This window comes from Mauremys mutica, chromosome 1 (genome assembly GCF_020497125.1).
Source record: "Mauremys mutica isolate MM-2020 ecotype Southern chromosome 1, ASM2049712v1, whole genome shotgun sequence".
In the NCBI taxonomy this organism is placed as follows: Eukaryota; Metazoa; Chordata; order Testudines; family Geoemydidae; genus Mauremys; species Mauremys mutica.
This window is the reverse complement of record NC_059072.1, coordinates 122331607-122908322: the sequence shown is the minus strand read 5'-3', so window position 1 is coordinate 122908322 and position 576716 is coordinate 122331607. Positions and strand designations below refer to the sequence as shown.

Below are 576716 nucleotides of genomic sequence, written 5' to 3'. Positions count from 1 at the left end.
AACAAATAATTGATGGTCAGACCCCCACCTCATGTCCCTTTTTAACTAGTAATTGCTACCACATACCCGAGTTGGAGTTCTGTCTTTACCACAGACTCAGACAGTTACATCATCTTTAAGAGTGTGGTCTCCTCAATGGGTGACCACACCCGGAATGATCCATCTCTGTCACCTGTCTCTGAGTCTAGAAAACTGTGTCTTTGTGGAGTATCCCCCCTCACTGTGGGTTTGATCTCAAGGTAGTTCTCTGTCTCTTCATTCTGTGATGATCTTTGTAGACTTTGCGTCTGCTGTCTCATAAGAGCTTCCTGTTTCTTTGGATCCCTTGACCCTCTTGCGTAGTCACCCTGCTGCACCACTCATGACTTCTGTAGTCCACTCTTCCTGGTGATTTTTTCTAATAGCTGGATCCTCGCAGGAGTGTCTATCTCCAGGGCTAGATACATGGGCGGCACGTGAACCGCTGGCTTGGTGAGGCTAGCCCCCCCTTCCGCCCCTTCCACCTGAGGCCCCACCCCTTCCACACACCCCCGCCAGAGCGCCCCCCCCCCATTGGGGCTACAGGCTAGCCTGTCCAGTCCTGGAGTGCCAGTGGCGTGGCCGCAGTCCCCACAGTCCTGGAGTGCCAGGTGGGTGGGCAGCTTGCAGCCACAGCCCCCCCAGTCCTGAAGCGCTGGGAGGGCGGGCGGTAGGCGGCTTCAGTCCCCCAGCCCCGGAGCGCCGCACGGCCACAGCTCCCACGGTCCTGGAGTGCCGGAAGGGTGGGCAGCATGTGGCCACAATCCCTTCAGCCCCGGAGTGCTGGGAGGGTGGGCGGTGCAACCCCAGCCCAAGCCAGGGCCACCGCACACGGGGGGATGGGAGCTGCTGCACACAGAGCAGGAAGCAGGAGGGAGGGACTGGGATGGAGCATGGGTGCGGCCATGTCTGGCTGATTGGGGAGGCACAGTGTCCCCCAGCCTATGGTACCTGCTGCCCATGGCTGGATGATCCTTGGCTGAGCTTTTGTACTCTAGTGCCTCCTTTCTCTGATTGCTGGCCATCTCCTTTCAGTGGTATCTCCATCCGTCTGGCTACAACAGGGCTCCCCTCATTGGTAGCAGGGTTTTGGTCCTTTATCCCATCGGAGCTTGTGCTGGACTGTTATGGCACACCTATGATGAGGTATTTCTGTGCGCCCAAAATGCTAACAATGGCTCTGAACCACAACAAACAGCCGTGTCTAATTCCACCTTACCATTACTCTGGGGGTGTGCTGGGGACGGGGTGTGGTGGTCAAACTCCAATGGGCATGAAAAAGTCTTGCATTCTTCCAAGGCAAATTGGGGTCCGTTACTGGTGAACACAGAGTTCAGAATATCATCTCTCACAAAGTGGGCCTTCTGTTTGTCAATTGCTGACTTGCTTCTTGTATCAGGCAGGGAAACTACCTCTCAGAAGTTCGAATGGTTGTCTACTGTAATCAAGTATTGCTTTTCATTGAAGGTAAATAAGTCCACGCCCACCTTTCCCCATGGTCGAGTGGGCAGTTCATGTGGTAACAATCTCTCTCTGATGGTGGTTTTCTCTTATTTGACAGGTGTCACATCCTTTTATCTAGGAGCAGAGCAGCGTATTCAGTCCTGGCCAGTAAACACGTTCTTGAGTCCAGTTAAGACAGCGGTCAGTGCACAGGTGTGAGGCATGTGTTTTCTGCATGAAATCCTTACATAATGAGGCACGGACAACAGCTTCCTGTCCTCTCTCTTACTCTGTTGTTTAGCCATGGTATCAATTTTTTTTAGTTCTCTTCCTATTTTTTTTAATCTATTTTGGGTATACATTTAATTTGAGCCTCTATTATGGTGTTTTTAAAAAGTTACCATGCAGCTTGCAGGCATTTCATTTTTGTGACTGTACCTTTTAATTTCCATTTAACTAGCTTCCTCATTTTTGTGCAGTTCTCTTTTTGAAGTTAAATGCTTCTGTGGTGGGGTTTTTTGGTATTATACCCCCCCATAAGTATGTAAAATTTAATTAAATTATAGTTGCTATCGCTGAGCTGTTCAACTATATTTACCTCTTGGACCAGATCCTGTGCACCACTGAGGACTAAATCAAGAATTCTGTCTCCCTTGGTGGGTTCCAGGACTAGTGGTTCTGAGAAACAGTCATTAACGGCATCTAGAAATTTCATCTCTGCATCCTGTTTTGAGGGAAGATGTATCTGATCACTATGCAGATTGTTGAAATACCCCATTATTATTGAGTTTCTTATTTTTATAGCCGCCCTAATCTCCCTGAGCAATTCACAATCGCCATCCTGGTCAGGTGAGTGGTAGCATATTCCTACTACTGTACTCTTATTATTCAAGCTTGGCATTTCTACCAATAGAGATTCACTTAAGATTTTTACTTTATTTGACTCTATGCTTTCTTTCATGTATAGAGCCTCTCTCCCACCAGTGCAATCTACTTCCTGTTTATTTTGTACCCTGGTATTACTGTGTCCCATTGATTATCACTGTTCCACCAAGTTTCTATGATGCCTATTATATCAATATCCTCAGATAAAACCAGGCACTCAAGTTCACCCATCTTAGTATTCAGACTTCTAGCATTTTTTTTTGTACAAGCACTTATAAAATTTATCAGTATTTAGCTGTCTGCTTTCATGATGTAATTGAATGGGACTCTTTCATTTGACTGTTTCTCATCAGTTCCTACCTGTACTTTATCAACTTCTACCATCTCCTCTTTACTAGGATATAGAGAATCCCCATTAATAGATCATCCCCTAAGGGAAGTCTCCGCCCAAACAGTGTGCTCCTCCACACCTGTCCGCTTTCCCCCAGCCCTTAGTTTAAAAACTCCTCTATGACCTTTTAAATTTTACATGCCAACAATCTGGTTCCATTTTAATTTAGGTGGAGCCCATCCTTCCTCTATAGGCTCCTCCTTTCCAAAAAGGTTCCCCAGTTCCTAATAAACCTAAAACCCTTCTCCTTACACTATCGTCTCATCCCCGCAGTGAGACCCTGCAGCTCTGCCTAACTGGCCCAGTGCGTGGAACTGGAAGCATTTCAGAGAATGCTGCCATGGAGGTCCTAGACTTTAATCTTTTATCTAGCAACCTAAATTTGGCTTCCAGGGCCTCTCTCCTACCTTTCCTTATGTCATTGGTAACTACATGTACCACAACCACCAGCTCCTTCCCAGTACTGCACATAAATCTGTCTAGATGTCTTGAGAGGTTTGCCACCTTTGCACCCAGGAGGCAGTTCACCATGCATGTCTCCAGGTCATTACAAATCCAACTATCTACATTTGTAATTATTGAATCCCCCATTACTATTACCTGGCTCTTCCTAGTAACGGGGGTTCCCTCCCCAGGAGGGGTATGCACAGTGTGAGAGGATACCCTGACATAATCTGGAAGGAGGGTCCCAACCAGGGAGGGGACTACAATGGGGGCAATTGCCCAGGGGTCCAGGCAATTTAAAAGGGCCCGGGTGCCCTTGGCCACTGCGGGGCTCCTAGGCACACACGGCCAGTGCCAAGTTTCTAATCTGCCAGGAGTATTCCCCCAGCCCTGCCCCCACTCCACCCCTTCCCCCAAGGCCCTGCCCACACACCACCTCTTCCCACTCCCTCCTCCTTCTGCCCCCTCCCCCAAGCATGCTGCTTCCTCGCTCCTTGCCCTCTCCCCTGCAGCACCTCCAGACCCTGAGAAACAGCTGATCCGCGGTAGGCGCTGGGAAGGAGGGGGAGGCACTGATCTGTGGGGCCCGCTAGCGGGCAGGAGGCGCTGCAGGGTGGGGAAGGTCCTGGGAGGGGAGACTTCCGGTGGGTGCTCAGCACCCACCATTCTTTCCTGTGGGTGCTCCATGGAGTCGGTGCCTATGCTCGGCAGCCAGATGGACATTTGGAAGCCCTGGCCATGCTGGAAGAGTGCACCCAGAAGTGCAGCCAGCAGCTCGCTGGGCACCAGCCAGCGCAGGCACAGCACCGCCCAAATGTCAGGCGGACCACAGGTGCAGCGTGTGCGGGCCTGCACCAGCCACCACACGTGGTCCAGCTCCACCTGGGCCAGCAGCAGCGTGGGGCCCGCCCTGCACGAGTCAAACCTCAGCCATCCTTTTCTAGGGGGCCCATCGAGTGTTCTGCCCTGGGGCCCAGAATTGATCTCATAGTTGGGACCAGGCCCGCCGACAGCATTTCCCTTCGCTCCAGTTTGATGCTCTCCTTCCCTGAGATTCCATCCTCCTCAACAGCACAGAGGCTGTTAGACTGGGGGTGGGATCACTGTGTCCCAGAAAGTCTCATCTATGTACCTCTCTGTCATCCTTAGCTTCTCCCGTTCAGCCACTCTGGTCTCATAGCCCATACTGTGCCTCTGAGGGCCATTGGCCGCTTGCACTGAATGCACACACATGCTACCTGCCCACAAGGCAGGTAATCAGACATGCTGCACTCAGTACAATAAACAGGATAGCCCCCCACTCTGCTGCTGGACCCCTACCTGCATTCTTTTTACTCCTGCAGCTTTTTTTGCTTGGGGGCAGTTGGGTGTTGATTGGCCTAAATGTACAGAATGGTAAGTGTATCTGGCTCTCGTGCTCCCTCACAAAACTCCTGTTCACTGCTCCTGTTCACTAGCCCTTCTGGTCACGTTGGCATTGGCTTTTGAAACCCCTGTTCTCCCTGAATAGGCCTGCCGCTTGGCTAAGGGATCAGGATCCCCTTCCTTCACAGGCCAAGGGGAAAATGGGATCACCTGCTTTGCCCTCAACATGCTCGTAACCATGGGCAGCAGGTCGCATAGGCTGGGGGAGGCTCTGCCTCCCCAAACAGCCAGGCGTGATGCCGCCCACTGCTGCGACTGCGCCCTGCGTGCGGCTCCAGTCCTCCAGCTCCAGCTCCCCAATGCGCCGCTGGAACTAGGGCCGCATGCCACTTGCCTTCCTGCACTTCGTGGCTGGGGCCGTGTGCCACCCACCCTCCCAGCACTACTTTGGGGCTCAGGGGCTAGCCATGGGACTGGGCCGGTGGCTGTGGTGGTGGTGTCAGCTTCAGGCTCCTTTGGAGGGCAAAAGAGGGGGCTCAGCTCCAGCAGAGGCAGGGCCTTGGGTGGAAGGGGTGGGGCTGGGGACTAGCCTCCCCCGGTTGGCAGGTCACACGCCACCCATGCTCATAACATCTGTGGCACTGCATTAAGATGAGTAGCATCAAATCTCATGCTCCAGGGCTTCAGTTAGTTGCCTGCTGGGGGCAGGAAGGATTTTTTTCTCCCATGGACAGTTGTTCAGATATGGTCTCATGTTTTTTCCCCCCTCCCACCTTCCTTTAAAACACTAGAGATTAGCGGTAGTTGGAGATAGGACACTGGATGGGCTGGACCAGTGCTGTGAGATGAGACAGGGAATCCTTTCTAGCTACCTGTCTAGTGTGCCTTACTCACTGATTTCGGGTCAGGATGGAATTGGCCCTCAGCTCAGGCTGGCAGGAACCATGAGATTTTTTCACTTTCTTCTGCAATATGGGATGTGTCACTTGCCAGGATCACCTGGGCATAAGTCACTTAACCAGTGCCCCATGCACGGACCTCAGACTTTGGTGGTACATTAGTCTCTCCTTTTGGCACAGTTTGGTTTTCTCAGGGATGAAGTGGTTTGGTCTAACTCAAGGGTTTGGGCTTTAGGGCACCTAGGTGAAATATAATAGCCTGTGGTATTCAAAAGAGCAGGCGAGATGATCTGATACTCCCTTCTGGCTTTAAACTCTGTTAAACTCAGTGTTTGCATTAGTGTTGCTCCTGCTGTACGTTTTGTGTGGCTAAAACAAAGGACTTCAGTCTCCAGCCTTGTCAGTTTGGCACCATCTATAAGTATTAAAAGCCAGAAAGCTACAGCTATTACATATTCTGTGTCACGGGCTCCGTGCCGAGAAAAACTGCCTGTTGTTCTACTGCAGAGGTGTGGATGTGCTGCTGTAGGAATGCCGGAAGGTAGGACTGCCCTCTTGTGTAAGCCTTGTTGCAATTGCAATAATACAGCTTTCCAGAGGTGGAGGGCCAGATTCTCTGTTGCCCTGCATCTTACGTAGTAATTTACACCAGTGCAAAGTGAATAAGCCATTACCCTTTTAATTTAGGCAGTGCCTTTCTCTCACTGTGCACTAGTGTGAATGTATCAGAGGGGCAGCCGTGTTAGTCTGGATCTGTAAAAGCAGCAAAGAGGCCTGTGGCACCTTATAGACTAACAGACGTTTTGGAGCATGAGCTTTCGTGGTTGAATACCCACTTCGTCGGATGCATAAGCTGTGAATGGATCCATAAGCTCCACAGCAACGTCTGAAGTGATGATAGAGGTTAGTTAGAGTAAGATGACAGCAACACGCGGTAGTTATGGGTGTAGCACTATTTTCATACTTTCCTTTGGGGTTGTCAGAAGGGGTAGTTCTAGCTCACCCACTGAAATCCACCTTAAGTTGAATCTTCTCAGACAAGTTCCTGGCAGTTGAAGCACCTGTTTTCCAATTTTTTAACAAAAATTTAAATCAATTTGGTAACTATAAAGTTAGGTCAGCTTAATGATCTTGCTCAGGGCTGTGAAAAATTTCACGCCATGTGGAGATGTAATGAAGTTACCCAAAGCCTAAGGGTTCTTCTGTTGACCTAGCTACCACCTCTTAGAGAGGTGGATTTACTTCATCAATAGAAGAATACCTTCCTGTGCTGCAGTAAGTGACCACACTATAGTACCATAGCTGCAGGTGGCATTTCTAGTGTAGACTTATCTAGGGCAGAAGCCATTGGTAAAATGTTTAAAGGTGAAAGGATGTTTTGGGTTAAAGTTTAGGAAAGCTTTTGAATTAGAGGCTCATTGAAAATGTGATGATTGGTATGTGGAAAACTTCAATCATTTTCTCAAAGTATCAACTAGCTCTTTTCACAACTATTAAAATAGTGCTAAGCTGCCACAGAGGATTGTGAAATAGCCCTCACAGCAAACATTCAATAGACTGAAACATCTATTTGATAATAGAAACAAACAATCCTCCCGTATGGACACCATGAGACTTGTTAGAAGCTACTTCCAACACATTGATCCTCTTAGTGGTAAAGAGCATGACCTCTGATGTTGCTACTTAGAATATGGAGCGATGTAATCAGGGAAAAATGCAAACAAACAAAATCAATGAAAACTCTGGAACTCAAGGCCAAGCTTCGCTTTGGATTTTAAGCAGTTTCACAGTTCAAAATCCTTTCCTTAATTACTAATCCCAGGGAGCATGGGAGATGTAATTGATAGAGATGACACGTGTACCTTCTTGAGCTTTCCAAGGAGGGGTCCAACCAGTAACTCCTTTTCCAGTTTGCAAGGGATGGAGAGTCCAGTTTGCAAGGGCAGACACCTTGCTTTGCAAGCCAGTCATACATCACAGAAGAGAAATGTGTGTGGTTCAATCTCCCATCAGGGCGTCACCATTACTGGCAGAAGGAAGGGGAATAACTGTCTATCAGCTGCTTCCTCCATCCAGATCTGAAAGTTGCATGGTAGCTTTGCAGAGTTGGGGGACTGGATCAGGTCCTTACGGTGGCCCATCAGTCTCCTTAGAGATTGATCATTTGCAAGTACATGGCACCTTTCATCTACAAGGCCACCTCCTGTGTCAGACAGGGAAACAGAGGTATGGAGAAGGTAAGTGACTTGTGCACTCACCAATTAGTCACACAGCAGTTCAGTGGCTGGGCATACAAGCTTCCATTTTTCAGGGCCCTTGCTCTAACCAAAAGATGAATGGCCTGACCCCATCTAGATGTGGCCCTAAGCACTTTGCATTCACAGCTTGCACACTCGTGAAATAATTTGTACAAAGTATGCCGTGAGTGGGATCATTTGAAAACTAACAACTTGCTGGTCAGTCACATCATGGTAAAATGTATATAGCAACATTATATGTAAAGTTTTGAATTCCCCCTTGTAGAAAGTCACTAGCATATGTTCAAGACCAGATGGCCTTGCCTAGGTAAAATTGGTAAATGGGTCTATCCTAAACAAAGGAGTGGGTGTTTACCTCAATTTACATATATGCAGTAAGCAGGACCATCACGACAGGGGGAGGAGGAGATTGCAGGAAACAGAACAACTTGCAAACACCCCTGGGAGGGTGAGTGGGAAGAGCATGGAGATTCCTTCACCACTGCACTCTGTGTCATTTTCTTCACAGCTTGAATGAGCTATACTTTATCCATCTCAAAGGTTCACTGAACTATAAAAGAAAGGGGGCAGAGAACCCCACATTATCTCTTTCACCGAAGACAAAGAGAGCAGCACTTTGGGGCTTCTGGAGCAACTCCTGACCAAGGTGGGGTCAGCCACCCCCATCGTGCTGGAAGACTGTGGATGAAAAAAGCCATCTTGAACAAAGCCTGTACCTTGCTATATTAAGTTTTAGACTTTTAGATGCATGTTTTCACTTTTATTTGCTAACTTTCTCTTATACGTGAACTCATTTAAAATCCTGCCTCCTTTTGCTAATGAACTTGTTTTACTGTTAAGCTAAATGACCAGTGCTGTGTTTGAATTAAAGTGAATGTTAACTCCAGTTACTATGGCAAGCTGATGGGTTCTCTCTCTTCAAGGAGCAAATGAATCATCTTATTCCTCTGAATGTTGCAGGAGAGGGCTGGGCATTGCAGGGCACGCAGGTTTGGGAAAGTTCAGGACCATGGCTGTGGTGTTACCTGCTGACATTAATCGAGTCTGGTAAGACCAGAATGGGTCTGTGGTAATTGCTGGCAGGCTGTTGGTTTCCAAGTGGTTGAATCAGCATTGTATAGCAGATAGAATACAGAGTGCATGCTGACTGCAGGCTGTGTGTATGTCCTGGGCAAGAAGCCGTAAGTAGAAAAAGCATATAGGGGAACTGAGGGTTGTTACAAGCAGTGACAACCTCTCACTGGTCTGAATTGCAACCCAGAATGTGACAATAGATGTTAGAAGTAATATGCTGAAGGACAAGTAAAGCAAAAAGTTTGCCAATTGCATACTACTGTAAAAGAGTTGAATCAGTACCACCATACTCACTATAATGTTTAGGCAGAAATAGGAACATGTCCTTTCAAAGGTGCCTTTCCCATAGAAGAGCTAATGAAATGATAAAGCACGTTACTGGTCTAATGCAGTAGCACGCACTAGCTCAGCAAAGCCTCACACAAACATTATGTCACTTTATTCTTTGATGCAGAATTAAAAAAATGGAAACAGCCACATTAGGTATTCTCCTCCAGTCAGGTGGTGGGACCTGCCCATGATGAGAGCCTGCTGGTTTACATATAAGCTAAACTAAGGATGGTGCCTCCTTCAATACAGTCCCTCTAAAATTCATGCTGTGGTTCACATATAGCTGAAATTGTTGGGTGGAAGTGAGGCTCAGGAACTGCTGGGGACTGATTGTTGTCTCAAATATATTAGTGCAGCTTATTTACTTCTATACCTGATGGGACACTCAGACTCCCCTGGCTCAGGGAATGGAGAGAAATAGCACAAAAAAATTGAACAGATACCAAACTAAATTGCTTCTCCAAAGCTTGACTTGTTACTAGCTCCTCTGATAACTGAGGGCCTCACTCTTGTAAAAGATGCACAGCACACTTGAAACAAATGTATCCTTTACCCACCAAAAGAACTACACCCGCTTTAAAATTTATATATCAATGTATATTACTAGTATCCTTCCTTCTACCTCACTGAAGTGGCTACTACTGTGTAATAACCAATTACTCAGTGAACACCAGTGTCCTAATGGGTCACATTGCTCTCATTTCTCAGATGCTGCAATATCCCAGTTGTGCTGCACAGTGCTGCTATTCTGCAGTCATTGCATCTGGGGCCAACATTCTTGCCTGCCTTTGGAGGACTGAAACAGCTCTGCAGGGCAGCAGGCTGGGTGGGGTTCTGAAATCCTCTGCTGCTCTGAAGCTGGGGGTGAGAACAGTCAACTTAAAAAAAACAAACAAAAACACCCCCCCCCCCCCAACAAGAACCAGATTGTTTTCCACATTAAAAGAAGAAACTTGGATACTACAATAATTAGGGCCCTACCAAATTCATGGCCATGAAAAACACGTCACGGACCATGAAATCTGGTCTTTTATGTGTTTTTACACTATACTATACAGATTTCACGGGGGAGATCGGTGTTTCTCAAATTGGGGGTCCTGACCCAAAAAAAAGAGTTGCAGGGAGGTCACAAGGTTATTTTTTGGGGGGGAAGGGGGGTCATGGTATTGCCACCCTTACTTCTGCATTGCTGCCTTCAGAGCTGGGTGGCTGGAGAGTGGCGGCTGTTGGCCAGACGCCCAGCTCTGAAGGCAGCACCCCGCCAGCAGCAGCACAGAAATAAGGGTGGCAATACCATACCAGACCATCCTTACTTCTACGTTGCTGGTGGTGGAGGCTCTGCCTTCAGAGGTGGGCTCCTGGCCAGCAGCTGCCACTCTCCAGCTGCCCAGCTCTGAAGGCAGCGCCGCCGCCAGCACCAGCACAGAAGTAAGGGTAGCAGTACCACAACCCCCCCCCCCCTTCAATAACCTTGCGACCCTCCATAACTCGTTTGGGTCAGGACCCCTACAATTACACCACCATGAAATTTCAGATTTAAATAGCTGAACTCATGAAATCTACAATTTAAAAAATCCTATGACCGTGAAATTGACCAAAATGGACCAGGAATTTGGTAGGACCCTAACAATAATGGTATCAGTGTGGAAAACCTGATGTCAGAACATGGGAAAGCCACCTGGTTTAATTGTAGTGACTCTTAGCTGCCCTGTAGGCTTAAATTTTAATGCATCACCAACTTTCTACAAGCTCCACCCTTCCCTCTCCCTTCCAGTTACTGGTCTAGTCCACCTGCTTGGAGTTCTGAGAGGCATACACCTTCTGGTACAAGCCTCCACACCATACTTAGACCAGTGGTCCACTTCCTTTCTCTCCCTTCCTCTGGGATAAATTCCCTCTTTAGGTGAATAAAAACACAGCCCAGATGCTCAGCTTATGTCCAATACAACTTTGGTTATGTCAACAGTTAATGAATTTAGAATAAACATTTCTGAAAGCCTTTGATGTGTGTGTGGTGTGCTATCCTGTCTTCCTTTCATACCAGATATTCTTCAATGCACAAAAATTGTGACAACTGCAGTGTGTTAGTGTGAGATGTACAATGCATGCCAACAAACCATGGATTGTAAAGACCCAATGATTCAGGGGAGATTTATTGTACTGGAGAATATCCAATATTTTTCTTCATAGCACTGAATAACAATTCATTAAAATAATCAGAAAATATAAGCTTTTTAAATGACAGTCGAAAGAGAAACTAATATAATTACATATAATACAGATTTCCATCTTTCAGGTAAGCAAAGCAGTACTAAAAATGGTCATTTTTGTCTTCACAGTTAATGAGCATTGCCACTCCTGTTTAAAGCTTCAGCAACTCAAATCTCCTAATCACTGTGAGATTATGTTTAGACCTAAGCTGCATCTGGGTTGTAAACATATTCTTCAAATCTTCCTCCTCTGTATTCTCTAGAGTGGACACACTTAAATTCATTCTATTTGTGGGAATGATAAAGGTTTCAGAGATACCAACTATACATAAAATGAGGAATTATCACTAGAACTGTTATCTCTAGAACCAGAATGAACTTTTGAAGGCTATGATTCAACAAAGCATGTGTGTGTACTTATGTACGTGCTTAAGTTTCATTGATTTCAATGGATTTTGAATCATGCCCTTTATGACCGTCAGTTTAATGACTAGCCCTAATCAGCATCTGCTTCAGCTATGTACTGAACAGGGATGGATTTAAGCATATGGTTAAGTGCATTACTAAACTGGGCTTAAGTGCATGTACAGTGTGTTTATGTAAATACTACACACGCACATGCACAGTTATTGCCATTAGCTTTCTTGTGTTTGAACATTATATACACTAAGGTAGAACCTGCACTTATTTTGGTTTCTACAAACATAAAAAAGCGCCTGAAGAGAGCTATTGCAGCTTTCAATCAGTCACTGCATTGGCATTGAAAGCTTTATTTTGAAAACAATAAGCAGCAATACTGAATAAATAAGGTAGAATGATTGTTTTGTCATCTCCATACAGCTGATGGCCTTCATCCAAAACATGAAAATACTGTAGCAAATAGAAAAAACATGCATGTTTCAATGTTCCAAAAAAAAAAAAAAAGAAAAAAGAAAAAAGGCGTAATATAAAAGTAACACTTTGACACTTATTTTTAATACCGTACAGGCTATTAAAGATTAATTTTCTGGAAAAAATGAATAAAGTTTTGCTATTTACATGGATAATTAAGGCCCAATTCATTCTAAGTAATGCACATTGGGAAACTGTATACTTCAGTTCACTAAAAATCACAGGATCCTTTTTTCCCCACACTCATATAATCCCAATTCACCATAATGCAATACATAGTGTGCTTTTTATTTATTTTTTTAAAAGGCAGTCATAGCCCCAAGGAGAGGTTTTCCTTTCTCTAAAGGGTCTTCTACTCTTAATCACAAAGAAAAGTCATATTTTCAGATTCTGTATGCTAGGGTAGTGATAGAATGTTCTCTTTAAAGTTTCACAAGATGTGTAACATTTTCAAAAATGCTTGAGTGACAGGAGCCATTATCTTTCAGTGAGAGTTAGGCTTTTTTTTTTTTTAATTTTACCCTAAATCTTGCTCTATTTTTCCATTTATCTCCCTTCCTATACTTGTGAGTGACAATGTGAGGGATTCACAGTTAATTTCCATTAGCAATAATAGGAGTCTTTCATATAAATGTCCTGTGCACTTAGAGAAAAACAGATACTTGTGTATTGAACTATTTAATAAAAACTGGCCAGTATATAATGTGGCACCTGTTAAAGTACATGCTGTTTTTGTTCTACTCATGCCCCTTTGACCAGGTTTGAAAAAGCTTTTGAAAATGGAAGCGTGATAAAAAAAAATCTACATTTAAAAAGAGTCACATGTTGATATGGAGTGAAACTCTTAATTCTTTATAATGCTGCGATTGAATTGAATAATAAATTGAATAAAAAGTTCAACACATCAAGAAGATGGAAAATAAAGGGATTTTCTCAAATTTAAAAAAACATTTCAGTGAATTTTTTGCCTTACTAACAGAAGCCCTGGAGCACCAGCTGTTCTGTTTACCCTCCTGGTGGACAGAAGCAGCGAAAGCTCTTCAGGTGCCCTCATGATGTTCTTCAGCTTTAACCTGGAGAGAGTAAAAGACAGGATGGTAGTCTCCAAACCCACTCTCTCTGCCAAACAGCAGTCACCACCAATCTATGCTAAATTTAAGCCACTAAATTAAGGGGAAAGGCTCCAAATTTCATTACTGGAACAACATCTTGAGCCATCCAAAACCCTGAGTTTTCTCACCCCACCGCACTTAAAGCACAAGACGACACAATTCTTATGGTCTTAGCACTCACAGAACTCAATGGGAGTTGGATCAGACCCTTACTGCATAACAGAATATTTCAGGATCAATGTTATCTGCTTTAACAATCCTTTATATCAGTATGCAGCGAAGATTTGATGAAACTTTTCTTTGTGATTAAGTGACATAGGATCTTTGCTATGCAACGCAATTTGGGCCTGATACTGCAGAAGCGCCAACTGCCTCAACTCCTTTTGACTTCTAAGGGAGTTGAGGATATTAAATATCCTGCCAGATTGGGCCATTTGTTTGGCAAAATTGGACCCGGAAAGTAAGCTATATGCCCCTTGGACACAGTACAATCTCCAAATAATTTGTGTTTTATATTAATTAACAAATACATTTTTATATAAGAAAAAGTTATGGGCACAAACATACATGAGCACAGACTTACCAATAACTGAGTGTGGCAAAGATTCTTTAGGCTAGAGCAGCACATTTACCAGGTTGTTCCCAAGTAAAAAGAGACGTGGAGAATGAATTTTTGTTTTTGAACTGAGTCTGTTTTGAAAGATCCTTTATATTTTCACAGCCTCATTTGAAGTTGCTGTTAGTCTAAATACAGCAGCATTTTTAGTGTTTATGGTGCTATTAATAAAAAGAGAAATGAAAAAAAATTCATTTAATGGTGATTCCTTCATCTCACGCTGTATCCTTCAAACTGAGTTACAGTTCTGATGTGGAAATTCATGGTCCCTTTTAAAATAAGAAAATTAATTTAGCATTTATCTGGGCACAAGTAAATCCAAGCAGGAACATCTATATTTTAAAAATAAGATTTCTGAAGTATTATTCTTCAATAATTAAAGCTTGGGTTTTTACTCACCAGAGATGAAATCCTGATCCCACTAAAGTCAAAAGAAGTTCTGCCATTGACTTCAATGGAATCAGGATTCTCCCTCAAGATTTTGATTTCTGGGAACTCCAAGGGCTAAATTCTGTTCTGGATGCACAGGCATGGCTCCCACTGAAGTCAAAGGGATCTGCAGGCATGTGATGGCAATATCTGGTGCTGTTATAATCAGGGGCGGCTCCAGGCCCCAGTACGCCAAGCGCATGCCGCGGGGGGCGCTCCGCTAGTCGCCGGGAGGGCGACAGGCGGCTCCGGTGGACCTCCCGCAGGCGTGCCTGCGGAGGGTCCGCTGGTCCTGCGGCTTCGGTGGAGCATCTGCAGGCACGCCTGCGGGAGGTCCGCCGGAGCCGCAGGACCGGCCACCAGCAGAGCGCCCCCCGCGGCGTGCAGCCGTGCTTGGGGCGGCGAAATGGCTAGAGCCACCCCTGGTTATAACAGGCAGTCCAAATGCAATACATAAGGTCCAGATTCTGTAATCAGATCCATGCAGTTGGACCCCCAGGTTGTCATGAAGCAGTCCCACTGATGCCAGTGATATTCTGCACAGACTCAGGAGTCCGCTGCATTGATCCGAGTGCAGGGCCAGTGCCTAGCATCATAACCACACTTTATTTGGAAGTGATGTCCCTGTATGTGTTTACTCTTACATTCTGCTGGGGAGCCACTTTGTCTAAATCTCGTTTTATTTTTGGTTGTACTAGGTGACCTCAAAACATTGTAAAAATAAATGGAAGTCTACTAGTGAATCTGTGAATGTTTATCTTCTACCTCTCACTTGTAAAATACATGCTCTATAAAACCCTGAACAGAAATAGTCTTGCATATCTAAAGAAAAACATGTGCCATAACATTTTGGGGAGCAGGAATGAAATCCTGGCCCCAGTGAACTCAAAGGGAATTTTGCTATTAATTTCAATGGGACCAGGATATCACCCCAGCTCTTTTATATATCATTTTGCTAAATGATGTGTGTGTGGATTTTTTTTTTTTTTAAGAACAGTAACATTTACAGGAAAAGAAGAACACTGTCCTGGCTGGTGAAAAAAAGAGTAAAAACCACACACAGTGAAAAGCCTCACACCCCTTTTTAGTAAGACATACGATGAAGACCCCTTATATTGTTTGTTTCTCAAAAGGCATACGCAATGTGGCACAATATCTTAAATATACATTCTATATAATAAAATACTGTCTAACTAGTGCATCCTCAATCATATGCTGCAAATATTCTTACCAAGCCAGCTTTAAATTCCATAATCTTTTAATGATTCATTCAAGGCAGAATCAATAGGAAGCTAGTCCCACAAACTCACCTTTCAAGCCTAAAAAGGTAGCAATGGATGTGATACGATGCATCATAATCCAAAATGTAAAACAAAATCAGTGGTTAGAGACTATTTTAAAGATACAGCACCCCCACAACACTCCTGTGGCTGTGAATTGTTAATGTGATGAAACACTGGACATTTATACACACACAGACTGGTCAGACTGAGAAATACGATATTATATAATTAGTCACATGTTTAAAATAATAAAATAAAAACCACCGTAAAGGTCAACATTCACACCTCCATGGATTGCATGGAATAAATTAAACCTTAAACCAGTTGCAAACAGGTTCCTTCACTCTGCTTAGTCAGTGTTTTATTTATGCCTATATATGGAATAATACTTTTCTAAATACTTCTGAAGTAGCAATAATAAAAATGAAGGCTTTTGCATCAATAGTTACTAGACAGCAACTTCAACACTGCCAGCTGTGTAGCTACACAGTTCCTTTGTTCTTTTGCATCAGTGCAGGGGGTATGGCTCCACGTGGGGTGTAGAATGAAGAAACAACATGTGGTGGCTTAAAGAGGAAAAGCTTCTTTCATTCATCATTGGTAGAATCAAAAAAGGAAGGAACTTATACTGTCCATGGTACCTTCATAGGTCCTCTTCAGAAGAGGTATATATTGTTATACATAAATGCCCTCAGGGTTAAAACCAGATGACAGTGGATTCTGTAGAATTCGAAGATTACTGGGGAGCTGCCTTGATGAACCTGGGCGTTTCAGGGACCCAGACTGAAATGTTGTCTCTACACAAAAAAGATGATAATTAGTATAGTTTACTTAATAATTACTAAATATTATTCATAACATTTAGAGAATACACTTATTCCCTGGCCTACCAGTGTGCTTGAGTGGAGCACAAACATAATTTACATAGATATACACACAGGTGACTGTATAAAACAACTGCCACTCATTTTAACGCGAGTTGTTTGTTAGTTGGCTTTGAAAATATAACCCCCACCACCACACACAGTGCACATATACAGTTGGACCCATGTAGATATGCACCCAAACTACGAACTCCCTGCCCTCCTAAATGGCATCATTAGTGGAAGGGCTCTACACAGGGGTTGACAAAGGCCTTAGGGAAAAAGAGTGTTTTCAGAAGATGTTTAAAAAGTGGGAGGGATGAGCTGAGATGAAGGTCCAGGGAGGACCTGCAGGGGCTGTCACAGCAGAAGCTCTGTTACCTGCTAGGTACAACAGTGGTTCCACCATTGCCACTAACATAATTTGTATGAGTATATTTATAATTATATTTCATTGTGTGTGCGCGCGCGTGTAATGTGAGATTTTTTTTATGTACGAAAAGAGAACTTGCATAGCATATTCTTGCTATTTATTTATACTGAGGGACTAGCAGATAATAAAGAGTTCATTTGATGTTTAATTTATTAGTGTTAAAGGAAGAGGGAAGTGTGTTTTTTTCTCCTTACAAAACTTCCAAATTTGTATACCTCTTTCAAGTTGTGTGTGTGAAGCCTCCACTTCAGTAGGGTCTGCTGGTAGCACTGTGACCTTTGTTCCTGTTTGCTGGATAAATTGTTGGAGATTTACTTGTCTTAGCTCCTTTGTTAGCTGCTCCAGTTCTTGTTCTCGGTCCTAAACAGAAGGGGGGAAAATGAGTCTGTTTAGAGGTGGGTAAGTCTGGAACGGATGTTCAAAATTCTATCCATCCATTTGTCTCTGGGGCAAGTCATTTTTTTTCTTTGATGGGTAAATGGAAAGTCACTAGCTTTTAAGATATTGTTTTGCTGAAAAATGGTTTGCAGCATAACTTACAAAAGTAAAATGATACTGAGTCATGTGGACCTATCTACTTGTTAGCAGTTATCAGATCTTTATATTTGCTTCCTTGTCCTCTCTCAGACACTACTCAAGTCACCTGAACAGAAACTTAGCACAACAGAAGCAAGAGGCTCCGATCCGGAATGCTACAGAGGCTGACCTTTTGTTTAAGGCACTGGTCTGGACCCTGAAAATCTGGCTCCAATTTATGACTCTGCCAAAGACTTCTTATATAATTTGGGCAAGTAACTTAATTCCTCCGTGCCTTAGTTTCCCCATCTGTAAACTGGGGATGATGCTTCCTTTCTTTATACCCTTTGTTCTGTATATTTTGACTGTATGCATTTCTGGGCAGAGACTGCTTCTCGTTATGGGTGTACACAGTGTCTAGCACTTGTTTGGCAAGTGCATTTCAGAAATTGCTCTGGTTTTAAGAAAAAAAGTCCTCACAAATTTTTGCCAAAATTCTTCAGAATCTATTTTGTCTCAGCTCACATTAATATATTACATTCTGAAATCATGCACTCAAATGTAAGGAAATTCCAAAAATGGATATTCTCCCCCATTTACTCTAACTTATAAAATACACAAACAGTAATGCACTGAGGCATTCATTTAACAAAAAAGAGGATCAGACGCTAAAAACATGCAAGTGACAACACTAACTGTGAATAACCTCAGCCTTTGGAATTTCCTAACTTCTGAGTGCTGGAGGGTAATATTTTCAAAAGTATCTAAGTCCCATCGAATTAAGCTCCTAAATCATCTAAGAGCTTTTGAAATTTTTCCCCTGAGGTCTCACACCAAACATTGCATCAGTCTTTTTTTTTTTTTTTGCATTTAAAATCTTCTCCTTTTCTAAAAATGCCGATGACAAGGAAAAAAGAAAACTGCTAAATCACAGCATATGCTTGACTCAAGGTGTCCTTAAAAATACAGAGGGAGAAGAGTGATTAGGAAATTCTCACATGCATACATGAAAATGCTGACTTTATAAGTTCATACCCTTAGAACTACTGAACCAGTTTTCCTCCCTTCCTTATTCAGCAAAGACCATAACAAACAAGCCACATTTAAAATTTCTAATTTCAAATCAGCTAGTTATACAAGTACTAACACTTCAGTCTGAGATTATGGAGAAACATATATGCAAGAGAGAGGAGGAGAACTCAAACACAGCTGAACTGATTTTGCTCAAACTTTCTGGAAAAAATCATCATTAGGTTGAGAACAAGCATTGAAAATTTAGCCTAATAGGAATTTGCTTGGGACAGCCACAGCATGTGAAAAAGAGTGAGAATGGGAGTTTGAACTCAGTGTTAGCCTCAGTGGATGTTATCAGCATTGTTATTTAAATAAAATAAATAATTAAAAAGGGGATTCTCCTGGCATCACAGTAACTAAAAGGATAATTTATAATGTCACTGGAAGCCGGAGACGGGCAGCTAGACATACATGCTTAGAGTTTTCATGTGTTTTGTTTCAGATGCCCAAGTTAACCATATTTTTATTTAATAAAAACAGCTTAAATTGATACAGTACAGTGATTCTAAGGATCCCAAAGTCCTTTACATAGTGACAGCAGAATCACTTCACACTACTCAGCCACTGTGGTATGCAGCAGCAGCTTAATACAGGATATTAAAATAAATAACAGTGCTATAACCAACTGAAACTGAGTGGCTTAATTCTAGGGTGCCTGGGATATGAGACATGCCAGGAATAGGGAAATTTGCTTCCCAGTGTCACTGTATCCCCCCTTGTCACTATTTGCTACAAACTGGATTCCCATTTATATTCATTATTTCATGCTCTACTTATGTCCAAGTGACATCATTAACTTTTGCAGGGAATAAAAAGGCAGTGACTTGGTTCTCTGGTGATCTGGGCTCTATAATTGCCTGAGGTAGACAGAAAACAGAATCTTGAACTCATACAGGTCAGGTAGGGAAAAGGAAGAACTATTCTCCAAACAATTGTTTTATAACCTATTAGTTACTTTAACACACCCACTCTGATACTACTTTTGGATCTGTATCTTCTCTCTAAATATTATGCTCCTGGAAGATTCTGGAGAGCAGCACTAGAGAGACAGAAGTTCAGCCTCAAAAAGGCAAAGGACAGACAGGTAGTGCAAGCTTCAACCTTCATTATCCCAGTGTCACTCAAACGCTGACTTTAAAATAGGGACTATTCTTAGGGTAAGAGGAGGGTCCAGGCCTCTGCCAATACTGCCAAACCATAATATAAAATATGGTGGTAACAGTGGCTATGTCGGATGTGGACACTCATCCACAAGGAATTCAGACCACTCAGGTGATTTCACACAGGTCACTGAACAGCCAACAGATGGTAATGACTTTGGGTCACTACCAGTTACGGTTGCCAACTTTCTAATCGCACAAAAACAAATGCCCTTGCTCCACCCATGCCCTGCCCTTTCTCCGAGGCCCCACCCTGCTCACTCCATCCCCTCTCCCTCGGTCGCTTGCTCTCCCCCACTCTCACTCACTCATTTTCACCAGGCTGTGGCAGCGGGATAGGGTGCAGGAGGGAGGTAAGGGCTCTGGCTGGGGGTGTGGGCTCTGGGCTGGAGCCAGGGAAGAGGGGCTTGGGTTCCAGGAGGAGGCTCTGGGCTTGAGCCTAAGGGTTCGCAGTATGGGAGGGGGCTCTTGGCTGACGTAGGGGGTTGAGGTGTGGGAAGGGGTGCGGGCTCTGGGGATGAGGGGTTTGGGGTAAAGGAGGGGCTCAGGGCTGGGGCACGGGTGCAGGCAGGGATTCCGGGTGTGGGCTCTGGGCAGCTCCTATCTCAGACGGCTCCCAGGAAGCTGCTGGCATATCCCTCAGCTCCTAGGCGGAGGCACAGCCAGACGGCTCTGCGCGCTGCCTCCGCCTACAGGTACCACCCCCATAGCTCCCATTGGCCACAGTTCCCAGCGTGTGGAGCCCCCCTGGCAGCGCCTCTGCCTAGGGGCTGCAGGGACATGTTGCCATTTCTGGGGAGCCGCGCAAAGCCAGATAGGGAGCCTGCCAGCCCTGTGACAACCGGACTTTTAATGGCCCAGTCAGCAGTGCTGACCGGAGCTGACAGGGCCCCTTTTCGACTGGGTGTTCTGGTTGAAAATTGGACACCTGAAAACCCTACTGCCTGGCACTGAATCTGCAACTAGAGGTGAAATGTTCTGTGTTGCATTCAGCAGTAATTGAGTCCCTCTGAGTATTTACAGAGCAAGCACACAAAAATCTTTATCACCTAACCTGAGAGACTAAGGGGCAATTAAAAAGGGAGGGGGGAGAGCATGAGACAGAATCACTTATGTCATGGGATTAGGACTGGATTAGGACTGGCTGGTCCAAAAATTGGAAATTCTGAAAATTTCTGATGGAGAAAAGACAGACAAATTTTTTACAAAAATTGTCATGGAAGATTTTCCCTGTTTTTCTAACCAGCTCAGTCAGATCTTTGACTAATTAAAACTTAAACCTGCTCTCTTTCCCCAGGCAGAAAAGGTGTTCTTACCTGTAATCTTTTGGTGGCTTGGCCCAATGACCTTTCTACAGCTTTAATGCCATTTTCCAGCCTCAGACTCTGTTGGCCCTGAATATCAATGTCACCTTTTACCTTCTCAATCTTCTCTTTGACCTCTTCTTCATTCACCTGCGACTCCTGAACTTCCCGGTGCAACTTCTCTGCTTCAAGGCCACTCTCCATTCTGTGGATTTGAGTCATATAGTCTTTTAACTTGCTCTCGCACTGCAGGATCCTTTGCCTGATCTCCAGGAGTTGTTCCTTCAGCTGCTTCTCGTTCTCTTGCTCAATCTGCAGTTCATTTTCCCAGAACTCTTCCTCTTCAATCTCTACTTCATTTCTTTTGATTTTCTGCTCAAATTTGATAATTTCCTCTTCCAGGCTGGAATTGTATTTCTGTTCCCAGTATCGGATTTCAGCCTCATTTGAGTCCAGCTGCTTCTCAATGGACTGAAGCTTCTCAGTCTGGAGGTGGATCAGTTTTTTCAACTCTTCACCTGTTGTCTTACAGTTGAGCACCTTTTGCTTGAACTCAGATTCTTTACCTTTCCCAAAAATGTCCATTAACCCTTTTGCACCCCCAGTGAAGGTCAAAGACTTCCTTTTTGGCTCCCTCCTTTTTATTAATTTGTCATTCTGAGGCCTTAGCTTGGCTAATGGAGGTAAGCTTTGTCGGTACAAAGTTCTTTCAGGTATTCGAGCAACACTGTCTGAAGTTGGCCTCTCGCTGAGGGATGGCCCTGTGCGGCGTAATATTAACTGCACATCACTTGCATACTGTCCCCATTTGTTCAATGAAATTATAGGATTTTCATGAGGTGCCAAATGCCTCTCTGTATCTCTCCATTTTTCTATCAGTGTGTATCTTCCGGTACGACCTAGGGGAGAAAGGATAATGAGGTGAAAATTGCATGTGTAATACCTAAAACAGTCCAACAGAGGGAACTATTGGATAAGGATATCTACTGACAAGTTATAAGCGTGCTGCATAGTCTAAATAATCCCATCATACATTTTAAGGCTAGGAGGGACCATTACGATAATCTAGTCTGATTTCCTGAATAACACACACGATAGAATTTCATTCAGTAGTTCCTGGATCAAACTCAATATCCCAAGTTCAATATCAGAGCTCTAGTCTCCCACTGATCTTAGAGTGTACGTTTAAGAAGTGGTATATGGGAGGCAGATGTACAACTCTAGTTTACAATAGGATTAGCACAGATTTTTTTTGTATGCACCTCCCATACAATGCTTTGAAAATTGTTAGTCTACACAGTGTTAATCAATTGCAATTGCACCCATAGGGAGCAAGGTGCTTTCCAACACAGATGAAGACAAAGTCATCTACTATACTGGAACATGTTTTAAGTGAGGGCAACAACATCTGTTTTGTATAATTTTGCACAAAGTAATATGATGGGTGCCCTAAGACAAGTTCTCTTAACATACAAGAGTAAATGAACAAATTAGTACTGGGTTTCCTTTGAATTTGTGATTTGAAACATAATACCTCATGGAAGCTATAAGAAAATAAATCATATTTTCACTTTGCATTTCAAGATATCAAGCCACCTAGTCTACATTATAACTGTGACCCAATGAACTCGGAATTCTAGCAATGGGGAAAGATGAGAGTTAAATTATTAGAAAGTGACAAATGAGAGACTAGAAATGTTTCCCAGGGTATTTTCTATCTCCATCTATATAATTGGCAAAATTACGTTGTGGTCTCTCCTCTGGACAATAAGTCATCACTTAGGAGCCACTGTTAATAACCACTACTATTAAGACCGTAACCCACAATTAAATCCCCAGTTAAACCAAGACGATGCTGACAACATTATTCTAGTCTATGACGACTGCTAAGCCATGATCAGCATTGTATTAACTAACGTGGTTGCTGACAACCATGTCCAGACTTCATACAGTAGACAAGGCTAAAGAGACACCACTAGAGGTTGCCAGACTTGGTGATTGCAGATACCTGGCTCAGAAAATTTACATAGCAGCGACCAATCAGATCTTTTTTGGGCTTCAGAGGATTCAGAAATTTGCTTTGATATATTGAATCCTTTTACAATTGTTGGGACGATCTCTGATCTTTATCCAAGGCTTTACAATACAATATGGTTATATTTTCAATAAAGGAGAAAATAAATTATGTTTTTGCTGCCACCAAATAATCCTTTACATATTTATTCAGGGCCCAGGGTCATGTCCTCCTTGCATTCCTCTATAATTAGACTCAACAGAATTAGATTTTTAGAAATTCAATGGATATTCATATTTGTAATCATTTCCCCATTTTAATTGATTAAAATGTTCACAGTTGCATGAAATTATGGAAGGGGCTAGAAAATAGGTAGGAGATCAGCCAATTATTTAGATATTGAGATTCAAAAAGTTAAAGCTTTATCACCATTCAAACACAAATTGTCAACGTCACATGTCAAAACGAAGTAAATATCCTTAAATCAGACTTGAATATTTTCTTGGGCAAAGAAAGAAAAATACTGTTTATCCTTAAATTTCAATTAATTCTACAGAAATATTTTTCCCCGTCAGTTGATGTGGTTCCCCCTACCTTGTGAAGACTGTTTTATTGAGAACAAACAAAACAGAACACCCTGAGAAAGAGTCTAACTGCTTTCAAAGCATGCTATGCAATAGCTTGTGACAAGCTCCATAACTATTAGTTATCAGAAAAATGTAATCACATGCTCTCTTAATACAACCTCTCAACACACACATTCTTCAGGGGAAATCAGAGAATGAGCCAGGCAGTGCTGGGTTTATTTCATCACTTAATAAGTGCAAGTCTTTTTAAAATTTCTCCTTTTCCGAAGCAATTGTAATTGCTCCTTATCCCAAGTAAATGTGAACAATGGATGTCTATGGGATAGAATTTCTTCCCTTTTTCAGCTTTGGACACACTAAGGGCATGTCTACACAGTCCGTGGGGGGAGAGCCTCCCAGCCCAGGAGGCTTCAGAACCTGAGTTCCAGCCCAAGCTGCAACTTCAGAGCACCGTCTACACAGATATTTTGAGAGAGCTAGTCCGAGCCTGTCTACCTTGATTTGGAGGCTCACTGCCGTGGAGCTGTCTAGACATACCCTTATTGAAGAGGCAGATGGGGAGTTAAGGTTATATCATGAGAAGCCCATGACAGAGCCATCTGGAGAGATCCAAAGCAAAGATAACCATCCCCCAAACCACTATCCCTTTCCAAAACATCAAAAGGTATTTTAACCTTGTGTAGATTTGCCTCTGGCTCGCAATTACATTTTCTCAAGACAGCACTCTCAGATAGAATTTTTAGGACACACACAGTGCTGTTGTAGGTCAACTAATTGATATCATCGGATATAGTCCGACCATCCTGGGAAATGATGCTTTACAGCATATAGCTAATGCATCCAAAATTACACCTCTACCCCGATATAACATGAATTTGGATACAACGCGGTAAAGCAGTGCTCTGGGGGGCGGGGCTGCGCACTCCAGCAGATCAAAGCAAGTTCGATATAACATGGTTTCACCTATAACCTGGTAAATTTTTTGGCTCCCGAGGACAGTGTTATATCGGGGTAGAGGTGTACTTCGGTCTCACTTTGGGAGCTCCTACTTCACTATGCCCAGGAACTAAAAAAGAGATTGAGAGGGATTGACTAGAAGAGAGAAAACTAGAGCTGACTAGTCATATTAACAAGACAAGGTGGATATAAGATCAGTTATTGGATCACCATCTGTTGGTGAGAGAATGAAGCTTTTGAGCTTACACAGAGCTCTTCTTCAGAAGCCCAGACCTGAAGAAGAGCTCTGTGTAACCTCGGAAGCTTGTCTCTCTCACCAACAGAAGTTGGTCCAATAAAAGATATTACCTCATTCAATTTGTCTCCCTAATACCCTGGGTCTGACATGGCTACAACAACACTGCATATAGTCATATTAATGATATTTAGCCAGTTAGCAAGAGGGAAGGGAAGAATAGATCTCAATACATTTCCTCTATGAGAGGAGTGTGTGTGTGTGTATGTATGCAAAGATTACCCATTGTTCCCACCCCCATGAAAGAGAAACAGAATGAGGTAAGTAAAAATGGAAATAGCAGGCCAAACTCAAAACTAAAAACCTGTTTATAGTGACTCAAGATAAGCACTGGAGGAAATTCTATTGGTGTACCAGTCTATTTGGCTGAAATTCTTGGAATCAGTTTTGATGTTTATTGGGATGAAAGTAGAAATAGGGACTTACCAGTACGGGGCTGGGTTGGGGCCATCTCTGGCCCCTGGAAGGGGCAGGGCCTCAGAAAGAAGGGGCAGGGATTGGGGGGGGGTGTCAGAGCCAGCCCCGGCCCACCCTGTACCGTTAAGTGCCCTCCCCCGCTGGGGTAGCAGTGGCAGCTGGGGGCTCCGGCAGCAGTTTAAAGGGCCCAGGGCTTGGCCGCTGCTACTGTCCCGGGCCCTTTAAACCACTGCCAGAGCCCCCAGCTGCTGTTGCTACCCCAAGGCTCCGGGGGCTATTTAAAGGGCCTGGGGCTCCCCTGCTTCTACTGCCCCAGCCCTTTAAATAGCCCCTGGAGCCCTGGGGTAGCAGCGGCAGGGCTCCGGGGGCTATTTAAAGGGCCCAGGGCAGTAGAGACAGCAGGAGCCCCGGCCCCATGCTGCCGCTACCCCAGGGCTCCAGCTATGGGGCTCTGGCAGCAATTTAAAGGGCCTGGGGCTCCAGCCACTGCTGGGAGTCCCAGGCTCTTTAAATTGCTGCCTGGGGAAGCCGGGCTGCCCAGGTACGGCACATCGCCTTACTTTCACCGCTGATGTTTATTGGAATAAAGTAGTTGAAAAAGAGCCAATGTGCCAAGAGACACAGTTGTAGATATTTGCCAACCCAAAATATTCTACATGTAACATGCAGTATCTTAGAGTTTGTACTAAGCATCCATGTCACTACTGGTAAATCAAGTTCACCATGGCAAATTAAACACTACAAATCCAGGAGAGGAAAAACATGTTCCAGAATCTCAGAGCAAAGGTTGTAGCTTTGCACTCTACTTTGTTAATCCTAAAGGCTCATAGCTCTTTTATCTTGCAGTCACAGTAATGCTACTAATGTTATTGTGTGTCAGAAAGAGCCAGGTTCAAATAAACCTTATAAGTCTAAACAGCAGCCCACTGGGTGATTGCTTAGCATGCAATTTCCATTCAGTTTGCTACTAAATGCACGACTGTAAAGCAACACGAGAACAAGGAAAAATAAGGAGATAAACATGGCAATCTCAAAAGAAAATGCATGAAGGGTATTTACTGAAGTGCTGGACAAAAACATAGCTGTTCATATCTTGGGTTATGGCTCAAGGTCAACATACAATCTTAAAACAATAAACGTAATGGTCCCAACTCAGCACAAAAAACTGTGGCCCAGATTGCAGAGTTAGTGATTTTATATAGTGCAACAACCATGCTTTGAATCCAGTGCTGCCCTAAAACAAAATAATCTTTTATCCAAGCTAAATATTATTTGATTTGTTCTCCAGGCCACTTCTGGTATAGATTAATCCTCTTTGCTGTAAACAAAGTTCAAACTCCAGTTATAACGATAATGCTAATTCACAAGTAAAAATGCAAACAAAGTTCATTCAAAACAAATCTTAGAATGTTTCAGAATCAGAAACCTTTAAAGCTAAATCATTGTTTAGAATCTGCCACCGTTAGGAATCAAAGCAGCTTGTCTCCGTTTGCTAAGAAAGAACAGTGGTTCTCAGGTTAAAGAAAAATTCACTGTGTTCTGTTTCTTGCAGCATATGTTCCATGCCAGCAACTCATGACTCAGTAAGACACAGTATATCTTTCTGAATTGTGCAGTTTAGCTATCTAATCACACAAATCCAAAAAATGAGGTTGAGAGAACATTGAAGTTGTACAGTTAAGCACCAAAAGGCATAAAATGTCAAAAGCTAAGGTTGCATGCAGTTTTAACTATGACCCCTTGTGCATATACAATACAATCTTTATTTACGATCCCTGCTTACTACATCCCAAACAATACAATTACACATTTTTCTCTACTCACTAAGGTACGTGTGTAGCATCTTAGAATCGTCTTTTGTTTTTGTATATGTCTGCTGGGTCAATGTGCCAATGAAAATGGTCTATCGATGGACAAATTATATAGTAAGTTCATTATTGAGAGAAAAGGAGTCAGAAGTTCCGTACTATACAATTTCCCTTCAGACAAGCTGCAATTCAGGAGATGAAGAAGCTAGTGACAAACACAGGTCCCCTACATACGCCAACAATTTTTCCACTAGTAGCCTACTAGTGTTACACTTCCATCCGAAGTACACAGTGTAATAAGGACTGTACTTTGCAGTTTTAATATAAAATTATTTCCATGGGCTGTTTTGTAGTTCTGCGTTTTGCCAGAAACGACACAAATGCATATGTGCTTGTATTTTTTTTAAAATTGGCAAGATCACGTATACAGGTTTGGCCGCAGCTTTTTCAGACAGCCAGAGTTAGCTCTAACAAGTGAGCTGTGCCAGCCACTGCTACACTGGAGAGTGAGACACCAGGCTTAGTACCTAAACACCAGCACCTTGCCTGGCAGTCCACTCTACTGCTAGTCTGGCATTGACCTAAGTTTTAGGGTATAAGAGAGAGAGTTACACGGAACTGTGATTAAACTAATAAAATATAGTTACTGTGGAATTAAGGTCTTTTTTAAACTAACCTGGAAAATATGGATTTGTAGATTATACTTCATGACTATAGTTTAAAATTAAAAACGAGCAGGCTTCTGGTCCTGTTTAACCGTGATCATTTAAAACCTGCTTTACAAGCTCAGCACTTCGGTTGCAATCATCCCACACAGTATTATTTCTGTTAGTTAAAAACCAGTGGAAGTTCAAAGTAAAAGTGGTACCATTTCCACTCTCATGAAATACCTTTGCTGGGACCATAATACAACTGACCACCAATATGGCATTTAAAATCAAAGAACACATTTTCACGATTGCACTGCCCAATGTGTGATACACACACCCTGAGCTCGTTTGGGCAGAGACTATCTGTATTTGTTACATGTCTGTTCAGTGCAATGGGGCTAGGGCCTTTAGTTACTACCACAATACAAATAATAAAAACAGTATTAGTAGCAATGATAATGAAAACACAGAATACGATTTCAATGGGATGGTCCGATTGAAAAATGGAATTATCCAAATTTGAACTAAATACAAGGACATTTAGTCTTTTGTGCTCCTGCTTTCTTTGTAAGCCCTCAGAAACCATCTTTTAGCTCTGTTTGTACAAAGTGGGGTCCTGCTCCATAACTAGAGCTCCTAGACACTATGATAATACAAATAAATAATGTCCCTTTAATAGCCTTGCGGTGCTTGTGTATCAGATCAAACCAGGAGGCTTTTGCAATGGGACGTGCAGTGGGAGGGAGAGAAGCAACATCTACTCTTGTACTACGAGATGTGAGGTGTGAAGAAGAGCACTGTGCTCGTGCCTCAGTCTGGATTCCTAACATGCCAAGATATTGGCTCTTCTCCTGACCCTGACAACAGTTTTCATTGGTAGATCTTGGGACTTGTAGGGGCCCTAACTGCAGTGGAGGACAAAGAGACAGAAAGGTAAGTGAAGGAATGGAGAGAAAGAATGTGAGACTTTGAGAAAAAAGAATCAGTGCCTATACCATTCCCAGTCTTCATAAGCCAAACCAGCACAAGACAAGAAGGATCAAGAAGAGACGGTAACATGAGAAGCAGGACAAATTCAGAGAGAGAGAGAGAGAGAGAGAGGTGCAATCAATAAGGTAGGTTTTTGGTGGTAGGGTAAAGCAAGGAGAGAAGAAAAAAAACAAAAAAACAAAGCAGGACCTAAAGGATACAGGGTAAGAATGATACACTAATAGGCTGGGTAAAGAGAGACAGTGACATGGGGCAGAAGAATAAATGAAAATCCCAGAGTGTCCCAGTTTGAAATTAACAGATTCATTCTGTGAGGCCCAAACAACGAATAGTATAGACAAGATAGAGCAGGTTCTTCTGTTCACCTTCTCTCATCATACAAAAGGACAAGGGGACATTCCCTGGAATAAAAGGCAGCACATTTTTAAACTCACAAAAGTAGTACTTTTCCCTTGCAACATACAATCAGCTTTTGGAACTCACTGCCATAAGATAACACTTATTAGGATTCAAAAAGGGACTGGGCATTTGTATGGATGACAACAATATCCAGAGTTACACCCACCAAGAGTTTGGAAGGAATATAAACTCTCATACTTCAGGGCTTAAATAAAATTTTAACTGTTGGGGATTACAGGAAGTTTTCCCTGTTGCCAGGTTATTCCACAGGTGTCTACTGCCAAGGTTCTTCCACTTCATTGTGACACGTGGCACTGGCCATAGTCAAAATAAGACAGTGGACTAGATGGACCTTGGGTCTGGTCCAATCTGGCAATTGCTAGTCAAGATGTGACCGCTATAAAACCAGCTAGAAAAAGAGAGCCATTTGTTTATCCAATGTAAGAAACAAATAGGACTAATCTGGTCCCTTTACTATGTATTTGGATCTCTCACATGTGGCGTTCTAACCCCAGGAAAGAGATGGGAGAGAGAGAAGTTTAACTCTGCCTTATTTATCATGACAATTTAAAAGGCTGTTTTCTAACATGGTTGTTTTTAGAGAAATTACATATGGCTGAATTGTACTTTTAATCAACTTTTTTTAAAAAAATGTGCGAAACATTTTAGGTCAGATTTTATTTGATTTAGCAAAAGTAGCAACGCTAAAGCTCTAATGGTATTGATGGAAAAATAATTGCTAGTAATTTTAATAAAAATTTAAGGTTTAAACTCAATACCTTTGAACTATGAAGCTGACATTTGATCCACTAAGTGACACAGGCTTAAGCAATTTAAATCCATAACAATTTAAAGGCATTATTCTGGTTACCTGAGAACTCATTTTCCATTAAATGTCAAGAATGATTAAAAGTATCAAAAACTTAAAAATAAAGACTAGAGAGTTTAAATTACTATGTGCTCCCATGATCTCCATCCATGCAGTAATTAATGGAAATCAGATTTAGATCCTAGTCTTATAAAAACATACACACACGCTCAACTATACTGATGTAAATAGTCCTATTAAATTCAATGAGACTGCATATGTGTGTCAAGTTATTCATAGGCATAAGTATTTACGTGACCTGGGCATTAGGGCTTGTCTACATGAGACGTAACAGTGCGGCAAATCAAGGTGTGAATGTACAGTGCACCACTTTGCTGTACGGTAGCATCCTATGTGGAAACTGCTACGGCACAGCAAAAGTCCTAGAACGCTACTGTACACCAAGCTGCACTCTGGGGACTTTAGGTGGACTGTGCAAGTGTCCACACAGGATGATACTGTACAGCAAGCTGATGCGCTGTAGATTCAACACCCCACCTTGCTACATGGTAACTTGCCATGTAGAAAAGCCCTGAGCTTATGATGTCCTCCTTCAATAAAAAAAAGTGTGAGCACAAGGTAATACCTCTATATTCTGGCAAGCTATTATTTTATTATAAAATACTTTGCACTCTATTGACTTCCATCTGAGCACCTCAAAGTGCCACACAAACATTAAGCCTTACACATGATATAACAATTTTACAGATGGGTAAAGTCAGGCAGAAGATGTTTGAGTAAGCAGCTTGCCCAAGATCAGAGAGCAAGTCATGGCAGATTTGATGATAAACTAGTTTGGTTCAGAGTTGCATTCTCTACCACTAGACAAGACACTCCACCTTATTAAAAAGAGCAGCAAAACACAAACAATGTATTTTATGTGAGGACAGTGTTATTAGGTCTGTGGGAAAAAGCCAGAAAACGTATTTGAGCAAGGCAATATCCCAGATTCTAAAACACAAAGTTGTGGGGTCATCCCATCTCACTCCTATCTTATACTTCCATTCTATTATTAGCTATTTACATATTTAATTTGTAGTGTGGTTGTTGCAGTGTTGGTCCCAGGATATTACTGAGACAAGGTGGGTGAGGTGATCTCTTTTATTAGACCAAATTCTGTTCGTGTAAGAGACCAGTTTTTGAGCTACACAAACCTGAAGAGCTCTATGTAACCTGAAAGCTTGTCTCTTGCACCAACAGAAAATGGTCCAATAAAAGATATTACTTCACCCACCTCATCTCTCTAGAAGTAACATATGCAAGTTTTAAATTGTACTACTTTATACTACACGATTACACTGATTTTTTTTAAAAAAAACCCAAACTCAAGCAATAATGTGCTCTTTTTTCCTAATCCACTGTAGATTTAGTACAACTCAGTTTCATCTCAGAGCTTTTACAACAGGTGTGTTCCACAGCCAACTTTGGCGTTTTCTTCAACGGAAATTACTCGCCAAAAAGGTAGTGTTTATGTGATTCCGCAGATCCAATCCTAGCTAAGCCATATAATGCTGTAATGCATATTTGGAACAGCTTTAACAAATCTTTGCTCTTTCTTTATGAGTCCATCTAGCTTTCACAAAGAAACAAATACACTCCAGGAAACCAATAAAATATTGCTTTGATGAACTGCATTTTTTTTGAAGAGACAGCTGTGTTTCTTGTTCAATGGGCCCATGTTTTGCTGGTATTCTGCTACAGCTAAAAACATCCCTATTTAAAGCAATTCTGTCATTTTAATTATTTTCCACAGGAAACTGACTAGGACAGAAAAAAAACATAAAAGGTCTTTGGTTAGGAATTCAAACTTAACCTTCTGGAGACTGAAATATTCTATTTCCATGAAACAAACATACATTGTCGTTTTGACTATTAAAGACCCATTTATTCCCTGGAGGGGAAGGAAATTATAGCAAATGCAATGGGTGGTTATAGGGGGTAGGCGTCGGAGGAAATCACTACTGAAAAACAGGACAAGTGTACTGATGACAGTAATATTCAATGTTCTTCCTCTGGAGGATAAGTCATATTTTAGCAAGGTAGGGAGAGGAATTTTGAATGGAAAAACACTAAAGAAAGATTACTAGTATCCACCTCAGGCTTCCCATTCTAATCAGGTAGGAAGGTTACACTATGTTCTTTCACATAGGGATCATTTTTATTCTACAGCCCCAAACTTGCAATGTGATCTGCATAGGTGGACAGCCGTGCCCACTTGTACCACAATGAAGGACTAGGGCAGGGGTAGGCAACCCATGGCATGTGTCAAAGTTAGACTCAGGACTCACAGTTTGTCAGACCACTCTGTTTTATTAGCACAGCGCTTCTGCTAATAACACCCAGATAATGTGAGCCCCATGCAAGACACAAACTATCTTATTTATACAGATAAAAGGATGAGAACTTAACAAGATAACAAAGGGAGCAGAATCAGATAAGTTTACCTGGGTTAGGCATGCATATTTTATTCCCTTACTAACTACTACCCATCTTCTGTTAATGTTTTGCCATTAGCACCATTGTTTATGCCTAATGTTTCTTTTCCTGGCACCTGTATTTCAACATTTCTTATTTCTGCTTAAAGGTACATACAACATTTCTTTAATCCATTCTTATTTTTACAATATAATTTATTCTACTTTCACAATCCCTCCTTTTGGTCAAGCTTACGCCATGACCAAAATTTTACTGGGTTTTACATATTAACCGTTTTTTTATCTCTTTGTTCATTAGCAATATTTAAAATTATTGTATTAGCACTCTGTTCTGGGGCAGTTACCTGAGTAGCATGCCTTACACAATTTTGGGTACAACAGGAGACTAACTGAAAACATACAAAAATTATTAGGATTTCAAACAGGATAGTTAGGGCTTCCTGAAACAACCAGTTTCCTATACCACAGAATACTTAGCCACTTCCATAAAGAACTTGGCTTTTTATGGGGAATATATGCGATTTGTTCTAAGTGGCTAGCGTGATCTATTACCTTATTGGTATCGTCAGGTATAAACACACAACATTGTTTTTTTTTTTTTAATGAGAGCACAGGTCCCTCCTTTGGCCGCCAGCACTATGTACAATGCCTGACGTTTTTGGAGGGCCACCTGTCGGACCGCCCCTGTTTCTTTGGCCAGGGCTCTTAAAACTTTCTCCAGTTTTATTTGCCATTATTTTAACTACTTCTTTTAACCTCAGGAGCCTTTTTGCCCGGTGTATTACTCCCCCAAGTGGGTTAAAGGAACTGCCAATAGTCTCTTCCCAGGTGTCATTACTGTTCCATATTGTATTAAACGGACGAGGTCCTCCAGTGAGGTCTGGGGAATTGAGTGGGATAGCCAGGACAGGAACATCAGTTTGACAGTGGGCTGAGATGTGGCTGCAGACCCAGCATTTAGAAATATTAAGGGTCTGAGCTATCCACACTTGCTGCTGGATAAAAGAATTGTCATTGTGGACTCCCCCGACCTTCAGACACCAACAGCCGAGGAACAGGCACCACATGTTGGAGGCAGGGCCCTTCTGGTTCTGACAACCTCAACTGAGGGAACTGTAGTCACAGTTTTATGTCCACCAGGCAGCAGGCGCTAGGCTCACTACTGCTTTTTCTTGGGCCTTGCTTTAGGTAGTCGTCTGCTTCTGGCAACCCTTACGAGAACGTAGATTGTAAGGTATTGCAGGCTGTTCCTCTACGTCATCTTCTGGAGTCAAAATTGACTCTGCGTGGTCCTGAGGTGATGATTGGTTCGCTGGGGTGGTGCATTCTTACACGGCAAAGCATGTATTCATGCTGCGGATGCCAGACAGTTTAACAGCAGTTTGGGTAGTAAGCAGTGCCTGATGATTCTTTGATACTCTTTAAGTCTTTTTGCTTCTTTTCTTGACTCTGGCTATAACAATGGCCTTCACACCTTATCTTTTCCTGATGCATTCATTCCTCATTCACACAAACAGATTGAGAATACAAACAGTAGTATTTTATATTGAGCAAAAAGGCATTGCAAATTAAACCTTGCTAAGTTTTACAATTAACCAAGACAATTTACATTGAGACCCAGGCCTTCAATGTTTCTCTAATTTACTTAACATAGACACAATAGAGAATCCTGTCTCTTACTACCTAAATCTTAAAACAAAGAGTTAGAGAGGGCCCAATTTGTAATGCATATGGGAAAACAGAATCTTATAGTCCCAGAGGGTCATTTCTTTCTGCTATTCAAAAAGGGTGGCTGGTAGGATGAAATCAAATTATACATTATAAAGTCCAGCTCCTACATATCCCCCTTTTGACACTAAGATTATCAATCGCCAGTGTCACTTCTTATGTAGTAAAATACTGGGAGGTGATTTGGGCCTGTGGCTTTAGCTGTGCATACATTTGTTTTATTTACCAGCATATTTTAAACATTTTAATTAAACACATACAATTTAAAACCAAAAACAATTAGGGGTAGTAACATTAGTATGCCAGTAGTTGTGGGAGACCATCCAGATAATATGAATGGTTCTGTTTCCCACATTGTTTTGTTACCTTTTTAAACAGATAATGGGTAACTGTTTGCCATTTAATGCCAAGACTGATAGAGAACTCAGCTAAATCAGTGCTTACAGTAAGCTGAGACTTTTTGGTTGTGGCAAATAGTAAATGTGATTATTGGTAAACACAGTACTTACATTACATGTACATTTGTCTACTGGTGGGTTGCTAACACTTTTATTCTTTTAAAACACTTCTTTCCAAGAATTAACACACACATTGCCCGTTATACAATACTTTGGCCTAATTATTAATTTTATCCCACATACAGGATCCTAGTGAGGTGTCTTTACTACAGAGCTTTGGAGCAACAGGCATGGATAAGCATACCCACTTTTGAGGAGTTCACGTGGTACAACCTCTAGTGTCCAATAGTTTCCCTTCCTCCCCAGCCCACTGGCTTGAGGTTTGAGGTAGCCAGAAGGATCCCAGGTGCAATCTGTGGAGTGGGCTAACTTTTCATTTTTTTTGCTTCCAGAGCCTGTTGGTGTGCAATTTTAACAACAATTTCTTCACTTAACAAATTATGTCTTACCGTACTGGAGACATACTGCATCCAGTTATATTGATAGGTATTAAACAATAATCTTTTCCTTTGATTTAACAGATGCATCAAAACCTTAATATTTTCTGATATTACCCAAAACATCTTATGTTCTAAATATCTGCATTTTAGTACATTTCATAGCTATTGCAGTATTTTTTTTTTTAACTTATTTGTTTTTGTAATAGGTTGTTCTGTAGCTGGTATTAGCTGTTTCTGATTTTCTGAAAGACAAAAATAACATTTTTCTACCCCTTTCAGGGTGGCATTGATTGTTGCTTAAAATATTCCTTTCTTTTACAAATACCCTTGCTGATTGCAGGCAAAACAGAGGAATTACCCCCATATTTTCCTGTGGTTTTTTTGTTCTATAGGCAGGCCAGGTTTTAATGGGTTCTACTTTTTAAGAGTTATGGGGAAATTATTCCACTGTTGAGGTATACCACCTCATGAATTTAATAACTAAAGTTTTTCTTCTTATATAGCAGACCAAGTTTGTAATGTTTTTCCTGCTGTGTTAAGCTTTAAGTTTATTCACAGGTAATAGCTGAGAAGCATTATTACCATATTACCTTCAAGGTTTTTTTCAAAAATCATACACACTATACGTTGTTACAGGGGTACTTACTAACATTAAATTTATTTCAATGTTTAATATTAACAATAACATTTAGCATCAAATCTCTTAAAGGGATCTTGTTATACCATGTCTTTTATTTAGGCAATTTCTTCTGTCCTGGCAGTTTTTACCTTCCTTTATCAGTTAGGTAATTTGCATTAACACAGGCTTGGCTTGTGGATTCAAAGCCATTAGCAGAGCTCAGAGACTTTGTCTTAAAAGGGACACAATTAACTTCCACCAGAGTTTTAATTTCTTTCCACTTTCAACTCCTGCTTACAAAACACACAGAGATCTGAAAAAGAAAACAGTCTATTGCGGCTCTTTTTGGAGCCCTAATAGGATTTTAATTCAGTAGCATATTTCATTTGTATTTCTTTTACCCCTTTTTACAATATACACTGCACATGTCCTAGGGAAAAAGCACATTCCTTCTATATTACAACTTTTTTTTTTTTAAACATTAGCCATATCAATTTTTACATACGATGTAACTGTTTCTTTTTTCTTACAGAGTTTTCATGTACCCTTATCAAAAGTGACAGTCTGATTACACAGAGCCATTTTAAGGCTCAGTGTTTTTAACATTGCTTCTTTTTGTTTTGTGCACCTCACCTCTGCTGTTGCTTCAGAGGGGCACTGTTAAAATATTTTAATTCTTTCACTACAGCTCTTATCTGCTATTGTTACCAAAAAAAACAACAACCAACCAAACAAAAAGACTCCAGAATCTCTCCCTATTCTCCTGATTTTGACTGCCCTATTGCAGCCATGACTTGGTTTTTATTTAAAAAAACATTTTAAATTTTATAAAGAATCAAGTTACCCCTTAAGGGTTAAATGCTAAATCCCAAAGCCAAACAACACTAATTACCTGTGTCTTGCAAAAAGGTCTGTCAGTTTTGCAACTTTGAATTAAGAGTCAAATGAATTTTTAGTGGCATTAAAAACAAAAACAAAACTAATTTATCTTACACCTACAAAACAGGAGTTTTACAAACCAGATGTGCTGGTTTAGATTCTTAGAACTTTACATATTTCACAGACAACTAGATACATACACATTTTCTTTTCCTTAACATTCCTTTGCACTGCTTTGTTTTTACATAGCTCTATATATATTTGGATTATTTACAGGCATTCTTTTGGAAAAGGGCCCATTTTCCCTTCAGAATGGCTGCAAAGAAACCAAGAATTCTCTCTCTTTAACATGGTCCTTTTTAACATTTTCACAAAGTTTAACTGCTTAATTCTCTCCAGCCTTTGTAGAGTTAACTTTTCACTCTCTTTCCTTAAATCACTCGTTTATCTCCCAAAATAACACCTTTATCACCTCAGATTTCACCATTTTAAGTATTGTTCCAGGGGTTCATGCCTGCACTTACTGCTTTTCTTACTCCTTACACTATGCCCTTAGGGCTTCCAACCTGTTTTTCAGTTGTTTTTTTTTATCTGTTGCTTGCCTGCTTTTCTGGGCCCGATCCTGCTTTTTGTCCTTTTTACAATGAGATGGGAGTATTAAGGGGGTTGGATCGATCCGGGGTGGGTTTTCTGAGAACGGGGTAAAGGGGAGCGCTTGGTCTGGTGGTGGGAGAGGAGGCTTTTAATAAAGCTTTCAACTTATTATTTGAATATTTGAGAGAGGCGAGTTTTTTATTTTGTCCAGCTACGATTTGCCTCTTCCCACCACTGAATGAAACAATTAACCTCTTCTTTAGACAATTTAGTTTTAGGTTGGCCGAGTTTGTCCTTTAAGATGTCCACTCGGTCTTTGTTCCAAGATTTTAACAGTGGCCACTGAGTTTTGGGATCCCCCTGAGTTAGCCTAGACCATTTTTCCAGAAATTTACAGGAGTCCGGACCCTTCTTACAGGAGTCTGGACCCATCCTAAATACATAAAATGAGCCGGCGTTCGTTTAGGGAACTGTCCCTACTTAGACATCTGGTTACCCATACAGGAGGACTTCACACACCAATCGCACAAGAAGGAAATTCGGGTTTGTCAGAGCAATGCCCAGTGCAACACACAAAAGGAGCCCACAGGCTACTGCCTCAATTGCCCTTGCTTTCACACCCAGGGATTTACCCAAAGTGTGGTGCGGCTGCAATTGTGCAGATTCCACTCACTCAGACCGCAGGGACAGGAACCCCTTGGTTGGCCGATCCCCGGACGGAGATGGCACCCAGACTCAAACACTCCACAGGAAGACGGATAGACACAGAGACAGAACAGTCCTCAGTCCGGACAAAACACAGAAATAATTACCTGACCAGATTCCTGATGTCAGATCCCGGGATCCCTACCAGAACAGAGTGGGAACCAACAGGTTCAATGGCGTAGACTTCACTGTGGTCGTGCACCTTTCCGTTCTGGTGGAGGACCGCTCGGGCCAAATGCCCAGGTGCCGGCTTCCACGGTCGTCCTACAAAAACAGTCAGGAATCACACAGCCCCAGTGAAGACGGTTGCCATCTCGGTGGAACCTCCAAATTGTCAAAGTTAGACTCAGGACTCACAGTTTGTCAGACCACTCTGTTTTATTAGCACAGCGCTTCTGCTAATAACACCCAGATAATGTGAGCCCCATGCAAGACACAAACTATCTTATTTATACAGATAAAAGGATGAGAACTTAACAAGATAACAAAGGGAGCAGAATCAGATAAGTTTACCTGGGTTAGGCATGCATATTTTATTCCCTTACTAACTACTACCCATCTTCTGTTAATGTTTTGCCATTAGCACCATTGTTTATGCCTAATGTTTCTTTTCCTGGCACCTGTATTTCAACATTTCTTATTTCTGCTTAAAGGTACATACAACATTTCTTTAATCCATTCTTATTTTTACAATATAATTTATTCTACTTTCACACATGCATGCCAAAGGCGGCACACGAGCTGATTTTCAGTGGCACTCACACTGCCGGGTCCTGGCCACCGGGCCGGGGGCTCTGCATTTTAATTTAATTTTAAATGAAGCTTCTTAAACATTTTAAAAACCTTATTTACTTTACAGACAACAATAGTTTAGTTATACATTATAGACTTATAGAAAGACCTTCTAAAAATGTTAACATGTATTACTGGCACGCGAAACCTTAAATCAGAGTGAATAAATGAAGATTCGGCACACCACTTCTGAAAGGTTGCCAACCCCTGGACTAGGGCCTGTAACGGAATAGTACTTAGTACAGTGGGGTCCTGATCTGTCTGGGAGTTCTAAGAACTGCTGTAATACAATTATTACAGACATGTTTTCACCTTTAAGTTCCTTTTTAAAAAACTTAGCTTGTAGTTTTCAACATTAAAAAAAAGGCGAATAAAAAGAGAAGACCCTCTTTATCAGAAGCTGCACCGGTGAAATGTTCATAAGATCCCTTGCAGAAAAACAGACATACTAATGCTGGTAAGAAGCAGAAAACTAGCAGGGCTTGTCTATTTTAAACAACGAGTACAATGGAAAAAGCAGCTCACATCTCCTGGCAAAAGTTCCTTTTCATAGTGAGACTTCCTGCTTTTCCATTTAAACTGTAAGCTGCTTGTTTTTAATTTTACCTTTTGGAGAAAAAAAAACACAACCACACCTCTCTCTCTTTATGGAAATTATGTTTCTCTGACTCATCCAACATGGCTAAGTTTTCCTCGCCTTGTAACAATCTAGATGAAACCTGTACAGTGTAACGTAATTGTTCCTCAATATTCCAGTGGGAAGTTTTTTCAGTAGAGGTAAACACACAACTTGGTAGTTCTACTTCTTTACTGAAGAGTGTAGATCATCTCCTCCAGCTAAATCATTTCCAGCTCCTTCCAAGACACAGCTATAGGAAAATGTATTATCTGAAAGTGGTATTCCTTCAGCCATAATGATCTCAGATTTTTTTTAAATCAACCTTGCTATTTAGTTCAAAATTTGTGCACTTTTAATGTTTCTTTAATGGCCAAGGAGAACTCCAGATTTAAAAACAAAACAAAAAAACCTGACTTCCAAGCAAGATGGAAACGGAAATCTAATTTGAGTAAAAACTTTGAGCAGTATCTTTTTCTATTTATAGATAAGATAGATGGGGGGGGAGGGGGCAAATGGGATTCTACATGAAAAGTTTGCTGTTTTCCACAATGTACCTGAGCAGTTACATCCATCAGAAATGCAATCTCGATGGACACAAGATAGAAATGTGCTTTCCATGGAAGGGCCAACAGAAGGGGCCACAAACTTGTAAGGCACATGTTAAAAGCCTTATCCTAAATCAAAAGTATGTTAGTGGCAGAACTCTTACTAATTTCCACAGGATCAGGCCCCAAGTCCCCAGGGAGCAGGTCCTCACCTGGTGTAAACTATCATAGCTCCATTGTTTTGAATGGTATTCAAATACCATTCCTCCACCTCAGTCTCTATCTGGCACTTTCGCATCCACAAAGCCTTCACTGAGGGATAAGCAACTTTTGGTGATTTCTCTATTTCTTCCTGAGATGAGGAGGTTTTCAGCAGTCTCTTACTGGTCGAGTGAAGTGAGGCCTAACACTCAGATTGATGGCATTTCTGTGCCTGTAATGTGATAACTTTTGAAGACCTGCAGCACCAACTGGCCACTGTCAAGGTAAGAGGTGATGAAGGCAGGCATCAGGGTTAGGATTTAAGGTTAGGGTCCCTGGAGTGAGTGATGACTGCTTGAGTTAGTTCTGGTGTCAAAATATTCCTGCTCAGGCTTCTCTGTCTGCATTAACAAAGGGGCACCACCAAGGGGAAGATGTTGATATGAAACTGATTAAAACAATGAAGAAAAGAAGAGGAGCAGTTTAGACACCAGTGAAATTTAGGTTTAGTGGCAGCATCTTGTAAAACTTCTATGGGTTCACGGATAGATGGTGTTCCTGCCTGTCATTGTTTGTTTGGCCAATAAGAGATTGGTAGAAGCCCACTCACTACAGCAGGGAATGGAGAAATCAACAAATGGTGCTTAACACACAATAAGGGTTTGGGACAGAGAGGAATTCCAGGAATCGGAGAACCACTGATTGGGTGAGCCAAAACAGCAGGAGTCATTGGTGTACAAAGGAAGTGCAGCCATTCGACTGAAGCTGAAAGAGATACAGGTGGAAGAGTGCCAGATAGAGACTGAGCTGGAGGGATGCCACTTGTGTGAGAGGAAAGCAAGCATGTCAGATCCTGCTAGACAGAGGTGAGACTGGCAGTTCCAGAGCAGGAGACAAAGAAAGAGGAAAAAGCTAGAGTAAATAAGTACAAAAGCACAAGCCAAAAAGAGGGGGGAGGGAAGAATGAGTGATGTAGTGAAGAACAGAAACAAAGTGCAGAACTCAAAAGCAGAGTGGCCCGTTTCTGATCTCCCCAAGTGCCCTTTTAAAAATCTGTTGTAAAATTATTTCTTCAGTACTGTGAGGAAAGAGGCAGCTGCACTGTATTTGAGACAGTTCGTGAGCTATGAATGACTTTAAGGGGTAATGGCAGTTACCACTGGCCAGTGCTTTCATCAGACGATCCTACTGTAAAAATTAGTCTGACAGCTGCAAGAGCTCCTGGTGTTGTTTTGGCATGAATGATGTACCTGCTACATTCCAGGTTGGTCAATAAACAGGTTAATGGGTCTGTGCAGCTTTGCAATGGTTTTTAATCTAGGTCAATCACAATCATGTACAGTTAGAAATGGAAAAAACAAAAAGAATATCTGCAAAGCTTTGGAAGCATACCAATAGCAGCCTCTGAGACAGATGGTTATTAGCTTGGCATGGCTGGTGTGACTTACTTAGGACATAAATTTTCAATGGTGCGGAGTCTAAGATCAGAACCAGCCAAGGTGGAGGCCAATAGCAACTGGCTCATATCTACCACAAAATGCCAGATGAGAGCTTTCCTAAGGCACTGATGGCTTATAAGTGGCTATAATTTTTTTGAAGCCCCTCTGACAGATGCTACTGATGACTAAGCCACCTGACAAGCTGGCATGGTGGACAAATCAATTTGTATGGATGCACATAAGGTAGTGCTTAACTTGCTGCTAGCAGAGATGGTTATTCCTCTTGTTGTGTGAGTTTTAAAAAAATAAAGAGGTCATTTCATCCAAAAGAATGCACAATCTATCTCAAAATTCATGGCAGGCTTTACAGAAGGCCTAGGGGAGGCAGGTAGTGACACACTGTCTGTTCTCCTAAAGGGTTAGTAGCCTTTCCATTTTGGTACCTGATAGCCTAGTCTAAAATGCCTGGCTTGATAGCTCGACTGCATAAGCCATTTAAGTTTGGTACATAAATGACTTCACTTCAAAAATGTACATGCAGAATGCAAATTGTGCTGTGTGTGGGTGACACACCAAACCACGGTTATCAAACAGGCTTGATGTCCTTCAGTAGGCCCTAGAAGCATTGGAAAGATGTTGGATCACGAAAGAAAGGGTTGGTTGGTGAGGGAAATATAGCGAGATCTGAAAAAAGCTCTCAAGATAGGTCTCTGGTTAACAGGGCCAGATGAAGAGATAGATGTTACAGGAACGTGCCTGTGGCCCCAGCTCCCAGAGTCAAAGTAATTAAAATGATAATATAAAGTTATTTCTAGCCTTCACTGTTACAAAGAAAACATGACTCAAGTGTAGTTGATGCACCAATGTTTGCTGAACTTTGCAGAGAAGCCATAGCTTTGAGAGGTGTGAACTGCTCTATTCATCCCAAAGGGTTGTGAACTCAAAGCTGCTGGTTTTGGGGGGGGGTCTCTTGCCAAAAACCCCAATATTGGACTCTGTGGGGGAGCTGGGGACCTTTGCTGCTCTCAGCCCATCACTGTTCTGCTGAGGTGGTGTCAGCAGAGGTTCTCCATGGCATGGGTTTTCTTGCTTGAGTGGGCTCCAAGACTTTGTAACTGTTTTTTTTTAAAACCCTACAAAATTTGAGAACAGTCTGGCAACACTGATAGATGGCCACTGTGGGTATGTCTGCACTGCAAACTAAGCCTGGGACTGTGGGACTCAGGCTTATGGACTCAGTGTTTTTAAGTCCGTGCTTGGGTGTCAGAGCACCGTAAACCTGGGCTTACAATAGCTGGACTTGGGTCTCTCAGTCCAGCTAACACGTACGTGTTGCACTATGTAGACATTCTGACTTGGGTCTGTGGCCACGCTGCAAAATGATAGAGCTTAGACCTGAGGCTCTGCCCCAGCCCCTAGGATCTAGATCCTGAGTGCCTGCTGACCTGAGTCAGACTGATCCCATGGAAGGAGGGGCTAAAACCTAAGTCCGAGCCTGGGCTTAGTGTCCAGGATAGACATACCCTGCAAGTACTTGAGTGAACGATGTCTACACAAACTGTTTTAGCAAAAAGCAAGCAGAACACTGAACACACTTCTTATGCAGATATTCAAGACACACCTACCACCACACAGTGCTAATGAAAGGGTAACATTAAGAAGAGAAGAACTGAAGAGATACACTATTGATGGGCAGCTAGGAATACTTGCAATGTATATAATTTCAATGAATATCACTAGCTTGTATAAAAGACAGCTAGTTATTTTGTAAGATCAGTTTTCCCTTGGTACTTAGCAACCAGCACTGACAGTTTAGTCCTTAAAGAAAATACGTGGGCTGCATTTACAAACTCAAACGAAGAGCAGCATGTTATTAGCTGGAGAGTAACTTCACGCAGAACTAAAAAGTTTGCCAATACATGCATACATTTCCTTTTTGCAAATTTCAAATGACTCATCATAGCTATATATTTTAGCCAAACCCTGAGAGGCCTCAAAGTAAGTCTAGAAAAGGACCAGATCATCTAGTCTGATTTTCTGTATATCACATGCCATCAACACCACACTAAACCCAACAATCAAAATTAAACTAGTATTTCGACCCTCAGGAGACTAGGCTATCCTCCACCTGGTTTAATAAAATACATAACACCAATTCATTCCCATCAATCCAAGTAACCCTTTTCCATACCTATAGCCTGAGCCAGGGCTATCACCACCTCCTGGCAAGTTGTGACTTCAGTGACCCCACAAACGATTCTCTGGACTCCATCCACCCATACTTTGAGCTCCATGGTGCACCAGATCATCCAAGAGCCTGAATGCAGTCATCAGGATGTCAAGTCATGTTTACAGCTACACCAAAGATGAAGAGGGTGACTTCTAGTCATCAGCTGGAAAAGAAAATAATTCTGCCTTTTAGTGTAAGGCACTGACAACTTATATTACAAATAAACAATAATTTACTTAACATTTATGGGGTTAGGGGTAGAGGAGGACTACTTCAATGTCAAACATTTTAAACCGAGTTAGATTTTGTAACATGGAAAGAGATGCAATTTTTATTTTAAATGAACTCATTTTGAGGGTATTTCTGCATTCTCTTTTAGGGCTGGAAACCCTAGCACAGCAGCACTGTGGTAGGTCTCAAGAACAGGAAAATGAAACTGATAATTCCTGTTCAAGATGAGAAAATTTCATCACATACCAAATAAAAATAAAAAAACCTAGCAGAAATAAGGGAGAGTAAACCCCATTTTAAAAATTCATATGGTTTTAATAACCTGTAGTTTTACTAACAGTTTTTTTAAAATATGATTTTAATTTTACCAGTGTCTCTTTACTCGCTCTCCTCTTTTCCCCCAGCTACATCAGTTTACTCTAAAGTAATAAAGTTTAAGGTTTCATACAAGTTTTTTTTGCCTACCATATAGTACTTGGCAAGTATTTACAAACAGAACATTCAACATTTTGAGAAATGGGCAGAAAGTAATTCCTAAAATAAAAGTGAGAAAAATAAATAAAAATCCTGAACCTTTCACATATATTGCATTGAATATATTACCAAAACAGAGACAAACTGCACCAATCTGCAGCTGGCATAATTCAGTGCATCTCCATTGCCTTCAGTGAAAATATGCCAGGTTACTCTAGCTGAAGAGCTGGCCCATTGCATTCTATCACCACCACATCCAACATTAAAATCAAACTTCGGGGGGGGGGGGGGGAGATACTCCTCTTCAATTTTAAAATTTAATTTTGAGTAAACAGAAATGCAATATAAAATTTATTCCCAAATTCATCACTATGCTAGCATTGGAAAGAATGGAACTGAAGTACAGGAACAACAGACAAAAAGTTGGGAGAACTAATTTGTGAGCACCTCGTAAAAACTGTTTGTTCCTTGCCCATTCCTTGTGATCGGCTGCTGGTATAAACCTACTCCTCATTAACAGCAGTCGAACCATGCAAGGGTTGTCAGCTTTAGTTTCAAACTACAGCTCTGAATAAATGTGGTTTTGCAACAGTTCAGCTTTCCAGTGTGAGAGAGAGAGAGAGCTGAAACAAATCTGTCTGGATTATGTCCCACAAAAAGTTAATTTCTTGCCAGGACAGTGAAGATGTTGAATTTCAAAGACTTCAAAGTAAACTCCAGGGAAGCATTACCTAGATGGCTTAAGATATGATACTAGTGATGTTGGTCTGCCTTCTAAATCGTAAATGACAGCTGAATTATATAACAGATGGAGAAAAATAAACCAAGTTAATTCTGCAAAGGAAACTGAAATATTTGTGTAATCCCACATGGATAAAGGGTGATCAAACAAGAGAAGATGTTTTTAAAGTATCAAGAAAGTGGACAACACAGGGACAAAGAAAAGAGACCTGAAAGTTACTTAGAGGAGATTAGCAAAAGAAAAAGAGGGCCTGGTTGCACAAAACAGCTGGAATTTGATGATGCTGATGGATTCAGTGCAATTGTGCTTGCAGGCAGAATTGGGGCAGAAAGAATTTAAAGTAACTGCTAAATAGTTCCCATTTTACAAATTGTAAACTGAATTGCATTCTTCTTAGGATGCACACATTTATCAGCTTCTATATGTAACCAAATAGTTATAATATAGAAGAGATTATTCAGTTTTAAACCCAGCACCTTGTTGTTACAACTGGCAGGTATCTGAAGTGCTGTTCAGGAGGCATACTGATCCTCATTAGGGAGGGTGTGACTCAGAGCCAACAAAGGGCTCCCTTTGCCCCCCCAACATGCAAATAGGGCCTGAACCAGCCCCCACTAAAGTCTGATTCAGGCCCTTCTGAAGCAGCATTGAGGGACTCAGCTGTGAAGTCTCTCCAGCACACACAAACGCAATTGTGTGAAATACGTATTTCAAAAAACAAAAACAAGGACTAGTGAATATTTGATTCCAAATGTATAAATAAAAGCAGATCTCAAATATGTTCAACTCTTTAAACTCAAAGTAATATATGTCAAGCCTCTTAAGAATTCTACTTCATGCACAGTAACATTCTTTTCAGTAAGCATCGTGTAAAATTAATCCACAGCGGGATTTAACAGTTTAAACAAATATACTTCCCACACATAAAATTGTATTTCAAACACAACCTGCATATGGAAGTATTACTAATACAAATACTGAAATTGCTCATCTGGTTAAGACTACTGCCATATACCAATCAACTAAGGAGGTCTTTTATTGGCCCATAATATAACGGAATGACTGAAAAGCCTCATAAAAGGTCCCATCAGTCACCTTTAATTGTTTATTCTTGGAAAGGCTGTCTTCGCAAATAAACAGACTTCACATTCCAAGTGAAAATGTAAAGAACTTTGTTAATTAATTTAATATACTGCTGAGAGTTGGACAGTTCAGATTTACTGGCAGAAAACAAGCTCTCTCTCTCTGTGACAACACACACGTCAAAGAATCCAACAGCCCTAATTGTTTTTCTGTCTGTCAACATCCAAAATATTATTTTAATTTAGCAAGACAGCTAGTGCTCCCCCTCCAGTCAACATACCTAATGAACAGTCCTGCATTCAGTGTAGCACATGGTTTTGCATTTCCATTTTCTGAATGCCTTTATTTGAAAAAAATCAAAATGATTATTTAATAGAATATTGCAGTCACTTCCTGCTTCAAAAAAAATCAAATGTTCTGAACAATAAAATCTCTTTTGCAGTGGTTCAAGTTAAGGAAAAATACTGACATTTGAAATGTAAGAGGGCCAAATAACCTTACTGGAACAAACAGGAAAAGGAAAGCAAAACAACGAAAGCAGTTTATTGTACGTGCTTCAATCAGCATGGCATCAGTGCCCACACACAGAACCGAATGCATGATCACCAAAGACATTAATATGTCAAGCTTCCTAACATCTGCCAAATGGAACGCACACATGGACTTTGGACATTATGGTCTGATGTAGTGATTTCATATATATTACATGCTTCCAAATAAAGCTAAACCATTATCAACCTAATGTAATGTGGAATGAATCTGGATTATAAGACTCCTGTAAACTTTTTATAGTATAATGGTTGAGAAAGGAGAAAAATCTTTTGGCCTTTAATACCATCTCTCTTCCCAAAAGATCCACTCACTTATGAGGCTAGACTACCTTTTCTATTACAATTTGTTCCTCCCCTCCCCTGTCTCACACTTATTCAAGTCATTGTTTGTTGCCAGCAAACTCTTAATATTGTTCAGTTATTGGTTTTTCTACCTTCTCAGTGAGGTATGTGCTGGTAGCAAAAAAAAAAAAAAAAAAAATCTATCTATATCTCTCTCTGTAAATTTTTTACATTGGAGTTAGTGCTCAAAATGTGTTGGGACTAGGCAAACACAGAACATAACTCTTGCCTCAGCTCTTGCCTTGAACAACATATAAATTAGTCACCTTAACTAGGACTGGATAAAAATAAGAACTAGCTTGAATCTCTTAACTAAATGGAAAGTGAACTTCAGCTACCTTGGATGTTTGAATATAATTCAACTAATAAAATAAAAATCTGTGCCATGTTGCCCTAGTTCCTGGTTTTAGCAAGAATTGGAAAGAGCGGTGAGGATGACTCATATTGTTCTATAATATTTCTATACAAAATGAGGTTTGACGCTTATCTGTACAGGAGATGGGCATGAGTCATAGCATGGCTCTCATCAGATATGTCCTAAAGTTCTTGTTTGTTTTAGGTCCAGGATTTTGGTTCAGCTGGATCTCCTCACTTACTCTGGTTCACCATGCTCAAACCCTTTCCCTTAAGGCCTCCCTTTGTCCCATTCTGTCTTAGCTCTTCATATTCTCTTATTTTCTAAAGGAAAAAAATTCAAGTGCCACTCTATGTGAGTATACTAACTATACTGCTGTTATCCTCTATCCCACAGCACCCCTTCACTACTGGTTTGTCACCTGCACAGCTACGCTATAGACTGCAAGCCTATTGGAATAGATATCCTATTTTTGTGCCTTCTCTGAAGTGCCTTTCACTCTTTCAGGTGCTGTGGAAAAGTAATTCATAATAATATCTCTAAAGCCTAGACCTTCCCCAGAAGAGTTAATCATTTCTGATAATTTAAAATTAATATGGCAGTTTCATACCATCCCTCATCTCTACATTGTCCATTTAGATTGAGGGTATTCTTGACTAAGATTGGGGTGAACTCCTGGTTCTATTGAAATCAATGGCAGAAATCCTGCTGACTTCAGTAGCACACCCCTGGTCATCTTCTTGACTATGAAGCAACTAGCACAACACTCAGCTATATAAATTACTTTATTACTAGGTCGGAGTAGATTAGCACTATATTGGCCAAGAGTTTACCAAATCTTTCCTCTCTATTCCTTCCTTTCTTGCCTCACTCAAAGCTGCACCATCTTGTGCAATTTGACCTAAATAATTTGACCAGAACCAGCGCACAACTCCTCCTCCCCCAACTCCCAAGTTCCATCCACACCACTAGTCAGCTGTGGGCAGTGCCTTCTGCTACTCAATGACATTCTACTGCATCAGAATCTGGATCCCAAATACCTTGCCTTAATCCTCCCCTACATCTAGACTAGGTTACAGGCAAGAGAGTCTGTCAAGCATTACAGACTTGGTTCTGAATGACCAGACTGTTCATTCAGAACCAAGAAAGACTGTTCCCCCAGCACAGGATTTCTGGTATCCAGGAAGAAAGTAACATTTTCTAGATGATTGGGAATGGTGAACTTGCCATTAGGAACAAGACAGCTAATATTTAGCTAAGCCTCCTGCACAATATGGTGAATGGGAAAGATCCTGTAAGGTTCTATCTATCCCACCAGTAAAATCCTTTTGATTACACATTTGATTCAGGAGACCAACTATGAGGTCTCTTTTCTGCAATATTTTACTTGGTTCTTGTACATAGTTTTATGTAGCACCTCATCTGCCTGAGCTAGCTTTGGATATGAAAATGAAAATACCTGCCTACCGAAGGTACATCAAGCCTCCACATTTTTGGTGGGTCACAAGAGAACTCTCTCAGCTTATCATCCCTTTCAACAACTTAAGGTCTCTGAGGCTATCAGCATTGCCTAAGGAATCCTTGAAGACAAGGATGGGGTAGGGTAGGGTAGGGTGGATGGGGAGAAATGATGAACCTTGCCTCACAGGCAATGCTTAATTTGTGCCAAGTCTTAGCTCCGATACCTCTAGGCTTGGCAGTTCATACCCCTGGCACCTCTGGGCTTGCCGTGTCAGTTATGAAAGTAAAAAAATTGGTTGAGCCCTGGCACCTCTTTCATTACAAATTAAGCACTGCTCACAGGCCTAACTCATATCCATGCTAAGATAAAAATCAATTCCATTCAGAAGTCATGCAGGACCAGGACAAAGGAAGTTTTGGCTGTAGCAGTGCCAGAAAGCCCTGATATAAAAGGCTATCAGAACTCTCCATTAACTGGAAGAGGTGTTCCCTAGCAATAAAGCACCCCACCTTCAGGGAGTCTCACCTCCAGACAAGGACAGAGGCCTACCTAAACCCCAAGGACTGTTGTTTCTGATACAAGATATTTAGCTGGCTTGCATCTAGGGAACATCACAAGTAGCAATCTAGCAGCAGTTGGCTGCATCATTATGGTCTTAACTCGTTTGGCATCCTTAACGGTGCTGCACGGAATTGAGGAAATGAAGCATTGCCTCAGAACAGAATCCACAGCAAGCCTGCACTAAAAGTTCTTCCTGATTATAGAAGATTTCCTCTCATTAGGTTTCAATTTTATTTTTCTGTTGTAGAGATGGGGAGATGGCAGAATCTCCCCTTTACAATTGGGCAAGGAGAATTTTTCTTTTTGGATGAAGGGGGCATGGATTGCCATAGTCAGCTGGATTGGTAACTGAAACTCTCAAATCCTCCTCCTACCCTAACATTTACTTCAATATTTTAATTTCTGTCTCTTCAATTCCCACCTTCACCCACAACCTTGGGATTTGTCGTTTTCTTTATTCACATATCCGCTTCCCCCCACCATCTTAGCACCCCCTGCTCCTTCTAGCCTCCCTCTGGTCCCTATTTTTCATTCTTGGCCCTCTCCTAATACATGATTTTTGCTTCCCTCTCCCTTGAGAAAGAAAGCCTTGCAGAGAGATCCCATCGCCAGCTGGCCATGTTGACTGAAGCCTGCTGATCAGGTGCCTTAGTTCAGCATTGTCTCTTCCCCTTCTTTACTGCATTCCTGGTGTCAGTGGGAAAGGTGGAGCCTGTAGTCATTTCCCTACTGTGCCCTCATGACTGAGCTGAAGACCGCATCAGCATGTCTAGCTCTTCCTCCCCTATGAAGATGCTGCTGGAACAGATGCAGCAGCGCTACGGTGGAGGCCACGTTTGTTGACCCCTCCTCTCACTCCTGCTGGCTGGTGATTGGCTACAGTGTTGTGTAAGGCTGACCTGCGACTCCACTTAGCACTGAATCAAGCTGACCATGAAGTGAGATTCTCTGCAGGATGGCTTTAAAGCCTTACAATTGCAGAGCGAATTTAAAGTCCATCTGCCTATACAGAACCAAGCCTACCCACTGCCATTGTATTTGGCCAATAGTTTGTACTGTTAATAGTTTCAAAAGCAGCTCATTCAATCCTTGCTGCAGTGCTTCAAAATATAGGAGTCAAGGTGCAATGAGGTTTGGCACACTTGGACACATCTCAGAGTACCCTAGAAGCATCACAAAATGTATTGCAAGGAAACAAAACAGAAGGTATACTAATGGAACAGGTGACCTATTTAATTCCCTTGTTTTATTTTGCCACTATTGGGAATGGAACTTTAGCATTGGTAACATTACTTTAAAAACACACATATATACTTAATCCAAAAAGAACAAAAACAATCTGGAGCCAAGATTCTCCCTCTGTCAAGCCTAAATATAAAAAATGCTCTGTTCTAAGATCACTCCTGACCTCAGGCACAAAGGGGAAAGGTTTTCAGGCTTAACTCAGACATACCACTGAGCCCCAGTGATTGTCATTTCCATCTACTGCATCAGATCTCAGAGCAGCCCAGAGTCTTGAAGTAGACAATCTAAAGCACAAAGATAGGTACCAGCAAATCAAAAACGTATTCCTTACATTAATTGTATCATTTTGGGGAGCTGCAAGCAAATTTATTTTTATACATGTTTGGCTCAGACTCAGGTGAGGACTGCTAGTGAACAGGATCTGAAACCGTTCACATCCTGAGTCACCACTTTGAATCTGGCTCAGTTTGGTAGTAACCATCTGACGAGGGATTGTTGTACTGTGAGAAAAACTGATAGCATCAGTCCACATTCCAGGTGCCCAAATTACAAAACCATTGGCACAACTGGTTTTAATTGGCAGTCTAACAGAGATCAAGGATTAAATGGGCATGGAAAGTAAATATCTCAGCTCTGCAGATCTGGGATGGGGTGTGTTGCTGTTGTAACATAGGGAAGCTTATACCGATGCTATCTGGGTTTCACCTGTTTAGTGGACAGAAGATGTCACTCTCCAGAGGTATCAATCCAAACCTTTCTTCCAGCACTAACTATACAACTACCCAACCAATCATACACACACACACACACACACACACACACACTTAATATCAATTTCAGCATAAGTCATTCCATGTCAAGTCAACAGATAAATTCACTACATTGTGGTGACCTCCTGGGCCCCTAAAATCTCACTTCCTTTGTTCTATATGGAGGATTTTCTGAACCTATGTAGCAAATGCAACGCTACTGAAAAATAGCAACTTTCAATGGAGGTAACTTCTGGAAGGGCTTGTGCACATGGTCCATATTTGTACAATTTAATGTGATCTGGAAAAGAATGGTTTGGTATTAAAAAAGCTGAGTCTAGGGAACTAATTCTATTGCAGCACAAAAAGATTTATAAGACAACTGAACTACAATGTATGCAAACTGCTTCAAAATTCCCATCATGCCACAAGTACATCCTGAGTTTATCCCTCCAAATAGCCTCAGTTCATAATGGTGTTTCTTCCCATTACTGTAAGGAGCAGGTTATTTTCTTAATGGGCTTCACAAAACATTAATCAAGGCAGACAATTCTTGTTTGTTCACAGTTCACAATATCCCCTGTACATGATGTCTGCAATTGCTTAAGACCTTGTCAGGAATTTGAGTGAAGACATTTGTCCACAATAATTGCCTGCATTTAGACCAAAGCACTAATGAAATAACCAACTCAGTTTCAACAATAAGTAGTTTAACCCTTGTTTCTGTGAAGTTAAGTCAATTCTTTACTGTTCATTCAGGAACACATGCAGTACCTGCCAAGTTCTTTATTTCTAGACAGCAGTTTTCAGTCAAGAGGAAAAAGAGCATCTGAAAAAAATTAACAGGTGGAAAAAATGTTTCCATCCTCTAACATGAAAGATGAATGCAAATTGATGAAGCTTAAAAAAGCCACAGAACCCCTAACCACACCTCCCCTACTTCTTAGGCTCAGGCCCAAACATAAGAAAATGTCACCCTCAACCACTAAATTTTTTGAGAAAGTTACAGGTGTGGAATGAACTGACATCTCAACCTTAAGTCTTTCCCTGAAGATATCTAAAAAAATAGGCCTTACAAAGTTTATTTTTTAAAAGGAATTGGCTCAGAAATTTTAAAGTCAATTAAGTGTATGGTTTACTGCACACATGACTATTAAAAAAAGGAGAAATTATCTCAATGCAAATAAATAAATGAAGTTTATGAAACAGAAATAAAGCAAGGCATTTACAGCTCAACCAGCATACTATGGATTTTAAAATGGTGACAGACTCTTGACAATTTTCTTCAGTGTTAGAAGGTCACATCATTCCTTAAATAGATAATTGTCTAAGAAGTTCCAAGTTACCAACTCAGAAGCCCTTAAGGGAAAAGGGCCTCAGGGTATGCCTGTATAACAGGGCAAACCAGGATATAATTTAATTTCCACAAGGGTGTTTTTAAAACAAACTAACCTGAAACAACATCAGTTAAATAAAGTGACTAGGCAGAGAGGAGAGAAGGGAAAAAGTTCCCTTTCTAAATTTTGTTTTGTTGGCTGCACTTACTTCCACAATTCCCCCAGAACAAAAAGAACAAACTTCTCTGTGCTTTTCCATCCCCTATTTATAAGGGTCACCTGCGTCAATTAAGTATTTCACATCTCTAGGCAATTGTTAAGATTTTTTTTAATTGAGTTTTTTCATCTAGGCAAATTTCCACGCAGAAAAAAAAGTTATAATATAGGGCAATAGGTTAGATACTCCTAGGTACTCCAACTCCATGCTGGGAGATATGGAGTTAGTTCCACTGGTCCTGCTATTAACACAAATGCAATACAAAAGAGATGAGAGCTCATAAAATACTCCTTTGCAAAATTGCCAAGAACGTTCTATCATCTGCTGGAGAGGCAGAGCCTGGCTGCTCCACTCTCCACCTCCCAGAGTGAGGGGATAGGCTGATGGTCACTCCACCATTCTGCCTCTCTAAACTCAGAACTTTGACAAGATCCTCCCTAGTGGGCAGCCAGAGGAGTTGTCATTTCAATTTTGCCTGTTTGAAAAACAAATAATCAAAATTTTACAGCAAAATTGAAGTTTTCCTCCAGAAAATTTCAGTTTTGCCAAAGGGCATTTTTCATTAGAAAAACATTTAGATGAAAATATTTTGACCTACTATAGACTTAATTTCAACTGTGTCACCCCTCTCACTGAGTCTATCCAGCGGCTCCTTTCTTTCTCCGCTGCATCAGCCACAAGCCACTCATCTTCATTTTAAGGCCCTTCACTCCATATGCCCTGTGACGTTGCACTCCATATGCTTTATGAAAATATGCTTATGAATGTGAATATGATGTAATTGGAATATGATTTATGCAAAAGGTCTCTTGTATGGAATCATTATAAAGCTTATAATCTACTGAGTGTTCATCCTATTTGTATGCATGGATGCCAGAAATATGAAGTATAACTCTGAGGTCCTATTGTAATTAGGCAAAGTGTAGGCCATTGATGGTGATTTAGAGTCTTGATGGCTCTATTGACTAGGACAATTGGTTGTAAATGGTTTATTTACCTGCAAGCCTTCCTGTGTAAGTGTGGGCCAGCCTGTGGGTAATGAAGAATGGAGTCTCACAGGGACATGTGACCATGTCACCTAATACTGGAATCCATCTTAAATCTGACTTGCATCCGAAGAAGTGGGTATTCACCCACGAAAGCTCATGCTGCAAAAACATCTGTTAGTCTATAAGGTGCCACAGGATTCTTTGCTGCATCTTAAATCTGGTATTTTCCATTTAGAGGGAGTCAGATATAGACTTTAAAGTCAGAAGGGACCATCATGATCATCTAGTCTGACCTCCTGCACAACGCAGGCCGCAGAATCTCACCCATCCACTCCCACAACAAACCCCTAACCTATTTCTGAGCCACTGAAGTCATCAAATCATGGTTTAAAGATTTCAAGCTGCAGAGAATCTTCCAGCAAGTGACCCGTCCCCCCTGCTGCAGAGGAAGGCGAAAACGCCCCAGGGCCTCTGCCAATCTGCCCTGGAGGAAAATTCCTTCCCGACCCCAAATATGGCGATCAATTAAACCCTGAGCATGTGGGCAAGACTCACCAGCCAGACACCCAGGAAAGAATTCTCTGTAGTAACTCAGATCCCACCCCATCTAAAATCCCATCACAGGCCATTAGGTATATTTACCGCTAATGGTCAAAGATCAATTAATTGCCAAAATTAGGCTATCCCATCATACCATCCCCTCCATAAACTTATCAAGTTTAGTCTTGAAGCCAGATATGTCTTTTGACCCTACTGCTCCCCTTGGAAGGCTGTTCCAGAACTTCACTCCTCTGATGGTTAGAAACCTTCATCTAATTTCAAGTCTAAACTTCCTGATGGCCTGTTTATATCCATTTGTTCTTGGGTACACATTGGTACTGAGTTTAAATAATTCCTCTCCCTCCCTGGTATTTATCCCTCTGATATATTTAGAGAGAGCAATCATATCTCCCCTCAGCCTGCTTTTGGTTAGGCTAAACAAGCCAAGCTCTTTGAGTCTCCTTTCGTAAGACAGGTTTTCCATTCCTCAGATAATCCTAGTAGCCCTTCTCTGTTCCTGTTCCAGTTTGAATTCATCCTTTTTAAACACGAGACCCCAGAACTGCACACAGTATTCCGGATGAGGTCTCACCAGTGCCTTGTATAACGGTACTAACACCTCCCTATCTTTACTGGAAATACCTCGCCTAATGCATCCCAAGACTGCATTAGCTTTTTTCACGGCCATATCACATTGGCGGCTCATAGTCACCTGTGATCAACCAATACTCCGAGGCCCTTCTCCTCCTCTGTTACTTCTAACTGATGATTCCCCAGCTTATAACAAAAATTCTTCTTATTAATCCCTAAATACATGACCTTGCACTTTTCACTATTAAATTACATCCTATTACTATTACTCCAGTTTACAAGGTCATCCAGATCTTCCTGCATGATATTCCGGTCCTTCTCTGTATTGGCAATACCTCCCAGCTTTGGAGACCCAAAGAGACAAAAGATTCCCGCCTTCTGCCAAAGCTATAAAAGGGGATGGAGCAGGACAAAAGGCAGCCAGTCATGAGAAAGCCCTGCTTTCCACCTAAGATTTCTGCTGGAACTAACAAGGACTGTACCAGGGGAAAGGATTGGGCCCAGACTAGGAAGGAGTCTAGTCTGTGAAAGAAGCTTATTGGAACATCTTTGAGGGTGCGATATTACCTGTAATCAGTTTCTTAATGTATTAGGCTTAGACTTCTGTGTTTTTGCTTTATTTTGCTTGGTGACTTACTTTGTTCTGTCTGTTATTACTTGAAACCACTTAAATCCTATTTTTATACTTAATAAAATCACTTATTAATGAACCCAGAGTAAGTGATTAATACCTGGGGGAGCAAACAGCTGTGCATATCTCTCGATCAGTGTTATAGAGGGTAGACAATTTTTGAGTTTACCCTGTATAATCTTTATACAGAGTAAAAACGGTTTTATTTGGGGTTTGGACCCCATTGGGAACTGGGTGTCTGGGTGCTGGAGAGGTAACTTGCTGAGTTGTTTTCAGTTAAGTCTGCAGCTTTGGGGGCATGGACCAGACCCTGGGTCCATGTTGCAGCAGGCTAGCATGTCTGGCTCAACAAGGCAGGGTTCTGGAAGCCCCAAGCTGGCAGGGAAAATGGGCTCAGAGGTAATTTCAGCACATCAGGTGGCAGTCCCAAGGGGGTCTCTGTGACCAAACCTGTCACATGCCCCACCCAGTTATATCACCTCTGTTGTCCAGATATTGTCCCACATCTCTGCTCTGCCAGCAATGCCAGCTTTCATCACCCACATGTTAATTTCAACTGGCACCATTGCATTCTCTCCTGCTGCCTCTTACACAAGCCACCTTATTGTCCTCCTTCAAATCCCTCCTTAACATGCTCATCTGATGCAATGCCTACAAAAACCTCAACACTATTTGGGCAGCCAGTGGGCTAGGACCACTGCTTTTCATGCTGACCAGTTTTGCCTCTCCTTGTACAACCCCTCTCTGTCTGTTGGATCCAACTGTTGTCTCTAACATTATACTTGGATTGTAAACTTAGGGCAGGGACAATCATTTTATTATGTGTTTGTACAGCACCTAGAATAATGGGGCCCTGGCCCATGACTGAGGCCCCAGGGACTACCAAAATACAAATAATAATAATAATAATAATATGGAGCAAATATAATATAATGATAATGAGCAAAACCAATGATAATATGGAACAAAACAATTTTGCATAAAAAGTAAATTGTGCACATATGGTATCCCATGTGCAAGTTCTTTGAGAAAGTTACTATCATTTAGAAATGGTCATTTTCTGAATAGATGCAATTGCATGGGTTTAGTGATTTGATCAATCTGAAGCTAGGGAACTGAAAAGTTTGGATTCCAAGGCAGCCTATCACTGGTCACGGGAAGAGCATGTAAGCCCTTCCTGAAACCCACACAAGGCGCTCTCAGCACTCTCAAGCCTGGTCTACACTAGGCGTTTAAATCGGTTTTAGGAGCGTAAAACTGATTTAACGCCAAAACCGTCCACACTAGGAGGCACCTTATATCGATTTTAATGGCTCTTTAAACCGGTTTCTGTACTCCTCCCTAACGAGAGGAGTAACGCTAGTATCGGTATTAACATATCGGATTAGGGTTAGTGTGGACGCTGATCGACGGTATTGGCCTCCGGGAGCTATCCCACAGTGCACCAGTGACCGCTCTGGACCGCAATCTGAACTCGGATACAGTGGTCAGGTAAACAGGAAAAGCCCCGCGAACTTTTGAATATTTCCTGTTTGCCCAGCGTGGAGCTCCGATCAGCACGGGTGGCGATGCAGTCCGAAATCAAAATAAAAAAAGAGCTCCCGCATGGACCATGCGGATGTGATCGCTGTAAGGGCAGGCAAATCCGTTCTATCAGCGCTCCGTTACAGAAGATAAAATTCAGAATCCTTTTTTAAAAATCTCCAGACAGACGCCATAGCAGGGACTCAGCGCACTGCAGCGTGACAAGCGTAACGGAAAGCCAAAGAATCAAATGGATGCGCATGGACTGGAGGACTGAAGCTATCCCACAGTTCCTGCAGCCTCCGAAAATTATTTGCATTCTTGGCTGAGCTCCAAATGCTTCTAGGGTCAAACACAGTGTCCGCGGGTCAGGGCATAGCTTGGCAATCTACTCACCCACCCCCCACCCACCCCCAGAAGCGAAAGGTAAAACAATCCTCTGACTCTTTTACATGTCACCCTATCTTTACTGAATGCTGCAGATAGACGCGATAGTGCAGCACTCAACACCAACATCCTTGCTCCCCCCCCCCCCCCCCCGCCATGGGCGGCTGATGGTACAATACGATGGAAATCCATCCTCATCATCAGCATAAGCTGATCGTACAAAAAGATGGAAATCCATCCTCATCATCAGCCTCAGCTGATGGTACAAAAGGACTGGTAACCGTCCTCGTCATCAGCCTATTGGCCCTAATTTTTTCTGGTGGATGGATGGTGCAATATGGCTGGTAACCATCCTCATCATAGCAACAGGGAGCTGAGCTCCATCAGCCCCCACCCTTCATGTGTAAAGAAAAGATTCAGTTGCCCCTGGACTAGCAGTGGGATGCTGGGCTTCTCTCCTACACACTGCTTAATGTCCTGTCTGGACTATCATAGCAGCTGGAGGCTGCCTTTCACTCATTTCTCACTAACAAGTCAGTGTGTCTTATTCCTGCATTCTTTATTAATTCATCACACAAGTGGGGGGACAATGCTACGGTAGCCAAGAAAGGCTGGGGGAAGAATGGAATCAACAGGTGGGGTTGTTACAGGAGCACCCCCTGTGAATAGCATACAGATAATAATTTCTGCAGGCTCTGACACAGAGCAGCTGTGCTCTCTGGTTCTATGATACGGTGGTTCTCTAGCACACTTGCCTATATTAGGCAGCACTGATTCTATTTTTAGATACCAAAAAGGAGGGATTGACTCAGGGAGTCATTCCCAATTTTTGCTTTTGCGCCCCTGGCTGATCGGCCAGGGGCACTTATGACAGCAGCTAATGGTACAAAACGATGGAAGGTGCAATATGGCTAGTAACCAATCTTGGCTTTTGCGCCCCTGGCTGATTGGCCAGGGGCACTAGCAGCAAATGGTACAAAAGGACTGGTAGCCATGATCATCCTCAGTTCCAATTTATGGAAGGGTTTGGATGGTGCAATATGGCTAGTAACCATCTCTGCTGTCATGCAAAAGCAAAAGCATGCTTCTGTGTAGCGCTGCTGAATCGCCTCTGTGAGCGGCATCTAGTACACATACGGTGAGAGTCACAAACGGCAAAACAAGCTCCATGATTGCCATGCTATGGCATCTGCCAGGGCAATGCAGGGGAAAAAGGCGCGAAATGCTTGTCTGCCGTTGCTTTCCCAGACGAAGGAGTGACTGACGACATTTACCCAGAACCACCCGCGACAATGATTTTTGCCCCATCAGGCACTGGGATCTCAACCCGGAAGTTCCAAGGGGCGGGGGAGGCTGCGGGAACTATGGGATAGCTAGGGAATAGCTACCCACAGTGCAACGCTCCAGAAATCGACGCTAGCCACGGACCATGGACGCACACCACCGATTTAATGTGCTTAGTATGGCCGCACTCCACCCGATTTTATAAATTCTGTTTTACAAAACCGGTTTATGCACATTCGGAATAATCCTGTAGTGTAGACGTACCCTCAGCTCCCTCCAATGTATGTGCTGATTTAGTAGGGAGCAGCCCTTCTAGCTGTTTTGTTAAAGGAGTTAAAAAATTAAGCTAGTTCACCTACATTTTGGAAGGAAAGATTAAGTCCCAGCTCTCAAAGGAGAGCTCTTTTCCTGCCTTGAAGCCCATAGCGGTGATTCAAATAATCATTGTGTTTTCATCACGACTGGAATTGACATGTAACTCTTTTAGGCAAGCTGGACTGCTTGAACTTCAACCTGAAACACTGACCTCATTGCCCAGGGAATTGTTCAGCATTTTAAAAACCTCAACATGGGCAATGCAACGCAGTTGGTAGTACTTTGTTTTCATTTTTTTTAAAAAAAGAAAAAAAACCATACAAATAATAAAAACAAGAATTCACTGCTGCACACAAATTGCAAGGAGGTATACGCAAAGCAGACTCAGAGCTCTTGTTTTCCCTCCCAGAGAACCTCTGCTGGAGGATACAGAAGTTCTGTGGCAAGGGAAGTTGTTTTTGGTATGGGATTTACACCCTGTGTAGGTGGTCAAGCTTGTCCCCTCCCCATCCAATGGAAGGATGAGAAAGAAATTCCATGCATGGAAACAGCTGAGTTTCCACTCCCCTAAATAGGAGTAACCCACAGAAGAAAAAGACCCTTAATTAAAAAAAACAAAAAAAAAACAGATGAGGTTGAAGTCTAATTTGTCCATTTATTTACAGTTCTTTCACTTAGTGAAATTGACTAGTGACATCCTAGTTGCAACACGAAACAGGTAGGGTCAGCGGGTTTAAATTAGAAACAATTCAGAAGAATTTAATTTGATAATGCATTTTATTTGTTGTATTGTTTTTAAAAGTGCATATCCATAAAGACCTAAAAATGTTATCGCGAAGTCATAACTGAAGTTTATGATTTCACAAAGTTAAAATTCTCAAACGGCAGCATAAGGCCACATTCAAAAGCTTCAACACATTTTAGGTCTCTTCACAGAAATATAAAAGCTAGAGAGAACAGTATCACTTTATCTGAATTCCAGTGCTGGCTGGGCCTGTGGTCATATTGTTTCCATGTGCAAACACCATGTGGTATATCCTGCACTTTGCTGACAACCAGCAATCTAATACCAGTCTTCTGAATCCTAAACAAACAATACCATAATCTACTGTCAGCCACACAATAACTGCTGCACTCTGTCAAAACATACATTAAAAGATAAATGCTCAAAGGAAACCTGTAGGAAAAAAAGCACAGCTTCTAGTCTAGCCTCTTTTCTAATGTGTCTCTCTATATGCTGTAACCCTTTGAATTTTGATGTTATGGTTGCAGATGCATTCAGAAGTATGAGGTTCTAAACTCTGTACCAAAAGCTAAGAATTCCACCACACCCCCCTATCTTCTTTCTAGCCAAAATTAATTTAGATTAATAAGAACATAAGAATGGCCATACAGGGTCAGACCAAAGGTCCATCTAGCCCGGTATCCTGTCTACTGACAGTGACCAATGCCAGGTGTCCCAGAGGGAGTGAACCTAACAGGTAATGATCAAGTGATCTCTCTCCTACCATCCACCTCCACTCTCTGACAAACAGAGGCTAGGGACACCATTCCTTACCCATCCTGGCTAATAGCCATTAATGGACTTAACCTCCATGCATTTATCTAGTTCTCTTTTAAACCCTGTTATAGTCCTAGCCTTCACAATCTCCTCAGGCATGGAGTTCCACAGGTTGACTGTGCGCTGTGTGAAGAACTTCCTTTTATTTGTTTTAAACCTGCTGCTAATTAATTTCATTTGGTGGCCCCTAGTTCTTATAATATGGGAACAAATAAATAACTTTTCTTTATTCACTTTCTCCACATCATTCATGATTTTATATACCTCTAGCATATCCCCCCCCTTAGTCTCCTCTTTTCCAAGCTGAAAAGTCATAGCCTCTTTAATCTCTCCTCATATGGGAACTGTTCCAAACCCCTACTCATTTTAGTTGTCCTTCTCTGAACCTTTTCTAATGCCAGTATATCTTTTTTGAGACAAGGAGACCACATCTGTATGCAGTATTCAAGATGTGGGAGTACCATCGTTTTACATAAGGGCAGTAAGATATTCTCTGTCTTATTCGCTATCCCTTTCTGAACGATTCCTAACATCCTGTTTGCTTTTTTGACTGCCGCTGCACACTGCGTGGATGTCTTCAAGAACTATCCACGATGACGCCAAGATATCTTTCCTGATTAGCTGTAGCTAAATTAATCCCCCATCATATTGTATGTATAGTTGGGGTTATTTTTTCCAATGTGCATTACTTTACATTTATCCACATTACATTTCTTTTGCCATTTTGTTGTCTTAACTATCTTGAGCAGTTTAGTATCGTCTGCAAACTTTGCCATCTCACTGTTTACCTCTTTCTCCAGATCATTTATGAATAAGTAGAATAGGATTGGTCCTAGGACTGACCCTTGGGGAACACCACTAGTTACCCCTCTCCATTCTGAAAATTGACCATTTATTCCTACCCTTTGTTCCCTGTCTTTTAACCATTTCTCAGCCCATGAAAGGATCTTCCCTCTTATCCCATGACAACTTAATTTACTAAGAGCCTTTGGTGAAGGACCTTGTCAAAGGCTTTCTGGAAATCTAAGTACACTATGTCCACTGGATCCCCCTTGTCCAAGTTTGTTGACCCCTTCAAAGAACACGAATAGATAAGTAAGACATGATTTCCCTTTACAGAAACCATGTTGACTTTTGCTCAACAATTTATGTTTTTCAATGTGTCTGACAATTTTATTCTTTACTATTGTTTCAACTAATTTGACTGGTACTGATGTTAGACTTACCCGTCTGTAATTGCCAAGATCACCTCTAGAACCCTTTTAAAATATTGGCATTACATTAGTTATCTTCCAGTCATTGGGTTCAGAAGCCAATTTAAAAGACAGGTTACAAACCATAGTTAATAGTTCTGCAATTTCACATTTGAGTTCTTTCAGAACTCTTGGGTGAATGCCATCTGGTCCTGGTGACTTGTTAATGTTGAGTTTATCAATTAATTCCAAAACCTCCTCTAGTGACACTTCAATCTGTGACAGTTCCTCAGATTTGTCACCTACAAAAGCCAGCTCAGGTTTGGGAATCTCCCTAACATCCTCAGCCGTGAAGACTGAAGCAAAGAATCCATTTAGTTTCTCCGCAATGACTTTATTGTCTTTAAGCGCTCCTTTTGTATTTCGATCGTCAAGGGGCCCCACTGGTTGTTTAGCAGGCTTCTTGCGTCTGATGTACTTAAACATTTTGTTATTACCTTTTGAGTTTTTGGCCAGCTGTTCTTCAAACTCCTTTTTGGCTTTTCTTATTACATATTTACACTTAATTTGGCAGTGTTTATGCTCCTTTCCTTTTACCTCACTAGGATTTGACTTCCACTTTAAAAAACGATGCCTTTTTATCTCTCACTGCTTCTTTTACATGGTTGTTAAGCTACTGTGGCTCTTTTTTAGTTCTTGTACTGTGTTTTTTAATTTGGGGTATACATTTAAATTGGGCCTCTGTTATGGTGTCTTTGAAAAGTGTCCATGCAGCTTGCAGGGATTTCACTCTAGTCACTGTATGTTTTAAATTTCTGTTTAACTAACCTTCTCATTTTTGCATAGTTCCCCTTTCTGAAATTAAATGCCACAGTGTTGGGCTGTTGAGGTGTTCATCCCACCACAGGAATGTTATATGTTATTATACGATGGTCCCTATTTCCAAGCGGTCCTGTTATAGTTACCTCTTGGACCAGCTCCTGCACTCCACTCAGGACTAAATTGAGAATTGCCTCTCCCCTTGTGGGTTCCTCTACCAGCTGCTCCAAGAAGCAGTCATTTAAAGTATCGAGAAATTTTGTCTCTGCATTTCATCCTGAGGTGACATGTACCCAGTCAATATGGGGATAATTGAAATCCCACACTATTATTGAGTTCTTTATTTTGATAGCCTCTCTAATCTCCCTTAGCATTTCATCGTCACTATCACTGTCCTGGTCATGTGGTCAATAATTGATCCCTACTGTTATATTCTTATTAGAGCCTGGAATTACTATCCATAGAGATTCTATGGAACATGTGGATTCATTTAATATTTTTACTTCATTTGATTCTACATTTTTTCACATATAGTGCCACTCCCCCTATGACATGTTCTGTCCTTCCGATATATTTTATACCCTGGAATGATTGTGTCCCATTGATTGTCCCCACTCCACCAGGTTTCTGTGATGCTTATTATATCAATATCCTCCTTTAACACGAGGCACTCTAGTTCATCCATCTTATTATTTAGACTTCTAGCATTTGTGTACAAGCACTTTAAAAACTTGTCACTGTTTATTTGTCTGCCCTTTTCTGATGTGTCAGATTCTTTTTTATGTGAATGTTTGTTTGGTCTGGCCCATACTTTATCCTCTTCCATCCTCTCCTCCTGACTAAAACCTAGAGAATCTCTATCAATATGCTCTCCTATAAGAGAAGTCTCTGTCCGATCCACGTACTCCTCTGCAGCAATCGGCTTTCCCCCATCTCTCAGTTTAAATGCAGTCCTTTAGTGACTAGTAAGTATGTAGGCTCTTGAATTGATCAACCGAATTTCTGCATGGATACAAATATTAATGTAACTGCCTGTATTTACACTAAAGTATTATAAAAATGATTAGTATTTGTCATGGCACCTGATAATATAAAAACTGAAATCATTCTGTAGCACTAAGTTTCTAAGTCAGGAACTTTCTTCTTACATCTTTCAGGAATAGATGGTTATTAATCATTTGAAACAGGACTAAGCCATGGAAAGACTTCGGAAACCTGGGTTCATGTCCTTGCTCCACCTCCGTGCCTTCCTGAGTGACCTAGGGTAAGTCACTAAGTCTCTCTGTGCCTTAGTTTCCCCATCTCTAAAATGGGGATAATAGCACTCTCCTATCTCCCAAGGGTGTTGCTAGGATACAAGTATTAACCATTGTGAGGCACTCGGATTACAATATAATAAGGACCATATCAGTAGGTAGATAAATGAAAGCAGTTAAAATGGATCGTAACAACACTAATTTTTACATATTATTTTTAAAACCATCCCAAAGAGAAAAGGGATTCAGAGTTTAAATCACATAAAAGTATCACAAGCAACTTTTAGGAATGCTAAAAAGAAACCAGATATATGCCAGGTATTGAAGTTTAAAATCAAGCATTGAGCCTCACTTATTTTGAGAATTGGTTTAGATTTTCAATATTTTTGCATATACCAAAAAGAATCAACAGGGATTAGCAAATTTTGAAAAGCCCACACAAAGTAACATGCTCAGAAATTTCACTTTAATCAATTTAGAACACATTCTTGGGAAATTTAGTGTCACCTCAACATTCCCATCAACATTAAAACATAACAAAAAACACATTTTAACTAGGCAATTCGATGAACAGACAGTATATTTTACCTACAGCAATTTTAATCCCTCGTTCAAAAAACATACTGAATTCTCCATTCTCCATTCCCTCTTGTGAAAATACTCAACCAGAGGGATCTAATGAAAAGTGATCAAGAGGGTCCATCTATTTTATTAAATTTTGACTTTAATAACCAAGGGGCAGCTAGAACAATTAAGCCTTCAGTTCTGTGATACTAACAGACCTCTGGTATTGTTAGGATTTATTGCTTTCGCTGCCAGTTTTCCTTGTGATGTTGCAATACTAGAGGAAATGTAGCTCTTGGCACAGAGATTCAGTACAATACAATTGGTAGTTTTTGTCCAGACTACAATATGTAGACTTTTTTAAAAATGGCCTGACAGAGGTCAAGCTGCCCTTCGTGTGCTTTGCTCAGCAACGGGACTCAGGCTTGAAACCCAATCTTAAAAATCTGATCTAAGGTTAGTTTTAACTTCGAAGCTGTCGTTGTCAAAGTCAAACACAAGGGACGTCTGTTGCTGCAAGAGAAGTGGTAGAAAGTTTAAGAAGTGCTTATCTTTTCACCAGAGAACTACTAAAGTGCTCTATAAGCCTTTAGACAAATGAAGAAACCTACCACTGAATGAAGTGCTTTACACACTTACCAGAAGAAAAACAGATTCACCTTAAAATTTCTACTCAAGCAGCACAGCATGAACAGATCAACATTAACAAAGAGTTTATGAAGACTACAATGGAGCTTTCTTAACCTAGTTATGTCCTATGACATTAGTGTTAGATCACTGCAAAAACATACTGAGTAAAGCTAAAATTGTGCTATTAGCAGAGTTTAACTGGGCATTGTACTTCACTCAGTGAAATACTTAAAACTGGCTCAATGCGATACCTGAATACAGATTACAGGAATTTTTCTTGAACCAGAGAGATTGCAAAGTCTTTCCACTGTACAACTTGCAGACTCGGTATTCAGTTATCATAAAAAATTAAGTTGAAACTGCATGATTCCAGACAGAACACAGCTTTTCCTGAAAAATGCCACGGAAGGCAACAGGTTGTAACTGCTATACTGTGCAGAGGTGTCATCTGGCCACCACAAAGTGAAAACTAAAATGGACATGAGAAAAGATGAAAAAGTAATTAGAGGGGAAAACCTAATTCAGTTCTAAACAAAAGCTATCAATTTAGCATAAATCACTGCCAACATATATTTTTATCCGTTATACTCTATGAAATAAGCACCCAATTCCCCTAATCTAACAGGCAAATTTAATCAGCCTAGGCCAAATGTCACTATTCAACCCACACACGTGTGGGATGAAGTATCTACAGACTCACAAATTCTTAATGAAATGATCATAATGAAAAATAAACAGAGGAACTGAAAGTAAACACCACAGATTTCTCAAGTTCGTCTCAGATTTTAACTGGTAAATTAAGCACCAGAACAATATGTCCAAGTTTACAAAGACAAATAAACCCATGGCTTAATTTTTAGTTTAAGTTGGTGATGCCTTATATTATATGGTACATGGCAATTTTAGAAAATGGCCTTTAAGAGAGACGACTACCTACTACAGGGGTCGGCAACCTTTCAGAAGTGGTGTGCCGACTCTTCATTTATTCACTCTAATTTAAGGTTTCGCGTGCCAGTAATACATTAACATTTTTAGAAGGTCTCTTTCTATAAGTCTATAATATATAACTAAACTATTGTTGTATGTAAAGTAAATAAGGTTTTTTAAATGTTTAAGAAGTCTCATTTAAAATTAAATTAAAATGCAGAGCCCCCTGGACCGGTGGCCAGAACCCGGGCAGTGTGAGTGCCACTGAAAATCAGCTCGTGTGCCGCCTTCGGTACGTGTGCCATAGGTTGCCTACCCCGACCTACTACATCATATACAGTGATGTTTCAAATATTCCAGAGCACTTTACAAAAATTAATCCATAGGTAATTGTGTAGATGACTATTTTATACCTCCTTAGCTAGGAACTCTGAGTCAAAGCGTTTAAGTGATTTGCCTAAAGTCAAAGTGAGTTAGGGCTTGTTTACAGAGGAAAGTTATACTAATACAAGGTAAAACATGAATTGGAAGTATTATTGCTATACTGGTAAAACCCTAATGTGGATACTCAGATTCCATTATGTTTAGTGCTTTTCCCCAGTTCAGCTTGTCGCTTTGGAAGCGGTTTAAGCTAACCTGGAAAAAGCTAATCTTATTGTGGAATGAGTGTGCCCCACAGGGACTTACGCTGGTATAACTACAATGGCCTAATTATACCTGTATAACTTGTCTACATGGGAAAGTTTCACAAGGCGTTAGTGGCACATCCAGCAATAAGGCAAATGCTACTCTGTCATCATCTCTTTGCCACTGCTATCAGGGTTACTTTAAAACAAATACTGTATTAAAGTATCACTTCGAGGCCCCAACTAAGATAGACTCTGATTGTGCTGTACGGACATGTGCAATAAGTAACAGTCCCCGCCCCAGAATTCACAATTTAAATAGACTAGATAGAAAATGGGTGGGAAGGGAAAACAGAGGCACAGAGGTGAAGTGACTTACCTAAGGTCACAGAGCAGAACAATGACACTGTCAAGAATAGAACCCAGGTCCTACTAGCTCCCAGTCTAATCCACTATCTGCTAGGCTATACAGTCTCTCAAGCAAGTAATATCAAGAAGATATTTGCACTGAAAAACTGAAAACAAACTTTTTAGGAAGAGTCTGGGTGTTTTATACAATTTATAGCTCATTTCATTTATGGGCCTATTGTCTAAGATTTCTAAATTTTCCAACTGTTCACAATACAGATTCTGCCTCCCCGCCCCCTTCATTAGCTAAACCTCCTAGCGCTATGCTTAAGAAGTCTATATATCCCCCATCATTAGACTCAAAATTTTACAAGTTAAACTGTTGGTAAAAAAGAAAAGGGATAAGAATTGGGCTACTATGGAAAAATACATTAAAATGGAATCTGCAGCAACACCTAGGAGATCTATACAAAATGTAAGGAGACATTCCCTTATGTCTATTTCTCCAATCATAACCACAGAATTCAAATCTGTTTGGCTCATTGACAAAGCTTTCAGATTTCCCTAAATCTTCTATTTCTCTTACACATACAGTCTCTTTGAAACCCTTATTTCTTACACTTCAGAGATTAGAGACAAAAATCGGATGTGTTTAATTTAGAGATTCAATAACAAAGTTACAGTGAAAAACAAAAGAAGAATTGATTTCAAAAAATTTAACAGAAAAAATAAACTGGAATCTGAACCATTTATTGATGCATTAATCAGAGATACTTCCTTTATATACTTTTCAGAAATATTTAGTTTGCTGTATAATAAAACATCCCACATTAGAATAGTGGCATTTTCTGAAGTATCTGGAAGAGAAAGTTCTTCATTTAAACAATTCTATAGCTGCTTTTGACCTCTCTCTCTGGATAATAAAGGTATTCAGAATATCAAAGTAAGTGTCACTGTCATCTAAACCTGCAAGGTCAAGTTTTCCCTGTAGTGTAATCATAGCTTTTACATCAACGATAGATAGGGAAAGATTTATGCAACAAGTATGGAAAAGAAAAAGTTTTATATAATGATCATAACACCCATATCTGTCTAAGGCCATAAGGTGAACATTATTGCTACTTAGAATGCATTGATCAAGAATTGTTTGGTGTTGTGTTTTTTTGTTTGTTTGTTTTTGCAAAGAAGTTTTGTGCACTGCAAAGCTCTACTTTTAAAAAAAGACAGCAGAAGAAGATACTTTCTGTGATTCTGACGACTGTAAAGAGTCTCTGCTCGCTCCAGTGTTGTTAAAGAAACACACTATGAAAGTCTTGAAAGTGATTGAATTAGGGATTTTCAACTGATGCAATTTTCAGGCCCTGTGGGTAACATACTTTAAATATATATATATATATTTGTGCTGTTGATTACAGTGTTAGATCCTTACGGGCTAAAGATAAATCAATAATTAACAAATTTGGGTTTTTTTGCTCCCCCTTCTGAGAGATATTTCTACTTTAAGATGTCAAGTGGCTTTAAATATCATTGAGAAACTATGATGTATAATTATTGTGAGATTATTTAGTTCTGCTGTTTGAGGCATTTTGTTTTGGATACCGGTTATTGGAACAGCTGCTGAATTTAGAAATAAGAAGTCAGCTAAATGATGGGCCACAAGCCGCTGCTGAAAATGGAGCCAGAATACTGGCGAGAGCAGAAGAGTTCACATTGTCAAAGGAACTTCATAGAAGAGGGAGAGCATGCATGTAGGCAAGAAGAGGCCAGGAGAAACCACCACAAAATACATACTCAGATTAGGCAAAAGGATTATAGTTTTTCCTGCAGGCTATACTCTTAGCTTCCTACTTTGAATTTTTTTTTTCAGAGCAAGTGGACATATTGCAAAACCCTTCCAAGGATCATTTACAAATATAAAAAAAAATTAAAGAGCCATGTTTTGATAGCAACAGGCTATACCAAGGTGTCCTGATCATCAATAAATTACTGGCAGATTTCTCAGATGGTTGGTGGCACTTTACCAACATGTGCCAAAGGCATGCACAAACAAGCTGCTAGTGACAAAGAACTAGGACAAATTGCTTTATTGGATTTGAAATGCACACATGAAATCACTGAAGCCAGTGGGATCATATGGGTTTAAAGCCAGTGTGAAAAGAATCAGGCCCACAGGTTAGATGTAAATTAAGAAGTGACACAGTGTGAATGCCAGAACTAGTCAGAAAACTATAAGTATATGATGTCCTTTTTTAAAAAGTGATGTGTTTTCAACTGACAACTGTGTTCTATACATTAGATGTCTGCAAAAACAAATTCTCTGAATTCTCAGAGTATAAACCCTTTTTCTAACAAACTGTGTATGTCATTTCTAGAAATATTACATGCCCTTCTGATAATCAGTCTTGCTAACCCCACGCATTCAAATATATACTCAGGTCCCCAAAATATCATGAGTTTTGCTTAAAAATAATGAGAATAAAAACATGAAATCTGTTTTTTTTTGTTTTTTTATTTTCCTAGTAGTTTTTGGGCCATTAGGCAGTCACATTTTCAAACTTTCCTCTGCAACCACGATGGATAAAAAGGTACACTTTTTTTTTTTTTTGGTTAAATGAAAGTTGAAATACTCCTGTAGCCACACATCTTCAGGAGCGAGGGCTTTAAGAAATATCACAAGGCTTGCAAGAAAATCATGAAAGTTGGCAAGACTTCAGGCATTGTTTTGAATGCTCCCTCTGAGGTAGGATTTAAGTAAAAGCTACTTACTGGCTATTTTGTTCAAACAAAACTGGGACAACAGATAATAAGAGCAAGGGAACAAAAAGCAGGACGTGATCCATGTGAAAGTGACCAGAAATATAAAAGGGGACCTATTTCTTAAACTGCCTAGTGAAGTGACCAGAGTGCATTTAGGAAAAGGGGACAACAGGGCCCTTTTCTGGGTCATATAAAAGGAGACTTGAACTGGGGTAAGGTAAAAAAAACTAGCCACCAGGTTTGCAGGTTAGAGTGGGCCATTAGCTTCCTACCTGGCTTGAAAACCAAGAGCCCCACAGAAGCTCTTTTCCAAAGAACCAGCATAGCAGTTATGCAGGAACCCAAAGCTATATCGATTATGGCACTATATTGTTTGAAAAAGGTGTGTATTTTTTTTTGTTTATAAAGTCCAGTGATTTTCTTCCAACCATTTTAGAAGCATTTCAGCTACACACAGGGAACACTCAAAAATGGTCGTTATCATTAGCAGCAGAGACGTCTGATCCCAATATTTATCTCAAACCCATTAACTTTGTATGTAGTGCCTTAAAGCACTATAAAACCGTGTCAGGAAGATGAAATGTACTGCGTATCTACTCCTGACTACGTGATTCATATGTTATGTAATAATTCCTAGATCAGAGTCAACTACTGGAACACACATCCATATTGCTAAGTGAAAGTCTGTATTAGCATTACTTCTTCCATGTCTTGTCACATTTACACTAGATCTTTGTTTATCCAAGACACTTCTCCAAAAATCTCTGGTATCCAAGTACAGTTATGGATACAGTGATATACATCATTTGCAAAGAAAAAAAGCTTTTCCCATCATCATGGGCCAAAACCCCTTTTTAATCAAAGTCTTTAACCACATCTCCTTTTTATTTGGATAGTCAGAGTTCTAATACACTACTATTAAAATTATATCCAGTTAGGAACACAAGACTTGGTAGGGACTTGCTGGATCATTGAGTCCAGGCCCATACTATTGCAGGCAATGCAGTCATAGAATCCTGTTCATAAACCGAGGTCGGCAACCTTTCAGAAGTGGTGTGCCGAGTTTTCATTTATACACTCTAATTTAAGGCCTTGCGTGCCAGTAATACATTTTAATGTTTTTTAGAAGGTCTCTCTAAGTCTATAATGTATAACCAAACTACTATTATATGTAAAGTAAACAAGGTTTTCAAAATGTTTCAGAAGCTTTATTTAAAATTAAATTAAAATGCAGATTTTATCAGTTTAATGTGATCCTTGCCCTTGCTTTTCCTTGCTGAGTTTTCCAATGTTTGGCAAGTTGCACACAGGCTTCTGAGTGATCACTTGTTAACCGGCTCCGAGAGAAACAGAGGACAGATTTCATGTGAGAAAATACCTGTTCACACAGGTATGTGGGTCCAAATGCTGAAAGCATTGCAAACGCAATTTTCTTCAAAACAGTTAAATTTCACTGGCAGGGACATCCAGCAGGTCAGAATAGAGGCCCCATGATCTCTCTCGGTAGCTTCAAATGCGCTCCACAGATCTCTAAACTTTGATGTCCACAATTCTGAGCTTTTTAACTGAATGAGCTGCATTTCAAAATCTACAACACCCATCCACTGAAATACAGACAAATCCAAGTCGCTTTCGTTGAACTTTTCAGGTTTAATTAGAAAAGAAAGCATTGGGCCAAATTGCTGGAAATCTTGAAATCTGTCAGAAAAATTCTGATTCCAGTTCTTGCATGTACTTTCCAACCTTATCGACACTGACAGTGCAATGTGTCGACAGCTCTTTTATAAGTTGGAAGTAGCGGAAAGTAGAAGTTTGAATATCCCTGGAAAAAGCAGCTAGTTTCACAACAAATACTTTCCAGGCTTCATAAAGATCCAGAACTGTTTGCCCTGCACCCTGGAGGCAGAGGTTGAGTTCGTTTAGGTGAGCGGTGATGTCAGTTAGAAACATAAGATTACACAGCCATTTGTCATCATCCAGTTCGAGGTAGTTTTGTTCTTTTTCCGACAAAAAGGCCTTGATTGCATCAAAACAGTTTACAAAGCACACCAAAACCTTGCCACAACTTAGCCACCGAATATTGCTGTGAAGTGGGATGTCGTTATAAGCACTGTCCATCTCTTCTAGCAGTGCTTGAAATTGTCTGTAAGTCAAAGCAGATCGAGCAACAAGGAAATTCACAATTTGCACCACTGTATTCGTCACATTATTAAGCTCTGAATTAGAAATTTTAGCACACAGGTTTTCTTGATGGATGATGCAGTGAAATTTGACTGTCGGATGGCCAATTTGATCTTCACGTAAGTAACTTTACAAATCCCTTCTGTTTTCCGACCATGGCAGGAGCACCATCTGTTGTCACACAAAATATTTTTCTGATGTCAACTCCTCGTTCTTCAAAATGGTTTACAAAACTGTCCAGTACATCTTCCCCCTTCGTTGTGCTATGCAGGGGTTTTAGGCAACAAAGTTAATCTTGGATTTCATCGGAAGCAAAATATCTTGCAACAATTGCCAAATGTGGAACATCGTTTATATCCACACTCTCATCAACTGCAACACTAAACACTGCTGTGTCTTTCAATGCAGTCATCTGCTTTTCCTTAATGTTTTCTGCCATTTCACTTATGCATCTCTCAACTGTTCTGGCAGAGATGGGCACTTCTTTTATTCTAGATATGATTGTATCTTTATTTGGCAACTCATTGAACAAAATCTCCAAACTGCTGAGAAAAACTTTTTATATATTCCCCATCTGTAAACAGCTTTCCGTTTTTTTGCAATGCACTGTGCAATCTTGTAACTTCCTTCTGTAGCTTGATTTTTACTTACACTTAAGCTTTTAAAAACACTGCTTTGCTTCTCATAGGCTGCTACTGCCTTTCTGATTGATTCAGTCTTGTCTGCTTCGTCAAGAAAGGTTTTCTTGTGCTTCGTTTCAAAATGTCGAACACTTGACGTGCGACAAACAACACTTTCATAACAGAAAGCACAAATAGCACGGTCCTTCTTTTCAATAAATCCAAATGCGTCTGTCTAAGAAGGCTGAAATGATTGGACATCTAGCTTCGCTTTCTTAGGAGCTGCCATTTTGTCAAATGTTCCCTTCAACTCTCAGTGGGAAAAAAATGGCGATAGAAGTCAGGCACAAGGTCAAACGCAGCGTGGTCCAAGGTAAGCAATTTTAAGATGGGGGTGCTGAGCTGCCACAGCGGGGAGGCTGCAGAGCAGTGATCCAAGGCCAGGAGCAGAGCCCGGGGTGGCCTGTTGGGACTCCAGGCCAGAAAGCAGGCTGAGCAAGGCTGGAGATCCAGACCCCGGTTGGCAGGAGGTCAGCAACTGGAACCCCAGATCGGCAGCTGAGGTGAGTGGAGCTGGCGGCTGGTAAGGCTGAGCAGGGCCGGAGGCCTGGACCCTGTCTGGCAGGAGGCCTGCACAAGGTGAGTGGGGCTGCGGCGGGGGGGATACTGGCTGGCAAGGGGCCAGCAGCGAGAACCCCAGAACGGCAGCGGGCTGAGTGGCTCTGGGGTTTCGGCCGCCGGCTCCTGCCAGCTGGGGGGCCGGCAGCGGGTGCGGAGTGGGGCTGCGGCAGAGGGGACCCGGCTCAGCCCGCCCCCTGTGCCATCAAAAATCGGCTCGCTTGCCGTAGGTTGCCGACCCCTGTCAAACTAATCAAGCTCCATCGTAAAACTAGTTAGGTTTCTTATGCCCACTATTTTTATTGGGAGGCAGTACCAAAACCTCAGTCCACTGATAGAAACCTTCTAATTTCCAGCTTGAACTTATTCATGGCCAGTTTATACCCATTGGTTCTTGTGACAATATTGTACTTTAGCTTAAAATAGTTCTGTCCTCTCCCTAGTGTTTACTACCAGATATATTTATGGAGAGCAATCATATCCCTTCTCAGACTTCATTTTGCTGGGCTAATCAAGACAAGCTCTTTTAGCCTCCTCTCGCAAGATAGGCCCTCCATTCCTCTGATAATCCTAGCAACCCTTCCCTGCACCCAGTCTAGTTATTACTCTCTTTAAGAAGATTCTAAATGGTCTAGCTATTTTTTTTTTTTTTAAAAAACACCATAACCACTAACAAGATTCTGCCATCAGAACTAGCTATTCATCTTGTTGATGCACAAGCCAGAATAAAATACACATCTCTGGACTGCTAACAGGACTAAACATTTGTTTTTATCAGTAACTTGAGCAGATACATTGAATAAGATAGTAAAGAATGTATGTTTTATTTGCATACAAGGTTCCCTGATACAATTACAGGGAAATTAAAACTCATATATGAATACCATTCTTCCAGCCACTTTCCTAACCATACATATGCTTTACATTGGATTAAAGGTTTAGTATAAAACTGCTAATCTATAGTGAGATTTTTAGCAGACAAGGGCTGTAATCAAACAGTGCCAGGAAAGACCTCGTTGCATCTTCCCTTTGCCTCCCCTGATTGACAGCACTCAAAGACCTTAGACATTACCGTTACTGAAACTCACTTATTTTCTCTTTTGACATGCACTTGGATATAGCCCATTCTTTCTTGCTGCCAGAGCCAGCAGTCACTGTCAGCTTGGGGCACATTTAGTTTGCTATTACAATTCTATGAGAAATCCCTATTTTCTCCATTGGACTGATCTGGAGTATAAACCACTGTAATAAAAACGTGACCCAGTCCTCATACAACAAATTTGTTGAATATAATCGGCAATCTAAAAAATGTTAAGGGAATGCACACCAATGTATGAACAAACAGTGGGGCTTCTATATGTAGTAGGGTCTATTTCTCCTCTCCTACCCACATACAAAAAACACCAAGGCTGAAATACAGGGTTTCTTGTCAAGCTATTTTTATTTCCATAGACATTGTTTCTCAAATCTTTCCTGCATAGTCTGTGAAGATATCATCATAGGGTGATCGTATTTTCCACTCATTCGCACAAGGTAACTCCAAAATTTATGCATGTGCCTAACATTTTTATAGATCTACTCGTGTGCAAAATCCTTTACAGGGATAAGAGACAAGGTTTGTAAATTATACTTCTGTAATATAATCTTTTCCTCATTTAGGGTATGTCTACACTACCCGCTGGATCGGCAGGTAGTGATCGATCTATTGGGGATCGTGTCTAGACGAGACGCGATACATTGATCCCCAAATGCGCTCCCTGTCGACTCCGGAACTCCACCAGGGCAAGAGGTGGAAGCGGAATTGACGGGGGAGCAGCGGCCGTCGATCCCACGCCACGAGGACACGAAGTAAGTCAATCTAAGATATGTCGACTTCAGCTGCGCTATTCTCGTAGCTGAAGTTGCATATCTTAGATTGATCTCCCTCCCCCAGTGTAAACCAGTCCTTTGTGAAGGATAAAAAAAACCACACACCCAAAGCCTCCCTTATTATGTTCTGACTCATCCCTTCTTCACAACATTCTAAAAAATGCAACTATGTTACTTTATTCTTTTGTATATTTGCTTTCTCTGCTCTCACTCACTCCCACCCCTCTTCAAAGGCAATGCTAAAAAGAATTGGTACATAGTGGCATGTGCTGTATTTTGTTTTTAATGGAGAAACCCCCCCACCATTTTAGAAACCAAAACAGATCTTTGTTCCTGAACAGGATCATCTTGCTACAAATTGCAGCTATCAGACCTTCTAATATGTGAAGATAATAATTTCTTGTGACAAGGCTTCCCTCTGTGAAGTTGTACAAAAACAACCCCCAAAAAGTGGACATAACTGTATGCTGTTGAAAAATAAGCAAGCTTTTTGCCATGTATAGGGAGCAATTTGACAGCTTTTAAAAGTAGAAAAATAGGATTGGTTAGAGTCAAGTGAAAAAATATGTAGGGAATCCAATATTTTTTTCCTTTCTGACTAGAGTTTTGAAAGTATTGATTGTAAAATTATTTGTAATCTACAAAAGTCTTTCTAGACTTGGAAGCCTGCAAGGTCTTAGACTTTAAGCTTGCCTCATTCTGATTATCATCTTACTTTTTTCTTCCCACTTGAACTCGTGTTATTTTGGTGCTATCTTGAAAACAGCTAGAGCTCGGAACCAGTGCTTTATGCCCCCAAAGCCTGGAATCCCAGTTTTCAAACACCATAAAGCCTTTCTTTTTAGTGATCTGAAAAATATGGAACTGTTAAATTGAAGAGGAGAAAAAACAACAACACAAGTTTGTACTCAGATCAACACTCTTCTAAATGTTCAGTCTTCCCTCAAGCTAGGCTAAGAGTGACTAAGGTGCATTTCAATGAGTTTAAAATCAATAGAACATGCAAGTGCAGGTTGTGAGAGAGATTATAACTAAGTTTTCATACTAGTTTATACAAACATTAAGAGGTCGGGCTTTGACCCCTTGCCTGTGTAATACCCATATAGCTTTTGCTCTAAGCATTTTAATAGCTGCATCACACTTTACTGTATCGGGCTATTGCAATGATTAAGCATAATTTCTCAGCAGTTGATAGATGAGTGGAATAACTGAAGTGAAGCTAAACTATAAACTACAAAAGATCAGCTAAATAAACTATAAATAAACATATGATTTCATAGGAAGGATACTAGTTTCATTCTTTTCACAGCTCCATGACAAAAATGTCTAATGTTAAAAGGTTCTATCTGAAAATATAAAAAAAAATTGCTCAGATGTTTGTGCAGTACAACAGTCTGTATACATTCTGATCTTGCCTTCCTTTGTATATAGTACATTTCCTTAGAGTGATCTCTTCTTCCTGTGGTCTATTTCTGTGTCCACTCCCCCTCCACATGTTCTCAGATGCATTCTGTCTCAATCTTCCCACCTTTAAATTTTCACTTTAAATTATCAGCAGGAAAATGAGAATGACTGCAAACTCCGAAACACCATCTATAGATACTTCAATGATCACATTTTTAGTATTTTCCCCCTCCCCCCCATTACCCAGCAACACGTCCAAAACCTGTTTTATCTTCAAGGGCAACACCCTTGAACCCAATCATACCCCTGTCCCCTCCCGCCCCCCATACCTGTTTCAAGGACAGTAAGTGATACTTTGCACTACAACTTTGACTTCTGCAGTTGCTATAATCAAAAGCCATTGGTGCTTATGCTTTTTTCTGATAAAAATCTACCTCTGCCTTGTAAATCTAGTTTAACATTTGACCATCTACAGGAAGTTTATCATTTTAAGCCTTTTGCAGTATACTTGTTCAACATAATGAAACTACAAACCAGGAACAACTTGCAGGTATTGGAGGGGGGTGGGGGCATCTGACCCAGGCTTGATCTACAGCTGACAGCAGTAGGTTCAGGTTGTTTGGAGGAACAGGACACCTGAAACACACACACACACCCAAAAAACCCCTGCTACAGACCTGCAGTGGTTATCTAAAGACAGGGAGAAAACACCCTAGAGCAACCTAGGGGAAGAAACAGTTGTCCCTCTGAAGACAAATTTTGGGCTTGGAGGAGAACAAGCCTGGTGGTTAAGAACAGGAATTATAGCCAGGAGATCTCAGTTCTATTCCCAGCTCTGCCAGATTTAACGAGACACACTATTGGCAAGACACCTTGGCCAAAATTCTCACCAGGAGGGGACTCAATACTTTGGGTGTTGGGTAGACAGCCAGAGACACTTTAAAATAGTCAAATTTTCAGAGGGTGGGTTTTCAGCACTTGCTGAAAACAAGGCCTCTTTTAGGGGGGGTCTCAAGTTGGGCACCCAAAACTGAGGCACTCCAAAAATCACCAGTCACTTTTAAAAATTTCAACCTTCTCTGTACCTTCATCTGCAGGCTGGAAGAAATACTTGCTTATTTCACTCTGGTGTTCAGGATAAATTCATTAATATTTACATGTGCAGATCTGCACTTCAGCAGTTTTTCATTAAAAAGGTGAGGGGAAAGCAAGCACTCAGTCATTGTGACAAGGGCTACAAGCAAGGAAATGGAGAAAAAGAGATGCTTTTATCATGATATTCTACAGCTATGCTCTCTCACCAGTCTGAACAAGTGCAAGGTCATTAAAAAGCTACAACACAGACAGTGCAGGAACAAAAGGCACATTGTGTTTTGTTCGACTCTGAAGGGGTGGGAAGGAAGAGGGAGAAAAAGAGATGACAAGTAATCTTCTACAGCATTCAGAAAAATGCAGTAAAATCCAAGAGTTGGGTTCCAGAGATAACATTGTCATAGAAGAAGGAATCCTGATTTTCTTTTCTATGCAGCTCTAACTGAAAAGAAGAGACATGAGGCAGGTATGTATAGCAATGCTGAAATATTTGTCAGAAACACTGAAAAAGCTCAAGGTAACACTTAAATTCCTTTCGGATTATTCCCTACACCAGCCCAAACTTCCACTCTCCAGACACCTTTTTAAGATTAGCTTGGAACTCACCCACCTCTTCATTCCTCTCTGTGGATGCCAGCAGCAAAGTGAAGAAGAGACTCAGAGGAACTTATGGTAAATCCCACAAACAGAAGCGTGACGAGACACCCCAACATTCAGAGTCATGAAAAAGTCCTGCCGCATTAAATGATCCAAGTGACGATTTTCAAATAGAGAATAAATACAAGCCTGTTTACCAAAACGGGCCTCATATATAGCGAGCAAATATGCCAACAGGGTTGAATGTTAACAAGGTTGCACAGAGCATATTGAGTCAGTGGGCACTGGGCTCAGTCGGATTCTCAGGAGGAATAAGGCCATCCTTTGTAAAACCGGATGGCTCTTGGTCATTTGCCCACTTTGAAGGGTGCTGCTGAAGCTGAACAAGAGATCCAACAAACTGTCAGAACTATGAGCTGAATTGTAATGGAACGGAAGAGCTGAAGAGGCAAGGGAGTGGACAGTTAACCAGTCAAAAACATCCGCAGCCTGTGCAAAACAGCTTTCCAAAATGCTGATGGAGAGGGGTCATGGAAAAATCAAGAGCACTGCCTGAGCTTCAGCAATAGTGTTTGCTGAAATAGCAAATAGGAATGAAATGTGCTTAAAACAACAAAAAGAAGCTCCCTATCTCCACCTGTTGATGCAGAAGGGTGGAATCTTAATGTTCATGCCAATATTGAGCACATGGAATGTGTCACTGATCCCATAAATCTAATTCTTTGCTCCTTCTCAAGCCTCTAAGCAAATGTAATATCCTATTTCCAGTTCTGTGATCTTGTCAGTTTTCAGGAGCTAAGTAGAGAACTGGTTAGTAATTCTACCACTTAAGTAGATGGAAAAAAATCAGACTATTGCAGGAAGTGGTATCAGTGATTCAACAGCTCTCTTCCTACTGAGTCAATAATGAATCAGTGTTCTAGAATGTTAGTGGGCAGAGTGCTGCCGAAGATTCATGCTTTGAAATAAAATTTAAACTGAGGTCATGACCACTTGTATTCATTAAAGGTCCCTTGGCACTTTTTTCAATTTAAAGAAAGATGTTAGATTAATAGATTTCAAGGCCATTGTGATTATCTAGTCTGACCTCCTATATAGGGCCTTAGAACTTCCCCAAAATAATTGATAGAGCAGATCCCTTAGGAAAAAATCCTATCTTGATTTTAAAATTGTCAGTGATGAAGAATCCACCACGACCCTCGATACATTCTTCCAATGGTTAATTACCCTCGCCATCAAAAATGTGCGCTTCATTTCCAGCCTGAATTTGTCCATCTTCAATTTGCAGCCACTTTCTCTGCTAGACTGAAGAGCCAATTAAATATCTGTTCCCCATGTTGGTTCTTACAGACTTTAATCAAGTCACCCCTTAACCAACTCTTTGTTAAGTTACATAGACTGCGTTCTGAGTCCATCACTATAAGGCAGGCTTTCTAATCTTTTAATCATTCTCGTAGCTGTTCTCTGAACTCTCTCCAATTTATCAGCATCATTCTTGAATTATGGACACCAGAACTGAATACAGTATTCCAGCATCAGTTGCACCAGTGCCAAATATAGAGGCAAAAACCTCACTACTCTTACTTGAGATTCCCCTGTTTATGCATCCAAGGATTGTATTAGCTCTTTTAGCCACAGCGTCACGGTGGTAGCTCATGTTCAGCTGATTATCCACCACAACCCAAAATCTTTTTCGAAGTCATTGTTTCCCAGGATAGAGTACCTCATTATATAAGTATGGCCGACTTTCTTTGTTCCTAGTAGGGCCGCCCAGAGGGGGGGCAAGGGGGCAATTTGCCCCAGGCCCCGAGCCCCACAGGGGCCCCCACGAGAGTTTTTCAGGGCCCCTGGAGCGGGGTCCCTCACTCGCTCCGGGGGGGGGGCCGGAAAACTCTTGCGGGGCCGGGCGCAGGAGCTTCTTTGCTCCCGGTCCCCCCCCCGCTAGCGAATTACCACCGAAGACGGAGCGGGACCTGCCGCCGAAGTTCAGCTCGGTCTTCGGCGGTAATTCGGCGACAGGGGGCCCTTCCATTCCGGGACCCGCCGCCGAAGTTCCCCGAAGACCCGCGGCGGGGGGTCCCCCGCCGCCGAATTACCGCCGAAGACCGGGCTGCACTTCGGCGGCGGGTCCCGCTTCGGTGGTAATTCGGAGGCGGGGGGGGGGGGCCCGCCGCGGGTCTTCGGGGCACTTCGGCGGCGGGTCCCGGAACGGAAGGGCCCCCCGCCGCCGAAGACCTCGGGCCCCCGGAATCCTCTGGGCGGCCCTGGTTCCTAGATGTACATATTTACATTTATCCATATAAAAAGGCACATTGTTGGCTTGTGCCCAGTTTACCAAGCAATCCAGTTTACTCTGAATCAATGACCTGTCCTCTTCCCTATTTTTGTGTGTCATCTGAACTTAATCAGTGATGACTTTGTTTTCTTCCAGGTCACTGATAAAAATGTAAAGTAGCATAGGGCCAAGAAATGATCCCTGTGGGATCCCACTGGGAACATATTTGCTTTCCCATTTACAATTATGTTTTGAGAACCATCAGTTAGCCAGTTTTTAATCCATTTAACGTGTGGCATGTTGAACTGAATTAAGGAATTGAATTGGATTTTAAAAAAGGAAAGAAAAAAATGGAATAGTTCACAAACAGAACTGATCAATTTTTTTCTAGTTTCCACTTTTCAAAATAAAGACGGGGCAGGAAATGAAATTAAAAAAAATAAAATAAAAAATCTCTTCCCCCAGCCACTTTTTGGCTAACTGAAATTTAGTGAATTTTGAAATTTCATATTTATAAATTTCAGAGTGGAAAAAAATAAATAATCAGAGAAAAATGCAATTCCCTACCCCATGGATCAGCTCCATTCACAAAAAAGGGACTTGTTTGAACCCTTTGGCATTTATTTGCCTGCAATGCTCTGAAGGTGATCATGTACCTTTATTTTGACTATAAACTACAGTATTTGAAGAGGTCCCTGAATGACATGTTGGAAGCCAGTCCTTCTGTAGCCTCCTCCCTCCTGGCATCAAATCAACATGCGCCCACAGCAATGAGCCAATGATACACGACATGCAAACTTACATTACAGTAGTAATGCTGATCTGAACAAAAAAATCTGTTCAAAATGGGTAACAAGAGAAGTGAGTCTCCAAGTCCACGCACTCCCAGAAATAATCAAAGTCTCAGTGAGTTCACTACAAAACACATACTTTCTGATTGTGTAGGGCTGTTCATCCAAACCAGGCATCCTGCAAGGCCAATTTCAAGTCATAAATAATGAATGAGTGCCACCCTGGTCACCTGGCGAATAATCAAAGATGCTCCATTGTTAACTTTGACTGTTCAGTAAATTCCTTCAAATACTTCAATAAATTCAGTAAAAATTGATAAATGTTTCACAATAGATTATGACCCCAAAAACTGAACAAAACCCAATGAATTTACTATTTCCTCAGTACTTTTAAAATCAGCTCTGGTGTTAACAAACATCTCTGTTCTGGACAAATGCCACTTGGGGAATGATTCTGTCTTCCCAAATTCCCCTTCTCATTTCATTCAGATAGGATATGCTTCACTTCCTCTACCAACCTGTTGCATAAGGTCATCATATTTTATGACTGGTGAAGTGGCTCATGTTTTTTGGCTACACATGGCATTTGTAATGTTTGACCAAAAATGCTTTTTAAAAAACATGAGATGGAGTAGGGCTTTAAGGCTAGCACTAAGATGATAGCAAGTACTGCCACTTGATAACAGTCTGTATTACATAATTGAATTGCTCCTGATGCCCCCAGATCAGATAATACACATTAATATATTTTAAGGCCAGAAGGCGCCATTGTGATCATCTAGTCTGGTCTGTGTGGAGAGACAGGTGTCAGCTATCCACCAATCCCTGGTGGACCCCAAATTTATCGACCCAGAGGCCCAAGTGACAGTGCAACCCTTTAAGGCCAACTCTTAACTTGCCTACAGCCAAGTTGCCTGTTCAGTACAAGGGCTGGTCAGGAATATGGACTTTTGCAGTCTATGACAATTATCCCATTCCCATGATGCTGGGAGAAGACTTAGGGTACGTCTATACTTACCCGCCGGGTCGATGCGGAGAGTTCGACTTCTCGGAGTTTGAACTATCGCGTCTAATCTAGACGCGATAGTTCAAACTCCGGACACGCTCCCGTCGACTCCGGAACTCCATCACCGCGAACGGCGGAGGCGGAGTCGACGGGGGAGCCGCGGATTTCGATCCTGTGGCGTCAGGACGGGTAAGTCAGCCGAACTAAGGTAGTTCGGCTTCAGCTACGCTATTCACGTAGCTGAAGTCGTGTACCTTAGTTCGACCCCACACCCTAGTGTAGACCAGGCCTTAGCCAGCCATGTGAGGCTAACAAAAATGGTGGGGGATGGTCACCTGCAGCCAGGCTAAACAGGCCTCCACACCTAACTCCATTCCTGAGCCTCCTACAGGGACCCAGTCTGTATCCCCTGATATCACAGGTCTGGGGACCCAGCCAGAGGTAGTGGAACCAGATCCCAGACCAGAGTCTATGGCAGCGGTTGTAGATCCAGTTCCTGGGACCCAGCCAGAACCAGCCGAAGGATCGGAACTGGCGGAGCAGTCAGCACCAGAGCCCATGCTTGCAACCCCACCAGAGTCAGGGGAGCCAACACCAAAGGGCACCACAGAGCTTGCACCTGCAGCAGCAGCTCAACCAGAGTCTGAAATACAACCTAGCGCACCAGCGGAGAGCGGTTCACAGTCGGAGACACCCCCCGCCCCACCCCGTCACCTGCATCGCTTCCAGTGGGACTAAGCCCAAGTCCACAACCCAGAGAAGAACTAATGTCTCCAGCATCAAGGGAGCAGTTCCAGGCAGAGCAGGAAGTGGATGAAAGCCTCAAGGGAGCTTGGACAGCGTCACGAAATGACCCCCTCACAGCTCTTCTAATAGGTCCAGGTTTGTTGTAGGAGGTGGCTCTTATACAAGGAAACCCTTTCTGGTGGGCACAAGGAGGACTGGCATCCTCGGAGACAGTTGATAGTTCCTATTAAGTATAGGGAAAAGCTCTTGAGCTTAGTCCACAATCACCCTAGTGGCCACGCTGGGGTGAATAGGACCAAAGAGAGAGGGAATGGGCAAGGACGTTTCTACCTATATCCAGTCTTGTGAGGTGTGCCAGAGGGTGGGAAAGCCCACAGACCAGGTCAAGGCCCCTCTACAGCCACTCCCCATAACTGAGGTTCCATTTCAGCATGTAGCTGTGGATATTCTGGATCCTTTCTCTAAAAAGACACCCAAAAAGCAATGGTGGCATAGAAGAGGTGAGCCTTTACATAACCCTTGGGCATAAACAGCGACAGCAGATCCAGGAGCTGTGCACCAGCTTTGCATCAATGTTTTCAGCCACCCCAGGACCAACAGAGCGCGCATACCACTCCATTGACACAGGTGATGCTCACCCAATTAGAGCCCAACCCTACTGGATGGCTCCTCAAGCCAAAACTGCAATAGAAAGGGAGATCAAGGACATGTTACAATGGGTGTAATCCACCCCTCTGAGAGTGCGTGGGCCTCTCCAGTGGTTCTGGTTCCCAAACCAAATGCGGGGAAAATCGCTTTTGCGTGGACTACCATAAGCTAAATGTTGTAGCTCGCCCAGAGAACTATCCAATGCGACACACAGATGAGCTTTTTGAGAAACTGGGATGTGCCCAATTCATCTCTACCTTAAACTTAACTAAGAGGTACTGGCAAGTGCTGATAGGTGACCCAGCTAAGGAAAGGTCAGTCTTCATCACCCACAAAGGGCTGTATGAATTTAATTGTTCTCCCTTTTGGGCTGCGAAAAGCACCCATCACCTTCCAGAGACTGGTAGATAACCTTCTGGTTGGATTTGGGGAATTTGCAGTTGCCTGTTGTGATGATGTGGCCATATTCTCAGATTCATGGGCAGAACACCTGGAACACCTCCAAGCTGTCTTCCAGTGCATAAGGGAGGCAGGATTAACCTTTAAGGCCAAAAAATGTCAAATAGGCCTAAACAGGGTAACATATCTTGGACAGCAGGTGGATCAAGGAACTATCAACCCCCTACAGGCTAAAAGTAAATGCTATCCAAAATTGGCCTGTCCCTAAGTCAAAGAAGCAGGTCCAATCCTTCTTGGGCTTGGCTGGGTATTACAGATGATTTGTACCACACTACAGCCAAATTGCCACTCCACTGACCGACCTAACCAGGAAAAAACAGCCAAATGCAGTTCAGTGGACTGAGAAGTTTCAGAAAGCCTTTAACCAGCTTAAGTCTGACCCTGTACTAAGAGCCCCAAGACTTTGACCAACCTTTTGTCGTATCCACAGATGCGTCCAAGTGTGGTGTCGGAGCAGTTTTAAACACAGGAAGTGTTTCTCAGAGAAAAAAAAAATCTGAGGGGGAAAGCCACTGGTCAGTCTTAGAAAAAGAATGTTATGCCATCGGGTATGCTCTGGAGAAGCTATGCCCATACATTTTGGGGACGGCGTTTCCACCTGCAGACTGACCATGCTGCACTGAAGTGGCTTCACACAGTCAAAGAGACTAACCAAAAACTTCTCTGGTGGAGTTTAGCTCTTCAAGACTTTGATTTTGAAATACAACACAACACAACACATTTCAGGAGCCTCTAACAAAGTGGCTGATGCACTCTCCTGGGAAGGTTTCCCAGAATCAGCCAGGTAAAAATGTCCCTGTATTCTAAGTCATTGTAGTCCTTAAAATGTGGAAAATACTGTTTTGTTCTTCATGTAATTTGTAGTAAAATTAGAGGTGGATGTATCTATTAACTATTTTCCTCAACCTCCAGGAAGAAATTCCAGCTGGCATGGACCCAACCTGAACCAGGCTGGCCAGCACCATCTGTGATTTGGGGGGCATGTGATGAATGAAGGGAGGGGAATAGCTCCCTTTTAGGGACACACAGACAGCCAGTAGTTATAAAAGCCCTCTTAATGGCTGTTCTCTAATTGCTCTACTTGTAAATGGTTAAAAAAAGTCTCAGTGCTATGCATAGGTAAGAGGAAGTGAGTGGGTACCTGGCCAAAAGAGCCAATGGGAAGTCTAGAACATTTTAAAATTGAAAAAAAAAAAAGGACTCCCCTTTTGTCTGTCTGTTGTTCTCCTAGGGAGAGGTGGACAGGGCAGCAGCTTGCTGTAAGAAACTTGGGCCAGGTATGAAAAAAATTATCAGTATCAGGGCCGGCTCCAGACACCAGCGAAGGAAGCAGGTGCCTGGGGCGGCCAATAGAAAAGGGCGGCACATCCAGGTCTTTGGCGGCAATTTGGCGGCGGGTCCTTCAGTCCCTCTCTTCCTCTTCAGCGGCAGCTCACTCGGGTTTTTCCTTTTTTTCCCCACGCTGCTTGGGGCAGCAAAAAAGCTGGAGCCGGCCCTGATCAGTATCATACCTACAAGCTACTCACTTAAAACCCCAGACATGTAAGTAGATCAGGAAATGTCTAGGAAGACGCAATTCGGTTTATGCCTTTTATTTTGTTATGGTTTGTGGATTCCTCTGTGCTAACCCCAGGTGCTTTTGTTTTGCTTGTAACCTTTAAGCTGGACCGCAAGAAAGCTATTCTTGGTGCTTAATTCTTGTAGTTGTCTTTTAAAAAATCTAGCAATAGCCTGAGTTCCCAGATATATTTTTTTCTTTTTTAAAATCAATAAAATTTACCTTTTTTTAGGACAGAATTGGATTTGTGTGTCTTAAGAGGTTTGTACACATGTTTTAATTAGCTGGTGGCAACAGCTGATTCCCCCCCCCCTTTTTTTTTCCTTAGCTCTTCCCCGAAGGGGTGTGTGTGAAAGGGCTTGAGGGTACCCCACAGGAAGGAATTCCCAAGTGCACCTTCCTGGGTTCTCAAAGGGGTTTTGCATTTGGGTGGTGGCAGCATCCAAAGATCTCTGATCCAAGATCAGAGAAAAGCTGTAACCGTGGGAGTTTTATACAAGCCTGGAGTGGCCAGTATTAATTTTTTAGAATCCTTGCAGGCCCCCACGTACTGCACTCGGCGTGCCAGAGTGAGGAATTAGTCTTGACAATCCCCTACTCCCCCCAAGGCGTACACATCTGCAGGGTCCTGTATCACATGTAGCAAGCTGGGATAAAAACCAGAGGTAAGATCCATGGATTCTACAGTACTTTGGCAAAGCAGATGGAAAATTTTGTGCCAACACCATTTACATGATAAAACGGAGAAATGTATATGAACCAAACATGAAAATCAATACAGTCCATAAGGTATCCCTTGTGTTATTTATTTCAATACTCAATTTATTTTTAGTTGTCTCATCAACTATGCCAAGGTCTGCCTTCAACATGCCAAGCATTATTGCACTGACAAGGCACCACTGAATCAGAGTTGATGCCAGGGAAAGCTGAAGGTATAACAGTTGGAGCTTTTGACACCTAAGAGAGCATAGGAGCATGAGATTGTGGGAGCAGCACATTAGCTAGATTTTTCACTCTATTCAAATAGTCAGTAGTGAAACAGTTGACATTGTCACCATTGGATTTCAAAGTTAAACCCTACTGAGAATGAGCTAGTTCACCCATCTTACAGTTATTGTTTCAGGCTGTTTGCAGACTCAGGCATTCAACATTGCATCAGTTTGCACTCTGTTCATGTGTGGAATATATTCTTCATAAGTGTAAGGAATAGAACCCAAATTTACAAAAATCCAAAAACATTAAATTTTAGATTTTGGAGCCCAGTTCTGCAACAAATTCTGAGAGCCCAAAAAAACCACAAGGGAAACTGACAAAAAAAAAAGGGGGGGGGAGGGAGAACCTGTGAAACTGATAAAGCGCTGTTAGATGCACAAAGCAGACAAATTGAAAAAAAGTTCTCTAATCTTTCTAGATATTGTACTTATGCGTTACTTATAACAATACTACGTAAAACCTTTTCCAAAAGAAGTCTGATTTTTCACCAGCCACATATTTTTATATTATATATATATATATATATATATATATATATATATACACACACACACACACACACACACACACACACACACCCCGTTCTATATAAATTTATATATAAATAAAAGAAGAAAGGAAGCACCCAAAACCTACAAGTATCCTAGTAGGATGACCAGATTGCAAGTGTGAAAAATCAGGATGTGGGGGTTACCCATATAAGGCAAACTCCCGAATATTGGGACTGTCCCTATAAAGTCGGGACATCTGGTCACCTTATTTCCTAGGCTGCTCTGTAGCATCTCTTATGCAAACTCCTGTTCAAGACAGGCTTTGCATCAAGCCCTGACAGTCAAACTCTGGCAAACAACAAATTCCAGAATTCATCCTCCACCAGAAAAACAAACAAACAGCCACCACCCTCTTATCTCAGTGCAGTTAGAAGTGAATCAACACTTTCTGGAAGATATATATAGTAGAGAAAAAGGTAGCCACTACCCAGAACTACTGCAACAGAATTCCAACTCCAAGAGGAACTGCTGTTCCTTGGGAAGAGAAGTGATCACTACAAGGTTTAAAAAGGACACAGTTTAAAATAACTCTTTGCACGTCTATACAATTGTACTTTCAGGTGGGGAAAAAATGTGTGTAATGGAAGTTTGAGAATTCATTGCCATGACTTCATATTCCACACCTCTAAGTGGAGAGACACCCAGATTAATTCTGTTGTGAAGATGTTTACATGGGTTCTGTAGGCATAAAGCAGAAGGGTAGCGTTGAATACATGCAATCACTTACACATTTAGGGAAGCCAATTGTGAGAAGGGAAACAATTTTGATTTGCTAATTTAAATAATTTTTCAAACAAAGTTTGTTCAGAGTAAAATTCATGTCTTTTTTAAGCCAGAAAAAATATAATCTCTGGGATAAAATGAAATGGAATACAAGTGTGTTTTAATTTGTTAAAAAGAGTCCCATCTTGTCACATTTTACTGCTATAAATAAGTAAAAGTGGTACACAGCATTTCAACAGCTTTCTAGAACAGCATGAAAATTAGACACACCATATTAGGTAGTCACGAGAGTCTACTAGTGCTAAATTCTAACTAAGGGGGGAAATTATTTTAGTTTAAAAAAGTTTGTGAAATAATCCAAAATCTGGATAAGTTCCAGATGTAAAATTTCCAAGGGCTCTAAGACTATATACCCATAATTCCCCTGAGATATTGGTAAATTGGTTCATCCTGGCCAACGACATAATGCAAATAAGAAACAAAAAACAGACAGTGCAACACAGATCTCAACTGTTGGTTAAAAATTAAGACAAATTAATATCAGTGTGGAAGGGATGTTTATTAGAACATCAGTGTTTACTATATTTCTACAATAGCATCATTGTGTTAGGCTTCCAAATACTGTTTTATAGCAAGGCACAGCCACCAAGTAAGGCATATTTATAGATGGTTATTTTTAAATCCTTGTCAGAGACCCTCTTAAAATTACTTTAACAACATCTATTATCCTTAATGCTAAATAGGAGTTTTAATATATTGATGGGGATCTAAAGGGAAATCTTTCCTTGCCTTTGAGCCCCTCCCCATTTTCTGTAGTAAGTTACTTTATTGTGACAAGACAGGCTGCCTTCCCCCATGTTACCTGTCTATCAGAGCTAGACATACAGATTAAATAAGTGGATGACCCATGCGAGTATGGCATAAAGAGGTTGGAATGTGGCATGTCCTGTTAAAATACAAAGTTAAACAAGAAGAATGCATCAAATCAGACACCAAGTTATAGATCACAAGGACTACACATTAAACCCTTATGAGGCTAGTTATTTCATTCTAAAAAGGTACAAATAAAGGTACCAATAAATGCTGAAGTTCTAGGCCATCTATGAACCTATTCTCAGTGCCTCAGCCTGTATACTTGATTTTCATTCATAAGGCAGCATTCATTACATGTAAAAACCTCTAGGTTTTCATGCTGGTTTTTCCTTACCAGTTACACGGATTGCTGTTCCTATTTGGGCACAAGAGATAAAACACCTTTCACAGCCTGTAGAGGCATTTATAGACATCAAAGCAAACATATCTCTTACTAATTACTTAGATCCAAACAGCAGATAACAAACCATGTACCAGTAGGAGAAGTTAAACAGTCTGTCAGTTTGCCTGAGTGATACGAGATGCTGACTGGCTCTGGGAGGGTCAGATTTCTCCAGGAGAGCCCAACTATATGTCAGTTCAAAATTTTTTTTTAAATTAGGGATGTGGCTGGAGTGTGGGAGAGAGATGAAGGTGGAAGCAGATGCTTGGCATAAGCAGATTGGGGAAAAACTAGGCAGGATTGTTATGCATACAAGAGAAGACTCATTACAAAGTGTTTTTTTTTCCTTTTTAATATGCACTGACTGATGTTGGGGCTTTAATATGCAGTCAGGAAGACTTCCAAGGCCTGAAACTTTGGTACAGAGTATCAGTAAGTGTGGGGTAGGAGATAGACCCAGAAAAAAATGCAACTAAAGGAAATCTTAATGTTAAGTCCAAAGAGATAACTGGTGGGAAAGTTTCCCTAAGGAAGGGAGATGGTAGCTGATTCTAAAGAACAAGACTGGCAAGGAAAAGCACTGGAATCCCATTCAAAGGGCCATGAAAGGTTTTTGCCAAGATTTTACGAAAAGGAAGAAAGGTCAAAGGGGATCAATTAAAATGGCTGAGTAGTGAAAGGGATATTTGTTTAGGTTACTCTAGATTATGTGAAAGGGTAGGGGTTCAGGAGAGGCTCTCACAGCAGGGAATGGGAGAGCTGTATCATGAAAGCATGGAGGAGCTACCACTATTAAGGAAGTTGAGTGAATCTATGCTGTAGAGGTTCCAAAAAGGTAAGTCACTACACATTTTGTGGGGCGGAGAGAAGTATAGAGTGCAATAGGATAGGAAAACCAGAGAAACATTAGAGGCAACAGAACGAGCCTCAGATGGGAGTATTAGACACTTAATAGACCTATTTGCCTTGTTTAAGCATGTATTAAGTTATGAACCTTAAACATGTTGAATTATATACCAGTTATGATACTACTCTTAATATACAACTTCTACCAACAAATGGCCTACTGAAAAGTAGAAAACTACCTCAAAGAGTGAGCTCTTTTCATGAACCAGTATGCATATATTTCAGAATGGTTGCCTTCATCCCCATTTCTAATTATACATTTGAGAAACTACTTACTCATCTATACATGCAAATGAAAAATGGGGGGAAAAAAAGGAAAAAGAAGCCTTGGAAATGTTAGCCCTTTCCATTGTTAAAAATAAGGACAATACTTAATGAAATTAGAGAATCTCATTGGGAAAGAATGTGTGGTATCAGAATTTCACACATTTTAGACGTGATGGTGGTGTTCGGTTTTGTTATGCAAGGTTCTGCATAGAGGACTGTGCAAATAGCAGGAAACTAATTCTTGAGTCAGAGTGGCTCCCTAGGAACCAGGCTGACATTCAAATTGGGGATTGCCTGCATGCTGTTTGACCAAGTCTGTTCCAAGGCTGGTGTGTAAATATAAAGTTACAGTTATCGGCCTGAGGCCCCCCCATGTTGTATTAATTAATACTTGTGTCAGGTATATTTAGGATATAAAGGTGAAAAATAAGTATTAATTAATACAACATAGGGCCCAAAATATTAGCCAAAGTAGGCCTTAGGACTTCAGGTAAGTTAGCATAAGCAAGTAAATAATAAATCTGCTGAGCTTGTGTTTATGTTTGTGATATACTGATGTTCTGAAAGTAACTACTGAGTTTGGATAATATTGTCTATGAGAGATCAGTATAACACCACAAGATGACCAATGGTAGCCAGGGAGACATGTTACAGACTTCCTTAAAGTAATCGCCTGTTACTATGGTGACAAGGTGACATAAATGTTAATGAGTACAAGGGGAACTAATGAACTAGCTTATGAAAAATGGGGCACCCCAAACGTAGTTGGGTGTGGAAGTTCAAATAAGAAAAAGGAGTTAAAACCTTCATAAATATGTATGAACCCCAGTGGGTGTCAGTGTAACAGTATAAAAACTGTATCCTGGCCTGCAAGCCTGGACCGGGGGGGGGGGGGGGGAGGAAGCTGGGGGAAGAGATGCCAGGATGATCACCACTGGTGGTGAGGATGATAGTGAGGATGAACACTAGCACGGTGTAAGTAATACAAATGTTACACATTCTGCGTTGGTGCCTCTCTCTCTCCCCTTTACCAGATTGCAGTGTGTGCACTGTTTGGTTGGGTAATAAAAAGTAATTATACAAAGAGCACTAAGTAGTCTCTGTTGTGCACTATGTGGTCCCCCTTCTATTCATCACCTCTCTACAGTAGAGATTTTGGGAGCTGAACTCTCACAGATTAAAGTAGGTGTGAACCCTCACCTTGGGATGGGTAATTGGTTAAAATAACCCACAACTATAGATAAGACTACACGCCACATCACTTATTTCTCATTCATTAGTAAGCCAGCCTGCAAGGCCTCAAACATTGGTTGCTGCTTGGCAAGGGGCGACATTGGTGTCAAAATGCGACACAGGTACCAAAAGGAGTAGAAACAAAATCATTAAACAGAAAAGACTGATACTGCTGCAACAAAATTGCTTTATTCTAGGCATTTGCTGTCAAGATATAAATTAGTTGGTGAAATATATACTGGTTTTGTATTTCTCCCCCACCCCCAACAGCTCATGCATAACTGCAGGTTTGTTTTTTTCTTCTAATAATCAGTTCAGTTATTGTTTAAATATCAGTTTGTTCTTCTGTTAATTTTTGGTCTAGTGTAAATACCACCATAGTGTCTCCCAGGGCCAAAATTCCATATTCTCCCATCTCCTGAAAAGGCTAAATGGAGAAGGTAACTGATTTTCATTCTACATCTGAAGTGTATTTATGGTACAATAAATCTGCATCCTGAGTTGCATACCAATTTTTAATGCTTTAATACACTGAAACTTCAAGCACAAAACTTCATTTTATTTATGCAAATTTATACAAAGAATGAAAAGGAGCTTCCTCTCCAAGGCTCCAGATGCCCCTGACATAAATTACAAATAAACTGCTTACAGAACACAAACTCCCCTCCTACTTACTAACAAATATAGTCTATCACAATAACTTGGATCCATGCTAACAGTAGAAAGCTGACTTTATAGACTCATGCTGGATTTTCAGACTAAATTCTTGTGCAGCAATGCATTGAATTTCGTACATTATGGGGATCCATCACAAATCAAAAAAATTAGTTATTCTGTCCAGCTTCTATTTTGTATGTCAATTTACAGTTACTGAGTCAAGCACCAACCTTACCTATCAGTGTGAATCATCAAAACTAGGGCACCAATACCGCTTATCAAAACCCATGTGCACTGATGCTAAGGCTTCTTAATAGGGATATAAATAAAACTGCAATGTACCACAGTGACTCAGTTTATCTGAAAATGTACATCTGCTCTGGAAAAAGCTGTCAGAAGTCAGCCTCAAGACAATCAATTTACTGTAAATGAAGACAATGGTAGAGACTGTCAAGACGGTCAAAACAAGTATTAATTGAAATTCTCCCTGTTAACTACGCCATCAGTTTAGTTTAACACTCAAAAAGGAAAAAACAGCCAATCTTTACCTAAAAATGTAGTGGCTGTGATGCTGATCCATCACTTCAAAACTGATGGCTAACCTGCGGCCACAGTCAGGAAGATATTTATTTTAGCTCCACTCAAGCACTAACCACTCAAAATGACTTATTCAAAACCTCACAAAAAAGGTTTTGAGTGGGGAGGGAGAGGGGGAAGGTCCAATCAATCAACACCACATTCTGTCCTTAGAGAACCACTTCTTTTGTAAATCCAGTTTTCCAGCAACCATCACCAACAGCTTTGTGTCCTCAAATCAAATCACTTCCTGACAGGATCTTTATAACAATAAATCCACCAATCAAGCTATAGCTGGGAAAGAAAGATCACTTGCTATACCAATTTCCAGAGAGCTAGACACCTTGAGACAAAAAGGATTCTGATAAAAAAAAACAGTTCATGCAAAAAAATACTGAAATTTTATCTGCTCTCACACACTACTAACCTTCTAGGCTCTTCACTTCCCATCTAATCATACAAATAGATCCTATTGGCTTAACCTTAAAATGCATGAGATGTAAAAGACAGATAGGTAAAGGGGTCTGCCTCATCATTACCACCTCTTTGGATGAACCCAAGAACAATCAAAATTCCGATTTAGTGCTTCCTGGTATGGGGCCAGGCACAGACAGCAATTATTACACAACCTACATAGTATGAATGCACTACCAACAAAGTAGGAAGGCCAGAGGAAAACAGATATAAAGATCAACTTATTTCTCTGCAATACTATGCAACGTCTGAGAAACCATACGTAAGTGAGGATCTTATGACGAAATCCAATAATCAATTGACACAAGTCTAGTTTTACAAAGGACACACCTGAGCTTGAGACTACAAAAAGGACAGATCTCACATGTCCAGAACAAGTGGACTGATTCTGTAGGCTGGGATATCTAATTTGATTTAGATCTTTAGGCTAACAAGAGCAAGAATGGGAAGAGTAATCATTCTATCCATAAAGGAAGAAAAACCCATTTTTATATTATATACAGTATATATAACACACACACACGAGAGAGAAAGAAAGAGCCACAGAGGCTGCAGCTGCCTACTAGGCATCCTATAGTCTGAGAGAAAAAACAAACAATTGACTAAAAGTATGGCTGCCCCTTGGCTGTGAGGTTCAGCATGTAAACCTATCAGTCTAGTTTGGAAGATATACAGTCAGAAGTGCCACATTTCTTCAAAGTAGCATTAGCTGTGGTATGTGTTAGGTGCTCCACTATAAGAAATGCAATAAAGAATACAGATATCACTTCCACGAGGCAAAATATTTTTGGTGTTGTACAGCTATTTGGCAGAAATCTGTGCATTTCAAAAACAAAAGCATTTCCCAATTGTCTCTGCTATTTGCTCAAAGCATCTTAGCAGAGCAATACACGTTTAGTAAAACTTAGCCCTCATTATGACCAAACTTCCAAAGTGTAATCACTTTACACTGCATGTGAACAGTTGAGCTACAATATAACCTTAACAAATTAGATAAACAGGAAATGAAAAAAGCTCTCATCACTGGAGACCAGGAAGTTTCTTTTGATAAGCCAATAATTTAAATTTTTAAAGAATTAAAGACTAAGATCTTATTTCAAACAATTCAGTTTCTAGCTTTCATGGTTGTCACTTTCTGAACATAAAGAGAAGGAAACAAGTCCAGTGCCTATGATACTGCCCTTTGCTTTACCAAGCTAGAGTAGGGTGAAATTAACAGGACTCTGATCAGTTTCAATTTTGCTATTCAGAACCCATAGCCAGCAGGAAAACCTTTAAGAATCAGGTCAGTTTCATGCTGCTGATGCTGGGAAAAGCTACCAGTGGCACTGTATTTATTCATGGAGGAGACACTTTTTGAATGGGTGTGTGGGGAATGGAAATATAGTAGCACATCCCCCCTTCCTCTCCCTCTCCACAGCAAGGAAGAGGCTTGGGGCAGTGGAGCAAGAAAGAAGAGGGGAGATAAAAGGAGACAAAAAAAGTCTCTCGTAGCATCTTCTCAGTCTGAATCCTTCCTGCACTATCAAACTTTGCTTAGGGTACGAACAAAGTTCCACCACCCCTGTGTATTCCATGCTGCTCTTTGCATGTCCTCTGTGTCATTAAGACCCATAAGTTCTCTCTCTCTCTCTCTCTCTCTCCCCCCAAGAGCTGTTCAGTGGAGTGATTCTTTCAGTTGGCCCTTTTCACATGTTCCTTCAGCTGCCAAATGGCATGCCTGACGAGGTGGGTGAGATAATATCTTTTACTGGACCAACTTCTGTTGGTGAAAGAGACAAGCTTTTGAGATGCACGGAGTTCTTTAGCTCAAAATCTTGTCTCTCTCACCAACAGAAGTTGGTCCAATCAAAGATATCACCTCACCCACCTTGTTTCAGTAATATCCTGGGACCAACACGGCTACAACACCACTATAAACAAATGGCAAGGATATCATGGCAGATACTCTGGCTTCATTCCTCACACATGTCCCAGATATTTTCAACTTCTTTGCTGGGTAACTTTGGAGATAAGGAGTTGTTGAACTTTATAACAAATGCCAAGGCTCATCAGAAATTCATTCCTGTTAATACCTAGTATTTTCCTGAGACATTAGCTTCCAAAGGCATTTAGACATCTGTCTATAATTCATGTGTCATAAACAGATGGTTAAGGGTTAATGCCTCTTACCTGTAAAGGGTTAAAAAGTTCACCTAGCCTAGCTGACACCTGACCAGAGGAACCAATGGGGGAACAAGAGGTTTAAAAAGGAAGGAGGGAAGTTTTCCTTTGTTGAGAGTTTTCAGTTTCAGCTGGAGTGAAAAAGATCAAGGAACCAGCCTCTTATCAGAGTAGTAAGTTTTAGAAAGGAATAAATAGGTTTATGTTTATTTTCTTTGTAACTTGTCTTGATACCATTAAGGGAATTATCAAATTTGGGTATTTTTTTGTTTAGCTAAATTTGTGCCCAGGGGAACATCCTCTGTGTTTTGAATCTGTTGTCTGTGAGAGTAGCTGGTATGCTAATCTCTCCCAGAGGGTTTTCTTTTACCTTTCTTTTCTTTAATTAAAAGCCTTTTTCTTAATATCTGATTGATTTTTCCTTGTTTTTAGATCCAAGGGGGTTGGATCTGGATCCACCAGGAGTTGGTGGGAGAAAGGAGGGGTGGTGGTTAATTTCTCCTTGTTTTAAGATCCAAGGGGTTTGGATCTGTGTTCACCAGGAAATTGGTGAAGTCTCTCAAGGCTACCCTTGGAGGGGAAGGTTTTGGGGGGAAAGGGGAGTTCCAGACGGAGGGATCTGGATGGTGGCAGCGATACCAGATCTAAGCTGGTAATTAAGCTGAGAAGTGTCCATGCAGGTCCCCACATCTGTACCCTAAAGTTCAGAGTGGGGAAGGAACCTTGACATCATGGATTTTTAGCTTTCACATCCATTTGTGAACATGAATATAACATTTCAGTTGAAGATTTGTAGTTTGGTCTTTAAGTAGTAGATTTTTTGATAACCAAATCTTAAGTTGGTGAATGTAGCAGCTGCCTTGCCAATTTGTGACATTATTTCCTTCTGGATATTTTCACTGGCTTGCACATCGCTGCAAATGCATCAGATTTAATCAGTCACCTAGCTAGAAACTAATGTTAACCAACATGTGGCAAAACACACACTTTTTCCCCTTACTGAAGGCAAGATGCAAAATAGAGGCCCCCAAACAAGGTTTGTGGACAACATCCTGAAATCGCAGCAACATCCCCTTTCCCAGAAGAGGCGGGGCACTGGACTTCTCAGCAGGATGCCATCTTTGGGCAAAGCTTGTGCCACCTCCTCTCCACTTCATCATCACAGCCACAAGAACACAGCAAGAGACAATAGGATGGAGAAAAGATGCACACACATATACTAATGTGATACTTCCAACTGCTTCCATGACAGGAGGTAGGAATTTGGAGCAAATGAGATGTTATTCTTCATGTGTGCTCATCTTTTCTCCCTCCTATATTCTCTTCTTCTGTTCTTGTTATTTGCTACTAAATGGCAGCCCGACAGCTATATCATGTTTCCATTGAAGTCAAGGGCTAAACTTTCATTAATTCAAATGAAAGCAGGACTGGGTTTATAGTAACTCTTTCTGGCCTTAAAAATCACCCTTTATTCACTCTGTAGTTGTTCTATAGTTTACAGGATAATGGTCAAAATTATGTCCCTGACTACTTAAACTGAATTAATCCCTTGTTAAGGGAAGTTCAAATGGAACAAGAAGCAGTTTTTGACACTGACGGAGACCTTTGGGAAAACTGAGGTTTGAAAGACATTTTAGAAGCTGAGTTGGCTTTTGAAAAGCTTTTTTTGTATAAATACAGGAAAGCAGGTTTTTGAGGATGACAAGTAGGAACTTCTATTTAAAAGCCCTTTCGGTCTTTGTTGAAGTTAAGCAGCAATTAACCATAGAGGAAAAATATCGGAGCAGCAATTGAGGAAGACCAAGTCATTATCTCTAAGGAGACACTGTCTATATAGTTTAACAAGGTCAGAGTTTTAATCAGTTGTATAGGATAATGGAAATTGCATGATGTTAGGCTGAATGTCTGTCAAGCTAAATGACAATTCTGGAAGACCACAGTAATCAAGTGACATCTAAGGTTGCTCATTATTAGGACTCTAGGTCATCCAATAGAAGAAAAACCATCACATCTTTGTACAATCATAAGTCTGAAAATGTTGTGGGTTCGTGGTGCTGAAAGGGTATGTTTGGTTTGGGGCAGGATAGCAAGAGAAAGATTGGGTGGGACAGGTTGGGAAGACTTTCATATCCAGCTCATTTGGTACTAATCCCCACATCATTAGTAGTGATCAAACGTTATCATATAAGCTTATTGTGAGAATAGTGTTATCTCTGCCTAGTTTCCATTGGATGGGGGGAGAGGGTTGCAGGGGCATGCTTCTATATCACAAAACCGTATCAACAAAAGGGTGGGGATCTGAATGGCTACAGAGAAGGAACCATATCTGCTTACCGATGTGGATGGAGATGGTTGTTCCAGGTTAGGAACGAGGTACATTGTTAGAGCAACACAGGGAAGCTCAACCTACTGCTGCCTTTGCTGGAACTCATAGAATCATAGACTAAGGTCAGAAGGGACCATTATGATCATCTAGTCTGACCTCCTGCACAATCATCTGTGGATGTATTCATATTCCAAGGTAGCCAATCCAGCACTTAACAAGATTACAAAATTAATTTAAGATCTCTAAATAGATTGTTATACTTGCCACACACCGATGATTGAAGGATCAACATTACATAGATAGCCTAACTATATGTTTCAATTCCATTTTTATCTGCCCAGCCATTTCTAATGTGCCCATTACCATGGTATTTGAAATCTGAAATGCAAAGTATTAAACAGGAATTTTTAATGTTATTACTCTTCCTAGTTTATCATTTTGGCTATAACAGCTTAATGTATCTATACAGGGAACAAATATTTAATAATAGACTTCTCTGTTAGATTGAAAGGTATAATACACTCCAATGGCTCAACGCTGAAACTAGACAAATTCAGACTGGAAATAAGGCAGACATTTTAACAGTGAGTGTAAGTAACCATTGGAACAACTTACCAAGGGCTGTGGTGGAGTCTCCATCACAAGACAATTTTAAAATCAAGATGGGATGTTTTTTCTAAAAGATCTGGCGTAAGAATTATTTTAGGGAAGTTCTATGGCCTGTGTTATACAGGAGGTTAGATTATAGGACCACAGTGGTCCCTTTTGGCCATGGAATTTATGAATGTCGAGAGGCTTCCAAATCAGGAACTTCAACGTTTACTGGAATGAGTGGAGTGGCAGGTTTTTAATTCACATTTCTGCATTAGGCAGGGGAGAAGTGACATCTTACTTTCTAGTCACTACTACTATTTTGATGCAACTGTCTTAGGAAGGAAAGAAACTGGACCACAATTGGCATTTCCAACTCCAGTATTCATAACAGTTAGTCTTCCACAAAGGATGTTTGTACAGGCTTCTCCATCCTCTATTTCAGCATACTTAAAATATGTTGAGCACTGGAAACACCATGTCAGACGTATTGAAAGAACGAGTTAGAGCAAGCAATGCCACAGCACTAAAAGCTACTTGATGTAAAAGACCGCCACTGCCATTATAATTGTATACATTTTTTTTTTCTTTTTGGGTATGCGTGAAAGGCACCTGCTTCCATTGGGTCAAATAGCAATGGACTTACATTAAGGTAATACAGCTCTAATTATTGTTGGGACCAGAGGGGAAATTCTTTGGTAAATATGGATTAGAAGATAAACTTTAAATTTTAAATGGAATGAACTCTAACAAAGACTAATCAGTTAAATGTGGATTTTTATTTATATTTGTTTGCTTGCTTGTTTAAACAACCTTTCTAAAAGAACCACACAAATAAACCAAGAAGACTGTAGTATAATTAGAGAGCTCAGCATAGGTAGAAACTTCAGTTTCCTATATTTGTATTCTTGTTCCTGAAAATGAAGAGATCTTCTCTGTGTTTCTAAGGCCTTGTCTACACTACAAGACTATTTCGAATCAACTTAGTTCGAATTTGTGGATTCGACCTTATGAAGTCGAATTTGTGTATCCATACTAAATACACTAATTCGAATTTCTGAGTCCACATTCACGGGGCCAGCGTAGACTTTGGAAGCGGTGCACTGTGGGAAGCTATCCCACAGTTCCCGCAGTCCCCGCTGCCCATTGGAATGCTGGGTAGAGCCCCCAATGCCTGCTGGGGGGAGAAATGTGTCGAGGGTGGTTTTGGGTAAGTGTCGTCATTGAACCGTCAATCACAACCTCCCTCCCTCCCTCCTTGAAAGCGCCTGCGGGCAATCTGTTCGTGCACTTTTCTGGTCAGTGACAGCGCGGACGCCACAGCACTGCAAGCACGGAGCCCGCTGCGATCATCGCCGTTTTCTCCTCCTCGCACTTTATCGTCCACCTCTTCCACAGTCAGCTGATGAGAAATTGGGCTACTTTTCAATGGTGCTGCAAGCACTGGGGGACCATAGGGGACGTTTTACAAACATCAACGTCGGGTGGCCGGGCAAGGTTCATGATGCGTGTGTTTTCAGGAACTGTGGGCTGCTCAGACGCCTGCAGGAAGGTAGTTTCTTCCCGGACCACGAAATAACTGTTGTGGATGTGCAGATGCCTATAGTCATCCTCGGGGACCCAGCCTGCCCGCTAATGCACTTGCTCATGAAGCCCTATACAGGCGCCTGGGACAGCGACAAGGAACTCTTCAAATACCAGCGAGCAGCGAGACCTGTGACTGTTCAGTTTCTTTACAGAGAAGCTGAACCTGCCCCTGTTTCTTTACCCAGTTACTGTTGACTCTCCTCTTCGGTTACATACCCCGTTCACCCCGTTACCCCCACTTCCAGCACACGTGTAAAAATAAAATACATGTCCCATTATTACTTAACAAAGGTTTCTTTATTCATGACTTTTCGTGAAAGGGTTGAAACTGGGACGCAGGCTGTGCTGGGTAGGGTGTGCGGTGATGTAAAGACCGCCTCTAAACTCAAGGAATGACAGGCTCCTGCTCCTAGAGCGGTCCGCAGTGCCGGAATGCTTCTTTCAACGGAGCCTGCCATCCCTCTTTATGGAATTCTGTGTGCGGGCGGATATGTGACCTTGTGGTGGAGGAGGACGGATACAGATTCCTCAGCTGCGTGACTCAGCGGTCCAGGACAAGGACCGCTGTATAAGATCTGTAACCGCCCTCCCCCGCTGCAAAGTCACATCTCCCCCGCCCACACAGATCCTGGAAACCACCTCCAAAAACCGACCAGGGTGCCTACTGACTGCACCGTGTGTGTGACCCGCTGCTGATCCTGCCCCCGTGTCTGTACCCTGGGAAAGGTGACTGTCCTATGCAATTAACCACCCCCTTCCCCACGCCCCCCATTCAAACACAGTCTTCTTTGAAAAAACATAACGGAAACAGTAATTAATAAAAATGCTTTGCTGTTAATTAAGTAGACAGTTAGGGGATGGGACTGGGATTGGGACTACTGTGAGTCTGGAAGTGAAGGACTTTGGCAAATGTAGGGTATGAGAGCTTTTGGGTACTTGAGCACTGTGCTGTGGTGCAGTGACAGTATTCACGTCCCCGGCCGCCCCTCCTCCTGATTATTTTCGGTGAGGGGGGTATGGGACTTTGTGGCGGGGGAGTGCGGTTGCAGATACACTGCAGGGTGTCTCTGTCCTCCTGCGGTCCTGCAGAACATCCACAAGGCGCCTGAGCGTGTCCGTTTGCTCCCTCACTAGTCCAAGCATTGTTTCAGTCGCCTGCTTGTCTTCCTCACGCCACCTCTCCTCCCGTTCGCTGTGTGAGCGCTAGCACAGAGAGACGGTCTCCCTCCACTGGCTCTGGTGGTCCGCCTCGGCTAGGTAGCAGCCCATACGTTCCTCGAACATCTTGTCCCTTGTCTTTTTCTTTCGCCGCCTAATCTTTGCCAGCCTCTGCGAGGGGGATGCTGTGGCAGGTCTGGAGACAGTGGAAGCTGTGAGATGGGAAACAGGGAGTGAATTCCTTGCAAAGATACATTTTTGCGAACAATTAACTGAGTCTAGGCTGTCTCTGTGAATTCTGGGTTGAGACCCCTGTGCCTGCTGGGGCAGAAATCATTTTCGCGGTGGATTCTGGGTAAATGTCGCCAGTCATTCCTTCCTCCGGGAAAGCAATGGCAGACAATCATTTCAAGCCCGTTTTCCCAGATTTGCCCTGGCATACGCCATAGCGTGGCAACCATGGACACTGTTTTGCCTTTTGTGTATGTCACCGTATGTGTACTAGATGCCGCTGACAGAGGCGGGCCAGCAGCGCTACACAGCAGCATGCTTTTGCATGACAGCAGAGATGGTTACCAGCCATATTGTACCATCTACCATACCATAAATTGGTAATAAGATGGTAATAAGATGGGCATGGTTACCTGTCCTTTTGCACTGCCCCATTTGGTGCTGTCATAAGTGCCCCTGGCCAAGCAGCCAGGGGCGCAAAAGCAAAAATTGGGAATGACTCCCTGAGTCAATCCCTCCTTTTTGGTATCTAAAAATAGAATCAGTCCTGCCTAGATTATGGGCAAGTGTACTAGAGAACCACTGTATCATAGAACCAGAGAGCACAGCTGCTCTGTGTCCGATCCTGCATAAATTATGAGCTGTATGCTATTCACAGGGGGTGCTCCTGCAACAACACCACCTGTTCATTCCGTTCTTACCCCAGCCTTCCTGGGCTACCGTACCATTGTCCCAACACTTGTGTGATGAAGTAATAAAGAATGCAGGAATAAGACACAGTGACTTGTTTGTGAGAAATGAGTGGAAGGAAGCCTCCAGCTGCAATGATAGTCCAGGCAGGACATTAAGGAGTGTGGATGAAGGAGCCCATCATCCCTCTGCTAGTCCAGGGGCAACTGAATCTTTTATTTACAATGAAGGGTGGGGGCTGATGGAGCTCAGCCCCCTGTTGCAATGATGAGGACGGTTACCAGCCATATTGCACCATCTGCCATCAAAAATTAGGGACAGGCGCCCTTGATCAACCTTACTGATGCTAGTCGGCATGGTTACCAGTCCTTTTGCACTGCCCCATGTGCCAATAGGCTGATGATGAGGACGGATTTCCATCTTTCTGTACCATCAGCCATCCATAGCGTGGGGGGAGCAAGGATGTTGGTGTTGAGTGCTGCACCATCGCGTCTACCTGCAGCATTCAGTAAAGATAGGGTGACATGTAAAAGAGTCAACAGAGGATTGTTTTCACTTCTGGTGGTGGGTGGGGTGTGTGCGCAAATTGCCGAACTATGCCCTGACCCACCGCAGACACTGTGTTTGACCCTAGAAGCATTTGGAGCTCATCCAAGAATGCAAATACTTTTCGGAGACAGGAGGAACTGTGGGATACCTTGCGTCCTCATTCCCCCCTCCCTCCATGAGCGTCCATTATATTCTTTGGCTTTCCGTTACGCTCGTCACGCAGCTGCGTGCTGAGTCTGTGCTATGCCGTCTGTCCGTAGATTTTTTAAAAATACTTTGGACCAGGCGTAAAATTACAGTAATTACCCTAATTAGATGCAGGAGTCTCCGAGCGAGATCACACTGAGGAGGGTCACTGAAGGAGATAGAGAGCGCATGCTGCGTGAAAGCTAGCACGAACCAGGGCCCGATGCAGCCGTGCTCGGGGAGGCAGTGCTCCCTGAGTACCTCATGAAAGCCTTGCGCGGAAAACTGTGCTACCACGGAGCACCCAATAAGGCAGCTCTCCCCAGGAACCTCCTGCTGATGCTTTTCGATTAACGCAAGGAGAGCTTCGTGGAGATCTCCAAGGATGATTTCTGTTCTATCCCCATATCTAGAGAGACCTCCTTTTCACACAGTTAAGATTGCTGTTATATTAAGAATAAAAGTTAACATGGTTAAAGCACTTACCGACTGCTCCTTCCCCTGATTCAGGGTCCGGGTTAATGGCCGGGGAGGGTTGTTGGGGGATCTCCGTGACGGTGATGAATAGATCCTGGCTGTCGGGGAAACCAGCGTTGTAAGCGCTCTCGCCTGCCTCATCCTCCACAAACCCTTCCTCATCTTCCCCGTCCGCGATCATCACCGAGGAACTGGCCGTCGACACTGTCCCATCGTCAGAGTCCACGGTCACTGGTGGGGCAGTGGTGGCAGGCTCTGTAGCGTCCGTTTGCCGCTTTGATTTTTTGGTAGCCTTGTCTGGGGTCCTTGATTTTCACGCGGCGCTGCGTTGCATCCCGCCTGTATCCTCTGTCTCTCATGGCTTTGGAGACCTTCTCGTAGGTCTTCGCATTCCCTGTTTTGGAGCGCAGATCCGAAAGCACAGACTCCTCGCCCCACACACCGATCAGATCGAAGAGTTCCCAGTCAGTCTATGCTGGGTCCCTCTTTCTATTCACAGATAACATGGACTCCTCTGCTGGAGAGCTCTGCATCGTTGCAGGTACTGCGGAGCTCGCCCCGATGTCCAGCCAGGACGTCAGATTCAAAGTGCCCAGACAGGAAAAGGAATTCAAATTTTCCCGGGTCATTTCCTGTGTGGCTGGTCAGAGAATCCAAGCTCGGACTGCTGTCCAGAGCGTCAACAGAGTGGTGCACTGTGGGATAGCTCCCGGAGCTACTAAGTTCGATTTGCATCCACACCTAGCCTAATTCGAGCTAGCCATGTCGAATTTAGCGTTACTCCACCTGTCGGGGTGGAGTACCAAATTCGAACTAAAGAGCCCTCTAGTTCGAATTAAATGGCTTCCTGGTGTGGACGGTTGAGCGGTTAGTTCGAATTAATGCTGCTAAATTCGAATTAAAGTCCTAGTGTAGACCAGGCCTAAAGGTGTATCCTTTTCTTAATTGTTCACATAAAAGTTAAAATGTTTCATATAGTTCACCACCACCAAAACACTTTTACTACCAGTATTAAAGACAAAATGCACCCTTTGAAAGACTGCAGCTCTGGCACACACAATCTACACACTGGTAGAGGCAACAAAGGGGAGATACACAGCATACTTTTTTCTATACCTTCCTGCTTGCGTTTATACACACAAATAATACTGCTTAAATATCAAACATGGTTTAGTGCAAGATCATATAGAGATTAACAAAGAAAATGACTACAATGAAAGAGAACATGCAGTGACATTTGAACAGATCCTGGGCAAAATATGACACCCTCAGCCTGGGATAGCTTCTGATTACCGCCACTTTCGCTTCCTTGATGTATACTGGATGGAGAGGGAAATAGATAGGGCCTTACCAAATTCATGAACTATGAAATCTGGTCTTGTGTACTTTTAGCCTATACTATAGGATAAAACTATACAAAACTATACACAAATGCAAGAAGCCTGGGAAACAAGCAGGGAGAACTGGAAGTCCTGGCACAGTCAAGGAACTATGATATATGATTGGAATAACAGAGACTTGGTGGGATAACTCACATGACTAGAGTACTGTCATGGATGGATATAAACTGTTCAGGAAGGACAGGCAGGGCAGAAAAGGTGGGGGAGTTGCAGTATGACTGCTCAGAGCTCCGGTATGAAACTGCAGAAAAGCCTGAGAGTCTTGGGATTAAGTTCAGAAGTGTGAGCAACAAGGGTGATGTCATGGTGGGAGTCTGCTATAGACCACCAGACCAGGGGGATGAGATGGACGAGGCTTTCTTCCGGCAACTAGCAGAAGTTACTAGATCGCAGGCCCTGGTTCTCAGGGGAGACTTGAATCACCCTGGTATCTGCTTGGAGAGCAATACAGTGGTGCACATACAATCCAGGAAGTTTTTGGAAAGTGTAGGGGACAATTTTCTGGTGCAAGTGCTGGAGGAACCAACTAGGGGCAGAGCTCTTCTTGACCTGCTGCTCACAAACTGGGAAGAATTAGTAGGGGAAGCAAAAGTGGATGGGAACCTGGGAGGCAGTAACCATGAGATGGTCGAGTTCAAGATCCTGACACAAGGAAGAAAGGACAGCAGCAGAATACGGACCCTGACCTTCAGAAAAGCAGACTTTGACTCCCTTATGGAACTGATGGGCAGGATCTCCTGGGAGAATAACATCAGGGGGAAAGGAGTCCAGGAGAGCTGGCTGTATTTTAAAGAATCCTTATTGAGGTTGCAGGGGAAAAAAACCATCTCAATGTGTAGAAAGAATAGTAAATATGGCAGGCGAACAGCTTGGCTTAACAGGGAAATCCTTGCTGATCTTAAACACGAAAAAGAAGCTTACAAGAAGTAGAAGAATGGACAAATGACCAGGGAGGAGTATAAAAATATTGCTCAGGCATGCAGGAGTGAAATCAGGAAGGCCAAATCACACTTGGAGTTGCAGCTAGCAAGAGATGTTAAAAGTAACAAGAAGGGTTTCTTCAGGTATGTTAGCAACAAGAAGAAAAAGTCAAGGAAAGTGTGGGCCCCTTACTGAATGAGGGAGGCAACCTAGTGACAGAGGATGTGGAAAAAGCTAATGTACTCAATGATTTTTTTACCTCTGTCTTCACAAACAAGGTCAGCTCCCAGACTGCTGCACTGGGCAACACAGTATGGGGAGAAGGTGACCAGCCCTCTGTGGAGAAAGAAGTGGTTCAGGACTATTTAGAAAAATTAGACGAGCACAAGTCCACAGGGCTGGTTGTGCTGCATCTGAGGGTGCTAAAGGAGTTGGCAGATGTGATTGCAGAGCCATTGGCCATTATCCTTGAAAACTCATGAAAACTAATGTAGTGCCCATCAAGCATTGGCCTGCTAAACCGGGGGTTGTGAGTTCAATCCTTGAGGAGGCCACTTAGGGATCTGGGGCAAAAATTGGTCCTGCTAGTGAAGGCAGGGGGCTGGTCTCAATGACATTTTGGCGGGAGGGATAGCTCAGTGGTTTGAGCATTGGCCTGCTAAACCTAGGGTTGTGAGTTCAATCCTTGAGGGGGCCACCTAGGGATCTGGGGCAAAATCAGTACTTGGTCCTGCTAGTGAAGGCAGGGGGCTGGACTCGATGACCTTTCAAGGTCCCTTCCAGTTCTAGGAGATTGGTATATCTCCAATTATTACCTTTATTACCTTTTTAAAAAAGGGAAGGAGGAGGATCCGGGGAACTACAGGCCAGCCAACCTCACCTCAGTCCCTGGAAAAATCATGGAGCAAGTCCTCAAGGAATCAATTCAGAAGCACTTAGAGGAGAGGAAAGTGATCATTAACAGTCAGCATGGATTCACCAAGGGCAAGTCATGCCTGACTAACCTAATTGCCTTCTATGAGGAGATAACTGGGTCTGTGGATGAGGGGAAAGCAGTGGACGTGTTATTCCTTGACTTTAGCACAGTATTCTTGCCAGCAAATATGGGCTGGATGAATTGACTATAAGGTGGATAGAAAACTGGCTAGATCGTCAGGCTCAACGGGTAGTGATCAACGGCTCCATGTCTAGTTGGCAGCCGGTTTCAAGCCGAGTGCCCCAAGGGTCGGTCCTCGGGCCGTTTTTGTTCAATATCTTCATTAATGATCTGGAGGATGGCGTGGATTGCACTCTCAGCAAGTTTGCAGATGACACTAAACTGGGAGGAGTGGTAGATATGCTGGAGGGTAGAGATAAGATACAGAGGGACCTAGACAAATTAGAGGATTGGGCCAAAAGAAACCTGATGAGGTTCAACAAGGACAAGTGCAGAGTCCTGCACTTAGGACGGAAGAATCCCATTCACTGTTACAGACTAGGGACCGGATGGCTAGGAATCAGTTCTGCAGAAAAGGACCTAGGGGTTACAGTGGATGAGAAGCTGGATATGAGTCAACAGTGTGCCCTTGTTGCCAAGAAGGCAAACGGCATTTTGGGCTGTATAAGTAAGAGCATTGCCAGCAGATCGAGGGACGTGATCCTTCCCCTCTATTCGACATTGGTGAGGCCTCATCTGAAGTACTGTGTCCAGTTTTGGGCCCCACACGACAAGAAGGATGTGGAAAAATTGGGAAAAAAAAAGAGTCCAGTGGAGGGCAACAAAAATGATTAGGGGGCTGGAGCATATGACTTATGAGGAGAGGCTGAGGGAACTGGGATTGTTAAGTCTGCAGAAGAGAAGAAGAGGGGGGATTTGATAGCTGCTTTCAACTACCTGAAAGGGGGTTCCAAAGAGGATGGATCTAGACTGTTCTCAGTGGTACCTGATGACAGAACAAGGAGTAATGGTCTCAAGTTGCAGTGGGGGAGGTTTAGGTTGGATATTAGGAAAAACCTTTTCACTAGGAGGGTGGTGAAGCACTGGAATGGGTTACCTAGGGAGGTGGTGGAATCTCCTTCCTTAGAGGTTTTTAAGGTCAGGCTTGACAAAGCCCTGGCTGGTATGATTTAGTTGGGAATTGGTCCTGCTTTGAGCAAGGGGTTGGACTAGATGACCTCCTGAGGTCCCTTCCAATCTTGATATTCTAGGATTCTATGAAAAGTACATAGTGTTTCTCAAACTGGGAGTCCTGACTCAAGAAGAGGTCGTAAGCCTATTGTAGAGGGGTCATGGTATTGCCACACTTACCTCTGTGCTGTCATATTTACAGCCTATTTCTAGGGTTCTACTTAAATCATGGAGAAATCACAGATTTTTTTGTGGGTTGGTCACAGCCTGAACAACAAATGTGACGGATGTATTCATACCATACCATGCCACCCTTACCTCCACGCTGCTTTCAGACATGGGGGGCCAGCCAGCAGCTGCTGCTCTCCGGCTGCCCACCACTTCTAGGTATAAGAGGATAGTTCAAGTCTCCATTCTGTTCCAGGATAGAACTTCTGTTCAGGGGCTAAACTAAACCAATTAGCATTTCTTCTGATGCAGACACAAAACTACTGGGAACTGACCAATCTAAGACTAAACTTATTTCATCTATTACCAAAGGATACATCACACAACAACATATTTTACCAGGTGGACTAAGGCTGAACTTGTCAAGGTCAAAGGGTTCTTTTGTTATTTCTGATCAAGTTTTCCAAAAGACCCAGGTATAGTATGTTGACTGCAACAGGATGGCCAATCAATAAATACAACTATAAAATTTAAAAAAATAATAAATAATAAAATAATAATAATAATAATACTGCACTTTTTTAAAAAACCATGTTATTGCATCATCCTTCTGATGTTTAATTTTTCCTTTTTTCCCCACTATTCAGCTAAAGTTTAAATAATTGCATAGACAACAGGCAAAACCGACAGCTGATATACCCCTACTTCCACCAGCTGAGGACCTAGCCTAATGTTCCCATAGATTAGTCCGTCTCCTTCCTACAGCACATCTATATGCATGGCATTCATAGTCTAAAAATCATTATGGCTGACAAAAACATTACTTGCATATATAAGCGAAAATGTAAAACAAGAGAACAAAAGCACTGGGAAGTGTTTTCTGGTACAACGACAAATCACAAAGCCACACTTCTTTAAAGCTGTCTACTCATTGAAAAGTGAAACATTTACTACTGTTAAAGATATTTAATTGCTTAGTTAATAAGATCTATTTTACACATAAGTATGAAAGAGTAGCAGCAGTTAAAGAAAAAAAAATCCTTTCTTGCTTACATCTGAAAACTTCTTCAGAGAAATATTTAACCTGGTCTATTAAGACACCTCTTCCAAATTAGAGGCACAAGGTGGGTGAGGCAATATCTTTTACTGGACCAACTTCTGCTGGTGAGAGAAACAGGCTTTCAAGCTTACACAGAGCTCTTCTTCAGGTCTGTGTAAGCTCAAAAGCCTGTCTCTCTCACCAGCAGAAGCTGGTCCAATTATTAAAAAAAAAAAAAAAAGCTATTACTTCACCCACCTTGTCTCTATAATATCCTGGGACCAACATGGCTAAAACACTGCAGTCATCTTCCAAATGGCAGTCTCTCTTTGTGCAATTTGTGCTGCCAAATACTCAGCTCCTGTAAAATGAACTGCAAATGCCTCTAATTGCAAGCACACATCAGGTAATTAAAGGTGAAAGTACTGAAATATGCAGCTGCTATTTATATTGTGGCTACAAAAATAGGGTCCCAAATTGCACCTGCAGAGAGGGAGGCTGGGCCTCAAATCTTTTGAAAATGTGCAACTTAATTTTCTTCCTCAACAATGTTAGCCCTTGTTAAAGATGGTGTCTTTCCCAATCCTTCACCAGCCCCATGCCAATTACCTTCTGCACCCCCCCTTTAAAAAAAATTGCAGATTTTAAGGGGTTTGCTATAAAGATTTACCATTTCCTAATTCTGTTTCTATACAAGTGAATGAGTGTTTCCTAATTGCATAATTTGCTTTTAATACAATTTTCTAACCTCACATTCATTTTTGTTTGGAGGTTTAATTTTCTATTTCATTCATTACAAAGCCAAGCGCCATCAAAAGAAACACACTTGGATTAGCAACAAGGCACTGAAAGAGGTAAATGAAAGCCAGCTGTAAAATTAGTCAAAGAAAAATTTTCAAGTTGCATAGCCTTAAGAACCTCCAAGTCAAAGATCCAATGGTTGAAACAGCTGAGGTCAGCAAAGGCTGCCAAAATATGCATATTAAATAGCTGCTCTGGTTCAAGATTCTACCTCTACTATCCCCCAAATTTTTAACTCTAACTAAAAGCATTTGTTGTCATAATTCAAATTTATCCTGAAGATGACAAAATGGATTTTCCTGCTATGTGAAGGTGCAGGGGAATCATTCGGAACACAGAACATAGGAATGGAAGTGACCTCTTGGGTCACTGAATCCAATCACCTGATCTCACAGGAAACCCCGTCACATAATCCTCTATTGATAAACTCATCAAGATCAATCTTAAAACCAGTTAGGGTGTTTGTCCCAACTACCCCTACTGCAAGGCTGTTCCAGAACCTCACTCTCCTCCAGTTAGACCTACCTTCCACCAGTTTCCATCCTAAATTTATTCATGTCCAGTTTGTTTTTTTTATAAAGGGGGATCTAAAGGGCAATGTTGGCACAAGAATAAACAAAGGTATCAATGTTGGACAAATTCACACCTAGTGTAAACAATTACACCAACATGTCTGAATTTGACCTACAAGGTCAAATTATTGTACCATCACAATTTTTTAAATAATTTCTCAGATTAAATACATCACTGTATTCTGAAGGAATATGAAATTCAAGTTTAAGTTTCAAAAAGGATTTGTTCAGTGGCAGACTGACTTCTCAACCCCCCTCTTTCCCCATGAAGCATTTGATGTAAGGGGGGGTGGGAGGGACCAAAAAGAAAAACAACCTCTAAAGCATTGTCTACGTGGGATTATTTTTTTTTTTTTACCAACTATAGAATCATAGAAATGTAGAGGTGAAAGGGACCTCAAGAGGCCATCTAGTCCATCCCGCTGCGCTGAGGCAGGACCAAGTATGCCTATACCATCTCTGACTGGTGTTCATCTAATTTGTTCTTTAAAACCTCCAATGATGGGGATTCCAGACTAGTCTAGTACTTAGCTATCCTTATAGTTAGAAAGTCGGAGTATAATAGACACCTACTGAGATGTTGCCTCTTTCCCCTCTCCCTCCACCCCCCCAACCGCCTTTTATCTTCACCCATAGACTTTCTACTGGTCTGCCTCCCATCCTCTTCTTGACCTCAGAATGAGCGAATGAATACTTTGATGTCTAGTGCAACACCTCCTCCCTTTTTTTTTTGTCCTTCTTGAACCAGTTGTACCCCATGTACCAATATTGCAGTCATGAGATTTAGCTCACCAAAACTCTGTGATGCCAATGAAATCATAATTTAGCTTATGTATGAAGACATCCAGTTCTTCTTGTATATTTCCCCGTACTCCTTGCATATTTTCATTAACATCTAAGATGTTGAACAGCTTCCCCCACTGTATTCCCTCTTGCTGCTCCAATGACCGTATTGTAATTGTACTGATCTAATCTCCTGTGTGGACACTCTTATTCCAATAGAAGAGTAGCTTTTTTGGTTTTGGTTAAACCCCTTCCCAACCAAGGGACACTGGCTTTTTTTGGTTTAGCTTTTGTAACATGGGAAGGGGGTTAACTGAAACCAAAAGAAGCCACTCATAGGGAATAAGAGTATCCGCACACAGGGGTAGACTGGTATAACTATCAGTTTAAAACAAAAACAAACAAAACAAAACAAAAATACCTTGGCCTAACTATTTTGGTATAAGCTAAGTTTATTCATAGCAACTTAGCCATTTGCCAGTATGCCAAAACCAAAATATATTACAATAAAACTTAAAATTAAATCCAGAATTTTAAAATACTAAAACACAAATACAAATTAAAAAGAACATAAACCCATTAAACCATATATAATCACCATGCTACTTGCCTTTTCTTTAATTTAGCAGCTGACCATGCAAACCGGGCAACGAATCAGATCACAAATACACTGCCAGTTCCTAATAAAAGTTCAATGTTCTGAGTGGTCATAGAAAAAGGCATTTGGGACAAAAATAACCGGAAAGCTATTTTGACCTCAAGGGCAATACAACTTACAATATAATAAATAATGGGGTAGGTCTTCCACCTGCCCAGAGCCGCCTGGACAGAGATGGTTACACTTCTCAATGACACTATCTTGGCTTTCTAAGTAAGTTGACTGCACAGATTGAAAATGGAGAACTGTAAAAGCCCTCCTTAGCTTGTTGTTGGACATAATTGTCTAAATATCTGGCATACCCATGAGTCTTTTTAACAAGCAGGAGCCAAGGCAAAATGTTTGGAATGCAAACAACTGACATATCTAGTTGCTTATTAATATCCTCTAATCTCAATTTGATTAGAGATTTCACATTTTTAAATTTAAATCTGCTCATTTCCAATTCTTAGAGGCCTAGAGAACGCAACAAATTTTGAATATTCTCTAACAATGAAATTTACTAAAATAAGTTCTTGTATAGTCAAGTCATAAAATACTGAACATGGATTTTACACACCGGGGACAAAGGAATATCCCAAGTATTATCTGTACCTGTGTAAACTCGATATACAAAGCTAAAATTGATCTTAAATATTTTGTTTTTCTACTGACCTTCTCAATCAGCACTAAACAACCAACATATCATTTTACCTTGTTTTTAATGTAAATGTTCAGCAACTCTTTTAGAAAGTAGCTCAGACTCCTACAACTATTTATTCTTTAAAGTGTTAAGTAATGCTGACTTCTGATTAGACATTTCCTGGTAGTTAATGGACTTCTGGAGGAGCTGAGCCCCAGTTGGTGACCAGCTGCCAGGAAATGCTCAACCTGGAAGCAATTATTGCTATTATAAATTTTGACATTTGCTTAGAAGTGTAAAGTAAAAGCTATTTACCTTTTTATGGTGCTACAAAACTTGAAATATGTTGCCATGGCCACAGGATTCTGTTTACAGTACTGGTCTTTTCCTAGCACTTAAAAGCCAGCTGTAACCAATAGGAACACAGCACTTCACTCTCAGCATTCCCCTAGGTTTACAATTAAGCAGTAATACCCAACAGGGAGAGTATTATAGTCTAATAATGGCACACCTTACTGGATGGCAGTAGGCCATTCAACAATGTCTATCACTTTCAGGTGGTATTACATCAAAAGTCACAAGTTGTATTATTTCAAGTTACATATTAGGGCTTAATCCTAGGTGCTGTGAAACACTTCTGTCTACTACCAAAATCAAAGGGAATTGGCGACACTTGGTATCCACCAGAATCAGGCTTAAATCTCTAGGAAAATAATTCTACCCGAGGAAAAAAAAATTCTAAAACAAAAAAGATAAAGATTAACTTAAGCACAAGGTTAAATTTGAAGAAAAGTCAGAAATAACAAAAGTTTCCATGATAAGCATCTGGCAATATATCTTATTTTTCTTAAAGTCAATGTGCCAATTTTATTTTATTTTTTAAAAAGAATACCAGCTGATACAATATCCTGAAGCAGGAAGTATCCCTTACCTCTTACAGGAGGATGGGCATAATCTAATAAATCTTTTCCCATCTCAAACTCCTGGTCCTAAAAAGTGACTGGTATTTAAGTTCAGCTACAACAGGAATTTTAAAGTTATTTAAACTGTGTCTAATGATAAAAAAATTCAGGTGCTTGTGTCTCACAATGCGATGTTATGCTTTTCAGATAAATGAAAGTTGTGGAGGCAGGGAGAGAGGGATCATGCTTTCATAACCAGTTAACAGTATTTAGCAGGGCAAAACACAATAGAAGGAACATGAAAACATGGACTGTACAGAAACTGCATTACTGCAAGTATCAGAGGGGTAGCCGTGTTAGTCTGGTTCTGTAGAAGCAGCAAAGAATCCTGTGGCACCTTATAGACTAACAGATGTTTTTGCAGCATGAGCTTTCGTGGGTATTCAGCCACGAAAGCTCATGCTGCAAAAACATCTGTTAGTCTATAAGGTGCCACAGGATTCTTTGCTGCATTACTGCAGAGTGTTTAATAGTTTGGCAACACCAGCAGAAAATTTTTACACAGTAAAGTAACAATACACAAATATACAGTGCAGCTTATTCTGAGATCTTATTAAGTCTGAATATCAAAAGGTCATACCCTTCCTTGATTTCTTTAGGAATGCCCCAACCAAAATTAGGAGATCCTGTCTGGCTTTTTGCAACTGGTTAATTAAAAAAGTTACCTCATCTTAAAATCAATTCAGCGTCAGGGAAAAAAGTAGATGATGTTGGATTAGACACTGTTCCTGATGAGTATTAAATTTTGAACCCTTTGTAGACAACTATTCAGACTCCTCTTGTTACTTAATTGTAAATGTCCCATCCCAGCTCTCTCAGGCAGACTGACAAACTGTCCTTTTTCTCCCAGGTTCAAATGCAGGTTTCAAAACCTCAAAGTTAACAGAATACAAAAGCTCAAGAGTACAAAAAGCAACAGCATAGCCTGTCACACCTCTATTACACTGATCCCAGACTTCATTAGCAACTTCTTCATGAATTAGAACTGACTAACACATCCTTGGAACTCCCAAAAATAGCACTGTAAATGAAGTACATTACACCAATAATCTGTGGGAAGTGCCCACTCACTACAGCTGTTAGTCATGCTTCTGTAGCTAGAAGTTAAAAAGCTCACTAATGAGGTGAGCATACTGTAAATAGCACTAAAATCACTAAATGGAAAAGTTCATTTCTTCAGAAAGCATATTTGTTGCGCTGAAATGCAGGACATATTATCACAGACCCTTCAAGTCCCCATAGTTATGTGGAAGGGCCCACAGGGAGTCCAAAGCAGCAGCTTGTAGTTCTAAATAATCCATTTTTAAAGATCTGTATTGAAGTCTAAAGGATTCTAACAAACCTCCTAACCCTGCTTTCAAAGAACTGCTGAAGATGAATGGCTGAAGAATAGCCTATATCCATTTATGATTTCAAATAGCAAACATTGAGGTTACACACTATCTCACAGACGACTTAGATAAAAACATCTGTTCTACCAAACAGAGTCTGTGTGTTGGCTGGATGAAGTTGCAAATTTATAATTTTCCCCCAAGCTCCACAATGCCATTCAGTCTCAACATTTAGCTTGCCACTTTGGAGCTACTGCATCTGCAGTAGCTCCAACACTATCTCAGGAGACAAGGGGTATGCATAAAAGGCGTAAGAGATGGGAAAGATGGTCCAGCGGTTACGACACTAGACTAGGCCTTGGGAGACCTGGATTCAAGCCCCTGCTTGCCCACAGACTTCCAGTGTGCCCTTTGGCAAGTTACTTAGTCTCCATGTTCCTCTGTTTCTCATCTGTACAATGGGGAAAACAGCACTTCCCTACCTCACAGGGGTGTTGTTAGGATATGCACATTAAAAATTGTGAGGTGTTTAGGTACTTATAGGGCCCCTATGATCATAATATCTGATGTGGATATAAAGTAATCAGAACAAGGGCCAAACCACGTGGTCTTACTCAGTCCTTACTCATGAAGGTTCCTATTGATTTCAATGGAAAAATGAGCAGTGACTGATTTTAAGTTCTCAGAATGGCAAAGGCACCTACAAACAAAACATTATGCACACCTCTGCCACTGGTTATTTCAAAGCAAGTATTGCCAAAACACACTGAAGAGAGTCGCTATTACAATTCCAAATAGCAAAGGCAGAGATCAAGGATGAATGAGAGGTTGTAATCTTCCTCCCTATCAGTGTTACAAGGTCTACAGGAAGAGGGAAATGGCTTGAGTGGTGGTATGTGGAGTTACAGAACAATTCTAGAAAATCAAAACCAGAGCACAACCCCAGAACCCCCTTGTTTAAAACAGTACTCTATTGAATTCAAGTCCCCAGAGAGAACATTTTTTGTCAAACACATCACGAGCAAAACAATGCGTAGTCTAGTTCTAGAATGGCAGCGTAACAGCCAGGTCAGCATAACCCTTTACTAAAGCACGTAGTTCACACTCTGAACCACTGGCAGAGACACATTTTGTGCTCATGTCCTTCGTTTTGTGCTCTATGTACAATTCAGAGGTAAAATGTACTCTTCTCTGCTCTCTGGGTTCCTCAAACCTGCAACATAGCAAATAGCTGCCAGTCAGTTTTTCCAACGCAGGCTGGCTGAAGAGGACTGCATCAGCCAATACTCTGCACAAGGGCCAGCTGGGCCTGGGGACAGGCTGTTCTCCTAAAAGGGCTGCACTAATAAGCCTGATTTTTCAAAGGTTTCAAGTGCCTCGAGAGTTCTGATTAAATCAAATTCTATTGTGATTGTTACTGTACATAATATATTTCGATTTGAGATCTATGCGCACACACAACAGACAAACTGGTTTAGTGGATCAGCGTTCATGTCACATTCCCTGTCAGTTCCTGGCCCAGGACAGGGAAACTAATGATCCAACTAGCAGACCAAATTTTGTGATGAATCCTGGCCACGTGCTACATGAGACACATCACACATATGCTAAGAAGTTAAAATAATAAATTGGTTTTAACATCTAAGATTTGAATTCCTTCCCTCACCCTCCACACTTTTTGGCATCTCCCAATTCCAACAACCAGAAGCAAAATTATCTTGATTTCTGATAACCCAAAAGTGTGTACGGTGCTGCACAGAAACAAAGAAAGAGCCTACAATCTAAATTCAAAGATAACACAATAAGTGAGGGTCTTTTACAAAGAAATGAGGAAGGATAAGGTGAGCAGCATTATTGAAATAGCACATGAATGGCTCAAGTTTGCATATTCAGTAAGGTTTGCATAAGCAACTGATCCTGTGAACCTTTGGATGTTTGCCAATAATCGGCACAGATACAGAGCATGTGAAGTTAAAATATGCTTCTTTTTCTTGAAACTGAATGATCAGAGCTATATTTTTAGTTACGTTATCTATTTTAGAAAGCATAGTCAGCTTGGCCTCAAAATATTTTGGCAATCACTTACATTTTCAAGATGTTTGCTAATGATTACATTCACTTCTGGGACACACTTGATATCAAGCACAACAGTTAAAATAAGATCTTGGAGATGGATGGGTAACTCCTGGCTCCTAGACAAAAAGCAAGGCTCCTTCCTACAAGACATTTTTCAGATCACTAGCTATCATTTTACTATCACTATTGAATAAACCTATTTTAAAAATTTTACTAGACAATAAATAAGTGAAGACAGATCTATCAATTGGGAAACCATCTGGAGAAGTTTGGCTGACACGGATATTTTAATTATACTGTATTCAATGGAATCATGGACTTTAAGGTCAGAAGGGACCATTAGGATCATCTAGTCTGACCTCCTGCACAACGCAGGCCACAGAATCTCACCCACCCACTCCTGTATCAAACCCCTAACTTATGTCTGATCTACTGAAGTCCTCACCTTGCTCCAATATGCATCAAGCATTTTTAGTCATTATTGCTAACGTTAATGGCCTGATTCACTATTCCTCTGCTCAGTGCCTATCTGTTACACAAGACCTCAAGAACTTAGACCTGCCTCATTACATTTGGTTTCTTCTTCTCTATCACCCAGACAACTTTTCCCAACAGATGCCCAAACCTGCTCCCATAGAAGGTAAGGGGAATTTATTAGGAGGAAGATTGTGACTGAAGTCACAGCCAGTAGCAATTTGGTAACATCGATAGCCCCAAAACTCAGCCACCTAAACTTAGCTCACCTGAGGCCTGTGCTGGCTTCTTGTCAAGGGCTGAGTTTGGACTGCAGATCTTGTTGATCATCCTGGCCCAAAGCTTTTAATAAGAACTGTGAAGTTAGGTAATATTGTTACCTTAAAAACTCCCATGTTACACTTTTTTCTTGGATTGAAAGCAGCACTTGAATCACATGGGCACTTGACAGGATCACACTTAACTCTCTGCATTAATAAAACAGATGGAATGATCCCAGGGAGGGCTCAGCTCTTAGGACCTGATCCAAAAGTCCACTGACATCAGTGGAAGCCTTTCCTTGATTTTAATGTGCTTGAGCCCCTTCAATGCTCCATTCCAAGAGGAAAAGCCTCTCTGGGTGTAGCCCTGTCTACTTTGTATTAAATCAGATCCAACTCCTTTTCACTCTTTCCTAACTGCACACTCTCCGTTATTGGGGGTTTTCCTTCTTTCAAGAAGGAAGCACATCACAATCCCTTGAGTCAACCAAGAAGGATGCTGGGGCATTTTCATGAAGAAATTTTCATTTTATCATCCTGCGTCATTCATGTATTAAAACACAGACTAGAGAAAGTGTTTTAGTTTCATCCACATTGTATTAATCAAACCCAAGGGTTATGCAGATTTTTGTCACGGTATTTTGCTGTACCATGAAGTTCCCCCCATTACGAATTACAACTTGAAATTTTATGATCTCAAATATTTTTGGGGGGCTCAGAGAACTGGTTGGTGATTAACCCTTTTTCCTTATGCCAACCCTATGTTTGTGTTTACCATATCTATGGATGATCTAATTTAAAACATTTCTATCCGAGAAGGGAGCTGGTCAGAACAGTGCTCCTTTGCCCCCTACCCATAAGTTACTTTAGTCCCAGATTGGGTAGTGAGCTCATGCAGACACCTGTGCCCAAGAAGAGCCTCACTGACCTGCCTGTGCAGATCTCATTGCAAGATTGGTACCTTAAAAGGTGCTTTACATACACTATTTTTCCATTAGAAAAATCTCTGTTCATTTTCCCAGAATCTCTGTATTTCTTTCTCCCTATCCTTTGGCTTTCACTCTATGCCACTTCCTTTTCAGATGGTCTCCCTGTAACAGAACTTTGACTACAATTCAAATGTAGTTGTATCCAACTTTTAAACCCACCCATATTAGGGAGGAGCAAACCCATTTTGCCTAATTTCAAACCCAAATCAATTCTAAACAACTATATATCACTTTCAAATCCATTTTAAAATTCCTAATACAAACTCAAAACTAAGCAAAAATTTGATTTTACAGCTTGGACATGTGGGAAAGTTTTCAATAAATTAATGACGTACTAATTGTTTAAATTAAAACCAACAGTTTTGAAAATGTTTACCAGCTATGGGTCGTCTTAATCACAGGAAGATAATAAAAATATTATGGCTGAAATTTGACAAGTGAAGAGAGTGAAAATACATAAATAGCAATGAAAATTTTATTCAACCCCAAAGAGTAATAAAAACACCTACCTATAGTTTTTATGGTATGTTAGCTGCAAGACACAAATGCAATATGAAATTCAGCTGCAGTGCTTATGTGTTCTCCTTGCACAGGATAGCATAACAAATAAAAACCAAAAAAGACTCCATTTTTTCATCCTGTGCTCTGCTCTTCTGTAACTATCACTACACACTGAGGAATGGCCAACATATAAGAGAGTCTTGAATGAGCTCTAGCATCAGTTGTCTTATGTTAAGACTTCACCTGGCAATTTAAAATATAGAGAAGTGTCTGTCTCACACCATGTCTAGCCAGTCAGTAGTTTTTAATATGAGAAACTACTGACCAGCTAGGAGAGCAATAATGCTCTGATAGATCCTGGTTCTGCCAAGTGGATCTTTGCCTGGTAGACTGGCCTTTATGCCAATGAAAACAAGCATACTGTGGGGAGAAACACCATACAAAGAGAACCATGTTCCATTTGATCCTTGAAGACCCAGTTTCTGTCAGCCTTATTCACATTGAACAGTGCTTGTGCACACAAATCAAGTACCCTTATCTCAGTGGGACCCCTCATATAAATATATTTCGCTTGAGTAAGGACAACAGAAATGTGGCCCAAGGGAATTCTGTCTGCAAAACACTGAGCAATTAGTTCTTGTCTGCCCTTTATTTCCTTCATTGTTTGCTACTTCCTATGAATCTTTGTCCCAGAGAATTTACACTACTAACTGTGTGAAAGTCAGGGATATTGATAAAAAGATTACTAGCAGCACCTCCCTTTTTCCAAGTAACCTGTCCTCTTGCCAAGATATTGAAGCACTGTTTTATTTTAATGGAGAATTTTCTGGATTAAAAAAATATTTCCAGACTGTAGATGTGGCCAAAATAGGACTAACAGAATTTCCATCGTTGCTGGAAAACTACATTATTGAAACAGTCTCTTGTAATTTAACAGTACTGGGAATTCTTACGCAACAAACTACAGAAAGATTGATGGTCTCTAGATTAAAGCACAAACTACTGATAAGAGTCTTCAAGCAGTGTGTCTTATCTAAAAAGACTGTAAAGAAAAACTACCATAAATAATAGAAGGCCAGACACTATAGAAAGTCAACTAATAGCTAAAAATAGACAAGACATTAGACAAAAAGGTTATCATAATTTTGTAAATCATTTCTATATAGCACCATAGGTGTGCACAGTCTTCTACCTAGAAAATGAAAACAACCCCTTCCATGAAGGGCTTATAATCAAAGTTATATATACACACAAGATATGATGGAGAGAGAAATTAAAACATCAAACAAGGGGGAAAAAAAAGAGGGAGATGGAGGTAGGTAGTTTTCCCAGGATTCAGTGTGTGTATGTAAGTATATATAATATATATTTAAAAAAACACTGAGGGTTGGCATCAGAACGTGAGTCATTGTCAAAAGGACTGAAATTTTGTGTTCAATATTTTCATTAATGACTTGTATAATGGAGTGGAGAGTATGCTTATAAAAGTTGTGGATAACACCAAGCTGGGAGGGGTTGAAAGCACTTTGGAGAACAGGATTATAATTCAAACTGAATTTGATAAATTAGAGAATTGGTCTGAAATCAACAAGATAAAATTCAATAAAGACAAGTGCAAAGTACTTCATTTAGTTAAGAAAAAACAAATGAACAACTACAAAATGGGAAAAACTGCCTAGGCAGTAGTACTACTGCAAAGGATCTGTGGGTTAGTGTGGATCACAAATTGAACATGAATCAACAATGTGATGCAGTTGTGAAGAAGGGTTATATACCTCTACCTCGAGATAATGTGAATTCGGGTATAACGCGGTAAAGCAGCGTTCCGGGGGGGGGGGGGGGGGGGGGGGGGCAGGGGAGAGCTGTGCACTCCGGCGGATCAAAGCAAGTTTGATATACTGCGGTTTCACCTATAACGCAGTAAGATTTTTTGGCTCCCGAGGACAGTGTTATATCGGGGTAGAGGTGTATCATCCTGGGTTGTTTTAACAGGAGTGTTGAGTGTAAGATATAGGAGGTAACTGTCCTGTTCTACTTGGCACTTGTGATGCCTCAGCTGGAGTTCTGTGTCACAATTTAGGAAAGATGTGGATAAAGTCCAGAGGAGGGCAACAAAAATGATAAAAGGTTTAGAAAACCTGACCTAGGAAGAAAAGGTTAAGCATGCCCAGTTTTTTTTAACCTAAGAAAAGATGACTGAAGAGGGCCCAGATAGCCCTTAACATATTTGAAGGTTGTTATAGAGAGGATGCCAATCAATTGTTCCCCATGTTCACTGAAGGTAGGACGAGAAGTAATGGGATTAATCTGCAGCAAGGGAAATTCAGGTCAGATATTAGGAAAAACTCTGAGGGTAGTTAAGCTCTGGAACAGCCTTCCAAAGGAGACTGTGGAGTCCATACCATCGGAAGCTTTTAAACAACAGGTTGGACAGACATCGCTCAGGGGATGGTCCAGGCTTGCTTCAGCACAGGGGGCTGGACTTGAAGACCTTTCAAGGTCCCTTCCAGGCCTACATTTTATGATTCTACAAGAGAAGTGAATTTGCAGAAAGAGCTTGATGGTGATTTTATGAATGTACACAACAGGTGTTCAGAACTCCATTAGGGAAAAAAGCAGCACTAGAAGGATAACTATCTGACCACTGTTCTATGTGACAGAGAAGAGTCAAATCTTATAGCATTCAGGAGATCCCTGGCAGCATGCAACGGGTGGGAGTGGGGGAGAAGTGTCTTCTCAGAACAAAGTCTGGTGACTGATTAAATGCAAAACTCCTTGCCCCCATTTAAAAAACAAAAAAACAAAAAAAAACCCAACACAACATTGACAATGGAAGGGTGCAGGTTGCATATTCTTCCTGTCTCTACCCGAGTACGTTTACATGCATGGGTGCCAGATTTGTATAATTTTTGGTGGTGCCCAGAACGGGTCCAAGCAGAACCATCCCAGACTGGGGCAACCGCACCGGGCCCTGCACTTTGGTGGGCCCAGCATTTCAGGGGGATGCAGGGTCTAGGGTGGTCTGTGGAGTTAGCAGGGGGTCTGGCACCAGCAGCAGTGAGTGACCCAGCCCCAGCCCACCCCTCTCTGCTCCGCTCCACCCCATCCCATTGGTTCCTGCTGTCACTCGGGGGAGGGGACAGAAGCTGGAAAGAGGCGGGACAGGGGCTTGTGAGAAGGGGTGGGATGGGGAGGGGAGGGGGCAGAGCAGGGGAGGGAAGAGGCAGGGAGGGAGAGGGGGTTTGCGGGAAGGTGGAGTGGAGGCAGGGCGGGGGCAGAGCAGAAGTGGGAAGAGGCGGGGGAAGGGTTGGGGGGGAAGGGTGGGAAGAGGCAGGGTGGAGCGGGGTGGGCTTGGGCCAGGTTGCTCATTGCTACCAGTGCCAGGCCCCCTGCTAACCACCTAAAGTGCAGGACCCGGGGCGGTTGCCCTGGTCCATCCTATGGATAGGACGGCTCTGAAAATATAAACCCAAACATTGGTGGAGCCGGGCCCATATTCCTGAACATTGGTGGAGCACGGACACCACAGGCCCATATAACTCGCTGCCTATGCTTACATGGAGAGGGAAAAGTTATACATACTGTAACATCACTCCCAAATAAATGAGGTGAGACCACATTTTCAAAAATCCAATAAAGCTACTGTAGCCAGATCCCTCACACAACAGTGTATGCTCACGCCTGTGCCTCTCTTTCCTAGAGATATCAAAAAAGTCTCTCCCCAAAAAAGACACTTTGTTTCATTTTCCATTCTCCTAGCCTCTCTCAAACCACACCCATCAGCAACCTAACTAGTGAGGGAGGGGAAGTTCATTACACTATAAATTGAAGCTTTTTCAAAAGATTAAAGAAAATTCACCAGACCAGAGTCTTGGAAGAAAAATCCGACTCTTAAGGTTACATGTAAAAAATAATGCAGATTAAGAAGCCTACAATGAGCATTTGTAACTATGGCTTACATTTGATGCCTAAATAATTGAGGAAAATAACTACACTTCTACCCCGATATAACGCGGTCCTCGGGAGACAAAAAAAATGTCATTGCTTTATAGGTGAGACTGCGTTATATCAAACTTGCTTTGGCGCCCCTCCCCCGTTCGTTGTTTCCAGACTGCCCCCTCCAGAGCCCCCTGTCCCTAATCATCCCCAGGACTCCACCCCCTACCCACCCCCCCACTCCGTCCCCTGACTGCTCCGACCCCTATCCACTCACCTGTGGCGGGAAGCTGAGCGACGTGGCCCCAGCCCTCTCCGCTTTCCTTGCCCCGGCCCCAGCCATAGCCCGGGGGGGGGGGGGAGAGATTGGGGAAAGGTCCCACACTCACCAGCAGTGGGAAGCAGAGCGCTGTGGCTGGGAGCTGGTGGAGTGGAGTGGGCTGGGGCCGGGCTGCTCCACTTCCCACTGCCAATGAGTGCAGAGAGGTTGGCGAAAGCATGCCTTCCGCACTCACCGGCGGCGGGAAGTGGAGCAACGCAGCCCCAGCCCACTCCACCTCCTCCCAGCCACGGCGCTCTGCTTCCCACTGCCGGTGAGTGTGGTGAGGTTGCGCAAAGGACGCCCTCCGCACTCACCGGCGGCGGGAAGCGGAGCGATGCAGCCCCAGCCCGCTCCATTTTCCTTGCCCCAGGGGTACATGTACCACACTTTGGGAAACACTGTTGTAGATAATGAGTATCTGGATTTTTTAAAAGAATTATTTAACACAATTCCAGTCACACGTGTTTCACTAATTTTAATCCTTCTTGAAAGAGTTGTGATATTACTTCATACACATCATAAAATAGGGATAGCACATTCTATTCTGCAGATTAAAAGCAAATAATTTTTGCATAAAAGTAATCAGTAGTGTTCTGCAACATATTTTATAGAATTACTGTTTATTTTATTGATGAAAATAAATGTGTTTTTAAGATATGGGCAAAGAAATTAGACCAAAATATTCCATTAACAATAGAACTTTACACCACAAATATCACAACAGGAGTGGAAAGGACATACTGCAAACTAACAAATGATCGATAATCAAGGTCCAGGAGGAACAGAAATTGCTAATGTTCCAATCCTTGGGAGACCATTTAATTTACATCTGTAAGAACTCAAAATCCAAGATAAAAAATATTTTGAATCATCAGAGATATGGAGTTAATTATTCATTCAGTTTTAAACTCTTGGAGATTTATCATAGTTTTCCTTGATTTGTCCTATTCAGAAAATAATGGATTGCTTCATTTTTTTAAATTAGTACTCTGAGTTGTGGTCAAGTTGGTTAACAACCCCACTTGGGGATGATTTTAGTTCCAAGGGTCTAAGCCAGGGGTCGGCAACCTTTCAGAAGTGCTGTGCCGAGTCTTCATTTATTCACTCTAATTTAAGGTTTTGTGTGCCAGTCATACATTTTAACCTTTTTAGAAGGTCTCTTTCTAGAAGCCTACAATATATAACCAAACTACTGTTGTTTGGAAAGTTAATAGGGTTTCAAAATGTTTAAGAAGCTTCATTTAAAATTAAATTAAAATGCAGAGCCCCCCAGACCGGTGGCCAGGACCCAGGCAGTGAGTGCCACTGAAAATCAGCTCACGTGCCGCCTTCGGCACCTATGCCATAGGTTGCCTACCCCTGGTCTAAGCCTTACTCAACATATTAGATGGTTAAATTATTTTTAAGATTGCCCATGACCTATTTTGGAGGTAGTAATTCAGAACAACTTTCCAACCCCATTCATCTTTGCTGTAGGAAATTTCTTGTGCAAACTGTTTGCCAGCCAACATTAGTCACACCACAAATTGGTGTGTGTTTCTTTGCTTTAATACATTATTTCCTAATATGGCTGTGATTCTGCATAGAAGAACCTAATGTACATTTAGGAGTATAATGATCCACTGCACATTATTGCATACCTGAAGGTATCAATGGCAGTTTCACTCAAAAAAGGGGCAGTGGACAATATTAGCAGGCTTGGTACAGGTCAGGTTTGTGGCAGAAGTATATGGGGAATTTGTATCGTAACATCTGTACACACAGTCTCTCTCTCTCTAATCACAGCCATTAGATCAATTTAATCCAGTACCAAATTTACTCACAAAAAAGGAAGTAATTAAGTTTCCCCATCAACAGAAAAACTTGGGAAGGAAACAGATCAAAGCCAGAATTCTGCCTCTCAATATTTTATCCAGCTGTTAATAACGCTGTTAAAACAAGTAGTTAAAGATGAAAGATGGGAAAACACATTAAATTTTAAACCATACATATAAACCAATATCAAAAACTCTAATCTGAAGTCACTCTGGTTAGCACACACTGGCAAATGACTACACAAACACCACACTGAGAATCCTGCAATATTTTTGTGAAAGTTTAAACCAATTTTTTCCATGTTGTGAAATGCTAGTGTTAGGTTATAGGGAGGACGAAAGCAATTGGAATGTTTACTGTCAAAGATTCTTCATCCCTAGTATTCCAGGAAGTGCTTTAATGCAGGTTTCCATGACAACTAACAGTGCAGAAAAACATGCATTCCTATCTCACCAAGTTGGCTTTCTTGGAAGACATCAGGACCCTACTCAAGGTTGTACAAATGAATTGCCTTTGACAACATACACACACCTCATTATAAGTGATTTATTCTGGAGGGCATCCCATTAAACCTTAAAATGAAATACACAATAAGTGGCATTAAACCTAAATTGGCAACAAATAGCTATGCTGCCTGGAGAAGCACAAAATATCCTTCGTGAAAATGAATTTGGGGGTCATTGTGAAAAATAACTAAGATGCAGCCAGTGGTAGAGTGCATCCAGATAACTCATTGGATATCCTGCAGAGTGGGGTTACAGTATGGTGACATTATTTTCAAGGCAATTTTGAAGGTTGATTATGGAGCTAAGACCTGTTTATCATCATCCATTCATGACGAAAGCTTTGTTGTAGCGGAAAATGGGGACAGATGAATTACTCTACTTTCAATTAAAGCAGAGGGAAGGAAGGAAGGAATCTGCACATAATCCAATGCGGTCCTTACACCAAGACATACATTGAATTAAGTCTTCTCTAACAAGTATGGAATCAGTGTTTATTGGCCCTCAGTCTGCAGCTTTCAAACCAACTTTAGGATTATTTTCCCAAAATGGTCAGCGGAAGGGGAAAGGTTATACAATAACTCCTCACTTAAAGTCGTCCCAGTTAACATTGTTTCATTGTTACATTGCTGATCAATTAGGGAACATGCTTGTTTAAAGTTGTGCAATGCTCCCTTATAACATCCTTTGGCAACCATCTGCTTTGTCCATTGCTTGCAGGAAGAGCAGCCTGCTGGAGTTAAGCTGGTGGGGGCTTGTAATCAGGGTGGACTGGCAGCCCCCACATCAGCTCCCCCTGTCAGCTTCCCGTTCCCCTAAGTTCCCTGTGCGGCAGCCACCAGGCAGGGTATCAATTGCTGGCAGTTCAGCTGTCCCCCCCACCCCCACTGCCATGTGCTGCTCCTGTCCTCTGCCTTGGAGCTGCTCCTGGGAGCCTCCTGCTTGCTGTGCTGGAGGGGTGGGGAAGAAAGAAGGGGGCTAATGTCAGGGTGTCCCCTTTCCCCTGCTCCTGTACCCCACTTACCCCATCTCCATGACTGGGGGGGGGAGAACATGACAGGGCTCGGGAGGGAGGGAGCTTCCTGGGAGCAGCTACTGTCTCAACTTGCTGATCTACTTAAAAAGGCAGTGTACTTAGAGTGGGGTCAGTCTATTTAAAGGGGCAATCTGTGTCTCTCTCTGCCAAGCTGTCTTCCCTCCCTCCATCCGTGCTGCCTTGTAGAGTGTGAGGCTACATTAACAATGGGTTAATCCTTGAGAGCTCAGCCAAAAGCTAGATCATTTAGCAGTAAAGCATTCCCTGGGAAATATCCCTCCCTCTTCCTTCACCACCTCAACCAAGCTTCACAATCATTATTGCTGTGTACAGTATTCAATTGTTTAAAAACTTTATATATCTTTTGTCTGGTGAAAAAAATTTCCCTGGAACCTAACCCCTCCCATTTACATTAATTCTTATGGGGAAACTGGATTTGCTTAACATCATTTTGCTTAAAGTCACATTTTTCAGGCACACAACTACAATGTTAAGCGAGGAGTTACTGTAGAAGAAAGCAGAATCACAGACCAATGTACCCTTAAAGAGAGGGGATGAGCAGCTCAAACAATAGAGGCCATCATTTGAGAAAGAAAGACAGATTATACTGTGAAGATTAAAAGGACATAAGAATGGCCATACTGGGTCAGACCATAGGGCCAATGCAAAGAATTTATTTAGCTTCTCCACAATGGCCTTCTCTTCCTTGAGTGCTCCTTTAGTACCTCAGTTGTCCAGTACCACACTGATTTGGCAGGTCTCCTACTTCTGATGTACTTTAAAAATTGCTGTTCATTTGTGTCTTTTGCTAGTTGCTCTTCAAATTCTTTTTTGGCCTGCCTAATTATACTTTTACACTTGACTTGCCAGAGTTTATGCTCCTTTTTGTTTTCCTCAGTAGGATTTTCCTTTCAATTCTTAAAGGATGTCTTTTTACTTCTCATTGCCTCTTTTACTCAGTTGTTTAGCCATGGTGGCATTTTTCTAGTACTCTTACTATATCTTTTTTTTAAATTTGGGTTACACATTTAGTTTGAGCCTCTATTATGGTATTTTAAAATAGTTACCATGCAGCTTGCAGGCATTTCACTCATGCCTATTCCTTTTAATTTCCATTTAACTAGCTTCCTCATTTTCGTATAGCTGTCCTTTCTGATGTTTAAATGTGATGGGTTTCTTCAGTATTTCCTTCCTACAAGGATGTTAAATTTAATTACCTTATGGTTACTGTTACCGAGCAGTTCAACTACATTCACCTGCTGGACCTGTTACTGTGCTCCACTTAGGACTAAATCAAGAATTGCCTCTCCCCTTGTGGGTTCTAGGACTAGCTTCTCCAAGAAGCAGCCATCAATAGAATCTAAAAATTTAATCTCTGCATCCCACCCTGAGATGACATGTACCCAAGTCAATAGGGGGATAGTTGAGTCTTCTATTTTTGTAGCCTCTCTAATCTCCCTGATCAGGAGGTTGGTAGTACATTCCTACTGCCATACCCTATTCAAGCATGGAATTTCTACCCAGCGAGATTCTATGGTACAGTTTGAGTCATTTAAAATTTTTACTATATTTATCTCTAGGCTTTCTTTGACATAGTGTTCACATTAAATTCTAATAGGACAGTATATCATAGAACAGCGATTGGAAAGTTCTGGAAAGAGTCATTTGGCAGACTTGTTGATTCTGTTAGCCATTATCACACAAGCTCAAAAATGCACATTTGCCCCAAGACCATATGCAATTATGTGTTGAAAACTGTTTGTATAGTCTCAGTGGAAAAAAGTTGTGATTAAAAAAAAGCTTCATTTATTATGAAGTACTAAAATAATAATTAAAAGTGACTCCCTCTGTTGAACAGCTGACTAAAGGCTATTTTTATAATGCGATTTATAGATTTGTGTAAATCCCATGAGTGTGCAGTTATGGGAGCTAATGAGTCAGAGAGCCAACACACACAAAGTCTTTGATCCTAGGTGTGAATAGACTACTCTAATGCTCACTGACAGAAGAGCTGTAACTAGGAGGGGGGAAAATACGACAGTTTTTGCTGCTTGGAAGGAAGAGTGCAAGACTTGCAGTTATATGTAACGTAGCGTGCAGTTGTATGCATTCAAGACAGCTCCTAGAGAAAACCAGCAAGAGCTTCCCAGTTTTATATCTGCTCTTAAGTTTAGCAAAATATGAGAAGACATTTTACCACATACAAAAAATCCAAGTTTAATCAAATATAAATCCTAAAATATTAAAAATAAAGAAGCATCAACAAATATTTAAGTCCCACTAAATAGTGGGAAACAGCATCTTTACATAGCCCCAAACTTGCTAATATATCAATCTTCAAGATGACAAACTGGCTTGAGAGTTTTTCTTCACTGTCAGCTCCATGATGACATAAGTATTATACAAGGCCCTATATTTGTCCGTTCATGTGTGCTGCTGGTTCCTGGCATGCACATTGCTGATAACAGTTCTGGGGCAGGAAAATATAAATTCCTAGTACTGAAAAGTTTAGGGTTAAATATTTTCATAAGTAAGTTTTGGAGGGTACCATTGATTCTAGTGAGTTATATCACTTTCAACTGTAAGGATTAGAGACTGAAGTGCTACTTAATTTGCAACATAACCCCTCAATGCTGCTAAAAGGAATCAGGACATGGACTAGGTCAGACAGACAATTACTGGTACAGAAATCAGACCTAGTTGAGAATTACATGGATGAATAATTTACCCCCAAGAGTAGGTCACAGAGCCAAATACTTTTAGTAAACAAGAAGTTTACCAGTGACACCAGAAACCTAATACAAAAACTATTAATGTACACGTGTAATTGTATCCATTGATGATGTGGCAAAATTGACAATAAAATGTCACTTCAGACTTTCTATTTAATGATGTCGCTGCAATTACATTTTACTTTGCTAGGTCCAAACCTAGCAGATAAACCATGATATCAGTGTACAGCTACTTACAAACTCTGTGTAGAATCCCATGTTTCAGGCAGTCAGGAGCAACTCATCCAATCACAGTACTAGTTAATTTTATCCTATTTTTTCCTTTTGAGTGGATGAATTTAGTGTTCGCTGAAGTGAAAGACCAATAACAAGGCCTGGAGATATTTTGAGCTGACATTGTATAAGCATATCTGTACAGTTCTATCCATGCAACTCAATTCTAATGTGCAATATACATACTATAAATAGAATTCTTGACTGGAGATGTCAGTTGTGCTAAACTACCTGGTCATTATGTAATATGGAAAAAATGCATACCAGCAACTAGAAGAGGGACACATTCATTTTCACTTCTGCAACAGGTCATGAGAAGTGAACAGAAAAATGCACTCTCACTGCACCATACAAGGCAATCATGACTATAGTCACAGACATCAGGGTCATGGCCCTTAAAAGCATCTTTTCATGCAAGAAATACATTTAATGCATTGTACAAGCTCTATTCAGGAGCTCAGTGTTATTCAACTGAATTCATCTTTAAGGCAGGAAAACCTCACAAGAGAGATGGAATGTTAAAAGGGCCAGGACTATATTGCCTGTAGAAGTGGGACTTCCAGGAATGACTAAAGTAGAAGCGTCACAGCAATTAGGAGCGATGACAAGTATGCCAGTTACTTTGGGAGTACTTGCAGGTACCCAAAATATACTGAGTGTGCACACAGTGACTAATCTGCCTTTTTAGAAGCTTACTTTCCACTACATTTCAGACTTAATGACTGCTGGAATGAGGATAAAAATAACTGCCAGATAATATGTAAATATATTTTAAACCTACAATGCTATTTCTTCATAATAAAAACCATGATTTCTTGGCTACATTTACTCTTTACAGGTAGTAACACACATTCACTTCCATTTTTTCCTGCTCTTTCTACCCCAATCCCACACCCCAAAATCCTATGAAAAATGCACTTGCCAAAACTCCCATCATTTTGCTATCATCTCATGCTAAAATTTGCATTTTTATGCCTGAGTACTTTGGAGGTCTAATAAGTTTGTGCATATGACAATGCAAGTCCTTTGTGTTCCAGAACCGACCTTGAATTTCCTTCCCAGCTCGTGAGGGCTGACAGCATCACAGAAGTGACTCGCCATATTCTGAGGGCAGCATAGCTTGACAGTATTTGGAGCCCTTTCTAAAGGCTGCAGAAATGTGCAGCACTGCAGCTAAACCAGTAGGCAAAATGAAAATCGGGATTAACGGAAGGGGTGAAAAAGCCAGTCCTACAGTATAAAACGAATGAGAATGCTGTACCTTGCACAGAGAAGGAAGGAAAAGAACAATCTCGGATACATAGAGTTCACTGACACAAAGTGAAAACAGTCAATAGAATAAGTAATTTGAGCCCCACGACAGCAAAGAGAAATATAAAGCCCAGGCAGACATCTGTGTCCATGCGGCACCCCAATGACTTCATTGGTGCTCCATGTGGGCACCATGATCTATCTCAACATGAATCTCTTTGAAGGATCAGGGCCTTCATCTGACACTACATTAAATATTTTCCACTGCCCCCTACAGGGCCGGCCCACAACATTTTGGTGGGGAGCTCAAAAAGTATGTCATGCCACAACACTAAGCCACACAGAAATTTGAAGTTATGTATGTTTCTGGTGATTCCATTTCCCTCTGCCACTGTTCTCCCACAAACAGTTCCTGTCATAGCATTATCCTCCATAATGGCAACTATGGCATCATCCGTCTTCCCAATTTGATGTTTGATAGGCTCTCTTGCCTCCACTCAAACTTTCCCCATCGTGTAGCACTCAGTGGCTTTAGTATCAGAGAAGATGTTCCCAGATGTTTCAAAATTTGCTATCGATGAGTTGATGCAGGAAAAAAAAAAGCCAAAACTTAGATGCTTTGAATTATATTTAAAAAAAAAAAAATCAGCAACCTCACTAGAAGCTGAGGCTGCATCAATGACCACCAAATTCAATGAATGAGAACTGCATGGGACAATAAAAGCTCGAGGGTTTAACTCTCGGAACCGTGTCTGCACTCCTCTGTTCTTTCCTCTCCTGTTGGCACCATTATCGTAGCCCTCATGTCAGCTATTGCAATCCCCATATCTTCCAGCTTTTTAAGAAGCACATTTGTCATAGCAGCTCCTGTAGTATCATTAATGTCAATAAATTCTAGAAAATGCTCTCCGACAGTCACCATTGCAGGGACATTTTCATTAGGTTCTGTGATTGCTACAAAATGCACCATTAAAGTCATCTATTCCCATATGGCTGATGTCAGGTGTGCAGTCCAGAATAACAGAAGGATATCTTGCCGACTTCAGATCTGCCACAATCTTCTGTTTGACTTCTGTTGCCAGTAACTGTATGATCTCATTTTGAATTGTTTTTCCAAGGTAGTGGTGTATGTACATTTCTTGGGTGGTGACTTCTTAGATGCTCCTGGAGTACAGCATCAAACTCAGCCATCAGCTCCACAATTTTAAGGAAGTTTCCATTGTTTGGCACATACAGCTGATCTGAAGTGCCATGCAGTGCTAGGTTTTGGGTAGCAAGCACTCTCACAATGGCAATGAGCCTTTTCAGAACATTTTGCTAGTAAAGAGACTCTGATGCAATCTTCTCTTGATGCTGATCATCTATGGTGGCCTTCAACCTTAGTCTCAGCTCAAGCTCTTTCAACCTATGGAATGCTCTCTGGTGAGTTGCTGCCTTCTCATGGCATGCCAGATTTCTAGCCAGATTTTTCCAGTCCTTTGTTCCTGTAGAACACAATGTGGCTGGAATATTAGACTGGAAGAGTTTGCAACAAAAACAGTATGCAGCATTCTGAGTTTTTTAGTACATAGGCCATGGCCTCTCCACTTGGTCACCATTGGGGATTTCACACCAGTAACGTGTTGGATGGAAACTTCTATTTTCATTGTCTTTGGGGAACATGAAGTTTTTCACTTGCTGTGGCCCGTGCAGTATAAGGAAGTCCCTCAGGCTACTGCTCAAGTGTGTCCACAGTCCTGGATCATCTAGACTTAAGGAACTAAACTCAGCAGCAGCTGTTTCTTGCACCTCCACCACACTCTTCTCTGATCTACACTTTTCTTCAGGAATGCTTACATCCATTTGAGATGGAGATATGGATGCTGCAGTAGCTGCCAGGTCACCTGCACTCTGACTAACTGGAAGATCAGGCATCTCCTCACCACTCTCATCCTCACTGGGACTGGAAGGCTCACCATGAACATTTATGTCTATGTATCTCAGGAGAGCTCCTTCCTGCTTAGATAGAAAAGCTTCCTTTGCTTGCTTGCTTTTTCTGAATGCTGCCCCAGAGGGGCGTTTTCTTCTTTCACTCATGACTGCTGTTCTGTACCAGCTCTAGGGGCTCTCAACACTCAATTGAAGAGGACAAATAAGCAGGCTGGTAGCAGGGCCTGAGTGAGGGAAAATAACAATGTCTTAAGGGCCTAACTGGCTCCTACTACTTCAGTTGACTGCCTGTTCTCCTCAAGTGGGTTCAGGGAAGCAGCAGGAAACAGGAAGCTTCCTGAGAAGCTGGTGTTAATCAGTCCAGGCTCCTGGGGGTACTAGAGAGGTACATAAAATAGGCTCCTCCTCCTCTCTCCCCTTGCAGCTCCTGCTGCTTTCTGTTATTCCCTCTCACCTTTTCTCCTGCTTCCTCCAGCACAGCACTCCACCATCTCTGTGCATCTAGAGCAGAGAGAATACATATGCACCGGCAGCAGACAATTTTCTACACTCTGGGTCCTAGTGGCACCCTCTCCTCCCCGACCCCAGTCTGGCATCTGAGATGGTTGCCTCAGTTTGCCTCATGACAAGGGGGCCAGGGCTGGCCTATATTTTCCACTCAACCAACCAGACTGCAAATTTCAAAAGGCAGGATTCACTTCCTATGAATAAACTGATATTTGTGTAAAATTAAATTTTAATCACAAATGGCATTTGCTTGCCTAAATCGTGGCAGACACCTTCCTGCTAAAATACCCGTAAGATACACTGTCCTAGAGTTATCCTAATCTTGTGTTTTTAAAAGCAAGATGGCACCTTCCTGTAGGCTAACTAAAAAGATGCCAATCACAATTACATTTTCAAATAAACGTTATTGCTTATTTAAATGGTTTTTCACTTTTCAAATTGTCATACCACTGGGCCAATAAAAGTAAGGGGAGCACTCTTTGACATCTGGTTTGTATTTATAAATTGCTAGAATCATTTGTATTTTAGAAGCATTCACATCCTAACCTCATTTACACAGGATAGTCCCGATCCTGAAGAATTAAGAATTTAACACCTCAGTCCATGTAGGGAGATCACTGTGTCTGCATTGGTTTCACTGGGGTTCTACATGGATAGCACCTTTTGCAATATCAAGGACTAAGGATATAAATGAAACTGTCCAATGAGAACTCCCATTCCCCACACCACTATCCCACTCAAAAATGGATGTACTTGCTACAGATAAGTAGACTAGCACTGTCTGCACAATGATTACCACTAAAACTTATCATTTTAGCTTTTGCATCAACTTCACTGTAATATGCCCTATATACTTTACATATTATACCCTTCCTCTCTCCCCCCTAACGGTTAATTACTTTCAAACAGTAACTATAATGACTTTCATGGGCACAAATGCATCTCAATGTGACAGCAGAGGTCACAGATATAGCATTCCAAGGTAACTGGAAAAAAATGTGGGCAGTGGCAACTGGTCATGTGACAGTCCTGAACCTGAAGAAGAGATTAGAATAGCTACCTTACCCACAAAACTAACAGAGTCACTCGTCCATAAACGAGAGCCTGCCAAGTTTCTCTGGTTAACTCTTGTCTTGTACAGTAGAGTTTTATCATTAACAGAATACAAGAATATTCTCTATCGATATCCCAGAGAACATATCCACCATTCCATTGTAGGAGCCATCTAAAGAGATCATTTCCTATACTGCTTTTTCTGGAAGATAGATTTCTGTCACCTGCTTTTGGTGTTACCCACTTGGTGCAGATAAAACCATTTCTGCCACTGTATACTAGCATGCAGTGTTGCTATAGCTGTGTGGGTCCCAGGATATTAGAAAGACAAGGTGAGTGAGGGTAGTACCTTTTATTGGACCAACTTTTGCTGGCGAAAGACAAGCTTTTGAGCTTACACAGAGCTCTTCTTCAGTATCAGTCCATTTTACATCAGTATTTAGTGGTGTCAAATCTGTTTGGACAGGAAAGGCAATCAGAATTCAGACAAGTATCAGTCTCATGCGGTTAAACTGAACCAAAGGCTTTAAGAAAAAGACAAGAGGAGTAGAAACAGTAATATATGTACATATACACATGCATGCACACACTTCTGTGTAATGCAAGGATCAAACAGAACTTACAGAAAAATACAAATAGGTGATTACTTGGCAAAAACTCGGAATATTTAGATACCAGATTTGCATTCCACGAAAACAGGGGGGGGGGGGAATAGAAATGAAAGCATTCCAGGTACCCTTCCAGGCCTCCACTAAAACATGCAACACCGCTGTACCAACACTATTAGTCTGTGATGTTGAAAGCCTATAGCTATAGTGTAGAAAAACAACACGTTATAAACTTTCTACAGGCAAGCAGTCAGCTGCTGCAGCTGACTAGTGAAAGACCAAACTTTCCATTTCCATGGAAATTGACTTTGGATCTTTAAAAACAAAGATTTAAAAGCCTAAAACAAAACCCTACATTCCTTGTATTTTTTGACCCCACGCCCATTTCCCTGGGAATTAGGAGTAGCAGCTAAATTAATAAGACCTCTGACCCATCAATTCATTATTTGTTACATTTCCCATTTTCACTCACAGAGATGGGCATCCTCTCACAAATCATAAAGCAATACAGTCGAACCCATTTATCTCGACCTCGGTTAACTTGCCAACCCTATTAAGTCGACGTTTTAGTAGTGGAACCGCCAAACTCCCTCTTTGTCTTACCGGTTTCTCATCTGTTATGTCGATTCTTTAATCTCGCCGAACCCTACTATCTGGAGCACAGAAGAGCTTTTGCCACTAACCGAGGTCGAGATAAATGGGTTTGACTGTAACTCCAGCGGCAGCCCTGCCCGGCTCCTGCCGCATCCCTCCCCGGCCACGCGACTCCTGCCCTAGCCCCGGCTCCCCAGCCCCGCGGTTCCCCGCGTACCCGCCCGCCCGGCCCCACATACCCGGTCCCACATACCCGGTCCCCGCCCGGCCCCGCATACCCGGCCCCGCATACCCGGTCCCCGCTTCGCCGCCCGCCTGCCCGGCCCCGCATACCCGGTCCCCGCTTCGCCGCCCGCCCGTCCGCCCGGCCCCGCTTCGCCGCCCGCCCGTCCGCCCGGCCCCGCTTCGCCGCCCGCCCGCTCGGCCCCGCATACCCGGTCCCCGTTTCGCCGCCCGCCCGCTCGGCCCCGCATACCCGGTCCCCGCCCGCCCGCTCGGCCCCGCATACCCGGTCCCCGCTTCGCCGCCCGCCCGTCCGTCCGGCCCCGCTTCGCCAGTCCCCGCTTCGCCGCCCGCCCGCCCGGCCCCGCTTCGCCGGACCCCGCTTCGCCTGCCCGCCCGGCCCCGCATACCCGGTCCCCGCTTCGCCGCCCGCCCGCTCGGCCCCGCATACCCGGTCCCCGCCCGCCCGTCCGCCCGGCCCCGCTTCGCTGGTCCCCGCTTCGCCGCCCGCCCGTCCGCCCGGCCCCGCATACCCGGTCCCCGCCCGCCCGGCCCCGCATACCCGGTCCCCGCTTCGCCTGCCGCCCGCCCGGCCCCGCTTACCCAGTCCCCGCTTCGCCGCCCGCCCGTCCGCCCGGCCCCGCTTCGCCGGTCCCCGCTTCGCCGCCTGGCCCTGCTTCCCCGGTCCCTGCCCGGCCCCGCTTCCCCGGTCTCCGCCCGCCCACCCAGCCCCGCATACCCGGTCCCCGCTTCGCCTGCCGCCCGCCCGGCCCCGCTTACCCGGTCCCGCTTCGCCTGCCGCCCGGCCCGCTTACCGGGTCCCGCTTCTTTGGCTGCCCGGCTCCGGGTCCCCGTCCACGGCCGCCCGGCCCCGCTTCCCCATCCCGCTTCGCCGGATCCAGCCACGTGCAGGCACCGCGGTAAGGGGGCAGGGAGGGGGTGTTGGAGAGAGGGCAGGGGAGTTCAGGGGTGGGGGGGTGGATAGGGGTTTATCTCGATCATCGGTTATCTGGACTATTTTTGGCAAACCCCTAGGCCGGCGACATAACAGGGTTCAACTGTAGTATCAAACTGGCCATGGTGATACTAGACAGCCAGTGATGTTCTAGAAATACTACTGTGTTTTAGCTGGCAGATTCTGGAGCACTGATAGGGCAATAGTTACGTGTGTTATAAGCAGCTAGCATTCCATTCATATTACACTGTAAATTCAAACAGTGGTAAACTGAAAGTCACCTTGTTACTAGTCCCACTAGACATAAAGGCACTAGCACATTATGACCCAATTGTTTTTATTGCTAAGATAGCCCACTGGTAGCCAGAGTTGCATAGTAACAGAAGAACTCTGGAATTTTTTAATCATAAAGATATCTCTATGAAAGATTCTTAAGCAAAAGCTGAAAATGCGTATCTTGGTTTCACCAATCTGAATTTTCTCAGAAATGGAAACAGAAGCCCCTAGCTGCAAGTTAAAGAACTGACTTGTCAATTTCATCTGCAAGTTGCTCATTGACAACTGAAATACCACTTTGCAAACAGTGTGTCTGGCTTCTAGTTCATGTACCATATGCTGGGTAATAACAAGACCCCATGGTTCTAAAGCTAAATGGGCTCTTTATTAAGAGAACTATTTACATAGGTGTTACAACTGTAACTCGCACTCCAGCCATTTGCAGAAAGACAGACTTACTTCCCGACGTCCCACGCAAACTGTTCCTGCCAACTGCAATGCAGGTTGCTACAGCTCCTGAAGTCTATAATACTAGTTGTTAAGGGACTATGGGGAGTCGGAAGAAAGAGTGAGATGGCACCCTCAAAACAGCTACCTTCAGAAGAGTCAGGGTATTGTAGATAGGTTTGTAAGTAGCTTACATTTGTCACTGAGAAACAGCCTTGGACCTGGCTAGAAATAAAAAGCAGAATTAAAGTTTTTAAATGGAGTGCTTCTTAAAGAAATCACAAGGTAATAATCAATTTTAAAATATTAGTTGAAATATTTTATTAAAAAGTTCCATAGCAAACTTGCTATGTTTCAAACAAATAAAGTGAACTTCGCTGCTGACAAGGACTGAAACCTAAGGCTAATCCTACCCTCAGGCTATTCAAGTGTAATGGGACTCAAACTACCCAGCCAACTTTACTCTACTGCAGTCCTTGCTGTACACGTTAATAACTCACCAGGACCAGATGCTTCAGAACTCGAGTGAATACCAACTCAAATGAGAAATTGGAGGACTACTAACTGTAGCCTGTAACCTATCATTTAAATCAGCTTCTGTACCAAATGACTGGAGGATAGCTAATGTGACGCCAATTTTTAAAAAGGGCTCCAGAGGTGACCCTGGCAATTACAGGCCGGTAAGCCTGACTTCAGTACCGGGCAAACTGGTTGAAACTATAGTAAAGGGCAAAATTGTCACACACATAGATGAACATAATTTGTTGGGGAAGAATCAACATGGTTTTTGTAAAGGTAAATCATGCCTCACCAACCTACTAGATTTCTTTGAAGGGGGTCAATAAGCATGTGGACAAGGGGGATCCAGTGGATATATTTAGATTTTCAGAAAGCCTTTGATAAGGTCCCTCACCAAAGGCTCTTAAGTGAAGTAAGCTGTCATGGGATAAGAGGGAAGGTTCTCTCGTGGATTGGTTTCAGAGTAGCAGCCGTGTTAGTCTGCATCCGCAAAAAGAACAGGAGTACTTGTGGCACCTTAGAAACTAACAAATTTATTTGAGCATAAGCTTTTATGGGCTACAGCCCACTTCATCGGATGCACAGACTGGAACATACAGCAAGAAGATATTTATACATACAGAGAACATGAAAAGGTGGAAGTAGCCATACCAACTGTAAGGGGCCAATCAATTGAGATGAGCTATCAGCAGGAGGAAAAAAAACTTTTAAAGTGATAATTGAGATGACCCATAGAAAGTGTGAGGATACTTAACATGGGGAGATAGATTCAATTAGTGGAATCATGGATTGGTAACTGGTTAAAAGATAGGAAACAAAGGGTAGGAATAAATGGTCAGTTTTCAGAATGGAGAGAGGTAAATAGTGGTGTCCCCCAGAGGTTTGTCCTGGGCCCAGTCCTATTCAACATATTCATAAATGATCTGGAAAAAGGGGTCAACAGTGAGGTTGCAGAATTTGCAGATGATACAAAAACTACGCAAGATAGTTAAGGTCCAGGCAGACTGCGAAGAGCTACAAAAGGATCTCTCAAAACTGGGTGACTGGGCAACAAAATAGCAGATGAAATTCAATGTTGATAAATGTAAAGTATGCACACTGGAAAACATGATCCCAACTATACTGTACTTACAAAATTATGGGGTCTAAGTTAGCTGTTACCACTTAAGAAAGATCTTGGAGTCACTGTGGATTGTTCTCTGAAAACATTCACTCAATGTGCAGCGGCAGTCAAAAAAGCGAACAGAGTGTTGAGAATCATTAAGAAAGGGACAGATAATAAGACAGAAAATATCATATTGCCTCAATATAAATCCATGGTACGCCCACATCTTGAATACTGTGTGCAGATGTGGTTGCCCAACTCAAAAAAGATATATTGGAATTGGAAAAGGTTCAGAAAAGGGCAACAAAAATGACTGGGGTATGGAACGGCTGCCATATGAGGAGAGATTAGTAAGACTGGGACTTTTCAGCTTGGAAAAGAGACAACTAAGGGGGGATATGATAGAGGTCTATAAAATCATAACTGGTGTGGAGAAAGTAAATAAGGAAGTGTTATTTATTCCTTCTCATAACGCAAGAACTAGGGGACACCAAATGAAATTAACAGGCAGCAGGTTTAAAACAAAACAAAAGGAAGTATTTATCACACAACACAGTCAACCTGTGGAACTCCTTGCCAGAGGATGTTGTGAAGGCCAAGACTATAACAGGGTTCAAAAAAGAACTAGATGAATTCATGGAGGATAGGTCCATCAATGGCTATTAGCCAAGATGAGCAGGGATGGTGTCCCTAACCTCTGTTTGCCATAAGCTGAGAATGGGCTGGGAAAGGGAATGGATCACTTGATGATTACCTGTTCTGTTCATTCCCTCTGGGCCAACAGTGGCCAATGCCAGGTGCAAGACAGGATACTGGGCTAGATGGACCTTTGGTCTGACCCAGTATGGCCATTCTTATGTTCGAATGGATAGAGTGCTTCAGTTTTCACACATCAGTCTGACACCTTTCCTAAGTACCAATTCCACATTTATATTTAAATAATGAACAGATCACAAATTCTGCAAAATTAAATATACAATTTAACACCTCAGGATTAGGCCCACTGTTAGCACAGAACATGACAAGACAATCCGCCTTTATGCATCAGCTTAGTGTAACACAGAACTGCATTTGGTTGCCCATAGTATTACCTGGGATGCAGAACATGTGCTTTAACATTTGTATTGCTGTGCAAGGAAAATATAGATCTTTATGTTATTAGGCTCAATCTAGGGATAATGCAGTGAAATTCTATGTTCTATTCTGTGTTTCGCAGCAGATCAGACTAAGTGATCCTAATGGTCAGTTCGGGTCTCAAAATCTAGCACTAGTATGTAAAATAACTATTATTTTACAATGCATTTGCCTGTGAATCCAAGGCTGTCTCTTCCCAAAGTTTACATTTTGTTTATTTCTACCTTTCATTTCAATGACAATTTGAATGGGTAACTCAGAAGGAGAGAGAGAAAAAAAAAACCCAACCAAAAAAAATTTTTTTAGCAGTGTTGCAAGTTGAAGAGAACCTTTAGGTACCAATGTACCTCAAAACCATTTTGTGTCAACAAGCATTCCCTCAATTTATTATTTTAATTATTTTTAAATCCCTGGACCACATGAGCAAGTCTAGACAAGCGAGGGATTTTGACTAATCCTTTCTCCTCCCCCTCCACCAAACCTCTAAGATAAACTTTATGCAAGCAGGTTAGTGTTACAGGGCATAGGCTACGAGAACAGTGAAAATGTGAAGGACTCTGATCAAATAAATTTGCATTTACATCTAGCACTGAATTTTACTTTAATATTAAATAAAAAACAAACCCAGCAGCTTTTTTCTGACCACAGAAGTCTGTTCTAGTTACCCTGTTTTTAGCAGATTAGACTTAGTTACCCAGCCTTAATACCCTTGTTTTTGAATTAACCATCTGTTCTGTAGCATTTAGACAGATAGACCCAGAACAAGTAGAATGCCAACATAGATTTGTTTTACACCTGAGAGATACATGACAGATATGTTTTCAAAAGGGAAAAGGCACCATCTTTCTAGAACATGTAACCTTCCCAGCAAGGAAATAAGCTAGTCTCTTTGGTCTGATTTTATCTGATTAGCACAAAGAGTCCTGGAGAGAATGGTAAGCATATTTATTATATCTTTTAAACTAATTAGCATGCTGAGAGAAAAGCCATTAAAAATAAATCTACAAAGCATAAGAAGCTGGATATGTCTGAAGGGTTCTTTTAAATAAGATCCCAACACTTGTAGGTCAGACACAGATCTCTTAACCTAGCTCATTTTAAGAAGATTGCCAAAAAACAATGCAAGCTGTACAACTGATGTACCTCAATTGTCACAAAGAGTATGTAAAATTCTTAAGTGAAAATGTACATTGAAAAAGAAATAAATAGGGTTCCATAGGCAACATGATACATATATTTTGAAGCATCTAATGTAACTTGAAAAGACATGGGCTTCTCTTTACACATCTGTGAATGGGAAAGAACAGCAAGGATGCTCAGTTGTTTAAAGCTAAATTAAAAAAAAAAAAAAGTTAGTTAAATGCCAATTGCCTGTGTTTCACTGAGTGCCCGTGCTTGGAACAGTAATTTGGGGCCTCCAAATGCTCATGTTGCATCAACTAGTCTGCTCCCCCACCCCCCCGCTCCCAGTAACAAGCACCCTCCACCTGACTCTCTCCAACTTCCAGAACTTCACTGCAAACATTTATCCCATTATTCCCATTCCTTCAGCTGTGGACCCTGACAGTATTTCAAGATATTAGGTACCCCCCCACACACCAGTCAATTTTGCTTAAAGAAGGAAGTACAGGGTCTATATCACCTTACAAAGGTAAAGCCACAGAAACCTATAGCACTTACTCTGCCTTTCCAAATCATCCTTTTTATTACCTTCTCTAGAAGGACATATGCACAAGTGCCTCAAAAATCAAGTGAAATGATAAGCAAATTTAAGCTAATGACATGTTTTTTCAGCACCAGATACATGAAAAAAAATCTGTTTGCACGGCATTGCAATCTGGCTTGTTATGGCATCTTCTGATTGCAAGTCATTTTTCCATTACATTGTATTCTTAGGGTGGGACTTCCGAAGCACTCAGCACTGGGATAGCTTCACTCCTATTGAACTCAAAAGGAGTTTTACCATAGATTTCACCAGTTAGACCAATGCTGAATGCTTTTGAAAATCCCTCCCTTAAGTTTCCACAGCTAGTCTCTTTTTTGGATTTTTAGATTAACTTTTAGTGAAATAAACCAGCCAGTTTGACTGCCTATACTAGAATTAATTTAAACAGCTGCATCAAGCCTTGGCCATTTACAGGGTCTGCAAGAGATTAGAACGCTGGAAAAGCAGCTGCTCTTCGTGACTCCACCAGCAGCTAGAAGCACCAGTTACCTGTCATTTAGAGAAGGAAAGCGGAAGCATGCACCTCAGTATTACCAATGCCAATAATTATGAATATCAGTAGAGGGTGCCAGAGTATTTCATCTGCCCACTGCCTTTTTTCCCCTGGAGATTAACATTTTAGGTTCTATAAAATACACTTATCTGCTGCCTTCTAACCCAGAAATGCAGAGCCAAGAGTTTCAGCATTGGGTACATAAAGACAGGCGTCTCAGCACTTTTGAAGATCAGACTACTTATTTAGGTGCCTGTCGTGGGCTTCATTGGGGGCCTGGCAGGCTACAGCTAAGCGGTTGTCTTGGGGTGGTCTTGTTGGACAGACAGAGGGCCTGGTGAGTTATAGGATGTCATCCCCCCGTCCTCCCTACAGCCTCTCAGTTGGATGGAGGAGGAGGAGAGGGGTAGGAAGAACCAAGCCCCCTCTCTCTCTCTATCAGGTCCCAGCCCAGGTGCCCAAGGTGAAAGAGGTGGGGAGAATCTCAGACCCCTCTTAGCGGATATATCAGACTGGCTTCCCCTAGTCCACTTCCTACCTCCCCTGTTCTCTTCATATTGGAGCACAGTCCCATCCCTCTGCTTCCCTCTCAGTAGAAGGTTGCTCACAGTGTCCCAACAGTTCAGATAATCAGCTGGGGCTTTCCAGCAAACTTTCACTGTCTAGTCGTTCTCCTTTGTCAGGAGAACTGGTCAGGGGGAAAAGGGGTCAAGCCCTGGCCAGATCTTACCCACAATCCAGACACCTCCCTTATAGATTGCTCTGACTGCAGGAAGGCAGTCAGGATGCCACTTCTGGGCCTCTCCTCTTCACCCCACCCCCATTTCACTGTCAGAGTTCCCTTTTTAGAAGGTCCTCCATGTGGAGAATGCTCTGCAGCTGCTGTGGGGCAGGGCCTTTTAGCCCAATATTGCTTTACCACTCCCTTAGCCTTAGCACAGGGTCTGTAAACCCTACCAGAGTGGCTAACTATAGCTCTGGAGCCTAACCTAGGCCAAGATTTTTTATAGGTAGGAGCCCCAAGTCTTCAATTCCATAATTTTCTGCTAACTTACATTTTCTACAGACAAATGTGAGAGGGAATGCAAAAATGAATCTCTTTTAGTTTGGTTTGCTTGCTCTAGTGTCACTTTTCTCTAGCATAATTCTCAAGTCACTAAACGTGCGCATATATAAAGGATGAAGAGGGTGAATTTCCATCTGAAAGATTAACCAATCCACAAAGGTCGCATTAAAATTACTCTCTCTCAAAGTTATGTGTCATTACTTTTATTAACAAATTCTATCCCAGCACAGCTTCATTAGAAAATTAATTTCATAACTGAGTTCTAACACCATAGAACTAATCACAAGGCATCAATCAGATATTCCCATAATTTTGTTTAAAATATCTGTTCTACTACTACTTTGTAGTCAGTGGCTGTGAAAGGCCAAAGTTTGTTGCCTAAGGAGTGGGGCATGTCTATAACTGCAGAAGATATCGTGGGTAAAAGGCAGACTTGGCTGTCACATGAAATTGTGAAACAGTCTGTAACCTGCACAATGAATAATAGAGTGGGTGTTGCTTTTTACAAAGGAACTAGTGTCTGAATAAGCAGACCTGACATTCTGGATCCATTATTAGCAATTGCCTTCTTGTCTGCAGTGTCGGTCAAGCATGCAGCACACCTGCTTACGAGATTGGTCTTGTTGCTTCTGTTCTATGTTAGTGTCCATATTTTTGACTCTTTATTATGGCATTAATTAGGTGTATTTATGCATGAAGTACGGGGGCTTAAACTGCTCCTCGTTGTTCTTCTTTTGATTAAAATATATAATGCCAATATAGGCAGCCAATATTAGATACAGTGTAATTAATACGTGTATTAAGTAAAGCAAGGACTGGCAAGAAAAAAAAAAGTCCACCTAAATAATTTATAGGGAATTTCAATACGTGATAATTTATAGCGAACTCTCCTAAATACACAATCTCTTGTCTGATGCTGCACAGAAGCAAAGTATCACCCACTATGAAGAATTTCAGTTCCTGGAATATTTGAGCATTATCTAAAAAATTGGAGGTGGAGGAAGGGTTCCCCCTACATGAAACTTTTAACAAACATACTATGGTGCCCATGGGAAGGGCTGAACTGACAGCCTTAGAAGCCCTCCGGTTATCAACAGTGAAGGAACACCACAGGCAATAGAAGTGTTGGTTGTGTACTGAGGGGAAGCTTATATACCTCAACCTTAACTTGGAAAGACCATTTTTAAGAGTGAGCGTAATTTACCCTAAAGATCTATTAAATTCTTGGCTCCCCTTTATGAAACAGCCAATAAGGGGATCCAATTACAGCCAATTGTGATGATAGTTTTGTGATGTGCACACTTCTCTTCTAGGAAGTGGACCTTAAACCTTTAAGAATTCAAAACACAGGACACCAAATCTACATTTCAGACATCATGAACTCGGGCCAGATCTGAGCCAGTAACCTAAAGATAAAAGCTTGCATACGCTGCAACAATGCAGTTCCTATAATTTACTTTTTGCGGGGTAGTGTTAATAATTATTAATTAGTAGAGAGGCAAAATATAATACAGTTCAATGTTTTGTATATTTTCCAACATATTCCAAAGTGTCAACACAATAAACCAGGCACCAATGCATTTTTTAAAGTTTTGCATTGCATATTCCTTGTTAATGAAAATGCATTTAGTGTATTTACTAAGTCAAAGCAAATGCCTAATCCTAAGTGAAAACACCTCTTCATAAATAACTTATCAAGGGTCAATGGCAGGTCTGTCAGAACAAAGAAAACAGAGCACAATTCTGGATTGAAAGGAAAGCATCAGCTGACCTATCATGAATGATAAGCCAAACATCGGTGCTTTCACTTCAGCAAAATCAACCAACTCAGATTTCATGTGATTTTGAAATGTGAGTTGGTTGATTTTGCTGAAGTGAAAGCACCTATGTTTGGCTTATGATTCATGATAGGTCAGCTGATTAGGGTGCCTAAACCTACATTACAATGTGTTATCAGCCTGATTATAAACTGCCCCCACTTTCACTAGTGTACAGGCGATTCCAGCTACCATGTACAAGCACAAACAAAATCAGTGCAGTTAAAGTACCACACATATGTAGCGCCTGATGTAACAAAAAGATTTAGGTTCCTTAGGCCTGGTCTACACTAGGGGGTGGGGTTGATGAGAGATACACAATTTCAGCTACAGGAATAGCATAGCTGAAGTCGAAGTATCTTATTTCGACTTCCCTCCTGTCCTCATGGCACGGGATCGACGTCCGCGGCTCCCCCCCGTCGACTCCGCTACCGCCGCTCACCCTAGTGGAGTTCCGGAGTCGACGGGCGCATGTTTGGGGATCGATATATCACGTCTAGATGAGACGCGATATATCGATCCTCGATAAACGATGGCTATCTGCCGATCCGGCGGGTAGTGTAGACATACCCTTAGTTTGCACTGCTCACTGGTCTACAGAAGATACCATATATACAGAGATATTCGAACACCTGTTTACTGCCCCCACCCCTTTCTGTTATATGGATGTGTACAGATACTTCAGTACTTTAAAACCTCAACTTTTAATTGTTATGTTAGAGTATCTTACAGAAAGTGTGTATGTTTGTTCATAAAATCATATGCCAACAAAACACTGCTAATTATTGGAGTTATATATAACCCAACACCTAAAGCTATTCTTTGACTATGTACCTGCTAATGCTGTGCAAGCAGCTCATTTAATATAAAGCTCTTTTATTTTAAATGAAAAAACGAGACTTAGTTAACTCAGAATTAAGGCTGCTCAACTATTCCCCCCACCACACACAATACCAAAACTTAACCAAGGAATTGTAAGGTAAGGCAACATTTACACCCTATACCAGAGGGGGGGCAAACTACAGGATGTGGCCCGCAGGACTCTCCCCTCTGTCCCCCAAGCCCCTGTCAGGGAACAGGGTCAGGACAGGCTTGCGGAGGAGCCAGCCCAACTCTCCAGCAGCACGGTGAGTGGGACGGAGGCTAGCCCCTGGCCCCTTCCCTTCTGCTCCCCTCCCTCCCTGCCTCAGTTCCCCCAGGGTCTGGGCAGCATGGCTACAGCTCCAGCTGGGCGGCATGGCTATAGTGCCACCAGACCTGGTGCTCCAGGGCAGCGCAGTCAGGAGGAGTTCGGGGAGGGGGGTGGAGGAGGGGCAAGGAGCAAGGGCGGTTGCAGGGTGGCAGTCAAGGGGCCTGGGCTCTGCTGCCGGGGACAGGGACAGAGCAAGCCAGCTACGCGAATAGCATAGCTGAAGTCAGCGTATCTTAAGTCGATTTATCTGGCCATGAGGTCGGCAGCGAGTCGACTGCTGCCGCTCCCTTGTCAATTCCGCTTCCACCGCGCGCGAGAGGCAGAAGCGGAGTTCCGGAGTCGACGGCAGAGCGAGCAGGGATCGATCACTACCTGTCAATTGGCAGGTAGTGTAGACATACCCTCAGCCTCACAATGAGCTCTGTATGGGCAGACTTCTATGCCTGCACAGAATTTATTGCAGGAGTAGTATTTTAGTTTGCATTCAAAGAGTAATAGTTGTACAAGATTAGGCAGAGTATACTGTATTATTCATATATAAAGAGGTTTAATCCCTGCTTTAAAGGCTCAATCTAACTCCATTATGATTAATGGAAAGACTTCAGTTGACCTTATTGGGTGTTTGATTGAGTCTTAAGTGCAAATGTTAAGGTTAACGACAGTGCCTCAATAATTAGTGAAAGTCCGATTTTCTTTATTAAAAACTAGTTTACAGAAGTCAGTCTAACATGGGAATACTCACCCTCTTGTTTTAAAAAGGAGGTCTATGGATAGTAGCTTTTCATGATAAAAAGAGGATTCTTATACTCTGCAAGATTATTCTCAAATTCAGTTTAGTATAGTAATACACACAATACACGAGTCAAATGCAATACAAAATAACACTGAGGGTTTGGTTACTAGTTCTTAATGCACTCCATCTCACACAAAAAACAATGCAGAAGCTTCAGCACAGGGAGTTGGTGGCCTAGCTACTACAATGATTGGCAAATGCCGTGTGTGTAAAAGTAACACCATTGTAACACCTAGGATCAACAAGGTGCACTAACAATGCAGTAATAAAAAGTACAGCCTCCTTAATTTGCACTAATGGTACGGACATTGACTGCAAATTAGCACATCTGTGCTAATTCAAATGTGCTATGTCACAAAACAACCAAATCACAAGACTTTGACAGTTGTAGTTTATTTACTGTCAAATATTTTGTAAACAATAACAATCTTAGTAATTTGTGAACTCATACCAGCACTCTACTATTAAATATTGGTAAGAGTCAGAAAGAGACCACCATTTATATGTGCAAAAGTACAAGTTAGCCATGTTTATGTTTGCAAAGTTCTACTTTATTACAGAGACCACTTGCTAGAATTTATGTTGCTGATATGATCTCTCATTTGGCTTGAATGTGCATTTGTTAATGATTGGCCCTGTAGACTAACATAGTTAACCAAAAGTCAAAACCAATAAACGTGTATACATAAAACTGTGGCTCAGTGCTCAAATAATGCAGCGATGAGCACTACAGAACACACCAAGAGAGAAGAAAGAAGTGGTAGTTACACAACTGGAATCAACTAACCATCAGGAAATTAAGGTTTTAACATTTACTTAGGATCTGTGAAAAAAGTGTTCCAATTTTTGGGGGGGGGGGAAGAGACTGAAATTTGGCAGCTATCTTTTGCCATTATCATTAAGCTGTTTTGTAAGTACAAGCCAGACGTCTCCTGTTTTATCACCTGTTTCAATATTGTTCTTTGTTTTGTTTGCCTGGGCAGGGATCTCACACAGTGCTCTGGCACATGGCTTGTTTTATTGTACTTTCCACAGCCCATGAAAGTACTTGACTTATTTCTCCTCAAAGTTCTGCCAATTTGAAAGGAAGATAGTTACTGTTATGGATACAGAGCACATCCCCTCCTTGCACAGTGTTATTTTATTTCCACCCCTTATCCAAGTACAAGACGCCCTGAAGTTTGTGTCGTTAAATTAATGCATCTGCTTTCATTGAACAGTTGAAAAGTATTGAACAGATTCATCAGCTGACCTGACCATAGTCATCTGCAAAAGTAGTGCTGGGAAGCGGGAGGAAATGTGATTTACGTGATTTCTCTACAATGCTAATTATTATTTATATTGTGGCAGTGCATTGAGCACCAGTCATGGACCAGGACCCCACTGTACAGACAGAATGAAAAGACTCTCCCTATGCCCCAGTTTAAACATTAGGTGTTTGCATCTTCTAACATTTAGCAAGCAACAGTAAACAGCAAAGACCATTTCAGTCTACAGTCAGTAAACACTGGGTCAACTGTACACTTTATACCAGAGGATGGGGAAAGAAAAGAAGGCCTTGCGGTTAAAAGTCATTGCACTAAGATTCAAGAGATGAGGCTTCAGATCCCAGTTCTGTCTCACACACGCTCCTTTTGGCCTTAGCAAGTCCCGTGGGACTACACTGCAAAAAAAGACCCACAACAGTGAGTCTCAAAGCTCAAGTCAACTGAATTAGGCTTGCAGGACTCACACTACAGGTTATAAATAGCAGTGTAGACATTTGGGCTCGGGCTTTGAAACCCAACAAGAGGGGTGGTCTCAAAGCCCAGGCTCCAGCCCAAGCCTGAATGTCTACAATGCTATTTTTAGCCCCACAGCCAGAGCCTGAGTTACATGCAGTATTCTGATTTATTTAAGAAACAAGATCCAAATTAATGATAGGGGAAAAGGGAAGACAACCATCAGCTGTCAAGTTGTGACATCATTATCCACCCCCTTCACCTTAAAGCTGGAGTAACCTCCTGGCGTAACAGATGGGAAAAAGTGAGGGTGAGATATCCTGGCCATCACAGAATAAACCTCCCTTCTTGTTATACTTCTATTTGCATTCACATTGCAGGTAAAAGGAGGTTTCTGCTGTATGGCTTCATGCGAACATGAGCAAGAGAAAGAAATTTACTTTCTTAAAAAATAGTACATAATTGTATGCTATTTCACTCACACTGGTTATGCTGGCAAATAATGGAGAGGTTCATTTGAAATCATGTCATCCAAAGCAAAAATACAAGTTGTTCAAAACAGCTGAAATACTTGTACAATCTCTCAGATAATAACTGGTCAGAAGGTACTCTGTTCTCTAATGACATTGTCTGTTACAGACACATTCAGTGGGGAAAATCTAAACAGCGTATCAAGAGTTGAAAGCATTTCCTGAATGCATATATTTAAATATCCATACCAACATCTCTTACACAAAATCTAGTCATCCACTTTTGCCCAACTCACACATTAAAATAAATATTTTATGATATTACAAAAGTGGAGACAAACAATTGGACTAGAGGAACAAATTTAGACAAACAGGCTGAAAGTGTGCAGTGTTATAGCCATGTTGGCCCCAAAATATTAGAGAGACAAGGTGGGTGATGTAATATCTTTCATTGGACCAATTTCTGTTGGTGAGAGAGACTAGCTATCGAGCTTACACAGAGCTGAAGACGACCTCTGTGTAAGCATGAAAATTTGTCTCTCTCACCACCAGAAAAGTTGGTCCAGTAAAAAAAATATCACCTCAAGCACCTTGTCTCTCTGACAGGCTGAAAGAGCAGTTCTCAAGCAACTCAGAAGCCATGTGTTTGAGACGGATGATCCTGCAAACACTTTCACATGTGTTAAACCTTAAGCATGTGATCAGTTTGATTAAAGTCTGATGATGATTTGGGGCAATCATAAATCTTACTCACGTACAAAGGTTTGTAATTCAGTGAAAGGGCAAAACTTCTCATTGTTATTCAGACATAGCAAAGCCGTCTTTTCGATCTTTCATGAAAAATGTCAGTTGCTGGAAAAAATGTAGCTAGCTTCTTTATGTTCAAGATGTAGGTCCAAGATTTTAAGTCATGTTTAAATAATAAACCTGTTGTCCCAAGAATCATGAGCGTGCAAACCAATGGAAACTGTCCATACAAACTGTCTCACGTTGAAGCCGATTGAGATACAAAAGCATCACAAGCCTGGTAGACAGATCTGGGAGCAGGTACATTGCTCAGTAACATGAGGATTATTAAATGGAAAATATTTGTTACTTCTCCATAAATCCAGTCTGATGCTCAGTTTTTCAGCATGAATAAAGTATATTTCATTTTCCATGCCTCTCTCCTGAGACTACCAATATAAGAATCAATATGAAACAATTGTGGCAATTTTTGTAATCTATAGACTTGAATGAGACCAACTCATTTGGCATTGATTGCAGAACAGCAATCAAATGGTAACAAGGTTTGGTCATTATATTGACCTAGGTAGCATCTGAACTAGTGACCTAAAGGTGAACAACTTAATAGCTTCTTCCATTCCCAGTCTTATGAACCATATAGTCACACAATGTCACTTTTTTGGTATAATTAAGGTCCGTATCAATCTTTTATTGTAGTTTAGGACTCACAGGTATTCCAAGTCATGGGGACAAATAAGAGCTGATGAAACTGATTCGTATTTTTCCATTGTTCACAGCTGTAAATAAAATACATAGGAAAGTGCTTAGCTAAAATATAAAGTTTTCTAAGAGTAGTTTTCAGGATTATTTTCCAAGTAGAATGCTTGATTTTTTTGAGAGAGTTGAGGTTCAGTAATTAATATCCAGTAAGTGGGAAGAATTCCTTAGAGAGAGTTCTTAAACCAAACGTGTACATTTATTCTTAGAGTAGTTCATGTTTTATCTGAGGAGATGTTGGCATTTGAATTTTGATGTTAGTTTATTTTTATTTTATTTTTTATTCCTGGCACTTCATGGTTCTTTCCCCACATTCCCCTTCTATTTATGCAACAGTGATTTTGATATGAATAATCTGTCATAACTTTTTGCCAGATACCATGAGTATATCATTTGCTATTTTATTTTCCCCTATACTGAAATCCACCGCATCCAATCCATTTTCTTCTGCATTTGTCACCCTATGATATGTAGTTTTCATCTGTTTTTATTAGCATGTCCTACAACTGAGGTTGCAAAATAGCTTCAATTAAAATGCTCTTCACTCTGATATGGGGTTAATTCTCAAGATCTAGGGTTAATTTGGGGGAGGTGAAAGTGGAAATGTATGCTGTTTCTTACCCATCATTATTGATCAATATTATTGTGTGGCATGTAAAGTAATATATACAGAAAATATTTACACACCATAGTAATTTTTGTATTAAATTAAAATTAATTCAAGGCAAAGAGGTACAATACCATGTATGTAGTTGTAAAACGGTGCGAGTTAACACTTACAAGAAATCATTTGAAAAATAAACAAAGGTGGAAAATTAAAGGAAAACTGCAGAAAAATGAAAAACAATTTTATCAAGTACACAAAAGGTCAGTGAAGGACCTAAGAGAAAAAATTGCTAAAATGTTCTTTGCTTTAATTTTTTCAAAGGAGGATGGAAAGACCTGCTAGAAACAAACAAGTCTCCTCAGAGGAAGAAGAGAGAACATATACCGGAGGAAGTGAGGACCATGACAAAAGAGGTGCTCAAGAGATTATCCATATATATTATGTACATCTCCTAGTAAAAGAAATGGCAAAAAGTTCAGGATACATCAGAGCAGAAAGAATTGACTGTGCTGCTAAATGCGCTGAGCACACCAACAGTGCACTAATTAAAAGTGTTAACAGAACAATAGCAGGTGCAATGTGGAATCAACAGTGAAGGGGTTAAGAAGATTCAGCATACATTATAAAAGGCAGACTATACAGTAAATAAGTAATCGGATAACAGAGACCTGGAAGATATGTGGGAGAGGAGATTTACAATGGATAAAGAAAGCGTGGTATAATGAATGGGGCCCTCAAATGGGAGGCTTGAATTCTATTTCTGACTCTGCTATAACCTGCTGTGTGACCTTGGGCCTCCAGGTGCTATTGTAATACAAACAGTAATAACAACAACTGAAGATGCTCAGATATTGAGGTCAGCAGTTTGACAGGGAGAATACAATTGCTAACCTGAAAGGGATCAGATAAGCACGCAAAACTGCTTGCCCATTTACATCTACAAGACTGAGCTGGAAATCTCTCATAGGATACTATACACATGTCCTCCCATCTGAAATACTACAATGAATGTAGTTCTTGTGGTATTTTGGAACTTCTAGTCCCAGCCAAAAAAAAAAAAAAAAAAAATCAGATGTGAAAAATATGCCACTTGGATATTTCCGAATATAAAAGGGTTTCTTTTATTTCAGTTCCAGAGGTATAAAAATAGGTCTCTTCCTTACGCTGCTTGGCCAATCCCTAGTAGAGCGTGATGAGAATTGGTATTTGGAATCAAAAGTTCTTCACCTTCCTATAAGATCAAGGACCACTGGAATCCTGTGGTACTACAGTCCAAGTTCTGTGGCAAGATTCCTGAGGTTGCGTCACACTGACCAACTCCACAAAACTATTTTACCATACACCAGTCTTTGAAACTATGATCTAATCCAGGGATTCTCAAACTTCATTGCACTGCAACCCCTTCTGACAACAGAAATTACTTTATGACCTTAGGAGGAAGGACCGAAGCCTGAGCCCAGCTAAGCCCCACTGCCCCAGGTGGGTGGGGCCAAAGCCTGCACCCCCCACTCTGGGCAGGGGGGCCAAAGCTGAAACTCAAAGGCTTCAGCCCCAGGCGGGGGGTCTGCAACCTGAGCCCTGATGACCTCCGGCTTTGGCTTCAGCCCTGGGCAGTGGGGCTTGGACTTCAGCCCCGGATCTCAGCAAGTCTAAGCCAGTCCTGGCAACCTCATTCAAAGGGGGTCGTAACTCACTTTGGGATCCCAACCCACAGTTTGAGAACCACTGTTCTAATGAATTTCAGCTTGCTATCTTAGGCAGAGAGAGCAAGCAAATGAGAAACAGCTTGCTACGCTTTCAGGGCTACCAAGTGCATCAGAACATGGCATTACAATAAGGGTGCAAATATTTACCTATTTTATAATTTGCAAAGCACAACTAGGTTTAATGTGTTCTGTCACTTACAGTCTAAAACCAAAATGAAAGTTAATTTTGTGGGGCAGAGTTAAACAGCTTGCTGCTATCTTCTTAATTATTGGAATGAAAGAAGATGCCAGAAATAATTGTTAAAAACACAGTAATTTCCAGTCAGACTATTCTGTAGACTATTGCTAATTCATCCTTGGTTTGCCTACAGTTCTGGAGTTTGAACAATGTTTCTAGCAAAGGGTTTCACCACAAAATCAGATCGCCTCTCTCCAATCCAACAGTGAGATGGGAACATTGCACAACACTCAGCTGCTGTCCTGCATTAGTTTCTTTGCTCATCAGTACTGTTTGAAACACATGGCCTGCACAGGGTGTCCAATCTACATCACAGAAGTACTTTACTTAGTAAAGGCCTGATCTGACTCCCAATGAAATCAATGAAAAGTCTTCCATTGACTTCAACAGGACTTGGAGTAGGCCCAACGAAAGCAGATATGACACACACAGGGAGCAACACTGAGGAGTAAGGTGTTTAAAAAAAAGTCACTTTCTGATTGGCAAGACACTTTTTCCACCATACGTTTCTATTTGAATGTTAATTACTTTAGGTACTAGTGTTAATTAATATTGCTCGCTATAGATATTAGCGTTAAGTTTGTATGGCTAGCAATATTAACTAATAGCACATTTAAACAACTCCTATCTAGATTGCTAGCTACTTTAAAAAAAAACAATTAACTCTGGCCTTTTTCTACCTTTTGTCCCCAGAAATATTGTGACATGTACACACTGGATAACTTACTTTCCGTTTTTTGCCTTTTCATCACTTCTTCTGCCTGTATTCTGAGTCCAAGGAACCACGGTGATGGTTTGCTCGTATCTTCTGCTTAAGCCTAGAGTGATGAATCACACTGCTTCTCACTCCAAAACCTCCTTTGTGTGCTGTACAAGGGTATGTAACTGGGTGTGATTTGGGAGTGTGAAGCTTTTCTAGAGTTCTTCCCATTTTTGTTGTCTGCTAGCTAAGGTAAATTGTTAACTCTATTTATTTAATGCTGCTGGCTGGCATGGTTACATTTTCTGTACATAAGTATTAATGCTGCTGGGTAGTTATTGTAAGCCTAATTATTGTTAGGTGTTTTTGTACGGGTGTTATTTTTTAATGTTCAATCTTAACAAAACACCACCACCATCGAAATGTCCAGAAAAATCTACTCGTTATTTGGAACAAAGGATTAATACCTACCTTTTATATAGTGCTTTTCATCAGTAGATCTCAAAGCAGTTTACAAAGTATCGGTATCATTTCCCCATATGTAAGATGTGGATAACTGAAGTACAAGAATGTGAAGCGACTTGCTCTCAGTCAAGCAGTAATCCAATGGCAGCACTGGGAATAGAACCTAAGTGCCCTATGTCCCAATCCAGTGCTCTATCCTATAAACCACACTACCTTTTTTTTTTAAATGTGTGTACACTTTTTGCAAGTGCAAGTTTCCCCTGCCTCTCAACTCCCACAGCTTTATGGAACAGCTGAATTTAATTATAAAGCCATAATTTAAAAGGAAAAAAATAGTTTCTGGCAAGATCCTAAATCCCCTTTAAAAACAGAAGTCTGAAACACTGTTAAGTGACTTAAAAAAGTCTAATGACCAGAAGATATTATTCTCTAATTTCCTTTCAATTCAGTTGAAGTAACGCAGTACTTTAAACTTCCAAATGTGAAAGAAAGCACTGAAACTGCCCCAGCTACTTCAGAACTGGATGGTCCAGAGTCATAATAAAGGGGTCTGTTAGAAACACCACATGTTAAGTATTGTTGCAGTGAAAGGGCTAATAATACACAAGGTTATCTGTGGTACAACTATCAGAACGATACACTTGCCCTATTAAATGAATTCAGACTACCAATTTGAACCCAGAGGCAAAGGCAAAGAAAATTCAGGCAGAAAAGAACGGTATCTGTACATCTACACTCACTCAACAGCGCAACATGGAAATAAATATATAATTAAAATTCTGAAGCAAATGTGAAATCCCACTATCTTAAAATACTAGAGAGAGAACTTCACTACAGCAGACACCTGAAAGAAGGAACCACCCACTGAATGGATAAAAGTCACATGAAAATTCTAAATCAGGAAGTCAACAAATATAAAGGCAAAGGCCAATAACATTCAAAGTTACCTGCATGGCATGGAGTTTATTCTGGAATTTCATCTTCATATAAAAAGTATCATAAAAGTCTTGGGAATCTAAGTACCTTCTTTACTGAGTCTGTTCTCCCATCAATGTGCACACAATTCCCACTAGCACTAAGAGCAGGAGACTGGACCCTCTACAGACAAATAAGTAATGCGAATAGGTTACTACATCAATGTTGCGGACCCCAAATGTTCAAAAATGATGAAGTGTTGTTGTAGCCACGTTGGTCTCAGGACACTCTCACCAACAGAAGTTGATCTGATAAAAGATATTAGCTCACAATCAACTGACTCCAGGAACGGGGAATTTAAGTGAAACACCAAATAAAAATCACAAAACTCAAGATAAAATCTTGGGCTTAGCAGCACTGCAATATACAGACAGCCAAATTGATAGAGAAAATATATTTGATAAATATGTAGCTTATACAATTCAACAGAGAAAAATAAACACAAAGAGGAAACATATCCTCCAGGCTCAAACTGGAGGACGATAAAAGAATTAGCTGTGATTATTAAGGTTTAAAGGACTTTTTGTTTCACAAGGTCTTTGGCAGAATGTGTTGGTTTTATGAGGATTTTCATTAATATTGTTTGATTTTTAAATCCATATGGTTTTTTGGTAAGCATTTGGGATACTTAGCCAATAATAATAATAATAATAATAATACATAAATAAAATTCTAGTATTAGCAAAATATATGTATAATCAATCATTTAAATTATGAAAGGAGAGGGCATCCCTACATGGCCTGGTTTTTTTTCCTCCTTCTCTTCTCATTCTAATAATGCCATGTAAAGTAAAGAAAAAATTATTTACATAAATAAAATAGAGCACAATACCACCAGGAACTACGTAAAGTCAATATTATATCAAAAGGCATCCTTGACAAAGAGCCTCATCCTGCCTTACTGAAAAGGGATTTTGAAGATCTTAGTACTGATAAAATATGGAATGTTTAAATGCTAACTTCCCTCTAGGTGGTCCTCCAGAGTAGGTTCCATTTCCAGATGTAATTGCTTGTCAGCCCTAACTGGATGCCTGAACAGTCTCTGATAGTTCTGTAAAGTACTTGAACAGCTGGATGGTACAGACCACTGAAACTAAACTCTTTTTTCTCTTGCCATGGCTCTCTTTCACTGCCTTCCTTTGAAGTCTATGCCACTGAGGAATCAACAACAGCTGAATAACATGTGTTATCATACAACATCGAATGCAACAACAATACTGCACAGCAAGACATTTTGTTCAATAATCCTGGACTGTAGGAAGAATTGAGATTTCTTTTGTTGGGGATAATTCCTTTTTCAAACACAATATTAGAGTAAAGACAAGCTAAATTAAAAGGTGAATTGATTACAGTAATGCATTATGCATATGAAATGCAACAATCCATTTTTTCCTTAAAATGTACAGAAGTGTTTCCTACTGAACTGCTGCTTAAGTCCTCACAGGCAAATTCCAAACGAAGTCTTCACTTATCTGTGGCAACATAAAACTGAAAACTTACAATGATATGAATGAAAGCTCTACAGACTGATGGAGCTGTAATTACTGTGGGAGAGTCACTGAATATTCACTTCAGGGGCTGTAGATAATCCCATTTTCCTGTCCCATCTAGAGCAAATTCTGTGCTCTCATCTCAACATCTAAAAGCCAAGAATATCACAGGGCTATCACACAACTTGACATAGGCCTGTAGAAAGAACCATATATTCTGCCAATGCTCAAAAGATTTAGGCAAACTCCTCTTAATGTCAAAAAGGAGACAATGTCAATTTCCTTTCACCAACTGGAAATAGTTCCGAGTTAGTTATGGGCAAAATTTTCAGTTATGGATACTCAAAGTTAGACCTCTGAATGAAAGTCAGGCCACTTATTTTGGTGTCTCAGTTTAAATACTTTGGTCTAACTGTCCAGGTAGAATTTGGGGTTCTGATAGCATGAGATGTAGTCATCCCTACAGCTAAAGATGACAGTGCATTCAAGTCTAAAGGTGTTCCATACATACAATATTGTGATCTGATTCTGCAAAGTCTTCCTCCTGTAACTAGTTCTCCAATCACTACATCATCAGAATCTATATGACTGATCCTAAACCTTGCAGAAAAGCAAACATTTGAGATTACAGCCTGCTATCTTCAGTGCACCCTGAAGGCAAAACAAAGAAACCCAAATGTATTAATTTTTTTAAATTTCATGATTTTCAAGCCAATCTCATGATTTTTGTGACATGACTCAATAAGATCAGAAATTGTATGCATCAGAGTTGATGGCCACAGTCCAGTTCCTAGCGGACATTTCTCCACACTGCAATTTGGACTAATAAGTCTTCTTTCTGCAGTGTCTGAAAAAAAGCTAAGAAATAAGAATAGAACTATTCCTTCAGGTCAGGTTTGAGATACACAGATGGGGTATTATGAGTAAGTATGCACTGATATGGCAAAGCCATGCCTGCTCTGTGGATAAAAAGAACTTCTGTCTCAAAGTGTCTCAAGCCAACACTAAAATCCCATCAGCTCATGTACTGTATATTACTTGCAAACCATAAAGTAAACTGTGTGCATCAGGAATTTTTCTACTTTGCAGCTTTATAAAAAACAATATAGTGCATGAACACACATGGAATATTCTAACAAATACGGTTCCTCAACTAGTATTCTAAGGCACTGTCATTTTCAAGCAAATATACTAAAAAATTTGCATGCAGTCGCTTTCAACAAATGATTTTAGAGTAATTTACAGACATGAATGGAAAGCTCGACACCATCTCAGGTACAGATGGGTAGACCAGATGGGTACAGTCTATGTAAAGCTCCCACTGCCATTCAAGGCAGAAGTAGAAACAGAATCCATGCTCTTCCAGACTTCTGGAGACACCACCAATGAACGGAGTCCAATATATAGTTTAAAAAGATTCACAAACTTGTTGCCAACAGCATTTGCTATGTTCCCGATCTGTCTTCTGTGAACCCATTCAGAGTTTTTCCTTTTTGTCTCCTGCATGCTAAAGAACCATCTTTTTATTAGCTGACTAGTTTAAATAAGCAGGGTCAGAATGGGGATTTTTTCTCTTTTGGGGGAGCGAGGGGAAAATGGAGGAAGTGGATTTACAGGTTCTTATATAGCTGTATAAACTGCACTACACAAATTATTTTGTTATTCAGTAGTATGTCTTTCAGAACAACTCTGCAAATGAGACCTAATCATTTCTGTTCCCCAAGGACAGAATCATTGTGCCGTCTTTCATTGAAAGGATTGCTTTCTTATGGCTTCATAATTTTCTAAATGTCAAGTCTTACCTATTTTATAATAAAATTTTAAAACTAAAAATTTGCTGAAAATATTGACCCACTCCCCTACCCCTTTTCCCCACAAAAAATGAGAAGGGGGGCAACAAATCAATCTGTAATGACATTTTCTGAAAATATATACAGTGGGTTAATGCAATATAACTAAGATTAAAACTGACTGGTTCAATTCTAGGTAAAGTAGTCAGCATTTTATTCATGAATTCTACACATTTTTTCTAAAATAATATAATCAGACCATCAGGTTAGTGTTCTCCGTTAGTCATATAACACAATAAAACTAAAAAAAAAAATCTTTAACCAGGTATCTTCATAGAAATCAATAGATAATTGGTTTACTTTCTCTTTACAGTTCAGGGCATATTTAATTTTAAACTAGAGGTGCTGCCTATGGATGGTGCAGAATATAGTAAAGCACAAGCCAGACTTCATAATCCACAGTACATCACACTTTGTCATGGATGTAATTAGCGTCTGGTGATTTTTGTTATTATGTCAAGCGTTGATATCTTTGCAAGGGTCCAAATGCAAGATGTGGAATAACACCTGTCACAGAGCATGCCAAACGTGTACCCTCGATCTCCTTCAGATTTACAACACTGATCAAATCCAAGGGTAATACTGACCTGCAATTTAATGTGTGGCTCTGTTGGTCACATCAAAATGACATTTGATTGAGAAGCAAAAGGAGTTAGCACACAGGAGAACAGGACTCAAAAACTTACCGGTAAAAAAAAAATGTATTCCATATCAAGAAATCACCAATAGCCACAGATCTTTACAACAATCTTCACTACTGCATAAACCAAGGACCAAAATCCACCTCCTTACCCCTTAAAGTTCCAAGCCTTGTTATTGTACATGATTCACTCAAGCTTTCCTCACACTGTTCCTAAAATCTGATCCACTCCCTGCTGGCAAAACAGATTTACTTGTAATCTTTTTTTTCCCCTCTACTAGCAGAGAGTGGGGGCAGGGGAGAGGAATAAGAAAGATTAATCATCAAACAAATCGTCACTGCCTGGACAGGAAAAACTAAACAAAACAGTCCACATTGCGAAGAAGAAATCTTCCTAATTTCCATTCAAGGAAAGAAAAGAAAGAAAGAAAATAAGTAAAAAGGAGCCTGAGATGCCTCTGCTCAGCAAAAGTGGCCTCTAACCTCTCTTCTCAAGGACACAGAAAATTACCTCTTACTTTTTAAGACTTGTATGCAGCTGCTATAGGAGACAGAAGATACAAGGGGGACAACACTGCAAGGAAGCAGGAAAAGGTGAAATAGAAGGGGAGAGGAAACTTACATGGAAGGAAGAGAAACGGGAAGGGGAAAACCAGGGAGAGAGGAAAATGCAAACGGAAGCAGAAAAGAATAAGGGCTGAAGGTAGAACTGCAAAGAGGAGGGGAAAGTTGGGGATGGCAAGATGGGAAAAGGGAGACGGAAAATGCAAAAAAGAAAAAGAGAGGAAACCCAAGGGGGGGGGGGTCCGAAAGAAAGGGAGAGCAAGAAAAACTGCCAAAGAAATACGAAGAGACGTGAAAAAACGCAGAAGAGGAAGGAGAGCGGAAAAGGGGGAGAAATGCAACAGAAAGCGAGAGGAGGCAGGAAAACACGGAGAGGAAAACTGCCAAATAAACAGGGAGCGAGAGGGCTCCTGGCAGGAGAGGAAGAGCCGAGGGAAGCGAGAGCGGCCGCAGGAGCGGGGGGCTCTGCCGGAAAAAAAACACACTCCGAAGTTTGCACTTACAGCTCGGCCCTGGCAAAGCCCCGCGGGGCGGCGCGGGCCGGGGGATCCTGCAGGCGGGCGCGTCCTCTGGGCTCTGGCGAGGCGGCGCTGCCCGGCACCGGCACCGGCTCCTCCGGCCAGGCAGCAAACCCCAGTGCGGGCAGCCCGCTCCTCCTCGGCGGCCAGGCAGCCCGGGAAGGGGGCGGGGGGATCCCGAGCGCCCGGCGGCCAAGCGCGGCCGGCAGGGGGCTGGAGCGGGAGAGACGGGGCAGTTCAGGCGCCGCTGCAGAGTGTGGGGCCGGGCTGCTGCTGCTGCTCCTGCCCCCTCCTCCCCTGTCCCTGCGCTGCTGGGGCCCGGGCACCCAGCTCCGCCCCCTGCCCGTGTGTGTGTGTGTGTGTGTGTGTGTGTGTGTGCGCGGCGGGGGGGGGGAGGGGAGGCTCACGCCGAGCCGCTGCCTCGCACCGCAGCCCGGTCCGCGCCGCGCCGCGGCGGCGGCTGCTGCCTCCCGCCTGCTCCCGCCCGGGAGCGAGGGTGTAACGGAACCGGGACCCCAGCGCGGCATTGTGGGAGCTCTTAAAGCAGCCGCCGCCGCCGCCAAGCGGAGCACCAGCCCCGGGCCGCATCCCGAAGGGCCGCCCGGCCGCCCAGTGCCGGGGCGCCCCGCGGGGAGGGAGACTTCTCCGCCTGGGTGGGGGGGGGGCTTGGAAGTGTCTGACTGCAGCGCACTGTGTGTGTGTCGGGGGGTGTAATAGCCTCTTCCATGAGAGGATTTAAAACCTGGGCTGAAGGAGAACCCCTAAAAAGAGACTCTCTCATGCCAACCCCCAGCACGGGGGTGTGAAACTCAGGGATGCGCTCTCTGCCCTCCCTCTGGGAGTCCGCCGTCTGCAGCAGCAGCAGCAGCAGCCCAGGCTAGGAACCGGGAGGAGGAGGAGGAGGCGAGCGCGCTATTTCCCGTGAGCGATAACAGGTCAGGAAGAGCTATAAACCAAGCGATGCTCAGCTGCATGCTCTGTGGTTTGTCCGTGTTAGGTTTTTCATTCACCCTGCTTGGAAACTATCGATTCTGTCCTCCCCCCAAGGTCTGGGGATGTTTGGATCCACTCATTATAGACGGTGGCCAGTTGGGACTTCATATATTCTTTCCCTAGAGGGAGTCCCGTTATATCAGAGAGAGAGAGGAAATGGTGACTGTTTTCTTTAAAACTTTGAAACACTTTTTGGTGGTGTTGCAGAAAGATAAAAAAACGAAAATCAAAATGTTTGATGGTCATTTTTGGTTTCCAAAAGCCAAAAAAGTTTTGACTTTGGTAGTTTCTCATTTTTGAAGATGGGAAAAAACCTAGAAAATTTGAAAAAAGTAAAAATTTGTGTTACAAAAACAAATTTTAAAAAAAGCCCACAAAAAGGTCATTTTTGTCCAAAAACACTTTTAATGACAAATTTTGCCCAGCTTTTGTGTATGTATATACGTGTACATCCTCAAGACCAACTCAGATGGGGGAGGGAGGGGAATTACTAAAAAGACTTGCATGGCCGTTCTTAGTTGGTGGAGCGATTTGTCTGGTTAATTCCGATAACGAACAAGACTCTGGCATGCTAACTAGTTACGCGACCCCCGAGCAGTCGGCGTCCAACTTCTTAGAGGGACAAGTGGACTTCAGCCACCCGAGATTGAGTTTTAACTATTTGAAACTTTATTTTACATCTTTAAAATAGGGATATTCCATGCGGGTTCTTTTACTTTTGTTTGAGATTACTCCTGTTCACATTTTAGCAATACTCCAAATTACTCCTGTAGGCTAAGAGTGTCCCATTCTATTCCTATCTGCCTCTGAGGCCCCAGTCTTTCAACTGACTCCAGGCAGACGGAGTTCTGCACCTGCATAGATCCCCACTGAAGTCAGTTCATAGAATCATAGAACTTAAGATCAGAAGGGACCATTATGATCATCTAGTCTGACCTCCCGCAAGATGCAGGCCACAAAAGCTGACCCACCCACTCCTGAAATAATTCTCTCCCTTGACTCAGCTGTTGAAGTCCCCAAATCCTGATTTAAAGACTTCAAGTAGCAGATAATCCTCCAGCAAGCGACCCCTGCCCCATGCTGCGGAGGAAGGCGAAAAACCTCCAGGGCCACTGCCAATCTACCCTGGAGGAAAATTCCTTCCCGACCCCAAATATGGCGATCAGCTGAACCCCGAGCATGCGGGCAAGACTCTCCAGCCAGACACTCAGGAAAAAGACTTTCAATATCCCAACATTGACCCTCGGTACTAATTACCAGTGGTCGCACGCTATTGACCTATTGACTAAATCACGTTATCCTATCAAACCATTCCCTCCATAAACTTATCAAGCTTAATCTTAAAGCCAGAGAGGTCCTTCGCCCCCACTGTTTCCCTAGGTAGGCTGTTCCAGAATTTCACTCCCCTGATGGTTAGAAACCCTCGTCTAATTTCAAGCCTAAACTTCCCGACTGCCAATTTATATCCATTTGTTCTCGTGTCCACATTAGTACTGAGCTGAAATAATTACTCTCCCTCCCTGGTATTTATCCCTCTGATATATTTAAAGAGAGCAATCATATCTCCTCTCAACCTTCTTTTGGTTAAGGAAAACAAACCGAGCTCCTCAAGTCTCCTTTCATACGACAGGCTTTCCATTCCTCGGATCATTCTAGTGGCCCTTCTTTGTACCCGTTCCAGTTTGAATTCATCCTTCTTAAACATGGGAGACCAAAACTGCACACAGTACTCCAAATGAGGTCTCACCAACGCCTTGTATAACGGGACTAGCACCTCCTTATCTCTACTAGAAATACCTCGCCTAATGCATCCCAAGACCGCATTAGCTTTTTTAACGGCCACATCACATTGCCGACTCATAGTCATCCTGCGATCAACCAGGACTCCGAGGTCCTTCTCCTCTTCCGTTACTTCCAACTGGTGCGTCCCCAGCTTATAACTAAAATTCCTGTTAGTCATCCCTAAATGCATAACCTTACACTTCTCACTATTGAATTTCATCCTATTACTAATACTCCAGTTTACAAGGACATCCAAATCTCCCTGGAGGATATCCCGATCCTTCTCCGAATTGGCAATACCTCCCAACTTCGTGTCATCCGCAAACTTTATCAGCCCACTCCTACTTTTGGTTCCAAGGTCAGTGATAAATAGATTGAATAAGATCGGACCCAAAACCGAACCTTGAGGAACTCCACTGGTAACCTCCCTCCAACCCAACAGATCACCTTTCAATATGACCCGCTGCAGTCTCCCCTTTAACCAGTTCCTTATCCACCTCTGGATTTTCATTTCGATCCCCATCTTTTCCAATTTAACCAGTAATTCTTCATGCGGTACCGTATCAAACGCCTTACTGAAATCAAGATATATTAGATCCACCACATTTCCCTTGACTAAAAAATCTGTTACTTTCTCAAAGAAGGAGATCAGGTTGGTTTGGCACGATCTACCTTTTGTAAAACCATGTTGTAATTTGTCCCAATTGCCATTGACCTCAAGGTCCGTAACTACTCTCTCCTTTACTATTTTTTCCATGTCTTTACATACTACAGATGTTAAACTAACAGGCCTGTAGTTACCCGGGTAACTTTTTTTCCCCTTCTTGAAAATAGGAACTATATTAGCTAATCTCCAGTCAAACGGTACAACCCCCGAGTTTAGAGATTCGTTAAAAATTATCGCTAATGGGCTTGCAATTTCACTCGCCAATTCCTTTAATATTCTAGGATGAAGATTATCCGGGCCGCCTGATTTACTACAGTTAAGCTGTTCAAGTTTGGCTTCTACCTCGGATACTGTAATTTCCAACCCCGCACCTTCATTCCCATCAGTCACTCTGCCACTATTCCTAAGCCCTTCATTAGCCTCATTAAAGACCGAGGCAAAATATTCGTTTAGATATTGTGCCATGCCTAGCTTATCCTTAATCTCCACTCCGCTTACAGTTTTAAGCGGTCCCACTTCTTCTTTCTTGGTTTTCTTCCTATTTATATGGCTAAAAAACCTTTTACTATTGGTTTTAATTCCCTTCGCAAGGTCCATCTCTACCCGGCTTTTGGCCTTTCTCACTGCATCCCTACACCCTCTGACCTCAATAAGGTAGGTTTCTTTGCTGATCCCTCCCATCGTCCACTCCTTGTACGCTTTCTGTTTTTTCTTAATCACCCCTCTGAGACGCTTGCTCATCCAGCTCGGTCTAAAACTGCTACCTAAGGACCGTTTTCCCTTTCTCGGGATACAGGCCTCTGACAGCTCCTGCAACTTCAACCTGAAATAATCCCAGGCGTCTTCCGCCTTTAGATCCCTAAATATGTTAGTCCAATCCACTTCCCTAACTAGTCGCCTTAATTTAGTAAAGTTAGCCCTTTTGAAATCGTAAACCTTAGTCTCAGATGCAATTTTGTTTATCCTTCCATTTATTTTGAACCGAATTAGCTCATGATCACTCAAGCCAAGGTTGTCCCCTACAACCATTTCCTCAACAAGGTCCTCACTACTCACCAAAACCAAATCTAAAATGGCATCCCCCCTCGTCGGTTCAGCTACTACTTGATGAAGGAATTCATCAGCTATCACGTCTAGGAAAAGCTGAGCCCTATTATTATTACTAGCATTTGTTCCCCAATCTATATCCGGGAAGTTAAAGTCTCCCATGATCATACAGTTCCTATTAGTATTTACCTCCTTAAAAACATTAAAGAGTTCTCTATCCATATCCAGGCTAGATCCCGGCAGTCTATAGCACACCCCAATCACTATCCCAGGGGAGGCTCTAGTAGTTTTCTTCCCTAATGTGACCATTGCCCAAACAGACTCCGTATTATCCATTCCATTACTAGTTATTTCATTACAGTTTACTTCATTATTGACATACAATGCTACTCCCCCACCTTTACCTTTGTTTCGGTCTTTCCTAAACAGCACATACCCTTCCATACCTGTACTCCAGTCATGACTACCGTTCCACCATGTTTCGGTTATTCCTAAAGCTGTAAGGGGCTTTATGGGATTATTCACATGCTTTAAACTAAGCACATGCATAAATGCTTGTAAAATCCATGGGGTTAGATTATAATCTCTTCCTCTTCCCTTTATGTCCTGTATCTCACTGGGCACATTATGGACACTTCATAAACAACAACAGTAACAACATGTGGCAAAGCCACAAGCCCCTGCTAAAGCACAGATATCTTGGTATTCGTATGGTCATCACTTCTAGTCCCTAACTTTCCTCCTGTCCCTTCTCTGCTCTTAAGAGAGAGAGGGGAAGGGGCATTCATTTGACTAAAGGGCCAGATGGGGGCTGGTAAAGGTAGTGCTCTATTGGATTGGGTAAAACGAACAATTTTTCATGCTTGTATGGATTTAGGGCATGATTGTCAGAAATGCTGCATCTCTCATTGACTTCAGCTGGAGTTCTGAGTGCTCAGCTCTTCATAAATCAGCATGTTGTAAAAGAAAGTTTCCTTCTCTTTTGAAAATGTCATTGATAACCGGGATTATAAATTGTTGCTTTAGGGAGAGAAAGAGCAAGATTTGGAGATCCCTCAGAAAGGAAGGGATAATTGTGCTAAGAGATGTGCTCATATCTATTCCTGACAACTGTCTCAACAATAGTTGTGTTTTTCAGTTGTTTCTGTACATTAATATGATGACTTTTGTTCAAGATCTTCCTAGCATATGCACAATGTGCCTCAGGAGGCATGTTACCAGGATTCATCACTGAATTTGGTCCACTGGTAGGATCATTAGCTTCCCCAGCTTGGGCCGGGTACTGACGGGGAGTGTGACATGAATGCTGATCCATGCCCCTCTGTTCTAGAGATGAATTTATGAATACACACGTCTTGAAATGAAAATGTAGAATTGTTATACTTGCTGTTGGACTATGGTCATGTCCTTAGCTGGTGTAAATTAACATAGCTCCATCTTATTGGAATCACAGTCACAGAGTTTAAGGCCACAAGGGATTACCAGATCATCTAGTCTGACCTCCTATCAGGGCCACCAACACCACCTGGCATCTGTACACTAAACTCAACAACCAAAATTCTCCCATTAAGTTGTTCGTGGGCATCTTACTCAACACTTGTAAATAAATACATTTCTAGCCTTTATGGTTCTGAAGATACATTCTGGTCACATTTGGAAAGTTAACATGATACCTCCATGACGCTGGGGTTTGTAGTTGGGGAGCTCCAGGTCTGGTCAGTTTCACAGCTGATGTACAGGGCTGGATGAGGAGTGGTGGAACTGTTAAGAATCATGCTAGTTTCATACTAATGCTGCTGCTGGAGACAGTTAACATAAGCAACAAAAGTTGTTCACTGGGAAGGAGGACCCAGAAAACAGAGATTCATAGCTTAAGTAGCAAAGACCTCTCCCCAGTGCAGTTAGGAGGCTCTGAATTTGGGGGGGACACAAAAAGCTCCATCAATTAAGGGATTGTAGAACATCAAAATTATAACCCATCTATATGCTAATACAAAAGATAGAGCTCCCAAGTAGGTTGAGGGATGGCACATAAAAGAAATCCAAGCACCCAGTGGCTGGAGATGAGAAAATTGGATTCTTCACCAAGAGAACCAGGACTTTCTTGGTGGAGCCCGCTCCCTGGCTTTCCTGTCTACCTATGCCTAATAGGATTAGTCCTCTGGCTAGTAGATGTCTGGTAAATTTCTCAAGATCTGTCTAAGCAGAATTCAGTTTTGACCATGTTTTTTTGTAACTACACATTTACCCCGATATAACGCTGTCCTCCTGAGCCAAAAAAATCTTACCGCATTATAGGTGAAACCGTGTTATACTGAACTTGCTTTCATCCGCCGGAGTGCACAGCTCCGCCCCCACCCCCCCCGGAGCACTGCTTTACCACGTTATATCCTAATTCATGTTATATCGGGTCACGTTATATCAGGGTAGAGGTGTATTTCTTCAAATTAAGGTTTGTTCATATGAATTGTTTACAGAAAACAAACCCTGGCCCTGTATCTGACATGCACACCTCTACCTTGATATAACACTGTCCTCAGGAGCCAAAAAATCTTACCACGTTATAGGTGAAACCGCGTTATATTGAACTTACTTTGATCCACCGGAGTGCACAGCGCCCCCCACCCCCAGGGGCATTGCTTTACCGTGTTATATCCGAATTCGTGTTATATTGGGTCATGTTATATCGGGGTAGAGGTGTATTGCATCACAAAATTTGCTTTGAGCAGTAGTTTAAAAAGTTTACAAAGATTATGTTATCCAGTCAGGGAGCAGAAACAATGCTATCTGAAATAGGTGACCAGTCACATAACTTGCCCATAAGGAATTGCAAATAAAGACTGTCTCAACAGGATACTTGCAGGAAAAGAAATACTGGCAGCAAACAGTTTGCAATCAGTCCACAAGATGAGATTTGTTTGCACGAAGCATTTCTACAACTATGAAGAGTGCATAAATTAATATAAGTCACAGTCTGATTGCAGGCAATTCACAAACAAGAAAAAAAATCTTAAATTTTGCCAAATAAACTGTTTGTTGCAAGTTACTTAGCCAGCTATTATTATAAAGATTGCAAAAAGTACAGCATTCAGAATACCACTCCTCCCTTCCTTCCTAAAACATGCAAGCAGAACAGGAATTGAAATACTGGCTGGCTGAAGATACAAGACTATTTCTCAGAATCCAGGGTTCACAGGAATTCATAGATGAAAAGGAAAGAAGTTTTGGGAAGCCAATTGTTAGATGAAGAAAATCCCTGTTTAAAAATGTTATTACCTACTAAAAACAGTCACATGATGAGTCATTACATTTCTATTGTTTACCACTTCAAAAGGTCAACAGAATTGGAGCCTGGAACATTTTACACCATTAGATTTCATATCCAAAACTAGTTTTCTGTCTTCTTTCTCAGAGTTAAATAATACCCTTCTTGGACTTATAATTCCACCTCTTTTGGTAGAAGTTTACTTTTAAAAAAACCCTGTTACATTTAAGTAACTAATGGCCATACTAGAGAGATTTCAAAATATTTTTGATATATTCAGGATATATGTAATAATGTATACAATGTTCATCAATATTAACTTTTGTTTGACCTGCTTATTTTAAGAGGCTTGTTTGCTAGTAGAAAGACAGTGTAACTGTTTTGACTATATTCTCACTCTTCCCCAACTTCCCTCCCCCAATTTAATTGTAAAGGGGAGGAAAGTAGTACAAATTCCTGCTAAATCAAGGTGGCATGCATGGAATTTTCAGAGTCATGTGTGCATGGCCTGATAAGCCAATATGTCCAATAGAGGCATCTAATATATTTTTCAGCAATTATTTTTCAGCATAAAAAGGGAAATCTTTTGGAAGATGTGGTGATGGGAAGAGGAAAAAATGAAACCTTATTGGCACTGAGTAACCATCTGTGATTTGATATGCTTAGTTGCTGAACTGGAGGTGACAAAGATAGCTGGGAAAGAAAAGAGGAAAATTGGGTTTAAGACAGACTATCAATAATAGGGCTAAGAAATATGTAAAAATATCCACCAATATTCGGTGGCATAACAAGCAATGAAGTTATTTTTTCAGCTACAGTGGCAAAGGACAAGGGATCTACTTTGTTGGAAACATAATGGCTCAGTACATTACATGCAATTCAGATTAATCTGTTGAATTTGGCTTCAGTCCATCTTCCCTCTATATTTTTGGATTGGAAGAGTGCAGACACTGATTCAGCAAAGCACTTACATACATGTGCTTTTACGCATGTACTTAAGTCTGATTTAAGTCAATGGAACAGAAGAACATACATAAAAGCTAATCACATGCTTAAGTGCTTTGCTGAATAAGATACTTCAAGATATTTATTGGAGAAAAAATGTTTACTCAGTTTTTTTTATTGGATGGTAAAGGGAGAGTGATTGCTGAAAAACAGTTTCTTGCTAATATCTAAGAACAAAAAGGTGAGTGTCTTTGAGGAAAGCCAGGGAACATTTAGCTCTTTCAAATGAATAAGATTTTTTTCCTTTTAATGGGGATGTGTATTCAATGAAAGGAAAAGGAAAAATCAGAGACACTAAATATATCCATATGAGCAAATTACCAACAACTACAACTTAATTGACAAAAATATATAGCTTAATCAAATTACACTCTTGATAAGATATGGACAATTTTTGTTAGGATAAGTAAATTACAAAACAAGAAAAAATTGTACAGACAATGTATGCTTGTTTATCTAGACCATCTCTGACAGGTGTTTATCTAACCTCTTCTTCAAAAACCTCCAGTGACAGAGATTCCACAACCTCCCTTGGTAATTTATTCCAATACTTAACTACATTAACAGTCAGGAAGTTTTTCCTGATGTCTAACCCAGGGCCGGCTCCAGGCACCAGCTTATCAAGCAGGTGCTTGGGGCGGCAACTCCGGAGAGGGGTGGCACTTTCACGTATTTGGCGGCAATTCGTCGGAGGGTCCCTCACTCCCGCTCGGAGCGAAGGACCTCCCGCTGAATTGCCGCAGATCGCGATTGCGGCTTTTTTTTTTTTGGCTGCTTGGGGTGGCCAAACCCCTGGAGCCGGCCCTGGTCTAACCTAAATGTCCCTTGCTGCAATATAAGCCCATTTCTTCTTTCCTGTCCTCAATGAATATGGAGAACAATTTATCACACTCATCAGTAAAAGTACCTTCTACATACTTGAAGACTATTATCATGTCTCCCCCACACACACCCCAAGTCTTCTTTTCTCTAGACTAAATTAACCCAGTTTTTCCAATCTTTCCTCATAGGTCATGGTTTTAGACCATTAATCATTTTTGTTGCTCTTCTCTGGACTTTCTCCTATTTGTTCATGTCTTTCCAAAGTGTGGTAATCAGGACTGGACACAGTACTCCAGTTGAGGCCTTATCAATTCTGAGTGAAATCAAAGAATTAGTTCACATGTCTTGCTTACAACACTCCTGCTAATACATCCCAGAATATTAGCTTTTTTTGTAACAGTATTACATTGATGACTCACATTTACTTTGTGATCCCCCAGATTGTTTTCTGCAGTACTACTTTCTAGGCAGTCATTTCCCATTTTCTGTGTGTGTAATTGATTCTTCTTTCCAAAGTGTAATACTTCGCATTTGTCCTTATTGAATTTCATCCTTTTTATTTCAGACCATTTCTCCAGTTTGTCAAGACCATATTGAATTGATCTTGACAAATCCTGTTGAGTGATACTTATCACCTTATTGTCTTGTAGGTGCTCACAAATTGATTGTTTGATTATTTGCTCTATTGTCTTTCAGGGTGTTGAAGGCAAACTGACAGGTTTGTAATTCCATGGGTTGTTCTTATTCCCCTTTTAATAGATAAGTACTATATTTGCCCTTTTTCAGTCCTCTGGGATCTCTCCCGTCCTACCCATGAGTTCTCAAAGTTAATCTCTCAGAGATTTCTTCTGCCAGTTCCTTTGCATCTGGCCTGCTGTCTTGGAGCTTGTCTTCAATATCGGGGAGATTGACACTGCTGCAATTGATGCAGTGGGTGTCAATTTAGCACAGCGGTCACCAACCAGTTGATTATGATCGACTGGTCAATCCTGGAGACTCTCCAAGTTGATAGTGATCTCCGGCAGTGTAGCAGGGCTGCCACTAAAGCAGTCTCCCTGCCTGTGCCGGCCCCACGCTACTCCTGGAAGTGGCCAGCATGCCTCCGCAGTCCCGGGGAAGGAGGGGGGCAGGGATCTCCACATGCTGCTTCTGCCTCCAAGCACCTCCCCCGCAGCTTCCATTGGCCAGAAATGGGGAACTGTGGCCAATGGGAGCTTCATTGGGTGACCAGATGTCCCTATTTTATAGGGACAGTCTTGATATTTGAGGCATTTTTTTCTATAGGCGCCTATTACCCCCCACCCCCTGTCCTGATTTTTCACCCTTGCTATTTGGTCACGCTAGAGCTGCAGAGGTGGTGTGTGCAGAGAGGGGCAGTGTGCAGAGCCACGTGGCCGCAGGGGTACGTTGACCCTTTCCGGGAGCGGCGTGGGGCCAGCTGAGGTAAGTGCCACCCCCTTCAATAGGCAGGTTCTGAATGGCTCTGCAGCATTAAGACCAGGAGTAGCATGAGTACAGCAGGTCCAGCTATGCTGGACCAGCATTTCTTTTCCACCACCCAACCTGCAGCCTCCCAGAGCCAGCCCCCTGTACCCCTTCCTGCACCCCCTCCCAGAGCCAGCCCCCTGTACCCCTTCCTGCACCCCCTCCCAGAGCCAGCCCCCTGTACCCCCTCCTGCACCCCCTCTCGGAGCCAGCACCCCATACTTCCTCCTACAGTCCAACACTCTGCCCCAGCCTGGAGCCCCCTCCTGCACCGAAACTCCCTCCCAGAGCCCACAGCCCCACCTGCACCCCAACCCCCTGCCCCAGGCTCAGCCTGGAGCCTGCACCTCCTCCCAAACCTCAACCCCCTGCCCCAGCTCAGTGAAAGTGAGTGAGGGTGTGGGAGATGGAGTGATGGAGGGCAGGGAGGATGGAGTGAATGGGATGGGGCTTCAGGAAAGGGGTGGGGCAGATCCTGGGTTGCCCTTAAATTCAAAGTGATCTTGGGCATAAAAAGGTTGGAGACGACTGACTTAGCAGGTCTAGTGAAGACCCACTAAATTGGTGGCAGTGCTCTCCGGTCAATCCCAGTACTCCAGCTGTCCAATAAGAGTAAGGTAAGTTGACCAGAGAGGTTTCCTATCGATGCAGAGAGGTGAAGACACTGTGGTAAGTCAACGAAGGCTATGTCCACTCCAGCTACCTTATTCACATAGCTGGAGTAGCGTAACTTAGAGTAACTGGAGTAGAGTAACAAAGACATCTAACTTGTCAAAGTTGTTCTTAACTTGTTCTTTTTGCTATTTTAGCCTCAGAGCTTACCCCATTTACACTGATGTTGATTATGTTAGTCATCCAGTCACTGCTAACCTTTTTGGTGAAAACTGAAATGAAACAGATTTAAAACTTTGGCCATTGCTGCATTTTCTGCTGTTGTCTTTCCCTCCTCATTGAGTAATGGGCCTACCTTGTCCTTGCTTTTCCTCTTGCTTCTAATGTATTTGTAAAATATTTTGTTACTCTTTATGTCCCTAGCTAGTTTAATCTCATTTTTGTTCCTCTCTAATTTTGTTCCTACATGCTTGTGTTTTTTAAAAATCATCCTTTGTCGTTTGACCTAGTTTCCACTTTTTGTGTGACTCTCTTTTGAGTTTCACTGAAGATCTCCTGGGTAAGCCTGGGTGGTCTTTTACTATACTTCCAATCTTTCCTATGAATTGGGATGATTAAGTGATTGTAGGAGTGGGGCCTACATTAGCTGATAAACATTTGTGTGAAGTAGAGTGGAAAAAATGGCTGCCAATTATCTAACAAAAATCATCACATAACATGAACTAGCAGGGACATATTTTAAAAAGAAAAAAATGTTGAAGTAAGACTCCTTCATTTTCCTGAGCTGAATCTATGAAATCTACAAAACATTTTTATAGCATTATACTCTGTAATTCCATGAACTGCTGCTTATTATTCAGTAAAATCACATTCTTTGAAAAATGTTAAGGGTTCATCATTAATTAACTCCCCAAATTATCTCCCCTTCACTGTCCCTAGAAAAAGATTGGAAAAACTTTCTATTCTGACTATTTAGAATTTATCTTCTTTTGTATATTGCATTCCAGGGTCTTTAGTTGTTTCATCCCAGTAGATAAATACTCCTGATGAGTGGCAACAGTATCGTGGATTTATATGCAAGAAAACTCCTAGAATTGATCTCTGTGGATGTAGAACATATAAGAAAGGGCATTTCTTTCAAATACTATTGGAATTAGCACTAGGTGCATACCACAGAAAACAAAGCATGAAGCTTTTTGCTCTAATTTGAATAACATTTATTTAAATTGAAATATTCTTATGTGAATTTGCTTCGCCCATGTTTATGCCCCTTTTGGATCACTTTCCATGAAAAGTTCAGAGGATGTATTTCAATAGCATGAATTGCCAGGGGAAGTGAACTTAAACTTGTATGCTGATGTATTCATGCTGGAATTGGTGCTCCATATCCTCAACCCCAGCTCCATCCCCTTTAGCCATGCTGGCAGCACAAAAAGGACAGAGAGAGTTTTCCTAATATGTATAGCAGCTGGGGATTCCACTGGCCTATTACACTGGTATAGCTTTTTGTACACCACAAGTCCTGGTCCCACTAGTGTAACAGACATGGCAAGGACATTCCAGAGATGGGAGGGGACACAAGGAGATGAGGCAGAATGTGCTGCCCTCCTGAAACCTTGACTCATCAGTCCTGGGGATTCTCTAACTTGTTCCAGGGACCAAACTTTTCTCCTACTATCCTCAACCACCTATGCTCCTCCTTCCTCAGGTGCATTAAGGGGAGCTCTGGCACACCTGAAGATCTAGCTCAGTATATTTTTTATGGCATGGGACACAGCTTGACACAGTAGGGCTACAGGGTTCCTAAAACTCCTTGGCAGAGTTTTGGCAAAGAGGCAATTAAAGTATCCAGAAAATATCGAGGAATGGATCTTTGAAACTAGAGCTATGTACATTACACACACACGGTACAAATGCGAGGAGGAGGAAATTTAATGGAAAGTCTTCACCCAGCCAATTTATTTTATATTAGCCTACTTTTCCTGAGAATAATGGCATTGTAGGCCAGAAATAAAGGGTATACAATTGTCTAAAGTTTCCTAATCTCCTGCTCTCCTTGAGCTAATCTTTTGACTCTCTTGCTACTTCTGCTCTTCACAATGTCTCTTGCTGAGAAGTTTGAAGCCCCAGTGGCTTCTTCAAACTCTTGTCCTGATTATAAGTTCGCTTCATTCAGTCAGAGAACAGAAACACCATCTGACTTATGTGACTGATTACACGTAATCAACACAGATGCTGAGTATCAAATATTTACAGTAAACTGTTCATGATCAAGCCACAGAATAAAAATACTGGCAAAAATGTCTTGAGTAAATTCAAATAGGCCCTGATTCAACAAATTAAATTTAAACCCTGTGCATATATGTAAGCACATCGGCCAGGGCCTCAGGGGTATTTAGACTCCTAATTTATATTAAAATCAATGGAAGTTAGGAGCCTAAATACCTCTGAGGATTGGGGCAATAGGCACTACTTATGTGATCAAAGTTATGCATGCTTTCAAGTACCTTGGAGAACTGGGGCTGTAATGAATAAATCTGAGCAAGTCCTACCTGCTTGCAGATATCCAACAAGCATTAAAACAGGCTAATTGTTTTGAGTAGTTTATTTGCTGCAGATGATTTGCTCAGTTTTAACAGGAACATTTTGAGGGTTATTTTAAATTGTAGACGCTGTCTAAAACACTAGGGAAATATGCTAGCATTAAATTACAATTCTTAAGTGCATTCTTCAAGCTCTTTCTTCTTAGTTTTATTATTCTAATTAGTATTTAGTTTGGAGCCTGGAGAGCAATAATTCTTTATTGTTGCTCCTCCACATTTTCCAACTCTAGCCTTGTTGTTTACTATTGATCATCAGCCACGTGTTGCAGCAAACGTAGAGGAGAATACAGTCTACTCCCCAAGGAACTTACTACAGTCTAAAAGATTGGTACTACAAGTTGCTAAATGCCCTCAACTGCCATTGAATGCATTTGATAGCCCCCTAAAGCCAGAGACTTTGTGGTATTTAAAACTGGGCCCAGACCAAAAACAGAGCGGACACAAATCTCGCTGAACCAAATATTTAGCTGGTGTGAATCAATTTGTACCACCTGAGGATCTGGCCCTAGATGATTAAAAAGCTAGAGCCGTTCCATATTATTATTGTTAATTATTTGTATTAACTGTAGCACTGAAGAGCCTCAGTCAAGGATCAGGGCCCCATTGTGGTAGGTGTTGTAAAAACACAAAGACACAGCCCCTGCCCCAAAGAGCTAGTAGCATGGGGTACAGAAGTGTATTTTTAAGTAGGGGAATAATAGCTCTTCCATGGGTGGTGAAAAGCACTGATAGGCCTTATGCAAGTGAGTTTTAAATTGGGATTTGAAAGAGAAGTCAGGTGAAAGGAGGAATGAAAGGGAGTAGTTAGGTGTGAGAGCTTGGCATAGTGAACAAAGTTAGAAGGTTATATTAGTTTTCTTATTATAGGAGTGTAAATAGTATCTAGCTGTTGCTAGTTACTATTAAAAGACAAATAGAGAAGGCCAAATTAAGCCTTTGTGCACCTCCCTTGGACTTCCTGGAACAATACTGGGGTTAAATTTTGCCCAGAGACTCTAAAGAAGTGTTCAAAAAGAAATTTGTCAAAGAGTATCCTCTTTCTTTATCTTGGTGACTTCCAGTTCTGTCAAGCAAGACAGTCATGAACGCAGCACAGTCTTCTGGATAAATCACAGGAAAGGGAGTCAGGAGATCTTGGTTCTATCCCTGTGTGACCGTGGACAAGTCACATCATGGTTCTGTGCCTCAGTTTTCCCATCTGTAGAATGGCAATAAAGATATCAGAAAGCTGTTGTGATGCTAAATTCAATTATTTCTGAAAAGCACTGAGATCTGTGGATGGAAGGTTCTACAGAAGTGTGGAGTATTACTAGTAAAGGTTTTATTTCCTATGCCCTGGCCATTGAGTAATTAGAACTGAGGAAATACCTATTAGTAACCTTTTAAGGTTTTCATAGGCCTGCTTAAAACACAGCATCATCAACAGTAAGGTACCCAATATTGGCAAATCCTAATTTTATTCAAATTTTGCAAGATTTGGCATTTTTCTTTAAGTCCCAGCTCCTGTAATCAGGTGACTACATGGGAATCTCAGCTTTCATTTTAAAAGCAAGTTTCTAGCCCATGTGGTTGTAGAGCAAAGTGGGAAAATGTTAACCATAGAGGTTCAAAAAACAGAAGGCAAATAAAAGGAGCCCCAAAATTTTTTAAATCTCATAACTTTGGGGGGCATGGAGGGGTTCACAATCCTGGGTACTCTTTGGAAATCTAGTTTGTTTAACAAGGGGATAATCTGCCTGTAGATTTTATGTATTTTGCATTACCTTTTTTTGCTGAATGCTGTGTCAGTATAATTTTAAAGCAATTTAAAGGGAGGGAAAGTGACATATTGTAGCTCTGATAAAGTATGTACGGTTGTCAAGTAAGAGCAATCAACATCCCTGCATTAACTCCACAATCAATTTGCTCTGGAGGAGTCAGACAGGTTAAAGAATGACAATACTCTAAGGTACTTTACGACTCAGAAATCATCTTAAGATGGAGCTATGTGAAATCAGTCTTTTCTTTCAGATCAAGATGAAGGGCAGGTGGGAGGGGATTCCAAGAACTAGAAACAGCCAAATAGCTGGCACGGAAATAGCTGAATTGAACTGGCACTAAAAGACAAGAAATAACTTTGCAACTTGGCATATTGGAAACTTTCACTTGAAATAAACAAGAGGTTTAGTGTAGCAATGTGGTAGCTTGATGTCGGGCAGTTAGTGCCCTTATCTGCCCAGGCCACCAAGACAAAAAGTTCCTCTATGTTATATGAAGAGGCTTCAGAGACTATTTGGTCTGCTAGACCAATGGTTCTCAATCTTTTCAATAGTGAGACCCCTTTTTCCATAATAGAATCCCCCTCTCATCTAGCTGGATCATACGGACCCACCACTCCTCCTATTTAACAATAGGAGAAGAAAAGGCTGGACATGACACCCAGGTAGAGTATCCCATCTCTCTTTGAACACTTTCCTTTCCTTTTTTTAAAATACCAACAGACTTTAAAAAGGTAATAACCCCCCTTATTCTCCTCACTAACCACCACCATTTAGAGTGCATCTCATTATTCTACCTGTGCTTTTGATTTTTTCCACAAAGAAATGTATGTGTGGGGACACTGAGCATCACGGCTAACTGCTAATCACTGGGATTCACAAAGCTGGAGGTAGGTGCCCAGGCTCCCTATACAATGAATGGGGAGAGAAAGGGGTCCTCAGGATGGGATTCACAAAACCCAGCAGGCTAGGTAGCTGCCTAAACTAGCCACTGGGAGATGCCAAGGTGAGGGGTGTGTCCCAAGCTCCACCACTCTTAGGGAGTTCAGAGCTTAAGTCCAGACTGGAAAGAGGCACTTCCCTCTGCTTGGGACTCTCAGTTGCAAACCCTCTCTTGGCTTTAGGCACCTATGCTGTACTTCCCCATAGTGTTTCGCCTAGTCGCTCAGGTACTCACCTGGGATGTCGGAGACTGCTGCTTCAAATCTTCCCTGCACCTGAGAGGAAGAGGGGATTTGAACAGGGATCTGCCACCTCTCAGGCGAGTGCCGTAACCACTGGGACATGAGATATTCTGATGTGGGGCTCCCTCAGTCTCTCCTGTTGAAGTTGATGTCTAAATACCTCAGTCACTTTTAAATAAGCGGCCTTAGGCTCCTAAATAACATAGAGGTTTTCTGAAAATTTTACCTTCAGTCACATTCATCGGAGTCATAAGACCATGTTCTGTTCTCCATTACACAGGTATAAATCCAAAAAAACCCACCATTGACTTCCCCAGGTATAACTCTGAACAGAGTAGTCTTCATGGTGCAACTGAGAGCAGAATACCCTATGGTATTCATTTAGGAGCAGGACCAGCTCCTAAGCCAAACCTCTAATCAAAGCAACTTGTAAACAAGATAAAACTCCCCTTTTTGGAAACTGAGAATAAGTGAGTCTTAAACAATGATGGCAAATGTTGCAAAACAATGGAGTTTAAAGTGTCCTATTTGATCCAATACAGTCTTGTGGCCTTGTTAAGGAACCATATTAAAACTTGGTTTAAACATGGTTTCTGATAAAACTCATGAAGAAACTTGCACAAATACAGACGGATATCATCTTCCTTTCCAAATGTAAACGGATGGACATCATACCTAATGGACTAAAGGTAAAAAATCCACTACTATCTACATACTACACAGACCACAGTGAGAGATTATGCCTTACTCTATCCAAGAAACTGAGGAACCACCTGATCAGCATCCTATACAGCAAACAGGAAAACATCAAAAAAGAGCTCTCCAACCTGGAGACCCTCATCAATAACCAAACTTCCATACAAACAGACTTCACTAAAATAAGACAGGAGATCTACATTACTCACTTCACCTCTCTACAAAGGAAAAAGGACTGTAAGCTGTCTAAACTCCTACCTGCTACATGGGGCCACAACCGTGGTACCCCTAACCCACCCAGCAATATCATCAATCTATCCAACCACACACTCAGCCCAGAAGAACAGTCTGTCCTATCTCGGGGACTCTCTTTCTGCCCTGCCACCCCTACCAACATGATACAGTTCTGCGGCGATCTGGAAGCCTACTTTCGCCGTCTCCGACTCAAAGAATACTTTCAGGACAACACTGAACAGTGCACTGATATACAGTTACCCTCCCACCAACAGCACAAAAAGAAGAACTCCACATGGACTCCTCCTGAGGGTCGAAATGACAGTCTGGACCTATACATTGAATGCTTCCGCCGATGTGCACAGGCAGAAATTGTGGAAAAACAACATCGCTTGCCTCATAACCTAAGTCGTGCAGAACGCAATGCCATCCACAGCCTCAGAAACCATCCTGACATTATAATCAAAGAGGCTGATAAAGGAGGTGCTGTTGTCATCATGAACAGGTCTGACTACCAAAAGGAGGCCGCCAGACAACTCTCCAACACCAAATTCTACAGGTCCCACTGAGGAATACACTAAGAAACTGCACCATCTACTCAGGACACTCCCTACACTAACACCGGAACAAATCAACATACCCTTAGAGCCCCGACCAGGGCTATTCTATCTACTGCCCAAAATCCACAAACCTGGAAATCCTGGACGCCCCATCATCTCGGGCATTGGAACTCTCACTGAAGGACTGTCTGGATATGTGGACTCTCTACTCAGACCCTATGCCACCAGCACTCCCAGCTATCTCCGTGACACCACTGATTTCCTGAGGAAACTACAATGCATTGGGGACCTTCCAGAAAACACCATCCTGGCCACCATGGATGTAGAGGCTCTCTACACAAACATCCCACACGCTGATGGAATACAAGCTGTCAGGAACAGTATCCCCGATGATGCCACAGCACAACTGGTTGCTGAGCTCTGTGCCTTTATCCTCACACACAACTATTTCAAATTTGATGACAATATATATCTCCAGATCAGTGGCACCACTATGGGCACCCGCATGGCCCCACAATATGCCAATATTTTTATGGCTGACCTGGAACAACGCTTCCTCAGCTCCCGTCCACTCAGGCCCCTTCTCTACCTACGCTACATTGATGACATCTTCATCATCTGGACCCATGGGAAGGAGACTCTGGAAAAATTCCACCACGATTTCAACAGCTTCCACCCCACCATCAACCTCAGCCTGGACCAATCTACATGGGAGGTCCACTTCCTAGACACTACGGTGCAAATAATTGATGGTCACATTAACACCACCCTATACCAAAAACCTACTGACCGCTATGCCTACCTTCATGCCTCCAGCTTCCATCCTGGGCACACCACAAGATCCATTGTCTACAGCCAAGCACTGAGGTAGAACCGCATCTGCTCTAACCCCACAGACAGAGACCAACACCTACAAAATCTCCACCAAGCATTCTCAAAACTACAGTACCCACACGAGGAAATAAGGAAACAGATCAACAGAGCCAGACGTGTACCCAGAAGCCTCCTACTGCAAGACAAACCCAAGAAAGAAACCAACAGGACTCCACTGGCCATCACATACAGTCCCCAGCTAAAACCCCTCCAGTGCATCATCAGGGATCTACAACCCATCCTGGACAATGACCCCACACTTTCACAGGCCTTGGGTGGCAGGCCAGTCCTCGCCCACAGACAACCTGCCAACCTGAAGCATATTCTCACCAGTAACTGCACACCGCACCATAGTAACTCTAGCTCAGGAACCAATCCATGCAACAAACCTCGATGCCAACTCTGCCCACATATCTACACCAGCGACACCATCACAGGCCCTAACCAGATCAGCCACACCATCACCGGTTCATTCACCTGCACGTCCACCAATGTAATATATGCCATCATATGCCAGCAATGCCCCTCTGCTATGTACATCGGCCAAACTGGACAGTCTCTAAGGAAAAGGATAAATGGACACAAATCAGATATTAGGAATGGCAATATACAAAAACCTGTAGGAGAACACTTCAACCTCCCTGGCCACACAATAGCAGATCTTAAGGTGGCCATCCTGCAGCAAAAAAACTTCAGGACCAGACTTCAAAGAGAAACTGCTGAGCTCCAGTTCATCTGCAAATTTGACACCATCAGCTCAGGATTAAACAAAGACTGTGAATGGCTTGCCAACTACAGAACCAGTTTCTCCTCCCTTGGTTTTCACTCAACTGCTAGAACAGGGCCTCATCCTCCCTGATTGAACTAACCTCGTTATCTCTAGCTTGCTTCTTGCTTGCCTATATAAACCTGCCCCTGGAAATTTCCACTACTTGCATCCGAGAAGTGGGTATTCACCCACGAAAGCTCATGCTGCAAAACGTCTGTTAGTCTATAAGGTGCCACAGGATTTTTTGCTGCTTCTGATAAAACTGTTTCTAACACAGCCCGGGTAGGGATGGTTTCCTGAATCAGGACCATAGGGCACAAGATAGGCACTCTTTGATTTTGTGTATTTAAAAAAAATCATATGATACAAAATAAAGAATGGAACAAGATATTACTAATATTGTAAAATTAAGAATTTTGCATGGGAAAAGTAATCATGAATTTGTATAGATTTCATGAAAAGTTTAGGAATGAATATAAAACTTCACCAGGCCCACATATTTAAGAATATTTTGTAGATATGTTAGTTCTTGCTGAGCAAATCTGCCAAAGGCATAAATTGGTGGCTTTGCCAAGAACTGCATTTAACATGGATTCAGCAGGTTAATTCCTCTTTTGAAACCAGTTTCCCTGTTGTTTTTAAATGTCTTTTTCTCAGGTTTGTTCCTGGCTTTTGTGCTCTGTCAGTTGGGAAATATGAGAGGACATTCAACAAAGAGCTAATTTCTTGGTCCTTATGACCTAAGCATGCAAAGCTTTCCCACAGAGAAACAAATTGGATGACTATTTTAGGATAATTGAGTTGCTAGATGCCTTTTAAGTTATTGAAAATCAGAGCTGTGAAAAGCTCTTTTCCCCCACAGCCTATCATAGAAAATGTGTTTTTAGGGGCTTTTTTTGTTGTTCATTTCAAGCAGATAAGAACAAGATGACCAAAGAAATTAACAAAGCAGGTTTGTGAGCAAGTTAACCTTTGTATATTATAAACTGGATGTGTCCAACTCCAAGTGTCACTTATACTTACATGGTGTCTCTTTAAGCCGTAATCCCACTAAGAGAGATGTTCAAGCAAAGCCCTACACTTGTTCACATATATACTAGGGCTATCAAGCAATTAAAAAAATTAATCGCACTGTTAAATAATAGAATACCATTTATTTAAATATTTTTGGATTATTTCTATATTTTCAAATATATTGATTTCAGTTACAACACAATACAAAGTGTACAGTTCTCACTATTTTTATTACAATTATTTGCCCTGTAAAAAACAAAAGAAATAATATTTCAATTCACCCAAGTACTTTAGTGAAATCTCTTTATCATGAAAGTTAATCTTACAAATGTACAATTATGTACAAAAAAGTGCATTCAGAAATAAGTGTGAAATTTTAGAGCCTACAAGTCCACTCAGTCCTACTTCTTGTTCGGCTAATCGCTCAAACAAGTTTGTTTACATTTACAGGAGATAATGCTGCCCACTTCTTGTTTACAAGGTCATCTGAAAGTGAGAACAGGCATTCACATGACCTGTTGTAGCCTGCATTGCAAGATATTTGTGTGCCAGATGCGCTAAAGATTCATATGTCCCTTCATGCTTCAACCACCATTCCAGGTCAGGGGACATGCATCCATGCTGATGACAAGTTCTGCTCGGTAACAATCAACTCATGTTCATTTTCATTATCTGAGTCAGATGCCACCAGCAGAAGGTTGATTTTCTTTTTTGGTGGTTCGGGTTCTGTAGTTTCTGCATTGGAATGTTGCTCTTTTAAGAGTTCTGAAAGCATGCTCCACTCCTCGTCCCGCTCAGATTTTGGAAGGCACTTCAGATTCTTAAACCTTGGGTTGAGTACTGTGGCTATCTTTAGAAATCTCACACTGCTACCTTCTTTGCATTTTGTCAAATCTGCACTGAAAGTATTCTTAAAATGAGCAACATGTGCTAGGTCATCATCTGAGAGTGCTGTAACATGAAATATATGGCAGAATTCGGATATAACAGAGCAGGGGACATACAATTCTCCCTCAAGGAGTTCAGTCACAGATTTAATTAACTTTTTTTTTTTAAACAAGCATCATCAGCATGGAAGCATGTTCTCCAGAATGGTGGCTGAAGCATAAAGGGGCAAATGAATATTTAGCTATCAGGCACATAAATACCTTGCAATGCTGGCTACAAAAGTGCCATACAAATGCCTCTTCTCACTTTCTGATAACATTACAAATAAGAATATGGCAGCATTATCTCCTGTAAATGTAAACAAAGTTGTTTGTCTTAGCAATTGGCTGAACAAGAAGTAGGACTGAGTGGACTTGTAGGCTCTAACGTTTTACATTGTTTTGTTTTTGAGTGCACTTATGTAACAAAATCTACATTTGTAAGTTGCACTTTCACAACAAAGTTATTGCACTATAATACTTGTATGAGGTGAATTGAAAAATATTTTGTTTATCATTTTAGTGCAAATATTTGTAATAAATATACACTTTGATTTCAATTACAACACAGACTACTATATATATGAAAATGTAGAAAAAGATCCAAAATATTTAATAAATTTCAATTGGTATTCTATTGTTTAACAGTGCGATTAAAACTGATTAATAATTTTTTAATCACGATTAATTTGCGTTAATTGCATGAGTTAACTGTGATTAATTGACAGCCCCAATATATACATATCACAAGACCAAGGCCTTAGATGTTAAGCTCTTTGGGGCTTGTCTCCATAAATTTCTATAAAGCACCTGGGCCCAGATCCTCATAGGTGTGATGTCCCAGGTCTTGAACCCAGGCCTGGCCTCCACCCAATGTCTGCTAGAACTTGGTGGACTGAGAAGCTACTAGGACTATAGCCTCAGCTGGAGCACCACCCATGGGAGCTCTGATTGGTGGATCATCTATCTCCACTGATTGGTCCAACTACACTATTCAAGTCAGAAGGGGAATAGGACGTTTGTCTGAGCAACAATGTGATTTCCTGTTGTAGCTGCATTGGACCCTGCTTGTGCCTGCCTCCTGCACCCAACCCTGTTCCTGATTCCTGCTCTGTTCCTGCCTTGCCCCTGTCTTTGATCCTGTTCCCACCTTGCTCCTGCTGCCTGTGTGATCCTTGTCTTTCCTCCAGTTCCTGCCCTTACACCTCACCTCCAATCATCAGTCCTTGTTCCAACTCTGACCCTGACTCTGGCATTTGATATCTGACCTCAGCTTTGATTCCTGGTTCTGACCCGGGCTTTACCCCTGACTCTGGTAACTGGCAGTTGACTCTGGGGTGGAGCATTGGCTTCATTCCCCAAACTGAACGCCTGCTCCGCCCACTAGATCTGACTACTAGGCCAGATTACCTACATCCCAATTCATAACATTAGGTGCCTGACTCCTATTGATTTAAATAGGAGTTATGTGCCTAAATGCATTTGAGCATCTGGGCCCTAAATAACTGTTGGCATTATATATAAGCACTATTAATAATATATAATTGACTGGGTATTTAGCAATAAGGAAACTTTGCATTAAAACAACACTTTCACTGGAAGGCCTTGAAGATCTTTTAAAATATAAAAGTAAATGAAATCTTTACATCCTTATGAGGTAGGTCAGTGTTGTCAGTTTTTCAGGTGAGTGACCACACACATAGAGGTTAATAGCCCAGTTTTTAAGAGCAGCCACAGATTTTGGATGCCTCCTGCTTCTGGCAATATTGGCCTCAAGGATTTGCTTAAAGTCACACAGCAAATGAGTGACAGGACTGGGAATGGAAGCCAAAATTCCTGACACCCATGTTATACGCTTTAGCCCCTAGACAGCACTGAACCTCTTGATAACCTGAAACAAAACCCCATTCTCAATAACTTTAAAGTTTGACACAAACTAAGACCAGCAGCCGTAAGAGCTGTGCTCCATTCCCAAGAGGTACTTCTCCTTGGGGAGCAGTTACAGAACGTCCTATGCTGCCAAAGACTAATCTCTTCACACAGACTGCTGCCTGCTCAGGTGACACAGACTCTTGGGAATTATGTCAGTGGATACGAGTATGCGGGGTGCATCCTCCAGTATCCCAATACAGAGGAGAGTGCTTTGCACTAGCTGACACTTAGTCAACCAGGCAAATACTTTAAAATCCTCACTCATGTTTTCCTCCATTGGCTTGTTGAAACAATATCAGAAGTTTCTACCAGTGGCTCAAAATCGATTTAGATCATGATGGAGCACCACAGTGACCTACAGGTTCTCAGAGGCAACTAAACAGTTTGGACTCACCATCAGCCAGGAAAAAAACTGAAGTCCTTCTCTAACCAGCCCCATCAACCATTACCACTGAGACAAACATTACCTCAGTGGTATAGAACTAAAGAGCCTCCTCAATTGCTTTACATACCTTGGCAGTACCATCTCAAATGACAGCTCCCTGGTTCAAGAAATATCCAATAGAATTCAAAACGCAAGCCAGGCCTGCAGAAGATTTCTTCCTAGGATACTCAACTAGTATGCCATCAACCGGTTAACAAAATTGATACTGTTCAATGTCACAGGGATAACAGCCCATTTAGATGGGTGTGAAACAGTTTGCAGCAGACACATTAAGCAACTTGAAAAATTTCCCATGCACTGTCTTCACTCTGTTCTGGAGAACGACTAGTGAGACAAGCTCAAATGTTAATATCCTTGAAAGAGCAAAGACAACCAGCATCAAGGCAATGATCAAAGCTCACTATAAATTGTGTTATGAGAATGGGTGATGATAGACTGCGGAAGAAAGTTTTGTATGACGAGCTGAAGCCCAGAAGGCACTAGAGGCAGTTGTGCTCGAACTAGGGGTATTGCTTCACCCCATGGCTTGAAGTAGTAATACCAAACACATTGTTTCCATCATCAGCACCCTCACTATAAAAATTGTTCCGGCACCCCTGACTAGAGGGGAGGTTTCAAAGACATCCTTAAGCAGAATCTCACCTCATACAGCATAAATATGGATAACTTCAAAGACATAGTTGCTCTACATTCGGGTCTGTCCTTGGCTATCATAAAGGTTGTAAAGGAAGATAGATACAAAAAACTGATTGAAAAAAATGGCTAAGCATCATGCCAAGTCTTCAGAGGGAACCTGCACATGACAGCTTTTCGTGATCTTGCTCCTCACAGATGGGACTATGCAGACAAATGAGTACACACATGGTTCCATGATATTGGATATGATGGACTGGCTATGACCTATTCAATTTCCCCTCTTGTGGCTGCACAGGGGGAAGGATTATTTTAGCACTGGGGCTCTGAGATGAATAACTCAAGTGGAAGGGGAATAACTACCTATTATTTATTATAGTTACTGTGGTAACACCTAAAAGCTCTGATCAGGGTCCCATTGTATAAGTGCTGTACACACATAAAACAAAATAACTGTCCTCTGCCCCAAAACAATTTCCAGTCTGTCCAGGAATTCCCTAGAATATGGAATTAAAGAGTGTAGGCAGGAGGTAACTCATGCCTGAAATGATCTGCCACTTACCAATACTGAAGGTAAACCACATCACCAATCCTTCTGAAAATAAAACCAGAAAGGCTATTTAGACATACTTTTAATTTTTTTTTTATTTTGCAGAAGACCAGCATCCTGCTCTTACATGGAAGCTTAGATGTTTTGATGCTTGGAGGATATATATATATTTTTAAGGTCCAGGGCCACATTCTCAGCAGGCATAAGCAGTCAGAGCTCCAAGTGAGCTGTGGTGCTTCACACCCTCTGAAGAACTGGTTCACAGTTTGCTTTTCCAAGAAAACAAAAACAGTGCAAAAGTCCCCCCGCCCCCACAGCTCACATATTATAGCCTGAAATACAACATTCCAGTAAGCAAAATGATGAATATTTCAATGTCTTGAACATGATGGATTTTAATTTCTTATTAGGGGAGACAGAAATAGAGGAAGTGGAATAGCTTTGGAAAGAACCGATGTCTTTGTTTTTTAAAGGGCATACATGTACCTGATAATCTCCTATGTAAAAGAAGTTCCTTGAAATTTGATTTCCTGCCTCCCATCTCTTTTTTTTTACATTGTGATTTTATTTTCCACATCAGATAACAGATATTCAAGGGAAAGAAGAACTTTAGAAAGTAGTTATTTCTTGGTGGGGTTTGTGATGGTGGTGCACAGCAAATTAGATATGAGTAGAGCCAATTAGAAAATGGCAAAAAAAAGTGTAAGACTATTGCTGTTTTTCTAAACACTTCAGCTTCAGATAAGAGGCTGAAACATGAGCTGGTAGCAATTTTGGGGCTCCAGTGCAAAAAAAATCATGTGATTTTATGCACCCAAAATGTCCCCTGACTTCAATGGGAAATGTAGGCATGCTAGACAACCAGGATTTGGCCTCTGTTACTTGAATCAATACAGGACATATTAATCTTTCCTTCCTGAACAATCACAGCTGAAAGGTAGGTTTGGATGGTTGGGCAGTAAGTCAAGACATTTATTATAAGACAAACAATGTATCCAGGTAGAAAGCAATAAACACACACTAAATTGCTTATAGTCCCTCTTTTTCTTCATTCAAACAGTGATAGCAAATAGCCTCCAAGCCTCTGTTTTTCTGACCTTTCCCTGACTTTTTTCCTTTTCAGTAAGTTTGTCACTTTTCACACTTAAATCAGAAGACAGTATAATCTTTTTCTACCATTTCTATTTGACTGTAGCAAATGCCATTTTTTTGAAAGGCTAATGCTGTTACTACCTGAACTATGGTTAAATACGTAAGTTCAGATTTCTTCCAGGATCATAATACTGAGTAAAAATTTAAGTCAGAAAATCTTGAATAAAGTTGATTTATTGTTGTAAAGTATTTTGTTAATGGATTTCTTGACTAACTAGCTAATCAGTCTTTCAAAACAAAACAAGCCGGTTTATCTGTTATAATGTTACATGGCAGAGCTCTAACCTTGTCCCTGTGTGTCCCACGCTTCCAGGCAGTTTATGCTAGCTTCAGAGGTTCACTACAACTCTCCACATAGCCTCTCTCTAGGGCCAGGGATACAGTCTACTAAGCCCTTTTCCATCATAAGCCAGCAAGGAGGTCAGTGAGAGAACTCCCACAGTCTCTGTTGCTCCTAGGGCCTCAGACCAAAACAGTTTAGCCTCCTGTCCTGTCAAGGGCCTGACTTCCCCTCCCAGCTGTTGTTTCTGTAGTGGTGGGTTAGGGGGAACCCAGCCCCCCCCCCCAATCTACTCCAGGTTCCAGCCCAGGGACCCTAATGGTAGCAGCTATTGGGAGCCAACCTTTCAGTGCCAGAGTTGCTACATTTCCCTGGATCACTTCACCACAGCTCTCCTGCTTCTTCCTTACTAATGATTTGCAGATCTCTTCATTAACCAGCCCTTTAACTGCACTTCATCTCTCCTAGCTTTCTTCTGCCTGATTGGAATGAGCCCTTTTATAGTATCAGAGGGGCCTTAATTAGAGTCAGGTGGTCACATTAGCTTAATGGCCTCACCTGACTCTTTGCAGGTTAATTGGAGTCAGGTGTTCTCATTAGCCTGGAGCAGCCCCTACTCTGGTCAGTCAGGGAACAGAAAACTGTTAATCCAGTGGCCAGTATATCTGCCTTCTGCTACTCTGCTGCACCCAACTGGCCTAGGTCTATCACAGTTTATCATTCTGTTTATCTATGCTAATTAAATGCAGCCTGTAAAGTAATAAACACTTTGCACATAATAATACAATTCATTCATGGTTCTCTGTGATGGATATTACAGACCTTTGGTACTCAAAAAGGAAGTGCTAAGGGGTATGGCTTCTCCATCTCAGTTTCCCTTACTAAGACTTATTGAGGTGTTTAACCTAAGACTCAGAGGAGTACTTCCTGCAGGTGCTTAAGTGGAAAGAAGTAAGAACAGCTGGACCCAATTCCTAAGAGGAGATATAAAGAGTCAAATGGAATATAAGGTATCTGTTGTTTAGCGAGAAATTATTCTCTGCTTCCCAGCTATGAGAGGGTTTTAAAATATATGTGTGTTGTATGTGATTTGTTTTTGGTATAAAGTCTATTTTCTGAGGATCCTTTATGAAGAAAGTTTACTTGGTTCTGGCTCTAACCTGGCCTCTTTTACCAAAAAAGGGGTCTCTTCCCAAGACAGTTTGTCTCTGGATGTTTTGTGGGTAGGGTTCTGAAGCTGGCTCTGATCTGTATCTCAGATTGAATTGCAAATACTCATTAGTTAAACCTTAAAATGCCCTTCTGAGGTTAATAAGTAATGTTATCTCCATTTGACAGATGGGAAGGTGTGGCACAGAGAGATTAAGTGACTTGCCCAGGGTCACATAACAGGTTGATGGCAAAGTCAAGAGTACAACCTCAGTCACCAGGTGTGGGATACAGGTGCACACCAGCTTTAAAATAGCTAGACATCACTTCTTTCCTTTAGGTAATGAGTTATCACCGTGGTTTCAGCTCTAATGTATTGTTCTCTGATACAGGGTTAAAGTCACATGCACATCAGCAATGGCTTGAACGATGGGGTTTTGTGTGGAAATTCTGAAGGAGTTGGAAGACCAAAGTCACCTCAGTAATCTATAATGCCACTATCACTATTTCAAGATTGTTGACCTCTTCATGACCAGCACAGAATCTCCTCCATGAAAAGCAGTGTGTGCAGCAACACTTTTGTGTAGATACTCCATCAACAACCCCATTTTGCAGTGACATGATGAGTATCTTCAGTGATGTGGAGGATTGTGTGCAGGATTTTCCTGCCTGGGTTAATTTCCCCCTTAAGGCATAATTAATTGCTGGATTGAAGACAGCATAGCAATAGTCCATAAAATTCCATTGTAGAAGACTCAGTAGTGATTTCCTTGATTGAATACAGTGTTCACTCAGGGTAGGATTCACCCTGTGCAGAGGGCCAGCACAAGGCTATGCACTTTTTAAGTCCTTCTTAAGCCTTATTTTGAGGGCTCAAATGGTGTATAGGCCTTATGCTCCCCCTCTGGACAGGGATGAATTTCACTCACAGTGACTTTTTCTCTGGGTAGCTGGGAGGGTTCTTGGAGTATCCAGGACTGTGGTCACCTTGTTACCCCCCTGCCTCCAGCATGATGGATACTTGTGCTCAGCTGGTGTCAGATCCCTGGTACCACCAGCCTGTGACCCACCCAAGCACTCTCCTCTTGGGAATGCCAGCCCTTAGGTAACAATAGGTTAACCCCAGTCCCTGAGCTCCTTTGAAGCATTCTCCTGTAGTGTCCGGCCCTCTATCCACTGAACACTCACAAAAATACCTGGTCTGCTGTCCCCAAGGGAACAGTGTGCATACCAGCTTGTGTGATTCAACTCAGGATCAGCTCCTTGTATAACCTTGTCTAAATAAGGTCTCCTCACCCCCAAAGCCAGCTGTTGCATTTCAACCAAGGCTGGTTGTGAACTCCATTTCATGAATGTAATCACACTACTGCCCGTTTACTTCCTCATTGGAGGATAAGGGCATGTTCTCTTTGTCTTGTACTTTATATTCCCTAAAGTTCATTGTCTGTTCAGAGTCAGTATAACCACCCATCACTTGTTTTTTCCAGTGTGCTCTTTCCTGTGGACTTCACACCTCTGTTGACTTTCTGTGTAAATGGGGGTATCTGTTGTGTTAGCTTACAGTGCTTCTCAACAGGGAGAGAGGTGCATAAATATTTCTTCCCTGACAGAAACCCTGTTTGTCAACCCTGCCTTGATACAGACCTTACCACATATTTCGTAGACACTCATAACACCTTACATAGTATGTGTACATACCGTTCACAATGATATTAATGACCAGTAGGACCCTGGCTTTCATTTAAGACCTCACATAGTATTCTTTGGTGAGCCAGAATGCACATACCAGAATCAGGACAGTCCTGTAACCCCCTTGCCAGTTGGCACTGAGGGGTTCTTAGGTGACAGTAGGATTCTACAATATGACTTTGGAGTCAAAACATATGTTAATAGATCTTCTTATATGGGAGGCAAATAAAAAACATGCGCTGAGAGGTCAAACATATGTTTTGGGCTAATTGCTACTAAAATGCACATACACTACTGTAAGTACAACTTCACTGCTGAGTTAATGTACCTGTTTACATCTTCCTAATTTCTATTCTCTCTCTCTCTCTCTCACTCTCCCCCCCCCCCCAGGTCAGCATTAGTTTTCCAAGTTCTTCTGAGAAAATATGCATTTTCCACTGATTCTTGAAAGGCCTGCTCTTATAAGCATGCATCCTTCGTATCTGCCGTGTATGTGCACCCTTCATGACCTTATCTACATGTAACTTAGAGGAATTGCTTCATGTAAAGAATACTACACTGGAAACAAATGTCAGACAGCTATGGCCAAATGATTTCTGACTATGGTTCCCAAAGCAAACGCCACACATCTGTAATATATTTAAGACACTGCTTACTCATGCCTTCTCCTCCCTGTGGTCCCTTTTAATGAAAAGTATGAAAAATTAAACTCCTTAGTAGACTCCAGCAAACTAAACAGGCCTCCGAACAAATGCCTAGTATTTTCCTCACACACCATTATATCCATAATGGTTACTAGCTGTGGAATTTACATTGATAAATGAAATGGGATCTGTTATGAGTTTCCTGCAACTTATAATACATTTGGGGCCACATGCTGCCTGAGGTTGGGGGCCGTTCTGTGGCCTTTAAATTAGCAATGGTTTTTGTGAGGCAGTAAGAATGAGTGAGCGTACAGTATGTAACTCCAGAATTACATTTATTAACAAAACAACAGCAAAATAGCACAGAGGGGAGTAAGCAGACTAAATTACATTTTGTAATGGGTGTAGCTAAGTAAAAATAACAGAAAGGTTAAACTGTTCTCTGTATCCCGCACCTTTAAATAAAAGGAGATTTCCTGTCAGCTGGAGGCAGGGCAGTGAGTCAATCCAAGATGGATGTAACTATAATCTACCGGGGAATTAGGAAAGACATATTTGTTTGGTTGATTTCCTTAAAGAGATACCATCAACTTAGACGTTACATTTCTGTTCATTCTGTGGGGTTAATGCAGTTGTTTGACACGTGCTAGTGTAGTAACAAGCAATATTTTATACCTTAGAAGATATGAGATCTACCATAAATCCAAATAAGAGTTTGGAGGCCCTGCCACGATCAGCTAAGTTGGTAAAGCCACACAGTAGTAGTTTGGATAGAAGGATGGCCACATACTCAATGTGCAATGCCACTACATTCACAAGGAGAATGGGATGCCCAATACTGGTAACTATAATTTGAGAAGATGACATATAAAAAGACTCAGACATGGAGGGAGCTAAGGAAGCAGAAGCTCTCTGAACTTTAAACTATGTTCATATTACAGTCAGAGCTGGGCACAAATTTGGTTTGGTTTGGTGACTGAATTCGGAGGGGGAGAGGGAATGTTTCAAGTCAATCAGAAACAGAATTTTTTTGGTATTCTCAGTGAAAGAAAAAACTGGAAAAAAAATTCATTCTGGTTCAAATAAAATGTTTAATTTGACCTAAAATTAAATGTTTTGTTTTTTGGGTTTTTAATGGTTAAATATTTACAATTTTTTAAACGAATGTCATTGCAAAAGGATAAATCAAAATGTTTTGTTTTGAAAATGTTGAAACAAAACATTTCAATTTCTAATTTTTTTCCATATTTTTCAGCCAAAACTGTTTGCCAAATTCAACCCAAATTCATTAATAGCTTTGTTGCCTCTGAAATGTCATGTTTTGGGGAATTTACAATTCACAAATCAAAAATAAATTTAATACATGAATGTGGCTAGATCTACTTACCGAATATATTAGAGTAATGCCTCAGTAGCTCCAATCAGAATTAGGCTATCGTTGTGCTAAGTATTGTCCAGACTTAAGAAGAGAATCAACTTCTGTACCCAGGGCCATCCCTAGGCAAGTGTGGGGCCCGGGACAAATCAGCCTCCCCGCTAGTCTCCTTGCCATCCGTCCAGCGTGCCACCGCATCCACCTGACCCCCGCACTACTCCACCATCCACCCGCCACTTGCCTCCCAGTTTGCCTCCTCACCTCACTCGCCCACCCGCCTGCCTCCTGTCTAACCTCTCTGCCCGCCTCCTCACCTGAATATTGGGACAAATGGCATCCTGATCATACATCAGTCGGTATGTGGGACAAAAGGTTAAATATCAGGACAGTCCCAATTTTATCGAATCACAGGGGCCCCCAAAAGCATGAGGCCAGGGATGGTCACCCTGATTTGCCCTACCTACAGGAAAGCTCTGCCTATACTGAGGAGCTTACACATCTAACAATATACAAAGGACAAATACCTCTCAGGTTACTGATTGAATGCCTGGCTTCCAGAAGATTTGAGGGAGATTTCCAGTACAAATACTCCCATCACAAGGCATCACTTAATAAGATTCTTACCCTAGTAGTTGAAATGAGCCATTGGGAATCATTATAGCATCCCCAGGGTGCACAGAATGAATGACTATTGCCAAAGTATAAAGAAGATGGCAGTCTTCCCAGACCATGCAACACCAATAAGGAAATGGTATGGGCAGCAGTTTCATAAGGTTGAACCTGAGAATACAAAAACAATCTCTGTTCCAGAAGGCCCAGATGCTAATAATTGGAATGGGGAAACTGATACTTCATTAATGAGGAAGGCTGTGGATGCATAAAGTGGCAGCAAAGCAGCTCTGTTGGCCAAGCAGTGAGGCTATAGATGCACACTGAAGGAACATCAATGTCAAAGGGAAAATTAGGTCAGTAATCCTCAGTGCACCAGAATCATCAACACAGGTTAACTGCCTTGGCTGAAAAACCCTCCCTGCCTCAAAAAAGGGCTGAGAAATCAAATATGACTTCAGCCACACAGCAGAGAACACCGATGGAGGCATTGCTGCTGCACAGAACCATTCTGGGGCCTGGGGATACTAAATGGGAATGTGGCAAATGATGGGTACAAGAAAAGCTGTTCAAATCACAGTGCCATTCCACAGGTGTGGCAGAGAGCTGGAAATGGCCTAACTAGAGGCATTTCTGACAGGAAGTTCATTAGCTGACCATGGTTAGGAAGGAACTGAGGCTGAGTGTTCTAGATGAGATTGAGAAGAGGCACTGTCAGTTAGTCTCACCAGGAGGTAGGTCAGCTGCTTTGGGCAATTGAGGAAACTCCAGCCTGTCTCTCACTAATGGGCTGAGGGTCATGAATGGGAACTCAGTTGATATGGTATCTTCAGGGAAGCTAAGCTTTGCAGGAGAAATCAGTACAGAGGTTCCCTACCCTCAGGAAGAGATGCAGGACCAGGCAATGAGGAAATGGGGTGAAAGAAGGGATATGGGGGAAAACTTATTTATCAGGCTTTGATGAATGAGACTACGTTTCCCTTTTCTGCTTGGTGAATAAGGATGATACTTGTACCAAATATCAAATCTAGCTGATAAGTATGAGAAGGAGAGCAGAGTCCAACGAGCATTATCTCCTCACTTCCCCAAGTTCATGGAAAACCATCTGTGAGAACAAGACATGGCTGGAACTACAACTTGGGTGAGGCATGTCAGCTTGGTGGTACAGACCCAACTAGAGAACAGGCACTCCCCCTGCCTGAGTAGTTTTAGATGTGCTTTCCAGTAGGATCTTGTGCTGCACCACACCTTGCAGGGTGGTGCAGTGGTAGGCCTCAGGCAGTCAGCCAATGACAGCATGATTTCAGAATCTGACTCAGTGTTTGAGTAACTCCTCTCTTCCTGTGGGCATTTCCATGGAAGGACTAATCTCCCACGTATGTAACCAGAATTCATCTTTATTCAAGAATTTCTTGATCTACTCTTGCACAATATTTTAACGATAACTGTAATTGCTTCTAAAGCACATCATCTTGTATTTAGCAACATAGCGTAAGAGGAACACAACAGAACAATATTCACATCTTGTGAATATCAAGATATTTTTGTAGAATAAAGTAATTTTCATTGTTCTTTTCAATAATCTCATGGGACTTTGAAACTGAAATCTTTCCCTAACTTAGAACATTTGTTAATTTTAATGTGAACATTTGGTCTGAGCACAGGATTTGAATTGCACTCCTGGATCTGCATTTGTGACTTTAGACAGTCACTTGACCTCTTTTCCTCAGTTTTCCTATCTGTAAATTACTGACATTCCTGCTTTAAGCATGCTGTAGGGACTAATTTAGGATAGTTGAAGTGAAGTGCTTGAAGCTGTACACTGCTACACAAGAGAGCTAGTCATTACGATACCTATGTTTTAATCTGTAAAACCTAAAGAAACGTCTGCAAGGCATCTTTCTGATAACACATGGACACAGATTCCATACATTAGTTATTTGGCAATGTAACTGATCCTCAGCCATGGAAAAAAAAAATCACTAAAATCCTAATACAGTAACTCCTCACTTAACATTGTAGTTATGTTCCTGAAAAATGCAACTTTAAGCAGAACGATATTAAGCAAACTCAATTTCACCATAAGAACTAATGTAAATGGGGGAGGGTGGGGAGGAGGATTAGGTTCCAGGGTAATTTTTTCATCAGACAAAACTATATATTATATAAATATACACACAGTATGTTTTAAACAAACAATTTAATACTGTTCACAGCTATGATGATTGTGAAGTTTGGTTGAGGTGGTGAAATTATTAGAGGGTGGAAGAGGGAGGTATATTTCCCAGGGAATGTCTTGCTGCTAAATGATGAACTAGCACTCGGCTGAGCCCTCAAGGGTTAACATGTTGTTAATGTAGCCTCTCACACAAGACAGCACGAACACAAGGGAGTGGAAACAGCATAGCAGACAGAGACAGACATACACCTTGTGTGTGGGAGAGGGAGATGCACACTGCCCCTTTATGTAAGCTGACCCACCTCTTAAGTGCATTGTCTTTTTAAGTGGATCAGGAAGTTGAGACAGCAGCTGCTGCTGCCCCAAGCGCTCTCTGTCTCTCTCACTCTGTGTCCCCTCCCTGCTCTATATGGAGAAGGGGTACGTGGGGTGCAGGAGCAGGGCGGGGATGGGGACACCCTGACATTAGCCCCTTCCCTGCACAGCAAGCAGGAGTCTCTAGGAGCAGCTCCAAGGCAGAGGGCAGGAGCAGCAAATGGCAGTGGGGAGATGGCCAGCCCGGCAATTGCTAGCCTGCTGAGCTGCAGCACAGGGAACTTATGGGAGTGGGGAGCTGATAGGAGGGCTGCTGGTCCACCTTGGTTCCAAGCCCCCACCAGCTAGCTGCAATGGGCTGCTCTTTCTGCAAGCAGTGGACAAAGCAGGCAGCTGCCAAACGACATTAGAAGGGAGCATTGCGCAACTTTAAACAAGCATGTTCCCTAAATGATCAGCAACATAACAACATTAACTGGGAAGACTTTAAATGAGGAGTTACTGTAATTAGGTGAAGGAAAGTAGTAAACAGGGAAAAAATTAGGACAACCGGAATAAATGGAGATGTCAGAGGGTAAAATATTTTAAGTGCCTGAGTGATTCAGGGCACAAGTCCCATTTGCTCCTAAATCACTTAGATAGTAACCATGTGGACTCACCCCTGCAGCACCTCCTGCTGGTCTCAGGGAATTACCTCAATTTCCAGCCCGGAGCACCCTCTGCAGGCCAGTGATCCACCACAGTTCAGCCCCTGTGTCCCTCCCAGACTCCGGTGCCCCATTATCTGAGGTGCTGCCCCCTGGCGGTAATCCCTCACTCTCAGGGTCTCCCCTCCCCAGGGGCCCCAACCCCCTAATCCCAGCCCATGGCTACTGCCAGTCAGCCATGAGCCCCCACTCCCTGGGGCAGACTGCCATATAAGAGCCAGTCATCACAGGCAAGGGGGTAGAACCTGCTGTCTTCCTCTACCACCCAGTACCTCAGGGATGGGCCTAGCACCAGGCCCTGCAGCTGGGGAGTTGCCAGACTGGCGCTCCCCTGGCCTTTCCCCAGCCCTGCTTCACTCACACTACCTTTGCTACCAACAGTCAGGCTCTACTTCCTCCAAGACCAGAGAGAGCAACTGTAATGCCAAGCTAGCAGCCTTTTATGAGGACCTGCTGTGCTCTGTCTGGGGCGTGGCCCCAGCTGTGCCTGCTTTCCTAAGCAACCTGGGCTTTTCCTTACAGCCCCCCAGCCCTCTCCCAGGCAGAGGCGGCTCCAGGCACCAGCGTAGCAAGCGCATGCCTGGGGTGGCAAGCCTCAGGGGGTGGCCTGCCGGTCACTGTGAAGGCGGCAGGCAGGCAGCTTTCGGTGGCGTTTCTGTGGGAGCTCCGCCGGTCCCGTGGCTTCGGTGGCAAGTCGGCGGCAGGGATGCCAATGGCGCAGCACTGGCAGACCTCCCGCAGGCATGCCGCCAAATCTGTGTTACCAGCGGACCTCTCGCAGAAATGCCGCTGAAAGCCGTCTGCCTGCCATGCTTGGGGAGGCAAAAAACATAGAGCTGCCCCGCTCCCAGGGCTGGCCTTAACCCTGTCAGGGCCGGAGCAGGTAACTACCCCCCAACAGACACTTTTGAAAGTTCCACCCAGAATCTTTAGATAAATTCTTGGCCCAGATCTTCAAAGGTATTTAGGCACCTAACTCCCTTTGACTTCAGTAGGAGCTAGGCACCTAAATACCTTTGAGGACCTGGACCATTCTTCCTAAGGCTACCTGAATAATTAATAAAGGGAGCGTGTTCTCCAAAGACTTTGAATGGGCATTCACAAGACATTTCCTGTATTAATTTTTAAAGATGAGGAGAAGAATTTGCACCCTTTTTGTCTTTTCTTCATGTATAAAGAAGGCCCAACATATTTTTAAAGGTATTTTCTACTTGGATTTTTTCACTGGACATTCAGGTCTTGTCTAGCTTAGAATAATTTCTGGTGCCTGGAGAACTAGTGAAATGACAACATCAGGAGAGTGAATGTTGAGCAACTGAGAGGAATGGAGAGGAATTCTAGCCAGACTGTTTGAAATTCTGTGTCTTGTTTGTGTTTAACTTCAATGACTCAACCCTAGAGATTAAAAGACCTCAATGTTAATGATTCAACATCTCACTCCTTCAATTAAATGTAGGAGGGAGTTACAACTTCTGGGACAATAGGTCCTCCTGCAAAAGGCAGGGAGGGGGTACCAGGGATGATGTTCCCAGGGTTGTGGTTTTATCCTGAATGTCATGATAGTTGCTTTTTTTTCCCCTTAAACCCCTAAACCCTGGCATCATGTGAATATACCAGAATCTCAGCTTTCATTTTTTTTAAAAGAAGTTTTTAGCCCTCAGGTTTTTTGAGAAAAGCTGGAAAACACAAACCCTAAAGGCTCAAAAGCCAGAAAGCAAATAAACAGGATCCAAATGCATTGTTTTGAAAATCTCATTATTTTTAAGACAATGATTTTTGAAAGTTTAGTATTGATAATGCTGCAGTCCTGATATTTCTAAGAAGAAAATAATTAAGCACTTTCAGGCCCTGTTTACACATCACAAATCCAAACTTAAAACTAAAAATCCTTACCAGGTTGCTTTAAGAATCTTTAGTATTACAAATACCATTGTTTCATAACTTTATCTCCACTGGTCTCTTGTTTAACAGCACAGAGGACATGGATTAAGAAGAAAGGGAAGAAGTCTGGCCATGACAATCAAAACACCCTAATAGAACATTATACAAGCTCATTTGCAAACTTCAAATCCAGAATTCGGTTTGGATTTTGGGTGTACCCAAATCTGGAGGGCTGGTTTGGGCTCATCTTTATTTATTATCAAAGGCTGGAAGAATGGCAAACAGGGAGATAGTCGGGAAGGGACTATTAAACACAGCTTTAAAGGTTGTGTTACTCTTGGTACTGGAAAGAAGAATGACCATAACCCATTTGCTGTGTGTTTATAGTTTTTACCTAGGTATGTTGTTTGTCTTATAATAAACCTCTTGATTTACTAATCAACTATCCAGAGTAACTCTCTGAGCTATGACTGTGCAAAGATGAATGCCTTGGGTTTTGAATTTATGCAGTGAAAGGCTACTCTGAATATTTTAGCTACAGCATGATGCATTATGTAATAAAATACAAATGAGAGAGGTTTAAGGTATGCTGAGAAACAGCAGTCAACAGGCTGCTCAGAACAATGGGAAGGAGAGACTCAGCGAGATATGAGATGAAGAGACGCAGTCCAGTACAAAACCTACAGGCATTAGCTGCCACTTACAATGTGAAAGAGTCAGTGAAGTATGAGGTGAAATAGAAATCAATACACTATGGCTGGGTTACATTTCAAGACAGTTGATTAATAAATTAAATTGACTAAAAGGAAATGAAAGTGAATATGAAAAGCGTTAATATGTCTGAAATTATACAATTAAAACACAATAAATACATTTACTGTCTTAATTTGCATAAAGCAAGGCTGCTCAGGTTCATTATTAGCTTGACAGATGTGAATAGCTCAAAGTTATGATTCATTTCTATACTTACTGGTGGTATAAATTACTAGAGTTGACACATGGAGAAAAGTGTAGAAGTGTTGTGAAAATATATACATAGAATGTTCCAGTGGGCAGTTCAGGCAAAACTACCGTTAATGCTCCTTGCTTGGACAAAAACTCCTCTTCAACTCCTTTTGCTTGAGTAGGGACTGCAAGATTAGGCACTGAAATCTTGTTTATTCCAGATGGTTAATTTGAGGTAGTTTATGGAAGACTAGTGATTGTGAACAATGAAAGTAAGATCCTGTGTTTCTGGTAGAAAACATGTGTGATCTGAGGATTCACCATCTTTCAATCAGGGCTGGATGTCTTTCTAAAATATATGCTGTAGTCAAAACAAATGTTATGGGCTTTATGCAGAAATTACTAGGTGAGGTTCTCTGGCCTGTGTTTTGCAGAGGGTCAGACTAAATGATCAGAATGTTCCTGATGGCCTTCAGGTCTATTAATTTATGAAGTCAAGGGCTCAAAGTGGAATGTTACATAGTAGAAATCAATGGTTGTTAGAAAAATCATCTTTGCAGACAAGCCATAAAAGACCACAGAAGAAAGTGATAGCTATTAATCTGATACAATGAGACAGAACAATGTGAAGAATCTCAGGAAATCACAGTATGTCATTCCCCACAACTACTACTTATCATGGTTGGGCTTAGAGGCCAACCAAGAATGGGGTCCTGTGGAAAACAGCTTGTGTTCATTCAATTAAAGGCTATCATAATGCCTACACCCATTGGGGGCGGGGATTAAGATTGCACAAGCAACCTTAATTCTGGCATTTCTTGACTTTTGAGTGCTTGACTTTGGAAATGTAATGTTCTTCTAACATAGTTCGTATTGTGTGCGTATGAGACTTCCTAAGTTTTTAAAAAAGCAAACTGAAAAAAACTAATTCCATCATGCGTCATCATATTGACACCCACATGTTTCATAAGCAGGGTTGGAACCTTTAGATCCATCACATAGACCTCTGCCGTGTGAACTAACAAAGGAACTGATACTAGTAGTAGCTGTCAATCCTTTTGTGGCCCATCACTACAGAGGGATGGTGAGACTCAGGAATCTTTGGTTCCTTTTCAGGCCCTGGAGGGGAATGTGCTGTAGTAGATACAGACTTTTCTGCCCACTTCCCCCAAGCATGACCCATTCTGCCCTGTCTCTTCCAATCTGTCTATGCCCCAGTCCCGTCTCTTCCCGTGTCCTCCACCTCCTCTCCACCCCCCCGGCTCCTTGTCCCAGTCCAATTCCCCTCATCTAGCCAGTGCCCGTCTCCACTCCTTAGGCTTCTCATCCCAATCTCCTTCCCCAGCCAATCCTAGTCTCCCCTTTCAGTCTTCCCTCCCCCCTGCTCCCAGTCTCAATTTCCTTATCCAGTCAGTCTGTTTCCTCCCTCCTGGCTCCCCATCTGATCTCTCTCACCCTGCCCCAGCCTCCAATCAGACGCCCAGCAACCACGTTCCCATCATCGCTGGATCCCCGGCCTAGTCTCCCTTCCCAGACTCTTCATCCAATCTCAATGTTCATCCTTCGCCCAGTTTCTTCTCACAGTCCATTTGGGCAGGAAGTCCCAATTCTCCCTCTGCACTCTGGTTCTTCATCAGATCTGTTCCCTCTCTCCTCACTTCCTTTCCCCCACCCTCCAAAAAAAAGTTTACAGTCCCAGTTAGCGCTTTGTCCAATCTCAGTCTTATCATAGATTATCAGGGTTGGAAGAGACCTTAAGAGGTCATCTAGTCTAACCCCTGCTCAAAGCAAGACTAATCCCCAGACAGATTTTTACCCCAGTTCCCTAAATGGCCCCCTCAAGGATTAAACTCACAACCCTGGGTTTAGCAGGCCAATGCTCAAACCCCTGAGCTATCCTTCCCCACCACTGGCTCCCTGTCCCTTCCCCCATTTCCCTGCCCAGTTGCCAGTCCTAGTCTCCTTGCCCCACCAGTCCCAGTCTCCCCACAACTTCCAGTCCCAGTTTCCATTTCCTCCCCTCCATCAGTCTCCCATGCCAGTCTTCCTCTTCAGGCTCTTTGTCCCAATCTACTCCTTCCCTACACCTCCCACATTTGGCTCTTTTCTGCTCTTCATTTGTTTCAGGTGCCTTCCTCTTCCACACTGCCTGGGCATCAGCAGCGACGGGAGGGGGAGTATTGAGAAAACAGGAGTGATAGGCTCCTTGCTCTCAGTTCCTGTGCCTGGACCCAGATCTGGCATGGACCCGAGCAGCCAAGAAAATGGAAGGGAGTGTCCTGCTCAACCCTAGACTGGAGTATCTTCAGCGTAGATGGAATTAAGCTGTGAAGTTCTGGCAAGTATCTATTCAGCATGTGAAATCTGCAATTTTTCAAAGACATATAAATTGGCCAAATCTGAGTAGATTTTCACAGGGATGGCAAAAGGCAGATTCCTGATGCAAAGGTGATCCCCCACCAAATTTGAAGCCCTTTCCCCAAAGCATAGTGGTGCTAGAGCTTCTCATAGAAGAAGTTGCCCCCAAAAAAACCCAACAATGTATTTTTCCCCTGGCCTTGTTCTTAAAAGTGGCTGAACCTTTTGGGCTGACATTTTCCAAAACTTCTCAGCCTGAAGCAGACACCTGGCAGGTAAAATTACAGCATAAACAGTTAAAGGCTGGCAAAGTTGTAAGCAACGGAAAATAGAACTTTCTAATGGGAGGTATTGGACAACCTTAATAATAGGCGGTGCTACCAGTCCTTCATATAATGAAAGAGTTTTCCTGTTTTTTGGCAGAGGTCAAGATATGAATGAGCACAGAGTAGAGCTGGGCAAATTTTGTTGTTCAGTTTCCCGATGATTCATCAACAGGGCTTTGAAAGCTTCCAGTTACTAACCTTGTTATAATAACACCTCTTTAGCACACACAATATGCTTTGCTTCAAAAAAGTCGCATTATCATGAGAGAGGAGTGGAAATACATATGCTTTTCATCTACACTGAATAAAAACCTATAAAATGTAAAGCAAGTCTTAAAGGCACAAACAAGCATGAGACAGAAAAATGCTAGTAAAATAAACCTGTGTGGAAAAACATTTCAAATGCGTACTGAAAGCCTTTCACACCATACCATGTATTAAAACTAGACTGAGAACATTGTGTTATGAGTCAGAGAATGGCTGATAAAAGCATGTCTCCAGAACTCATAAACAAGTTTCATGCAAATCTCTTGCATGCCATGTTACTTTTCCTCCGATAAATATTTAAAGAAGAGATTTGTCTTATCACAATCACTCTTTAATGTAGGACAGTGAGAAAAGACAGCAGATTTTTTTTATTATTGCACATGGGAAGTAACTTTGTCTTTTGATTTTTGTTTTGTTTTGGTGTGTGTAAGCAGAATTATAACATACGTGTTAAAAACTATCCCATACAAACTTTCATATACTAAAGCCCAGAACCTGCCAACACTTAGGCATGTGAATATTACTCACATACATAAAGTTACCCACATATGTAAGTGTCTGCAGGAGGGGGGGTCCAAGTACATTTCTTTATAAGCAGTTGCTGTTCTAGTTTGCCTGTTTTCTGCCAGTGGTTTGCAAGGCAGGGAAACACTAGAGCACAAGCTCCACCCCTCCAGTGGTAAGTTCATGGCAACCATCAATCAAAATTAGTTGCCTCTGGCAACCAACAACAAATCTGGCTGAGTTAATCACAGGGATCAAGCATGATGTGAGACGTGGTTATTAGCACATTGATGTTCCACTGAGAATTCCTGGCATCAGGAAGATTTAACATGCAGGAACTTCCAGAAAGTAAGTATTATGTAATGTCTGAAGGATAACTAAAAGAGAACAGCAAATGCTAGGATTAATTTAAAGCTCCTCCAGCTTGGTTGTATCCAGTTGCTGTAACTTAGAGGAGGAAGATACCCAGAGCCAGCATTAAAACTAATGATCACAAGATTAAACTCTTGCTCCTTTGAGATGTGCTTGGTTATGTTATGGAGAAAAGCTGCATGCTGAGAACTTCAGTACTACCCAGTATCGCTTGCAGTCTGCAGCAGTGTTTCTCTAGTTGAAAATCTGCAGACATGGATATTTTATAGTGTTTGCATTTTTTAATTTCCTAGTTTTGTTAACTGGTATATTCATTTGTATCTATTTATTATTATTGCTTATTTGTTTGTATAATTCCCTCCACACCTCAGCAGGGTAAGAAGACTTGCATATAGTATGCGCTATTCCTTTAGAGATACTGGGCCTGATTCTCTATTTCTTGGTATCCTGGGTAGTCATTTGCACCAGTGCAATACTTGTATAAAATGCTTCCATCCTTACTTAGGAGCATCTTACACCCACTTCATACTGGTGCAAGGTGCATGGCAACAAAGAACAGGAAAACACAGACAATTACACTCACACATGTATCATGTGCATGGGGCCAATTCATGCCTTTCATGAGGAAGGGCCGGAAAACAATGTGCAGCATTCCCAGGCGATCATCCCAACGAGGGCTGGGTATAGTTTTACAGCTTGGCAAAGGGGAGAGGGGCGGTAACATTCCAAACCCAGCAAGGTCCAAACATCAGTGCATTCTGGATTCCATGGTGTACTTTCCATTAGCTGATGGCTCCAAACCTTTTGCCTTTGGCAGCAGGAAGCTGATGGGGAAAGGATAGAGAAGGATTAATTTAAAGAGACAACAGGGGCACCTTTATCTTCTGCTTCCAAATCTACTAAGATTTCAAGCAGGAGGATGCAGCAGAGAGTGACTACTCTCAGCTCCACATCTTTCCTGAGTTCCAAACGTAGGGAAGTGGCCTCTGTTGGGTGGGAGGGAAATGGATGCTGGTGCATTACAGCACTTCTCCTCCCAACGAAATCTGGCCCATTTTTGTGGAAACTCAGCTATGTTCACACCCTCTGTGGCACTTTCCTGAACGTGTGATCTGGCCCAGTGGTTATTTTGCCTATTCTCCTAGTGCCCTTTGTAAGAAACATGGCATTTTTCAAAGAAGTCAAGTCAGAGGTCATAACTGGCTTGGCTTGACACTCACGCATATATTGTAGATCGAGAAATGGAAGAATGATTTTCAGTAATGTAAAAGGTGAACATTTTTGCAAAGTTTTAAAGCTCTTTCTCACTTATTCAAGATCTAAAAATAATTTCCTCCTTTCATTAATTCATTAGCAAAACCACAAACTGTATTGACAGAGTGTGACTAACACATGGTGCAGTGCAGAAGTCATGGTAGAAAAGTCTCCGGCAATGCAACTATTGCAGCAAATTAGCTGCCCCGATCACTTCTAACATGCACTCCCACGCAAGAGGAAAGTGTTTCCATTTGGAAATCAACAACTGAGACAATGTTGCCTAGTGGATAGACCAGGGCACTCAGATGACCTGTGTTCAATTCCTGGCTCCTTGGCTTGCCATGTGACTTTGGGCAAGTCATGTCACTTTTTTGTGTCTCATTCCTCATTTGTAAAATGGAGATGATGATACCTCAATTGTAAAGTGCTTTGAGATCTATGTATGAAAAGTGCTGTGTAAGAGCCACTTATTATTTTAACCTGTTTTTTCCCATGCATCTTAAATTCAAACAAGAGTCATTGCTTTCCCTGGTACACATCAGTATAGCTTTGCTGAAGTCAATAGAACTGCACTCAGGGCTGGAGTTAGGGGCAGTTGACCTAGGCAACCACCTCAGGTGCCAGGCTTGGGGGACTGTTTTTGTTGTTAGCAACAAAAGGGAAAATAGAATGTTTGAAGTAAAATGTTTCAGGTGTTCCATATGTGGAAATCAGATCACTGACTTCAAATTTCTAGTCTGAGTTGTGGTTTAATATTCAAAAATTTAACAAATGGAGGGGGGAGGGGGACACTGAAGATGCTCCTTGCCTGAAGTGCCATTTGGTCTAGGGTTGGCCCTGGCTGCGTTAATTTACACCTGCTGAGGATCTGGCCTCTCATTTGATATGTTTGTCTGCATTTGTGCATCAGCACCTTTAATGAAGTCACCTCTGCTTTGGCAAGTGTTGAACTACTGCTACAGGGCCTGAAAGGGGAGCGCAACATTTTGTTTCGGTGTAGGTATTAAATATTGTTTTTTTGTGGTTTTTGGATTTCTTGGTGACAGAGTAGATTACCCAGAAAGGAATGAGTAGGATAACATATACTTTTCAGCCAATTATGGGCTGAATTTAAGATCTAAACAATTTGACAGTCAGGGCCGGTGCAAGGAAGTTTCGCGCCCTAGGTGAAACTTCCACCTGGCGCCACCCCCCAACCCGGCTAACCCCGCCCCCCCGTGGCAGCTAACCATGCCCCCCCTCAGGAGAGCCCCCCCATGGCAGCTAACCCTGCCTGGGGAGACCCCCCCACCCCGCAGCAGCTAACCATGCCTGGGGAGCCCGCCCCAGCTCACCTCGGCTCTGCCTCTTCCACTGAGCACGCCGGTGTTGCTCTAATTCTCCTCCCCTCCCAGGCTTGCGGCGCCGATTGGAGGAGACTTAGAGCGGGGGCTGTGTGCTCAGCGGAAGAGGCAATGTGGAGGTGATCTGGGGCGGGGAGCGGTTCCCCTGTGCGCCCCCCCCCATTACTGCAGGCGGTCCTCCCCACACCCCCCCACCCCAGCTCACCTCCACTCCACCTCCTCGCCTGAGCGGGCTTTTAGGCACCCTCAACCAGTAGGTGCCCTAGGCGACCACCTAGTTTGCCTAAGTGGTTCCACCGGCCCTGTTGACAGTAGTATTTATTTGTATTATACAAGCATCTAGGGGTCCTATCCAAGATCAGATTCCTGTTAGGTTAGGCACTGCAAAAACATGTCCGAGAGAGTCCTGACCCTGAAGATTTTACAGTCGAAGTATACAGACAAAGGGTGGTGATTATTCCCATTTTACAGCTAGAGAGTGGAGGCCCAAAGAGAGTAAGTGACTTGCCCCAGGTCATACAGAAAATCCTGGCAGAGCCTGCCATTGAAGCCCCAGCTCCTGAAGCCCAGGCCTGTGCTTTAACCCTTTCCTTTCAGTATCTTTTTAGTTTCTCATGTTATTGGTGGTAGTAAAGTAAACAAATACCAATTCCTTGGCAAATGATACCTTTCAATGGATTGCATGTTGAGAAGATTTGGAAAGAATTTAGTTTTCTCCTTGCTTTATTAATAGACTTTAAAAATAGGGTGACATATGTATAGTAATGAAGGATAAAGGAATAAAGATATAGGAAATCCTAATTTGTATTATACTGGTACATCAAAGAGCTACTTTACCTTAATCCACTTACTGCCTCTGCACTCCTCACACAAAACCAAGGAAAATCCCCACACTGCTTCAAGAAGAAAGGAGGAGGGAGAAGTGAAGCAAATCTAATAATTAGGAGAAGTATAATTTATTGGCTGAGCACATAAAAGCAAATACCATATGGTTACATTTAAAGCCCCTGTGTTACAGTTGCTTTCCTCCATTCTATTCTATCAACAGCCAAAACCAGACCAGGTTACAGAAACAAAATTTGGCCGGGTTGGGCAAGCTTCATGAACCTAAGGGGAACTAGTGCCAGGTTTTGAGTGACCTTGCATCCAGTTATGAGATTGGGTGAAAACCATGCAAAATGCAGTTGTTTCATCATGTATAACCTGGAACCAGGTGAAATTCAGTGATTTCAGCTGAGTTTCACTTTGAGGGGGTTTTGTTCAAACCTGAATCTAAACCTCAGGGGTGCAAGCTGACACGAAGCAAAACTGAAGAGGGTCACAGTATTAGAAATAAATAACATATGGGCCAAAACTCCACTACAAACAACCCCAGGACTTTGGGGAAGTTCAGATCCACATCTGCCCTTGGGGCTTGGGTTCATCTGTGCTCTGGTCACAAGAAGATGTATTGGTATGAATGTGAAGTGACTCTCCTTAAGTCACATAATAGAGGGCTTGTTTATGTGGACAGATGGTGGACAGCAAGCGTCTCTTTTTTTAAAGCACAACTCAGGTTGCAGGCTCCCAGCAGTGGTAAATTCATACTTAGTTGGCATGTAGGAGCATGCGCCACGGATAAACTCTGTCCCACCATGGCCTCTACAGAAAACAGCAGGCAGAGCACCAAAAGTGGTTGAGCTAGTGTTGGAGGAAACAAGGTCTGGGATACACACTGCTCCAATCAGTGCCCCTCCTGGGCAGCCTCCATTGATGGTTCTCAGCCCTAAATTAAAGCTGAATTTCCCCAGCAGAACCTCGGGGGGGGGGGGTGCTGGCATTCCCACAACAATCCTCTCCTTCCAGGGTTGAATGGCCCAATAACTAGGTCTGAGTGAATATTCTGCAAAGAAAAAAATATCTGATGAATTTCACCTCTTTTTCTCATGGCATCTCTGAGCAGATCAGGATTTCCTCAAATTTATTATGTGAAAAGAATTGAAGTCTGTGGCAATATTTATTCTTAAGGCTGCGAATCGATCATGAATTCTTCTCTGCAGGGACTTGTCATTCAGGCTGTGCTGCTTAGTTGTGACTGGTCAGATCCAATACCTGAGGCCAAATTCCAACCCCCATTATGGTCCCTCTTTACTACTCCAGTAGTGGAAAGAGAACAGAGAGGACCTGGGGGAATTCCCCTGTGCAGGACTAGTGTCAGGTTGGCATATGTGACCCTACACTGCCCCTGGTATATGGGTGAGCTGGAGACAGGAGAGGGAATGGCTAGTGGTCTGTGCACCCATAATCCTGGGTTGCAAGACAGCCTACAGTCAGCCAGCTAAGCCTGCCATAAATTAGAGCAGCCCCTGGAACTGCTGTCGTTTACACTTAGGGCTACACTGGTCATAGGAGCAGCCCAGAACCTGGGAGGTGTGAAGAGGTATAGAGCCACCTTTGCCCTCCTATCCCTCTCTTGGGCTGTACCTTTTGTGATGTCATCCCGAGAGACAGCACAGAATCTGGCTCAAGGCACTGAATCTGTTTCCTGATTGCATGACCGTGCCAGAGATACTTTTGCAAATACTCACGTGTGCAAAAGTTATGTCTCTGCCAGTAACTTTTGTGCCAGTACAACTTCACTGTGGGCAAGATTTACAAATATGCCTAATGGATTAAGTATCAGAGGGGTAGCCGTGTTAGTCTGGTTCTGTAGAAGCAGCAAAGGATCCTGTGGCACCTTATAGACTAACAGACGTTTTGCAGCATGAGCTTTCGTGGGTGAATACCCACTTCTTCGGATGCAAGTGGTGGACTTGCATCCGAAGAAGTGGGTATTCACCCACGAAAGCTCATGCTGCAAAACGTCTGTTAGTCTATAAGGTGCCACAGGATCCTTTGCTGCTTCTAATGGATTAAGAGTCCCAACAGATTTAGGCGCTTTTTAAAATCCCACCTTGTTTGGCTAGCCGCACAAGGCAAACAAATATAATTCATTTTTCTGAATATAAAGTATCCACAGAGCTCTAAAAATAGCAATGATAAAGAAAAACACATCAAGTTAATACACAAAGCCTGAGTTGTCATGTACCGAACACCTATGGCTAAAACAATCCCCAGCTCTCAGAAATCAGGAGTCATGAGACCATGCAAAAAACTCTTCAGTTTAACATATAACACTCTATTTTCAAAGCAGCCCTATTTTATCACAAGTTGATTCAACTGTGCAGTAGTTTTGACACCTCTGATTGCTAATTCATCATTACTTGAAGGCCAAAGACCATCCAAGGTTAGGAACACTCTTTAGTTAAAAATAAAATCTTACCAATCCTTCACTTCATGCCCTCCTTCCCCAGTGCTGTGATATAAAGAATCGCCAGCTTTTACTTCAATAAAAGAACAACTCATAATATTGGCTTGAACCAGTTTTCTCTGATTTGAGTCTCCCAAGTATTTTATTAATTAAAAGTGAGTATAGTGTTCATAGAGTAAGAGAAAAAAGCCGGGGTGAGGGTGGACTACTGAAGTTTTCATGTTGCATTTAGCATTTTGTTTTCCTGGCTCAGACCCTGAGCCACTTTTCACCACAGTCCCGACAGACACAGGACTTAAAGCTAGTGTAGCTGCCCGAAAGGATCATCTCAGTGTGTAGTGGGAATTCTCAATGGGCAAAGCAAGACCTGTGCCAGCTCCTAGGCAAGCATTGGGAAGGTGGCTGAATGGAAAAAAATGTGGCTGGGGCTTCCACAAGCTCATAGATCCCAGCTGCCAGACCAACACCCCAGAGTCCTCAGCTTGTGAGGCCTAGCAGAAAATCTAGCATTAACAAACACTCTAGTGTCCCCTAGGGGAAGGTAAAGAAAGAGCTTTGGGCCTCGCAGGAATCTTGGTTCGGCTTTTGTGACACGGGTGTTGGGGAGGGAAGGATTAGAAAAGATGTCTTTGGTAGCTAGGTATAGGAATGGGCAGGCTGTGGGCGGGTGAGGACCTTGGAAGTCTGTCCACAAATTGTTATGCCGTTGTTACTGTGGTTCTGGAAGAGCTGTTACGTTCCACATGAGAGGGGTCTATATTTGAGTGCCTGTAGTGGGCAGTAGGGGGAAAGAGGATGAAATTGATGGACGTGATCCCCATATATTCATATCCTATGTTACAACTGCACGATGAGGTGTAAGTAATGTTTGTAAAATGTTTTGAGACCTTCAGAGGGAAGCTGCTTTAGGAATGCAACATATTTGCATGGAGGGTACATCACCTTCTACTGAGGAAACTGACTCAGGGCCTGCTCCTATGTAAATCCATGGGAGTTTTGCCACTGACTTCAATGGAAACAGGATTGTGCCTTTTGAATGGCAACAGGTAATATCAGCAGAGGTGTTGGATGGGAGCCAGCTATGCTATTACAAATATACTTGTATTTTCTGAGCTAAGTAAAGCCTGCAGGATGAACATCATTTAGGAAGGACTGTCCCTATTTCTTACTAAATATTTCCCATCCTGCCCTTCGATAAAGCTCTTGTAGTCCAATGGGTTTCCAAGGGGGTATCAATGGGGTATTGTGGACATGGATCAGCATTCATGTCGCACTCGTGTCAGTACCCAGCCCAAGCTGGGGAAGCTAATGATGCAACCAGCAGACCAAATTCAGTGATGAATCCTGGTCACATGCCACTTGATGCACGTTGTGCATATGCTAAGAAGAAAAATGGGGCATTCCCCAATAGTCCATATTTATAACATTTCAGCCATACCTGCCAATGTTTGCAATGGTTTAATGTGGAACAGAAAGTGCCAGACCATCAAACAGCAAAGTGAGATAGATGGTGCAAAATAGCTGAATTAAGAAGAACTGCTTCCTATCATAAGCTCTGGTAAGATATGATGCAATGGAAGAAGAGGAGGTGGCAGTATTGATACCATCTGATGCTTTCAATCTAAACTTTCTTTTAGTACAAAATAGTGATCAGACATGAGTGAACCAAAAGCAGCAGCTGATTACATTGGTGGCATTATAATCTCATTTTAAAATGAATGCAGAGCAATATGTTTATTCAGCTATAGTGACAGTCTATCCATACGACGTGATCTTGCCTTGTTTTGCAAACACCAAAGGAAATGATTCATGTCAAACAAACCAACACTATTCCCATGAATAATTCCTGTTAATGATATATATTTTGAAAGATAAATATTTTTTCTTGTGTATTTGGACACAGTTTAGAGCAATTAGAGCCTCTAGGATGGTTCAGACTATTATTTGTTCTACTGACAGGTTTAGAAAAGTCACACAGCATGATCTATTTTAGAAAAGACATCATGAATATGGCCAAAGTAATGTACGCAGCTGGGTTTAAGTGCTTCATTTCCACTACTGTTTGTGTTTGTATGTAATGGTGATTGAGAATGATGCTTGTGTGCATTCATCAAAATGTATATTTCCTTGACTGACTAGTCAGACAATGGCTGTGACACAGCTTTCAGTTAGCACCCTCAAGGCTTACTGCAGATGTTTGATGGGCACTCATCTCCACTGCTATTTTGAAAACCCATTTGGAAATAATAGCCCTATTACAGGGAACAGTAAGCGGAGGCAACATTATCAAAATGATTTATCCCGTCTGATCCAAACACATTCCCTAGAGCTTGCGGTTGGATATTTATCCCCTTGTTCCCCCCACCCCCACCCCCCAGCACATTAAAATCATCATGGGAGGTGGAATCCAACTTACGATACATTGCAAAGATCCCCTTGTCTCTGCTCCCTAACTCCAGTGGATATACACATAAACAAACAGTCTGTGTTCCCAGAATTCAAATAAATCTCTTTAATGTCACCGGATTTGCTGTGATATTTAGTTCAATGCAAGGCCATTGTTTCTATGGTGGCATAGGAAGGAAATTTTTTTAATGATTTCCATTAGTAGTTTTTAATGGTCTTTAGTGGGCCTTGCACTTCCATTCCTTTCAGGACTTCCACCACAGCTGAAATAGCAGCTAGCAACAACCGTGTTTAAACATGAATTTTTACAAGTAGGGGTCTAGCAAATTTTCCTTGAGTAGAGGGAGCAGGTGCTCCTAGTCCTCATCTTCTTATCATCTGGGGTTGGGTCATCATGCATCTACACTACACATTTTACTGCGGTTAAGCAATGTACTTAAATAGTGACCTGACCGTGATAGAGCTGGGTTTAGTCTTGTCTGTGTAAATGGAAGCAGAATTGGAAAGTGTGACTCCTTAACATGGTTTTAACACAATTGGATCTTGTCCCCCCATATCAGACCAAACTGGTTTATAGCAGACAGGAGACTACCACGTGTAAGCATTGTGCTTAAATGTGATCCAATCTGGAGTGTAGATAGAGACCTGTGCCATATGGCACTTGTGCAGTGCTTTACATCTATGGATCTCAACGTCCTTTATAGTGAAAAGCAAGTATTCTTATTAGGGCTGGTCAAAGGGATGTACTTTATTTTCCGCTAAGAATGTTTAAGAAAATGAAGAAAAGTCATTTTGGTAGAATATTTTGGGATTTTGTTGAGAAAAAAAGAGCAAAAAGCAAAAACCTGACAAATTTCTGCAATGGAAATGTTTTTGCAGAAATTTCCATTTTATCAAAGGGCTGTTTTTCTGGCTGAAAAGCTTTCAGCCTGCTCTAATCCTTACCCCTCTTTTACAGAGGCTGAAGCTAAGGCACACAGAGCAGCACTTGTTTGCCCCAGATCAATGTCAGAGCCAAGAACCAGAACCCAGGTGTCCTGACGCCCCGTTTAGCACCCTCTCCCCTGTTTTCTATGGCTTCTTTTCACATACCCTGGTTGTACAGTGGCCAAAAATCAGCATTTGCCAACAGTCACAAGAAATGATATCAGATCTGAGTTTTCCTGGTACTTAGGACAGGAGACTGCTGTTGTCATTGCATGATATCTGTTGACAAATATAGCTCTCACTTTCAGCCTATCCCAGAAAGCAATGTACTGAAGAATGATATGGAGGTACACAAGAGTGTGAGGAATATTATTTATTATGTGTTTTCCTACCCTACTATCTAGCCAGCATGTGCCTAGAGGAGGCAATATAAGGAAGTGGAAAAGGGAAATCAAGTTAATGAATTGAAGTCTATAGCCAGCTCTAGGGTATACAGTAAGAATTCTGGCTGCATTAAAGATGGTTTGATATTAAAGAAAAATGGTTTGGTCTCATTTCAATACTTCAGCTGCTTCAGTATCAATGCAAATAACAGACCCTTCCTGTCAAGTGAGTAGATTCCAGCTTTTCGTGCATTAGGAATACTTTGTATTGACATGATCCACTGCTTCTCTGCCCACCGTTCTAGGTGCTGAATACTGGAAAGGCACATTCCGTACACTGACATGATTTACTGTTGTGGCTTCTTCTGCCTCATTGGAATCAGGGCTGATATAATTAGATTTCCAAAAAAATGCTGTCCACTGTTATGTGCAAAAGGATTTGCTAGGACACAAAGCCTGTCACAGCAAGATAAGAACCATATTTTGAATGTGAGTCTCTATTAGCTAATAGTTTTAATTAACTTGGATTGCATTTCTCAGTTTGTCATTGATTAGAAAATATATCCAAGACGACGACAGTGCTTCAATAAATGGAAAGAATAGTTTTTTACCGTTTTTAAAATAATTACTTGTCAACAAGCTATGTCAGCTACTCAGTGTATTCCATCTGTGAAGATAATATTTATTTTTAATACTTTTTCCCAGGGAATATTGACTAAAGATTTTCCTCCTCTTTCCTTTGTCCCACCAGTAATCATATATTTTTCTCTGTTACAAAGCTTATTATTATATCCAGCTTTTCATGAATGATTAAAGAAATAAATGGAGTAAAACTTCAGGTGTCAGTATCATGTTCAGATGTCATGAACAGGTTTCAGTAATGAGTGCAAGGAGGAGTTTAATTTGACATTGATCAAATGTGTGGAAGACTGGAAGCTATAATAAATATACAATGTATTGCAGGGTTTAGTGTGGGGAGTCAGGACACGAGTTCTTTCCCCAACTCTGATACTGTCACAGTTGCTATGCAACCTTAAGCAAGTCATTTAGGCTGGGATTTAGGTGCTCGACTTCCATTAGTGTTTTTTGAGTGGAAATTGGGTGCCTAAATCTCTTGGACTTCTTTGAAAATCCCACCCTAACCCTATCAGTTGGCTGCTCTCTTAAATGGTAATAACACCCTTTATCTTTTCCAGCTGGGGGTGTTGTGAGGCTTTGTTAAATAATACTTAAAAAACCTCTGAGATCGTTGGATGAAAGATACCGTAAATGTGTCAGGTATTTACAAATATGGCTAGATCTGGATAATATTCCTTGGGTCAAAGTGAGATAAAATATTAGTATAAACAAGTGAAAAAGAGACATCTTGGAGGTGGAAAAAATCTAACCCTAGATATAAATTAAGGGAGCATTACTTAGAATGCAGCATATGAAGAGAGAGACAGGCTAATTGTGGATTAACTACTGTTGACAATGCAGTGCAGCTACGGGAATAAAGGGAAACAAGAAGACTTTTTATCAATACATTAGAAGCAAGAGGAAGACCAAGGACAGGGTAGGCCCACTGCTCAGTGAGGAGGGAGAAACAGTAACAGGAAACTTGGAAATGGCAGAGATGCTTAATTACTTCTTTGTTTCGGTCTTCACCGAGAAGTCTGAAGGAATGCCTAACATAGTGAATGCTAATGGGAAGGGGGTAGGTTTAGAAGATAAAATTAAAAAAAGAAAAAGTAAAAAATCACTTAGAAAAGTTAGATGCCTGCAAGTCACCAGGGCCTGATGAAATGCATCCTAGAATACTCAAGGAACTAATAGAGGAGGTATCTGAGCCTCTAGCTATTATCTTTGGAAAATCATGGGAGACGGGAGAGATTCCAGAAGACTGGAAAAGGGCAAATATAGTGCCCATCTATAAAAAGACACACAAAAACAACCCAGGAAACTACAGACCAGTTAGTTTAACTTCTGTGCCAGGGAAGATAATGGAGCAGGTAATTAGGAAATCATCTGCAAATACTTGGAAGGTGGTAAGGTGATAGAGAATAGCCAGCATGGATTTGTAAAGAACAAATCGTGTCAAACCAATCTGATAGCTTTCTTTGATAGGATAACGAGCCTTGTGGATAAGGGAGAAGCGGTGGATGTGGTATACCTAGACTTTAGTAAGGCATTTGATACGGTCTTGCATGATATTTGTAGGAGGATAGGGAACCACGGAAGATTTTGTTACGGCCTAGCTTAGGCAGTTCCGCTTTCTCAGCCTCCGGTTATTGTAGGACACGGCGTGCTAGTTTCAACCTGCCGTAACCGGCTGGAATTGCTGCGTGGCAAGCCCCTAGGCTGTTGGCCAAGGGGGCGGCACCGGAGGGTGGAGAGTTCCTATTGCATTATGTATGAGCTGGTTTGCTGCTGTTTGTATAAATATGAGCATGCTTTGTGTTTGCTTTTGGACTCCGTACCAGGCTGAGCTCCAGGGCACTGGGTTCACCACCTCCGTGACAGCAACGCTTGGAGTCCCCATTGCGGATGTGTCACTTTACCTTCATTAAAGCCAATAACTCACAGTGTGTGTGGGTCTCGTTCCTACAGAGCACCCTGGGAGGGCCTACAGCTCCCCTGGAACCTAACAATATTCTTATCGATAAACTAGGCAAATACAATTTAAATGGGGCTACTATAAGGTGGGTGCATAACTGGCTGGATAGTCAGAGAGTAGTTATTAATGATTCCCAATCCTGCTGGAAAAATATAACAAGTGGGGTTCCACAGGGGTCTGTTTTGGGACCAGCTCTGTTCAATATCTTCATCAACAACTTAGATGTTGGCATAGAAAGTACGCTTATTAAGTTTGCAGATGATACCAAACTGGGAGGGACTGCAACTGCTTTGGTGGACAGGATCAAAATTCAACATGATCTGGACAAATTGGAGAAATGATCTGAGGTAAACCGGATGAAGTTTAATAAAGACAAATGCAAAGTGCTCCACTTAGGAAGGAACAATCAGTTTCACACATACAGAATGGGAAGAGACTGTCTAGGAAGGAGTATGGCAGAAAGGAATCTAGGGGTTATAGTGGACCACAAGCTAAATATGAGTCAACAGTGTGATGCTGTTGCAAAAAAAGCAAACGTGATTCTAGGATGCATTAACAGGTATGTTGTGAGCAAGACACGAGAAGTCATTCTTCCGCTCTACTCTGCGCTGGTTAGGCCTCAACTGGAGTATTGTGTCCAGTTCTGGGCACCGCATTTCAAGAAAGATGTGGAGAAATTGGAGAGGGTCCAGAGAAGAGCAACAAGAATGATTAAAGGTCTTGAGAACATGACCTACGAAGGAAGGCTGAAAGAATTGGATTTGTTTAGTTTGGAAAAGAGAAGACTGAGAGAGGACATGATAGCAGTTTTCAGGTATCTAAAAGGGTGTCATAAGGAGGAGGCAGAAAACTTGTTCACCTTAGCCTCTAATGATAGAACAAGAAGCAATGGGCTTAAATTGCAGCAAGGGAGATTTAGGTTGGACATTAGGAAAAAGTTCCTAACTGTCAGGGTGGTTAAACACTGGAATAAATTGCCGAGGGAGGTTGCGGAATCTCCATCTCTGGAGATATTTAAGAGTAGGTTAGATAAATATCTATACGGGATGGTCTAGACTGTATTTGGACCTGCCATGAGGGCAGGGGACTGGAGTCAATGACCTCTCGACATCCCTTCCAGTTCTAGAGTCTATGAATCTATGAATCTATTGTGAAAGGGCCACTTGTCTTTTGGGATGTGTATACTATAACCAGGAAGGTTATAGTACCATGTCATGGTTAAAGGGCTGGCTGAACCTCTGACCCCTTCTCTGGTCTCTCTGAGGGTGTTCCCCATCAACATGAGGCCTTGATCTTTACCTCCCTGGGGTGAAGTCACACAATTATCGCTGTCTTTGACCATATGTCAGGCTACAGCTCCCTGTGGATTAAGAGCACTTATCCCAACAGGTCTACCTGGGTTCTGGTACCTGCAGGTCCTCCCTTTGGGATTCTGTGACCACTAGAGAATACAATGGCAAAATAGCCTTCTTAAAACAAAGTATTGTTTAATTTTAACAGTGGGAATGCCACAGGGTTCACTCGCCACTAGTGGATGCCGCCTCCTGGCCACCCTGGGGATTAGCTCTGCCAGGTGTTGCACCCACCTCTGGTGGTGTCTTCATCTGTCATCTTCTTGTTCTGCGGACCCCTCTCGCTCCAGGAACTGCAGCCTCCTCTTCATGACTTGACTCCCTGGCTGGGTCACCATACGCGTTTTCTCCCTTCTGGTTTATCAAAGTCTTTCCAGGACAAATCATCCCAGGCAGTGAACTGTCCTCTGCCTGGTCTGTCCACATCCCCAGCGGCTGGTAGGGGAACCTGGGCCAACCCAATACTCTGGGTTCCAGCACAGGGGCCCTCCAGATAGCAGCCAAGACTTGCATTGCTATTACTTGCTGCTGTTCCCCTGAGCACCCTCCTACCTTCCTGTCTTCCCCTTCCTCTCCCTTTGGGTTTGCCAGCCTCCCACCTCCATCCTCCCAGGGAGCAAGTGTGGACTACTCTCTATAGTCCCAACACACTTCCCTCTTCCCAGGGAGTGCCTAAAGCCTACCTTCCTGCAGCCCCGTTCTGTTGCCGGCTTCCTGGGTTATATAAGCCCCATCTGTTCCTGCCTAGCTGAGCCTCAAGTCTAATTAATCAATCCCTGCTCCCTGGCTCCTTCTCCACGTGCAGCCTGGGCAGGTAACTGGGCCTAATTTACCTTTCAGGGCCAGTGTGGGGCGTACACCCCATCCAAAGCATAACACAGGAGAAAAGGTTTTTAAAACAACCGAGGCCTACACTCATATCTCTCTTACCTAGTAGGCTTACCATCCCTAGTAGACAATAGACACATCTAAGTTCCCAGATAACCCATCCTCTGAAGTCTGGGTTCCCCTTCATTTCCTTTTCTGAGAGTGAGACTTTAAATCAAGCCCCAAGCCCTATTGTTCTCCTCTGTTTTCTGAGTCTAATTAAACTGGTTTGGGCAGCTCAGCAAGAGCTGTGAGTAGCAACACGAAGTCCTAGGTGTTTGCTGAGAGGCTGTTATCCGGGTTATTGTCCTTCTTCCTGTCTCCATTTCCTGACAGCCCTGCTGTGAATTAACTCACTATATTCATACAGTGAACCTTTCAATAACCCTGTCACATACTGTATTCATAAATTATTACAGAGCAGGCCCCACGTGTTTCACAGTACCAATTTACACTGTGCTGACAAGTGTTTTGTACAGCAACTGTAAATCCAAAAACACACTAATACTGTATATAGTTCTTGTCAACATCCTTTGAAAAAATACAGACTCTGGATTTACACTAGTGTAACAGAGTAGACTCTCCTTTGGGGACTTGTAAAACTAAGAAAATGGGATACAAAAGTTACTGGGAGAGGATGGGCACACTTCCTACAGTATTGTCTTTACAGTTACTTTTGCCACCAGCGTTTTACGGGCCAAAGCCTGGGCTGCATGTGGACAGCTTTGCACTTTTCCACCAGAGCAAAGATTTTCTGAAGTCCACTTAGCATGCCACAGGAGTATCACCCTAAGAAAGCCACTGTAGCAGATTCTCCATTGTCCCAACCTCCCACCCTACTCCTTGCAGCTTGTAGAGATGGCATGCCTGGGGAAGGAAATTGAATGTGGAGGTTGACTCTTTAATGGCAATCACTTTAGATGCTGAAAACTTTATCGATACATTGATTAGCCCCATATATCAAGAAGGTTAGAGGAAAGCAAAGAAATAGATGAGATTGCACATGTTCCATTAAGCACCGTTGTGGTGAAATCCTGATCCCATTAAAGCTGATGGAAAAACTCCCATTGACTTCAATGGGACCAAGATTTCACTCCAGTAGTCTTTCTAGAATGTAAGGGGAAGAACATACAAGAGTAGCAAGGGAGCATGGAGTGTAGTTATGTAAAATACAGAGCTTTGTTCTCCTTTGTCAGTGCTGATTGATTCTGTAGTCAATGTGATCATCATCACCTCCTATGGAAGATATTTATATGATAAAATGTCATTTATAGCAAAATAATGCACTGTGCAATTGATTCATGGTTACTGAAACCATTTCTTACTTAACATTAATGTACTGTACTGAATAGTGGTTTCTTAACACACTCGTATATGTCTGCTAAGAATAAGCTCAGGGCCCAGTATAAAGTGTGGGTGCTTAATGTATCTTGACAGTCAATAAATGTTTGTTAAAGGACTGGCAATGAATTCATTATTCTCCTTATGAACCCATTCCTATTTATTGCAAACAATAAGAAATATTTTATTGTAGAGAATGAGATCTCACATAACAGTTCTTTCACCAGAGCTGCCATGAAAGGACCAGTTAGACTAGAACAAAGTACAGTTAATGATAGGTTGTTTCTCAGAGAATTAAACACTGTAATTGGTCAATTGGATTGAGCATTTGAGAAGGGAAGAGTTGCAATTATATTAAAAGCTATTTACTGTACTTTGGCAGCTTTCTCTCTGCCTTGGGCGATTCTACACTCTACATCAACATTCAAGTTCATCACAAAGTTCTAAGTTTCCTAGCAGTGCCAAGGTCAGGTTGTTAGTAGGGCTGTCTAGCAATTAAAAAAAATAATTGTGATTAATCACGTGATTAATTGCATTGTTAAACAATAGAATACCATTTATTTAAATATTTTGGATGTTTTCTACATTTTCAAATATATTGATTTCAATTACAATACAGAATACAAAGTGTACAGTGCTCACTTTATATTTATTTTTTATTCCAAGTGTTTCACTATAAAGAGACAAAATAAATAGTATTTTACAATTCACCTAATACAAGTACTGTAGTGCAATCTCTTTATCATGAAAGTTGAAGTTACAAAATGATGTACAAAAATACTGCATTCAAAAATAAAACAATGTAAAATTGTAGAGCCTGCAAGTCCACTCAGTCCTACTTCTTGTTCAGCTGATTGCTCAGACAAACACCTTTGTTTACATTTGCAGGAGATAATGCTGCCAACTTTTTGTTTACATTGTTACCTGAAAGTGAGAACAGGTGTTCTCATGGTGCTGTTGTAGCCGACATTGCAAGATATTTACATGTCACATGCGCATGCTTCAACCACCATTCCGGGGACATGTGTCCATGTTGATGATGGGTTCTCCTCGAAAACCATCCAAAGCAGTGCGGACCAATGCATGTTCATTTTCGTTATCTGAGTCAGATGCCATCAGCAGATAGTTGATTTTCCTTTTTGGTGGTTCGGGTTCTGTAGTTTCTGCATTGGAGTGTTGCTCTTTTAAGACTTCTGAAAGCATGCTCCACACCTCATCCGTCTCAGATTTTGGAAGGCATTTAAGATTCTTAAATCCTGGGTCGAGTGCTGTAGCTATCTTTAGAAATCTCACATTGGTACCTTCTTTGAGTTTTGTGAAATCTGCAGTGACAATGTTCTAAAAATGAACAGCATGTGCTGGGTCATTATCCAAGACTGCTATTACATGAAATATATGGCAGAATGAGGGTAAAACAGAGCAGGGGACGGTAGCGATGTGACGACACACTGGCACGGCACCTCCTGCTGGTTGTCTCGGGAATAAGCTCTCCAGCTCCAGAGCGCCCTCTGCTGGCCGATGTCCTGCTTGCCGCTGGACCTCCGTGTCCCTCCCAGACCCCAGTGCCCCTTTACCTTGGATGCTGCCTTCTGGCAGAACCCCCACTCTCTGGGTCTCCCCACCCAGGGGAACTCTCAACCCTCTACCCCAACCTTGCCTCAGTGGCTACTGCCAGTCACCATCTAGCCCCCGCTCACTGGGGCAGACTGCAGTCTATCAACCACTCATCCTCGGCAAGGGGGGTTGGACCTGCTGCCTTTGCCTACCCTGGTCTGCACCTCTGCAACCCCAGTACCCTTTCTGGGGTTTAGCAAGGCCTGCAGCCTGGGGGTTTTCCAGGCCAGAGCTCCCCAGCTCCTCGGGCCTTTCTCCAGCTGCTCCACTCTAGGTACCCTGCTGTGCTCCCAAGCAGCCAGGCCCATCTCTCTCCACACCTAGAGAGAGAGACTGTGCTCCTGGCCCACAGCCTTTTATAGGGCCAGCTGTGGCTGCTTCCCCAATCAGCCTACCCTATTGGCTCACCAGAGCAATCCTCTCCCAGGGCTGTTTTAACCCCTTCAGGGCCGGAGAGGGTGACCACTCCACTAAAGGGACATGCATACAATTCTCCCCCAAGGAGTTCAGTCACAAATTTAATTAACGCATTCTTTTTTTAACATGCATCATCATCATGGATGTCACAGAGAAATAACCCTTCCCACAAGCCATAGCTGAGCAATAGCAAGGTTGCTTCCTGGATCCTTCTTCATTCTCATTGAATGAGATTGTGTGGGTGTATCAGAGCAGTCCAGAGTCCATCATCTTGAGTCTGAGAGATGGGTGCTTCATTTTACAAATTCAATGTGCAAGTGAATAAGTCCCAGATTTGTAAAGTTGTGTACATGCTTTTACAAATGTGGGCCTAAATGACAAAAGCAAACAAAATTGTAGGATTTTAACACAGGGCAGAAGGAAGGCAAGCCTTATCCTATGCTACTGAAGTCAGTGGGAGCATTGTTATTGCAGGCTCAGGTCTGAAATAGGAAACCTGGGGGAGGAGGTTGATTACAGCATGACCAGTTTTTGAGCTGGCAAAACAACGTTATACCCTGGAAGTGACAAGTGGCCATTTCTTCCATCCTTTACCATGTAGATTGATCTGTCGTCTGAGGCTCACCATTTAAAAGATGAGATGGCTGCCATTTCTGGCACATATGAAAAGGAGATGCCTGCACCTCAGGAACAACTAGAAGTGAGCAATTGTGGCAAGATGAGAACTGAAATCAGCGTACACAAGAATGCTCAAATGGAAACCAGATCCCAAAGCAGGTTTGTTTGCTTCTGCACCGAATACAGAATTCTGATGGAAAGTTGTTTTTCTTATTTAAAGAGAGCAATAAGGCAGTTGTGGCATTTTATAGCTCAATAAAAGAAATTCCCTGCCCTAAGAAATTTGTGATATCTAGTTTTGCCAACCTCAGGTATTCAAAAACCATGAATCAAACCTCCAGAAACAGTGAGATTTAAAAACAAATAATAAATGTTGAGTTCTTCACATAGTGGTTTCTGAGCCTTTAGGGTGCACTAGGTTCACATTTTCAAGCAACTTTTCTCAGCAACTGTGAGGACTAGAAATTTACAATTTTTTTGTCTTGTTTTGTTTTCTGTTCTTCCTGAAAAAACCCCAAGATTCTTATGAAATGTCTTTATTCCAGGAGCTGGGGCTTTAAGAAAAACATACAAGATCACAAGAGTTGGCAACAGTATCTAGAGATGTCAAGGACAGCCCAAAGTAGATTATTCTAATGCTTGACACCTCTTTGAATAGACTAACACAAGAGTGATCAACAATGATTTTCTTTCTCATCACAAGGACCCATCCTAGGACAATGGTTTGCTACAGAGACTGGTCAGACTGAAAGAAACCCATTTTGGACTTGGGGAGGGGAGACGGGGAGGGGGGCTGGAACTTCCTGGCAAGACACCTGACAAGGGTCTGAAGGGGACAGAAATCTTATTTAAAGGCAGGATCAGTTCCAGTCTCCCTCTCCTTCAGAGTCTGACCATTGCCAGCAATAGAAGGAGAGGCAGGAGGGACCTACCCACCTGAACACAGAGTGGGCCGAATGGCTCAGAAGAAGGGCTGAGCATAGACACAGTGTGGAGTGTGTAAAGGTATTTGTTGTTTTGCCCAAAGATCTGTAATAATTGTATGCTTTAAGAGTCAATGTTACTATGGTTTTAGAAGCCCTTGTGCAAAGCCTGTGTTCCTTGCCTTGCCTGCCACATGGTCCCCAAGGAGTTAAATGATAAACCAGATTGCCCAGAGATGGAACTCTGGTGGAAGCATGCATAAGCAACTGGGAAGTCAGAGCGCTGGCTTCAGGGCCTAGGACGGTTGGACCCTGGAGTCCCACACCACAGGAGAGGGTTGCAGACAGGGAGTCTGCATTCAGGAGTGCACCTTAGAGCTAGAAATTGTGACTAGATGCTGGCAGTGGCCAGACCCACTGGCTTGGAAAGTGGGATCCAAAGGCTGGAACTAATTACAACAGACTGGTGACTGTCCACTAGGGGAACTCAATCAGGTCTGTAACAGCATCACCATAGCATCTAATTTATGCAAAAATAGGGAGTTACTGGGGACTTAAGTGACAGACACGCCTCGTGCTGGCCCACTGCACAAATATGACTTTGCCCTCCATGCTTTGCATTGTGTATGCAGTTAAATCTTGGCAGAGAAGTGGGATAAGACCACACTTCTTGTATGAGAATTATTGGTCTTGTAGATTAATGGAGTGAAAAATGACAAGATTCTACTGTATGGTATTGGTTAATAATGCTCACTGAGACTACAGCTTAGGAGACCAAACTAGTGTCAAGAAAACAGTAAGGACTGATTGCATGCATGTGGATATGCCAAAATACTTAATGGATTGTATGTACTGTATCAAAAAGGACAAAACCCCCTGAACTCTGAGTTAACAATTTAAGCAACAATAACAGTAATTTTGTCAACTTATTTTAAAATATTGCACACAAGCTGTGTTAAAACAATATTAATAATAAGGTTTCAAAATCAAGAATCCAAAAGTTAAGAAATACCAGAATTAAGGTTAACTGTGCAACTTTAATCAGCCCAATTGTGCATATGCATTATGATACAATCTTTAATTACATAATCACATACTACAGTAACTTCACTTAGTCGTCCTGGTTAACGTTGTTTTGTTGTTACGTTGCTGATCAATTAGGGAACATGCTCATTTAAAGTTGTGCAATGCTCTCTTATAATGTTGTTTGGCAGCTGCCTGCTTTGTCCACTGCTTGCAGGAAGAGCAGCCCATTGCAGCTAGCTGGTGGGGGCTTGGAATCAGAGTGGACCACAGCCCCCCTATCAGCTCCCTGCTCCCCTAAGTTCCCTCTGCAGCAGCTGCCCAGCAGGCTACCAATTGCTGGCAGTTCAGCTGTTCCTCAACTCACTGCCATGTGCTGCTCTTGCCCTCTGCCTTGGAGCTGCTCCTGGTATCCTCCTGCTTGCTGTTCAGGGGAGGGGGGAAGAGGGAGGCTAATGTCAGGGAGTCCCCCTCTCCCCTACTCCTGCCCTCCTCTTACCCCTTCTCCATATAGAGCCGGGTGGGGACAGGACAGGGCTCAGGACGGAGAGAGCTTGCTGACCGCAGCTGCTGTCTCAACTTCCTGATTTTTTTAAAGGCAATGTACTTAGAGTGGGGTCAGCATACTTAAAGGGGCAATGCACATCTCTCTCTCTTTCTCACAGACACACGGTGTGTGTGTCTGTCTCTGTCTGTCATGCTGTCTCCCCTCCCTCCATTCATGCTGCCTTGTAGAGTGTGAGGCTACATTAACAACAATGTATTAACCCTTGAGGCCTCAGCCGAGTGCTAGTTCATCATTTAGCAGTAAGGCATTCCCTGGGAAATATCCCATCCTCTTCCACCCTCTAACTTCACCACCTCAACCAAGCTTCACAATCATCATAGCTGTGAACAATATTGTTTGTTTAAAACTTAGTGTGTGTGTGTGTGTGTGTATATATATTTTTTTTGTATGGTGAAAAAAATTTCCATGGAACCTAACCCTCCCCCCACCCCCCATTTACATTAATTCTTATGGGGAATTTGGATTCGCTTAACATTGTTTCACTTAAAGTTGCATTTTTCAGGAACATAACTACAATGTTAAGCGAGGAGTTACTGTATTTTTTTCCACATGTTGTCCTTTTTCTGTGCACAGGATGTACCTGCTCTGGGGATGAATCAGGGTTGTGTAATGAAGGGGAGTTTTGTCCTGGGTATTAGCTTGCTTAGTATGGGCAGAATATTCAGGGACTGAAGCTGCAAAGTTTTAACAAGTCTCTACTGAGCATGTGTGAACTGCAAATTTCAAAAGTTTATAATTTGGGTAGATTTTCATGAGGAAGGCAAAATGTACATTTTTTTACATAAAGGCCAATCCTGCCAAAGTCCGTGCTCCAAAGCGTATTTTCCCCTCGCCTTGTTCTCAGAAATATCTGAACTATTTTGGCTGAAATTTTTCAAAAAAAATTCAACCTAATACAGAAAACCCAGCATGGAAAATTTGAGCCCAAATAGTTTATGTTTGGCAAAAGTTTATAAGCAAGTGAAAACAGGTTCTTATAATGAGAAGTGTTGGGCAACCTTAATAATAGGTAGTGCTACCAACCCTGTCTATAAATAATATGGTATTTTGGAAAGTAGAGCCATTTCAGTAGCGGCAGTGGCTGGAGATATTATTTGAGAGTGGGGGCTGGGGGAGAAAGCTCCATGTGTTGTCTGTCCCCCATTGTGCATCTGAGTAGGAGCAGCTGGAATCTGACCCTATTTTTTGTTTCTTTGGTTTGTTGGTTCAATTTATCACAGTTTAATTTTCATTTTTCTAAAAACGGGAGCAGAGTAAATCTTTAATTTTTGGCTCTGACTGATATTTTGTGTGTGCTCAGACAGGAGGAGCTGGATACTGTACTCCTGAAGAAAGACGAGGACTTAAAGAATTTAAAACTTCTCATGGCCCAGAAGGAAACAGATTTGCAAGAGCTGAAAACCCAAAGGACATTATCCTCAATAGAGCTGGATCTAGCCATGAAAGAGCTTGAGGAGCTAAATAAAAACATCCTGATGTCTCAAAGAAAGTAAGAAACTAAGTTCGGGTTTTGGGCAGAAATTTGCACGTTTCTAATTTCTTACCTCTGGCTATTTATGTCGTATTCACAAAGAGCCATACCTCTTAATCTTGTATCAAAGAGCAATGCATATTTAAAGGTACAAGCCCAGACACTCGCCTGCATCCAAGCTGTGTTTGCCACATCTCAGGAGAAGGAGGGCAACGGTGGCTGTATTGCAGTTTAGCAGCCCTAGGATTCTAAGACCATCTGAGGGCTGATAGTCTCTGGCATGAATTAGAGCAGCTTTTGGCACTATCCTCAGGGGTTGTTTTTGCAGTTGGGAATAGCTGGAGTGCAGTGATGCTCTGGCCATACCCACTTTCTTGTGGTTATAGCTGCTACACTGACAGCAAAAAGATAAACTGCTGATTCACTGGCCTTAGATTACCCAGAGACTTCCCTTGTAGCCATTTAAGCTGGCTTTCTGGCATGGAGGCACAAAGCAGCCAGAGCATAGTCCTAGACGTAGTCCACAATATCTTAAATACATCAGAGCAAATCTTATTAGGTAGCACTACTGAGTTCTGTAATGCAATGTCAATGAGACTCCTCACATGACAGGATTTAGCTCATAAGGAGAAGCACTCTTATTACAGGAGTGGTGCTTTGGTTAACATACTGCTTTTTGTAAGGCACAGACTGCTCTAGAGAGAGCATAAATCTTTTGAGAATAATTTCAATGTAAAAAGTAAAAAAAAAATTGAAAAATGGATTAAAAAGGCAGAAAATGTCCTGGAAGTTTCTCTCGTTACTTTATTTGAGCCCTGGCTAAACTCGGGAGCGTGGCAAGTCGACCCCCCAAAGGGTTTTCCCAGCTCTCATAGCTTTTAATGTCAGTACAAAATACATTGAGCAACCTGTGCTGCTTGTCCTCAACTAGCAAACGTAAACTGTGCCAATGTAACCCAGGTTTATTTAAAATAGCTGAGCATAGCTCATGAGTGTGACAAATTCAGATTAGCTGCTCTGCTGCCAGACTTAATGGCTATATTCTGATCTGCAAACTTTGATGAGAAGCAATTTAGAATAATGTGACATAGCAGCAGTCAAAGGAGCTTGGAAAATTGTTGCAGCTCCCATTATTAACTATTCAATAGACTGTTCTGGCTGCTTCTTGTGTGCCTCTCAACATGAGCAGCAGCTATTCATCTACGATCAGTGGATGCAATGATCAAGGAGTTGCTTTGCATGTGTGGTCTGGCATGGAGCACTGGGCTTTCACATCCTATCCTTTCCCCAGTAAGATAGTCACATGATCTGACATCCTTTGACTTTTTGCCTTTATACCTAATTGAAAGCACCGGACCTCACTGTATGTTTTAAGTGTCCTTATATTTCCCTATCAAACTGTTGTACTCCAACAGAGGGAAGAATGGATGCAAATCAGAAAAGTGCTACTTATAGCACTGCATGATATTACTGGAAGTACATGGAGATAAGCAGACTTGCATCCTGTATCAGCTTCAGGTGGGCTGGCATTAGGATATTAATGGGCTTCCATTGTGACTATTTAGTGGGGTTCCACTTCTATGCAATTTATTCTTTCCCCCTCAAAAATTCTCCCCATTTTCTCTTTGCCCATCCCCTTTCCACTATTAACTCTCTCCCTCTCACTCAGTCAGGAGCTGGTGAGGGCCAGATGATCTTTCCTTTTCTGGCAGTTAGCCCAGGCCATTTGGTAGCAGAATCGATGAATATTTGTGGTCTCCCCCTTTCCCACTGTGATGACTGGTGACAGACCAGAGACTTGAAAGCTGGGGCTTTTCTAGCAGCAAGTTCAGTGGAGAGCACATTGATCATTGCCCTGCCTAAGAGCTAAAAAGCACCTAAAAGAAGAGCACTTATCAATGCATTTTAGGGTCCAATACATCCCTGTGCACAGGGCCAGCAATATGCACATCTTAGTCCCACAAAGGCTAATTTTACTCTGAGATAGTAACACGCCCCTCATTCCCATGTTAAATTTGAAATTGTCCTTCACGTTGGAAGTCCATTATGAGTTGAGGTCCCAAAATAAACAACATCCAAAATATAAAGGCTCTGATAGCTCTATTTCTTTGACAGTGGCTATCGTAATTGCATGTCTGTTTCTCATATCACATGGGTACCTAAGACCAACATACAGTACTTGGTATTTAGTTGATAATTATTACTATTTATCATGGATTAATTAAATTTGTACCCAGCAGATTATGAGATAATTATCCTTACATTTGTTATGGGAAACTAGAAATTTCATGGGTTGTTAACAACAAGCAAGCAGAATGTAGTTGCAAAAACACAACATGGCTGTCTGTACAAGATTTTGATCACCGACGTTACCACTTCAAAGAACCAAGCCTATCTTACAAGATAAAAACTGGCCAGTTTAGCACCTGAAAATATGAAAACAAAGCACCGAGTGGGAGCTTCTCCGCAGGTTGGAAGCAAAATCTCAAAAAATGTAGGTTTGAGAAGTTGAATGGTTTGCTATCCCCTATGTCTAATTAAACACAGAAAAAGAGATTCACCTTGTTTTTTGGTCTTGTGGAAGACAGGGTGTTCTTATGGATGGGGCACTGGTCTGTAAGTCAGGCAGCTTCAGTTCTATTCTTGGCTCTACCACTACATGTAACCTTAGGCAAATCACTTCACCCGCTTCCCCTCCCACCCTTTGTCTGTTCCAGTGGTTCTCAACCTATTTACCATTGTGGGCTGCATCCAGTACTACCTGTATGGCCCTGAGAATGTCACATGGGCTGCGGCTCTGTGCTGATTGGGCCACAAATGGCCCGCGGGCTGCAGGTTGAGAACCGCTGGTCTGTTCTATCCATTTAGACTGTAAACATTCTGGAGCAGGGACTGTCTCTTACTATGTGCTTGTACTGCACCTAGCACCCTGGGGCCTCTAGGTACTACCATAATAATACATAAATAATATTGTTGCATCGCAGAGGAGCAGGGACAGAGTCTGACAACCCATGTGATCATAAGCAGAGAGTACTTTATTCCTTTCCAGCATGCTCTTTATACTCTTAAAGCAGGCAAGCAAGCAGTTGCTAATTGGTTAACAAATTTAACACACCCGCAGCTGTAACTTCATAGAACTAGCCAAGGCCAACTTCTCAAAACAAAGCTCAAAGCCTAATTAACCCATCCTAAAAACCTAAACATCTTAGCTTCCCACACTACCAACTGCCAAGCTAGCAAAATATTCTCAACACCTCCCCCCTCCACCCAAAATCAAAAAGGAGGGGAAAAAAAAGGGATAAAAACATTAGCAAAACATTTCCAACTTATAACAACATAACACCACAATCTATCACAAACCAAAATTAAAACTTTATAAAGCCAACCTATATAACCATGCAATTCTTAACATAACCCCAACAACACCAAACAAAAACAAAGCACAACAAATAAATGGTGTAAATTCTACAGGATTCCCCCCTACTCAATAGCACACCAACTTGTGGCAAACTTCTATTACCAACTTATCCCTCAGATGTCAGGCGATCAAACTGACACTGAGGGAGGGGGGGGTCCTAGAAAAAACACAACATAAACCACATAAAACACAAAAAACAATCCTGGCCAGAAAAAAACAAACAAACAAACACCACAAAACAAAACAAAAAACACATAACATAAATTTAACTCTGTAAATAAATGCATGGTACATAAAATGCTATGCAGCTAACACCAATTTTCTTAATATCTAAAAAACAAAACAAAACTACCCCTACTGGGCAATCAATCATTACATACAATATACAAATACCCTTAGTACCATCAGGCAAAAAAGGAAAATTACATCATCAATTAAATCATTTACAGTAATACAATTGCATCCTAACTTACTTCTAAATTCAACTGCTATTCCCTCCAGCAACCACAGAGTTAACTTTGTACTCTGCCTAACATTACTCGCTAGTAATTAATTACCTTTTCTATCAACTACACCCTCAAGGTTATCAACCAGTATTCCAAGCTTGTTGTCTGTTGCCCGCCGCCTGGGCCCGATCCTTTTTTCCTCCTCAAGTTCTCTATCTATTGCGTGCCTGCCTGGGCCCGATCCAAAGCACTTTACATAAAGGTATTTTGGGTCACATAAATTCAAAGCCATTCTCCCAAATTTCCTAGATTTATGCCTACAACTCCCCGCTTTAAGAATACTCAACAAACCTTTAGGCCGAATTTTCTCAAACTTCAAAAACAAAAAACAAATAGGCTCTAAAAAACAGGGGTTAGTAATGGGGAGGGGTAATATCATTTACAATCCAATTAGGGAGGGCAATACATGCTAAAAAAAAATTCCACAACACAGGGCGCAGCCTGCAAAATAAACCCCAAAATCCAATCAATACCACAGTTTTTAGCAGGAGTCCCAAATTTTTTCCTGCCAGTGTGCAATTCTTTGCTTCTTTACCAGGGTCAGTTCTCAATGTCTTTTTAGTCAGGAATTTCTAGACATTGGCAATATCAATAATGTAAGTGTTTTTTCTCCTGTTCCACCACCATCGTGGTTCAAGTTCTACGGGGGAAATTATCAGGACATCATCCTATACATTCAGGCAAAGCAAAAATTATCTCAATCAATTAAATCATTCAGGGAGGATCAAACAAAAAGAATCCTGGCATAGCAAACAAGCAACTTTCCTCCAGGGGCCCAGGTTGTGTACATCGTGTGGCTCTTTCAGACATTCCATCCACCACTGCAGCAGACATCTCTGATACTAACACAGTTGCAATTTCTTCAGTCCTACTGTTTGCAGCCTCAAATCCCGAATGAGCAGTGGTAATATCTTGGACTAGTTCAGGAAATAGTTTTCCAGGCACTGCTTCTAAAGGCTTTAAAGTTTCAGCTGAGGTTTCCATAGATGTTACAGTTTCTGCAATGATTTGTTCTTCAATTGCTGCAGCTGTAACAGGCACAAATGTTTTTTGAGCCCCAGAGCTTTCAATACTAAAAATGGGTGAGCCAGTATCTGCCAGCTGCACAGCTAAATTCTCTTGCTCCTCTTCGTCTCCCTTTCCACACACAGGCAGTTCTTGAGGACACATGTCGCTCTGTAGAGGGGCCCCATTTACAACTGCCCCTGGGCATTCTGATACTAGGTTAGATGGCACATCTCCTACATCATTCTGCATGGGGGCCTCAGCTGCAACCGCTTCAGTGTGCTCTGATTCCAAGGTAAACACAGAATCTTCTTCCTCTGTCGTCCCAGGTGCCTCAGTTACCCCACTCTGCATTGCATCCCCAATAAAAGCTTCCTGAGTGATTTGCCGCCCATCGGATCCCTGAAGCCGAGCAGTTCGGGTGGGCTTGCACAAAGTAATGTCCATAGCAAAGGCAGTTTGGGGAGGGCCAGTGGATCCAAACCCTCGAGACCCGCGGTCAATCGGGGTCGGTCGGGGCACACATCCCTTGAAAGGTATTAACTGAGCAAGACGTGTACCAGCAGTTATAGTCACAGGGGGACAAAGGGCGCGTACCATTATCCCAATATTCCCCGTATAGTCGGCATCAATAAGGCCAGGCAAAACAAAAATACCTTGTTTCGATGTCGACGAACGGCCAATCAAAAGGGCACTCAGTCCAAATCCTAATGGACCATCGGTGTTGGAAGGAAGAACTTGAACCTCGTCAGTCTCTAAAACTACATCTGTCGCTGTGGCCAAGTCCACTCCGGCACTGCCACGGGTTGCTCCGGTGAGGTGTTCCAGGCAGCCGGGTTGGCGGGTGGAGGCACTTGTGTCGTCGCGCTCCTCCGAGGGGCGCTCCGTGATCCGTTTCCCGGCAGCGGTGTTCCATCCTTCGTGTAACGCGCCCAACAGTCGGCGGCGCGATGTCCAAACTTATCACATCGTGTGCAAGCGCCAGTTGCAGCTTCAGGTGACACATCAGAGGCCCGCTGCCCATTTTGCATAGGGCAGTTCCGCCGGAAATGCCCGGGTTTTCCACAACCAAAACAGGGGCCGGCTGGCCGGGTCGGTCTTCTAGCCCCCCGCTGTCCCCCGAGCAGGGGTTGTAACGCCACGGCCAGTGCAGAGGCCTGTGCCTTAGCATGAATCGCTGCCTTATCCGTCTCCTCAAGCATAGCGGCCCTACCACATGCCTCAATCATTTCCATCAGGGTCGCAGTTTTGGGCAAGGTGGCTAATATACGGCGGCAAGTGGGATTTGCATTCTGGGTGGCAAGATCAAGTCCAACTGCAGTTCTGGCTTCTGGCGTCAGATTGGGAGATCTATCAATAGCCTCTCGAAGGCGATCCAAAAAGGTGGAATACGGTTCCGATGGGCCTTGTGTAATTTTAGCATAGGGAGGGACCGGCTTTCCCATCTGGGGCACCGCTTTAAAGGCAGCCAAAGCTAGTTCCTGTGATTGCTGCAGGATCCGGGGCTCAAGGCGAGCTTGCAAGTGCGGGTTAACAAAGCGACCGGCTCCCAAAAACATATCAGCAGTGGCCAGGCGCCGAGGATCATCATCCGGTAAATCCAAATTGCGGACAAGAGCCAAGTCAACTCTCTTAGCCCAATCATCTTTCCACAACAGTTTCTGTGTAGGTGTAAGAAGCATATCAGCTAGCTTAATCGCATCGTACGGACACATTGCTTGGCCAACAAATACCTGTTCAATGATAGACTGTACATACGGATTATCTAGTCCATAAGCCATGATCGATTTCTGTGCCTCACGGATCAACTTCCAGTCCAAAGGGGCCCACCGTCTATGATTAGGGTGTTGAGGGTCTGGCGTAATCACCGGAAAGGCCTCGGGTGTCAGACCTTCAAGGATGGCTTCTCTTAAAACCCCATGCCAGCGCTGTACCGGATCCGGAGGGTCTCCAGTTGGAGGGTCCCCGGGGCCAGGCGGGGCGGGGGGGCGAGTTGAATGAAAGCACTTGTGAAGATGCGACCGCGATGATCCAGGTGGACAACTTTCCAATTGGTCCAACTTATCACACATATGCTGCAGCTGTCGACCCTGGCGCTCCATCTCCTTATAGAAGGCATCAAACTGAGTAAACTGAGTAAACTTAGTCAAATCGGGATATGGATTCGATGGCACACGTTCCACCCGAGCCTCCTCTGTCCCCCCGCAATCGTGGCACCCCCAGGCCCCGTGGACACGGCATGGCTTTGGAGGGGGTGCATACGGCAAGGCTGTCTCCATAGGCTCGGGCGTATCGGGGGGTAACGGGACCGTAGCAGGATCAATCATGTCGGGGCCGATAGCCACATTGGAGGGTAGTGGGGCCGTAGCAGGGGCAACATCATCCATAGGGTAGGGGTTGGAAGCCAAAGGTATCACCGTGTCCTCACCACCGAAAAACTCTCTGGCTCCAACCGGCAACACAGAAGGCATTCCGGGCGTTGGGCGGCAAAGCTCAGAAAGGGCCGCCTGCACTCCTGCCTCGGCCGCGAGAGTTTCTACTATCTCCTTCGCCTTATTCCATACTGGACTCAGGGAGAAGGCCTCCTTATCGCCCCGAGCCACCGACTTCCAAAGCTCGGAGCCTAGCCGCTCCCAAACAGTTTTATCAAAAATTGTACTTGGTTGAACAGAAAGTCCCCTTCTCCGTCCCCACCGCAGCAGACGGGATAACTTATCAGAGGGGAGCTTCTCTCCCTGCCGCTCCGCGATGCGCATCAAATATTCATGCACCGTCCTTTCTTCCGCTGATACAGCGGTTCCCATGTTAGCTGCTCACCTCTGGGCTGGGGTGTGCCTCCCTTTTCAGACGCCCTGCGGCTTGCCACTCGACACTGAGCTCAGGTGCGCCCCTCTTTTCGGACGCCCTGCGGCTCCTAGCCGCTCGACACTGAACTCAGGTGCGCCCTTCTCTTCGGCCGCCCTGCGGCCGCCGCTCGACACTGAGCTCAGGTGCGCCCCTCTTTTCGGACGCCCTGCGGCTCCTAGCCGCTCGACACTGAGACTCAGGTGCGCCTCCTTTTCTTCTTTTCAGTTCAGGCCACCAACACTGTCCTCATTCAATCACGTCGGGGTCACCATTTGTTGCATCGCAGAGGAGCAGGGACAGAGTCTGACAACCCATGTGATCATAAGCAGAGAGTACTTTATTCCTTTCCAGCATGCTCTTTATACTCTTAAAGCAGGCAAGCAAGCAGTTGCTAATTGGTTAACAAATTTAACACACCCGCAGCTGTAACTTCATAGAACTAGCCAAGGCCAACTTCTCAAAACAAAGCTCAAAGCCTAATTAACCCATCCTAAAAACCTAAACATCTTAGCTTCCCACACTACCAACTGCCAAGCTAGCAAAATATTCTCAACATAATATAATATAAAAATGATAAATAATGGTATGTAGAAATGGTCCACTGTCAATAATGGCGACGAAATTCTGAATTAAACTGTAGGTAGATAGGAAATCCATGCTTCAAGGGTAAATCTTAAAGTCCTTTGTCATGCAGGATTCCCAGTGGAGTCAGTGAGAGCTTGGCTTGAGTAAAACCTGCAGGTTTTAGCCCTAGGGTTGTCATTCAGCCCCTTCTGCCTAGTTAATAGAACACATGGGATGTGAACCATTGTCCAAGACTCTTGCTGAGATCTGAGCTGGAGCAATGGCAGCCTTAACGTGGAGGCGCTCCCTTGTCATTTTTAATATAAATTTAAAATTCTCTGATTTATCGTCTGATTTTTTGGACATTTATTTTAAACATCAATTTTTTTAAAAAGCTAAAAGCCCATCATGGTCCTCTCTGCTAAAATCCCTTCAAATGTTGCTTGCAGGTATCTCTGCTTTAGTGGATGTCATGGGACTTCAAGAATGTTTAGAGGGATGTTGAAGTCCCTGGCATTTTAGCACAGCCTCAGGCATTTTTACACGTCCTCATCTCCACAGACACCAAGAGGAGACTATGCCCTGGTGTTCACACACAACAACACTTTCACTGCATGATGAAATAGTTGGGGGGGTTAATCATGATCTGCACTTCCGTAGCATTTTGCTTCCCGAGGCCCTCCGAGAACATTCAGAAACACTAGTTAAGCTTCACAACACCCTATATAAATAATGTTATCCCCATTTCACAGACAGAGAAACTCAGGCACTGAAAAGTGAGTGATTTACTCAAGTGTCAGTAGCAGAGCCATGAATAGTAGTGAACAGGAGTTCTGATTCCTAGTTCCCTGCTCTGATCATTGTAGAAAACAATCTCATCTGCTAAATGTTCTACACTTTATTATTGCCAATGAACATTTGTTGGACTCTCCTGTGGAGCATCTCAGTGGCGCAATAAATAGAGAACAGTATGGAAATTATTCATCCAAAAGGAAGAGAAGGATGTGACCTAGGAGTAGACAGTACATCCTGGGTTTCAAAGCTTAAACTTGAAGACAGAATTGGCCAGTGGGGTTGTTCTGTTAAGGGCATAACCTACTTTCTACTTGCCTACTTGTTATTGGGTAAATAGCAGCTTGGGGTGTAAAATTCTGCCTTTGCTTTAACCCCCTTAATTCCAAGCCCTTCTGCTCAATGTTTCTCTGCCATTCCTAGCTTTTTTGAGTATTTACACTCTAAACTCCTCAGGGATAGGATCTGCCAATAGAGCAGGTCAGAAAATGGCATGTACACCTTATACATGGTAGATTGTAGGCCTGCTACTAGCAGGTCAGGCTTCTGTACCAGGTAGGGATTGGCTACAGAGCTTTCTTCCCAGAGAGATACACCAGAGATGTGTACACCATAAGATCCTGTAATGACAGGAATGGCTGTTGTGAGCTTAAGTGTATTACACATGACACCACCTAATGGCTGGACAGTACAGTATGGTTTAGCACTCCATGACATCTCCCCTTTTAAGTTTTACATTCCTACCATTTACAAAACATACATTTTAAAGTTCAGTACTGTTAAGTCTCCTAAGTGTCTCTGAGTTGTACTGGTTTTCTAATTACATGACCCAAACGTGTAACAACTTGGTCATCTGGCTGCCTATTAGTTGCAATGACTGGCTGTGGCTGGCTTGGAATCAGTAGAGTAGCTATTGGGGGGAGCGGGGCAGCGGCCGCTCCCCCACTGAGCACAGGTAGCGCCTTTTCAATTTCTTGGTGCCTTTTTAATTTTTACTCACCCGGAGGGAACAGAGGGAGCGGGACCTTCTCTTGCTCTGTGGGTCTTTGGTGGCATTTTGGCAGTGGGTCCTTCAGTGCCACCGAAGACACCTGAAGCGAGTGAAGGGCTTGCCGCCAAAGACCTGGAGCGCCGCCAGATGAGTAAAAGCGCCGCAGCGGGTGGTGCCTTTTTTTGGATCACTCCCCCTGTTCCCTCCACCTAGCTACGCCACTGCTTGGAATCCTTGAGGAGTCTTCTTGTTCTGCATCCACCATCTGTAGAGTTTGTGCTGTTGGTTGTTCTTTCTGGAGGAACAAACTGTAGATGTCAACGGTTTCTGTTGAACTTTCCACTGTTGGTCTCAAGCACATATGATATGGACGCTGAATTCTTTTTCTTTACAACAGCTGGGGTAGTCTATCCTTTTTCTCCATCCATTTGACACAAACACGGTCAGCAGGTTCTAGACCCAGACTCTAATTGAGTGGCATCTGTTGTAAAAGTATTCTTTTAGCTTTATCTGATTTGGCTACTCTCTTCTTGTCTGGTCACTTTGAAGATAGGTTCTTTTCCAAAGGTGGAACAGTAGTTTTGAGTGGTATTCCCATCAGGAGTTGTGCTGGGCTATATCCAGTAGCTACTATTGGTGCTGATCGGTAACTCAGAAGAGCAAGCAATATATCTTCGTGTTGTAGGATTTTCTTGGCTGTCTATACAGCTCTCTTAGCCTCTCCATTCACTTGTGGGGAATGTGGGCTGTTTAGTAATATAATCAAAATCATATTTCATTTGAAATTATTTAAATTCTACAGCAGTGAATTGGAGTCCATTGTCCATCACTAGTTTTTCTGGAATACTAAAGTGAGAGACAGTGCACTTCAGTTTCTCAATAACCTGGAAAAATACTCTGCAACAACCAGGTAACCAGCGGGCCGTAATGTAACTTAGAACTCTTTGAAGTTGTGTGTCTGTTGAGGTTGCTTTTTGTAGCTGATGTAGTTTCTTTTCTGACATCGGTCTGTATGCATTTGTAGCATCCACATACACCTTTACATCATCTTCGAGCTCACAGGTAGCTGAGTGAGATACTGGACTCCATGGTAGAGCATCTGCTGCTACCAGATTTTTCCCAGGAACATAATTAGCAACTGGGTTAAATTGCGTTAACCTGATCAAAAGATGTTGGCTTGAGCCAGGTCTTTTCCACTGAAGAGGGTTACAAGAGGTTTATGGTCTGTTATCAGTGCAAAAGAATCCAGCCCACACAGATATCTGTAAAAGTTCTCACATGCCCGTAGTCTTGCCAGGCACTCCTTTTCACTCACTGTGTACATTTTTCTGCTTCTGTGAGTGTTCAGAGCAAAATTTAACTTCCACTCAGATCCACATTGTTCCCACAATATACCACCTAGGCCAGAGCTGCTTGCATCTGTACTCATCCTTGTGGACTTGTTGATATCACAGTATTTGAGAACTGCAGCTCTTGAGATAATTTCTTTTACCTTTTTTGATGTCAATTTTTTCATTTAGCACCCATGCTCATGATGTGTTGGAGTTTAAAAGTTCATTTTGTTGTCTTTGTTGCTGTAGAAAGGTCTTGTTGGTATTGTCTGAGGTAATTTGCTACGCTAGGCCACGTCTCAGTTCTGGTACATATGTTGATGCATTCAATTCTTGAATCGCTTTGTTTTTTGTCCGTCCCAAAAACTCAATTTAGGGTAGGCAGAAAACTCCCTTTTCCTTGTTTAGCTTCAGTCCAGACTGATTGAACTCCTGAGGGATGGGACCTGCCAAAAGAGCAGATCAGAAAAATGTTTTTTTTCTGCCTGCAGAAGATGTCCATTTTTATTGTGGTTGAAAAACAGATATCCTGAAAAATTAGAATATTTCACTTGTGGCCAAAAACTGATGAAAACTGAAAACAATTAAGCCAAAAACTGGGGGCAGGAGAGAGGAATAATTTTTTGTCAAAAGTTTTCAGTTATCCAACATAAACATAAAAAAAATTTGAGGAAAACTGACCTTTTTCATGATAAATTACATTTAGTTGAAGCCCCCTCAAACAAAGTTTCAATAGAAAATTTTCAACCAACCCTAACTGATAATTTTGTCAGTAAAATGCCGTGTGCAGCTAAATCACTTCCTGAACTATCCTAAACAACTCATCCCCTTTCTCTGTGCTAACTATCACATATATGACACAGCCTTCCGCAGTCTTTGAGGCAAACCTTCCAATTAAGTCATGAAAGGTCTTGGGCCAAATTCAAGGGAGTCAGTAAACATGCAGAGTTTACAGACAGGCTGGATTTGGCTCTACAGCTTAATTTGGTGCATAACTATAACTTAACTGAGCCTGTAACAATAGTCTTATGGATACCTCTACAAGAAATTTTAAAAAACCAACAGAACATTTTATTATTTATTTCTAGTCATAATATGTAACTTGTTCCTGGATGCATTTTGACTCCCTCACATTACATACAAAAAGCAGAGCTAGAGTTTAATGGCTGAGGACCTGACCCCACTGGGTTCCATCTGAACTAAGGAACTATACTTAAACTGGGTTTAGATACATGAAAAGAACCAAGTGTAGCTGATGTGGTCTGGTGGTCACATCTGGGCTGGTGTCCACAAGTCAAGGATGGCTGCAAAGTGGTAGTCAGTGAGCAGGGATTGGGATAATCCTCTGCTAGAGCCAGCATTGATCAACAAGGGTCAGAGTCATGGTATGGGCAGAGAGTGGAGATCAGAGACAGCTACTAGGCTGGAATCAGGAGGCCAGAGTCAGGATGGGGACAAAGACTAGAGATTAGAAAACAAGATGAGGTTTGGAGTCACAGCAGGCTAGAAGTCTTTGTGATTCCCAGACAACTTCCTTGGTCACCCTTCAGGGTTAAATAGTGTGCTTGGCCAATCAGAAGGCCACAGGCTGCTGTCACTCTGGACTCTTCGGGCAGTACTTCCTGTGGTGTCTGATCTCCACAGTGCCCCCATTGGGCTCGCCTCTCCCAGGCTCTGCAGCTCTGGGTTCTAGACTCATATATGAGTGAACTGGTCTAGAAAAGTGTTTTTCAAACCAGGGGTTGTGACCCAGTACTGGGTCGTGTTACCAGATCTGCCCATTACTTTGGGGTATGCTCATTTATTCGAGTTACTTTTTCGGGGTGGGGGTTGGGTTTCTGTAATTCTATCAATGTACTGCTTGTGTCACGTGCGTTTTCATATGGAGCTGTACTTCTTCCTTATGCAAGTTCCTTCCCAATGGAGCTATCCTGCAGGACTTAGGTTCCCTAGGGCTGGGTTCCTCCAGCCCCAGAACCAGATGCACACACACACGCGCACACACACGCACACACCAGAGCAAGTCTGAGCGGACCGGGTCAATCAGCACTTTCAAGCTGACCCCTTATCTGTCCCTGGACTCGATAGGCTGGATGAAGCAGCACTTTCAAGCTGTCCCCCTTTATGTGCCCGTGGGCTCAATGGACTAGGTTAAGCAGCACTTTCAAGCTGCCACCCTTATGTGTCCCAGATGCAGCATGTCCCTATCTCCACTCTCACATCACAATTGTACTGGTAAAAACCTACTCGATGAGCAAACCCCACAGTATTTTGGGCGCTGCAAGGATCTTTAGCTTAGGTGAAAGAAGCATTTCTGTAGAGCAGTGGTCCCCAACCTTTTCTGGGTGGCGGGTGCCAGACGACGAGCCACCGAGGACCGTGGCCGTCGGACAAGCATCCGCCGAAATGCCGCCGAGAAGCGGCAACGTCAAGAGGTGTCGCTGCCGAAATGCTGCCGATAATCAGCGGCATTTTGGCAGCGTCGCCTCTTGGTGACACCGCTTTTCGGCGGCATTTCGGCAGCAATGCCTCTTGATGACACTGCTTTTCAGTGGCATTTCAGTGGATGCTTGTCCACCAGCCAGTATGCGGGCGCACATAGATGCCTCGGTGGGCGCCATGGCGCCCGCAGGCACCGCACTGGGGACCACTGCTGTAGAGTGAATGGGGGAAGGTAAAAACACAGAAGAGTGAAGTTCAGCAAGAGAGAGAGAAGCAACCAGCTTAACCATAAAAGTTATTTATTGAATAATAGTGATAACTACACAAGGAGAGCCTAAACCAACATAGCATACATTATTAAAGGTTAATACCTAAGGTAGAAAGGAAAACAGAGAGAGAGACAGAAGGGGGCTCTCACCCACTCCATGAGGCTTGAACTGGTCGCAGTTCCCAGGTGATGGTGGTAGCTCAGGGTCCTGAGTGCTGGAGACAGGAAGAGCCCCCAGCACAGTCAGTCAGGAGAAGATGGAGTCCCAGTGGAACTGATGCATAGTTTGGATCTAAGTGTCAGAACACTGACTGGAGGGTGAGTAGGGATTTTTGTAGAGAAAATACAATGGTTCAAGGCAGAACACTAGATTTGTTTATGGGTAAACTGATGACTCAAAGGTTTTCTTTAGGCTAGACAATAGGAGCTGATCACTCTTGACTATGGGTGTTGTTTTCTTCCAGGGAGCTCACAATGCAACTAGGCTGCTTCAGTATTTTGGATATCAAGGATTCATTACTAGAATTAGTCTGATAACTGCAGAGCTGGGTGTGGGCAGGAGTGGGTTCATTAGCATCTGGAGCAGAGATTCCCATGATGCAGTGCTTCCCTGCTTTTTCTGGTCCCAGAGTTCAGTGCGGTTCTCTGTTCTCCATTCTGTATGCAAATTGAGATGTCTCCCTGTCCCATCTTTCATGGAGATGAGGCTAGGGGAGTTGTCTCTGTTCTTCATTCTGTATGCTAATGGAGATGTCTTAATTTTGTCACCCTTGTCAGAAGGGGTCTAGGTGTGTCTCCCATCTGCCCTTCACTGCTCTCTGCAAGTCTTTTCTCTGATGGGTTTTGGTTTAAGCAGAGGCTGGTGTGTGTGGTGGAGTATCTTTCATGAGTCAGACAGGCTGGATACTGTGCTCTGGTTCCCCAAGAACACAGCTGACTGGTATCATAAAGCACTGGGTTGCCTTGCTCTGGTCAGCACCGCTGACCTGGACGTTAAAAGCCCCGTTGGCGGTGCTGCCCAGTTAAGGCAGGCTATTGCCTACCTTTTCTGACACCACGCTGTGCCCCGGAAGTGGCCAGCAGCGGGTCTGGCTTCTAGGCAGGGAGGCCATGGGGCTCCACGTGCTGCTCCCACCCCGAGAACTGGCTCCGCACTCCCAATGGCCGGTGTCTGGGAGGGCGGTGCCTGGAGGTGTGAGTCTCGTGCCTCTGCCTAGGAGCCGGACCTGCTGCTGGTCGCTTCCAGGGCACAGTGCAATCTGCGGTGTACCCGGTTGCGCCGTTGACCGGGAACTGCTGGCGGTAAGTCCATGCCCCAATCCCCTGCACCAGCCTTGAGCCCCGCCCCCCAACATGGAACCTCTTCCTGCACCCCACATCCCCAGCCCCATCCCACCCCAGAGCCTGCACCCCCAGCCCAGAGCCCTGATCCCCTCCTCACCCTAACCCCCTGCCCCAGCCCAGAGCCCTCTCCCACACCCTGAACCCCTCATTCCCTGCCCCACCCCACACCCCAAACCTCTGCCTCACCCCTGAGCCCCTCCCACACCCCAAACCCCGCATCCCCAGCTCCCTTGGGTTGTGGGCATTAACAATTTTCTTCAACTGGGTCCCCAGGAAAAAAGTCTGAAAACTACCGTTCTAAACTCATCTTTACAACATGATTCAGTCTAAATTGGTTCCTAACACGGGCCCCCAATTCTGCAAATAAAAGTAGTCTCATTAACCGTTGCTTGGCCAGGAAGTAGAAAGCCTCGTCTACACTAGGGCTGTTTGCCCCAATAAATAAATCCCACCATTGCTAACAGCAGAAAGAAAAGGAAAATATGAATCAGGAAAATGCTTAAAACTATTCAGGGAGAATAAACCAGTAATTTAAGAATGCCCTGACTACCCCATTTCCAAAGCAAGCACTTTTCACATGCTTATTATAAAACAAAGAAGGGAACCCAAAGACAGTGGCTTACTTGCAATTACTAGTTGCTCTCTCCCTCTGCATATTGAAGAAGCTGCAGCCAAATTGAAAAGTAATTGTCCCTTTTTTCAATAAGCAGCTTTTTTTTCTAACATTTATGCTATTTATACTTCTCCATTTATCGTAAAACTACTACTCTTTCCCAAAGCAAAGTAATCACTAAACGCTGTGAGATCCTTTTATAGTCCAGGCACTTCAGGCCAGACTCATTGCGGAAAGCCCTAACCCCACTAAAGACAGTGAAAAAGATCCTGTTGATTTCAACAGAGCCAGGATACCACCAGTAGTTGCACTAGGGCTCCTTTGTATTAGCCAGGCTGGGGAAAAGGCAGGTAGGACAGACATAATCTCTACCCCCAGCGAATAACTTCGGCACAAAGGGCCTGCATGCCAGGTGCAGTGCTGGTCTTCATGCCTCTCCGGAATAGCCTTTTGCTTCCCCCAGGGCAGGTGGTGTTCTCGATGGAGGTAGGCTAGAAGGAGCAGGGCTAGGGTGCAAACTTGTCCTGGTGATTGTGTCCCCTAGCAATGTCCCATAGGGACTTTGTAACAGGACACAAGTTAAGGCTGTGCAAACCATAGTCAGCCCCACGGATCACACCAGCTGTCTGTAACCTCTGAACAGGGGAGGCAGAGGAATGTGTCTGGCTCTTCATTCTCCTGTGGGTCACCCCTCCTGCCCCGCAGGCTCCCCAGTGGATGTGCTAATAGTTCGTGTTTCATAACCACTTTGATTTGGACTGATACCATGTGAAAGAACAACAGCGATAGAGTTTTCTCTTTATCCCTGACTACTTTAGGTATGAAGAGGAATTTTCCCAGCGACTGAAATTGCAGGACCAGGTACTGCAACTCAAACATCAGCTGGAGCATCAAAAAGAAAATTGTTTACAGGTGAGGCTAATAATACTGCTCCTAAACTGTGCTTTTGAAGCCTATTCAGTGTCTCCTAATCAGACTGCTAAAACTTAAGAACATAAGAACATAAGAAAGGCCGTACCGGGTCAGACCAAAGGTCCATCTAGCCCAGTATCTGTCTACTGACAGTGGCCAATGCCAGGTGCCCCTGAGGGAGTGAACCTAACAGGCAATGATCAAGTGATCTCTCTCCTGCCATCCATCTCCATCCTCTGACGAACAGAGGCTAGGGACACTTCTGCAGAATTGTCCTTCCTCCAGCAATGGATTAACATGGGTTGTTCTTTATTAGAGCAAACTTGGGAAGCTGGTGTCTATGAATGTTTATAGGGCCAGGTCTCCATAATTCCAAAGGTGAAGGAAGTACCACTGCCCAAAAACTTGTTTGCATATAGAGCCAGCTTCAGGATTTCCCCACCAACCCTCCCATGTGGGTCAGCTGGATCTCTGCATTACTGAAAGCCCCAGCAAGTAGTGGTTTGTGCTCTTTAGTGCCTTCTTCCTTGTCTACCACAGTGGCCTAACTATGCTGATGTCCATACCATCTCTATGTGTATATTTTCTTTTCAACTTCTTGCTTTGGCCAGGAAGGATGGTCTTTGGTTAGAGTCAGAAACCCAGATCATATTCTTGGCTGTGTCTCAATTTTCTTGGCCCTGATTCTTCACTACCTCACACCTTGTGTGGTCATTTCTAGGAGAGCAAAGTTGGGCATAAAATGCTGCCATTGGTTTAAGTGACTGGAGAACAGGGTGACCAGATGTCCTGATTTTATAGGTACCGTCCCAATTTTTGGGTCTTTTTCTTATATGGGCTCCTATTACCTCCCACCCCCGTCCTGATTTTTCACATTTGCTGTCTGGTCACCCTAGGGGAGAATTCGACTGTGGTAGTGTTTTGCTCTCCCTCTGCTGCCAGGTAGATGATTACACCAAGTGAAAAGGGAATCAAGTCCTCTTGTGAAGCTAGGCAAATCATTTCCTGTTGTGCTGAAATGAGTTGCTGTGAGGAAATAGAGGATTGGAATCCCCATTCTAATGCATTGACTTTCCTCCCAGTACTCCAGCACACTGATTTAATGAGCCTAAAACCTTGTCCACACTTTTCACTAGCCGCAGTTCCTTGTCTATGGCAAGTATTTGGTGTAGTGCAGTGGTGCTGACTCATTAGTGCAGATGAAAACAAACTGGAGCCGGTGCTGATTGAGCTTGAACAGGTGCAAACCTTGATTAGCTCAACTGGTGCAAACCCCTACACTGAATATGCTTAAGAGGTCACTATAGGGACTGTTGGCTGCCAGAGGAGGAATTGGGCCTATTCTGTGGTACAGTGATGAGGCCCTTGGGTTGTTTGTGTTACTGTGCAGAAAGGAAAGCCAATGCATTACAATGGAGAGTTCATAGAATATCAGGGTTAGAAGGGACCTCAGGAGGTCATCTAGTCCAACCCCCTGCTCAAAGCAGGACCAATTCCCAACTAAATCATCCCAGCTAGGGCTTTGTCAAGCCTGACCTTAAAAACCTCTAAGGAAGGAGATTCCACCACCTCCCTAGGTAACCCATTCCAGTGCTTCACCACCCTCCTAGTGAAAGTTTTTCCTAATATCCAACCTAAACCTCCCCCACTGCAACTTGAGACCATTACTCATTGTTCTGTCATCTGGTACCACTGAGAACAATCTAGATCCATCCTTTTTGGAACCCCCTTTCAGGTAGTTGAAAGCAGCTATCAAATCCCCCCTCATTCTTCTCTTCTGCAGACTAAATCCCAGTTCCCTCAGCCTCTCCTCATAAGTCATGTGCTCCAGCCCCCTAATCATTTTTGTTGCCCTCTGCTGGACTCTTTTCAATTTTTCCTCAGTAGCCTCTTCATAAGGGTGTTGGGAAGTTTAATTTATTAATGTCTGCAAAGTGATTTAAAATTCTGGGAGTAAAGTGGTTAGCACAGAGTTAACTGGCTTCCCTTGGGTATTATAGAATGGAGCCATGCTCTACAGCTCCATTACATCATATGTAGTGAGTGGGAATTTGTGCCCTTCTGCCTCTCTTGTGATGCAGTTAAATAAAGCAGTAACTTCCCAGCCTGCAGTCCTGTGAGTAGACATTTTTGTTTCACCGAGTGGCTCTTTACAAAAAGCAGAGCTGGCATTACAGAGTAAAGTATTATTATTACCTTATGCTATGGTGGTTTTGAGACTAGAATATTTTTTAACCCTGGACTACCTTGTTATATACTAATTTACTCTTAGTTAGATCTGCTGCATTTAAGGGTCTGTCAACACTTACGTTATTAAATTTTGTTAAATCTCTTTTCCCCCCTTGAGAGTATGTTGGAACAGAAGTAGTCAGCCCAGCTGGAAATAGTTCTACCTGAACTAGGCTTGTTTACTTATGGAGCTGCATGGGTATTTTTTTTAAAAAAAGAAATTGTTGGCACAGTGAGATGACTATTATTTCTGTTGTGGAAGATTGAGGTACTGCAGCCAAGGCCTGAGGACTGTGTAATGTCAGCTGAGACAGGCAGTAAGTGGGAATGGCCAGAGAAGTGGAGAAGATAAATGACATCTCTTTGGAGTGGTGTGGTTTGTTTTTTTTTAAACAAAACATAGATTAGCCAATAGGGGCTGATTAGCTGAAGCCAAAAGGAGGTAGAGGTGAGGCCCATAAAATGCCAGCAGCTGGAAAAGGCAATTCATGTCACACATCCTGAGCAAAAAAATGTGGGTCTTATTAGGGGTAAGCAGTCAAAGTTTAAGGCTAGAAGGGACCAAGAGATTATCCAGTCTGACCTCCTGTGTATCCCAGGCCACTAAACCCCACCGAGTTACTCCTGTATTAAAATCAATAACCTGGATTAGACTAAAGTATTACAGCTTTCAGAAGACTAAACTATTGTGTGTCACAGACTCAGTCAGCGAACAGAAAGGACCAAGAAGTACCAGTGCCTGTGGCCTCTGCAGTGGCAGGGAACTGATTTGGTGAGAGAGACCCAGCTGATTCATTAGTGTGCCTCTCCTGGCGGCTGGTGTCTGGGTTTGCTATTTTTTGTTGTTGTTGGTTTTTTTTGTTTAACTGAAGTATTAATTTTCTGTTTCCAGCTTGTTTGTTATACTAAATAAACAATAAAAGGGCAGCCCCATAGCTTTTTCTGGCTGGTCGGCATCAAGGGGGCAAGCAACATCTTTCCCCACCCATGGAGATAAGAAAACACATGAATTAGTATATGTGTTGGGAGTAATCCTTTGCTCAGACAAGGAGCAGCAGTAAGAAGTCCTTTATGTAACTCAGCAACCACCTTGCTGATCTAGACCAGTGTTTCTCAAATGCGGCCACAGCCTCCTGGACAGTGAAGGTGGGGGGGGAGCGCAAAGCAGTGGCCCCTCCCCAGGGCCATCAGCACGGGTTGGGCTCTAGAGAAGCAGGCAGCTATTGTGAGTTCCCCACCTTCCAGAGGGCGGTGGGGCTCAGGCTTCTGGCTTCAGCCTTGGGGTGGCAGGCAGAGGGCTCCATTCCCTAGCTGCAGGGTTTCAGAGTTTGGATGCAGGACCATGGGCTCTGGCCCTGGGCCCCAGTCACATGGCAGTGGGTGCTGGCCTTAGGCTTACCACCCACCATCGCTCCTGTTCCCCGCTGTGTCCTCTGACCCCAGGCTTCAGCCATGTGGCTGCAGAGCTCTGGCCTCAGGTTCACCAACACCCCCTCACCTGTGGCCCCCACTGTCTCCCCTGGCCCCTCCCCCTCCCCCCCATTGCATCTGGCTCCCACTGCTTCCCTACCCACCTCCCCATCCAGGGCTTAATTTGTTTCCCAGCTTGCCAGGGCTGAGTAAGTCTGTTGTGAAAAGTGATATTTGTGTGTTTGTTAATATTTTTCGCAGCTTCCCAGCTAGCTTAGCAAATCTGCTACTGTGAAAAATGATATTAAAAAAAATTCAAATACCACTTTTCACAGCAAGTCTTAAAAAAAAAAGCAATCAAAAAGCAAAAGAAATAATTAAAAAAAAAGACAAGAACATGCCAAGCACATTATCTATTTCTATTCTGTTTAGTTCCAGTAAATACAGCTCTTGTGCTTCTTTGAGCATTAAGGTGATGGCCCAGTTAGCATGGTTGGCACATTCCGTCTTTCCACAGGGAGCATGGCCATTCAGGTGCATGACACTGGTTGAGCCCTGGTTCTCCTTTGTATCATCTATTCTAATGCATGCAAAAACAACCACCCCCCAAAAAAAAATTAAAAAAAGAAAGAAAAGACCAAAAATAAACATCCTCCATGGTGTTCTCTCTGACTCATTCTGTCTGTAGTAAGATAGGTGTTTCTCCATGGATGGCTAGATTTTGCCCTTTGATATTCTGAAGGTGCAATTTGGACCCAAGGAAGTATTCAGAGTGGTGGTGAGATGAGGGTGGATCACTGAGTGAGATTTTAAAATGGAAATGAAAGGGTGGAATTGTCCAGTTATCTGTCAGCCGAAATAACTTTTCAGCCCTGGGGACCATTTGGAGATCAGCTTTGATTCAGGCATCCAAAACATGGTTGATTTAGACAAGCCAGCGGACATATTCGAGGAACAAGCATAAGCCACACATACCCAGTGATAGAAGGGTATCACAGAAAACTATTGCCCTTGAGGTTGAACAGTGGCTGACAGTGGGGATTAGATGCATTGGCCTTGGGCATTGTTGCCGAATAGAGGGAAATTTAGAATTTAAGGAGCAACAGGTCTCATCTTAGCTTAGGGTATGTCTACACTACAGGATTATTCAGATTTTACAGAAACCAGTTTTTTAAAACAGATTGTATAAAGTCGAGTGCACGCGGCCACACTAAGCACAGTAATTCGGCGGTGTGCGTCCATGGTCCGAGACTAGCGTCGATTTCCGGAGCGTTGCACTGTGGGTAGCTATCTCATAGCTATCCCATAGTTCCCGCAGTCTCCCCCACCCATTGGAATTCTGGGTTGAGATCCCAATGCCTGATGGGGCAAAAAACATTATCGCTGGTGCTTCTGGGTACAGCCTCACCCCTCCCTCCGTGAAAGCAGCGGCAGACAACCATTTCATGCCTTTTTTCCTGGGTGAACTGTGCAGACGCCATACCATGGCAAGCATGGACCCTGGTGAGCTCAAGGCAGTAATCATGGACGTTTTAAAGACCTTGCGCATTCTCGTGCAGTCTATGCTGAACTGGGACCTGCAAAGCCAGGCGAGGAGGAGGCGGCTACGGCAGAGCGGCGACGAGAGTAATGAGGACATGGACACAGAATTCTCTCAAACTGCAACCCCTGTGCTTTGGAGATCCTGCTAGTAATTGTTATATCCTTGGGGCAGCCGGTGTAGGAAGCAATCACTTGAGGCCAGAGAGCAGGCAGCTAACCAAAACCTCCATTTATTTACATGTATACAGAGAGCTCCTCAGCCGGTTGAAACCGGTTGAGCTAACCCATAATAATCTAACTCAGTTGCCATAGCAACAAAACCATGACAACCAAATACACAACATATTCCTCCCCCCCTAATAAGAACATCCCCTAAATAAAACACACACTAGACTAGAGAAGGAGGGTAGACTGCCTCCATTCCCGGCTAAACCCTGGGGATTATTTTGCCCCATAACCGTGGGTTCGCCCTAGCTAAAGATCCAGCCGATGAGGAGGCCTTCTGTCTCTAGGTGGATTACGGCGAACTACTGGTGTTATTGCACCCGAAAGCACTAGGGGCTCAGGGTCCGCAGCACGAACAGGTGAGGAGGTGGTATCAGCTCGTGCTGGGCAAAGGGGTATCTCAGCCGCCGGCAGTAATGGAGGAGAACAGTCAGAAACAGGTGACTCGTGATTCGATCCCTCACCAGAAGAGGTGAAGTCAGACCCCTCAACTGCAGATGGGTCCTGAGGACTGGCATGACCTGGCAACAGCTGATCTACATGTCGCCGCCAGGTAAGATTCTCTGCAGTCCGGACTGTGTAGGAAACAGGTCCTGTTTGAGTGATGACTGTGGCCGGAACCCATTTAGCTCTGGAAGTATAATTCCGAGCCAAAACTGGCTGTCCCGGGCTAAAGGTTCGGTCTTTTGCTCTGGGTGCCCGTCTGATGACTTGATATTGCTGCTGATGTTGCACAATTTGTCGGGGTTCAGAAGGTTTCAGCAGATCAAAGCAAGTGCGCAGCTGTCGTCCCATCATTAGAAAGGCTGGAGATGCGTGGGTCGTAGCATGAGGTGTGTTTCTGTAGGAAAGTAAAAAGGTATCCAGACGCTTTTGAATGGAGTGTTGTCCCCTTGCTGATTTCAAAGCGTTTTTCATTGTCTGCACAAATCTTTCAGCTAATCCGTTGGTGGACGGATGATATGGTGCTGACGTGATGTGGTGTATCCCATTTGCTTTCATAAAATTTTGAAACTCCTGAGAAACGAACTGCGGTCCGTTGTCGCTCACAAGTTGTTCTGGCAGACCAAAACGACTAAAGAGTCCTCGTAGTTTTTGGATAGTACTCGCTGCAGAAGTGGACTGCATTATAGAGACTTCTGGCCATTTAGAATGGGCATCTATTGCCACCAAGAACATGCTTCCTTCAAGGGGGCCAGCAAAGTCAACGTGAATACGTTGCCACGGGTTTTCAGGCCAGTCCCATGGGTGTAGGGGTGCCCACTGGGGTGCATTCCTCACACCCTGACATGACATACAAGCTTTTGCCTTCTCTTCAATAGCGCTGTCCAGTCCAGGCCACCAAAAATAGCTTCGTGCAATTTCCTTCATGCGCACTATTCCACAGTGACCGGAATGTAGCTGTTCTAACATCTGTGATCTCAGTGGTGGTGGAATAATGACACGTCTCACCCACAACAAACAACCAGATTGGACCGATAACTCCGTCCGCTTGGACATGTAGGGAACAAGGTCGGATGAGACCGGAGAGGTTTGTCGAGATGTTCCATGCATCACCAGGTCCATAACGTGGGACAATACTGGGTCAACGCAAGTTGCCTTCTTTATCTGAGTAGCAGTGATGGGTGTATTCTCTACCTGTTCAAAGTAGAAGATTTCCTTGTGGGCACTATCTTGGTGTTTGACCGGCAAAGGCAACCTTGAGAGGGCATCTGCATTGCCGTGTAGAGTGGATTTCCGATATTTGATTTCATATGTGTGTGCTGAAAGTAACAATGCCCAACGTTGCATACGACTAGCAGCTAATGGGGGAATGCCTGTGTAAGGTCCAAAAATTGATGTCAGAGGTCAATGGTCTGTGAGAAGAGTAAATTTTCGCCCAAACAGGTACTGATGAAACTTCCGAATTCCAAAAACAATTCCTAATGCCTCACGTTCGATTTGGGCGTAGTTAGTTTCTGCTTTGCTTAGAGTGCGTGAAGCAAAAGCAATAGGTCTCTCTTCTCCTGAAGGCATAATATGTGACACGACCGCTCCCACTCCATAAGGGGAGGCATCGCAGGCCAATTGCAGTGGTAAGGATGGATCAAAGTGTGTTAGAACTTCAGAATTTAGCAATGCATCCTTAGCTTTGTTAAACGCAACATCACAGGCTTCAGTCCACTTCCAGGCCTTGTTCTGCCCAAGGAGCTCATGAAGTGGTTTCAGCAGTGTGGCTAACTGTGAGATGAACTTTCCATAATAGTTCAGGAGTCCTAGAAACGAGCGCAGCTGGCTTACATTTCGAGGTGGGGGAGCCTCCACAATAGCTTTAACTTTTGCAGGGGCCTTATGAAGACCTGCAGAATCAATGATGTGTCCCAAATATTCAACAGAGGGCTTGAAGAATTCACACTTGTCTTTGCGAACTCGTAGGCCATACTCTTCCAGTCTTTGTAGGGTAGCCTCTAAATTCTTTAAGTGATCCTCTTCATTTCTTCCAGTGACCAGGATATCATCCAGATAGCACTGAACTCCTGACAAGCCACACAAGATCTGGTCCATAGCCCTCTGGAACAGGGCGGGAGCAGATGTTATTCCGAAGGGTAGACGACAGTATCGATAAAGCCCCTTATGAGTCACAATAGTCAACAGCTCTTGGGACTTTTCATCGACGTGCATCTGTAAATATGCTTGACTCAGATCAATCTTACTGAACTTTTGTCCCCCAGCCAGGCCTGCGAAGAGGTCATCGATGCGGGGAAGCGGGTATTGCTCTGCACACAACACTGGGTTGACAGTGACTTTAAAATCACCGCAAATCCGGAGAGAGCCATCTTTCTTCACGATTGGAACGATAGGAGTGGCCCATGAGCTATGGGTAACTGGTATTAGGACTCCATTGGTGACCACGCGCTCCAGGTCTGCTTCAACTTTTGGCCTGATGGCATATGGCACAGTTCGGGCTTTCAGATATTTTGGTGGACTGCCAGGTTTAATGTTCAATGTCACAGTGATTCCCTTCATACTTCCCAAATCATCTCCAAAAACAGCAGCATGTTTCCTTAGTATAGGGGTTAGACTGGTTTCTTCTTTAGTCATCCGGTGCACTTCTGCCCAGTTCAGTTGAATCTTCCCAAGCCAAGACCTACCCATTAAGGCTGGGTAGTTACCTCTCACCACAAACAGTGGCAATTTAGCCACCTGTCCATTGAGCTCCACCTTAACACCAATAGTGCCCAGCATAGGCACAGCTTCTCCCGTATACGTCTTCAGAACAGTTTTTGTTGCCTTAAGCGGAAGATGCTGTAGCTTTTCTTTATACACAGTCTCGGAGATCAGTGAGACGGCTGCACCGGTGTCCAGTTCCATGCGTATACGTTTGCCATCCAATAACGGGGTTACCCAGTATTCATGTGAGCCCATTGCCAAAGACAAAACATGCAGTGGCACTTCCTCTTGCGATGAGGTGTCACCTTGATCATCCTGGGTCTGCTCTAGGGTATGCAGGGTTCCTCTTTTTGTCGGCCAGACCACAGGCCTCTTTTTCTTTTGTTTACAGGCACACTCAATGTGTCCCTTTTTGCCACAGTGTCGACACACCAGGTCCTTACACCAGCATTCTGATGCCTGGTGACCCGGCTTACCACAGCGGTAACATTCTTGACTCTGCACAGTTTTGTGGGTCGGTTCTTGTGACACTTTTTGCACCCTAGGGGGTGCACCGATGTATTGTGCCTCCCTTGTAGCCAGTTCCATGGAGACAGCAATATCAACAGCCTTCTGTAAGGTAAGCTGAGCCTCTGTCAGTAGGCGCTTCCGTATAGCTTCACTGTACAGGCCACACACTAACCTGTCACGCAGGGCATCATGTAACATTTCTTTAAATTCCCAGTGTTCTGCTAGCTTTTTTAAAATGGCTACAAATTGTACAACTGTTTCATCTTCCTTTTGGTCTCTTTTGTGGAACCTATATCTTTCAGCAATTACCAGTGGTTTTGGGGAGAAATGAGACCCCAGGATTTCCACAATGTCACTGTAAGATTTAGTCTCAGGCTTAACAGGGTGTAGTAAGCTGCGTAGCAGAGAGTAGGTTTTAGCCCCTACAACAGTTAAGAATATTGGCACCTTCTTCGCTTCTGTAATGTCATTTGCAATACCAAAAAGCTCAAAACGCTCAGTATACACATGCCACTGCTCTGTATTCTCATCAAAAGGCTCCAGGGGCCTGGTCAGAGTAGCCATGATTTTTAGTTTCACTTTCACAGTCAGTGCAAACAAGCAGCTTTTTTGTTTGTTTGTTCTTTACCTTAACTTCTACTTCCTTCTGTTACTGGAGCAGCACCGGAATCCCATCCTCGTCGCCAGTGTTATATCCTTGGGGCAGCCGGTGTAGGAAGCAATCACTTGAGGCCAGAGAGCAGGCAGCTAACCAAAACCTCCATTTATTTACATATATACAGAGAGCTCCTCAGCCGGTTGAAACCGGTTGAGCTAACCCATAATAATCTAACTCAGTTGCCATAGCAACAAAACCATGACAACCAAATACACAACAGTAATGGGACAGGTTCTAGCCATGGAACGCCGATTTTGGGCCCGGGAAACAAGCACAGACTGGTGGGACTGCATAGTGTTGCAGGTGTGGGACGATTCCCAGTGGCTGCGAAACTTTCGCATGCGTAAGGGCACTTTCATGGAACTTTGTGACTTGCTTTCCCCTGCCCTGAAACGCCATAATACCAAGATGAGAGCAGCCCTCACAGTTGAGAAGCAAGTGGCGATAGCCCTGTGGAAGCTTGCAACGCCAGACAGCTACCGGTCAGTCGGGAATCAATTTGGAGTGCGCAACTCTACTGTGGGGGCTGCTGTGATGCAAGTAGCCAAAGCAATCACTAAGCTGCTGCTACGAAAGGTTGTGACTATGGGAAATGTGCAGGTCATAGTGGATGGCTTTGCTGCAATGGGATTCCCTAACTGTGGTGGGGCGATAGATGGAACCCATATCCCTATCTTGGCACCGGAGCACCAGGGCGCCCAGTACATAAACTGCAAGGGGTACTTTTCAATGGTGCTGCAAGCACTGGTGGATCACAAGGGACGTTTCACTAACATCCATGTGGGATGGCCAGGAAGGGTTCATGACGCTCGCATCTTCAGGAACACTACTCTGTTTAAACGGCTGCAGCAAGGGAATTACTTTCCAGACCAGAAAATAACAGTTGGGGATGTTGAAATGCCTATAGTTATCCTGGGAGACCCAGCCTACCCCTTGATGCCATGGCTTATGAAGCCATGCACAGGCAGCCTGGACAGTAGTCAGGAGCTGTTCAACTACAGGCTGAGTAAGTGCAGAATGGTGGTAGAATGTGCATTTGGCCGTTTAAAGGCACGCTGGCGCACATTACTGACTCGCTCAGACCTCAGCCAAACCAATGTCCCCATTGTTATTGCTGCTTGCTGTGCGCTCCACAATCTCTGTGAGAGTAAGGGGGAGACCTTTATGGCGGGGTGGAAGGCTGAGGCAAAACACCTGGCCGCTGATTACGTGCAGCCAGACACCAGGGAGATTAGAAGAGCACACCAGGAAGCAGTGTGCATTAGAGAAGCTTTGAAAACCAGTTTCATCATGGGCCAGGGTACAGTGTGACTGTTATGTTTGTTTCTCCTTGATGAAACCCACCACCCCTTGATTGACTCATTTCCTGTAAGCCACCCACCCCACCCCCTTCGAACACAGCTTGCTTTCTAAGGAAATAAAGTCACTCTCGTTTAAAAATCATGTATTCTTTATTAATTGATTATAAAAAGAGGGAGAGAACTGACAAGGTAGCCCGGGTGGGGTTTGAGAGGAGGATAGGAGGGAAGGAAAAGGCCACTAAAAAAATGTCATAATAATGACAGCCTTTTGGTTGGGCTGTCCACTGGGGTGGAGTGGGTGGGTGCATGGAGCCTCCCCCCACGCGTTTTTACTCGTCTGGTGGGTGAGGAGGCTAAGGAACATGGTGAGGGAGGAGGGTGGTTATACAGGGGCTGCAGCGGCACTCTAAGATCCTGCTGCCGTTCCTGAAGCTCCACCATATGCCGGAGCATGTCAGTTTGATCACGCAGCAGCCCCAGCATTGCATCCCGCCACCGCTGATCTTCCTGCCGCCACCTCTCCTCACGTTCGTCCCTCCTCTCCTCACGTTCGTCCCTCCTCTCCTCATGGTCACTAGCATCTTTCCTGTACTTTGATACCACGTCCTTGCACTCATTCAGATGAGCTCTTTCATTGTGGGTCACTTCCATGATTTCCAAGAACATTTCGTCTCGTGTCTTTTTTTTCTGCCACCTTATCTGAGATAGCCTTCGGGACGGAGTAGGGAGGCTTGAAAAATTTGCAGTTGCATGAGGGAGAGAAAAAAGGGAGAGAAGTATTTTAAAAGATACATTTTACAGAACAATGGTTATACTCTTTCACGGTGAACAACACTATTCACCTTACATAGCACATGTGGTTTCACTACAAGGTTGCATTTTGCATCTTAATATTGAGTGCCTGCAGCTCTGGTGTTAGAGATCTCTCAGACGCAGGTCCGGGCAGCAGAATTCGGCTTGCATGCGACCATGGTAAGCCATTGTTTTTCGTCTTCTGCAGCCTTCATATATCCAGCACCCTCCTTTCCCAAATAGCAAGCAAAGCCAGTTGAGTGCTGCTTCTTTCCTGTTAATGTGCAGCACCAGAACCGCCCCCATTCAATTCTCTGGGATGATCGCTTTACCCCTCCCCCCACCGCGTGGCTGGTAGCAGGGAAGATCCCTGCTAGCCAAATGCGAAAAAGCTCAGCACCAATCACCCCCGCCTCTTCCCCCTGCTTGGCTACCTGCAGGGAAGGATTTCTTTTAAGCCACAGGCAAACAGCCCAGTAGGAGTGGCCATCTCTGTCCCCTTAATAAATTCCTGAATTTCAACCAGGTTACCATGAACGATATCACTCTCCTGAGGATAACACAGTGAGATAAAGAACGGATGTTGCTTGAATGCCAGCAAACACCGGGACCATACACAGCTAGGCTTTGTCATGCAATGATACCAGATTACTTGCTACATGCATGGCGTGGTCAAGTGTCCTACCATGGAGGATGGAATAAGGCTGCCTTGCCTAGAAACCTTATGCAAAGGCTTTTGGAGTACCTCCAGGAGAGCTTCATGGAGATGTCCCTGGAGGATTTCCGCTCCTTCCCCAGACGTGTTAACAGACTTTTCCAGTAACTGTACTGGCCGCGAATGCATTCCAAGTCCTCAGGGCAAATTAATCATTAAAAAATGCTTGCTTTTAAACTATGTTTTATATTTACAAAGGTACACTCACCAGAGGTCCCTTCCATGGCTTCATTGTCTGGGATAGTGGCTTGGGAGGGCTGGGAGGGTAATTCCGTCAGGGTGAGAAAAAGCTCCTGGCTGTTGGGGAGAACGGAGTGCTGTGTGCTCTCTGCAAGCTCGTCCTCCTCTTCCTCCTCCTCATCTTCCCCGTCCGCAGAATCCTCAGGCATGGCTGAGATTACCACCCCCACTTCGGAATCCACGGACAGGGGTGGGGTAGTGGTGGCGGACCCCCCTAGAATTGCATGCAGCTCAGCATAGAAGCGGCATGTTTTCGGCCCTGCCCCGGACCTTCCCTTTGCTTCTTTGGTTTTTTGGTAGGCTTGTCTGAGCTCCTTAACTTTCACACGGCACTGTACTGAGTCCCTGGTGTGGCCTATCTGCATCATGGACTTGGAAATTTTTTCAAATGTTTTTTCATTTCGTCTTTTGGAACGGAGTTCTGTTGCACGGAATCCTCTCCCCATACAGCGATCAGATCCAGTACCTCCCGTGTGGTCCATGCTGGAGCTCTTTTTCGATTCTCAGGAGACTGCATTTTTACCTGTGCTGATGAGCTCTGTGTGGTCACCTGTGCTGATGAGCTCTCCACGCTGGCCAAACAGGAAATGAAATTCAAAAGTTCACGGGGCTTTTCCTTCTACCTGGCCAGTGCATCCGAGTTCAGATTGCTGTCCAGAGCAGTCACAATGGTGCACTGTGGGATACCGCCCGGAGGCCAATACCGTCGAATTGCGGCCACACTAACCCTAATCTGACATGGCAATATCGATTTCAGCGCTACTCCCCTCATCGGGGAGGAGTACAGAAATTGGTTTTAAGAGCCCTTTATATCGATATAAAGGGCTTCGTTGTGTGGATGGGTGCAGGGTTAAATCGGTGTAATGCTGCTAAATTCGGTATAAACGCGTAGTGTAGACCAGGCCTTAGAGTGGTAGCCTTTCTATATACAGTGTGGTACAACCCCTTAAAGAATGGAAAGGAACAAAAAAGCAACTCTCTTCTGCCTAGCTGGCTGGTTGCCAGAGGAGCCCTTGGCACCTGCTGCAGGTTGACAGTCTTGGCCAGTTTGCAGTTGGCTGAATCATGTGTTTTTGGGTTTGCTTATTTTATCTGCCTTCTGATTAGTTAGTTTTCTTGGCTGTTCCACTGTGTATATAAACATTTCCTTCCCTAGTTCCCATGCCTTTGTTGTTTCCCCTGGTGAGTTGATGCTGTGACTACTGAATGATGATTTTTCTTTTTATTTCATTTGCAAGCTTGCAACAAGGTGAATTAACATGTAGGGGGAAGGATCTGGTGGGGAAGAAACTTAAGAAAGTAAGAACGTTGCCTCAGGATTTAAAAGGAAAATCTTTGTTGATTTTGCTAAACTTCTCTGTTGAGTCTGATTATTTCTAGATGAATAAGAGATGGCCCTGAACCAAAACTCTGAATCCAAACACCCCATACTGAATGCATATGTGTGTGTGTGTAAGAGGGGGATGACAGGAGTCAGATCTGAATCCAAATTTCCCTGCTAGACTCTATCTTTATAATGGGACAGCCCAAAAGCTTACATCTGAACTTTGGGGGAAGTTTTTGGATGCAGATTCAAATGTTACAGTTCAGGTCCATCTGAAGTATTAGCTGAGGTCACTTCTAGATTTGCTAGTTTGTTCTCCCATTCCTTGCTCCTGCTTTTTTCTCGTAAAGCAACTCTTGATGAGATGAACACATTGTCGAAAACAGAAGTGTTTGATCTAACCATCCAGCAACACATGTGCACTGCAAGAACTTTGTGAATCTCATCAGTCATGGACTTAGAACCAATATTTGCCCTCCTTTTCACACTGGCCTCCAACCTACCCTTTTCCATGCAACTGGGATTAGCCGCTGACACTGTGCATGCAGAGTACTTAAGCTGTTTGAGACTCTGCTAGTTCTTATCATCGCTCTGGAGTGCGATTCCATTTGAAGCATAAGTTATTACTTACAATTCAGTTTCATCTCTTTGAGGATGATAGAGCAATAATTCCTTCAACCCAACCATACTGTATGTAATATTCATGTCAGATGTGTCTGATAGGTACAGTAATAAAGGATAAAACCTTTTTTTAGTGGAATAGAATCTGAACGCTGCTGCATCTTGGGCTAATAAGTGTTGTGTAGGGTGTGTTTTCAAATAAAGCAGTAATAGCAGAAGCTTGATTTTAAAGGGTATTAATTCTTAGAGTATTACCACTTTGTCATTGCACAAACAAAAATGATATTGTAAAAAATGACATCCACAAGTTATTTCAGAACCCCCGACCTATTCTATTTTTATTTTTTTTGGTGGCTCAGACCCCAGACTTCCTCTCTGGTGCTGCTTTTTTTTTTTTTTCTTTTTTCTCACTTATTAACAAAATGGACTGTGGAAATGAGACTGTGAGCTGTGCTATAATTTGCAGCACTACGAACAGTGCAGATTAAGCTGATGGTGTGATATGTGATATCATCCCTCCATTATTTTCCCAAAGCATCAAGTTTAATAAGACTAATGCAGACTGGCATGTGTGTTGCGGCAGCTATCACTGCTTCTGAAAAGAGATTCAATATAATGACTCTAGGACAGGAAGTGGAAGATGTGGATATAAGAAGAAATAAGCATTTTAATTAGATGTTTGTGATTGTGCTTTACATTAGTGCTGGTGCAAGAGTATCATTGACTTTTACAGCTACTTACCCAAAAGGTAAGATGTATCTGTATAAAAGAAAATAAAGTGACTTATATGTATGTATTTCCTCCTTGGGAACTGCGAAATTGGTTGTGGTTAAAAAGTTTAGGTTTTTTTTTCTGTTCTCTGAAATTGGCACAAGTGAAACAGAAAAGTCCAAGGAAACATGCGTTTTTTCTGCTATGGCTTTTTTAACAATTCATCATGGAATCTAACTGGGAAAAGAAGATTGTTATAAGTTACTCTCTTAAAAGTACTTGGCAATTAACTAGCAGTATTATCAAAATTCGTTTACTGGCTTGTTTTCAATATCTTGTATGTTTTAAGGACACAAATGATTTCTTTTTCACTGTAAAGAAATGCTCTTATGGTTTTTTAAGTCTATTTTTTGTGATCTGTCCCCTGAGAGAATCTAATTCATTCTTCTTCTAAAACAACTATAGGGATCCAAAGAGATGAGACAGAGGCTTGCATGGTCAGAAGTTCTCATACTCCAACTAGAAGGAAAACTCCAGGAATTGAGCAATGGGGACTCAGATTCAATGGCAAAAGTTCAGAAAATTCGAGAAACCAATGAAGCGGAGGTGAAACAAATCCAAGAGGAAACTGCAACAGCCTACCATCAAAATGTAAGCCTATAATATAGAACATGTGTTCCCTCTTTCATTTGTCTACTTTACAAGAGTTAATATACAGTATTTGCAAGGTTCAGAAGGGGGCTTTTCTCCCTGCAGGCTACTAGCTACAGTTACAGCTTATTCAAAAAGTTAGACTTTTCCCCTATCTGAAAAGAGTTTAATAACATAGCCTTTAAAAAGAGAACGGACGAAACTAATGAGCATTCTGCTTAAACAAACATAACAATACAGTGCCAGAGGAAATGAATTGGGCCAGGGTGAATTATTTTTACTTGTGAAGAAAATGTAAAGGGTGAAATCCTGGCCCCATTGAAGCCAATAGCAAAACTCCCTTCAACTTCAATGAGGCCAGGAGGATTTCCCCTTACAGTATACATAATGGAATTGTGGTAATGACTCCTAAGCTAAAGACAAAAGGCAGTTAGGTGTCTGACTGGGTGCCTAGCTCCTATTTGTGCTTTTGAATATCTCCTCCAAAGTTTCTAAGCTGTTTTCCAAGGTCTACTTTGGAAAAACACTCATTTTGACTTTTCTTTGACAAAAGAAAATATCCTTTGCACCTAGGGTGATCAGAAAGCAAGTGTGAAAAATCGGGACAGGGGGTGGGGGGTAATAGGAGTAATTGGTAATAAGAATAAAAAAAAGCCCCAAATATCGGGACAGTCCCTATAAAATCGGGACATCTGGTCACCCTATTTGCACCTCAAATTGTATATTTGAGGCCAGATCCTCAAGACCAGCCATTTGGCACATGGCATCACTCCCTGATAGCTGACACTTCATTTAAGTACACTACTGAAAAGCCTGAAGGCTGCTCTAAATTGCACCAGCAACAAAAAGCACCAACAGGCCATTCTGGTAGCCAGGGATTGTTAAAGTATAAGAAAATTCCAGCCACGCTCTCTTTTTTCTTTGCCTTTGCCACCCACACTCACAGCCCTTGTCACAGTGGATGAGAGCCAAGGTGTGAGTGTACCATGGGTTTATATAGTGGCATTATGATATTTTCCATTTTATTATCTATCCCTTTCCTAACGGTTCCTAACACTGTTAGCTTTTTTGGCTGCTGCTGCATACTGAGCAGGTGTTTTCAGAAAATTAATCATGATGATGCTAAGATCTTTCTTGAGTTGTAATAGCTAATTTAGACCTCATCATTTTGTATGTATAGTTGGAATTATGTTTTCCATTGTGCATTACTCTGCAATTATTAACACTGAATTTCACCTGCCAGTTTGTTGCCCAGTCACCCAGTTTAGCAAGATCCCTTTGTAACTCTTTGCAGTCAGCTTTGAATTTAACTATCTTGCGAAATTTTGTATAATCTGCAAACTTTGCCTCCTTGCTGTTTACCCCTCTTTCCAGATTGTTTATGAATATGTTGAACAGCACTGGTTCCAGTAGTGATCCTTGGAGGACCCTGCTATTTACCTCTCTCCCCTGTGAAAACTGACTCTTTATTCCTACCCTTTTAACCAGTTACTGATCCATGAGAGGACCTTCTCTTTTATCTCATGACTTTGTTTAAGAGCCTTTGGTGTGGGATCTTGTTAAAGGCTTTCTGAAAGTCCAAGTACACTATATCTACTAGATCACCCTAGTCCAGTGGCTCTCAACCTTTCCAGATTTCTGTACCCCTTTCAGGAGTTGGATTTGTCTTGAGTACCTCAGGTTTCACCTCACTTAAAACCACTTGCTTGCAAAATTAGACATAAATATACAAAAGGGTCACAGCACATTGGAACTGAAAAATTGCTTGCTTTCTCATTTTTACCATATAATTATAAAATAAATCAGTTGTAATATAAATATTGTACTTGCATTTCAGTGTATAGTACATAGAGCAGTATAAACAAGTCATATGAAATTTTAGTTTGTACTGACTTCGCTAGTGCTTTTTATGGAGCCTGTTGTAAAACTAGGCAAATATCTAGATGAGTTGATACCTCCTGGAAGACCTCTGTGCACCCCCAGGGGTATGCGTACCCCTGGTTGAGAACCACTATCCTAATCCACATGCTTGTTGACACCCTCAAAGAATTCTAATAGATTGGTGAGGCATGATTTCCCCTTACAAAAGCCATGTTGACTCTTCCCCAACACATCATGTTCATCTATGTGCCTGATCATTCTGTTCTTTAGTACCAGGCAAACTGATTGAAACTACACTAAAGTTAGGTTTACAGGCCTGCAATTGTCAGGACTACCTCTGGAGCCATTTTTAAAAATAGGCGTTACATTAGTTACCCTCCAGTCAGCCGGTACAAAGGTGATTTAAATGTAACTTTAGCGCCCTTGTGGCCAAGATGGAATCTGCTCTGCAGGCAGCTCTGGCCAAGAGAGAGTGCGCGCAGGAATGCAGTAGGAAAAATCCCTTCCACCCCAGGGGCACCTGTTCCAAACCCCCAGAGTGAACACCCCACCCACAGGAAAAGTACAATGGATATAAAAAAGGGAAATATTTATTTACAGAGGGATGAGAGAGTAAAACAACAAGGGGAAATATAGGGGGAGCAGTAAAACAGGTTTGCATCCAAACCAAGGCCCCACAGGCCCAGTGGTAGCACAGTCTGGAAGGGCAGACACTGAGCAATGTGTCTGCACACAGAGTTCAGGAGTCCTGGGCAGAGTTCCAGTCCAGTGGTGAGTCTTGGGTGCTCCTGGTTGTCTTCGGTGCCAGTGAACTTCCCCCAACAAACCCCTCCGGTGCCCTCTTCTGCCGCTCTCTGCAAAGCCACACAGAGCGACCACCTCCCCACTTAACTAGCCAGCAACCTTCCTCCTTGTTCCCAATGCAGAGTCACCAGCCCCATGCAGCTCTGGGCAGCCATGATACCGGGTCCAGCTCCAGCCTGTCCTTCTCGGACGATTCCTCCCTGGCACAGGGCTCCTCCTGGCTCCTGTCCTGGGGTGTCCCTGATCAGCCACCCTGGCCTTCCCAGGCTTCAGGCAGGTTCTCTGCTGCTTCACATTGTTAGGGCCTGCGGGCTGCAGCCCTTCTCTCCCCAGAGCTCCAGAGCCACACCCCCGAGTTTCCCTCCTTTTTCTCACTGCTCCCCCCTCCCTAGAAAAAAGATTTAAAGGGGCCATGCTCTCTAAACCCCAAAGAGGTTACATAACCTATCCTTTATGTACCCCAGTAGTTCTGCAATTTCATATTTGAGTTCCTTCAGAACTCTTGGGTGAATACCATCTGGTCCTGGTGACTTATTACTGTTGAATTTATCAATTTGTTCCAAAACCACTGCTGTTGATATCTCAGTCTGGGACAGTTTCTGAGGTTTGTCACCTAAAAAGATTCTCACACCTGAGCCATTCTTTCTCACATTCTCTGCAGTGCACACTTTCTCTAAGGTTTTTCCAAATTGTTTTAATCTTTGGTAGCATTCCAAAGGGCTCATTTTCTCACCCCTTCACATTCCCTATTGTCTATTATGATCTTTCCCATTGCTCACTTTGCATGCAAAATGTTTATTTTGAGTAATGCAATGTTACCACTGACTATGAATTGAAAGGACAGAGAGTGCAACCAGATGAACAGTAAAGATGTTTTCTTCTTTCCTGTATTGTCAGTGTAATCAAATTCATTCTCATCAGAACTGAAATCCTCTTACCTTTGCCCGAGCCCCTGTTGTACGGTAGATTCCGGGGGGGAAATCTGGACGATGCACTGACACTAAAGTAAAGCTCATTATTTGTGCTTTTTTCCCCCAAGGCTAATTTTGTTTTGAGAACAACAAATTGTACATTATCCTTGCTGAATAGCCTGTTTACTAAAAACTGAAACAAAAATACATTCATCTAAAGCTAGCAAAACATGGCCATGATCAGGATAGGGTCAAAGTTGTAATCAGAATAATGTATCCAGTTGGCTAGGCCACTTATCTGAGGAACCAGGAATATGCCCTGTCAGAAGAGGGATGCTTCTCAGAAATCCACAAATTCTTCTAGAAATTAATGAGTGATACGCAGCTTATTTTGTTAATAGAAACACAAAATGGGCCTTGCTTTTCCAAAATATAGAATTTCTAAGAACCATGATATGCTATTACTCTTATTCATTCTTTCATTTCATTATCAGCTTCCTTATTCCTTGCCATTAACAGCAGATTAGCAGAGCAGCAATTGTGTTAACAAACAAGCAATTCCTTTTAAAGCTAACAGTCTCCATTTTGTTTCAAATTCCATTGATTAGAATAAGAAAATCCTGAATCAGAATATCAGATAACCAGGTTATAATAGTAGGTGCATGTAAAATAGTGCCTGAACACTTTTCTATTATAGCACAAACAAAAGTATCAAATGTCTTTCAATATGAATATCAAACTAGGCCCCTGATCCTGCACAGGAAAACCCCTGTGTACACATGGTACCCCACTGAAGTCACTGGGGCTCCATGCTACTGAAGTGGTCTGCTCATTGCAGGATCAAAGCTTAGAAACTGGGTCTAAGATGTAAAGTCCAGATCCAAACTTCCCGATTTTTGAGGTGCTGAGGCTTGGATTTTAAGTCTGTCCGTTAGCACTAGAGATTTATGGGTAAGAAATAGGGAAGAACTTTCAGTATAAAAAAATGCAATAAATTGTCACAAACCTTCTCTCAAAACTCATACTGGATCTGAAACAAACTATTAAGGTTCTAAAGAGTCAGAAACATTTTCCCTTTCTTTTTTGTGGACATCGTTACTTTGTAATTCCAGCCAGGATCAAAAATGAATGTGCTGAAATACTATCTAGAGAGGTTGTTGGACAGTATTTCTAGCCCAATCAGAAGCAGTAAGTACTGGAAATCTCCCTGGATGCTCCTAAGATTTTATCTCTAAACTGTGGCTACAGGAGGTTCAGTTACTTTAGATGATTGTGGATGTTTTGTGGTGATTGTCCATATGGAACTTTGAACTTTTAGAGCTTGACCCATGTCTAGTGTAGTGGGAGTGAGGGGTCAGGGAGACTCTAGAACCCACAAGAAAATCCGCCCCCCCCACTTTTATTTTGCAGAGTAGTTGTAGAAGCAGATAGTGAATGTTAAATTAAGCAGAGTATAATGCTCTTCTGTAATTGCCATATATGTTAGCCAATTACATGCTTCAAATGTGTGATGCAGTAGAATTTTTTCACAGCTGAATTCCTTTGATTTGAACTATGGTCTAATAGAGTATGAATGTGAGGGAATAGATCAGAACCTTCCTTTGCTACATGTCACAAATAAGAGTTTCAGTGCTATCAGTTCTTGATTTGTGGGCCTGTTCAAAGCTTTCACTGAGTTGGCTCTTTTGACTGGCTATGATCATAACCCTTTCAATTCAATCAATTTCAGCCTGAGTACTGCAGTGACCTTAATTACCAGATCTGGTTACAGGGTCTGGTTTAATGTTCAGATCTGGCAGGGTACAGAGTAACACTGTTTGGAATGAGGGGCTCTTGAAAGGTGTATACAGTGCTAACAAATCTGTAGAATCCCTATAATGTGAATATCAGCAATTTTTGTTGCGATGTTTTAGTTTGCGGGCTTGGTAAATTTAAAAATAAACTTGGTCACACTTTATATTAAGTATTCATTTATAAATAGTGTATAAAGAATTAATACATAATGTTTTAATAAATGGTTAATCAATTGTTATATGTGGTTATAAAGTCCAACAGGTCAGTAAGTTGCTTATAACCACCTATAACACCTGCTTATGTATGCATTATAGATGGTTATAAGCATTACCTGAGCCTGCAACATGCTTCTAATGTCTATTAATTATTTAACCCTTAATAAACTACTAATAAATGTACCTTTAATGTAAAGTGTGAACCAGAGTTTTATTCTACTTTTGGCTTTTTCAGCTATGTAGAATTCTAAGTGGAATATTTAAGACAATTTTGTAACTAAAAAATGAGCCCTGGACTTATTCCTGGTCCCATTGAAATCAAGTGGAATTTTCAGTGGGATATTCTGAAGTTCCTCAGTGACTGATAGTCAATAGGGCTGTGCTCTTAAGTCATTTAGGCCCTGATTTTGAAAGGTATTCAGGCACCTAACTTCCATTGCAATCAATTGGGATTAGGTGCCTAAATACTCTCTAAAAAATCTGGGCCTTGGGCCCTTTTAAAAATTCCACCCTTTATTTACTTTAATGGGAGTGGGTTTGGGTCTCTGCGGGAACCATGACACATTGCTTCAGTTGGGGAAAACCGGAGGAGGCATATGATCACAGTTCATCAAAAGCTCTTCTTTATATAGTGTTTCTGATCAGTGGGTGTCCTCTTCCTGACAAGCTGTAAATGTGTACTTAATATTGTATTATCTATTAACTCCCAAAGTCAATAGATTCCCTGATAAGATCAGAACACTTCCAACTTAGTCTCTGTAGTAAAAGTAATATAGGTAATATTTACTCAGTGTAAAAGAACCCTTACTTAAACATTTATAGAGTTCTTATGATTCTAGGTTGCTTTCCTAAAACATTGATTAACTGCAGAGAATACATAGATGTTTTTTTTAAATACATAATATAAGCTTTGCTTCATTTAAGAGAATAAAATGTTTTGGAACATTTTTTTCTCATAACTTTTCTGGCATTTTTGTAGGATTTTGTAGGATTATTAGAATTCACCTGAACACAAAGTTTAAAAACAAACAAACAAACAAAAAAACAAAGCTTGTGATGACACAGGGCATGCCCACCTTCCCCTATGGCTTGAGAGTACTGTCTCTGTAATGATTCCTTGAATTTTGGCCTGTGGAATGGTAGGCCAGGTTTAGGAAAAAACTTCAGGATTCTTTCTTGAATGTATCAGTTTGTGCACTGAATAATACAAAATCCTTCTGTCTCTCACTTTTTCTCTTTAGCCCTCGCCCCCCCACCTATGACATCATCCTGCAAGAGAGCCACAATAGCAACTCTGCAAGGTTTTGACTTCCAGATTTTGCAATATTTTAGTTCGTTTCTTTAGATTTATACATTTGTGTTTATGAAGATTAAAAGTTTGGCAAAGGTAACAATTTAACTCTGGGAAATGATACAGAGTTCACTGTGGAGGCACCAGTAACACTCCTGTGGAAAACGCACAGTCCTTCTGGAGTAATAGATAAGTCCCTGATCCAAAGCCCATTTAAGTCAATGGGAGTCTTTCCATTGACTTCAGTGGATATTGAATCAGTTGCCTAAGTCAACAGTAGCTCTTCCGTAGCGATAGTCAGCTGCTTTTAATACTACAGTGGGGTCTGGTGAAAGGCAGAAAGAAATCTGACCCAATATCACCACAATCCATTCTGACCACAGATTCCTACTGAAATATAGAATGTGTACGTATTGGATTGTAAGTAAGTCAAGGGCAGCCAAGAAGAGGGAGGAGTGTCAACTGGATGTTCTCTATGTACATGAGAAAAAATGGTGGGAACATAGCAGTGCTTAAACTGGGTTTAGAGGCAATACACAGAAATCCTATCTTGTTTGAAGATCTAGTGGTGCAGAAATAAACTGGCTGACTTGGGGTTGGTATATCACACAGATACAGATGGGCAAAACCTTTCAAAGAAACAATTAAAACTCTGCCCCAAAAGCATGTCAGCCCCACTGACCTCAGATATCCTAATCTGAAAGTAAAGGCGGGTGGCATAGATGTTTAACAGTGTCAATGTCATTTGTTAATCTGAACTAGCAGCCAGGAGAACAGTTTCACTTGATGTAGGGACTCAAATGGCTGTGAAGGAAGAAGTTTAAGAAAAGATCAATAAGCTAGTTAGTTACAAGGGCAAGCAATAAATTCTGTCAAGCAGGGTACAAATGTTTGACAGAGCAGATAAACATATGAAATTGAAGTAGCAGAATTATAATTTATTGTATGTTCGAAATGTGTCTCTCTTAAGAGAAAAGGCAGGATGTTTCTAAGAACTTGATACCTATGAAGAATGTGGTCACACTTTATATTCAGGCTCATTTATAAAGGATTAATAGATGTTGTTATAAGCATGTTACAGACACGAATAGTATGTGTCATAAACGGTTATATGTAAGCTATTGACCTGTTGGACTCTTAACAGTTCACAATTTAATAACATCTATTCATCTTTTAATTCTACATTAAAATATTTATAAATGGAGGCTTAATATAGATAGTGCAAGTCCAATAATGCTAGAAGTCAAGGTAAAGAAGAGACCTACTCTGCCCCAGCTTTTCACTCCCAAAAATTCATTATTAATTTTGGGTTCTGAAGATTGTAAGGGTACTTTGTGTAGTAAGAGTCTCTAAACTATATACTGCTTCTAGCCCTACTAATTGGGCCTATTGAAAGAAAAGGGAATTTATTCTCCTTTTCCTTGCAAGTATTTTACACTGAGGTAACTCAATTGATTTCATTGGAGTTACTTCTGCTTCCTGCTAGTGTAAGTGAGAACAGAATCGGGCCAGAGGTTTAGCTTTGTGCCCTTTCTTTTGTCCCAAATCTGGGACATTTTAGTCAGGTTGGTAGAATACTGCAAATACTATTAACTTTGGTAAATGTAAAGACTGCAAAACAGTAAATGGGTCACACAGTATGGGGATGAGCATCCAGTCTTTATGTAACCGAAGTCCCACTGAAATCAGAGAGAGACTTGTCTGAGTACTAGAAGAATATTTGGCATTTCTCTAGTACCTTTCATTCAAGGATTCCCAAACCCTTCACAGACATAAATGTATTAAGCCTCCCAACATCCCTTGGAGGTAGCTAAGTAGTAATGTGCATATTTTTGTAGATAGGGAAACTGAGATACAGAGGTTAAATGATTTGTCCAAAGTCAAATGGCAAATGTGGCAGAGCCCATATTTAACTGTGAGAACATGCTTCCTCTCTTACGCCTGAACCAATGTCCTTTAAAGACAAAACAAATCCAGGGGCAAGAGGAGGCATTTTAGAGCCTGGAGAACGTGCTCACACTGTGCTCTGACGATCCTCACTAATGTAATGGGGTCATCACAGGCTTGTGTGAATTAGAGCAGCCCTAAGGCTGCTTTAACTTGTGCTAGGGGACAGTTTGGCCCTCAGCCAATCCCAGGGCTGGTGCTGGAAGCAGAAAGGTGGCTTAGAACCCCCTTTGCCTTCCACCTTGAGTGATGCTAAGTCTGCTGTAGCACATCTGAGGATTTAGATTAGTGAAATTAGTGCCGGTTAAAGGTGTAGGATTGACAGAGGTAATTTGTGCGTACAGCACAGGCATGAGTATTGGAAGCTTCCCCACCAATATGGCTCAACCCTGACCTTCAGAAGCTACCTCTCTGGGTAAGAGAACATGTCTATCTCACTTATTTAATCTTTAGCTTCTCTGAGGCTACCAACAAAACCACTGATCACTGCCAGTTTCAAAGGTTAATTTTGATAGGGACTTCTGTTCACTAGGAACAGGACTGAGACTACTAGCTCATTTCACATAGACTATAGAACACCTGTTGATGATAGTGATTTTAAGTCACTGTTGAGCTATATTTCTATCTTTAATCTGGAGGTAAAAGGCCCATAATATTAACCCCCTGAACCATCTAGTGTCCCCAGTGCAACCTTTCTTTCATAGGACAAAAAAAACTCCAAAGCAACACAACACTGAATTCCTTGTGGCACTTTCACAGAGAGCTGGACAAAGAAGGAGGGAAACAGAGACATCATTTATCTTTGCTTATTTCTTTGTCTTTTTGGTCTGGTGAAGACCATCTCTCTCAAGTATTACTCCTTGGGCTGAAAAACTCCAACCTGCAATTAGCGATGAGCACACAGAGATTGGAGGAGTTCAGATCCTTGAAACAAAACCTTGCTTTGTAGATTTTAAGGCCAGAAGGGACCATCATGATCATCTAGTCCAGAGGTCGGCAACCTACAGTATGCGTGCCACCTTTGGCACGCAAGACAATTTTGCCTGGCACGTGGCTGCCAGCCGGGTTCCCAGCTGCTGGCCCCACTCAGCATGTGGCCAGCTGAGTTAACGGAACCCCAGGCCGGCAAAAGCTGAGCGGGGGCCGGCAGTTGGGACCCCAGACTGGTGGCAGGTGCGCCCCCTGGCTTCCCCTCACCGCGCTCGGGTTCTGTGGCTCCCGGGAGTGTGAGCCGCGGGGGCACAGGGCCCTGAGCCTGCTGCGGGAGGGACGGCAGCGGCAGCTCACACTCCTGGGAGCTGCAGAGCCCGAGCGCAGCGAGGGGGGAGCCAGGGGGCGGACGGGGACAGCTGCCTACATTCATCCGCTTCAGGACCACCACCCCCGGGGGAGAGGGGGCATCGGGCCACAGCCCAGGAAGGCGCGCTCCCCCGGGTTCTGCGGCTCCCGGAAGTGTGAGCCGCCGCTGCTCCTCCCGCAGCTCCCCCCCTCCTGCTGCCTCAGCACTCCACGTGGAGCCAGCGTCTGACCGGCATGGGCCTGGTAAGGGGAGTCCTGGGGGGCAGTCAGGGAGCAGGGGGAGGGCTGGATGAGTCGAGAGTTCAGGGGGTCCTCTCAGGGGGTGGGGAGTGGTTGGATGGGGTGTGGGAGTCCCCGGGGGTCTGTCTGGGGGCAGGGGTGTTCATAAGGGTTGGGGCAGTCAGGGGACAGATGGGGGTAGGGTTCTAGGGGGGCAGTTAGGGTGGGAGGGTCTCAGAAGGGAGCAGTCAGGGGACAAGGAGCAGGGAGGCTTAGGTAGGGGGTGGGGTTCTGGGGAGCAGTTGGGGCAGGGGTCCCAGGAGGAGGCAGTCAGGGGACAAGGAGCAGGGGGAGGTTGGGGTTCTGACCGGGGCAATCGGGGTGGGAAGTGGGAGGGAGTGGATGGGGGCAGGGCTAGAGCAGGGCTCTCCTCTCCATTTTGATTGTTTAAATATGGTAACCCTAGGCAAGAGGGCAGCCGGGGGGGTGCATGGGGGCTGGCACCTGCATACATCCACTGCAGCCTGCAGGAGCCCCCGGGGGGCACCGGGCTGCAACCTGGGCAGGGGGGTGCAGCTGCTCCCCACTAGTGGCACCGCCGCCTTTGCAGGGCTGCTGCCCCCCTGCACCACGCTGGTGCCACAAGCAGGACACTCTGGTGTCTCCGGTGCCTCCGGAAGATGGCTCCTCCCTGCCGAGCTGCTGCAGCGGCCCAAGCCTGGCAAAGCCAGTGAGTGGACTTGGGACGGGGGCCACCTGGGTGGGGTGGGGTGGGGAGGGCTTGCGGGGGGGGGGGCTGTGCACCCTCCAGGGGAGTTCAGGGGGAAGAGAGGGGGGAACCTGGTCTGACGAGCAGCCCCTGGGCATGGCTGGCCCCTGGGGTCTGTAAAGGCTCCTTGGGATTTGCCCCTCAATGAACTGATGTGCAAGGGGTGGGGGTGGTGGTGCAAGGTGGAAGTTTTGCCTAGGGCGCAAAATATCCTTGCACTGGCCCTACCCCAGGAGGTGCATGCACCCCAGGTTAAGAACCACTGATAAGATCTGCATTTTAATTTGATTTTAAATGAAGCTTTTTAAACATTTTAAAAAACTTGTTTACTTTACATACAACAATAATTTATAGACTTATAGAGACCTTCTAAAAACGTTAAAATGTATTACTGGCATGTGAAATCTTATATTAGAGTGAATAAATGAAGACTCGGCACACCACTTCTGAAAGGTTGCCAACCCCGATCTAGTCTGACGTCCTGAACATTGCAGGCCACAGAACTTCACCCACCCACTCCTGTAATAGACCCATAACCTCTTGCTGAGTTACTGAAGTCCTCAGATCATTATTTAAAAACTTAGTTACAGAGAATCCACCATTTTCACTAGTTTAAGCCTACTACCATGAGATCAAAATGTGAATATAATAGGGAAGAGGCCTCTCTCTTTCTTTCATTTTTTCCACCTAACTCTTTTACTCTCCATTAGAAACTTTCAGTATTTACACCTCTAATTCCACGGGTTGAGATTTTCACTTTGATATTTGATAAACCTTCTTGTGCTGAGAGGGGAGGAGTGGTGTATGGTGTGTTGTCTGTGTGCAATGAAATTAAACACATTAGAGCCAGATGCTATAGCACTAATAACCCTGATTCAGTAAGATAGTTACTCATGTGCCAATTTTAAGTATGTGAGTGGTCCCACTGACTTCTGTGCCTATAGTTATGCACAAGTTTAATACCTTGCTCCATCAGGCCCAATCTGTGTCATTGCCCTCTCTAACCCTGCTAACATCATCCAGCAATGCTCATGGTAATTCACCATATCATTCTTTAACTCTGTCCGTTAACATGCCTACGGCTACCGCACATTTACTATGAGTGTATAATTAATTTTATCTATATATAAAATATATACACACAGAGTAAATATGTATTAGTTGTAGGCATGATAATGGACAGAGTTAAAGACTATAATATATACTGGTGTATTCCCAACTATAAATGTAAAGCAGAATCTAGAATCAATCTTCCTTTACTATGAAACTGAAGGCCAGCCTTTGTATCAGTGACTACTTGCTGTGCCCAGATTCTGCTGCTGTTGCTCTCAATATGTAGAACCCATCCTCGGTGAGTAGCCCTATTGATTCCAGTGGGATTAGTTGCAGAGTATTGTGCTACTCAACATAGTTTGGGACAGAATCTAGTCCAAAATTTCCACTCCTTTCCCCTTTTCTCTCATTTTTCTTTGTCTCTTTCAAGAATAACATATTTGTGTGATTCAATGCACCCCTATATTCACACCCTACACACTATTGTAATAATCTCTCTTCAAAATACGTCTTGCAAGTTATCATTTGAAAACTAAAAAATTGGTGGTCAATAATATCATGGTGCAATGTATGTAGCAACATTATCTGTAAAATTATGAATTCCCCCTGAATGATGTTGGTGGTACATGTTCAAACCCACATAGTCCCAGTTAGGCAGAACTGGCTAAGCAGGTCTGAAAGAAAGGAATGTGTTTACCTCAGTTTACATATAAGTTGTAAACAGCATCCTCAGGCAGTGAGAGGGAGAAGACAGGAGACAAGAGAAATCTGCATTTCATCAAACAGAGGTGAAAAGAAACAGCACAGGGTCTCTTTCGCTACTAGACACCATGCCGCCTCCTTTCCTGTTGGAATAAACTTTGTTTTGAGAGGTAACCTTCAGAAAAATACACCTCAACGGGGCCTGGACCATAAAAGTGAGGGACAAAACCACCCCAAGTTATCTCTTCCTATCCATCTCTCTTTTCACCCATGAAAACGAAAGAAACAGCCTTTGGACTTTGGGGGCGGATCCTGGCCTGAGAGTTTGGTCAGCAATGTTACTGGAAACATGGTAAGGGATTTCACCTTGAACCAAGTCTAGTTTAAATTCAGAAAGCATTTTCTTTATTTTTCTTGTAACAATTCTGACTTTAATGCCTCATTAGTTGTACTCACTTAAAACCTCTCTCTGTAGTGAAATAAACTTGTTTTATTCTGTTTGTGAGAGGCCCAGGAGGGAGCTGCAGCAGCAAAGCATTGTGAGGTTGTAGGGCAGGTGGTGACAGCCCCTCATTGGTTTAGATTTCACCCCAAGATGTCATCATAAGTTAGAAAGGAAGATCTATCAGGTCATTTACTGCATTACTGCAGGAGTTTTCCTATACAGTGTTTTAAATGGGGTCTTTTCCTACCAAGCAGAGTTTCCACCTCTTCCCTTGGGAGGCTGTTTCACACTCTACTAGATCTGTTAATGTAATGGGTTTCTTATTGCCTTTCAGTAGTTCAGAATACTTTCACAATTACCCTCGGAGGATAGGGCCCAATTCTGCTCTCTCACTAGATTTATGCCAATATAACTCTAATAATTTAAATTGAGTTATTCCTAATTTACAGTGGTGTAAGAGCAGAATCTGGCTTGTAATGTCCAATGCAATGTCTTGAATGAAGGAATTTTTGGAGAAATCTTGCAGATGTACTATATGATACTTAAATATAGAGCCATGATCAACATACCTTGCTTGCACAGGAACATAAGGATTGCCATAATGGATCAGAGCAGTGGTCCATTGAGTCTGATAGCCTGTCTCTGACAGTGTCCAGTATAAGCTGCTTTAGACATGAAAGAAACCCTGCTGTAGTCTGTGGTATAACCAACCCGCTGGGAAAGTTCCTCCCTAATGCCCCCTTTAATTAAATATTGCTGTATGTCCTGCACCATAGAATCATAGAAATGTGGAGTTGGAAGACGCCTTGAGAGATCATCGAGTCCAGTCCCCTGTGTTGAGGCAGGACCAAGTAAACCTAGACAATCCCTGACAGGTGTTTGTCCACCCTTTCCTCCAATGACGAGGATTCCACAACCTCCCTTGGAAGCCTATTCCAATGCTTAACTATCCTTATAGTTAGAAAATTTTTCTTAATATCTAACCTAAATCTCCCTTGCTTCAGAGTAAGCAAAGGAGATTGAGATTAGATATTAGGGAAATCTTTCTAGGATGAGGCAGATTTTCAGCATTTTTTGGTCATCCTGCACGCACACCAATAGTGCTATAGAAACAGCGAATAATATTAAAACAAAAGTTAGGTGGGAAATGGGATTAATTTTTTGTAGGAAAAAATACTATTCATTGAAAAATATAGGTATTTGACAAGCTCTAATTAAAACTTGCTATCCAGCTGCATCCCACTCACTTGCTGTACTCTAATCTCAGCCCCTTTCCAAGAACTTCCCTTAGTTGGGGTTCATTCTTTAATGCTTCTTGACCTAGGAAGGCCAAAATGTAGACCATAATATGGAATAAAGGGCACAAGAATATTTTTAGTGTACTACGCAAAGAGTTAAGGGACATGAATTTCTTTAGCATAGCTCACATTTTCTATAACCTCATCCTTACTAATATCAATAATTTACAGCAAGAAAACGTTTGTGGGCTGCTAGTAAATCTGGGTCACTAATGAGGAGCATGTGAGTGATATGCTGCAAAAGTTTTGATTGCTTCATCTATCTGGAACCCCTTCCTGTCCCTACCTCTTTCACCCTGAGCTAGTGAGTCACTTCCTCTCTTCCCCAGAGTGATTCTGGTTGTGTTTTTTTTTTAAAGCACCATAGGGTTCCATGTTTGTTGACTTTCATTGACTTTTAGAACAAAATTGTTCAGCTCACAAGTAAAGAGATGTTTTTCCTAACTGTGGCTGCTGCAGGCTCACCCTGGGAGCTGAAACTCAAGATGTGTTCTCTCTGTTTTATGCATCATTGCCGGTAATTCCAAATCTGCAGGCCAAATTAGACTGTCAGAAACACCAGTGAAAATCCTCTGACCCTGATTCTCTATTCCACTATGGCGGCTTTATGCTACTCTGTCATGTAAACAGGTCGTGCAGCAGGCAAATCGTCCCACTGAGGAATACCCATGACCTAACAGCGTTCCTGAGCCCCTCCCATGTCATCCAAGGTATGGGGCATGCCAGAAGTCAGAAGGCGTGTGTTGGGAAGGAAGGAGGATAGGGAAAACAGCATATCAGCTATTCTTTTGGGTCCAGGGGCAGTCCTGAGGCTGCTCTAGGCTGGGGACCAAGCAAGCCCCTCGATGCCCTGAGAATAAGACTAGTGCAAAAGATGTTTTAAGCCACCTTTGACCTGTCTCCTGGTTTTTACACTTCAGTTTTTTCCTTTATACCATCTTTGTACGCTGTTTTTCTCTTTCTGCCTCTGAGCGAGGCTCTCCTCAGTCCCGTGAAGCCTTATCCATCCCTTTCTGTATGCGCTTTACGCTCACTGCATACCATTGAAAGAGATGTTATATTGTTTCCATAGCAACAAACTGATGTCATAAATATAGGATTATGACTTCACTTGAGGACTGAGCAGATGGGGAAACTGGTGTGTGAAGAAGAAAGCTCTTCCTCAACCCCAAATATTAGCACTGGGAATACAGGAGATTGCTAGCAAAATTAAATTGAGCCTTGAAGACTGAGGAACGCAGCACAACACAAAAAGAGTATTTATTTTTATTCGCCAAACCTGAAATTCACTTCATTGCAGACGGCCTACTCCAAGTCCTACGGAATTTAAGTGGTGCATTGGTTCTTGTGTGAGATGCCTGCCCTGGGGGGGAGGGTCACCCCACATGTACACGTTCTTATTTTAGCCCAGCACAGAATTATTCTACATACCCAGGAATTTGGATGGGCTTCTTACTTTAAAAGAGTCACCATTCCTTACAGTGCTGATATCACTGGGGACAGGGAGCCCCGCTCTGACAGGCTTCTGTCCCCCCATGTAGTCTACCTTAACCAGGATTGAGGCAGAGGCTTTATTATCCGAAACCCAAATCCTATGACAGTATAGGAGTCATAATAGTACAGTGGTTTAACCATATACTAGTATAGCTTAACCACATACAGTTCTGCTACAGACACCAAGACACCTATAATGGGACTATAATATTTCTCCCTTCTTATGCTTATTTCAAATACTGATGAACATGTTCAAGAACATTTCAGGAAGTAACTGACGAGAGTGTTGAAAACATTGCTCTATTTGGGAGGAATAGAGACTGTGAGAGAGTATTGCCAAGGGAAGAGAGCATTTGTCTACTTTCCACTGTTCCTTGCAGTTAAACATTTCCTCGGCCTGATTCACCAGGTCATTAGAGATTCTTTGCAGTGCTCTGGTGGCACAAAACAGCCTTAAAGCTGGATGAAGTGACCATTGGAGAATTCCTCCTAAATAGTTAGATCTTTAGTGGTGTACAGCTACTGTAGTGGCTCTTACCACCACCTGCTTTTTTCTGGCTGTCATTGGGCACAGCAGGAAAAAGGTGAGGTGTCTGGGCCATCTCTTTTATAACTGATCCATAATGGCATCTGGAGTCTGTTCATTAGAATAGAGCAGTCTTTAGATTGCTCTCGTAATGGGGAGTGAGCTGATTTGTAACTGGCTGCCAGGAACAAGAAGGCACAAAAAGGGCATAAAACCACCTTTCCCCTGCTCCTTTGGACTTGTGCTGAACACTCCTTGGCTAGACCAAAATATCAGGGCCAATATCTGTTTTTAAAGAAGGTTGCAGGATTTACAATGAAACACCTTACTATCAAAGCTAAACTGCTTAAAAAGTCCTATCACCTCAGGCTTGAAACCCATTTAGATTTGGAAATACTTTCACTTTCATTTAGAGTTCCCAAGACACTTTATATCAGAGGTCGGCAACCTTTCAGAAGTGGTGTGCCAAGTTTTCATTTACTCACTCTAATTTAAGGTTTCGTGTGCCAGTAATACATTTTAACGTTTTTAGAAGGCCTCTTTCTATAAGTCTATAATGTATAACTAAACTGTTGTTGTATGTAAAGTAAATAAGGTTTTTAAAATGTTTAAGAAGCTTCATTTAAAATTAAATTAAAACGCAGAGCCCCCTGGACCAGTGGCCAGGACCCAGGCAGTGTGAGTGCCACTTAAAATCAGCTCGTGTGCCGCCTTTGGTACGTGTGCCGCCTTTGGTACGTGTGCCATAGGTTGCCTACCCCTGCTGTATACAGATATTATTGTATTAACTTTCACAACACCTCTGCTTGAGTTTGGGAAGTATTATTTCATTTGATTTACAAATAAATAAAGAGGGTCACGTAACAAGTCAAAGAACTGTGAAAATAAAACCCTGGTGTTGTAGTTTACCATGCAGTTTTAACCATAGATTTTAACCATATTACCTAGTTAAATTCCCTACACACAATGCACTTGCATCAGGCAAAAGATCCAAAGTTAAAATAGCCATATAATGGGTTATGGTATGATTGGGATCATAATATTGCAAGTTACATAATCTTAACATTAATGCCCCTCTGCATCTTCTGTCTGATAAAATAAATGAGTCTCTCAGTGGATAAACCATTTGTAAACAGCATTATATATATATATAAAATCTATAATTTGGCAATTCCCCCCCCCCCCCCCAAAGTTACAATAAAATTGAGAGAATATAATTACAAAGGCTGATAGACAACTTTTCAACCACCAATAAAATAACACACTTCTGCCCATAAACTTCACTACATAACTTCTTTTAGACAGTCTGGACCTTAAATTCGACCAGGATTTGTGACTGGGGAAAGCTTTAATAAATTAAAACCTTTGAGGAGAGACGGTTTATGTAGTACAGAAAAAACTCTGCTGTAGCTGCTTGTCTTCATGCTTTAATTGTTAGCATTGTAATACATTTTTGGATGTGGCTTTGAATAATAATACCTTACACGTTTTTAGTGCCTTTAATCAAAGGATCCAAAGGGATAAAGAAGGCCAAAATTCACATTCACATCATCCACTTCTTAATTACAGATAATTATATACTTTCATTAAATAAAAATCACAATTTATCATCAAACTACATATTGGCAGAAAGATGCTGCAGTTCTCCACACCCACATTTTAAAACATGCGCTTAGTACAAGTGTGGTAAAGCATATTCCTTAGTGCATAGAATTTGTATCTAAAAATGGAGTGTGTTGCATGTTTTCTGTTAATTCCAGTAAAGATGAGAGCTTTTCAATTATTTATATATGGGAATATCCATAATGCAGTGGTCCCCAACCTTTTCCTCTGGCGGGTGCCAGAGGAAGGACCACTGCGGCGGTGGAGCACCCGCCGAAATGCCACCGAATTTCAGCGGCGACGCCTCTCGATGACGCCGCTTGCCGTCGACAAGTGACGTCATCGAGAGGCGTCCCCGCTGAAATGCAGCTGAAATTCTGTGGCATTTCGGCGGGTGTTCTCCCGGGGGCCAGGACGCGGGTGCATTAAGATGGCCCCGCTGGCGCCGCGTTGGGGACCCCTGCCATAATGGATTGAAAATGTATGGAATTAATCTGCTTGTCTTAACTACTGTTGTTAGGTAAACATGACTGTGTGATTTTTCTTTAAAATAATAATAATAAAAAAATTTACATGTATATGAATATATTGCTGGCGAAGTTGGAAGAACAGGTCCTTGGATTGAAGTCCCCTCAGTTTCAAAGCATAGCTAGAAGAGAAGAGCACAATGCTAGTGTGCCTGTATCTATTGGGTTTCCAGGAAATGGGGCGGCAGTTACCCTGCTCCTGAGATAAGAGGAGTGAGAACAGCTGAGGGAAGCTGACTGAGTAGCTGACCACAGCTGTAGCCAGCTCAATCAGGGCCCAGCTGGCCCTGATAAGAAGGCTGTGCAGGAGGAGCTGGGTCAGAGGCTCACTCCAAGGCTGGAGTGAGAAGGGCCTAGCTGCCTGGGAGCACAGGGTACCTCAAGCAGAGCAATGCTGGGGAAGGGCAAGAGGTGCTGGGGAGCTCCAGCCTGGCAACTCCTCAGGCCGAGGCTTGTTAAAGGCCTAAGGAGGTACTGGGGCTGCAGAGGTGCAGCCTGGGGATAAGTAGAGACAGCTGGTCCAACCCCCTTGCCAGTGATGAGTGGCCATTACAGACTGCAGTCTGTCACAGAGAAAGGGGGCTAGATGACGACTGGCAGTAGCCACTGAGGCAAAGTGGGCATCGGGGGAGGGGGTTCCCCTGGGAAGGGAGACCCAGAGTGTGGGGGTATTGCTGGGGGCAGAACCCCAAGGAAAGGGGCCCTGGGGTCTGGGAGGGACACGTGGCCTGAGGCAGCCGAGACACCAGCTAGCAGGTGGTGCTCTGAGGCTGGAATTGAGCTAATTCCTGGATGACCAGCAGGAGGTGCCACACCAGTGAGTCAGCGATCTGCTACAGTGCCTCAAACCTGGCCTTTAGGGATCCTGGTGGATAGTTCAGTCTCTCTGACTATTTGTTCCTTGTCTTCTGTGCTGAGGTTGTCAATGTGATGCAGACACCTGTCTAATAGGAACTGATCTGAGAACACCCAGTTCACTGCACACTCATCACAACTGACTTGATTTGGAAAACAAACCCCTATATGGCTCCCTTCACCTTCCAAGGATTAGATGTTTGCACTTTTCAAGCAGCTGAAATTTGTGCCCACTCATCTAATAATTGGGGCCTGGCAGGCCTACTCCAGTTGTGGGCTCAACTGTAGGAAAGTGGATAAAAGTTCATAAAATGTACCAATCGCCTATAACAAATGTTGCCTGGAAAAGGTACAAAAGGGAGAAAAATGACCAGGTTAGTCACGCAAGATGCCTACTGATAAAACTCAAGGACTGTGTTGATATCATGCCTGGAAAATAAGAGGAGTGTGGGACCAGAAGTCAGTGTACCAAAATTGGTGTGTCAGAAATTAGGCCTAAGTGGGGAGAAGAATAACAAGAAGCTGGGCTATTCTGCCCTTTTGGGGTTCCTTAAAAAAGGAGACTTGGAGGGAGAACAGACTGGCTAGGGGATTTCTGGAGGCGGGGGAAAAGGCTGCCTTCTGCTTGCTCCAGGGACTCTGTCCTTTGTTCATGAGCCTTGAGGACCATTGGATCTGATGACACCCAGACCTCAACACGCCTGACCATCACCGCTGTCCCAGCAAGACCTCAGCATGGGGCCATCATGTGTCACCCTGCTCTGTCTTCCCTTCCCTCGTGTTTGTCCCCCCGCCACTGTCTCTCTATCTCTTTTGTCTTTTCTCCAGATCCTGAGAGTAGCCACACAGCACCAGCGTGATGGGATGAGTTGCCCCAGCTAGCTTTGCTCAGCCTCAGAGAGACCAGTAAAGCCACAGGGTCCTGACCAGACCAGCCAAATGATGTCCCAGACTGGAAAAGTGAGCCTGAATAGCAGGTTTTGTGGTTTACCTGCCAAAGCATCTGTCTGTGTCTGATGAGCTGCCCAAGAACATCAACAAAAAGCCATATTTTCCCCACCTTTACTATCCTATCTGTTTTCCCCTTTAGTCTGTTTTGTCAAAATCTGGGAAAGTGACCTATAGCCCAAGAACCTTTTAATGCCAATTCACAAGAGTGTACAGAGGGGTACGGTTATCTCCTGATTCTTGCATGTACATTCTGGTTCACCAAAGAATGTCATGTGAGGTCGCAAATGAAAGCTGGTGTCACACTGGTTATTAATATAATTATGCAATGTATGTACAGATACTGTGTAAGGAGTTGTGTATATATACTGAAAATATCTGCTTATAACCTGCATCAAGGTATTAGTCACCAGCAGAGGTGAAAGACAGATTTTCCTCCAGACAGGAAGAAATAAATGCATCTCTCTGTGTAATCGGTTGAGCTGGGGCTCGACCCTCCTCTCAGCAGGAGGGGAGCCACACCGACTCACTCCTCATCTCCTATTGAACCGGCTGAATGACAGTAAACAGTGTTAGACAGCTCAGGCCCTCTGGTGCAGGGGCTGAGCAGCAGTCAGTTCAATGAGCTCAGGCCCTTTGGAGCAGGGGCTGAGCAGTAAACAGTGCAATGAGCTCAGGCCCTTTGGAGCAGGGGCTGAGCAGTACTAACAGTAGGCGTATATGCCCAGGTCCTTACACCTGGGTGAGGGGGAAAACTGCCACCCGTGAGTGGGGTGGCAGGGGGGACACAGGCCCGCCCACTCCACTGTGTCCCAGCCCGGGGCCCTAACAGCGGCTATCACTGCCGCTGGTCAGTGGGGTCCTGACCGCAACACACTGACATCGGGACCTCTGCGTCTGCAGCCTGACAGGGGTAGGCTACCCCCGGGCTACTTCCACTTTCCCCCTCAGGGCCTACCTCGTCCGGGGCGCCCGCTCCAGGCCAGTCAACCTGCATAGGCTCCTCCAGCCCAGGGCTTGGTGGCAGGTCTGGCAGCTCCTCCGGGAAGTCCGGCCAGGCGTGCTCAGGTGGCTCCTCCGGGTAACAGCAGGGCTGGGGAAGCTCCGGCGGCTCCTCTTTGTAGTGGGCGCGGGGGAGTTCCAGCGGCTCCTCTGGGTACCGGTCACGGGGAAGCTCCAGCAGCTCCTCGTTGTAGTGGGCGCGGGGAAGCTCCGGCCAGTCAGGACAGTTGCCTCGGGCCCTGGAGGGTTCCCAGTCAGGAGCTCCCGCCGGCACGTCTGCTCCCGGCGGTGGCTGGGCCCTGACTGAGCTTTGGCGGCCGGCTTTTCTACTTCCTGTCCCGCCCCTTGACTTCTGGGGGGCGGGGACTGGTGGTGGTGGCTCTGCCCACTTGGGTGTCTGGGAGGGAGCTCCCTCTGCTGGGCAGGAGGGGAGCCACACCGACTCACTACACTCTGTCAGGATGTAAAAATTAAGATAATATGGATGTCCATTGAAGTCTGATGTTAAGGAAGAGATGTGAACTCAACAGGGAAGCAGCATGTGGGGAAAACATACCCCAGAGGTTAATCCTAGCTCTAAGTACAGACAGTGAAATTTGGGGCATATGTAGGAGGCAAAGGAGATACCCCCTCATCCTGGACCTAGGAAGTAAACAGACAATGAGTTTACTTTCATGAGAAAAGGATCACAACTAGCCTTGGTTGAAAATGCTTCAGAGGATTTTGGAAAGGAGATTAATCTGTTAGTTATGTTTAGCATCTAGAAGTCATATTATGATTTTTGTTCTACATGTAACTATTTGTTGCCGATATCCTTACTCACAATCACTTGAATCTTTGATGATAAACTTATTCTTGCTTTTACCATAAATATATCTCAGTGCGGTGATAGTAAGCAAAGTGCTGATCCTCAGTTGAATCATGCAAAAGTGCTGATCCTGAGTCACATGTAGTGTAGTTGTAGCCATGTCAGTCCCAGGATCTCAGAGAGACAAGGTGGATGAGGTAATATCTTCTTTTGGACCAACTTCTGTTGGTTAGAGGGACAAGCTTTCAAGCTTACACAGAGCTCCTCTTCTGGGAAATTTACTCAAAGTGTCACAGCTAAATACAAGGTGGAACACATTGTTTAGCATAAGTAGTTGACATATTTCAAGGGACCATTCAAAGTGACACCCTGTTAACGAGAGGCCCGTTAACACCTCTCCAGTCATTACAAAGACAGGATAGCACAAGGGAATGCTTCAGAGGGACCTATTGTTAAAAAGTAAGGCAAAGTAAGGGCTGGCATAGCCCGAAGGAGAGTGCTTGAGTCGTAACAGGATGGTTGGGGAGCTGATGTGCAGCTAAGCACAAGCCAGACTCCCTCACACTGGAGGCAGGGGTAACAAGATGACTCTCAGTGCTGTATATCACAAGAACCATCACAGTGACTATCATTCACAACTCAGAATTGAAAAAGAGAACTACGCTATCTTCTCTGCCCAGAAGGATTGCCTGATAAAATAAGAGAGTCTAACCATCAACTGCTCTCTGAGAAAGGGACTTGGATACATTTTTTTTTTTGCTTTGCATAATCACTCAATTTCAATTCCAAAATATTATGTCTTGTTCTGATTTTTTTTTGCTTGCGTATCCTGATCAATAAACTCCCAAACTTTGGCATTCATTTTCTAGTGTGTTTGCCATGGTACTAAGCAGGCTGAGGTCTTGGCACTCAAAACCGCAAATCATGTTTGACTGTTTAGTGTTGGCACAATGACTGGGTTGTGTTAACACCTTTAACTCTCTGGGCTCATTTACTCCAATTAAATTAAGACCCTACCACCCTATCACTTCTCCTCAGTGACAGTCCAGGAAATCCCTTAGGTGACTATATGGGGTGGACCTCTGATTGTGACCAATTGGCTATAGCATTGGGTTTTTTTATTGGCCTTTCAGGAGCTAAAGAATAAATGTTAATCATGTGACATGTAAGTCAGCCTTCACAATGTCTAAAAGGGTGAGAGCTTCCTCCTGGACCAGCATTTCTTTTCCTCCTCAAGGTTGCTGTGTTCTTGCAATGTTTACCCTTCAATCAGAAGAGTATCTGGGCACTCCCCTCATCTAAGGCTGATGCAAAAACTGCTCCATGGGTAGGGCAGCTGGACTGGTACTCATATCTGCCCTGGCAGAGCTTTGGCTTCCTGCTTTCAGGCTATATCTGAGCCCTATGAGACTGGATTTGAGATGGCTATCTCTCTGTGGATGGCTGCAGTATATCTGGCATTTGTGAAAGGATCAGTTTGTAAAATCCAACTCTCAGAAGTTGCTAGGCAAGTGTCCTGCCTTCAGATTCCAGCACCACTGAGTGAGATTTTGTTTAAGTGATGTATTGCCTGTAAATTAACACAGAATTTTATGGGTGGAGTTCTGGGAAAACCATTGTAAACTGGCTCAGACCAATTTAATGCACTTTATAGTAGAGAACTTTCCTGCTTGGGTAGGTGAATTTTATCCTAATAAACGCTGATCCTATTCTATAACACCTTTGGACTCATAGCTATTACACCAAACACAATCAAGATAGTTCTCATTCATGATAAAAATACTGTAAGTTGAAAGTGGAAGTCTGGGGTGCATGTTGCTTCTGTAACTTACATCCTTTTTTGTGTACTGCACCTTTAACTTTCTAAGGAGCCTTGCTGCTGTGAGAGGTTGTCTGGTCTTTCTGTTCACGGGGGTTGTTGTTACAAAGCGTGTCTCACACACACTGCACTGTCGCAGGGAGACTTTACACTTATTTCTTCTGTTGATTTTCTTAATCTAAGCAATTGAGACTGGAGTACATGGTTGCTCTTTGTGCATGGGAGAACATGAAAAAAACCCATAATAATTCATACCTAGTATGTTGCATTTATAATTGTGTAGCTCACCAAGATGCCCAAATCCCATGTTTATGGGAAAACACATTAGGAAAAAAAAAGCAGTAAAGGCTAAACAAATATATGAATAAAAATCCCATGGCTTATGCATGCAATGATAAGATCTATGAAGTTAATTAAGTTGCTGAAAGAATGAATTTCTGATAAAATGCAGTGCAATGTAAAAGTAGATTAAAACAAACTGAAGTGTATCTAGCTTGCTCCTGAGATACTTTCCAGACTTATTTTTTAATGAGTCTTTAGATTAACATTAGTATAAAGTACTTTTATTGGGGGGAGCAAGAGAAACTGGGACAACTTCAAATCTTCCATCATGCAGGGTGTAAGAAATTTTGCTGATCACAGTGTGGTTCATTGCCTAATCGACTTTGGCATTTGATTCCTGTTTTAATAATCATGTAAGTTGCTTTGTCTAACAAGTCCCTGTGTTCTTTCTCAGTTTCTGGAGTTACAAATGAGGTTACACACTGATCGAGTCATGCTGGGGAAAATGCAAGAGGAGAACCAGCGCCTGAACCAGCGAGTTGATATGCTGACAGTTGAAGTTATGGCATTACAGAAGAAGGTGAGATCAATATAAATATAATAGAGGTGCTATGGATTTTTGAAAACTGGAAGTGGGTTAAACCACTGCTCAGTTGTTATGTCTCAGTGGCTTTGTATGGACATGTTTTCTTCTGCACACCACTGAGTATAATTTACTGTGTGGCTAACATCATAATACTATTTATTTGAATGCATTCTGAAAAGATATCTTAGCATTCTCAATCATACAAGTTTTTGGAAAGCATTCAACTGCAATTTGTTCATAAATTTCTTTGATTGCTGAATTATCAAATAATCCAAAAGGGGAGACTGATTTTTTTTGTAAAATAAGGACTGATACAATTTTAATTTTCTTTTTTAAAGTAGAATAGTGTGTAAATATTTGGCTTCACATAGCTAGGGAAAAAATTGCTTTTATTACTGTAAACAATAAAACATATTCCACCCCTGTGGAATACTGATTCACCGAATTACGTTCTGGTAGATTTGACACAATAATAATGAAAAAATTGTTTGTTACAATATAAACCTATGCAAACAGTGTTGCTAAATTCTCATGAAATGCTCTTTGTTCCTAATGATAATGACACTCCAGCCCCCTAAAACAAATGAGAGCTGAAACATTTTTCAAGCTTGTTTATATTATGTTATGTAGCAACATTCGCCAACAGATTTGAATATTTTTAGTGAATTGACTGCACTGTAAAGGTGCCTTGAGAATCAATTCCTTTCTTTGTCCTCACAATGGTAACAAAATAGGCAGAGGAGTTGCAAAGTTTAGCCATGCTGCCAATGAACCTTAATCCTGAGCTGGAGGATGAGAGGATAATTTTGTCTCTGTGCCCTATTCAGTTTTTGGCCTTTCTGTGGAGATATCAGTTAGAACCAGTTGTGAAGGGCTGTGGTTTGGACAGCTCTCCTCTATAACCACGACTGTCAGCGTCACAAGCCCTCATCCTCTCAGTCCCCACTCTGAGTTCAGTGTTGGTGGAGGAATGAATTTGTCCCTGAGTCAGTATTCACTCCAAGCTGCAGTGGGATAGTATGGAGCATTGAACTGTTGGGGAAAGTGTCTTTTGGATGAGATGGAAAACTGAAGTCCTGATCCCTTGTGGTCTTTAATTATGTTGCTATTTGTACAAGACTTTGGATATTAACAGGGCCGGCGCAATCCATTAGGCGATCTAGGGCACTAACATTTGGGGGGCGGTGACCGCGGCAGCTGGATCTTTGGCCGCCCCGGTTGTCGTCGGAATTTCGGGGGCGGGACCTTCCGCTGCCTCTGTCGGGGGCGGTATTTCAGGGGCGGGACCTTCCGCTGCCTAGGGCGCCAAAAAAGCTGGCCGCACTCCTGGATATTAATCCCAGTGTCCTGAGCCAGTTGTGATGAGAGCCATTACACTCCACCTACCTACATTTATTCTATAGATGTAATTAGATACTGTATTCTTCCTCAGGTGTATTCCTATAGTTTTAGTGCTGTTAAACAACTGCTACATTTTGCCTCAGCTATGGCTGTATTATAGTGGTGGGTGAAGTTAATCCTGTCTATGAAGTGTGTAAAGCATTTTAGGACCTTTTTAGATACAAGGTGCTTATAAGCAGATAGAGTTACCATTCTGCTCAAGACACAGATGGAGACACACATTGGATGTGGTCCAAAATTACTTCCATCCTGGGGTTCATTTTTATTAACTCAAATAACAATGTAACATAAACCTCAAAGTAAGCTGTCTCTTGAGCTTGGCTATTCCATGTAGGCTTTTTCTCCTCCAGGACCTCTTTGTCTTTGCTTTAGTCCCCTCCACCTGCTAGAGGCACTCACGTTTTCTTTTACACCTGGGTTGTAGTAAATCAAAGAGCTCTGCATATCTATGGGTAGTTCTAACACCTGACAAGACGACTTTGCAAAAGAGTCTTCCATTTCTGTGCAGGGTCCTAGAAACTTCCATACTGTTACAGAGCTATGTGTATATATAACATATTCAAAATATTAAAACATTTTGTTTTTTATTTGTGTCATGTATCCATTTATAATGTATAGCCAGCCAAAATAAGTAGCCAGATTTTTGAGACAGCTCAGCACTCAATAGAGCTTGTTTGAAAATCTAGCTGTAAATGTCACAGTGGAAGATGTGGGTACTGTTGTCTTGGGAAAATCTGGCCCCACACAATCAAGTATAGTCCCTCCATGACATAATGAGCTTGTCACTAATGCTCAACACTGTGCTAACGGACTTAGTCAGAAACTAGAGATCTGGCTTCTGTTCCTACCTTTCCCATACACTTCCTATGTGACAATAGACAAAACAGTGCCTCTCTGTTTCTCTGTCAGTAAAATAGTGATAATATCTAACTTGTAAGTTGTGTCTAGATAAGCATAAAATGAGTATTGGAAAAACATGGTAGTTAAAACATATTAATGAGCATGTTTTAAAAATACACTGTGTATCCTAGTCTAGATAAATGTGTTACATTGCTGAAGACTTAATTTTTTGGTTTGATCAGAAGGCACTTATATAAATGCAAAGTATTATTTCAGTTGAACTGAACTGTTTTTCCCAATTGCTGAATGAAGTATAATTTAGGGCTTCCGTTCCAAAACTAATGTTGTATTCTTATTTGTATTGGGTTTCTTTAGGATAGAGCAGAGAGATAGAAGCTAATTTTTAAACATTTATTATACATTCATTTTAGCATTAATGTACATCTGGCAAACCAATACAGTCCAATTTAAAATGACAAAAAGACTGCTAGAGAGTTCTCAGAAGCTTAATACATCTGTGCTTTTAAAAATTTGCTCTGTAATAAAGCTATTATACATGGTGGGTACAAACCAACAACTCCCTCTTCCCCAGCTAACTATTCTCACTATAAATATCAAGCCTGCAAAATCCATCTCACTGAGATTTGTGTGTTGCTTTGTTTCCAAGAATAGTCTTATAGTAAGGGTGTCAGCTGTTCTGTCTCTGGTTTACACTCAGACTCCATTAAAAATCATACATTGGATGCCCATCAAGCTTGAGGTCCCTGTGCTTACTGCATAGCTCAGAAATGAGACGTCTGGTACTGTACTTGAATGCTACTGATAAAATACTTAACTATTTCAGATAGCTTGCTCCTCAGTCCTTCACTATACTCTGAAATGCTTTCCAGTGTGTCATTGTGGAATGCACATGCACTTCCAGAGTTCCTAGCAACAGTCAAAAGCAATCAGAGGCGGCTATCCAAAGAGAATAGCATCTTTTTAGAATGCTAGATTTCTTAATCAAAGGCAGATGCGGAGACCATTGCAAAGCAACTGGACAAAGACCTTATTTCCATTGCTTTTCTGTGAATAGTGTCCAGTGAAGGGAAAGAATATTAAAAAATTGTGAGATGGGTAGCAATCTTGTGTGTGCATCCTTTCAGATAAGGACAGCACCTGCTGTTTTTATTGTCAGAAAACCTTTTTATCCTATTAGAATTGTCTCTTGCAGCCTGACCACACTACTTTTTTGATTCAGGAGCCATCAGATGTTTAAATCAGAAGGACACTCCTTCACTTTCTGTATAATGAAGCACTCACCATTTACTCTGGGTGTTGTTTACAGCTTACCAGTCTGTTAAAACCGGGGATCTGCACGGGCAATTTAATAATGAAGAAAGGAAGGCTACTGCAGTAACTGGAGTTCTCTTGATCTGTTGGTTAGATCTACACGGCTTGTCCTTCCTTTTCAGCTTCTTTGAGGTTAAGTTAGCTGAAGTGTAGAAGAATGGAAGATGATCGCAGGGCATGTTCCTGTTACTACTGCATCTTGAAGTGGTAGATCCATGTTTCATATGCATATCGGTTCTCTGCAACAGTCATACTGCCGTTGAGCTATTCTGTTAACCACAGCATATTAAGAAAATATTTAGAAGCCATTTCATGAGAGAGGAAAGCTAAGTAACATTCCTAAGATCTCTTACACTCAGACACTCAGGGCAAGAGAGACTGTACCATTCAATGGGAATGTCCCCGTGTACTTGAAGGAATGGAATTCCCAGCTTTTTTCCTTCCAGTACTCTTCTTTTAGACGTGCCAGAATAAAAGAGTGATAAGAAACCCAATTCTGTGCCATGCAAATTCCCTTCCCCTTATGATCCCAGAGGATTAAAGGGAGGAAAAAGCACATGATTGTCATTTTGGATGTGATCCCAAGGCCACTGAAGTCAGTAAGAGTGTTTTCTTTGACTTTGGGGTTTGGATCAGGCCCTTTGAAGAGCATCAATCTGTCACACACTTGGGTCCATTGCAGCAGATAGGTGACACAATTTAGGGAAAGAAAGCTGGACAAGAGATACCCCAACGGGTTAAAGGTTGTGGATAAAGGCTAACCTAGAGTGCGCGTAAACTAAATCAAAGGAGATTATTGTGGAGCATATGATTTGTGGTGACTAAGGAGTGGTTGTGTGGTCCTAGTGTTTTAATTCAGTGGATGTTCTGAGTATACTCCAGGTTATAGCAGGTACGAGTGATCTTTGGATGACCAGGGTTGGATCCTTAATAAGTAAAAATGGGGTTTGCCTTGACACTGTCAAAGGCTAAATTCTCTGCATGTTTTTTGCTACCTTTTGGTTTGTGGTTGAGAAGACAGTCTAAGCTTGTGCTTCAGATTGTGGAAATGTTTTTTGTTTTGTGTTTTATTTATTTATTTTTTACATTGGAAATATGAGAGAACCATGAAGCATATTTTTCATTGTAATGTACATGTATCAAAACCTACATTGATTCTTTTTTCTTTTTTATTATTTGTTGAAGGAATTTTTTTTTGGCAGAAATCATTTTTTCATTTTTTAATTTACAAACCAATATATACAAAAGGATTACAAACAGCAAAATAACAACTACAGAGGAAAATGTATTTATCAATTTCACGTGAAATGATCAAATATATTTAGACAATATTCTTCTGTCTCCTGTGGAGAAAAGTTTCAAGCTGCCATGTTAATACGGTGTGTAATGTAGTGTAGCAGTATCTTTTGTGGACAAATTTGTTGCTATGCTCTGATATCACAGTGAATGTGATGTCACAGTAAGATCAGATACTTGATACAGGTTGCACTTTCAGATTAAATGTAGACATTTCAAAGGCAACTCCTGTAGACCTTGATTCATGTAGAGAGAAATCGTTGGCTCATCAGAATGGATAACCTCCAGTCAGTAAGTGTTGCCTTTGTAGAAGATATGGTAAAGGCAGAAAATGTATATTCCTAATAACAGCCTAAAGCTTTTTAAGGTTGTGCATGCTCTGTACAACTTAATTTATGTTTTGAAATAATAGCTCCTATATTCTTAGCTGGGGAGAAGTTTTTAGGGGGAGGGGGAGTTCCACCCCTTGTCTAGGGATTGGGCAGCAAATCTGTCAGTCTGACCCTCATGCAAGATTTCTAGTGGTACTTTTTACTTGCTAGAAACCAGGAAATACATGACCAATCTTTATGTTTGTACCTTATTACTCTTACTGACCAGAACAAGGAAGTACAGAGGCATGTGCGAATTAAATGGGGGGAAAGAATCATTTTATTTATTTTTTTTTAAAACTTGCTAATCAGTTTGGATTCAGGTCTGATTTTGAGTTTGGACTGGTTCCCATCATATCTGAGCTGGCTTGCCCATCCCTAGGAAAGTATTAAGCTTAAAAAAAAATTCTGGTGTTCAAAACTTTTCTGGGTGTAGTTGATAGATTTTAAGGTTCAAACTCTTAGATTTGTGATGTCTCATTTAAAGTTGAAAAGTCCTTACGTTGTTAACTGTTCTTGTAAGATTCTTACCTTTTACATTTCTTCATTGCATTAACATGACATTGACATGACTTGTACTAATATGTATAAACACTGTATATAGAAAATGCACCTACCGTTGCATGTAGCTACATATATCAGTTAAACAAACAAACAGCCATGGATACATAAAGATAAAGCGAAAGTTCAAACCAAACATTCAGTATTTATTCAATATTATATCTGTCTTTCCTTTCCATTCCATTTTTATCCATCTTATCTATCAATCACATATACTGATATAGATATGGTTTGTGTGTGTGTGTGTATATATATATATAATATTTTATTGCTTTACATCTGTATCCCCTTGTCCAGAAACTTCCCTTATACATTAGGAAAACCAGCCATTTCCTCAGGAGAGAGAGAGAAAACTGAAGATCTAAATAACCATTACAACTTTGAGCTCACCCTTTTAGGCATCAGTCCTACAAGCTGCTTCATGCAGGTGGACTCCTGCTGGTTAAGCCATTGAGGTACCCTGCTGAAGGCTGTGGAATTCCATGCAAATGCAAGGGTCTGCCAGCATGAGGCAGAATTGGGGCATTAGTTATTTTTAATGCTACTTCTCTTTATACCAAAGTCTTTCATGAAGATAGCCTTTGCACATTAACTTGTTTTTAACAAAAGGGCTATAAAATAGCCGAATACAAAGTGATAAGTAACAATCAGCATGGATTTGTCAAGAACAAATCATGTCAAACTAACCTGATAGCTTTCTTTGACAGGGTAACAAGCCTTGTGGATGGGGGGAAGCAGTAGACGTGGTATATCTTGACTTTAGTAAAGCTTTTGATACTGTCTCGCATGACCTTCTCATAAACAAACTAGGGAAATGCAACCTAGATGGACCTACTATAAGGTGCATGCAAAACTGGTTGGAAAACTGTTCCCAGAGAGTAATCATCAGTGGTTCACAGTCAAGCTGGAAGAGCATAATGAGTGGGGTCCCGCAGGGATCAGTTCTGGGTCCAGTTCTGTTGAATATCTTCATCAATGACTTAGATAATGGCATAGATAGTACACTTATAAAGTTTGTGGACGATACTAAGCTGGGAGTGGTTGCAAGTGCTTTGGAGGATAGGATTATAATTCAAGATGATCAGGACAAACTGGAGAAATGGTCTGAAATAAATAGGGTGAAATTCACTAAGGACAAATGCAAAGTACTCCACTTAGGAACAATCAGTTGCATACAATCAAAATGGGAAATGACTAATGAGGAAGGAGTACTGCGGAAAGGGATCTGGGGGTCATAGTGAGCAACAAGCTAAATATGAGTCAACAGTGTAACACTATTGCAAAAAAAGTAAACATCATTAGCAGGAGTGTTGTAAGCAAGACACAAGAAGTCATTCTTCTGCTCTACTCCGCACTGATTAGGCCTCAACTGGAGTATTGTGTCCCGTTCTGGGTGCCACATTTCAGGAAAGATGTGGACAAATTGGAGAATGTCCAGAGAAGAGGAACAAAAATGATTAAAGGTTTAGAAAACATGACCTATGAGGGAAGATTGAAAAAATTGGGTTTGTTTAGTCTGGAAAAGAGAAGACTGAGAGGGGACACGATAACAGTTTTCAAGTACATAAAAGGTTGTTACGAGGAGGAGGGAGAAAAATTGTTCTTAACCTCTGAGGATAGGACAAGAAGCAATGGGCTTAAATTGCAGCAAGGGAGGTTTAAGTTGGACATTAGGAAAAACTTCCTAGCTGTCAGTGTGGTTAAGCACTGGAATAAATTGCCTAGGGAGGTTGTGGAATCTCCATCATTGGGGATTTTTAAGAGCAGGTTGGACAAACACCTGTCGGGGATGGTCTAGATAATACTTAGCCCTGACTTGAGTGCAGGGGACTGGACTAGATGACCTCTAGAGGTCCCTTCCAGTCCTATGATTCTATGAAACATGGTCACCAGTTTAGCTCATCTTATTTGTAACTGTAACCACTTCACATTCAATGGGAAATGGCAGGAAAGAATCTGTAGTTGCAAGGTAAAACTATGGGAACTCTTGACCCTATCCTGTGTGAACACTTTCCTGGATGTAATATGACTTCCAAATATAAACTGTTAGTATGTAGGAAATACAATAATACTTCCCTTACATGGACTAACTTTCCAGAGGTAATTCATGAATTCAAGTTATTTATTAACAACATAGGCCTTCCCATCAAATGCACTTGCAGTGATGCTGCATCTTTCTCCCTTTCCAGGATGTATTGTTGTATATTCATAGCAAAATATAAAAACAGATCTCTATAGCAAAGCAACAGATGCTCTCTTGTACCTTAACTAGACTGCATCCCATTTCTGCCACGCCAAATATAGTATCATTTATAGCTAGTCTTGAACAATTGGACACATCTGCAGCAGTAAGAAAACCTGCAACATAAAACTACAAGTAGCTGGCAAAACAAATGAAATTCAGAAAGTTCACAGTGTGTGTCGTGAGATGACAAATCCTGTCATGGTTAGAACTGAACAGGAGAGCACACATCACAGAGAAACAATATTGTGATTGAATTTTGTTGTGGATTTTTATCCCGCAGCTAAATACATAAAAGTAGCCAAAGAAACCTAGCCTCCAGTTTCTAATTCAGATAAGTTACAAAAAGCCATAACAAAATACCCACTGATTTACTATCAATTCTCATTTTATACCACCCCTAGAATACTGTGATCAGCAGGTACAGTGCAACTGTTGGTACTGAGATGACCACTTGTCAGAGCTAAAGACAAGGCATTCTCAGTGAACAATGTCATGCTGTTTAACTAAATAGGACGAACCTCCTTGTTATTTGGAATGCCAATGAAAGACTTAGCTATTGGCGCAACAGAGGTGCCCCTCCACCCCACACACTCCACACATGTGTACCTACAACTCCTACAGGTGAGGAGCAGAACACCTTGTAGGCCAACCACGGAAAGTGTTGAAGCTGAAAAAAATTCGGTTGCTTAAATCCTATGGTGACTGACATAAATAAAATGTATGTAGAGAATGATAGAAGTTCTCCTAGGTACTAGAAATTCCTTACTTGTTAGATGAGAATTAAAAGCTAAAATTGTGATCACAATAGTGATTTTTCCCTCTCTTTATGTCTCATCTTACACACCTGTGCAGACTACCTAGGTCACCGGTCACAGCAAAGGGTGAGACAAGGCACCACAGGTGGGCGGACAGGGAATGGATGTCATCTAAGTCCCACTCAGCCTGAGCTGGCATAGACTGAAAATAATTTGTTGTTGACCAAGGGTAGTAGCAGGTTACTCCCCCATCTTACCTTCCCCCAGAGCAAGAGGATCAAGGGAATGAGTTTGTGGTCCTAGCTCTTTCAATAAGAAGCAAATAAAAGACAAGGAATAGCTGTTCAGCAATGTTACTGAGGCAAAATACTGGAATTATCAAGAAACGATTAGAAATATCCTTGAAGGAGCTGAAGTACTATGATAATTTGTGGCTCTGAGTCAGTTTGTTCCTGGTTCTGCTTCTGGAAGGGTACAGTTACAAGCTGCCCTTTATGCAGGATATCAGCATCTTTTCTTTTCTGAGGGAGGCTGGGCAATGAAATATCTGTGTCAGCCTGACATTGTTGAGCCTTAGTGAGCCAATAAAGTACAGATAAAACATGAGTTTTCATCTGTCTTTTTGAGCAGAGGTATTAATAGACCAAGGAGCCTGTAATTTCATCTGTGCTTCTCTACCCCTCTCTTCTGTTACAAGCTGATATCTTGTATTTCCCACCCTTCCACTTCCTGATTGATGTTGCAGGGACCCTCTGTGTTGCTGCTGGGTGTTGGAGAGCTTTATTCTCGGAATGAATGACTGCTCCCTGGTGAACCTCTTGTTTGGCCATATGTTGACATCCAGACTATTTCTGACAGCTATTGCAGCTACCCAGTGCTGCTGGTTACCCCTTCCCCCCATGTAGTCTAATAAAGCAAGTCCTAGGAAATGTCAAAAAGCATGATGGGAATTTTTCAAATTAAAATGTTTTTTTTTGTTTAAAAAATAGGGTTTTGTCAAAATGAAATTTATCATTAAAATGTTTTGGATTTGATTAACATATTTTGCTTTTCATAGAGAAAAGAGAATTTCTTAGGTTTTGGTGGCTAAGACTAACAAATTTAAAGTTTCCAGTTTTCAGTTTTAAAAACTTGACATTTTTGTGGAAAAGAAATCATCTCTCAGCCACCTCTAATGACAATAATGTTTATCTGACCTCCTTTTTGAGTGTGGAATCATTCACCATGACACAGCCCATGTTCTCCTCTCTTATGGAGAAACCAGTAGCAAGGGGGAAACATATTTGAGGACCTATAAGCTTAACTCAGGCAGTTCCAGTCAAGTTACCAACACTGATAAAATACATTAAAACGATAGCACTCTCACTCTGATTTCCAGTGCTGTCTAATAGCAGAGCTGATTCTTGCAGTCCTACTTTGCTTCACCCAGGGGAATCCCAGCAAGAGGACCCAGTGGGACCCCATCTATGCATAGCTAGCAACTCTCTTTGAGAGCGACAACAGCGCCATTAGCTGAATGAAGATACTTGAGACCATGACACATTCTTTTTGCGGAATCCACGTACAGTGGTTTTCTAATGGTTTTTAAGATAATTCTGGTCATCACATGATAATGGTGAAGCTCCCTCTCACCTTGTGGGCAAATCTCTGATGAAACAGAGGTGCTTCCAACAAGAGACATTTTACTTCAAAGAGAAGGGCCACAATGGAATCAGAATTGTGCTAGCTACACACAATCCTTTTATAGGGCTCAATCCTGCAAACAGCTGAGCATTCTAGCCCGATCCACAGAAACACTTAAACACTGGCTTAAATTTAAGTACATGAACAATCCCATTGACATCAGCGGGACTCCTCATGTGCATAGCTTTATGCACATGCTTATGTGTTTTGTTGCATTGGGCCAGAGTGCTTAGCACCCTGCAGGATGAAGCCCACAGGACCTGATCCACCACCTTTTCTCATGTTGAGTAGAGGGGAAGCTTTGCAGTCTTCACTACAGTGGATACCACCAGGCACCTTCTGTAATTGAAAGACATAAATCTGTCTACTATATATTTACTCAAGGGAACTTTCCATCTCTTGAATTGGTTATTCATTTAAAACCAATATAAATATGGGTTTTTTTTAAAAGGCTGTGGAGGGGAACCTTGAGATGTGTTTATCCAAGAGAGGCCTTCTGTGATGTTATAAAGAGCCTGAAAACATACTGTACTTATCTTTAGGTTAAATATCCAGTTTATAATTGCAGGCTTCCTTGAAAGACCTAAAAAAATGAAGTTTAAAATTAGAACTCTTTTGGCATCTGCATGGCCTGTAAACAGATACAGCCGGCTTTCACAGTCAAACACATGAGGAAATGAGGGCATCCAGTGCAAGCAAAGCAAGCCAGTGCCATGACAGCCTTCTCCAAGGAGGAAATTATTTTCATGCATGAGCAAATGCCTATAAACACGGCAGGGATAAATTTAGCGTAAATGTTGTATCATTCAACCAAAAGTATTAAAACTCTGGGGGCGTTGGCATGGTCTAGTGGGGAGGGCACGGGACTGGTCTGGCAGCATTAGAAGTGTGTTTTATTCCCAGCTCTGTCATAGACCTTGAACAAATCACTTAACTAGTCTGTGTTTCTGTTTCCTCTCCTACTCTTCGTCTGCTTAGACTAGAAGCTCTCCTGAAGGGAGACTGTTTCTTAATATGTAACTGTACAGAGCGTACCGCAGTAGGCCTGATCTCAGTTTTGGCTTCTAGGCAGTAATAATATAATACAAATAAATAAAATAATAATAAAACTTAATATTCGAGAAGGCTGACCAGATATGCAGGATATGTTTTTTTTCCCCCTTGGATCTTTTCTGGTAAATAGTTGCTTCAGTTCCTTAGCTTATTATGTCTACATTACACACCTTTTAGTGGCACAGCTGTATCACTGCAGCTGTGCCGCTGTAAGATCTCCTGTGTAGCTGCTCTATGCCAGCGGGAGAAAGCTCTCTCACTGGTATAATTAAGCCACCCCCAACAAGCGGTGTCAGCCTGCAGACACAGCGCTGTGCACACCAGCGCTTTGGTCAATGAAAGTTTTGTCGGCCAGAGAGGTGTGTTTTTCACACCCCTGACCGACAAAAATTTTACCAAGAAAAGTGCTAGTGTAGACATAGCTTCAGAAAGGTATTTACCCCCCATAGTTCTGCATCTAGTGGTGTAAATTTTCCATAACAAAGAGAGTCTGTAAGGCTCCAAATAAGGCAGCACAAAACTCTTTTTCCTGGTGGAGAATGGGAAAAGATCTGTTTGGGTCATAAAAAGTTTCTCCCGTAGTGCCTGCATATAAAGCATGTGACTTATCACAATATCATAGAATCTCTAGCCCCACTCCGGCAAACACTTCATGCATGTGCTTCACTTTAAGTGCTTGACCAATTTCCCTGAAATGAGTTTGAAGTGAGACACCTGCATAAGTGTTTGTGGGATCAAGATCCATGCTGATTATCTTTTCTGTGGGTGAGTATGATGCCTTTAATGAGCTGGAACTGTGTTATTCCACCTGGTGGGAGGGCCTAACCCTTAGGTCTGCCCAGTTGTGGAGGAAGGTGCACTTACTGTACAATAGCTGTGGTGTACGCCCAAGTCAGTGTAGAGAACTGGCTGTACTCCACCTATGGAAGCTCATCCTTTCAACTTGTCAGGGTGGTAGAAACTCCACAAGATGATAAGAGTCTGTAGGCCAAACTAACCCAGAAGCTGTTGTGCTTGAGATATTACCAAAGTACTGAGCATGAGGTCCAGGAAGGAAATGGACACTTCTGTGTCCAAAAAGTTTTTATATGTGTAAGCCCTGGATTTTCTTAGTTGATCCATCACCTTGTTGATTGTCACCATGCCATGAAAAGTACATTTTGTGAAAGTGTGTCATTGTGTGAATGTTACCTCTTCAGTCTGTGTTTCTTACACCCACACAGCTTGTATCATCTGTGACAAGAGCATGACTGTCCCCACAGCTCAGTGATCTTTGTGTTTACTGAAATACCAGTATAGTTCTGTGGCTGATGGTACAGCACCTTGAGAATCAGATCATATTTTAGTTGCTAACACCTCACTTTGAGTTTGTTCAGAAGAGAGTTTGGTACTAGCTCTTGCATGAAGATGCTAATAAAAGACATGGAATAGCTGCTCAGCAATGTTAGAGGCAAAATGGTAGAATAATCAAGAAACAATTAGAAATATCCCTGAGGGAACAGGAGTGCTATGAAAGGACAAGATTCAATGAGACAAATGACCTTTACTTGTTTCCAACAAAATCTTATGTTCTGTTTTTTTCCCCTTACTACTTATGGGGTTAGCAAATACAGCCATAAATCTGTATGTGTGAGACATTAAGTAAATGATTGCTCCAGTACCACAGTGCTAAAAGAAGGAATGTGAGGCTGTATTTGGATGGCCAAGCTGATAGAGTTGGGCTCCCAAAGAATCTATTCTTTAATGGTGCATTTTTCAAAGGCAACCTATTGTTGGTAACTGCTCACAAGCATGGAAGCATGACATAACCATCTTCCTAACATTTAATGCCCTGACATGTTGTAGGGCATTGTGGGAATGAAATGACAGGCCAGGACTGCTGCCTTCTAGAGGGGCCTGTGAGTTCTTGTGATTGTGAACAGAAATCAGGGTAAAGACAGACGGGGGCATTTTTGGCTCTGTGTCAGTGATGTTCCCTTTTCCACATTCTGCTGATTCCTGAAAGCCAAGTGAGCTGGCACAAGCACAGCAGAAAAAACCCCGACAGAGTCAAGGGAAAGGAATTTCTTAGTGACTAATGTACACTTAGTGTGGTTATTTTATTTAAAGCATTTTTCTTCCTCCCTGCCCCCCAGCTAATATATCCAAATTAATGAGATTAACAGAAATAACAACAATAATAATTCATAATCAAGTAAAAAGACAGTACAAAAGCCAACATTTCCATTATGTGCAGACTTTGCATCCTTTATGGTTTATGCCACTAATTAAATCTTCCTCGTACAAATGTAAATTGGAAGATGGAGGCTATAGCTTTAACCGGAATTCACCAAATACCAAACTATTTCCCCTCGCTGTGAAACACAGCTTCACTTTCTCAGCAAGGAGTTTGTTGTACAGCTGATGTGGGCTCCTGTTTCATCACACCCTACTAGCTGAAGGCCAGGGTGTGGATGGGCCCTCACTCATCTCTTCTCCAATCAGGACCTCAGCTGCTTCGACTCCTGGAGAAAAACCATGGCTGCCTTTGTACTAAAGAAACAGCCAGTTAACGTCAAAGGGTAGGTATCGTGTTTTCCCTGTGAAACTGACTATGCTTATACCAACCTTAAGTCTCTGAGCATGCCCTGTGTAAACTAGTTCTGTATAAAAGAGGCAGTGTTGCCTACTGGATAGAGCATCAGATTGTACTCAATAGACCTGGATTCTATTTCTGATTCTGCCACTGGTCTGCTGGGTGACCTCTGGCAAGTCACTTTACCTTCGTGTGCCTCCGTTTCTCCACCTTTAAAATAGGGGATAATGATACTGATCGTCTTTGCACAGCATTTGTGATCTACTGATGAAAAGCACCATAAGAGCTAGGCATTGTTATTATTTATTACTTGTTTCCAGAAGCTTGAGCAGATGCTGGCAGCGCACCTGCAGTTAAAAAAATGCTCAGCTTTTTCTCCTGACTCCTGAGTGTTAATTAAGCATTACAGCTATGCCAAAGGTCTAAGGAAGTAGGAAATCCTCCATGAGAGCTGTTAATAGCTGTTGGTGTGGTGATTGACACTCTGATTGAATTAGAAAGTGAGATATACCTCTCTGCAGACAAGGAGAGTACAAAAATTCATAAGATCTATTGTCTATGAGAGCTTCTGTTGCTAGGTGAGGTAATTGCATTTAAACATAACGTAGAGAGTTGAGTTGGATGACATGGTGCTGACCAGAACTAACTCGCCAATGTAGACAAGGACAAGTCACTGGAAGTGCTGTGTTTATCAAAATCAGAAATCAAAATCAAAATCACAATCATGTTTAAATAGGTTGAGATTTCCCTGTGAACATATAGACTTGGCTTTGCTACTGATGTTACCATCACTGCTTTGTAGGGTTTAAGGCATGGTTGTTTTTCCCCACTTGTCATACGTCATACAAAATGGTGGCACCAGAAGTTTCTATGTTATCTTACCCTGCTGCTACCAGTACTCAGATCTGTGATAACTAAATACATCTATACTCCATGTAACTGTTTTGTTTTCTTTGTCTGTGTACCATAGCTGTAGTAAGGGATTGAGCCAAACTTCACTGAAGTCAGTGGGAGCCTTTCCATTGTTTTCAGTGGACTTTGCATCAAGCCCTAAACCCAGATTTCATTAGTGTCTGTACAGAATGCTATTTTAATGAACTTAGTTTGTAAACAATTTAGGTAAATTTAGGATCAGTTGTTTTCTCTGTTCTTTTCACTAGATATTGAAAGCTAAAGGAAGAGCCAGATTTTGAGTCAGCTACTTCTTTTGCATTTGCCACTATCACAGATAAGTGCTAGCTTAAAAGGAAAAGTCCACAGTATCATCAGCTGGACAGAATGAATTCCTGAAGGGCCATGAATAAAAAGGAATAAGGCAAAATGTGAATTTTGAGCTCCTCTGCCTCCCAGAAATGAACTCTGACTATATCCCTGTAGGTATCTGTGCAAGTTTGTTAACTGGGTCTGCAAGCTCCTCATTTTTTATTCATTGGATTGGCTATTACAGTAGTGCTCAGTAATGTATATGGGATTTACTCTTATACTTACTTCAGTGGATCTATGTTGGACCATATGACAGGCTTTTAGTGGGGACCTCTCTTGTTTAACCATTGATGAACAAGTAGGGATGGGCTCAAATGAAAATCTTTAATCCAAACACCCTTGAACTCAGGTGGGGAGAGGGACTGGGAGGACGTCTTGGAAATTGGACCAGGGTCTGCATTTTGTAGCTGTACCGCTCCCTGTAATCTTATGAGCAGCTGATTCATCCCATACTATCTGACTGCATTGTACCGCAGTTTGTGTGGTACATCAGTTGCTGTTTCTCATCTTTCCTAAAATAGAGTTACGAAGCTGTGTAAGAAGAGAGAGCGCCACAGTTGCCCTGGATGTGACATGTTTTAGATCTATCTACAGTACTGGAGTCATGAAATTCCACTGGTCCTGTGGAAAGAAAATATTTTTTACAGGATTTCAATGGTATTCAATAGGATTATTCCAGGAGGACAAGAACTTTCCTGCAGGGCAGACAAAATGTAATTATATACTGTATATCTTTCTATGGATGTACATGGATATGTGCATGGATATGCGCCTATATGCATATGTGTATCTGTCTGCCTACCCACCCAGATAAAACAGCAACTCAGAGATGGGCATTGATCCTTGCTGGATTGAACTATATTGGAAACTCTGAGCAACTTTTGCATTTGGTTACAGGCACCAGAGTAGTGACGTTGCAGCAGCCCAGGCTTTGGTAATTAATCGGGGAGTTAAGCTTGATCTGAAACTCAGCTTGCTGCGGTATTGCTGCTCCAGTACCCGAGCTAGCTAGATCAAAGCTAGCTCCAGAATGTCTACACCAGCCGCAATCGCACCCCGTGATTGTAGTGCAGATGCATCCAAAACATTTGTGTTCAAGGGCCTAGTTTTGAGAGAGTTTGAGCTGAGCTACAGTTACAGATAGAGCCAAGCAAAGCTTAGAAGTTCTGCTTCCTATGTGGCTTTGGATTAATTCAAAATCAAAGCAAAAGGGATATAGTCTGCAACTATAGAAATGGTTCACCTTGAAACCCCTTGAACTGAATCCACTACATTGCACATGGGACGTTGTCATAGGTCTCACCCCCACTTGGAGCTGTTGGGTTCCAATATGGGGACCTGCATGGATTTATCTAAACTTAAATCCTAGTTTAGATCTGGTAAAAGCTGCCACCACCCAATAATGTACGTGTATTGGGACACAGTCCTTCCCCAAACTTCCCCTGGGGAACACAGATTCAATCTCCCTGAATCTCTACACACAGGGAAGCAGCCCACTTCCCCCCTCCCTCTCTCCTAGCAAATCCATGGAGTTCTTACACCTAGGAGAAATAAACCATTCCCCCCTGCTTCCTCCCCCCTCCCTTTTCCTAGGAGAGATACCGGGATCCAACTACAGAGGGATGCCTCCCTCCTCCCCTTTCCCTGAGAATCCACCCAAGGAAAGATCAACCAAGTTCTTAACAGAAAAGATTTATTAAAGAATAAAAAGAAAGTAACTGTCTCTGTATTACTAAGATGCAAAAATACAGGGTCTAAACTTATCCATCTCTGGAGAGAATTCCCCCTCCCCCTTTCTTTCTCAGTAAAAGCAAAGTAACAGCAAACAGAAATAAAGAATTTCCTTCAGCAAACACACAATTGCAAATGTAGAAATCAAATTATAAGACTAATCCGCCTTTTTAACTAATACTCACTATTGGATAGTAGGAACTACTCCAGGAGAACTTGGAGACATGTCTGGTCTCTCTTAGATCCCAAAAGAGAGCGAACAATCCAACAAAGAACACAGACAAAAGCTTCCCTCCACAGAGATTTGAAATTATCCTGTCCCTTGATTGGTCCTCTGGTCAGGTGTTTCTCAGGTTACTGAGCTTGTTAACCCTTTCCAGGTAAAAGAGACCTTAACCCTTAACTATCTGTTTATGACAGATGTGAATTCTGCTGGGTGCTAGTGTGTCGTGCGCTAACTGGCCCATGTGGTCCCAGCTGGTGTGCACTAAAAGTTCCCTAGTGGGCATGAATGTAAGCCCATTTCAAACAGTACTATGTTAATATGCACAAGGGAAATTTTATATATGGAGATATACCTATCTCAGAGAACTGGAAGGGACCTTGAAAGGTACCTTGAAAGGTCATCGAGTCCAGCCCCTGCCTTCACTAGCAGGACCAAGTACAGATTTTTGCCCCAGATCCCTAAGTGGCCCCCTCAAGGATTGAACTTACAACCCTGGGCTTAGTAGGCCAATGCTCAAACCACTGAATTTCAGTGCATGCCAGCAGGTTCCACATGGGCCAGGTTTGGATATGTCTGTCTACACTGCTGACTCAGGCTCATGGTGCTCGGGCTAAGGGGCTGTTTAATTGCTGTGTAGACTTCTGGACTTGGGGTACGGATGAGATTCTAGGACCCTGTGAGGTGGGAGGGTCCTAGAAATAGAAATCTGCACTGCAGTGAAACAGCCCCACAACCCGATTCCTGGGAGCCCAAGTCAGCTGGCATGGGCCAGCAGCAGGTTTTTATTTGCTGTGTAGCGATACCCTTAGTGCACAACACACTAGCACATGCTAGAATTGACACCCCGCTAGTGTGGACTCAGACACTGTGTAGACAAGTCCTTTGGCTTCTTTTTTTTTTATCCCACCCTTGCTTATTATTTCCTTCTCAGTCATCACCTAGGCCTCTGGGGGTGGGGGGGGGGTTAATTGAAGTACAATGTCTTGGCAAATTTTTCACATAGTTTTTAACACGCTGAGCAGCATGGTTTTATTTTCCCGGTTTGTCATAACTCCAGTGTTTCCAGTTTCAAACATGCATTCTCCACAATGACCTTGATTTAATATGAGGAATAAAAGGAGTTTGTTTCATCATAAAAAGACATTGCGTTCTCTAGCCGTCTTTTTAATTGGCTTAATTGCAAATAACACTTTTCATTTAATTAATGTTTAATGCCATACGTGGGGGAGGGAACACCTCACCAACTAGTGCACTGTTTATGGGGCCATCTCTTATTTAGGAAGTGGAATCGAAAAGATACAAATAATAATAAAAGCCCACTAAGCCGTGCACAACCATATTTTCTTTTAAAAAATTGTTCCAAGTAGTATTACAAAAGAAACACACCACAAAACTCCATAAATTAAAGAAATTATGACATGGCAGCAGGCCCAGCACTGTAAAACTATCTTCTGGGGTTAGATAAACATGAAGAGCCAGATTCTCGGCTGGTGTAAATCAGTATAGCTATTGAAGTCAGTGCAGCAATGCTCATTTACACCACCTGGGGATCTGGCCCAAAATGTGTCTGTGCCTATTCTGTTCTGTTGATGATTTTTGTAGCTCCAATTTTGGAATGCCTAGACTTGTAGTGCTCTGCTAGAGCAGTGAATTCAACAAGTGGAACAGACTTAGGACTTGGTTTTTATATTTGTCGAATGACTAGGAGCTCCTTAAGCCAAGGCACTAAGGGTACGTCTACACTACGGGATTATTCCGAATTTACATAAACCGGTTTAGCAAAACAGATTGTATAAAATCGAGTGCGCGCGGCCACACTAAACACATTAAATCGGTGGTGTGCATCCACGGTCCGAGGCTAGCGTCGATTTCTGGAGCGTTGCACTGTGGGTAGCTATTCTGTAACTATCCCATAGTTCCCGCAGCCTCCCCCACCCCTTGGAATTTCCGGGTTGAGATCCCAGTGCCTGATGGGGCAAAAATCATTGTCGCGGGTGGTTCTGGGTAAATGTCGTCAGTCACTCCTTCCTCTGGGAAAGCAACGGCAGACAAGCATTTTGCGCCTTTTTTCCCTGGATTGCCCTGGCAGATGCCATAGCATGGCAATCATGGAGCCTGTTTTGCCTTTTGTGAGACTGTCACTGTATGTGTACTAGATGCCGCTCACAGAGGCGATTCAGCAGCGCTACACAGCAGCATGCTTTTGCTTTTGCATGACAGCAGAGATGATTACCAGCCATACTGTACCATCTAGCATACCATACATTGGTAATAAGATGATCATGGTTACCAGTCCTTTTGCACTGCACCATTTGCTGCTGTCATAAGTGCCCCTGGCTGAGATCAGCCAGGAGCGCAAAAGCCAAAATTGGGAATGACTCCCTGAGTCAATCCCTCCTTTTTGGTATCTAAAAATAGAATCAGTCCTGCCTAGAATATGGGCAAGTGTACTAGAGAACCACTGTATCATAGAACCAGAGAGCACAGCTGCTCTGTGTCAGATCCCGCAGAAATTATGAGCTGTATGCTATTCACAGGGGGTGCTCCTGCAACAACCCCACCTGTTGATTCCATTCTTCCCCCAGTCTTCCTGGGCTACCGTAGCATTGTCCCCCCACTTGTGTGATGAAGTAATAAAGAATGCAGGAATAAGACACAGTGACTTGTTAGTGAGAAATGAGTGGAAGGCAGCCTCCAGCTGCTATGATAGTCCAGACAGGACATTAAGGAGTGTGGAGGAGAGGAGCCCAGCATCCCGCTGCTAGTCCAGGGGCAATTGAATCTTTCTTTACACATGAAGGGTGGGGGCTGATGGAGCTCAGCCCCCTGTTCCTATGATGAGGACGGTTACCAGCCATACTGCACCATATACCAGGAAAAATTAGGGCCAGGCGCCCTTGATTGACCTCACGGATGCTAGTCGGCATGGTTACCAGTCCTTTTGCACTGCCCCATGTGCCAATAGGCTGATGATGACAATGGATATCAGTCTTATTGCACCATCAGCCACCCATGGCGGGGGGGGAGCAAGGATGTTGGTGTTGAGTGCTGCAGCATCGTGTCTATCTGCAGCATTCAGTAAAGATAGGGTGACATGTAAAAGAGTCAAGAGAGGATTGTTTTCCCTTTCACTTCTGCGGGTGGGTGGGGGGGTGCGTAAATTGCCGAGCTATGCCCTGACCCACCGCGGACATTGTGTTTGACCCTAGAAACATTTGGAGCTCAGCCAAGAATACAAATGCTTTTCGGAGACTGCAAGAACTGTGGGATAGTTTGAGTCCTCCAGTCCATGAGCGTCCATTTGATTCTTTGGCTTTCCGTTACGCTTGTCACGCAGCAGTGCGCTGAGTCCCTGCTATGGCGTCTGTCTGGAGATTTTTAAAAAATGATTTTGAATTTTGTCTTCTGTAACGGAGCGCTGATAGAACAGATTTGCCTGCCCTTACAGCAATCACATCCGCATGGTCCATGCGGGAGCTCTTTCTTTATTTTGATTTTTAACTGCCTCGCCACACGTGCTGATCGGAGCTCCACGCTGGGCAAACAGGAAATATTCAAAAGTTCGCGGGGCTTTTCTTGTCTACCTGGCCACTGCATCCGAGTTCAGATTGCTGTCCAGAGCGGTCAGTGGTGCACTGTGGGATACCACCCGGAGGCCAATACCGATGATCTGTGGCCACACTAACCCTAATCCGATATGGTAATACCGATACTAGCGCTACTCCTCTCGTTAGGGAGGAGTACAGAAACCGGTTTAAAGAGTCCTTTATATCGATATAAAGGGCCTCTTAGTGTGGACGGGTGTGGCGTTAAATCGGTTTTACGCTCCTTAAACCGGTTTAAACACGTAGTGTAGACCAGGCCTAAGATGCAGTCTTAAGGTACATAACTATGAGCTTTATTTATCACGTCTGCACTGCCTGAGGAGTCACACAAAGCAGACTAAACTAAAATCCTTTCTCAACGTACACTGCACTTATTAAAAACCTGGGATGGATTCTCTGGGAAGTCTTTCCTTTGGCTGTTCCAAAAGCCTTCTCTGGAATCTGAAAGAGAGTTAGCCTAGAGGCCTTAGAGTACCAAAACAGCTTTAGGGCAGGTCTACACTACAAATTTACAGTAGCTCTTCTGGTGAAGATGCTCTAAGCTGATGGGAGAGAGCTCTCCTGTCAACTTCATAACCCCGCCTCTGCAAGAGGCAGTAGCTATGTCAGCGGGAGCACTTAGGTTAGGATAATTATGTCACTCGAGTGTGGATTATTCACACCCCGGAGTGACACAGCTATACTGAAGTAATTTTGAAGTGTAGACTGGCTTAGTGTTTGCATCCTTTTTTAGCACACTAAAAATTCATTGAGTATGCTCTTTCCGTAACCCAAACACAGTAACACCTTTCCACCTACCCCCCTATGGCAGAAAGGTGAAGATTCCTGCAGGTCATTCTGGGAGTTGCAGCTTTCAGATCCTTTGCAACAAAAGAACCGCTGACAGCAAACTTACTACAGAATAGTGACCAACATAATTTTCATGCAGGTGAACAAAGTTAGGTGGTGGTTTAGTTTCACAAAATATCATTGGTCACGTTTTGGTTTTGCCCAACTAAAAACAAATGAGTTCAGACCAGGATTCCGTTTTAACCACATTTCTGAAGCTGTGTATTGGGGTGTACAGATACATGGTTTTGGCTTTGGGTCATCTTTTCCATGAACTCTTGGCAACTCAAAACTCACTCTTTACATTGCTTTTTGTAATGCAGAAAGTCAACCAATAATTTAATGCAATGTCCTTTGGGTCTTATTTCTTCATGGCTTACTTTTGACTTCAACTGGCACAGGATCCATTCCATAATGCATAGTAATTCCAGAACTATTTGGTTTGTAGAGAATATTTTAAAAGGAATCATCCTTTTTTAAGGGAGTTGCAGGTCTTCCGTGCCTTCAGAAATAAGGCACAATTTGTCTCAAATTGGTGACCCAAAAATTAAGGCACCGAAAGCGAGTGAACATTTATGAAAATGTCACTGCATATAAGTTAAAAAGACATGGGCACCATCTGCCATTTCACGATAGCACTTGAAATACCACAATGTTCTCTGCCCATGTTGTTGTTTTGTAGGTCAATTTTTCATCATAACTATACTCTCTCTAATTGCTTTGAACAGCAGTATAATTGTTAAATCACAGCTCTGATTAAGGGTCAATCATTATAGTTAGTCTGCAAAAGAACTGAGGTTTATTTGCAGTTTTAAAAATATATGTGGTTTAATTGGAAAACAAAAATGGTTTAGCCCAGATTTTATTATGGTTTTTGTGACCCTGGCTGGCTAATATTCAACAATGCTTACTTCAACTGGAGTGCCTGAAGGCATAACCTTTCCTGCATTGTATGACTTAGTTTGTTATTTCCTCTAGGAAAAACAAATACTGCATTAAGTTACATCCTGGAGTGGGTTACCTACAAACTTGAACTCTGATCCATCCTAGCAGCACATGTGATTGCAACAGTGGTATTACAGGAAGGAAAAAGTCCAGGGTAGTTCAGACAGCAGAAGTAGGAGCAGAGTTGCATACTTTTTTTAATGCAATATGAAGATCTTCTTGGTTTCTCCCAAATCCCATTATATTTATACAGATCACTTCATGTCAATCTGTTTAGTTTTGGCTAGTTTAACTAAATCCCCTCTTGCATTTTTAATTTAAATTAATATCTTCTCTTCCAGCTTTAATTAAAATATTGTAGTATTCTGTGCTGTTAAGCAGTGGGTCTGTTCCTCACTAGAGGTAGATGTATTGAATGGTTGGTGAAGAAGGCCATATATCATATAACCCAATTTATCAGAAGGGTTTTGGAGACTTTGGATATCTTCACAAAAACAAGGCAGCTGATGAGTAGGGGAAGCAATGTGTGGTGAGGTTGCTGGTTGCAGAAATGACCAGCCATCAGTTAACCACAGGCTGCTAAATGGGGTTATATGGTGTATTGATTGTAAATCATTTACAATGAGGGCTATAAAGCTATTTAAAAAATTAATCACACGATTAATTGCACTATTAAAGAATAATAGAATACCATTTATTTAAATATTATGGATGTTTTTTACATTTTCAAATATATTGATTTTAATTACCACACAGAATAAAAAAAGTATACAATGCTCAGTTTATATTATTTTTATTACAAATATTTTCACTGTAAAAAAACAAAAGAAATAGTATTGTTCAATTCACCTAATACAAGTACTCTAGTGCAATCTCTTTTTCATGAAAGTTGAACTTACAAATGTAGAATTATGTTAAAAAAAACTGCAGCCAAAAATATAACAATGTAAAATTTTAGAGCCTACATGTCCAGTCAGTCCTATTTCTTGTTCAGCCAATCGCTCAGACAAACAAGATGGTTAAAATTTGCAGGAGATAATGCTGCTCGCTTCTTGTTTACAAAGTCATCTGAAAGTGACAACAGGTGTTTGCATGGCACTATTGTAGCTGGTGTCACAAGATATTTATGTGCCAGATGCGCTAAACATTCATATCTTCCAACAGTGGCTAGTGCCAGATGCTTCAGAGGGAATAAACAGAACAGAACAATTATTGAGTGATCCAGTCCCAGCTTCTGGCAGAAAGGACACCCCTGAAACTGGGGGCGGGACAGTAACACAAGGATCCGTGAGAGCAGAACCTAGGTCTATAGTGCCTGGGACAGCTGACATTCCCACATCACCACCAGGAGGCCCTACTACTATTAATGTCAAAACATCTTGAAGGGTGATTGCTACCCTTCAGTGGCTAGCCTACAGGGAATGTAAACCCTAATGCTGCTACCATGGAGAGAGGTTCTCCTTTAGTTCCAATGAAAGGTGCAAGCCTTTCTGAAAGAGTTTTAGTCTCGCCAATGACCATGAAGTCCTGTGTGGTTCCAGTGTGTACAGTATCTGCTGACTGTCAAGTGCATGCTGCTGTGGAATACCTCTCACAGACTCATAGACTCTGAGGTCTGAAGGGATCATCATGATCATCTAGTCTGACCTCCTCCACACTGCAGGCCACAGAACCTCACCCACCCATGCCTGTAATAGAACCATAACTAGGGCCCTACTAAATTCATGGCCATGAAAAACGCATCACGGACCGTGAAATGTGGTCTTCCCCCATTAAATCTGGTCTTCTGTACAGTATAGAGTAAAAGCACACAAATTTCCTGGAGGAGACCAATTTCTCAAATTGGGGGTCCTGACCCAAAAGAGAGTTGCTGGGGGGTTGCAAGGTTATTTTAGGGTACTCGTGGTATTGCCACCCTTATTTCTGCACTGCTTTGCTGGTTGGCTGGAGAGCAGCGGCTGTTGGTCAGCGCCCAGCTCTGAAGGCAGTGCTGTGCCAGAAGCAGCACAGAAGTAAAGGTGGCAATACCATATCATGCCATCCTTACTTCTGCGCTGCTGATGGCAGCGGGGCTGGCTTCAAAGCTGGGCTCCAGGCCAGCAGCTGCCACTTTCCAGCTGCCCAGCACTGAAGGCAGCACCGCTGCCAGCAGCAGGGCAGAAGTAAGGGTAGCAGTGCCACAATCTCCCCTACAATAACCTGTGAAATTTCAGATTTAAATAACTGAAATCATGACATTGACAATTTTTAAAATCCTATGACCATGGAATTGCTCAAGTCCTGATGGCTCAGACTGACCATCAGGTTTAGAACATTACCAACATTTTTTTCAAAGTCCCTTGTTCTTTTCTTGACCCTGTTACTGCCACTATGGGGGAGACGAATGCTAATTATATATGGAACAGGGTTTTTAATCTGTGTTTATGTGTGTGGGGTGTGTGTGTGTGTGTGTGTGGCAGCACTGAGGCCGAATTCCCCAGGGACAGGAGATCAGTACCATAAACATCATCCCTACAGGCCAAGGGAAATAGAATGCCTGAATATTTTATAGGGGCACTATCAAGATATCAAGGTGCCTGTGACGGGGCAGAGTGGCCCTACACTGGTACCCTTCCTTCCTAGCAGAGGAAGACACGCCCCGAGGCTCTGCTGGGCATACTCCAACTGGAGAACAGGTATAAAAGCCTGCCTAGCTGCTCAGTCTGGGCTTACTGCCGGAGGGGAAGGAGGCATGCCGCCAGCTCCCAAGGAGGGACAGCCTGCGCTCCAGGATCCGGAGGCCAGCCAAGCCAGGATGCACCCTGATGCTCAGATGGAGTACATCACAGGAGGGGAAAGACCAGAAGACCACCCCCTGCACACACCCTCGACGCAGAGAGCCTGGAGTTTATGGTAGGAAGTGACCGAGGGGAACTTCAGATGAAAATGGCGTTAGAGGCTCGGTGTATTTCGGGCAGATCCCCGCTGAGCTGATAGCAAGGGGAACTTGCCACTACCAGGGCCATGGGTCAGGACCTGGTGGAGAGGGCAGGCCCGGGTGCCCCTACCACCCTCCCTCCTCCCCCCACACGCCATGGGAATCATACAGACTCTGGCCACTAGGCCAATGCTACCCTGTCTGAAAGGGGTGATTATATGGACATCGGCCATTGGGCCACACTGCTCCAATGCTGGGAGCAATTTATATGGACCTAGGCCATTGGGCCACACTGCCCTGACACTTGGGCAAGTTACATGGACTCCGGCTGCTAGGCCGCATTACCCCGTCTGCGAGGGAAGAGTTATATGGACTCTGGCCATTGGGCTGCACTGCTCCAACGCTAAGAGCGATTTATATGGACTCTGGCTGTTAGGGCACACTACCCCGCCCAAGGGGTGATTGTGTGGATAGAGGCCATTAGGCCGCCCACAAGGAGGCGAGCATGCAAACTTGGGAGTGGCTAGATTCTGACACCCCATCCCACCCTGGCCACAAAAGGGCGGTGCGGTGCCAGGCCGGCCACAGTGCCAAAATAGATTTCCATCCAGACCGTCAAAATTACCTTTCTCTTTACTTTTAAAATGCATTCTTAATATAAAGAAGGAAATGTCTTTTCAAAAGGAAGACTGCAAAAGTCTTAGAATCAGAAGGTTTTGAGTCAAAACTTCTAAACTTACGACACTTTCCTAGTGGGACGGCAGGATCAAATCTGTTTTTCCAGCAGCAGCTTAGATGTACATTATGTGCTGTTATTAAACAGTAATCAAGCAATTCAAATGCAATTTAATTTTTTAATTAAATTATTTAAAAGAGAGCTATTTTAAGGGCACAGTTTTAATCAAATGCTACTTTTCATTGCTCTTTTATCAAGAACTTCATCCACAATATTTAATATTTTATAATGCCAGGGGGCATATTATCTCATCTGATATTGCCATCCTGATAAAAACGCCTGACTGTAATTTCTTCACACAGTAGGGTACAAAATTATTTGACAATTTGTTAAAAGGGAACATGCTGCTTTGAAAATTCAAATGAATAAAATAACATGAGCATTAAGAAATATAATACCGTTATACCAAATAATATCCAAAGAATTCTCCAAGATTTTTAATAGATTGTTCGCTCAAACCTCAATTACTGAAGATCCTTTCTCCCCTACTTGTGAGCTCTGATGTGTAAATGGGTATAATTCCAATGAAATCCAGTGGAGCTGAATCCTCTTACAGCAGGACTGAATCTGTCCCATAACAATGTTATTTATTACGTTAGTGAGTGGGATGACTGCACTTCATGCCTTTTTCTTTATAATATATGTATTCACTCATTTACAGTGCCACACCCATAAGCAGCTGATCAGACAACCAGCTATGGTTCAGTGCTGACCGGGCAGTCCCTTCTTGGCTCACTTGGGAGTACACATGTGACACTTCTTGGGGCACCCACATCTGTGAGTCATCTTGTTACCTCCTGCCTCCAGCACAAGGGAATCTTGCTGGAACTAGTTGGGTGTTAGCTCCCCAAAACAACTATCCCATCAGCCACTCTCCTTTGGGTTACATCAGCCCTGTCTTCATGTTGTAGGTTGACAACAGATGTACCCCAGCCCTCGAGTCTCTTCAAGGTGTCCCCCTCTGCTATGCATCTCCTGATTACTGGATACTCACAGAAATCCCAGATCCCTTGTTCCCAAAGTGTACCACAGTTTACCAATTTTACCTTAAACCCCCTCTCCTGTATCACACACAGCACTTGAGTTCAGTTATAAAAAAAATGGGGTATTTTTCTAAGAAGGAATAGAAATTCAAACAAAAACTGATGCGAGAGATGAGAACCAATGGTTTCATATAAAATAAAATCATAACACACTTTCTAGAGAGTAAGCTTAACTAACAAGTCATTCCCTTATCGCCTACAAGATAGCTTACCCTATGTTCTTTCCCCAGTGTTTTCAGCCAGTTTGGTTTTGAGACCCTTCTTATAAGATCAAGCCTGCTAGCAGTTCGTCCTCACAGATGGAAGGAATAACTGGCAGTTCATCTTCAACCTCTTCAAATATTCTTCCAAACCATTGTTTTAGTTTGCAAACAGGATAAACCCCTGCAGTTTGTTTTTTTTCTGTGTGCTGCTTCCATATTGATTTCACATCCTTCCATTAGTATTTGATTCAATATGTAAATAGGCCTCCATTTCAAAGCTTGCAATACTTACATGTATCCAGAGCGATAAATGTTTCTTATCTCCTGTCTTGTGGAACCATTCTAGGGCATGTCACCTTACATGTTTTAAGAACATATTTTGGACAGATATATAACTCCTTAAATATCACCCGTACATGCACCTCACAATGCTTGAGGACCCGTATGACATGAGCTGTCATTAGACATCTGACATGGCTCTCTTTGGTGAGCTAGAATGTAAATACCAGAGCCAGAGGATCACTGTAATCCTTATTCACCCCTTATGTGCTCTGTCATTTGGCATCAAGAGGTCCCTGGGTCACAACATGAACTCACTGTCATTGGCTTGTTGGGCTCAGGGTGAATAAAGCTTGAATTCAACCAATATTAATTATTAATAGTTTTACCTGAACACAATGTCAGAGAGAGAGAGCGAATCCAGAACCAAAGAAACATGTTTAAAAGATGCTTTGCATTTTTTTTCTGAGCTGAGCCTGGAAATAGTTAAAGAGATTGGTTTCCCCATGCTCTTTGGATCCCTCATCAACAACAAGCCCAATGATAATACCTCCCAGAGGTACTGGGGTCACCATAGGTATGAATAATTCTCATTGAAGTAAATGGGAATTACTCAGACCAGGCTTCATCCTGCAAGGTCTTAGGCACTTTTTTAAACTCTAATGTAGTGCCTTCAGTCAATTATACTTGCACTATTTCTGCAATTTTTTCATATGTTAGGGTGCATATGTTATATTCATTTCAAAGAAAAAGTAATTAACTGCAGCTGAGTGCAAGCCTCTGGATAAGAATTACATGGACAGAGAGTTACATTCAAAATTCAAATGGGAGCTTTGCCTCTTATACCTCTTTAAAAGGTACGGCATAGGTACAGTTCAATTTGACAAAAATACATGCCACTTTCTGGCCTTCTCTGCTTTCCACACTGCCCTTTCAATGAATGACTGTATGCTGCTATCCCATCTAAATGCAACTGTCCATTTGCTTCCACACCTGGCTTTCCATTCCTTTTAAGAAATCAGCCTATTCCCTTCACGTTCTATGCTGGTCACCTATAGTGGTCACCATTAAAAAGTTAATATTTACGAAGAGTTGCTACACAGTGGTACCATAAATACCAGAGCTGCTACTTTATATTTAAAATAGGGAATAACTGCTATGGTGTGATACTCGTGCAATTGGCTAGCCAATTTCTTAATGCTCATTAATGCCAGCCATTCACTTCTTCATCTTGTCATCTGTTTCCCACCACTCTCGCTTTCTTATTGTAGAATGTTACAGCACTAATCATTGTTGTAACTTCTGAGCATTGTGAGATAATAGTATATATAATGCATTATAAATTTAAATATATAGAGGGGCTGTTCATAGAGGGCTGGGTTCACACAGTTATGTCCCGGATGTTTTTTTGCTGCTCCAGTGATGCAAAGCAGTCATAAAGTTCACTTAACCAGAATCTTACTTGATGCTTAATACAACCCAATGGGTTCGATTCACCAAAAGACTCTGGCGGTTTTACACCATTCTGGCAAATCAAAGCAAACAGAGCATTCTGGTGACACTCTCACACTGAATTATATCAAGTAAGATTATAGAAAAGAACTGCAAATAGGATTAAGTTTGTAAAACAACAACAACAAATTACCAGGCACAAAAGGACTACAGAACTTGTTGCAGTGGTACACATTCACACCTACCACCAAAAATATACCAGTACTACTGCTTCACAAGATTAGATCTGAAAGATAAAGTAATTGAGTACCAAAAGGAAGTGTATTTCTATGAGGCAGGGAAAGAGCATTCCCATTGTCAGCAAAATCTGGTATTTGTAGGCCATGTGAATGTTGAAATCTGCCAAAGAAACAACTTTTCCACTTCCACCTAAAAGACATTTACTATCAGTAGGGACATGGGAACAATAGCAGGAGCAACAATACTAGAAGCAGGTATCAACAAAGGCTTCCTTCCAGACTGTAGACTCTAAGGCCTTGTCTACACTACAGGGGATATTCGATCTCAGCTATGCAATTTGAGTTACGTGAATAGTGTAACTCAAATCGACGTAGCTTAGATCTACTTACCGTGGGGTCCATACTACGTGATGTCGATGGGAAATGCTCTTCTGTCAACTCCCCCTACTCTTCTCGATCTGGTGGAGTACAGGAGTCGACGGAATAGCGATCTGCGGTCGATTTAGCGGGTCTACCACCAATGCATCAATTGCCGCTCGTCAATCCACCGGTAAGTGTAGACAAGCCCTAAGAAAGAAGTGATCTCCTATCAGACAGTAGAAAGCAACATAGAGGATGGAATGTTCTCCTTACTGTCCCCAACTTTATGGCAAGAGAAGTGTGGCAGGGCAGGGGAGAAGAGGCTCACTGGGGGATATGTGACTTGTTTCTTTGTTTTATCAAATACTTAATGTACTGAAGTTTAAGTCCCTTCAGAGGTTACTAGTCTACCAGATATATAAGGGAGTGGACTCTCCAAGTTTTAAGCCTGGGAACAATAGGGACTCCCAACCCTGTCCTCTGTTTAAACTTCTGTTTTTTCACATCTTATATGGTATGTTGTGTCTGTTTTCCTTGTCATATGGCTGACATTGAGATTTGATTATTTTATTTGTACAATGACTGTTTAAGAGGTGCTATGAGAATGCAGTAAAAATAGGATTTAAAGGAGGAGATGAAAAAGTGTGGCTGCAGACTTCTTGATGCTCAAAGGGAACAGAAATATCATGGTGTCATTCCATAGTCATCCTCCCTCAGCTGTTAGAAATGAAAGATCATACAGCTGACAGTGAGCATGCTAATTACTTGCATAACCTACACTGAATGAAATATCAATTATGGTGGCGACTGGACTTGTTGACATGAAGTGTAATTTCCTGTAAGGAAAGGAGCAGCATTAAGTTTTGTGTACAACAACTTTTGATTAGTGGCAGATGAACCATCAAAAGGTTCAGAGGTTCATTTTGGATACAGATGCAAAAAGTCTGAAGCTTTTCCAAATTTCAGTTTGGTCTAGAAATCAGAGGAGATTTGGCATTCTCATCCAAGAAGTTGGGGAAATCTCAAAGAAAGTACTGAGCACGGGAACAGAAACCAGAAGCTATTGAGTTCTGACATGTGACTTCGGGCAAGACACTGAGAATTTCAGAATAAGTGCCAAGCCCGTTTGTTCATACCCTGTTGGCCTTGCTAAAGTTATTTAGGCTAATGTGAAAGCCACTCTTTTGTCCCCTCCTCACTACTAATTGATACATTTGTTTTGGAAAGGGAAGGAGTTTGAGAGTTTGTGCACCCTCCTGGACTGGTTGCGGAAGTAACATGTGGCAATGCTAGTAAAGTTATAATTGAAATGACTACAGCAAAATGCAGTGTAATTCCCAGTAGGCTAAAGCAAAATGAAAATGTGCTTCAATTTGGTATGCTCCCTTTTCACCCTACTTCACTTAGTACAGAGCTTTTACACCCTAAGAGAATGTAATGGTAGCCTCTTGCATATATTTAAGGGCTGATCTTAAAGTCAGTGGTGCTCCCAATGGGCATAAAGGTCCACCTGCCTGGTTCCAATTTCAGGACTGTGGCCTTTGTGTGTAAATTATACAACCAGAAAAGTTAAGTTCTTATGTAGCATCTGGTTTCGAAAGAGCCCCCAGCCCTCTTTTCCTGCAGTGATGAAGGCCAAAGGGATGAGGAAATGTTTTATCCAATGACATCCAGGCTTAGAGCCAAGGTCCTCAGTGCATCCTTTCCAAGTTGCTCGGTCTCACCACTGGGGAACGTAGGTTCACACGGGGAAGATATGGTTGCTTTATTTACACCCAGTGTTTCAATTTAAGGGGCCGTTCCTCTGATGCAGATAATTCCCCATTCTGAATATTGCTAAACCATTCCTATCAAAGATTATCTTTATCCTGGTTTGTACCAATTTTTTATTGTAGCCCAATCTATAGATTATATACATATATTTTATTAATTACTTAAGAATCCCCAGTTATCACTATGAGGGTTGAGAGGTTCTTGTCCCAGGTATTATTCAGGCCTAGTATTATTCAAATTATTATATAGTTGGGAACCCCGATGTGCACAGTTGCAACACTCACTATAGGAATTCCTCTATATTTACAAATAGTTTATTAATACATTTAGCACAGTTGCAACCCCCCCAACTCGGTAAGGTGGATAAAGATACTACAGAATGTACATCTGCACATCCATATACTCACACCATCCCTGGTAGAACAACCTGAAATGTTAGTCATCATCTTCCTCATCACCTTCCCCATCATCACCAGTGGCCATCATTCTGGCACTAGGACTACATCTCTTTCTCGTACTGCCTCTAGGCTGCTGGGATGCAACTTTTACACTGATGCTGCTATGTTTGATGCATGTTCAGTAGGGATTTTCCCCCTTTTCCTTATTTGTATTTCCTCACCTTACTAATGTTGGAGTGTCCTTCTCCTATAGGTTAGTATATCAGTGATTTCAACTTATTATCATATACATCAATTCGTTACCATGGCCCTCTTGTGGTTAGGTATCTGCAGATATAGCTCATGTACCTGTTTTGTATGTCAATTCGTTGCCATGACACTTTTATGGTTGGACTCTTGGACACTCTTGTGGTTGGTTGTTCCTGTGGTCAGAAATTTCCCTTAAACACTCTTATTTTCAGCTCCTCAGTACTTGGGGTTTTCCATTGGGCCATTTATCTGTTCAAAGTTTATAGGCTTCAAGCCTTATGCTAACTTGCTGAAGCTAACGTCTTACAGGATACAGGCCTGTAGGTTCCTTGCAGTACTGCTGAATATAATGCAAAGCAGTGAATATAATAAAGGCAAGCTAGCCCTATGGGCTACGCTATATAAATACAATACACGTTACCTGGTATAATTTGGTGCATTCATTGTTCACTGCAGAGGGTGTTCCTGCTCTTCTGTCACTCATAAAGACTTCATTTCCCCAATAACTCTCTGTCACCTATTCTCCAGATTCAATACTGATCATGTTTGCATCCCTAGTGCCTGGATGTTCATAGTGAATCGTGAGGCTTCCCCCACATATCTATAGATATTTGTCTGTCTTAGGAACGTCTATGGCCCCTCTTACCATACTATCTGAGCCACCTCTGTCACAGGATAACTGGCCCCTTTAAGGAGAAATGGGGCCAGTCCCACCCATGCCACAGTTAGCAGCCTCCCAGTCTGAGGGGGTGGGCAAATGGGGTCAGGTGGTAGCCTGATGATAACCTGGGCCTCATAAGAAAGGGCTGAACAAACTCAGCAAAGAGAGGAGCTTCAGGAAGGAGATTAGGTTCCTGTTAGACACACTGAGGTAGCTTCTAGGAAGCAGGAGGGTCCTTGAGAGAAGCTGCCAAAGTCCCCTGGGAGAGGGGAAGCAGTGGGAACCTGCCAGGAAAAAAGGGTCTCCCCAGGGAGAGCTGTGGTAGGGGTGCTACTCTGAAAGAGAAAAGAACCACCCTGCAGGGTCTGGAAGGAGGGGCAAAGAGCCAGGAACTTCAGAGGGGTCAAGCACGGAGCCCAGAAGCTGGGCTGAAGCATAACCCAAGAGAGGCAGAAGAACCTTTTGTTTGTCTGGATTTATAGTTGTACTTTCGGTACCCTGGCAGGGAGCTAAACTTGCCGGGGAAGCTGCAGACATCTGCAGAAACAGAACAGGTAATAAAGGACGCTAGAGTAGTGTCATAGGTTTTCTCCCCCACTTGGAGCTTTTGGGTTCCAAGATGGGGACCTGCATGGACTCCTCTAAACTAAAATCCTAGTTTAGATCTGGTTCTCGCTGCCACCAGTTAAGTTTAAAGTGGGTAACACACTGCCTGTCCCCCAAACTTCCCCTGGGGAACCCAGATTCAAACCCCCTTGAATCTCACCAGAGAGAGAGAAACAGCCAGTTCCCCTCCCCCCCCTTTCCTCTCTCCAGCCTGCTCCGGAGAGATTACACACCGAGTCAAATCCTTGACTCAACACAAAGAGGGACTCACCTCCCCCTCCCCTTCCCTAGTTCTGGAGAAAGATACCTTGATTCAAACTCCTTGAATCAAACAAAGAGGGATTCACTTTTCCCCCCTCCCCTTCCCCTGAAAATCCAAACAAGGGAAGAAATCAATCAAGTTCTAAAAAGAAAAGATTTTATTAAAGAAAGTGTACTTTTTTTTCTATCTCTGTATTACCAGGATGCAAAAATACAGGGTCTAACTTATAAAAACTGGAGAGACTTCCCCCTCCCTCCTCCTCAGAATAATCAGTAATAGCAACAGAAATAAAGAATTCTTCCAGCAAACACACAATTGCAAATATAGAAAGCAACTCAAAAGACTAATCCGCCTTTTTAACTAATACTCACTATACTGGATAGTAGGAAATACTCCTGGCCTCTCTTAGATCCAAAGAGAGCACACAACACAAACAAAGAACACAGACAAAGCCTTCCCTCCACAGGGATTTGAAATTATCCTGTCCCTTGATTGGTCCTCTGGTCAGGTGTTCATCAGGTTACTGAGCTTGTTAACCCTTTACAGGTAAAAGAGACTTTAACCCTTAACTATCTGTTTATGACAAGTAGAATGAGCCCTGCAATGCCACATCATTGCATCAGGGGAAGTTTGGATGGTGAGTTCACCCATTGCCATTACACAATCTGTGATGTATTTTTCCTCACACTACCCCCAGGGGGGGAGAGCTCAGTGGTTTGAGCATTGGCCTGTTAAACCCAGGGTGGTGAGTTCAATCTTTGAAGGGGTGATCTAGGACAAAAATCTGTCTGGGGATTGGTCCTTTGAGCAGAGGGTTGGACTAGATGACCTCCTGAGGTCCCTTCCCACCCTGATATTCTATTTAAAAGAAGTGCTATTGTCCCTCTTTTACAGCTGAGAAACAGAGGCACAGGGAGACAAAGTGGCTTGACCAAGGTCACACAATAAGTCTGTGGCAGAGCAGGGAATTGAGCCTGGGTTTCCTGAACTACAGGCTAGTGCCTTAGCTGCTGGGCCATCCTTTCTCAGTTAGTGCTGTGTTATTATTATGAATATTGTGTTATTAGTATCATTAAGATTAGCATTACAATCAGGATTTACAAGAAGCCCTAGTGTTGCAATTTATTTGGGTATGATGGGGAAGATTGGTCATGTGCGGTGGTTGTTGTGATATAGTTAACGTAATAAATAAATTGCATTGTGTAGCAAAGACTTTCTGGGCTAAATTTTTCTCTCAGTTATACTGGTACCAATAGCACTAAAATCAGTGCAAGTGCACTGGTGTAACTGGGAGCGACATTTGTTCCTGTGTGTGGAAAGTTTCCTTGTACAGCCAAATTATCAGGGAGGAACACTCCTTTTAGTGGTCACCTTTGCAGTCCTTAAACTAAAAAGCATTTACTCATGTGAATAATTCTACTGAAATCAGTGGCACTACCCATCATGAGTAAGGATTGCAGAGTCAGGCCCCTCGTGTACATTAAAGGCAGGAAGGTGATTTCAGAGAAAGGCATGTGACAATCTACAGAACGATGGTAGCTAATTTTGGATTTAATGAACTGTTTAAAATTAAACATAATGAGCATGAAAGGCGCTATGTAAAATGACATTCTGTCCCACTCTAAACATTTGGGTATTAGACCTCCCAGAAGTCTGACAGAGTTTAGCCTTTGGGCTAATTTTCAAAACATTGAGTGTGAAAGTTAGAGGAAATGATGATGTCTCCTTTATGGCAGAGCATTTTTATCCAGGATGCAGATGTGATTTTGTTCAAAGTCCACAAAGCAGATGCCTTGCTCAGAGTAAAATGTTTCGTCGGGGTGAAAATACTTATTTTTGAGCGGTTTATTTATAATAGACATTTCCTGCTATCCAGATGATTTATCCCCCGCCTCCTTTCAGCAAGTGCCAGTGCAGGCTTTTTGAGCTGTGTAAGGTCTAGTAAGTCTGGTACATAAGCAGCAGCCTTTAATTTTCATCTCAGTTGGAAAAAAAGATATGCTGTTCTACTTTCCCCAGGGAATAAAATTGGGTTAAAGGATGATGCCCAGCTGGGAGGACAAAGAACCATATGCCCTGGAAAGGTGGCAGCTTCAGTGAAATCATGATGATCAGGCAGAACTATTCAGAAAAGGCATGTGGCTGGGGCAGATCTCAGCTAGGAGGGAGCTGTAATTTCAAGGTGGTGTAGAGGGTGGGGAGAAGCTGTGGTGTTTTATCTTTTTGTCTCTATCTCAGGGGTCTCAAACTCAATTTACCTTAGCGCCAGTGCCAGTCCTCAAATCCTTCCACCGGGCCAATAATGTCACTCATGCCGCCCCGGCTGACTCTACCTTGTGACTAGTGATGCTGCCTCCATGGCTGACTCTACCGGCAACTAGTGATGGTATCTCTGTCCCTCTCCCCCAGCCAATGGGAGCTGTGTGGGGGCGGCGCCTGCAGCAGACGGAGCCAGCAGCATGGCTGCATGGGTCTCTCCTGCCTGCTCCCTTCCTGCTCCCACCCTTCGGCCGGCAGCCATGAGGGCTGGATGAAAGAACTTTTTAAAACGTTTCCATGGGCTGCATTGCAGAGGTTCTTGGGCCACAGATGGCCCGCGGGCCGGGACTTTGAGACCCCTGTTCTATCTAAAAAGGAACTGTGCAGGCAGGTGGGTGAATTTTGTGAGGCCTTGCTAGTATTCATCCAGGCAATGTGCAGTTCCTGGCCTCCAGAAGGAAGCTGGGATTGGAGTTTCTTCTTTTCCTTTAACTTCTTATTATTGTAGCTTTTAATTTAAATACACATAGTATAATCATACTTCTAAAAGTGGAGCTGAAACATAATCCTGAATTCAAATCCCCCCTGAACTTGGAGATTGTATGAAATCTAAATCCTAATTTTATGGAGTACTTCTGTTTCTGTGTTTCATAAATGGTAATGCATCTATATCAAACCCATTGAATTTCTTGTGGATATCTACAGACTTCCTGTATGTCTTCTTTAAAATTAAATATAAGGGGCTTACTTCTCTGCTTCCTTATATCTTGTGTAGTCATTTACATCTGTGCCAAAGTGGGTGTAAAATACTGTGAAATGGTGGCATGCTACACCTTGTTTGCATTCAATTTGCAGAAGTATAAAATCATAGAATCATAGAATATCAGGGTTGGAAGGGACCTCAGGAGGTCATCTAGTCCAACCCCCTGCTCAAAGCAGGATCAACTCCAACTAAATCATCCCAGCCAGGGCTTTGTCAAGCTGGGCCTTAAAAAAAAAAATCATCACATAAGCTGCCAAGCAGTAGATCAATAGGTCAAAGTGGGAGGGGGAGCTCACCAATGTTAGTGTTCATTGTGATGGTCATGAGGTGTTTTGGCTTTGCATCATCATCTGGTGATGTGGTCCCCTCAGCAACAGAATGGGGAGAAGAGAACAAATGTGTGTGCAACCTTAACTCTGCTTCTCTTCTGTATATGCAGTATGATTTAGAGCTTTATATATGGTCACATACTATTTCTCAAAGAATGATAGACTAGCACACCATTTTTTCTAAAACCGTAGATATACACATTTAGCCTATTGTAGTCCTAGTGGTAAAGCATAATTGGAATAATTAATACTTGTCATCTATAGATCTCAAAGCACTATAAGAGGAGGGTAATGGATCATTATCTTTTACTCTTATCTGAATGGGAGGGAAAAAAACTGAGGCACAGCAATGTTAAATGACTTCACCAAGGTCATACAGCAGGTTAGTAGCAGAACCATGACTAGAACCCTGGTCCCTTGGCTCACAGTCTTTAGCACATTATCCACTGAACTACACATGGCACCATATACCCTGTTTTGAGAAAATGTGAATGTTACACCACTGTAAAGAAATGCACAATGCTTTTGAAAGCTATTCGTGTATGTGCAGAAGTTGAAAGTAAGCAGACTGCTAGGAAATTGCATTACAAAGTGCATTTAAAATCCCTCTTACAGCTATGACAAACCACAGCTAGTGTTCCCCAAATGACCGGGAGCACATCTCTACATTCTTTGTATGCAGTGTGTGTATGTGCAGTTCGTGAAGATGGCACATCCCAGTGGGTCCTTCCACTACAAAATGTCAAACTGCACACTGCAGTTTCCTTCATTTTAAAAGATTTTAATAAAGTCTGGAAGAGAGAGAGTATTAAACTGAAATGTGCCTCGGGCATGGTGTGTTCTATTAAAATATCAATGAGCCCAAACCATTGAGCCCAGCAGGCCCCACATTATAAAACCAGATCAGGTTGTCCCCTCTCTCTCTCTCTCTCTCTCTCTCTCTATCTCGCACACACACTTTTTTATCCATAGGAATATTGAGTTTCTCTGCATACCACCCATATAAAGCCCAAATCTCCAGCTCCCTTCTACTCAGTCATATTTCCTGACATCTATATAAAATACGTGCATTTTATTGCAATGATCTATACAACAATTTAATTTTTTTTGCTCACTATATCTTCCAAGTTTTCAGTACTTTCTCCTCCTTTCCTTTAGTCACTCCACTCTACTGCCTTTTCTCCCTTTTCCTTAGTTTTCAATTTCCCCTTTAATTTCCCCCGTCCTTCATCTAAATTCATTCACTGACCCCACACCTCTTTTGTCTCCATGCTCTATTCCATCAGTTTCCTACATTTGTCTCCTCCTATTCCCCTCCATTTGCTTTAGAGTGACCCTACATTCCCCTTTTGGTCTCCTAAATTAATTCCCACTCCACTATTCTAGAGAGTACAAGGAGAGAGAAAGTTGATGATAGAGCAGGATGAATTTTTTTTAATCCAAAACTCTTTTTGAAACAAAATCTTTTGATTTCTGATTCAAAACAACTTTCTGTTTTGAAATTCCCTTCAGTTTAATGGGAAAAAAAAATTAAATGTCAAAAACCAGATCAAAATCAAAATCAAAATGAAACATTTAGTTTCAGGTTGAACAAAGTGTTCCATTTGACCCCAATATGAAATGTGTTCAACTTTTTGATTTGCCAAAAATTTTGTTTTCAGGTCAACTTGAAACTTTTTTTTTAAACTGCCAGCAAACCAAAACCTCATTATTTGCACAGCTCTATTGATGCTACATATTGTTGCATGTGATCTTTAATCCTAGAGAGGAGTCAGCCAGGAGGTGCTCCCTTTTCTATTCTCCCTCTTCCCTGGCATTGGGGTGATTCATCCCTCCTGGATGGAATTAGGGAGTTAGTGAGGGGACAAGCCTTTCTATAGAAGAGGCGAATAGGGGACATCTCTTCTTTTCCCATCAGATGCTCCTTCAACCACTGGTATGCAGGATGGGAGCTCATGAAATTCTCCTGTTCCTCCCTGTGATGCCACATCAGAATCTCTAGACTGGTATGCCCTCCCTTCATAAGCCAATCTAGAGGAGGGGAAGCCCAGGGAATGCTGCGCTCCTTAACCCAAGGAGTGGGGGAGGAGGTGGAGCTATGATTCCCCTGCATTCCATTTTACTTCAACCCCCTAATAACCTCCTGCGAGCATATTGATAAATAATGTTGACTGTAGCAAATCTTTCCCCATGTTTGCTTATCTAGGATGTTTGTTGTATGTGAGTTTATAATCAGAAGCACTAATATGCTTATCCTGTTTGATAAGATCTGAAAAGGGTCTTTGTATTTCCTCCTAAGCCTTTATATAGTCTGGCGCCGTAAAGATATAGTGGCCTTTCATATGCTCTGTTGTCTTTCTTTTCTCTTAACCACCTTTCTGCTGGTGGCATATCCTGTTCCATTTTCTATATATTTTCCCTTCTTGGCTCAAGAGGTTAACTAACATTCACGGCCTTCCTAGGTTATTTCCAGTGGGAGAAGAAATTAATTATATGAGATGGGTATTGCTTTGGTGCAATCCTTTCTATTTACAAGGAATGCACACAAACTCCTGTTTCCCTGAACACAGCAAAAACAAACAGGAGGCAGTTTCCTTGTTCAGAAATCTAAGTCTGCTATTCCAGTCAGTACTGTGCCCAAACGAAGGTCTCTCATCTTCCTTCTAGGACCATATTCACTACTGTTTCTTTCATTGTCCTCGGGCAGAAAGCCAGCAACCTGCAGCTGCAACCAATTGATCCCCCAGCCCTAGGTTTGCAGTCAATCCCAGGGAATCCCCTCTGCCCACATAACTTAGCTTCTGATTGGTCTTGCCACGTGGCTCTTGTCTTCGGTGATGGCTTCCTTTAGTTTCAACTATTACTATCCCAAGAGGCATTTAATTGTTCCTTCTATTCAGCCTGAAAGAAAGAGGGTTAAGTCCACATATTGACTTTAACCAGGTTTGCAACTGCTCTATAGATCAAAGACATACCTGGTGGCAGCCATTCACATCTTCCAGCATCACTATCGAATTATACAATTTGCCACCAATAGAGCTGATATGTAGGGACTTCAGGGCCACATCCTGAGGTTTTTACCTAGGGTTCAGTTGTACCTTACAGGCACTGGTCCACCTTGAGCATGACTGTTAAACTGCATCTTCCTGGAGCTCTGAGATAAATTCTGTCTCCTAGAGGCAGACTCCCTCCCAGGGGCTCAGGGTATCACGACTATTGTTATATCCCTTCAGGAGGCCCAGTGTACTACATCCTGCACACCGAGCCACCTCTACTGGCCAGTGGGTAATATGGAGGGAGGGAATGGGCTTACCTCTCACTATCACATCTGGGGTTTCTTGTGCCCCAGGGACATTAAGAGTCCTTGTGATTCAGAAAGATCAGAGGCGACACTATGCCTGGTGGCTGGACAAAGTGAAGATGAGGGGCTCCAAGGAAGGGAAGGATTTTGCACTCCCACCTACAGGTTTGTGTACCTCACAGCAACCAATCACAATCTGGTCCATGTATTTTACTCAACTGTTGCCTTCCAGAAAAGTCAATGGGAATTTGAATTGAGTAAGAACTGAGTGAAGACTGAATAAGGATTTACTCCACTTAAAGCTCACTTCTCCATTGAGTTATGCAGGCCCACTTCACATGCTGAAAACATCTCTAGGATACATTTGTGCACTGACTGCAGTAGCACAGTTTCCAAGGTACACAGCAATGTGTGCATCTGCCTCTGTCGGCTGTCAGATCAAGCACTAAAACGATGTGTTCGGCAGGTCTTTGCTTTCTTCACAGTTAGGCTATGTATGCACTACCGCAGTGGTTCCCAAACTTGTTCCGCTGCTTGTGCAGGGAAAGCCCCTGGCGGGCCGGTTTGTTTACCTGCCGCGTCCGCAGGTTCGGCCGATCGCAGTTCCCAGTGGCCGCCGTTCGCTGCTCCAGGCCAACGGGACCTGCTGGAAGTGGCACAGGCCGAGGGATGTACTGGCTGCTGCTTCCAGCAGCTCCCATTGGCCTGGAGCAGCGAACGGCGGCCACTGGGAGCCGCGATCGGCCGAACCTGCAGACGTGGCAGGTAAACAAACCAGCCCGGCCCGCCAGGGGCTTTCCCTGCACAAGCGGTGGAACAAGTTTGGGAACCACTGCACTACCGCTTATGTCGGTATAACTTACGTCGCTCAGGGCTGTGAGTAAGCCCACCTCCTTGAGCAATGTAAGTTACACTGACCTAAGTGCCTGTGTGGACAGTGTCCTGTCTCCCTCTCCACCCTCCACCCCCCAACATAGCTACTGCCAGCTCTCGGGGGCTGGAATAGCTAAGTTGCTGGGAGAGGTCTCTGAGCATCTGAACTAGCAGCGTTACAGCTGCGCCGCTGTAAGCTCTGTAGTGTAGCCATAGCCTTATATCTCAACAGTAACTAGAGATGGCCACATCTCCCCATCACTACAGTCTGGCAGAGCTCCCTGAGCCCAGTGGGTATGTTCTGGTTTTTAAACAGGTGTTAATCAAATCCTTTGTTCCTGTAGTAAGCATATTTGCTTGGAATGTTAGACTAGCCCCCAGGAATCATAGAATCATAGAATATCAGGGTTGGAAGGGACCTCAGGAGGTCATCTAGTCCAACCCCTTGCTCAAAGCAGGACCAATCCCCAACTAAATCATACCAGTCAGGGCTTTGTCAAGCCAGACCTTAAATCCCCAGGGTCTCCATTTATTTTGTTTATCTATCTTACAAAAAACAAAGCTTTTGCAAATAAGAGGAAGTAAACACCAAGATCAGAATCATGGTTTAATATCCTTTTGCGGTTAGAGCTTCCATAGTAAAGAAACCCATTAAAACACTGTGATTCATTATTTAAATGTATTGCTCAGGTTTCACTGTTCCCCCTCTGAGGTTTCTGTAACAAGTACAAGACATATCCGGTGCCAAAAATGTCTGCAATACTTACTTTAACAAGCCCTCTTGGCCCTTGCCATCTTATTACCTTCTGTTTGCATCTGTAATGTGTGTACGTACATGCACATGTACCACAGGTCTGACTAAGCATCCAAAATGCCCATTAGAAGCAGCACTGAGCCTCTCAGTTAATACCAGTTCCTTTGAGCTTGTTGTTCATTCAGATGAACTGTTATAGGGACTATTTCCTTCCACCCTCTTTACATAAACACAGCTGTTTCCCAAATCCCTTTGTCTAGACATACTTTTAAACAAGGCCTCTCTCCTGCAGTACAAAGCTGTGATACAGTACTAATAGGCCTGCTCCTGGGAAATGCAGAGAGCCCTCAACTCAGATTAGCTTCACTGGGAGTTGAAGGTGGTTGCTCTCTTGCAAGAGGTGCTCAGGACTGAGTCGTTGCAATATATTGGCTGGAAATTGCTGTGATACAAACTGGGTCAGTGGCTGAGCCCTGTGAGCCAGCACTTTGGGAAGATTTAGGGCTACTCTACACTAGAGGCACTGCAGTGGAGCAGCTGCACCAATGCAGCTGTGCTGTTGTAGTGCACTGGGTGAAGACACTTTATGCTGATGGGAAAGCTCTTGGCGCTTAGGTTGGTGTAACTTACGTCGCTCAGGGGGTGGCTTATTCACGCCCCTCAGCAACATAAGTTATACCAACATAACCTGTAGTGTAGACAAGTCCTTAGTTTTGCTTCTCAGCTTGGCTTTTCTAAAGAAAACCCCAGCTTTAGGGAAGCACCCAGTACATATTTATGGTCCCCATGACACATACTCGGTGTACAGATTCTAATCAGTTAAAGCAATGTAGCCCCATTTAGTTTTGTGTCATCAGTTCTATTATTCAGTAATTGAAACAAATATATCCTAGAGCCAAAAGAATGTTGGATGCAAAGTGAAGCACTCAAAAGTTGCCTGTGCAACCTTAATTCCAGCCGCCTTGTGCGTATGCATTATGATACAGTCTTTAATTACATGATCACGTATTATTTTTTCCCTTTGCCTTGTAAATTTTGATTTTGTTGTTTGTCCATCCTTTATAAGAAGTTGTGTGTCATTAGCAATAAGTGATGCAACAGGCATATGGTGTTGTAGAAAAGACATCTTTACTGAGTATGCTGAGTGGCCCAGATTTCATATTAAGGCTCCAGAGTTTTTACATCTAAGCAGCCTGGGCTCGGATTCCGTTCCTGAAGCGTTGGCACTCCCTCAAGCTGAGTTTCTCCTGAAACCTGACTCATTCTCTAGTTCCCCTCATCACAATACACTGTGCACAGTGGCCATAACTAAATTAGTATATAACATTATTAGTTTGAAAACATTTGTCTTTTCTTTTGCCTTCTGGTATTTTCCATCTCCATTTATCTTTCAAAGGTCTGGGTTAAACTGTTTTGAGCACTCCGATAATGCCATGCTTGTAGTCTGGAGCAATCTTTGCAGTTTAATAACTTTTTATCATCTTGACAATTGCCCTCTCATCACCAATTTTAACTTGTTTAGAAAGCAGAGGAGTATTTCTTAAGCTTCAGGGAGCCAATATTAATCCAATAATTATGATGATTTATGAGTTGGTAATTGATAATAAAAATATAATTACCTTGTTTCCTGTGCCTACACTGTATCAGTCTGATCAAATATGATTATTTGGTAAATTACTTTAAAATGAATCTTACATTAACCACAATAGGACAAATTCATCACTAGTGTAATTCTTTGAATCTCAGTGAAGTTATGCCAGGAATTAAATTGGTCCATTATCTCATATATCAAAGGCCCCAAAACTGTAAACTTACATACACTTTTACATTTACTCACATGATTAGTTCTACCGAAGGCCCGGATTCAGCAAATCACTTAAGCACATACTTACTTTTTGGCATGTGCGGAGTACCATTGACGTCAGTGCTCAAAGACTCCAGTCCCAAAGATGTTGCTTTCTTGCATTCTTAAACTTTAAACATATGCATAATTGTGTGCAGAAGTGAGTCCCCCCTCTGAACTGAAAATCATGAATTCCAGGAAAGCAGAGGGAGATATGTTTACTAACATTTCAACTACAAAACTTCCTCTGATGTAGGGAGATTCCTATGTTTGGTCTTACTGAAAGCACCTCACAAATGTACTACAAATAATAATAATAAAGTTAAGTCTGAGAGCACTTGATCAGTATTACTGTTGTATGGGCTGTTCAGTTAGAAGCTGTGTTGTAGCTGTAATTTGTGTGTGTGTATATACAGATGCGTGTGTGTATCTATGTATATGTACACGTTTATAAGTATTTAATATTGCAAAGTGGCTAGAATTCTGAACGGAGAATAAATAAATCATCATCATGATGTTCCTATTGCGCTTCTGGCATTTAGGGCAGTGACAAAGCTCCTCCACTCCTGTCAGTTTCTGGCAAGTCTTTCAATGGTTACTGAGGTATATTCTCTAGTGTGGTTACTTTTACAGCAGAGGTTACAGGAGAGCAGAATTATAATTCATATTGCAGTTTCTTAGAGTATTTTGGGGAAAAATGATACTGAAACATACCTCCCGACATTTCAGAAAAGAAAATGTGTTATTAATGACTCAATCTGTAACTAATTCATATTATAGAATTCTTTTACAGAAAAGCTCTCCTGGACTTCACACTTACACACTCATCTACCACAGCATCAAAGTTGATTGAGCTTGTTAAAATGTGTTCAATGGAGAGAATCGTAAATTACAGAGACTTTTTTGTACAATTGAAGACCCCAAAAGTTCTTCACCAGTTTCAGCTTATTGAAGCTCTGATGTCACGAGATGCAACTGTGACAGGGAGAGTAAAAGAAATATGCAAGGCTCTCTCACTATTGGAATATGCAGCACTCAGACACCACTGGTGGATGAGGTTCAAAAGCGTCCATGGAGTTGCTGTACAGCAATCTGGGAGGATGGCAACAGCCTGGAACTTGTACCTTCAGGTACTTCATTGCCAAGTCAGTCGCACACTTTTTCATTTGACTAAGAGGCGTGGTTGAGAGGGCAGGCCCGGTGAGGAGATCTCAGACAGTCTCTCATCGCCACTGAAGTTACATGTTCAGCGTGTCAATAGCATTATCAAATTGTATTTTGAAAACTTGCCCAGTGTGATATTGAAATCTTTGTCTTGGGCTTCATTGGAGTCCAGTCTTCTTACCTTTCTATTCCTCTTTTTAGGAAATTCTGAAGAAAGATCCATGAATTGAGCATAGATCCATTATTGCATCAACCCCTTCATCACACACATGTTGCAGTCCTTCCACAGTCCATTTATCAGTTTTCCAGCTTGGTCAACAGATAATCCTTTGCTTTGCAAAGCTAGACTGACAGAGTCAATATTACTTAATATTCAGTCCCACATAAGTAGAATGCATATGAACTTGAAATTAATTTGCAGCACAAGGCTCTTGGCTATTGAAGTCTTTATTGAGCATGAAGTCTGTTCGGATATTTCATGCAATGCCTGGAGAACACCTGGAAGTTGTTGACTTAAGGCCTTGATAGCACGGGCTTTTGGTGTCACTGTGACCTTTGAGCGTGATTTTTAAGAAGTTTGGTTAAGACTTTCCATCTGCTTATGGAACTAACAAAACAATTAAACAGTCTCTGAACAGTTCCAAAAAATGATACCATGCCCACAGAGGAACCAGCTACATGAACTCCTACTAAATTCAGTGAATGTGCTGCACATGAAACAAAACTAGCCAGATTGTTCACTTGTTTCAGTCTAGCCTTCACGCCACTATACTTTCCAGCCATGTTTGCTCCGTTGTCATATCGCTGTCCATGAATCTAAATCTAATCCATCATTGCATCGCTTCTGTTCTGTTTCCGCAGTGAGACCGCTACCTGTCTTATCAGTCATTTTAATAAAATCTATAAAACTCTCTTCAACACTGCATTGGTCATCAGCAATTCTAACATACCTGATTATTTCACAGAGCTGTTCCTTGTGTGCCGTGTCCGGAATGCAATCAAAGATAATAGAATAGTACTTAGCCTCTTTGATTCTGCTGATTAATTCTTGTCTCACGGTGTTGCCAAGAAAGTTTATAAACTCATTTTGAATTGCTGGCGAAAAATAGAAAACTCTTTCCTTGTGATTTGAAATATGAACTGCTAACTCAGGATTGGAATGGCTAATCATTTCAAACAAACTGAGGAATAGTCCTGTGTTGGATTGGCCAATTATGTCATTAGAGCCCCAAAGAGCTAGATTGTTCTTGGCACAGAAAATAATTGCATCAAGGATTATTTTAAAGATTGTATGCCACTTCTCCTTTTCCACAGAGAGCACTTTGAAAGGCACTGTCAATGCCAGTACCATGTTTTATGTGCATCTCTAAAGACCTCCAACTTAAATAACTTTGACCATGCTCTGGTGAGTTCTCATGTTCTCCTATTCTGGGGTTAAAATACTTCCAATCAAAGAAGCCTCTCTTAAGATTTGCAATGCAGATGCTTGGAGTGGATGGTGATTTCTTTCCAAAGAAAGTGCAGGGGAAACAAAACACAGCTGTTTCCCCGAACATGTAAGCCATGTTCACTCTACTGTTTCTCCATTAGGTTGATTTTTAATGAACCAATCAAGACTAAATCACCTCCTATCACTAGAGGTTGACAGGGTGAAATCTGCATCTTTCCGTTGCTCTGGTCCCTCTTCCTCTAAACAACACCTCAGTTTGTCCGTTTGGCCAAGAATGTAGATCATTAAAATTAAGTCCCAATGAAGCAGTGTCATTCTCAAATTTGTTTCAGAAAAATTGTTTGCACTGACACTGGAATTGCTAACGCTGTGGAGTGGAGTGTCCATATTGGTTTTGTAACTCTCATTTTTTAAATTAGCGCCTACCAAAGCTGTTACGTTGATGGCATTCTGCTCCCCCTGCTCTGTGACTGAACTTGAACTTGCTGTCAGGCTTCTGCCACCTGAGTCGACGACGACCTTTGTCAGCCCGTTCTGCCACTACTGAGAAACTTTACATGCTTCCTCTTCTCTCCCCAAATTCTGATTTCTAAATTCGGCTCCAGGAGGCCTTTTTGGAGGCATCTTGATAACTATTTAGTTAGTCTTCGCTCTGTATTAAAAGGTTCTCACCCCACAGCATGTATATCACCTTGCTGGTAACTTTCAAGGGCTGTTTTAATACAACTTGGTTTGTGGTGGTTAAGACCATTGCTAAGGAAACAACACTTTCCTGGACTTTCACATGCAGAGGCACATGCGATCTTCAGTACAGGCAAGGGGGCCTGGGTAGCTGGAGAGTAGTGGCTGCTGGCCAGGCTCCTAGCTCTGAAGGCACCACCACCACCAGTGCAGAAGTAAGGATGGCAATACATTATACCATGCCTCCCTTAGATCATGGATATTGCCACCCTTACATCTCTACCCCCACGGCTTTGCCCCCTGGGGTCCTGCCCTGCTCACCCTGCCCTGGTTATGGCCCTGCCGGTAGCTCATTTGCCATACTCATTTTAATACTTCGCTTCTGTACTAAAATTGCCAATATGAGTGCCCAGTTTTGCTATATGTATTAGTGACTGTTTGATGTTGACATCTGTATAGTGATAAATGGACTGTAGCCATTAACTCATTTCATATAGGCAGGGGCAGCTCCAGGCACCAGCGCACCAAGCGTCTGCCTAGGGCGGCAAGCCGTGGGGGGCGGCGTGCTGGTCGCTGTGAGGGCGGCAGTCAGGCTGCCTTCGGCGGCATGCCTGTGGGAGGTCCACCGGTCCCGCGGCTTCGGTGTCAATTCGGTGGTGGGTATGCCAAAGGCGTGGGACTGGTGGACATCCCGCAGGCGCGCTGCTGAAAGCTGCCTGACTGCCGTGTTTGGGGCGGCAAAATACATAGAGCTGCCCCTGCATATAGGTCACCAAATTGTCTTCTGATGTGACTTTGGAACTGACTTGAGATCATTTAAACTGGTGATATAGAGGCATAAAACTCCATATCCTAATATTGCACCACTTCACTGAACCACCCACTTCCCCTACCTTTCTCCTTAGCACAGGATTTACTCTCCCTGGAAAGCATATTGTCATCTTGTGTATTGTATTGCATGTTAAGTAATATAGGGAAGAACACTCTTTATGGGAGGCCGGCATAGAAGGGGAACCAGCAAAGAGTTTTCTTCAAATTTCATATATTTTTTCCCTATCTTCGTTTTGGTGTTAGTGTCTTTTACTGTTACATATTCATTATCTAAAGGGTAACACTACATTAATTATATTGACACCTATTGATTAATATGACTGATATTTCTGAATGTCGTCTTCAAAAGAAAACTGTGAAACACTAGGAGCTTTTGTTGAAATTTGTGGTAAGAATCTTAAGTTACAGGTTCTGACTGAGACTCCAAGGTGCAATAAGACATTTTCAAAGAAAGCTGCATCAAGCAGTTATCCCTTATGGCTGGTATTTTCAAAGGAGCCTAAAAGAGCTGGGTGCCAAACTCCTGTGTATTATTTATTTGTGTTTTGGTAGTCCTGAGGAGTCCTAGTTATGAAGCAGGACACCATTGTGCCAGGTGCTGTACAAACAGAATAAAAAGATGGTCCTTACTCCATAGAGTTTACAAACCATTGCATTTCAATGAGATTTGGGTGCCTAAATTCTTTAGATCCAGCATAGATAATGAAATGAATCAGTACTAAACTATTTTTATTGATGTCCGACGTGTATCTATTTCTAATATTTAATTAAAATGTAATTTATTTTTATATCTATATTCTAATTTAGTATTTATTTTAAAGACGTGAATGTCACCAAGCCCTGATCCCGAAAACGCTAATGCATGTTCTTAATTTGACACCTGAATAGTCCCATTGACTTCAGTTAAGCATGCCAGATGGGCAGGGATGGTGCCCCTAGCCTCTGTTTGCCAGAAGCTGGGAATGGGCAACGAGATGGATCACTTGATGATTATTTGTCCTGTTCATTCCCTCTGGGGCACCTGGCATTGGCTACTTTTGGTAGACAGGATACTGGGCTAGATGGACCTTTGGTCTGACTCAGCATGGCCGTTCTTATGTGTCTCAGTGTTTGTGATATCAGATGCCAGTCTGAACTTTTCAAAAGTGCAGGGATGTTCAGATCTAGGGTCTTGGTTTAGATTCTTATCTATACTTATTCTGAATTTTCAGAGATGTTTCTTTAGATATGAATGCTGCTGTTTCAGTATCTCCATACATACAGAATAGGGCTGGTTTCTCCTACTGAGAGCCATGGGGGTGGATGGGAAGGCACAATCTGTTGGTGTAGATAAGGAAACAAACTCGGCATTTGAATTCATTATGAATGTAGCAGATTTGCATTGTTTGTGTAAGAAAAAATTATTTTAAGGCTTTTAAACAATTAAAAAAATTAATCATGATTAACTGCAAGATTTAAAAAAATTGCAATTAATCGTGCGATTAATTGCACTGTTAAACAGTAATAGAAAACCATTTATTTAAATATTTTTGGATGTTTTCTATATTTTCAATTATAATGATTTCGATTACAACACAAAATACAAAGTGTATAGTGCTCACTTTATATGTATTTTTGATTACATGTATTTGTCCTGTAAAAAACAAAATAAATAGTATTTTTCAATTCACCGAATACAAGTGCTATAGTGCAATCTCTTTATCATGAGAGTTGAACTTACAAATGTAGAATTATGTACCAAAAAACTGCATTCAAAAATAAAACAATTTTAGAGCCTGCACATCCACTCAGTCCTACTTCATACAATTGCTCAGACAAACAAGTTTGGTTACAATTTGCAGGACATAATGCTGCTTGCTTCTTGTTTACAGTGTCACCTGAAAGTGAGAACAGGCATTCACATGGCACTGTTGTAGCTGGTGCTTCAAGATATTTACCTGCCAGATGTGCTAAAGATTCAGATGTCCCTTCATGCTTCAACCACCATTCCAGAGGACATGTGTCCATGCTGATGACAGGTTCTGCTCAGGGGCGGCTCCAGGCCCCAGCAAGCCAAGCGCGTGCTTGGGGTGGCAAGCCGCAGGGGGCGCTCTGCCGGCGCCGCGAGGGTGGCAGGCAGGTTGCCTTCGGCGGCTTGCCTGCGGAGGGTCCACTGGTCCTGCGGCTTCGGCAGACCTCCTGCAGGCGTGCCTGCGGAGGGTCCGCTGGTCCCGCGGCTTTGGCGGACCTCCCACAGGCACACCTGCGGGAGGTCCGCCGAAGCCGCGGGACCAGTGGACCCTCCGCAGGCAAGCCTCCGAAGGCAGCCTGCCTGCCATGCTTGGGGTGGCAAAATGCCTAGAGCTGCCCCTGGTTCTTCTAGGTAACGATCCAAAGCAGAGAGGACCGATGCATGTTCATTTTCATCTTCTGAGTCAGATGCCACCAGCAAAGGTTGATTTTCTTTTTTGGTGGTTCGGGTTCTGTAGTTTCCGTATCTGAATATTGCTCTTTTAAGTCTTCTGAAAGCATGCTCCACACCACATCCCTCTCAGATTTTGGAAGGCACTTCAGATTCTTAAACCTTGGGTCGAGTCTGTAGCTATTTTTAGAAATATCACATTGGTACCTTCTTTGTGTTTTGTCAAATCTGCCGTGAAAGTGTTCTTAAAATGAACATGCGCTGGGTCATCATGCAAGACTGCTATAACATGAAATATATGGCAGAATGCAGATAAAACAGAACAGGAGACATACAATTCTACCCCAAGATGTTCAGTCACAAATGTAATTAACACATTATTTTTAATAAGTATCATCAGCATGGAAGCATGTCCTCCGGAATGGTGATCAAAGAATGAAGGGACCATACGAATGTTTAGCATATCTGGCACAGAAATACCCTGCAACGGTGGCCTGTTCTCATTTTCAGGTGACATTGTAAACAAGAAGTGGGCAGCATTATCTCCTGCAAATTGTAACCAAACTTGTTTGTCTGAGTGATTGGCTGAAGTGGGATTGAGTGGACTTGTAGACTTTAAAGGTTTACATTTGTTTTATTTTTGAATGCAGTTTTGTTTTGTACATAATTCTACATTTGTAAGTTCAACTTTCAGGATAAAGAGATTGCATTACAGTACTTGTATTAGGTGAATTGAAAAATATGATTTCTTTTGTTTTTTTTACAGTGCAAATATTTATAATAAAAAATAAATATAAAGTGAGCACTGTACACTTTGTATTCTGTGTTGTAATTGAAATCAATATAATTTGAAAATGTAGAAAACATCCCAAAATATTTAATAAATTTCAATTGGTATTCTGTTGTTTAACAGTGCGATTAATCGTGATTAATTTTTTTAATCACGGTTAACTTTTTGCAGTTAATCGCGTGAGTTAACTGCAGTTAATTGACAGCCCTAATTATTTATTATTTAAAATTTGGCTGATTTAACAGTGGGTTGTCATGCATCCACATAAGCCTGGTCCAAAGCTCACTGAAGTCAATTGAAAGGCTTTCATTGTCTTCAGTGGGCTTTGGATCAGGCCTATAATGCTGAATTCCCAGTTTCCTAGCTAGAACTGGTCGAATACTGCTTACATTTTTCCATGACTGTTTTATATGTCCTTGCTTTGGCCTTGCCTATATCCCTTTTGTGTTCAGTTTCCAGCAGTCAAGATTTGCTCATTCTAGCAAGCACATAAAACATTTAAAACTTGCTTACACAAATATTAGCAGACACTGAATTTTATATGTGCACATGTATTCCCTTCACTCCCTGCACACTCCAGTTGTGGAAACTGAATAAATACCCTGGAACTTGTGACCAATCACAACATAAGCAACACAACTCCAGTTCCGAATATCAAATACTCACAAGCAAACTGTTCACAATCAGTCCATACTGTACAATTAGTTAATCAGTAAATTCAAAGTGCTGAAAAAGAGGCTAAATTCATTGGATAAATTATTTGTTGTGAATTATTCATTCAGCTCCTGTAACAATAGTCATCAAGCTGGTAATTTCCTGAACACACTAGGTTTTACTTTCTTTGTAGTGAGATGCAAGAATTAGAGTATTTTTATATTATAATTCAGTTTTCCTTTCAACTATGGGAGAAATTTTCCGATACTTTTCACCCCCAGGACAATAGATTTAATAATTTCATGTAGTGTACTACCTTGCCCTACTGTCTTTCCATTCTGTTTGAATACCTCAAAGTTTGAAAACCTTGCAGAAATCCTATTAAAAAACTAATCATAAAGGACAAGAGACTATAAAAAGATGACTTAGATGAAACCAATAGAGACTAACCACTTAGCATGCATTGGTTGTTGCACATATCGCTTTATCATAGCCATCAATCAGACAATCCAGGTGCGCTGCCAGAACAAAACTTTTATTTTAGTTTTTTCAATTGGATTGCCATTTTCAGTTACAAGAAAAAAATATTTCTTTAAATCTTAGGCGCTAATAAGGGGCATAGGTAAGAAACTGGGGTGTATAGAGCAAATGTAAATGAGCTAGCAAGGTTCTTCTGCCACCTGGAAGCTTGGTGGAATTAATCAAATGCCTTTATTATATTAGAACTTTTCCATAATGTATGTTTTCTGATTAATAGTTAATTGAACAAAGAAGTCCTAAAAGAAATAGACTTGTGTGACCTGTGGGCCTAATTTTTAAATGTTGGATTCCTAATTGGATATTCATACTTAGCATATGGATGCTCAAATCAACAAGTATTTAAATAAAATGGACATTTATGAACATACAGTAGTTTCCATTACAATGTAAATATTGCCAAGTTATACTGCAGAGTTATCACAGTTGTTTTCCTATTCTGCGGATGACCTCCTCATTAGTAAACTGGGCTCTGTACTGTTAACATGCTAAAACATTAAAAAAGATAGTAATGTAACTACAGTTTAAAGAGTAACGCACTTTTACATGACTGCAGCAGAATCCACTTAATTGGGACCCTGCTTTGTATTATGGTGCCACATAGAGATCAGCCAGGCAGGTCCCTATTGTGCTAGGCACTGTACAAATATACATCATATGACAGAGCCAACCCTAAAGATTTTATAATCTAAAATGCCACAATCAGAATGAGAATATAGCATCCAGGGACGGCTCCAGCTTTTTTGCTGCCCCAAGCGGCCAAGAGAGAGAAAAAAAAAGCCGCGATCGGTGGCACTTTGGCAGCTGCTCTACTGCTTCATCACCGCTTCATTATTCAGCGGCAATTCGATGGCCAGTCCTTCCCTCCGAGAGAGACTGAGGGACTTGCTGCCGAAGACCTGGACGTGCCACCCCCTTCTATGGGCTGCCCCAAGCACCAGCTTGCTGCACTGCATCACACTAGCATCACAGCTAGGCACAGATTAAGTGTAGTGTCTGTCAATGTCCCTAAGCAATGGATTAAAGACACTTCATTATAGAAATAAAACTGTTTAAATTAGCTTTGGTTGATCTGCAATCTATGCACAGTAGGTTACAGCTGTGTTTGATGTTTGTAAGTAATAATTTTTCTGTGGAAAGGCCCTTTGCTTACATCACTCTGCTTCCCTACTCAGTTATAGTTGCTAATTAGTCTTGCATCCGAAGAAGTGGGTATTCACCCACGAAAGCTCATGCTGCAAAACGTCTGTTAGTCTATAAGGTGCCACAGGATTCTTTGCTGCTTCTTAATTAGTCATGATGACTTAATAGAATTTTCAAATATGTAAATACTTTGTACACTGCCAAACACTTCATGAAATAAAAGTGACTATCTCCTAGCCCCGTATGTCCATGTGAGGCTATGAGAAAATTGATAACATTAGTTGGCATGACAGTTTAAAAATGCCATCTGATTTTTAATGTCCAAGTGGGGCAGACAGGACCTTGATTTCTAAAGTCTGATCCAAAAGACCCACAAACTGTAATAGTTCATGCTGCTTACTTTATCTGTCTGGAAAGGATGAAGGATTCAACCTTGTTGTCCCAGGGATGGTAGATAGTTCATAACCCAATTCTTAGATCACTGGGCCACTGCCTTTAGTTTAACCCAAAATATCATATTCCAGAAGAGTTAAATCTAAGAGGTAGTTAAATAAATGCTATTTTTGCAATAGCATTCTACTCAAGTTGAGTACCTACTGCATCAGTTAAGCGGATTCCATTGTATTAGACAATGTGAATTTTAAAGGGGTTTCTGTAGAAATCAATTCTATGTGCAGTTAAGTACACCTAAAAGTTTTAATGCCTGAACCACAGTTCAATACAAGTCAATGGAAGAGTCTCATGTACTGCAATAGGCTTTAGATCTGGCCTTGATACAACTCTCAATGAAATCAATGGAAGTCTTGTCATTGGTTTCAGATGATGTTATAGATCAGGGGTAGGCAACCTATGGCACGTGTGCCAAAGGTGGCACACGAGCTCATTTTCAGTGGCACTCACTGCCCAGGTCCTGGCCACCGGTCCAGGGGGCTCTGCATTTTAATTTAATTTTAAATGAAGCTTCTTCAACATTTTGAAACCTTATTTACTTTACATACAACAATAGTTTAGTTATATATTACAGATTTATAGAAAGAGACCTTCTAAAAATGTTAAAATGTATTACTGGCACGTGAAACCTTAAATCAGAGTGAATAAATGAAGACTCGGCACACCACTTCGGAAAGGTTGCCGACCCCTGTTATATATGTTGCTGCAATACAAGAAGTGTTATTATTTGTATTGCAGTAGGAGTCTCTGTCGATGACCAGGACTCCAAGGTTCTAGACACTGTACAAACATGGGACAAAAAGATGGCCCTGGCCCCAAAAGCCTACAATCCAAGTAAATAAATAAATAATAGTTTGGAATGATTTTATAAGTTAAAGGAAAGAAAGCAGTTCAGTGAGAGAAAAAAGGAATAGTCATTTGAAAAGTCCTCCCTGTCCATAAGACCCACTCAGGTAAGGCCACAGTGATCAAACCTCCTGATTCAGAGGAGCCTTAATTTACCCCAGCCCTCAACACAGACTGAGACTTACCCCCTCAGCTGAACCACTTCAGAACAATCCTCTTGGGAGAGGGGGCGGAGGAAATATAATCCAGACACTGCATTCTCTGTCCTCTCGTGTCAGCTTGCATTATAAATGTATAAAACAACAATGTTCCAATACATTCTGGGTTTTAAAAAAAACAACCTCCCCACAAACAAATACTCCCACTGCTTTCCAGTGCATGTAGGATAAATCAGAGATAATTATTCAAGTGCTAAGTGTGAACACTGATAACATCATGTACAGCTGATTAAACAAAACTCTGTGGCAGTTAACTTTTAGGAACTGGAAAGTGGCAAACCAAAATGTGCATTCATTAAGGTGTACATTCCCCTATGTGTCAATCCTCTGACAGTGTCTCCCCCATGGGTCATTTGTAGTACAGTACAATACAGGCTCCCTGAGCAGTGTACCATTTGCGATGAAGAGGGAGGAGAGGAAAGTGTGTATAATACACACTGACCTCTGTGCCTGGCATAATAAAACAATCTACATTCTAAGATCCTATTTTTCATTCTTTCATTTCATAATCAAATGAAGGAAGTTTGTATTGTCCAGTAGTTAAATCAGGGATGTGGGCATCCATACTTCTGGGTTCTGTTATTTCTGGCTATCCCATAGAGTTGCTGCAACCCAGGAATGGCTCTGTATAAATAGTAGGGTTATATAATAGGTTTGCTCTTAACTGTACAAATATGCTGATTTTTTTCATGCAGAAATTTGGGTTCTGTAATTGCAGGTGGGGCGATTGGCCTGCTAATTGTATGGAAGGTCTCTGGATACAAGATTCCTGGGTGGTTGCAGAGTCACCATAGCAGCGCCTATGCCACCTGCTTCCTGGATCCCAGCATAGATGTATGTCTGGGGGGAAAGGGAGCACTGTTGTGGTTTCTCTGTACCTCAGAGGTCCCTGGCTACCATAACAGTGGCTTGGGGCTGTGTCCGGGTGGGCATAAGGAACTTAGGCTAAGGACCAAATGATTCCTTGCCTAGGTTGTGTGCATTCTGGGTGAACGTTAGGGTATTTTTTTGTCTTTTTCTGTAATTATTTAATTAGAAAACCCCAGCAATGCTACTATAAGTGCTTCAAATAGCTGCCTCATCCCTTAGCCCCAGATGAACACACATACATATGGCCAAAGAAACTTAATCAAATGTAGGGATGTACATTAGATGCACACTCCCATATTATGTCACTTCACCTTTGATCTCTTTATCCTGTTCACTCCGTTCCCTTTGCTGCTTGCATTCTTCTTTCTCTCCTTCTTTCTTCCCCTGTTTTTCCCTTGTCCTCCCTCATCTCTTTCTCTTTCCCCCTCCTTTGCTGACCATGATGTACCTCTCCTCTTCCGAGAGGGCTGTTGCTAGCAGTGTGAGGAGGTTGGACCCTGCTTTCCTTTCCCCAGATGTTACATCCTCTTTCCTATCCGTTTGCCAGCTTCTCCTGTTCAGGGGCTGTGTATTGAAGGTACTTGCTCTCCATTCTTCTACCTCCATGTTTGTTCGGTTGCATCTCCTGCACTGTGCTGCTCACCCCCTGTAGACTGCACTGGAATTTCAGTTGCAGACAGCCTGCTGGCAGGGAGCTTGCAGCAGTCTCTGCACCATCAGTCATAGCCCAGGAGACCCATCCACAGTCACTAATAAGTTTAAGATCTTCCCAAAAATTCAGAAAAGCCACCCAACACCCACAGGTTTTCAAGCTCCAAAGGCCAGCTCTTGGTGGGTATGGTGGAGACTGATCACCTTATGTTTACAATAAATACAATTGCTCTAAAGAAAGGAGCTAGAAACTTGCTTTTTAATAGATTAAAAAAAACGGCAATTAACATAGATATCTGTATGTTCTTGTTGTTTATATTACAACAGAGTCTAAAAGCCCCATTGAGGATCACGGCCCCATTGTGCTAGGTATTGTACAAACACATAAGAGGCAGTCCCTTCCCGTACACTCCAAATTGTTGAGAGACCAAGGATAGGAGACTGGAATTAATAGCATCTCCCTTTTGTAGATGGGGAATTGAGGCCCAGAGACCAAGTAACTTGCCAGACAGTAAATCTGTGGCAGAGCTGGTAATGGAACTCTGTTCTCCTGAGTCCCATTCCAATGCCTTTACCATGCTCATCTCTGTGGTACATCTGGCTGCCCCTGCTGGATTAACTTCAACCTCCAGCCCTCTGAATCCACCAGGACTGTGATTGTACTGGCATCGAATTCACTGAAAAACATATAGAAGACTAACAAGAACAGAAACAGCTCTTTGTGGTGGACATTTTGAAAAACATATTTTTTCAGTGATTTTCTAAACCCAGTTTCGTGCTCTAGTCTGACTATGTATGAATCGAAGGAACAGTATGTTATCCTGGAGGGGAAAGGAACTTGCTTTCCAAACAACCCAGGTTGAATAATTTCTAAAACTTCTGAATATCTTATTTCTCTCATAATAAAATCAGAAGCCTCCAGTCAAGCATTCAGTACACAGATCTTTCAGGTCACTGGATATGAGCATGTTCTATTTTCTGTTTTACTTTCTTTCTTTTTAAAATTTATGGGTATTTGAGGCTTATAACAATGAGACTCAGACAGCACTGGCGAGCGAGGCATCCCCGTGCAGCTGTGCCAGTCCTCATTTCATTCTTCACAAACATGATCCATGTTTGTTTCAGCTTTGTGCCTCCCCTGAGTAGAGACTGCTTCTTGTGTGATGTATAGAAGTGGGGTCTAGAATGAGGATACCAAAATCCTACTTCATCTGAGAGCCTAATGCGAGTATGAAATCAGGTGCTGTTAACCCATTCTGCCAGCTACATGAAGGGGTACTTTATGATTGTATACAATAAGCAAACGGATAAGAATTTAGAAGTCAGGAAGGACGTTTTGACGAATAGTGTTTAATTACGTGAGGTGTGGCGGCTGATTTGTGGAGGCGCTCAACTACAATCCTGAAAGTTATGGATTTGAGTCTTGTTCAATCTCTCACTTGAAAGGCTGTCTCTAGTTCACCCAACTACAAAATGAATACTTCACCCATAGGATTAGGGAGGTCAAAGGCAGTTTGATGTGCCACTAGCCACATCACTCCCTTGTGTTCTGTTGGAGATGGAAATCGAGATGCCTTAAACCTTGTCAGCCCCATGAGCCATCTGTGGCTTGGGGCAAAATTTTACTTTTTTGTGTGTAATTATGTAGCTGAAGGCCAAGATTTTAAAAAACGGGTGCTTAACATTAGGCTCCTAAATCCATATCTAGGCACATAATGTGTCTGATTTTCAAAATGATGCGCACCCAGAAGATCCAGTTGACCTCACTGTGAACTTGCTGGGTGCTCAGCATTTTGAAAATCTGACTACAAGGCTGTATTGTATCTCTCATGCTCCAGAGTTAAGATTATGGATGTGGCCTTAACTCCTTAAATTTGCACAATTAACAATGCAACCTTGAGTTTCTGTTAATGTCAGTTTGTCATATTAATGCATATTTTCCCTATATAATATGCATAAAATTATTAAACATTAATTCTGTTTAAGAATGAGGAATTTTAGTCAAAGATAGCTTAGTACAGGAAAGTAATTACCAAATAACTGAGATGGCTGGGCTTGCGGTTGGACATTTGGATTCTTGTTTTAGCAATTTATGGCCATTTTGAAAAAGAAGGCTGAGTTTGGAGAGATTGTCTTTTCTTTGAAAACTAGGCTAATTTTGATTTGCCCAGGTTGTTTTCCATTGCAGGACCATGCTGACATGCTATCTAAGAGAGCAACCAATAGTTTCCTTTTTAAATTGGATGCCCTGGGATAATGCTGGAGGTAAATTTCTTTGCAGCTGTGAATTACACAGACATAGCTGTTTAATGGATAATTGGCTTAAGAGGGGCTATCCTCTAAAGCACAGGGGTTGTAATTGGTGCATTTTTTTTCTAGATAAAGCTGCATTCAAGAAGCTACTTGCTTATAGTTTGCAAACTTTTTCTCAGAAACGAATTCAGCCATCTAACCACAGGAATTTAGTTTGATATATCAGTTGTTTTCATTTAAAAAAAAATAACGAGGGCTATGATAATACCTCTTTCATATTTTGAAGCTCCTGATTGGCATATGCTGGCAATTTAAAATCCACTCCTTTCCAGGGCCGCCCAGAAGGGGGGGCAAGAAGGGCAATTTGCCCCAGGCCCCGGGCCCCACAGGGGCCCCCATGAGAATTTTTTGGGGGCCCTGGAGCGGGGTCCTTCACTTGCTCCGGGGGCCCCGGAAAACTCTCATGGGGCCCAGGCCCCCAGAGCTTCTTCCGCTCCGGGTTGTCGTCAGCAATTCGGCGGCGGGGGGTCCTTCCGCTCCGGGATCCGCAGCCAAAGTACCCCGAAGACCCGCGGCGGGGGGTCCTTCCGGCACTTCGGCGGCGGGTCCTGGGGTGGGTCTTCAGCAGCAATTCAGCGGCGGGGGGGTCCTTCTGTCCCAGGACCCGCTGCCAAAGTGCCGGGTCTTCGGCGGCGGGGCCCCCCGCTGCCGAAGACCCCAGGCATGCTGAATCCTCTGGGCGGCTCTGCTCCTTTCCAGTTCTTTCTTATCTTGGGTTTTGATCACTCTTGAAAGAAAAGTGGCTGCAGATTGCTTTTGTTTTTGATAGCTAATCAAATGGTTATCGTTTCCTTCCAATATATTGGGTGTTTGTGCCTCTTCTTACCAGATAGATATAGATCTCAGAACATCCTTTCTTGGTGATAATAATAACCTGCATATTAATTAGTTATGTTTGTTGTAATGTTCAGAGTCAGGTACTGGAGTTTAACCAGTATATGACATTATTATTTAATAAATTATTTACTGTGATCCCCTGCCCTTCCCCTCACACTTTCTTTTACCCAGCCATAGCTGCTAGAGCCCTACCTTTCCACTGGCATTGTGGAGTTCTTGGTGACTGGTTTCTGTTCCTCTCGTGCAATAGCAGGAACCAGTGGTTTTGGTAGGAGTGTACACAAAGTTGCTGGTGTGGAAGTAGAAGAAAGGTTGGCCATCAGCAAGCAATGAATCCAGGAAGTTCTGGCAGCCAGGGGTAGAGGAATTGGGACTTGCAAGGGGGGAAGCAAAGCCATCACTCTGATTTCCCCCCGCCCCTGATCACTGTGCATCTGTGATATTTGTAAAGGGGGGAGAAGCGGGAAGATCTCCATGACATATCTTCATTGCTGCTCATAGTAGTTTTAACCACTGTGTCATCTAGGCTTACTCTGAGCAGGGTTACATGACAGAGGGGTTAAAGTGCCGAGGAGCTGTCTCCACTAGTGCTTCAGTGTTGCTACCACCAAGGCGTAGTGTACTTGAATGGACAAGGGCACCAGGTTGGGAGTCAGACTTGGGTTTGCCATGGTCTTGCTATGTGACTTTGAGGCAGTTACTTGGGCCATTCTTAGTTTGTCATGTCCATTTAGATTGTAAGCTCTTTGGGTTATGGACTGTGTGTTTATACAGTGCATAGCAGAGCTGGTCAGAAAAACCTGGACAGAACCATTCTCTGTTGGCAAGTCCATTCCATCAAAATTTCATTTCAGGGAAACACTGGGGGAAAAGTTTAAACAATGTTGCAAGATCCTGTTTCAACATTTTCAGAATGAAACGTTTTGATTTTCTTTGGTTTGAATTGCCTTTTAATTCTATTTTTTGTACTTTCAAATTGATTGAAATGTTTCAGTCTGAGGTTTTTTTCTGGAATTTTCCTTCGTGGATAATTTCAAAATCTGAAATTCTTCATGAAATGAAATTCCTGTCCTCCGCACTCCTCTAGTACCTAGCACAATGGGGTCCTGATCTTGTGTGGGACCTCAAGGCACTACAGTAACACAAATATTAATAACAATGGTGGAGCCAAGGATTTTTCCTGCTGTGTAGTAGTGTCTACATGGGATGTTACTGCGTGGCAAGCTGGTGTGCTGTAGATTCATAGCATGGCTTGGTGTGCAGTAACTTGTCATGTAACAAACTTTTACTTGTAAGAGCTTGTCTACAAGAACCAGTTTTAAACCCACTTCACATTAAAACTGCTGGAGGCTAAAATGTGTGTATTGGGCCAATCCATGTTTAACAGAGACCAAACTCAGAGCCAGTCCCTGTTTAAACTGCCATGTTGGGCTGGCTAAGCCATATTAGCTATCCTGAACCAAGGAACTGTTTTAGTCCTAGTATAGAAAGGGCCTTAGAATATTTTTATAGTTCCTTGTTCGTACTAGGCTTTGTGTGAGTCAGTCACATACTTAATAGCTTTTATGACTGTTTTTTAGGAGACAGACTTCATCACGACTGAAGTGGTTTAAAAAAATCAATGGAAAGGGGAATAAAAAAAAGGAGAAAATATCTTGAGGGCTTTTGCTATTTTCCAGTCTCTAGGCAACTCAGGACTGAGGACAAAACTAAATTAAATTTTGTAGTAACAGACTGATATGAATTACCTTAGCAGCTATTTTTCACACACAGGCATCTAACATATCTCACATCCGATGGCTTTATTTGAATCACGGCAATTCATTGGGAATAAAGCATCTATTTAATTTATCTTTATGATATTTATCTCATGAATACCAAATATGCAATTATTCACACAGCATTCAGTACTCCAGACATTATCCACCAATATAGTCTGTTTTCATGCTAACTATGGCTCCTGAAAATGAGTCCTATTCAGTACCTAACCTTCTACATAAAGAAAGAATTAAACAAGTGTACGGTATACTATTTAACATTATTCCTATCGGGGGGTGTGTGTGAGAGAGAGAGAATAATGATTTTTGATCAATGGTATAAGCTTGAAGGAATTAAGGGAATGACTAACTGGTAAATATTACTGCAATCTCAAGCCCCTGAAGTATGTATTTCTTTACAGTGATCAAAATTAGCTGATAGCCATATATGAGTAATTTATGAACATAGGGCTAGAACATAAGAATGGCCATACTGGGTTAGGCCAAAGGTCCATCTAGCCCAGTATCCTGTTTTCTGATAGTGACCAATGCCAGGTGCCCCAGAGGGAATGAACAGAACAGGTAATCATCAAGTGATCCATCCCCTGTCGCCGGTCCCAGCTTCTGGCAAACAGAGGCTAGGGGCACCATCCCTGCACATCCTGGCTAATAGCCATTGATGGACCTATCCTCCATGAATTTATCTAGTTCTTTTTAAAATCCTGTTATAGTCTTGGCCTTCAAAACATCCTCTGGCAAAGAGTTCCACAGGTTGACTGTGCGTTGTGTCAAGAAATACTTCCTTTTGTTTGTTTTCTGGCCCCTAGTTCTTGTGTTATGAGAAGGAGTAAATAACACTTCCTTATTTACTTTCTCCACCCCAGTCATGATTTTATAGACCTCTATCATATCCCCCCCTTAGTTGTCTCTTTTCCAAGAATAAAAGTCACAATCTTATTAATCTCTCCTTATACGGAAGCTGTTCCATACCCCTAATCATTTTTGTTGCCCTAGATTCTAACTTGGATTACATGCCTACACAGGGCTAAGAACTCCCCTTACACATCTGGTGGCTGTACATACTTTGGATCCAAGCCAGTGTTGTATGATCTGCTATTTCCCTCTTCTGAACTGGTGGTCAAGAAAATTGGTGATGCCTTCATTCCATTCCCCACCCCCACAACATGCCAGCAAGCACAGCTGGGCTCGTTCTGGGAATATTACAATTTACTATTGGTATAGGGCCACTCTTCCCTGTCTTTCGTTAAGCCAGGGACAGAGTTGTATCTGAGGTGTATATAAGGTGCAATGCCTCCTAGGTCTGCTCCGGGGCTGGTACAGATTTCACACTGCTTCTTACTCAGAGCTGGGCCTAACGGCACAAACTAACTCGTACAGTGTGTATGTACATACATAAAAATGGATCATTTCACATGCTGGCTGAAATTGATCCACCTCTGGAATGGAACTTGGCAATTGTTTAACTGCATACAGCAACACTATAGGAGAGATGAGACCAGAAGCGATAAAAATCCCAACCAATTGGAAGTACGAGGGAATGTTTGAAAGCAGAAGGTGAGTACCAAATTTGAAACCTAGCCAGGACACTGGGGCTAATATCTTTACTCTTCCATAACAAGTCATGGGATCATCAGGGTAAATCCTATTCCATCCTTCAAGACCATCAAAGGCCCCATAAGCAATAGGCATGCATAAATTAATGTATCTGAAGAGTCTGAATGCAGAGTTTGCATCTCCTGTGTGTAGTGAAGCACAGCTTTATCGGTGTTCCTGTATGTATCTCTGCAAAGATGTGTAGACAATGAAGCAAGAGGAAGCTATAGGAGGACTGAGGATAGGGCCAGTATATCCATTTCTACTCTAGTCAGATGGCCACATAGACCCCTACGGAGGAGCTGTAGGAGCTTTTGCAGCCTCAGGGGTGCAATAGAGGCCACACACTAGTGGAAGTGGGAGAACGCCTTCTCCTACCCATCTCTTCATACACCACAGAACTCTCCTGAACCAACTACTTGGACTTGGTTGACATAGGTTGAACAACTTAGTTCTTCTTCGTAGCTGGTGCTCGTGTAGTTGGTTTTGCATTCCTTCTGAAAGATGGCACCTCTTGCAGCCCAATACGTATTAACACCAGCTGGAGTGTTAGGTCAGCAGCAACTCAGAAGGAAGAAAGTCACCTACCTGAAGTATCAGTGTCACTTCCTGCAAACCCAGGAGATCTATATTCCAGTAACTGAGCCCACCTCTCCTTTGTTTGGGAGACCCGACAGGAGCATAGGATGGGGTGGCATGGCTATCCTGGCCGCAGTGCTATCCTGGCTATCGGCTAATGCCACTCTTGTTAATTTATATGAGTGAATGGATAAAATCCATGACCATGATTTTATCCTACTTAGATGGGTATTGACTAAATGTTGTTGCTTTCAAGTGGCTTTCTCCTGACCCATGTGAAGTGAATCTTCTGGCTTTAGTGACACTGACAATTCAAGTAGGTGACATTCTTCCTTCTGAGCTGCTGCATCCAGCTTGAAATGTCCACATCTCAAAAAAACAAAAACAAAAAACCCACCACCACCAAATTTGGCAAATGTATCACCCCTTTCAATAAAGAGGGCAAGGATTGAATAGTCATAAATTGAACAGTCACCTGCATATTTATGCAGCAGTGCAATGCAAACTTCACTGCTATTGCCCTTGGTATATCTATAAGTACAGATTTCTGGTTCCTAGGCTGAAGATCCCAGTGACATTTACAGGAAGACTAAATTCAGTTATTCAGCTGCCAGCTCCCAGGTCTTAACCATGGAGAAAGTTCTGGGTGTTGAAATATTTTAAGGATCTGTAAATTAGCCATAGGGTGGAAAAGCCTTATAAAATGAGATTCATCTTACTGAACTCTAAAGCTTCACAATCTTCTGTGGTGAAAAGCACACACACATATGCAAGATAGCAGATGATATAGAAAGTGTTTTCTTGGCAGTGGAACATTTGAAGGCAGGCATCACACTTTTGTCTAGCATTGGAGCTTTGGTCATAAATCTTGTAGTTATAAGATCAGCACCCAGAACAACTTATGGTAGAATCTAAACTAACAAAGCATCGAAAACAAAGCAAAGAAATTCCAGAACCCCTAAAGCTCTTCTCCTAATCTCTGTTTGAGGAAAGGTTTACAGGGATGATGTGTAGATTAATAGTGGGTGGGAGTCTCCCAATGCTGATTTTAAATTAAACTATGTGTCTTGATATTGGTTAGCCTTCCCTTCATGCAAAGGGCATTTTTATGAGTTAATAAGTCAACAGTACATACATAAAGCAGCTTGCATCCATTTTTTGAGGTGCAAAATACATGTCATTGTGGTTTCAGCCTCAAGCTGCCCATTTAAATGTCATTGTGGAAATCAGCGACTCAAACTATATGAAACAGAGGAGGAAAATGCTGGGCTTAGACAGCAGAACCAAAATCTTTGTCTTTTTTGAGTGTGAAGTTTCCTAAAAAGTCAGTGTATATTTTTTAAATGTTAGTATGCAAATGTGTGTCATGCGGCAACATTCTGAAGTCAAGTGTGATTTCAGACACTGAAAGCCATTGGTAAAGTTGCCAGCATTAGTTCTTCTTTCATTGGTTTAGAAACAAGTTGTACGTCCCTTGTCTTTTGCCCAAATTCAAGGGAAAATAATCCTTCACCCTGTGCCACTACGACTGTGTCTAACAGGAAACATAGGGACAGGGTAGACTACAGAGTTCGATGACCATGCCCTGTTGCCGCTAGCGCTCCTTGTTTATCATAGGGTCATGGGGAAGAATAATGAAAATTTCTACCAAGAGGCCTTGTCTGCACTGGGTATTTCAGCCACCAGTGACCAGCATAGATGCATCAGTGCAAAACCTTAGCCTAGAGAGGCAAAGCTGCTATAGGCCTTGACTGGCACCAGTGTATCTTATCCCAGTATCAAACATGGGTGAGCTGCCAGGGTGCAATTTATGGTTATTGTTGATTGGGCCTGACTATACTAGGGGTTTGCACTAGTGGCTGTCCACTGATGGCTGGAATCCCCAGTGTAAGTCTCAGCCTCCATTTTGAGAGGCAAATAGCTCTCCGGTGACCAGGAGAGGGCAGTGTATATTGCAACTGGAAATTCTGGGCCTGTCAGTGAGTTTTGACAGTGTCACTTTAAATATGCTTTTAATGGCTGTTTATGGAGCTGTAATAATGGCCATTAAAGCCATATCTAATCTCTTAAGGTGCTACATGTAAATAAACACCCCTCTGCATAAAAATGCCTTGCCAGTAATTTTTTTTAAGCAAATGATAGAGAATAAAGGAAATGTTTTATAGAATGTATTCAAACCCTTAAGGGACTCTAATTGCTTTTAATTTCCATGTGTGATGGTCCTTATCCAAGGAAAGTATGCTGCATGGACTGTAAGCCATTTTATCCCATAGAGCGTTTAACAGAGCATGCCTGGAATTAGCTGAGCTCCTTCCCTCTCTCTCTCTCTCTGATCTCTATTACCCTTCACTGTGATTAAACACACAGTGTTTTGCTGCTTGATCTTCAAGGACGTTTAGAAAGGTTATACGAATTAGAATATTCTAATTGTCTTGCCTGAGCTCTTCTGTTTGTCCTCCATGTTTATTACATCACCTGTGAAACGGAGGCTCTCTTTCCTGTTTAAAACAAGAGGTTAATGATGCCTATTAAGACATGCTGAGGTTTTTCTCTGTGTCCCAGCAGAGAGCTCAGGAAGAATTCCTTTTACTGCTGAAGATCAGGGGTACCCCAGTAGGTAGGAGAGATTTTGTTCTGCAACTAACATTCCAGTTGCTCACAAAACAGGTCTATACCTTTTCACAAGTGAAAGAGCCTTGTATATCCTTTTTAAAGAGACATCACTGACAGTTTTTCCTCTTAAATTTCAAGACAATTTGGTGCTTGTAAAAAATGCCAAATTGAAGGCCCTGCAGGCTGAAATCCTCTCTCCACAGGACAGACGCAGGAGAGTGCAAGCAGTGGCAATACAAGTTCTACCCATGTCACACTGCCAGTGTGTCTCAGCCCTGGCCCTGGTCTCATTTGGTGTTGTTCCAGTCCCCTTCCCTCTTCCAGTGAGGCCAGCTTCATATGCCCATCTGTCCTCTTTCCACATAAACATCTCTGTGCCGTTTTCCGTGCTACCCCTACACATGGCATGCCGTGCCTCACGTATGAGGCCACCACCCTCTTCTCATTCAAGTCCTGCTGTGTTACCAATGGGAGAACTAGATGGCAGATTCTGACAAGCTTGGGGAATAACTGGGAGTTGTTTATATATTCTAATTTTAAAACAAACAATAAAACTACTCACTGAGTCAACATAGATGTGTCCAATCAGTATCTTCATATTACTAAGATGTAGCCAGTCACCTCCTTGAGTGCTCTACTTAGTCCTGTTCTCTGTTTATCTCCTTGTCTGCCTTTAGAGTATGAGCTCCTTGGGGCAGAGACCATGCCTTCTTTTCTGTCTGGAAATCTCTTAGCACATCTAAGAGTTTGGATGATTATCCAAAGCTCTTGTGTGCAAGTGTGTGATGGAAAGTTTCTCATTCATCAAGGACCCAACACCTCTTCCTCCTGCCACCTTCCTCTGAAGCCTCAGGACGTGTCTGCACAAACAGTTAGTGCAGCAAGCTGTGGTGGAAATCTACAGTGCACTAGCCTGCTGCTCATTAACAGTCTGTGCTGACCCTGCTACCATGCACTAAAAATTGCTTACTATATTTTGTTCTAGCCTGCTTTGAAGGGGGCATATGTCAGTGTGCATGGGGGAACTTGTAGCACATAGTAGCAGGGTCCATCTGGCCAGTTAGGGCACAGCAGGCTAGTGCATGGTAGATTCACACTCTCGTTTGCCACGCACAAACTGTTCATCTAGACAAGCCCTCAGAGAGAAAAATGCATTCAAATATGTCAAAACTTAAAATGGAGAGCTTGTTAATCCATTTTGATAAATATGTGAAGACAGAGAGCTAAGAGAAATTCTGATTTTATCTTAAACCCCAAGCAGTTCTTAATGTGGCTGAACCAGTAGATTCATCCTTATTAAAAAAATTTCTCTTCTTCTCTGGTCCCATTCATATTGGGTAAAATAGCTTTTGTCTTGTTTCTGATCTAGCACAAGCCAGTAACACCAGACTGTCTATTTACTTTCATGTATGTACATCTGCACCAGATGACCACAGCAGAAACATACGCTGAGAAACAGCTGTTGTTTCCAGTTATGACTAAAACTGAGGCCGCTCTTTTTGTTTGGCGTGTCCCTGAACAAAAGACTGGATAAGTACAATATATTATTTTTCTCAGCAATGGAATTATTTTTTTTAAAAATCAGATTTTGTAGAAAAAGGAAGACTTCTCCCATTAGATGAGGATTATCATGTTTACATTTTACAAAGGCCACAGATCAACCCTGCCATAGTAACAACTTTCACTCACTACCAATCCAGGCTACATTTGAAATGCTAACTTAGAGATGAAAGGCTCTCTATCCCTTGAGCCATCTAGCAACTTGCTGCATTTATTTTTCAGAAATTAATTTAAAAAAGAGAAGCAATTGTTTTTGCAAACAGTCCTTTGACTTCTATCCCAGTGGCATTTTGGAGCATTATTGCAAATTATTCAATTTAAATGCGTAGTCAAGCCTACATCATTATTCCTATTTTATACTTAAGTGAAAAAACAGGCAGCCAGTCTAGAAAAAAACATTCTTTACCAGGCCAAAAAATAAACCAGAAACCTTGCCTTGAAATAATGTTGCTGTTTACAAGAACGTCTTGTAGGAAGATTCCAATTACTGCAGCAGAGCTCAGGGATACATTGCATTATAAACACTAATTAATGAAAGTATTTATGTTTTTGGCTTTAGACAAGACAATCCTGCATTCTTAAAAATTAATTAAAACTATTACAGAGACTTATGTTCATACCTAAATGTGTTCCAACTAGCAGCTATCCATTAGTCACAGAAAAATTGGCCACTCATTAACATCCTATGAGTTCTAAGGTCTTTTTAACTACATACTCACCCACCCACTTGCCCCACATAGCTTGCCTTGCAATCATTGCTCCTGATGGCAAGAATTAAGAAATAAAAGGAATGATGATACCCAATAAAGCATGACTCCTAAAGCTCTTCCTCTAATATAGTATAAAGCACTTGATTGGTTCATTGTTCCTACACCCAATTTCTGGACTTGAATGGGAATGTTCAGATCCAAATTTGTTGCTTATAACCTTTTAATTTTGATTTGAAAGGAAAATGAGACTCTACCAGCACCCTTGGCCTGTTCCATTAGACCCAGTGATATTGCAATAACGTAAGAAGCACGGACACTCTGAAATAACAATGGCTGGGATAGGAAAGGTTAGACGGTGGTAAAATTGGAGGCTTCCAAAGTGCAAGATGTTGTAAACCCAAAACTTAGGTTAGATTTACCAGTGTGCTGGCAAACTTTAGTTGGATATCAATGGTGGGTCCTCTACAGATATAACACATTAGATAAGTTGGATAGTTTTCTGCAAGCCTGAGCCAAGTAAACAGTTCAAATCAAAACCTTGGTTTCAACTCAGAACAAAGGAAAACTTGACACTATGGGCCGAGCTTTACTTCAAGTTTTGGAGCTTGTACGATCCTAAAGCTCAGAGGGTGTGGATATTTCTGTCATCCTTCCAACCTCACTTCAGTATTGCCTGCCAGGGTGCAGCTTTAGCCAGGTGCTCTTCACCCTGTTGCTTATCTTGGTTAGGCTTTGAGAAAGCTGGGAGATGGTGCTGTTGGTTTGATGTAAAGGAGATGAAGAGCTCAGTGTTGTCTGGGCTGCTGGAATATCAGCTTGTTGTGCATTCTCATTATGAGCCATCGGGACCACTCTAGACATCAAATAATATTGGGGAGAGGACTGAGCCTCGCGCGACTTTGCAAGTAAGGACTTTGGAGGTGTGGAAACAGTAACCCATAATGACTCTCTGGGCTCTGGCAGAGAGGAAGGACCTCAGCCATTTGTGTTCACCCCAGCAACCATTTGGAGGTGGGACAGGAGTATCTGGTGATCAAATGCTGCAGAGCACCAGCAGGGTGAGCCCTGCTACATTTCATTTGTTTTTAGAGAGGTGGAAGTCAGCCGCCAGAGCAGCAAGTACTTTCGTTGTACCATGCCCTGAGGCATCTGTGGTGTTGGTAACAGACAAGCAATGCTGGAGATTTTTGTTATGCTTGTTTCCCAAATAGCTTGCTTAGAAAAAAGAGGTTAGACGTTTAGTGGTAATTTTTTATGTCTCTAGCAAAATCTAGATCAACAACTCAAAGGACACACAGAAGTCATGTGATTACTGCTGACCTGTGCTGGATTTGAACAGTGGATTAGTTCTGTAATTAGCAATCCCTTGAGCCATCCAGTCTCCCAAAAAGAAAGCTGCTTTTTTTTTTTTAATTCACTACTAAGACTTTATACTAAACATTTATGGAGTTTATTGCCCTCAACTTCACCTTGGGCTTAATTGGCTTAAATGCTTAATTAACATAGTAATGACTGATTAATTTTCAAGGGATTATTTTTTACATTAAGATCATAAGTACTGCATTAACATTATGCAACCAAAGTTCTGGAAAACCTTGCCAGTGTGTTTTGTTTACAACAGCCAAATCATTTGCATTTCACCTCATTGTGAAGATTTGCCCTGTGGTAACCATGCTTAGGGCTGGTATTAAAGCCTGTCCTGTGTATGGAGATTAGAGCTGTTTTGGAAACCATGAAATGTAGTTATTGGGCTCACACGATTCACAATTAAATGAGAAGCAAGGAATGAGTGTCCTCAGATAATACAGTAATCACACCCATAAAGGATACTATCTGAATACTATGTATGGTTATCTTCCATTTACCAAGTGCCTTTCATGACAAAAGACCCAAAGTGCTTTACAAAGTGGTTTATTACAAATATGTTGTTCTGTTACTTTATATAAAGTAATATATCAAGTCATAAGTGAATGATACTTTATGAGAATAAGACATTTTTTGCCTCATCCCCCACTGTTTATGTGATACTTTCACAGCAAAGTTTGGTTGCATTCAGAATCATATCTCAATGCATATGAAATTTGGAGTTGAAACCAAAAGATGAAATTCATTTAGGGTTGCCAACCCTCCAGGATTCTCCTGGAATCTCCAGGAATTAAAGATTAATCTTTAAATAAAGATTATGTCATGTGAGGAAACCTCCAGGAATACAGCCAACCAAAATTGGCAACCCTATATTCACCCCATCCAGAGAGTCTAGTCACCACTTATTTCCCACTCTTTGAGAATTTAGGCTCTGCCTAGGTCTTTTGCTGACCTTCCGCACATGGGAGAATTTCACCCTAATTGAGGATCAAATAGGGATAACACAGTTTTGTATCAAATCTTAATTTTATTTCTCTCCCATCCCAAAATGTACAGTCTGAGACTCATAAAATTCCACCTGGCCTGCAGAGACTATCTTGCCCTGCTGGGTGAATACCATTGAACTCTTATTTAATAATAATAATTTAAAAAAAAACCCAAGTACTGCAGCATGGCTGGAATTTTAGTGCTGTCTGAGTAGCTCTCATCCTTTCATTCCTAGGAAAAGGAACACTTGTGGGTTATAATGTCCCCCTTTTTATCTCCCTTGCTCCTATCTAAGAATACCAGAGAGGGGTAAAAGCAGAATTTCAGCCTTAACATTGAATTAAACTCTTTAGGGTGTAGACTGTCCCTTATTTTGAATTTCTGCAGCATTCAGCACAATGAAGCCCTGATCCTGATTGGGGTCTTCAGATGTAATAGAAATAGATGTAATAGAATACAGATGTCCTGACTTTTGGCAATACCATGTGCATATCTGATAATAAGTGTTAGGGTGGTGGTGGTCTTTTCCCCTTCATAATAATATGAAGGTTCTGTTCAGAGTACAGCAACTAAGCAGTAGCTGCAGGTATGGGACTAGGCAATGCTGCAGGTTGAACTGAAAAAAAGGCTATTGTTTTGCTGTAGCGCAACAGCAAGAAGATTTGGCAGCATAATGGAGATGGTATATAAAGAAACTAATTATGCCTTTACAGTCTCTTTGGACTATTCCCCCCCCCCCCCCCCGCACTCACAAAGAATCTTCCTTATCCTCAAACAGCTCCTCTCTGAAGAGGCCAACAACAGTGCATTCATTGAAAAGCTGCAGTCGGAACACAGGGGGAGACAACAGCACATTGGAGCCCTGGAGGCCAGGCTAGAGGTCAGTGTCTGTCATTTTGCCGGTAATTGCACTCCCATGCCACTATAAAGGGAACTCTTAGAGGCAGATGGAGATTTTCCATTTAGTTTCCCTGTATATTTTTTTTAAATGTTCAGTGGTCTCCCCTATGAAGACAGTCGTGTTTTCTGTTAATAATTAGGGCCTTGGATAAATTCTCCATTTCTCGCCGATTTTTTGGGAGGCATATTCTTTGGCTGTTATTTTCATAGTGCATTATAGAAAATAAACATGACCTTGATTAAAAGACCATCAGGTATCTTGTCTGTGATCCACACTATGGGGCAGATTCTCTGCCCTAATCAGCTTCTGGAGCAGAAGCCTCCCCTAACTCACCTGCTGAGGATGCCTTCAGTATGGAGAAGTCAGCAGCGGGGCATAGAATAGGCAGAGGCCACTCCTACTCTTCTCTCCCTGCAGGGAATTTTATGGGGGTTAGCCATAAAAGGAGTGGCCTTTTAACAATCCACAGCTGATTTATTGTCCCAATTTGCAGTAGCCCCCAGGTTGTGCTGCTCAAACTTGGGCCAGGGTGAGGGCTGGAAAAGAGAAACAACTGGCTTCTTGAAAGTCCCCCACACTCTGCTGTGAGGAGCAGAAACTACATATGGTACAGAACCTGCCGCTGTAAAAAAAAATGTGTCATGGGGGTTGCTTACAGCCTGTTGTGCCCAGTCACAATAAAACAGTGATTCTCAAAGTTTTATATTGGTGACCCCTTTCACACATCAAGCCAGTGAGTGTGACCCCCCTTATAAATTAAAACACTTCTTTTATATTTAACACTATTATAAATGCTGGAGGTGAAATGGGGTTTGGGGGCAGAGGCTGACAGCTCGTGACCCCCCATGTAAAAACCTCATGACCCCTTGAGGGGTCACGACCCCCAGTTTGAGAAACCTAGCAATTTGCTATCGCAGTGTGGAAGGGACCTAACTATGTTCTAACCCAGCCTGTGAATCATGCTGCAGCCTATGGCCAAAATGACAGACATTGAACCATTCTTTTGGCTGTAGTACTTTTCAGAGACATAGTTAAGTCTAATTTACACTGCAAAACTAAATCATGCTTAAAATACATTGGGGACAATCATATAACTGATTCCTCTGACAGTTGTATTTACAAAGTAGACACGCCCTCAAGTTTGAAACAGAACAAAACCCCACCATCTGTGGTGTAACTGAAGGCTGAATTTGACCTACTAGATACAGGGAACTTTGTAAAAAATATGAATTATGTAGTTTAAAACAACTCTAAGTTAAATTCCACACTTGCATGCTCTGTAACAGTTAGTATCAAAGATATGGAAGGTTGGATACAAATCCAAGCAAGTACTTGGAAGTTTTTCCTCATAAAACTTATCAGAATCTCTTTGGTCTGGAACATATGGCTAGAAATCTTGTGACTACAGGCTATTTTGCCAAATTGCCAAAGGTTCTTGTTTCCTGCTAAATCAGAATTACTGCAAGAATATCTATTTCACGTGATATTTTGGTACTTATCATTCAAGATGGAACCAGGAAATTGCAGAGGAATGTTGAAAAATGTAACTATTTTTTACAAAATGATGCTTTGTTTTCTGGTATGAAAATAAGGTTCTTTTCTGGGATCTATTCTTATTTTACCTAATCCTGGTCATCTACCCTAGTAACAATGGAAACCTCACAACCCTGGTATTTAGAACCAAATATTTTGAGTGGCATAAAAGAAACAACAATAGTAATGCTTTGCACTTCTATAACACATTCTGTCTGAGGATTGCAAAACATTTCACAGATATTCATGAATTAAGCTTCACAATATCCATCAGGGCAATATTGTTCTCCAATTTTACAGGGGGTGGGGAGGGAACTGAAGTTAACAGATGTAATTATGTGGCCTTTTAAGATGACTGTATTTTTTTCTGAGAATTGCAGAATTTCTGGAAGTTATTTTAGGGTATGAACCTTTAGAGAATAGGGCTGAGTGCTGGAGCTCTGCTACTACAGAGTTAAAGATTTGTGTGTGGATTTACTTCCCCAAAGCATTACAAATAACTTGTCCAACTCCACACAGCAAGTCAGTGAAAGACCTTGTAATAGAACTCAGATCCTCCTGACTCTTAGTCTGATGCGTTAGACACAAGCACATCCTTTTCCTTTCCCCAGGACCATCTGTAAGGGTAATTATAAAGGGATTACACCCACTGAATATTGCACATTTATGACAGATCTGTCTGGAATTGATGTGATTTTTAGAATGTGGGTGGATCTACCTACTATGTTCCTCTGTCCCATTTGTTTTGAATGGACATTTCACTAAAAATAATGACACTATCAAATATGCAGGAAATTGGCTTTATATCAGCTTTGAAAAATGTGTGAGAAAGTGCGAGAGTTTACCCAGAAATCTTCTTTTCTCCCTACCCCACTCCACCTTTCTCCACACCTTTTCTCTCTTCCAGGCAAATGCTACCTGGTTACTTTTCAGCTGGCACTGCCAGTTTTGTTAAAGTTGCAGCTAGTGAGTTGCCAATTATTGCATTTTAAAAGCATCTTTGTCAGCCTGTGCTGGCATTGCTGTTGCTTACATTGGTTCACCTTTCCTATTGATAGAAGCAGCTGCCTATGGATGTGTTGAATTAGCAATGATGGTAGTGCCAGCCATTGTGCGGAGGGGGCAGATTGTCTGTGCCTAACAGGAGACAGTAAGATGCATCAGACAGTGGCTTTTGTAGCACCCAAGGGATGATACATAAACCCTAACAAAATGGGCGAGATGGATCAAAAAGTAGCAAGAACTGAGGAGCAGAAGAAGAGAGTGAAAAGAAGTATTGGAACGGTCTGCACATCCTGGAGCATGTTCTGGATATAGCCATGGCAATTATTATTAGAGAACAAATAAGCCTGGATTAGAGATCACTTTGGGCCACCTATATTTCAAGCATGCCAGAAAAAGGGCTTTCTTGCAGTGTGCTTGAGGGCTGTGCTCAGACTTGCATCACTCAGTGCCCTGGCCTACAAAACCTGGATATTTTATTTGATGTTTGATTTATTCTTGAGGAAGCAGACTAGAAAGCTCTGCTGTGGTGTCTCCAGGTATTAATTTCAGTTGAGGTTACTTCATTAAAGTGTCTAACATAGTTTTGCTTTAACACCTCCTACAGCTGGCAATGACTGCGTGGATGTAGCCAGCATCTATATATATCGTGCAGAAGGTCTGAGAAGTCATCCCAGGCATGCAGAACATACGCCTAATGCAGATGCAGGGTGGGAACTAGGTGTTCCTGATGAATAAGACCTGAAGCAATATGGCTATGACTATAGCTTCCTTAAAGTTGTGGGCAAATATTTGCTCCACTGTAACTGATACGTGGAGGAAGAACTTCAAGAAAAGCTATCCCATGTCCTGCTTAGGAACCATCTCTGGTGTGGGGAGGCCATGAAAAGCACTTTAAGAGAGCTGCATCATTGACAAGTCAGTGTGTATCTGGATGCAGGAAAACATAACTATGAAGAATCAAACCAGATGAGGCAGAAATTAGTTGCCAAATTAAAATCCCCATACTAGCTGTACACCAAGTTCCAGACTGAATGCTGTGGTTCCTTCAAAAAGACCTGTAAAAATATCACACTGTACCCTTAAAGGAAAACTGAGAAGTAGTATAAAATCCTAATCACTATATCTAATTGCATAAAAGAGTAAATCATTAAAAAATTAAGTGTCTTCAGTGTAAGGAAAACAATTGGGCAAGAAGCTAGACAATGTAGTGAGGCAAATTACAACTAAAATAACAGGTTTCCCATTAGAAAGCATTGAAAATCATTGTATAGTTTGTGGCCCCAGGCCTTAATTACTGTGTACTATTAAAACCCTGCTCTGAAGATGGAATTAATTTAGTCATACTCTTTTCTAGGAGGGCACTAATCGCTATAGTATCTGAGTGCCTCACAAATAGTAATTAATTTATTTTCACAATAAAGTTGTGAGTTGAGGGGTTGGTATTATCCCCTTTTTAAAGATGGGCAATTGAGGCACTAACATTGAAGTCAAAAGTATCCACTAATTTTGGATGCCCAATCTGAGACCTCAATGGCCTGATTTCTTGGGTACTTAGCATCATACAGCACTTTGTATATTCAAAGCACAGCTTCTACTGATTTCAGTTGCAGCTATGAGTGCTCAGCACAGCAGTTTCAAGTTGGGTACCCACAAAGTGAAGAACCCACAATTAGTAGCCATCTGTGAAAAGCCAGGTTTAAGTGACTTTCCCAGCATCAAACAGGAACTCTGTGGTACAGTCAGGGGTAGAATTCCTTCCCCCGGGCAGCCATAAACAGCCTTAACTATCATTTATCTTCCTGCAAACTCTGCCTCACTTACTCACACCTTCCAGCTTCCGCAACAAATAATGCGGGGGTCCTACAAATAACACCCTCATTTACTACACACAGACCCGCCAACAGCAATTCCCCAGGGCAGAACAGAAAATGGGCATGGCCAGGGATTCCACATGCCTGCCCAGCTGCCTTAGCCACTGCCGGTAACACCCCATGCGCACCTAGGAGCCCTGTGGCCCGCCCGGGCAATTTAAAAGGGCCCAGGGCTCCTGCCTTTTTAAATCACCCGGGCCCCTGGGCAATTGCCCCCTTTGCCCCCTCTCTCGGCAGGCCTGACTACACAACCCTGATTAAGTCCCGGAGCAGGACTATCCTGTGCACTGAATGAGGAAAGGGTTCTGTGAAAAAAATAATCTGTGATCATGTAAAAAGACTGTATTAAAATGCATATGCACAAGAGGGTAGAATTAAGGTTTCAATGGCAATCTAAAGTCTGGCCTTTCCCAACATTTGAATGTGTGTGTTACACTCCCAGACCAGAGAGAGTTCAAAATGGGAGCATTTTAATAAACTTAGAATCCAACCCCCCCACCCTCCCCAAATGCACTCATAGCTTGCATAAACACAGTTGCTACTGTCTCTCTCTCTGGAGCACACCACACTGCTGCTGCAACCACACTCTGCTCCCCAGAGCTCTGTCTCTTGATCCCACCAGCAGAGCATCAATCCTTAAAGGGACAGGGTGCAGGTAAATATAACCCTGGCATTCCTTTAGGAGTGCTACATTCTCCCCTTGTCAATGTAATGTTGTCCCAACATTTCTGTTAACTCAAAATACATTCATCCATCCATCTGACTCATTAGCAATAGTGTACAAGCTCCAGATGCCCTTGATTGCATCTTTGTCTTGATTTTATTTCACAAGTTCTGGTACTGATGATGGAAACTTCTGGATCTCTCTTCAGTGTATCTTGCCAATCAAGCAGGAAGTTACTGTGGCAGTTCTAGGTCCAATGTCCAATAGAATGGCCAATTCTGCACAGCTGAAATTCCCAAACATATTGATATCTTATGAAATAACAGTTCTTGTATGATCAGTACTATACTCGTACAACTCAAAATCACTAGGCATAGGACAAGCCATTTTGAAAACGCATCTGCTAAATAAACATCATAAATTATCCAGAACTATAACACATTCAGTCTAGAATGATATCCATGTCATAAGTCAATACAACTTCATTTACCAATATAATATCAGTCTTGGATAGAAAACACGATAAGGTACAGAAATAGGTACTTGGCATGGCATGCGGGGTTGACTTCACAGTATTCACATGCCATGCCTTGTGGATAAGTTATTTTCAAATTCTGCCCCTTTGTCATTATGAATCCTTTTGGTTAAACCAACTTTTAAAACAAAGTAACTGAAGACCTTGTCTGCCATAGTCTTGCCTGATTTTTCAGTGGTAGCATAGGTTTGGACATACCTAGTGAGGTGATCCACTATGACTACACTTTATTCAGATCCTTATTTGCTCCTTTCTGGATACAAGATGTTAATTGAAACAAACAAAAGGCAGATCCCTGATATTACAGAATTTTCCCAACCCCGGCTAAAATTCAAGTCCCTGCTCCAAAGCATGGAGGTGCTAAAGCTTCTCAATGAAATGGTGGTAACATTTTTTTAATATGGACAAAACACTGAATTTTTCCCCATAATCTTGTTTGTGGAAATTGCTGAACCATTTTTGCTGAAACTTTCCAAAAATAGCCTGAGGCAGACACCCAGCATGGAAAATTTCACCCTGAATGGCTAACGTTTGGTGAAGTTATAAGCAACTAAAAATAAGGTCTTACAATGTAAAGTGGCAGGCAACCTCAACTATAATTTAAATGATAGATTGTAGCTTCCTACAGCTTGAATCTTTTTGATTTCAAGCATTTCCTACTGGGAAGCTGATAACTTTCAGTCCCACTTTGCATCATTAGAAGAAGAATCACTGCTGAGAAAAATAACTAAAATGGCAATCCCCAATGAGAGAGACAACCAGAGCTGGCTGTTAGGATGCACAGAAAACTTGGCCATGGTCCCTTGCAGAATTTGGGGATGTAGAAATGTGTAGGAATAATAAGGGTGTTATTTTAAGTAATTAAAATGTAAGATGGGCTCAGGAATGATTTTTAATGGTTTTACTTTCTTCCACTACATAGACTACTTCGTCTGCATTGAACTTTTGAGAGATGAACCAGTTCAGTATATCTTTTATAAATGTCTGAAAAGATGGAGCAAGCAGTTATAAGAACAAATATGAGTTAAGCGAAATATGTCACTAACTAGTTTAGCTTATATTTTACCTAACCTTTTTTACAATAGTCAATAGTCAAATTAAGGTTATAATTTAAATATAATCAATAAGCCAATGGTTCAGTCTATCTGGATTGTCAGCTACTACAATTAGTAATTACATAAAATTATCATGAACAAGTTAAGGAAAACAATTCTCTCAGGATTTTAAAAGAAGGTTGAGGGGAGAAACCATTCCCATTGATCTGAGCCATTTAGCTAAGAGTCTGTTAAAGGCAGAGGTTGTTACTTGCCTTGGTTTTAAGGAAGTACAGTTCTTAAATTGGTTTCCTGATAACTTCCTCCTCTGGCTGCTCTCTCCTGTTATGCTTCACTGTTCATGGAAATCATATCAAACTTTAGTCTATTTCTCCTCCCACTTTAACACAATACCTGCCTCTTTCTGGTTGTCTTCTTACACAAATCCAAAATGGTTTCTAAAATCCTGCACTTTTAGCAGCTTTAGAAGAACACTGGTTTAAGGCAGATATCTCTTATGGTATACGTAGCAGATTTAGGTGTTTAGTGTCTACTTTGGGGAATAGTTAGTGACACACAGAGCATATGCACATGCTAATGGGTGTTGGAGTGATTTAAGCATTCTCAAATTGCTTTACAGAAGGGATCTCTGTATTGATAAGATGTGACTTGAAGCTCTTTCACGTGTGTGGGTGTGGGGAGGGGACTTTTGGTCTTTTCTCTCTGTGTTGTAGACTTCAAGCTTGTCTTAGCCAGTGGTCAGTCTTTCACCTCTCCTTCTTTGGATGGCCAGTCCAGGGAAGAAAGCAGGATGCAACTTCAGGTGTCGTATTGATGCAAGAGCCCCCCCGCCCCAATTCCTTCTGGATGACTAGCACCTTTTGTAGGGATCAGTGACTCCCCTACTCCATCCCAGGGGACAGACAACTCCAATTAGGAGTTCCAGCATATTAGCTATAGTTCAACATGGACCAATAACTTGGCACTTTGATCTTGAATTCACATCAGTGATTCTTGTTTAGTGTGTACATGTCTTGTACCAATTTGTTGATAACCACAAGTAGATCTCTCTCAAAAACAGGATGTAAGAAAGTGCCATATGATGAGGAACTGGTAGGCAAACTTCTGTTTAGGCCCAAGATATCAATGTCTTAATTGTTTAAATATAATTAATAGTTTTCAGCATCTACTCATTCCCACACATCCTCATGACAGCAAGTTAATTATGACACTGGGAAAGTAACCCTAAGAGGTTGGGGGCAGAGTTTAGTGACCTTACACAAATACCCTGTTGGCTGCAAGCCAGCACGTTGCTTTGGACATTTCCCAGTTTCTAGATGATAAATTTGTTAAATATTTGAGCAACTAAAGTTACGCGAATCTAAATCCAAATATGTACCCAACGTATTGCAGGATTGATTTCAATGTGCATGTTTTAAGTTCTACTACTTCTTTTGCAAGAAGAAAGATGTCCTTGAAAACATAAACTAATCACTAAAGTCCCAGTACTACAAATACTTATGCAGGTGCTTAAATTTAAGCATATGAGTAGTACTAGTGACTCCATTGGTTGAAATTTTGCCTCTGATTTATATCAAAGAGCATGGGTGATTTAGTGTTCTCAATCTCCCACCACTTTAGTCTGTCTTAGCAGTATTTATTCAGCTAATGAAGCAGCAAAGAATCCTGTGGCAGGATTGATAATGAAGCTATTATAGTACATTTCTGGATATTTTTTCTTAAGTTTGCAGTATGTTTTCTTTTGTCAGTTGATGGAACCACAGGCGAGCTATCCATAACTGCTAAGTTTTAATATATAATCTTAATAACTGACCATAGAGGGTTAAAAAACTCCACTGTATCTAACAACTTTGCAAAGCTCTCCTCACCTCTTCAATTTCCCTCCCATTTGAGCAGCTCAAAGGAGGATCTGATTTCTTGTACTTGGAGGAAGAAACCCTAATATGGCAAGATATTGCTGCATTTGAGTTATGCCTTAAAAATAAAAGATGACAGGCCCTGAACTAAGTTGTTCGCATCAGCATCCAAACCAGAGCAGCAGCTTCCAGTTTGCTATGTTAATAGAAGAAAATCATGTCAGTTGCTTTTGCATATCTATAACAGAATTAATGTAGGGGATGTAATGTTGGCAAACATTATGGGATCTGGGTGAAATCTGTCAAAAACTGTAAACTCTCATTTTCTAAATTCCCAAATACTGCATATTAATATAACCTGGAGATTTTTAGGTGCTGACTGTTAAAAAACAAAACAGAGAAATGTATAATTGTGCATGTTCCAAGTTTTAAACAATGAACAGTTATTTTAGTTGTCATGAAACATTTGTGCCTTTGTGCATTTTTATGTAAGAAAAGTATTGAATTTGCATGCCAAAACAAAGTGACTTGTTAATTATGCATAGTATTATATATTCATCAGATGCCAAGGGGTTTGGAAAGGTGGTGTGACCAACATGTATGCTATTGCCATCTGCAAAATGACAATGAGATTAGCGATGGATAGAGGATAAATTGGTGGCAAGATTATTGTAACTTGAGGGAAGGAATTGCTGGAATTTTCCGGTAAGTAATATTGTCTGCAGAACTGTGTAGGCAGAATAACTACAGGTTAGTTTATTGGCTTCTATCTAAACATCATAAAACACATTTATAATAGAAACATATTTGTGCTTGTACTGCACCACAGTTGATGATATGGCTTTGGAGCAGGTGGATTGTTGCAATTATGCAATGAATGGGAAAGACCCTGAAGGTCTGTAGGAGCTAGTTTTGGTCAACAGGGACTACTAAAGATCTCTAAACATCCAGAGCATTGGAAAAGCTTAAATTTTGCCAGGCTTTCGGTCATCTCTCAGCTAACTGCTGTAGAGCTGTGAGCACTGGAAGCTGAATGAGGATCTCAGCTAGAGTCTTTTTGAGGTATGCTGTTAAGGGTGATTTATTTACCTACTTCTAGACTCTTTGACAGTCAGAGATGGAATGAAAAGTTTGAGACAATATGCAGTACAGGACACTGACTGAAACTGGGATAGGCATTTAGATCATCTCACATTTGATCAAGATGCTAAATGATACCAATGTGGCTGCATTTAATTAACATTATTATGTTACGTAATTATTTATTTTACTCCCCCGACACCATGGCTTCTTTTCAGCCAAGCATTTAAGCATGCGTTTAACGTTAAGCACAAATTGGGGTCTGTAGGCATCAATGATCTGTAATTAATAATGAAAGTTACTTTTCAATCTCAACAATAGCATTTGCTACTCTAATCATTACAATATCACTCCAGAGGTGGTTGTTCATTATAGCTATTTAAACCTCTTGCTCTTGTAAGAAAATGCTGTTTTTCTGAAATCAAAATGTTTTGCAAAAACAATTAGATTTCTGCAACCTTTCAGATTTGTTCCATGAGAATAATTCAAAATGAAATTTTAATTTAAAATTTTTTCTTTGAAAAATTGAAATTTTCTATGCAAAACTGCTAGTGAAATAGTTGCATTCAATTTTTTATTCACAGAAATAAAATTGGGGTTTTTTTGGCAAGCTCTGTTGTTATGTCTGCTTTCCCAAGACAAATTCATGAATGTTGGTGCCAAGTAACATTTTCAAAAATCACTAAGTCCTGCCTAGACTTAAAGAGACAAGGTGGGTGAGGTGATATCTTTTATTGGACCAACTTCTCTTGGTGAGAGAGACTTAGGCTTTTAAGTGTCTGTCACATTTGAAAATGAGACTTGCACTCTTAAGTCACTTCTATGCTCTTCAAAATTTTACCTAATTATGTTTTGGTCCTCCTAAAAATTTGACTAAAAAGTGAGCTGCTCAATAGCTCAGATCTCTAACTGGATTGTAGAAATCGTACATTAACTGGCAATGTTTTTTCAAACTTTAGCTGTGAAGTGCATTATTTTTGTTTTAGTCACGACCCCATGGTTAAGGTTGCAACTGTATTTCTATTATAAACCCAACACTGGCACCCACACACTAAAAACCACCAAAAAAAAGTCTTATTAGGTTCAAATTAATAGGTTAGGCTTGGGGCCAAGGTGGACTAGAAGATTTTTCTGTGTCAAGAGCACAGATCTGTGCATCAGAGACTTTCTTCTGAGACTAAGACTACTTTACCAGGACTAAAGTCTTTAGTGCTTATCAGAGGCTCTTAGCTAAGTGTATTTAATTTCCCCTTTATTTTGCTTACTCATAGTTGAAGTGAACTTTGAAAAGATTCTCTTTCTTTAATACGGGGTCAAAATTATTCACTGAATTAAACTCAAATTCCTGAGCAGTTCCAGTGCCCCAAAAGTAGTATTCTCGGAGGGGGGGGGGGGAGGAATCGCTTAGTTCTGTTGCTGGAGACCTCCGGCTAACTTTCTTTTTATCAATGGAAAAAAGATCATTTGTTCTTCAAATGTCTTGTGAGGAGACCAACAAGGCTGATGGTGTTTTCCCCTTCTGCAAACCTCAGGGAAAATGCTTTCTTTCTCCCCACAGACCTCTAGGTCTTCTAATGCTGCTCTGTGGTTTGCAGCAGATGGATGCTCATTTGATGTGAGAACTACAGGTAGCTTGTCAGGCGGAGAAAGCAAGAGAGCAATAGTGTTTCCCCATTTCCTTCTACTTTGACATTCCTAAGCTTCTCTTAAGCACTGCTGTCTCTACCTGGACCCGTCTGCTCGTGGTTGGTACCACTTCTAAAGCTCACAGGCATTTTGGAGATGGTGGTTGTCTCAGATAAGCCTCTAACCTTTTCGGGAGTGGGTGCACTTACCCAGTTAGAGCTGTTCTTTGGTGCACAGAAGACAGACTTCACTCCAAAGGATCTTAGGAAATGTATATTGGTGAGGCACTCTTGTGGACCTCAGGTAGTCAGGAGAAAGGGGAAGATTGTCTCCTCAATCCTATTTTGCTCTTCAGTTCCATGTTGAGTATTTTTTTTTTAAAGTAATGAAATTCTTGCACAAAAATATTTAAAGTTGAAGACAAAAAATATTTGCTGTACAAATGTCCGTAAAGAGACAGTCCCATCCCTGGAGAGTTTATAGTCTAAATAAAAGACACCAATAGATGAATGGTCAGGGGCAGGGAAAAACATTCAAGCAAAAGGACATGGTAATAATTGGCACTTCCATTAATCCCACCTTTTGTTGTTTTTCTATATAACGTTTAATAGAAGTAGAGGGTGGGTGAGGGGAACAGGAGGAATGTAGGAGTTACCAGTAGGGAGGGATTAAAGAGAGACTGTCACAGCTTGTCTTCTGCCTAGCCATGATAAGCAGGCAGGGTTTTTAGGGCATCATGGCAAAGGTGAGTCAAGAAAGGACTTGACAGATAATATTACAGTGGTTGTATGGATTTTATTGGGGCAATATAGGCATAGAGGTGTTTGTGGAAGAAGATGACTAATTGGAAGTAAAGGGTGAAAACGGTGGTGGAGTGAAAACAGGCAAAGCTAGGCTGTGAAGGGCCTTAAAGGTAAAGATGATAAGTTTGGGTTTGATGCAGAGCTGAAGTGGTAGGCAGTGGAGAGGGATGACATTGCCAGAATGACGAACCAAGAAGACAGTCTTATCGTTAACATTATAAATGGACTTGAGGGGAGCAAGGGTGCAGGAGCTGAGGTCAGAAAGGAGGAAATTGCTATAGTCAAGACACGAGATGAGGGTATGGGCAAAAGTTCTAACCTTGTGGACAGAGGTTCTTAAAGATGTGTAATAAGAAGTGGCAAGACATGGCCAAAGCCTGGATGTGTGGGTCTAGGGCCAAAAGGCATCCTTTTAAAAACTGGAAGTTAAATCCTACTGAGGATAAATAGAAAGGAGCATAAACTCTGGCAAGTCAAGTGTAAAGAGTATAATTAGGCAAGCTAAAAAAGAATTTGAAGAGCAACTAGCAAGAGAGGCAAAAACTAATAGCAAAATTTTGTAAGTACGTCAGAAGCAGGAAGCCTGCCAAATAATCAGTGGGGCCACTGGACAATTGAGGTGCTAAAGGAGCACTCAGGGAAGATGAGGCCATTTCAGAGAATTCTTTGCATCAGTTTTCACTGCAGAGGATGTGAGGGAGATTCCCATACTTGAGCTGTTCTTTTTAGGTGACAGATCTGAGGAACTGTCACAGATTGAGGTGTCAGTAGAGGGGGTTTTGGAACAAAATGATAAATTAAACAATAATAAGGTACCAGGACTAGGTGGTATTTATTCAAGAGTTCTGAAGGAACTCAAATATGAAACTCAATTATAAAAGGCTCCAGAGTTGATCCTGGCAGTCACAGGCTGGTAAGCCTAACTTAAGTAACAGGCAAATTTATTGAAACTACAGTAAAGAACAGAATTATCAAACACATAGATGAACACAATTTGTTGAAGAAGAGTCAACACAGCTTTTGTAAAGGGAAATCATGCTTTGCCAATCTATTGGAATTCTTTGAGGTGGATCAACAAACGTGCACGAGGGTGATCCTGTGGATATAGTGTACTTAGACTTTCAAAAAGCCTTTGACAAGGTCCCTTACCAAAGGCTCTTAAGCAAAAGTAAGCAGTCATGGGATAGGAGGGAAGGCCCTCTTCTGGATCAGTAACTGCTTAAAAGACAGGAAACAAAGGGTAGGAATAAATGGTCAGTTTTCAGAATGGAGGGATGGAAATAGTGGAGTCCTCCAGGGATCTCTACTGGGACCAGTGCCATTCAACATATTCATAAATGATCTGGAAAAAGGGGTAAACAGTGAGATGGCAAAGTTTGCAGGTGATTCAGAATTACTCAGGATAGTTAAGTCCAAAGCTGACTGCGAAAAGTTACAAAGGGATCTAGCAAAACTGGATGACTGGGCAACAAAATGGCAGATGAAATTCAATGTTGATAAATGCAAAGTAATGTACATTGGAAAACATAATCTCAGCTGTACATAGAAAATATGTCTAATATCATGAATGGTGTGGAGAAAGTGAATAATAACATACAACATAAGAACCAGGGGTCACACAATGAAATTACTAAGCAGCAGGTTTAAAACGAAGAAAAGAAAGTATTTCTCCACACAGTGCACAGTCAACCTGTGGAACTCATTGCCAGAGGATGTTGTGAAGGCCAAAACTATAACTTAGTTAAAAAAGAATTAGGTAAGTGCATGGAGGTTAGATCCATCAATGGCTATTACCTAAGATTGTCAGGGGTGCAACCCCATGCTCTGTGTGTCTTTAGCCTCTGACTGCCAGAAGCTATGAGTAGACAACAGGATGGATCACTCAGTAATTGCACTGTTCTGTTCATTCCCTCTGAAACACCTGGCATTGGCCATTGTTGGAAGACAGGATACTGTGTTAGATGATCCATTGGTCTAAGCCAGTATGGCCATTCTTATGTTCTTATGACTAAAATATCTCTGTGCACACTTGAATTATTTCATTTAATCCCTATATTTAGCACAGTAACTCTTTGAAGAAGAATTGGATTTTCTTGGCTCTTTTTTACATGTAAATATTCACTGGCTTTTTCAGAGGAAAAACATAAATGCTCCATATTAAAAAAAACTTGTCCCCCAATGTTTGTTTTCCCCCCACCACACTACACCACAACCATAAACACCATACTTCATTCACATCTGCACTAATGCCACATCTGGTGTAAACTCCTGTCATAAATAAACAGATCAGGGTTAAGGTCTCTTTTACCTGGAAAGGGTTAACAAGCTCAGTAACCTGAGAAACACCTGACCAGAGGACCAATCAAGGGACAGGATAATTTCAAATCTCTGTGGAGGGAAGCCTTTGTCTGTGTTCCTTGTTGGCTCGGCGTTCTCTTTTTGGATCTAAGAGAGGCCAGACATGTCTCCAAGTTCTCCTGGAGTAGTTCCTACTATTCAATAGTGAGTATTAATTAGAAAGGCGGATTAGTCTTATAATTTGATTTCTACATTTGCAATTGTGTGTTTGCTGAAGGAAATTCTTTATTCCTGTTTGCTGTTACTTTGCTTTTACTGAGAAAAAAAGGAGGGGGGATTCTCTCCAGAGATTAATAAATTTAGACCCTGTGTATTGTTCCATCTTGGATTACAGAGACAAGTTACTTTCTTTTTATTCTTTAATAAATCTTTTCTGTTAAGAACTTGGTTGATCTTTCCTTGGGTGGATTCTCAGGGAAAGGGGCAGAGGGAGGCATCCCTCTGAGGTTGAATCCCGGTATCTCTCCTAGGAAAAGGGAGGGGGGAGGAAGCAGGGGGGAATGGTTTATTTCTCCTGGGTGTAAGAACTCCATGGATTTGGGGCTCTTGGGATCCCCAAGGATTTTGGGGAAGGACTGTGTCCCAATACACGTACCTTATTGGGTGGTGGCAGCTTTTACCAGATCTAAACTAGGATTTTAGTTTAGGAAAGTCCATGCAGGTCCCCATATTGGAACCCAACAGCTCCAAGTGGGGGTGAGACCTATGACAACTCCTTTTTGAAAGTTACACATTAAATAGAAAAACAAATGGTTCCTTTTACTCATTTGGTTATGCCAAGAGTAGCTGATGGTTACCTCAGGATCTGTGCTCTAATATTGCCACACTGTCCAAACTGAAAGCCTTCTCTTTTAATCAAGTAAAATAAATTTACTATGCAACAACTACAATCTTATTTATTGAATTTTGCATATCAGAATTAGAAAAAATTGTTGTGGGAGGAAACCTATTAAATTCCCTCTTAATTTCAGAGAATGCTGCGACAGTACTGCTTGTCAGAATCGAAAAACGCAAACATAGATGGACTAAATAATAATACTGCAAGTGTTATCTCCTGAAGTAGGCCCATACTCTGTGCTGGAGCTACAGCATGCATCACTTTGCTGCTGCTGACACCAATAAATTCTTGTGTGGTCCAAAGCAATACTTGAAGAGTTGGAGAATGGAAGACCCAGAGTTCATTGAAATTTTGAACAGACAATGGATTCTCATTTCCAATGAGAAACTCCATTAAAATTGTCTAGGTAATCCAAATGTTTGTAAACAGGTATGTACTACCCAGGGGCACTGCAAGTAGCATTGGCACAGGGGACAACTCAACCAGAATGGTGTTTAAGAAGTAGGTAATATTCACTATGAGAGATCACAACCATCATTTTCATATGCTACGTACTATTTAAGCCCCACGTTAGGAGCTTTAAGATTTTCTAGAGGGCCTATTACTATATCTAAGCACCCTCTGGATTAATAGAACCTTAATGGTAAGAGTTTGTCTCTCTTTCTCTTTTAAATCATGCCATTAAATTTGGCAGCGAGTTCTGATGGCCTGACTCTGCCTCTTTTTTTATCTTGGTGTAATTACATTGATGTAAATGGAGTTGCTCCAGGTTTACACTGATGTAAAAGTAGATAAAAATCAATGTGCCCAAATCTCCAAGCTGCAACAAACAGGTTTCTTTTCTCTACTCCCTTCCCCCCCCCCCCCCCCAGCTGGGTTAAGGAGATGTTAAGGAGATATTTAGATTTGGGGTAAGGTTTGAAATTCAAGTCCATCGCTGAACCAGAACTTGTCTCCAGGTTCAGATTTGACATTGCAGAAATCTTTTGCCATATTAATAAGTTTTCAGCTAAAAATGGCAAAAGTCTTGTGAGATTAGCTGTGCTTGTGAAATTTCCATTCTCATGTCTCCTTTAAACAAGATCTGGAAAATAGCTCCATCTAGTTTTGAGTCTGACCTGGAACCACAACCGTAGGAAAAAGTTCAAATCTGAAGTTTAAATTCAGAACTCTGCCCCCTGATATTGGGAGGGTGGAAATGGGATCGTATGTGAAGTTCTGATTTAGGCCCACCTCTATTTACAGCAGGTGATGTTATGTGCTTTCATACATTCTGTCACATCCAAAACAGCTGTGGCTGTTATCCAGTACAATAGTGTTGAAATCAAGATTGATTGCATTTCCTTCAGTCCAGTTATCTGCTGTCGGTCTTGAGTATGGCAAGCAATCCATTCAGATTTTTGGCCTGGTATTAGCTGCCTTGGTATTGAATAACGCAAATAAATATATATTGTACAAACTGGCCTTTGGTGACAATAGACTTATGTTATCTACAAAATTCTATTTCTATTTATAAATGACTCTCCTGAGTCACAACTGAGGCTTGACTGCTGGTCAACAGTATTTGAAATTGATTCTGTGGGCCAAATTCTGGCAATACACCCTGCACAGGGTGTTGTGACTGCTGCTTCCTCCAGAGTAATGTGCTTTCTGGTATTGTTTTTTTTTTCTTGTGTTTGCCTCTGATATCATATGTGCTTGCCAGTTTTTGAGCTAGCTGCAGCCCTTATTCCTAAAGCCTTGGCCCTTTTATTCATGCTGTATGTACTGTGCAATAACATACTAAGCTTCTGAACTTGTATGCATTATGGCTAGTTACTGTTTATATGCAACATACTGCATAGCTCTGATCATGCATTGTGCATTGGCCCTCCTTATGCACCTGCATAGTCATGGGCAAGAACGTAGCTCTCTGAAGTGCAGTATTGGGTGATGCTTGCACCTCAACGATCAGCATTCCAGTATGTTTCATTTTCAGTGCTAGAGGAAAAAATGGAAGAATTGTGGGGAATTTATGATGTTGAAATTTATGTACAAATAGGACTGAACAACTCTGGATCCAAACACCTTCAAAGTTTAAAGAAGTTTGGCTCTGAACTTTGTGGCATATGTTCATTTCTGGTTATAGCTTAGAGCAGAGGTGAGGAAACTATGCCCTGGGGGCCACGTTTTAATCTGGCTCTTGAGCTCCTACTGGGAAGCGGGGTCTGGGGTTTCCCCAGCTCTGACGCTCCAGCTGGGGAGTGGGGTCGGGGTCTTGCCCCACTCTGCATGGCTCCCAGAAGCAGTGCCACATCCTCCCTCCTATGCATAGGGGCAGCCAGGGGGCTCAGCACACTGCCCCCACAGCTCCCATTGTCCAAGAACCGCAGCCAGTGGGAGCTGCAGGGGTGGCACCTGCGGACAGGGCAGTGCGCAGAGCCATCTGACTGCACCTCTGCGTAGGAGCCGAAAGGAGGACATGCCACTGTTTCTGGGAGCTGCTTGAGGTAAGCAATGCCTGAAGCCTGTCCCCTGGCCCCCTCCCATGCCCCAAGCTCCTGCCCCAGCCCTGATCCCCCTCCTGCCCTCCGAATCTCTCGGTCCAAGCCAGCCCAGTACCCTCATTCATCCCCAGCCCTACCCCAGAGCCCACGTCCCCAGCCGGAGCTCTCCCACCCCCCAAACCCCAATTTCATGAGCATTCATGGCCCACCATACAATTTTCATACCCAGATGTGGCCCTCAGGACAAAAGGTTTGCTCACCCCTGGCTTAGAGTAAGCACAGCTTTTACTCTGCAATTCACTGTGATGGAACCCCTTGTATCTGTTGACTCCCTTGGAGGGTAGGAAATGGTGGTTAAACATAATTTATAGAAACTGTTTCTGCCAACGTTGTTTCTACAGTGCTTTTAACAAAGCTGTGTCCCATCTCCATCAGTCAACATAAATGTGTTTACAGAAACATTTTTCAAAAATAATGGCTAAAAATTGTTTCCTATCCCAGAGATCAGACTGTGCCATACACACAATAACTGTTTCAGTCCCGTAACCTTAACCTAGACTGCTCTGTTCTCTCAAAGGTCCATTGTCTATGAACACAACAGAAGCAACTAGAAGATCTGAGAAACTACCCAATAGTGGGTGTGGGAAAGCAAAGAAAGATGAAGTGTATCTCAGTCCCCACTTAGCTCCCATTTAACTTAAAAAAAGGCAGTAGGCTGAACCCATGAAGCAGGTCCCCGCCCTACAGGAAAAATGTGGCCTTTGACATTATAGTTTATTAATTATTTGGATTACATTAGTGCCTAGAGGCCCTTTCCCTGTCTGGGATGCATCTAAGTGTTGGCAGCCTACACTGCTTCACATTCAGAGAGAGCTCTGGGGTGACAGGGACCCTACTGTACTTTCAGCACTATTTCCCTCTTGCTTCTAGCAGCATCCACTATAAGACTTTGTAAGGAGTGCGTAGGTTGATTTAATTGGTAGTGAAGCTTATCTGATACAATGGACTAAACAGTTCATCTGTTTGCTGGAATGTTGTTAATAAGAAGTGGGTAAAAAGAGCTTAGAGCAAGTAAAAATAGTTCTTTTTGAGAGGTTTCATGATCTAACATTTGGACGGGGTCCTATTATGATGTTTGGGCTAGGGATTTTTCCATCTCTTTTTCCCTCTCTGCTTATTATTTTTGAAATGCTTTTCCTCTGTATTTTTAGTGGTTCATCTTCTTCTGTTTCTGTCATCATGGCATATGGTTTGGGTTTTCTGATGGTTTACTTTGCTTCTGTGGTGTCATTTATTGTCTTGGATTTAACATCATAATTTGCATTCCATCCAAGGACCAGAAAGTGCATTACAAACATGGATTAAGTAAACATCACTACTTCCCTGCAAAGCAATATCAGTTGGGGTCTTAGCCGTGGTCTACACGGGGGGGGGGGGAGTGTCAATCTAAGTTACACAACTTCAGCTACATGAATAACGTAGCCAAAGTCAACGTACTTAGATCAACTTACTGTGGTGTCTTCACTGCGGTGAGTTGACTGCTGCTGCAGCAATTCAGCGGGAGGTCCTTCGCTCCGAGTGGGAGTGAGGGACCCTCTGCTGAATACCTGAACATGCCGCCCCGCTCCGGAGTGGCTGCTCCAAGAGCTGCTTGCTAAGCTGGTGCCTGGAGCCGGCCCTGGTGTAGACATACCCTTAGAGTCTTAGAAGTCACCACAGAACTCCTGCCTCCACTCTCCAATCCTGGGATTGATTCTCTCTCTCTGCCCCAGGTTTCCTGATTCCCAATTCCTCAGTTCAATCACTAGATCATTCTCCATCTAGGAGAGAATTCTTAAGATACTGTCACAGGCTGAAATTTAAGCTTTGGTTAAAAAAAATCTTTAAAGCTAATAGACCTGATTTTCTTTAGACTAAGGCCATTTTACACTGCTCTGGAACAAGTCACATTTACACACACTTTACGACCATTTTTTACTGCTAGAGCAGTATAAAGGTGCCATAGGGTATGTCTACACGGCAGCTGGGAGGGTGCTTCCCAAGGCGGGTAGGCAAATTAGCATGCTACAAATAGCTATGTGGCCATGATGGCTCAGGGTAGCCACCCGATTACAATCCCGTCCGACGCCCTCATCGCATTGCTGTCCATGCTGCCATAGCCACATTGTTAATTTTAGCAGGCTACCTCAAGCAGAGCTAATGTGTGTCTGTCTATGAATGCTGGGAACCATGCTCCCAGCTGCTGCGTAGACAGACCCCCTAGTGTAAAAGAGAATCAGACCCAATTGTAAGCTCTTTGCGGCTTTGAGAAACTGTCATTTTGTTCTGTGTTTGTACAGCACCTAGCATAATGGGGTTCTGGTCTGTGACTGGGGCTCCTAGGCTCTACTACTGTATAAATAATAATCATTAATAGAAATGTTCAGTTAAAACTGGCTTTTTGGTTGGCAGGTCAGTGCGGTTAAATACTCCCATGTGGTGCTGGAAGCTCACATACAACAACATTGTGTCTGTGGCAGAGAAACACAAAATAAAAATGACTGTTTTTGCTTCGTTGTCATAGTGGAGTGAAATGAAACAAAGTAGAGAAAAGTAAATGGGATTTTAAAAATATGTTCTGTTTTAATGAACTATGGTGTTAGTTACCTAGTAAACAGATTAAAAAAGAAAGAGTATTTTATCTTTACAGCATCACTTTATTGAGACCACATTTTGCTTTTCTTTGGTTTTTGTGGCGAAAAGAAATAGATTTTACAAAAATCATTCACAACAAATACTTGCGCAAATGATGCAGATCAGCTTTAATATATTAGCTCCTATTGCCAGAAATATTAGTGAAATGCAATCTTGCCTCCCAGGCTGCAACCAAAGAACCATATTCATGGCCATTTTGGCATTATAGAAACCCAGAGAAGTGCAAGCTGAGCATAAATAAAAAACTGCAACCAGGGGGATAATAACTTACCAACGAAAGGCATTCTATAGTTCCTGCTACGGGTTCACCTAGAATGTTATTTCTTCCAATTATTTCCCTCAGCTAATATCAATTTTCCCATCAGTTCTGTGTCAGAGAGCTTATTAAATGATCTCAGTGAGTTGGTTGGGATGCAGATTTTCTAAATACAACCTACTTTGAGATGTAACATGGCCATTTTATACTGTTAGTCAGGCGATTCCATTTGTCCCAATGGTTTGGTATACATAGACTCAGGGAGAGTGGAATTTTGCTTTCCAAACCTAGGAGTGATTTTAAAATCTACCTTTTGACTATATTTTTTAAATTTATGGCAGAAGAACAGAATGTAACGCAGGTTGGCATACTGCTGCCGACATTTCTTGCATTTGCTATGATTCATTAGCCCAACCTAACAGAGACATTCGGGGGGTTATAAAACCTTGTCAGGGTCTTGTTTTGAAAGAAGCAGAGAGAGAGGGAACTAGAGGAGTCCTTCATATTCTACCATAACTTTTTTCTCATTTTTCTATAGAGCGTAATGTTTCCATGTCCCTTTAAGGACTGAGCGGATAGTCTTTATTTTCATTGCTCTTTGGTCTGTTTACAGCTGTCCTGTTAAATAAGTATAGAAAGATACATATTGCAGTGCCTCTACTAAAATTCTTCTTTGGGAACTAGGAACTTCTTGTAGACTGCAGCTGCTGATCCATTCAGCATGCTGATGTGTGTTCAACCTCAAGTCAGATAGTGGGACAGATCCTCAGCTGGTATAAATGGTTTTAGCTAAATTGACATCTGTCCCAATTGCCTTTTCCATCTGACAAAGTTACACTTACACTTAGTGGCAAATTTAAAAAGATTTTTAAAAGATTATAAAAGTGTACATGGGGATCCAGGTTCTGGAGCAGAGTGTGCTAAAGCTTTTAATATCTTCTCTCTTCCCTAGAGTAAGGGAGAAACCCCAACCACCAAATCTGCTATTGGTAAAGTAGTAAGTAACATGCCTACTACAAAACTCTTTAGATTTCATGTGATGACTTTTGTGAAGATGCTTGAGAATGGGAGTTGGCCTTTAACTAGTTCTGCATATATGTATAGGATGAATCTCTCAGTTAAATCAACCATAAAACTGGGATAGCTCTTTCACTCTTCAAATATTGAATATTATGGCAGAACACCTTGTCCTTGGGAGGGATTTGGATTATAATTTCTTCAAAGTAGGAACACTGAGACAGACTTCAATCTCTGTCACATTAACTTCAATAGAGTTATTTCTAATTTACACTGGTGTACATGAGATCAGACTATGGCCTGTTGTCATTAATTTGTATTTAAAGCGCCATGCACCACTGCAGAGCTGTTGACTCAATATTACACCGTTTTAATTTATTTTTTATACAAATTTGGTTTTTGGACTGATTTGAAGGTTTGAAAGGAACATTTGGAGCAGTTTTTTTATTATTTTTAAAAATACCAAATTTACAAACAAATGCATATGGGGCCAGATAATCATCTGGTGTACAGAGTAGCTCCACTGAAGTAAATGGCACTATGCCAATTTATAACAGCACATATGCTACGTGCACACATACTCGCACTAATTTTAATCGAGCTAGCGTGAGTACAAATGGCAGTGTAGCTGTGGTAGCACAGATAGCCGCAGTGGAGGCCTGGCTTAGCCATACTGAGTATGTACCCACTCTTTTCAGGCAGATTTGTACACAGCACAGCTAAGCCATGTCTCCACTGTCACTAACCATGCTAGTGCAGCTTCACTGCTATTTATACTCATGCTAGCTTGAGGAGTGCAAGCGCACGTACGTGTACACAAGCATAGGAATCACACCTCTGGCTCACATTGTAGATGTAGATGGTCTACCTTTGAAGTGACGTGTAAAAAGTTGGCAGTATGATTCTGAAAAACTCTTCTTTAAATTCAGTAGAAATGGACTTACTATGCTATTCTTATAACCCTATCGTTTATTTAATCGTGGCATTTCAAATTGGAAAGAGCTGTAAGGGAGGAAACCTATTAAACTGCATCTTTATGGCTGAGAATAATGCTACAATATCTGCTTTTTTGGAATCCAGAAATGCAAAGCAGTAGATGGTCCGAATACTAATTCTGCAGTTATCTCCTGAAGTAAGTCTCTCACCTGTTCCTGTGCTGAAACATTGGCACTGTACTGTTGACTACACCAGCTGATGGTTGTGTTCCAAACAATACCTGAACAATAGAAAGGAAAACAGAGTTCACTGGAACTTTGGACAGGCAGCCAGTTCTCCGTTTCCAGTGGGGAATCCCTATTAAAATGTTCTGTGTAATCAACAAGTATGTAAGCAGTTGTCTACTACCCAAGGGCACTCTGCCATAAAGGTATTTAAGAAGCAGGTAACATCAGCTAAAAGAGATTGACATGATCAATTTTATGTCATACCTGTTAGATTTTTGGATTAGGCCCTTGGTTAGAGCTAGACTTGGTCACATAAATGGTCAGTTTAAAAACTTGCTTGTTAACAAAGTTATTAGCATGTCCTGCAGAAGCCAGAGGCTGTGTTGTCTCACCTTAGAGAAGCATGTAAGAGGGGCTGTGGTTTCTCTAAGGACGCTCACTTAGTCAGTTTATTATTATTATTTTCATTATTGAACATTTAAGTAGCACTATAATATTCCAGCGTGCTTGACAGATTTTTAAGTCTGCTTAATTAGCACAGTTATCACCACATGGAAGGTATTCTTATAATCCATTAGTGGCTTGTTATTAATAAGAGACTCTCATGTGAGAATGTGCATTATTTTACTGCAGTCTAATAAGCCTGACATTAAAAAATTACACGTGAAATTAACTGCCCCCATGTGGAGTTCAACATTTGAGGTGATGGTCACATTGAAGTTCTGCTGGTGTATATTGTTGCTTTTCTATCATAACTATCACAGCAGGAGCATGAAATCAGAAAATGTGTGTGTGGGAGGGAAATCAAAAACAACCCCCCCACACACAATCCATCTCAGCCTAAATGGGTTTGACTAGACACTAAAATAGTTGCCAGCAGCCTATTCCTAATACTGTTCCCTCGGTGAAGTGAGCCCAAAAGTGATTGAAGTGGCCTCTTCACTCTTTTTAGTTCCCCACCTCGGCAATTTGCTATTGTGCAGTAACGCCTTGTGATAGACCCAGGCCAGTTGGGAACAGCAGAGTAGTAGAAGGGAGATATACTGGCTACTGGATAAGCAGTTTTCTGTTCCCTGAGTGACCAGAGCAGGGGCTGCTCCAGGCTAATGAGAACACCTAACTCCAATTAACCCGCTAAGAGTCAGTGAGGCTGTTAAGCACCTGACTCTTATTAAGGCCCCTCTGATGCTATAAAAGGGCTCACTCCAGTCAGACTAGAGGGAGCTAGGGAGAGGAAGTGTGTGTGAGGAACTGGGAGCAAGAGGTGTGCAAGAAGCTGAGAGTGAGTAGGCACACTGCTGGAGGACTGAGAAGTACAAGCGTTATCAGACATCAGAAGGAAGGTCCGGTGGTGAGGAAAAAGGTGTTGGGAGGAGGCCAAGGGGAAGTAGCCCAGGGAGTTGTAGCTGTCGTGTGGCTGTACCAGGAGGCACTCTAGACAGCTGCAGTCCACAGGACTCTGGGCTGGAACCCGGAGTAGAGGGCGGGCCCGGGTTCCCCCCAAACCTCCTAACTCCTGATCAGACACAGGAGGAATTGACCTGGACTGTGACTTCTACCAGAGGGGAAGGTCTCTGGGCTGTTTCCCGACCCTCAGGGTAAATCCGTGAGGCGAGCAAATCCGCCAATAAGCGCAGGGCCCACCAAGGTAGAGGAGGAACTTTGTCACAGCCTATAGCAGAAGCATGAGAACCTTGGTTACTTTTGGAGCTCTCAAACAATGAATGATGAATATGGACCATAAGATGTGTCTCCACTAGCATATTACATACGTATGCACAAATCTCTCTAGCTAGCCATTCTGTCCAGGCATTGGTGTTCACTGCTGAGTAGTCTGATGTGTTTGGAATTTCTAACGTATGTGTCCTGGAGACAGCAGAAGTATCCTCAAGCCAGGCTTTTGGCTTACCAGCATCATTTTGCACTGCAGGGCAGCAGGCCCTGGGGTTCAGATATACTCAGGACTTCTGCGCCCCCAGGACAGAGGGAGAAATGACAAATAATTAGGCTTGGGCAAACAGAATAAGGTGTTTCCCAAATAGCACAAATGTCTGGCCTGTCTGGTGAGCTGCAAATATGAATTGGAAAATACTCAACTGCCATATTTTCAGGGGTGTGCTAGCCCGAGTGGGGTAAGGAGACAGAAGGGAGGCTTAGAGGGGGATATCCAAGGCTCAGAAGAGCACTCCAGCCAGTTTGTGGCTAGTTAGTCCTATGTACCTCAGTTATATTGCAGTCATTTCTCATTAGATCCACACTCAGAATCATCATACGGCAATAAAAATTAGAAAATAAACAAAATCTCAATTTGCTTTCTCTTTACCTGGCCTTGTAATGTTGCTGCATTCTCTCCCTGAACTCCATCCTTTCTATTTTACCTCTTACTTTTGTGTTTTGTTCAAAAATATATATTCCCAGTATTATCCAATAACATCTTCAAATATATATACATGCATGGGGCATTTGCCTATCCCTACAAAATATAGCCAACATTTTTAGATTTGGGTGTCAAAGGCACATAAAACCATATTGAGACACTTAAGTAAGTTGCTTGATGTTCAGAAATGCTGAGCGCCTGCAGTTCCTATGGACATCAGAGGGAGTTGTGGGAGACCAGCACCTTTAAAAACTCAGAACACGTGTTTAAGGTGCCTCGCTTTAACTACCCAAGCTTGAAAATTTTTGCCCGTATGCTTAATATCTGGGGCAACTGGGAGTGGAGGGAAAACTACTTCATGAGCATGCTCCCTACAGGACAGTTGATGGAATGGTATTAATAACAGACTCTGAAAGAAGCCATGTGCTCTGATCACTTGAGGCCCGATCCAAATTGTCTTTCTATTGACTCCAGTGGATTTTGGATCATGCCTGTCTTTAGTGCTAGTCACCCAGAACACTCCGCCATGAGACTGGCCTGTGCTTGGTGAGAACAGTTGCCATAGATGAAATCTGCCAGTGTAAACTGATGAGTTATTTGTTCCATAATTTTATCTTTAGTGATAAATTGTAGTTTTGAAAAGGAAAAAGTCCATCAAATGTCATGCTTCAGAGAATATATTGATCTGCAATACAGGCAGTTGCCCTCTTCCCCCAACATCCCACACATAGCACTGTATGATTAGCTAGTTAATTATGGGCCTTTTTTCAAGTGTCCTTGCAGCAGCAGTCATTGGCCATTCATGAGGCACAATATCACACCTGCTGGGCCGATGCAATGTAATACACATCCTGCATTCCAATGATTGCCAGTGCTTGGATACCTGGGATGGCTATCACAGCCCTCAACAGTAACCGAATTATAATTTGCAAGGACACTTGGGATTGTCTCTGGGAATCTCGCTCCTGTCTGTGGTGATCAATGTATGTTGCTGTGCCAACATAAGGAAGGTTATGGGTGCTTTAGCACATTGAAGATGATATCTGTATTATGGCATCTCCTTTAATGAAAAGAGAGGATGGGGTGGAGGGGCACTTTAAAATATCCACAGATATGTATACATAGAATATGTGATAAATTCTTGGGATGCATAAGAAATATTGAGTCCCGACAAAATGAAATTGTTTTTTTATTAAGACACAGTCAACCAAAAAACAACTTGAAAATGATGCAGATAGGCCATTATTGGATTAAAATGTCGTCTTTTATAACAATATCCATTTTTTATAAAAATTAATGGGCTGCTGGGAAGATACATGATTTTTTTGAACCAAGTTAATTCAGTCCATGTACATGCATATATTAGGTGTAATGTGGTTTTGCTGCCTGGATGTATAGATGGCAGAATACATATCCATAAATTTAGATGATTTATGGATCCTGATTATTTTTGTGAACACAAATGACATAGGAAATATCCACTGGCAAGGAAATAACCTTGATAATTTAATTGCATTGGCTAATGTATATGTCAGTCTCTCCCTAATGGGATGGTTGCTGTTATGTGTCATTAGCAAATGTCTCTGCACAGCGTACATTTTTTTTCTCACATCTTTCACATGTTCCTGAAGAATCTTAAAAGACATTTTTAATGTTTCTTGTGTTGTTTAAAATGAACCGTGAACAATTTTCTCTGGCTAAGAACAGCGCTTGTGTTCAGTACCTTGGAAAACAGTCATCATTAACGTTGGAGCAATTTCGATAACAATATGTGTCTCAGTAAAGTTTTTTTCAAAGCCATTGTTTAAATGGAAAAATCACACTCAGTTGCCTCTCCCCAGCTTAGGTGACTTTCACAGGACTCATAGTCAGTGAATGAGAACTTGAACAAGACTCAACTGTCTGCTCATAAGCACTGGCAGTAGCAAAGTGCTGACAGGATCTGGCTCTTGAAAAGGACAGACTATGCTGCTAAATGGATTTGATCTGACATAGTTGTCATCGAGCAAGAATCCCCTTTGTGATATCAGGCTGGCCAAAAACAGAAAGCAAAGTGGCTTGTTCTGCTATATGCACAGAGCTGGGGCTGTTGAATGAAGAGTTTATGCAACCCAGTTGGATTTTTAGGTTAATGTTATAAACATCCTTCCTCAGCTGTTTACACCTGTGTGGTAAATAACATAGTGACAATGCAGCTCACTCATTCATGCTTGAAAAGGAATAAGATAGATGAACTTGACTTAATATAAAAGCATAAGAGTTGAAGACCTGAAGCAGCAAGATCCACTTCTTGCAGCCATACAAAATCAGGGTTTGTCTAAATGAACCCTTAATTCACAGCAAGCTGGGGTGTGACTATCCCACTGTTCATTGTGTCCGTGTAGATAGTACTGCTTTGCACAAACAGTTCCCTAACATGCTTTAATTTACTCCAGTTTCAAGGTGGGGTAGATCAAAGTGCTCTAAGTTACTTTAAGTATGCTGCAGCAGGGTCTACATAGACATAGTGGTGTGTGGCAAGCTAGTGCGAGGTAGATTTACACCCCAGCTTGTTGTGCACTGTTTAGATAAGTCCTCAGTTAGCTGAGATATAGCACCCTATCCTGATGCACTTAGACATCAAATTGCTAACCTCTGAAAACTTCTAACTGGTTCAAAATACAGTTTGCTCAACAACTCAGGTGGCATAGACCAGTGCTTCTCAAAGTGGTGGTCCGCGGACCGGTGTCGGTCCATGAGCCATCGGCTGCTGGTCCGCGGCGCGTTTCCTCATAAGAGCGTTGAATAGGATAATAATATGGCACTGGTCCCTGGCACATTGGGGAAAAAATTGCCAGTCCCCCACATCAGATAGCTTGAGAAGCAGTGGCATAGACCTCATCAGTCTGTGACTCCCCACTCTGCATTTACTCTTCATTGAATACAGAGTCAACGTTCAAGGCTTCAGTCCTTGTCTTCAACCTACTCTACCATAATGAATGGGGGTGTTGGGTGGGCATGTGTTCATATCTAGAGAAAGAGTTAGTGTGTTACTTTTAGAATAAGGTACTCATGCTGTGGCAATGAGCCTAGACAGACTGAGAGATACTAATGGATGATAAAGAAAAGATGTTACTGTGACACTGACAGACCAGCCAACCTGTGTGTGATCCATAACAACTTAACAAGAGGCATTACAATTGTATCAATGTAATTCACTTGTATGTGAATTTCAAAGAGATGTACTAGACTAAATCATTACCCCATTCATTTGTAGTAATAGAAATCAAGGATAGAGGCTAAGTGTATTTGTCTGTATTTACCTATATCTTGTTAAAAGTTTAACAGTGTAACATTATGTATGCGGATGGTTTAGTTAATCTTAAAATCAAAGATGTGAGATATTACAGGAAACTAATAATATTAGCTACATTGTTTTCAGCTTAACTATCTCTGTTATAATGAATGACTGGCTGTTGTCTTATAGTGTAACTACATTACCTGTGTATGTATAGGAAATAGACAATTAACTTCAAAGCAAATGTCCACAAACTGTCTGCAATGCCTGTTCTTCCTTGGAGGAAAGCCCTGTTGTGACAATTTCTGTGAGGAGGCTTGTCAGCCTGCTAGAGAGCTATAAAAGAGAAGCCTTGGGCCTGATCCTGTCAGCTCAGGTCTGAGTAAACTCTAACAGGGAAGGTCTAAGCCATAGGATCAAGATCTCCGGGTAATTACCTGGATTACCCTGAAATTCTCCTGGAAAAACTAAGTCATGGAAAGACTCTACACCTGAACTGCCAATTGGACTATAACCCTTTGAATTGATTCCAGAGAGACTTTTACAAATCAGCAGCCTCACCATCTCTGCTATGAAACTGACCTAAGGACTCATTTGTATGTATATGGACCTTTTAACCATTTGTACCTCTCTTCTTTCCTTTCCTTTTATTAATAACCTTAGATTTACTTATTAAGGATTGGCTGACAGCATGATATTTGGGTAAGTTCTGAGATTCATATTGACCTGAGGGTAAGTGTCCGATCCTTTGGGATTGGTAGAACTTTAAGTACAGTATGGTGAATAGGGTTTTCAGTAACCTTTCACTATATTAGACTTGGTTGTTGGATGGAAGCCAAGGGGACTATGTTTGGCTTCTTGTTAACCAGTGTGGTTCTACAGAAGCAGTTTTGTTACTGGTTTGGTGAATCTAATTATAGAATAAACCACCATTTTGGGGATTGTCTGCCCTATTTCTTACAGTCTGCCCTGAGTGTGGCATTCTCAGCGTGGTCCATCCATGCACCTGGGTCGCAGTTATATATAACAATTCTGCACTGGAAGGAGAGTGGACTAGGTGGCCAAATAGGTTTCTTCCCCCTCATCTTCAATGATCGTTGCAAATGTTCCACCAGAGAAGGCCAGAAAAATCTTATGGTCCTTGTCAAAATGCCCTAGGGAAAAATTCCTTTTTGGACTTAAAGTTGGGGAATGATGCTCATATCACTTTATGGGTGGAAAGGGGAGCAGGTCTGGTGAAGAGGCATGTAAAGTTGGCAAGGTTGCCAGGACTATACCCTATTCTAAATTCCGCATATATAACCTCCTGTGATAAGCTTTTCTCCATTTCCATGTATCGCATTAATGAGGGTTACAAAGTCTCCTGTGCTGAGTCCATCTTTGGAAAATTAACTTTCTGCCTCAGGTTTAAAAATGCAGACACGTTAATCATTCATATTATTGGAGGCAGCAGGGGGCAAATGTTGCGTTCTCATGCGGGACGGATAAAGCACAACAACCAATATGATTGCAAGCAGAATCATTTATTATTTACAATGCATCATATTATATAGGCTTCTCCATATTAGCAAACGTCAGACACACCAACATCACATTGCTGCTGATTGGTTCTTTGTCTGATACACACGCTTTTCACACGCATGGCCCTTTGCTTACTGATTTCCCATTTCCCATGCAACTCATCTGATTTATGGACTTGTTTATCACCTTGAAACCGATCCCAGCTAGGCCACCTGGCGTCTGCCTCCCTCTGGCAGTTCCCTACTTTCTCACAACAACTTTATCTCACCCCACTGTCCTTGATGTCCACTGCCGTAACTTTCCACCAAGGCAGCATAGGGATGATGTAATCCCACATCTCCCCCTCTTTTCTTAAAAAAAATCCAATAAATCTCTCCAAACTTCATTGCAAAAGGCGTACAAAACAGGGTAAGCTAATAAAAAAAACAAAAAACAACTCCCAACGCAATTATTCCCATATGGAGAAGAAAATTAACCCAAGTGGGCCAGCCAAAGCCATTAAGCCAGTCCCACAAAGGATTATAATCACGCGTAAGCTTATACATATTATCCTGCAACTGCTAAAGCAATGCATACATAAAATGCAAATAATCAAATAAATTCATACAACACATACCTTCAAAATTCTTACAACCATATCCTTGCTTTCCAAAACTATTTGTATGCAAATTTTAACAACCGTTCTAAAATAAAAGAGTTGGCCAATAAAATTTCTCTCTTACTTAAGAAAATGTATTAAACTTTAGCATATCACATTTTTCTTCTGATGTGAAGGGGTCTTTTTGCAATAAGAATCATGGGTCCAGGCAGTCAGTCTCCTGGTTCCAAGGAGTGGCAGGGCTGCTAGGGTCTTTGGGCAGCTCTTCCATACCTGTAAGAAGAGACAGCTAACACATTCCGTTAGTGCCTGGTAGGGTTTTTCAGCTCTCACAGCTTTTTGGGCCCAGTCAAGCCCCCCTTTGTCTTGGCTGTCCGCCAAGTCTTAGCTGTGAGCAATGTGTCCTTGACTGGGGCGAGAAAAGAATGAGCTTTCTTCGGTTAACTCATTCTGTTCTTTTTCCTTCCCTGCTTGGCTTCTTTTAATCTGTGCATCCTGTGTCAGAACACCCAGCTGTTGCTGCTCATACCGGAGAAGCATAACGGTTTTCCCGGCACTGTCCCAGGCTCAGACCAGCCAGCGTAGGACGCCTTCTCCAGGTTCCTGCCAAAACAACTTACTTGCTTGTAGGTCCGAACGACCTCCGGGGCCACGGCACGAGTCTCTGCCTGCGCCGTGCACTCCAACGTCTTCCCGTCCAGGGTTCGCTTCCAGCGGAGCACCTCCTCGTCCTGGGCCCGAAGGGCGGTTAGGAGGAGCCTCCCCAGCTCCCCCTCTTTTCTTAATAAGTGAGTCAGTGCATCAGGGGAGATTCTTTCCCCCTGTCGGTTCATGATGTGCAATAAAAGCTTCTGTGTTATCTTTTCTTCAGCTGATACAGCGGTACTCATAACTTAGCCAGCCGTTTACCTATGAGCTCAAACGCGCCTCTCTCGGACGCCCAGGAGCCGCTATTCCACGGTACCTCCTGCAGCGGCTGTAACCCGCAGCCGCTCACCTGTGAGCTCAACCGCGCCTCTCTCAGACGCCTAGGAGCCGCTATTCCACGGTACCTCCTGCCGGCTGTAATCCCCGCTTTTTCACTTCCCGGCGAACGATCCAAACTGTGTGAATCACATCACGTCGGGGTCACCATTTGTTGCGTTCTCATGCGGGACGGATAAAGCACAACAACCAATATGATTGCAAGCAGAATCATTTATTATTTACAATGCATCATATTATATAGGCTTCTCCATATTAGCAAACGTCAGACACACCAACATCACATTGCTGCTGATTGGTTCTTTGTCTGATACACACGCTTTTCACACGCATGGCCCTTTGCTTACTGATTTCCCATTTCCCATGCAACTCATCTGATTTATGGACTTGTTTATCACCTTGAAACCGATCCCAGCTAGGCCACCTGGCGTCTGCCTCCCTCTGGCAGTTCCCTACTTTCTCATAACAACTTTATCTCACCCCACTGTCCTTGATGTCCGCTGCCGTAACTTTCCACCAAGGCAGCATAGGGATGATGTAATCCCACAGGCAAACACTGTCTCTGTGTGACCAACTACTTTCAAGGGGGAACAGCAAAAGGAAGAGTGAGCTCTTACGAAGGAGGGAAGGCCATGGAGGTGCTGTTGGGATTCTTGGGGATAGAGTCAGATGAAAACTGACAACATGAGTTACTTCAGGTTTCTTTAGCCAGGGAATTTTGAACATATATCCATTTTGTGGGGAAATGCATCTATATCACTATCACCCATGATAGCATTTTGAAATCGTTTACTTCTTAGGTTAGAACTATAGTAGAACCTCACTAAATCACACTTCACTAATCCACACAGCCCATCATTGCTGGGTATTCTTATCTTGCTTGTTGTTTTTACATCAGTTTAACTCTACTGACGTCAGTGGAGTTGTTTCTCATTTACACCAATATAAGCAAGATCAGAATACCCAGCAATTTCTCCCTGTTTCTCAGCATTCATTTAACAGAAGCCTCTGGTGTGGTCTCATGTTACTTCATTACTTTCACAATACACTGTGGAACATTGTCTAGGATATAACGAAGTATCATCATCAATTATTAAAACTACAATTGTCAAACAAGTGCATTCTGTGATGCATTATCTTTGATTTTTTTTAAATTCTGTTTGTTCACTTACTACTTAATTTGCAAAATTTATATTAAGTCAAGTAATACCTTGACATGGATTGCTCAGTCATTATTGTGGATTAGTTTCAGAGTAGCAGTCGTGTTAGTCTGTATCTGCAAAAAAGAACAGGAGTACTTGTGGCACCTTGGAGACTAACAAATTTATTTGAGCATAAGCTTTTGTGGGCATCCGATGAAGTGGGCTGTAGCCCAAGAAAGCTTATGCTCAAATAAATTTGTTAGTCTCTAAGGTGCCACAAGTACTCCTGTTCTTTTTTTGGATTAGTGAGGTTCTACATGATGTGACAATGCTAAGTTTATAAAACTGAGTTTCCCTGTTTCACTTTTAATTCCAAAGCCTGTCACCTCAGAAAGGAAGGCTTCTAAATACACATGCACACCCACTCAGTGTAGGGCCTACTTTAGCACAGGCAAATTGTCTGAATTTCATGCAGACTCAGCAACTGAAGAGTGATCCCAACGTTCTCTGTGGGCAGGAGAAAGGAAAAGCAAACTGCTGTCCAGCTCAATAGCAAGAGTAAAGGGAGAGCCAACACCCTGCTCAATCTTGTCTTTTCGGCAGTTCAGGGTGAGGCTTTTATCTGGGGTAAAGGTAAGGGGGGAACAGTGAAGAGGTTCCCCTGCCTCTCCCTGGCTTGCTGTGGTGGGAGTTCTCTCTCCTGTTTCAGTCTACTCTAACCACTTCCTGTGACTTCAGGGAGGGGTGTGGAGGCATCACTTTCCCCACAGAGTATGTTGGCTGACTGAACTGGCATTGGCCCAGCAATGCTGCCCTTCTCTCTGCTAACAGCTTTGCCCCCCAGCAGGAACCCAAGATCAGTCCCTCCTCCCCTAGGCCTCATGCTCTCACACAGCAGCCATAGAGAACATATCTGAGACTCTGCCCTACCAATCCGCTCCCTTGTGCTGCCCTATTTCCTTAGTCGCCCCTTCCACCCCCCATGCTGCCTTCTTCAATGCCCTCCTACTCTCATGCCCCTACTCCTCCACTCACTGCCTCCTCAAGTGTCCATTTCGTTCCTCTGTCCCTCAGACTGTCCCTTCCTCACTACTCCTTCCCTTCCACGCCACCCTCAGAAGTCTCCGCCTCACACTACATCCCCCAGAAATACCCTTCCCCCTCCTTCTCCTTCTTCCAAAGCCCTCTTCCACCAACTGCTCCTTGCACTCCCCACCCCCCACGCAGCATCCACCTCCTTGTATTGCAATTCACCCTCAGGTACCCTTATCACCATTTCTGAGCAGGAAGGTGGAGCTGGTCCTCTCTGTTTTGGCCAGGAGGGACCCAGTTTCTTTTCCTGATGTACCTGGTCACCAGACTTGGAAGTGGAGAAGGAGGAGTTGGAAGCCAGAGGACCATCCTCATGGGACATGGGGGGCAACATAGCAGTCTCGTCTTTTCTGGGGAGCAGTGTCTGAAGAAGAGGCACATGGCCCAAGAGAAACACAGCAGTGAAGATGGGGAGACTGTGTAGCAGTAGGGAAGGGAGGCATTGCATTGATTATTTGAGGGAGGGGGTGAGAATCAAAAAGTGGTTAAGAATTGATGGCTTGGGAAAGGGGGAGCAAGAGAAGCATTGAATTGATTGTGGGGTGGGGATGCTGAGACTTGAATACATTGAGAGGAAGCTGACAAAAATTGAATGGATGACGTAAGGGTGAGGATCTTGGAAGTATATTGATGAAGAGAAGGAGGGTGTAGCAGGGTGGACCCGGCTCCTGCCCGGAGGGGCTTGAAATGCTGCCTGCCAGGGCTTGAGGGGCGTGGCTCTGCAAGCTGGGCCGAGTAGGGAAGTGGCCACAGCTGGGGCCACGCCCCAAACTGAAGCCCTGGGGCTTATAAGAGGGCAGGGAAGCCAGAGCCCAGGCAGTCTCTCTCTGCCTTCAGAGAGGGATGGGCCTGGTTGCTTATGAGCAGAGGTAAAGTACCTGGGTGAAGCAGGGCTGGGAACAGGCTGAGGAGCTAGGGAAGCTCCAGCCTGGAAAGCCCCAGGCTGCGGCCTAGCAAAGGGCCAAAGGTACTGGGGGTTGCAGAGGGCAGCCCAGGGGTAGGACAAAGCAGCAGGTCCAAACCCCTTTTGCCTGTGATGAGTGGGCTGATACTGCAGTCTGCCCCAGGGTGTGGGGCTAGACCATGACTGTCAGTGGCCACTACTGAGGCAAAGTGGGGATAGTAGTGTGGGGGTTCCCCTGGGAGGGGGAGACCCAATTATAGTGAAAGGGGCACCGGGTCCTGGGAGGGACACGGGGCCGATAAGAAAAAGGGGGGATCACTGGCCTGCAGAGGGCGCTCCGGGCTGAAAGAGAGCGAATTCCCCAGAAAAACCAGCAGGAGGCGCCGTGGCGGTGAGTAGCCCGTTTACAGAGGGGTTCTGAGAATTTATTGGGAGAAGGTGGCAATGAATTGTGTGAAACTACGGAGAGGTGAATTGGAGAACTGAAGGGTTTGAGAATTGAAATATCATGGAGGGGATCAGGAAGTGAACAGAATGAAGGGAAAGGAAGTCAATAATTGAATTGATAGATTAGGGGAGAGGAAATGAGAGCAGAAGATTGAATAATTTGGAGGTGGGGGTTGAGAAGTGAATAAATTGGAGGAGTGTTGCAGAATAAGTGAACCAGCAAAGGAAACACAGAATTGGGGAATGGACAGCAGGACAGGGAGCACAGATTATCAAGAGAACGTGATTCAGAATTGATGGGAGTTAGTGTGGAACAGCTGTAGGTGGGCAGAGTGGGGTAGATCTAAAAACATATTTTCTTGTGCTGGGGGGAAAGGGATGGTAAGAGAGAATGGATTGTGTTATGTGAAAATGGAGAAGAAAAGGAGAGATGAATTGGGTAGAGAAAGGGAAAAGTATGGATGGGAGGAGGGTGTGTGGATTTGGGGAATGAGGTTAGTGTATTTCAGGGGTTAGAGAGCGGTAGAAAGGGATGGGGAAGGAGGAAGAAATTTGGAATCATGGGGAAAAGAAAATGAGGGAGAGAGAAGAAAGAAGAGACAGACTTAAAAATGTAGAAAGGGGAACAGTGGGAGTGGAAATGTAATGGTGTAGCCTGGGTTTCAGAGAGATGAGACTGTCTCTATATATGTCTGTATATGGGTCTGGGAAACGTGCAAGGGCATTTGGTGCTCTTTGCTATTCGTGTATGGCATCTACTGGTAATTTAATATAATATGATTTGCCTACTGGCAGGTTATTTGGGTAAAGAATACCAGGTAAATACTCAGTAAACTTGCTTATTTAATATATAAAATGAATATGTACAAATGCTTTAAAATCTACTTTAATTGTACATTGTATTTTTAAAATTGTGGGGGAAGACCCCTCTAGACACATTCTCTTCCTCCCCGCCCCCATTCCCATTTAATTTTGATGCTTCCTTGTAGTTCCCCAAAGCCTCCCATTTCTTGTTTTGGCTAGCTATCGGCCTGCTCAGGGCCTTGAAATGTCTGAAAGTAATTATATGCTAACAATATTGGGCTGTGCTGTAAAATTTGCTTAGATCAGCATAGCAATTTACAACACACATTTCAATACATGCTTATCAATTTTAGTTGACAATAGATTATTGTACTATATAACCTGCTGGCATAGACTCCCCCAAATGCAAATTAATTTTGAAAATCTTGGCTGCTGACAAAGTCTCAAGCAATGCTCAGTTGTGAACACTAGCTTGGCATAAAAACTGGCCACCTTTAGGAAATGCTGCAAAATCTTCCTCTTTGATAAAGCTGCTCCACCATAACCAGAATGACATTCACAACCTAAAAAAAAATACCCACACCTCACATAAACACAAAAAGAAAAGAAAACCGGGCCCCACCCAGATTTTTGTGTTGTCCAGAAAGGGAGAGGAGCCTGAGTCACCATTAAGTCTGCTTGGATCATTGTCCTTGTTTTATATGGAAGCCCCTCATATGCTATGGTGATAGGCAACAATACAAAACCATGAGATAGATAGATAGGTATGGACTCAGCATTTTTTATTGCATAGCATCACAAGGCCTGCTTCTGCAAGCCTCACTCATGTTATCCAGCACCTTATCCTTGAATAGTCTTACTGATATCAGTGGGGCTACTTGAGTGGCGAGGTACTACTCACTTTCTGTAAGACTGGCTAAATCTAGCACATACTGCTCCTTATCTTCACTTTTCCTTTTCAGTGTGGTGCAGTAGTTACTTATTGTATCCACTTGTACTTTTCAGGCTATGTTTCCCACTTGCCATTTGCCAACAAAGTATTTATTCTCCAGCTGGTAGGATGGGGTCATAGTCTGTTTTGTTGATTCTGTCAGTGATATGGCTGCATGTTTTATGTATGATTTTATCATACAGAGATCAAGTTATATTTAAAACAAACAAACAAACAGAAACCACAATGACCTTGAGTGGATATTATATACACCAAATCCATGAGATTATCTGAACACACACTCTGGATCATCTGATCATAAAAGGTAGGGATGGAAAAGTCAGACTAAATTATGTAGTGTCATCCAAAATTGGTGAAAAAAAGGTACAGAAACAAGTCTTTGATATACTAGTTGTCATCCTTAAAATCACCATTATTGGACTGCATACTGTCTAAAAAAGATCAGAAAAAACAAGGTCAGAAACAATGAAATACTCAAAAAACCAAGATCCTATCACAGTCACATCAAATACTCAGAAAACAAGATCCTATCACAGTCACATCAAAAAACTAGGCTAAATATATTTGAAAGTATCAAAACTGGCAGTCTGTCTTCATCAAATGAGCATCAGAGAGGAGTTGAATTGACCTGACAGCTATCGGCTAAATTAAAAAGTTGAAGAATGGAAAACAGTTCAGATTTGGGGCAGATATACTGGTTTGGAAATAAAAAAGAGGCCTTTCCATGAACCTTTCCCAAAACCTGGAACTGAAACTGAACTAGGGTGGTTTTTTGAGCAGTTTTTTGGTGTCTTGATTGTGTTTGTTTTGCTGCTGTTAATATACCAACCAGTGTTTTTGTTGTATTCTGCTGGTGGGTGGTATTCCTGTTTGCATTGTGAATTAAACTATTGTTAGAGCATGGAGAGCTCATGTATACGCAAGGTGTTTAGTATCTTTTTGTTTTGTTTTGGAGTAGGTGGTTTGTTTTTGTCTTTTGCCTAGTAAACTGAAATTAAAAGAGTTGGGTTAAACCTATTTGCATTATTTTTCATTTTTGGGTGCCTGCAATTCCAGGTTACAGCCAAGACTGGAAGTGCCAAGGTGCTGTGAAAAAGACTGCTTGAGGGACTCCCTGTCCAAAATTTCAAACCCACTATGGTGAGACTTGGTTAAAATTTGAGGAGGGAGTGCTGTAGCCCTTCTTAACTGAATACCAGACTCATTGGGGACTAAATTCTGAAATCTACACTCTGTCGTTACACACGGAACCATATGTTCCCCCAATCCCAAATCAAACTCAAGGGGAGCTCAGCACTTCTAAAAAACTTGCCCCTTGTTTAAGTGAGGAGAAAATTTTGACCGAAGTAACTTGCCCACGGTTATGCAGCAAGTCTGTGGCAGAGCTGAAAATAGAATCTGTGACTCCTGGTTCCCTGTCCGGTATGTTAACCACAAGACCATCCTGCCTTCCTTTAAAAATAATTTTACTCTATTTCCTGAAATGCACTGTCATTTTGTTTTAATGTGTGAAAGAAATGGCAGGATCCCAACAAGGCTTATGTGAGTGCTTAACTTTATGTCAGTAGTCCCATTACACTCTGTGCTTAAAGCTAACACATCCATACGTTTTAGCGGGATCTAGGCCTACATTTATAAGTCACCTAGAAATTAGTTTAGAGTAAAATAAAGTGTGTACACAGGATGTGGGTTCTAGAACCCATTTGAAGCCTTTTAAAAATGTATGTAAAAAATGAAATAACATATGGGATGTTATGAGGGACAAAAGTGTTACTGGGTTCAAAAAAGAATTAGGTAAGTTCAGGGAGAATAGGTAGGTCCATCAGTGGCTATTAGCCAAGATGGTCAGGGACACGGTTCCATGCTCTGGGTGTCTCTAAATCTTCAACTGCGAGGAGCCGGGACTGGACAATGGGATAGATCACTCGATATTGCCCTGTTCTGTTCATTCCCTCTGAAGCATCTGGCTCTGGGCTAGATGGACCATGCGTCTGATCTAGCAGGGCTGTTCTTATGATCTTAATATGAAAAAGCTTTTGTCCTAGGGGGGAGTGAATTGGGGGGAGGGAAGGAATGCTAGGAATTATGGGAAGAAACAAAGTAAAACCTTTGTTTGTGGATGAGCGGGTGTCTCAGGAAGGACTACATTTTAACTTGACACAAAACTATGACAATAAATGTACTATACTTACATGATAATTGCTAATGGAGGAGTATAGAAGCGAGTGAACCATTTTTTTGTGACTAGCTAAATATTGAGGCATTAGCTTATTGCAATAGCTGCTTATTGCAAAGACTGTGCCCATGCTTCATGAACAGGGTTCCTATTATCCCAAAAGGCAAAAAAAGCTTCAACAAAGTACAGTAAAAGAAAATAACTGTCTTGTTTCTTTTTTTGCCCTAAGAGGGTTTGGAATTGATCTGTGTTGCCACCTTTTTAACTTTTTAGTTCTATCACTTTGAGGCAGGAACTAGCCCCCTTATAACAAGTACTACAGCATTCTCCAGCCATGGTTCCAAACTGAACCATATATCTTACTGTGGTGAAGTGAAGTGTTTGGTGCCATCATTTAGAATATAGTAATACTTTTTAAAAGTGGGGAAGCGTCAGTGAATACATTGTTCTAATGGGGGGCATAACTCAAAGCTATGGTGAACAACCAGTAAAATTATGGGGCAGAATGAGAGGAATCTAACCTGCTATGAGATAGTAAACTTTGTATTGTCTTAATTTTGATTTTCCTGCAGCCCAAGATTCCACTTCGCCAGAACGCTATAGAATGAATATTGAGCTATAGTTAAGCATTTTAATTCAAAAAGGCCTTTTCAGATGCTTATATTTTAATTGTAGGTGAAATAGTCAGATCATATCCTAGGAGGTGATGGTGAAAATCTGGCTAATCTGGAGGAGAGATCAAGCACTGTGTGCTGTTAAAATGACTGTCCTTCTGCAGACGACAAACTGCAGTGGAGTTTGTATACGAACCTGTACAATTCTATAGCAGAGGGATATAACTCTCTCTTATTTTCTAAACCTTTTAGTAATTTCTATCAAACTCTGTTTAATTTCAGTAGAATCCTATGGAATTAATCCCTATTCAGTTTGATAAGCTTTTTTTTCCCCTAAAGGTACATAGTAAAGTATGTTTAAAGCAACTATTTGATGGAGTGGTGTGGTGTTGAAATGGTGATGTGATTGAACACATGCCAGTATGGATTTCAGTGAAGAGTGTGAGAAGACTCTGTTTGATTTCCCTGGGCTTTGATTGTCTGAAATCCTTCTTTTGTCTTTTAATGTAGCAGTATCCTAATTACAGAACTCCCTTATTCATACCTCCCTATTTACCAATAGGGAGGTGTATCCACCTATACAGAAGTGTTCTGTTAATTTGTCAAACTGTCTTTGCCAATTGTTGGCTTATCCACTTTAAGTAATCTGTTTACCATTTGTTAGTTTTTCAATTTGTCAATTTTAAATTGATTTATTTTTAATTTTGTCACTAACTGTTAATTGACTGCCATTTACAAGGCAATTAAACTGTTCACATTAACATTTATGCACAACTTGCCCAAATAAATCTGTTAGTCTTTACGGTGCCACTGGACTCCTCATTGTTTTTGTGATTACAGACTAACATGGCTACCCCTCTGATAAGAGAAAGTAGAGAGTTTTAATTTTATACAAGAAACTGGAGCTAATGGATAGCTCATAGACTTTAAGGTCAGAAGGGACCATTATGATCATCTAGTCTGACCTCCTGCACAGTGCAGGCCATAGAATCTCCCCCACCCACTCCTATAACAAACCCCTAACCTATGTCTGAGTTACTGAAGTCCTCAAGTCGTGGAGAGAATGGTAGTTCTATCTGGCAGGCGTGGAGTTGGGAAGTCCATGGTTATTTTGATTCATTGAAACTTGGGATTTGACTCAAATGCCTGTTTTAATATGAATTAAAGAGGGGCAGAGAGGTGTTCCCAAACCATTTATTGCTTTCTAGATTGAAACCAACATCTTAAACTCCATCAGGAACTAAAATGGAGGGCCTAGGCATCATCACTGTAATCATATTTCATCCCTCTGGAAATACAGTGTGGCAGTACTGAACAGGCACAACACGCTGATTCAGGTATGGTCAGCACATCTGACCAATACAACTGGCTGATGAGAGGCTCTTGGCCCTCACAGGGGACCTGATCTAGTGCCCACTGAAGTAGATGGAAAGACTCCCCCTAACTTCAGAGGGCTTTGGATCAGGCCCTAAGTCCCCTTTGCACCATTTCAGAGATTCAGAGGGCTACAAGCAAGCAGCTGAGGAAGAGCCACATGGTAGCCAGTTACTCCCTGACATGCAGTATAGGGTGCATGTCAGGGTGGGAGGAGGGAAGGGGCTGGAGTGCATGGTCTGATCCTTCACTAGAAGAGCACCATTTAAACCCCTGAGTGTGACAAGAATTAGGGGGGACAAAGGCAGCATGAGCATGGCATGGCAAGCTCAATCCACTGAGCATGAGCTTGGCATGGTTCAGGATTGAGTCCTTCCGCTTTGTCAAAGAGAACGCAATGTTCCCCACACATTCTTCAGCCACCAGAAAGGACAGCTTCAATGTTTGTTGTTGTCCATTTGCAACTAAGTCCTTACTGTGTTTGAAGGTAAACTGGAGTTCTGTTAGGGGTTGTTAAAAGGTCCTCTAGAGATTGCACAGCTCTGTGGCTCTTTCTGTGAAAACCAGTCATTTGAGGTTTATATAGTGCTCCTGGTTGAAAATGTCTTGTGATTTAAAGGGAATATGGGAGTGACTGTAAATGAACTGTTGGAAACACTTAGAAGGAAGATGTAAAGAAATTTGAATTTTCTGGTTGTAGTGAATGGAGAGAAAACGTTGAAGCTACAGAGAGATCCAGAACTGTACCATCTGATGGAGAAGATCCTCTTAAGTTCACTCAAAAGAACCCTAGGCCTAGGCTAAATTGACCAGCTTTGATGATGATGTGTTCTTAGAGAGAGTTCACGTAAAGGTTTTACATAGAGGTGGGCCCAAGCTGCAAGGTTTGGATCTGAATTTAAGATCCACGGTCTTGGGTCAGACAAATCCGTAATGTTTGTAGTTACCCAGGCCAGAATTTGCAAGTGCTCGGCATCCATTGTCAGGGTCATGATTTTCAAAAGTGCTCAGCTCCTAGCTAGCACTTTTGAATGTCCAGATTTTAAAAAGAGCTCAGCACATTTGAAAATCTGGCCCTTGCTTAAATGCCTATAAAGGATCTGAGTTCTCTTCAAAATCTGGTCCTGTCTGTGAGTGCTGAGCTCTTGAAAATCTGGCCCCAAGAGTCTTCCTTTAAGAGAAAGTAACATAACCAATGCTTCTGATAGAGAGCAGTGTTTGTAGTCACAGCAGTTCCAGGGTTTAGCTGAGTAAAGACAGGTGAGCAGCTCCTATAATGGTGGTGTTATCTGAAACAGTTGGCTCAGTGATCTTCTTAAAAAAAGAAGAAAAAGTTCTTATTATTGGAAAGCTTTTAGTCAGGCTCCACTGGACAGAGTTAACCCCCTCCCCCCCACCAAAAAAAAAACAACAACCCTGCCCTGAAACAGGATTGACTTTACAAAGCAGTGTTGATGTTAATGTCAGGCTATGCAAGATTCACATGTTGACTGGGGTATCTTTCTGTAGCCAGCTTTGTTCTGATAACTATATAACGTCTAGGAAAATGCACTTCAGTAAAGACTTGTTTGTTGCTGTGTTGCTGACACAATGGAGAGCCTCTAGGCTGAGTAATTGATTAAATTTAAAAAATACCTATAGGATTTAGCCTAAATGGGATCATTCTTTTGGCATCATAAAATTGCTGAGCCATGAACTGTCCAAATAAAAACCCAACCTGACCAAATACATACAATAAGCACAAACAAAAACAATTTAAAAACCACAGAAACTCTACAAAGTAACTTCAGTTGCAATTCACTCTGTAATCATGGGTGTACACCGCTCTCTCCTGAATATGCTCTGATCAGGGATCAGAAAGTGATAGCTTTCAAGATTTTGCTTGCCTGGAAAGAAATGTATCTTCGGTCTTTCTGCAGTGGGTGTTTAATGCCTGTATACGCCACTGTTATCATTTAAACATCCTGATACTGCATCCTAGGAATGAAGAAAATGGAGCCAGTTAAATATTTAGGTCAGAGGAGGTGTATGTCCCTGCTGAGTTGAACACCACCCAAGCTGAATTTTGGGAGGTTCCTTAACCTCTGCTCTTGAGGTCATTATGCCACCAGTGTGTTTAAACTCTTAACTGAACAATGCACTCTGGAGCATACCATTACGGTTGGTTAATTCTAGATCTGTGAGGGGCCCTTACCTCAACCACCTCCCATTAAACTAAGTGGGCCAGACCAGTCCAGCATACAAAGAATGATGTCACTATTGTGAAAGAAAAGAAAAGCTCAGCGGGAAGACAAGAGCCAGACCCCCAAATTAAGGATCCTTTGTCTAAATACAAGAGTAGACAGACTCTAAAAGATCAAAATGCTTTTGCGTGCCAATGTGGCTTGTGATGTCAAAGATAAAAGGAAAGCTTTTTTTCAGAAGCAAGACTGTTTTGGGGGGAGAGAGTGAAATCTTAGTATCTCTGTGGAAATGCATAAAAAGCACATGTTTCTGATATTGTTTTCTCTTACGTTAAAAGGACTGGACATCTGGTTATATTTTACATAATTAAATTAAGAGACACTAAATCATTGCTCCACAAAGCGAAAGGTAGTACAACCAAGTACATCAAATAGAGTAACAATGAAATGTTTGGCAACACTTCAGAGTAATGGAAACTCCTGCAACCAAAAGGAGGTGAAACATCTTATTGTGATATATAGGAGGCTTTAACTTCTCATTTAGCTGTGATATTTCTTACTACATTTTACAGTAATACATAGTGTTCTCATTCCTGTAGATTTCTATATTTTGATGCCAAAGCTCCAGATGTTTTCTAGGTAAATCTATGGAGATTGTTTTTATTTTGTTTTATTTCACCTCATTTACAATGTCCTCTGAGCTTTGATCACTAGTATAAAAATCCATAAACTACACAGTTTGGCTGATTGAACATTTTTGTTCCACGTTCATGCTAGGGATGGGTTCACACAAATCTTGAACGAATCAGAATTTTTGAGTTTGAAAAAGTTGTTCTAGCTTTTTTCATTTTTTAACTCTTGGAACACTGAGGAATTAAAGATATCTCCAATATGCTTATACATATTTTTATTTGGTCAATCTTTCCTCTCTCCCCCCCATCCCACTTCAGCCTTCCCTATAACAAGCCCAATCCCTTCCCTCCTCCATAATACTTCCACAACGCCTAGCCACAGGAATGTTCCTCAACCAAATTCCATCCCCAGGATTCCCTTTCCCTTTCTCTCAGTCTCTCCCATCTGTCTCTTTTCAATCTGTCTAACCAGTTTGTTCCGTCTGTCATATATTCCCTGTCCAATTGATGTTTTTATGGTTATCTAAACCACGCTGTTTGAGGTTTGCTTACCACATAAGGGGCAACATTCTGGCAAGGAACCTCTTTTGCCACTCCCATACATCTACACAGTAGCCAGTCAGAACAAGTGCCTAGTACTTCCTTGGCAAGGAACCCAACTAACCCACCCAGCTGTGCTCCATAGTCTCAAGGCCTTCTGAGTACACAGTACCTTTAGCAGCAGTCACTAGAGAAAGCGCACACACTGCTTCTCTTCAGAGTAGCATAAGGACTTCTGCAGAACCTGTTGTAACCTCTTTCACTGCCCTCTCCTCCTTCAAGATAGTACACGGTTCTTCCAGCAAGTCTACAAACCCCAGCCTCCCTATCAGGGAAGCATTCAGAACCCTTGTTAATTAAAATATAATAATGGATGTGCCTTAGTTCAGTGTGCACAGTCACAGTTTCTTGTCACACCACTACTCCTTCCTGCGTTTCTCTGACGTCTTCTTAGATTGTAAACACCTCAAGGCAGGGACCTTCTCTTTTTACATGCCTGCAAAACACCTACTTGATGGCATTCAATAATAATTATCCATCCCTTTAGTAACAGGACTTCAGTTAATTTTAAAGGATGAAAGGATGAAGTTCAGATTTGAAGTGATGAGTTGTGTATTATACATTCTGTATATGCCTTCAGGGTCGCCCAGAGCAGGGGGCAAGTGAGGCAATTTGCCCTAGGCCCCAGGCCCCACAGGGGCCCCCACGAGAATGTTGGAGGCCCCCCCGGCCCGCCTCCGCCTTCCTCCGTCCCCCGGCACCTCAGCGCGCCAGGTGCAGGAGCGGCCCTGGACAGAGCTAAAGCGGCATGGCTCCAGTGGGGCCTGAGCTCCTCCCACTCAGAGCCATGTGGTAAGGGGGTGGGGCTGCGAGCTCAGATCCCGCCGGACCCAGGCCGCTGCAGCGCTGTCCAAGGCTGCTCCTGGACGCGGCGCGCTGAGGCTCCGGGAGGCGGGGGTAAGCGGCATGGTAAGGGGGCTGGGGCCAGGGGGGTTGGATAAGGGGCAGTCAGGGGACAGGGAGGGGGCAGAGGTTCTGGGGGGGCAGTCAGGGGGTGGGGAATGGGGGGTTGGATCGTGGGCATTCTGGGAGTCTGTCAGGACTCAGTGGGGGGGTGGATAGGGGTTGGGGCAGTCAGGGGACAGGGGGGATTCATGGGGGGTGGGGTCCTGGGGTGGTGGTTGGGGGGTATTGGGGGGGCAGTCAGGGGACAAGGAGCAGGATGGGTAGGGGATTCTGAGGAGGACAGTCGGGCGGCAGGAAGTGGGTGTGGTCGGATAGGGGGCAAGGCCAGGCTGTTTGGGGAGGCTGTTCCCTACCCTATAGCTCATTCAGCAGTTTGAGGCTTGCAGACAGCTATTTAACACAAAGAGCCAAGCTGTCAACTTTTCCCTTAAGGCTACCATCCCTTTCACTTCTCAAATGTCAAATTATAGTCTACATTTAATTTCAGTGCCATAGGGAGATTCATGTCAGGGGAGGGTAGCTTCATTTAAAATTAGCCACTTTAGATTAACAGTGATAGAGCCAAGAGAGCCATGGGGGAGGGATCACATGAGAAGAGCAATATCCTACACCACCTACCTCCTTCCCAACCCTACCAAGAGAGACCCCCCTCCCCTGCATTCCCTGAGGCTTCAGAGGGGTTAATTCAGTGGTTCTCAAACTTTTGTATTGGTGACACCTTTCACATAGCAGACCTCTGAGTGTGACCCCACCCCTTATAAATTAAAAACACTTTTTTATATATTTAACATGATTATAAATGCTGGAGGCAAAGCAGGGTTTGAGGTGGAGGCTGACAGCTTGCGATCCCCAGTAATAACCTCGTGACCCCTTGAGGGGTCCCAACCCCCAGTTTGAGACCCCCTGGGTTAATTTAATTTTAGCACCCTGTGTCCATTCACATGCATGTGCTATTTTGAGGATTTCAGTTTTCACAACATAGGCTCATCCCAGAAGCTGGAACAAGCTCAAATGCTCAGTTTGTGGAGTATGTACACAAGCTATACTAAAGACAAACCCACAGTAACCGTCTCCAGTTTGTGAGGGACTCCATGGAGCCAGTCTCTAGGAAACAGATAAATTCATGGAGGTTAAGTGCATTAGTGGCTATTAGTCAAGATAGGTAAGGAATGGTGTCCCTAGTCTCTGTTTGTCAGAGGCAGGGCCGGCTCCAGACCCCAGCGCGCCAAGCACGCGCTTGGGGCGGCATTTTGCCGGCAGGGCGGCAGCCAGCTCCAGCGGACCTCCCGCAGGCATGACTGCGGAGGGTTCGCTGGTCCCGCGGCTCGGGTGGACCTCCCGCAGACGTGCCTGTGGAAGCTCCACCGGAGCCGCGGGACCAGCGGAACCTCCGCAGGCACGTCTGCCAGAGGTTCCCCTGAGCTGCGGGACTGGCACCGCCAGAGCGCCCCCCGCGGCGCGCCGCCCTGCTTAGGGCGGCGGGATTCTTAGAGCCGCCCCTGGTCAGAGGGTGGAGATGGATGGCAGGAGAGAGATCACTTGATCATTACCTGTTAGGTTCACTACTTCTGGGGATACCTGGCATTGGCCACTGTCGGTAGACAGATACTGGGCTGGATGGACCTTTGGTCTGACCCAGTATGGCCATTCTTATGTTCTAACCTAAATGAACCCAAAGTTATGGAGACAGATATGAGTCAAGGAAGCCAGCAGAGTATCAGAAACCTTGAAAAATCTCTGACTGGATGGGCTCAGGCATTTGGTCACAAGCTGAGGTGGTTCAAAAATTTTGGATTTTTTTTAAGCAGAATCTTTTTATTGTTTCTTTAAACAATCAAACACACCAAGCAGCAAATATTTGGCCACACACTTCTGAAACCCCAAACCATGTTCAGGTTTTGGCAGACTAATTTCAGCTTTTCAATTAAAAAAACCACAACAAATTTTGAAGGAAAGCAGACATTGTCTGTGATTTTGTTTCTGCTTTTTAAAAACCCCTAGTTTTTGATCCAAAAAAAGTTTTGACGGAAAATATTTGTCCAACACTTTTAATGAGCTTTAGTGCCTTTTAGCACTAGCTGAGGCTGAGAACGAGTGATACCTTGCAAAGGTGACTTGAAAAGAAGTTTTCTCAATTTGCCCCCATGAGAATATAGTATTCTAAAGTATTGCAACTTTTTTTTTATGGAAGGGGCCCCTGAAATTGCTTTGCCCCAGGCCCCCTGAATCCTCTGGGTGGCCCTGTATGCCATCAGAGATATTCTTGAAAAGTGGACATCAAATGTCTATGTGTATATATGGGTGTATGTACATGTGTGTGTGTGTGTATATATATATATATGTATATATATACACACATTCCAGTGCATGTCCTAATAACTTGCCACTACTTGGAATAAGCTCCCCGGGGACGGAAACACTGGGAAGGAATTGTTCAGACAATCATAATTTCTCCTGTGCTGCCGTTTTGCTCCAGAGTAAAGGAGGAAGGAGGGTAACTTACTGCAGCCCTGAAAAGAATTTTGCTTACTTCCACACTCATGTCCAACTAAAAGGTGGTTTGCTCTGGCTATGGAGAAACTGCTGAAGTTCAGGGGATACACGCCACTGGGGACACAGAACTGCAATGCAGGTAGCTTTAATATGACTGTGAAAAGGTGTGGAGAGGTCTTTCTAACTCCCCTGCTCATTAGGTCTAGTAAACATCTAGCCCTATATGCTGTGACATGGCCACCTAATGAATTTTTGGTAAATATTTCTGTTTCTGTTTAGTCTCATGAGCTTTGCCTTGCTGAAATATCTATGGACAAGGGATATAATGCGATTAGATATTTTATAATCTGTGCTATTACTAGTGTTTTATTGAAATATTTATTTGAGAAGGAATAGAGCATATCTGTATGACTTGAATATTTTATTTCTTGTTTCATGTATATATAGGTATGACTGTCCTAACTGGTATCCTTATTACTTGTGGAACTTAATATTATTATAATGAATGAAATCATTTTAAACTAAAAAAATCCAAACAAACCAACAATCCACAAATTGCAAGAGTTAAAACTCAAGGATTTTTAAAAATCAAAATCCCAAATCTGAGCACCTCCAGATTCTGGAGGAATTTGAATCTAAATTCACAGATGGCCCTTTTAATAATACTTAGCTCTTTTCATCTGTAGAAATTGAAATGCTATATAAAGAAAGGTAAGTATAATTATCATAACCTCCATTTTACAGATGGAGAAACTCAGGGACAGAGAGGTGAAATCACTTGTCCAATGCCACACAGTAGATCAGGAACAGCTGGGAATAGAGGTCTTCTAATCCCCAATCCAATGCACTACCCACTGAACCACACTGTTCCTGCTCTTTAGAATAGGCTGGCTTAAGCTGCTGGACCCAAACACCCCTCAATTTTGAGGGAAGCTCAGATCCAAATCCAAACTCTGTGCCTCCAGCTTATCTTAGAAATATGTAATGAACAAAATTTTACAGCAGGTTGTATGAAAATAATTTACAAAGGAAACATCAAAGTACAGTATCTTGCCTGAACGTATTACACAGAACTCAATCCCTAGCAAACCAAAGGAGGTATTATGCTGATCAACCGTTTTTAAGGAGAAAAATGTAATAAAAAGGCAGGCAATAAGAAGCATTGATAGAGGAAGTTATATAGGCCTTATTTTATTCTAGTTACTAGAGAAGTTTAAAAATGACCTATTTCAATGTACATAAAATTACATCTGCACGTTCTTATAAGAAGACCATCTTATAGTTGCTGATGTTCTGAAAACTAGCCCTGCTCAAGGTTTCTAGGCTCTATAATCATTTGTGGGAAGGACAAGAGGACACTGTTAGGTTACATATTATAAATTTGGAAGGATTAAATTATTACAAATGCTAGGGTATATGATCTCCCTGATATATGTGATGGAGGGGAACAAAATGTGATAGAAAAACACTTGAACAGGTGGAAGGAGGAGAGCCAGAGCACCACTACTTGCTTCCCTGTAGCCCCAAGCATGGTGGACAACCCTCCACTCTATGCGTGTTTGGAATCCATGGTTGGGAGGGGGCAGAACTGAGGAGAAGCTACTCGCTACAGCCTAAGCTCCTGGGCACAGGTGGATTTTCATGCAGAAGTCTGCTCAGGAATTAATACTGGTGGAACCATCAGTAATCTACCCCTCCATGGTAGCTGTTCTTTGGGACAAAGAGAGGGTGGTAGACAAAACTTCTCTCCTCCTACAAACCCTTATTTCTCTAAGTAGTCCTTATTCACACAATTAATCCTACTGACCTCACCTTTCTGCTTTAGTTTCTTGATCTATAAAATAGTGATAATACTGTTGTGAGGATTTATGATGGGTTTTTCTAAAGTGTTCAGCATTGGCCTAACTCTGTTCCCACTGAATTCAGCATTCAGTGGAAGAAGAGTCAGGCCAATACTGAGCACTTTGGAAACACCCCCCACTCCCCAAGTACAAAATGTTTGATTCTCCTTCCACCCCAGTAAATGGCAAAACTCCTTATTTTGGCCACATCCTTTGAAGGTGAAAAGTACTATGAATGTGCTAAATATTACTATGTTCATTTCCTTTCAGTGCATTCATGTAACTTTCACCAATGCTTGGGATACTTACATTTTCCATAGTGCCAGTCAGGCTGATATTTAAAAAGATTTTCTTGATCGATCAATTTCTGTATCCAGCCTGTATCTCCTATTTAGCTCAATAGTTTCCAAGGGGTTAATGCTAATGGGACATGTGCATTGACTACAGAATATATCCTTAAGTCAAGCAAACATGCCTCTAAAATGTCATTTTTGCAGTTCAAACAAAGGTCATTTGAAAACATACTTGGCAATTCATGGCAATGCAACAAAACTATAGCTGAAAATACACACACACACAAATTACAGACAGACTCATGCTTTTAAAAACTGGCTCTAATTTTGTGCCTCTAATTTAGGTTTATATCACATTTTTCATGCATACATCTCACAGTGCTTTACAAAGGAATGTAAATATCATCTTTGTACAACTGAGGGAGCTTGGGCACAGAGAGGTGAGGGTTAATATTTTCAGAAGAGCCTAACCCACGCAGGAGCTTAAGTCCGAGTGATTTTCAAGGACACTTCGGCTCCTAATTATCAGTCACTTTTGAAAATGGAGCTTAGGCTCCTTAATTGCTTAGGTGCTTTTAAAAATATTCCCTAAGTGACTTGCTCAGAGTGACACAGCATGTCACTGGCAGAGTTGGGATTAGAACCCAACTGCCTCACTTTGTGTGACATTGGAAAACTGGATTGCACATGAAAAACGTATGCATGTATTCAAAGTGGGTGGCTGTGGAACTCCCAGATTTGTTTATGCAAACCAGATTTTGTTTATGTAAATAGTTTTGCACATAAAATTGTGTGATCAGCTCAATTGTAGTGACCTTTCTGAGGCCCTTTTGCAAATGTTTCCAACTGTTGGATGGCTAAATGAGCATTAGATTCCACCAGAGCAAATATTTAGCACAATGCTCCATGCTTTAATCTCAACGCTCCAGTTAATAATGTTTTTTGATGCAAGGAAGAACAAAACCCAGAACACAGCCCTATACCTAGGAAGGCGTAGTGGTCTAGTGGATAGGGATTGGACAAGGAGTTAGGATTCCTGGTTCTGCCACTGATATTGGGCAATCCGCCCCACCCTTCGGTGCCTCTGCATCACCGCTCACCCTTTGGCTGCTTTGTCTCTTTAGGCTGCAGGGTTTTCTGGGCAGAGACTGTCTCTTACTACATGTTTCTCCGGTGCCTAGCAAAATGGGGCCCTGATCTCCATGGGGCCTTTAAGGATATGTCTACACAGCCTGCGGCAGTGAGCCTCCCAGCCCGGGTTGACAGACACAGGCTAGCTGGGCTCTTGCTAGTGCTCTAAAAATAGCTGTGTAGATAGTGCTTTGACAAAGCACTGTCTACACAGAATTTGTATGCAGTTTTATTCCAGCCTTTATTTTGTAATTGCTCTCTGTAATGGCTTGTGTCTGTAGTCGGTTCATAACAAGATTTTGTTGTTCATTTTATGTTCAAAATAATAAGTCTCTTTTTAGGGTTAAACCCAAAGAAATACCCTTTTAAAAACTTCCTGGTGTGGTTGGATTGCATCTTTCCAAGGCTGTTTGGTGCTGATAGGGCACCATTGGCCTATCAAAATGGCAGCAGCCCAAACTTTCAATCCTACCTGTTAGCGAGAGTGCAGAGAAGAGGCTTTCAAATAACTGCCATAAGTACCACAACCAAGGAGCAACTTGAGGTCCTGCTGCTACCAAATTACTTTACATAAAAATTAGTGTGAACCCTGAATGAAACAACATTCCAGATTATCCAATCCAATTCTACGCTCCTTGTTCATGTGAAATACAACTGGCATCAGTGGAACTTCTTGAGTCAGGATCATCCTCGTGAGATGGGTTTGCAAGCTTGGATTTAAACATTGGGTGGTAACAGAGACACTACAAGGGACGTGCAAAGACTAGCCACCCACAGGATACCCACTGTATAGTCTGACCTCTTGGCTGCCCAAGTGCTGGAACTGGCAGCAGCAATGATCCATGTACGTTTTTTCTCATTGAAAGTCATGCGGAGAGCACTAAAGGCTGGAGCTCATTGGGAGGGGAAGGAGACTTGAAGAAAGTGCTATGCCTTTGCTTTCTCTCCACTTCAGTCCATCCAGGTGATGCTTCCGTTTTCATACTGCTCCCACTGAAGTCGGTGGAAATAAAACCAGGCCCAAAAGAAGCAGTGCTGGGGCTGCCTGATAAATGAGTGAACCTTCTCCAAAAGAATAAGTTTCCATTGGACCACTGTAAGAGTCCAGGTCCGGGTCCCCTTGTCGGGTGAGGAGTCGCTCTTCGCCTTCGGGGCGCCTGGGAACCAGGCCGCCTCACTACAGGAGGCTGAGTAAGCAGTTCAGTATTAAAGTCCACGCCCTAGGTCAGGGCGGGCCGACACCCAGTAGTTCTGGGCTCAGGCCCTCAGGCAGGGGCTGAGCAACCAAACAGTTCAAGTCTGTAAAGCCCCAAGCCCTAGCTCCGGGCGAGGCGGCAACACAGGCACAGGGCTCAGACCCTCAGGCAGGGCTGAGCAGCAGTTCAGTTTGTAAAGCCCAGGCCCTAGCTCAGGGCGGGGCAGCAACACAAGTACAGGGCTCAGACCCTCAGGCAGGGCTGAGCAGCCAACAGGTAAGTCCAGGCTTCTACGCCGGAGTGTTGGGGTGAGGGGGAGACTGCCACCCATGAGGGGGAGGTGGCAGGGGGGACGTGGGCCCACCCACTCCACCGCGTCCCAGCCCGGGGCCCTAGCAGCGGCATGGATCCGCTGCAGTCAGTGGGGATCCTGGCCGCAACACACTGACATAGGCTCAGGGTCAGCTACAGCCAGACTGGGGTCGGCTATCCCCAGGCCACTTCCAATCTCCCCCTCCGTTGGTACCTGTATCGTCGTGGCTTCGGCAGGGGGGCACGGCGTGGTCACAGCAGGGGGGACCAGCATGAAAGGTGATCCCAGGAGATAATACCAGAGGGCGTCGCACGCCCATTTTATAGCGAGGGCCTCTTTCTCCACCACTGCGTAGTTCTTCTCCCTGGGGAATAGCTTCCTGCTGATATAGATGACCGGGTGTTCTTCCCCATCGACCTCTTGGGAGAGAACCGCGCCGAGTCCCGCCTCCGAGGCGTCGGTCTGGAGGATGAAGGCCCGATCAAAATCAGGGCTGTGGAGGACGGGTTCGCGGCAGAGGCTGGCCTTGAGGGTCTGGAATGCCGCGTCGCACTCCTGGGTCCACCGTATCTGTCGTGGACTGTCCTTGGCCAGTAATCTTGTCAAGGGGGCCGCAATGGTCGCAAACCGAGGGATGAAACATCAATAGTAGCCAGCCAGCCCCAGGAACTGGCGTACCTGGCACTTTGTAGTTGGCAGGGGGCAGGTTGCAATAGCCTGAACCTTCCCTACGAGGGGTTTTACCAGTCCATTTCCGACGGTATACCCCAGGTAGGTTGTTTCTTGCCACCCGATTCGACATTTCTTTGGGTTGGCTGTCAGCCCGGCAGCCCGCAGAGACCTCAGGACTGCGGCCACCCGGTTGAGGTGATCCTCCCATTGACGGCTATAAATGACCACGTCATCCAGGTATGCGGCAGCATAGTCCTGATGGGGCTGGAGGAGGCGGTCCATCAGCCGCTGAAACGTGGCTGGGGCCCCATGGAGGCCGAAGGGCATTCTGGTGAATTGATACAGGCCCGTGGGGGTGGCGAAAGCGGTCTTCTCCTGGGAGGCCGGTTCGAGGGGGATCTGCCAATACCCCTTGCTCAGATCCAGAGTAGTGATGTATCGGGCTTCTCCCAACCGGCCGAGCAACTCATCTACTCGGGGCATCGGGTACGCGTCGAACTTCGAGATGGCGTTGACGCGCCTGAAATCGATGCAGAACCATCTGCTGCCATCCGGTTTGGGTACTAGGACAATTGGACTGCGCCATTCACTCTGGGCTGGTTCAATGACCCCTAAGTCCATCTTGGCTCGTATCTCTTTCTCGACGATCGGCCGGATGTGGTAGTGTTGCTTCCTTTTTCGTCGGTCAGGCTGGTAGATTTCATACGTGACAGGCCCAACCCGTCGGATCACCTTGTATGGCCCTTGCCACCGGGCCAGAATCTTTGATTCGCTAGATGGGAGGAGGAGTAGGACCCGGTCCCCGGGTTGGAATTCGCGAGTCTGCGCCCCGCGATTGTAGGTTCGTGCCTGAGACTCCTGGGCGTCTTTCAAATTCTCGCAGGCAAGGGCCCCCGCCTGGGCCAGGCGCTCCTGAAGCTGCAACACGTAATTCAAGAGGCCTTGGGCAGGGGACGGGGCTTGCTCCCATGTCTCTCGCATCATGTCCAGGAGGCCTCGGGGCCGTCGGCCCTATAGTAACTCGAATGGGGAGAACTTCGTGGAAGACTGCGGGACCTCCCGGATCGCCAGGAGCAGTGGGGGTAGTAACTGGTCCCAGCGTCGGAGGTCGTCTGGGGGAAACTTCTGTAACATGCTCTTCAGGGTCCGATTAAAGCGTTCGACCAGCCCGTCGGTCTGCGGATGGTAAACGGACGTATGCAGCTGCTTAATCCCTAGGACTTCACACACCTGCCGTAATAGCCGAGCGGTGAAGTTGGTACCCTGATCCGTAAGGATTTCTCGGGGCAAACCAACGCGGGCAAAGATTTTCACGAGCTCGTTGGCGATGCTACGGGCCGTGATAGTCCGGAGGGGTACCGCCTCGGGGAACCGGGTCGCATAGTCCAGCAGGACCAATATATACTGGAAGCCGGCCGCGCTTTTGGGGAGCGGGCCCACCAAGTCCATGGCCACCCGTTCAAAGGGGGTTTCGATCAATGGCATGGGAATCAACAGCACCTTCGGGGTCTGGGCCGGCGCAGACAACTGGCAGTTGGGGTAGGACCGGCAGTAAGTCCGCACCTCCTGATGTACTCCAGGCCAAAAGAAGCGCGTCAGAATCCGGGACAACGTCTTCTCATGGCCGAGGTGCCCAGCCGCTGGGACGTCATGGGCTAACTTCATGATGGCTCGTCTATGACACTGGGGAACGAGGAGCTGGGTCTGTGGCTCCCCAGTCCGAGGGTCCTTCTCAACCCTGTACAGGCGTTCCTGCCGTAACTTGAAGTGGGGCCATTGGGTGGCCTGGCGAGAGTCTATGATGGTGCCGTCGACGACGGCCACCAGTTCATACGCCCGCTTGAGGCTGGGGTCTGCCCGCTGGTCGCGGCAGAAGTCCGTCTGAAGGGGGGGGCCCTCTAGGGTCCCTGAAGGGGAGGCCCCTGTCTCGTTCAGCTGTTCAGGGGGTTCGGACGTTTCCTCCTCGCCCTCTACGGCCTCCGGCGGCTCTCCTTCCCAGGCCGGCATGATCCTTGGGCATTCCCCAGCGTGGCAGTGGAGGACATCCGAAAACTCGGGCCAGTCACGGTCCAGGATCACTGGGTACGCCAGGCGCGGGGCGAGGCCCACTACCATCAGTCAGGTGACTCCTTCTATCGTTAGCTGGGCCTGAGCACTGGGGTACGGCCGAATATCCCCGTGGATGCATTGCAACCGGATCGTTCCCAGGTGGGGGTTGGCCCAGGGCCCCAAGCTCTGGCGGACCAGCGTCTGACCGCAGCCGGAATCTATGAGAGCCACCATTGGGGACCCCTCCAGGACCACGGGCACCGTGATTCTGGCGGTCTGGGGACGCCGGGCGCAGCCTTCCCCGGAGTAAACTTGGCTGAAGTGGCACTCCATCATCGGGCAGTCCTGGCGTAGGTGTCCATACTCCCTGCAGGAGAAGCAGGGTCCCAGGTCAGTTCGGCCTGGCTGGGGACATCTTCCTGCAGCTCCCCCAGGAGAGTCCTGCGTGGTCCCCCACTTTATGGGAGGCGAGGTGGGTGCGGGTCGCACCGGGGCTTCCGTGGGTCGGCCTCGGGGCTCGGGCCCCCGGGGGGACTCTCGGGAGTCCGTCCGGGCCAGGGGGGCCCTCCTCTCGGGATTGGGGCGACCCACCCCGGGGGTGGCGACTCGCGGGGTCGGGGCCACGGCTGCCTCCGCCGCCAGGAAGTTCTCCATTAAGGAGACGGCAGTCGCCAGCGTCGAGGGCCGATGGCGGAGGACCCAGGCTCTCCCCCGTGGCGGGAGTATATGGAGGAACTGTTCCAACACTATTTGCTCCATGAGTTCCTCCAGCGTTCGGTTCTCGGGTTGTAGCCACCGCTTACATGTCTCCCTTAGTTCCTGGGCCACCATCTGGGGCCGGCCCCCGGTGGGGTAGGTCAAGCCCCTAAACCGCTGGCGGAAGGTCTCCGGGCTCACTTCCAGGGCGTCCAGAATTGCCGCTTTTACTTGGTGGTAATCTTGGGTGGCCTCCGTAGACAGGCCCCAATAGACCGTCTGGGCGGTCCCCGTCAAGTACAGGGCCAAGAGGGACGCCCACTGATGCGGACCCCACCCCGCGATGACGGCGACCCGCTCGAACGTTACCAGGAAGGCCTCTGGGTCATCGCTGGGGCTCATCTTGGTCAGCCGGATGGGTGGGTTCGGCCGCGGTGCCCCCTCGGAGCGCCCCGGCTGGGGCTCCGCGGGCCGGGGCAGTGCCGCGGCCAGCTGGTGGAGGCATTCCCTCTGGAAGTCCTGATGTTGCGTGGCCAGGTCTTGCATCAACTGGTGCTGCTGGGCGCCCAGCTGTTCAACCAGCTGTTGCTGTTGCTGGGCGGCCTGCTGCTCTTGCTGTTGCCGGAGCTGGGCCGCCTGCTGTCGTTCCTGGCTTTCGGTCAGGAAGGCGAAGAGCTGAGACAGATCCATGTCTTGGGGGCGGGGTTCGCTCCCCCCCAGGTCCCCTCTCAGAAGTGTCGAGGGCCCGCGCCCACATATCTGGGCAAGGGTCCCTGGTCAGGTGCCACGTGTAAGGGTCTGGGTCCCCTTATCGGGTGAGGGGTCGCTCTTCGCCTTCGGGGTGCCTGGGAACCAGGCCGCCTCACTACAGGAGGCTGAGTAAGCAGTTCAGTATTAATGTCCACGCCCTAGGTCAGGGCGGGCCAACACCCAGTAGTTCTGGGCTCAGGCCCTCAGGCAGGGGCTGAGCAACCAAACAGTTCAAGTCTGTAAAGCCCCAAGCCCTAGCTCAGGGCGGGGCAGCAACACAGGCACAGGGCTCAGACCCTCAGGCAGGGCTGAGCAGCAGTTCAGGTCACGTCTCTAAAGCCCAAGCCCTAACTCCAGGCGGGGCAGCAACACAGGTACAGGGCTCAGACCCTCAGGCAGGGCTGAGCAGCAAACAGGTAAGTCCAGGCTTCTACGCCGGAGTGGTGGGGTGAGGGGGAGACTGCCACCCGTGAGTGGGGTGGCAGGGGGGGACACAGGCCCACCCACTCCACCGCGTCCCAGCCCGGGGCCCTAGCAGCGGCGTGGATCCGCTGCAGTCAGTGGGGATCCTGGCCGCAACACACTGACATAGGCTCAGGGTCGGCTACAGCCAGACTGGGGTCGGCTATCCCCAGGTCACTTCCAATCTCCCCCTCCGTTGGTACCTGTATCGTCGTGGCTTCAGCAGGGGGGGTCTACCAGCATCAGCTCCGCAGGAGACGGGTGCACGGGTGGGCTCGACTCCTCCTCGGGGTAGCGGGAGCGGGGCAGGCTCGGCCAGTCCTCCTCTGGGTAGCGGGAGCGGGGCAGGCTCGGCCAGTCCTCCTCGGGGTAGCGGGAGCGGGGCAGGCTCGGCCAGTCCTCCTCGGGGTAGCGGGAGCGGGGCAGGCTCGGCAGGATCCGAAGAAGTGAGCTTTAGCTCACGAAAGCTCATGCTAAAATAAATTTGTTAGTCTTTAAGGTGCCACAAGTACTCCTGTTTTTTTTTAGAGTATTAATATTCATCCAAGTTCTAGCTGTGAAGAGGCACAAAGGGGAGGGTCTTGCATAACTCATTTTCTGTTGGAATAGGAATACATTGTGCATGGAGCTGTGTGCCAGGCTCATTGCTGGGGTTTGCTATCCACATATGTATATGTGCAGATGTTTGTGGATCATACTCCTGAGTCTTTGGCAGTGACCCATTAAGCTCTTTTTATGTTTCTGTCACAGCAGACTTATGTAAAAGGCTTTCAGCTGTACTTTTAAAAGAGCTGGAATATAAACAACGATCTTCTTTCTGCTGCTCATATATGTGTATGCCAGAATTTGGCCCACATACCTGTAAATGGTATAAAACATTGTGTGTCATAATGTAACTTACTTTACAGGTTTCTAAATGTAACATTATTTATAAAATTTTGAGTGCCATTATGCAAGTAAAGAAAAGACAGGTTGAGATGATGATAATAATTGAGCTCTAAAGGCAAAAGTTTGAGAAAGTTGTGAGTGACGGAAAACAGGAGGTTGGAAAATGCAACCCTAACTAAAGCATCCACTGCTGTTCCTGCTAGAATATACTGCATTAAAACACCAGCTGATCCTTATCATTATCTAAAATACTAAATGGAGGAAAGGTGAAATGAGTCTTCTAACATGATATCTCCAAGAGGCACTTTTGGATTTGCAGGTCCCCAAACATAATTTCTTTCTTAGCCACCACACTATGCCTCAGAAACATCAGGCTTCCACTAAGTTAAAACAATGCTGGATCTGCATTCTGGAGTTACCTCAGCAACCCTCTAATGAGAAAGTTCACCCAAATCTTAGAAAATTCCATGTGTACTCTTCAAGATTAACAATAAGACAATATATATTCAGCGACCCTCTTGTTCCATGGAGCTCCAACTGCCCCTTGTCTTCCTATTTAAGGCCTCAATTGAGCAAAGCATTTGAGTATATACTATTTACTGGGTCTAATTAAAGACATTTCTGAGAAGGGTGTGAACGTCTGCTAAATTAGGGGCTCTATGACCCAAGAAATTTGGGATACCACAGATCTCTGAGAATCAAAAACCAGTGACAAGGTTTAAATTACTACTTTATTAAAACAAATGCCACAACAATACAAATATACCTTTATAGACCAGAAGAATGGTCTAGTGGTTGTGGAGTCAAAGGAGGCATGATGTGAAGTTTAATTGGGTGTAAATCTTTCTCAGGGTACTGTATTAATGAAAACATTTTATAATGGAGAGGTTTTAAATTAGAATATCAGTATTTTTTTGTTCTGAGTGACATTCTTATAAAGATGTTTTGTTAATGCAGTATCTAATATCACCATTTAATGGCAATGCCAACCTTGTTGCCTAATAATTTGATACCAGTTATTAACCTGATATGAATACTGAATATCCCAAAAGAAGACACCACAGCTTATATTCTGGAAAACTTTCTCTTCTGTGTCAGATCTCATTTGTTATAAAACCACATCTGCCCTCTGCTGTCCTTTCCAGACAATATGAAACTAAATCACATTCTCAGAATATAATAATTATTATAATAATTAAATAAAAGGTAAGAAGAGGAAAGTGGCTTTTTTAAAAAAAAACTTTCATATTAATATTTTTTAGCAGTGGCTCTGAACCAACCCTTGTGAATCTAAACACCACTGAACTTTGGGAAGTTTTCTGTTCACATTCAGACCACTTGTTCCTTGGAAGATGTCAATAAAATGTACTAAATTCTGAGGTTTAACATATAAGTTGCAAGGAAGGTGTCAAATTCTGCCCCTTTGAAAATACTCCACAAAAATAGCATGCACTGAGTGATATTCAGCAAAACCAGCATTACTATCATATCTGTTCTAACTGGCAGTTACCATCTGCACAGATCTCTCCCTCTCCTCCAACACAATGTATTCCTTCTCTAAGCAGTAATGATTTATGTGTGAGGTTCTGGATGTATATGCTGCTGTTTAGGCTGAAGAAGTAAGCACACCAGATGAGGACCATGCACTCTGGCCACCAGCTCCCACTCAAGAATGCCCTTCTGCGGCTATAGATGCGGAGAGAAATTTTTGCCTGGATATGTAACTTCTAGAATGTGTAAGGACCCGCAGCCTAGAACCCAGGTCTGCAGATCCTGGGACAGCTGATAGTCCCACAGTGCCACCAGACAACCATACAAAGCCATTGTGATGGAGTACTATGGAGAGTAGGCACTGCAAGACGTGCCACCCAAGAGACTATGAGTCATGGTACCCTGTGACCCTCTGATTGGCCAAGCCCCCTATTTTACCCCAGAGGTTGGCCTAGGAAGTTGTCTAGGTAACCACCCAGACTTTGGCTTGTTGCAAGGCTAGATTCTGCTTGATTTCCAGCCTGACTCTGACTCTGACTCTGATTCCTGCCTTAATTCTAACCTGGTATTGCCTCTGATCTCTGGTCTTTGACCCTGGCCTCACTCTGACCCTAACTCCTGCTTATGGAACCTGGCTCTTGCACAGAGCCGCCCAGAGGGGGGTGGGGGCAAGTGGGGCAATTTGCCTCAGGCTCTGGGCCCCTGGAGCGGGGTCCTTCACTCACTCCGGGGGCCCCAGAAAACTCGCGCAGGGCCCGGGGCCCTCGGAGCTTCTTCCGCTCCGGGTCTTTGGCGGTAATTCAGCAGCAGGGGGTCCTTCCACTCTGGGACCCGCTGACGAAGTGCCCTGAAGACCCGCGGTGGGGGGGTCCTTCCGCCCCAGGACTCACCGCTGAAGAGCTGGGTCTTTTGAGGTAATTTGGCGGCAGGGGTCCCCCGCCGCGGGTCTTCGGGGCACTTTGGTGGCGGGGCCCGGAGCGGAAGGACCCCCTGCCGCTGAATTGCCGCTGAAGCGGGGGGGCCACGACGCCGAGGATCCCAAGCCCCTTGAATCCTCTGAGTGGCCCTGCTCTTGCAATTCCTTCAGCTCCTGCCCGGTGACTACTATCCCTGGTGGGCAGGCCTCAGCCCAGTTGTGACCACTAGGCCAGACCACTTATGTCCTGGTCCATTAAAGAATGTAGTCATGTGCCTTGATTATGAAAATCTGCAGCACACACTGAAAATGCTTATTTAAGAACAGAACAACTAAATTCATATTTTATTTCAAATAAATGATACAAGGAACACTGCACTACTTATATTGTCCGTTGTCAGATTTAAGCAAACAAACCCTTCAATTTTTAAATTTAACTGAAGCTGCTACAGAATTTCCAGGGCGTTACAGAGGAGAGATGCAGAAACAAAGGATCCTTGCTGAAGATTTGAGTTCTACATTGTTGTGGAGTAGATTGTACAAGGCCTTGATTGTAATATCTGAAAAGAACTGTGCAGCCAATCTGAAGTTCACATAAATCTTATCAAGCAATTTCGAGGACCAGATCCTTGCGTGTGCCAAGCTATGCTTGTTGCAGAATCTCTCCAGGCCACTTTTGTGCTCCCTCAGAGCTGGATACAGCTGCAGCTGTTATGGTATAGACCTAGCTATACCAGCTGTATACAGCCTGGAAATTCCCCCATATAAGAGGAATTGTTAGCTGACTCTTTAAGATAGCTTTCAAGTAGCCTTTAAACTACTTGGAGTGGTGGAAAGTGAACAGAGGAGGGTAGAACATATAGCATCAAAATATTTGAGTATTTTCAGGAAGCTGGTGGTCAGATAAGTCAAAGTCAGGCCATCGGATAAAATCAAACTTTGAGTTTCTAGGTGAGGCCATTTTTATGATAATGCAAGTCAAAAACTTTGAAACTGTTCATGAAATGATACAACTTGTCATCTGAATTCTCATAGCTCCTAAGTATCTTGTCTGACTTGCCTCAAATATCCCAAATAATCCCCACCCTGGCATAAGATCACACTTGTAAAATTTCAGGCAAATTGATTAAACATTGGCAAAGTTTGGGAAAGGGGGGTATAAAAATTGAAGCGGGTCAAAACTCAGAATTCCTCTTTCAAGGGAATTGTTGTCATTTCAGAATTTGTTTTTATTCTAAATCAGAACAAAACCAAATATTTTAAAACTTTCCTGTGTAATGAACATTCTGAAAAAATGTTTTGAAACTTTTGTTTGGGGAAAGTGTTTGAACTGTCATATTTTTTCTAATAGTTATTGATTTTCCATTTTAGTATTTTTATTATTTTACATTACATTACTCATCATGATGTGATGTCATCTTATGCATTAGGTTGGATATTAGGAAAAACTTCCTAACTGTCAGGGTGGATAAGCAATGGAATAAATTGCCTGGGGAGGTTGTAGAATCTCCATCATTGGAGATTTTTAAGAGCAGGTTAGACAAACACCTGTCAGGAATGGTCTAGATAATACTTAGTCCTGCCATGAGCGCAGGGGACTAGACTAAATGATCTTTTGAGGTCCCTTCCAGTCCTATGATTCTATGATTACTAGTGACATGTCATGAAATAATGTCATATGACATGATATAGTCCAAGTATTCTGTTCTAGTCCACTTTATTTTTATTTTATTTAAAAAAATTAAGGGCAGCTTCTACTTCATACAGATTGAAACACATTATCATAGGTTCTGGATCAAGATGTCTCCTGATTGTGTTGTAAGGAAACAGTTTGACCTTTAACTTATTTTCTTGTTGAAAGTGTCAAATTGTCAAACTATTCCTTACCACACAAACAGGTGACACTTTGATCTACCAAATGTGATAAAATGTTTTGATTTGTATTAAGTAGCAGCTGTTCTGAATGATTTTCAAAATGCAGATGAAAAATATAACAATAAAATAAATTAATAGAATATATACACTATTACATAATGTCACACAAATCTATATCTCAAATTGTCAGTAGTAACACGGAATACCGTTTCATATTATGACATGACGTCATATGACCTCACATGACATGTAATTATGTACTACTACTATTGACATGTCATACATTTTAAATGAAAATTTGCATTTTAAAGAAACTTTGGAGATTTCCTAAACATTTTTTGATTCTGCAGGAAGTTCATCACAATCACAATTTCACACACAAAAAATAGTTTTGTCAAAAATGACATTTTCCAGAGGAAAACTTTCCATGAGAAATTTCTCCCCAGCTGTAGTCAAAATTGATCCCATAATGGAAAGTTAGTTATATCTTTAACTGTGTGCTGCTTCCCCATACTGAGACTTCTTGATTATCTGAAATATGGTATGCCTAAGAGGTAGTTTCTCATAGGCAATCGGCTTTTAAAAAATCTCTGTTAAATTTTAGGTAACATATAATGTACTCTACCACCACAGAATGGAATTAAAATATTTACCAGACTACGTTTTTACTATATATACTTTTCTTGACAAAAATGGTTTCTAAGCAGAGGTGGCAGGTTTGTATAATTTTTGATGGTGCCCAGCAACCAGCACACCTCTCTGGCAGCGGCTCCTAGGTGGGGGGTGCCAGAAGAGTCTCTGCGCTCCACTGCCAATAGGCATCGCTCCCACAGCTCCCATTGGCTGCAGTTCCCAGCCAATGGGAGCTATGGAGTCGGCACTTGGGGCAGGGGCAGCACATGGAGACATCCCTGTCTCCAGAGCCACAGGGATGTGCCAGCTGCTTCTGGGAGCAGTGTGGAGTAAGGGCAGGCAGGAAGCCGCCTTAGCCCAGCTGTGCTGCCGGTGGTGGCGGTGGCATCTGGGGGCCCCCGGGCCCTTTTAAATCGCCCAGGGGTGGCAGGTGGGGCCGGGAGATGCTCCGGGGTAGGCACGTGGGGGCAGCAGGCATGGCCAGGGGAGAGTTCCGGCCCCGAACATTGGTGGAGCCGGAACCCCAGTCCCTGAATATTCCTGGAGCATGGGCACCACGGGCCCATATAACTCGCCACCCCTGTTTCCAAGTACTGGTCAAACTGCTCCATGCCTTTTGTACAAATTATATATGCAGTATTTTAATGTTTAATAACAGTTAAATATCTAGTACATAACCCATTTTATCTTAAGCAGGATTTCTCAAATGGGGTTGCCGCTTGTGTAGGGAAAGCCCCTGGCGGGCCGGGCCGGTGTGTTTACCTGCCCTGTCTGCAAGTCCAGCCAATTGCAGCTCCCACTGGCTGCAGATTGCTGCTCCGGGCCAATGGGAGCTGCTGGAAATGGTGCGGGCCAAGGGACTTACTAGCTGCCGCTTTCAGCAGCTCACATTGGCCCGGAGCAAGGAGCCGCGATTGGCCGGACCTGTGGACGGGGCAGGTAAACACACCCGCCCAGCCTTCCAGGGGGTTTCCCTACATAGGTGGCGACCCCTGTTTGAGAAACCCTGATCTTAAATCAGTGGAAGGACTTGTATTGACTTCAGCAGGCTTTGGATCAGGTGCTTAGGGTCCACCTGATTCTCTGTGTGATTCTGGTGCTGTGGTTATCAACTGAAGTGTTTCAGTTAACCCCTTCCTTATTCACGAGGGATGGGCAACAGGCCTGGACTAACAGAACCTGGATTTGGCATTTAATTCCACTGGAAGGTTCATCTCTTTTACCAGGCTTTTCCTTTGGGAATTGATTAGGGTCGGGGAGTAGGTGGCATGGGAGATATTTACTTTAGTAGGAGAGGATGTCATTTTGAGCTAACATGAGTTTGTAATGATTGCCTGCCCCCTAGGGCTCTGGGTAGGTACTTCCATTAATTTTATTTATTTATTTCTATTCCAATAGGCTGTCAATGTGTTGTGCACTTCTTTCACCAAAGAAATTACAATCTGAGAAGATTAGCAATAACTGAAGGGAGAGGAAAAGGATAAAGCATATAAAGCCTGGTTTTTTTTTAATTAAGTGTTATATAAAAATAACACATTCTCTGCTAAAAGAACAGGAGTACATGTGGCACCTTAGAGACTAACAAATTTATTTCAGCATAAGCTTTCGTGGGCTACAGCTCACTTCTTCGGATGCATAGAATGGAACACACAGACAGGAGATATTTATACATACATATCTCCTGTTTGTGTGTTCCATTCTATGCATCCGAAGAAGTGAGCTGTAGCCCACGAAAGCTTATGCTGAAATAAATTTGTTAGTCTCTAAGGTGCCACAAGTATTCCTGTTCTTTTTGTGGATACAGACTAACCCGGCTGCTACTCTGAAACATTCCCTGCTGTGGCTCCAAAGGAGGAGAGATGGTCATGGAGGGCCTGATAAGCTTGAAGGGTTGCATGAAACAAGGCAGTGGTATGATTTTAGGAGAAGTAGACACATAGATTGAGACTGGCCACACAATAGGAGATAAGAGCAGAGGTGTATGGAGAGACAGAGTTCTGAAGGATTATAAAAAGGAGGACAAAAATCTTGTAAAAGAAGGAGTCTGTGGAGCAATTTCCAGCTTGAGGTGACAGGGTCAGAGTGATGATCAAAGAAGGTGATCTAAGCAGCAGAGTTTTGTATGGGCTTGATTGGGCTGATAATGGTTAGGTAGGCCAAGAGTGAGTGATATTGTGGTAATCAAGAAGTGGGATAAGGGCCTGGAAAACAGTTTTAGCTGTGTAGACAGAAAAAAAAAAAGATTATACAAATGTTAGAGAGAAAGAAGTGGAAAGAATTGGAAGTGGCCTAAATGCGTAGGGCTGGGGAAACGGTGGAGTCTACAGTTACATCTACACTTATGCCAGCGTGTAGGGTACAGACACTGCATGTCCAGCTCACATGGGTGTAAATAGAAGTGTAGATAGAAAGGCATTTCTTAGGAGAGTAGAGTGCCTTATATGCATGAACCTCCAGGATATATACCCACCATGGTCTCTCTACACATTCAAACAGTGCCTCTCACTGTATTCTGCTGTTTTTTAGCAGTGTCGTGTCCTGCTTCCTCCCTGCTGCTGGAGTCATTCTTCCCTATGATGAAAGGCTCTAGCAGTGGGGAGAGGAGATTTTCCCCACCACCTACCCATTGCAAGGGCCTTTCACTGTTATGTGTAGCTATACATATAGTGCCTGTACTCTACATGTCCCCAGAAGAGTAGACATAGCCAAAGATGATCTTCAGGGTACAGATATGAGTAACAGGGAGGATGTTGGTATTGCTTGAAAATACTGTTTTTCCTTCTATGCTGAGTTCTCACTTCACTTATGCTATTCACATTATTACTCTTAAAAATTTCTCCTGTACAAAAGCTCTCCATATGCACATGGAAAATATATATTGAGTGCCCAGCCAAAGTTATCAATTAGAGTTCACTTAGAGGTGAGTACAGCTGGTCATTGAAATGTTGAATATTTTTTGACCTAGAGATCGACTGAAGGGATTAGTTATTTGACATATGCAATCAAACATAGGTTAGTCGGTGGAAGTGGTCAGCTGCAATGAGCAGTCAACTGATTAGCAGACTGCTAGCTGCAAATGAGATGAATATTTACCATGCAGATGAATGAATGGTAGTCTGTCTGGAGAGCTCAGCTGAGCAGAGCACTGAATAAATAATTCAGGTAACCTCAGCTGCACCCTAAATGAAAGTGTGTGTAATATTGTTGCTATTACTCTCCTGAGACCAACACCATATATGATAAGGTATTAATAAATAATAATTGTTCTTTCCCTCTGGGGCACCTGGCATTGGCCACTGTCAGAAGACCGGATACTGGGCTAGATGGACCTTTGGTCTGATCCAATATGGCTGTTCTTATGTTCTTATGAAAATATAGAGATTAAATAACTATTTTCAAACAAATTATTATTTGGAATGAATGATTAAGAAATTGCTTTTTTTTTACCTTCCTATTCATTTCACACTAGATTACATTTGCATTTCAAAATTGTTTAAGTATAAAATACTTTGGTCTTTGTCTGGTAATAATACTCATTAAAAATAAGATGATGCTTTAAGGTTAATTAAAGTTAATGGGAAACAATCTACACTGATATATCTATGCCTCTTTAATTAAAGGTCTGGAGATGTAATTTTTATTTTTCCCTTGATAGGTTTGCAGGTAGATTCCCTTATTGAATGGTGCAGAATCTCAGAAATGAAGAGCTTTGGTTTTTTTACAGGGTGGACTTTATCAATAGGGAGAATCACCCGATAACATCTGAGGATTGTACAGTGAAACTCAGGAGCAGTGGGGAGAGGATAGGTGGGGTTAAAGGTGTTATTAAGCCACTTTTGCCCAGTATCTGAGCCAGTATTTTTAGCAGAGATGGGCCAAAATGGAAGTCGTCTAACTGAAGTGGGTCTCTCTTCTGGTCTGCTGATGTTTCAGTACAATTTTACAACCAAGTTATGAAGACAGCAGTTTTCATGGATTCCAGTTTAATCCATGTGTACACATACTCATATAATGAACTCTTTAGTTGCTGGATTAAACACTGTGAAAAGGCACAGTTAAAAAAAATTCAACCCAGTATTTTCAAGAGCAGTAAATGGGGTCCTGTTGGGTAACCCAATTATTTGGAACCAGTGCCCATAGCATGGGTAAGAAAATTTAGCATGGGTGACCCTTGCAGAAATAATGCACAACCATCAGCAGTTTCAGTCCTGAATCCATTGTCAAGCTTCCCAATGTCAAGAATCCTGGGGTTTTCCCAAATCACTCATGGTGTTGGTGGAGTTTATGAGGTAAATGAGTAGAATTTCAGCTCTGCAACACCTGTTGCAACGACATAGGTGTCACACAGATGGGGCTCTGGAACAGTTTGTATAGTGGGGGTGCTGAGCGCCATTGAATCAAACTGTAAACCCTGTATATGAGGGAAACCACTTCAAGCCAGGGGATGCCGCAGTACCCCTAGTTCCAGCACCTATGCACACAGATAGAACACTTCATTGCCTTTTAAATAAATGAATACTTTTGCATGAGCCACATAATCTACTTCTTTGTAAAACACTTGTAACTAGAATTGGAAATATATTGTCCTGTGAAAGCCAGCCATCAGCAGAGAAATCCAACTGCCAGTGGTGCAAAGCTGGTTTGAAAGTTTCATAGGTTCCTGCAATAGCGAGTACTGTGAACCGGGCTTACTTGTTAAACCTTGAAGGCTGAGCCAGCGGTGGCCCAGGACGACTCCTCCTTCACGAAGAGGCGTGTTCCCTGGTGGCAGCAGTGTAGGGGCAGGTTCTTTGCAGACATGCTGTCATCCTGTTGAGGAAGGAGTGGTGGAAAAACCCTTAGGCAATGAAAAAATGGAAACATTCTCAGGGCTGACTTTTCCTGAGGCTACCGTGGTTAACTCAATTTTGTTGATCTAAATGACTAAGATAAGTATGAACAACAGACTTTTTTTTTTAATTAGATCATAAATGGCATCATTCCCATCAGAACTTTCTTTAGAGTAGCTTGATAAATTGACCTTAGACGTGAAATTCATGACCCTGGACAGTATTTAGGAGTTTGATTACAGTATTTAGTTTATTCCTTGTGCTTGTTTCTATGACTAAGGGTTTGGTGTTTGTAATATTTTTAACCTCAGCTAATCCTGTTAGTGCGTTTATTGTGGTGTTTTTGGATTTTATGTTGTCAAACTTCCACTATTAGTCCCCCGACACTGGTCAAAGGTCAGTTTTATTACTGAGTTGCTTGTTTATTTTCAAAATATAGTACATTGCAAAGCTAGATCTACCAAATTTAGCTTAACTGTACATTTACAGGGCCTGATTCTTCCGACATACACTGATTTTGCTGTGGTAGAAATCAATAAACCTCAATAGAGCTACTCCTTATTTATTCCAGGGCATGAAGAGAAACAGACCCATAATTTCTAACAGCAGATATACAAGCTAGTGCAATTCCAGATTTTTCTCAGAAATGATGCAACTGTCATGTTCTCGGATATCAGCTTTTTTTAAGTGAAAATGTTCTGGGTGTGGCGGGGTTCTAAAAGTATTACTAATGGGATCATGTGTCAAGAACTCATGATTATTAGTGGAACCAAACATGCTTGCTCATTATCCCTATACTGTGTGTACAGACTTAATACAGAGCCTCTTGCACATCATCATCATAACTTACTTAATTGACTTTCACAAGTCAATCAGTTACACTGTCGGTGTTCCAGATGTTTGGAAGGTATTTTCACTCTAAAATAAATACTGACAATAAAAAATAGTGTTCATAAAAAAAAAAGTCAACATTTGCTCATACTTACTGCACAGTGGTAGCTGAAATGCCACAGTTATTTCCTATACGAAGCACAAGGAAATACTGTGCAGTGATCCCTACCACTGGTCACCAACCAGGACCTTCTGCACCAAAGCACAGACCTCTACCACTTGAACTAAGGAAGTGTTTCCATTAGTGTAAAGCAATAGTAGACCATTATCCCCTGTCTAGACTAGCCACTAGAGATGGTCATGATACACATGCTGCTGTATCTCAGCTATGGTGGTGGAACCGAGAAAAAGAGGAGCTAATGCCCCTGCAATGGAAATATTGTGGGGGCTCTGTCCTTGTGTAAACTTGCACATACCTGGGAATGGGGGCAGAGGTGAGAGCAGGACCCAGAGGGGCTAGAGTGGCCATAACAGGAGCTAGGATCAGGCTGGGAAGCAGGGGGGTGGGACCCAGAGAGGCTGGAATGGGTCTGGGAGCTGCTGGAACCACTGGGACCTTCCTTCTCAGCCACAGGCCAGTTTCCTCAATCCTCTTCCCCCACTTCCCTGATGTGTCTCAGTACCTCCCCTCACTCCCCCTCTAATACTTCCCCTCCCTCCATTCACAGGGAGCTTCCTGGTAACTCTTGATAAATGTTGGCTCCTAGTGACCACCACTGTAGGTCAAAGTGTGTTGAGTGTTATATTTTCAGGCTGACACACCACCATAGAGATCAGTTGTGCCTGATAGGCACTGGCCTATGTTGGGCATGACATAAAGCCTATCTGTCCACAGTGTGCTCCTAGAAGTTCCTGCCATGCAGGGGAAGCACAATGTTCTTACCTCTGTTCAGGGGCTGCAGAATACTCTCTCAATCAGCACGATCACTGGCACATATCCTTCTCCAGAAGTGACCAACACATAATTTAATAACACATGGAAAAAACCTTCTATAATGCATTTATCCAATTGTGCAATGCTGCACATGGGGTGTATCTATTCTATTCCATTTTATTCTATTCTATAGAAGTTCTTATACTGCGCTCATCACTGTCGTATGTGAGCACCTTCCCGTAGGGAATTAAGTGATGTGACTAACCTCTGTCCCCTCAGGTTTGTTCCCTCACAAGGGCGGCTCCAGGCACCAGCACAGCAAGCGCGTACCTGGGGCAGCAAGCCGTGGGGGGTGGCATACCTGCGAGAGGTCCACCAGTCCTGTGGCCTCAGCGGCAGGTACTGGCAGATCACCCGCAGAAACGCCGCCGAATCTGCGTGACTGCTGTGCTTGGGGCAGCAAAAAACATAGAGCCGCCCCTGTTCCCTCATTCTCTCCCCATGGGGCAAATTGTATGTGCAGTGGTGAGTTTTATTTTGGTAGGGTGTTTTTTTTTTAATGTACACACTGCTAACTTTGTGTGTCTGTGTGTGTGTGTATAAGTACCTCCCTCCTGACTGCTGAAGCAATCAGCTTATACTCTGAAATATGATACTTTTACCTTTCATGCATCATGTTTAACTAGAGCTGTTATTATTGATTATAAAATGATCCAGCCGCTACTTAAAATGCAAAATTAAATATAATCTGAGTAATGAACACTAATGCCTTGGAGACCGATTGCAAATGGCTGAATTTAAGACTTAATGAGTAAATGAACCACGACATTTGTTAAGTGTTGCATTTCAGTGGTAGAGAAAGACATCCTTGTGTACAATTTATAAATGTAGATCAGATAGTTACGTTTGTAAAACATTTGGGGATCCTTTGGGTTGGAAGGTTAAATATAAGGATCTTATTATTGTATTGGGATACGTTTAAGATATTTATGATTTTATATGTGAGGGCTATTATATATCTATATAACAGAACTACCAACTTCAAATATATTAACTGCCTCATTTCATGCTTTTTCTTTCTCAGGAATTACAAGATCTTCTTCTAGCCAAGATGAAAGCACTGGAGGCTGTTGAGGAGAAAAATATTTCCCTGCAAAATGAGATCAGTTTACTTAAAAGCATGTTTGGAGGAGAAAAAGGGTAGGTACATTAACTAAGCAAGGACTATTTAATGACTACATATACTCCAGTTTTGTTGAACAAAACTTTATAAACCTTCTTTGTAATTGCAGCCCTTCTTTGTAACTGTAACTTCTTTAGTGACTTCTATGGTAACCAAAGAACATGACCATCATCATAGCTCTTAGTCCTTCATAAAAGTGCCACAGATATCAGCGACTGAATTCTCAGGGGACAGAATGGCACAGTTGTAGTGACACCATTTATTTAAAGAAATGCCAGATGATATAGCACTTGTTTGCATTGTTATACAAGGAACCAATAAAAGTTTAGGAGTGTAAATGCACACATGCCCCTTGATTAATGTCTCTAAGGCCTTGTCTACACTACAAGACTATTTCGAATCAACTTAGTTCGAATTTGTGGATTCGACCTTATGAAGTCGACTTTGTGTATCCATACTAAATACACTAATTCGAATTTCTGAGTCCACATTCACGGGGCCAGCGTCGACTTTGGAAGCGGTGCACTGTGGGAAGCTATCCCACAGTTCCCGCACTCACCGCTGCCCATTGGAATGCTGGGTAGAGCCCCCAATGCCTGCTGGGGGAAAAAATGTGTCGAGGGTGGTTTTGGGTAACTGTCGTCATTGAACCGTCAATCACAACCTCCCTCCCTCCCTCCGGGAAAGCGCCTGCGGGCAATCTGTTCGTGCACTTTTCTGGTCAGTGACAGCGCGGGCGCCACAGCACTGCAAGCACGGAGCCCGCTGCGATCATCGCCGTTTTTTCCTCCTCGCACTTTATCGTCCACGTCTTCCACAGTCAGCTGCTGAGAAATTGGGCTACTTTTCAATGGTGCTGCAAGCACTGGGGGACCATAGGGGACGTTTTACAAACATCAACGTCGGGTGGCCGGGCAAGGTTCGTGATGCGTGTGTTTTCATGAACTGTGGGCTGCTCAGACGCCTGCAGGAAGGTAGTTTCTTTCCGGACCAGGAAATAACTGTTGTGGATGTGCAGATGCCTATAGTCATCCTCGGGGACCCAGCCTGCCCGCTAATGCACTTGCTCATGAAGCCCTATACAGGCGCCTGGGACAGCGACAAGGAACTCTTCAAATACCAGCGAGCAGCGAGCAGCGTGACCTGTGACTGTTCAGTTTCTTTACAGAGAAGCTGAACCTGCCCCTGTTTCTTTACCCAGTTACTGTTGACTCTCCTCTTCGGTTACATACCCCGTTCACCCTGTTACCCCCACTTCCAGCACACGTGTATAAATAAAATACATGTCCCATTATTACTTAACAAAGGTTTCTTTATTCATGACTGTTCGTGAAAGGGTTGAAACTGGGATGCAGGCTGTGCTGGGTAGGGTGTGCGGTGATGTAAAGACCGCGTCTAAACTCAAGGAATGACAGGCTCCTGCTCCTAGAGCGGTCCGCAGTGCCGGAATGCTTCTTTCAACGGAGCCTGCCATCCCTCTTTATGGAATTCTGTGTGCGGGCGGATATGTGACCTTGTGGTGGAGGAGGACGGATACAGATTCCTCAGCTGCGTGACTCAGCGATCCAGGACAAGGACCGCTGTATAAGATCTGTAACCGCCCTCCCCCGCTGCAAAGTCACATCTCCCCCGCCCACACAGATCCTGGAAACCACCTCCAAAAACTGACCAGGTTGCCTACTGACTGCACCGTGTGTGTGACCCGCTGCTGATCCTGCCCCCGTGTCTGTACCCTGGGAAAGGTGACTGTCCTATGCAATTAACCACCCCCTTCCCCACGCCCCCCATTCGAACACAGTCTTCTTTGAAAAAACATAACGGAAACAGTAATTAACAGCAAAGCATTTTTATTAATTAAGTAGACAGTTAGGGGATGGGACTGGGATTGGGACTACTGTGAGTCTGGAAGTGAAGGACTTCGGCAAATGTAGGGTATGAGAGCTTTTGGGTACTTGAGCACTGTGCTGTGGTGCAGTGACAGTATTCACGTCCCCGGCCGCCCCTCCTCCTGATTATTTTCGGTGAGGGGGGTATGGGACTTTGTGGCGGGGGAGGGCGGTTGCAGATACACTGCAGGGGGGCTCTGTCCTCCTGCGGTCCTGCAGAACATCCACAAGGCGCCTGAGCGTGTCCGTTTGCTCCCTCACTAGTCCAAGCAGCGTTTCAGTCGCCTGCTTGTCTTCCTCACGCCACCTCTCCTCCCGTTCGCTGTGTGAGCGCTGCCACAGAGAGACGGTCTCCCTCCACTGGCTCTGCTGGTCCGCCTCTGCTAGGTAGCAGCCCATACGTTCCTCGAACATCTTGTCCCTTGTCTTTTTCTTTCGCCGCCTAATCTTTGCCAGCCTCTGCGAGGGGGATGCTGTGGCAGGTCTGGAGACAGTGGAAGCTGTGAGATGGGAAACAGGGAGTGAATTCCTTGCAAAGATACATTTTTGCGAACAATTAACTGAGTCTAGGCTGTCTCTGTGAATTCTGGGTTGAGACCCCTGTGCCTGCTGGGGCAGAAATCATTTTCGCGGTGGATTCTGGGTAAATGTCGCCAGTCATTCCTTCCTCCGGGAAAGCAACGGCAGACAATCATTTCAAGCCCGTTTTCCCAGAATTGCCCTGGCATACGCCATAGCGTGGCAACCATGGACACTGTTTTGCCTTTTGTGTATGTCACCGTATGTGTACTAGATGCCGCTGACAGAGGCGGGCCAGCAGCGCTACACAGCAGCATGCTTTTGCTTTTGCATGACAGCAGAGATGGTTACCAGCCATATTGTACCATCTACCATACCATAAATTGGTAATAAGATGGTAATAAGATGGGCATGGTTACCTGTCCTTTTGCACTGCCCCATTTTGGGGCTGTCATAAGTGCCCCTGGCCGAGCAGCCAGGGGCGCAAAAGCAAAAATTGGGAATGACTCCCTGAGTCAATCCCTCCTTTTTGGTACCTAAAAATAGAATCAGTCCTGCCTAGATTATGGGCAAGTGTACTAGAGAACCACTGTATCATAGAACCAGAGAGCACAGCTGCTCTGTGTCCGATCCTGCAGAAATTATGAGCTGTATGCTATTCACAGGGGGTGCTCCTGCAACAACACCACCTATTCATTCCGTTCTTACCCCAGCCTTCCTGGGCTACCATACCATTGTCCCCCAACTTGTATGATGAAGTAATAAAGAATGCAGGAATAAGACACAGTGACTTGTTTGTGAGAAATGAGTGGAAGGAAGCCTCCAGCTGCAATGATAGTCCAGGCAGGACATTAAGGAGTGTGGATGAAGGAGCCCATCATCCCTCTGCTAGTCCAGGGGCAATTGAATCTTTTATTTACAATGAAGGGTGGGGGCTGATGGAGCTCAGCCCCCTGTTGCAATGATGAGGACAGTTACCAGCCATATTGTACCATCAGCCATCAAAAATTAGGGACAGGCGCCCTTGATCGACCTTACTGATACTAGTTGGCATGGTTACCAGCCCTTTTGCACTGCCCCATGTGCCAGTAGGCTGATGATGAGGATGGATTTCCATCTTATTGTACCATCAGCCATCCATAGCGTGGGGGGAGCAAGGATGTTGGTGTTGAGTGCTGCACCATCGCGTCTATCTGCAGCATTCAGTAAAGATAGGGTGACATGTAAAAGAGTCAACAGAGGATTGTTTTCACTTCTGGTGGTGGGTGGGGTGTGTGCGCAAATTGCCGAACTATGCCCTGACCCACCGCAGACACTGTGTTTGACCCTAGAAGCATTTGGAGCTCATCCAAGAATGCAAATACTTTTCGGAGACAGCAGGAACTGTGGGATACCTTGCGTCCTCATTCCCCCCTCCCTCCATGAGCGTCCATTATATTCTTTGGCTTTCCGTTATGGTCGTCACGCAGCTGCGTGCTGAGTCTGTGCTATGCCGTCTGTCCTTAGATTTTTTAAAAATACTTTGGACCAGGCGTAAAATTACAGTAATTAACCTAATTAGATGCAGGAGTCTCCGAGCGAGATCACCCTGAGGAGGGTCACTGAAGGAGATAGAGAGCGCATGCTGTGTGAAAGCTAGCATGAACCAGGGCCCGATGCAGCTGTGCAAGGGGAGGCAATGCTCCCTGAATACCGCATGAAAGCCTCGCGCAGAAAACGGTGCTATCACGGAGCACCCAATAAGGCAGCTCTCCTCAGGAACCTCCTGCTGATGCTTATCGATTAACGGAAGGAGAGCTTCGTGGAGATCTCCCAGGAGGATTTCTGTTCTATCACCATATATAGAGAGACCTCCTTCTCACACACTTCAGATTCCTGTTATATTAAGAATAAAAGTTAACATGGTTACAGCACTTACCGACTGCTCCTTCCCCTGATTCAGGGTCCGGGTTAACGGCTGGGGAGGGTTGGTAGGGGATCTCCGTGACGGTGATGAATAGATCTTGGCTGTCGGGGAAACCAGCGTTGTAAGCGCTCTCGCCTGCCTCGTCCTCCACAAACACTTCCTCATCTTCCCCGTCCGTGAACATCACCGAGGAACTGGCCGTCGACACTGTCCCATCGTCAGAGTCCACGGTCACTGGTGGGGCAGTGGTGGCAGGCTCCGTAGCGTCCGTTTGCCGCTTTGATTTTTTGGTAGCCTTGTCTGGGGTCCTTGATTTTCACGCGGCGCTGCGTTGCATCCCGCCTGTATCCTCTGTCTCTCATGGCTTTGGAGACCTTCTCGTAGGTCTTCGCATTCCCTGTTTTGGAGCGCAGCTCCGAAAGCACAGACTCCTCGCCCCACACACCGATCAGATCGAAGAGTTCCCAGTCAGTCTATGCTGGGTCCCTCTTTCTATTCACAGATAACATGAACTCCTCTGCTGGAGAGCTCTGCATCGTTGCAGGTGCTGCGGAGCTTGCCCCGATGTCCAGCCAGGACGTCAGATTCAAAGTGCCCAGACAGGAAAATGAATTCAAATTTTCCCGGGTCATTTCCTGTGTGGCTGGTCAGAGAATCCAAGCTCGGACTGCTGCCCAGAGCGTCAACAGAGTGGTGCACTGTGGGATAGCTCCCGGAGCTACTAAGTTCGATTTGCATCCACACCTAGCCTAATTCAAGCTAGCCATGTCGAATTTAGCGTTACTCCACCTGTCGGGGTGGAGTACCAAATTCGAACTAAAGAGCCCTCTAGTTCGAATTAAATGGCTTCCTAGTGTGGACGGTTGAGCGGTTAGTTCGAATTAACGCTGCTAAATTCGAATTAAAGTCCTAGTGTAGACCAGGCCTAAAACTTATCTCTGTAGAGTCACTTATATTTTGCCTTAAGCCTCCTACCTTTGAGGATCTGGACATCAGCTACTACCTACTTTTGGTTACCTTTGGTGCATTTTTACTTCAGGAGTACATATGAGCCTGTAAGACAGACTTTGCATCTGGATCTAAACATTCCCCAAGGCCTGATTCAAAAATTTGATAAGAAAACTTCATGCTGCAGGTGTTTTCTCAATAACTCTTCTCTTTTTGGGAGGAGTAATGAAAAGTTCCAAACAACACACATCTTGGTTGCCTTCTGTAATATTGACAGATTGCTTTGGTCTCAACATGCTGTTTGTTTATTTTGAGTATCCTGTAGTAGAGTCCGTCAGCACATTCTACATATTAAGCGCTGATGGAGCATGATGGATATTTTAATATCCTCCCACATAATCCAGTAGTAAGACCAGAGAAGCTTTGTCTGGACAAAGGATTCCATTATATGGTTCTAAGCCTAACACTGTAATGCCTCAGCCCTGTAGATGGTATTCACTGCCACAGAGGTTTCTTTACTAGCTAGCAGAATAAGAAGGGTTGTCAGTCTTTGTGCAAATTTTCTGTGAGCATTCTGAGCCAAATTCTGCTCTCAGTTGCACCTGTGCAAGCCCCTGAGTAACCTTACTGAAGGTATTGGAATTACTTTGGATTTACACCAATATTGCTGAGATGTAGACAATAGATAATTAATTTCACTTTGAAACGCTTCAGTTTTATACATATGCAAGCGGTGTTTGTAAAACGAATGGCCTGAGCAAGTGTATCAGCTCTAGCCAAATGAAACCCAGATGCTTTCCCTTTTTAGGGAAGGCAACCCTTATCCTGAAAGTCACATCACATCAGCCTCAGCTGGGTTGGCATGAGCAAAAAGGTTTTCATTGGGCTATTTATACACACACGCTTTTTTCTTCCCATGTAGTTTTCAACAGATGCAACCGTACTGTAAGATTTCAAATTGAGATATTTCTTTTGAAACTTCTGTGTGTTGGAATGTCACATGATTCCTAGAGCTACTTACACACGTTCTGCTGTCTGTTACATTGGTGTAAATTTGGTGTAACCCTGCAGATGTCAGTGAAGTTACTCAGGATTTACACTTGCAAAAATGAGAAGAGAATTTTGCCCACTGTCTTTAAGCTGATTGGTTCTTTGGAAGAGGTGCATAAGGGCATATGCTATATATTGCTGTGCTATATGTTAACAGTGAGGGCTAGATTGTAGCTGTGATACCACAGCTTTGCCTAAGGGGTGGTGCAGAGCAGCACTGCCTCAGGAGAAGCATCAGAGTGTGCCTCAGAAAGGCATAGTTTTTTGCTTAGGCTACACAAAAGGGGTGTGCACCTTACACCAGCTATTAGGTTAGTGTAAAATGCTAACCTCACTTCCTTTCCTCCCTGCACCCTTTTTGGCATCCCCATTAGGGGTGGGTGAATAACTGGTTTTTCAGTTTGTTGGCAGTTACGAAAAATTAAGGGGATGGGAATAAGTTTGGGTTGAACCAAAGTTGAAACAAATGTGAAAAATTTCAGCCAAAAAAAAATTATTTTGGGTCAAACCAAACTGTGACGACTACTGATTTCCTCCAATGTATGTGAGAGCAGTGTGACAGAGTATTGGGAATATGTGTTTGTCCAGATAAGAATTCCACTTGGTTTATGGACATTGTTTGTAACTATAACCATCATTGTGAATGAGATCATCCATTATGTAGCAGGAACTTGACATGCAGTTGGGAAGCTATGCCTGGAAAAGTGTGACAGAGCAATGAAGGACGATCAACACTGAATGGCTCTGCCCTGGTGAAACAATGAGGATGCTACTGGCAGGGCCAATGACTTTGAATGGACTCTCTACACAGAAATATGCCTGGAGGGAAACAGCTGGAATCCCTCCTTCTCCCCTCTCTGTCTAAATCCATGCTTAGGAGAGCTGCAGTTTCTCCACCTTACAAAACAGTGGTAGTCTCTTTTTAAAGGTAGCTGTTTCCTAAACAAAGGAAGGCCTTTCACTGCCAGAAACAGATGACCCAAAAGGAGGAGCAGAGCCAGAATGGACTTAGCTTCCCCTAAGGACTTGGACCAAACCCAAAAGGGGTAGATGAGACTGGGGGGGATTGTGACCAGGAGCTGTTGTTTTCCATGGATTTGTAACTCTTTTGTGCTTTTTAAGAGTAAAGTGTGTGTGTTTAAGAAATTCCTTTGCTAAGCTTATTTCCTTCTTTACTGCCCTGGTGTCCCTGAAGGGGTTAAGTAGAAACCAAAGCCCCCATCGCCATTCTGGAGGGGAATGTGTCTATAGGTACATCTACACTGCAATAAAATATCCATGTGGCATGGCCACAGCTGGCCCAGATCAGCTGACTTGGGCGTGCGGGGCTAAAATTTGCAGTGTAGATGTTTGGGCTCGGACTGGAGCCCAAGCTGTGAAATCTGGCGCGGGGCCTGGGTCTCAGAACCTGGGGTCTAGCCCAAGTCTCAAAGTCTACATTACAATTTTTAGCTCCTCAGCCCAAACCTTCTAAGCCAAAGTCAGTTAACCTGGGCTCTGAGACTCATTGCCATGTTTTTTATTGCAGTATAGAGATATCCTAGTTGACTTGGGGCTCAGGAGGACTGTGGAAGTAGTTCTAGGGTCTAGGCAGGAGAATCCCGGGGTACTGCTGCCCAAGAAGGGTGTCAGACACATGGTCTGCACCTGGCAGTATGCCTGCGAGACCCAGAGCTAGGCACCGTGACCAGTCACTACCCAGATCCCAGGAGCTTAGCGTCACATGGGATTCAGTGGTTGGATCGCATTACAACAGACTGGTGTCCATCCAGAGAGTGGGACTGTGTCAGGTTGTGACAGCAGAATTGGCCCCAAGGTGTACTAGATATGTCAGATGTATGAGCATATTGCCCTGAATGGGAGAGTTATGCTTCCTGGATGTTTTGGATAATTTATGCAACATTAAAGAGGATATAAAAGTCAAGAAATAATTGTAACAATAATCAGCTAGTAGTAATCATCTTGAAAGGAGGACCAGGATGGATGTTATTCTGTTGGTTGATATTGAGGTTTCCTGGGACTATACCAGATTCTGCCCTACTTTACATCCCATCCAGCCCTATGGAAGTAAATGAGGTTGTACAATATATACATTGGCCCTGAGCAGTGAATGTGTTTTCCATGGACTCATTGTGAATGAATGTAATTTTGCTGTTTTAATACAGAACGGAGGCAACCCATTTCCATTTGGCACCTAACCTGTCATACTCTGGTCACTCCCCTGTTACCTCAACTCCCATCATAGATGCATCACCCCAGCCTTCAGAGAACGTGCTCTCAGCACAATCACTTCAGCCTGCTTCTGCAGCTACTATGATAAGTGGAATCACAGCAGCACCCAGACTGGCCAAATCTGCCAGAGCAGATCCGACTACACAAAAGAGAGTTTTAGGTAAGCCCTCAAAAACTCTTCTGTAACTCATATCCAGGACAGAAGATTGCAGCACTTTATAGGTTTTTATTCCTCAATATTTCAACTGTGCCCCATGATGATTTCTTACTGTGGTTGGAGAGATTTCCCTGCATGCATTGCAGCTATTAGACCTTTCAAACTATGCAGTCTGTATCCCTGCCTCTGGGTGTGATTAATCAGCTGTTTATAATTACAGGGGTGGCTGGTGGCATCTTGAAATTGTGGAGAGTATTACTGTTTTATCTGAGCTGAGTACCTTTCTTCCCTGCCATTTCAATACAATTACATCCAACTTACAAAATATTTGTGGTTTACGTTATTACATGGTTTAGTTTTGCCTGTGTAAACTAGAACAAACTGTGTTTTAACAATGCTAAGAGAATTGTGCTATAGCCTTAAAAGGATTCATTCAAGAAGAGGTGGCTTGTCCAGAGAAGGCAGTTTAGGCATAGGCAACCCTGTTTTTTATTATGACAGAGGTTCTCTCTGCACTACAGTTAGAATCATATTTGGGAATCCAGTTACAACATAGTTGTTCCCAGACATGTTATCGCACTCTTTGGTTTTACCTGTGGTGACTAGAACAAGCCATGTTACAATCATGTTAAGGGAATTGTAATATAGTCCTGCAAGTATGGGGTATTAGCAGGCTTTGCAAATGCAGTTATAACTAGAGCTGGTCAAAAATTGGAATTTCTATCCAGTGGGGAAATTCTGATATTTTGACATCGTTTTAAGACTAAATTGGGACAAGAAGTTGAAATACTGACTTTTTTCATGGAACAACCAATTCTGTAACTGTTAAGACATTTCATTTTCACTAAAATGTTTTGACAGTCCTGAATCTAAACATTTCATTTTGGTTTGTCAAAATGAATCAAAATGTTTTTGTTTGGCTTGGTTTGATATTGAACTACACCTGGCTGAGATGCCACAGTGCCTCCTGGGAGTTGTGGTTCAGGTGCCTAATGTTCCCATTGTCCTCTATGGATCAGGGTTCCCAGCCAGGCTATATCTCCCATGATCCATGGTGAATGTAGGACTCCCATGATGCCTGGTGACAGGTCAACAAGAGGGGAGACAGCTGTGCCTCAAGGGAGATGTAGTTCAACCAGGGAGCCTACCCCATAGGAAAAAATGGGAGCATGAGGCACCCAAACTATAACTCCCTTAGGGTACTGTGGCCATTTAGGCAGATGCAGATTAATGTCAAACTGACCTGAAATGAAATGTTTTGATTCAGTGTGGCAATCCAAAATGTTTCAATTTGGGTTGACCTGAAACCAAAACAAATTGCTTTGATTTTCCCAATGAAAAAATGAATAAGTTTCAGCAAATTCAAAATTTTTCTGTGGAAAAAAATGTTTGATGAAAAATGCTGGACCAGCTCTAGTTATGACTCCTTGTCCGTTCTGGGCTGGTCACCATGACTTAAATACCGATTCCAGATCCTCCACCTTCTCAGTGTATTTGCGAGCTGCACATTTTACATAAAGTCAGATTGTGCGCTGCCCTTGCTCAGCCACACCAAGGATCAAGGGAAGCACAAGAAGCCTCCCTCTACTAATGTGGCATAACAGTGGTCCCAGCTATGCTCATTCTTGTTGCCTCAAGGGAGGTGAGAGTAGGATCCTAGGGAGGATCCAAGGCCGGGGCCCAGCCCAGCCACCACACTAGCCTACAGAGCGGAGCCAGCGTGCTGGGGAAAGCAGTCTATGTTAGCCTAATGGTTGATTCAAATGAACTTCCTGTTCACAGAGTGTAGCATGAGGGAAGACTGTGTCTGACCCTGGGGCAGTGTCCTCCATCGTCCTCAGGTGCAACTCTGCGTCCTCCCACACTTAGGGCTTGTGGCTAGGTGCCTCACTTTAGGCTATGAATCCCATTGGATTTCAGTGGGATTTGAGTGCCTAACTCCCTTAGGCCCCTTTTAAAACCCCAGCCTTAGCCTATACTATTCAGTACCACAGAAAAAGCCGCCACCAATGTGATCCAAGAAACAAACTGACTTATTAACACATCACTAAAAGCCAGCTTCAACACAGTCTGCTCATTCTGCTGCTACCCGTTCTGCTGCCACTCTGAATATTTGATCTAACAGAGACTCTAGCAAGCACTGAGCAACAGAATCCAACAACTCATCTAGCTTCCTAATTATGGAGCCCATTGGCCTTTGCCCCATTTCTTCTCCAGCAAATCCCTGAACACCATTCTTTTGTGCCTCCTAGTTAGACTCATCCTCTGCAAAATTCACACTCAGTTAAGCTGCACACCTGCCATGGTTTTCTGTTTAGGCCACTGTGCTGTAGCTTTTACCCTCCTTATTACTCATATGTTATTACATTTGGCTGCAACTAATTCTTCACTTGCCAAGACGAGGAGACCTGTTTCATTGCCCAGCTATTGGAACTGCTGGTTCATTTGAACTCTACCACAGAGACCCTCGAGGGAGAGTACTACAAACAAGATATTGAAATGGGGGCCTGCACTGTGTCACTGCTTTGGTATGATGCACTGTAAGGTGGGAAAATAGAAACTCAAACATCTTGTTTTTACAATCAGAAAATGCCATTGGAAAAAGCAAATCAGCATGCCTGACTGGAGCCAGCATTCCTAATACAATGGGGAAGCTAATTCGGGCAACATTATTACTCTCGCTGACACAGTAATTTTGCCAAATCAAGAAGGGTTTGAGTTTTAGACATCTAAGGGACAGATCTCATGAGTACAGAGCACTTCCTTTCAGGTAATAAAAACCTTTAACTCCCATGGAAATCAATGAGAGTTGAGGCTGCTCAGCACCTGATAGGATCTGCATAGGGATAGTCCACCTGGCAGGGCATCCCCGACCCCAACGCATCTCTTTGGGATCCAGAACTCGGGGATTTCTGAAAAGCAGCACTGAGTCACAAGCACTGACAGGATCTGGGGGGAAGCTGCTTTTTTATGAGACTTCGGTGGCAGACCAGGGGATCTCTTTGTGAGAGAGGGGTTCACCAGCAGCATTCACTTCTCCCCTGCCCCAGATCCTAAAGTCTCAGCGAGAGTAGGGGTGCACAGGTGGTGCATGGACACACATTTTGGAGTCTTTTGCACAGACAGTAAAAAGAAAAGTCCAAAGAGGACGAGAGGATATTATCACGTTCATTCTGTAAATCAGAAGAGAGGCTCAATATGTTCAGTACCAACTCACAGCTGATGCTACACCTTATAGCAGCACTGAAATTGCAGGATGACATTTATACTGCCAATGGCATAATTTACTGTTTTTTAGCTACCCAAGATAATTTCTCCATGGTAATAAATCGACATGTCACTAACAAAATAGTCACTTTGCCAGCTGTGTTCCATTTTATAGCCGTAGGTTTAAAGCTTCCTGCGAAAGGTTCATTGGGCACCGTTTTACATTAACAACTCAAGGAGGGGAAAGGAAATGAGATTATGCAATTTTTGTTACAAAAATAAAAGATGAAAAATATTGGGTTCTTTTTTATTTGGTCGTTTTGTATCTTTTACATCACTCCTTGTCTGTCTCTCTTGTTCGTTCAACAGCTCAGGGCAGCACTAACACCGAGTCACCAAAGTGGTCCTGTTCTAGGTCTAGCTCCCTCAGCCTTGACACGAATACATTAGGACAAGGTCAGGACTATTTCAGCTCTTTGTTTGCTGACCCGAAGAAGAATGCCCAACATCCCAGACCCTTGGAGAGACAGGGAAGGACACCGTCAGCCGCTGAAGACTACATCTCTTCTGCAGCCAGGCACAGGTGCTGTGTTAAGCCATCAGATGTCTAAAGACTTCATTTGTTTTAGCAGTAGGACTTTGTCATTGTGTTTTTATGGGGAACTTCCTTTCAGTTTATTTCTGAAGGGCCGAGATGGTGTGCCTTTACAGCCCTCTGTAATATCTCCATTAGGTAAACAGTAAGACAGCACTTGGTGAAAGGCCAAGCAATTATCCACAAGACATGGGAGAATGTCAAAGGTTTGAAGGCTTTGTAATGGGTTGGGTCACAGAGACCCCCTTGGGACTGCTACTTGATGTGCTGGGACAACCTCTAAGCCCATTTTCCCTGGCAGCTTGGGACTTCAGTATCCTGCCTTGTTGAACCAGACACACTAGCCTGCTAGAAACACAGACCCAGGTCTGAACCAAGTCCCCCAAAAGCTGCAGGCTTAACTGAAAACAGCTGAAGAAATGCTCTTGTCTCTAACACCCAGATACCCAGTTCCCAATGGGATCCAAACCCCAGATAAATCCGTTTTACTCTGTATAAAGCTTATACAGGGTAAACTCATAAATTGTCCGCTCTCTATAACATGGATAGAGAGAGATGTACAGCTGTTTGCTCCCCCAGGAATTAATTATTTGCTCTGGGTTAATTAATAAGTAAAAAGATATGTTATTAAATATAAAAAGTAGGATTTAAGTGGTTCCAATAATAGAGCAAAGTAAGTTACCAGGCAAAATAAAATAAAACACGCAAGTCTAAGCCTAATATAGTAGGAAAATAAATGCAGGTAAATCTCACCCTCAGAGATGTTCCAATAAGCTTCTTTGACAGATTAGACTCCTTCCTACTCTGAGTCCAGCAACCACTCAGACCCCCATAGTTACTGTCCTTTGTTCCAGTTTCTTTCAGGCATCTCTTTTTTGTGTGGAGAGGCTATCTTTTGAGCTATCTTTTGTCTGAAGACAAAATGGAGGGGCTTCCAGGACCTTTTATATTCTCTCTCTTGTTCAACATCACAGCCACAAGATGGGGTCTCTAGCCACCTGGGCAAGTCACATGTTTTTGAATGATTCAGCTTTTTGCAGGCCAACGCCATTGTTTCCATGTTCGTTTGAACGTTCCCAAAAAAGCTCAGATGTGGATTTGCATCTCCCAAAGTCCATTGTTAGTTAAGTAGTCCCAATTCCTTGAATAACCCCTTCACACTATGTTGACCAAATCTGTCTTATGTGCTTCCTACAGCAAACCTTTAAATACAAGCATAGAGCCAACTCTTATAATTTCAGATCTAAAAATGATACATGCATACAAATAGGATGAATATATTCAGTCAATCATAACCTTTGCAAAGTTATGTCATATTTACACTCATAAGCATATTTCTATAAAGCATTATGGGCTGCAACGTCACAGGTTTGCTTAAGATAAGTCACCAAAAGTGTAGAGGTCTGACTCAGTCCTGCATAACAGCTGCCCCAGAGGTGGAATTCACCCTAAGTATCATGACCTACAGGTTTTGAAACCACATCTGCAGGGCTCCTAAGGGGTCATCACGCTCCAACCCTCCACCCAGTGGTTTATTGGCATCAGCTAGACTCCTTGAAGCCTACTTCAATTAGGAGGCTCCACCATGGGTCCTGATTGGTGAAATACCAGAGCTCCTGATTGTCTCATTCCCCTTACTTAAGCCAGGAGGAACAGGAAATCATCTGTACAACTGGGCTCCACCCTGCTTTGGACTGCTCAGCCAGTGCTGCCTGCTCTTGTGTCCTGGTACTCACCTCCTGGTTTCTTGATCCAGCCTGATTTTTATCTCAGACCCATATCTGACACTAATATATACAGGGTACACCTCTACCCCGATATAACGCGACCCGATATAACATGAATTTGGATATAACGCAGTAAAGCAGTGCTCCTGGGGGGGCTGTGCACTCCAGTGGATCAAAGCAAGTTCGATATAACACAGTTTCACTTATAACGCAGTAAGATTTTTTGGCTCCCGAGGACAGCATTATGTCGGGGTAGAGGTGTATTTTGCAATCCTAGACAAATTTCAGTATTTATACTGCCCCCCAGTCCATTTCTGCCCCGTTCTGCACCTAGAGCTAAATTCACTGGCAAATAAATGTATAGGCCTTTATTTGCATCCATGTAAATAAACCTTTCATCCTATATTTCTCCTGTCATAATAATTGTGCCAACATAAATCTTTCTTTTCAAACATTAAGACTTCTGGGCTTAGAAAAAGGTGGGATGTTTTCTATTAAAGGGATACTGTTAAGTTAAAAATAGAAGGCCAGATCCTCCAGTGAGATGGAAGCTTTGTATTGGCATATCACCCAACAGTTCCATTTCCTATCCCCCGCTTCTTGATTTGTCACCATTCTTGTGTCAGAAAGGCCTTCATCAGATTCTGAGCCCACTCCTATCCTATTTACCCTTCCTATACCTCCAAGTTCCTTTAAGTCCAGATTCAATTCTTGTCTAGAAACAAGTCTTCCTCAAGCACCTGATACCAACTGGTACCCATGTTCCTTATGATACACCTAATGCTTTTTGCCCCCCGCTCTCTAATTTCCAAATCCTACCCTTAACATCTGTCCTTCCAGTCCCCCATTTCTTACCATACCTCAAGCACACAGCCAGTCCACATGTCCCTCTTGATTCTCCTGCCCAACTTCATATTTCTGTCCCACTTCCTGCCTAGTCCAGATGGTCGCTCTGCCACTGGCCTGCTCAAAACTCTCTTTTTTGGGGGGGGCTACCCCATAGGTCCTGGTATCCAGAGTTTTCTTTTGTTTCTTCACATGGCCCCAGTTTCCTCCAGAAGCAGCATCTCTTTGATGGAATGGGAGGCACTTATAGCAAATTTTCTCATGGGGAGGCAATATGGCTTAGCCTTCTTATCCTCATGTTGCAACTGAAGTCTTTTTGGCCACACAACTTGTCATCATCTACACCTGTGCCAAGTGTGAGAACACAGAGAACATCTTCTCATTCTGTGTTTGTACAGCCCTTACCACAATGGTCCATAATTAGGGCTCCTAGGCACTATGGTTATACAACTAAATAATAATGATGAATGGTACCAGACCAGAAGGGCAGCATTTTACACTAGCTTTGCATCAGATTAAATCATGATTCACAGTGCAAGGTACCGTAGAGAATCAGGCTTTTTTTTCCTATGGGAAGCTCCATAAAGGACTCCCGCTGCTGATGGGAGGAGCAAACAGACTTGTATGCATGTTCTTTGCCCAGAGAGAGAAGGGACTCAACAGAGGGCCCAAAGATGCAGCAAAGGGAAAGGAAGGGAGGTTTTCCTACATGCTGCGTAGCACAGGATTGTGCTCAGTAAGCATGTATTCTTAGTTTCTGTTGGGGCAGATCAGAGACAGCTCTCTCCCCCCAGCCTTCATGTCTGTCACTAGGTGCTGCAGACTGCAGGCAGCCTCGCAGTCATGTGCAGCATGAATGAATTTTTGGGTGGGTGAGTGGTTTTTGCCACTCACCAATTATTATTTTGCCACCTTACGCAGACCCATATCTATCTGTGCAGTAGGGCCAGGCTTGAATACAGGCACAAACACCTACATATTAGACTTATCAGCAAAACAGAAGAAGGGATGCAGAGCCAGGGCAAAGACATTACACAGACAAGAGACACAGAAAAGAGATTACAACAAGGGCTAAACAATTAACTAAATCACCGTGGATGTCGCATGGAAAATTGGATGATTCCTCAGACTTCTTTCACAACTTGTATGATAAGACCAGTAATGAGCATTATAGTCCAGAACTGTGTTTTTAAAAAAGAGCTTTCTTGACATGTAAGTTGCTTAGAAGAGGACCGCTCCAGAGAGAAATTTAATTTCCAGTGCTTGCCGAAGATAAAGTGTTCATCTGCTCACTCGAGGAGTTCCTCTGCTTTCTGCAGATAAATCACAGATCCTTGTTTGCTACGTGTCTGAAACGAAAGAGAGAATAGGTCTTAATTGTTTTAACATGGTGTCTCTTGGACATTGGTTAATGGTACAGCTTCCCTTTCCTCCACAAAGGAAAATAAAAATGAAGGACAGATGGACATCAAGAAAGGAGAAAGGAAAGGAGGGAGAAAATACATAGATGAAGTCAATGACTGAAATTTTCATAACTGACAAGGGGATTTAGCCACACAACTCCCATGAATTTTAATGGCCAGATTGTGTGGTCAGCCTTAAAAATATTAACCGACATACATTTCGAAAATGCAAATAGCAAACTGTAATGATGATTCCTTTTTTTAAAATGTAACAATTAATTTCTGATGGTAATGCGGGCCCAAAAAGATGTAAGATAGCTAGTATGTGTCGATATATGTAAAGCATATAACTGAGTTTTTCAGATGAAAGGGTCTATGTAAAGTGCAGATTATTACTATTGTAAATAGTCTGCATACAGTATGTTTATTATGCAGACATCAGGGCAGGCTGTTATAGTTAAAGGCATGTGTATTTTGTTTGTGAAATGCTTTTAAACCTTTAATTCTACTTTTATTATTTAGTGCTATTGGCAACTTAAAAATTGCAGAAGTTCATTCAGGTGGTCATTTTGTGAAGATCCTTAACTGTTCCCCGGATAAAGAGGAGGGCATTGGGGAGTATACACTCCAGCAAAATGTCAACGGCCATCCAGTAACAGTATTCAAATTCCCACCGAGGATCAGAATGAAGGCCAATTCTACTGTAACCGTGAGTACGGAGGAGGAATATGCCAAATGAACACCGAGCGGATAGCTAAGAATTTACCTTCCATAACTCAGCTGCTCCTCATCCACTGTAATACAAGGTCAAATTTTCAAAGCTAAAATGCTTGAAGTTAGGCTCATAAATCCATATTTTCAGAAGTCTGCGCACTCACAAATCCCACTGAACTCAATGGGAGCTGCTAGAGCTCAGCACCTTTGAAAATCAGGGCACTTTTATTTAGGTGCCTAAATGTGGATTTAGGAGCCCAACTTTCAAAATTCTGCAGAAAGTTTGAAGATTCTGGCCTGATATCATAAAGAATCTTCCCCATTTCCCACTCTCCCCTCTAAGCATTGCTTCTGTAAGATCTCTCCATACTGCAACATAATTTTCAGTACAAAGAAATTGGTCTGAACTGAAACCCTGGATCTGAAGGTCAATTCTTTAGAATGCTGCTTGCAAAAGTAAATTGGGATCATTTTACACAAGAAAGATGTTTTCATCGTGGTTCCTGTTGCTGCTATGATTGTGATCAAGGCCACAAACAGTGCGATAATTGCATCCAGTTTGCAGAGCATGATGCAGAGATGTTGTTAACATCTGTATAAAACTGAAGGAGAAAAAATTACTGTTGCCCAACTGGAACTGCCTGTTCCCACACTAGGAGGCTCCAGAATCAATCGTGGACTGGGATTGTAAAGGTCTATATTGCAGGCCTATTAAAATACCCAGAATAAACAAAAAGAAATCACCTACTGTTAATCTGACCCTCAGCAATATTGGCTAAAAATCCCCCAAAACCTAATATTAGTGCCTGAAAACTATGCCCTCATAATTATCTCTATTAATCCACTAGAGCAGGACTTCATGACAATAAATATAATCAAGCCGTTGCTACAGTTCTTGAAATGCAGTTCCTTCAGCTTTTATTTCATGGAGAAAAGCCTTGAGAGAGGGAAACCTGCTGCTTCACACTTCATAAACATCCAAGGACCATCCTCTTTATATCTGATTGCTTCCTTTGGACTGTTGCAGGTATGGACAGCAGATGCTAAAGTGCCTCATAAACCTCCATCAGATTTCCTTTGGAAGGAGCAAGATAGGTTTCAAACAGGCCCAGAGTGCACTACCATTCTTTGTGAACCTAATGGTCAAGTGAGTGTTCTGATTCTTATGAGCTGTTTGTCATGTAATTAATAGAATTGCTAAATTCTTCTACTCATCCTTCTTAAAAGGATGGCCGGATGTAAGGATAATTGTAAAGAGTAGCAATGGCATGCAGAGTTTTGGCAAGTAAATAACCCAAGAAAATGCCAATGAGCAGGTGTACTGGTATGTGGAGTCTTGAAGTTTAACAAACCCAACGTTCCGGGTACATTGAATATGTAGCATTGAATACTTGTGCTTTGCAAGTGGGACTGGACAAAGGCTTTCCCCCAGTGTCACCCACTCCGTACCTTTTTGAAGTCTGGACTTGACTATATGGTGCTAGATCCTGTTGACAGTAATGGGTCTATTCATGTGCTTAAAGGTAAACGAGCATAAGTGCTTAGCTGGATCAGGGCCTCAGTACTGAGCACTTTGCAGGATCGAGCCCATGAACCCTAACTGAGCAAATTAAATAATGTGGGTAAATCCTGGCTGTGAACCTTGCTTGAGTTTACAAGTTAATTTCTGAGACCTTGAGGACTAAAGAAAGGGGCTTGATAGACAGCCTGGCAGTATGAAGGTCTACTGTGCATAGAACAGGTACAACATGGGTCCCGGCAGTGCAAGTTTTCTTCAGACCTGGGCTTAGGCTCAGGCTGGAGTCCACATTCTGGGAGCCTCCCATCCTGCAGGATCCCAGAGCCCGGGCTCCAGCCCGAGCCCAGACGTCTACCCAGCAATGAGACAGCCCCACAGCCCGAGCCCCATGAGCCCGAGTTGGCTGGCATGGGCTAGCTGCAGGTTTTTCTTTGCTGTGTGGACATATCCTAAAAGTAATCTAGTGGCAATGATTTTTTGGCCATTTCTAGCCTGAGCCAGACTTGAACCAGTGACCTGGAGACCAATTTCCTCAAACTATCCAGTCTCCCTTATACTGTATTAATCTAATTTACTTGATACAATCTGTTTTTTATTCAGACTTTTATACCGGTTTCCCCTCTCTTCTTCCTTACTTTGGCCAAACTTGCCATTGCATTAATATGTCTGTTTAATTTAAGTCAAGCCATTGAATTGCAAAGCTGTTACAGTATGATTCCATCCTATAATTTTAAGAACTGAAAATGGATTTTAAAGATCAAATCAATGGCTGTGATTTGATGCCTTGCCATTATTCTCTGGCTCACACCCTTGAATATAGACATCTTGAAAAGATCATAGAACCTTTACCTCCCATGCCTCCTCGCCTCTTTCCTCCCCCATCCCCACACACACTATTCCTTGTGTAACAGAAACAATAAACTTGATGGTTAAATGAAGTAACTGAATGAGTGGCGTGTTTTTCTTCAGGCTGTTGCTTGGTACACACCTATTCACTGGAACAGAAAGCAAGGATGGAAAGTGCAAGAAGATGATGAATACCTTAAGAGCAGCAAAAAGCCAATTATACCATCAGAAATGCAAAGAGATGAATGGGAAAAGGAACCAGAGTCTGTGATAATTGATACAGAACAGGAAGGGGGTGTCCAAGGTCAAACAGAGGAAAGAGGACCGGTTTTCATTAAAAGGTAACCATCCAGCTATTGACTGTACTCCATCATTATAATATAGCACTATTCCTGGCTGGCTGTGGAAGTAAAGTTTTTAAAATGTGCATCTTGCAAAGAAAGTTGTTACTAGGTTTGGGTGAAATGGGCAGGATAAAATAAGAACTGACCCGAACCTTCAAACAAAATCCAACCCAAACTTTATTTTAGGTTCCATGCAAGAGAGCAACAGTCTCAGTCAATGAAGTAATGGGACATTTTGCAAGAAATCCTGAGTTCATTATATATTATTCACTCACTGAGCACACAGAAGTGTGCTAGGCAACATCCAGACAGAAAAGACACATTCACTGCCTCAAAGAGCTTATAGTCTAAAGGTTGTGATGTTCATAGAATTATTCACACTAGTTTGTGAAAAAGGTGGATCTAAAACTCATAGTTTCCTGCTCCAGCGCAATGCATCTTAATCTAGACCATAGGGTATTTTGAAGGAGAAAAGCAGCATAGGCAGACATTTAGTTGTTGGATCCTTGCAGCATGCTCACTGAAGAATGGGAACATGTGCAATACACTTGAAGTGTTTTGAAATCCGAAGGATAAGGGTTAAATGTGTTCTACTGCACATATGCCAATTGCAATTTTCTGTGGCTTATAATTTGATCAAACCTGGGCAGATTTTTTAATGAGGACAGTAAAAGGCCCCTCTCTGCCCCCAGGAGTATTCCTCTGCTAAATTTCAACCTTCTGCTCCAAGCTGTGGCTAGAGTTATTCAAAAGACAGTTCAAAAAATTTTAACATTGGCCAAACTAACTAGTGTCCACTAGCCTTGTTCTTGGAAATGGTTGAACAGGTTTTGCTTAAATTTCCAAAGAAATTCGACCTGAATCAAAGAGTCAGTATGGAAAATTTCAGCCCAAAGTGTTAAAGTTTGGCAAAATTATGAACAACTGTAAATAAGGGATTATAATAAAGTGTTAGACAGCCTTAATATAGATGCTGCTACTGCTCCACCTATAATACAAGTTATATAAAATATATGTGTACTATACATATATATTAAGAAATACAATATACAGAATACAATAATTTGTATTTCTGTTTACAGAGAAAAAAGGATCCCAGCAACCCTGTTCCCTACTCAGAATTCTTGGTGCCGAAGTCCAGCCTCTCCCACGCACCCTCACTTTTCTCTGCTCAGACCATTAACCATGGGCAATGATGGCAGCAGTCTATGCAGGCAGTCCAGGTGTCAGTCAGCAAAACCTGACCCAGCACCAGGTGAGTTAGAGAGCAGTGCTTGTAGAAGGTTCAGGATGCAAGATATCGTTTTCAATAGGCAGAAATTTTTTGAAATTTGCTGGAAGAAAAAGATCAGTAGTTCTGCAGTAGTAATGTATATGTGTTATCACTCATATCATACACTTATCCTGCATGTATAGATTTTTAAAAATAAGCATTACATGAGTTTGTTGTTGTTGTTTTTGATATGAGTTGTTTGCAGTTAGGATTGACTCTTTTTAGAAAATCATAATACCAAGATTCAGTGAGAGAGAGAGACACTTGTATTGACTGTGAGTTGTTAATTAGGCATTGGTGAGTATCCCGTGTTTAACTCTGGTATTTCAACCCAGGAAGTTATTGACAGACTGGAAGGAATTCAGACAAAAGCGCCAAAGTAATTAAGACTATGAAGAGACTGATTTATGAGGAAAGATTAAGAAGTTGTCACAGTTGAGGGCAACTGCATCTGTATTTCCCCCTCTGTGGTACAGCAAAGGCATCCACTCTTAGGCTTCCGGCCTCCCCAGCCATCACATCTCTTAAGTAGAGACATACCTTTCTCTCGCCTCCTCTCCTGATGGGGTTTTTCCAGGCTGCATAGTTTCCTGCCTACACTGTGAATAGCCCAGCTAGTCAGCACACCTGCTTTGCCTTCTCCTCAGAGGCTATAAACAGCATAATGGCCCACGGTTAAGTTACCATACAGCTCTTTCTAAGCAAGCACATTTATTTTTAAGGTAAAAGCATTACACAGAAAAGATATTAAAAACAAAAAAATCTATATACATTCTAATAAGTTTGCAAGAGATCACCCCTCACTCCAACAAGGGCTCTGACAGGTAAACAGTCGTTCAGACCCCAGATAGGGATTTTTCTGTTGTTACAAGTTCATAACCACCTTGACTCAGAACAAGGACGCCCATGAATAGATCAAGTCCTTCCAACTCTTCCCAGGAAGTATTTGGGCCTACCTTGGACAGATGGTCCTGTCCGTTTGCTGGATCAGAAAGCAGGCCCTGAGTCTTTGTCTGCTGGTCTCTAGAGAATCCAGTTTGAATCAGTTTATGCAAGTCTGTACAGGTGGTAGTACCTCTTCAGAGCTGGTGCATGCTGAGTGAATTTGCCTAATCGCTCTGCCTGCTCCCGCTGTTCTTAATTCCTGGTCAGCCTCACCTACTGAATTACATACACTCCATGGCCCGCAGTGATACATACAATTAATACAGTAAGATCTCCCAAAGATATTGCAGAAAATCCCTATATCTGTCACAGAAGTAAATATGTTTGACAACCAAGGGACAGACATAACTGCCAAATGTTTGGAAAGATAAAAACACCAAGGAGGGAGAAGAAGTGTCTGACATGGTCCCCGATAATATAGCTAGGAGGAATGGGACCAAATTTAGGACAGGAAGTTCTAGGCTGAATGTTTCTTACCAAAGAGCTCTAGTAGTCTGTAATGTAGTTTCCCAGTGGTAGTGGTGAAGGCTTCACCTGAGATTTTTAAAGCCATTGTGCTAGGGTGCTGAACAAACACTGAACAACATTATGGTCCCTGCTCCAAAGAGCTTACAGTCTGACGGTTTTCATGATACATATAAACATCTGGTGCTTTTAAAAAAATCCTGCGAAGATCTTGGCCTCAATGATATCTTAGCAATGGGTTCCACAGGCTAATTGTGTTTATAAAAAACATAAGCTCTTTGAGGCAGGGACTGTCTCTTTATTGTATGTATGTAATATGCCTAGTACAAAGGGACCCTGGTCCTAGATGCTACTGTACTAGGAATACAATAATAATGTATACAAATGTCTTTTCTTTTATCAGTTTCAAATTTGTTGCCTTGCAGTTTCCTTGAATGTCCCCTTGTACTTGTTTTGGCGGAAGAGTAAAAAGGAATGCCCCATTTCCTTTCTAGATACCATTCATCATTTTGTATATGTCTATTGTGTCCCCTCTTCCTCGTCGCTTCTCTAAACTCAATCGTTTTTTCAGTCACTCTTCACATGGAAGTTTTTTCCATATAGCTAATAAATGTTGTCACCAATCTCTGAATCACTTCTATATGTGCTACATCCTTTTTGAGATATTAATAATAATAACAGCACAGTACTCCAGGGGAGGGTGTACCAGAGATTTGCACAGTGACATTGTGCAAATATTTTCAATATTATCTTACGTCCTGTTTCTTATGCAACCTAACATTTTCCCTTTTTGACTGACACTGCACATGGAACAGAGGTTTCATTGAGCTGTCCACAATGACATCCAGGTCTTGTCCCTGAATGGTTATGGTTAATATACAGTACGGTTAATATACAGTACAGTACAGTTACCATACAGTAAGGTATATGAATAGTTATTCCTTGAAATGTTCATTTATCAGCATCAAATTTCATCAGCCATCATGCTGTCCTTTCACCTAGCTTTGTTAGCTCCTTCTGAAGTTCCTCACAATTATCTCTAACATTGACCCACCTAAATAATTTTGTGTCAACTGCAAATTTTGTCACTTCAACTCTAACTTGCTTTATTTGACTGAGGAATAATGTATTTCCTGCTTATACCGTTGACCTGCCTAATTATATTCCTCTATACTTGATGCACGAAGTGTCCCCTCTTTCCCTTCAGCCTCCCCTGTGGGACAGGGAAGCAGCTACTGACACAGCTCACAAGTTCCAAAGGGACTTCCTTTATATTTCAGTTTTATCTCACAGTTCAATGTATCTCCCTTGTTCCCCAGAAAAGTGCCACACTGGTTCCTTATTTTGTTGTTGCTGCTGCTGAATTTCACTCTAAATCAAAATATTAAGCTGTGAAGTTTTCAATGGGTTTACAAATAGCCAGGGCATGCATTGAAATCAAGCACTTTGAAGTCTCAGCCAAACACAAGAAGTTTTGTCAATCAGAATTTTTTCACGTCTCCAGTTGCTGAGAAACACTAATTAAACATTCAGTGGCAAATGGAGAATGAGGGGTAGGAAGGGAGGGGAGGATTTAGCACACGTTTTCTCTAAAAAGGAGCCACCCTCCTCATCTTTATGAAGTGAAGCAAGATCATTTTTTATTCCCGGTTATTTTTCCCCTTCTGTCTTTTTGTCACAAATACATAGGGCTCAGTTTTCCACCCCTCACTTACTTGGAGGAGCACTTACTTTCATGAGCTGTCCCAGTGACTTTTGGAGTCAGTGGAAGTTCTAGTTAAAACGAGTAACGGTTGCAGAATCATACCCATATCTTTTATTGTAGGATGCTGACATGTGGCGGACAGGGCTGTGTGATAAAATGTGCCCTTGTAAATGAGGTTATATAAACACGCTGTTGCACTTTTGGAATAAACTGTACTAGGGGCATATATGATGACAGTGTAAAGGTTAAACAAGTAATTATGGCAACAGCACAGGGAAAGAAACTTTATTCTTTTCTCAGATAGATCAACTAACTACACCAGATCAATCAAACATTCCTGTCAGCATCAAGTCACAAATTACAGCACCCCAATTTCTCCAAAATGTCTCTCAATATGACTGACAGCCACGCTGCACCTTAACTTGCATTTGGAAAGCCTGCTTTCTCTGTCATCTCTAATTCCTTGTGGACAGACTTCCAACCTTCAAAATCATAAACTGTCTCTTCACATGAAGAAATACAGAAACTGTCCCATCTTCTTTTAAGCCAATCACCCAGAATTCAAACACACAATCTCACTGTGGTGCTGAGGAAGGCAGAGCCCCATAAATTTAAAAATAGCCATTCTGGAAGCACACTATAAAAAAACATGGAATTTCATTTATTAGGCGGGGGAGGGAGGCTGTACAGTTATTTTGCAAATACAATAGAATCCTGATTTTCTAAATTCCGCCATCTCAACCTCATTATCTAATGACCTGCCAGTGTGTCTACCTGCCTGCCAAGCAAATTACCAGTCTGTCCATTTTTAAAATGTCGAGTATGTTTATTACTTACTGTTTATAAGGGACTGCAACCATTTGTATTTATGTGTCCTTGGTGTGCCAGAAAAAGCAAGGTCCTTTGATCCTATCTTGGAAACTCAAGATAGTGGAAAGCCTTGGGAAAATTCTGAACATTAAGTATGGCATAAGAAGTTCAAAAATACAGAAATTAAGAAAAAATGCAGACTTTGGGCCAGATCCTCAGCTGATGTAAAACAGCACAGCTCTGTTCTAGCCCTATGATTCCTCCCCGGGATCAAAGGAAATAAAATTATGAATAGTAAATGATGCTGAGAGTGATTCAAAGATTTATCTTTGGTTTTGATGAGAGGGAAGAAGGAAGCTGCTCTTTCAGGACCCCTGCTTAAAAAGAAAGCACTTAAATTTTGCTAGAAGCTGAATGATCAGGAACCAGCAATCATGTCTTAAAAAGACATGGAAAGAAGTGGCTGAAATTGTACAGGGAACAGATGAGAGCAGCTGATGAGGTTGCTAGGCTGTGCCATACAATGGAATGTCTATAATGGTCTGTCACATGAGCCAATTTAGAATGACAATAAAACAGGCTTCTTGGTGTTTATTGGTGTCGCTTACCTAGTAAAAAGTTGTCACTATTCTGGGATTTGGCACGCACACACTCTGTCTCCTGCTGACAGAGAGATCTAGAGAGTGCTTCTCTCACATGAATATGTTGAAACAGACTGGTCCACTATAAGTATCAGAGGAGCATCTGAACAAATGGCACACTCATTGCCCTCTTACAAGTTGATCTCTGTGTTGAAACTCTGCTTGCAAGTGCAAGGTTTGCCTCTGAAAAGCAATTCTGCTCCTGGATAACTTGGCAGTGCAACCTGATACTTGAGATACCATGAGTAGGGATGGCTCAATATAATGTATTTTCCTGCCTTCTGATATAGCATGCCAGCTGTGACCAAAGCATACTATGGAGTTATGGAATAAAGTCCACAAAACTCTGCTCTTGGATGATAACAAGAAAGTGCCACTTTATGAAATCATCAAGCGATCAGACTTACAAGTGTTGTGCATGTCTTGCAGAAACATGGGATCATTAAAAAGCTAATTCTCTGGAGAGAAAGCATGGATATTGTCAGGCTCTGAGATCAGCCTCAGACCAAAGATTGAGGACACCGACGAAATTCAGGTTGAAACTTCAGCTAAATAAAGTGAAAAACTTGCTTCTTCCTACCAGACCCAATTTCTGATAGGGAATGTGTGGAAGATTGTAGACTGCAACAACAGTGAGCAAGGACACTGCCATCTCTGTGATGAGACAGTTGTGGAGACAGTCTGACATGGACACAGAATGAGCATGAACTAGAGTGAATGTGACAGTGAGGAGAAAAATGACACAATCTCCACGTTAGTTTCTGCACATTCGAAAGCTGTGGAGCATTAGAAAAAAAAATGTATGCTGTACACAGAAAGCCAGAGTGACTGCAATCCTGTCTAGCATCAGATGCTCCCACAAACTCTTCACACAAAGTCTTCAAGATACGATTTGATACTTTATTATAATAACTGGGGAGAAAACACTTTTGACTGACATTTTCTCACAAAAATGAACTGTAGTATTTTCAAGGTACAAAGGGCATTTAGTCAATGGGAACTGAGTGCCAAACAGCCATTTATGCCTTTGAAAATCTCTCCCTCCACAAATGTTTTTCAGTGCACAGGATGAACTGGTTTTATGAAATGTATAAAGTCACTATAATCCAGATGCACTGCATTTATTTTATGTTAATTGAAATCCATTTCAGTTTATTTTTAATTGGCTCCCTGATTAACGAACACATCTGGTATAACGCAATAAGGATACTACCTTCCTATATAAACAGGGAACAACAGGCAGAAAACAAATATCATGCTCTGTGGTTCCTTTGAATGCACTTTTTTGCCCAAATTGTCAAAGGACTGTGTTTGAACTCTTCCCCCGCCATCTTGAATTACTCACCTGTGTAAAATGACCACTCCAACCCAACAAAGCAACATACATTCACGTAACTAAGCACTCTTCCTAGTTAGCTCTCCCTTAACTTCAGATTCCTCCTGCTGTGCTTTTGACCAACCAGGGATCAGGGGATATGTTCTGGAGTTTGGGCCCAGATTAACCCACCCCTCCCCATGAAGGGGCTCTTCACGTGTGGATCTCCCTTTGTCTATGAAGAAATGGTATTGGGGTGCCTCTGTGGTACTCTTCCACCCCTCCCCCAGCAACTCTCTGTACGGAGCTCTCTCTGTGCAGGCTGGGGTCTGTGCATGGGAAGGAAATGGGGTCAGGCCAGACCAAAGTAAGAGGGGCAGGCTGGGTTAGGACTAGAGATATACCCATCGTCCATCCTTTGACCCAGCAGAACATGGTACTTATGCTGTATTAACCTTTTCACAGGTCCCTCCCACACCAGAGATCCCGGGGGGCTTTCTCTGGCAGTTCATTTTCATTGGAGCTTCACCTACAAGAAGAAAGGGCAGCCAGCCTCCAGGATCCTGACCCACAGTGGGGTACAGGACCTTGTATAGATGATCAAGGTCACATGCAGATATTTGGGGCAGCTATTCTGAAGGGAGCACATTCCTGCCTACCCCCTTTCTCCCACTGGGAAGTTCTCTACAAGATAATTCTTAGGCCTGGTCTACACTAGGACTTTAATTCGAATTTAGCAGCGTTAATTCGAACTAACCGCTCAACCGTCCACACCAGGAAGCCATTTAATTCGAACTAGAGGGCTCTTTAGTTCGAATTTGGTACTCCACCCCGGCAGGTGGAGTAACGCTAAATTCGACATGGCTAGTTCGAATTAGGCTAGGTGTGGATGGAAATCGAACTTAGTAGCTCCGGGAGCTATCCCACACTGCACCACTCTGTTGACGCTCTGGACAGCAGCCCGAGCTTGGATTCTCTGCCCAGCCACACAGGAAATGACCCGCGAAAATTTGAATTCATTTTCCTGTCTGGGCGGTTTGAATCTGACGTTCTGGTTGCACATCGGGGCGAGCTCCGCAGCACCGGCAGCAATGCAGAGCTCTCCAGCTGAGGAGTTCATGTAATCTCTGAATAGAAAGAGGGACCCGGCATAGACTGACCGGGAACTCTTCGATCTGATCGGTGTGTGGGGCGAGGAGTCTGTGCTTTCGGAGCTGCGCTCCAACGAACGGAATGCAAAGACCTACGAGAAGGTCTCCAAAGCCATGATCCAGACAGAGGATACAGCCGTCATGCAACGCAGCGCCGCGTGAAAATCAAGGACCCCAGACAAGCCTACCAAAAAATCAAAGCGGCCAACGGACGCTACGGAGCCTGCCACCACTGCCCCACCAGTGACCATGGACTCTGATGATGGGACAGTGTCGACGGACAGTTCCTCGACGATGTTCACGGACGGGGAAGATGAGGAAGGGTTTGTGGAGGACGAGGCAGGCGATAGCGCTTACAACGCTGGTTTCCCCGACAGCCAGGATCTATTCATCACCGTCACGGAGATCCCCTACCAACCCTCCCCGGCCAGGAACCCGGATCCTGAATCAGGGGTAGGATCTGTCGGTAAGTGCTTTAACCATGTTAACTTTTATTCTTAATATAACAGGAATCTGAAGTGTGTGAAAAGGAGGTCTCTGTATATATGGTGATAGAACAGAAATCCTCCTGGGAGAATGCCACGAAGCTCTCCTGCCGTTAATCGATAAGCATCAGCAGGAGGTTCCTGGGGAGAGCTGCCTTATTGGGTGCTCCGTGGTAGCACACTTTTCCGCGCGAGGCTTTCATGCGGTATTCAGGGAGCACTGCCTCCCAGAGCACGGCTGCATAGGTCCGTGGTTCGTGCTAGATTTCACGCAGCATGCGCTCTCTATCTCCTTCAGTGCCCGTCCTCACGGTGATCTCGCTCGGAGACTCCTGCATCTAAGTAGGGGAAGAAATGTTACGTTACGCCTGGTCCAAAGTATTTTTAATAAATAAACGGACAGACGGCATAGCACAGACTCAGCACGCAGCTGCGTGACGAGCGTAACGGAAAGCCAAAGAATCAAATGGACGCTCATGGAGGGAGGGGGGAACGAGGACGCAAGGTATCCCACAGTTCCTGCTGTCTCCGAAAAGCATTTGCATTCTTGGCTGATCTCCAAATGCTTCTAGGGTCAAACACAGTGTCCGCGGTGGGTTGGGGCATAGCTCGGCAATTTACGCAGCCCCCCGACCCCCAGAAGTTAAAGGGAAAACAATCCTCTGTTGACTCTTTTACATGTCACCGTATCTGTACTGAATGCTGCAGATAGACGCGATGGTGCAGCACTCAACACCAACATCCTTGCTCCCCCCACGCTATGGATGGCTGATGGTACAATAAGATGGAAATCCATCCTCATCATCAGCCTATTGGCACATGGGGCAGTGCAAAAGGACTGGTAACCATAACGACCGTACCAACTTGCTTGGAACAGGTCGGTCAAGGCCGCCTGTTGCTAATTTTTCATGGTAGATGGTGCAGTATGGCTGGTAACCGTCCTCATCATTGGAACAGGGGGCTGAGCTCCATCAGCCCCACCCTTCATTGTAAAGAAAAGATTCAATTGCCCCTGGACTAGCAGAGGGATGAGTGGCTCCCTCCTCCACACCCCTTAATGTCATCTCTGGACTATCATTGCAGCTGGAGGCTTCCTTCCACTCATTTCTCACAAACGACTACCTGTGTCTTATTCATGCATTCTATATTACTTCATCACACAAGTGGGGGGACAATGGTATTGGAACCCAGGAAGGCTGGGGGAAGAATGGAATGAACATTGTTTCAGGAGCACACCCTGTGAATAGCGTTCAGCTCAAAATTTATGCAGGATTGGACAGAGAGCAGCTGTGGTCTCTGGTTGTATGATACAGTGGTTCTCTAGTACACTTGCCCATAATCTAGGCAGGACTGATTCTATTTTTAGATACCCAAAAAGGAGGGATTGACTCGGGGAGTCATTCCCAAATTTTGCTTTTGCGCCCCTGGCTGATCGACCAGGGGCACTTATGACAGCACCAAATGGCGCAGTGCAAAAGGACAGGTAACCATGACCATCTTATTACCGTCTTCTTACCAGTTCATGGTATGGTAGACGGTGCAGTATGCCTGGTAACCATCGCTGCTGTCATGCAAAAGCATAAGCATGCTGCTGTGTAGCGCTGCTGGTCCGCCTCTGTCAGCGGCATCCAGTACACATACGGTGACATACACAAAAGGCAAAATAGGGTCCATTGTTGCACGCTATGGCGTGTGCCAGGGCATTTCATGGAAAACGTGCTCGAAATGATTGTCTGCCATTGCTTTCCCGGAGGAAGGAATGACTGGCGACATTTACCCAGAATCCACCGCGCAAATGATTTGTGCAACAGCAGGCACAGGGGTCTCAACAAAAAATTCACAGAGACAGCCTAGACTCAGTTAATTGTTCGCAAAAAAGTATCATTGCAAGGAATTAACTAACTGTTTCCCATCTCACAGCTTCCACTGTCTCCAGACCTGCCACAGCATCCACCTCGCAGAGGCTGGCGAAGATTAGGCGGCGAAAGAAAAAGACAAGGGACACGATTTTCGATGAATGTGTGGGCTGCTACCTAGCCGAGGCGGACCAGCAGAGGCAGTGGAGGGAGAAAGTCTCTCTGTACCAGCGCTCACACAGCGAATGGGAGGAGAGGTGGCGTGAGGAACACAAGCAGGCGACTCAAGCAATGCTTGTACTACTGAGGGAGCAAACGGACACGCTCCGGCGACTTGTGTATGTTCTGCAGGACCGCTGCAGGACAGAGCCCCCGGCAGTATCTCTGCAACTGCCCTCCCCCGCCACAAAGTCACATTCCCCCCTCACCTCAAATAACCAGGAGGATGCCCGCCCTGGGCCGTGAATACTGTCACTGCACCCCAGCAGAGTGCTCAAGTAACCAAAAGCTCTCCTACCCTACGTTTGCATAAGTCCTTCCCTTCCGGACTCAAACAAGTCCCAATCCCAGTCCCATCCCATAACTGTGTACTTAAGTAATAAAAATACTTTGCTGTTAAGTACTGTTTCCGTCATGTTTCTTCACTGAAGACTGTGTTTGAATGGGGTGCGTGGGGAAGTGCGTTGCTAATTGCATAGGACAGGCACCTTTCGCAGGGTACAGACACGGGGGCCGGATCAGCAGCGGGTAACACACACAGTGCAGTCAGCAGGCACCGTGGTCGGTATGGGAGGTGGTTTCCAGGTTCTGTGTGGGCGGTGGGGATGTGACTTTTTAGCGGGGAGGGCAGGTACAGATCTTATACAGCGGTCCTTGTCGTGGACCGCTGAGTCACGCAGCAGAGGAATCTGTATCCGTCCTCCTCCGCCACAAGGCCACATAGCCCCCCGCACACAGAATCCCAAAAAGGAGGGATGGCAGGCTCCGTTGAAACAAGCAGTCCGGCAATGCGGACCGCTGTAGGAGCAGGAGCCTGTCATTCCTTGAGTTTAGAGGCGGTCTTTACATCAGCGCACACCCTACCCACCGCAGTCTGCGCTCCAGTTTCGACCCTTTAACGAAAAGTCATGAATAAAGAAACCTCTCCTCAGTAACAGTGTGACATGTATTTTATTTTTACACGTGTCTTGGAAGTGGAGGAAACGGGGAGAACGGGGTATTTAACCGAAGAGGAGAGTCAACAGTAACTGGGTAAAGAAACAGGGGCAGGTTCAGCTTCTCTGTAAAGAAACTGAACAGTCACAGGTCACGCTGCTCGCTGGTATTTAAAGAGTTCCTTGTCGCTGTCCCAGGCGCCTGTATAGGGCTTCATGAGCAAGTGCATTAGCGGGCAGGCTGGGTCACCGAGGATCACTATAGGCAAATGCACATCCACAACAGTTATTTCGTGGTACGGGAAGAAACTACCTTCCAGCAGGCGTCTGAGCAGCCCACAGTTCCTGAGAACACACGCATCAGGAACCTTGCCCGGCCATACGACGTTCATGTTGGTAAAACGTCCCCTATGGTCCCCCAGTGCTTGCAGAACCATTGAAAAGTAGCCCAATTTCTCAGCAGCTGAATGTGGAAGAGGTGGACGATAAAGTGCGAGGAGGAGAAAACGGCGAGGATCGCAGCGGGCTCCATGCTTGCAGTGCTGTGGCGTCCACGCTGTCACTGACCAGAAAAGTGCACAAACAGATTGCCCGCAGGCGCTTTCAGGGAGGGAGGGAGTGAGGGCGTGATTGACGGTTCAATGACGACAGTTACCCAAAACCACCCTTGACACATTTTTTCCCCCAGCAGGCATTGGGGGCTCTACCCAGCATTCCAATGGGCAGCGGGGACTGCGGGAACTGTGGGATAGCTTCCCACAGTGCACCGCTTCGAAAGTCGACGCCGGCCCCGTTAATGTGGACTCAGAAGTTCGAATTAGTGTATTTAGTATGGATACACAAATTCGACTTCATAAGGTCGAATCCACAAATTCGAATTAAGTAGATTCGAAATAGTCCTGTAGTGTAGACAAGGCCTTAGAAATATAGGAGTAAAAAGTGGCTTTTACTATGCAAGGGGGCAATGGGAAGGGCCTAAATACATGTCAAACTGTATTATGCAAATATCCCTCCTTCCATCCTTTCTAAAAACAGCTTTTATCATGCAAACAGACTCCCAACCAGTGTTTAAACATTGTAACAGATTTGTTGGCTGTCATTACTCTGTTAAGTCTGTTTTAAACATGCTTCTGTTGCAACTCAAAATTGCCTCCATCCCGCATTGATTTAATATTTATCTTACTTCTACTGTCATCAAGTATTAGAAGCAGGACTACAGAGAGACCAAAAAGCAAACGTGAAAATGTCATTTATTATAGAGAATTCAATACTGCCTCCTTTTAATGCTTCCGCACTACTGTGTGTGTCATGAGTCTCTTATCTTGGCTATTTGGTTCTGTTGATTCAAAGGTATAGCCAATTGTTTGACTATTCTTGCAGTTTGTTCTTTAAAATGTTCACGAGATGAAATAATTGAACTTAGCCAAATGTATTGTCTAAAGAAAAACAGTACAAAAGAAAAGGAGACATACACACCCTCTTTTTGGGAAGCAAATTCTCACAGCATGTTCACCTAGCACACGAGGTGTTCTTCAAAGATATGCATTTTAACTAGTAATTTGTAGGATGATTTTACAAGTTAAAAAACTCTTTATGTGTCCCTAAAATTGAACCCACTAGTTCCTACCAATCCTTAGCTTGTTGTTCTGTACCTTCCTTATCTTTGTTTTGGATACTAGCATTCAGGGCCATGAAGATACCTTCCTGGCTAGTACGGCGGCAGAACATTAATGTATTTTGCCTTTGACAAATGTCCTGTTTTCTAATGCCAGAGCTAACTTCAGCTTTGCAAAGTGTTGTAGGATATTGGACATGGGGCAACAGAGTTGTGAGGAGAGCATAATACATTCAGTTAACATAACTTCCCAACAAGTGTATATATATGTAATGTATATTATATTAGTATCATGCCAATAATACCTTTTAATGTGGTGTATACTATGCCTAACGTATATGTAATATTGGCTAGCAGTCCACACTGTGTCCGACATTTGGGTCTTGGCAAATAGACTCAATTGTTGAGAGTCCAGTATGACAGTGGAAGTTCTCACTATGTGTGGGTGAATGGGTTCGGATAAAGACTTCCTCCCTCGTCCTTGTCCCCCCAAATCTTTGCAAACAAATTGAAATTAACCTTTTTTTTAGTTTAAAAAAATCAGTAATTATAATTATAATCATAATTATTCATTATTTTTTCCCATTTCTTTACTTCTGGTTTCTGACCAGAACCAGATGTAAATACCAAAATACCATGGGTGGAAGCTCCCATTGACTTCCATGGGATCAGGCTTTCAGCCTATAGGAAGGGCTGTTCTCACAAGATTTTCAATTCACTTTTGCAAACTCAAAAGGATTGGACAATTTAGATAAGCATGACCAAGTCTCTAAATCATTAAAGTTCACCCTTCACTTGTTTTCACCAACTTCTTGGGAAACTGAGTTACTTGCATCTTAGTGACAACCAAGAAGATCTAGGTGACCATGGATTTATCACAATATGCTTTTTATTTAAAACTTTTTCCATAAACTGAGAGGAAAATGAGGATTTTTGTGGTTGACTTTATTACTTCTGAGATTTAAAATCAGTGTATGGAAATCATTTTTGTTCTCACCAACAGGCACTCTGTATGCAGGAACCAGCCGGGGCCGAAACACAGCTACAGGAAGTTTTAATGGAAAAAGTAGAAGGCTGACCCGGTCGGCAGGGGTGAGTAGAGACTAAGACAAATTCCATTTTCAATAAAGCAAGAACAGTGGGGTTCAGATAAAGAAAAGGAAACAAAAAACTTAATTTTGTTGAAAATTATTTTTATTATTTGTGTTGTAAGAGAGAGGCCTACGTCAGAACCAGTCATTCAAGACTCAGATCTGACTCTGTATCGAAACAGTGCAATTGATCGCATCTATATAATGTGACCATTACAAACACCACTGTATTGGCAGGAAGTTTGCATTCACAGCTTGAGATTATGGGTCTGATTCTCATTTACAATGAGGCCCTTTACACTGCTCTGGCAGGGTAAAGAGGCCTTGAAGTGGGTGTACATTTTCACTCACTTTAAAACCTCTTTATACTTAAACTATCCTATAGAAAGACCTACAATCAAGCCCTGTATAATGGGCCCATCCCAGGACCCTAAATTTGTAAATCCCCAAACTGGGAGAACGTTAGGCTCCCAATCCAAACTTCCTGGCTTGGGTTCATCTCTAATTTTTTCTAAAGATCAGTTCCATGTTTTTTTTGTAATATAGAATACTTTCTCTTCACTAATAGATATGTAAATGCAGGCGATACCTAGGAAAATGCTAAACATTGCTTCGGTATCAGACCCACATTTCTTAAGACCTGAGTCAAAGCTCATTGAAGTCTATGGGATTTGGCTGTTAATGAATACTAAGCTGTATATGATAACGATGATTATTATTATTCTAGACCTATAGAATATATATTATTATAACTCTTATGGTTAATGTTCTGCAAAGTGCTATTTGCATTTACAGGTCTGTAAAAATGTTTATCATCAACAGCCGGTCTATGTACACTAGACTGAAATGAAAAAGAAATCCTAGAGGAATTTTTAAAAAATTGGATGTGCTTGCTTATTAATTAATTGTTAACATAGTATAGGGTTCTTCCACTAGGTATAGGCCTGTGTAAATAAGCATATCAGTGTCTCAGTTTTCCCTTCTGTAAAGTGGTGGCAATAAAGCACATCTCAAAGGGGTGTTGTGATGCTTGATTCATCAGTGTTTGTAAAAGCACTTTCATATTCTCAGATGAAAGGCACTTTAGAAGTGCAAAATTAGCATTAGATAAAATGCCCTTTTGAGTATGAATCATGCTTTTGCCAAGAAACTACTTGAATTAAAAGAAGCTGATCATCCAGAAAGACTGTTTCCAAACATCTGTGTCTCTAATCTCTTGGTTTTCTAAGTAGCATTCTGGGTTTAACTGAGCAATTCAACTTTACTGTCACAGTTAAAAAAGAACCCTGCGTGATGTTTTGGAAATGTAGGGGTCTCTTTATTTGCAGCCAGAGATATGAGACTTGATTCTTATTTATACTGAAAGCCCATTACACTGACATATCCTTAGGGTATGTCTTCATTGCAGAGTTAATCCAGGCTTTTGTTTCTAGTTCCCTTCCTGTCCCCACACAAAACCCTCTTATGTTTGATGGTGCTTTCAACCACGGTAGCTGGGGCTATAGGCCAAAGCCAGAGTGAGGCTTTCATTTGGGCTGGGAACCCACCCGCTTTGCAGTGAGGATACTGGCTTAGCCACTCAAATGTTGATAATCCTCCACTGCCTTCCCAGAAGGACAGACAAGTTCTCTCACAGTTCACTAAGAAAGAACCATAAAGCGGTTCAACTTACAGTAGCACCAGAAGTCCTAGTGACACACAATGGGGGAGTGCAGCACCACTGAGGACACAGTAACTTGAGTGTGTCTTTGCTGTGTGGGGGGCTCACTCCTGTGCTAAGCTAACCTACATGCTGATCACTTATGGTCAGGGTGCTGGAACAATTTGTATAGCGAGGGTGCTGAGAACCATCAAACCAAACTAAACCCTGTATATGATGGAAACCACTTCAAGCCAGGAGATGCAACAGCACCCCTAGTTCCAGCACCTATGCTTGTGGTAACCACAGTGAAAACGTATCTTTAGAGTAAATAAAAACGAGGCCCATGCTCTCCCAGGTGCACGTGAATGGTACAATGGTGATGTCATCAGCTAGCTAGGAAATTCTGAGAGGCACCGAAGATTCAGGTCTTCCGGCATAACCTTCAATGGAGGCACAAAATTCAGAAGCCCTAGAGAGTTGATCCCATACAACTGGATTTTCTACACAGGGAAATTTACCAGTATAATTCTACTGCTATAGTTATACTAGAGAAACTCCCCACATGGAGACTTTTATTGTGGAATAAGAGTGCCTTTTTCTGCCTTTAGCATATACCAGTTCTAAAGTCACATCAGCTAAACTGGGAAAAGACACTCTTCTTCTTGAATAATAATGTCCAGCTAGGGAGTTACACTGATATCGCTTTAGCCATTTAAAGATAACAGCATCATTATGCTGATAAATTTCCCTGCTTAGACAAGCCCCCTAAGTCCCTTAGAGAGGCTTTCAAACTATATGTCCTCTGCTACATATTCATTTTTGAAAAGCTGCTCTCACTGGGGGCTAGGTGGCTCAGGTGATTTAATAATGACACACAGAGCCTTTCATCCCTTGATTACCAGTTCAAATCCAGCCCAGGCAGATAGTGAGTGACTATGTGATGACACTAGTGAAATGAACTGATAGTCTGTTTCCAGTGGACAGCTGTCCCTCCTTTGTTTGCCATCTCAGTCAACAGACTAAAGACAGAATGGGATAGACTGTGAATTGCTGTACCCCCTGGCCTCTAGAAGGGGCCCCTCAAGGGCAAGGTAGAGACCCATTGTTGGGATGGAGTGGGGAAGCTTGCATTGACACCACCTTTTAACAGCCATAAATTCACTAAGAAAGAAAATGAAGAGGTCAGGATCCCATCTGCCTGCTTAATTCAGCCCAGTTCACAAAGAATTGTTCACGTTACTTTGTGTTACAATTTTACTTTTCTTTAGGAGGAGGAAATGCAAATCTAATGAACAATGGGATGTCCCAGGGTGTGGGGTCCAATCATCAGCTCTTAAGAGAGAGAGAGAGAGAGAGACTGCAACTTGTAAGGAGTCTTATTGATTTTGAAAAGGATGAGCTCATTCGGAGGGACTTCAGATTATCTTCTTCTTCAGGCAGAAGCAGAGGCAATGGTCTGCTTCAGGTGTTTTCTAATAGAAAAAAAGGCACTAATAAAAAAAAAGTCTGCTCATCTTTTAGTTTGGCATTTACTGAAGAACCTAGAAAGTGCTAATTTCATTCTCCACCCTTTGCTGCTAGCACTTCTGCAGCTGTTTCTGCTGTTCATGGGAACACATTTTGCAATAGCACATTGTGTCAGGCAATCTTACCTCCTGTGATCAAGGACATTTGCATTTAAAGACACTTTCTCATGACAAAAATATACCTTCCTCATATGGGTTTGACTGTGTCAGTGCTATATAGACAGAGTTGGGAAAGCATTGAAAGGTTAAAATACTACTCAGATAATAGAAACAGAAATTCAGTTGCTCACCCAGCACTGCTGTCTGGCCATTGGGTGGAAGGGGATGGTGAAAAGGGCACTCTTAGTTCTTCCCAGAATTCTTCTGTGGCCCTGTAAGTAGTGGAGGATGGTAAACAGGACTGGCTTATCCCAGAGCTGCTCTGTGGAAGCAAGGGTAGAGAGAACATGGCACTATCTGGCCCCGGATTTCCTGTTTTTGGTCCCTTGCAATTACATCCTCTCATGCAAAGCCCACTGAGGCTCCCTGCAGGTGCAAGGGTCTGCTCATATGGATCCAATTGTAGAATTAGTGCCTTTTTTGTTATAGCCCATGCTTTCAAAACGATATAGTCCTGCAGAATTGCTAATGTGTCGTTTTGCCTTTCCTCGTTACTCTCTCCTTCAGTGCCATCTCCTCCCATATTTGAGATTAAAAAATGAAACAAAAACAATCAAATGTTCGGATTTCTTTAAAAACTGTTAGGACTCCAGTAAGCTCTATTCCTTTCCCCCATATTCTCTGTTGTGGACTTTGTGCTTCACACCCTCCTGCTGCTATCTGATACCATTCTGAATGATGTTGTTTTACTAATTTAGAACGTAAGATACTTAAGAAAGGGGGTTTTGACTTGTTACACATCTGTAATACATGATGCAGATCTATAGCACAACACATATAACCTCAGACAATTATTAGCCACTTGTTACCTGGACTATGCAAACTTCTTTGAGATCTGAAAAACTGGACTGAAGAACAGGCACCTGTTCATGAAACTTCCAGTGTTCCCTGCTTCTAACTACACTATATTGCCAATACCAAGAGAACAGCTTTCTTATCTATTGAGACCTATTCTCTACAGGGCAGGGATTATCTCTTCCTCTGTATTTGGAAAACACCCAGCAGCCTTTTGGTGCTACCGCAATCTCCATAATAAATAATAGTAATCAATTAATCTTTTGTCAGGATATAAAGATGATTTAAATGCAGTGTTTTCCCCCACATAATTCCCATATTACACAGACAATGTGCTTTCTGTTTATTTTTGATGAGGACCATTCCTATGATTTTGACTGAAATACTTTAAGCAACTGATTAGGTTACCCATAAGATCTCTAATGAACAAATCACAGCTTACTTAGCACATTGCATGGTAGCAATCTGTGAGGATATGCTTAGTGTATGTTTCACTTTTCCTTCTTTCCACCCCACCCCCATCTTAGACAGGCACTGGAGAGCAGGTTAGGGCTATTCTGGAAAAAGAGACCAAATTCTCCTTCCATCTCAGTTCCTTCATATCTCATACTAATACTTATGTCCAGGCAAGCGAATACCAAGGCACCTTCACTTAACAAGCATTCCCTTTTTTAACCAGAGTGGAGCTAAGTCACTCCATGTTCCAATTCACCATTTAAAAATGGGAGACTCTTTCAGAGACCTCTTCAGTACTAGCAAGTAACTGGGAAGAAAACTGATTTAGAGAAAGCAAGCAGATTCCATTGGCTTTGTGCCTGATGTCATCCTTAGGCTCCATCTACACTTGAACTGCAGCCCAGCCATCTGATGTGGTGACAGTATAGTTGTCCCTTAACCTGGTTAGAGTCTGGTTCTAAGTTGTAGTGTAGAACTGACCATGTCCTGTTAACTGGGTTCAAGCTGTGCACTGTGTTGTAACTTTGTTAGAGATCAGACAACTGGCAATCAGGTCCTCTGACTCATTTACACTTGTAATGTTGATAGGACTTACTGGGTATGTCTACACAGCCTGCAGAGAGTGCTTGGAAGTTGCGGCTCAGGCTGAAGTTTGGGCTTTTGAGCTCACCCTCTCTGTAGCCTTTAGAGCCCAAGCTCCAGTCCAAGCCTCAACTCCAATGTGCTGTCTACGCAGCTAGTGCTAGAGGGCTAGCGCTAGCCCAAGTCCGTCGATTGAAGGTGGGACGTTCGCTGCCACGGGCTGTGTACACATACCTTACAGGAACAAAGCTGAGGTGGTTCAGATTGCTATTCAGCAGCTCACAAGGTGATGACCTAGTAATGTAATGCAGTTGACAGTGGAACCTAATAACAGTCTTGGGTGTTTTGACAATGGGGCATGAGTGTTCACTGAAATACTTTAACGGCTTGGAAAATGTGGGTGTGAAGAATTAGTGGCAAATACTTTTATTGGATGTTTTATTTGAAGGTTTGAAGGTGTGCATGTGCCATGAGATGGGGTTGGTTTAGTACTTCTGTAGCATCAAAATACTAGTGCCTAACTCTAGTATCACATCATACGCACCAGTGCATGTACAATCCCAACAGTTCTGGGACTGAGCACTAGTTTTGCAGTGATCACAGACTTCCATAAAATAAAGCGCAGGTCACAAACAGCAGAAGCACAGTAGTGACCCCATGCTGGAGTAATTGCACATTCGTAATGATGACAATATGGAGCCACCTTGGGCAGTACCAGGCTGATGAACAGCAACTCCCTTTCTTATGTCTGCCTCTCTGTCCATCAAAAAAAAATGCTGCAAATCACATCAGTCTCTCTACGTGCTACATCCAATGAAACTCCCTATAGATCTGGGCCAGGCCAAGGGCCGACCGGGGGGTTTGAGCCCCCCCCGGAGCCCAGAGGAAGCCAGCACCTTTGCCCAGTCCTCTATAGTTTCACCCTTTGCTAACATACACTGAATTGAAACCTGTCGAACAGCTGAGAGGTAAATGTATTCTGGGAATAGATTTGTTCCATTAGCTGAAATTAGTGTTAAGCGTGTTCTGCTGTCATTTGCTTCCCATACAGCTGTCACAGCATGTGTTTGTGCCATTTTACAATATATGTCAAATATAAGTGGAAGTCAAACAACTGCAAATGGTTAGGTAAAGAGCAGCTTTCTTTTCTTTGATTCAGCATAAGGAAATATCCTGCTTCCATCTATATTGGCTTTGAAATTAGTTTTAGCAAATACGTACAGGAACAGTACACATAAGCATGTTGAAAATAGTGAGCATGTTTAGAAGGACTGTCATTTAAGTGTGTAACAGCAGTGCTGGCACAGTGACCCTGCAGAGATGATTATGCTGGCTAATGATTAAAAAATTGCAAACAGCTGTTTCTTTAGCCTGTGGAATTGCAAGAGCAGGGATTTGAGGCAAAGAGCGCCAATCACAGAAGAGATAGTCACTTCACACAACAGGAGGTCTAAGGGCATGCTGTACATTCTCTGTATATATTTATACAACTGAGTCCAAGTGCTGCTTATGGAGGTAATTGAATTTTTATTGATGCCATGTAACTTCCTACTCCTTAATTTTTTGTAACTTGCATTTAATTTTTGGTTTTATTGTTTACACACACAGAGTTTTACAGTTTAAACAAACTTAATCTACATTCTCACAATGGCAATGAGCCTTTTCAGAACATTTTGCCAGTAAAGAGACTCTGATGCAATCTTCTCTTGACACTGATCATCTATGGTGGCCTTTAACCTTAGTCTCATCTCAAGCTCTTTCCACCTATGGAATGCTCTCTGGTGATTTGCTGTCTTCTCATGGCATGCCAGATTTCTAGACAGATTTTTCCAGTCCTTTGTGCCTGTAGAACCCAATGTGGCTGGAACATTAGACTGGAAGAGTTTGCAACAAAAACAGTATGCAGCATTCAGGGTTTTTGAGTACATAAGCCATGGCCTCTCCACTTTGTCACCATTGGGGATTTCACACCAGTAATGTGTTGGATGGAAACTTCTATTTTCATTGTCTTTGGGGAACATGAAGTTTTTCACTTGCTGTGGCCTATGCAGTACAAGGAAGTCCCTTAGGCTACTGTTCAAGTGGGTCCACAGTCCTGGATCATCTAGACTTAAGGAACTAAACTCAGCAGCAGCTGTTTCTTGCACCTCCACCACACTCTTCTCTGATCTACACTTTTCTTCAGGAATGTGCATGGTTACATCCATTTGAGATGGAGATATGGATGCTGCAGTAGCTGCCAGATCACCTGCACTTTGACTATCTGGAAGATCAGGCATCTCCTCACCACTCTCATCCTCACTGGGGCCGGAAGGCTCACCGTGAACATTTGTGTCCACTGCATGCATCCAATGAAGTGTGCTGTAAGCCCACAAAAGCTTATGCTCAAATAAATGTATTTGTCTCTAAGGTGCCACAAGTACTCCTGTTCTATTTGTGTCTATGTATCTCAGGAGAGCTCCTTCCTGCTTAGATAGAAAAGCTTCCTTTGCTTTCTTTCTTTTTCTGAATGCTGCCCAAGAGGGGCGTTTTCTTCTTTCACTCATGTCTGCTGTCCTGTGCCAGCTAGAGTGGCTCTCAACACTCAGTTGAAGGGGACAAATAAGCAGGCTGGTAGCAGAGCCTGAGTGAGGGAAAATATCAGTGTCTTAAGGGCCTAACTGGCTCCTACTACTTCAGTTGATTGCCTGTTCTCCTCAAGTGGGTTCAGGGAAGCAGCAGGAAACAGGAAGCTCCCTGAGAAGCTGGTGTTAATCAGACCAAGCTCCTGGGGGTGCTAGAGAGGTACATAAGAGGCTCCTCCTCCTCTCTCTTCCTGCAGCTCCTGCTGCTTTCTGTTATTCCCTCTCACCTTTTCTCCTGCCTGCCTGTTATGTCTCTTGTGCTCTCCTTCCTCCAGCACAGCACTCCACCATCTCTGTGCATCTAGAGCAGAGAGAATACATATGCACCAGCAGCACACACATTTTTCTATACTCTGTGTTCTAGAGGTGCCCCCCCCCAGTCTGGCATCTGAGGCAGCCGCCTCAGTTTGCCTCATGGTAAGGCCAGCCCCGATCACTCAATGGCCCCACTGATTGTCTGGCAGACTTCCTTCTTCTGAGGTACTTTTTAAAAATTACTATTAGTTTTGTCTGTTTTGTTAGTTATTCTTCAGATTCTTTTTTGCCTAATTATATCTTTACACTTGACTTGCCAGAATTTACTCTCCTTTCTATTTTCCTCAGTTGGATTTGACTTCCAATTTTTAAAGGGTCTCTAACTGCCTGTTTTACTCTGTTCTTCAGCCATGGTGGCATTTTTTGGTTCGCTTATTATAATTGTTTTGTTTGGGGTATACATTTTGTTTGAGCCTCTATTATGGTGGTTTAAAATAGTTTCCATGCAGCTTGCAGGTATTTCACTTCTGTGACTTTTTCTTTTAATTTCCGTTTAACTAGCTTCCTCATTTTTGTGTAGTTTCCCTTTTTGCAGTTAAATGCTACTGTGGTGGGTTTATTTGGTATTTTCTCCTCTGTAAGGATGTTAAATTTAATTACATTATGGTCACTAATACTGAGCAGTTCAGCTATATTCACCTCTTGGACCAGATCCTGTGCTGTACTTAGGACTAAACCTAGAATTGCCTCTCTCCTTGTGGGTTCCAGAACAAGTAGCTCCAAGAAACGGTCATTAATGGCATTTAGAAATTTTCTCTCTCTGTCCTGTCCTGAGGTGACATGTGCCCAGTCAATGTTGGGATAGTTGAAATCCCCCACTATTACTGAGTTTTTTGTTTTTGTAGCCTGTCTAATCTCCCTGAGCATTTCACAGTCACTGTCACTATCCTCATCAGGTTCTCTATAGTATAGTTCTTGTGTATATTCTTATTATTCAAGCATGGAATTTCTCTTCATCCAGATTTTACAGTATTAATTTAACTTTTTTACTATATTTGACTCTATGCTTTCTTTCACATATAGAACCATTCCCCCCTCAGCATGACCAACCCTATCATTCCTATAGATTTTATAACCTGGTAATTACTATATCCCATTGATTATCATTGTTCCACCAAGCTTCTGTGATGCCTATTATATCAACATCCTTATTTTAAACCTGGTATTCAAGCTTATCCATTTTAGTATTTAGACTTCTAGCATTTGTATACAAGTACTTATAAAATTTGTCAATATTTAGTTGTCTGCCAGCATGTGATGGAACTTAAGAGGACTCTTCTTTATTTGACTGTTTCATTCGGGTCCTACCTGTCCTTTACCCACATCTTTCCTCTCCTCTTTACTAGCATATAGAGTCAGGGCCGGCTCCAGACCCCAGCGTGGCAAGCACGCGCGTGGGGCGGCATTTGCCGGCAGGGGCGGCAGGCTGGGCCGGTGGACCTGCCGCAGTCATGCCTGCGGGAGGTCCACCGGAGCCCCGGGACGACCGGACCTGCCGCAGGCATGACTGCGGAGGGGGCGCTCCTCCCGCGGCTCCAGTGGACCTCCCGCAGGCATGACTGCGGATGGTTCGCTGGAGCCGCCGGACCAGCCAACCGTCCGCAGCTGCGGGCGGTCCAGCCGAGCCGCGCGACCAGCAGACCCTCCTCAGTCATGCCCGCGGGAGGTCCGCTGCTCCCGGGGCTCCAGGGCATCTCCCGCGCATGACTGCTTGGGGCGGCCAAATATGTAGAGCCGCCCCTGTATAGAGTACCCCATTTACTATATCCTTCCCTAAGATATGTCTCTGTCCAAACCCCATGCTCCTCTGCATCTGTTGGCTTTCCCCCAGCTCTTAGTTTAAAAACTCCTCTATGACCTTTTTACATTTACATGCCAATAGTCTGGTTCCTTTTTGGTTTAGGAGGAGCCCAGCCTTCCTGTAGAAGCGCCTCCTATCCTAAAAGTTTCCTTGTGTTTCTAATAAACCTAAATCCCTCCTCCAAACACCATCATCTCATCCACACATTGAGATCCTGCCGTTTTGCCTATCTACCTGGCTCTGACTATGGAACTGGAGGAATTTCAGAGCATGCTGCCATGGAGGTCCTGGACTTTAATCTCTTACTTATCCACCTAAATTTGCCCTCCAGGACCTCTCTCTTACCTTTCCCTATGTCAGTGGTACCTACACGTACCACGACCACCATCACAGCACATAAGTCTGTCTAGGTGTCTGGACAGGTCCACAACTTTTGCACTCAGCGGGCAATTCACCATGAGGTCTAAATGCAATAAAACCTTGCTCATTCTCACTTAGCTAATCTGCAGATTTGATAATTCTGCTAAAAGAGGCAGCCAATAAAGATTTAAGAGTGCTGGGGTCAGATCTTCTATTACTTTTACAAACTACAACAACAGAACATTCCCTGGCAATCTATGAAGTATTATTACAAATAATTAAAACTAAACTATCACTTCAAAATAAATGAAATAAGTACTTTTGATGGTACAATATTACTGATGATTTTAATCATGTTTTTTATCTTCCTAATTTCCAATATTTGGTAAACTTCAGCGAGTGCAAATTTTAGCGCTTGTCAGAATTTCCAGGCTCACAATCTTGGAGACTTACATTTATCTAAAAAACAGGTGAAGCTTGAGAAGTGACAGTGCAGGCTTCCTCTCACTGTCCTGCCAATGTGCTTAAACCAGGGGTGGGCAAACTTTTTGGCCCAAGGGCCACATCTGGGAATAGAAATTGTATGGTGGGCCATGAATGCTCACAAAATTGGGGTTGGGGTGCGGGATGGGGTGAGGGCTCTGGTTGGGGGGACTGGCGATGAGGAGTTTGGGATGTAGGAGGGAGCTCTGGGCTGAGACTGAGGGGTTCGGCTGGTGGGAGGGGGATCAGGGCTGGGACAGGGGTTTCAGGTGCGTGGAGAGGCTCAGGGGTGCAGGCTCTGGGTGGCCCTTACCTCAAGCAGCTCTCAGAAGCAGCGGCATGTCCCTCTTCCAGCTCCTACGGGGAGGCAAGGCCAGGTAGCTCTCCCATTGGAACAGTGGAGGGGAGCCATGTTGCTGCTTCTGGGAACCTCATGGAGCGGCCCCCGACCCTGCTCCCCGGTTGGTGTGCCAGAGGGGGGCCATGTGGAGAGGCCCTCAATCCTGTGCCCTGGCTTGAGCGCCGAAGTGGGGCAAGCCCCAGACCCCGGTCCCCAGCGGGAGCTCAAGGGCTGGCTTAAAACAGCTGGCAGGCCCGATTCGGCCCGTGGGCCATAGTTTGCCCACCCTTGGCTTAATCCCATTCTTTATACTTTGATCTCCATGTCATTTCATTCTGTGGTACCTCTGCTGAGGCTATCAGTATAGGTACCAAACAGTGACAGGGTGTAGTGATTTATTGATGTAGAAACCTGGCCAAGGAGACTTGGGCTGAGGTTATGTAATCGTTTACAAAGGCCACCAAACAGCCATTAAATCCATTATTTCAATAGAGCTGGTGAATTTGTTGTGGATCAATTATCCAGTGAATTCTGGCCTCAAATCATTTAAGAACTGATCCTGGTTTTTGAGAATGTAGTAGTCATTCACAGGTATTTGCAGAATATTTTAACAAACAAATTTGAGTCTATGGATTGTTTGCGAGCTATTCATTTTAGTTTTTTATTATTTATGGAGTCTGACTGGTCATGTGGGTCACCTGGTATTGTTTTGTGCCCTGATGAGTTGGTTGAAATTTTTTAAACAAAGATAACAATGAATAACAAATGGTGAACAGTGATTACACTTGTATGTGCACAGATGCCTTAGTCCAATATGACACTGTGTGTTTGCATGATGAACAGCCACTATCCAAACATTATCCAAAACCAAAACCAAACCTACTCTCACAAATGTGAAGGAACAGCAAATAGGGAATATAAAAGTGCGTGTACAAAACAGCTGTCTGGAATTGCAGAGGAATTTATGAACATTGTCTTGGCAATATTTGACCATCTCTAACTTTCAGTCACTAACAACCAGATTCAAACCTGTGACACAAAGGTGAAGGTTTCTCTACATCCCATTCATTGTCTGATCCCTGAGCCATTTATTCTTCCTTACAGCTAATTTTAAGGAACTTCACACACCATGGGTGAGATGCTTCCCACTGCTCCCACTCTCCTGGGCCACATAATAGGGTCAAAGTGGCATAAAGGGGTCCTAGAAGCTCCATATCCAGCTGGAGGAGGATTCCCAGGATGAATCATGTGAGAACTGGTGACAAAGCATTCTCAATGGAGGGGATCTGGCTATAGAACAATCTTCAAGAGGAGATCAGAACAATACAGAGTCTTATCATCTTTAGGAAATGTTGCAAAACCTTCCTCTTTGAGAAAGTCTTTCTATCATAATTGATGCTCACTATATGAAAACCACCTACTATTCCCAATCCCCCCGCAAAAAAAACCTCTGCTCCAAGCAGAATTTTGACCCCCAAAGGTAAGAAGAGTTAGAGATTCCATAAAGTCTGCTAGGGACTTTGTTGTTGCTATTTGGTTTACGTGGAAGATGTTCAGATACTACAGTGATGGCTAGCAGTGTAAAATCCTAAGATAGATAGTTACATTCCCCCTGCATGGGCATTGTGGAAGAAAACCATATTATTACTTCTCATGGATCCCATTGCAAACATTGGTGTAGGTGGTGCACTAATAGGTGGGGTCTGCACTGATGGAGCTTCTGGGCAGTGCTGCAGCGCCTTGGGCGGCCCTGCCAAATTGTAGACAGGGCTGTTCACATTAACTCAGGGGCCTCTCCAGCCCCCAAGCAGAGTCCAGGAGGATGCAAAGGTGGCTTAAAGCTATGCTCCTAGAGGTGCAACAGAGACGCTCATCCAGTGGGTGCAGTTAGGATAATGACACTACTACATAGAGATGCTAGCTCTAGCTTGTAGATAGGACAGAACAAGTACTCTATTATTTTAAGCCTGTGTTGTGTTAAATTGTAGCTGCTTATTTAATTTGTAACCATTTCAGCCTTTATGCACTACATGGCAACACAATGTAGATTATGTAATCACAACAGATGGTTGCAGGGATCAAGTAAGAGGCAGCAGGTTTAGAAGCAAGAGTCAGAGATACTTGCAGCGGTTAGCAGTGTTGTCTGCTCTTTCAGTTTCATCATGAGCAATGGTATTTTGGCCTTTACTGCAGACAGTCTCAGGATGGTGGGAGAAGGTGTAGCTTGCACACAATTTCCAGCCCTACCCAGGGAAAAAAACCCTCTGATTGGCTGCCTTCCCCACTTTTCCACCTTCTGGGGAAGAGCAGCCAATCAGAGCTGATGGGAAGCAGGCAGGGCACTTCTCCCCTCCCCTCAGGAGCCGAGAGTAGTTTTCAGCTAGGGGACTTGGGGAAAGGGTGAAGTCGACACCATTCTCACAGGAGGGGAAGGGAGATGAGGGAGCAGAAGATCCTGCAGCTCAGGGCAGCTCTGGCTTGGGAAGGGAGAGAGGGTCTGAAGAACCCTTGGAACTGCTGCCGACCGTCCACTTCCCAAACTCTGAAAAGGGCACCCAGCTCTAGGAAGAGCAATAGTTCTCTGAGGGGCATGGGGCAGATGTGGGACCGGAGGAGCAAAGTTAATGTGGGAGTTGAGGTGTATAATTAATTGCTGAGATGGGGAATTGGCAGATATGGGAGTAGGAGTCCACAGAATTAATTAGTATTTTGGGGCATGAGGAGAAGCTGGAAGCATCAGGCAGCCAATGAGAGCTTCTGCATTGAAAGCCAAAACTGCCTTACTCTGTCAATTTGGGAGAGTTGTTATACACACTCTGGCAGTGGGCAGGGGGAGTTCAAAAATCAAACCCACAATAATATAATGTTTAAAACAAATCTCATGATTTGGGGGACCTGGCTTGTGCTTTTTTAACTTTGGAGGTTGGTAATTCTGAGTTAGCTAGTCATCCACTCAGCAGACTAGTAATACATTACATCTGATGATCTAAATGTGCTTTACAAGCATGGACAAATTTAATCGCATTGAACCCTCATGAGAAGAATATCCCCATTTTAGAGATGAGGAAAGTGATGCACAGAGAGATGGACTGTCCGAAGGCAATCAGGCCGTGTGCGGCAGAGTAAAAAATGGAATCCCAGGTCTCTTGACTTCCAGTTCTGTATTTTAAAAGTTACTTGCAAAGGGTTTGGAGGAGTGGAATTAAGCTTTTGGGAAAGCAAGGACCACTATGTCTTCCTCAGTTTGTACAGTGTCAATGCTCAACAGATAATAAATAATAATTAATAATAGTAAACATTCATATGGAGCCAAGCAGTCTACAGATGACAACTCTGTGGTTTATCAATTTCTTGGGATGCACATCAACAATCCATTCATATTTATTGCTTCTGCTGTACCTTTAAACTGACAACTATTCCTTTCTGGTTAAAAAACACCCCTAACCATTCATCTTCCAAGCTCCTTAGCCTTTACAAAGATTCTTGTCCCCAAACCAAGGCCTCTCCTCTTCAAAAAAATTCCTAATCCTCCAAATTCTGTAAAGTTTTTACTTTATTGGCAGTGTCCTATATAAGCAAATAAACAACTGATAAATACATACAATAACATATTTTAGGAATCACTCTGATGGTCATAGCTCAATATCTTAAATAGTGTACAAACTCCCTGATAGTTACATGGGGACAGAAGGCAAAGAGCTAAATGAATAGAATGCTGAGATCCCAGAAGGGAATTCTCTTTGCTTTTTGTACCAGGATATTTTTAGTTGGAAACAGAGATAGGTCAGCAGCTCCAAAAACTGAGGGTTTCAAAACCTGGGGCCAGATTCTTAGCTGGTGTAACTTCTTTGACATCAATACATGTGCATCATACTGAGGTTCTGAAGCTTGAGCTTATCTTTAGTTTGAAGTGAAAACAGAAAAAAAATCAGGTATTTTTTCTTGCAATAATTCTGACATATATCCTATGTACAGTAAAAAATAAAAGTGACCTCTGCTGTTTCATCAGTTCAGGCAGAGGCAAAAAATTCCCCTCTGCATTTATAAGTATCATTTATCAAGTACTCTTCCATCTACCATGTTCTCCCAAAGGAAACTATCCTCATCACAAACTTTATTTCTGAAACTTCGGGGGAGGAGGGGGAAAATTGTGTAAATCTTTAAAATGGATGGTTTTAATTTTCTGGATGGGGCCAAAAGTCTGCTGCTCTCTAATCTGTCTCGTCAAGCCTTCTGCACCCCAAGCAACTGCAATGATTGCTGTATGGATTTACTGTATAGTGTGTTACGTTGCTGTATGCTGTTATGCAGTTTCTGCTCCCTATCCCAGAGGCAGGCACATTTCATATGTGGGTATACTGATTCCTGTATCCAAAGCACATTGGGGTACTTCAAGATTAAAAGGGTTGTATAAATGTAATATCAATTTTTAACACATAGGACCAGATCTTCAGCTGGTGTAAATCAGTGTAGCTGCATTTACTTCAAAGGCCATATGATGTGTGCATCAGCTGAGTATACCCGTACCATTTATTTTAAAGACTTTAAAGAAACACCCACAGGGGTTACATAAAGGCTGGCAGGAAGCTGTGGGGAGAGAAGAGGGAAGAGCTAGGGAGTTAGAGGCCACTCTCCCCTACTGGCTGCAAGCCTGACGCTGCCTGTAGCTACAAGGTGGTGGGAACTTCTACTGTAAATAAAGAACATGGGTGATAGCACCAAAGCGGAGGTCTCTGGCTGGTTTGTGGGTGCAGAAATGGCTGAAGATAGAGGGGCTCACCTGTGCCCTGTTACACATGGGGGCTTGTCTGGGACCTGAGCCAACGGACATGGTTGGCAGCCCGGAGATGGAGGAAACCCTGCAATGGCTCGTCAAACAGCAGGAGCAGATGCAGAAGGCCCTGGAAGGCTTCCAGCAGTCCCACCAGGCCGAGAGAGAGGCCTTGCTAACCTGGCAGGCAGAAAAGCAGAAAAGCCTACAGGACTTTATAAGAGAACAGGCCAGCGTGCAGCCTGCAACGAATGGTGAGTCCCGCAGGAGGGGATGGAACCTGGCTGCTGGGCTTGGGACTCTGTAAAATGGACCCAGCAGATGACCCGGATGCCTTTCTCGGTACATTCAAGTGGGTAGACATGGGCACCGGATGGGATAGGGCAACCTGGGCCCTACGGCTGGCTCCCTACCTGGTGGGAGAAGCTCAAGTGACTTACATGGCCTTGAGCGAGGAACAAGCCCGGAACTATGAGACGGTGAGGGAGGCCATCCTAGACCGGGTGGGCCTGTTGGTAGAGAAATACTGCCAAAATTTCCAGTCAGCCCGATGGATGGGGGCTGTGAGGCCCTGGGCATTCGCCTAGAGACTAATGGACTGGGCCACCCATTGGCTGAGGTCTGAGGCGATGGTGGAGATAATGAAGCAAACGGTGGGGGAGATAGTGGATGCCCTCATCCTACAGCAAATACTACAGGGCATCCCCAAGAATATCTGAGTCTGGGTCAGGCGACATCAGCCAAGTATGGTTGATGTGGCAGTCAAGCTGACCGAGGAGTACACAGGAGGCAGACATTCCCCAAAGGGAGGGCCAACCCTATAAAGACAGGGAGTTGGGGAAGAAGCTGAGGGAACCCCTTCCTGGGAAAGGCCCTGAGAGGAAGGAGAACCCCAAGGAGCTCCCAGTAGAGCCGGCGTGATTGTTTGCTGGGAGGGCGGGCAGCCAGAACATAAAAAGGGGGACTCCCCAGATATGGAATGTGGGTGGACCGAATTTTTCAGCTGGACTAATGTTGGAGGGTGGACAAGAGGGCAGAAGCTGCTCACCATCCCGGTGAGAGTGGGGAGGAAACCCCATAGGGGCCTGGTGGATACAGCTTCAGCCTGCTCGCTCATCCAGAGGGGGCTGATAAAACTGCACTGGATAATTCCAAGTGCATGGATGGCCCTGGAGTGTATCCATGGGGATAGGAGATACTGGCTGGTGGTCCCAGTGCCCCTGGAAGTGCAGGCAGGGCAGCTTCAAATGGAAGGGAGTTGGGGTAGTGGAGGGGTTACCGTGCCCTGTTGTGTTGGGTACGGACTGGGGCCTCCCCCTGAGAGAAAAGGAAAGGTTCCCTGAAGAATGGGGCAGGGACCCCTTGACTGAGAAGCCCCGGAGAGGAAAAGCAGGAAGGTCCTCGGGGTAATGAACATGAGAACCTTAGACAACAAAGCCTGAATAGGGTAGACAGAGGAGGTGCGGGGGAGATGGCCAGCCCAAGCCACTTAGAGGGAGAAAAGGGGCAACTGGAGCTCCCCACACCGCAGCTCCCAGGAAAAGAAACAGGGCCCCCGCTTGGTGGCCTGGGAGAACCCGAGGTCCGGGGTGTCCAGCGGGAGGTCGGGATTGACCGTGACCCCCTACTGGAAGAAAAGGGGATAAAGGAGAAGGGACGCCCGCAGGGGTGCGATTGGTGTGAGGACCTGTGGGTGGCAGCAGAGCTATGGGGACATCCACCCCCCAACCAGTGTACTTTTTGTGAGTGGGGGATGAAGGAACCCCCAGAGATGATGCAGGTGATTGTCCGAAAGATGAGGAGAGGCTTCCCTGGACGAACCCCACCGGACTGGAGCAGAGAGGTCGAGGAAGGACGAACCTGGCAGTTCATAAGAAGGGAGGTGTGTGCTGGCTAGGAGACCTTGAGCCAGACCTCTGTCACGCCAGCTCCAATCAGGAAAGGGGAATTGGAGCTGGCTGAGTAAGCCCAGGCCTAAGTGAATGCATGTTTGTAAAGCACCTTGAAGAAATGGAGCTATATCGTGTGAAGTATTTATTTAAACAAAATAAAATTGGGGGCTGGGGAGGAATATTCACCTGAGCCTAGAAAAGAGAAGAAAAATGGTGAGCCAAAACAAAAATGTCCCTTTACTCTTCATTTGGTAACTTATAATAACCAAGCTGGATTTATCATTTCAAATAAATTATCTAATGAATAAGAGTCTTCTCGATCTGTAGTCATGCTTCATGGGACATAAATCAAGCAGATTGCCTATTAGAGTTTCACCTCTTCTAAAGAGCAGCTGTAGTCTACTTTAAATGTATTGGGAAGACATTAGAGAGACAAGGGGGGTGAGGTAATATTTTTTTACTGGACCAACTTCTATTGGAGAGAGAGAGACAATCTTTCAAGCTACACAGAGCTCTTCTTCGGATCTGGAAAACTTGAAGATATGGCCTTTAGGGTCAGAACATGGTGTCCTCAATCAGAATCCAGGCTTATAAAAACCAGTATGAATGGGATGGCAATGTGCCAGGAAATAAACTGAGTTGCACTCTGGAAAGCAAGATTTTACTTCCAGAGCCTATAGGACTGGGCTTCACTGATTCAGCAAGCAAGCATGCTGTGTACAGACCTCAGGACAAAGAAGATGGACAATTGTTGAAACCATTTACAATGCATGGCAAATATTTTGCCTTATAACTTGGCGTCATTTCACTAAATGACATGCTTGGTGATTTGCTTTGACATGATGCCGTCGCTCGCTATAACTGCAAAGCCACTGTGAGTTGACATTGTTTCCATGTTTCACTGGTTTTGTTCTAGGCTTACTTTTTTGGCATTTCTACCTGTTTTGTCCAAAAGGAAATGCTAAATTAGACATATCATCAAGTACTTCCTTAAACCCTATTTTCCAGTTCTTGTATAGACCCAGAATACAATTTCACCCCGGTGCAGACATCTGGCACCAAGTGTATGGTTCACTTAGGTCCAACTTAAACCCTATCAGAAGGCATAGGCAGAACTTAATATTCGCTTAAGCCCTCAAATTAGCTTTTAAGTGGGATTTAAGTGGCGGCACAGAGAGCTGTTCAATAGCTGTTCAATTACAGTAGTTATTTGCTCCAAAATTTGCTCAATCATATACACATGACGTGTATGAGAATATAGTCTGGTGAAATAACTTGGCAGATCTCAGTCCAGTTCTCAGTGGACAGAAAACATTCTCCCCGCTGGTACTTACTGGCAACTATTTGGGCAGACAAGGACTGAAAGGACATTGAATCTGAGCTACCCCCAGAGTTGGTTCCTCCAGAGGAGGAGAAGAGTGCTGTTGTAATATTGTAAGTATATCACAGGGTGACTGGCCTTTAAAGGGAAATGGGGCCAACCTGAGGGGGTGGGACTCGTGGGTTCAGGTGTTAGCATGGTGAATGCTGGGCCTCATAAAAATGCTTGAGAGAGAACAGTTATGGTGAGAAAGCTATGGCAGTGGCTACAAGAAGCAGGAGGTTCCTGCAGGGAGAGGACCTACAGGGAACAGGTTAGGTTCCTATGGAAGATCCTGAGGTAGGGTCTGTAAGAAGCAGGGAGGTTCCTGGGAGAAGCTGCTGGAATCCCTGGGGAAGGGAAGTGTAATATTCCAATAACTTGAAGACCACTCAGGTAAGCAGTGGGAGAAACCTGCAAGGAAGAAAAGAGTCTGCAGGGAGAAAGCCCTGGGAGACAGTGCTCAGCTTATGGACCAGAGAAGAAGTCTGTAGGCCTGAGAGGAGGAGTGAAGACCAGGGAACTTCAGTGTAGCCCAATAGGGATAGAAGAACCATTTGTTGGGATGTTTATTTGGATTTTCAGTTAGACTTTTGTTGGCCTGGAAGGAGACTGAACTGAAAGGTACCCTGACAGGAGGGCTGGGCTACAAAAGAATCAGAACACTGCAGAACCAGGTTGGCTGACAATAGGGGGTGCTAGAGTGGACAAGCCCCAGCACTGCTGCATCTTGGCTTGAGGGGGTGCTCTGCCCCATGGCCTCCATTACAGTGTGGCTGCTCTGTGGCTCTCTGTTAGATGTAGTACGGTATTTGACAAAGTCTCCTACACCCACTTATGGTCCCCAGTTTGCACCTGCTCCTCAGGAGACACAAGCACCCAGAGCTGCTCAGTTTTTTTCAGTTGCAAAAACCTAACTGACTGTTGCCTGTTTTAAGCTGGTCTGAGAAGAAAGCTTCAAAAGTTTCCAGAAAAACTATGTGGACTTGCTCATCCAAAGGAAATAACCAAAGACCACAGCCAGGATTTCGTGGCTCTTGTAGGGTCTTACAAAATCCTGTACACAGATTGTGGGGTCAAAACACTTTGAAAATAATGCTGTTGTTAGTTGGTGAGGATAATGTGGTGTCACATTGCTGGGGTGAGACTGTACTGCCACTGCTCTGCAGAGGAACAAAGAACTTTATTCTCCAGTGCTGTTTGTCCAGCATTTTTCACCAGTGCTAAGACTACTTCTAAATGGGGGAGAAAAGAGCTAAATAAAGATATGTGAAATAGGAGATGTGATTTGTACCAGGCTCTAGGGGAATCACCAGGTTGATTAGTGTTTGTGTCACACAGCTACACTGCTTCAGTAAATTAGAGCATTTTTATATCTGTATTAAACGATGTGGTGCATAGTCCACCCGTATAGCATAGATAGTTCCACATATGTCTTCTAGTCAGTCTGCAATAAACAAAGTCTATGAATATTTACATCCAGCTGGAGTAGATCTATGTCCCCAGCTGAAATGTGTCACCAAAGTAATAACATATGCTAGAACAGGGCTTAGCATACTAATGATGCTGCATGTGTTTGATTGTCTTGGAGTAGCCTCCTCTGGTATATAGATACAGGTTCTCTGGAGGGCAGTGCAAAGGGGATGTAAACCATCCCTATCTCCTCGTCTCGGGATTCTCCTTGTGTGAGGCAGTCGCTGGCTTGAGTAGACCAGTGTAGAAAGGGAGTTAGGGACAGGGAAAGCAGGGGATGTGGCTTGACAGTACTGCACTCCGGCAATCTCTGGCTGGCAGACAGCCTCTTGGTGTCCATGGCCAGCCGGCACAGCAGAGCAGACTGCACCACAGCATGCCAGAGAACCAGCCCCAGAATAAGAGAACTTCTTTTGGCTACTTTGCTCTCCTACCTTCACCTCATGCACTTCATGATCTGGTTCCCAGCGAGATGTTGTGTATGTGTTCGTTAAACTTGATCAAAGCACAGAGGTCAATGAAAGGAGGGGTTGTCATGGCAAGTGAAGTGGTGTAACTTCAAAAAAATCAAGTTTCTGGCTATCTGAATGTCTTGGAAAATAGTGAATTGGCAATGGAGCCTTTCCTCTCTAGAGTTGTTTGAATCATGTGATAGTAGTTACAAGTCTTTGTCCCTGATCCTCTGGCTGGCAATTCAAAGGTGGCTTAACAATAACTTTGTACTCTGCTGGTCTCTGAGATGCAGCCCTGGCACTAGCCAGAGCTACCTCAGGACTGCTGTCACTTGCCCCCTGGGTAACAGTCCCCCAGGGATCCTTTATGTCAGCTGAAAACTGCCAGAGTAGAGCAGTGCTCTAGCTACAGCCACTCTCCCTGGCAATGCTTCCTATATCGGGACAGCAAGTGGGTGGTATAGAACCAGCCATATCAGCTCTACCCCATCCAGAAGTCTCCAACTGGCCAGTGTTGGCTGCTTGTCATCCAGCAGAATGGCACAAAGCAGGACAGGAATAAGGCTGGGGATATGGCCTATTACCATTTTTTTATTTTGTATTGTTCTATATGAAATGAGATGATGGCCTCAGTCTTGTTCCTAGAAGACATCTGCCTGCATGACAAGTAGTGATAGATGCACAGCCAAAGCTTCAGAGTTCATGTTCAAGTTAGATAAACAATCACAAGTTTGGATGTACATCTGATCCTCTTGAGTCTGCAAGATTCAGCAAGAAATGTCAGGAGAATGGTCACACTCCTTGTGGCATTTTTTTTCTCCCTTCTTGTTTTAATGGGAATTCAGAAGTGCCAAGTTATCAAAATGCTTCAGAACCTAAAATAATTTTTTTAAAAGAAGTTGGTTCTAAAGATGGCCCAGATGCCAGAGTTTCTTATGTTTTCTGAATCAGATCACCATCCCCAATCCCACCTTCCACCTGTGTTGAGAGTCTTGCCAGAGAAGGTGAAGAGGAAATAGCTGTAGCGCTATTCTCAGAGGAATTCCTCCCCATACTCCAGCTGAAGGACATTGGTGGGGCAGGATGATGTGTAGAAGCTTGGCTTGATGTCTGTCCATCTGTCTTTCCTTCCAGGTTCTTGTATTCTATTGATAAAACAGAGGATTACAGTACCCAGGGCAGTCAGTGTAGCACTTTTTATGAGTACTGAATTAATTTTTATATATATATAAGTCCTCAGCTGGTGTAAATGGGCCTAACTCTGTTGGCCTCTATGCCACTTTATATCGCCTAAGGATGTAGCTCCAAGTTTCCGGGGATGTTATTTCTGGAATATACTCCCAGTGTTATTTTACCTTAGAGACTTGTTTCAAGTTTTGTGATCCTCCAGAGATAATTTGTAAATGCTATTTTTAATTAGCTTGAGAGCAGGTAGATAGGAAAATTGGCTGAAACCCCAGAAGATAAAAGCACTTTGAGGGGAAGGTAAATTACTTAAATTGCCTTTGGTTTGGCAGAAAGAAAGGGAAACGGGTTAGACCAGGCTGGGGAATAAATACTAGGAGCCAAAACTTTTTTTTTTTTATAACTTGCACTGTTTTTACTGTTAAGTGATATGATGAGTATGTGTGGAATGGGGAGAAAAGAACCCATGTTGGGGTGGAGAAATTTTACTTTCCCTTTTAAGGAAAAAATTGTGGCAGATGTTGCAGATAGAAAACCAATGTCCAGCAGTCAGGGTCATAGGGTGGAGATTTAACTCTTGGCTTCTGGTTTCTGTCAATATCTGTGGAGCAGTCATGGAGGAACATGTAAGAGCAACATCAAGTGTGGGTTTGCATGTTTATACATAACTAACTAATAGTCCCACCTTTGCAGTTTCCCCACAACAGATTATCCCTGTTCTTGCAAGGGCACCATTTGCATGGGGGTGGGGAAGAGGACACTGCCTGGGGCTGCTGTCAGCTATGAAATAGGCATACATTAGATCTGCTCTGCATACCTATTTAGGGGGGACATTTGTGGAGCCTCAGAATTTGCCTGTTTTTACGCTGAGGCTTTGTGAGCTGAACCAAATGGCATACAGGAACTAAATTATTCACTCATTTTTTAAACATATTGAAATGTGCCTAGAAACTATACAAAAGCAGTATGTTAAGGGCTTTCACTTTTGTTCCGGAAGAGTTTTATTATATCTGACACCCACCAAGAAGAGCAGCAGAAGGCTTTGAGTTATGCCCAAAACCCCTTCTGTGTTTGCAAGAAAGGAGGTAAAGCGCAGCAAGTTTGGAACCAAACTAGTTTTTCTATGCCAAGGTTTAGGATTTCCATTTATTTCCCTATCACATTGTGCAATCTGCACAGTGATGCAGCTGTACGGCACTGTGTCCAACTCAATGAAAAAAGCCTCACAAATCATGAGGAGTAAATATCTTGAACAAGCAATAGGTGTACACAGACAAACAGTTTATTCCTAGGGTCACAGCTCACTGGAACTCATTCCAGAGAAAGTTTTGATCTCATCCAAAAACAATGAATCGAGAAAACAAGCTGAAATTCCTATCTGTGGGCTTAACAAAGATCCCAGGAGACCCAGTGTGCTATCAGTGAAGAGAGCATACTGATGAAATTGGCATATGACTTACCTCCTCAAGGTCCTTCTTCCATTTTACTTGTCATGGACAATTGAGCCAATGCTATGTAAGAAGCGAAAGATGACAAATTTGCATATACCACATTTTGAACACCGGATGAACCTACTAGTGGAGGAAAAGAGTTCACTGGAGTGAGGGGAAGGGGAGACCTAGGAGTAAGAGTCTGTGTGGAGGATGTCTGGGGGCACTTAAGTTTTGGGAAACCCACAAAATGTGGGTCCCCAGTCTGCATCATGTTATTAGCAGAAAAGGAGCTTTTATTTTAAAAGGTTAGAGATGGGCTTAATGGCAAAATTTTGATTTAGGTTTCAAGCTCCTCAGAGTTTGGGGTGTTCAGAGCCACAGTTCTGGATCATCTTGTTCAGGAGAGAAGACTGATTTACAACATTCAGATTCCTATCTTGGGCATTCCCCATGTTTGGGAGCCTTAGATCTGTGGTTTTGGTTCAGACAAGTCATTTTCTGCTAATCATATCGTATTTACACAACAGGATAGGAAAGGAACCCTGAAACTCCTCCTTCCAGGGACATTCTTCACATTGGGTGATCAGCACAAGGCCGGTTTACAATTCTTACAGTCAGTGCAGAACCTCTCCTTCCAGCCCCCCATGCCACGTCCACCACCTTTCTCAACATGGTGAAGCTTTACCCTTAACCTAAGGTCAGACTTTTACATTTATTTTATTTTTCCCTTGCAGGAATCAGATAAAAATTAGAGCTGATTGGAACAGAGGGTGTGTCTCATAACATAAGATTGGCCATACTGGGTCAGACCAATGGCCCATCTAGACCAGTATCCTGTCTTCCAACAGTGGCCAGTGCCAGAGGCTTCAGAGGAAATGAACAGAACAGGGCAATTATGGAGTGATCTATCCCCAGTTTCTGGCAATTGGAGGTTTAGGGATACCCACAGCATGGGGTTGGATCCTTGACCATTTTAGTTAATACCCATTGATGGATCTGTCTTCCACCTATCCCCCCACAGTCATCTCTTTTTTCTAAGCTGAACAGTCCCAGTCTTTTTCCTCTCTCCTCATATGGAAGCTGTTCTATATCATTAATCATTTTTATTGCTCTTCTCTGTACATTTTCCAATTTTAATATATATATTTTTTGAGATGGGATACCCAGAATTACATGCAGTACTCAAGGTGTGGGAGTACCATAGATTTATATAATGACATTATAATATTTTCTGTCTTTTTCTCTCTCCCTTTCCTAATAGTTCCTAACATTCTGTTCGCTTTTTTGACTGCCGCTGCACACTCAGCAGATGTTTTCGGAAGGCTATCCACAATGACTCTTAGATCACTTTTTTTAATCATAACACCTAAAAAGAATGGCTCAGAGATGTGGGGATCTCCTTCATATCCTCTCCAGTGAAGACCAATGCAAATAATTTATTTAGCTTCTCTGCAACAGCCTTGACATACTTGATCGTCCAGTGGCCCCACTGGTTGTTTGGCAGGCTTCCTGCTTCAGATGTATTTAAAATTGTTTTGCTCCCTAAGAGTCCCTGGATAATATGCATCCTGGGAGATGTAGTCTGGCCAGAAAGCCATACAGGAGCATAAAGTGCATCAACTAGAATTCCCATGATGCACTGGGGTGTCATTCTGAATAAAAAATATTTTAATGTTTGGGGTTTTTTTGATGAAATATTGAAATTTTCCACAGGAAGTTAACACTTTTCATGGAAAAAAATTGTAGTTGAAAATCCAATTTTCCAATGAAAAACAGTACAGATGGAAAAATTTTGACCAGCCCTAATAAAAATAAAATCAGAGCTATATTTTTAAAAGTCTATGCCACCCTCCAGGATGCTTCATGAGAAAGCTGGGCCCAAATCAAGATCCCTAAAATGAGGCTGAATTAGGGCTGTTGACTAATCGCAGTTAACTCACATGATTAACTCAAAAAAATTAATCACGATTAAAAAATTAATTGTGATTAATCAGTTTTAATCGCATTGTTAAACAATAGAATACCAATTGAAATGTATTAAATATTTTTGGATTTTTTCTACATTTTCAAGTATATTGATTTCAATTACAACACAGAATACCAAGTGTACAGTGCTCACTTTATATTAATATTTTTATTACAAATATTTTCACTGTAAAAATTGAGCAAAAGAAACAGTATTTTTCAATTCATCTCATAGAAGTACTGTAGAGCAATTTCTTTCTTGTGAAAGTATAACTTACAAATGTAGATTTTTTTTGGTTATATAACTGCATTCAAAAACAAAACAATGTAAAACTTCAGAGCCTACAAGTCCGCTCAGTCCTACTTCTTGTTCAGCCAATTGTTAAGAGAAACAAGTTTGTTTACATTTACAAGAGATAATGCTGCCCTCTTCTTATTTACAATGTCATGAGAAACTGAGAACAGGTATTTGCATAACATTTTTGTAGCCGGCATTGCAAAGTATTGACATGCCAGATATGCTAAACATTCATATGCCCCTTCATGCTTCGTCCACCATTCCAGAGGACATGCTTCCTTGCTGATGCTGCTCATTAAAAAAATAATGCACTAATTAAATTTGTGACTGAACTCCTTGGGGGAGAATTGTATGTCCCCTGCTCTGTTTTACCCGCGTTTTGCCATATATTTCATGTTATAGCAGTCTCGGATGATGGCCCAGCACATGTTGTTCATTTTAAGAACACTTTCACTGCAGATTTGACAAAATGCAAACAAGGTACCAATGTAAGATTTCTAAAGATAGCTACAACACTCGACTCAAGGTTTAAGAATCTGAAATGCCTTCCAAAATCTGAGAGGGACATGGTGGGGAGCATGCTTTCAGAAGTTTTAAAAGAGCAACAGTCCGATGTGGAAACTACAGAACCCAAACTACTGAAAAAGAAAATCAGCCTTCTGCTGATGGCATCTGACTCAGATAATGAAAATGAACAGGCATCGGTCTGCACTGCTTTGGATTGTTATTGAGCAGACATAGCTGCATGTCCTCTGGAATGGTGGTTGAATCATGAAGGGACATATGAATCTTTAGCACATTTGGCGCGTAAGTATTTTGCGATGCCCACTACAACAGTAACATGCCAACGCCTGTCTCACTTTCATGTGACACTGTAAACAAGAAGCGGGCAGCATTATCTCCTGCAAATGTAAACAAACTTGTTTGTCTGAGCGATTGGCTGAACGAGAAGTAGAACTGAGTGGACTTGCAAGCTCTAAAATTTTACATTGTTTTATTTTTGAATACAGTTATTTTTGTACGTAATTCTACATTTGTAAGTTCAATGTTCATGATAAAGAGATTGCACTACAGTACTTGTATTAGGTCAATTGAAAAATACTATTTCTTTTGGGGGTGTTTTACAGCACAAATACTTGTAATCAAAAATAAATATAAAGTGAGCACTGTACACTTTGTATTCTGTGTTTTAATTGAAATCAATAGATTTGAAAATGTAGAAAACATCCCAAAATATTTAAATAAATGGTATTCCATTATTAACAGTGTGATTAATTGCTATTATTTTTTTTAATTGCTTGACTGCCCTAGCCTGAACCAAAGCCCCAGGTAAGAACACTCATGAAGTCAAAGAAGATCATCTCCAGATGTTCTTTGCAGATGCTCACTCTCTTTATAATGGGCTAACTCAGAACACTGGAGAAAATTCAGATCTGGAATTGCTATTTCATCTTCAAGCCAATGGAAGCAGGGGCAGGCTCCTGAACTTCACAGCTGGGACCTAATTATAATGTATTCTCAGCATGTTAGAAGATTCCTAATTTAATTACATTTCTTTGCAGCTTCTCCATTACACTCAAGGTTTAGCATCCAACAGGAGTTGTAAAGAGAGTGTAGCGTAACTGATAACAGATGAGATTAAAAATGTCATCCTTAAAGACAAAACAAAAGCAATGCAACACATTTATTCATTACGAAAGAATTGCATGTTTGTAGCCTAACATCACTCTGTGAAGTATTAATAACCCTGTTACTTGTCAGGCCCCATGCCAGTGCCGCCTCCTGGCAAGAAGGTGTCTGCACGTGTCCAGCCTCAGTTTCTCCCCTTCTCTGGGTCACTGCTAATACTCCTCAAATATTCTCCTGGGCAGAGGATCCCTTGTCATGGGATAATTAATTATTACCTGGCTCAAGGATTTAAACTCAAGTGCCATACAGTAACTCAAACCACCTCATGCTCTGCCACCTTTTTCACTCTTGACTTTCTTCAGGCTCCAGTCTTCTTTGAAACAATAGAATAACAATGTCCACCCACCCTGGACTTAATAAAAGTCTCATGTCCCTCTTGGATTCTTTCCCAGCTCCCTGCCCTTTGTACAGGATAGTTGCCACAGGGGCACTCCCCTGGGTCTTTCTCTTGCTCCACTGTCTCCTTCTCCCACCACCCAGGCATCCTGGCTTGTAGCCAGTATCCCTTTTCTAGGGAGCAGCGAAAGCCCCATGTTTGTTCTCTCGATCACTTTACCGATTTGTCCATGTTCCTTCCAATATAGTCCAACTGGGAGTCAGTGGACCAGTCACAGGTGCACTGGCCTCTTCCTTCTTAAGGGGACAGTGCCACCTTGTGACAATCCGCATTTTACAAATGGAGAAACTGAGGCACAGAGAGGTTAAATGAATTGCCCAGTGATCAAGTGGCAGAGCTGAGAATAAAATCCAGCAATCTGACTCCTAGGACCAAATTCTCAGCTGATGTAAATGGTTGCAGTTTATTTACATGAGCTGAGCATCTGGAACCTAGTCTTCTGTTCTTACTATCTCATACAAGGTGTTGCATTTATAAATGACTGATGCTGCAAAGTGCTGAGCACCGCCTGGGTGGTGTGTGTGTGGGGGGGGAGGGATACTACAACTTCCATGGGAATTCCAGGCCCTTTTTTCCACTCAGGAGGTTCTCCTCACTTTATAGGATTGAGCCATAACTTGTAAAGTACTTTGGGGTCCTTTGTGATGAAAAGCGTCTACATAACTGTAATGTAAGATGTTATCAGCTTTGTGAATACATTACCTTTATTTCATTATCACTTGGAGATTTAATAAACAGGATGACTACTCCATTCTTAACCTTCATCTAAAATGAAAAAAGGCAACCCACCTTTTAAAGTTGCCAGTTTGCTCTGATCAATTACTCCTGTAGAAAGTCCCTTTGTGTTCTTTTTGTAGTCCATGTAGATTCCTCCACTGGGCAGGAGAGTGAGATAATTAATTTATAGCATCAGATCCATCAATCAGGCTGATGTCTGTATACTTGTTCTCTGTGCTTACCCCAAGTTTTACAAGAATTACCCTAATGGTTTTTTCCTGTCATCTTAATTTGGAGGTGAGTTGTATCAGTGTGATCATAGCCTACTCGTATCCACTGCCAAGTGAGGTCACTAGATCCAGGAGTACTGAAAACTGGTCTACACTATGAAGTTAAGTCAATGTCAGTCACTTTGTGTCAACCTAGTTGTGCATGTATCTACACTCACACTTGTCTCCCGCTGCTGTGAAAACCCATTATAGCAATGTAGTAACAACACCACACTGGACAGCATTGAGCCATGCTTGATGTACTGAGGTTGACAGAGTGCCAATGTAGACACTGCATGACCTATGTCAACCCTAACAATCCTCCAGCATCTCTCCCACAATGCCTCTGTAAAGATCCATGGGACTAGAACCCAGGTCTGTGGAGCCCGGGACTGCTGATATTGCCACTAGGAGGCCATGTAGAGCTAGATTAGGCACAGCAGGAAGTACTGCCCAAAGAATTCAGAATGACAGCACCCTGTGGCCTTCTGATTAGCCCATGCTCATTATTCAACCTGGGACGGTGGCCCAGGAAGCTATCTGAGAAACCATGCAGACTTCTGGTTGTGACTCCAGACCTCACCTCACTTTCTAATTGCTCGTCTATGATCCCAGCCTGACTCTGACCCTGACTCTAGCCTTCTGATTCCAGCCTGGTAATTACCTCTGATCTCTGGTCTCTGACCCCAGCCTGACTCTGATCCTGATTCTTGCCTGTTGAGCTCAGTTCTAGTGATTACTCTGAGCCCTGCTCATTGACTACTGCCTTGTGGCTGCCCCTTGACACCAACCCAGCCATAACCGCTAGGCCAGATTACCTATGCCCTGGACCCTCACAGTCTGATGTTGACTGCTGTGGTATGTGAACTCCACAGCCTAGGAGTCATGGAGTCCAGAAGCTCTCACCCTGCCCCTACTTAAAATCCCCGCATATTTTTGGAATGACTTTTCCTGATGGCTCAGCTTGGCAAGCACAACCTGCAGCTCTCTCTTGTTGTGTGCAACTGACCAATTGACCATACTGGCCACACACTCCTGCCTGGAGTAGACAGGAGATAGTGGAGCTCTGGGGCAGTGGGGAGGGAGGCTGTACAGCCACAGTTATGATGCAGCTGTAGAAATGTGGACATCTACAAGCAGATTGTATGGGGCCTTTAGGTGAAGGGGTGTGACTGGGATCAGAAGCAGTGCTGCATGAAAGCTAAGGAACTGTGGCAGGCATAGCAGAAGACCAGGGAGGCCAACAGTTGATCTGGTACCAAGCCGCTGACCAGCCGCTTTTACAATGAGCTGCATGCCATATTTGGTGGAGACTCCACCAACATCCTGCAGAGCACTTTGGGTACCTCCAAGGAGCCCAAGATACAGACCCTGCTGTGAACAGTGAGGAGGAGGAGGTAGGGGACATATGTCCAGGGAATCCAGATATGCTGTGAACCAGAATCTGTTCAAGACTCTACCACAGTCTAATCAGTCCTGGCAGCTGAGCACAGGTGAGCCCAATGCAGGGGAATTAACCTCTGATAAGTGTGTGAATGCATTTCCCATTGCAATGTTTAAATGTCCAGATGGTGCCTGACCCCAAAGTAGCAGGACACAGGTATCGACTTTTCATTGTTTTACTTGTACTGGAAGAGATAGTGATTGTCAACTGCTCTTCATTCCCCAGGGTGGGCATGTGGAGCAGGTTGTTTATGTGCACAGGGATGTCCCTTGTATCCTCCTGAGACATCTTGATGAAACTGTCATGGAGGTACTCTGCAATGCTAGGGATTCTAGGAATGGCAGCCTCATTTCTTCCTCTGCAGTAGGACGCTTTCCCCTGCCAGTCTGCAATGACTTCGGAAAGCACCATTGCCGTACACAGGGTAACTTAACTCACAGGATCAGTGACAAACACAGTGTAATTATTATAAATGTACAGCAAGCACAACAAAATTCATAGGTGCATTAACAGACAGTGTTATATTCATAGATGTACACCAAACACCATACAATTCCTAATAGCCCCCAAAACTTCAGGGCCAGGTACAGCACAGTCAACCATACCATGTTATTGTGGCTGACTATTAAAACGTTCTTTCAAGTCCTCCCCCAGCTGCATAGCTCAGCACTCAACTCTTCTGATTGCCCTTGTGTCTGGCTCTTCAAACTCATCAGACAGCCATTCCACCTTTACCCTCAACTTTTCTCCTTTGCCTCACAGATATTGTGCAGGACACAACAGGCAGCTATCATCACTGGGATATTTTTTCTCACTCAGATCCAATCTTATGAGTAGACTCATAGACTTTAAGGCCAGAAAAGACCACCATGATCATCTAGTCTGAGCTCCTGCACACTGCAAGCCCCAGAACCTCACCCACCCACTCCTGTAATAGACCCAGAACCTCTGGTTGACATACTGAATTCCTCAAATCATGATTTAAAGACTTCACGTTACGGAGAATCTGCCATTTACAATGTAAACAACACCAACGTCCCTTCAATCTACTGAGAGCACATTCAACTGTCATTCTGCACCTGCTGAGCCAGTAGTTGAATTTTTCCTTGCTGCTGTCAAGTTGGCTGGTGTATGGCTTCGTGAGCCAGGGAAACAAGGTGTATGCTGGGTCCTGCAGGATCACCAATGGAAATCCACAAGTCAAGAAAGAATGTCCCTGCTTACAGCTTTCTGAACAGTCCTGTGTTCTTAAAGATGAGAGCATCATGCACCTCCCCGACCTGCCAATATTGATGTTGGTGAAGCGTCCCTGGTGATCCACCAACACTTGCATAACCCCAGAAAAGCAGCCTTTTCTGTTGATGTACTGTGTGACAAGGTGGGCTGGTGCCAAAATAGGGATGTGTGTGTCATCTATTGCCCCACTGCAGTTCTGGAACCCCACTGCTGCAAATCCAACACTAGGTCCTGCACATTGCCCAGAGTCACAGTGCTGTGAAGTAGGAGACAATAGCCCTACATATTTGCATGACAATGGCTCTCTCTGTGAATTTTCTCACTCCAGAATGGTTTCCCACTGACCAATAGCAATCCAGCATTGCAAGCTTCCACGTGCTTCCCACTCATTTTGCAACTGTCAGTGCAGTTCTCACTCTGGTGTCCCTGTTCTAAAAGGCTGGGGTGAGCTGAGCACACTGATCCAGGAATGTGGCATTACACATCCAAAAGTCCTGCAGCCACTGCTCATCATCCCAAACCCACACTACAGTGTGATCTCACCAACCGGTACTTGTTTCTCAGGCCCAGAAGCAGCTCTCCACCATCTGCCACTGCTCTGTGAATGCCACCAACAACCTTGAATTGTTTTTTGCTGTGTCCCACAGCAATGTGTCCTCCATGGACTCATGAGGTCCCCTGCTGCTGCGGCGATTCTTCCCGCCGCTCTGCAGATACTGGAGGATCATTCGTCCCGCGTTTGGAATGCAATAGTGCAGAGCTGCGAAGGCTCCATATTTCAGTCAGAGAGGGCGAACAGCGCCACATGGGATTGTGGGATTTTTAAAAATGGTGTGAAAACTATGGGATGGAAAAGGGTGCATGATAGGAACTTGACGCCTTGCTCCCAGTTACCCCTGCACAACTCATTTCTGCCCCCCCGCCCATACATTGCCAAAATGTCCCAAAAGGCAGTGCTGTGGGCGATGGCAAGTCGTACACTGGGTTACCTCCCCAGGGTGTACCCCATGATGCATCACCACAAGCACTCCTAGTGAGTACACGCAGCACTGATGCAAGAGACAAGTATGCACGAGTGATCTAATTGCAGCAGATGTCAGAACTATTGTTTGAGTGTATTGTGTGACAATATAATGATCTTGAAACATCAGCCTGATGCTTTCATGGTGCTCTTTGACACTGCCATTTTAAGGATGGAGTCCAGTACAACCCAAACTTAGAAATATGTTAAAAGCATCATATCAAAGTGTCATGAGGATCACTGGGGTCAATTTTTGCTTAAATAAAAAGTGATGTCGTGAATTTAACTGAAAAATATTCCCATTCAATATCTATGAGCTCTTATTATTGGGCCATATTGTAAGACATATTAAAGTACAGGTAAAGTGCTGTTAGAAATTGATAAAGAGACAGAAAACAAAATGCAAAATAAATAGTACATTTTCACTGTGGTGAAAGAGTAATAGTGGAGTGCCTTAAGAATCTGTGTACAGTAACTCCTCACTTAACGTTGTAGTTATGTTCCTGAAAAATGTGACTTTAAGCGAAACGATGCTAAGTGAATCCAATTTCCCCATAAGATTTAATGTAAATGAGGGGGTTAGGTTCCAGGGAAATTTTTTTCACCAGACAAAAGACTATATTCTGTGTATACCTACACACACACACACACACACACACTACAAGTTTTAAACAAACAATTTAATACTGGTACACAGTGATGATTGTGAAGCTGGGTTGAGGTGGAGGAGTCAGAGGGTGGAATATTTCCCAGGGAATGCCTTACTGCTAAATGATGAACTAGCATTTGGCTGAGCACTCAAGGGTTAACTGGTTGTTAATGTAGCCTCGCTCTACAAGGCAGCAGGCATGGAGGGAGGGGAGAGAGCATCGCAGACAGAGACAGAGACACACACCCTGTGTCTGAGAGCGAGAGATGCACATTTCCCCTTTCAGTAGCTGACCCCAGTCTTAAATACACTGCCTTGTTAATTAGATCAGCTTGCTGAGACCAGCTGCTGCCTGGAAGCTCCCTCCATCCTGAACCCTTTCATGTGTCCCCCCTGCTCTATGGAAATGGGGTAAGCAGGGTGCAGGAGCAGGGGGAGGGGGACACCCTGCCAGCCCCCCACTTCCTCCTCCCCCTGTACAGCAAGCAGAAATCTCTGGGAGCAGCTCCAAGGCAGAGGGCAGGAGCAGCACATGGCAGTGGGGGAGAGACAGCTCAATGCTGGCAATTGCTAGCCTGCTGGGCAGAGGCAGCACAGGGAACTTAGGGGAGTGGGGAGCTGATGGGGGCCTGCCAGTCCACCCTGATTATAAGCCCCCACCAGGTAGCTCCAATGGGCTGCTCTTCCCGCAAGCAGTGGACAAAGCAGGTGGCTGCCAAACGACATTAGAAGGGAGCATTGCACAACTTTAAATGAGCATGTTCCCTAATTGATCAGCAACGTAACAACGTTAACTGGGACGACTTTAAGTGAGGAGTTACTGTACTATGACGTGGTGTTTACTATGTTTATTAACAAAATGGAAAAGAGGGTGAGCAATAAGGTGACAACATTTGCAGATGACACAAAATAATTTAGGCCACTTGAAACTAGAGAAGACTGAAGAATTTCAGAAGGATCTAACAAATGTAGGCAGGCAGACATTATGATAGCAGATGAAATTTACAGTTGTAAAATGCAAGATAATGAACTTTGGAAGAAACAAGTTAACTGCTCTTAACCATTGCCGAGTTCTAAGTTAATTGTAACCACTCAGGAAAAATACTTGGTCACCGTGGACAGCTCAGTGAAAATCTCTGCTTAATGTACAGCAGCAGTCAAAACGGTAAATCATGTTAGGACATATAAGGAAGTGGATAGAAAATAATAGGAGTTCTATTTTGGGGGGTTTGTTAATTTCATTTTGGGATAAGTTATTTTTAGCAATTTTGAGTTTTATGTAGTAGTTTGGGGGCTTTCTATTTGTAATACAGTGTAATGAGTAATCTCTTTATAATGTTCCTTAGTGCACTTCAACATAACACTGTTTCAAACAGCACTATGTTAAAGCACACTAAGGGTATGTCTACGCTACCCGCCGGATTGGCAGGCAGCGATCGATCCAGCGGAGATCAATTTATTGCATCTAGTCTAGACGTGATAAATCGACCCCCGAGCACTCCCCCGTCGACTCCTGTACTCCACTGCCGCAAGAGGTGCAGGCAGAGTTGACAGGGGAGCAGCAGCAGTCGACTCACCACAGTGAAGACACCACAGTAAGTCAATCTAAGTACGTCGACTTCAGCTACGTTATGCATGTAGCTGAAGTTGCGTAACTTAGATCGATTCCCCCTGCCCCTGCCCCAGTGTAGACCAGGCCTTAGGAATGGTTAGTGCACATCATCTGGGTCTACACAGATCAATTAATTTGCAATGCGTTAGTGCACTTCAGAAATCACACTCCCATAATCCACACTAGTGCTCCATGTAGACTAGACGAACACTTATATACAAATAACTATTTCCAGTGTTTTCCTGGTGTTTATTGGATAAACACTTCTTTCTTTCTTATTTTCTTTAGATCAAGGATGCTATGGTTTCATTCATAGATAAGCCAATATTATGACCACATCTCGTATGCTGTATTCAGTCCCGGTCATCTTATCTCAGAAAAAATACTGCAGAAATAGATGGGTCCAGAGATGGTAATTTAAATGATTAGATGAAAAGTTTTAAATTGAAAAGATTCAATTTTGTGGTTTAGAGATGAATAAAAGGAAACATGAGAGAGAGAAAATAAATTATGCTATACAGAAGGTAAATAGTGTGTTCCTATTTATCCTTTCTCCTGATATATGAAACAAAGGGACATTAAATAAACTTAAAATTAAAAACAAATAAATGGCAACTCTTCCCCTCAATGCATAATTAATCTGTGGAACTCATTGCTAAAAGATGCATTTGAGGCCAAGAGTTATCCTATGAGGACGTTATTCCATAATTGTCCACTATAGTGTTTCTTGTATCCTTCTTTGAAGCATCTGGACTGGTACTGGCCACTCTCATCTATGGGATACTGGACTAGATGGGCAAGTAGTTTGCCTTGCTATTAGAATTCCAATGTTCCTAAATTCAGTCTTGGATTCCACAGGCCAACATTAAAAAGATGCCCATTTCACAAAAGAGAATACTTTCCACTCTATAATGTTATATAATGGGTGTGTTTGTGTCTAAAAATATTCTATAGCCAAAAGGGATCATAAAAGACTAGCTGCATGCCAAGGTACCTGCCAATGGGCAGTTTTGTTTTAGGGTTGTTGGTTTTTGTTTTAATCCCTGTAGGTAGTTTATCATAAACCAGACCTGGGGATTGGATTATAATAATAATTCTTTGCTCCTTTCATATGAGGATCTCAAACCACTGGAACAAGATTAATTAATAATTAGCCTCATAAACACCCTGATGAATTAGATATTATTAAACTGAGGCACTGAGAAATTGTGCTACTTTCCCAAGGTCACACAGCAAATCAATGGCAGAGCCAGTTACAGCACTCAGGATTCCACCTGACACCTACTCATCTTTTCTAACCACTAGGTCACCTCCTTTCAAAATACAATTTCTTTCTTATTCCTCTAGAGGATGTTTTTATCATGCAGCCATCCTAGACTCAGCTCCCATCTCTGTATGTACAAAAAAGTGACGTGTGACCAAGATTTTTTCAGATGTGAAAAATCTGTGTTGCTTACAGTGTGCATTTTCAGTAAATAGTGGTGAGCTGGAGTTGCTCTGAACGTGTTGTTAGAAGCAGTGCTTCTCAGGGACTGGCAATCTCTTAAGGCCATATTCTGCCTTGTGTATGCAGACCTGTCCTCTGGAAAGCTATTGGACCCACATGTTCACAGCCAAGGACAGAACATGCCTCTGATGGGGTTTTTGGAATCTTTTCAATGAGAAGCACAGTATAAGTCCGCAAACATTATTGCTAATAATGAACACAGAGCCTGAGCACAAAGCCCATATCAAAACTCCTATTGATCTCAACAGGGTATGAATTAAGGCTCTATATCCTATGCCAAGTGAGTGCTCTAGCATTATCATTGTAATGACTTCACACCTGTTTTCAATGGTCCAATAATTAGGTTTTAAATTTCCACATAATTATTTAAAGCAACAATCAAAGAATGCTTCTTAGCCACCTTGGCTTTGCCATTGGTATATTTGTATACTGACTGGAAGCTGAAGTTCAGTTACAGATTACAAGGTCATGATGATATCAGCTTCTTGGCACAAAATTTTCAGTACAGTGGCAGAAATGTCAGTTCCCTTTCCAGTTTCAGTATGGAAAATAATAAATTAATTTGATATATAATCTTGTTAGAGTTTAATATATTGGTACATTTAAACATGCCATTGTTTTTCCCCAGTTCAGATCATTTTAGTTTTTGCAATATTTATTCATAATTTTCAAAGGTGATCGGTGATTTTTGGATGCCTCCATGGGGGGCTCATCTGGAGACGCTTCAGAGGGGTCTGATTTTCAAAAGATGGGCACTCATCACTTTCTGAAAATGAGTTCTCTCTAAGATATCTAAAATTATTAGTCACTTTTGTCACCCACTAATATTAATATATTATTATTTTGCTTGATGCCTTTGAACTAGTGACCTTCAACTCATTCCATTGTCTAATGTCATTGTTATAAGAAAGGAGATAGAGGAGGTACTGGATGGCTCAAAGAACTGGTAAAGACTAAGATTTACCAATTTTACCTCTGAGAGGCTGCACAGAATTTCTCTCAGAACACACGTGACTAAAATGTGAATGAGTTAGTGGTCTTAACCCAGTTCCTAGTGAACAAATGTGCACAGAACTCACAACATCCTCCCAACTGGCTCCCTTGTGGCAGTCTCAGCAGAAGGACCAGCAACTGAATGGACAGTTGAATAATCTCTCCAGATCAGGGTTGAGGCAAATCAGCTGATTGCCATGGCGAATATTTGCATTGCTACTCTATCTGTTCTGTGGCTAAGGAAGACCTCAGTCTCCTGCACCATTCATGAGCCCTTCAATCATTAAGGGGAAAGAAAAAATAAATTAACTAACTAAAGGCAATTTAGAGAGTATTGGTTTAATGCTATATGCACTCACTCCACCTCTAAAACTTACCAGGAATCTTGTTTTTCTTTTGCAGCCTAATTTAGGTGGAGTGATGTACATCGGTTCTTCTGCACCTACTGGCTCTGCTCTACAGAAGTACTTTGTCAATTCACCTTACATCTTCAGTCTACCAACCCCGACTTCTTTTACACCCACCACTTTCTCTAACTTCTAACACAGGATCTATGAATAGGAGTATGTGTACAGGGGGTGGGGGAGCTCCTTAATGCTCTGCAGCAAAAATAGTAATATGTGGGTCATTGCTTCAGGGAATGAGGAGACTAGGTTGTTGAGTGACACTATAGAATTTAAATGTTGTTTCTGTGTAGACTGATATGTACCAGAAAGTTTGTTTCACTGACTATTATCATTACATTTTTATTGATTATATATTTGGAATGACTGATAATAGGGTGTATATAATATGTAAAACATTATATAGAGAGTGTATATTATATATAATATTTTACATATTATTTATATAATCGTTCTGTGTTTTAAGAGGGGGTGGGGAGGAGAAGCATTTAACTACCAAAGCAAAAACCTTTAAAAAATAACCATCTATTTTGGTTGCACAGGGGGAAAAGATGTTTAAAAGTATCTACAATGTAATAATTCTTATACTGTGATGATTTATTTTCTCCCTTTTACACAACTATCAAATCCAGTGGAGGCAGCTGACATATGAAAATGGGTAGGCAAAGTTGGCCCACAAAGGTGTCCTCAAGGCCAGCAGTGGGTTATGATCATACTATAATGGAATCAAAATAGGGTAGGCAAAACAGGATAGACTGTGACTGTCCTGGTAAGAAGATTCCATTGGTCAAATCTATCCCCAGGACAGTGTTCATTGTTAACTAAAGATGAGTTTTAGATGCAAAAGGCAGATCGTAACTTGCTTCAGATTTGGGAATGTTGACATGCTGGCTTTTGATTCAGCCAATTACAAGGATAGGAGTCTGCTTTAAAATTTTGGATCCATATATAGATGCAAATGTCCTCAAAATTTGGTATGTTTGGAGTCAAGTTTAATTTCATTTCCATCTCCAGTGAAAACAGGGAGAAACTTCTTCCACAGACATCCATCTCTTTTATACTGTTTTAAAATCTATCCTAAGTTTGGGGATATTTTCCCACTGCCTGGATTATAAAATCATGAATTCTGAATACATGAATAACTGCCACCAAAAACAGCCTTCCAGAGCCTTTCTCAGTAGCCTGGTGGTGAGATATTGCCTGACATTGAGGAGCAGTGTCTGGTTTCCTGTTTACTAGATGGTAGAAAATGAAGGAAGAGTTTGTGAAGTTGGAGGCTGCATCCCCGGGGGAGTAATGCTGATCTATTGGCTCTTTAGATTGTAATGGTCAATCTGTGTAGCTACCAGGGCTGGCTCCAGGCACCAGGGCAGCAGGCAGGTGCTTGGGGTGGCCAACGGAAAGGGGTGGCACGTCCAGCTCTTTGGCGGCGGCAGTAGAGCTGCCGCTGAAGTGCCACCAATTGCAAAAATGCTGGAGCCGGCCCTGGTAGCTACAATAACAATCAAAGAAGAGAGGTTCACAAGCTGTGAGTTGGGACCTCCAAGAGATGAGGGGAAAGTCAGCTGAAATTGTCTAGGAGGAGGTGAATGAGTTCCCAGTCCCTGTCTTCCTCTGAAGTCAGATTTTTCTAAGCCACTTAAATCTGGGTCCTCCTCAGATTTTACCACCCTGAGTCTCACAGGGTGGCCTACTTTGAAGGCCCCAGAGAGGATACTCAGATGAGTCTGGAGAGGAGAAGTTGTGTGGGTGTAATCCATGCCTGCTTGGTGTGGTAATCTGTCCCCCTCTAGTGGCAGCTAGCCCAAAGAGGGATTGATGAGTCTGCTACAGCCTTAGCCACATAGCTTTTAGCTCATTCAGCAGAGGTTCATACACTAAGCTTCAGGAGTCCCAGGTTCAATCCTGCCCACAAATTACCTGGGTCTGTTGGCATTACACCTGGAAAATGAAGAAAAGTAGCCCATTGCAGAATGAAGTCTTGGGCCTGTGAGCCAAATAGAATTAAAGAAGCCAGTTCTTCATTTTTCAAGCATTCATTGGATTTGTACCTGTCATACCTCACAAGGGTTCTGAGACTCATTTTTCTCTGTACTCATTTTATCTCTCTTTGCCTCTATTTCCCCATCTATAAAATCCCACCTCACAGGGAATAGGTTGTGTTAATTATTTGTTTGTAAAGTATTTTGAATGTCAAAAAGTTCTGTATTAATTCTAAAGCCCAGCTCATCCCACTGTTATCTATTCAAGGACTGGACCCAAACAGGTCTCCATGGATGGGGGAACTCAAGTGGTTCGATAGCACTGTCCATCCCCAGGACCATCAGAAGATGCTTTGTAGGACCAGGATCCATGCGGGGGGGGCAGGCTAGGGGAGGAGTTGGTGGCTCATGACTGTGGTGACACCAATCATCTCATCTGCCCTTATGGAGATTTCCAAAAAAGGTAACCCACCCCTCAGGCTGTATATTATATATTCTGTGGAGCTCCTCTCTCCTGATAGAACAACGTAGAGGGATCTCTGTGACCTGATGCTCATGGAAATTTCTTCTCCTGAGCTCAATCCCATGGGTTTTACCTTGGGAGAGGACAATCTATCCGAACATTATCAGAGAGCCACATCTGTCCCAGGATTCCCAGCTCCATATAACCAACGGTCTTCATAGGTTCATGGCTCACAACCTAATAGGAAACAGCTATTTTATGCTAATTAACATTTCTTCCTATTGCCTTTTATAAACATTAAACACTGAGTTTGTCCTTACCATAGTAAACCCTCTTGCCAGATGCTGAGCTGATGTTGAAATCAGTGGGAAATGCAGGTGCTGAGCACCTCTCAGGATCAGACCCTGTACACTGAGTCACTGAGGCATGAATGCAATTGAAAAAAAGGACCTAGAAACAGCTTTCCCATAATCCTTTGCAAATCTATGAGGCCTATTTTTTGGGAACAGGCTTAGCTAATAATCAAAGAGAACCTGCTCGACTTCTGTAGTACAGAGAGAGCCACTTGGATGCTTTGTTAATTCCTCAAAAGACATCAAGAAAAAGTTTGGTGCCCAGCCTTCAAGTCACATCTGCTTGCGCTGTACTTTTCATTATGCTGTATTCACAGTCTCTGGTTTGTCTGGCCTTTTTTTTGGTCTATCAAATTACTACTGGCTTATGGAAATCAATAAACATAATTTTAAAATCTTCATTGTTCAGTAATTATTATTACAATGTATAAATAATGCCTTGGAAAATGATTTCTAAAATATTTATTATTTCATCTAGAGGGATTTTTTTTCCCTCATAAAACATCCTACTTTTTATAATAAAATACATATGCTTATTAGCAAAGGGCCAGATCCTGGAAACACTTACTACCTGATGCTGTTCTTACTACAGAGAGTACAGGCTACTGCAAGGGAAAGGAAAGGAAAGTCAAGAAGACAGTGACAGGACAGACCCAGTTAATCCCTACATGGTGGCCTCCGGTGCCATTTTACAACCATGTTCATTTCTCTTGCAAAGCATAGCTAATAACACAGTGAAGTACAGTTTGCAATTGCTGAGTTTCGTTCTGCTCCAGCAGTGACCCTAGGACAAAACCTCTGTTGGCTACTTAGATTGTAAACGCTTCTGTGTTTGTGCAGCACCTAGCGCAGCGTGTCCTGGTCCCTGGCTAGAGCTCGTAGGTGCTACAGTAAGACAAATATAATATTTCTCAAGTGCAGAGTGGGGGAAACTAGCTCATTGTCGAGCCTGAGCCAGTTTTCCATTGCTGTCTCTTTGCTTGTTTTACGCTGTTTATGGAGGATAGTGCATGGTGAGAGGGAAGTGGCCTTCACTACACCTTTCTGTAAGGCCCACTTCTCTAACAGAAAGCCTGATCCAGCACCCCCTGAAGTTACTAGATAGACTCTGATTGAGATTGAGCCCAGAGTGCACAAAACACATGAGCAGCCAATGTGACATTAATTCCTCCCCGCAGTGCTCCTGATGACAGCGTCATGGCAGAACCTTTACCCAAATTTCTGCTGGCTAGAATGTGACCTGTCCACATTTTTTCCTGATATGCACAAATATGATGTGGATGCAAGGAGGGAAAGGAATTGTTTAGGGTGGGTTCAGCCGTAACTAAGGGTGAAGGGAGGAAACAGAACAGAGAAACATTTAGGCTGAATATCAAGAAAAACATCCTAACATTGAAGTCGAGTAGGCTGTGGAATAATCTCCCAAAGGAAGTAGTGGAAACCTTATTAATGAGTCATTTCAAACCAGAGAGGACAAAGCACTGTGTGTAGGGAACAGTCATGCACTGGAAGGGAATGGAAAGAATGACCTCAGGGGTCTTTTCCATCTCTAATGTCTATCATCCCTACAGTCATCCATACTGCAGTTTGCTTTTTATTCTGAAAGAAAATTGGTCTGCAAATACAATGCAAGCAGTAATGACGCTTCCTAGGAAAAAACCCTGAGATATTTCTTTGAGTGCAAAAGCCTAGGAACCGCTTTTCAAATCAACTTGGATAATGCGAAGTATGTTAACGAGTTTTAGAGTATTTTCTTTTTCATCAGCGCTGCCAGAATGTGTGTCTGTCCTGGCAGCAGTTTTCTTGCAATTTGGTGAAACATCAGGATATTCTATCCAGCCAGATTAGAGTAGAGTGTTTCCAGGAATGAGTTTGAAAGGACAGATCCGCAGCTGCAGCAAATCAGGATAGCTTTGTTGATTTCAGTGCAGAGCAACACCAGTTTACAGCAGCTAAAGATCTGGCCTATTTACTGTTAAAAATAAAAAGATTACTTCCATTTTACCCAAAGTTTCACTAAAAGGAAGCACAGTTGCTTTTTCTTTTTATTAAAATCTGTCCACTTTGGGTAATTATATTTTGCCTACTTAAAATTCCCTTTGTAGTTTCCTTTGGCCACAGTATTCTGCCCCTCCTGCTCCAAAGAGTTGTGAGCCTATATTCTGTAAATTAGTGTACCAAGTTTGTAAGGCACCTTGGTATCCTTGTGGACAGCAGGTGCTATATACACGTAATATTCTTGTCATTTTTTTAAGCTGAACTCATTGGCCCACCTCGGCTATTTTTTTTTAAATCAATGATTTTAAAATAACAGTAATAATAATGTTACTTGTATATATTATACAGTGCTAGTCATGTTGTTCCATACATCCCTGGAAAGTGCCAAGATACCCTGGGGATGGGTGTGGAATAAGAACTGAATAGAATGTAATTTCTTACCTGAAAGAGTTGAAGACATCCTGTGGCGTGGCTTGTTGTTAAGTCAGAGAGTGCTTTTTGGCAGCTTACCACACTAAAGTAAACATGTAATGTTGTTCCAGAGGCGACAAGGGTAGATTTTAGTGGATTCCTGCTGCCAGTTGTTGCCTGAAGGTTGCTGGCACTCTGTGAGGGGAACACCCAAAACAGCCACCAGGGGGCACCATCCCAGTCAGTACTAACATGAGGCAGAAATGAGGGGGTGAATGGGAGTACTGAATGGAGTAATGCAGACAGGAGCAAAGAGAATTGAGAGGGTCCAAAAATACCCAGCTTCCTCTCCTGGACTGAAGAACGTGCTGAAGACCAGATGCTTCCCAAAAGTATCCAACCTCGGCAATTTTGCCTGTCTATTGGTGCCCTCTGTAGCAGCCTGCACACCCTGCTATGACAGTGTATGAGAGTCGTAATACTGCCTAACCTGCCCCTGGGTGGAATTTCTCTGGCATAGACACTGCGTAGGACAGAGCAGCTCTGAGGCGGCCTAATTTACACTTTTTGACTGGAACACCCAATCGAAAACGTACCCTGGCGGCTCCGGTCGGCACTGCTGAGCAGGCCGTTAAAAGTCCAGTCGGTGGCGCAGTGGGGGCCCGGGGCTAAGGCAGGCTCCCTGCCTGCCCTAGCTTCACACAGCTCTCAGAAGCAGCCACCAGGTCCCTCTGGCTCCTAGGCACATGTGGACAGCCAGGGAGGCTCTGTGAGCTGCCCCCACCCCTAGTGCCAGCTCAGCAGCTCCCATTGGCCAGGAACCACGGCCAGTGGGAGCTGCAGGGGTGGCACCTGCAGGCATGAGGGCAGCGTGCGGAGCCTCCCTGCCCACCGTACACCTAGGGGTTGCAGGGACCTGGCGGCTGCTTCCTGGGAGCCACAGTAAATGCTGCCAGGACTCCACACCCTGAACCCTGTCCTGAACACCAACCCCCCTGCCCCAGCCCAGAGTCCCCTCCCTCACCGAAACTCCCTTCCGGAGCCCATACCACCACCCCGCACCCCAACTCCCTGCCCCAGCCCGGAGCCCCCTCCTCTACCTGAGAGCCTGCACCCCCTCCTGCACTCCGAACCCCCCAGCCCGGAGACCTCTTCTGCACCCCAAACCCCTTATCCCTGGCCCCACCCCAGAGCCTGCACCCCCAGCCGAAGTCCTCACCCCAACCTCCTGCCCTAGCCTGGAGCCCGCTCCCGCACTCTGAACCCCTCATCCCTGGCCCCATCCCAGAGCCCACACCCATAGACGAAGCTCTCACCTCCCCACACACCCCAACCCTCTGCCCCAGCTCAGTGAAAGTGAGTGAGGGTGAGGGAGAGTGAGCGACAGAGGCAGGGGGGATGGAGTGAGCAAGGGCAGAGCCTCAGAGAAGGGGAGGGGAAGGGGGGGCATTGGGGCAGGGCAGGGGTGTTCAGGTTTATGCCATTAGAAAGTTGGCAACCCTATTTACACGAGAGAGACAAGGTGAGTGAGGTAATATCTTTTAGTGGCCCAACTCCTGTGGTGAGAGATCCACGGTTTTGAGCTACACAGAGCTCTTCTTCAGTCATAGACCTGAGAAGAGCTCTGTGTAGCTCAAAAGCTGGTCTCTCTCTCACCAACAGAAGCTGGGCTACCAAAAGCTATTACCTCACCCACCTCATCTCTCTGGTATTCTGGGACTGACCTGGCTACAACAATATTGCATACACCAATATCATGATTTACACTCAGCTGTTTTGTCCCCTGATCAGACAAGAATCCCCCTAGCTGTGTGCTCTGGCTTAAAGCTGCCTTTGCCCTGAGCTGTGCCTGTGTTTCTTGCGCCACCTGGAGGCGTGCAAAATATAGCCTCAAACTTTGGCTTTGAGGGGATTTCTCCAGCCTCCGGACTGCCTCCATAATGTCAGGACTTTTGGCTGTGGATATCCCAATGCTGGCAGGTGCCGGCATGTTGACCATGAATGTGGCATTGACTAGAACAGAAGAGCTCTAAAGAGATGGAGCCTGTCCAGGCAGGCCCCAAAGAAGATAATTATTGAGCTCATTGTTTCAGTTCACTTTAAATTTGGGGCCTGTCCTAATTAAAAGCTGTTTCGTGTCTTTTTTTCCTCTCTCTCGTGGTTGAAATAGTAGGTGGGGGCAGAGGCTGGTGTCAGCCAAGCTTTTCAGTAGTGTAGGCCGTTGTGCGGCTCCCACCAGTTCCCATTGCCACATGGAGGAACAAGGGGAAGAAAACCAGCTTCCCTCTGTGCCTGGAGGGGTGAAAGAAAAGAGACTGTCCCCATCCCATCAGCAGCTCCCTCAGCCCATGGCAGGTGAGAGGAAGAAGAATATGCCTGTGAGCCTGACTGAGGGAAAATGGAAGAAGACAAGCAATGAGCTGAGGGGGGAAAAGGAATGAGAAAGAGGGAAAGGAGGACAGACAGAGAACAAGGGTAGGGTGGGATGGGGAAGGAGACGGAGAAGAGGCTACCAGAGCAAGTGAGACTGAGAGTGGTGCTCCAAAGGATGGTGGGACTGGGAAGGTGCAGGGGATGGTAGTAGGGCAAAGAGAGAACCATGGGGGCGAGCTGGGATTGAGACACATGCAAAAGGATGGGGAGCCCTGGTGAAAGGGGGAATGGAAAGTGATTGGGGATAAACAGAAAAAGAAATGAGGGGAGCCAAAGAGTGGGAAGAAACAGAGATGGTGAAAAATGGAAGAGAAAATAAAAGGAATTAACAGAGAAGAGGAAATGTCATGGAGACCAAAGGCAAAAATAAACTTGGAGGGCGGAGGGGGAGAAAAGCCATATGTAACCTACAGGTTTGTACATTGTATTTCGTGGCTTCATGTTGACACTTCTATTATATTCCCCTGTCATAAAGAAGCAGGGAAATCTAGAATCTATGGACCTGTTGACACCCTGCAAGTGGAGAGAATCTTTGGGGCATTTGTGGGATTGGGCTGTGGGATAGAGACTGGAACCTGGGGTGGGGGTTGTACTAGCCCCTTTCCCTGCTCTCTCCTCTGTTTCCCTGCCCACCCCCTCAGTGAGAATCATTGCCAGTTCATTCGCTTTACATCATTTCACTGGCAACAGTGCGCTCTTGTGGCCAAGTAAGGATGTTTCAGAAGTAAGAGCACTATTTAAATGTGTGATGTCGCACTCCAGTTTCAGTGACATCCGTTAGTTCAGCTCTTTCATTTTCATAAAGATGTGAAATTTCACGCTGCCAGCTTGCAACTGGGTTTATAATTTGGCAAAGAATTTTTTTTTTAATCGTGTCATTACAAAGCATTACCGCCCATACATTAGCATCTTAGTACAAAGCCTCGCTGAGAACCAACTTTCCAGTGTAATTTTCCTGCATGTCTGCCAAACAGTCCATGGAAAGAACCATCTGTGATGTCTTATGGGGGCATTTCTCAGTCATAGCTTCCAAAGGGTAACTAAAATCTCTTCCGTAAAACATAAGCCATCAGCACACATGGTGTGGGTTTTCATATAAGAGTTTCTAGAATAAATGATAACATCCACTCTCTGGTTTTATACTTTTAGATTCCATCTGTATCTTGAGCTAATCAGACCCCCTGACAAAATTAAGTTCTGATATGAATTATAGCTCTCACGATCCAATTTATACTTAACGACTATTCTTTGTGAAGGAACTTTGCTGCTTTACAGTACATTGGATAGGAACAATCTATTGAAGTTTATCTAGTGGATAAGGCAACATCTTGGGTAAACAAGTTCCTGATTACATTATAATTTTTAACAGTGAGGGTAATTAACCATTGGAACACCCTACCAAGGGACGTGGTGGGTTCTCCATCTTCTCATGTCATCAGATCAAACCTGGATGCCCTTCTGGAAGACACACATTAGTCAAATACAAATTATTGGGCTCAGTACAGGAGTAAGTGGCTGAAAGTCTATGCCCTGTGTCAGACAGCAGGTCAGACTAGATCATCTAATGGTCCATTCTGGCCTCAAAAATCTATGAAAAATTTCCACAAGTGCAGGAGTATTATGGGAAAATTCCAAATAGGTCCATTACCCTTCGATTACTTAAACTCCCCCTACGGCTATAAACAGATGTGATATTCCTCACTTCCTGTCCTAAATTCATGTGCAGAGTTTCTGTGCACTCTTGAATAGATGCATTTTATTTTCTTGGAACCTTCCTAAAAAAGAGATCCTCTAGCTACTGGGCTTGATTCAGAAAGCACTAAGAGAAATTCTCTAGGCTGCGTTATGTCATGGTCCCTTCCAGCCTTTAACTCTGTGAATCTATGATGCCAGTGGTCTTCTCAATGCGTGCGCAATGTGCCTCAGGTGGCACATGACCAGGATTCATCACCAAGTTTGGTCCAATGGCTGGATCATTAGCTTGCCCAGGCCAGGTACTGATGGGGAGCGCAACATGAATGCAGATCCATGCCCCCTATTCCAGTGGTAAGCAAGGTAATCCCATGGCTCAGATTCTGCCACTCTTATGTATGTTGGATAATCTCTTACTTGGTGAATCACATGGGCCTATTGAAATCAGTGGGGCTATTTGTAGAGCAAGGTACTACTTAGTGTAAGCAGGGGTACCAGAATTTGGCCCTATCTATTTTTTATTTCCCACTAGTAACAAAATCTATAGTTCCAGTTGGGTTACACTGCCAATTTTAACCTCACATTTTTGGGGGTTCTAATTTTCTGACTCATATTCTGTTTTGGATTGAGATTTGCCTGCTTGGGCTCAGCACAAAGTTCATTTTGGGTAGAAGGAAATTTAAGAAAATTCAGTTCAGGTGGTTTGGGTTTTTTTCCTTGAGCCCTTGTGGTGAAGCAGAGAAATCATCCACCAGCACAGAAGGGTTAAAGAGAGCCTTTGGGCCCAGCTAGCCCCGCCCTGTAATACGTGCAGACAGTGCCAGGACTGGAGGGGACAGAAAAGGTCTGGCTAAATGAGCATGGGAGCTGCGGTGGAAGCTCTTTTTAGCTGGTCAAAGGTGGATTGAGTCTCAGGAGACCAGACAAATCGGCCTCCCAGAGGAGCACCATCACAGGGGCTACCAAGTGGGAAAACCCCTTGATAAAATGCTAGTAAAAGTTGGCAAAACCAAGTAATCATTCTACTCATCACACATCCCTCAGGAGTGCCCAACTGTATATGGCAGATAACTTATGTGGAGCCACTGTCAGCCCTTCAGGGCAAATGATGTACCTCAGGAACTCAGTTGTGCTCTGGTCAAATTTACACTTCTCCAGCGTAGCATAAAGGTGGTTCTAGGAGCCTTTCCAAGACATGGCACACATGTTGGTTGTGGGGGACCTGGTCCTCAGAGAAGATGAGGATATTGTTAAGGTAGATCATTATGAACTGATCCAATATGTCTCTAAAAGTATCACTGATGAAGTGTTGCAACATCACAGGGGCATTATACAATCTGAAGAGCACTACCAAATACTCGGAGTCCCCTATCAGATATGGATAGCAGTCTTCCACTCATCACATTCCTGAATATGGACCACATTATAAGCACCATGGAGGCCCAGCTTGATAAAGATCTTACCAGCATGAAGTCTCTGAGCTCAGTGGTGAGTGGCAGAAGGTATAGATTCTGGATGTTTACCTTATTCAAGGCTCGATAGTCTTTGCAGGGGTGCAGGAAGACATCTTTTTTTTTTTTGTCACAAAGAAAATTGGATGGGCAGATGAACATTTCCAGATTCTCTTGAAGTGCCTGCAGCTCAAGCTAGATATGTACTTATGTACAAAAGGAACCTTGGCTCCTGTCTGGCGGTCAATGGGGTATTGTAGCAGTGGTGAGGCAGCAATATATCATCCTTCTTATTGACCACCTCTGCCAGATCCTTTTACTTCATTGGTACAGCCTGAGCTACTGGGGGAACTGTGGATGCTGACAGAGGTTCGCCTGACCTGATCCCCACTGTTCCAGAATTCCCTGGATGCTGGGGTTCCTCAGGTTTAAACTACTGATGGCCTCTGGCATGGAACTGGGTTTGGGGAGACAAGACTGACAGCAAAATGATGAGCAAAACCAGACTTTGCCCACCCCCAGTGAACATGCAGATCATGTGTAGCAAGTCAGGAGATGCCCAGAATGACCAGGAAAGGTGGGGAGCGAACCAGGCCTAACTGCAGGGTTTTGCAATGGCTCTGACAGTTGTGACTTCCAAGGGTGCTGTCTCTCATGTCACTGGGCCCGATGAGAGAAGGGACCCATCAATGGCGTCCACAAGATCAGGAATGGTGCTGTGTCGGAATCCCAGGTGCCTGGATAAACTTCAAGTGCATAAAGTTACTAGAGGTGCCAGAATTGCCAGCGTGGCAGGGTGAGCAGATAAAGCAGAACATGGAGAGGGGCCACTGGTTGGACTCCACAAGAGGCCCTGTGGAGAGGTGCAGGCTCTGCATGCCAAAATGAAGGGAGGAAAATCCACCCATCCCAGACCTTTCTCTCATGGCTGGAGCACTGCCCAATCGAGGAGTGGGTTGGGCCTTCCACAGGCAGGACAAAGCAAAATGCTCAGGTTGTCCATAATACAGACAGAGAACCCTGCCTGGCGTCGAGCCTTCTCCTCTTTGGCATTCCAGCTCATGTCGACCTGCATGGGTTTGAGCTGTGGTGTGGGGGCAGGACATTGATTGGTTAGGGCTGTCAAAACTCGCATGGTTTGGCGTGTCACTCTCCTTTCTTGGCAGTGTTCAGATAGGCGGCTGTCAAGTCTAATGTACAGATTGATAAAAGTATCCAGGCTAACCAGAGGCTTTTCCTGAGCCAGCTCATCCTTAATGTGATCATTAAGACTGTGCCGAAAATTATGGCGCTGAGCAACTTCGTTCCAGTCTGTGTCCACTACGAGGTGCTGGAAGTCAGCATCCTTCCCTGAGGGTATGGCTACATGACAATTGAAAATCTATGGCTGGCCTGGGCCAGCTGACTTGGGCTCATGGGGCTTGGGCTGTGGGGTTGTTTAATTGTGATACAGACGTACAGACTTGGGCTGGAGCCCAGGTTTTGGACTTTGTAAGATAGGATTCTCTGCACCTTAAGGTCTTCAAACCACGATTTGAGGACTTCCATATCTCTGACATAGGTTAGGGGTTTGTTACAGGAGTGGGTGGGTGAGATTCTGTGGCCTGCATTGTGCAGGAGGTCAGATTAGATGATCATAATGGTCCCTTCTGACCTTAAAGTCTATGAGTCTATGAGGAGGGTCCCAGTGTTCAGGCTGCAGCCTGAGCTGGAATGTCTATGTCACAATTAAACAGCCCCACAGCCCCACAAGCCTGAGTCAGCTGGCACAGGCCAGCCACAGGTGTCTAATTGCAGTGTAGACATACACTTAGGGTCTGGAGCACAGCATGTACAGTCTGAGTCACTGCAAGTCACCAATATAGCTTGGACAAATTATTGAAACCAGATCAAGAGGGGGCTGGACTTTTCAAGAACATAAAAATGACCATACTGGGTCAGAACAATGGTCCATCTAGCCAAGTATCCTATCTTTGAGACGGGGGTGGCTCCAGGCCCCAGCACGCCAAGCGCGTGCTTGGGGCGGCATGCCGCGGGAGGTGCTCTGCCGGTTGCCTTCGGCGGCATGCCTGCGGAGGGTCCGCTGGTCCCGCGTCTCCAGTAGACCTCCCGCAGAGCACCCCCCGCGGTATGCCGCTGTACTTGTGGCGGTGAAATGTCTAGAGCCGCTCCTGCTTTGAGAGTGGCCAGTGCCAGGTGCTTCAGAGCGACTGAACAGAACAGGGCAATTATCAAATAATCCATCCTCTGTCATCCAGGCCCAGCTTCTGGCAGCTGGTGGTTTAGGGACACCCAGGCCATGCATGAGGTTGTGTCCCTGACCATTTTGGCTAATAGCCATTGATGGACCTAACCTCCATGAACTTATCTAATTCTTTTCTGAACCCAGTTATAGTTTTGGCCTTCACAACATCCCCTGGCAACAAGTTCCACAGGTTGACTGTGTGTTGTGTAAAGAAGTACTTACTTATGTTTGTTTTAAACCTGCTGCCTATTAATTTCATTGGGTGATCCCTAGTTCTTGTGTTATGTGAAGAGATAAATAACACGTCCTTATTCACTTTCTCCTCACCAGTCATGATTTTATAGACCTCTGTCATACACCCTATTACTTTTCTCTTTTCTAAACTGCACAGTCCCAGTCTTTTTAATTTCTCCTCATATGGAAACTGTTCCACACCTATACTCGTTTTTGTTGCCCTTCTCTGTACCTTTTCCACTTCTAATATGCCTTTTTTGAGCTGGGGTAACCAGAACTGCACTCAGTATACAAGCTGTGGGCGTACTATGGATTTATATGGTGGCATTATGATATTTTTTGTTTTATTAGCTATCCCTTTCCTAATGGTTCCTGACATTCTGTTAGCTTTTTTGACTGCTGCTGCGCACTGAGCAGATGTTTTCAGAGAATTATCCATGATGATGATGCTAAAATCTCTTTCAGGAATGGGAACAGCTAATTTAGAGCCCATCATTTTGTATGCATAGTTGGACTTCATAGACTAGCAAAATGTTATCAGTTCAGCTGATGGTGTTAACAAAAATACAGAGAGAAACAGAGGCACATAATAGCTTGTAATTATTATCTGAGGGCTGGGTGGAGTGCTTATTGTAGAGGGAGCAGCTGAGAGCATGCATATGTGGATTGGAAAAGCTGACACTATAGAATGCCTTTCTATATTAGAGAAAATGACTTTAGTTTACTCTGATTCACCTTAATTTGCCAGCAGGTGCACAGCTGTACAACCTGCAATCTTCCAGGATTAGCTGTCCTAGGTTTGCAATCAAGGACCACAGGGCGACAACAAGAGTGGAAAGAGAAGCAAATGCATTTTAAGGGTACATTTATTGAATTATTCATGTTTATATATTGCCATATTGTTTATCACTACACTAGCCGCAACAAGCACTCTAACTACAAATATTTTAAACCCACAAATTACATTTGCCACACACATAAATGGTGTAAAATCTGAAAATATTAGTACTATAATTGTTGCCAAGAAACATTAATAGGCCACCTGTTAGGTGAGACACAAAGCAACTATAAAAAAGCAACAAATTAACTGAATGCCAGAGAAAAGAAACAAGCCTGGAACCTTTCCCTCAGGCTCTGTCTGTATGGTACATACATACACACCAAAGCATGCTCAACTGTAGAATTGACTGCACCTTTGATTCACCAAGATCCCTTAAGAGGCCAACATGAGAGCAATCTAGGGAAGATGCTTGTTGATGCTCAATTTGTGGTATGCAAGCAGCACCTGGCTCTTCATAGCCTTGCTGTGATGGGGCATGCTTTCCCCACACTGATTCTGCAGGGGTTAACTCCACTCAATAGGCCGAAGAGGCCACACCCCCTCAGCCCTGCTGGGCATGCTCCTGCGGGAAACCAGGTATAAAAGGGAGCAGCTCAGTTCAGTCAGGGCTGACTGCTGAGAAGGGAGGAGTCACATTGCAGGCTCTAGCCAGGGAGCTGCTGAAACCACAGACTGTGAAAGCCAGAGGTGCCAAGTCCCAGGCAGATACTGAAGGAGAGTTGGAACTGTTGGAAGCTACATAGGCTGAGGAGCCTAGAGACACCCAGACCACTGTATCAGGGAACAGGGTAGGAAGTAGCCTAAGGGGACTAGTCATTGTGCTGGGGGGCATCAGCATGTTTTGGCTGGATCCCCACTGTTGCTTGCTGCTGCTAAGACCATGGGCTGGGACCCCCTATCTCAGCTCCCACCTATCCCTAGGTGGTGGCTCATTTCCCTGAGTATGGCTGTTGGTGGGGCCCTCAGCCCTCCTAAGGAGGGCAGCCATATTTGACTTTGTCCTCTAGGCTGCACTACCCTAAGACTAAGGGTGATCATGCAGACTTAGCGTTGGGGCTATAACAACCCTTACCCCACCCAAAAAGGGGATAGGGTGTGCTTGTCCTGTGACGCTTGTGCATAGCTCCTTCTTGGGTTTGAGAGAGGCCTGGCACACCATCCTAACTACAGTGCATTGGTGGCCCTTGCGGGGGGGGGAATGGCAAAACCGAACGTAACCAGAGACATGCAGGCTCCATGGGAGGCAGTGATGTTGACAGAAGCAACCTTCTCAAAATGTGACATGTCAAATGTTAGGTGTCTTACTGAGCCCTAAATAATACTACTTGGATTGCAGCCTTTATTAAGCTGTTTTGATGGTTGTATTTCCTAATAAATGGTATTTGTATTCTTGTGTTCCAAAAGTGTGATCCTGGTGTGGCTGATTGGCGCTACTACCTTCAACTGACCACTTGGCTCTTGTAACTCCGCACGGAGGGCCTGGATTCACAGACAATAAGCAGTCACTTCCGCACCCTCTACTTCCAGATCATCTACAATAGCAAAACGTTCGGACTAGGGGAAATTGACATCAGTGCAGGAGGCCCACAAAAGACCTGGTCTCTGCTTAAATTCCACTTTAAGCCTATTTTGAGGCTTAAATGGTGCATATACTTTGTGCAGGATACAGGAATAAAGTGTACCCTTCCTGTATAGGCAACAGAGGCTAGTAAGGGGTAGACATTTTTGGTTACTCAAAGGCAGCACACCTCTAGAGAGAGACCTGAAACTGGGATGTACAAAGGGTTTGTTGGGTATGGTACCTGTTGCCATGTTAGTGTTTGGGCAATAAGCTGTTTGGCAGAGGTGTCCCATGGCCAGCATTGGGTCTGTCAGATAGAAATTTTTAATTGCAAAGTTTCTAAAACCTTTTTCTGAAGATGACATTGTTTTCTAGGTGGCTTTGTGAATATGCCATTGGGATGGATGCAAAAATCTCTTGAGTATACTAAACAACCACAAGCATTTTAAAGCTTTTTGCAGACCTGTATTAGTATTTCAGGCAGGTGAAGTTGCAGATGGTTTACCTACTGCAGCCTCTCGGTGCTTGTCTTCACTACCACACTAAATCAGCGCTGCTGCGATTGATGCATCTGCATCAATTTAGCAGGTCTGGTGAAGACTCAATAAATCAATGGGAGAGCACTCTCCCCTTGACTTAATGAATGCACCTTGAGGGTACGTCTACACTTACCTGCCGGTTCGACGCGGAGAGTTCGACTTTTTGGAGTTCGAACTATCGCGTCTGATCTAGACGCGATAGTTCGAACTCCGGAAGCGCCGCGGTCGACTCCGGTACTCCACCTCGGCAGAAGGAGTTGGCGGAGTCGACGGGGGAGCCGCGGAGTTCGACCCCACCGCGTCTGGACGGGTGAGTTGTTCGAATTAGGGTACTTCGAATTCAGCTACGCTATTCACGTAGCTGAATTTGCGTACCCTAATTCGAACCCCCTTCTTAGTGTAGACCAGGCCTGAGAGGCAGAAGCTTTGTTGACGGGAGAGTCTCCTGCTGCCATAGCGCGGTGTAGACACTGCGTTAAGTTGATGTAAGTTATGTCACTCAGGGAGTGGTTTTTTTACTTCCCCGAGTGACGTAACTTATGTTTTAAGCGGTAATGTAGACAAGACCTCAGTCTCCAGCACATGCTGTGCCTCTATCTGGAAATTTGCAGCATTGGGACTCGCCTCCTAGAAGTTACTTCATACACACTTTTGTTGTCCCCTGCTCCTCCCAAAATAGGGTTTGGGTGCTTTGGAAGAAAGCACTGATGCTAAATGGAAGCGTAAGCACCAGGTGTTTGCCAATGTGGAGCTCAAGGTTGCTGCTTTAAAAGAGAACCTCTGAACTGTGAGTGATGCAGGCTGGAGATGACTCAGAAGTGAGAATGACACTGTCATTCTCATCTGCTGCTCCAGTTAAATACAAGACTACCTTGAACAGAAAAATAGAGGGTGGAGCTTGAAACTGTTAAGAACAGTGTGACTACCAAGAGGTGTAGCTTAAACAGTAAGCTACCGTTTCACCATCCAGATTAAAGCACATACATATTGATGTATCCAGGCACTACAAAGTTTTTTTCTTTTGAACCTTTGAAATGAAGGCAAGTGTACAATTACAAGGTGGTCAGAAATGGTGGTGGTTGTACTCATGCACCATGATGGTTATTGCGATATTATGGCAGCTTAACTTGTACTGTGGGTGGAGGGGGTTTGATACTGGATCATATTCTTATCCTTTGTCTAACTGCTGGGAGCAAAGTTTGAGGCCTTGCAGGATAGTTTCCATTTGGATGAGAAGTCAGTCAGTTATATTCTTGGTGCAACCTTGTCTAATTGCAAAAATTGAACACAAAGGCCTGTTTCCCTGAACACAGCATAACCAAGTGACAGCATGCAGTTTCCTTGCTTAGAAATACTCAAGTGTGCTCCTGCAGCAAGTTATGTGCAAGACACTCCATCTCTGCTATGGCTAATACTCACAACTCCTTCTCATTCTCCTGGCTTTGGCTGTAGGCTGTGTGTGGGAGGCAGCAGAATCTCCTAGTCCACTGTCCGCAACCAAGTAACCCTGCTTCAGGGCTTAGCTCTCACCTGCCATGCAGCCTATTGCCTTGGCAGGCCCCACATTGTCTGCAGTTGTTTTTGCTACATAAGGGGCTTGATTTCTCCTTCTCTGGAGTCTGAAAGAGTACTTGGAACATTCACTGGGTTTTCTGAGGTCTGTGATTGTTTTTAGATCCAAGACTCAGTTGATGCAACCATTTGCACCTTCCAGCATAGCAATGTATTTAAATCAATGTGTTTGTCTTTAGGGTAATTTATTCTTGTATATTAATTATGATAAAGCTTATGATAGACACTGGATGAAACTGGTTAGTTAAGAAATAAATGCATTCAGTGACTGAGGTAGCAATATGGATTGCATGAATTGGGCCTTGTCTCCATTTGGAAATAGCTACAATTTACCAGTTGTTGGATGGTAATTGAAGCATCTGCACCAGTGCTGACTCCTTAGAGTAAATAACAGGACACACAGGAATGTATACTAATTAAGATGACATTTAGTCCTTTTTTCAGTTAGCTAATCCCACATTAGCTCCCCAATGCAAAACCCAGCTTGCAACTGTCTGCACTTAGGAGTCGGCACAGATGCAGCTAATGTTCAACTTAGCTCTTCCTATGTGTGAACCAGGTGGAAGATGGTGTAGGAAGCTGAGGCAATTCAGTCACTCTTCCTATTAACCCTGCCTCCTCCCTACGATGGAGGACAAACTGGGACCTTAAAAATGTAAGACTAACTACTCAGGATTCATTTTTTAGTGTGCCAGGTTTTGAGTCAGAGTTGTGTCTGGTTAACACCAGTGAGGGTTCCTCAGTGAGAATGTGACATTCTAAAATGTTCAAAACTGTACATAAATTAATTGGACTACTTTGGCATACCAGAGAAAGTGGAAAATAGTATAGATGCTCCAGAAGCAATGTGGGGTTTGACAGAACTTGGCTAAGAGCATGGTATAAATATTTAAAGATCACAGACCTGATTCAACATTGCCCTGCCCCTTGGGTAGTCGTTTATACCTGTGCAAAGTAGGTATAAAATGCCACCAGTCTGATTTAGTAGCAGTTGACACCCACTTTATGCAAGAGTGACTGCACAATGGAGAATCAGGCTCATATAACTTTAGCTTTGCCATTCCATAATCATGATAAAAGGTCTTACCACCTATTGTATGGCTCACTAAGAGGTTTTAATAACACCTACAGCATTCTTGGGGCAGATGGGAGATCATGTGTGACATCCTTGTATGCAGAGACTAATGTATTAAACTCAAATCCTGGAATGATTTAATACAATTGGATTTAAGCTATAATGCATCATGCACATGCAGGAGTGTTTTCCATGTAAACCCACACGTGTCCTGATAGAAATGCAAAGCAGACTTATAACTTAAACAAATTCAGGGCCGTCAGACAGAATTTTAAAATTCCTGTGGCTGGGTGGTTATTCTTGGGTAAAGTTGGCTGAAGTGTTTTGAATTTTGATGAAATATTTGGGAAGGGAGGGGTGAGAAAGCTGACATTTACGTAAAATTAGTTTTCCTTTTTTGACCAGCTCTATTGGGATTTGAGCAAAATATCTTTGACCTCTAGGTTGCTGGGTCAAGCTCAGCATATGACAGGCTGAAATGTATTACCATTTAATGACCGTTTAGTGGGTGTGTGAATGAGTTTGAGACCCTTGCTCCACTCCTGGGAGACAAGTGTTTGTAAAATAAACTACCAAAAATAGCACTGATTAACTTTGTTGGTAGCTTCAGCAGAGATGCTAAGAAACGAATGGGCTTGGAGACTGAGACACCCTGTAACCCTCTGAGAAAATCCCTCCCAGAAAAGGTTAAAGCACTTCAGGGAAGGCCGTACGTGGGAAGTTGTCCTGCTGCTGTCCATGCTGTACCAATGGCTTCAGTCTCCAGGGCTGTTAACCCAGCACCTTTCACAAACCCAATGTCCCCACACAACTATAACTTGAAAGCTGTAATAACCTACTACCACCAATCATTAACTTCATGGTATTCCTAATGTTTGCAACAGGACCTCACTGACAGGAAGGGAGTGTTTACATTTAGTTAAAAGTTCACATCAAAATTAGACACCTCATCCCAAGACATTCTAAAGGAAACAGGCAGCCAGACTTGTTCAGGATGTCTGGGTTGTATTGTTTTCTAATTGGTCATAATTTTAATGTTTTCAGGGACGAGTAAGAAATCCTCTCACAGGTAGGGGGCACTCTGCCACTAAAATCCAAAGCCCTTTCAAAAGTTGTGAGGGAGCATAATTGTACTAGTTACTACTAATCAGTCATCTTGAACAATCTGATGCTGATTTTTTGGTTTGCACTATTTTTTTGGAGAAGTTATTTAATGCCAAAAATAGGGCAATGTCAGATCTCTAGACATTTACAAAGTCCAATTTACTGAGATCATTATTTCTGGCTTACCTAGCATATGAGTAGCCTCTGATGAATAGATACTATTTCTTTGGGATATAAAGCCAGAAATCATTTGCTGTTGCAAACTGAAAATTTGGGATGTTAGTCTGCTCTGGGCTCCTTTTTCCTCACCATTTCCCCATACCAATACTGAAACAAAGATTCAAAAAGAATTCTATGCAAAGGAAGATCTTAACTTTTGGAGTTTATCACAAGGATACATCCTTATGCTCAATGGTGAGTACAATTTCTTTTTCTGGGCATGCAAATAAAACGGTTCCCCAACACAGAGCCCTTAAGCATCACTTCTGATTAGCATTAAAACCTGTCTGTTTCATTTGCATCTCCCTCACATCCCCTCTGAGAACAAACCCTTCGACAGCTTGTCAAGTTGCAGTTAAATTATTGCTTCCAAGTATATAAGCTCTAGCAAGATCTCTCCATTACAATCCTAGATAATGTACTGACATAGTAATGGCCAACATTTTAATCTCTATATAAGATAACTGGAAAAGATCTATTGAAAATATTCTTCCCCACCCAGCTCTCACACATTCACTTAAGGTTTTTTCCACTGCTTTTGGCCCAAATGTATAACCATATGTGGGCTTATGATTTGGGTTCAAGATTTGTCCTATAGAAAGCTGATCAGCGCAGTTCTGTATGGCCTTATTTTAAAACCCTTTGAAATTTTGCAGAAATGTATTTAAAACATTCTTGGAAAGAGTTGCAGTAGGGTCAGTGGATATATTTTCTGTATTTCCTCACTTCAGTCTTTATTATAAAAATTATTGTACAAAAGCAAATGTATTGAGAGACTGCCTCTCACTGCTCATTCATTCCCTGATGTAGTAATTCCCCAAAGGTGCCCACAATCAATTTTTTACAGATCTGTTGTAAGACTTGACCTTGCATTCCCTGTGTATACCAAACTCTCACTTTTGTTAACTGAGTTTGGGGTGCTCTGTAAAAGCAGAGCCAGGCCCATACTGTAAACAAATGAAAGGATAATTGCTGCACATGTGGCCAGATCCAGCCTGAAACAATACATTGACAGCCACTCCCAGCAACAAAAGTGAAGGAAAACAAAAAGAGATGGTAGCAGCAGCTCTTTCTAACTGAATCTGCTGTGCGCGCACAGATGTGTATTTACATAAACTGGCAAGCTATCTTCCTCACACTTCAGAACAAAAGCAGGATGGCTAATATTTTTAAAGCTGTTTTCAATTAGAGCAGGATATAAAAGTCAAAGTGAAAAAAATATAGTTTACAGTAGCTTGCATTTTCAGGCCCGATCCTCTGCTGGTGTAAATCAGTGTAGCTCCACTGAAGTCCAGTGGGCATTGGACCAGGACCTATTTCCCCATCCTATAGCAGAATACACAAATTTTCTAATGGTTGACATTGCTATTCTATTTGACTGTTCTTTACCATCATGACCCTACACCTGGGGCAGGCAAACTTTTTGGCCTGAGGGCCACACCGGTTTTTGGAAATTGTATGTGCCTCCCCAAACAGTCAGGCATGGCCCTGCCCCCTATCTCCCCCCCTGCTTCTTGTCCCTAATGGCCCCCCTGGACTCCTGCCCCCCTATCCAGTCTCCTGACTGCCCCCTGGTACCCCTGCCCCCATTCAATCCCTGTTCCCCTGCTGTCTGACTGTCCTGAAACCATCCACACCCCTGCCCCTTGACTACCACCCCAAACTCCCCTGTCATCTATCCAGCCCCTGCCCCCTTACCGCACTGCCTGGAGCGCTGGTGGCACTATAGCCGTGCCAGCCAGCTGGAGCCACCCATGCCACTGCGCAGCATAGAGCACTGGGTCAGGCCCCGGGTCTGCAGCTGCGCTGCCCCAGGAGCTCACAGCCCTACCACCGAGAGCATTGCACTGGCAGCAGGGTGAGCTGAGGCTGCAGGGAAGGGGGAACACCGGGGGAGGGGCTGGGGGCTAGCCTGCCAGGCTAGGGGCTCAGGGGCCAGGCAGGAGGGTCCCATGAGCTAGATGTGGCCTGTGGGCCATAGTTTGCCCACTTCTGCCCTACATTAAGGCAGTACTGCCAACCCCCTGAATTGAGAAATTGTGAGTCAGGCCCCAAAAAGCCATGGATTAAAATTAATCTTACTTTGCTTTCTGTGTGTATTAGACTTCATGTCTTCCAGTATTTCTCCACAGCTATGCAAGCTAGAAGGCTTTTTTAATTGAAAGCTGAGATTTTCATAATCTCATGATTTTTAGGATTTGGGACTTTATTAAAAACACCAAACAGCATGAAACTCCTGTGTGTTGGTGACACTCTTACATACCAATAAAACCTGAAGAATTTCATTCCTCGTGTACATCATATGACCACGTTATGCTTGAGCCTGATTGTCCCCTCAGCCCTCCAGTCAGCACTGGGAGTAGATGGAAACTGGACAGATTACAGCTGGATCATCTTTTATGTAGCCTCATCCTCTGGAGGTCCTAGGAGAAACTATGGCCAGGGGGAAAATCCCTGCTAGTACAGTTCCAAGGGAATTCTAGGGATGTGGAGGGTCCAGAGACCAGAGCAGCTGTGGAAGCCCTAGGCCTCTCAATGAATAGCTGCATCCGTGGGAATCTGTCAGGTGTGGGGGCAGGCCTAGTGGCTTATTCTGCAGGGATAGGGATCACGCACTCCCCTACAGCTGGGAAGGAACTCTGCAAGAGTACTCTCTGAGATTTCCTCCTCCAGAGCCCACACCTGGGGAGAGATGATCCAGGCTGTTGTAAGGAACCAGGATAACAGTGTTACTACTAGAGGTGGTCAGTATTGGAATTTCCCATGGGGCAGGAAATTCCAAGATTTCCAAATTCAGTCTCACTTCAGGATGAAACAAAATATTTTGAAAATACGTTTAGACTTTATTGAAATGGCTCAATAGGGCTGAAATGTTTTGCTTTGATAAAGTTTTGACTGTCCTGTCATTTTAATTTGTATTCCATTATATTACAACATAAGTCAAAATGATGATGTCCAAAGGAAACATTTTAGTGGGAAATTAGCAAAATCTCTATGGTCATAGGAAATGTTTCAACTTAATCCAATCAGTATTCTGTTGGGAAAGTTTTCAACCAAGTCTAGTAAATGCTCTTACACCAACTTTTAGAGAGATTATTAGACTTGGAAATATTAGATTTTTATCAGTAAATGTCAATGAACATCAATTTAATCATTCACACACAACCCTGTGAAAAAAATATTTCCATTGATAAGAATCAAAATTTACAGTTAGGCAAAGTAAGGAAAAATGCTGCCTGAAAACTTCATTAAAGTTTGATTTAAGGCTAAAATGGTGGCATGTGATGTTGACAGTTTGTATTTCAACAGTCACAAAGCTTTAACATTTAACAACACTAGATGTGATTCAAAACAAGTATCAACCCCACTTCCTGCAGCTGTGAAAATGTAGATCAACTTTTAAGTGCTTAAATATAAACTATTTGCCCTCAATTATAAAAGATAAAAATTGAATTCTGCCAAGCCTAAATATAATTCAAGTAGGGTGTTTCTTAAGCCCTTGCTGTAGTAGCAGGGCTGGTCCCAGGGACACCCTAATTGTTTTAACATTCGCTGAAAGGAGTATTTGCCGAGTGAGGAGCTAAGATAATTCACCTTCTTCTCTACTAAACTGTCTGCTTATCATCTGGCATTAAATATGCAGTAGTTGCCAAGTTAGGGCTGTATTTCTTGCCTTCAACCCTCAAACTCCACTGTGGTATGTATTGTCATTTACTGAACATATTACAACACACTATTGACGTCCCCAGTTTGGAAATCTTTGTTTGTCTTTCCCACCCCACCCCTGAGGAATTCCAAAAATACATCACTGAGCATGTGTGAAGTCAAGTCATTCATTACAGCGATGGTGGACCTGACTCACACGAAGTCTGGTGCTGGAGCTGAGCTCTCCAAAAGTTTTCAGAGCTTGCAGATTTGGTTCTGGCGTGCTACAGAGACACAATGCAGAGCTGTTCTAGTTCCTTCCTTAATGGAGAAATGGGCATTTATCTCAGTAGAGGATCTGGCCCAACGTTTGGCCCCTAACTTCTCCAAAGAAGTGGGTGGGTGGGTAGGAGGGAGTGTTTGCAACTGGGGTTTTGGTTCAGGTTCCCTTTCTGAGTGGTTTGGGGTCTTCTCTCGCTCTCTCCTTCATGCCTTGCCCCCGGGGGTACAACCCCCTGTGTATTTGTACTCGCGCACTGCTGCGCGGAGCAGGCAAAGGCGCACCCGCATTCTTTTGGCTGAGTCTAGGTCGACCCGAGCTTGCAAAACGGGCTGTTGCTGGGACCCAACCGGGAAAAGTGGCTCCATGTGACTACAGGGTCCCACAGTTCAAACGCGGCGCGGCCCGGCCCCTGCAGCGGAGTCACACGCGCGGCCGCCGCTGGGAGCCCGGGCGCTCTACGCGCTGCGGCTGCTCCGGCAGCCAGGGCGGCGGCTCCAGCTGTGCGGCGGGGGGGAGGGGGAGGAAGGATGCGGCGGGGGGGAGGGTTCCATCGCCGCCCAGTTGTGCGAGGTCTGTATGCAAAGCAGCCGGGAAGTGGCGACCAATCAGGCGCGGGCCTCCGCCGTAGTATTTATAGATCGTATTTAAAGAGCCCTTGGGAGTCTCCGCTTTGCTCAGCTGGGCGGTGGCGGTGGCACAGCCGGAGCTCTCTGGCAGGCACACGTGCTGCTGGGCTGGTGCAGCTGGGGGAGGGATGGTGCGGTTCGTGCCTTTGGTCTGAACCCTGGCTCGTCCCACCCACGCCAGTGCTGGGAGAGAGAAGCAATTCCAGGGCTGCTCCTGTAACCATTTCCTCGCTGGAAACCACAGCGTGGGCAGTAAAAAAAAAAAAAAAAAACACCCTTCAAATCTTCCAAAAGAAATGCACGTAAAATCTAACCCTAGACTGCTTCCCCTGGGGTCTTTCCAGACTCTTTGAAACAGGATTCGGGATGGGGTGGTAGCACCCGGTGCCATTTATTTACTGAAACAGTGGGTGGAAGGTGATTAAACTTTATAGAGCCGCCATATCTTTTGTCAACGTGTTACTTAGCGTCTGTCAGACGCTGCCGATGTGCTCAGTGGTGTCCAAAACTCCGAGGATGATGGAGATCCTTCCTAAGGAGTTTTAAAGCTACGAATTTAAATTCCCTCCGCACCCATAACGCTTCCTAATTGAAGTAGGATCCAAGCATGAAAGGGGTTGTGTGTTCCATCCCTTTGCCTACAAATAAAGAAGCGATACAAATTTCCCTGAGTGAGCAGAGGAAGATGATTTTAGAGCATTGTGCATTTTTTGTAATGGGTGTAAAACAGCCCTTCTGACTGAGATGGGATATACCTGCAGGCTTGATACAAGAAGTTGGTATTAAGAATAGTTGAATGAGGAGGGGTGGCGGTCACCATTAGCACAGGGGAGGGACAAGAGATTCAGGCGAAAGGGGAAATCTTTTGAATGAAACTGCTGGATGATTAGATTAAATCCCATCAGTAGAGTTGGCAACGTCATGATGACACATATTTGTGCAGTGAAACTTTAAAAGCACACATTGGCCAGAGGAGTCAGCACAGTGAATAAACCAGACTTGAAGCTGCTGGTGCTGCTGCCAAGAACTAATGTGTCATGCTTTATTACATAGTTTTGAATAAGAAACTGTTGCACAGTGCTTTAGTTCAGGCTGCAAACCAAGATACATGGGAGCCTAACTGTAGGCACCCAGAAGGGAAACATCTTGGCCATTATACCCTCCCCCCTCCCCCAATGTTATTAATTCTTTACCTTTCTCTCTGGAGAATGTACTTTTCTCACAGGAATTAGAAGAGGTAGTGACTCTGGCACTCACATATTGCTAGAGAAATTGCTAATGCAAAATTGTATGACAACAATTTTAATTCACTGTGGGCCCAATCCCGTGAGTTGCTCTGCCACTGGCTTCGCTGAGAACTGGGAGTGATTTGCACCAGTGCAGAGGTGTTCTGCACTTTGCAGGATCAGGCCCCAGCATCCTGCTCCTGACGAGCATGAGCACTTGCAATTGCCTTTGACATCCATGATCAGGCATTAAAGGCTGATTCTCCATTGCCTTGCCCTTTGTGTCATCACTGACACATGTGCAAAATACCTGGGAAATGCTACCTTTGCAGATACCTGCTCAAATTGTAAGAGAGTGGAGAATCAGACCCTAAGCCTTCATTTTACATTAAACTGATGTTCAGTTGGAGGCATGTTAATTCCTCCTGTGAACCTGAGTTTCTTCTCATGGAGTATACGTCTTAAAGCTGTGAGAAAGAACTATAATTCTAATAGTAACAAGGGGTGCCGATTTCTGAATCCAATAGCAGGCCATTAGGACCACTGCATTTCATACAGCATACAAGGCATTTCCATTGACATTGTGCTTTGTCCGTAAGGATCAGACCCAGCTCCCATTGAAGTCAATAGCAAAATTCTCTTTGACCTCTTTGGATGCAGTATTGTCCTTGAACACTTTGTAATAAATAAAGTAACCCTTATGGATGGTTGCACTACAATGAATAATCACTAGAAATGTGTTATTTTAATAGACGTTGTAGAAGCATGTACAAGTGATTTTAAAATATTTAATAAATGACGCCGTAACAGCGTTGTTGCCATACAAAGCATGTTAAGAACTGTGGTACAGTAGAGTGCAAATCAGGGCTGCTAACCCTTACTTACTCAAGACACCTCAAACAGCCAGGTTTGGCTCAATACAACTTGAAAGGACCCTGGTATACACTTTCTATTCAAACTAAACCTGATTCGCAGAGGTTTATATCTACAATAGAGCCCCTGTGTGTAGCACAATTACAGTAGCACAATTATCCTGCTGCAGCACCATAGCGTAGATCAATGGTGGGCAACTTGCGACCCACTAGGGTAATCCGCTGGTGGATTTGCCACCTGCAGCTCCCAGTGGCCGTGGTTCACCATTCCTGGCCAATGGGAGCTGCTGGAAGCCGCGCAGGCCGCAGGGACAATGCTGGCCGCCGCTTCCCACAACTCCCATTGGCCGGGAACGGTGAACTGCGGCCACTGGGAGCTGCAAGTGACTGTGCAAATGTAAACAAACTGTCTGGCAGCCTGCCAGCGGATTACCTTGACGGGCCGCAGGTTGTCCACCACTGGTGTAGCTACTTCCTACATTAACGGAAGGCTTTTTTCAATGTAGTTAATCCAGTTCTCTGAAAGGTGGTAACTAGTGTGATGGACTTCCCTGGAGTGCAAGCTGGAACTGGGGTATTGCTGAGCCCTCTGGCATACCAATCTGGGCGCCTCTCACACTGCAGACCATTCCCGGTCCTGCACTCACACAAACCTTTATACCTTTACGCAGGCAGGGACACACCCAGCTGCAGTTACATGAACGCTTCTCCTCAGCCACTCATGAACAAACAATAGAGAAGCTTCAGCCAGCTCCCCCACAGCTCCACAGCCTAGGACCTCAGAACTGTACTGTCTTACCCTGGTCAAATCCTGACCAGTATTAGTTTATTACCCAATTCTCCCCCTCCTTCAGTATGGAGAGGACAATGCACCATCCCCTGTTCCTGAGCAGATTTCCCTTTGCACTTCAAACAACACACTGTTTTAGGTAAAAATGTACACAGGTGAGTCTCATCTTATGCTGGGCTTACGTTCCACTGTCAGCGCGTAAAGTGAAAAATGTGTATAGTCAAAATGACATTGAGTGTAATGGCGAGCGGAATCGCCCGCACTATAGGAACAGTATTTAAATTGTTATTTTTCTCTTTTGTTTTTGTTTGTTTTTGCCGACCGCAAAGCTGAATTCACGCATGTTAAATGCATGTAAGATGAGACTCAACTGTAAACAGATTGATTGATTGATTAACTACAGAAAGGTAGATTTTAAGTGATAAGTAACAGCAAACAGATCACAGCAGATTACCTAAGAAATAAAACAAAATGCAATCTAGGCTTTATAAATTAGATAGGAATTTAATCAAGCAATAGCTCACTCTCTTAGTTAGTACAAGCAGGTTACAGCTTTTGCATACACAGGCTGGAATTCTTCTGTCCTGCCTGGACCTCCTTCCCCAGTTTAGTCTTTGTTCCTCAGGTGTTTTCAGGTGTTGTATTTTAGGAGAGTGAGGCCAAGTGATGATGTCACGTCCCAAGTGATGATGTAGCTTCTTCCAGCTTGCTGGAAAGATCTTTGCTTATGACGTGAGGGTCTGTCCCCCCTCCCTGGTCAAGCATCCTCCATTGCCTGGTCAAGCCAGACCAACCTGATTGCCTTCTATGATGAGATAACTGGCTCTGTGGATATGGGGAAAGCAGTGGACAGGATATACCTTGACTTTAGCAAAGCTTTCAATACGGTCTCCCACAGTATTCTTGCCAGCAAGTTACAAAAGTAGGGATTGGATGAATAGATTATAAGGTGGATAGAAAACTGGCTAGATTGTCAGGCTCAAAGAGTAGTGATCAACAGCTCGATATCTAGTTGGCAGCTGGTATCAAGCGGAGTGCCCCAGGGGTCGGTCCTCGGGCTGGTTTTGTTCAACATCTTTATTAATGATCTGGATGTTGGGATGGATTGTACCCTGAGCAAGTTTTGCGTATAACACTAAACTGGGGGGAGAGGTAGATACAATGGAGGGTAGGGATAGGGTCCAGATTGACCTAGACAAATTGGAGGATTGGGCCAAAAGAAATCTGATGAGGTTCAACAGGGACAAGTGAAGAGTCCTGCACTTAGGATGGAAGAATCCCATGCACTGCTACAGGTTGGGGACCAACTGGCTAAGCGGCAGTTTTGCAGAAAAGGACCTGGGGATTACAGTGGATAAGAAACTCGATATGAGTCAACAGTGTGCCCTTGTTGCCAAGAAGGCTAACGGCATATTGGGCTGCATTAGTAGGAGCATTGCCAGCATATAGAGGGAAGTGATTATTCCCCTCTATTCGGCACTGGTGAGGCCACATCTGGAGTATTGTGCTGAGTTTTGGGCCCCACCTCTACAGAAAGGATGTGGACAAATTGGAGAGAGTCCAGTGGAGGGCAACGAAAATGATTAGGGGGCTGGGGCGCATGACTGATGAGAGAAGCTGAGGGAACTGGGCTTATATAGTCTGCAGAAGAGAAGAGTGAGGAGGGATTTGATAGCAGCCTTCAACTACCGGGTTCCAAAGAGGATGGAGCTAGGCTGTTCTCAGTGGTGGCAGATTACAGAACAAGGGAGCAATGGTCTCAAGTTGCAGTGGAGGAGGTCTAGGTTAGATATTAGGAAAAACTATTTCACTAGGAGGGTGGTGAAGCACTGGAATTGGTTACCTAGAGAGGTGTGGAATCTCCACCCTTGGAGGTTTTTAAGGCCTGGCTTGACAAAGCCCTGGCTGGGCTGATTTAGTTGGGGTTGGTCCTGCTTTGAGCAGGGGGTTGGATTAGATGAGCTCCTGAGGTCTCTTCTAACTCTAATCTTCTATGATTCTATGTGCTCCCTCTGGGAAGCCTCCATTGTAAACAATTCCTGAGATAGTCCCTGGGAGTGTGGATTCCCTTTAATGGGGCCATTAGCACTGTCTAGCTTCTTCTTTGTTGTACCTGTGGGTGTTTCCAACTTCACAACATATTTCAGTAACCCACACATAGCAAAACTTCATAACTTCACATACAATGACAGCACATACAATCCAACAGGATATTAATATTTAACAGATCAAGACTTTTACAATGATACCTCACAAGGCATACTTCATACAAAATATATCCTAATTATATGACCGTGGTGAATAAGGGGGTGCCAGCGTATTGCTTTGGGGCACAGAATGTCACAGCTAGGTCGACGGAAGAATTAGTTGGAGGCATTATTCTTCATTCTGCCTAGTGGTCTGTACATTGAGCAATCCCTTTTGCCTGCCACTCAATAAGTGAGTGTTGAAGTCAGAGCTGTGAAAAATGTCATGCTCAGCATGCAGTAACCAGATGCATCTAATTTTTAAGTGTAGACCAGGTCTCAGGCCAGGTCTACGCTACAGACCTGTATCAGTATAACCACATTGCTTAGGAGTGTAAAAGATCTATATCCCCGAGTGACGTACTGTAGTTATACCGATCTAACTCCCATGTAGATGTTGTTACTGCCTCTTGGGGAGGTGGATTAACTACGCTGATGGGAGGTGCTCTCCTTTTGATGTAGGAGCATCTTCATTAAAGAGCTACAGCAGCTGCACGGGTGCTGCTGTAGCACTGTATGTGAAGACAAGCCCTCAGTCTTTTCAAACCTGTACAGCTGCTTGAACATTGGCTGAAGGACTGATATCACATTCGTCAGCAGAAAGATGATTCTGGCAGCAGAAACATTGTTCATAAAATCAGAGCTCTACTGTATATAGTTTATTGGTACTTGCAGATAGCGTTTTATCATTCAGTGAAAATGCTCATTTTGAAATGAAAGTGGTGCTGGCTATAATGTTATCCTCTATACTACTTTTTTTTTTTTTTTTTTTTACGGTAAGATCAGCTCCTCATCTAGTATAAATCAGCATAGATCCATTGACTTTATTAGGGCAACACTAATATACACCAACCGTCACGGTTGAATTTGGCCCATTTGTTTCAACATTTTGAGCTATAATATTTTAAAGTTAAAACATATAGCTTGTTAAAGTTTGCTACAATGGATATAATTAGTGCTGTACGTAAAATGATCCAGTGATAATATTGTTAATCTGCATAGAATTTTTTTTAAATCTTTGTGTGTGTTATTTATATATATGCAGGCCTGATCCCATAAAGTACAGAGCACCTCCTCACTGGGGCAAATCACCGCCAGTTCTCACCAAAGCCAGTGGGAGGTGAAGGAGCAACTCACGGGATTGGGCCCACAGTGAATTAAAATGGCTGTAGCACAATTTCACATTAGTGATTTCTCTGGCAACGTATGAGAGCCAGAGCCACTACCTCTTCTATTCCCGTGAGAAAGGTACATTCTCCAGAGAGAAAGGTAAAGAAATATATATATTTATTTCAAAATAGCAAAGCTACCTGTGGAACTGCTTGCAAGTCTAGATTATTTTAAGCTGCAAACCTAAGAATGAGAAATGTCATGACAAAAGAAGTTTTGTTTGTTTGAGACAATTAGAAGGGTGACAAAAAAATTTGACTTACTGTTGCCCTGAACATTTCGACCTCACCTGCTGGTTGCACTTGGGTCAGTTACTTCTTCACTCTGTGCTTCAATTTCTGCATCTGTAAAATGCAGCTAATGATACTAACCTCTTTTGTAAAGTGCTCTGAGATCTATTGATGAAAAGTGCTAACAAGCTAGGTATGATTAATATAGTTTATACCAGTGCACAGTGGCTGTAAAATATTACCAGATTAGAGTGACAGCCGGGCACCAGAACAGGAGAGCCAGGGGGCCATGGCCCCATCACTTTTAAAAGAGGGCTATGACCTCCCACTTTTTAGGGGTCATAAGAGCGAGTGACAGGCGCAGAGGGAGGAGAGAAGCAAGCAGGGACGGGGCCTCAGGGTGGGGGGAGGGACAGTGTGTGGGTGGGCCCTCAGGCAGAAAAGGTGGCGTGGGGGGGGGGGGCGAGGCCATGGTTTGGGTGCCGGTGACCCCCCGCCCCACACTTTTAGGGAGCTTCTGTCACCCCTGATGACAGCATTGTGCAGTCACTTTCCACCACCAGTATAAATGACTACACAAGGTGCAGGGCTGGGCAATAGTGAATTGAGCCCAATCTTGCAAGTCCTTTCCTACATGATTCATCCTGGCTACAATATAGCTACCCACCTGAGTGAGTGTTGACAGAAATGAGGCCAGAAATGAAGGGAACTATGGAGCCATGATCTGCCACAAATACTCCTGTTCTTTTTGTAGATCTCTATAGTAACTACGCTTTCTGACAGAATATTTGACACACATCCTGCAGTCCTATTGAAATCAATGGGAATTTTCCCTGACTGAAAAAATGGGCTTTTTAGATTCATAGGTGCTGGAACCAGATTTTACAGTTTGGTTCAACAGCTCTCAGCACCCCCACTATAAATATTGTTCCAACACCCACGCTTATATTTCTAGATTTCTAAAATGTAGATATCCTCTCATTTGTCCATTCATTCCATTCTCCTATGTTTTCTCTCTTCTCCCCACTGTCAAGCACAAACAGCATAGCTATAGAATATGTCTTTGCTCTTGTTTTGAATAAAACTACCACATCACTCACTTGGCAAGACAGTTTGATTACGCTGCTAATGGAAATACAGGGAAGGGGGCCAGGGACTGGGGAGGAGGGCGTAATAGACAGTTTGATGTGCTTCTCTCTGTCTTTCATTAGGACATGCCTTAGATAATTGAAAAATCTATTCCGAGTGCTGTCTGCATGACTTCAAACAATATCAAACATCCTCTGTTAGCTTTTGATAAGTAATTTTCTTAGGCTATGGGGTGGTATCGTCACCACACAGATTCACTTAACCCCTGTTTGACTGGAGCACTACGTTAGTTTCCAGTAGGAAATAGAAATGGATCAGAAGGGGGTGGGGGATGTTAAAAGTAAACCAGTAAATGAAAGGAGTGCAAATTTCTCAGCCTTGTGCATCCAAGCCCATTGCAATCAATGGAAAGACTGACACTGATTTTAATGAGCTTTAGATCAAGCCTTTAAAGAAGTTGTATGCACAGATATTGTGATGGGTCAGTGCATTTTACATGAACATTCTGGGGGCGCATCCCTGTTTTCTCATTTGTTAAAGGTATCTGCTATGATCATCCCAAAACAAGGAGGAATAAATCAGAGCTGTATTCTTCTAGATGTGGTGTTTTATTCTGTCCTATTAGCATCTACTCGAATGGGAATAACAATGGCAATTCAGTTTTAGAACTCTGACTTTTATTATTCTTTGCAGTTTCATCATATATGAGTCTTGTAACATTGCACAGAGAATTGCTGTAACATTTAAGTGGATGAAATTGTGCAGATAGGTAGTCGTGTAGCTTCTTTATACGCTGATTTCTCTTTAAGAAAAACAAGGTAGAGTGAAATTTCTCTCAAGTGACCACCATAAGCACCAGCAAATATCATGCACCTAGTACTTGTGGTTTTTTAATATAATACAAATCAGATACACACACCCCTCCCCAAAATGAACTGCTTTACAAAGTTAAAGTAACAAGGGCCTGGTGATGAAGAAAAAAGATTAAATGAGATTATTACTTGTATTATCGTAGAGACTAGGAGCACAAGTCATGGTACAGGACCTCATTGTGTTAGGCACTGTACAAACAGAACAAAAAGATGGTCCCTGCCCCAAGGCTATGTCTGCACTAGAAGCATTTTACCAATACAAAAATACCAGTACTCTGTACTGGCAAAACACTTCTAGCTTGGATACAGTTATACCAGCAAAGCTGAGCTTTCTACCACTGTAGTAAAACCACATCCCTGTAGCTGGATCTAGGCTACAGGCTTTTGCCAGTACAGCTACCCTGACTCTTTGCACCCCTGACCAACACAGCTGTGATGGCTGAAGCCTGTAATGTTGTAAATGTGGCCAGAGTCAAGGAAGCAGAGAGACTAAGGGCTTGGCTACACTGGAGAGTTGCAGCGCTGGTGGTGGGTTTACAGCGCTGCAGCTTACTCACCGTCCACACTTGCAAGGCACATACAGCGCTGCATCTCCCTGGCTGCAGCGCTGGCTGTACTCCTGCTCTGCCTCGGGTATAACTATTGCAGCGCTGGTGATGCAGCGCTGCTCCGCCAATGTGGCCACCAAAAGCGCTGTTATTGGCCTCCAGAGGTATTTGGAGGTATCCCAGGCCTGGTCTACACTACGCGTTTAAACCGATTTTAGCAGCGTTAAACCGATTTAACACTGCACCCGTGCACACAAGGAGGCCCTTTATATCGATATAAAGGGCTCTTTAAACCGGTTTCTGTACTTCTCCCCGATGAGAGGAGTAGCACTGAAATCAGTATTACCATATCGGATTAGGGTTAGTGTGGCCGCAAATCGATGGTATTGGCCTCTGGGTGGTATCCCACAGTGCACCATTGTGACTGCTCTGGACAGCAATCTGAACTCGGATGCACTGGCCAGGTAGACAAGAAAAGCCCCGCGAACTTTTGAATTTCATTTCCTGCTTGCCCAGCGTGGAGAGCTCACCAGCACAGGTGACCACGCAGAGCTCATCAGCACAGGTAACAATGCAGTCTCCTGAGAATCGAAAAAGAGCTCCAGCATGGACTGCACGGGAAGTACTGGATCTGATCGCTGTATGGGGAGAGGATTCAGTGCTAACAGAACTGCATTCCAAAAGACGAAATGAAAAAGTATTTGAAAAAATTTCCAAGGCTATGATGGAAAAAGGCCACAGCAGGGACTCAGTGCAGTGCAGAGTGAAAGTTAAGGAGCTCAGACAAGCCTACCAGAAAACCAAAGACGCAAACGGAAGGTCCGGTGCAGGGCCAAAAACATGCCGCTTCTACGCTGAGCTGCATGCAATTTTAGGGGGCTGCGCCACAACTACCCCACCCCTGTCTGTGGATTCCGAGGTGGGGGTTGTAATCTCAGCCATGGCTGAGGATTCTGCGGACGGGGAAGATGACGATGAAGAAGAGGAGGACGAGCTTGGAGAGAGCACACAGCACTCCGTTAGCCCCAACAGCCAGGAGCTTTTTCTGACCCAGACGGAATTACCCTACCAGCCCTCCCAAGCCACTAGCCCAGATGGTGAAGCCATGGAAGCGACCACTGGTGAGTGTACCTTTGTAAATATAAAACATAGTTTAAAAGCAAGCGTTTTTTAATGATTGATTTGCCCTGAGGACTTGGGATGCATTCGCGGCCAGTAAAGTTACTTAGAAAAGTTTGTTAACATGTCTGGGGATTGAGCAGAAATCCTCCAGGGACATCTCCATGAAGCGCTCCTGGAGGTACTCTAAAAGCCTTTGCAGAAGGTTTCTGGGCAAGGCAGCCTTGTTCCGTCCACCATGGTAGGACACTTTACCACGACATGCATGTAGCAAGTAATCGGGTATCATTGCATGACAAAGCATAGCTGCGTATGGTCCCGGTGATTGCTGGCATTCAAGCAACATCCGTTCTTTATCTCGCTGTGTTATCCTCAGCAGAGTGATATCGTTGAAAATCAGGTATTTAATTAAGGCGACAGAGATGGCTATTTTCCTACTGGGCTTGTGGCCTGCTGCTTAAAAGAAATCCTTCCTTGCACGTAGCCAAGCGGGGGGAGGGGAGGAGTGAAATAGCTATGAGCTTTTTTGCGTTTGGCTAGCAGGGATCTTCCCAGCTACCAGCCACGCAGTGGGGGGGGGGAGAAGGGGGGTGATTAGCAGTGAGCTTTCATGATACCAGCCATGCGGTGGGGGGAAGGGTAAAGCACTGTATATATGAAGGCTGCAGAAGCCGAAAGACAGTGGCTTACCATGGCCGCATGCAAGCTGAATTCTGATGCCCGGACCTGCGTCTGTGAGATCTGTAACACCAGAGCCGCAGGCACTCAATATTAAGATGCAAAATGCGACCTTGTAGTGAAATCACATGTGCTATGTAAGGTGAATAGTGTTGTTCACTGTGAAAGAGTATAACCATTGTTCTGTAAAATGTATCTTTTTAAATACTTCTCTCCCTTTTTTCCCTCCCTCATGCAGCTGCAAATTTTTCAAGCCTCCCTCCTCCATCCCAAAGGCTAGCCCAGATAAGGCAGAGGAAAAAGAAGATGCGAGACGAAATGTTCTCGGATATCATGGAAGTAACCCGCAAGGAAAGAGCTCATCTGAATGAGTGGAAGGAGGTGATATCAAATTACAGGAAAGATGTCAGTGAACGTGAGGACAGGAGGGATGCTCGAGATGAGAGGTGGCGGCAGGAAGATCAGCGGTGGCGGGATGCAACTCTGGGGCTGCTGCGTGATCAAACTGACATGCTCCGGTGTCTGGTGGAGCTTCAGGAACGGCAGCAGGATCACAGAGTGCCGCTGCAGCCCCTGTATAACCACCCTCACCATGTTGCAAATCCTCCTCACCCAGACGTGTAAGAATGCGGGGGGGGGAGGCTCTGTGCATCCGCCCACTCCACCCCCGTGGACAGCCCAACCAAAAGGCTGTCATTACTGTGAAAAATTTTAGTGGCCTTTTCCTTCCCTTCTATCCTCCTCCCAAACCACACCCGGGCTACCTTCTCAGTTCTCTCCCTCTTTTTATAATGAATTAATAAAGAATACATGATTTTTAAACGATAGTGACTTTATTTCCTTAAGCAAGCTGTAATCGAAGGGGGAGGGTGGGTGGCTTACAGGGAATGAGTCAATCAAGGGGAGAGGGGTTCATAAAGGGGAAACAAACACAGCAGTCACACCCTACCCTGGCCAGTGATGAAGCTCGTTTTCAAAGCTTCTCTGATGCACACCGCTTCCTGGTGTGCTCTTCTAATCGCCCTGGTGTCTGGCTGAGCGTAATCAGCGGCCAGGTGATTTGCCTCAGCCTCCCACCCCGCCATTAAGGTCTCCCCCTTACTCTCACAGAGATTGTGGAGAACACAGCAAGCAGCAATAACAAAGGGGACATTGGTTTGGCTGAGGTCTGAGCGAGTCAGTAATGTGCGCTAGCGCGCCTTTAAAAAGCCAAAGGCACATTCTACCACCATTCTGCACTTGCTCAGCCTGTAGTTGAACAGCTCCTGACCACTGTCCAGGCTGCCTGTGTATGGCTTCATGAGCCATGGCATCAAGGGGTAGGCTGGGTCCCCCAGGATAACGACAGGCATTTCAACATCCCCAACTGTTATTTTCTGGTCTGGGAAGTAATTCCCTTGCTGCAGCCGTTTAAACAGAGCAGTGCTTCTGAAGACGCAAGCGTCATGAACCCTTCCCGGCCATCCCACGTGGATGTTGATGAAACGTCCCTTGTGATCCACCAGTGCTTGCAGCACCATTGAAAAGTACCCCTTGTGGTTTATGTACTGGATGCCCTGGTGCTCCGGTGCCAAGATAGGGATATGGGTTCCATCTATCGCCCCACCACAGTTAGGGAATCCCATTGCAGCAAAGCCATCCACTAGGGACTGCACGTTTCCCAGAGTCACAACCTTTCATAGCAGCAACTTAATGATTGCTTTGGCTACTTGCATCACAGCAGCCCCCACAGTAGATTTTCCAACTCCAAATTGTTTCCCGACTGACCGGTAGCTGTCTGGCGTTGCAAGCTTCCAGAGGGCTATTGCCACTCGCTTCTCCACTGTGAGGGCTGCTCTCATCTTGGTATTATAGCGTTTCAAGGCAGGGGAAAGAAAGTCACAAAGTTCCATGGAAGTGCCCTTATGCATGCGAAAGTTTCGCAGCCACTGCGAATCGTCCCACACCTGCAAAACTATGCGGTCCCACCAGTCTGTGCTTGTTTCCCAGGCCCAAAATCGGCGTTCAATGGCTAGAACCTGCCCCATTACCAGCAGGATCTCCAAAGCGCAGGGGGCCACGGTTTGAGAGAATTCTGTGTCCATGTCCTCATCACTCTTGTAGTAAGTGCAGGCCCTGATAAAGGCCCAGTATGAGGCCTGAGGCCTGAACTAAAGTAATGGTCAAGACTTTGCTAACATAAAGCAAAGTTAAGCTGTGAGCCAGAGGCAGGCCCTGCTCACAGAAGCTGGCAAGGAAAGGGCTGATGTTGCCTAAACATATATTCACCTAGCATATCAAAGTATAAAGACATCATTAGAACACACTATACTGAAACATTCCATAGATAATAAAAGGACAGGCTGACCCATCCCAATGACAGGGGCAAAAGGGTAAAATGATGGATAGAGTTGTTTTGATCGAACCAACATGTACAAGGTAGAAGGCGGCACCTAAATACAGGAAAGAGGCCTTTGAAGAATTCCACCTGGATTTCAACAATTTTCCCCCCACCATCAACCTCAGTCTGGACCAGTCCACACAAGAGATCTACTTCCTGGATACTACAGTGCAAATAAGTGATGGTCACATAAACACCATCCTATACAGGAAACTACTGACCACTACACTTATCTACATGCCTCCAGCTTCCATCCAGGACACATCATATGATCCATTGTCTACAGCCAAGCCCTAAGATACAACTGAATTTGCTCTGATCCCTCAGACAGAGACAAACAGCCACAAGATCTTTATCAAGCATTCTTAAAACTACAATACCCACCTGGGGAAGTGAGGAAACAGATTGACAGAGTGAGACAGGTACCCAGAAGTCACCTACTACAGGACAGGCCCAACAAGGAAAATAACAGAACACAACTGGCCATCATGTACAGACTCCAGCTAAAAACTCTCCAGCACATCATCAGCAATCTACAACCTATCCTGGAAAATGATCCCTCACTCTCACAGACCTTGGGAGGCAGGCCAGTCCTCGCTTACAGACAGCCCCCCAACCTGAAGCAAATACTCACCAGCAACTACACACCACACCACAGAAACACTAACCCAGGAACCAATCCCTGTAACAAACCTCGTTGCCTACTCTGTCCCCATATCTACTCTAGCGACACCATCAGAGGACCCAACCACATGAGCCACACCATCAGGGACTCAGTCACCTGCACATCTACTAATGTGATATATGGGATAGCTCAGTGGTTTGAGTATTGGCCTGCTAAATTCAGGGTTGTGAGTTCAATCCTTGAAGGGGCCATTTAAGGATCTGGGGCAAAAATCTGTCTGGGGATCGGTCCTGTGTTGAGCAGGGGGTTGGACTAGATGGCCTTCTGAGGTCCCTTCCAACCCTGGTGTTCTATGTGCCAGCGATGCCCCTCTGCCATGCACATTGGCCAAACCAGACAGTCTCTATGTAAACGAATAAATGGAGGCAAATCAGACATCAGGAATGGTAACATACAAAAGCCAGTAGGAGAACACATCAATTTCCCTGGACATTCTATAAAGATTTAAAAGTAGCCATACTTCAAAGAGAAACTTCAGCACTTTTAAAATTTTATTTGCAAATTTAACACCATTAATTTGGGCTTGAATAGGGACTGGGAGTGGCTGGCTCACGACAAAAGCAACTTCCCCTCTCTTGGTATTGACACCACCTCATCAGTTATTGTGAGTGGACCACATCCACCCTGATTGAACTTACCCTGTCAACACCAATTCTCCACTTGTAAGGTAACTCCCTTCTCTTCATGTATACTAATGCTTGACCTGTAATTTCACTCCATGCATCTGAAGAAGTGGGGTTTTTTACCCACGAAAGTTTATGCCCAAATAAATCTGTTAGTCTTTAAGGTGCCACTGGACTCCACATTATTTTTATGTAACAGTGTACACCAGGCCTGAGTCTCTACCAGTGTTTCATGAAGGAAGAAGATAGGGCTTGTCTAAACCCAAATGTAGTTAAAGCAATGCTACCTGCTTAATCTGGACATAGTTATATTGGTATAAAGGTGCTTCATTACCAATGTAGCTATTCCTGTATAGAAAAGGGAACAAGCTGTACTGGTCTAAGGCACCTTTGTAAGGCAACTGCATCCACTCTGGGGGTTGTACTAGTATAACCGTGTCAGTAAAACATCAGACCATCTAACCAAAATCTGTCTAAATAAGTCCTTGGAGTAGCCCCAGCCACCAACACTACTTTAACTTACACATTCTTTAATCTTCTGTTACCTCAGCATGCAAATTGCACCAATTTACATTCCTTTACACATCATTAGTCAATGTAAGTAGGTCAAAGGGCATCTGAGTGAAAAGAAGCCAGAGTGTAAGGAAGTCTACTTTACATCAGTGAATTTGGCGTATGGCCTGTGTAGAGCAAGGATAATTTTGGGCAGGATCCTGACAAGGAGAGAGCCAGTGGAGATTCCTGAGAAAGGATGGGGATGGTTGTGCTTCTCACTAATGGATGAACAAATTGTAACAGAATCAGGTATACTTAAAGTGGCAATATAAAAATGAGATTTGCCTGTTGGAGACAGTCCTTAGTGTGGTTTTCATGACAGGCTTTCAAAACAGTTAAGTTAATTATGAATCCAGTGTGTTGGGTGCTACATTCTTGTCACTGGGAACCATACTCCTCCCATCTGCGTCCATTGGGAGACTTTTCTTAGTCTTTCACTGTAAATCTGTGGGCTATAATTATTCCTTGATGAGAACTTGAATTCTAGAAATAAATTCAGGTTGTGTAGAGGGAAGGTTTGCAGTCTAAGTATTGCATGTAAGGATACAAGACCTCACTAAAGACAATTGCTTAGTGATTAGTAAAGTGACCTCAGGTTAATGTGCACTTTGCTATCTTTTCAAAATGTGCTGGTGATTAGAAGGGGAAAAATAAATCTAGTATTGGAGCTAGTATTTTGCTGGAACTGAATTGTGATTTCTGTGCATAATTTCTTAACTATTAATTTTGTGACTGAATGCTCTTTGCTTAGTTGAAGCAATCAAGATGTGATTTTAAATAGAATGCAAATCTCTGTTTCTGCCACATTAAGTTAGTTCCAAGCTATGGTTTATCTATCTCTTTAGTTTAGTTTTCTCAAAAATAATAATAATTATCATATTTTGCATGTATATAGGACCCTTCATCCAATGATCTCACAACACTTTATAGGATCCTATTGTGCAAACACTTAGTCATGTGAGTAGTCCAAAAATGGTCCCCCTTGCATGAGTAAGACTACTCATATAAGTAGGGGTTTGCAGGATCAAGCCCATACACTAGTTAATCATGGCATTGCCATTCTGAGCTAAACACATAAAAATATTGCACTTATTTTTCAGATATGAAAACTAGGGAAAATATTGACCAAAAGTGGCTCCCATCATGGGTATTTAAGTTTTTGGGTAGCTAACTTGGAAAATGGATGACTCAAAGTTTGTTGCCCAAAAATCGAGGCACTCAAAATTAGATAGCACTTTTGAAAGTGATTCTCTATGACTTCCCCAAAGTCTCCCAGCACATCAATGGCAGAGAGCCAGACAGCAGCTAGAATTCAGTAGTACTGATTCTTTGTCCTCCCTCTACGTCAGTAATACAAGCCTGCCTACACTCTCCCAGTGTGAAATATCATATTTCAAACATTGTGATGAAATTTGCCAGTACATTGTGTTCAAGTCCTTTATAACAAATTATAAAATATAGTTTTGCAAGTTGTATTTCCCCTCATGTTGTATTTCTTTAAGACTAGGTAGCTCATTCAGTGCGGGATTCTGATAGATAGTCAACTGGAGTAAGTAGCTCTGAATAGGCACATTGATTCTACTTGTGGACTAAGCTACTACTCAGCAAGGACATGGGTGGCAGAATCTGGCCCTCAGTGAACAAATATTAGTATTGGTAGTTAGAAGAGACCTTTCACTGAGAAAATAATAATGAGTTTACCCAAGTAAAAATAAGTTTTCCATCTGCATTTTCAGTGAAAGTAAACAATAAAAGCTCTCCCAAATAAACAAACAGCAGTGCTGTTGTTTAATGTGTTCGTTAATGTTAGGGCTCATTTATTTTACAGTTAAAGAGAACCTATTAGATAGGTTAGGGTGGATGCTACCACACCATGAACTATAGTGACTTGCACTCCTTTGCTAATGGTCGTGGCATTTCCTGGATTCTTGTTGCTATCAATAAAAGAAAGCAATACTTCTGGATTTCTCAAGAATAAGGAATCTCATTGGTTAAAGCATCAAAATGTATTTTGAATTCCTGGATATAGGGTAGTTTTCATGCCAGATCTTTAGTTGATATATACTAGCTGGAGTGGCGTTATGCTAATTTACATAAGCTGAGAAACTGGCTCTTTGGGTTGTAGACTTCTCAGACCTATGGAAAGAGTAGGAAGCAGCAAATTCATTCCATTTGTGAGACTGGTTTTTATTCTGCCACCTTAAAACAGAATGACAGTTGCCAAATTAAAAGCTGCCTGAACCTGCTTACTTGAATACTTCCGTTGACAAATCATGTAAGTAAAAGTTGCAAGAACAGGTCCTTGCTTCCTTATATAAGACTTACTAAACCTCTTTTCTCATTGGTTTTCAAATCAAGGACTTTCAGTCCTCTACATTCAGGCTAGAATGTATTGGAGGCCTGCAGTGCCTGGATAGTCCCAAGACTAAACCACCAAATTGATTTTGGATATTTAGTGTGTCATACGTGTGATCATTTGCATAGACCATGACTGTTGCTGACAAAAGGTCGGGGGGTGGTTGTTTTTGAATTGCTCAATTGTGAAGTAAGTGGAACTGCACCAGGGATGAATTTGACCCAGTGCTTACAATATACCCTATCAGTGACAGCAAAACAATAATAATCAGAATTACTGTTTTATCTGGAGAGAAGCTGTTAAATCTCAGAGGAAATTAGCTTTTGCAAAGCAGGGAGAACATATCTATGTGTGGAGTGGAGGAGGGGATGATACACGAAAAAAGAATATCTTGTTTTACTAGATGGTATTTCTCTAGCACAATGACTGAGCTGTGATTATCAAGGTGTTATTTCTGTTCACTGACTGGATGAAGTGTGTGCAAGCACTTCTAACATGAATACTTGCACATTCAATTCTGAAATTCATTTTCTGCAAATACTTGATGTATACAACTGTGAAATTTGCTCAACATCTCCGATATCTGCAGAAAGCAAACACAAAAAGGGTGTCAAAATGGACAAAGAAAATTCATTTAACAACTTGAATGAATAGATTTAAAAAATGCATTATCTGTTCAGTTCTAATGGTCACTACGTACCCTGGAGCTCTCATGTGTGTGAACAAAACATTCTAAGCCCATCAATCCTGATTTTTATTCAGAGAAATAAAGTGTTGAAACAAAATCAGACTACATGATATAAGTAAAGGCAGATACTGATTGGCATATTAGATACTTCATTTTAACACTAAAAATTTCAAATTGAATTAAGTTTCTGTAATGTAGTCCTCTTTGAACAAGGAAATAGTGAGAAAATAATGCAAAGAGCTGACCATTCCTGTCATGACGACACATCTCTTCTGGGTCTTATTCCTTAGCCTGTTGCTGATTTACTGTGTTGTCTTGGGCAAATGATTCAAAATTTCTGTGCCTCAGTTTCCCCAGCTGCAAAATGGAGACTATCCACCAGACAAGTGTTTTTAGCTTTAATTAAGCAATTTTGCAAAATGATTTCACATCCATCTATGAAAGCTGCAACCTAGAAAAGTGCAAATTGTTCTTCTTCTATGGGTTGTTCTCCAGTAGCACTTCTCGGAGTCAGAAGGTAACCCTAATGTCCTAGCCAACATACACTTCCTCAGAGACATGTACAGCACAGAATGTAAGCTATTGCTGAGAACACATCTGCTGTGATGCTTTCTTGCACAGTCATACCCACTAGCTCAGTGGTTCCCAAAGTCAGGTTCCCAGACTCCTGGGGGTCCTCCATGGGTTATGCTGGGGTCCATCCCTTGAGCACGAACCAGAACAGCATTTCAGCATTTTTGCTGCTTGGAGGATTCCATTTTGTTATCAAAATCACATCCTTTGTGCACTGTGAGATTGCACAGACCATGTGTGAGAGCTCATGCTGGCAGGGGCATTCCCACACTGGTGGTACTTGCTCATTCAGGAATACACCCTCCCTGTGAGGGTTTAGAAGAACTTTTTCTGCCACAGATGTCATGAAATTTACTTATTAAAAATGAAAGCGATCTGGGACATTTAGTCAGATTCCAAAGGGTCCTTGGCAGAAAAAAGTTTGGGAACCACTGATCTAGCTCAGTATGATACAACACTCTGGGATATCTAGAGTATGAAAGGCACCATGTACTTCCTGTATGTTATAATGATGAGTTACAAGTGGATATTGGCTCATATGCCTATATGACAGGAACAGTTCAACTTGGTTTGAAAACAGGAGATGAGCCAAAACCACAACCCCAGGACTTGTGAATGTTTGAATTCCAAACCTGGATTTTGCAGATTGCTTTGGCCAATATTAGAAAAATACAGACAAATTTATTCATCTCAACATCCCAAAACCTAGGCGTGTTTGAAATTCAGTTTCAATTTGGACGTGAGCACATCACTTGTCACCACCTGCTCATCCTTTATTTTGGAACACTTTTTCAATAACTATGTCAGACCTTTATATAGCATCTTTCAGCCCCAAAGGTATCCCAAAGTTCAACTACTTTGGAATTATCCATAGCCTAAGCACACAACCCATAGAACTCCCATTGAAACCAGTGGCACTCTCTGCACAGAGCACTTGTAGAATTGAGCCCCATGTCTATTGTATATCAATGAAAGGGGCTCAGGATTAATTAGTTCTACTTACACAGTAATTATTCCACTGAACATTTTATTGGATTTCTCTTAAAGAAAAGTCGTATTAAGGAAACATTGTTTTTTAATTGACCAAACTATATAGAGTTTGTTGTGTCTATTGTAGCTTTGGAGAATGGCTGTGGTGCTTTATGAGCATTCTTTCATCTCTCATATTATCTTGTGGTTATGTGGAAGGCAGGATCTACATTTTTAATTATGCCAGATTTTTATCTGACGTTTTTTCATGTGTTAGTTTTAAACAGAGGCAGCAGAAGAGAACAGAATATGGTAAGGGAGAGAACGTCTAAAAGTTCTCCCACAGGTACTTCAAAGTCTCCCTTGCACTCTGTGACATCATCTCCCGGGGATTATTCTGGGGGATGGGAGAATGCCTTTGAAAGCTTTATTAGTAATAGTTTTGATGGCTACAAATAGAACAGAGGTTTGACTCTGGGTTAGAAGTGTTTACTCCATGAGTATTGAAACTATAGACAGAGGGATAGATTCTCTCTCTCCCCACTCCAGGGTTGGCACCTGTCCGGTGTTCACCTGGACAGTCTGGGTTTCAGCTTGTGTGTCTGGGTGCCATTTGACAAGCTCTGGTGTCTGTTTTTTTGGTCTGGGGGTAGGGAGTGGAGGGAGAGGAAGAGAAGGGGTGGGGCCTGGGGAAGAGATGGAGAAGGGGCAGAACCTCGAGGAAAGAGGTGGAACAGGGGCATGGTGGCTTTGGGGGGAAGAAGTGGAGAAGGGGTAGGGCCTTGAGGGAAAAGCCAGAGCAGGGGTGGGGCCCCTTGGGGAGCAGGAGCAGGGCCCTGGGGGGAAGAGGCAGAACAAGGGAGCAGGGCCTCGGGCCCAGTTACCAGCCATTAGAAAGGTGGCAAAAGTACCCCATCCCCACCCCCCGACTGCTGTGACCACTATATGGCACTGTAGCAGTGTAAAAGGGACAAAGAGGAAGAAGGGCTCTCTGGGGAATTCCCCCAGTGCAAGAAAGCAGCGTAAGGCTTATATAGCCACACATTGCCTCCTGCACAGCGGCAGAGAGACATAGTGGGTATCGCTGTGCTGCTTTGCGGGGTAACCCGTTCGGCTGCTCTAATTTATGCTGGGGGCTGTGCCCGGTTTTTACTAAACTTTCATTGCCTCTGGTGGGAGTTTTGCCCAGTGAGGATTGTTGGATTTGCTCCATAAAGCTCTATTTTGGGTATTGGTCCTTGTGGGTGTGTAGTGGGGTGGTCACCCCACTCATGCCCTGAAGGGCTTAAAACGGCCCTGGGAGAGAGCTGGGGCAGGAAAAGCTAGGCTGATTGGGGGAAAGCAGCCACAGGTGAGGCCATGCCCCAATCAGGCCACAGCTGGCCCTATAAGAGGGCTGAGGGCCAGAGGCTGTACAGGACACTCTATCTCTCTCGCCTCTTAGGGGAGAGAAGGACCTGGCTGCCTGGGAAGCTGAGGAGGGCACCTAGGGTGGAGCAGTGCTGGGGAAGGACAGAGGGAGCTGGGGATCTCCGGCCTAGGATCTCCAGGCTGTAGGCCGAGTTAAGGGCCCACCAGAGTACTAGGGCTGCAGAAGGGCAGCCCAGGACTAAGCAGAGGCAGCTGGTCCAACCCCACCTTGCCAATGATAAGTGGTTTACAAACTGCAATCTGCTGCAGGGAGCGAAGGCTAGATGGTGACTGGCAGTAGCCACCGAGGCAAGGTGGGGATAGAGGATTCCCTGCGGAGGGGAGACCCAGAGACTGTGGGGGTACTGCAAGAGGGCAGAACCCTGAGGGAAAGGGAACTGGGGTCTGGGAAGGACACGGGGCCAGTGGCAGGCAAGACATCAGCTGGCAGAGGGTGCTCTAGAGCAGAGAAAGGAGCTAATTCCCTGGACAACCAGCAGGAGGCGCCGTGCCAGAGAGTCATCACCCCGCCACAGCGTGGTGGAGGGAAGCTTAATTGTTTTTTATACAGGGTAGCAGCAGCGTAATTTTAAAAAAATGCTACAGAAATTAAATCAGTACCCATTTTACGTCAAATTTTGTTCCTTAAGAGACCCACAGGGCTGACAGACTTTCTTTAATGTGACATTTGCATTCTTGTATCAGAGGGGTAGCCGTGTTAGTCTGGTTCTGTAGAAGCAGCAAAGAATCCTGTGGCACCTTATAGATTAACAGACGTTTTGCAGCATGAGCTTTCGTGGGTGAATTCTTGCATCTCTACCAAAAGATCTGAAGACAGATAGTGTGTTCACTGTAAATATGAGTCAGCATTTACTGTTAGTGAATAAAGTTTATGACTCTAGCACCTGTTTGGTGTCTGGTTTGGTATCAGGTACAGTTGATGGTGGAACATAAAAGAAAGATAAACATGAGTCTGTTCCTTCCTACCAGCTATTTGCTTTTTCTATTAAACTATAATAAAAACAAAAAAAGCTGTTGTCAAGGCTGCTTACAAAAACAGAGCCAGTGAATGAATAGCCTTGTGGGGATTGGTCCTGCTTTGAGCAGAGGGTTGGACTAGATGACCTCCTGAGGTCCCTTCCAATGCTGATATTCTGTTTCAGGTCTCTTGCTGCTTACGTAGGATGTTTGCGTTGAGAGGTGTGGTCTAGGGGTCTTAGGATAGGACTGGAAACCAGTTATTCTGACATTGACTTTCTGTGGCCTTGAGGCTTTCCTTTTTAGCCTGTGCCTCATGCCATTTTTGTTAAATGGGGATAATTCTACTTACTTATCTACCTTATGGGGGAATTGTGAAGATGAATTAATTAGTTAACTAAAACTAGTAAAGCATCCTACAGATGAAAAGCCCTTTAAGTCCTAAGTATTTTTTGTCATGAAGGTACCAGTGAAAAGATCATCAAAAACTAGACTAATAATCACAGAAGTAAAAGGCAGAGTGAGGAGCTTGCCTTGCATCTGGCATAGGGCAGTTGCCAGACCTAAGGACAGGATAAGTAAAGGCACCACTGGATACCCCAAAATGGGGAGGGTGCCAGATGTTTAACTATAGATGCATCATATTGTTGCAGATTTACACTGGCAGATTTTAAGCGTAAATCTTAGCAAACAATTTATCTGTGTTTCTGCCCAACCACCTTTATTTTTTTCATTCTCAGGATATATGAGCATATCCAAATTAGTGTGCTTTGCCCTGGAGGGGAATGGAGAAGGTGGAAAGTGCCTCAGGTTGTTAGGGCCCCACCAGTTGAATAACAACAGTAACAAAGTCCAGAAGGTGTCCTGGTCACACCTTAGCCCTCTGGGTAAAACCTAGAGAAACCATCCTTTCCAAGAGGATGCATGGCAACCGATTGAGCTGCTTCCTGCAAACATGGTGAAGTCTCCTTGTAAAATTGTCATAGACGTCACCATTTTTAGGAGTAAATGCAAAATTTGTTTCAACTTATTGAGGGAAAGCTAAATTCCTCCACCCCCACACACATAGACAAACAACGCTCGCCACTCACCAACATGCAAACAAACCTATAAGCTATGCCTAACTATTTCTCCTACAGGCTGCCAAAGAAGAAAGGGAGATTGTTATTTAACGTCTATTTTTAAATACTTGGGAGGTGCTTGCCTACTACAGTTCAGGGGACTATATAAGTATTGACATAGAATCTGTGATAACTCCTACAGCAGCACTGACACCAGCTTAAACAGCTCGACTATGAAATCCTCCACCTAAATGGTGATCATTAGCAGAACGGTAGCTTCTGGTCCATGTTGATGCTCGCATAAACATCCTTGCACTTAGTCACCTTGTTAATTACAGGCAGGATGAAATTATCATTGCTACCCTCCCCCCTCTTTGTTTTGCATGAAGTCAAACCCATCAATAAATCAAAACTTGCACAGTCATCATCCATGTTAGTCTACTATATTTTGGACTGTGGTTTAGTGTAATGATGAAGTGGTTTCTTTTAATAGAAACTTTTAAAAGTCTGCCACTCTGAGTGGAAGGTGAAAACATCTGACACTCTTTGCAAATAGATATATTCTTGGCAGTGTTGATCTGTTGAAATCATTTGTAAGGTGTCTCCACCAAAGTCATTTTATTGTTACAGGAGCAATTTTCTGTACAACTTTATTTTTGCTTGATGAGCCAACATCAATCCCATCCCAAGAGAGGAAAGAACCCAGGGAAATATAATGCCACTTACACTACCACACTTCATATAATAGAGTTTCACCTCCCCTACCCCCAGGCTAGATGCTGCAAATGCAGGCAGGTGCTATGCAAGCTTCCCCACACGACTCTGTTAATGCCTCTCAGTTCAGGCTTGTGGCATACAGGGTTGTTCATAGGCTTCTTGTAGGTAGACCTGGCCAGCTGACTCCAAGTGTTGGGTGTTTTTTTGATGTGGACAAATGGGGTATAGGATGAGCCACCAGTTGCCTTTTCACTTGTGACCTAAATTGAGATTTGAACCAAGGATGACACAGTTTCAAAGCTGGTGCTGGACAGGTGGCTTAGAAGCCTAATCATCAGGTGTGAAACATCAAGGGCAAAATTCAGAGGTGAGTTTTAGGGGGTCAAAACTGGTATAACATACAACTTCTTCTGGCCCCTCAGCTACCAACTCAGTCAGCCTTTTAGGGTTAAGTCCCCGGGTTCAGCTGAGCTGCACTCAGCAGAGGACATAAGGCAAGGGGAAGATGATTCTAAGGCTATGTCTACATTACAGTGGTAAGTCGACCTAAGTTACGCTACTCCTGCTACGTGAATAATGTACCTGGAGTTGACGTAACTTAGGTTGACTTACTGTGGTGTCTACACTGAGCTGGGTCGACGGGAGACGTTTTCCCATCAATTTACCGTACTCCTCTTGTTCCCGGTGGAGTACTGGAGTTGACCGGAGAGCGCTCTGCTGTTGATTTAGCGGGTCTTCACTAGACCCACTAAATTGACCCCCCCGGTGCATCGATCGCAGCAGCATCGATCCCGTGGTAGTGTAGACATGGCCTAAGCTACCTTTCTGCTCCCTTGATCCTTTGACTGACCAGAGGCCTAAAGGCTCCTCAATAACGTACCAGCTAAAATGGTCCCTAGGGATTGTTTTGTCAGCTAGGGGTTGCTGGAGCACAGTGAGCAATCAATAGCCAGCCTAAGGCCTGGTCTACACTAGGACTTTAATTCGAATTTAGCAGCGTTAATTCGAACTAACCGCTCAACCGTCCACACCAGGAAGCCATTTAATTCGAACTAGAGGGCTCTTTAGTTCGAATTTGGTACTCCACCCCGACAGGTGGAGTAACGCTAAATTCGACATGGCTAGCTCGAATTAGGCTAGGTGTGGATGCAAATCGAACTTAGTAGCTCCGGGAGCTATCCCACAGTGCACCACTCTGTTGACGCTCTGGACAGCAGTCCGAGCTTGGATTCTCTGACCAGCCACACAGGAAATGACCCGGGAAAATTTGAATTCATTTTCCTGTCTGGGCACTTTGAATCTGACGTCCTGGCTGGACATTGGGGCGAGCTCCGCAGCACCTGCAACAATGCAGAGCTCTCCAGCAGAGGAGTTCATGTTATCTGTGAATAGAAAGAGGGACCCAGCATAGACTGACTGGGAACTCTTCGATCTGATCGGTGTGTGGGGCGAGGAGTCTGTGCTTTCGGAGCTGCGCTCCAAAACAGGGAATGCGAAGACCTACGAGAAGGTCTCCAAAGCCATGAGAGACAGAGGATACAGGCGGGATGCAACGCAGCGCCGCATGAAAATCAAGGACCCCAGACAAGGCTACCAAAAAATCAAAGCGGCAAACGGACGCTACGGAGCCTGCCACCACTGCCCCACCAGTGACCGTGGACTCTGACGATGGGACAGTGTCGACGGCCAGTTCCTCGGTGATGTTCGTGGACGGGGAAGATGAGGAAGGGTTTGTGGAGGACGAGGCAGGCGAGAGCGCTTACAACGCTGGTTTCCCCGACAGCCAGGATCTATTCATCACCGTCACGGAGATCCCCCAACAACCCTCCCCGGCCATTAACCCGGACCCTGAATCAGGGGAAGGAGCAGTCGGTAAGTGCTTTAACCATGTTAACTTTTATTCTTAATATAACAGGAATCTTAACTGTGTGAAAAGGAGGTCTCTCTAGATATGGGGATAGAACAGAAATCATCCTTGGAGATCTCCACGAAGCTTTCCTTGCGTTAATCGAAAAGCATCAGCAGGAGGTTCCTGGGGAGAGCTGCCTTATTGGGTGCTCCGTGGTAGCACAGTTTTCCGCGCAAGGCTTTCATGAGGTACTCAGGGAGCACTGCCTCCCCGAGCACAGCTGCATCGGGCCCTGGTTCGTGCTAGCTTTCACGCAGCATGCGCTCTCTATCTCCTTCAGTGACCCTCCTCAGGGTGATCTCGCTCGGAGACTCCTGCATCTAATTAGGGTAATTACTGTAATTTTACGCCTGGTCCAAAGTATTTTTAAAAAATCTACGGACAGACGGCATAGCACAGACTCAGCACGCAGCTGCGTGACGAGCGTAACGGAAAGCCAACGAATATAATGGACGCTCATGGAGGGAGGGGGGAATGAGGACTGCTGTCTCCGAAAAGTATTTGCATTCTTGGATGAGCTCCAAATGCTTCTAGGGTCAAACACAGTGTCTGCGGTGGGTCAGGGCATAGTTCGGCAATTTGCGCACACACTCCACCCACCACCAGAAGTGAAAACAATCCTCTGACTCTTTTACATGTCACCCTATCTTTACTGAATGCTGCAGGTAGACGCGATGGTGCAGCACTCAACACCAACACCCTTGCTCCCCCCACGCTATGGATGGCTGATGGTACAAAAAGATGGAAATCCGTCCTCATCATCAGCCTATTGGCACATGGGGCAGTGCAAAAGGGCTAGTAACCATGCCGACTAGCATCAGTAAGGTCGATCAAGGGCGCCTGTCCCTAATTTTTGATGGCAGATGGTGCAATATGGCTGGTAACCGTCCTCATCATTGCAACAGGGGGCTGAGCTCCATCAGCCCCCACCCTTCATTGTAAATAAAAGATTCAATTGCCCCTGGACTAGCAGAGGGATGATGGGCTCCTTCATCCACACTCCTTAATGTCCTGCCTGGACTATCATTGCAGCTGGAGGCTTCCTTCCACTCATTTCTCACAAACAAGTCACTGTGTCTTATTCCTGCATTCTTTATTACTTCATCACACAAGTGTGGGGACAATGGTATGGTAGCCCAGGAAGGCTGGGGTAAGAACGGAATGAACAGGTGTTGTTGTTGCAGGAGCACCCCCTGTGAATAGCATACAGCTCATAATTTATGCAGGATCGGACACAGAGCAGCTGTGCTCTCTGGTTCTATGATACAGTGGTTCTCTAGTACACTTGCCCATAATCTAGGCAGGACTGATTCTATTTTTAGGTACCAAAAAGGAGGGATTGACTCAGGGAGTCATTCCCAATTTTTGCTTTTGCGCCCCTGGCTGCTCGGCCAGGAGCACTTATGACAGCACCAAATGGGGCAGTGCAAAAGGACAGGTAACCATGCCCATCTTATTACCATCTTATTACCAATTTATGGTATGGTAGATGGTACAATATGGCTGGTAACCATCTCTGCTGTCATGCAAAAGCAAAAGCATGCTGCTGTGTAGCGCTGCTGGCCCGCCTCTGTCAGCGGCATCTAGTACACATACGGTGACATACACAAAAGGCAAAACAGTGTCCATGGTTGCCACGCTATGGCGTATGCCAGGGCAATTCTGGGAAAACAGGCTTGAAATGATTGTCTGCCGTTGCTTTCCCGGAGGAAGGAATGACTGGCGACATTTACCCAGAATCCACCGCGAAAATGATTTCTGCCCCAGCAGGCACAGGGGTCTCAACCCAGAATTCACAGAGACAGCCTAGACTCAGTTAATTGTTCGCAAAAATGTATCTTTGCAAGGAATTCACTCCCTGTTTCCCATCTCACAGCTTCCACTGTCTCCAGACCTGCCACAGCATCCCCCTCGCAGAGGCTGGCAAAGATTAGGCGGCGAAAGAAAAAGACAAGGGACAAGATGTTCGAGGAACGTATGGGCTGCTACCTAGCCGAGGCGGACCAGCAGAGCCAGTGGAGGGAGACCGTCTCTCTGTGCCAGCGCTCACACAGCGAACGGGAGGAGAGGTGGCGTGAGGAAGACAAGCAGGCGACTGAAACAATGCTTGGACTAGTGAGGGAGCAAACGGACACGCTCAGGCGCCTTGTGGATGTTCTGCAGGACCGCAGGAGGACAGAGACACCCTGCAGTGTATCTGCAACCGCACTCCCCCGCCACAAAGTCCCATACCCCCCTCACCGAAAATAATCAGGAGGAGGGGCGGCCGGGGACGTGAATACTGTCACTGCACCACAGCACAGTGCTCAAGTACCCAAAAGCTCTCATACCCTACATTTGCCGAAGTCCTTCACTTCCAGACTCACAGTAGTCCCAATCCCAGTCCCATCCCCTAACTGTCTACTTAATTAATAAAAATGCTTTGCTGTTAATTACTGTTTCCGTTATGTTTTTTCAAAGAAGACTGTGTTTGAATGGGGGGCGTGGGGAAGGGGGATTGCATAGGACAGTCACCTTTCCCAGGGTACAGACACGGGGGCAGGATCAGCAGCGGGTCACACACACGGTGCAGTCAGTAGGCACCCTGGTCGGTTTTTGGAGGTGGTTTCCAGGATCTGTGTGGGCGGGGGAGATGTGACTTTGCAGCGGGGGAGGGCGGTTACAGATCTTATACAGCGGTCCTTGTCCTGGACCGCTGAGTCACGCAGCTGAGGAATCTGTATCCGTCCTCCTCCACCACAAGGTCACATATCCGCCCGCACACAGAATTCCATAAAGAGGGATGGCAGGCTCCGTTGAAAGAAGCATTCCGGCACTGCGGACCGCTCTAGGAGCAGGAGCCTGTCATTCCTTGAGTTTAGAGGCGGTCTTTACATCACCGCACACCCTACCCAGCACAGTCTGCGTCCCAGTTTCAACCCTTTCACGAAAAGTCATGAATAAAGAAACCTTTGTTAAGTAATAATGGGACATGTATTTTATTTTTACACGTGTGCTGGAAGTGGGGGTAACGGGGTGAACGGGGTATGTAACCGAAGAGGAGAGTCAACAGTCAGTGGGTAAAGAAACAGGGGCAGGTTCAGCTTCTCTGTAAAGAAACTGAACAGTCACAGGTCACGCTGCTCGCTGCTCGCTGGTATTTGAAGAGTTCCTTGTCGCTGTCCCAGGCGCCTGTATAGGGCTTCATGAGCAAGTGCATTAGCGGGCAGGCTGGGTCCCCGAGGATGACTATAGGCATCTGCACATCCACAACAGTTATTTCGTGGTCTGGGAAGAAACTACCTTCCTGCAGGCGTCTGAGCAGCCCACAGTTCCTGAAAACACACGCATCATGAACCTTGCCTGGCCACCAGACGTTGATGTTTGTAAAACGTCCCCTATGGTCCCCCAGTGCTTGCAGCACCATTGAAAAGTAGCCCAATTTCTCAGCAGCTGACTGTGGAAGAGGTGGACGATAAAGTGCGAGGAGGAGAAAACGGCGATGATCGCAGCGGGCTCCGTGCTTGCAGTGCTGTGGCGTCCGCGCTGTCACTGACCAGAAAAGTGCACGAACAGATTGCCCGCAGGCGCTTTCAAGGAGGGAGGGAGGGAGGTTGTGATTGACGGTTCAATGACGACACTTACCCAAAACCACCCTCGACACATTTCTCCCCCCAGCAGGCATTGGGGGCTCTACCCAGCATTCCAATGGGCAGCGGGGACTGCGGGAACTGTGGGATAGCTTCCCACAGTGCACCGCTTCCAAAGTCGACGCTGGCCCCGTGAATGTGGACTCAGAAATTCGAATTAGTGTATTTAGTATGGATACACAAATTCGACTTCATAAGGTCGAATAAACAAATTCGAACTAAGTTGATTCGAAATAGTCTTGTAGTGTAGACAAGGCCTAAGAACACCCCCTGTTTCTGTGGAGGAGCAGGTGGCATACGACTGACTGTGCCAGTTTTATACCAAATGTAGATTCCTTTTACGTCAGAGGACTCCCCTGATGCCCTTTTAGGGCAGCTCTTTGTCACCTTTGTGCTGCTGGAGCAAAGCAAAGGGGATGAACCTGAGGTCCAGGTGATGGCACTTGGACTTGCATCTACTTAAGGTGTGTGTATCTTGCATCTTCTTACACATCACTCCTGAATTTGTCATACTGAGTCTAAGGGAGTATAAGCTGATGTAACTGACCTGGGGATGTGGCCATAAAAGGGGGGTAGCAGGAAAAGATAAAAGGAAGATGTAAGTTAAAGTAAGAGGTGGCCTACTTTAATTTACACCTACTTTATACCCTCCTGTTTGCTTTTCCTGCTCTGCCCATCTTCTGACCTCTCAGAATGTAAATGACACCAGCTGCGATTCAGTTAGATCCACCTTTGAATTTGGCCGCTAGACTCTGTGGAACCACCAATTCAAGCCCTAGAAGGATTGTCTTGGCCCTTTATATTTCCAGGGCAGGCAAACTGACCATGTAGTTTGCATGGAACTGATTTGGATGAGACCTTAACACTAACATTCTGTGGGAGGTCAAAAATCTCAGGGCAATTTTGGTTTGTCTCTGAGTTCTGAGCGAAAATGTCCCCTCTCCATTCTATTATATAGCATGCTGTATGCTGGTAGGTTGATCGCCTCTCAAAACTAGCTGCATTTCATTGCTTCTGTTTGTGTATGATTGTGTTAACAAATGCTTTAGGTTGGAAGGTGCTATATCCACATATTGGCCTGATCTTCAGCTAATATAAACTGATATAGTTCCTTTGCTTTCAATGGAGCTATGCCAATTTATATGAGCTGAGGATATGGCCATAAAACACTAGTATTAAAATTCACATTCCCTAGACTTCAGTGTTTAAGGATTATTACATAAATCAGTTATTCTTGAATGTGAAAGAGGCCTGTGAACATAGGTGCTGGAACCAGTGGTGCAGGGAGTGCTACTGCACCCCCTGGCTTGAAGTGGTTTCCATTATACACAGGGTTTACAGTTTGGTTCAGTGGCTCATAACACCCCCACTATAAATATTGTTCCAGCACCCCTGCCTGTGAACAATTTAAAGAGGGAGGGGAGTTACAGATCTCAAATTTCTTTCTCTGTCAGAATGGAAGCAGATTTTTTTTCTAAATTATATGAATAGAAAAAATTGGCCCAAACCAATCTTTCTCTCTCCTTATTTTCTTTTTAATCCTGAAAACTTAGTTATTAACACTTTTTTTCTTTTTAAAAATATTGCTAAAAATATTCTCCTGGTGTGAGGGCTTTGACTGCCAAGTTTCAAGTCCGCAAGCATATTTTTACAGCCAAGTTACAAATCCATGAAAAATAGATTTATTGTCTAAGTATAAAATAACTTGGCCATCTCTGGTGCCAAGATCCACAAGATTCTTCTATGTCTCAGGAGGAAACATATTTTTTCCCCTTAGCAAATGCAGTCTATAAAACTAGGTATAAATATGCAGATACAAAGGCCTCTTAAGAATGCGTTAGAACTCAGACCATTAAAAGGCAAGACACTTTAACAACAACAACAAAATTAAAAGTAACAGTTTTAATTGATTCTGTTTCCAAAAATATTCCATGCCCTAAATCAATGGTGGACAACCTGCAGCCCGCGGGCCGCACGTGGCCCATCAGGGTAATTCGCTTCCCGCAGCTCCCATTGGCTGGGAATGGTGAACCGCAGCCATTGGGAGCTGCAGGCAGACGCGCAAATGTAAACAAATGGTCTGGCGGCCCACCAGTGGATTACCCTGATGGGCTACGTGCAGCCCGTGGGCCACAGGTTGCCCACCACTGCCCTACATGAAATAATGAAGGCTAATTGATGGCATTGCCAAATCACTCAGTGGACTGACAATGAGTGGTTGCAGCTGGCATCTGGCTGTTGCTCAGTTGTGTCCCTGTAGCTACTGTACTGTGGATGAAATCCTGACCCCATTGAAGTCAATGGGAGTTTTGCTGTTAAAAATCAATGGGGCTAGGATTTCAGCCTATAGGTTTGTCACTCTCACCTGGCAATGATACACAGATGATACACAGAGGCTGGTCCTGGCTGGTATCACCAAAATTGGAGACCTTGTGGACTACAGCCAGTAGGATTGGATGGACCCCAAGGCACTTGTCCAGTGCACAGGGAGGCCCAACCTTCGTGTCTCCCACTGTATGCTCCAAGAGGCAAAGGCCACTCTTCCCCCTACCTCTCTTGCATACTTTGAGCAAGTCCTGTAGAAGGGTGCTCCCTACCTGGTTCATCCTTTGGAGCTTAACATCAGGGACCCGGCACGTAAGCTCCCCTAGTCATCCCCAGTGCACCATTTGAGTAGGCTGCTCAGTCTCCAGATGATCTATCTCTAGACTGCATTCAGAGACCATCTCTAAGCACTTGTGTGCCATACCGTGCATTTTCTTGCCCTTTTGTCCCACTCTGACACCAAGTGACAGGATGTCCTTCCACCTAGTGAGGGTGAGGATTCCCAGTGGGCCAGCCTCTATTCCATCTGGGGATATATATTGGTGGTGCCTCCAAGGGGCTGTGAGCATGGGCATGTGGCTGATGCAATTCTCAAACACCCTTGACACTTGCCCCTTCAGCAAGAAGGAGATCATTGCTCCAGTGTTATGGGCAACAGGCCCTGTTCTGGATCCTCCAGGACCTCTAGCACTTTCCCCAACATCTACTCATCTACGCCCCTATCCATGACTCCATGAAATCAAGAGACCTTGGTTTCAGTCTTTTCCTGGCATTGACCATAATGGCCACCTACCAATCCAGGAAGAGGAAGCTCTACACGGCGGTTCTCTGTGACTGTGAGGATTATTTATGCACTCTGGTTATCTCACATATCCAGGAAGAGTTCTTCTGGGCAGCATCTGCTGACTCCTCAGACTCTTTTGTGGAGCAGAGAGCACTGTCTGAGGTTTTGTCCTCAGTTGTCCATTCGCTGTCCTTGTTTTAAACTCTTGGAACCACATTTCCGTTTCTGGGTTTTGCTTTGTGCTCCATGCCATTCCGTTGTTTTCTGGACTATTGCACCTTTCTTGATTGAGGGTGTGGGCTTTTGGCCTAAGTGAGCTTAGGTCCACCCTCCCAGAATTTAAATAGGGTCAGCTAACAATAAACACAAGGTGTATTAGTTGGTCACCAGCTATTTGGGGGGGTTTGTAACCAGCATGCATTCCCCAACATTTTCCTCTGAAAAGATCCCCCAAATCTTGCATTTTAAAAATAGTTAAAAATAATTTTTAAAATATATATATATATATCTCTGCAAGCATAGAGTAAAGCTTTAAAATAAACTATAAGTCATCAAAGAGACAAGATGGGTGAGGTAATATCTTTTATTGGATCAACTTCTGTTGGTGAGAGAGACAAGCTTTCAAGCCACACAGAGCTCGGTGTGGCTCAGAACCTTGTCTCTCTTGCCAACAGAAGTTGGTCCAATAAAAGACATTACCTCATCCACCTTGTCTCACTAATATCCTGGGACTGACATGGCTCAAACTACAGGGTATATAAGTCATCAAGTCATTTTGTTGTCATCATTCACACCCAATCTGTAAAAGGACAATAGTGACAAAACAATTCACACTAGTATGAAGACAATAATATGAAAGAACAAATGGCCTTAAATAAAGAAGCGAACATATTAATTAATATATTCATTATATAGCCCATTTCAGGCCAAAGGATTCAACGGCCACTTATAAACTCTTAGTGGTGGGTGAAGCAATTGCCCAGCACATAGATATAACATTTGGAATGGAGTGCATTTGTTTAACAGTACACAACACCACTACACAACTGTTTAGGATATGTAGCAATATTGTATCCAGTTGAAAAATGGCCGGGGGACTTTAGGAAGGCAGAATGCAATTACCAATTGGAATTTAGCCAGGAGTTTGAGATTAACATCCTTATACATGGGTGGGGGGGAAGGGTGTTTCTTCAGAAAGGGCAGGAGGATTGCACCCATAGAAAGGGAGTCTAGTGTAGACGCGATAAAATTGATCCACGATCGCTCTGCCATTGACTCTGGAAATCCACCGCAGTGAGAGGTGGAAGCAGAGTTGATGGGGGAGCGGCAGCGGTCGACTCACCACCGTCCTCACGACATAGTTGCGTATCTTAGGTCGACACCCCCCCCCCCAGTGTAGACCTAGCCTAACTTTCAACTGTGGGCCCCAAATCCTGTATCTGAGTGCTCAAATTTTCACTTAACCTCTTAACATTGGTACTTGGTCACTCCCTCCTATGTGGGATTTGGCCACCTGTTATTATTTATTAATTATCTGTTATTACCATATGGCATAGGAGCCCTAGACATTAACCACCTATCTTTGATGCCCAGGTTGGAAAACTGGACATTGTGTACCAGATTTCTAAATGCTGAACTCCATTTTTATGCCCACAATTTGGAGACAGAGTTTCCCAGATTTCTGGAGTGTTGATTTGGGCCCTTCTTTAATTCCCAAAATAGAGTCTTAATTGATCCAAACTTCCAAATGTTCTTCAGATTTTGTCATCACTAAAGATTTACCACTGAAAGGAATATGCTTTGAAAAGACAATAGCCGCCTCTCTTAAGGGGAAGAGGAGGGGGAAAATTCCTGATGTGACTCCATAAAATACTAAACAAAATATTTCAAGTATTCATGAGATCCAGTTCTTGAAGCTCTGCTAAAGAAAAGACACATTCTTACCCAGCTCCCACATAGCTAACACTCTACTTTGCAAAGCAAATCGTTGTAGCTCACACATTCAGTCAAGGGTTTAAGTGCCTCAGCCAAGACCTGGGTCTTAAAGATTGAGCATTTAATATTTCAACTTCCCCTTTTCCTCTTGTAGCAGAGCTTTTGTGAATGAGGAAAAAAATGCTTGTTGTCCTCTTTAAGTGTCTTATGTCCCTGAACAAATCTATTAGGTTACTACCTTCCTTTATTTCAGATCTTTCATCAAGACCCACTTCTGCCATGAAATGTAGAAGAAATCAGCAAAAGAATAATGGTTAGACTGAGATGCATTTGAGGAAAGTGGCAGACTGGCAATTAAAGAAAGTCAATATTGGTTTATTTAGGTCATTACCAATGAGTTCCATACATGGTAAATTGCAGGACTGAGGCTTAAACAAATAAAATAGTAAATGTATATGGGCCTGATACAAACCCCATTAAAATCAATGGAAAGACTCGCATTGGATTGGGTCAAGTATCAGAGGGGTAGCCGTGTTAGTCTGGATCTGTAAAAGCAGCAAAGAGTCCTGTGGCACCTTATAGACTAAGGGTACGTCTACACTACGGGACTATTCCGAATTTGCATAAACCGGTTTTGTAAAACAGATTTTATAAAATCGAGTGTGCGCGGCCACACTAAACACATTAAATCGGTGGTGTGCGTCCATGGTCCGAGGCTAGCGTCGATTTCTGGAGCGTTGCACTGTGGGTAGCTATCCCGTAGCTATCCCATAGTTCCCGCAGCCTCCCCCGCCCCTTGGCATTTCCGGGTTGAGATCCCAGTGCCTGATGGGGCAAAAATCATTTTCGGCGGTGGTTCTGGGTACAGCCTCACCCCTCCCTCCCTCCCTGACAGCGGCAGACAACCGTTTCGCGCCTTTTTTGCTTGGTGAACCGTGTGCAGACGCCATAGCACAGCAAGCATGGACCCTGCTCACTCATACCGCAATCGTGGATGTTTTATAAACACCTCGCGCACTCTCGTGCAGTATATGCTGAACCAGGACCTTCGAACCGAGGCGAGTAAGAGGCGGATACGGCAGCGCGGCGATGACAGTGATGAGGACGTGGACACAGAATTATCTCAAAACCGCGGGCCCCGGCGCTTTGGAGATCCTGATGGTAATGGGGCAGATTCTATCCATTGAACGCCGATTTTGGGCCCGGGAAAACAAGCACTGACTGGTGGGACCGCATTGTGTTGCAGGTGTGGGACGATTCCCAGTGGCTGCGAAACTTTCGCATGCGTAAGGGCACTTTCATGGAACTTTGTGACTTGCTTGCCCCTGCCCTGAAACGCCATAATACCAAGATGAGAGCAGCCCTCACAGTAGAGAAGCGAGTGGCGATAGCCCTGTGGAAGCTTGCAACGCCAGACAGCTACCGGTCAGTCGGGAATCAATTTGGAGTTGGAAAATCTATTGTGGGGGCTGCTGTGATGCAAGTAGCCAAAGCATCACTAAGCTGCTGCTACGAAAGGTTGTGACTCTGGGAAACGTGCAGGCCATAGTGGATGGCTTTGCTGCAATGGGATTCCCTAACTGTGGGGGGGGCGATAGATGGAACCCATATCCCTATCTTGGCACCGCAGCACCAGGGCACCCAGTACGTAAACCGGAAGGGGTACTTTTCAATGGTGCTGCAAGCACTGGTGGAATCACAAGGGACGTTTCACAAACATCCACGCGGGATGGCCAGGGAGGGTTCATGACGCTCGCGTATTCAGAAGCACTACTCTGTTTAAACGGCTGCAGCAAGGGACTTACTTCCCAGACCAGAAAATAACAGTTGGGGATGTTGAAATGCCTGTCGTTATCCTGGGGGACCCAGCCTACCCCTTGATGCCATGGCTCATGAAGCCATACACAGGCAGCCTGGACAGTGGTCAGGATCTGTTCAATTACAGGGTGAGCAAGTGCAGAAATGGTGGTGGAATGTGCAATTTGGCCGTTTAAAGGCGCGCTGGCGCACATTACTGACTCGCTCAGACCTCAGCCAAACCAATGTCCCCTATGTTATTGCTGCTTGCTGTATTCTCCACAATCTCTGTGAGAGTAAGGGGGAGACCTTTATGGCGGGGTGGAGGCTGAGGCAAATCACCTGGCCGCTGATTACGCGCAGCCAGACACCAGGGAGATTAGAAGAGCACACCAGGAAGCGGTGCGCATCAGAGAAGCTTTGAAAACGAGCTTCATCAATGGCCAGGGTACAGTGACTTCTGTGTTTGTTGATGAACACCCAACCCCCTTGATTGACTCAGTCCCTGTAAGCAACTCCCCCTCCCCCTTCGAGTACAGCTTACTTATGCAAATAAAGTCACTCTCATTTAAAAAGCATGAATTCTTTATTGATTCATTATAAAAGAGGGAAGAGAAGTAAGGGTGTGCTTTGGGAGGAGGAAAGGAGGGATGGAGAAGGCCATTAAAAATAAAATTCAGAGTAACGACATCCTTCTGGTTGGGCTGTCCACGGGGGTGGAGTGGCGGGTGCACGGAGCCTCCCCCCAGCGTTCTTACACGTCTGGGTGAGGAGGCTAAGGAACATGGTGAGGGGGGAGGGTGGTTATACAGGGGCTGCAGCGGCACTCTGTGATCCTGCTGCCGTTCCTGAAGCTCCACAAGACGCCGGAGCATGTCAGTTTGATCACGCAGCAGCCCCAGAGTTGCATCCCGCCACCGCTGATCTTCCTGCCGCCACCGCTGATTTTCCTGCCAGTCTTCCTGCCGCCACCTCTCATCTCGGTTGTCCCTCCTGTCCTCACGTTCATCCCTCCTGTCCTCACGTTCACTGGCCTCTTTCCTGTAATTTGAAACCACGTCCTTCCACTCATTCAGATGAGCTCTTTCATTGCGTGTAACTTCCATAATATCCGAGAACATCTCATCTCGCGTCATCTTATTCCTCACCCATATCTGTGCTAGCCTTTGGGATGGAGGAGTGACGCTTGAAATATTTGCAGCTGCATGAGGGAGATAAATATTTAGAAAGATAAATATTACAGAACAATGGTTATACTCTTTCACAGTGAAAAGCACTATTCACCTTACATAGCACATGTGATTTCCTACAAGGTCGCATTTTTCATCTTAATAGTGCCTGCTTGCAACTCTTGGGTTTACAGATCTCAGACACAGGTCCAGGCATCAGGATTCAGCTTGCATGCGGCCATGGTAAGCCACTGTCTCAGTGATTTACCCTCCCCCCCCAACGCATGGCAAATACCACGCTAGCTCCCTGCTAATCAACAACCTTCCCCTCCCCCCACCCACTGCTTGTCCGGTAGCTTGGGGAAGATCGCCTCGCCGGTGACCAAACAGAAAAGATCATCGGCATTTCACTCCTCCCCTCCCCCCGCTTCGCTACGTGCAGGAAAGTGTTTTTTTTAAGCTGCTGCATTCCACGAACCCAGTAGAAAAATGGCCACCCCCCCTTACTTAAATTCCTGATTTCTAACCAGGTTATCCTGAACGATATCACTTTGCTGAGGATAACAGAACAAGATAAAGAGCGCATGCTTCTTGAATGCCAGCAGTCACCGGGACCATACGCCGCTATGCTTTGCCACGCAATGATACCTGATTACTTGCTACATGCATGGCATGGTAAAGTGTCCTACCATGGTGGGCGGAACAAGGATGCCTTGCCCAGAAACCTTCTGCAAAGGCTTCTGGAGTACTTAGAGGAGCGCTTCATCGAGATGTCCCTGGAGGATTTCCTCTCAATCCCCGGACATGTTAACAAACTTTTCTAAGTAACTATACTGTCTGCGAATGCGTCCCAAGTCCTCAGGGCAAATCAATCATTAAAAAAGGCTTGCTTAAAAAACACTGTTTGCTATTTGCAAAGGTACACTCACCAGAGCTCCCTTCCATGGCGTCATTCTCTGGAATAGTTGCTTGTGAGGGCTGGGAGCAGGGTAATTCCGTCAGGGTGATAAAAAGCTCCTGGCTGCTGGGGGTCACGGAGTGCTGTGTGCTCTCTGCGAGGTCTTCCTCTTCTTCTTCCTCTTCATCTTCCCCGTCTGACATGGCAGAGATTACAACCCCCACCTCGGAATCCACGGTCAGGGGTGGGGTACTTGTGGCGCAGCCCCCTAAAATTGCATGCAGGTCATCCTAGAAGCGGCATGTTTTTCGACCTGCCCCGGACCTTCCGTTTGCTTCTTTGGTTTTCTGGTAGGCTTGTCTGAGCTCCTTAACTTTCACTCTGCACTGCACACGGAGTCCCTGCTGTGGCCTTTATCCGTCATAGACTTAGAAATTCTTTCAAATACTTTTTCATTTCGTCTTTTGGAACGCAGTTCTGTTAGCACTGAATCCTCTCCCCATATAGCGATCAGATCCATTTACCTCCCGAGCGGTCCATGCTGGGCTCTTTTTCGATTCTCAGGAGACTGCATTGTTAACTGTGCTGATGAGCTGTGCGTGGTCACCTGTGATGATGAGCTCTCCACGCTGTCGAAGCAGGAAATGAATTTCAAAAGTTCGCGGGGCTTTTCCTGTCTACCTGGCCAGTGCATCCGAGTTGAGAATGCTGTCCAGAGCGGTCAGTGGTGCACTGTGGGATAGCTCCCGGAGGCCAATACCGTCGATTGCGGCCACACTAACCCTATTCCGATATGTTAATACCGATATTAGCGCTACTCCTCTCGTCGGGCAGGAGTACAGAAACCGATTTAAAGAGCCATTAAAATCGATATAAGGTGCCTCCTAGTGTGGACGGTTGTGGCGTTAAATCGGTTTTAGGCTCCTAAAACCGATTTAAACGCCTAGTGTAGACCAGGCCTAACAGACGTATTGGAGCATGAGCTTTCGTGGGTGAATACCCACTTCGTCGGATGCAAGTAGTGGAAATTTCCAGAATTTGGGGCGCCTCTCTCTCTCTCTCTCTCTTTGCTGTGCTTTGTACATTGCTTATCTTCTTAGATTCTTAGGGGGCAGGGACCATATCTTCTGTGTTTGTACAGTAGAGTGGTTCTCAACCTGCGGCACATGGGCTGCTTGCATCCCAATCACACACAGCTGTGGCCCATGTGACATCTTCAGGGCCAAACAGGTAGTATATATATTGTGTGGATGCAGCCCACATAACACACAGAGAACTGTATATGCAGCCCACTATGGTAAGTAGGTTGATAACCACTGGTACAGTGTCTACCACAATGGGCCTCTGGGCACTAGAGTAATATGAATATTAAATAATATTTTACTATTTGGTTATCACTTATTATCTAAATCTAATAAAGTTGCTACTAAACTAGCTAGCCTATATCCAGTTTCTCCTTAAAACAAAGAAACTAAAAATAGAATCTGTTCACTTGACTGAAAAGTCACCCGAGGCTTGCATCCCTTTTAAACTGTGTTGATATCATTAGCTGAATAGGATTTTTTCTGATAATATTTTAATATAACTTAATTATACCCATTGACCATGTTTACACCTTTATTTACAATAAATTATTTTCATTTTCAAATTTCCTAATTACATATACTCTTCAAAACTGAATTTGATGCCACGAGTTAGATTTTTTCCCCCCAATTATCTTTGAGACCTTAATTCAATTGGATTGAAGTTTTTAAAGAAGGGAGAGACCCTAGCCACAAAGTTCAGATGCCAATGTGGAGCTGAACTTTCCCAAAGTTCAATTCACCTTATATCACTCCCCAGTGTTCTTCTAAGTCTTCCTTTTAACAGAAAAATAAACCTTAGACAAAACTCCAGATCCAAACATCTCTGGCCTTTCCCAAAGCTCCCATATATCCCAAAGTTCAGAGGTGTTTGGATCTGGGGTTTTGTCTAAAGCTGAGTCATATCTCTGTTAAAACAAAGGCTTTGAAGAACACCTGGAAGTGATATAAGATTATATTGGGTCCTTGAGGTAGGAGAACAAAAAAAATTAGGAAAAAAGTCTGTAGACAAAAGAAAAAAAATCTGCCAAAGCAAGTCAGCAGTTTTTAAATTTTATTTAAGACTCTTTGTGGCAATAAGAAATTTACATTGCAAGGAAAACTATTAAGAAAAACAGCAAACTAAGCTCATTTCCTGCTGCCTTCTTGCCATTAACTGTAAACTCTCATAACCTGTGTGAAATCATAAGGTCTTCTAACTACCAGTGAGAATAGTGAAGGTGATATTGAAAGAAAGTAATGGCAGACTTGAACCCCATAAAAGAACACGCCTGGTATTAGTATATTTTTACCAGGAAGAAAATGTTATTTAAGTGAATTTAATAGCAATGTTTTTATTTCTTTTATAGAAAAGTTGAGAGAAAAGGCAAGAGAGAAGGCAAGAGCAAATCTTGATGGCTTTGCTCATTTCCCACCCAGAAAGAACTTTTAGTTCTTAATTTCACAACCACAAGGCTTAAATAAACATTAGTAGTCTCTACTAATTATGTATGTGAGGGTGCTCAAAGTACAGCCTGGAGGCTAAATATGTCCCATGGTGGCCTAAACTCTGCATTCTGTGATCATTCTCTCCCTGTAATTGTAGTATGAGGACAGAGGAATCAAGGGCAGGTTTTTATTTTTGAAGAACAACCACCATTTCTATAACAACACTTTGCACCCTTTACTATCACCCATTCATGGATCTCAAAGAGCTCTATCAATAGTGATGTGCTGTTAGAATGTCATGAGGGGTTCCCTCACTTATTTTCCCTTGACAGCAGTACATGTGATATTCCCTGGTTAAGGTACTCTTCTTCACCAAAAGCACTCATGTATCCAATATTTTCTTCTTTCCTGTTCCCCCCTCCCCCATCCATCAATCCAATAGTTTTGCCTCCCACCAAAATCCATCAACTCCATGTTCTTCCCCAACCAAATCCATCACCATTCACCTTTCATATATCAAAAATCTTTCTGCTTTACGTCTGCCCCCTCCCTAGCCCCTTTATGAAGTATCTGTCTAGTTGGCTCCCCCCCGACAGCTGTTCCTCACAGCACCAGTATTGGAAGAAGACAAATGTCCTGTGGTCTCTGCTGGTGGCAGTGGCAAATTCATTGAAAAAGTGGCTCTTACAGCACTTGGTCTCTCCTTTAACATCTTAGACCCTTACACAATCAGGATTGAGACCAAGCCATGTCATAGAGATGGATTTACTAGTATTAAAGGATGAGCTCCTTTTGGGAATATAATCTCAACCTAGGCTGACCAGATAGCAAGTGTGAAAAATTGGGACAGAGGGTGGGGGTTAATAGGAGCTCATATAAAAAAAAAGCCCCAAATATCGGGATTGTCCCTATAAAATCGGGACATCTGCTCACCTATCTCAACCAGAAGCTATGGGCTTGACACAGAAATAACTAATGAGGTTCTTTGGCCTGAGTTATGCAAGAGATCGGTCTAAATGATCACAAATCTATTAATGTTGTTTGAACTCTCTCCAACGTTCAGACTGCTCATGCCTGTCAGTAGCTTTCAGCATTATTGATCACAGAGTGCTGCTAACCTCACATACGAGACCGAATGGGAATGCATGGCATAACACTCAGTGGGACTCCTTTCAGACAGATCCTGCAGAATGGAGGTGAGCAGCAGCTCCTCGTCCTCAAACTCCCTCCTATGTCCCACAAGAGTCAATCCTGTCCATTCTCCTTTCTAACATATATATATGAAAGCCCCAGGAGAGGTTGTGCAATGCCACAGACTACATTGCAACCCATATTCTGACAACAAACATTTTCACAATCCGTTTTCAGTTGGCATGAGCAATGCCTTCATACACATGACACAATGCTTTCAAACAATAAGAAGCAGGTGCAAAAAAACAACTCATCCCAGTAAAGAGGGAAGTGATTCTCACAGGAAGAGGGGAACACTTAAGGACCCAGCCAAGACCCTGACCATATCCTTTTCAAAAGTGCACATCCTATGGGAATCCTCTCTGCTCCATGAAAACCAAATGTCAGAAGCCATAGACATCCTCTTCCAGATGGAGAAAGTGAAGGACAGATAATTTAAATGACTTGCCTAAAGTCAAATGATAAAGTCTATGGCAGAACTAAAAATAGAACCCAGATTTCCTGACTCTTAGGCTTGCATCTTAATCATAAGGCTATACATCTCATCTTTCTATTTACCTATTAAGGACAGATGCACATACAAGTAAATGCTATGGGAATGTGCATCATTTCTGATGCAAAGGATACATGAATTAGAGGGGCCCCTCATGCTATCAACCAATTGTCATTGCAGCCCATGGTTTTCCAGGGTTCAGATGTCTTTGAAGATATAGAATGTTACGGAAAGATCAACAAAATTATAATAATAATAATGATCAGCAATCCAATGAACAGATTTTGGGGCCACCAAAGCTATGTAATTGGAGATGGACATTTATGTGGGAAAAAAAGTGTAAGGACCTATGAAATTAACATTGCTTTGGCTAAAAATGAATTAGCTGGATTTTTATTTTACTACGGTCTTTGGCTGACCAAATGTTTGTTTGTGAGCTGATTCCTAATTCTAATTATTCAAGAACTGTACGTACATTTGTATATCCCAACAAAGTTGCTCATCTCTTGGTAAACTGTTCATCTCTGCAGTTACAGCATTTCCTCGAAAATATCTGTCCCTGTAAACAGCAGGTTTTACAGGAGTAGCTGTACAAAATATGATGTGTAAGAAAAGTAACTGCAAAAGAAATTTAATTTTTCCCTCTCCTTCAGCTCCGGATGCTATAGACAAGAAGTAATAGAGAATAACTATCAGGGCCAGGTTCTGCTCCCATTTAATCTGGTGTCAATCCAGAGTAGCTCCACTGACTTTAATGCCATCATTCCAGTTTACATAAGTGTAACTGAGAGTAGCCCTCAGACTTTGAAATAGCATACTGTGTGAAAGTGATAGGAAATCATAGGGATTGCTTAGTATGCTATCTTATATAATAATAAGAGGAGATATACCAATCTCCTAGAACTGGAAGGGACCTTGAAAGGTTATCGAGTCCAGCCCCCTGCCTTCACTAGCAGGACCAATTTTTGCCCCAGATCCCTAAGCGGCCCCCTGAAGGATTGAACTCACAACCCTGGGTTTAGCAGGCCAATGCTCAAACCACTGAGCTATCCCTCCTCCTATCTATGGAAGTTCTTGACTGCATTGATACAGGTGCACAAATGTCATTAGCAAAATGTAGTTTATTGAGATGTGTAATGTTACTGATCACAATGCCTTTTCAAATATAGTTTTCTGTTTGTATCCCTTGTCCCTCCATCATCCCCTGTATCTACAGATGTTGGAAGAGGCAATTCTTTACAGCCAAGTCAAGAGGATAAATATGGTGAGGTCCTCTTACGTGCTAATTATTTCAGTGAATACTATCTAAGAATAAATATTCCATGTGCCAAGTGAAATTAAAGAAATACAGTGAAGATCTTTGTATCATAGATATTAGAGATGGGAAAAATCTATTAGATTATCTCATTCATTCCCCTTCCCTGATGGCAGGATTGTCCTTACAATACAGTATCCTGTTTAGTTTAAAATGAGTCACACAATAAGACCTGAGTATCAGATAAAGGAATAAACATATTTAGAGGGATAAATATGCAGAAATAGACTATCCCTTTTCAACAGATAAAAGGAGGAATCTGTTAAATTAATACAACGTTGGGGCCAAATCCTTCTTGCTTTGCTCATATGAGCAGTTCCACTGGACTTGATTTCCCCCTTTCATTTCCATTGGTATAAATAAGGAGTAACTGAAGTCATTGGCATTTCCTGAGTGCAAAATTGGTGTAGATGAGAGAAGACTCAAGGCCAGTGGAACTACATGGGCAGCATTTGGCCCCATGTGTATTCAACTAAAATATATTTGCCCTTTTGCACGTGGTAGCAGACTTTGATGCTGTGTAGGACAGTTTCCTACTGATGCTGAGTCAGGTATTTTCTTCATATAATTTGTTTCCTTGAACAGGAATAGTAACAGACTGCACACAGTCAGTCCACAATCTTTTGCTGAAACTTCAGATAAGACACCGCTGCCTTATACCAAGAAACAGGTGACTTGGGCTTCTGTCTCTCTTCAGGACTTTTACAAACTCAACCAAATCATGCTGTTTAAACACATTTTGTGCCTCTTTCCGTCTCTCAGTACCTGCATTTTACACATAGGAAATCCCTAGTCCAACACTTCGGTCTGACCAAATGGTCTGGAAAAGCAGCCTGGCCAATTAACCTGTCTTTTTGTGCCACAGATCAGTGATACAATGGAAATTCAGGAGGTGTAAGAACCCAGACAAAGAACAGAGCTTTAACCCATACAGTACCCTTAACAATTTTCTGAGTGCAGTTACTGCATGGCATCTTTAACTCTTTCTATGGAAAATTTCATCCTGGGTGCTTATATATCAATGCCTCATAGGGTACTTAGCCATTAGTTCCTTTCACTATACTCGTATATTTTCTAAAACCCTTTAAAAAGGCTTTACAAAAATTAAAGTGTTGCAAAATATTATCCACACCTGTTCTGCTGCATATTATGTCAGCAGCTATCCGACAATCCATACTGCATGCCACATTACGTTATGTGTGTAATTCCTAGAGAGAAATAAAACCCTCATGAAGGGTCTTGGTGCTTCATACTAAACAATGTGTAATGAAATACTAAACAAATGAATAATGCAATCCACAAAAAACATATTGAGGAGGCTGGGGAAAAATGAAGCTACTGATTGTTGAGAATTAAGGAAAAGAGAATCTGATTCATCACTGTATGACCAGTTTTATACTAATGTAATAAATCAGCAACTCCCCCCCCCCCAAAAAAAACAGTAATGCCATGATAAATGAAAGTATGCAATGTTATTATAGCCATGTTGGTCCCAGGATATTAGAGAGAAAAGGTGGGTGAGGTAATATCTTTTAGTGGACCAACTTCTGTTGGTGAGAGAGACCAGCTTTTGATCTTTCACAGAGCTCAGCTCAAGAGCTTGTCTCTCTCATCAACAAAAGTTGGTCCAATAAAAGATGATAGCTCACTTATCTTGTCTTTATGATGAATCAAAGTGAAAGAAGCAGATCCCATATGGTGTAAATCAGCATAGCTCCATTAACTTGAATGGATATATAACATGAATTTGTTCCATTGTTTTCAATGGAGGTATGCAACTTTACATCAGCTGAAAATCTGGCTCAGTGTCTAAAATGAGGGCATTTCTTTGACTTTTCCCTCTTCCCTTTAGAAATAAATCACTGTTGCATGTTTTCAGTCTTCCTGTAAGTTTTCTATCTAATGGCATAAACTCTCCAAAATAAGCAAATGTGTTTCCTTGCTTGGAACTGTGTATCAGGATCTATTAACTACCACTGCAATTGCAAATGATCCAAAAAATCACTCAGTTGAGAGCAAACAAAAGTTTTTTTTATTTTTAAACCCTCACTGTCGATACTTGTTATAACTAAACTATGCTTTTGCCTTGAACTCTTTCACATTCTTGCAAAAATTCTAGGTTAAAATCTCCTTTCAGTTACACTAGTGCAAATGCAGAGGGACTCTACTGAAGTCAATGGGACAGATTCTGCTCTCAAGCATACTAATGCAAATCTGGAGTATATGAAGCTATTACATATACTATACATGAAGCTATTACATACATATTACTATAAATGAAGCTATTCTCCACAAATTCTATCCTCAGAATTTCGCTTGTATACCTTGATAACTGTGAATTGCATCAGAACAATGTAGCAATTGCAGTCTTGATTACTAGTGACTCTCTCTGCAGCATACAGTGAAATGCTAGTGTAGGGAAAACAATGGTTTAGTTAAGAAGTGCATTCCAACAAACAATTGTGAATTATGCCTTCTTAATTTATTTTTTATTATTTTATTTTTTGTATTGTAGTAGCATCTAAATGCCTCAGCCAACGCTCCCTTCTGCTGATTGCAGTAAAAACATGTATTAAGACATAGGACCAGATACTCAGATGCTGTACATCAGCATAGCTCCCCTGAAGTAAATGGAACTATTTGATTTACTCTTGCTAGAGATCTGGCTCACAGTCCTTCCTTTAAGGAACTTTCAATCTAACCAAAGGCAAGATGAAACACTTACACTTGACAGATGTGAGTGTAACAAACACCCCAAATGTTCTGAACAGCATTTTAGTTTACACTATTTTGAATACGGATGGCTCCAATTCTAAACTCTCCAGAATTTTGGGGTGGGGTAGGTGTTTGGAATCTGGATGCATAACTGCACTTCCCATCTGTGTAAAATGCTGCTATTCTGATTTGGTAGTGTAGTAAATTCACATTGCATTTTCTTTATAATGGTGTGAATGAATGCACAGAGCAACAGAGAATATGGCCCGGTGTACTTTGCAACATTCCAATGGAACAATTTAGCGGGCCAAATTTTGTCCTTTGTTGCAGCTGTGCAAACACATGGAAATCACTGAGGTATCATGAATATAACAGAGCAGAATTTACATTTGTCTTTAGAGCAGTGACAGTGCCGCACTTTTACTAGAAGAGGCAGTATAAAACAAAACCAGACCAGTCCTTTTTTTCCCCTTTGTCTTGAAAAGCCTGCTTGGAGTTAATGCAGCTTAATGCTGAACAAGCATCATGCATTATGTAGCTATGTCTGTACAAAGGGCTTGATCTTAAAAGTAGAGCTGGTCGGAAATGTTCTGACAGAACATTTTCCATTGGTAATGGAATGTTGAAACTGAAACATTCTGCGGGAACATGGTCAAAACTTTCGATAAAACTTTCAATGGAAACTGGGCAGGTTGTTGGGGACCCTCCTCAGCACCTCACTGAGCAGGGAGCTTAGGTGCTGGGCCCCTCAAAACCAAATCAATATGGCTCCTCAGCAGCCTGCCAGATGGGTTGCTGTGGAGTCTGGTCTTCTCAGCTCCATGGCACCTGCCAGGTGGGCTGCCACGCTCCCAACCTTCCTGGGATCCCCTGTTAGCTAAGTCCCCAAGTTTCCCAGCTTCTTGGGTGGCTCGTTCCCTGGCCTGGCCCACACCCCAGCTGGCCAGCTTCCAGGCTTCTCAGCAGCTTGCTAGGTGGATTGCTATGGAGCATGGGCTCCCAGAACTTCCAGGCTCCTAGGGAGCATATTTCATTCTGGAAGCACCAAAACATTCCTGCTGTGGGAGCATTTTGGTGTCTCTGAAACAAAGTATTGTGGAATTTCAGTTCTGCAAAAATTTTTGAGGTTTTGGCATTTTGTGCCAAGTTGGGCTGAAAACTTTTCCAAAACCTCAAAATGTTTTTTGTTGAGCTGAAATTCAGTTTCCTAGCCATCTCTGCCTGACAGATCCTCAGCAGAAGCAACATACTTAGTTTGCAGGGTGAATAGAGGGCGCACAGCACCTCTCAGGATCAGGCTATAAATGTTTTTTGAAAAACTTAGATTATTTTTGATATTTTTTTTAAGTAAAAAAGCCTGCAGTAAAGAAAAAGCAAGAAAGTAACCATTTTGAAAAGAGAAAATTTCCCTCTTTTCTTTGTATGCAGTATTTTAATAATTTTCTTTCCTTACATGTGTTTTTTATTGTGTCAGAATGTTGTACAGTTTTACCAAACTCCAGTGAACTGAAACTCCTGGTTATAACCGATTGCTTATGTCCCCAGGAGTTGTTCTGATATGCAGGGATCTGAGTGGAGGCCTGTAATATCTGAAAGAGAGCAGGCAATACTAACATTAAACTAAAGGTCTAATCCTACTCACATTTGACTTTTATGTGGAGCAGGAGCAGGACCCAGTTTACCTCAGGGGGTAAAGATCATGTTTTTGATTCAGTACAAGAGGCAAAACCCACTTTGCTTACTCTAAAGACACATCTTCACTGCAGAATTAATTTGGGCTCTTACTCGGGAGTTGCCTCTAATCTGACTCCCATCCACACACAAAACCCTCTCATGCGAGCGTGGCAGTGATTTCAACCTGGACCAACTGGCTTGTCTGTAGTTGCATGCTAAAGACCAACTGAAGCTTTCACTTGGGCTAGTAACCTATTAATTTTGCTGTGAGGACACAGGCTAAACCACTCAAGTGCTGATAGTCCTCAAGTGCCTTCCCACAATTCCTCCCCCCGGGCCCAGAAGGATAGACAAGGTCTTCTACAATTTACTGGGAAAGAATCATAGGGCAGCTCAATTTATTGCAGCATAAGGAACCATGGGGATACGCCCCAGAAATCGAAACAACACTCAGGGATGAGCGTAGTACCAGTGAGAAGACAGTAACTCCTCAATGGCTATGCAGTGTGGCTGATCACACCGAGCCTAGGCTAATCCATGTGCCCATCACCCAAGTTAACTCTGCAGTGAAGACATACCCTGACCTGCCTCCACTCCACCGTCTCTGGGAAGGTGACCGCCTCACGCTTTTCGAGCATCCTCTTCAGCACATTCCAGGGCTGGAAAATTGGAGCCTGATCTGGGGAAGTACTAAACATAAGCAGTTCTCCTGGTACTCACCGGAGTTGCAGGTGCTCAACACCTCTCAAAATCAGACTTTGGAGTGCAGCCTTGCTGTAGCTGAACCCAGAGCACAGCTAGTCAGTGCGACAGAGTCTGCTATCTTTTCTTCTCTGTTCTCTGGGATAGGGGAGAGAGACTGCAATTGGATGGTCCATTTCTAGCTCATCCAAGGGCCATTTTTTCCAAAGGTTTCAGAAATCCTTCAGTAGTTTCAGATAAATGCCTATACTTACAGATTTGCGTCTGCATTACTGAACGTAATTGATTATGGGTGCCATATTGTGGATATAAAGGACAGAACTTAGGCATCCAACTAAACGATTTGCAGAGATAAATTAGATAGTTAAACAATGGATTTTCCAAAGGTTTTGGGGCCTGATCCAAAAGACTCCCATTAATTTCAATGGGCTTTGAATCTTTCCCTATGCACACAAACACTGTATACTGTACAACTTGAAAAATTATGCTTTTTTAGAAGTTAAATTGGGGTTTTCTTTCAACTGTTTTAATTTTAATTTAGGGATATGTGCTGACCATATAATTAGAGGGATGCCATATTAATTAATGCTGGCTGGCAAGCTGGGATAGTAAAGTCACCCAACCTTCTAAAGAGTACTTTGCAGCCAAAGCATATGTCCCTCCCTGCCTGCCCCACCCGTTAGATCCCATTTCTAGGTAGACAAACCTACTATTAAAGAGAGAGAGAGAAAGAGAACGCCAGTGGCTGACTAAAAAATCAAACCATTTAGAAGCATTAGCAAAATTCAGAATTGTAAAATGTTGCCTTCAAATTAAGTCTGATGTTTTTGCAGAAAATGTTAACCATGTTTCACTGGAATCTACGTACAGTGAAGATTTTTTAAAATAAAATTTAAACAGAACTTCACTATGGGCTATAGTATGTTCTTGATACATGTTGTTAGCATGAAGCTGATAGAAGCTGCATGTACACGCCCACGAGCAGAATTTGGCCTTCTCATTGGAGGTTCACTATAAGCAGAATTGAAATTTGCACATTACAATACATTGAAATAATTTGGAATTTTCTACTTCAATATAAGATTTTTGCTATATCTGATTTCACTGTATACTGCTGTATGACGTTTACCATACTTGTCATTTACGACCTGTCTAGACTAGCATTTTTGATTGTATTGTATCAAGAGTTAATTGATTCCCAATGATGTGTTAAGTAGAAATTGCCAGTTAACTTATGTTTACATTAGCATTTATAATCAACACAATACTATGGTCTAGACAACCCTTAGTTTTTTAAAGGAGCTCTTGTGTAAATGGCCTTATCCACATTCTGCATCCTGGAGGTGTCTGTAGGAACTTCTTTAAAATGTTTAAAATGTACCTAGAAGGGGAGATGAGTAGGGAATGCATGCAGATAACCTCCTAAAACCCTTCAAAGGGTTTGCTGTGAGTTGTGCGTGTATATGTGTATGTCATTTTCCTCATCAGTATTTTTTTAAATGACGGTGTTCAGTCTTTGGGCTGCATGAATCCACTCCCTTTTCTTGGACTCACCTTGGCATTTATTCTGCATTCTCTTTGCAGAGGAGTGAGTGCAGGTACAAGGCAATGGAGAAGCACACGCCTGTCTCAGCCCCAAAACTGATGTCAGCCAGGGAAAGACTATTGTATATTTTTGGGCTGTAGCTGCTTTAAAACTCTTCCCCAGCTGGTTGACATTCAGCTGGTGAAAAACTCTGCTCTTCAGTTTTGAATGTCATGAGCTTTACTGCCCGATATTTAAGACTAGATGAATCTGGGAAGGGGGCAATCCTGAGTGACAGTGCAATGCCTGCATGAGGGTCCAGTGGTTGTGACCATCAGGGCAGAAAAAGATACTATAGCCATGGTGTTGATTCTCAGAAGATTTTAACATTTCTGCATGTGAACCTTCAAAGTTCAATAGTTGTGGAGGCAATTCTGGGCTGTATGCAAGTCATAAAAAATCCTTCAAATCAGGACTGAAATTATGATTAGGACAAATATAGAGTTGCCTTTGAATTGGTAAAAATATTGTAATTAGATATCTATTTGTTTCCAGGAGAACTGAATTGTTTCTGATTGTTTTGTAAAATTGAAAGTGCCTCTCACTTGCCTGTGTTCAGAACTTCCTCTACAAATTATAGTCAAACACAATCAATCAAAATGTAGTTTGGTAACTCTTGTAAAGTCTGGCAAAATTAAGCTTTTTTGCTGCTTTTGCACTGCAAAAGCTTACTTCTAATCAATCCAATTAATGAGTAGGTGTATAAGACATCTTAATTCATGTATTTATTTTGATTTAAATATTTTTTAAAAAAACTACTCAGAATTATAGATGCTTGTGATATTTTTAAGAAGGGATGCAAAATAAAAAAAATAACCACCCAACAATATATTTAAACCGACATAAACAAAAATCAGGAAAACATATTTCCCACCTTCTCCAGAATCCATCCCTCACAAAACAAAACAAAACAAATTATCCTTCCACAAATGCCTGAACAAATAGATGGGCTTTGAATTTAACTAACACAGCAAACCCTGAAGGCCAGCAAACTCAGGCCATTTGGTGTCAAGGTAAGGAAATAATTTCAAAGTCAAGAAATCCACTTTTGCTTCTCCTTGAGGATTCTTTTCTGATCTCAGCTATGGATATGTGGCATAGGTAGAGAAGGAGACTTTCGAGTAGCCTAGCCCCAAACCACCTATGGCTTAATAGATCAAAACAGTCACTGCACTGTAGCTCATGGAGCATCAGTATGATGTGCTCACACTGGCTGATGTCCCATAGTACACTGCCATATACATATTATTTTGTGCAATTTTTTATTAAGGCTGCCGAGATATAGTGTAATAAGAATGCCTAAAGCAAAGATCTCAGACAAGGCCCATAAATAAGACATTGAATAGTCAGATCAACAAGTTTTATATAGTCACTGCTAGAAAGGGATCAGGTCACTAACTTCTAAACCACCAGTAGAGGAGTGACAGAAATGATCTATAAGAGCACCCCAGCTACGTTCCCCTTACAGTTCTGAGTCATACATGCCCCACCACTGTACACTGGCCCCAGAGGGGAATCCTTACACAAAGGTCCTGAGTTTGCTCCCATAGAAGTCCAGAGGACTTTTGCCATTGACTTCAATGAGAACAGATCAGGCCACAAGAATATGAACAAAGCAACTGGTCTGGACTTTCTCAGACCCTATGCAATGGAAGATGGCATTTTCACACTATAGTTCAGAAACATGCACTCTTCTGCTTTCCGCCAGAGCCTTAACATCAGGGAATAGCATTCAACAGCTAGCTACATGAGCAATTTGGCAGCAAAACTAACTTGCATCAGTTGACCATGGGAACACAGCTTCTAAATTAGATGGCACAGTCCCAAAGTGTCAATGTCTTAGAGGACCAAATGGGTGCAGCTCAGCAGAATCCTTCTTGGAACATTATTGTGAAAGAAGCTTGAACATCTTACAGTACTTCTGTCATCTATGATTAGGGAGAGCAAAGCTCTAATCTGTTAATTTAAAAGTCTTGAATACTAGTTTTGTGGATACAATATTTGACTTCTTGGCCTGCCAGGTCAGAAAGTGGGCTGGGCCACTGCTTCCCGCAGCTCCCATTGGCTGGGAAAGGTGAACTGCTGCCACTGGGAGTTGCAAGCGGCCGTACCTGCGGACGCTCAGGTACACAAAGCGTCTCACGGCCCACCATGGGCTTACCTTGAACAAGCTGTGAACCACGTTTGGGAACCCCTGATATAGATTTAAAAATTGACATCATTCACTATATAGTAAAGGTCTATACATTCACCTGGTACAGTAGACATCTACAGTTATAGGATATTAAGTTTTTGGCCTTTTTGTTAGAGAAATAGACTTCACCCTGTAATCGTTAACTTGACTCCACAATGATTCATGTTTATTAACTTTTGCAATGAGCATCCTGTGTAACTAGAGGAGGTGTTTCACTTAGTT

General features: G+C 43.1%; 2 protein-coding genes and 1 long non-coding RNA gene across 8 annotated transcripts; 2 read left to right on the top strand and 1 right to left on the bottom strand.

Moving 5' to 3' along the window:
- Positions 1-15851: 15851 nt before the first annotated feature.
- RASSF8 (Ras association domain family member 8) lies at positions 15852-161116 on the bottom strand. Of its 3 annotated transcripts, none has more exons than XM_044993804.1 (5): positions 160817-161116; positions 43629-43830; positions 21011-21897; positions 17160-17304; positions 15852-16445 (listed from the first exon to the last, which is right to left on the bottom strand). In XM_044993804.1, the coding sequence occupies exons 2-5, from the start codon at positions 43744-43746 to the stop codon at positions 16324-16326; spliced, it is 1272 nt and encodes a 423-aa protein (XP_044849739.1). In that variant the 5' UTR covers positions 43747-43830; positions 160817-161116; the 3' UTR covers positions 15852-16323. The 3 variants fall into 3 exon arrangements, with proteins under 3 accessions (XP_044849739.1, XP_044849758.1, XP_044849748.1); XM_044993823.1 differs by lacking the exon at positions 160817-161116 and adding an exon at positions 112803-112822; XM_044993813.1 differs by lacking the exon at positions 160817-161116 and adding an exon at positions 63999-64018.
- On the top strand, positions 125583-154509 carry LOC123353067. Its single transcript, XR_006574378.1, has 3 exons — positions 125583-125646; positions 152007-152098; positions 154323-154509. It is a non-coding gene; the product is annotated as an uncharacterized LOC123353067 (long non-coding RNA).
- Positions 161117-203292: 42176 nt separating the features above from the next.
- On the top strand, positions 203293-499236 carry LMNTD1 (lamin tail domain containing 1). Of its 4 annotated transcripts, XM_044998324.1 has the most exons (17): positions 203293-203413; positions 221831-222006; positions 225662-225850; positions 242772-242865; positions 258759-258944; positions 283890-284015; positions 355831-355932; positions 426754-426869; positions 435327-435553; positions 439127-439340; positions 443851-444037; positions 445070-445189; positions 446531-446748; positions 447834-448006; positions 461170-461258; positions 485434-485603; positions 499106-499236. In XM_044998324.1, the coding sequence occupies exons 2-16, from the start codon at positions 221870-221872 to the stop codon at positions 485581-485583; spliced, it is 2328 nt and encodes a 775-aa protein (XP_044854259.1). In that variant the 5' UTR covers positions 203293-203413; positions 221831-221869; the 3' UTR covers positions 485584-485603; positions 499106-499236. The 4 variants fall into 4 exon arrangements, with proteins under 4 accessions (XP_044854259.1, XP_044854269.1, XP_044854279.1 ...); XM_044998334.1 differs by lacking the exon at positions 355831-355932; XM_044998344.1 differs by lacking the exons at positions 485434-485603; positions 499106-499236 and adding an exon at positions 464168-464370.
- The last annotated feature ends 77480 nt before the right edge of the window (positions 499237-576716 follow it).

Excerpts from the sequence above, each read along its gene's own strand:
- LMNTD1 (XM_044998324.1), top strand. The coding sequence starts at position 221,870 with ATGGCTGCCATTTCTGGCACATATGAAAAGGAGATGCCTGCACCTCAG. Across the intron at positions 435,554-439,126 it reads TACACAAAAGAGAGTTTTAG|CTCAGGGCAGCACTAACACC; the intron begins GTAAGCCCTCAA and ends TTCGTTCAACAG. Across the intron at positions 448,007-461,169 it reads AAAACCTGACCCAGCACCAG|GCACTCTGTATGCAGGAACC; the intron begins GTGAGTTAGAGA and ends TCTCACCAACAG.
- RASSF8 (XM_044993804.1), bottom strand. The coding sequence starts at position 43,746 with ATGATCTGGTGCACCATGGAGCTCAAAGTATGGGTGGATGGAGTCCAG. Across the intron at positions 21,898-43,628 it reads AGCCCTGGCTCAGGCTATAG|GTCGTACCGGAAGATACACA; the intron begins GTATGGAAAAGG and ends TTTCTCCCCTAG. Across the intron at positions 17,305-21,010 it reads AAGCCACCAAAAGATTACAG|GACCGAGAACAAGAACTGGA; the intron begins GTAAGAACACCT and ends CCTTCTGTTTAG.